The sequence below is a fragment of the Lepidochelys olivacea genome (genome assembly GCF_965140295.1).
Source record: "Lepidochelys olivacea isolate rLepOli2 genome assembly, chromosome: 1".
In the NCBI taxonomy this organism is placed as follows: Eukaryota; Metazoa; Chordata; order Testudines; family Cheloniidae; genus Lepidochelys; species Lepidochelys olivacea.
Window position 1 is genome coordinate 324,304,020 of NC_140411.1, and position 460,242 is coordinate 324,764,261.

At 42.6% G+C, this 460,242-nt stretch overlaps 1 protein-coding gene across 3 annotated transcripts; it reads right to left on the reverse strand.

The window, feature by feature from the left end:
- Window positions 1-426: 426 nt before the first annotated feature.
- On the reverse strand, window positions 427-283,310 carry CPNE8 (copine 8). Of its 3 annotated transcripts, XM_084621135.1 has the most exons (21): window positions 282,634-283,310; window positions 262,177-262,217; window positions 237,084-237,130; window positions 229,967-230,070; window positions 214,049-214,088; window positions 199,787-199,863; window positions 175,840-175,903; window positions 154,654-154,757; window positions 150,598-150,702; window positions 144,006-144,047; window positions 141,597-141,672; window positions 127,353-127,406; window positions 118,115-118,176; window positions 102,697-102,743; window positions 77,050-77,231; window positions 65,141-65,268; window positions 42,498-42,600; window positions 33,678-33,737; window positions 26,858-26,915; window positions 21,944-22,017; window positions 427-2,269 (listed from the first exon to the last, which is right to left on the reverse strand). In XM_084621135.1, the coding sequence occupies exons 1-21, from the start codon at window positions 282,771-282,773 to the stop codon at window positions 2,081-2,083; spliced, it is 1,797 nt and encodes a 598-aa protein (XP_084477261.1). In that variant the 5' UTR covers window positions 282,774-283,310; the 3' UTR covers window positions 427-2,080. The 3 variants fall into 3 exon arrangements, with proteins under 3 accessions (XP_084477261.1, XP_084477263.1, XP_084477262.1); XM_084621136.1 differs by lacking the exon at window positions 33,678-33,737 and having other exon boundaries at window positions 430-2,269; window positions 282,634-283,161; XM_084621137.1 differs by lacking the exons at window positions 237,084-237,130; window positions 262,177-262,217 and having other exon boundaries at window positions 429-2,269; window positions 282,634-282,709.
- Between the last annotated feature and the right edge of the window lie 176,932 nt (window positions 283,311-460,242).

Here is a 460,242-nt window from a genome sequence, read left to right on the forward strand (position 1 = left end):
AAATGATTATAGGAGCAGAGGATAGAAGAATGACAACCTGTGGCTTGGGCTGGAGACAGAAAAAGCTGTTTAACCTGTTGATCATTACAAGTGTAACAACAGACTTAGCTATCATATTGGAACAACAGAGGTGCACCATTGTATAATATTAATTTGCTTTAATTGCTTGTGAAGTACTTATTGATGCAATGTTTAAAAACATCTTATAAAGAAATTATGGCATGTTTAAAATTAATTCACAACATAGAAGGGAAAATAACATAATATAGATTGATACATAGTCTATATGAAGTTCTCTCCTTAATAGCAGTAGTTGCCAGATATTAAATTTCATTCACGCAACATAAGCCCACTAAAAATCTCACATTTTTGTGAAAAAATTAACTTCATTCTCATGTAAAAACTGGTTTGAAATAAAGTTAAAATGATTTGTTCTTACAAAAAAGTCCTTGTCATGACACAATAGCTATCTGAAAAAAGTAATATACAATGTGAGATATTAATTTTAATTTTAAGTTTTAATATATTTCAAAATGGAAGATTCTGCACTTACATAGTTATATGTCATTGATACTGCAAATATGTTTTTCAGCAAAAAATCTTTGTTCATGCTTAAAAAATGTGCCTTACCTTGATACTGTATTGTACAACATATAGGAGTAAGAAACAAAGTAATAAACCAATTATATGTAAAGAAAACAAAGTCACATTACAAGGTAGTTACAATGATAAATAAAACATTTTTCAGTCTTAACAGAATTTGAAGGCAATTCACAATCATTTCCAGGAATTTTGTGAGATTTAAGGCCATTTATTCTAAATAAAATGTATCTTTGACACATATACTCACAATACTGTGAATTTCTTGTAAAAACTGTACATGCAAAACATTTTATAATTAGATACGAACAGGCATATAGTAAAATTTTGGGTACTTAAATACACAAAACTATTGTGCACAAAGCAATATGGCTGTGCAATTTTTAAACCAGTTAATTCATGAAATATTAGCATCTGTGCACTTCAAATAGCAATGTGATTAGGTGACAACAATGAATCCAAATATTAAGAGCCAGCATCCCTTTGAATGGGCAATCTAGACAATAGGTGACAACTTTACATTTTAAATGGGTGTTAAAACGGTTCATTATAAAATGTCCGTTATAATCACTTGAAAATAGCTTTAAGATGCAAAAGTGCTAATGCTATTAAGCAAAGTATGAGATGATTCTACTAAGTCAGCTATGGGACTTGAGGTAATTATTCTTTCATTACGTTAATATGCAATTGTTCTATTCAGCCAGCAAAACCTATTTTAAAAAATGTAAACTTACATAAATTTAGAAATTGGAGTATCTCTGAAAAATACATAACCCCCTTCCTGAGGCTTAGCTTTATTAGTAAGTCAAATACAGTTACAGTCTTCACATCTCCAGATCTTATTCTCAAATACTGTTTTAAATTTTGATAGATGAATTGACTACTAAGCACTTACGTGAAGCAATTCAGTTATTGAGAAATATGAATGTATTTGTCCTCTTTTTCCTTAGTTTTGCGCTTGTATTTGTCTGGACAATCATTCAAAGAGATATTGCTTCTCCTGTGGCTATAGCTATTGCAAGTTAGAAGATACATGATTCAATATTCCAAACTCTTATTCTTAAGAATATTTATAAAAGTATTGAAATTTAAAAAGTAGTAACATGTAAACATTGATACAGAGGAATTGCATTCCTAAATATGTATATACACACAGTAGTCAGGGAGAACAATATCTTCCGAGTTGAAACTGACTCGTGCTTTCTCCCAACAAATAAATGAAAAAGTAGCTTTTTCATTCAGAAAAAAATGAGACTTGAAGAGAATAGCGTTTAAAAGCTTTTCAGTTGCTCATGCAACCATATTGAGAATTTTGGTATATGAAGAGAATTTGTTTCGATCCAAAAACCTATCGCAAGCTACTACTTCATCCAGACAGACAACAGTCTCAATTCACTGGTTCTTTAAAGTGCACCAGCACTGAAGCACTGAGTCAGTAGCTCTACATGGTTTGTGGTAAGTGTTAACCATTTCGGAGTAGTCATATCTGAGTCTGTAACACATGAAGAGGGGGTGTGTATGGAGGTGGTGCAGGTGATGGCTTGATTCCTCTGACCCTCATGTAAGAGAGAAACTGGTCTGGGATCTCAGCTAAGACATCTTTAGCAAGTCTGGCCATGCTCAATATATAGTTTCCACTTCTGTCAATGTAATCCCGGAATGGCACAAACTAAAATAAAAAAAAAAAAGATACATTATACATCATATATTCCATTGTGTATATGCAAACATATCATACAATATAAAAATTAGGTCTGTCAATCGCAGTTAATGCAGGTGATTAATGCAAAACAAACTTTTTTAATCACACTGTAAATAAAAATAGAATACCAACTTAAATTTATTACAGATATTTTTGGATGTTTTTCTACATTTTCAAATATTGATTTCAATTACAACACAGAATACAAAGTGTACAGTGTTCACTTTATTTTATTATTTTTGATTACAAATATTCTCACTGTAAAAACAAAAACAAAGAAATAGTATTTTTCACTTCACCTGAGAGAAGTATTGCAGTGCAATCCCTTTATTGTGAAAATGCAACTTACAAATGTTGATTTTTTCTTTTTTTTAACATAACTACATTCAAAAACAAAACAATGCAAAACTTTAGAGCAAAGGTTCCCAACCTATTTATCATTGTGGGCTGCCCTCCACCCAGAGACCCCTTCACAAAGTGGGGACAGGAGTGGAGTCCTGGGTCTGGGAGGCTGCGCAGGGCTGGGCAGCTGGGGCCCTGGATCCTGCCAGGCTGGGCAGCCGGGACCCTGGGCCCTGCCCAGAACCTGCCGCGTGGGCCATGGGGCCTTTAGCACACAGTGCAAATATTTGTAACAAAAATAATATAAAATGAACACTGTACCCTTTATATTCTGTGTTGTCATTGCAATCAATACATTTAAAAATGTAGAAAAACATCCAAATATTTATAATAAATTTAAATTGGTATTCTATCACTGTTAATAATGCAATTAAAACTGTGACAAATCATGACTTCTTTAAAATCTCACAATTGATTGTGATTATTTTTATTATTTTTTTGACAGCCCTAATAGAAATAAGAGATTTGGAGATAGGAAAGTTTTGTTTTAGATAATTAATAAACTTAAAGCAGGTATCTGCAGGAATGTTAATTTTGCTTCAGACTGCATATGTTTTAAAAAGTAAACCATAATCAGATAATAGTAATTATTGCAAGCCTTCCACAACACTTCAAATTTGTCAAGCCACTGTTGCCTCAAGCAGATGAATATATCCTCTTCCATAAAAAGGTGTATGGGGGAAAGAGCATTTTAGCTGATCCTAATCTCTACTGTAATGAGCCATTAATCCCTTCTACTATGTTTTTGGTATAAATATGAACTGTTCCCTTCCTTACTATTCTAGAAAACAATGATATAGTATTGACAACACATGTAGTCTTATCAGGTATTTACTATCTCTAATTTGTTTCTGCTGCTCCTAAGATCATCTGCTTGACTGGTCATTCTCACATCACCCCACTCTTTCTCCTGTGTGCTGCCCCTTATGCATAGGAAAAACTCCCTATCAAAATCAGTAAAGCTATCACCTTATCTTCCTACAAATGCCTCCTTAAAACTCATTTCTGCCAAGATACCGATAGAACAATTGAAACAGATAATGGCTGCGCAGGTGGTGAGTAATGCTGCATACAACTAATCTATACAAAACTTGCTCATGTTACTGCTACCGTTTTCATCCTTTTTCCATTCCCCAAATGTGTCACACTCACTTACTGCATCTTGTCTAAGATTCTTTTGGCTATGGATTATCTTTTAGTATATGTGCAAGTTGTGCCTGGTGCAATGGGGCCCTGAGCTGTCCATAATCAGAAGGTGCTACTGTTATAAAAATTAAGTATTAACAACTTATTTCTAGCTCTAGATTGATTAATGATAATACATATTTAATTATCATGCCAAAATTTAATAATAGTTTTTTACTGGATTATTTCCATTTATTACTTAATTTACAAAATGAGGATAGAGCCCTTTCTGTGACAGAAACATCCCCCTCCCCCCTTCATCAGCAGCCCACTGCCCTAGTACTGGGATAACAGCAACTGCAATTGGTATTTACTCTCTGTTTTCATCTCTGTTGTAACCTACAAATGTCACATATTTATGGGTACTACTTGAGAGGCCTTTTTCAAGCCTTTCCATTTCTAAACATGTATTTTTAAGTGGTTACAGGGTGGCATACTTTGCCTGTTGCTTTGTCCTGTGGCATTTAATTTCAGAAAGGGGAACTATGCAAAAATGAGAAGGTTAGTTAAACAGGAATTAAAAGGCACAGTGACTAGCGTGAAATCCCTGCAAGCTGCATGGACACTTTTCAAAGACACCATAATAGAGGCCCAACTTAAATGTATACCCCAAATTAAAAAACACAGTAAAAGAACTAAAAAAGAGCCACCGTGGCTTAACAACCATGTAAAAGAAGCAGTGAGAGATAAAAAGACATCTTTTAAAAAGTGGAAGTCAAATCCTAGTGAGGTAAATAGAAAGGAGCATAAACACTGCCAAATTCAATGTAATAAGAAAAGCCAAAAAGGAGTTTGAAGAACAGCTAGCCAAAAACTTGAAAGGTAATACCAAAATGTTTTTTAAGTACATCAGAAGCAGGAAGCCTGTTAAACTAGCAGTGGGGCCCCTGGACGATTGAGATACAAAAGGAGCACTTAAAGACTATAAAGTCATCGCGGAAAAACTAAATGAATTCTTTGCTTCAGTCTTCATGGCTGAGGATGTTAGGAAGATTCCCAAACCTGAGCCGTGTTTTATAGGTGACAAATCTGAGGAATTGTCACAGATTGAAGTGTCATGAGAGGAGGTTTTGGAATTAATTGAGAAACTTAACAGTAACAACTCACTGGGACCAGATGGCATTCACCCATGAGTTCTGAAAGGATTCAAATGTGACATTGCGGAACTATTAACTATGGTTTGTAACCTGTTCTTTAAATCAGCTTCTGTACCCAATGTCTGAAAGATAGCTAATGTAACGCCAATATTTTAAAAGGGCTCCAGAGGTGATCCCGGCAATTACAGACCAGTAAATCTAACATCAGTACCGGGCAAATTAGTTGAAACAATAGTAAAAAATAAAATTGTCAGACACATAGAAGAACATAAATTGTTGTGCAAAAGTCAACATGGTTTCTGTAAAGGGAGATCATGTCTTACTAATCTATTAGAGTTCTTTGAGGGGGTCAACAAACACGTGGACAAGGGGGATCCAGTGGACATAGTGTACTTAGACTTCCAGAAAGCCTTTGACAAGGTCCCTCACCAAAGGCTCTTACATAAATTAAATTGTCATGGGATAAGAGGGAAGATCCTTTCATGGACTGAGAACTGGTTAAAAGACAGGGAACAAAGGGTAGGAATAAATGGTAAATATTCAGAATGGAGAGGGGTAACTAGTGGTGTTCCCCGAGGGTCAGTCCTAGGACCAATCCTATTCAATTTATTCATAAAGGATCTGGAGAAAGGGGTAAACAGTGAGGTGGCAAAGTTTGCAGATGATACTAAATTGCTCAAGATAGTTAAGACCAAAGCAGACTGTGAAGAACTTCAAAAAATCTCACAAAACTAAGTGATTGGGCAACAAAATGGCAAATGAAATTTAATGTGGATAAATGTAAAGTAACGCACATTGGAAAAAATAACCCCAACTATACATACAGTATGATGGGGGCTAATTTAGCTACAACTAATCAGGAGAAAGATCTTGGTGTCATCGTGGATAGTTCTCTGAAGACGTCCAAACAGCGTGCAGTCGCAGTCAAAAAAGCAAACGGGATGTTAGGAATCATTAAAAAAGGGATAGAGAATAAGATGGAGAATATCTTATTGCCCTTATATAAATCCATGGTACGCCCACATCTTGAATACTGTGTACAGATGTAGTCCCCTCATCTAAAAAAAGATATACAGGCTTTAGAAAAGGTTCAGAGAATGGTAACTGAAATTATTAGGGGTTTGGAACAGGTCCCATATGAGGAGAGATTAAAGAGACGAGGACTTTTCAGCTTGGAAAAGAGGAGACTAAAGGGGGATATGATAGAGGTATATAAAATCATGAGTGGTGTGGAGAAAGTGAATAAGGAAAAGTTATTTACTTGTTCCCATAATATAAGAACTAGGGGCCACCAAATGAAATTAATGGGCAGCAGGTTTAAAACAAATAAAAGTTCTTCTTCACTCAGCGCAGTCAACCTGTGGAATTCCTTGCCTGAAGGCTAGGACTATAACAGGGTTTAAAAGAGAACTGGATAAATTCATGGAGGTTAAGTCCATTAATGGCTATTAGCCAGGATGGGTAAGGAATGGTGTCCCTAGCCTCTGTTTGTCAGAGGGTGGAGATGGATGGCAGGAGAGAGACAGATCACTTGATCATTACCTGTTAGGTTTACTCCCTCTGGGGCACCTGGCATTGGCCACTGTCGGTAGACAGAATACTGGGCTGGATGGACCTTTGGTCTGACCCAGTATGGCCATTCTTATGTCCTTTTCAAAGGGATCCATTCCCCTCACTAGAGTTCTGCAGGGAATGAGGCTGGGGAGACACTCAAGAGAGATACTTGCAGCTTCCTGGTCCTATACCACCCAGCTCTAGGGTTCATTAGGGCAACTGAGGAGCTTTTCTGATTTATATTAGTGGAGAACTAGTGTAGTGTAGCATTGCTACATCCTACCCCAGTCATACCCCATCACTCTCTCAACAATACCTCTACATGAGGAGACACTTCTGTCAGAGTTATTGCCAGTAGAGAATTCTTTTACACAACAGGGATTCTCTACTGGCCCTTTGCAGCCAGAATCCACTCACTTTGCTGCCTGAGCAGCACTGAATGAATGGAATGGAACAGAATAGACAATTTGGGCTATTAGTTTCATCATACCATATAGGACTTATATTAGGGCATATTTAACTTCCAATTTCCTATATGGGGATGAGCAGAGGCAACAATTCTTTTTCATCCCAGAAAAGCTATTTCTTATAAATAATTTTGTGTATTTTTTCCCCTTATGCATATCCTCTTGATGCAAGAGGATAAGATTTTCCAGGATGCTAGTAGATCCAAGGAGAATATATAAACAGAAAGTGCTTTAAAGGTGACTTTCAAAGGTAATTTCTTTTTTTTAAATAAAAGGGCTTGATTTTTTTTGCTACTTTATTATGTATAAAAGACTGAAGTTTTTATAAAATAAATAAATTTGATTCCATTCTACATCTATTTTACAGTAGAAATGTAAGAACATAAGAATGGCCATGCTAGATCAGATCAATGGTCCATCTAGCACAAAATTCGGTCTTCCAACCATGGCCAGTGCCAGATGTTGCAGGGGGAATGAACACAACAGGGCAATTATTGAGTGATCCATCCCCTGTCATCCAGTTCCAGCTTCTGGCAGAGATTTAGGGACATCCAGAGCATGGGACTGCATCCCTGACCATCTTGGCTAATAGCCATTGATGGACCTATCCTTCTAATTCTTTTTTGAGCCCAACTATACTTTTGGCATTCACAGTGAGTTCTACAGGTTGACTGTGCATTGTGTGAAGTACTGCCTTTTAAACCTGCTGCCATTTAATTTCATTGGTGCCCAGTGCTTGTGTTATGTGAAAAAGTAAACAACAGTTCCTAGTTCACTTTCTTCTCCACACCATTCATGATTTTATAGACCTTTATCATGTACCCCCAAGTCATCTCTCTTCTATGATGAACAGTCCTGGTGTTTTTAATCTCTCCTCATATGGAAGATGTTCCAGGCCCCTAATCATTTTGTTGCCCTTATCTGTATTTTCTCCAATTCTAAGAGAGGGGGCAACCAGCACTGCACACAGTATTCAAGATGTGGGTGTACCATGGATTTATATAGTGGTATTATGATATTTTTGTTAATCCCTTTCCTAATGGTTCCTAACAGTCCATCAGCTCTTTTGACTCCTACTGCACACTGAGCAAATGTTGGCAAAGAACTATCCATGATGATTCCAAGATTTTTTTTTTGAGTGGTAACAGCTAATTTACACCCCATCATTTTGTATGTATATTTGGGATTATATTTTCTAATGTACATTACTTTGCATTTATCAACATTGAATTTCATCTGCCATTTTGGTTGCCCAGTCACTGAGTTTTGTGAGACTCCTTTGCAACGCTTCGCAGTCAGCTTTGGACTTAACTATTTTGAGTAATTTTGCATCATCTGCCTATGTTGTGACCTCACTGTTCAGTCCCTTTTCCACATCGTTTATTAATATGTTGAGCAGCACAGGTCTCAGGACCGATCCATTGGGGGCCCTTTATTTACCTCTCTCCATTGTGAAAACTGACCATTTATTCCTACCCTTCATTTCTTATCTTTTATACAGTTATTGATCCATCAGAGGACCTTCCCTCTTATCCCATGACTGCTTACTTTCTGAAAGTCCAAGTACATTATATCAACTGGATCACATTTATACACATGCTTTCTGACACCCTCAAAGAATTCTAGTAGATAGGTGAGACATGATTTCCCTTTACAAAAGCGGTGTTGCCTGTTCTCCAACATATTGTGTTCATCTATGTATCTGATCATTCTGTTCCTTTAGTTTCAACCAGTTTGCCTGGTACTGAAGTTAGTCTTACTGGCCTGTAATTGCCAGGATCGCCTCTGGAGCCTTTTTTTTTTTAAAATTGGCATTACATTAGCTATCCTGCAGTCATCTGGTGCAGAGGCTGATTTGAGCAATAGATTACATACCACAGTCAGTAGTTCTGCAATTTCATATTTGAGTTCCTTCAGAATGCTTGGGTGAACATCATCTGGCCCTGGTGACTTATTAGTGTTTAATTTATTGATTTGTTCCAAAATGTCCTCTATCAACACCTCAATCTGGGACAGTTCCTCAGATTTGTCACCCAAAAAGAATGGCTCAGGTTTGAGATTCTCCCTCACATCCTCTGTAGTGAAGACTACTGCAAAGCATTCATTTAGCTTTTCCGCAAGAGTGTTTGTCTTCCTTGAGTGCTCCTTTAGAACCTCGATCGTCCAATGGCTCCACTGATTGTTTGACAGACTTCCTGCTTCTGATGTACTTAAACTTTTTTGTCTCTTTTGCTAGTTGCTCTTCAAATTCTTCTTTGGCCTGCCTATTTGTACCTTTAGACTTTATTTGCCAGAATTTATGCTCTTTTCTGTTTTCCTCAGTAGGATTTGATTTCCAATTTTCAAGGATACCTTTTAGCCTCTAATTACCTCTTCTACTCTAGTGTTTAGCCATGGTGGCATTTTTTGATCCTCTTGCTGTTTTTTAAATTTGGTGTATATATTTAATGAGTCTTTATTATGGCATTTTTTGAAATGCAGTTTGCAGGCATTTCACTCTTGTGACTGTTCTTTTTAATTTCCATTTAACTGTCTTCCTCACTTGTGTATAGTTCCTCTTTTAGAAGTTAAATGTTACTGTTTGTGGGTTTGTTATTTCCCCTCAACCAAGGATTTTAAATTTAATTACATTCTGGATGCTATTACTGAACAGTTCAACTATATTCACTTGTTGGATCAGATCCTGTGCTCTAGTTAGGACTAAATCAAGAATTGTCTCACTTGTGGGTTTCAGGATTAGCTGCTCCAAGAAGCAATCGTTAATGGTGTCTAGAAATTTTTGTTCTGAGGTGCCTTGTTCCCAGTCAATATGGGAATAGTTGAAATCCCCCATTATTGTGGGCTTTCTGTTTTTGTAGCCTCTCTAATCTCCCTGAACATTTCACAATCACCATCACCAATGAGTACATCTGACCCAAAGGAATGGGGGAGAGGTGTAACGGCTGGAGAGCTGCAGCAAGGAAAGTGAAGGGATTACAGTTATGGTGAGGGGCCTGAAAACCATGTCAAGTGCATGTAGTGGAGTATTTACTAGGGTTTCACTATAGCCCAGCTGTTGTAATTTCTGTAAATTAACTGGCATGGCAATGAATTTGGGACTTGTCTTACATTTACCAACACTACTACCTCTAAGTAAGTTCACCAGCAGGCTCCATGTTTTGTCTACACCAATATCAGTTTATTAAAATGTTTTCTTGCTTAGAAGGGCTAGCAGGTGAGAGACACAGCAGATATGGCCTTATATAGGAAGCAGTGACTCTGAAAAAGATTTGGGGGTTGCGATGGATAATCAGCTGAACTTGAGATTCCAGTGTGACACTGTGGCCAAAAGGGTTAATGCAATCCTGGTATGCATAAACAGGAGAATCTCAAGTAGGAGTTATTTTATCTTTGTATTTGGTGTAGTGCAACAATTACTGGAATACTGTGTTGAGTTCTGGTTGGGCAATGCCCCGCTGACTCTGCAGCCTGTAGAAATTTGAGTAAGTGCAAAAACCTTGCGGGGGGTTGCCCTCTTTCCACCAATCTCTCCCTCAACTGGCACCACTGAGTAATCCCAAGGGTTCTCCTCAATCTGGTACTCTGCATGGCAACACTAGGCACAGCTGCCTTGTTACTTCGCAGGCTTTTGTGTGCTATCCACCTTGAAAGATTCTTGTTCTAAAGGGAACCCCAATATATTTAATAACCTTCTCTTGCAAGTTTTATCTGTTAAGGGAAGGAAAGACAGCAAGGATTTGAAAACTCAGTCTGTAGAGGATTAACATCACTAGTATTTAAGAAAATTATCTTGATCATATTGATATCACAGAGATTGTAGAAGCCACAGGAAGTCTTGACCATGTACATATCCATGTGTGTAAAGGAAATGGCTGAGTTCAAGGGTACTACTGCGGCTACCAGTACCTAATAATTTTTGCAGCAAAGTCTATGATTCTGTGGGTGTCTTGTGTGATAAATTGAAAATTCTGCAGCATATTTATTCAAATGTTTAAAGTAAGATTTAATTAACTAAATAGAAGTATGAATCATACAGCCAGTACTGTATGATTTTTGTTATTTATTTTGATATTAAACATTTAATTTATTTTATAGCGCCCATACATTTTTAGTCTTTGATGTGTTGCATATTTCTGAATTCACATAATTTTGCAACTCTCCTAGAGAAAGCTAGAAATTTTAAAAAATTAGGAAAGCAAGTGCGGCAGTTTGAGATTATGGGTTAAATACACCATCTGGATGCTTCTACTAAAATGATCAGCAATTAAATAGTTGCCATTGCCATCTTTAAGGTTTCTATTCCTATTCACTAGAGCTGGTTGGAAATATTCTGATGAATTTAGTTTAATCAGAAAATGCCACTTTGCTGAAGCAAATTGTTTGTCGAATCTGTAATAGATTTGGCTAAACAGAACATCAAAATAGATTTCCAATGAAAATGTGCCTGTGTTCCAGTGACCACAGCTCCATGGCAGGGAGCTTCCTAGCCCCAGGAGCCCTATGTGGCTCTAGAGCTCCTGGTGCAGCTATGTTCCCTGCTCCGCCAGGCTCCCTTTTGCAGAGCAGGGGGCCTGGCAATACTGGACTGACTTACAGGGTCCATGGATGTGGGGCAGACTTGCCATATGGAATGCCCTGGAGCCAGGGATCCCAGGGCTACAATCTCCCAGGTAAACTGGCTCACAAGGCTGACTGCTCAGGAGTCGGGCAGCCAGGGAGCTAGTCGGGAGTTTGGAAGTCCCAGGGTTCCTGGCTTCAGGACAGTCTGCATGGCAAGGCTACTCCAGAACAGCAGACTCTGGGAGCTCCAGCAGTAGCTCAGTGAAACTAAGATTCAGTGACCAGGTGGGTGAAGTAATATCTTTTACTGGACCCATTTCTGTTGGTGAAAGAGACTGACTTACAAGTTAGAGACAAGCTTTTGGGCCTGTGTAACTTGAAAGCTTGTCTCTTTCATCAACAGAAGTTAGTTTAATAAAAGATATTACCTCACTCACCTTGTGTCTCTAATATCCTGGGACTAACGTGGCTATAACAACACTGCAAACAACATTTAGTGACCAGTCAGTTGAACATATTTAATTTTGGAACCACCACGTTTTGGTGTTTCAAAAATGAATTTTGCAATTCACCAAGAAATTTTGGCAAATTTTGTTTTATTCTGATGCAGAAAGAACCCAAATTTCAAAAATGCAAACGATCTTAAGTGAAACATTGTGAGTCTCAACCGGCTCTACTATTCACGCAGCTTAGAACTACTTCATGCTGTCTGCAGACTAAGGAAGACAAGAGTGCATTAATGCTGCTCAGAAAGAACTGCCAAGAGAAAGATAAATACATTGACTAGTCAGTAGTAGTAGAAGACAGCAAATGAGAGAGGTGCAGGGAGAAAGAAAAAGGCAGAAAAAGATTGTGTCTACACTTTAGAATGTCAGAAAAAAAATGTCCACTTGTTCTACCACCAGTTCAGCTAAACTAGCAGTAGCACTGGTGTGAAATGGTGTTTTTCTAAAATGTCCTAAGTGTAGACAAGGCCCCAAAGGAACAGGAAAGAGAGATGCATTCAAAGGGAGTGAGAGAGGTCACCAGAGAGACTGCAAAGAATGTGATACACACAAGGTAGGAGTGGGTAAAAGAGCAGAGAATTGGCTTTGAAGATCGTAATGGTCATCTAATATTACCCCCAGAAGTAAGTAGGGAACCAGTGAAGAGCATACAGTGCTGATATAATGTACGTAGTGTGACCCACTATATTTAGGAGTCACATTGCTGCATTTATGTTTAATTAAGATACTTAACATCTGTTCCAACAGTTAAAATCTAGCACGCCACGCAGAAAAACATTCTTCTGACTTTACATTTAACTAAGTTGTTAATTTTATAAAAAGCAAATCAATGTTTTCTAGTCTGACAGTTAGATACTATACTAATGGGATTTTAGATCAAATCCCTACCAGTGAGTATAAAGGTCATGCTGGATTTAAAGGGTTTGATGACATCCCTTTTTATTTATTTAGATATTTGATTTATCTTTCTTACTATTACTTAGCCAAAACAACAAGAGCACAAAATAATATTGCCTTCAGCTAATTAAGTGTCTTACTGATTTGTATCAGGGCTCTGAATTAAACATATTAATAGAGAATATAAATGAATGAGGTTTTTTTTAAAATGTTTTGGATACTCCAAGAATGCTAAAGAAATTAAAAAAACAACAACATTAATTGTGCATTGCTGTTTGTGCCTTACCACTGAGCGTGGGATTAGTCTTTTAGGTAAACTGTGTTTTCACAAGTTATCATTTTGCTAGGAAATATTAAAATGTGTTACCAATGTTTAAAAAACTGTTTAGTTATGTTTATAGTTCGACTGCAAAATTGCTGTTTGCTGGTTGGAGACACTGCTGTAGTCATCACATGAATGAAGAATATATGGAGTTTATCCTTGATCACCAAGAATTGCTATGGTAGTGATGGTGAAGGAAGTATTTCTCTTCTCTGATTACTTTGGAGTTTTGTGTCTTCCCTCCACCTCCAATTTTACAGCCATCCTTCTGCCAAAACTGAATCTAAAATCCAGAAGAGACTCCAGCAAATCTTAATATCACATTTGCATTGTGGCTCAAGTTTGGCATGCCTGTCTTACCCAGCAGATATTTTCTCCAAATGTTGCAAAAAACAAAAGGATATTCCTTACATTTCTGAAATAATAGCTACTTCTAAAACAATTGAAAAAAAAGTTACCTTCCTTTCTGTAACCATTGTTCTTTTGAGATATGTTGCACGTCTATTCCACTGACAGTTGTCAGAGATTTTTCCCCCAGCAATGCCCACTGAGGCAGCATGAACGCCCTCTCATGCCTTACACCGCTGCATGAAGGTATAAAGAGTTGCGCTGCCCCCGACACCCTCAGTTCCTTCTGACCCAAAAGACACTGATAGAGAGGGGAAGGAGGGTGGGTCATGGAATGGACATGTGCAACACATCTCGGAGAACAATAGTTACAGAAAGGCAGGTAACCATTTTTTCACCTTTGAGTGATTGCACATGTCCACTCCATTGTAGGTGACTCACAAGCAGTTTGAATTGGAGGGTGGCTTGGAGTCTACTTGAAAAGGGCTTTGTAGGACTACCTAACCAAATCTGGAACGGTCTCTCGATTGTTGAGAGATGGCATAATGAGAGGCAAATGGAGGGACCAACAACCAGGTTGCTGCCCTACAAATGTTTAGCATGAGAACATGAGCCAAAAATTCTGTGGAAGTTGCCTGAAACCTGGTTGAGTGAGCCATCACTTTACTTTGAGGTGCAATATCAGCCAATCAGTAGTATAAATTAATACAGCTGGAAATCCAGGAAGAGATCCTTTGGGCAGGTACTGCATGGCCATTTACTCTGAGTGAAATTGCAATGAAGAGCTGAGAGCCTGATCCAGGTAAATGAGGCTTACCCCTTTACTCAAATGAGGCTTTGGAAAGAAAGTTGGTAAATAAATTGCTCTATTAATGTGAAATCGCAAACCACTTTAGACAAGAATTTTGGGTGAGGTCGAAGGAAACCTTGTCCCTAAAGAAAACTGTATTAGAGAGGCTTTGATACTAAAGCTTGCAATTCCCTTACTCTCCTGGCCGAGGTTATAGCAACCAAGAAAGCCACCTTTATAGACAACTGTAACAAAGAACAAGATGCTGGTGGCTTAGAGGAGGGCTCTATTGATTTTGTCAGAACTCAATTTAAACTTCACTGTGGAACTGGGCTGTGAACCTGTGGGTATACTCCGCGCAAACCCTTTAGAAATCTGATGGACACAGGGTTTGAAAAAAAATATTGGTTATCCATGGGAGGGTGGAAAGCAGAGATAGCTGCCAAATGTACACTTATGGAACTAAAAAGTTAACCCTTGTTTCAGAAACAAAAGATAGTCCAAGATATGGCAAAATGGAGTTTGAGGTGAAGGGACACCTCTTTGGATCTTTTCCATTTAGCAAGGTAAGTAGACCTAGTTGAAGGCAACCTACTATTTAGCAGAACTTCCCACACCCCCTTAGTGCTAACTTGTTCTGAGGTTGTCAACCATGAAGTATCTATGGTGTCAGGTGGAGAGCCTGGAAGTTGAGATGAAGGAGGTGGCCATGGTCTTATGAAATCACATCTCTTGGGAATAGCAGTGGAAGTCTGACCAACAGGGATAGTAGAGTTGGAAAAACAATGTTGACAAGGCTATTAGAATGAGATGAGTGGAATCATGCTTGACTTTTGTCATAAATATAAAGGGAAGGGTAAACCCCTTTAAAATCCCTCCTGGCCAGAGAAAAAATCCTCTCATCTGTAAAGGGTTAAGAAGCTAAAGGTAACCTCGCTGGCACCTGACCAAAATGACCAATGAGGAGACAAGATACTTTCAAAAGCTGGGAGGAGGGAGAGAAACAAAGGGTCTGTGTCTGTCTGTATGCTGCTTTTGCTGGGGACAGAACAGGAATGGAGTCTTAGAACTTTTAGTAAGTAATCTAGCTAGGTATGTGTTAGATTATGATTTCTTTAAATGGCTGAGAAAAGAGTTGTGCTGAATAGAATGACTATTCCTGTCTGTGTGTCTTTTTTGTAACTTAAGGTTTTGCCTAGAGGGATTCTCTATGTTTTGAATCTAATTACCCTGTAAGGTATCTACCATCCTGATTTTACAGAGGTGATTCCTTTACTTCTATTAAAAGTCTTCTTGTAAGAAAACTGAATGCTTTTTCATTGTTCTAAGATCCAAGGGTTTGGGTCTGTGGTCACCTATGCAAATTGGGGAGGATTTTTACCAAACCTTCCCCAGAAAGTGGGGTGCAAGGGTTGGGAGGATTTTGTGGGGGAAGACGTGTCCAAACTATGTTTCCCAGTAAACCCAATTAAAGTTTGGTGGTGGCAGAGGTTATTCCAAGGACAAAGGATAAAATTAATTTGTACCCTGGGGAAGTTTTAACCTAAGCTGGTGAAAGTAAGCTTAGGAGGTTTTCATGCAGGTCCCCACATCTGTACCCTAGAGTTCAGAGTGGGGAAGGAACCTTGACAACTTTGGACAAGACTATGGGCAGGAGCAGAACTGGAGGGAAGGCAGACCAGGGTAACAGGAAAGCATTTGTCAGTGAACCTGGGCTATGACTCACTTAAGGAACAAAAAGATTACTTTTTTGTTAGCTCTAGTTGCAAACAGGTCCACTTGGGGAGTTCCCCACAGCTGGAAAATGGACCTGGACACACCTGGCTGAAGAGACCACCCCTGGTGACCTGCAACAACTTGCTCAGGTGGTGTACTTTGAGCCCCCAGAAGGTAAACAGTTCTCAGGTTGATGGAACTGGCAATGCAGAAATTCCAAAGGAGGACTGCTTCCTGGCATAACTTTGTCAAATGATCTCTCCGTTGCCGATTTACATAGAATATGGCTGCTGTGTTGTCTGTGAGTGCCAGCAAGTTCAACCCCTTCATATGTAGAAGGAATGCCATATGAGGTAAATGGATGGCCCAAAGGTCCCTGATATTTATATAGTGCCATAGGCTCCGAGTCTGAAGGGGACCAAGTGAGCTCCCCAACCTAGAGCTGATGCATTTGTGATTAGAGGGAGTAATTGTTGTGGAGAGGCAAAGGGACCATCTTTGCAAACATTTGCAGGTTCTGCTGACTAGTTCAGGGAGGACAAGAACTGAGCAGGTACTAGAACTACCATGTCTGTTTGTGGACAGGCCAGCGAGGCTAGTCAACCCTGCAGTTCTCCGAGGTACAGCCTGACACATTGCACCATATACGTGCAAGCTGCCATGTGCCCTAGAAGTTTGAGGCAATTTCCAACGGTGGTAACAGGGTGCACTTTTCGATCTAAAGCAATGACCTGCAATATTTGGAATGTCTGCTCCTACAGGAAAGCCCTGGCCTTTGTAGAATCCAGGACTGCCACAAAATCCTTTGAATGGGCATCAGGATAGATTTCTTTATATTGATTAGCAGACCCAGTGCATTGAAAGTAGACTGAATAGTGTCTATGCTGGAGATAAAATTATCAACTGTCTTATCCAAAAAGAGCAAGGGACCTTCAAATGGGAGGTCTTGAATGGTTTGTTGCACCTCTAGGGGAAGACCTGATGACTGCAATCTATATAAATGCAGCATACTGATGGTAGGGAAGCCAAAGATCAAGCTGCAGAATCTGAAGCATCCAGACTTGCTTGCAAATGAACTTCACTTCACAGCAGTTAACTCCTGCTTTGTCTCATCAAGGAGCTTGTCTTTGAATTTCAGGATATTATCTCACAGGCTTAAATCTTATCAACTCAGCAGAGTCTGCTGGTTATGATCCCAAGCTGTAAACCTCCTGTGGAATAAAGTTGAAGGGAGGTGGTTACAGAAGTGCTCAAATCTCTGTGAATGGACATATCTTCTTTCCACCCTTTTAGCAGTGGGAAATAGGGAAGATGGTTTTGCCATAAAACCTTGACAGGTTCCAGGATAGGCTCATTAATAGGGAGAGTAACCCTAGAGTGTGTCCTGCAGAGGCTAAAACGTCCACAAGCCTGTGTGACCTTTCTTGCACCCTTTTGATTGGATAGCCAGAGCTGTAGCCACCTTCCTCAACAAGTCTTGATATGAGCCCTGACATCATCAGGAGGGGAAGAAGTAGACCCAGTCACTAACACCCCATCAGAAGACAAAGATGAAGAGGCTAAGGGTTGTTGAGAAGGTCCCTCCTCCAACTCATCCACAGGAAAGTCCTGAGTGCATGGTTCCCTCTGCATAGTACCAATCCCCGTACCAGGGGAGGGAAGACAGTGACCTTACTGCAGACGCTCCCAGTGCCTAGCTGACGTAGAAAAGCAGAAAGGAAGGGAATAGAGAACCTCTAGGATGTGGAGGGAAGCCCCAAGGGATCCAAAAGGGCCACTGATATGGAGGCAGACCCAGCTATGTGCAGGTCATTGGTAATTAGAGTTCTGAGGCTGTGGCTGGTACTATGGTGGGTATGTTCGTGTCGAGACACATATGATCCGATCTTAGAGTCTGTTGAGGAGTTTGCTTCCTGAGGCCACGGTGAGGTAGACACGGTCAGTACCAATCAGCTCCAAATTTGGAGATGTGGGTACTGGTGAGATCATTGCTGGCTTCTCTCTACATGGAATCTACAGAGAGGAGCTACAACTGTAGAAGTCATCGGTACTTAACGGTACACAGAGGCTGGAGCTGGGACTGTAGAAGTGTGCACTTCTTCCAATCCCGGCACTGAGTGAGATTCCTGAATAGCAGGAGAAACTGGTACTGAAGGTTAAGCAACTCTCTGGCTGCCTCCAAAATCTCAGGTGCAAAATGAACTGGAAAGGGCTCCTGAGTCTAAGGTACTGAAAGGTGCACTGATCCCTCAGGGATTGGTCTCAATGGACCCTTCTTGGGCTCTAGAGTCAGCACTCCATTCTGGCTTATTGACTGTCTGGGAGTGTCTCTTCTTTGAGTGCACCTCCAGGTCCTTACCTCGGCTTGGTGCCTTCACTGTAGACTTTGAAGGCCCAGTTACTCAGTGTTTGGGAGACTTACGTTTTCTCTTCTTAGGTACCTGTGACTAGGCTCTGCCTCTGAACTCAGAACAGAGTGAGAGCACTTCTAACTGAACTGGACATGCTCAGTACCGGCTCTGAGCGGGAAAGTTCCGATGTTGGATGAAGTGCACACTGCATAAGTAGGTACTTGCGTCTTGCAGCCCTGTCCTTTTCTGATCAAGGTTTGAATCCCCTACAAATGTTACATTTGTCGCTCACATGTGCCTTTTCCAGATACTTAGGCACCTGAGATGCAGGTCACTCACAGGCATAGACTTGTTACACGAGCGACAGGCCTTGAAGCCAGCAGAATGAGGTGTTAGTCCACTAGAACCTGGTACCCAACTGGAAACTGTTAACCCTATTACAGAAAATTACTATTCTAAACTTATTCTTATATCTAAATCTATACAAATATACTACATGAGACTGAAAACTAACTCTACAGATACTACAGAGGTAAGACTTGCAGATGCAAAGACTGGAGCTCCAACAATTATCACTGGTGGAAGAAAGGAACCGAGGGTTGTCAGGGGCACCAGAGGGGGCTCACACTGCCCCAACAGGTACTGTTGGGGGAAAAATCTCTGACAACTGTGCATGAGGCATGCACATACCTACAATGGAATGGATGTGTGCAATCACTCGAAGAAAGCTTAGTTACTTTCACGTGTATAGTTAGGGTACCTACCAATTTCACGGCCATGAAAAATGTGCCACAGACCGTGAAATAAGCACTTAGACGTGAAATCCGATGTCCCCTTGTTCCTAGGAGTGCCCCAGCAAAAGGGACTCATAGCTCTGGCTGGGCTGGGGAGGAACAGGACTTGTCCATCCCTGCACAGCTACTCTCAGGGGTAGGGGGAGACCAGACCTGCCTCCAGGTGCCTCCCCCTGCCAGTGGCGTAGCCAGGTGGAAAAAATAGGGGAAGTGGAGATAAAAGACTCGCTCCGGTCTTTGGCACTAAAGGACCATCACACGCCCGCCACCACAATGCTGAAGACTGGAGCGAGTGAAGGACCAGATGCAGAAGTGCTGCTGAAAACCCGAAGCGCCGCCGGATGAGTACCAGGGGGTGGTGCCTTTTTTTTAATCTCCGCTCCCCCGACCCGCCGCCGAAGACCCGGAGCGCCACCAGTCGAGTAAAAATTTAAAAGGCGCCAAAGAATTAAAAAGGCACCACTGCTGCTCAGTGAGGGAGCGGCCGCTGCCCCGCTCCCCCACAGCGACGCAAGTGCCCCCTCCTGCAGGATGCTCTGGGACTGTACAGCAGCCTCAGAGGTTCCTGGAACTAGAAGAGACTTGTGGACCTGGGTCCAATCTCCCCTTGTTCTAGGATTGCCCCAGCAAAGGGGGCTCCTAGCTCCAGCTGGGCTGGGAAGGGACAGGACTTGTCCATCCCCTGCACAGCTGCTTTGGGGGGAGGAGGAGTCCAGACCTATCTCTGGGTGCCTCCCCCTGCTGCAGGATGCTCTGGGACTGGGAAACAACCCCCAGCAGTTCCTGCAGCTGGAGGAGGCTTGTGGAGTTGGATCTGATCTTCCCTGTGCTGCTGGGAGTGCCCCAGCAAAGAGGGCTCCTAGCTCTGGCTGGACTGGGGGAGGGACAGGACTTGCTCTTTCCCTGCAGAGCTGCTCTTGGGCATCTCTCCCCGCTGCAGATAGCGCCGCATCCCCTCCTCTGTACTCGCTTCCTGTCCCCTCTCTTTGCAGCTGCCTGGGGAGGGGACATTGTACAGAGAACTGCCCCCCGTTCCTGTTGCAATTAACTTATTTCAAGAAAAATAAAAAGTGAGGTACTTTGCAGAATTTTTTGACTGACACTTGACAGCAGCAAATCACAGTCAGGACTCAATTCACTGATTGGTAGATATGGACATTGTGGAAGTTTTATAGTGTGTTGGTCTCGACTGTCTACAAGAAGACACATGCAATTACAATAAAATGAGTGTCCAAAGTAAATCAAAAACCTCAAAAATGATTACTGTAGTGCATCATGTGAAAGAATTAGGAAGCCAAATTCTACATGCCAATGGTGACAAACTATTTTGTACAAGCTGCAATGTTTCATTGGCTGATGCTGGTAAATAAAAAGTTAAAAAAACAAAAAACAAATTTCTTCTCTTTTTATTAAGACGATAGAGAACTCAGATCTGTCATTTAGCTAGAATGGAACTTGTGGATGCATTGGGAAGAGCTAATATACCACTGAAAAAACATGATCACCCAAAGCTGCATGAATTCATTCAACGGAATGTACAAAATGCCGGTTGTTTACCAAGTGCGAATATGCTATGACAGAACTACCTTCCAAAGGTTTTTGCTATACATTTTGAGGAGATGAAGTCTCCAATTAACTCATGTGAGTGTTTTGTAATTATTTCGGATGAGTCCACAGATGAGCAAGACAACTATGTACTGCATGTTCTGTTTCATTTTATTTCTGACAGGGCCGAAGATGTACACACAGGAAAGTGAACAACAGTGTTCGCCGACTGCATTTATTTGGATGCTGTTAACTACACTAGTTTCTCAAGCGGTTTCAAAATACAGTGTGAACTCTGACAACGTATCTGCTTTTGTAAGTGACAATGCAACAATGTCCCTCCCAAGATGGCCAAGACTAGCAGCTAAGAGTCCCTGGCTGGGGCACTCCCAGCAGCAGAGGAGATCAGATCATGTCCACCTGCGGGAATCTCCTGCGGCAGCTCTGAAATCCAGCTCTGAAGGCAGCACAGAAGTGAGAGTGAAAATTTTATGACACCCCCCCCACCACAGGTTTGCAACACCACAAACACAATCCCCCTTTGGGTTGGGACCCCCACAGATACAACACTGTGAAATTTCAGTTTTAAACTCTGAAAATGTTACATTTACCAATTTTCAATCCTATGGCTGTGAAATTGACCATAGTGGACCATGAATTTGGTAAGGCCCTATGTCTAGTGTTACAGAGTGCAAGCGTAGTTTGACTTCTGTTTGTCTTTATTCATTGTTTACTCATTCCTAGGGAAGTGTTCCCTGTTAATCACGAAAAAAGTGCAAAGACAAACATTAGTACAATACTACATTGTGAGGCTAAAACAGATAAAAGGTCATTATTAATTTTAATGTATCATGTAGTTAGTCAGACTTGCTTGTCTTGATTTCATCTATATATAATAACTGAATTAGTAACATGAATTATGATACTAGTTTTGAACTAGGTGCATACTTGTTTTGAACACTTTCTTCAATGGGAAATGCATCATCAACTAATATCTAATGCATTCTTAAATTTTATATATCAATATCCCTAGTACATATAAAATACGTCAATTTGAACTATTTTTATTTTTATCAATGCACATTAGTAATAATTTTTCTCTCTCACCTGTACAATATCCCTTTCTGCATATTTTCCTCTTGAGGAGATTCTGACTACATCACCATCCAATTCTTCCATAGCTTAAAAAAAAAAAAGTAGTTTATCCACTTGCCATTTCAGCCACCCAACAAAACTATGTTATCAAAAAGAAATTTTAGATCCTTCTGAACCCAGAGCAACAAGTCATCTTTCTTTCTATTAATTTAAGGCACCTCTTAAGATCCTCCTTTATACAAAATGTATAAAGGTACAACAGTTAATTTGCACTCTCCTATCATTCACGGAATAATCTGTTTCTTATCTTTATAGTTTTATTTACTTCTTTAGCACAAAATAAACCCTGGTATGGAAAGCCAGTACAAAACTTTTTGGATCACTTAAATCCTACCCCAACATTTTCTGTAGTCGCAGTAACACAGTCGCACTGTAGCCCAATACCCAAATTTGAGTGTGGGACTCTCTTCTAACTCCCATTCCTTCAATTAACTGAACTTTATCGATAAAATAAATTTCACAAATTATTTCTATTTCTCTCTCAGATAAAGAAACCTTTTTCCTTAGCCTTTGACATCTTTTGGTATGGCATGAGGCAGGAGTGATTCAAACTTATATCTGGAAATGTAATGACTGCCATTGTCTAGTAGTAACAAGCTCTTGAAGATTATGATAGTAAATTGATTGTGTAACACTTTAGGTAAGGAATTTATTCAGTGTTTACATAATTTTTTAATTTGACAGGTCATAACTGATTTGAATGTGAATATCTGCACCACACTAATAAACAATCAGACTCCACATGTATAGAATTAGAAAAATTAAAGTGATTTTCTATTCTAAAAAGTGACTAAAAATGGCACTACACTTTTATGGTCTCTCAATGATTTCGAGAGCAAAATGTACTTAGTTTACAAGTAATTTTTTTTTTCTCCCATGAACTCAACCTGGAATATAAATTGAAGTTTGATTTTTTTTCTTTCTTGTGCATCAGAACCAGTAATAAGAGTTCTGCAGGTCAAAATCTGCTCTAAGTGACACCTGTGCAAATCCACTCCCTCTGATTCTTCAGACATTCATTTTTTCCTTTTTGATTTTTTCCATCAGTTTCACTGCTGAGGCTATCACTGCAGTATATATCACCTGAAGCTTAGCTGATAACAAAACTGAAGTAAAATACCGTAAGTGATTAGATACTTTTTGTAAACGATTTTCGTCTCTGCCGGGTCATAGTACTAAAGTCTAGGAAGATTAGAAGTTTTTTTCCTTCAACCATAAGTTACTTTTTTTTGTAAACTACTTCCAGAAGACATCAGAAGTGCTGTGATCTTTGTGCTACCCACTGAATTGAGCTACCCAAGTTAGAGTTTTGTGGCATCACATCTATTCCACATAGATGGATTGAAAAAACAGTTTCAAAGCTAATTGTACAAGTGTTATATTTTTAATGAGATGCACCATATTCTGAAGTCTTTAAAATACTCAACGTTCTGGATATAATTTGGTTTGCCAGTTATTTTATCTAGAACTGGTTGAAAGGAAATGTACTATTTTTCAAACCTGAAATGTCTTACAGAAGCAAGTCCAGTTCAATGAACTTTTGATCATTCACAGACAGTGTTCTATTGGACCTTGTAAGGTTCCCTGCCAGTTCACCTAGTGGGTTGCTGGGACTGGGGGCTTCTACAGTCCAAGGCTCCAGGACAACCCTGCCATGTAGACTGCCCTGGGACTGGGGATCCTGGTGTTCCAGGGACCATAGCAACAAAGCAGCCCCACCATACAGACTGCCCCAGGACCAGGGATCCTGGGCTTCCAGGGTTTGTGGCTCTGAGGCAGACCCACCCTGTGGACTGCCCCACAGCTTCTAGGGTCTGCAGCTCTGCCATATGGACTGCTCTGGGACCAAGGATTCCCAGCTATCAGGGTCTGTGGTAGCATTACCATGTGGACTTCTGTGGAGCTGGAAGCCTGGAAACCCTAGAGGCTCTTGGCCTTCAGGCCCCTGGCTGCTGTGCTGGGAGCTTGGATGTCCTAGGGTGGGCTCCCAGGATCTGTGGCAGCCTTGCCATGTGGACTGCCCTGGACTCAGGGCTTCCAGATGCCTGGGCTAGCTGGCTCCCTGGGCTGCCCAAATCCCAAGTGGGCAGCCTAGGGAGCCTGCTGGCCCAGGCATCTGGAAGCCCTGAGTCCAAAGAAGTCTATATGGTGTGGCTCTGGGGCAGATATAGACTCTGAGAGCCGAGCAGCTACTGACTGAAATTGACATTCTTGTCAGCTCCACTGCTGATAATAATGGTGAAACTGATAGTGTCAATCTCAGTCAGAGCTGCTGGTCTTAGGGGACATTTTGTTTGGGAAACACCATGTGCTGGTGTTTTCAGTGTTTTGGGGGATTTCTGGCTCATAAGAAATTTTGAAAAATTTGATTTTGGTCTGATTTGGAATGAATCCAATCTCTGAAATATCAATTGCGCACTATCCAGAAAACCCACGTTTTGGACAGCTCTAGTTCTATCCTTTGATCAGCCCACAGCATTGGCTTATCAATTTTTACTCATAGCTGTAAATTTTATTTAAGTTTGTGGGTTCTATTTGAGAGAACTGCCCGTAGTTCTGTAACTGATGGTTCCCAAGTTCTTTTGCGGGGAGAAAATGCTCTGGAGATTCATCTGCTGGCTAATTAATAGCAGACTCTTGTTTTCAACTCGCCCCTCCCTCCCCCGCTGTTTAGGCACTAAAGAAAATGAAGAAAAATACTTAGTTTCCTCCAGTTCAGGACAGAAAGACACTCCCTCTCTTAGCAGAATAGCCTATCAGTGCCCTGCTACAATACATCCTCCTTTTTAAATTGGTCTAATCCTCATCCCCACCTAATATCAGGAAGCCCTTTTCAAGATTCATAGCAAATTTTTGAGTGATTAAAAGACAATATAAAAATGGTGTAATGTTTCCTGTTAGTCCACATGTAGACAACCAGGTATTCATCACTGCCCTATGGTTTAGTAAGGTGCATGGGGATTACAACTCCTGCAGGGCATGTATTTTGATCCTTGTGGTGCCCAATGGTACCACTGGATCAGTGTTTCCAGGACTGGCATGGAGGTAAAAATGGGGTTGTTATTTCTGGACACTCAGTTTGTGTGAAACTTGATAGTAGGTACCTTATTCTGCTGACCCCTACTTTTTCTAGTCTTGTCTTATTGGTTTCATTATTGGACTTGAGTCCTAGGTTTATTTTCTCTTTCTCGGGTATAAGCCAACCTCTAATGGAGGACAAAATTTCTCCTATGAGCAGGTTATTTCATTATTGGTCACTTCAGGGTTTCTTGCACCTTTCACTAATGCATCTGGTACCGGTTACAGTTTAAGATAAAATATGGCATTAATTGGACCATTGGACTGATCCAATAGGGCCATTACTTTGATCCTCTGACAGAGGATTATAAATACATTCTCTGTTAGCGATGGTCACTTTTTAACTTGCCACACTTTTTATGTATTGTAGATATTGCAAGTATGGCTTCTTTTTGCTTGAAGACAAATGAAAGCATATCCATTTTATACAAATATAGGCAGACATGGAAGGACTAGATGTTTTAATCAGTAAATGTCAATTTCACTACACACACATAAACCAAATAAAAATAATACTTCCATTGATAATCAAATTTTACAGACAGGCAAAGTAAGAAAAATGTTGCTTGAGAACATATTAATATTTGATTTAATGATATTTACTTTGTATATTTTGATATCTGATATTGAAAATTTGTTTTAATGGTTATCAAGCTTTAACTTTTTGAATCTCAACATCTACTGTCATTGAATAATTATGCCTGACCGCAACAGTTTGTCTGACCATCCTCTAATTTACTGCAAGTATGAAAATTCATATAGATAAAAAAAGAAAAAAAATGCTTAAACCCCATAATTCTACGCAACAGTGAAAATACAATTGATAAACAGAGAAAAAAATGCTTAAAAACAAACTGATATTTTCTGTTAAAATTATACAAAAAAGTAACCATTGAGTTCTGCCAAGCCTAAATATAGGTCAACGTTTTCTGGAGCTACAACTGCAACCTCAGGGTAACTGTAGCCCCTGTTCTCTGGCTCTCTAAGGGGTCAAGGGATGATGTTCAATAGGCCTCATATTTGTAGACCAACTGGACACTTCTTGTTCTTCCCCTGCCAGCTCTGTGTTGAAGTGCTGATACCTGCCACAGAATATAACTTTGTAGAATGCTGGGGGAGTGCAGGCCCAATCAGGTGGCCTCTCTACAGCTTGGATGTTGTTTGGCTGCATTTAGGGTTTTTTGTACCTGTCTGGGGATCAAGGGTCAGGATTCTGCTCTAAAAGTTTGGAAGAATTTTAAAATAATTTTGGAACTTTTTTGTTCACACTATACTAGTCTCCCAACATTGTTGCTAAATTATGCTAGTCCAAAATCAAGCGGAGATAATATAATCACATTATATGAAAATTAAATATAATCTAGATAATATCTTAAATTTACTCAGAGTTCTTTTATTTCTTTGGTTATTGCTGTTAGAAAGGTCAGGCACACAGTCAATACTACCAGCCATCTGAAACTGCACAAATAACTATCTGTTCAGCAAAACTTCTTGAGCATACCCACTTTTCTCTTTTTACATAACAGCTTGTGGAGCATTATAAATGAAGAGTCCACATATGGTTCTGTGAACTGAACAGGTGTTCTTACGGGCAATATAACTCCACATGCAGGGTTGTAAGCACGTTGAGCTATCAATCAAGTCAGCTGGAAACTTCAACATTGTTCATAGCTTGTTCCATATTATGTTGTTCTTTAAAAAGCACAGAATTTATTTGAAGAGCCATATATTATTGAAATATAAGGGATAAGCATTTTAGGAAAAACATACTGACACCAGAACACTTACCATCAAACTCTGCTGGTCCAACTCCTACTATAATTATTGACATTGGAAGCTTTGATGCCTTCAAAACAGAAAGAAAAACAGATTTAATACACAGTATAATCTGCAAATATTATGCTGGACTTGAAAGATAGTTGGACTAAAAACATGTACAGCTCCTTATATTGTGAGGAGGAAAGGAAAAATTACCCAAGAAAAATACATGTAAGTTGTCTGCTTTAAGTTATATAAAATCTTGGATGAAGATAGTATGATAGTTGATCATTTTGTTCTTTAGAGTTTTGGTTTGTTATTCCCCATAATTTGTCTTTTTATGATTCAGATAAAATAAAAAAATATGAATAAATGCAACAAACACTATTAAGGCATGTTAAGAGTGCACAACTAAAATTCTTATAGCAGTTTATTAATCAATGCAAATAAGAGTTGCAAATGTACATCCAAAGGCAGAACTTGACGCTTAATTAATACACACAGTAAAGTACACAGAATTTCAAGATACTTGCACATGTACTATTTCTATTCTTGGCGCCTCTCAGAAATAAGACTTTATATCTCTCCCATAAAAGAAAGGTTAATTAAATCAATTAGCCCAGAGAATGAGAAAAAAAAATAGGATGAGTAACAAAATAAAATTGTGAAAGGTAAAGCTTTTAAAATGAATAGATACTTCAAGTTTTTTATTCTATAAAAACAGATAGATGATATACAGCTTTATGTGAATAAAATATTTGTAAATTCACAGAGGCAATGTCATAAATATTTTAGGTTCCCTTTCCCCGATGGAAGCACAAAACATCTGCAAGTTGCACGAAGACAACCAAAATCCATCAAGCAAATGTCAGAACTAACAATTGTTCCTTACAGGAACATACTGCTAAACTTTGAAATCTTTAAAATCATTCTAAGCAGAACTTGTATATTGGCCCAAATCATACATGCACAATTTCCCATAATAGTAATTGTAGGGAGCAAGTTGGTTTTGAAACACACATAATTTTCTTTTCATATATTCCATTGCCATTTGTCACTCTTTATTTTATGCTTTCCATGAGCTAATTTACTTTAGCAAGAAAATATGACAAACAAATTTAATTTTAACACAGCAGACACAATTCTTGAAGACAACAAATTTTCCTTAAATTACTACATCTGAAATTGACTTTTTTGTATAATATAGATCATGTCAATGAAATTGTCAGTTACAAAAGAGAAGTCATATTACCAGCCAGAGTTATCAGCAAATTTTTGCTGCTACTTAATACTGTGCACCATTGTGAATTATACCTAATATGGTAGACAGCTAAGATACCAGGAAATGACTGAAGTTACAGTGTAATTATAAAGTATAATCTAGGTAGTTAACCTTCTGGTTATAGGATCATGTATTAGGAATATATATGTAAAAAGTATAACAAATGTGACAAAGTTCCTGCGCTACCTTGGTGGGTCTTGCGCTTATTGGCGGATTTCCTCGCCTTGGAGCTTCACAGCAGCCCTCAGCTTGGCCGTTTTTCTGAACCCACAGTCCAGGTCGACTCCTCCTGTGTCTGACAAGGAGTTGGGAGGATTTGGGGGGAACCCGGGCCCGCCCTCTACTCCGGGTTCCAGCCCAGGGCCCTGTGGAATGCAGCTGTCTAGAGTGCCTCCTGGAACAACTGTGCAACAGCTACAACTCCCTGGGCTACTTCCCCATGGTCTCCTCCCAAAACCTTCTTTATCCTCACCATAGGACTTTCCTCCTGGTGTCTGATAATGCTTGTACACCTCAGTCCTCCAACAGTCCGCGTTCTCACTCTCAGCTCCTAGTGCTTCTTGCTCCCAGCTCCTCACACGCACCCCACAAACTGAAGTGAACTCCTTTTTAAAACCCAGGTGCCCTGATTAGCCTGCCTTAATTGATTCTAGCAGCTTCTTGATTGGCTGCAGGTGTTCTAATCAGCCTGTCTTAATGGTCTCCAGAAGGTTCCTGATTGTTCTGGAACCTTCCCTGTTACCTTACCCAGGGAAAAGGGACCTACTTAGCCTGGAGCTAATATATCTGCCTTCTATTACTCTCCTATAGCCATCTGGTCCAACCCTGTCACACAAAGTAATTACAGGATAATGTATTAAATATTAAATTAAAGGGTACTGAGTATATCAGCCCAGTAGTTAACTGTAGCTATCAAAATATGATTGCAGTGTAATTAAACTGTAACTGCATTATACATTCAGTATATACAGTACGGCTTTCACTGCTTAGTGCAACTATATAGTTACTGCATTATAAAATGTATTTAGATATATTTCATAAATAAAATATCCTATAATTTTTATTACAATCTTGTGAATTGCCACTTGAATATAAATTACTTTAATGGACTCTATCTCGTATACATAAGCAGTACACAGTACTACAAGATGCTACACGTATGAATCCTATAAGAGGGGGAAGTGAAGCTTGTGAATGCAACCTTACCATTTGGCATCTCCTGAATGAGTACTTAATGTTGCAACTTTTAACACTATATTAATATAGTTTTCCATCAAAGTACAGTGCATGTGACAAACCAGTAATGAGAAAGATTATGCTCAGTGCATGCAAACATCATGTATACCTAAACCACTGGAAATATACTCTGCTTGAACTTCATGAACTTCATTGTCTTATTACACCAAGAAATAGATATTTTTTTTAGTAATTAATGAAAAAAGCTTATCCAATAGCAATTCAATTTCAGAATATTTTGTCAAGTTGACAAATGGATTAAATAAATGTAATAAAATCTTATTCTCAAGAATCCAGGCAGAAAAATTAACATAGCTCCATAAAAATAAAAAGTATAGATATCTCCAACATTTCACTTACTCCAGGTTAAAGATATAGCCGTTTAGCTGTATTTCCACAATCGTGTAAAGCAGTTTTATTATTGTAGACTCTGTTGTAACATAAAACCATGTTTTGACTGGAACTATTAATTACTGAAACAAAATAACTGTTTTTAGTCATTTTACAGGGTAGTGACAGCTGAGCTGGGTTTGATGCTTTTTTGTTTAACCTGGATGGATGCCCAACTTGGTGTCAGGCTGGACCAAAGGTCATTCCTCTAGCTCTAAGAAGCTGGGAGGGAGGGAAGGAGCTGTGCTCCCAACCTTTAGGCTGAGATGGAGAAGGAGCAAAGAACCATTTGAACTCTCCTCCTTCTGCAGCAACATTTTTTGCAGGCATTCTGTTTGCTCATTCACCCCCACACACGGCCCAATGCGAAGTGGAAAATGGAGCAGTCATGACAGTGTGGGCTTTGATTGCTGGCAGGAGTGCTCTATCCCCACCATCATCCCCCACCTTTACAGGTGTAAGCTGCCATTCATTCCCTGCAGTTTCACCTCAAAGGGGAAGAAACTGCTTTGGGCACAAACCAGTAAACCATCTTCTTCCTCTCCTTCCAATCCCTCTATTAATATGGTCAGTTTTCAAGCACTTCTATCAGACAGCTGGATAAAGTATTTAGGGATATGCTCATGGAGTTGCCCAGAGAAGAAATCAATGTGGTTGTGGGACTGTTTGGTACTTTCACCCCTTGGTTTCTGCCTTCCAAGTGGCCAAGCCTCCATTTCCAGAGGAGAGGGAGGAAAAGGTAGTTAGAGGCAGACCTCATAGGGGGAGGGCTAAGTTTCCTCTAAGCTGCAGCCGCGTGGCCACACAGCAGGCTATCAAGAGCAGCGCAGCAGGGAGAGGTGCCTCTTCCTCGTCCCCGGGGCTGCTGCAGCCGGTGAGAGGCGCTTCTCTCCTGGCCCTGGAGCTGCTGCAGCAAAAGAGGAGCCGGGGGAGTCCTCTTTCCTCACCACAGCCCCGGGACAGCCTGCACCCCCAAGCACCTCCATCCCTGGCCCCACCTCAGAGCCCTCACACCCTGCACCCCAATCCTCTGCCCCAGCCCTGAGACCTCTCCCACACTCCAAACCCCTCGGCTGCACTCTCACTACACATCATCTCCTTATTGGTGCACATGGATGTAAAAAATTAGAGGGAACACTGGCGAAGGGTCAAAACAACTTCAGATGTTGATCCATTGGAGGACCCAGTGTCTAAGGTGAATGAGGAGCTATAAATTAGTGGAGGATGGCAATCATGTGCCTGGATTGAGGAATGGAACAAGTATATCTGAGAATTAGCTTGAAAGAGTGAGAGTAAAACAATGCAGCTGCATCAGCCAGAGAAAGAGTTCAGGTATCTGAAAGGGCATTGATGAGAAAGTGAGCTCCAGGGCATCCAGGGGCAATTCCTGGACTTGGGGCCAAGGATCTGGTATAGGAGAAGACTCCATGAGAGCTAGTGTTCATATCTGGTGACCCCTGTAGCTACCAAGAAAGTGGTTTCAGTAGTTGTGGGGAGAGACTCCGTGCCTGCAGTGGGAAGGAAGCAAGGATTGTACCTTCCCAGAGACTATCTGGGAGAGAAGGGCAGTCCCAAGCTGTCAAGCCATCCATGTTTGCACTCATCAGTAGTCCACAACACAGCCAGCATGTACACAACAACAAATGTTTAAAGGCAAGGCACCAAGTCATCCAGCATTTCCCCACAAATGTTTCAACCCTTCTCCAACACTTAAGAATCAACTTATAAATAAGAATCAGTGGAAGTGTATTAATAAAGGAACAAGACTAAATATAAAATGTCTTTTTTTTAAAAAAAGGTTTTCAGTATTTTCTGCCATGATGCATCTTGCCACTATTCTGAATTTGAGTAGAGATTTATGAAATCACCATTTGTGGTCCCATAGTTAAGGTTGGGTTGAATTTTGAACTTCAACCAGGGATTCAAACACTTTGTTACATATGAAAAATACAGCATATCCTCAAAATTACAGCACTTATTTTTTGAATATAGAATGAATTTTTTTAGAAATTCCAAGTAAGAGCAATTAACTATTTTGAGTTAAAATTCCTTTTTAAATGGGTCCTCTAAGAAGCGTAACACCCTTTGTCAGTCTATTAACCGTGGTTCTATAGATCCACAGCTTCGTAGCAAATTTGATATACAGAACCACAGTTTTACCAGCTCTGTTGGTGCTGAGAAAGGCTGAAGAACACCAGACTGACATTTTCAGTTCCCATTGTTCCCATCAGCAACTCCGTATCAAGTGGCAGGACAAGATCAGAAACAAGGATATTTGAAGCCAAAACTAGCAACCTCCATCATCATCACTGTTTTGGTATGCTCATATTATAAGAATGGAAGACCAATAAATTCCAAAGCGTGTGTAGCAAGGAATGCTACTGCAAGGCTGGTGATCATGTAAGCACCAAAAGCTTCATTGGCGCAACAAGATTGTTAGTGATGGTCTTAAACTGAATATACAATCAGACCACCTTAAGCACCTTGCCAGAGATTGTTCTGGTTGGTGATTGATTGGCAAGGAAGCCACATCCCTTTGGCATTTGCCATGAGGACGATGATGATGTCAGGTTATTTTTTTTTTTTACCTCAAATGATCTTAATAATGGAATAAAACAGACTCCTCAAACTTCCCATGTAGTTAGGGTTTTTTTTTTTTTAGGATTAATGTTCCTTTTGTGCTGTTATTCTCAATAACTGAAAGTTTTCTCTTCAGAAGGGGCTGACAAATAACATTCTTCAATAGAGAATTACATCAAAAACTGCCCTCTTTCAAAATGGCTGCCATCTCCTATTATTCTTAATGGAACTAAGGCCACTGATGCCTTCAACTGAAATATCCTTTTTCAAAATGGCCACCACCTCCCACTGTTCCAATAAGAGTAAAGTCAAGCTGTCCTCAGGGAAGACGGTAGTCCTTGACAGAATAGAGTGTTGATTCATAATCCTGAAATCAAAATTAACTGTAGTTTCTGAAGAAATATCCCTTGTGTATTGGATTTTACATTCTTTGCAAGCTAGTACTAGCATTGATTCTCTCAAAGGCTATCACCTCTATGCATTGCACAGTGAGGTGTCGCCTTGGGTACAGGCACCAGAAAAAAATTCCAGGACCCCACGCATGTGAGGCTGGGGAGAAGCCACTCCTAATATTGGTGATAGCAACTACAGTAGAACCTCAGAGTTATGAACACCAGTGTTACGAACTGATCTGTCAAGCACACACCTCATCTGGAACTGGAAGTATGCAATCAGCCAGCAGCAGTGACAAAGAAAAAAAAGTAAATACAGTACTCTGTGTTAAATGTAAACTGCTAAAAAAAATAAAGGGAAAGTTTAAAAAAAATTGACAAGGTAAGGAAACTGTTTCTGTGCTTGTTTCATTGAAATTAAGATGGTTAAAAGCAGCATTTTTCTTCTGCATAGTAAAGTTTCAAAGTTGCGTTAAGTCAATTGTAGAGAGGTTAGCCGGGGCGTGTCTCTCTCCGGGGTGACAGGGAACCACACCGTCTCACTAAATTGGGGAATAGGTCTCGCGGGGAATTAGTTCAGCCACAGGAGTTGTCCTCTGTGGCCTTTGTGAAGGTGGAAATACCACAGTAAGCCCAGGCCCTAGGTCAGGGCGGGGTAATGGTGAGTCAGGCACTCAGGCCCTCAGGCAGGGGGCTGAGCAACAACAGTATAGAAACAGTAGGCCCAGGCCCTAGGTTCCAAAGGGCCTGGGAGAGGGGGAGACTGCCACCCGAGAGTTGGGTGGCAGGGGGGACGCAGGCCCTCCCACTCCACTGCGTCCCAGCCTGGGGCCCTAGCAGTAGCAGAAGACCCGCTGCTGAGTCAGTGGGGATCCTGGCCGCAACAAACTGACATGGGTTCTGGCAGTGCTGCAGCCAGACTAGGGTCGGCTGCCCCCAGGCTACTTCCAGACTCCTCCTCTTGAGGTACCTGGGTCAGGGTGGTGTCCTCAGGGGGGTCCAGCTCCAAGGGTTCCTCAGGATAGCTGGCCTTTAGGGATAATAAGAAGGTCATTACAATGACTGGGGCCTATTCCTTCATAATCTTATTAACCATCCTTACTTTAAGCCTGTCTGCCTTCAGCCACTGAAAGGAGGCCTTTTAGCCCACTTCCGAGATAGAGACTGAAGCTTCTGTTTCAGAAAAAAGAAAATGAGTATTTGTGGCACCTTAGAGACTAACCAATTTATTTGGGCATACGCTTTCATGAGCTACAGCTCACTTCATCGGATGCATAAAGTGGAAAGTACAGTGCGGAGATTTTATATACACACAGACCATGAAAAAATACACATTGTAAGGAGAGTGATCACTTAAGATGAGCTATTACCAGCAGGAGAGTGAGGTGGGGGAAGAGAAAACCTTTTGAAGTGATAATCAAGGTGGGCCATTTCCAGCACATTTCCAGGAGTTAACAAGAACGTCTGAGGAATGGGGGGCGGGGGGGGGGGGGGGGGAGGAGGATTAAACAAGAGGAAATAGTTTTACTTAGTATAATGACTCAACCCACTCCCAGTCTCTATTCAAGCCTAAGTTAATTGTATCCAATTTGCAAATTAATTCCTATTCAGCAGTCTCTCGTTGGAGTCTGTTTTCGAAATTTTTTTTGTTGAAGGATAGTCATTTTGAAATCAGAAATCGAGTGACCAGAGAGATTGAAGTGTTCTCCGACTGGTTTATGAATGTTATAATTCTTGACATCTGATTTGTGTCCATTTATTCTTTTACGTAGAGACTGTCCAGTTTTCCCAATGTACATGGCAGAGGGGCATTGCTGGCACATGATGGCATATATCACATTGGTAGATGTGCAGGTGAACAAGCCTCTGATAGTGTGGCTGATGTGATTAGGCCCTTTGAGGGTGTCCCCTGAATAGATATGTGGGCACAGTTGGCAACGGCTTTGTTGCAAGGATAGGTTCCTGGGTTAGTGGTTCTGTTGTGTGGTGTGTGGTTGCTGGTGAGTATTTGCTTCAGGTTGGGGGGTAGGCAAGGACCAGCCTGTCTCCCAAGATTTGTGAGAGTAATGGGTCGTCCTTCAGGATAGGTTGTAGATCCTTGATAATGCGTTGGAGAGGTTTTAGTTGGGGGCTGAAGGTGACGGAAAGTGGCATTCTGTTATTTTCTTTGTTGGGCCTGTCCTGTAGTAGGTGACTTCTGGGTACTCTTCTGGCTCTGTCAATCTGTTTCTTCACTTCAGCAGGTGGGTATTGTAGTTGTAAGAAAGCTTGATAGAGATCTTGTAGGTGTTTGTCTCTGTCTGAGGGGTTGGAGCAAATGCGGTTGTATCGTAGAGCTTGGCTGTAGACAATGGATCGCGTGGTGTGGTCTGGGTGAAAGCTGGAGGCATGTAAGTAGGAATAGCGGTTTCAGAGTCTCTCTTCCTCACATGGAAAACGAAAAGACATATTAATTGGACTTGAATGCGAATAATTTCAATCAATAGGCTCCCAGCCTGGCCTGTGATACACACGAAGCTGACCTTGGTGCTAAGTGTGCCTTGATAAGCCAGCCAATCTGGGCTTTCCTTCTTGGTGGAGAACCCTGAGGAACAGAGTGGGAACTTTGACCTAGGACATGAACAAGTCTACCTCTCTTAGCAATGCTGAATGTTTTCTGTCTTTTTAGCAGTTGTATACACACCACGTTTCTGAAGAATCATTTGCTGGAAATGGAGGAGTGACTGTAGATTCATAGATTTCAAGGCCAGAACTGTTGTAATCTAAACCTCCTGTATAACACAGGTCATAGAACTTCCCCAAAATAATTCACAGAGCATATATTTTAGAAAAACATCCGATCTTGATTTAAAAATAGTCATTGATGGAGAATTCACCACAACCCTTGGTTAATTTTTCGAACGGTTAATCACTCTCATCGTTAAAAATGTCCATCTTATTTCCAGTCTGAATTTGTCTAGCTTCAACTTCCATCCATTGCATCATGTTATATCTTCCTCTGCTAGACTGAAGATCCCATTATTAAATATTTATTCCCTGTGTAGATACTCAGACTGTGATCAAGTCACTCCTTAACCTTCTGTTTGTTAAACTAAGTAGATTGAGCTCCTTGAATCTCTCACTATAAGGCATGTTTTCTAATCCTTCAATTATTTTCATGGCTTTTCTCTGAACCCTCTCCAATTTGTCAACATCCTTCTTGAATTGTGGGTACCAGAACTGGACACAGTATTCCAGAAGTACTCAAATTCTCTGGGTTATGCATCACAGGTTCACATTAGCTCTTTTGGCCACAACATCACACGGGGAGCTCACAATCAACTGATTATCCACCATGACCCCCAAATCTTTTTCAGAGTCACTGCTTCCTAGAATAAGAGTCCCCCGTCATGTAAGTTTCACCTACCTTTTTTGTTCCCAGAATGTACATATTGACATTTAGCAATTATCAAACGCATATTGTTTGCTTGCATCTAGTATGTCAAGTGATCCAGACAGCTCTAAATCAGTGACCTTTCCTCTTCATTATTTACCAGTCCTCTAATTTCTGTGTCATCTGCAAACTATCAGTGATGATTTTATGTTTTCTGCCAGGTCACTGACAAAAATATTAGGTAGTGTAGAGCCAAGAACCAATCCCGCAGGACCCACTGGAAACACACCTGCTCAGTGACAACTCCTTGTTTACCATTATATTTCAAGACTTCTCAATTGGCCAGTTTTTAATCCATTTAATGTGTGCCATGCTAATTTTATATCATTCTAGTTTTTACTCAAAATGTCATGTGATACCAAGTATATTATGTCAGCGCTATTACTTTTAATCAGTCAAACATGTAATCTCATAAAAAAAGATATCAAACTAGTTTTACAGGTTCTATTTTCGATAAACCCATGTTGATTTGCACTAATTACATTACCCTCCTTTCAGAGTAGCAGCCATGTTAGTCTGTATCCGCAAAAAGAACAGGAATACTTGTGGCACCTTAGAGACTAACAAATTTATTAGAGCATAAGCTTTCGTGGGCTGTAGCCCACTTCATCGGATGCATAGAATGGAACATACAGTAATTATATATATTACACACACATACACACACACACGTACACACACACACACAGATAAGTTAGAAGTTACCATACAAACTGTGAGAGGCTAATTAGTTAAGAGGAGCTATTCTCAGCAGGAACAAACAAACACTTTTGTAGTGATAATCAAGATGGCCCATTTAGACAGTTGACAAGAAGGTGTGAGGATACTTAATTTAAGGAAATAGATTCAATATGTGTAATGACCCAGCCACTGCCAGTCTCTATTCAAACCCAAGTTAATGGTATCTAGTTTGCATATTAATTCAAGCTCAGCAGTTTCTCATTGGAGTCTGTTTTTGAAGCTTTTCTGTTGCAAAATTGCCACCCTTAGATCTTTTACTGAGTGGCCAGAGAGGTTGAAGTGTTCTCCTACTGGTTTTAGAATGTTATGATTCCTGATGTCAGATTTGTATCCATTTATTCTTTTGCGTAGAGACTGTTTGGTTTGGCCAATGTGCATGGCAGAGGGGCACTGCTGGCACATATCACATTGGTAGATGTGCAAGTGAATGAGTCCCTGATGGCGTGGCTAATGTGATTAGGTCCTGTGATGGTGTCACTTGAATAAATATGTGGACAGAGTTGGCATCGGGCTTTGTTGCAAGGATAGGTTCCTGGGTTAGTGTTTTTGTTGTGTGGTTGCTGGTGAGTATTTGCTTCAGGTTGGGTCATTACACATATTGAATCTATTTCCTTAAGTTAAGTATCCTCACACCTTCTGGTCAACTGTCTAAATGGGTCATCTTGATTATCACTACAAAAGGGCTTTTTTTTTTTCCTCCTGCTGATAATAGCTCATCTTAACTAATTAGCCTCTCACAGTTTGTACGGTAACTTCTAACTTATCTGTATGTGTGTGTGTATATATATATATATGTTCTATATGTGTGTGTGTGTGTGTATATATATATTACTATATGTTCCATTCTATGCATCCGATGAACTGGGCTGTAGCCCACGAAAGCTTATGCTCTAATAAATTTGTTAGTCTCTTAGATGCCACAAGTACTCCTGTTCTTATTATCCTCCTTTAATTCTTTATTGAGTCCTGTATCAGTCTCTACATTATCCTGCCCAGGATCAATGTCAGGCTGACAGGTCTATAATTACCCAGGTCACCCTGCTGTGCCAATTTTTAAAAAGGGAAAACAGTTTTCTTTCAGTCTGGTCTGCTGGAATTTCTCCAGTACTCCAAGACTTATTGAAAATTTAAACTGATGGTCCAGTGAGCTCCTCAGGCAGCTCTTTTAAAACTCTTGAATATAAATTATCTGGACCAGCTGATTTAAAGACATCTAATTTTAGTAGCTGCTGTTTAATGTCTTCCAGATATTGGTGGAATGGAAAGAGTGCTGTCATCACCATATGATGAGACTATATCATCTGTTTTTTCCCCCAAATGCACAACAGAAATACTTAGTGAACAGTTCTACCTTTTCTGTATTATTATTGATAATTCTGCCATTTTCATCTAATGGACTAATATCACTTTCAAAATATTTTTTATTCCTATTTAAACAACTCCTTATTGTTCTTAACTGTGCTGGCCATAGATCTCTTCTTCCGTTCCTCAGCTTTCTACAATTCCTAACTTCTGGTTTACATTCATCACTATGAACTTCCCCTTTCTTTCATATGTTATATTCTTCTTTCTATTTTTTTTATAGCTGCCTTCATTTCCCCTCTAAACCAGGGAATTTTTTTAACCAATAAGATCTTCTTACTCACTTGTGAAGAAGTTGTTTTTTTTTGGCATCTAGTAAAGTGTTCTTAATTGATTCCCAGTTATCATTCACATTTTTCTGATTACATTCTTCCTCACAGCTGATTTGGCTCATAATTGCTTTCAGCTTTGTGAATTTGGCCCTATTAAAGTACTAAGTATATATATTATTGGTCTGGACTTTATTCAGCTTGTACATTATAACTGTGATCAAGTCATGATCGCTTGTACCTAAGCTACCATTAACATTTTTAGTTCTGTGATCAGTTACTCTTCATCTATTAGGACATGGTCTAATAAAGAATTCCCTGTGTTGGCTGTAGCACTTTTTGAGTTAGGAAATTATCATCTATTATGTTCAGAGATTCCAAGGATGTTTTAGTACTAGTTGCATGAGACTTCCTAAATGAGTGACTCAAATTGAATTCCCCCACGATCACACAGGTTTTTCCTTACACACTATAGATAAATGCTTAAAGAGGTGGTCATCCTGTTTCCTAATGTGATTTAGCAGTCTGTAATAGACACCAATACCCTATCTTGTGCTTTATCTATTTTGACATTGATCCATATGCATTTAAGATTTTCTTCTGAGTTATCAGTGAGTGAGAAACAGCTAATGCCATTTTTGACAGAGTGCCATTTCAACTCCCCTTTAGCCCACTTGATCCTTCTTAAATAGGTTATAACCACTGATTTTAAAATTTGAATAGCAAGAATCATCCTACCAGATTACAGTAATATCAACTAGATTTAATTTATTCTCATAAATGTATGACTCCAGTTCCTCTCGTTACCCAGGCTCCTAGCACTGGTGAAGAGACAAAATTCTTGAACTGCCTATACATGTCCTTTTCTTGATTAATTTTGTTCTTAACATCTCGATTTTGTGCTGAGTGCTCATACCTACCCTCTTTTTACCCTCCCCTTTTGTGGTTAGTTTTGCGCCCTCTTGACTATTCTAGCCAGCCTGTCCTGATGAGATTGGTCCCCCTTCTAGTGAGGTGGAAGCCATCCAAACCCCTGTGCCTATAGAAGGTGGACCAATATTCCACAAAACCAAAAGCTTCTGCCTTACATCACTTACTTAACCAGTGGCTCTAGAATCTTCCACTTTCTGTCATGAGACAGGTCATATTCCATGTCACCTTCTTTGGGCAACATTCACACTCTCATCATATAAAGATCACATAGCAATCCAGATATGTTCTCCCTACCTGAGTTCTTGTATCTGTACTGATGTTACAAACATTTCAGAGTTGTGAACAACCTCCATTCCTGAGGTATTCGTAACTCTGAGATTCTACTGTATTTCCACCTGGAATATTGATCTCTGTATGGGCTTGTTGAATGGGTTGCATTCTACAATTCTCTTTGCAAGACAAAGAATCTTGTGGAATCTTGTAACCGTTCCAAAAGATTTGGCTCTCCACAGAATTGGTTCTATATTCCAGTATGTAGGAGATGGTCTATTGCACCCTTCATCTTCTGATGCTTCGAAGGTTCTCATAGTGTTGGTTTATTCATTTATTTTGAGTAAAGAATAAACTTGTCCCTAGGACAACAAGCAAGTTATATTGAATATCTTTCCTTGATTATCTCAAGTATTTGTTTTCTGATGTTGCTCATTCCCAGATGAAGGCCCACCCTGAAGTCTCCTTAGGGGATGTTGGGCGGGGGGATCTTCCCAGTCTTGGACAACCCCAAGAGATGCTTTTGGGAGTGGATGGTTTTTCCAGAGAATCCCATCCTCTCCAACTCTCAGGAAAGGCAGCAATGTCCAACTTCTGTGTAATCTATGCTCGAACCTAGAGGAACAGGAGGATCAAATGGAACATCTGCTGAGGTATGGTACTTTGAGATTCTCTCACTGGAAGGAAGGAGGGATTTATTCCTTCTCTAAAGCCTCAGCGACAACTTTGTCTCAGTTCTCCCCAAAGAACTGATCAACAAAATATTTGGAAGGATAATCAGATGTTAGACAGCAATTCCAGTTTCTTCAAATGGAGCCGTAGTTGCCCCCAAGACACATCTTTGGAATTTTTGAATGTATAGCAAATCAGTCAAATGAAACATCACTTGAAAAAGCTGCTAGGGAAACCTAATTCAAAGCAGATTTCTTTTTTCATGCTCTCAATTGCCTCCCAGCAGAGCATAGATAGCCACAATAAAAAACTGCGGCCAATACTCTCAGGAGTGAAGCTGCTGTATACAACTTTGGTCTGAATGTTGCTCCTATTCTTTTGATAAGTTTGGCAAAAATACTTCCTTGGTTGCTGTGACTAAGCCCTTTACTAAAGAGGTTGCAGCAGGCTTAACCTTTGACAGAGTAATGAAGACCCTTTAGTCCTTAGATACAAGTAGGTCTTGATAGGGAATTCCACTCCACTTTAATCATAAAATATCACCTCATTAAATAAGTGAGAAAGAATTTCAAAGGTCTTCTTCAGTTTTGTTTTTGTTTTGTTTCCACTTTAAAAAAAGCCACAACCACTTCTGAAGTTAGATCCTCATTTGTGCATAATTCTGGGAAGCTTAGTTGAGACTCTGAGGGATCTTGCAAAAAGCCCCAGCTTCAGAGATTTCTCCTTCTCTTTACAGGATCAAGAGGGAGACTCTCACATGAAAGGTTTTAAGACTTTGCGCTGGCCCTTTAAGATCTGATTGTGAGCAATACTGTTCACCATTCCTTGGGACAAATCCTGAGAGAAAGAGGGAGGAACCCTGTGAAGAGGAGAGTGCACTACCATTAGACTGAAAGGTCAGTCTGCAGGAATGTATTCTGCATGTATCCCTTCAGAAAACAGTAGCCACTTTATGGCCTGCGTGGGACCCCTGGAGGCTAGAAGGACAGAGAAGGTAGGTGTATCTCACAGACAAGAGGATCTGAATCACTTCACCAACTGCTGTTGGGTTTGGGCTGTGTGGGGACCATCCACACAGAATGAGGAGTGGGCTGCAGGCATTGAAGACAATGGACTTATTAGTTTCAGAAAGGTCACAGGAGCTGGCACGTTTCAAGGCACATGAGGACTTGCAGGTAAAACCGCTAGTGAGAAGGGGCTTGCTCTGTGGCTTTTTAAACTATCTCAGCACAGATCTTGCTTATGTGCCGGCTAAAAGCAGGAATTTCATCCTCCTCGTTGCTATGGGGGAAACTTGTCTTGCCCGGAGATTTAGGAGATTCCAGGGAAACTTTCCTGCTTGTTCTGGAAGCTATAGCAATAGGTGTCCCATGTCTGGGGGAGAAGCAGAAGGGTTTTGAAAAACATACATCTGGTTCCAGGCCACTTATTCTGCCCTTATCTCAGCAAAGGCAATTTCATCTGTGTTGATGTAGATCTTGCTCACACATCAGGTGGGAGCTAAGTTTCTGCAGCCTGCTATTGTCTGCCATTTCTGAGAAGGGAGGGGAAGAGAGGTGCTGTCCTTCAAACCCTTCTCAGAAAGTCAAAATAATTTTTTAAGTTTAGCAGTTTTGAGCAGAAAAACTTCAAAACCAATGAAGAAACTGACTTCAGCTAAAAATCTTTAAAAAGATGCTACAAAAGGAAAGCTGGATCTGCAGTACATGCCACTCAGAGGCAAATAATCCTGGAAAGGCATTTTTCCTGAGGGTTCATCCTGAGCCCAGGCTTATAGTAAAGATCTGGTCTTCATTCATAGATTTTAAGACCAGAAGGGTCTGTACAGAGATGGAGAACATCCCATTCCAAAGACCATCTGACATAAAGAGGACTGAGAAGTCATTTATTTCTAGATTGTACAATCAATATATAGTATCAGCTAGAAGACCACAAGTTCCTCAAAGCACTGATTTGATAAAGCTAGTTAAGATTTCACAGTTAAGTTTCATTTGGCCTTTATCCCTGGCAATTTTTATTATTTGAAAAGAAGAGTTTACTGTCCAAAATATTAAGACCAGGAAATATACTGCTTATAAAATATAGAAACCCAAGTTTAAATAGAACTTACATTAACTATAGATTCCTTTGTTTGCGCCATGTCTGAAATAACCCCATCTGTAATAATGAGAAGAACAAAATACTGGGAGCCATCTTTTACTGAGGAAGCATATCTGAAAGAACAACAACAAAAAAGACCAAAATTATAACAGCAGAAAACCTGTACACAAACAGACTAAGATGACAAAGTATACTTTTACAATTCAATTGCTTAAAACAGTAATGCTGAATGTCTCTGCTAGGCCCCCCAAAAGAAAAAGCATTCATAGTTAAAACAGACAACTCTGCCTTTAGCCGAATATGTTCTAACGAAGTAACTGTGGTATGTAGGATAACTGTGTTAATAGATATCTGCAGAAGCAACTGAACAAAGTTCTCTGTGGCTGCAGAATCAATGAAGTGTGAGAAGTATATTGTTGATAGCTTACAGCAGCAGAGGTAGAATGGAAAATGTAGTATCTGGCAGTGCCTTAGAACTGTATTAGTTATTAGGGAGTTATTAGAACTATGGAGGTAGTTGCTGGGGTCTAATGGGGAAATATAATTATGGTGCATTTAAAATAATTAGGAATCAGCACACGATATGAAGATCTTGTTAAACACCCGGAATGTTTCTGGGTCATATGCAACAGTTTGCTATATTCTGCATCAGCAGTTCTAACCCCTGAAATTAGCCATCCCCACATGACCTGTGAAGATTGTGTTGGATCCACCTCTGAGGATTATGCACAAGTTTCACCAGCAGAAGATACCAAAATGATCACTTTCTTGGGTAGCAGAACTGGCAACAGTGAATCTGCATCAAGAATAAGAGTATGATGCAGTTTCAGTATGGAATGCCATAACTAGTAAATATCCCTTGCTCCAGCCTGCAGCTAGGGGTTATTTTACAAGTTAATATATAAGGCACTACATACAATAGTTTACACACAGACTCTCACTGTTTTATTCTACTTTATAGTCTTTCTTTACTTAAGAGATACAGGGAAACAATTAAATTATTTGCTCAGGAATCTGTTTAGCTAAAATTACCTGGTCCAAATCACGTGCCCTAGATCAACACACAGAGGGAACCTTCTGTGTGAAGCTCTCCCTAATATTATTTAGAAATCAGGCCTCAGTCACCTTCACGGAAGCATCTCTCCCCTCAGAAGTCTTGCCAGGTATAGGGGCTATACTGAGGGAGGATGCAGAAGAGATGCACATCATCTCTCCTATACCCCAATGGGGAATCTCCAAAGAACATAGTATACTCTCCAGGCTGTATTACCTCTTCTGATGAGTCCACTCCACCTGGGGGCACTGGGTCAGACGGAGGCACTGGTAGTGTGATGAGCCAGGCTACCAGGGATACATCAGTATTAAAGTCAATGTAAAGGTGTAGGAATGCAGAGATCCTCGGGGTTCTGCCAAGTTTAGGGTTCTGTCATTTTCATGAGAGGTAAACCCTGCTCTCTCCCCAAAAGGAGAACTCTGCAGAAGCATCCCCTTGGAGATTTTCTTCCATAGGGACTTCTCCTTTTGGTTTTAACATGGGAGGGTATGATCTGGGCATCTGTTATTTATCTGTCACACCATAATGCATAATTTCATAGTTGGTCCCATGTGGATTATGAGCCCATACAATAGCACAAAGTAGTCCTATAAAAATGAAGTAATATATATATGTGGAACAACATTTCACTCACTAGTATCCAGAGTGATTTTTTAAAATGTATTTTTTACATCTCCTACCCTGGTCTTCATTGTTTAAAATGTACATAAATGTAGTATATTAAATTAATTTATATTTAAAAAATCCTAACAAGAACTAGGGATGTGCATTCAAAATTAAACTAGTCTCATGAACTTTCATTGTTGTAACCTTCATCCTCCCACATCCCCTCCATACTGCTTTTGTTTTTGCTATGTTAAATCTAAGCACTTTGGATTAAGGACCTGACATTTTATTTGTTTGGAAAATACCATTCGTCAAAATTAGTTGATTACTACAAGTTGAAGACACTGAAAATTATATCTTTTTCCTTTAGTACTGCTTAATGTAACTGACAATAAGCATTTGTGTGTGTGAGACCTGGGTTGAAAGAGCTTTCTCAGGAACGGACTTGTTTCTCAGGAATGACAGTTTGTCAAAGGGTTTCTGCAATGGCATAAAAACAATTGAAAAAGCAGTTGCAGAGGTTTAAGTGGTAGCTGCATATTCCTTACTATAACCATTGGTCTTGTCATTGTAGATTTTTACAAACTGAGAAAACAATGTGTAGGATTCAAAATATAAAGCTGTTTTAGATCGTCAATTCAGTTTTACAAGTAGGCTGTTCAAATAGAATGGCTAGCAATCTGCCTTTTCTTTACTACCATGGAATAGTAGCTGTTTAAATGAACTATCCTGAAACTAAGTATTTTACTTACTCTGTACACTTAAGCTAACATAGTAATTCCTAAAATAAATTAGTACTGGAAATAAAACCATTTATGGGCCAACTCATTTAAAAAGAGGCACGTGTAGAAAGAAGCCTTAGATTCCTTACTCCACTGGCTCAGGGAGTAAAAGTCCAATGCAAACATTATATATAGGACATTATATACAATATAAGATGTATCAGCAATCTACACTGAGTAATTTAAAGGAAAACTCCCAGTTACCAGCACAATTCAAAATAGTTCTTTGTAACTCTAGTTTTTCACTTGCATTTTACAAAAGTAAGGAAAAAGTTCTGAGCTATGCAATTATACATTTATTCTTGGGCCTCATGGTCACATGGTTAATGAAATTAAGTTTTCAGGAAGTTCATAGCATAACAAGGCACAACTCAATCAAAAGTAGTACATTGTGCATTGCAGGTGTTAACTAACTAAAATACTTGTTATGACAGCATGGGAGGAACTAAGAATATTATCTCAACAGTAGCACTGTCGCAGCAATCAGTCACATCTTCATCAACTAGGCCACAGGGGACTCCAATGGCTGGTGAAACAGTACATCAAAACCATGGAATCTGGATGTATCCCAAAAGCCTGGCGGGAGGCGATAGTCATTGCCATATGCAAGCTGAGCAAGTTGACTGATGATCTAGTAAATTATAGGCTGATATCACTCCTGTGTACTATCTACAAATTTATTCTTCAGAGAATCAGTCTTCTTGCTGAGTCAATGAACCCCAAAGAACAAGTGGGATTCCGGCCTAAATGCACTTGTTGCGACCATGTTTAGGTGATTCTAACACATATTAAGGAAAGATTCCAGAAAAAAATTAAGATCAGCACAACCTTTGAAGATGTGCCATCAGCCCACAATACAGTCTGGATTAAAGGCCTGATGCTAAAGCTCACAAGGATCATCCCCTGCCACAAAACACTACAGCTACTGTGGATGATGCTGAGCAATAGGTGGTTACATGTCCACCTGGGCAACGCACGTCAGTTCACTCTGGTTCCTCAACAATGGACTGCCACAGACTCAGTACTCGCACTGATGCTTTTCAATGTTTACAAGAGTGACATGCCTCCAAGCAAATTTGCATATGTGGATGACCTTCCCCTGGCAACAGAAGCAGCCACCTTTTGCGACATCAAGTCTACCCTGAACAGGGACCTACACACCAAGAAGGAACATTTCCAGATGGAGGCTCAAGCCAAATCCTCACAAAACAGTCACTTCATTCCATCTTGATAACAAGAAGCTAAGCGCACCCTAAAAGTGACCTTTGGCGACACTGTGTGACATGACACCACCTCAACCTATCTCGGAGTAAAGTTGGATTGCCTGCTAACCTTCCACAACCATCTGAAGAAGGTAGCTGTCAAGATAAAGACAAGGGTCAACAAGGTCCAGAAACTGGCAAGCACAAGTTGAAGAGCATCAGCATCCCAGTGTTATGGACATCAGTGATGGCCCTTATGTACTCTGTAGCCGAGTACCGTGCACAGCTATGGACAAGTAACCATACTTGACTTGTTGATGTCCAACTAAATAGTGCAATGTGGTGCATCACTGGAACCATCAATTCGACCCCAACACCTTGGCTGTCAGTGCTGTTGCACATTGCTCCCCCATCCATTCGACGTGATGCCGCAATCCTTTGGGAATTCCAGAGGATCATGGAAAATAAACATCTTCCCATTCACCAGGGCCTTAACAAAGTCCCCTCCACCCCAACACCACCTGAAGTTGTGTAGGCCCTTTTGGTCTCACACGTTTAACCTGCAACAATGCAACTTCAACCCTGATGAAGCCTGGAAAGCCGAATCGAGTTCACAAAAAGTTATAAACACCTTATGAAAGAGCTGATGCAGAAGATCTCTGGCTTTGATCTCCCATGAAGTTCATGGGCAACTCTAAACTGTATCTGCACAAACTATGACAGATACGGATACTTGCTGCACAAATGGAAAATTAAAGACTCTCTGGTGTGCGACTGTGATCACCCAGAACAGACCATGGAACATATAAAAACTCAATGCTCAATTCACAAACATGAAGGAGACATCACAGCAATAGACTCTGCTATTCCAGACACAATTATCTGGCTTAACCATCTAAATGTAAAATTATAGTTGTTGCTCTACATTTACATCAGCCATACAAAGAAGAATATACCTTTTATGTCTCCTAGTTTGTTTTAATGCTATACTTTAATATTATGTTGTAAAAGATGTACTGTTATTGCAATTTGTGCTTTGCATAAGGTATTTAACAGAAATTTTAGTTGCCAGTTGTAAATGCCATAAATGGCAGGTCATAGGGCAATTTTGGTCAAAAGGCAAAAGAGCATCTTCTCAAAGAACAGGACACTTCCCCTTGTACAAGACCCACTAGTCTGGTTTACATATGATCTTTGTCTCAAGAAAACAAACTTTTTAAAGAGTTTTATGTTTTAGAGAAAGACCTGGTAGCGCAAAAAAATGAGGATTTTTTTTCCAGGTTATTCCAAAGAGAAGTATAGGGATGTGTTATCAGAGCTATAAACTAAGACACAGAAGTGGGCTTTTTCTTTAGACCCACCTCTGTTTTGCAAGAAAAAACATCAGTTAAAACACCTACAAAATTCATACTGAAATACATTTCTTTTACAAAAAGAAAAGGAGTACTTGTGGCACCTTAGAGACTGTAACGAAAGTGATCAGGTAAGGTGAGCTATTACCAGCAGGAGAGCGGGGGAGAGGGGGGAACCTTTTGTAGTGATAATCAAGGTGGGCCATTTCCATCAGTTGACAAGAACGTCTGAGGAACGATGTCTCATTGGAGTCTTCAAAAAAACAGACTCCAACGAGAGACTGCTGAATTGGAATTTAATTTGCAAACTGGATACAATTAACTCAGGCTTGAATAAAGACTGGGAGGGGATGGGTCATTACACAAAGTAAAACTATTTCCCCATGTTTATTTCCCGCCCCTCCACTGCTGTTCCTCTGCTGCTGGTAACAGCTCACCTTACCTGATCACTTTTGTTACAGTCTGTATGGTAACCCCCATTGTTTCATGTTCTCTGTGTGTGTAAAGCTCCCCACTGTATTTTCCACTGAATGCATCCGATGAAGTGAGCTGTAGCTCACGAAAGCTTATGCTCAAATAAATTGGTTAGTCTCTAAGGTGCCACAAGTACTCCTTTTCTTTTTGGATACAGACTAACACGGCTGCTACTCTGAAACATTTCTTTTACAAACACTCTAAAGTTTTCATTCTTCAAACTAAGAAAACAATGATGGTTGAAAATGTTGGTTCCTCTTAGCTGAGGCTTGCTTACACGAGTGGTGCAATAGAGGGGTGTGAATTCTAGTACACACTAAAATTTCCTAGTGTGCTTTAATGTAGCACTGTTTGAAATGGGACTACATTAACGCGCACTAGGGACCATTTAGTACACGCCAGCAAATCCACACAGGCCAGTTAGTGTGCAACACACTAGTGCACACTTGAATTTATATCCCCCTAGTGCAGGTCCACACACCATGAAGACAAGCCCTAACTCATTTGGAACAACCCTCTTTTTTATTCCTTAAATACTTAAATTGCTAAGCTTATTTTGAAATGCATATTTGCAAATATTTTGTATCAAAGCTTCTAATGATATGTAAATAATAAAAGGCAGTATGTACCAACTTTGAATCTAATGACCATGCGGACTGGTTGCTAACTACAAGAAGCCATGTAAGTATAGAATACTTATATTAATTGGGAAAATAACTAGTTATTTGACAATGCTTAAGCAACTCCTTCACCCAACTCAGAAAGAAAATCACCTCTCCAAGACTGTTAAGAAAAGACAATGACTTATTTAATGACTATTCTAGTCTGAAGACAGAAATTCAATTTATATTAGATACTAAAAAAGCTGAAGAAATAGCTCAGAAAATGGACTAAATAAAGGAAAGCATTAAAACTCTTAACTTTAAAAATGTTCTGATAACTTCCTGCCACAGAGACAAAAGCAATATAACTATCAAATTAAGATAAATTTATAATCCTAATGCATATGCATTAATGGGCTACATAAGCTCCTAATGACAGGTTTCAGAGTAACAGCCGTGTTAGTCTGTATTCGCAAAAAGAAAAGGAGTACTTGTGGCACCTTAGAGACTAACCAATTTATTTGAGCATGAGCTTTCGTGAGCTACAGCTCCTAAGGATATTGCACAAAGATACTGAGCAAACATAAGAATGAAAACAACTAATTTAAATCCAGCCAAGCCCTAAAAATAGGTATGTCTTGCACCACCAGCAAAATTATGAAAGAAGAGTATAAAAATCTCTATAGTAAGCAAGCAAGCAGTATGCACTTTGCTCCCATCCTCAACTTTACAGCAGTCACAGCTCATCTGGCAAGCAAACAGCAACTGCCACTATTTTGGCAACTGCCAAATTAAGACAGCCAATAAAAGAACAGTCACTGAGCCGCATCAAGAAAAAGCGACCCTCCCCCCCAGTTCAGAAACATCCCCAGGTCTTCAACATGAATTGGTGAGATAGAAATTAACCATAGCATTGTCAAGGAATTAGATCTGAATTTTCTTGTAATAATTTTAATGGGATATTGAAATACTATTTTAATTTAAGATATTAACAACTTCTCCTGTTAAAATACCGAATGGTTAGACCAGGTAATCCTAGTTAGGTCTAATATTGGTAAAGAGAGAGAACTAATGGGATTTAATTCGGATTACAGTTCTTAATGTTAATTAATTTTTACTCACCTTTGCCCATTTATAAACTGTTTAGGTTATATATGGTAAACCAAATAGGACTCACCTACCCTTAAACAAAATTATTTTTCTGATCTATAAACTGTTTTAGTTACTCAAGATACACTATGACTGGACTCTCTACTAATTTTGGAAATAATATACTTTGGTCTTAACTTCCAAAGAGAGAAGTGCCTCCACCAGAGGCAGGCCCAATCTTAAAGATGTAATCTCTGTCAAAAGCTTTCCACAGAGACACATACAGAAGAGACTGCAATTTAAGTAAGCATTATTTATCATTTATGTTCTGTTTGCTTTGGTTTCTGTGGTTCCTTTCTTTAAAGATAAAATACCCACAGTTAATTATTGTGATGATTTGCTTGTTTTTAACCATGGTGTCCCCTAAGAGCCCCATATGCCTGAAATAGCAGGAATCACATTCCTGAACTGGCATTCAGAGATTGAGTTTATTATGAGCTGACCCACCATTTCTTTTTTCTCTAGACATTTTAGTCCTTTTTTGGATAAAATTACTTGGTGTCTAGCAACTTTAAAAAAAACACTTTCACTCTCACAGGTGGCAGGGAGAGAAGAGGGACACCAGCTAGTTCATATTCCTTGTTCTGTGGTTTTCTGCTGAAGTATATTTGCAATCAGTTGATCTTTTTCAGATGCCAGGAATATTACATTACTGCACGGTGACTTCTTTGAAGTGCAGCGTGCCTGGCACCTCCTGGGACTAGCCATGGGAACTGGCAGGAAGCGGAGTGCATCTAGATAGGATCTATTCCATGCAATTGAATGAGGGGATGAAAAAAAAACTGAGAACTTCTGCCACTTACCAAGCTATACATTCAGCTATTCAGGATTTCCTCCTGAATGATTTTTCTAGAACTGCCCCCCCTTTTTTTTTTAAAATAATACAGTAGATAAATCTTTTGCAATAAAGTAAAAAGGACCAACCAGCCTACAGTTCCTGTTCAGATTTTTATCTGGAAAAAACCCACTATAGTTAAGACGGATGAACAATTTGAACTTGATTCTTCATTTACATATACAGATGTGCATCACTGTGTAGCTTATAAAATAAACTACTATGTTTGTGCACACATGCAAAATAGCAGAGGTTATTGAATGCTCTTTAATGCGTACCTGGATATCTACTAGCAGGATTGAGAATGTGGCAATTCTTAACGTCTTTATAAAATCCTTTTTATACCATGCCACATCAATGATAGAGACAGATGTTGCTATTACTATCTTCTATACAAAAACCTAATTAAAGTAGTTGAATTTATATCAAAATTGTGCAAAAAGTAGTCATTCAGACTCTTATGCTGACTTCACAAATGAGAATTCTTACATTTTAGTTTGTTCTTGGCTTCTTCAGTTCAACACAGAAGACTTCCTTATATTGTCTGACAGGTAGGATTTGCACTTGACTTTAAGCCTTGAATGCATAAACTGGAATCTTGAGTAGGAGCAGTGAGGTTATATTACCTCTGTATTTCACATGGTGTGACTGCTGCTGGAACACCATGTTGAATTCTGGTGTCCACAATTCTAGAAGGATGTTGATAAATTGGAGAGGATTCAGAGAAGAGCCACAAGAATGATTACAGCATCAGAAAACATGTTTTGCAATAATAGTGTCATGGAACACTGTTTAGCTTAACAGAGAGAAGGTCAAGGGGTGACTTGATTACAGTTTGAAGTACCTACACGAAGAACAAATATTTAATAATGGGCTCTTTAGTCAAGCAGAGAAAGGTATAACATGATCCAATGTCTGGAAGTTGAAGCTAGACAAATTCAGACTGGAAATAAGGTGTAAATTTTTAAAAGGGAGAGTAATTAACCACTGGCACATCACATTGGATTCTCAATCACTGACTGGATGTTTTGCTAAAAGATATGCTCTAGAAATTATTTCCGGGAATTTCCATGACCTATGTTATACAGGAGCACAATGGTTCCTTCTGGCCTGGTATATGAATTTAAGATCTCTTATTGTTTTCACAGATTTTTTTTTTTAACGCCAGAATGGACATTAGATCATCTAGTCTGACTTTCTGTGTAACAGGCCAGGTGCAACAACATTCTCTTCCCTGACTAAAATTTCTATAGCTAATATTATGATGTTAAGTAAAATCTTATTTTCCACTAAACTTCTATAGGATTGTCTACATGAATATTTAGTTTGCAACAAACTGGGATGCAAGTCTATTCCATCCAGCCGGATGTGCATTAAGGTGTCCATATGAACCTGGCTGCAATGCACTAAAAGTTCTGTAGTGCGCTTCGATCTACCCCACTTTGAAATGGCACTAGATCAAAGTGCACTAAGGAACTGTTAGTGTGGGTTAGGAAGGTCCACAGAAATAGTTAGTGTGCAACAGACTAGTGTGGGGTTGATTCACACTCCAGATTGCCACAAACTAAACTTAAAAGAAACTCAAAAAAGTTTACTTGTTGAAACCAGTATTCTTTTTACAGTATGGATAAATTCTTCCAAGTTCAAGAAATGAAGATTCAGAAAAATTAACAGGTAAAAATTCACATTTCTGCAGTCATAAGTTTATCAACTCAGAACGAATGGGATTTGTACAGGAGCCCTCTATTAGAAAAAAAAAATCGTAACTGGATATCAATGTCAGGAGGAGAAAGCATTATTTAGAAAAATGTCATGGAAAAAACTATGAACCCAATTCTCCACTCTGCTATACCAGTTTAATGCAGTGAAGTTACTCCACATTTACATTAACGTAAATGAGTAGAGAATCATAAGGCTCTATGTTTGCTTGATACACCAAAGGACTCTGTATGCCCTGCATCCACTGCAATAAAAGAGGGTGTTCTACAATTCTTTATGAAGATGTGGAGAAAATATTACTCTGCTGCTTGGTAAATCCTTTCCCTCCTCTCATTCAAGAAGGAATGCCTCTTGCAGAATGAGCCTATATATGGTCTGGACTCAGAATACCTTTGGGCTTTTTCAGGGTCATATGTTTCCCAATCCAGTATTCTCTCATAACTTGGGACCGAACAATAAAACGAAAAGGCAATCATATTTCCTAAACCAAACATAGAAACGCTCATAATACCGATTCCTTTCTGGGTTGTTCAGAGCCTTAGACCAGAAAGATGGAAGGGAGAATTCTTGATTGGCATGGGACTGCTTTAAAAGTGTTGAAGGAAGGTAAGGTAGAGAGAACAAGATAATATGTAGAAAAAGTTAGCACCAGAGAAGAGACAAGGAGACTTTGAATACTAAGTCACTCTCTGCGATGATCTGTGTAATCTGATTGCTAAGCATACCATGTTGCATGCCATCTAGATTTTCCCTGGGAGAGGGAAGACTTTCCCTGCTTTAGAACTAAATTAGGCTTGGATTCCCAGCAGCTAAATCAAGGTCTGAATTGACTGAACAGTGCTTTTCAGATGGTGTCGTGGGGTAGGTACATCCCGTCATTGGGTGTTGTTGGGTCATGTAGAGTTAAAAAGAAGGGCGGAGGTGATTCTGCAGTCGGTTACATCCTACGCTGATGAGCCTTACTGTAACATGGGGTAGTACTGCCTAGTGACTAGAGTCAATAAACAGCCCTTCCCGTCAGGGCAGCGTGGCTCAATGGCCAGAGTCAGTGAGCAGCCCTTCCTGCAAGGGCAGTGTAGACCAATGGCCAGAGTCAGTAAAGTAGCCCACTTCTGTGAGGCTGTGCGGCCTGTTGGCGGAGTGGGGCACCACTCAGGAGGGTGTGGCACCCTGGGCCCTCCCTGCTCCTCCGAGCCCCAGCCCAGGGCCCTGGCAGTAGTGGGGGAGCTGACCACCAAGTCAGCAGGGATTCTCCCGAAACATGCTGACTGGTCTCCCGGTTCACTCACTGGCAAAGGAGTTGGAGTCCCCTGGGCCGCTTCTTACCCTTTCCCCCACGTCGAAACTCCCGGTTTCCCCAGGTCCCTGTGGTCCTCAAATGGCCGAGCTCCCACCGGTCCCATCCCTTCTCTGGACTTGTCGGGCAGCCTGGAGTCTCCAGTCAGGAACTCTGTGAGCCGTAGTCCCAAGGTTGGGACTTGTAGCAACTCCCTGCAGGGAGCTTTCAGCCTGAGTCCTTCCCGGTCAGTAGTTTCTCCAGACTGAGCTGGGCTGCTACCTTTTATATGTTGCCTCCAGGACGAGTATGACCAGCAGGGTTGGAGGGGCGGGGCTTCCTCAGCTTGCAAAGCAGAGTTAACCCTTTTGGCGCTGGTGTGGGATAGGTATGCCCTGTCACAGATGGTTAAGTAATTGAACAGAAGACGCCACTTTTCAACTGCATTTGACAGCTCTCCTGCCTGATTCAACTGATGGAACCAAAATCAGAAAATCTTACAAGTGGTAGAGAAATACAATTTTGTTCTTCCTTGGTTTTGCTGCAATGATGACCATGATCTTTGAGAAAAAAACATGGCACTTTCCTAATCTGAAGGGCCTGCCACTGTACTATAAAATTCCCCAATGGAAAAAAGATGATTACTAACATTCTGTAACCGTTGCACTTTGAGATGTGTTGCTCATGTGAATTCCAGTGTAGCTGTGCGCGTGCTGCATGCACCGCCGGTGGAAAGTTTTTTCCTCAGTGGCATCCATTGGGTCAGCTCTGGTGCCTCCTGGAGTTGTGCCCTCATGGCGCTGTACATACGGATCTACCATCCTGCTGACTCTTCAGTTCCTTCTTGACGGCTAACTCTGACAGAGAAGTAGGAGGGCAGGTTTTGGAATGCACATGAGCAACAAATCTCAAAGAACAACAGTTAGAGAAGGTTAGTAACCATCTTTTCTTCTTTGAGTGCTCGCTCATGTCCATTCCAATGTAGGTGACTCCCAAAGATGTAGGAGGTGGGTTCAGAGTTCAACAACAAACAGACTCTAGCACTGCTCTGCCAAATCCAGCATCGTCTCTGGCCTGCTGCATGATGGCATAGTGAGTTGCAAAGACATGGACATATTGCTGCTCTGCAGATATCATGGATGAGAACCTGTGCCACAAATGCGGCTGAAGACGCTTCTTCACCCTTGTGGAATGTGCCATCAGGGCTGGAGCAGGGACTTTTGCCAGGTCGTAGCATGCGTGGATACAAGAAGTGATCCACAATGAAATTCTCTGGACTGAGACTGGAAGGCCTTTCATCCTGTCAGCCACTGCCATTAAGAGATGAGTAGTCTTCCTAAACGATTTGGTTCTTTTTATGTAGAAAGCCAGTGCTCTCCTGACATCTAACAAGTGGAGACTCTGCTCCTGGCTACTGGTGTGCGGTCTTAGGTACAAGACTGGGAGAAAAATGTCCTGGTTATTGTGGAACTGTGCTGGCTGGGTGAGGGCACAGCTGGACCTTATCCTTGAAGAAAGCTGTGTATGGGGGCTCTGATGTGAGGGCCCTAATCACTGAAACCCTCCTGTCTGACGTGATGGCCATGAGGAAGGCCCTCCATGACAAGAGCATGTTGCCAAGGGCTTGAATGGGGGTCCCATGAATCTTGATAGTACCAAGGTAAGGTCCCAGGGAGGGATCAGCTGCCACACTTGTGGGTACAGCCCGTCCAGTCCCTTAAGAAAGTGGCTACAGAGTGACTTAGAAAAAAATAGACCTGCCGTTCACCGCTGGGTGAAAAGCTGAAATTGCTGCCAGGTGTACTCTAATTGAAGATACCAATAGCCCTTGCTGTTTCAGATGTAGCAAACAGCTCAGAATACACGGTGCTGATGTTTGGGAGGGAGAGACGTCTTTCTGCACTAAACAGATTGAGAACTTTTTCCATATGGCCAGGTACGTGGTCATGGTGAGTAGCTTTCTGCTCCGTAAATGAACTTATTGAACCGGACCTGAGCATGTTACCTCCAAGGGATTCAGCATGAAGCTTCCAGACTCTTAGATGGAGGGACTCGAGGTTTGGATGATGTAAGTGTCTGTGATCCTGAGAGATTAGATCCAGAAATGGAGGTAGGGTGATTGGTGTTTCCACCGAGAAGTCCAGAAGAGTGGTGAACCAGTGCTGATGTGGCCAGGCCAGCACTATCAGGATCAGGCTCGCTCTTTCCATTCTGGCCTTCAGCAGGACCTTGTGTATGAGCAGAATGGGAGGGAATGCATAGAAGAGATGTTCCTTCCAAGGGAGAAGAAACGTGTCTGTGATCGAGCCCAGTGATTCTGAAAGGAACAGAACTGCAGACACTTTCTGTTGCGCTTCTTTGCAAACAGGTCTATCCAGGGATTTCCCCACCTCTGGAACATGGCCCTCACAACATCCGGGCGAATGGACCACTTGTGATTAGAGAAGGATCTTCTGAGACAATCCATTAACTTGTTCTGGGCCATTGGAAGATAAGAAGCTTCAAGGTGGATCGAGTGGGTTATGCAGAATTCCCAGAGGCGGAGGCCTTCCTGGCATAGGTGAGAGGAGCACACTCCACCCTGTCTGATTATACAGAACATCGCTGTCATGTTGTCTGTAAGCACCGACATACACTTGCTTTCCAGGTGGGGCTGGAACGTTTGGCAGGCAAGGCACACTGCTCTGAGTTCTGTCACACTGATGTGTAGCAAGAGCTCCTCCTGGGACCAGAGGCCTTGTGTCCTGAGGATCCACAGGTAAGCTCTCCAACCCAGTGTGGAAACATTGGTGACTAGAGACATCGACAGCTGAGGTTTCGTGAATGGAACGCCTGTGCATACTACCCCCGGATCCAACCACCGTAAGAGGGAGGCAATCACCGAGGGGGGAATTGTGACCATCCTGTCTAAGCAGTCCTCACCTAGTTGATACCCTGATACTAGCCAGGCCTGAAGAGGTTTGAGTTGCAACCTTGTGTGCTTCACCATGTACATGCATGACACCATATGCCCCAAGAGCTTCGGGCAGTTTCTTGCCATGGTGATGGATTGTTTTCTGAGGCTCTCTACGATTGAGCTTAGAGCCTGGCATCCAGTAGAAAGGCTCTGACTTGGACTGAGTCAAGGACTGCCCCTATGAATTCTATCCTCTGGATGTGAGAAAGAATCCATTTCTGCATGTTTAACAACAGCCCAAACTTCTGGAAGGTTGACAGTATCAGTCGTATGTCTGCCTTCACCTGAGCCCTGGTCCGATCTCTGATCAACCAGTCATTGAGGTCAGGGTACACCTGCACTCTGTTTTCTTAGGAAGGCCACGACCACTGCCATGGACTTCCTGAAAACCCGAGTGGCTGCTGACAGGCCGAATGGAAGTACTGTGAATTGGTAGTGTACTTGACCCACAATGAAACAAAGGCATCTTCTATGGCCTTGGAAGACTGAAATATGAAATACTCAACCTTTAAGTTGAGTGCGGCATACCAGTCTCCTGGATCCAGAGAGGGGATAATGGAAGTCAAGGAGACCCTGTGGAACTTTAGCTTCTTCATGAATGTGTTGAGGTTTTGCAGGTCCAGTATGGGTCTGAGTCCGCCACTGGCCTTCATGATTAGAAAATATCAGGAGTAAAATCCCTGCCCTTTAGCTCTGGAGGAACCTCCTCTACCGCTCCCATTTGCAGGAGCTTTTGCGCACTTCTTGAATCAGAGAAGGCTCCCTGAACAGGGAGGTGAAGAGAGAGTGGGAAGGACGGGAAAAACTGAACTGCAGAGTGGATCCCAGTCGTATAATGTGTATCACCCTGCGATCTGAGGTGATATGGGCTCATTCCCAATGGAAATGGGATAGCTGGTCAACATAAATTGGGGAGGTTGGATCCAGACACTGTCCTGGTATGGCATCCTTGGGCACATCCTCAGAAGGCCTGTTTAGAATTGTCTGGCAGGCCCTGGTCTGTGAACCAACAAGGGTTTGGAAGGAGGCCTCTTCTTGTAGCTCCTGCCCTGCCTCCTATTATAATCCTGCCTCGACTGAGGCTGGTAGAAATGAGGCAGAGACTGAGGCATAAAATTCTTTCTCAATGGGTCCGGTGTGTGCAGTCCCAGAGACTTCCCAGAAACTGGCCCTGGAGTCTTTCAAGCTGTGGAGCTTGGAGTCTGTCTGCTCCGAAAAGAGTGCCGTGCCCTCAAATGGAAGGTCCTGGATAGTTTGCCGCACTTCATGTGGGAGACTCGAGGCCTGCAGCTACAAGCTTCTTCTCATAGCCACAGCCAAAGCCATGATCCGAGCAGCTGAGTTGGCCACATCCAGTGCTGCTTGCGCCACTGCTCTGCCTTCCTTGACTTGAACCAAGAACTGAGCCCTGAATTCCTGTGGCAGCAACTCATTAAATTTTGTTATTGTGCCCTAGGAGTTAAAGTCATAATAGCTAAGGAGCACCTGCTGGTTGGCAATATGAAGTTGGAGCCTCCTTCAAGTAGATTTTTCTGCCAAAGAGGTCCAGATTCTTGGCATCCTTACCCTTGGGGGGGTAGGTCTCTGGTGCCCCTGCTTCTCCCACTAACGATCTTGGAGGAAGATCAGTATATAGTTAGTCAAAGCCCTTCCGTGGTACAAAATATTTCCTCTCCACCCTTTTTGACATGGGTTGAAAGGAGGCAGGAGTCTGCCACAGTGCCTTACCAGGCTCCAGAATGGCACTATCCAGAGGCAAAGCTACCCGTGAGGTGACTGAAGGAGTCAAGATGTCCACTAGGGCATGGGAGGTCTCTGCAATCTTCTCCACCTGGATCCCCAGGTTTTGGGCTAACCTCCTTAGTAGATCTTGGTGCACCCTGTGGTCATCCTGTGTGGGTGCAATGGAGGTTCCCACTACCACCTTGTCTGAGGAAGAGGATGCTAGGACTGGCACCAGGCCTTGCTTCTATCCATCAGCACCTAGCACATCCAATGGTGCTGGTCCCTGAGGTATGGTACTGGGCTCAGTACCTGGGCCCTGTTCCTGTACCGCAGGAGGAGGTGGTGAGGCTCTACCCCCCGATGCAACAGAGTATGACCTCCTTGACTGAGATCCTTGGGTCTTATGAAAAGTGAAACGAGTCCAAAATAGCCATTACAGGCATCAGTGTGTGCCAGCCAGGCCACTGGTGGAACCCCCCTGGCCCAAATCGGCCATTGGGTACCGGTGGTCAGACCGGTGTCGGCTCCTGTGGGAGCTGTAGGATTTCGGCTTTGAATCTGAGGGTCAGGATTTACTCCCCAATGACTATGGGGGAGCGGTGCCAGATGGCATCAGCGAGTGGTGCCGAAAGGGGGTGACTGGTGCTGCGGCATCAATTGCTGCTTTACCCTTTGACGGCACCTGGGGTCTCAGTGCCTTAGCTGTTCGTGCCTCCAGCACTGATTCATGCCTGGTGTCAGATGGCAGTACCAGCAGGGACATAAGTCCTGTGCTGCCTGGAATGCCTCTGGTATAGATGGAAGTGCCAGTCCCGTGTGCCTATGGCTCTCCCTCCTTTAGTCTCTTTCTTTCTGGCTACAGGGTTTGAACCCTTTACAAATCCTGCCGCGGTCACACAGGTGAGATTCCCCAAAGCACCTGAGGCAAGCTGAGTGGGGGGTCACTAATGGGCATAGGCTTGTGGCAAGCCTCACATGGCTTGAAGCCCTTAGACCGAGGCAAGCCCTGGTGCCAGGGATGGGGGAGAACCCCATTCAGAGGGGTCCTACTTTATTACTACTAACTAATACTAACTATAACAATTAACTACTCATTTTTCAACTATTTACAGGAAAAACAAAGTCCACTGGGGAGAGTACTTGCAAGAGCAAGAATGAGCAGAAGTTCCAGCAACCATGACGGATGGAAAGAAGGAACTGAAAGGGTGGCAGGTCAGCAAATCCCTATATACTGCGCCATGAGGGCATGACTCCAGGGGGCACCAGAGCCAATCTGATGGATACCACTGAGGGAAAAACTTTCTGGCAGCGGTGCACACAGCACACGCACATCTGCACTGGAATGGACATGAGCAAGCACTCACAGGAGAACATAAATATTGGTGAAGGATGAAGTCTACTGTGATATGAAGATACTCATCCTGTAAGATTACTGGTGCTAAAGCTTTTGGATGAACTCCTAATATTACTGATTGGAGGCAAATTATCTACACCTTGTATATTACTGTCTATTTTATAGCTGACCATGATCCCCAAAACTGCATGATTTGTCCTCCACAAAGAGTCATTCTGAACTTGAGATTCTGGGTGCAGGCAAAAACACCTTCTCCTCTCTATTCTACCATTAACTTCAGGGTTAATCTGAGTGGTATCATGGTGAAAAAGAGAATGAACATTTACAGAAATAGTCCTACTGAGGATCTTGGGCAGGACCAGTAAGAGGAAGAAGGATCAGGAATATGTGGCTGCTGCTGAGCGTCTTCTGCTTATCTTCTCTGCCAGCTGATCTTCTAGGCTGTCTAGAGTTCCCATCTCAATCCCTTAACCTCTGAGGGAATAGTGAGGGGACGTTCCAGACACCTGTCGTATGATGTCCTTTCCAACAGAACAGGGCCATAACTAGGGAGGGGCGAGAAGGGCAGCTGCTCAGGACACAGTGCTGTCATGGGTGCAGAACTTGGGCAGCGCAGAATTGGGCCCAGCAGCATCAGCCCCCTCCCTGTTCAGGATTAGGCCCAGCAGTGTTGGCTGAAGTCCATGAGCATAGTTTTTTTGGAGGGGGCTTACCCCTCCCCCCGCCCCAAACAGGGGTCTGGTCCTGGTCCAGAGCTGTTTATTGCTGCCTCTGCAGCTGTACGCCACCTCCTGGGTCCTAGTGCCAGTTGGCTTCCCTTTCTACCTACGCTGGATGCCCTATATGGCCACAATCCTGTTTTCTGTACAAAGGTGAGTGCCCGCAGGCAGGAGGAGAAGCAGGGCAAGGGTGGGGGTGGAAGTGAGGAAGGAAGGGGAATGGGATAGGGCAGAGGAAAGATAATGGGATAGGGAAATGGGGCAAGGAGAGGGGTATGTGGGAGTAGGGGGTGGGGGATGGAACAGCAGAGGACAGTAGGGAAAGGGGATCATAGAATCATAGAATATCAGGGTTGGAAGGGACCTCAGGAAGTCATCTAGTCCAACCCCCTGCTCAAAGCAGGACCAATCCCCAATTAAATCATCCCAGCCAGGGCTTTGTCAAGCCTGACCTTAAAAACTTCTAAGGAAGGAGATTCTACCACCTACCTAGGTAATGCATTCCAGTGTTTCACCACCCTCCTAGTGAAGAAGTTTTTCCTAATATCCAACCTAAACCTCCCCCACTGCAATTTGAGACCATTACTCCTTGTCCTGTCCTCTTCTACCACTGAGAATAGTCTAGAACCATCCTCTCTGGAACCACCTCTCAGGTAGTTGAAAGCAGCTATCAAATCTCCTCTCATTCTTCTCTTCTGCAGACTAAACAATCCCAGTTCCCTCAGCCTCTCCTCATAACTCATGTGTTCCAGACCCCTAATCATTTTTGTTGCCCTTTGCTGGACTCTCTCCAATTTATCCACATCCTTCTTGTAGTGTGGGGCCCAAAACTGGACACAGTACTCCAGATGAGGCCTCACCAATGTCGAATAGAGGGGAACGATCACGTCCCTTGATCTGCTCGCTATGCCCCTACTTATACATCCCAAAATGCCATTGGCCTTCTTGGCAACAAGGGCACACTGCTGACTCATATCCAGCTTCTCGTCCACTGTCACCCCAGGTCCTTTTCCGCAGAACTGCTGCCTAGCCATTCGGTCCCAAGTCTGTAGCTGTGCATTGGGTTCTTCCGTCCTAAGTGAAGGACCCTGCACTTATCCTTATTGAACCTCATCAGATTTCTTTTGGCCCAATCCTCCAATTTGTCTAGGTCCCTCTGTATCCTATCCCTGCCCTCCAGTGTATCAACCACTCCTCCCAGTTTAGCATCATCCGCAAATTTGCTGAGAGTGCAATCCACACCATCCTCCAGATCATTTATGAAGATAAATGGGATGGGATGGGTAAGAGAAGGGGCGGGAGAAGCAGGAGCCCTGCAGGCAGTATCCCCGTGGGAGCAGCAGCTAGGGCTCCTCCATTAAGTCAGTCCATCCCCAGCCCAGCATTGGCAACCCATCTCCAGTGGGTACCCCTGTCGCAGTTACCCCCTCCAGTGCCCTACAAATACCTTCTCCAAATATCCCTCCCAGCACACAGACACCCCTCCAGGACCCCATCCCCCTTCCCCAGTTAATGTGCTTTATTTGGAAATTTGAAATATGGTAACCCTAGGAGTTGCTCTGTTCTCATGGCCTTGGTTTCTGGAGCTGGCAGGAGCGAATCCACCCTGTCAGCAGCTGCCTGCCCCCAGCCCCTGGGCTGGGCACCAGTCTCACGTGGCTGAGCTCAGGCTGTGTCACTGCTCTCCTTGGCTGCTGGGCTCGCAATGGGTAGTTCTACTCTGTGTGTAGGGAGTGTGGCGAGAGTGACCAGGCTGCAATGGCAGGCCCCTGGGCAGCGAGTGTGCTGTGACCATGCTGCTGTGAGGCAGGGGCCCCAGGGGAATGAGTGCTCCAGGGAAAATCTTATGGCAATCTTATGCACAGTGGCTGGTTAAAGGGGGCATTGCCGGCTGGCACCAAGCTCCTTTGGGGCAGAGGCAAGAGGGTGTCAGGAGCTCGGAGCAGTGCCACCGCTCTGCCTGGGGAGTGCCTGGGTTCGCAGAGGTGGCCTGACTCGGGGAACAGGGCAGGGAAGGCTGCTTGGCAGCCAGCCAGCACTCCGGCTCCCACAGCACAGAGAGCCAGGGGCCTGAGCAGACCGAGCAGCTCCCACCAGCTTCCGATCTGCTGGCCTCTAGTAGAAGGTAACCGTTTTAAAACTGTGGGGTGCATCTCCCTCGGAAGGTGTGCCCCACAGTTTGAAAACCTCTGTGCCAAATGGGAGGCAGAATTCTGGGAGGGAGGGCATGTGGCCGGGCATGTGGCCCTGCATGCCCCCCCCCCCCCACAGCACCTCTAGGGGGAGCAAATATGATTGTTCACCCCAGGTGATAAAATGCTTAGTTACAACTCTGCAACAGAGACCTTCCCCGGCTACAGGAAGCACAAACCTGTCCTGCACTAATGACTGCACTTTTTGGCCATCATCCTTACTTTTCATTTTAGTTTTTTTCCACAGAAAATCTCTTCAGAAACGCAGGAGTACTTCTGATGACAATGTTACAACACTACAACATCCCTTCCCCAATCAGCAGAAAGAGACAAACAAATCTGATAGTCCATTTGAGTAAGGTGCTTATCAGCCACACTGGGGATTAAAGCATGTATTAATTCTCTGTAGAACTCTTAACTGGTATATTTCTCGTATCTATCTTATGTTTTGGAGGAAAGGGACTAAGTTTTCTCTACTACATAACTTAGTTTGGTGAAATGGGAAGTTGTAAAATATATCCCTTCATAATGGAAAAATTGTTCCTAACATACAGATAAGAGACAATAGTTCAGAAAGATTCCAAGCACCTTCTCATTTCTCTTTTGAATATTTATTCCATTTTTCTAACTTTTCTCTACGAGTTTTCTGGATTTTCACTGAACCAGGAATTTTCAAAATATCAAATTTTCAACATTTAGTTTTCCCCCCTCTTTCTGTGCCTTTTTTCCTTTCTGCCACCGAATGAGATAGTGTGCTTGTCTAGATTATTTTCCATTGTTCTTTTTTTCCATTTCTCTCTTTCTAATTTAATTTTTCCTTTTGCCCCCTCTAACTTCTCAAAATCTACTCAACTTTGGAAAAGTTAGAGAAGCAAAAGGAAAAGTAGGAAAGTTCAACTAATCAACCCACCCAACCCCTGAATGTTATTCATATTATTGTATTCTGTGGCAAAGAGGGAAGAAAAGAGGAAGGGGGAGGGGGAGAAACATTTTAAAATTCAAAATGTCAAAATAAAAAAATATTTGGTGAAAACTTAAATTCTTCCACTTAGGACCCTGTAAAACAAACAACTACAAAAATATGAAATTTTTTTTGTGAAATATTTTTCCATTTTCCAGACAACTGATTGTAACATACTTTGTTTTTCCTCAAAAGAGGTGAAGGTGCTAAAACAGCAAAACAAGACAAATGAAAAATACAAATTTAATAAAATTAAAATATTTCATCTCCTAAAATGTCATTTTATCAGGTCAGATGCCAGATCCTCAGTTGCACAAGATTATCTTGCTACCAAGGAGGAGAGGAGATAAACAAAAATGTGTTTAAGCCACCTTTGATTACAACGTGCCCTCAGTATAAACCTGGATCAGCCTGAGATCTGTTCTAAATTATGCTAGCTTGTAATGGCCACCAAAGAGCCCTTACACTGGCCAGGTATTACCAAAGCACAACACACTCCAGTGACACCCCTTCTCAACTGAACCCCACTAAACTGGCCTCTAGGGCACCCAGAGTCGCCTCAAGGGCCAAACTAAGGCAGCTTTCCAGGCCCTCTGTGCTGCTGGAGTAGAACAAATGGGCTGGGAGAGGGACCAAGATCTGTCTAGTACACAATAGTACAGTATGGCACATGAGGCCAAATTCTCTCTTCAGTGAAACAAGTGCAACTGAAAGGAGACCGAGGATCCCTATGTTTACTGTACAGAATTTTGTAAAAGAAATTATTTTTTGAATAATTTAATTATTTGAGAAACAATATGTAATTATATATGGAAAGACCATGTTAAGAATTGCACATGAAGGCAGAAAATTAAGATTTAACTTTCAACCTTAATTCTATTTCCTGACAATTGAATGCTTGACTTCTCAACATTAATGTCCTATTTCTGTTTGTCTTTTCAACGGAATAATTATTTTGTGTGACAAAGTTCCTCCTCTACCTTGGTGGGTCTTGCGCTTATTGGCGGATTTGCTCGCCTTGGAGCTTCATGGCAGCCCTTAGTTTGGCCGTTTTCGTGAACCCACAGTCCAGGTCAACTCCTCCTGTGTCTGACCAGGAGTTGGGAGGTTTGGGGGTGGGGGGGGGGAACCCGGGCCCGCCCTCTACTCCAGGTTCCAGCCCAGGGCCCTGTGGAATGCAGCTGTCTAGAGTGCCTCCTGGAACAGCTGTGCAACAGCTACAACTCCCTGGGCTACTTCCCCATGGCCTCCTCCAAACACCTTCTTTATCCTCACCATAGGACTTTCCTCCTGGTGTCTGATAATGCTTGTACTCCTCAGTCCTCCAACAGTATGCGTCCTGACTCGCAGCTCCTAGCGCCTCTCGCTCCCAGCTCCTTACACGCGCACCACAAACCGAAGTGAGCTCCTTTTCAAGCCCAGGTGCCCTGATTAGCCTGCCTTAATTGATTCTAGCAGCTTCTTGATTGGCTGCAGGTGTTCTAATCAGCCTGTCTTAATTGTCTCCAGAAGGTTCCTGATTGTTCTAGAACCTTCCCTGTTACCTTACCCAGGGAAAAGGGACCTACTTAGCCTGGGGCTAATATACCTGCCTTCTATTACTCTCCTGTAGCCATCTGGCCCGACCCTGTCACAATTTTGGTAATAGGATGTCAATATATTCGGTTTCTCCAAAGCAACTGTTGGAATACTTACCTTGCTACATGATTAATTACTGGAGCAAAGTTTGTTGGTCCATAAAGCTGTACAGATTTTAAACTTCTATAGTATGCCTCCATTACACCATCAATTCCATTGCAATAGGGATTTTGAGGGTTTCCATTCTAAACAGTTAAATAACATTGGATAAGATTGATTAATAACTGAAATAGTAACAAATCAAAATAAGCAGTATCACAATATACAGAGAAAGTTCTCATATGATATTTAACTGAACATCTTGTGTTCATCTGAGGTATAAAACAAAAGACTAATACTGTATGGAGTATGCAAAAGACTAATACTGTATGCAGTTGTGTTGGTCCCAGGATATTAGAGAGAGACAAGGTGTGTGAGCTAATATCTTTTATTGGATCATGTTTTGGAATATATTACTACTTAATTTCTTATTTAAAACATTTCAGGAAAAATAATATGATGGCCAGACCCCAATGTATACACAGTATATAAGCATAAGGGATGCTGTAGTCTTTTATTGGCTTCAATATTCTGCTCTCTACTGAGCAAGCTGATCCTGAGCATAATTGGACCTGGGGGACAAATGGGACCTGTGATCTCACTATGCTGGGAGACACAGGACTGCTTGGAATTCTTGTACTTGAGACTAAGCTTTTTGGGGCAGGTTTTTTTTACTACATCTCTATAACACTTATCACACTGAATGCCTATGCACAATGGGCTGCCAATTTTGAGGAACCTATTTATTTGTTTCATAATATGTAAATATGTCAAATCCCAGTTTAAGATTCCATACTGAATCTCAAGGCTGGTAGTTACAAAAAACTCTTAACTTCTGAAATTATTTGATTTTATGAGCCAGTTGTCCAGCTATAGATAACACCCGCAGGCCTCAATCATGACGTTAAACTACTACCACCACCAAGCATTTGGTGAATACTCTTGCAATCATTGCATACTCAAAGGGCAGTGCACCTTATGCTGCTAGTGACTGAAAGTACACAGAGATATATCCTGTGTCTTCTTTCAGTGAAATGTAGACATAAGCATCTTGAAGATCTAAGGCCCCAAACTAGGTCTGTTGGTTAAGAGTAGTGATAATACTTCCCAGCGCAATCATATGGAATGTTATCTTCCCAAAATATTTGTTTCATTTTCAGAGTGCACAGGATAGCATTCTATTTGGGAAAAAGGGAATACCAGAAACAACACCTTTTACTTCAGTAAAGTTCTGGCACCACTGTTTGTTTACTCAACAGTGCAAAGATCTCTTCTTGCACAGTTTTTCTCATAGAACTGGAAGGGACCTCAAGAGGTCATCTAGTCCAATCCCCAGCACTCAATGTAGGACTAAGTATTATCTAGACCATCCCTGACAGGTGTTTGTCCAACCTGCTCTTAAAAATCCCCAGTGATGGAGATTCCACAACCTCCCTAGGCAATTTATTCCAGTGCTTAACCACTCTACAGTTAGGAAGTTTTTCCTAATGTCCAACCTAAACCGTCCTTGCTGCAATTTAAGATCATTGCTTCTTGTTTTATCCTCAGAGGTTAAGAAGAACAATTTTTCTCCCTCCTCCTTGTAACATCCTTTTATGTACTTGAAAACTGTTATGTCCCCTCTCACTCTTCTATTCTCCCGATTAACAAATCCAATTTTTTCAATCTTCCCTCATAGGTCATGTTTTCTAGACCTTGAATAATATTTCTTGCTCTTCTCTACACTTTCTTCACTTTATCCACATGTTTCCTGAAATGTGGCACCCAGAACTGGACACAATAGTCCAGCTGAGGCCTAATCAGCACAGAGTAGAGCGGAATAATTACTTCTCATGTCTTGCTTACAATACTCCTGCTAATACATCCAAGAATGATGTTTGGTTGTTTTGCAACAGTGTTACACTCTTGACTCATATTTAGCTTGTGGTTCACTATGACCCCCAGATCCCTTTCCGCAGTACTCATTTCTCATTTTGTATGTGAGAGACATGAGAGACAACAGGAGGGGGCTTTGGCATTAGATCAAACTAGGGGGAACATGGCCTCCTGTGAGATGTACAGATTTCAAATAGGCCCCTGAGTGTATTAAGAATAATAAGTAGAGTACCTTCTGGCCTTAAATCAGAAAATCTACCAATTTATTCCCCTACCAAGGACACAACCAAGGTTACAGTATGTACCTTTGTTTACCTCCAAGTAATGTCTATCTCAATCTAACCAAAAATAATAGGAAACCAGCAATCCACACTGCATCTTGCTTGTGGAACAGAGATAAGTGAAGTTTGAATCTGAAATTTTCAGGAAACTGATCTGGAATGTTTAAACAATATCATTTAACTACCTTTGTGCAATGGATTAATACAGAGACCATTTTATAAATTTATATATGGATGGAGCCTTCTTTGCATGGCTAAAAAAGTCCACCCAGAAGATTAAACAAGGATATGGAAAAAGAGGATGTTTTCCTATGCAGACAAACCCATAATGTTGAGAGTTAATCAAGTCACAGAGTGTGAACACTATAGCATTTATGCAAGCTAGAAATAACTTCCTGTCTGAACCAAAGAAACTGAAGGTTACATGGGCCAAACTTCTTTATACCCCACAAGTCCAAAGCACATGTTTTCATTCCAAATTAAAACCCGTACTGTATCTGCCTTATCAATCAGATGTACCATCTTTCTATATGTGGATAATTTGTCTGGGTCCTTGAATATTTCTTATTTTATTGTAAGCTTTGAAGAATGTGAAATAAAATATATTAGATATAATCAAAGAACGTATGACCATGTTCACCAAATTCTGTGGAACTATAAAGGACTGTTTTCTTTCTAAATTATTGCTGCATTGTAGAAATTTTATGAATTATATGGCATAAGGAAGCATAAACACCTAACTTGTGTATAGTCTTAAAGTATTAAAAGATTCTTAAAAGAGGGAATTCTAATTAATAGGGCGCTCAAAACAAAATACAATCTTTGAAATGAATAAAATGTAAAAAACCTCTGACAAAGAAAGAAATGTGTTATATACCAAAACTATCTACTGGATATCAATGGAAGTAGCAGGAAAACTGGGGACTAGAAATCAGAAATCTGGTTGACAAGTGGCAGCTATTTTAATTCCACTGGACAACCTCCAATAATCCCTGAAAAGAAGGGTACCTCAGATTTTGCTGAACCCATCAAAGAAACTGTCTAACTCCAGAAGTGCTACCAGACACTTGGACAGCTTCTCCCTTCCTCCATGGTTACCAGGACTTTGAAATCTTTCTATTTCTTCTGAGGTTGATTTCTCTGTCTTTAATATAAGTCTAAGTAGTGGGTGGGGAAGAGCCTATTCAAGGCAATGAGCCATTAGGAAAAACAATAGGGCTTAGGAGAAGCTTATCTCCCACCTGGGGACCCTTCCTGAGAATGTTACAGACAGCCTCCAAGTAATGGCTACTATGACTCTACAAGGACATGTGATAAGACCACGTCTCTAGACTCCATTTTGGGATGTCACTATTTTTCCCACAGACTGGTCTGAGAACGAAGCTTTGGGAACAAAGGGTTCCCGCCATATGCAAAAACTACATAAGGCAGGGAGTGACATCATCTGGTGTTCTTCACTCCCAAGAAGACACAAGAAGACTCCTGGAAACACCTGAGGAACAAAGACTGGACTGGCAGAAGTGCTGGACCCAGGCTAAAGGGATTTTTAGCTTGTGAAAGAAACACCTGGGGATTCCAAGCTATCACTTATAATCACTTTATGTCTATCTTTTGTAGTTAATAAACTTGTTTTTGCTTTATCTAAACCAGTGAGTTGGAGTGAGGTGTATGGGAATCATAACCCATGGGCAAAGGCGGTTGCATATTCCTCTCCACATTGAGTGACGCGGTGAATTTTATGAGCTTACGTGGTACAGTTCCCTGTGCAGCACAAAAACAGTTACCTACCTTATATAAAGTATAAAAAACAGTTACCTTTATATAAAGTATAAAAAAGTATATAAAAGTACTTTATATAAAGTATAAAAAACAGTTACCTACCTTTTGTAACTGTTCTTCGAGATGTGTTGCTCATGTCCATTCCAAGGAGGTGTGTGCACACCGCGTGCACAGTTGTCAGAAGGTTTTCCCTTCGCGGTACCGTCCGGTCGTCTGTGGAGCCCCCTGGAGTGGCGCTTTCATGTCGGTGTATATAGTTCCCTGCCGACCCGCCACCTCTTCAGTTCCTTCTTGCTGGACACTCCGACAGCAAGGAGGTGGGTGGGTCTTGGAATGGACATGAGCAACACATCTCAAAGAACAACAGTTATGAAAGGTCAGTAACCATTTTTCTTCTTCAAGTGATTGCTCATGTCAACTCCAAGTAGATGACTCCCAAGCAGTCCCCCGGAGGAGGGCTCGGAGTTCACAGAGTTGCAGACTGAAGCACTGCTCTACCAAATGTGGCATTGTCTCTAGCCTGCTGAGTGATGGTGTAGTGCGAAGTAAAAGTGTGAACTGATGACCACATCGCCGCCCTGCAGATATTCTGAATGGGGACCTGTGCCGGGAATGCTGCAAAGGAAGCTTTTGCTCTTGTGGAGTGCGCTGTCAACGATGGAGCCAGTATCTTTGCCATGTCACAGCACAGGCCGTGATCCAAGAGGAGATTCTTTGTGATGAGACAGGAAGACCTTTCATCCTCTTGGCAATGGCAACGAAGAGCTGCGTTGACCTTCTAAATGGCTTTGTCCACTCAATGTAAAAAGCTAGCACGTGTCTAACGTCCAGGAAATGGAGCATGTGTTCCATGTCATTAGCATGTGGCTTGGTTGTAACTGCACCTTGTCCTTATAAAACACTGTATAAGGGGACTTGGACGTCAGAGCCTTAAGCTCTGACACTCTTCTGGCTGCTGTTATAGCCACCAAGTAAAAGAGAAAGTTGCCAAGGGCTCGACGGGAGGGCCCATCAGCCTAGAGAGCACCAAATTGAGATCCCATAAGGGAATCGGCCATCTTACTTGAGGGTATAGTCTGTCTAGACCCTTGAGAAAACGGCCAACCATACGGTTAACAAACACTGAGAGGCAAACTGAGCCAGGGTGGAAAGCCAAAATCACAGCCAGGTGAACCTTTATTGATGGTACTGCTAACCCCTGCTGTTTTAACTAGAGTAAATAGTCCAGGATGAAGGGAATCGAGGCCTGCAATAAGGAGTGCCCTTCTGAAGTGACCAAATTGAATATCTCTTCCACTTAGCCAGGTAAGTGCTGTGAGTGGAAGGCTTTCTGCTGTCGAGGAGAATCTCCCTAACGGAGTCTGAGCAAGCAAGCTCCAACAGGTTTAGCTTGGAGCAAGCAAGGCGCACTGTGCGCAGCTCCTTTATATTGATATGCAGCAACAGTTCCGCCTGGGACCATAGAACCTGAATCCTGAGATCGCCTAAGTGTGCTCCCCATCTCATCGCCGACACATCTGTGACTAATGACAGAGTCGGCTGAGGTTTGGAGAAGGGTATTCCCGCACATCCTGTTTGTGAGTCGAGCCACTACCGGAGGGACTAAGAGTGACCCGAGGAGTAAGAGTGACCAGTCTGTCTAGGTGTTCTTGGTTCAGCCTGTAAACTCGGGCCAGCCAATCCTAAAGGGGACAAAGCCAGAGTCTGGCATGCTGTACCACATAAATGCAAGCAGCCATATGTCTGAGTAATTTTAGGCAATTCTGTGCCGTCATGATGGGGAATCTGCTGACATCTTTTATGATGGCGCTCATGGCAAGGAAATGAGCTTCCAGAAGAAAAGCCTAGCAGGGCTCTGATAAACTCTATCTTCTGAATGGGGATTATAGTTGACTTTGCTATGTTCAGAATGAGGCCAATCCTGAGTAACTTCATGCGCACCAGGCTCACATGGTCCTCCACTTGGGCTCGAGATTGGCCGTTGATTAGCCAGTCGTCCTGGTAGGGAAATAATTGCACCTGCTGCATCCGTTGGTAGGCTGCTATGACCCCCATGCTCTTGGCGAACACCTGAGGGGCCACCAAGGTGCTGAAGGGGAGGACCGTGAACTGATAGTGGAGATGGTTTACCACGAATTGAAGAAATCTTCTGCGAGATGGAATTATGGAGACGTGAAAATACATGTCCAACTCGAGGGCGGGGTACCAGTCCCCCTGATCCAGAGATGCAATGATGGAAGCTTCAACTTCTTCATGAATCTGTTGAGGTTTTGCAGGTCTAAAATAGTCCTTAGCCACCCTTAGCTTTAGGGATTAGGAAATAATGGTAGTGGACACCCTTGTCCCTGAACTCTAGAGGGAGCTCCTCTACTGCCCCGAAATGTAGGAGCATCTGCACTTCCTGCACTAAAAGTTGCTTGTGAGAAGGGTCCCTGAAGAGGGACGGGGAGAATCATAGAATATCCGTGTTGGAAGGGACCTCAGGATGTCATCTAGTCCAACCCCCTGCTCAAAGCAGGACCGATCCCCAAGTAAATCATCCCAGCCAGGGCTTTGTCAAGCCTGACCTTAAAAACTTCTAAGGAAGGAGATTCCACCACCTCCCTAGGTAACGCATTCCAGTGTTTCACCACCCTCCTAGTGAAAAGGTTTTTCCTAATATCGAACCTAAATCTCCCCCACTGCAACTTGAAACCATTACTCCTTGTCCTGTCATCCGCTACCACTGAGAATAGTCTAGATTCATCCTCTTTGGAACCCCCTTTCAGGTAGTTGAAAGCAGCTATCAAATCCTCCCTCATTCTTTTCTTCTGTAGATGAAACAATCCCAGTTCCCTCCTCCTCTCCTCATAAGTCATGTGTTCCAGTCCCCTAATCATTTTTGTTGCCCTCTGCTGGACTCTCCAATTTTTCCACATCCTTCTTGTAGTGTGGGGCCCAAAACTGGACACAGTATTCCAGATGAGGCCTCACCAATGTCAAATAGAGGGGAATGATCACGTCCCTCGATCTGCTGGCAATGCCCCTACTTATACATCCCAAAATGCCATTGGCCTTCTTGGCAACAGTTGGGGGGAAGGTGGGAGGGAACAGAATTGGAAAGAATATCCCAATTCTACTGTGCTCAGGATCCACCGGTCTCAGGTTATTTGGGCCAAAGCACGGTAGAAATGGGATAGATGGTTCACAAAAGGTGGGGAAGGATACAGGATGTGGACTGGTGCATTGCCCCAGGGCGCACTTTCAAAAAGTTTTCTTGGAAGCCGGAGACTGCCTCGTCGAGCCCAGCCCTGGTTCAAGGAGGACTGTGGGGGCCTTCACCTATTATTTCTACCCCATTTTCTGCTATAGTCCTGTCTATGCGGAGAGGGGTAGAAGTGAAGCAGGAGCTGAGGCTTAAAATGCTTCTTCTGCAGGGCTGGCATGTGGAGACCCAGTGACTTTATGGTTGCCCTAGAGTCTTTTAGGTTGTCAAAAGGCAAGTCCTGGATAGCCTGCTGTACCTCTGGTGGGAGGCCTGAGACCTGCAGCCATGAGCTTTGGCGCATAACAATGGCAGTGGACATTGTGCGGGTGGCCGAGTCCGCTGCATCCTATGCAGCCTGCAAGGAAGACCTTGCAATCGCCTTATCCTCCTCGAGAGCAGCTCCCAAGTTGGATCGAGAGTTTGTTGGTAGGAGCTCCTTAAACTTGGACAGAGAGTTCCAAGAATTAAAATTGTAGTGGCTGAGCACTGCTTACTGATTAAAAAGAAAAGGAGTACTTGTGGCACCTTAGAGACTAACCAATTTATTTGAGCATGAGCTTTCGTGAGCTACAGCTCACTTCATTGGATGAAGTGCATCCGATGAAGTGAGCTGTAGCTCACGAAAGCTCATGCTCAAATAAATTGGTTAGTCTCTAAGGTGCCACAAGTACTCCTTTTCTTTTTGCGAATACAGACTAACACGGCTGTTACTCTGAAACCTGCTTACTGATTAGTAATTCGAAGCTGGAGCTCTCCGGTGGAATAGACCTTACAGCCTAAGAGGTCCAACTTCTTTGCCTCTTTGGATTTTGGTGTAGGACATTGCTGCCCTTGCCTTTCCTTGGTGCTGGCCACGTCCACGACCAGCATACCTGGCTGAGGGTGGGTGAAAAAGGTATTTGTACCCCTTGGAAGGTACAAAGTATTTCCTTTCCACCCACTCTGTCGTGGGAGGAATGGAGGCAGGAGTTTGCCACAGGATCTTTGTGGTGTTATGAATGGTCTTGATCAAGGGCAAGGCCCTTCTGGCGTCAGAATATCCACCATAGGATCTATGCCTTCTGATACCTCTTCTGCCTGAAGACCTAGGTTTTGAGCTACTCTTCTAAGCAGCTCTTGATGGGCCCTACTTGTCCATGGCTGGCAAAGAGGAAGATGAGCCCACTACCGCATTATCTTGGGAGGAAGATGAAGAAGCCCCCGTGGGCACAGGTTCCTCCCTCAGTGATGCCGCCTGTGTGGTGGCAAGCATGGTGAGGCCTCGGTGCTGACTTCAGTGCTGGCCTCAGTGCCAGGTTGGGTGCTGGGCTCCAATCCAAATCCTTTTGGATCGAGTATCAGAGGGGTAGTTGTGTTAGTCTGGATCTGTAAAAGCGGCAAAGAGTCCTGTAACACCTTACAGACTAACAGATGTATTGGAGCATAAGCTTTCGTGGGTGAATACCCACTTTGTCAGATGTATCTGACGAAGTGGGTATTCACCCACGAAAGCTTATGCTCCAATGAGACTGTTAGTCTATAAGGTGCCACAGGACTCTTTGATCCTTTTGGAGGTTCCCTCACCATCGAGGAAGATGGGGAGGCCCTGCCTGTCTGAGGCTACAGACAGGGACCTGGAGCTTGGCCCCTGGGCTTGATGGAATGCCAAGGGGGTCCAGAAAGGCCATTGCGTAGAAGCTTTCCATTGAGGGGATCCCAGGGCATTTTAGGGACCTGGTGTGCCTCCTTCACTGGGAACAATGAGAATGGTGCCGGCTCTGCCTGGAGATATAGGACTCAGGCTCAGAGGTTGAGTCCAACCTTGAGGACCACAGGGGTGCCATGTGGGATGGTTTTGGAGAGCGGTGCCTAGGAGAGCGATGTCCAGGTGAGGGGGACAGTTGATGAAGCATGGCTGGTTTGCCCTTGGAGAAAACTGGCCCCTTGTGTGGTGCTGGAGACTGCTGGCCCGTCATCTCTATGAGGTCCCTTGCAGCCTAAAATGTGTCCGGGGTACATGGCAGGTCCAACTCCCATATTTGGCTCTTCCGTGCCAGTGAGTACAATGGGACTGGACTCGATGGTTCCACCTGTGCAGCCGGAGTCAACAGAGCCAGTTTCGCCTGAGCAGGAGTTGAGTGTCCCAGCATGGGATGCACTCCGTGGGCACCATGGCACTCCACTGCTCTGACTGTTGGCAAACGCCCCCTCTCAGCTCTTCTTCGCTTCTTATGCAGCACCAGTGAGCGTGACCAGTGCCAAGAGGCCGTCGAACTTGTTTTTGATGCCGGACAGTGGCAGTGTCGTGAGTCTCTGGGTGCTGGGTCCTTTACCAGCACGGCGGCCTTTCTTACCGAGGCCAGTCTGCTCCACACCAAAGTGCTGGATTTTGGTGCCAACACAGGCTGTGCCAGCTGGGGGCGAAGAGCCGACTTCATAAGGAGAAGCTTAAGTCTGAAATCCCTCTCCTTTTTTGTTCTTGGGTGGAAGCTCCTGCAGATCTTACACTTATCAGTCTGATGGGCCTCGCCTAAGCACTTTAAGCAGGAATCGTGAGGCTCTCCCCTGGGCATAGGCTTCTGACAGGACCCACAGGGTTTGAAGCCTTGAGATCGAGGTATGCCCCAGTCCCCAAAGGGGAGAGCATGCGGGGGGCAGCCCCCAACAAAGCCCCTTAACTACTAACCATTAAAACTAACAATACTATGCTAATAAAACTATTTACAAAACAAAGACAGGAAATGCTAGGGAATCGCTTGCCCGAGGCGAGAGAGAAACTCCAGTGGCCATCACTGGTGGTAAGAAGGAACTGAAGAAGCAGCAGGTCGGCAGGGACCTATATACACTGCCATGAAGCCGCCATTTTAGGGGGCTCCACAGCTGATCCAACGGGTACCACTCGGGGAAAACCTTCCGACTGTGCATGCGGTGCACACACCTACTCGGAACTGACATGAGCAATCACTTGAAGAATTTTGGGTTTATACTCCAGAGGGGGTGCGTGTCTGAGGAGTTGCCTTAGCTGTAGCCTTCCAATGCAGGGACTGGTCAGAAAGCTTGCATGTAACTGCTGCTGGGTGTGTCCCTACCTGTATGTATGCTGGTGAAAGTGCAGGCTGGAGGGCTCTGCAGCTTGTCACAGGAGTATACCATGAGAGGGAGCCCAGGCTGGTGGGTCGGGGGCTCAGTGGTACCCCAGTTCCAGGTGGAACCCCAGGGGAAACCCATCACAATGCTGTATGCTTGTTTCTCCTTGATAAGTCCAAGGAAAGTGACCTAAGAGGAACCTCCAAGAAAAACTTTTAAGTAATTGCTTTTGATGCTTTAAATTTGTCCCTTTCAAAACAAACTAGAAGTAGGAGGGACCACACTTATAAGAGTGACTTAAAAAAGTTTAACTTTACTCCTTGGAGAAATACTTTGAAGTACAATAAATGTATTAGAAATACTGAAGAAATTAATAACTGATGATTGTAAGTAAATGTAATAAGACATTTTAACAATTTTATGTTGTATGGAATAACTGCTTGAATCCAACACTGGTCTACGTCAATAGCTGTCAAGACTGTATGTTGTGCTCAGTGAATGCCTGGAACATCTGGTACCCAAACTTAATCTATAAACCTCTTTAAACTGTTGATTATATACCTTGGTGGTTCTTGGCAAATTAATAAAACTTGTTGATTGGTTAAGAATAACTAAGGTTATGTCTACACTTAGAGCTGGGGTTGGGATTCTCAGCTTGCACAGACATACTCGCACTAGCTCTCCTTGAGCTAGCATGCTAAAAATAATAGTGTAGCTGAGGTAGCATAGGCAGTGGCAAGGGCTAGCCTTGCTGAGTGCATACCCACAGAGTTCGGGCTGGTTTGCACTCAGCACAGCTAGCCCATGTTACCAATCACCACTGTCCATGCTACACTAGTATTCTTAATATGTTGGCTCAATGAAAACTAGTGTGAGTATGTCTATGTGACATGGGAATCGTACTCCTTGCTATCCCTAAGTGTCCTGATTTGAAAAAGTACTGTCCAAAGTAAGAGATGAGAAGAACCTAGTGTTAAGATTAGTCAACTAATGCTCTCTGGACTCAATATTACATTTCACTCAAGTATCAGCTAAAATATCTACCAAATTGGCCAATCTTGTTTGTTAGATTTCAGCTTTAAAATGTAACTGGCACCCTGGCAAATTCATAAATTTGACCCCTTCACTTCACTTTTACACCCTATTCGATTATCTGTAGGATCCTTCAGTTTGAAGATTTTGCCTTTTATACATGTACAAATTGGGACACAATTAGTCCCCAAAAAGTGGGACAGATGAAGAAAGATGACCTTGGTGTGATCATATCCTCCAACTGGATGGCTAGAAGAAGCAGTAATTGTTTGTCAAGCTACTGCAGCTGAGGCCTAGGAAGATTACCTCTTCCTCCTCCTTTGGGGTTTAAAGGACTTCCTGACTATTCGGGCTTTCTGTCTATAACTTAGTCCTGATGAAGACTGCTGAAACTGCTACCTTGAATATGAAAGTAGTTTGCTTTTGAAAGCTGGATGACCCAACTGGTAGAACATTTTCTTCGGTTTTATTGCCAGTTGTGATCAAAATACAAAAAAATACTTCAGAAAAAGAGGCCAGAATTTACTACTGTACTCTCAAAGATTTTCTGTACTGCAAGGAATTCAAGCATACGTACAACCACAAAATAACTTTGCTAAACATGCAAGAAAAGTTATTAAAAATTGAATTCCTATGCATTTTCTTACCAAAGCAAATTCATGCGATACTCTTCCATCTGGGGGCAGCTTAGCCCCAAAACCTAGAGCAGGAAACATTTTGTCACTATCATAATCTTGAATGATTTCACCTACTGCCTTCAGTGCCATGCCATAAGCATTCAGTTGGTATGGGTTCATATAGTGGAGCGAGGTGGGCTGTGCAGGGTTACCTGTTAAAACATAAAGATCAGATGTATGTTATAATGGATTCACTTGGGAATGCAACTCAGCTTTGAAGCCAGGAAAGTGTCCTTTTTCCAGGGAAAATCCAAGATATGCAACCTGGTAGACTAAGCTATCAAATGACAGAGTTGTCACAGAACTGTCTCTTCTCTGGAAGAGGTTCATTGCAAATATTCTCACATAAGTCTGAAAAGCTCACTATTTCACAAACATGAAGGATGAGATTTGAATAAAATTGGAACACACAACTGAGTATTCAGATAGGAAAAGCAAAATAAGTATGTTTATTAAAAGGGCAGAAATTTTGTTTACGAGCAGATAAATGACTGGGCGTAGACATTACAGCACCTTAAGTGAATAAAGCCTAAGAACACTATAATCAATATGATAATACAGCAAACATCTTTACGTCAAAGACAAACGAATATATGAAAAGGAATCTCACTGACAAAATAGAAAAGCTCAATACAAGGGTGGGATTCAAACTGACAGGTAGAACCTACATCTTGTCAGTGATGCTCAAGCTTTGACAGACCATGAGTGACTGACATACCAAGCTAAAGATGTAAGCATTTGATTGTCCGATTTCTCTTACTACCTCTAAGTATGTACCAGTGAAGATTAGTTTTACCTATACAAAGACATGCTTTCATACCATATATATTATTCTTGATGAGCATCTCTCTTACTTTTCCTAATAAACCGTGTTTATTTAAACTTCTTCTGATGTTAAGACTGTTTTGAGGTTATTTACAGAGCGCTAATCTGTGAGAGGTAAAATAACCTTTTATCTCTATGGAGAAGTAATGAAGGGGATCTGTTACCTAAGTCCATTCAAGACTTTTGTTCAGAAGCAAGGAATAGAGACCACGGTTTTATAAAAGTGCAACCAATGCCAGGGTTGTGTTTGACCCAGTACATTACAAAATCTAATGACAATGACCAAGAGTCAAATTACAGGGGTCTAAGGTAATACTATGTATTTATATGTTGTAGCTACTACATAAAAGGTTTTTTTTGCTCAGGAAAGAAAACTCCTGAAATTTCTTAAACTCATCTGCCATAGTCTTGCACTGCGTTTGTAATGTTAGGGTGGTTGTGATTCATGGTCATGTAAGCAGCGATATCCCCTCCTGCCCCTGATGCAAGTGGTGAAAATGGGAGTAGTCTTGCCTCTTTTCCCAAATGCTTTTGCTGGCATAGCTCTGTTAATGCACACGGAAGCACACCAACACAAACCCTCTTGCTTCTCATGACTGAACCTTTAAATTTATGGAATAGCTTGATTTGAAAGCTCAAACCTTCCCCTCCAAAAATCCCAGATCAGACAAGCATTTTCAAATTTTTCTTTAAAAAAGGAGTTCAACACAAACTACGAATTGCTGAAGTCTGTGATGCTCATATTTTAGATGCCATTATTCAACAGTTACCAATAAGTGAGGTTTGTGGGGCTGCAGCCAAAGAAGGAAGCACTAAGATATGCTTTCCCTACTTGCATCCCTAGAAACTAGCCCGTGGCCTGTGCTTGGCACATCACAGCACTTCCTTCTTTGGCAGTGCAGCCAGGGAAGGAATTGCTGAGGTATATCAAGCCCTGGAGAGTACAGGGGGAGGTCCCATGCAGCCTTGTGGGTCCTTAGTACTCCTGCTCCCTATGGAAAGCATTGGTGACTGGGCTGCAGCCCCCCTGGTTTTTCAACTGCAGGTTGGGAGGGAAGTCTGCAGGGAGAGTAGCAGTGGGGTGGGAGACTGCAGCCCAGAGCTGGAGCTTTACACAGGAAGCAGGTGTTCTGGGTGCCTGCAGGGCTACATGGTACCTCTCCCTACACTTTCTGAGGTGCACTCTGCCCTGGCACCAGGGACCCAAGCTTCACGCGTCCCAACCCTTCCCTTCCTGATTGTAACGCAGCAGCAAGTTTACAGTGCTGCAGCCAGGGAACAAAGTGATGGGACATGCTGAGCATTAGCTACAGGCTGCTTCCTTCCCTGGCTCCAGCCCCAGAAAATTCCCTGTTGCAGGAGCTTTTCACAACAAGTTGTGGTGCTAGGGCCCCATGGGGCTGCATCGCAAAAAAAAAAAAAAAAAAAATTCAATAAGTGGCATATTAGTAACCAGAAGTTGTCAATACCATGATTGTTAATAACCGGCATACACTGTATATGTTTCAATTCTTTTCAAATATCAAAATTATTTCCCATCTGTGCTAGTGGAGTACAAGGTATTAAAAATTTCAAAAGTAGCCTTTAATTTTGGATAGGGCTGTCAAGAGATTAAAAAAATTAATTGCGCTTAATCGTACTAACAATAATAGAATACTCTTTATTTAAATATATTGGATATTTTCTACATTTTAAAATATATTAATTTCAATTACAAAACAGAATACAAAGTGTACAGTGCTCGCTTTATATCTATTTTTTATTACAAGAACCTGCACTGTGAAAAAACAAAAGAAATAGTATTTTTCAAATCACTTAATACAAGTACTGTAGTGCAATCTCTTTACCATGAAAGTTGAATTTACAAACATAGAATTATGGAAAAAAACTTGAATTCAAAAATAAAACAATGTAAAACTTTAGAGCCTACAAGTCCACTCAGTCCTACTTCTTGTTCAGCCAATCGCTCAGACAAACAAGGTTGGTTACATTTGCAGGAGATAATGCTGCCCACTTCTTGTTTACAATGTCACCTGAAAGTGAGAACAGGTGTTTGCATGGCACTATTGTAGCTGGCATTGTAAGATATTTACGTGCTAGATGCACTAAAGGTTCATGTGTCCCTTCATGCTTCAGCCACCATTCCAGGGGACTTGTGTCCATGCTGATGACAGGTTCTGCTCGATAACAATCCAAAACAGTGTGGACTGACACATGGTCATTTTCATTATCTGAGTATGATGTCACCAGCAAAAGATTGATTTTCTTTTTTGGTGGTTCGGGTTCTGTAGGTTATGCAGCGGAGTGTTGCTCTTTTAAAGACTTCTGAAAGCACGCTCCATACCCCATCCCTCTCAGATTTTGCAAGGCACTTCAGATTCTTACACCTAAACTGAAAGCAATTTAATCTTTCTTTGATGATTCAGATGGCACTTCAGGATCTTGCAGTGCCTCAGGGTCATCATTATCAACATCAATTACCGTTGTAGATGTAGAAGGTGTAGAAGATTGGGCTGAATCTGCAATAATCTTAGGACGCATCCTGGAAGCTGCTTTTCTGAATAAATCCCTGATATCAGCTTGCTTACTTGTCTTCTGCCTCATTTTCATAAAAGGGGAGTGCAGAATGTGCAATTGCATAACCTCCTGGACAGTACACTAGTCCAGGTCACTAGATTGAAGATTTGTATTGGGAGATATCAGAAATGTCGGTTAATAGAGCTTTCTGGTTGATTAAGTGCTGGATAACACAACCTTTACTGTAGTTGAGAAATTGAGGGTGGAAGGCAGCTTGGATGAAACTGATCATTAAATGACAGAGCTCATGATTTTAAGGAATGGTAAAATGGAAAAACAGAATAAAGACAATGGACTTCACGAAGGCAGACTTTAGGAAACTCAGAGACCTAGTAGATAAGATTCCAGGGGAAGCTAGTCTAAGGGAAAAAAAGGGTTCAGGAAAGTTGGCAGTTTTTTAAAGAGACATTATTAAGGGGACAAGAGCAAACTATATCAATTCATAGGAAAGACAGAAAGTATGTAAAAGGCCACTCTGGCTTAACCAGCAGATCTTCAATGACCCGAAACTCAAACGAGATTACACTAGCTTGTGATATAAAGGGTAACAAGAAAGCATTACACAAATGCATGAGAAACAAGAGGAAGAACAAGGACAAGGTAGGCTGATTACTCAGTAAGGAGGAAAAGACAATAACAGAAAATGCAGCAATGGCTGAAGTGTTAAATGCCCTTTTTGTTTCAGTTTTTACCAAAAAAACCTAACAGTGATCAGACGACTAACAGTGCACATCAGTTTCAATGGGGTAGGATCAGAGTCTAAAATAGGAAAAGAACAAGTTAAGAATTACTTAGACAAGTTAGATGTCTTCAAGTCAGCAGGACCTGATGAAATACATCCTGGAATACTTAAGGAACTGGCTAACGAGATCTCCGAGAACTTGTGGAGGATGGGAGGTACCTGAGGTCTGCAAAAGGAAAATATAGTACTATCTATAAAAAGGGGAATAAGGACAACCCAGGGTATGAGAGACTAGTCATCTTAACTTTGGTACCTGGAAAGATAAGGGAGTAAATAATTAAGCAATCAATTTGCAAACACCTAGAAGAGAATGAGGTGATAAGTAGCACTCAGAAAACAACCAAATATCCTTTTTTGACAGGGTAAGAAGCCTTGTGGATAGGGGGAATGAGTAGATGTGATATATCTCAATTTGGGGCCCGGTCTACACTGACAAGTTTGTGTGCAGTAAAGCAGCTTTGAGTGCTGTAACTCCCGAGGTGTACACACTGCCAAGCCATTTAGTGCACAGAGACTGCGCAGATGCAGCGCTCTAAAAAAACCCACCCCAACGAGAGGCGTACAGCTTTCTGCACCATGGTTACAGCGCTGCGGTGCCAGTGTGGACACCGTGGCGATTACAGAGCTGCGACTGGTCTCTGGGAGGTATTCCACAATGCCTGTTCTCACCTCTCTGGCCATCCATTTGAACTCTACTGCCCTGCCCTCAGGTGACCAACTGTCAGCCCCACCTCGTACATTCCTTTGCAAATTTGAAAGTCCCCTTCCTGTTTGCTTGGTGATGCGTGGAGTGGTCTCAGTGCATCTTTCCAGGTGGCCATGCCTGCTCCACGCATCAGGCGATCCCCTGCTTGGAGCAATGCCAAGTGCTGGACCTCATCAGTATTTGGGGAGAGGAGGCAATGCAGTCACAAGCTGTCGGAATTTTGATACCTATGGACAGATTTCTAGATGCATGATAAAAAAGGACCATGACCGGGACACATTGCAGTGCAGAGTCAAAGTGAAGGAGCTGCGGAACGCCTACCACAAGGCGCGAGAGGCAAACCGCTGCTCCGGTGCTGCGCCCACAAGCTGCTAGTTCTACAAAGAGCTGGACGCGATACTCGGTGGTGACCCCACCTCCACTGCAAAGTCCCCTTTGGATACTTGGTTAGCTTCATTGTCAGTCGAGACTGGACCGAGCCAGGAGGAGGCAATCTTGGATGAAGAGGGGGATGGGGGAACCAGAGGCAGAGGATGACTCGGAGGCGAGAGATGCATGCAGTCAGGAACTCTTTTCTACCCCGGAGGAGCCCAGAACAGTTACAGCAGGCGGATATTGGTGAAGCGCAAACCTGAGAGGAGGCCTCTGGTAAATGGATCTGATTTTGGGAATGGCTGAAGCAAGTTGTTGGGGGCAGGAAAGTTGCAGAAAGCAGGGTTGTCTCCCACCTCATGCCTAGTTTGAGCAACAGAACAGGCTGTTGATCACTCCCTTATTCATGGGAATCTCCCTCAGAGATCTCCAGGAAACTCTCGTGGAGATACGAGGAAATCTGTTCCCGCAAGTTCCTCGGCAGAGCTGCTTTGTTTCTTGCCCCATTAACGGTAACTTTTCTATGCCACTGTGCCATCACCAGTGCGGGGCGGGGAAGAGACCATAGCTGCACACAGGCTAGCCGCATAGGGCCCAGGGCAGAAGCCACAGGCTTGGAGAAGATCCTCCCTTGATTCCCTGCTCACCCTCAACAGCGAGATATGTTTGAAAATGATCACCTCCTGTGGAAAGTGTGGGGACAGGAATGATTATCAGCCCCCCCCACCCAGTGCTGGCTCTCTCCAAGTGCCCAAGAGACACATGCCAAGTGGACAGCAGAGTCCGGGAACAGTGATTTAGCCTGCCCCTGTGGCTATTCACCATTTGGGGGGGGGGGGTCTTGTGGCTTATGTGTGCTTGCCTGGGGTCAGCCAGTTTGTGCCAGGTGTGTGAGTACTGGTTGTGTTTTAAAGCACTGAAACAGTGTTGTCTGTGTTGCAAACAATACTGCTTCTGTAAAATGTTGCATTTAAACTTCACAGAGATGACCTTGGGAGGCCAGCCTCCCATATCAGTGGCAGAACGGTTGCGAAGAATTCGAAATCAGCCAAGAACTAAGGAGGACTTTATGCGTGAGGTTAACGCACTCCGCCGCCGAGAAAAAGGAATTGAAAGAGTGGTGGGACAGCGAGAAGAGGGAACGAAAGGAGTGAACATGGCACACCAGAAAGAAGCCACGGAGCGGCTCTTACAGTTATGGAGCGCCAAGGAGACATGCTCCAGGCGATATACTGGCTCTTCAAACTGAGAAGCTTCCGCGCCCGCCCTCCCCTGTAGCAAAACTTTTTCCCATGTATCCCCCCACACCGCCAACACACTCTTATCAATCTCCTGACTTCACTCTCTACCTGCAGCATTCTACTCCTCCCTCCTCACAGTCCAGCAGTGTGGACTTCCAATACCCACTGCACTCAACACCTGTCCATTTGCAGTTTGGCCCTGCTGAAGTACAGCGCCTGCTGCATCATACTCCAAAGGAGAAGGTTGAGTATGATCCCTGGACATACACAAATCTGTAGCTGTCCCGGGACCCCTCCTCCTCTTGAGACCTTCCATTTCTCCATTCCTTCCATTCCCCCATCCCCCTCCCTGCTGATTAATTTTTTCCTTTGACTCTCTCGGCTGGTTGTTGTCTTTCAATAAAAGAATTGTGGTTGTTTGAAAGCAATCATTCTATTAAGTGAAAGCAAAAAGAGTACTGCAAAGCAACATATATATAGCTATGCCAAGGCCCCTTCTTGCATAATGTGCACCAATCACCTCCTAACATTACAAGCACTGCAATCCGAGCATAGCAACAAATATTAGGGGCTTTCAGCTTCAAATTGATGCCTCAAAGCATCCCTAATCCTTATGGCCCCACGCTGTGCCCCTCTAATAGCCCTGGTCTCCAGTTGTTCAGTCTCAGCCTCCAGGCGCTGAGACTCTGAGGTCCAGCCCTGAGTGAAGCTTTCACCCTTCCCTTCACAAATATCATGGAGCGCACAGCACGCGGCTATAAGCATAGGAATATTATCATTGGCCATGTCCACCTTCCCATACAGGCATCGCTGTAAATGGCTGAATGCACACTCCACTGTCATTCTGCACTTGCTCAGCCTGTTGTCTAACCGCTCCTTGCTGCTGTCAAGTTGCCCCGTGTATGGCTTCATGAGCCACAGCACTAAGGGGTATGCGGGGTCTCCCAGGATCACAATGGGCATTTCAACTTCCCCCAGGGTGATCTTCTGGTCGGGAAGAAAGTCCCTGCTTGCAACTTCTTGAACAGGCCAGTATTCTAAAAGATGTGTGTGTCATGCACCTTTCCAGACCACCCTGCTTTAATGTCCATGAAACGCCCACTGTGATCCACAAGCACCTGGAGAACCACGGAGAAATTCCCCTTGCAATTAATGTACTTGGTGGCTAGGTGGTCTGGTGCCAGAACTGGAATATGCATACCATCTATCGCCCCTCCGCAGTTAGGGAAGCCCATTTGTGCAAAGCCAGGCACAATCTCATGCATGTTGCCTAGAGTCACAGTCTTTCAAAGCGCGATGCGATCGATGGCTCTGCACACTTGCATCAACACGAGTCCAACGGTCGACTTTCCCACTCTGAACTGGTTAGCGACTGATCGGTAGCAGTCTGGAGTAGCCAGCTTCCACACAGTGCAATCACCACATGCTTCTCCAACGGCAGGACAGCTCTCCTTTTCATGTCCTTGTGCCACAGGGCTGGTGCGAGCTCATCACACAGTCCCATGAATGTGGCTTTCCTCATGCGAAAGTTCTGCAGTCACTGCTCGTCATCCCAAACGGGCATCATGATGTGATCCCACCACTCAGTGCTTGTTTCCCGAGGCCCAAAGTAGTGTTCCACAGTGGTCAGCACCTCTGTGAATGCCACAAGAAATCTCAAGTCGTAGCTGGTAGGCGGGGCGAGACCAATGTCACACTCCTCTTGCCTTTGTAGTTTAAGGAATAACTCCACTGCCACTTGTGACGTGTTCGTCAATGTGAACAGCATTCTTCTCAACAGCTCGGGATTCATTCCTGCAGCCAGAAAGAGGCAGGACAGGGTGTGCAGTACATAAACCGTTGAAAGATGGCGTCAAATGCGAATGGAAGCACAGGGATTGCTGGGATGCGAAGCAATGCATCATGGGGCATTGGGACAGGACCCAGGATGCCCTGCGACCCCTTCTGCCTTCCCACAAGTCTTAGCGGCAAAAGAGAAAGAGGTGCTCTGTGGGATAGCTGCCCAGAGTACACCGCTCTGAATAGCGCCGCAAGCGCAAACATGCTATTACGCAGGCAGCTGTCAGTGTGAACACACAAAAGTGGTTTTCCTTTGGCGCTCTCTGAGCGGCGCTGTAAGAAATTACTCACCTTGTGCAGTAACGATGGTTCTTCGAGATGTGTGTCCCTGTGGGTGCTCCACTCTAGGTGTCGGTGTGTCCCTGTGCTGAAGATTTCTCGCAGTAGTACTCGGTCGGGGGAAGTGTGCGCACAGGAGTTATCTCGTGCAGCTGTTGGCACCTCCTGCAGCACGCACTCCCCCGACCATCCCTTCTCTACCGCAGAGCTTAGCTGTGTGAACTCCGAAGTAGAGGGGAGGAGGGTGGGTAGTGGAGCACCCACAGGGACACACATCTCAAAGAACCATCGTTACTGCACAAGGTGAGTAACAACTTCTTCTTCGAGTGGTGTCCCTGTGGGTGCTCCACTCTAGGTGCTTGTAGAGCAGTACCCCACCAGGGGTGGTAGGGGTTTGGAGTTATGTATAAGTGTGTGATGAGAGCACTGTAAGGCCAACGATAGAGTCTGAGACAAGGCCTTGGGTGATAGTGTAATGCTTTGCAAAAGTGTGCTCCGATGTCCAGGTTACAGCTCTACAAATATTTATTAAGGGGACATTGTTCAAGAATGCAATCTATGTCACCATGGCTCGCATTGAGTGGGATCTGATGCCAAGGGGGGTTCTTTGTGATGCAGGTGGTAGCAAGTTTGAATACAGGTAGAGACCCATTTGGAGGGTCCCTGAGTCGATACTGTAGAGCCCATGGAGCGCTCTGTTGTAGAGACAAATAGTCTTGGTGACTTGCAGAATGGTTTAGTTCTGTCCAAGTAGAAGGCTACAGCCCATCTGTCATCTAGCATGTGCAACTTTGCTTCTCGAGAGTCGTTATGTGGCTTGGGATAGAAGGCAGGTAAGTGTATGGTTTGGTTAATATGAAAATTTGTAGTCACTTTGGGCAAGAATTTTGGGTGAGGATGTAACATAATTTTGTCTTTGGTAAATACAGTGTACAGTGGTTCAGCCATCAATGCTCCAATTTCACTGAACCCTGTTTCCTTCAGTTCTAGTAGGTAGTCTAGGATCATAGGAGAGGTGCCTTGGTTGCATCCAGCTGTTTTTGCTGACACCAAAGGGAGAATCTTCTCCACCTGTGGTGGTAAGTATTTCTAGTGGTGAGGCGACGGCTATTTAGTAATACCTGTTTTAATTTCTCTGAACAGTTCAATTCCCCATGTTGGATCCAGAGAGGACCCACGCTTTGAGATGGAGTTTAGCTGGGTCTGGATGGAGCGTCAGGCCCTTGTTCTGGGAGAGGAGATCCGTCTGGAAAGGCAGCAGTTGTGGGGCACAGACTGCTAGACATGAGGGGTATGGAAACCAAGTCTGTCTGGGCCATGTGGGGACAATGAGAATGATGTATGCTTTGTTGAGTTGTATCTTGCGGATGACCAGTGGGATCAGTGGTATCAGCGGGAAGGCGTACATGAGGGACATGTTCCACAGGATGAGGAAGGCATCCCCTAATAACCCCCGTGCCAGGCCTGCCCTGGAGCAAAATAGTGGACATTTGTGATTTGTTGCTGAGGCGAAAAGGTTGATTACTGGGTGACCCCATTTTTGGAATATTGTGTCGAGAACACTGTCATGGATTTCCCACTCATGTTCCTTTGAGAAGTGCCTGCTGAGGTTGTCGGCTGTTTTGGCACCCTGGTAGGTATGATGCTATGATGTTTATATTGTTGTGGATATAGAAGTTCCATAAATTCATGGCTTCTACGCATAGCAAGTGAGACTTGGCTCCTCCTTGGCGATTGACGTAAAACATGCACACCACATTGTCGGTGAGAATAGAGATTGAGGTTTCTTATATGAGGGGGAGGAAGTGTCAGCATGCATTGTGTACCACGCGGAGTTCCAGGAGATTGATATGTAGTTGGGTTTCTGTCGCAGACCATTTGCCTTGTACATTGTAGTGACCCAAGTGAGCGCCCCAAGCTATCAGGGAGGTATCTGTCATAATAGTCACCGATAGGGGGTCTTGTTGAAAGGGAATCCCGGAGTATACATTCCCTGGCTTTGTCCACCATTGTAGGGAGAGGATAACCCTTGGTGGTAGTGTCACACATCTGTTGAGAGAGTGTTTGCTAGGTGCATAGACCATGCTCAACCTGTGCTGCAGACAGTGCATATGGAGTTTGGCATACTTTACTATGAAAGTCGTAGCTGCCATATGTCCCAGAATCTGAAGGCATGTCATCACTCAAGTTTGTGGGCTGATGGTCACCGTGGAAATAACCAATGTAGTGAATCTGTGGTTTGGCAATATTGCCTTAGCTTCTATGGAGTCTACGTCGGCTCAAATAAACTCCATTTGCTGGGTTGGTTGCAGGGTAGATTTCTTTTTCTGTAGACCTAGCTGGTGAAACAGGTCTATTGTGGTTGCATACGAGTTTTCAGAGATCTATGATTGGTCTCCATCCCCCTCCTTTCTTCTCTGTCAGGAAATATTTGGAATAAAAACCCCTCCCTCGGTATTGATGTGGTACTGGTTCTACAGCATCCAGCAGTGGGAGGTGGTCTATTTCCTGTTGCAGAAGGTGCTCTTGAGAGGGGTCCCTGAAGAGGGATGGGGAAGGGGGGAGTGTAGGGGGTATAGATGTGAAAGGAATGGTGTAGCCAGATTGTATGATCTCCAAAACCCATTGATCTGTGGTTATCACAGCCCAGGCACGGTAAAATGGGTGTAGGCAATGACCTAAATTGTGGTATGGGGTATCTATTAGCGCTAGAGGTGTGGGGAGGTCGTGCATACCGTCGACCAAGTCTTCAAAGTTGTGGCTTAGATGTAGATGGATGAGGCCTGGTTCTGTGGAGCTCGTCATCTCTGAGCCCGTTGTTTGGGTCTGTTCTGAGTGAAGTATGTTGGTTGTTGATGGTTAAACGAGGTGTCTTGTGAACTCTGGTATGGTGTAAAGCAACGGTGTTTGTTAGGCGGTGGGTGTATGCCTAGTGTATGCAGCATCGCTTGGGAGGCCTTCATGGTATGGAGGACGTCGTCTGTTTGAGACAAGAACAGTTTATCCCTATCGAAGGGGAGGTTCTCCACTTTTAGCTATAGTTCTTTCGGATAATTCCCGAAGCCTGCAACCACGATGTTCTTCTCATAAACACAGCTATTGTGGTTGTTCGGGCAGCTGTGTCCGCTACATCCATTGAGGCTTGCAGCGCTGTGCAGGCTATTAACTGACCCTCATTGATAATGGTGTTGAGTTGAGGACGTTTATGCTCAGGGAGGTCCTCCACAAGCTCTTGTATTTTACTATAGTTAGAGTAGTCGTAATTTGCTAGTAGAGCAGAATAGTTGGCAAATCTAAGCAGAAGGGTGGCTAATGAGTAAACTTTTCGCCCAAAGAGGTCCAGTCTCTTGTGTTCTTTATCTTGCAGTGAGGAGCGGAAATGAGGCTGTTTACTGAGCTGACTAGCAGCCTCTACTACCAGAGAACAGGCTTGATGGTGTGAAAACAAAAATTCCATGACCTGAAAATTCCATGAAGTATTTTCTGTCAGCCCTTTTGTTGGTGGGTGGTGCCGATGCCGGTGTTTGACATATTACTCCGCAGGCTCCATTATAGCCTCATCCATGGGGAGGGCAATCTTGGTCGATGATGCTGGTTGTAAGATTTTTAACAACTTATGTTGTTTCTCCTACACCTTATGTAAGGCAATTTCTTGGCTGTTTGCTACTCTTTTGAAAAGTTCGTGGAACTGTTTCAGGTCATCTGGTGTCGCAGCAGTAGATGGGGTTACCGCTTTGTCTGGTGCAGAAGATGAGCGTGGGGCAGGTGGTGAATCACCCAGGTCTGCCTGAGATAGTATCTCTTCCTCTTCTATCTTTGTCTGGGGGGCGGGGGGGGGGGGGTCAGAGGTTTCTCTGTGTGGTAATGATGGGTGTACTCTGGAACCTCTTTTGGCTGGGGAAGGGGGGGCCAGAATAGGGGTTCTGGAATGTGGGCCAAGGACCCCATTGTGGCCATTGCATGGGGTAAGGTGGTAATGGGTAAGACCAGTGCTGTGCATACCTGGGCTGTGAATGCTCGGAGGGGTGAGGCTCAGGCTTCACAACATTCCATGCAGGTCTCATCTGTGTTGGGGATGAACATTGAGAGGAGAATCCATTGTCCTGCATGTCTCCTTCCTCACCACTATGCATGGAGAGTGGTGCAGGAGATGAAGGATGGTACCGTGCTATGTAGCTCGAGGAGTGTTCAGTGCTGAGCAGTGGTGACTGCGGTGCCGAAGAAACTGCTATGTCAGCAGGACGCAGGAGTTGTGCTGGTCCCGCCTTGGGGTTCCGGTCAACCGTTGGACCGCTGCTGGTGCTGGATTTGGCTTATTAGGCGGCAGAAAGTCTTGGGTCGGTGCCAGTGGCGGCAGCATTGATCGCGGTGTTGCTGCCTGTGCCACGCTCTGCACCGGGGTACTCGGTGCCATGGAGGACATTGACATCTCAACTCCGGTGCTGTGTGCTGGGGCTCAGCAGGGGTCCGCTGAGGGATGCTGCCGGAGGAGCCCGGTGCCTCATAAGTGCTCACTCTGAATGAGTGGAGCACTGAGGGTAATGACCTCGCTGGGAAAACTTTCTTTTTCTGAGAGACCCTTGCTGGAGAGGTCAAGGCTTGCTTCCTGACAGTTTTGGAAGTCGGAGCCTTATCAGAGCTCAGGGATCTCGGTTTATGAGACTCCCCGGAGGACGTCTCTTGCAGAGGTTGGAGGGATTTCTCCAGCAGAAGCATTTTCAAGCAGAGATCCCTGTCACATCTTGCTCTTGTTGTTAAGCTGGTGCAACGTATGCATTTCTGGGAGATATGAGTTTCTCCCAGACAGCGAATGCAGGATGTGTGGCCTTCAGAGACCGGCATCGGTTCAGGGCAGGAGTCACATTTTTTAAATCCTGTTGAGCCTGGCACGACTGTTTCTTTAAGAGAAACTAACTAAACTATGTAACTATGTGTAGACTAAGACAAACTAAACAATGTAACTCAGTATAGACTAAAAAGAAGTTACTATGTAACTAACTTTTTTTTTTTTACATATATAGAAAGTATCAAAGAGAGCACTGCTGTGGAGCTCTGTCTGCAGCCGAGGCTGGTTGAGAAAGAACTGAGGGACGGCTGGGTGAGCGTGTGCTGCAGGAGGTGCCAACAGCTGCATGAGATGACTCCTGTGCACGCCCTTCCCCCGACCGAGTACTGCTGCGAGAAATCTCCGATCTCCGGAGATGCACTGACACAGGGATGCACCGACACCTAGAGTGGAGCACCCACAGGGACACCATTCGAAGAAGAACTGCCAGTGCTGTAACTTTGCCAGTGTAGACGTGCCCTTACAAAGGTTTTCTGATACTGTTTCACATGACCTTCTCATAAACAAACCAGATAAATATAGCCTAGATGAACTTACTATAAGGTGGGTGCACAACTGGCTGGAAAACCATAGTAAAACAGTAGTTATCAATGGTTCACAATCAAGCTAGAAGGGCATATCAAATGGGGTCCTGCAGGGATTTGTCTTGGGTCTGGTTCTATTCAATATCTTCATAAATGATTTGGATAATGGTATATGGAGCACACTCATAAAGTTTGTGGATGATAGCAGCTGAGAGGGGTTGCAAGAGCTTTGGAAGCTAGAATTAGACATCGGAATGATCTTGACAAACTGGAGAAACTATCTGAATTAAATAGGATGAAATTCAATAAGAACACATGCAAAGAGAGGGAGAGAAGGTGATCCCCCTGCTGAATGAACAACGTGTGTGTAGGAATGTTGGGGTGAGTGAGTTTGTTTGGCTGTGTGTGTTTTTCTCTCTTTTCAGGTTATTTAAAGTTACAGGGTCAGTTGGGATTGTGTGTTTGGGGACTGTTTGAGCCTTTGTTCCCTGGATTATCCTTGATCATCTTTGATCAGCCTCAATCAGCCTTGTGATCACCCTCCCCCTGAGTGATTAATGAGGGGGTAGGGCTGACCTAGGAGAGAAAGCCTTAAAAGCCAGAGGCTAAGGAACCAAGGGAAGCTAGCGAATAGGGGACTGCAAACAGGGATATTGAGAGGGAGTCATAATATAATCGCTATGGTTAGTAAGAGTCAGTGCCAACACTGTTCCTGTCTCCTCCATCTGTACCTGGATCCAGACAGAGAACCTGGCCATGGATGCCTCTACCTAGATCCTGGTATGGATCTGCAGAGATTGTGGCTGGCATTTCCCATTCTCAGAAAGACAGTGTGGGGGGGACTCTCCAGTGTGAAAGGTGTATGCTGGTGAAATCTCTCAGGAAGCAGGTGGGAGAGCTACAGGAGGAGGTGGCTAGGCTGAGGAGCATCTGTGCCCATGAGGAATTCATTGGGAGTATTCATATGGAGATGTTTAAGGCTAAGGAAGCTATCCAGCTAGAGAGGACTTCTGTCATACCACTGGGTGAGGAGGATATGGCTCAGTCACAGGGAGGACAGTGGCTGCTGGTTACTTCTGGCAGCAAGCAGTGCTCCACCCCTATTCCCAACCCACCCATCACAGTGATGAAGAACCGTTATGATGCCCAGCAACGAGCAATAAGGAATCACCCATAAAGGAGGAGAAGGAGAAACCATGTACCTCCAAGGCTGGGAAGATCACAGCCACCACTCCCACGAGGAAACATAGGTAGCGGTGGTTGGTTACTTTCTTCTGAGGGGTCAGGGACACCCATCTGTCAGCCTGACAAGGCATCTTGGGAGGTATGCTGCCTGCCAGGGGCCCATATAGGAGACTTTACAAAGGGATTGTCAAGGATCATCCAGCCCTCTGACTAATACCCCATTGTACTCATCCATGTGGGCACTAAATGATACTGCAAGGTATGACCCTGAGCCTATCAGAAGCGAATACAGGGCTTTGAGAATAAGGGTGAAGGAGCTGGGGGTGCAAGTATTGTTCTCTTCAATCCTTCTGGTCAAGGGTAGGGAGAGAGAGATGCACCCTGGTGATGAATGCCTGGCTGTGAGGATGGTTTTGATAGGAGGGCTTTGGCTTCCTTGACTACAGGATGCTGTTCCGGGAACTAGGACTGCTAAGCAGAGATGGTGTCCACCTATCGAGGAAGGAGAAGAGCATGTCTGGATACAGACTAGCTAATCTAGTTAGGAGAGCTTTAAACTGTTTGATGGAGGCTGGTGAAAAAAGACCAAAGGAGACCTGGGAGAAGCATGGGCTGTTGTAGCAGGGATATGACAAGAGAAAACATGGGGGGGGGGGAGAGAGGAAATCAAATCAGTATCTTAGATGTCTGTGTACTAGTGCTGTCATTTAATCGCAGTTAACTCACGATTAACTCAAAATTAATTGGAAAAAATTGTGTTTAATCATGGTTTTAAATCACATTATTAAACAATAATATAATACCAAGGGAAATTTATTATAAATATTTTTGGATGTTTTTCTACATTTTTAATAGGGCTGTCAAGCAATTAAAAAATAAATCGCAATTAATCGCGCTGTTAAACAACAACAGAATACCATTTATTTTAAATATTTTTGGATGTTTACTACATTTTCAAATATATTAATTTCAATTACAACACAGAATACAAAAAGTGTACAGTGTTCACTTTACATTTATTTTTGATTACAAATATTTGCACTGTAAAAAAATGTATTTTTCAATTCATCTCATACAAGTATTGTAGTGCAATCTCTTTATCATGAAAATTGAACTTACAAATGCACAAAAATACTGCATTCAAAAATAAAACAATGTAAAACTTCAGAGCCTACAAGTCCACTCAGTCCTACTTCTTGTTCAGCCAATCGCTAAGACAAATAAGTTTGTTTATATTTACGAGAGATGCTGCTGCCAGATTCTTATTACAATGTCACCTGAAAGTGAGAACAGGCATTCGCCTGGCACTTTTGTAGCCAGTGTTGCTAAGCATTTACATGCCAGATATGCTAAACATTCGTATGCTCCTTCAAGCTTCGGCCACCATTCCAGAGAACATGCTCATTAAAAAAATAATGCATGAATTAAATTTGTGACTGAACTACTTGAGGGAGAATTTTATGTCTCCTGCTCTGTGTTTTATCCACATTCTGCCATATATTTCATATTATAGTAGTCTCGGATGATGACCCAGCAGATGTTGTTCGACTTAAGAACACTTTCACTGTAAATTTGACAAAATATAAGGAAGGTACCAATGTGAGATTTCTAAAGATAGCTGCAGCACTCGACCAAAGGTTTAAGAATCTGGGTGTCTTCCAAAATCCGAGAGGGATGAGATGTGAAAGAGGCTGTCAGAAGTCTTAAAACAGCAACACTCCAATGCAAACTACAGAACCCAAACCACTGATGGCATCTGACTCAGATGATGAAAATGAACATACGTCGTCTGCACTGCTTTGAATAGTTATCAAGCAGAACGAGTCACCAGTATGAACCTATGTCCTCTGGAATGGTGGTCAAAGCATGAAGTGACATATGAATGTTTAGTACATCTGGCATGTAAATATCTTGCGACACCAGCTACAACAGTGCCATGTGAAGGCCTGTTCTCACTTTCAGGTGACATTGTAAACAAGAAGTGGGCAGCATTATCTCCCACAAATATAAATAAACTTTTTTGTTTGAGAGATTGGCTGAACAAGAAGTAGGTCTCAGTGGATTTGTAGGCTCTGAAGTTTTACATGGGTTTTTTTTAGTGCAGTTATGTAACAAAGAAGTCTACATTTTTAAGTTGCACTTTGACGATAAAGAGATTGCACAACAGAACTTGTATGAGGTGAAAAATACTATTTCTTTTGTTTATCTTTTTTACAGTGCAAATTTTTGTAATAAAAATTATAATATAAAGTGAGCACTGTACACTTTGTATTCCGTTTTGTAATTGAAATCAATATATTTAAAAAGGTAGAAAACATCCAAAATATTTAAATAAATGATATTCTATTATTTAACAGCACAATTAATCACAATTAATTTTTTTAATCGCTTGACAGCCCTACTGTGTACTATGGGGAATAAGCAGGAAGAACTTGAAATGCTGGTTAATAAACACAACTATGACATAGTTGGCATCACAGAGACTTGATGGGATAATATGCAGGACTGGAATATTGGTAGAGAAGGGTACAGCTTGCTCAGGAAGGACAGGCATGGAAAAATGGGAGGACATGTTGCCTTATATATTACAAATGAATACACTTGGACTGAGGTTAAGATGGAAATAGGAGACAGACTTGTTGAAAGACTGTCTGTAAGGACAAAGGGATAAAAAACAAGGGTGATGTCATGGTAGGGGTCTATTACAGACCACCTAACCAGGAAAAAGAGGTGGATGAGGCTTTTTTTTAAACAACTAACAAAATCATCCAAATCACAGGACTTGGTGGTGATGGGGGACTTCAATTACCCACACATCCGTTGGGAAAATAATACAGACAGGCACAGATTATCCACCAAGTTCTCAGAATGTATTGAAGACAATTTTTTAGTTCAGAAGGCAGAGAAAACTACTAGGGGAGAGTCTGTTCAAGATTTGATTTTGACAAATAGGGAAGAACTGGTTGAGAATTTGAAAGTGGAAGGCAACTTAAGTGAAAGTAATCATGAAATGATACAGTTAATTATTCTAGGGAATGGTAGGGGGGAAAACAGCACAATATAGATAATGGATTTCAAGAAGGCAGACTTTAGCAAACTCAGGGAGTTGGTAGGTAAGATCCCATGGGAAATAAGTTTAAGGGGAAAAACAGTTCAAGAGAGCTAGCAGTTTTTCAGAGAGACATTATTAATGGCACAAGAACAAACTATCCCACTACAGAAGAAAGATAGGAAGTATGGCAAGCGACCAACCTAGCTAACCCAGAACATCTTCAATTATCTGAAACTCAAAAAAGAGTCCTACAAAAAGTGGAAACTAGGCTTGGTTGGTTAGAGCCTTTTGGATCAAGCCTGCACAGAGACATATTGCATTTGTTGTTGTTTGTTGTTTTTAAAAGCTGCATGCGGAAGGGATCTCTTGATACATGGCGTAAAAGGTTTTTAAATCATGTTATGAAAAAGTACAAAGATGCCTTACATGTATTTCTTACTATAAATTTTTCAGCAGCTGAGAGATGGTTCTTCAGAGGCCTTGGAGGTTCTGGACACCGACAGCTCCGAAGGGCCGAGTGGATTGGGCCTAATCTGTTTTTGCCCAGACCCAAAACCAGATGTTCTTTTTAGTACAAGTCTTTGGTATCATTTTGTTTTAAAAGCAGGCCTTGGACTTTCTTATTTCAGAGCACATTGGCTTCTTTTTTCACATTGTTTTTACTGACCATGTTAATCTAAAACTTTTTTGTGTTTTTAATTCCTGAACTGTTTCTGCAGGCTTCCCTTTAATTAAAACACTTATGTCAATGGGACTAAATAAAGGAGTGTATCTTTTCAAGGGTTTATTCCTTTACAAGACTTTCACCTCTCTTTGTTAAAAAGTAAAAAAAACAAAACAAGCTTCTTCTCTCTGATCCAGGGGTTAACAAAATAAGGAAAATATAAACTGTCTGTTACTAAAAACCTGGGGTTTTAAAGCTGGGGTAATTCTGCCTGCTCTATTTTATTGAAACATCCCTGTAAATAAAGGGATGTGTCTTTTCAAGTCAATATAAAGCAGAGCTTTATTCCATTACAAAACTTAATGTAACTAACTTGTGTTTGTTAAAAAGCAGGTAAAAAAGCAGCCGCCTTCTTTCTAATCACAGCTATCAGCTGCAAAAGCCTTTGTTTTTTATATTGGGCTTACTAAAAACAAAACAATCAATGCTAGCCTAAAACCTAGAAAAAAAAACTTTAAAAAATTGTTGGTTACTAAACGAGTATGGTTTTAACTTTTATGAAAACCCCCTTCTAAAAAACATACATGGTGGGAAAAATGCTGGGTGTGTCAGAAAAATAAACTCTATACTGCCATTGTAAAACAATCTCTGATTAGCCCGATCCAAAGGCGGGGGTAACAAGTCTGAAAGTTTCTAAACTGTGCGACTGCCTCATTTTACAGAAAGACAGGCAAGGTAAAAAATCTCTCTCTCTTCGATTCAACCATGTGCTCTCTATCTTTCCTCTCTTCTTTCTTTTAATCTACCCTGATACTGAAGGCTTTTTTATTTACTTTTTATCATGTGCTTAGGAAATTTCCTTTTTATTGCTTTTAATGGTTTTTTTAGCCAGCATTTGCCCATGTGCTTACAAAACAATTTTTAATATTGTTTAATGCTTTTTTATTCACTTTTTTATCATGTGCTTAGTAAATTTCCTTTTTAATCCTGTTTTTATGACTTTTAATGTAAGGTAAAGATCCTCTCTCTCTGATTCAACCATGTGCTCTCTATCTTCCCCATGGTCTTTCTTTTAATCTCCCCTGATACTGAATGCTTTTTTTATCATGTGCTTCCTAAATTTTCTTTTTAAAACTGTCTTTAAATGTTTTTTAGCCAGTTTTTGGCCAGGTCTTTACTCAACAGGTTTTTAATATTGTTTAATGTTTTTTTATTCACTTTATCATGTGCTTACTAAACAGGCTCTGCAACCATGTGCTCTTTATTTTTCCCCTTTTCTAGTCCCATTTTTTTAGGAAAGGTAAAGAGCTCTTTCTCTCTCCAATTGAACCATGTGCTCTCTATTTTTTCCCCTGTTACTGAATGCTTTTTTATTCACTTTTTTATGTGCTTACTGAATTTCCTTTTCTTGCCCTGTTTTTTTAACCTTTCTTTTTTTTAACCTACCCTGATACTGAATAGTAAGCACATGATAAAAAAGTGAATAAAAAACCACACAGACTTTGCCTTAGTTTTTAATATTGTTTAATGCTTTCTTATTCATTTTTTTACCATGTGCTTAGTAAATTTTCTTTTTAAACCTACTTTTAATGTTTTTTTAGCCAGTTTTTGGCCATGTGCTAACTAAACAGGTTTTTAATATTATTTAATGCTTTTTATTCATTTTTCATCACATGCTTACTAAATTTCCTTTTTAATCCTGTTTTTATAGCTTTTAATGTAAAGATAAAGATCCTCTCTAAATCTTGGGACTACAGGATTGGTTCCACAAGCACATTCTGTGACCTAGCTGTAAAACCATCTCTGATTGGTCCACCAAAAGGAGGGGCTAGCTCCCAGGAGTGCTGCCCAAACCAGCTATCATTTCACTACCAACAGTTGGTGAGGTAGGATGTTTCGCTCTCCATGTGTTCAGTAACACAGACACTCTATTCTTTACCAACAGCTCTCCTTATTCAATCCCCTTTTTTCAATAAACCTTACCCAAATGTATCTCACTCTAATCTTCCAATGTATCACATTTTCTATTCTTTTACAGCATACCATCATCTCTTTTCTTTAATAATCTGCCCTTTAACAGCTCACCTTACTCAATCACCTTTTTTCAATAAACCTTACCCAAACTTTAAACTGCTCTCAGTGTATCCACGCACAACACTTCCCCCATTCAAAAGTGCACAATTTTTTTTCAAAATGGCCGACGGCGCCAAACTTCAGTGCCAACGGAAACCGGGTGGGAAGGTGGGACAAAAGCCCCAAATGGGGCATGGAAACCTGTCAAAAATGCATGGTGATGAGTACTATCGAGGCCTTTACTACTGAGGTAGGATAAGAGGCTACAATAGGGAAAGAACAAGTTAAAAATTACTTAGACAAGTTAGATGTCTTCAAGTCACTAGGACCTGATGAAATACTTCATAGAATACTCAAGGAGCTGACTGAGGCAGTATCTGAGCCATCAGTGATAATCTTTGAAAAGTCATGGAAGATGGAAGAGATTCCAGAGGACTGGAAAAGGGCAAATATAGTGCCCATCTATAAAAAGGGAAACAAGGATAACCTGGGGAATTACATTCTAGTCAGATTAACTTCAGTACCTTGAAAGATAAGGGAGTAAATAATTAAGCAATTTGCAAACACCTAGAAGATAATAGGGTAACAAACAACACTCAACATGGATTTATCAAACCAACCTAATAGCTTTCTTTGACAGGATAACAAACTTTGTGAATGGGGGGGAAGCAGTAGATGTGGTACATCTTGACTTTAGTAATGCTTTTGATACTGTCTCACATGACCTCAAACAAACCAGGAAAATACCACCTAGATGGAGCTACTATAAGGTGGGTGCATAACTGGTTGGAAAACCATTCCCAGAGAGTAGTTAACAGTGGTTCAGAGTCAAGCTGGAAGGGCATATTGAGTGGAGTCCTGAAGGGATTAGCTCTGGGTCCAGTTCTGTTCAATATCTTCATCAATGATTTAGATAATGGGGTGGAGAGTACACGTACAATGTTTGTGGAGGATACCCAGCTGGGAGGGGCTGCAAGTGCTTTGGAGGATAGGATTAAAATTCAAAATAATCTGGACGAACTGGAGAAATGATCTGAAGTAAATAGGATGAAATTCAATAAGGACAAATGCAAAATACTCCATTTAGAAAGGAGCAATCAGTTGCACACATACAAAATGGGAAATGACTGCCTTGGAAGGAGTACTACAGAAAGGAATCTGGGGATTATAGTGGATCACAAGCTAAATATGAGTCAACAGTGCAACACTGTAAAAAAAGCAAACATCATTCTGGGATGTATTAGCAGGAGTGTTTGTTGTAAGCAAGACATAAGAAGTAATTCTTCTGCTCTACTCCATGCAGATTAGGCCTCAACTGTAGTATTGTGCCCAGTTCTGGGAGCCACATTTCAGGAAAGATGTCTACAAATTGGAGAAAGCCCATAGAAGAGCAACAAAAATAATTAAAGTTCTAGAAAACATGATCTATAAAGGGAAGATTGAAAAAATTGGGTTTTTTTAGTCTGGAGAAGAGAAGATTGAGAGGGGACATAAGTTTTCAAGTACATAAAAGGTTGTTACAAAGAGGAGTGAGAAAAATTATTCTTCATAACCTCTGCGGACAGGACAAGAAGCAATGGACTTAAATTGCAGTAAGTGCAGTTTAAGTTGGACATAGTGAAAAATTTCCTTGCTATCAGGGTGGTTAACCACTGGAATAAATTGACCAGGGAGGTTGTGGAATCTCCATCACTGGAGATTTTTAAGAGCAAGTGAGACAAACACCTCCCAGGGATGGTGTAGATAATATGTAGGGCTTGTCTACACTGGCAATTTACAACGCTGCAACTTTCTCATTCAGGAATGTGAAAAAATACCCCCGAGCGCAGCAATTTTCAGCGCTGTAAAGCGCCAGTGTAGACAGTGCACCAGTGCTGGGAGCCGCACTCCTCGTGGAGGTGGGGTTTTTTGGAGTTCTGGGAGAGCTCTCTCCCAGTGCTCTGCCGCGACCACACAAGGCCCATTAAAGCGCTGCTTGGCAGTACTTTAGTGTTGCCAGTGTAGACAAGCTCTTAGTCCTGTCATGAGTGGAGAGGACTTGACTAGAACTCTCAAGGTCCCTTCCAGTCCTATGATTTTAAAAACACTTATCACCCGTCGGTGAACACTTTTCACAAAGCAATCACTCTGTATCTGGCCTCCCAGTCCTCATCCTCAAAGGAAACCTGCACATCACCTTCAAAAAATGAGCCTGGGATCTTAAATTCATAACTTTGCTGGACACTAAAAAACAGGTTTTAACAGGGATACTGATTATATGGCTCATTATAACAATTTGTAACACACCCTCATTGCCTCTGCTAACCCTCTATTGTCCTACAACTGAAGGGGTGTTAACTGCCCATTTCATTTTAAGTGATCTTCTATAACAGGTATGCACCCCTTCTGCTTAACAATTTGTCCCATCTTTTATTTCGCTTGGACACTCTGGTTACTTTACCTAGACCTGAGGAAGAACTCTGTGAAGCTCGGAAACTTGTCCCTTCCACCAACAGAAGTTGGTCCAATAAATATTATTACCCCAACTACCTTGCATCTCTTCTGTCTCCATTGTTATTCAATATCAGCATTGCTGGTTGAGGGGTAAGCTTGAAGCGGCATCTGTCAGTGGCATTGAGGTGATTGTCATTTTACTTTGAGACCTCGAATATGACGATGGCATTGCCTTGTTGGCTCAATATGGTGAATCAGTACAGCTGATGGCTGATCTGGTCAGGCAAGAAGCAGCGCACATTGGTCTGATTATTAATTCAGATACAATTACCTTCAAGCAGGCTCCAAATCCAGATTACAATCAGTTTACTATTAACTTGTTTGGATGGGAGATGGAGCAGGTGACAACTGTCAACTACTTGGAAAGCATCATAGACAATGATTGAGGATGTTTGAAAAATATAGATGGTTGTTGTGACGAAGTGGGACTGTTCTTAATGTTTCCTCTGAATATTGTAGGGGTGCCTCAGTTTCCCCTATGCATTTCTTAAGTCTCTAGGTGGTGGGATAAGGGGGTGTAAATGTTGCAGAGCAAAGGGCCAGTGTACATAAATGGCCTACACTCTGTCTCCTGGCAACTGATGGCCTGGGCCCTTCCCCCTTCAAGGTGATAGCTAAAGCGTTGGAGAACAAAGGAATCAGGGGACCTCCTGGCCTGGGAAAGGGACAAAGCCCAGAGGAGGAGGGGGTGGAGAGTGAGTCAGTTTGGGGCTTGCTGGGGACAGGGAGTGAAGTGCAGACATGGTTGTCCAGCGCACTGCCCACAAAATGGACCCGGCTGAGGGGTCCTGTTCTCTGTACCTACAAGCTCTGTTTTAGACCATGTTCCTGTTGTCTAATAAATCTCTGTTTTACTGGCTGGCTGAGAGTCAAGTCTGACTGTGAAGTTGGGGTGCAGGACCCTCTGGCTTCCCCAGGAGCCCTGCCTGGGCGGACTCGCTGTGGGACGCGCACGGAGGGGCAGAGGATGCTGAATGCTCCGAGGTCTGACCCAGGAAGGTGGAAGCTGTGTGAGCTTCTTGCCCTGAAGACAGTCTGCTCACAGAGAGGAGACTTCACCAGAGTCCTGACTGGCTTCATAGGGAGCAGTTCCAGAGCATCGCCCAGGGACTCCATGACAGTTGTATAGCAGTAACTGACACTATGTTTTGAGCTCTTCAGAGGCCTTTGTGGAAACTTTATGACAGCAAGCTTACCAGAAAGCTGAATATTTATACAAACAGTTATATAATCTTTACTTCATGGCAATAAAATGTGGGTGCTGAAGAAGGCTGAAGAGCAGGGAACTGATATTTTTGAACATAAGAACGGCCATACTGGGTCAGACTAAAGATCCATTAGCCCAGTATCCTGCTTCTGACAGTGGCCAATGCCAGGTGCCCCAGAGGTAATGAACAGAACAGGTAATCATCAAGTGATCCATTCCCTGTTGCCCACTCCCAGCATCTGGCAAACAGAAGCTAGGGACACCATTCCTGCCCATCCCAGGTAATAGACATCGATGGAGTTATCCTCCATGAACGTTATCTAGTTCATTTTTGAACCCTTTTATAGTCTTGGCCTTCATAACATCCTCTGGCAAGGAGTTCCACAGGTTGACTATGCATTTTGATTCTGCTTGTCTTCATCAGCTATTTCATGTAAGTGACAGGAGAAGATTAGCAATGAGGATATTCATGGCTGAACTCAGGAGCCACCTCTATCAGCACTGGTTTGGTTTTGAAAGCTTTCTTGGATGGAAGAATAACAAATTACAAAGCATGTTTACTAAAGAATGCTGCTACATGGTCACTGATCATGTGGTCACCAAAAGCTTTGGTGGCATGATAAGATCGCCAGTGATGAACATATTGGCCTCCTTGCCTTGAAAATTATGAACATGATGTTTGCAGGTCATCACAATGTTCGCTTTGCTTGTTTATTATATCTCTTTCTCCCAACCCATTGTCTGTCTTGTCTATTTAAACTATAAGCTCTTTGAGGCAGGAACTGTCTCTTACTCTATGTTTGTACATTATAATAATGGGGCTGAGATACAGTTGGGGCCACTAAGCAGTATAGTGATACAAATAATACACAATAATTGCAAATCTAAGCTGTGTAGAATAAATATAGAAATACATATGTAGTACTAAAGAAAAAATGTTCTGAATCTGGACATAGCATTCAATTTTACAAGAAGCTACTTTTGCTACTCACCATTTGATGCTGTGAAATCAATAGCCACTGTGAAATTGATTTGGGTTCTGTCAAACAAGCAGATAGGAATCTTGTTAATAATACCATTGATAATTGGAAAAAATATGCAAGGGAGGTAACATACCTTTTAATGGACTAATATACATGTTACAATGTATTAGTTTTCTGGTCAAAAGGTATCACTGCAAAATTCAGGTTAAAATCATTGTGCATTATTTTGTATTTTATACAGTATCATCAATGAAACATCAATTCTTGAGGTTACTACTCTTTGAAACCTAATTTTCTCTTACCTGTAAACTACATTTGTGAAAGAGTCTCTCTTCTCCCTTTAAATATGTAGAAGCGTTATGTAACTGGATGGGTTTTCAGTGGTCCCATCTTGGAGAAACCTGTCCACTTCACCAAAGCTTCAGTTCAAATACTTGACCAATTAATTTTATAGCAATAACTTCATACACGATACACTATATAGGACATGCCTGGCTTTCATTTATTTTTGTCCCACCTCCCTCCCTTGGCTTTCCCCTCCCCCCTGCCTTCAAATACCAGACAAATTGGTTGAAACACAACATGTTGGGGAAGAATCAACACGGCTTTTGTAAAGGGTAATCACGCTTAACCAATTATTAGAATTCCTTGAGGATTTTAACAAGCATGTGAACAAAGGGTGTGATCTAGTGGATATGCTGTACTTGGACTTTCACAAAGCCTTTCACAAGGTCCCACACCAAAGTTTTCTACGCAATATAAGCTGTCATGGGATAAGTGGGAAGGTCCTATCATGGATTGGTAATGGTTAAAAAATAGGAAATGAAGAGTAGGAATAAATGGTCAGTTTTCAGAGAGCAGTGAGGTAGGTAGTGGGGTCCCCAATGATCTATACACGACCAGTGCTGTTCAAGAAATGATCTGGAAAAGGGGGTAAACAGTAACGTGACAAAGTTGGCAGATGATATAAAATTACTCAAGATACTTAAGCCCAAAGCTGACTGCAGAGAGTTACAAAGGGACCTCACAAAACAGGGTGACCGGACAACAAAATGGCAGATGAAATTCAGTGTTGATAAGTGCAAAGTAATGCACATTAGAAAACATAATCCCAACTATACATACAAAGTGATGGGGTCTAAGTTAACTGTAACCAATTCAAGAAAGAGATCTTGGAGTCATCATGGATAGTTCTCTGAAAACATCTGTTCAATGTGCAGTCGGAAAAGCCAACATAATGTTAGGAGCCATTAGGAAAGGGATAGCTAATAAGACAGAAAATATAATAATGTCCCCATATAAATCTATGGTATACCCACACCTGGAATACTGCATGTAGTTCTGGTTGCCCCATCTCCCAAAGATGTATCAGAATTTGAAAAAGTACAGAGAAGGGCAACAAAAATTGATTAGGGGCCTGGAACAGCTTAATATGAGGAGAATTAAAAAGACGAACTATTCAGCTTAGAAAAGAGGCGACTAAGGATGGATATGAGAGACGTCTATGAAATCGTGAATGGTGTGAAGAACAAAGTGAATAGGGAACTGTTATTTACCCCTTCCCATAACATGAGAACTAGGGGTCACCAAATGAAATTAATAGAAAGCAGTTTTAAAACAAACATAAGAAAGTATGTCTTCACACAATGTAACGTCACCCTGTGGCACTCGTTGCCAGGGGATGTTGTGAAAGCCAAAAGCATAACTGGGTTCAAAAAAGAATTAGATAAGTTCATGGAGGATAGTTCCATCAGCAGCTATTAGTCAAGATGGTGAGGGACACAACCTCATGCTCTAGGTGTCCCTAAATCTCTGCCAGAAGCTGGGACTGGACAACAGGGGATGGATCACTTGTTAATCGTCCTGTTCTATTAAGTGCTTCAGAGGAAATGATACAAGCCACTGTCAGAAGGCACTATGCTGGGCTAGATGGACCATTGATCTGACCCTGTATGGCCATTTTTACACTCTTAATGGGTAGGACAGAGGACAAAATCTTGGGTCCAAGAGTCAGCTATCACTAAAGTCAGAATTTAAAGTGAGAATTTATTGCCAAGGAACAAATAAAATGGTATGCAAATCAATGTAATACCAGTTATGATCCATTTTGCTAAGACACTGCAGGGACTTCCTCCCCTTCTTAAGGACAAACCATACTTGGAACTTTCAACAAATATAAAAAGGAAATCTCAGGACCGGAACTGCTGTGTTCTAAGAAAATAGTATTCTTAAAGACAGTCAGGAAGCATGGTTCTCTTTCATTTGAGGATTTTGGATTGGCAAAGAAGTAGGGAATGTGACTGTCCTGATCCCAATGGTGTTGAGAATCCACTTTAGGTTTAAAAAGACGGTAACATTTTAAGTGTGGCTTTCACCAGGACAAAGTATAACAGGAAACAAGCAAGACTGAGCAGCCAGCTTACCCACACTATGAGCTAAAGTTCTGACCATAAGGAACACCATTTCAATTTGGAGTTCTACGCTATCCTGAAAAGCATCTATTATTATTCAATAGATTTGTTCTGTGAATTTAGAGACATACTGATGTCAGTGACAGAGAAGTTTTTTTTTAAATTTTAGCCCTTTTAACACTAGAACAGCAAAGATTGAGTGAGCAATAGTCTATTCCCCCTTGTGCACTGACATATTTTTTGTTAAGTTCCAACCATCTAGTATACTTACTACTTGAATGTCCTGCAGCAGCTAGAATACTGCCTTGATCTGCTGCCATTTCTCCCAGTCTAAAAAAATTGGGGATGGAATAAAAAGTGCTCCATGGCTAGGTGCTTGAATTCTATTGCATAAATGCCAACAATTTGTAGTTACCAGGCACATAATGGCAGATCCTACCTCTCAGAAAAGGCGAGACTTGCTCATACCTGTTGTGTCAGGAATAGTCTTTAGTTCCCTTGGAATACTCATAATTCGTCTGAAATCCATGGAAATCAGTTTATGAAAACCTTTAAAACTTAGACTGGAAGCTGGACTTCGCTGAGGAGAGATAAAAGCTGTTGTAGTCTTTCTGAAAGTATCAGAAGCTTTATAATCTTATGAAATGAGGCCTACTGTTTTGCTTTATCCAGAGTCTCCCCCTAAAGATGCTTGTCTTCTAAGGCGGTGCTACTCAAAGTGGTGGTCCGCAGACGGGCCATCGGCTGCGGGTCTGCGCACACATTGGGGAAAAAAAACTGCCGGTCCCTCACATCATATAGCTTGAGAAGCACTGTTCTAAGGGTATGGCCATCAAGCTTCACTTGGCCTACATCATCAGACTGTTAGGACCTCAGGCACATCACCATTTTGCATAGCTAATTGGCTCTAAGGAACAAAGATGATGAGAAGCAGTGCAGGCCTGCCAGCTTTAGGGTAATGTACAAGGGAGTCTTCAGGCTATTTTCTTTTGTCATGAAAGGGATAGCCAAACCACATAAGGTCAAGGACACTTACTTCACCTAGAGAAAGAATGAGGAGTACTTGTATCACCTTAGAGACTAACATAAGCTTTTGCGGGCTACAGCCCACTTCATCAGATGCATGCAGTGGCAAATACAGTCGGAAGAGAGACAGACAGAGAAAACATGAAAAAATGGGGATTGCCATACCAACTCTTATGAAACTAATCGATTAAGGTGGGCTATTATCAGCAGAAGAGAAAAAAAAACCTTTGTAGTGATAATCAGGATGGCCCATTTCAAACAGTTGACAAGAAGATGTGAGTAACCGTAGGGAGAAAAAGAAAAGGAGTACTTGTGGCACCTCAGAGACTAACAAATTTATTTGAGCATAAGCTTTTGTGAGCTACAGCTCACTTTATCGGATGCATACAGTGGAAAATACAGTAAGAAGATTTTATATATACAGAGAACATGAAACAATGGGTGTTACCATACATATTGTAACGAGAGTGATCAGGTAAGGTGAGCTATTATCAGTAGGAGAGCGGGGGCGGAGGGGGGACCTTTTGTAGTGATAACCAAGGTGGGCCATTTCCAGCAGTTGACAAGAACGTGAGAGGAACGGAGGGGGGGGGGGAGGAATAAACATGGGGAAATAGTTTTATTTTGTGTAATGACACATCCACTCCCAGTCTTTATTCAAGCCTAATTTAATAGTGTTCAGTTTGCAAATTAATTCCAATTCAGCAGTCTCTCGTTGGAGTCTGGTTTTGAAGTTTTTTTGTTGTAATATTGCAATTTTTAGGTCTGTAATTGAGTGTACAGGGAGATTGAAGTGTTCTCCGATTGGTTTTTGAATGTTATAATTTTTGACATCTGATTTGTGTCCATTTATTCTTTTGCGTAGAGAGTGTCCGGTTTGGCCAATGTACATGGCAGAGGGGCATTGCTGGCACATGATGGCATATATCACATTGGCAGATGTGCAGGTGAACGAGCATCTGATAGTGTGGATGATGTGATTAGGCCCTATGATGGTGTCCCCTGAATAGATATGTGGGCACAGTTGGTAACGGGCTTTGTTGCAACGATAGGTTCCTGGGTTAGAGTTTGTGTTGTGTGGCTGCTGGTGAGTATTTGCTTCAGGTTGGGGGGCTGTCTGTAAGCAAGGACTGGCCTGTTGCCCAAGATCTGGGAGAGTGATGGGTTGTCCTTCAGGATAGGTTGTAGATCCTTGATGATGCACTGGAGAGGTTTTGGGGGCTGAAGGTGATGGCTAGTGGCATTCTGTTTTCTTTGTTGGGCCTGTCCTGTAACACTAGCCCATGAAAGCTTATGCTCAAATAAATTTGTTAGTCTCTAAGGTGCCACAAGCACTCCTCATTCTTTTTGCTGATACAGACTAACATTGCTACCACTCTGAAACCTTTCACCTGGAGAGTTATTCTTGGTGTCCTTGCTGTCTCTGCTGGTAACAGCAGCTGCTGGGCTGCTTTCTCCCTGCCTTTTTTAAAAAAGGCCCTTTGATGTGACACACTATGTGAGGGGAAAGACCAGTCTTTTATAGGTGTTGTGGCTCAGGCACATAAATTCTCATTAGAAACTGACAGGGTCGAATAAAGGAGGAATTTGTCATCCAGCGAAGATTCAAGCAATTTTTTCCTCAGAATAGAAAAAGCAACCTCTTCCTTGTGCACTCTTTTCTGAGTCTGCCATTCCAAGCTGCCTGGCAGCAGGAGACTGGGCCAGACAGATACTGAATACAGCAGAGAGGAACAGGAAGAAGTACAGGTGAAAAACAGATAGAAGAAAAAGAGTTGGCATAAGTAGAAAAAACTAAGGACTAAATCAACTGGAAAATTAACAAAATCTTTTCAGCCATCAGCCTTCTGCTAGTCTGTCTGATGGACACAGTTTCTGAAGTGTTCCTCACTGTGGCTTCATCTGCTGCATAGCTTTTTAATTGTCCATATGCTGTCCCAAGTAAGAAGAACCCAATTATGAGGATTTGTGGATAATTCCTTGAAAAGGAAATGCAGATTCCTGCCTCCATGGGGGACAATATTTTGCTTTGCCCCGTAGGACTTGAAGGAGTCTTTAACCACCTGATATAGCCATTAGCTACTGAAAAGCATGAGAAATATTGACTCTGTGCATGCAAATTGATGCCTACCTCCATTAGGATAAAAGGCTTCAAACTCAGCTAACCCTAGCTCTCAGCTTGGTAAGCTAGAAGCTTCTATCTATATTCTTTAGTTATCTGTTCAGTAGATGGGCTCGAGTTGTCATTGAACTCTGGTGATTCATTGGTTTGTCATGGCTTTTGTGTCCAATTCTTCTACAAGGGACTCTTGCTGTGGTACTCAGAATTCTGTTGATCACCATATTTGGAAATGGGAAGGAATCTCCCCCCTCCCCAAGCAGCTTGGTCTAGCCGTTGTTTTGTGTGGAGCTTCACCTTTTCCCGCATGTCTCTAGAGGTGGCTCATACACATAAATCCCTATTAGAAACTGACAGGGTAGAAGAGAGGAGGAATTTGTCATCAGCCAAGATTCAAGCAATTCTTCCTCAGAGAAGAAAAAACATGTCTTCTTTGTGCACTCATTTTCATGAAGTAATTTTGACTGTGATCAAGCTGGAATAGCTTGAGTTTCTATGCATTGCTTTCCTTGTGTTGTTTCTTGGTTGAAATTTATAGTTGATAAATGTTTTTATGTGGCACAAGTAGTTACTTGAAGGTTTAAACTTTTATCAAAGACAGGCAAAAGATGGGGAACAATGGGTCTAGGCTTTGCAGCTGAATGAGTCAAAAAGCAGAACCTTACCATTCAGAATAGATTCCATATGACACATGGACAGGGCCTCATAACCATGGACAGAGTCTTTTTCCTCAACAAGGGAGGAATGATAGCCTGAAGATCCTCAGCTTGTGAAGGACACAGTCTCCAAGAAAGTGCTGGATATGGCAGGCTGCTGTTTCCAGTCAACTAAGTAGGTAACTAATGGGATGAGATTTTCTGGCTAAATTAACTTTTGGGGTACTTTAGAGAGAGACATGGTGGGTGAGGTAATATCTTTTACTGGACTAACTTCTGTTAGAAAGAGACAAGCTTTTGAGTTACATACAGCTCTTCTTCGGATCTGGGAAAGGTAGTGAGAGTGTCACAGCTAAATACACGATCAAGCAGATAGTCTAGCACAGAGATTCTCAAACTTCATTGCACTGTGACTCCCCCTTCTGACAAAAATTACTACATGACCTGAGGAGGTGGGAACTGAAGCCTGAGCCCATCCCAGCTCTGCTGCCCCAGGTGGAGAGGGGGCAAAGCTGAAGCCCAAGGGCTTCTGCCCTGGGCAGGAGGCATGTAACCTTAGCCCTACCGCCTTCCCAGGGCTGAAGCCCAAGGGTGGTGGGGCTCAGGCTTTGGCCTCAGCCCTAGGCCCCAGCAAGTTTAACACAAGCCTTGGCAACCCCATTAAATGGGGTCCTGACCCACTTTGGGGTCCCAACCCAGTTTGAGAACCCCTGGTTTAGCATTAGTAGTTAGCACATATTCTAAGGGACCATTCAAGGTGAAGTGGCCCATTAACACCTCTGTAGTCATAGAACAAAAAAGTTACTGTGTTACAGATTGTTGGCATAAGCCATAAATCCAGTGTCTTTATTAAGACTATGAATTTTAGTGTTTAGCTAAGTTATGAATTTAAGGTCCAAGGCTTGTATTTTGAAAGTGTTGTGCAGGTTTCCTTTGAGGATGAGGATTGAGAGATCAGATATAATGTGATCGTTTTGTGAAAAGTGTTCACCAACAGATGATATAGTATTTTTGTCTTTTATCATTTTCCTGTTTGAGTTCATTTGAGAGCACAGTGATTGCCTCGTTTCACCCACATAGTTGTTATTGGGGCATTTAGGCTTTCTACACTAGTACTTTTGTTGGTGACGGGTGTGAAAAAAAGAACATGCGCCTGACTGAGAAAAGCACTGGTGTGGACAGTGGCATGTGGGTGGGAGATGCTTTCCCGCCGACATAGCTACCGCCACCCAATGGGGGTAGTTTAATTATGCCAGTGGGAGAGAGCTCTTCCCCGGCATAGAATGGCTACGCGGGAGACCTTACAGCAGCACAGCTGCAGTGGTATAGCTGTGCTGCTGTAAGGTCAGTAGTGTATACATAGTCATGGGTAGGACCCAGAGATCTTGAAAGGTGTGTTGTGGGAGTTGATCATTGGAGATATGTCTGCAGGTTTTGCATCTGTTTTGTCAGGGTCTGGTGCCTCTTAGATTTGGTATATCCTGGTCTGTGCAGAGCTTGCTGCTGGTGATGAGCTTGGAGAGGTTGGGCAGTTGTTTGAATGTAATTTGTATTACATGATTTCATAAAATTGCAGCCCTCTGTTTTTAACCCAAGCAGAACAAGGAATGTAGGCCACACTTACAGGATGGGGAATTCTATCCAGCGAAGCAGTGACTCTGAAAAAGAATTAGGAGTCATGAGTGGATAATCAGCTGAACATGAGCTCCCAGTGTGATGCTGTGACCAAAAGGGCTAATGTATATTGAGATACATAAACAGAGGAATCTTAAGTAGGAGTAGAGAAGCGATTTTATCTCTGTATTTGGCAGTGGTGTGACTGCTGCTGGAATACTGTGTTCACGTCTGGTGCCCAGAATTCAAGAAAGTTGTTGATAAATTAGAGAAGGTTCAGAGAAGAGCCACAAGAATGATTAAAGGATTAGAAAACATGTCTCAGAGAGATAGATTCAAAGAGCTCAATCTATTTAGTTTAACAAAGAGAAGATTATGGGGCAACTTGATTACAGTATTCAAGTATCTACATGGGGAACAAATATTTAAAATTGGCTCTTCAATCTAGCAGAGATAGGTATGGCTGGAAGTTGAAGCTAGACTTCAGACTGGAAATAAGGCATAAATTTCAAACGGTGAGAGTGATTAGCCACAGAAACAATTTACCAAGGGTCATGGTGGATACTCCATCTCTGACAAATTTTAAATCAAGATTGGATGTTCTTCTAAAAGGTATGCTCTAGGAATTATTTTGGGGATGTACTTTAGCCTGTATTATACAGAAGGTCAGACCAGATGAACACAATGACCCTTCTGGCCATGGAATCAATGAAGAGTGCTTGTGTGTGTCAAGGAGTAATGGTCTCAAGTTGCAGTGGGGGAGGTTTAGGTTGGATATTAGGAAAAACTTTTTCACTAGGAGGGTGGTGAAACACTGGAATGCGTTACCTAGGGAGGTGATAGAATCTCCTTCCTTAGAAGTTTTTAAGGTCAGGCTTGAGAAAGCCCTGGCTGGGATGATTTAATTGGGGATTGGTCCTGCTTTGAGCAGGGGGTTGGACTAGATGACCTCCTGAGGTGCCTTCCAACCCTGATATTCTATGATTCTATGAATTTCATACCTATATTAACTGTGATATAAAATAAGACCAAAGCAAACACTTATTTTTATGAGTTATCCTTTCATTTTAATCTATGCTTGTTTCAGAGTTATTTCTATAGAGAAAGTAATAAGTAGTAAAACCAATAACTCTCTCCCCCTACTGCCGCAACCAAAACAAAACAAAAACTATGGACAATCCTAGTGGTTTAGCCATATTAAATTTGCTTAAGTATTTCTTGAACAGAAAATAGGTATGGAAGCTTCTACCCAACATTCACTTGCAAAGAACACTGGAGTCAGTGAAGGAAATTTTTTCCAAGATAAGAATTCAGTTGCAAACATGCATACCCCTGTATGAAGGGTTATTACAGAGGAGCATGAGCTCCACCATAGTTAAGGTTCAGCAGAATTTTCCTTATAACAGGTAAATATGATAAAGCACGAATCACATGGCCATAATTGAAACAGGCTGGGAAAACTAACTTCAGAAACTATCTGTTGTGGAAATACCAGAGATGAACATTTTATAAACCAAGAAGGATGATTAGTTTATTCATTTGCAGAACATTCCTCAGAATACTTTTGTCTGCATTATGGAAACAAACTAAAAGTTATGGACATGCTTTACAGTGCACTGAACTTATTTTTCTACAATTCATTATGTTAATAGAATCTAATAATGTTTTATTTGAATCTTCCGATTTCAATCCAATTTCATTACTACTATCATTTTGTGAACAAATAAAAATATGTTTTACATTACTACGTTCTGGTAACTCTCACACTGCACTGTTTGGTATGTTCAGAAACACCCAGTACACAGGCCACCTAAGAAGTTATGTCGCAGTTTCAGTCTTCAATACCTAATAGCATAAAGGTCAATTTTCTTAAAAAATGGTTGCCTAAAGTTGAGCTTCTACATTGATATTTAGGTGCATGATTAAATAAAATGAATTTCAAAAGTATCAAGACCTAGCAGCTTTCACTTTTAAATTTTGGCTTAAATGTTTAAATCCTGTAAGCACAATGTACTTTATTAATTAGTTTTAGTTGAACAAAGCCAAGTACAGCTTTATTTAATCTATGTAAGGCTGTTTTGCAAGCAATGATTTAGCAATATCTAACAACAATTATTTTTAAAAAGTGCTGAGATACTATAGTGATGGACCCAGGATAAGGTGGATGGACTGACAGACAGAAGTGATGTTTTGACTTCAATAGGATTTTAGGGAGAACTCTATTCTATATGATGTTTGGAGAATTGTCACACTAATTATTCAAACTAACTTCATGAGTATGATGTATTTATTTTTTAATATTGAACTACAATCTACAAAATTTTTGTAATTAAAGTCCCTTATAATTTATTGTAAATAAATAGATTATTTAAGAACTCAGACCAGGAAAAAAGATAGTGATTTCCAAACTGAAATATATGCAAGCATAATCTGGGTGATTTTGTCCTGCATATTAGTGTAATTTTAGAGAAAGAATATTTGAGAAATTAAATCATAGACTCGCAGGACAGGAAGGGACCTCGAGAAGTCATCTAATCCAGTTTCCCTGCATTTATAGCAGGACTAAGTATTATTTAGACCATCCCTAACAGGGGTTTGTCTAATCTGCTCTTAAAAATCTCCAGGTGTGTTTAGTTCAGTCAGAAAGTAGAAAGAATGCCTTACAATAGGTGTGATAGCTTTCCAAAGTAACAAATTTGAAAAGGGCAAAATTAAGCAATAAAGATTCCAACAAAAGTATTTTCAAACTATTTTTAAAAATTGCAGTTGAAACCCCTAAAAAAGTCATTAAAAGATTTTAAATTCTTCATAAAATAAGTTTTTTACTCCCCAACAAAACATATATGGACACAATATTTTTATTCCTCTTGTGCTTTCTCTGATTATGTTTAAAAGCACCTATAATAAATACACAGAGACACTACAGAGTTCTCATATCCTGCAATTCAAGGACATTTACTGACTGAATGTCGTCAAATTTAGAGTTTTTAAGTTACCATGAAGCAGGAAATCTATGCAACTCAGTATGTACACAGAATACCACTCTGGAAGTCAAAACTATGACATTTGTTAAATGCAGAAGACAAGCATTCTAACAGTACAGTACTGGTATATTTGTTTGAATCCATGCCCTTCCTTAGGCACAGAGGTATTTATAGTTCAGGAATGAATCATTCTTATAACCCTACAACAATGTGGGTGAAACTCACCCATCTATTCAATTATGAAAAACAACATTTTGCAATAAGTGCAATTATGGGAACTAAGCAAATGCATAACTCTGGCATTACATAACTTTTGAGTGCTTCACTCTGCAACCTTAATAGCGTTCTTTACCACAGTTTTATAGTATATAATTTCCTAAATTCTAAAAAAAAGCAAATTGAAAAACAGAAATTCTCGCATGTGGCATCATACTGACACCCAGATGCAGGATTTGAACCTGTAGATCCATTGCACAGACCACTTGAGATAAGGGAGTATCTTATAGCAATAGCAGGTTGCTGTCCTCTACGTGGATTAAAGGAGACAAGACACACACTTTGCTAGTGGGTTTCACAGATGTTTGCTGACAGCAGGTGAGACTCGGGAACCTTGGGTTCCACTCCAGTACTTTAGTAGCCATAGACTCTTCTGCCCATTCCCTCCCAAGCCTGATTCATTCTGCCATGACCCGTCCAACCTCTCCCCGTCCGAGTCCTCTCTCTTCTCCACCCCTGGCTCCTTGTCCCAGTTGCATTCTCCCTGCCTCTACTGTCCTAGTTTGCACTTCTCAGATTTCTTATCCCAGGCCCAGTCTCCTTGCCCAGTCAGTCCTAGATTCCCCTCTGGGTTTGCTGGCCAAGTCCCAAAGTATTCATCACACCCGGTCTAAGTGATTGTCTATACAGGACATAGAGAGCAGCAAGGGGGGTGTGGGGTGTGTGAATCTACAATGCACCAGCCTGCCACACACAAAGTGGCCATATGGACACTGCTGCTGCACAGTAAAAGTTACACAGTACCCTTTGACTTATGGCTGTTTGAAACAGTTCTCTCCTCCCGGCTCGTCTGATCTCTTTCCCCCAACACACATCACTGGCTCCAGGTTCTAGTTTTCTTACCCAGGCAACTCAGCCTCCCACACCAACCTCCTCTCTCAGCCTTTTGCCCAGTCTCTTTATCCAGACAGTCACATTTCTGCCCCTCAGCCTCTTGTCAGATCTATTTTTCCTTTCCAAAGCTCATTCCCCTCTACACTGGTTCCTATCTTCAGGCTCCTTGACCATCCAGTCCCAGTCTCCTACCCTCTCCTCATATATCATCATCATACGTCCTTCCCTTGTTAACTGGCTCCCAGTCCCCATCATCGTTTTCCACACCATCTCCTAATCTTGTCTCTCTGGCTCCTAGTCCTGGTCTCCATGCCCAATAAGTTACTGCCTCCCCTATGCCTTCCATCTCTCAGTCCCAATCTCCTTGCCCAACAAAGCCCATTTTCATCTCCATCCCTCCAGTTCAGGCCTATGATCCCCCAGTTCCTAGTCTTCTTGCCCAACCAGTCCAGCCTCCCACGAAGAATGCCACAATCTAGGTAACATACCGCAGCTGAAAAGCCAACCTATCATATGTCTTTAATTTCAGAGGTATGCTGTGGCACAAAATGTTGCAGCTCTGACTCCAATATTTTGCTCTATGAAATTGTCACGTGCAGTAGAGTAAGCTATGTAATTTGTGATGGCAAGAGTCAATTAAATGGTGGGAGATGGGGATAAATATATTCTATGTCATATATACATAGTAGAGCTGCCAATTAATTGCAGTTAACTCACATGATTAACTCAAAAAATTAATCGTGATTAATCACAGTTTTAATCGCACTGTTAAACAACAGAATACCAATTGAAATTTATTAAATATTTTTGGATGTTTTTCTACATTTTCAAAATATATTGATTTCAATTACAACACAAAATACAAAGTGTACAATGCTCACTTTATATTATTATTTTCATTACAAAAAGGATAAACAGAAGAAATAGTATTTTTCAATTCACCTCTTACAATACCATAAGGCAATCTCCTTATCATGAAAGTCCAATTTATAAATGTAGATTTATAAATGCAGTGTTATGTAACTGCACTCAAAAATAACCCAATGTAAAACTTTAGAGCCTACAAGTCTGCTCAGTCCTACTTGTTCAGCCAATCACTAAGATAAACAAGTTTGTTTACATTTACGGGAGATAATGCTGCTGGCTTCGTTTTAAGAACACTTTCACGGCCGATTTGCAAAAACTCAAAGAAGGTACCATGTGAGATTTCTAAAGATAGCTGCAGCACTCAACCCAAAGTTTAAGAATCTGAAGTGCCTTGCAAAATCTGAGAGGAATGAGGTGTGGAACATGTTTTCAGAAGTCTTAAAAGAGCAACATTCCGACGCAACTGTAGAATCCGAAGCGCCAAAAAAGAAAATCAACCTTCTGCTGGTGGCATCTGACTCAGATTTTGAAAGTGAACATGCGTTGGTTTGCACTGCTTCGGATCGTTATCGAGTAGAACCCATCATCAGCAAGGATGCACGTCCTCTAGAATGGTGACTGAAGCATGAAGGAACACATGAATCTTTAACGCATCTGGCACATAAATATCTGGTGACGCCAGCTACAACAGTGCCATGCAAACACCTGTTCTCACTTTCAGGTGACACTGTAAACAGGAAGCAGGCAGCATTATCTCCTGCAAACAAACAAACTTGTTTGTCTGAGTGACTGACTGAACAAGAAATAGGACCGAGTGGACTTGTCGGCCTTAAAGTTTTACATTGTTTTATTTTTGAATTCAGGGTTTTTTTTGGTACATAATTCTACACCTGTAAGTTCAACTTTCAGTTCAACAAATAAATTGTATTACAGTACTTGTATGAGGTGAATCAAAAAATACTATTTCTTTTGTTTTTTATAGCATATATATTTGTAATCAAAAATAAAGTTAGCATCTAAATAAAGTGTGGGTGTCCATCTGTAGTATCGTAAAGGAAAGCATCTCTTTTTATCCTCTCCCACTAATCTGCTTCAAGGGCTATCTCACAAGTTTTCAAATGTTCTGTTTCATCACCCTTCTTGTTCATGGTATGAATAGGACCATTTGGGAGTGGGTAGTGAAGAACTATGGGTTGTGATGAATTCAGGAAACTGACAGGGTGGGGCTGTATTTTCTAGTAATGACTGCCAAACTTGCTTTGCAGTCGAGAACCCTCCCTTTGGGGAGGCAGAAATTCATCAAGAAATCACTCCCAACACCATTATCAGTAACCAACACTCAGCTCTATTAGCAACAGACATGTTGATCAGTAACAGACAGCCCCAATGTTATCTCCCCCAGCATCAGCCACTGATTAGGGATCTCCCTCCTTTAGGCTCTGGCTGATCCTCATGTGCAGCATGTGAGGAGCTTTGGGGGCCTGTACTCTATCACAGGATTCAGACTCTCAGCCTGCCATGTCCCTTCAGCAGCAGCAGTTGCATGTTCGTTCTCTGCCACTGCTGCCATCCCTTCTTCTCAAGAGAGGCTGCAACAAGATGGAGTGGGATTTCCTACCATCTCTCTAACTAGCTAGAGCTCTGTGGAGATGGAGCCCCAGTTTCTCCTGTTTGTTCACGCCATGCCAATCAGGACTCAGAGAAGGGCCAGCTTTCATCAAACTGTTATTAATCTTGGGGAGTGGGGTCTCCACAAAGACAGCACCCAATTTTATATTTCTGCCTCTTCTGACTTTGCCTGGGTATTGGTAACAGGTTACACAGTGTCTAGTAAGACAGGGCATGGATTAAAGAAAGGCAGTTGAAATTCCATCCAGACAAGACAAGTTATGCCTTAGGCCTAAAAGACTGAGGGACGCAATTAAATGAGACAGCGAGAATTGGTTCTAATGTTGGGAGCAAGGGGAAGGAGGAGAAGGAATGTTTTGTAGTATCTTAAATTGCTCCTGACGCTCAATTGTTGTTCAGTGCAGCTCATTATTTACTTGGCCTTTTTAATGTTGACCTTGCCATGGTTATCCATGCCTTTGTTACCTTGACATTGGACTATTGCAATGGATTATACATAGGACTACACCTTCAAACCATTCTCAAATTAGTTAATAAGCAAGCTACTTCAATGGTCTAGTTCTGGGATACCAAAAAGATTGCCTAAAGCTCCAGGGTGAGGACCATGATCAACAACTCTACTGTACAGGCACAATGGAACCTTTCTGAGGGCCAGCCCCAGGGCTGTGGAATGAAGTTCCACAGAAATTATGAACCATCACAAACCTTACCACCTTCTGCTCCAAGTGCAAGGTACACTTATTCAGCACTGATTTCGTGAATACAAACACAGATATAAGCACAATTAACAAACAAAATAAAACCTTACCAAAACAAAACATAAAACTTTCTTATATAGTTAGGGTTGGTTTTTTTTTTTTTAAATCAATAAGGAAGTTTACTCCTTAAAATGAAAAAAACAATGCAATTCTTATGGATATTTAGAACTATCACTTAGCAAGAATGTAAACCGGTTAATAGTGAATTATAATGAAAACAGGAAAACAAGAAAAGTTTGCAGGGATCACTTACCCGCCTTTAATATAGTCAAGGAATGAAACTTCTGTTTCAATTAGGAAGGAAAGCAATGTTACCTGAAATCAAGTAAAACAGAATCAGGCATGAATGGTCATTCCTAAAAGAAAGAATCAAAATCACTGTCTGCTGGTGTAAGGGCCTTCTCTTACTGTGACAGTCTGAGGCCCTGTTCTTAGGCTAAGGCCTTTGGCTAAGCAGCAGAGGCAGCCATAAGCTAGGAAGTGAACAGTCACATCCTCACATTCCAAACTAGTCACATTGAAATAAGGTGCTATTGGGCTGTTAGGCACTATCAGGACAGAATTGTATTCCTATCACCTCCAGAGAAAGGGAAGTGCCTAGAAAATGTAAAAGGGAACTTAGTTTGATAGCATCCTGTCTGGCAAGAACTCACTTATCAATAGCTGGGATGTGAAATCCTCACTTCTGTATTGTTTTGTCATTATAGTTCCCACTTTGCTATCCTTTGTCTGTATAATCTCTCTGGTTCTGTGATTGTTCCTGTCTGCTGTATAATTAATTTTGCTGGGTGTAAACTCATTAAGGTGGTGGGATATAACTAGTTACATAATCATGTTACAATATGTTAGGATTGGTTAGTTAAATTTCAGGAAAATGATTGGTTAAGGTATACCTAAGCAGAACTCAAGTTTTACTATATAATCTGTAGTCAATGAGATAGTGAGTGGGTGTGGGTGGGAGGGGGTGGGTGGGGGATATGGGAACAGGGAATGGGGGTAAGAAAACTGGAATAATGTTTTGCTAAAGGGGGAAATGGGAACAGGGAATGGGAGTAAGGAAGTTGGAATCATGTTTGGCTAAGGGTAGGAATGGGAACAGGGACACAGGTGTAAGGCTCTGTGGTGTCAGAGCTGGGAAGGAGGATACTAAGGAAGGAAACTGGAATCATGCTTGCTGGAAGTTCACACCAATAAACATCGAATTGTTTGCACCTTTGGACTTCGGGTATTGTTGCTCTCTGTTCATGCGAGAAGGACCAGGGAAGTAAGTGGGTGAAGGAATAAGCCCCCTAACAAACCCCTTGTCTATTTATGTAGAACATGCATGCTAAATTGTCTGTGAGAATGCGTATGGTCTTGTTTCTGATCATGGGTACGAAGTTCGTGCATGCACTGCGAATGGCTCTTAGTTCTAGTAGATATATGTGAAGTCAGGCTTCTGTTGGGAACCAATGGCCCTGAGCAGAGTGTGAGTTCAGATGTGCTCCCTATCCTATGAGGGACACATCCATCATAATAGTCAATGTAGGAGGGGTTTGGTTGAAAGGCACTCCTAGGCATATGTTATGTGGTTGTGTCCACCAGGATAGCGAGTCTTTTACTTTGTTTGGCATCGTGAGGCATTTATTTATACTGTGCCTTCATGGGGAATTAGTTGTGTGGAGCCACACTTGTAGGGTTCGCATATGTAACCCCGCGTGTTGGATGATTAAAGTCGATGCGGCCATGTGGCCCAGTAATTGCAGGCAAGTGCTGGCTATTACCTGGGGACTGTTCAGGGATGTGGAAATCAGATTAGTTAGAATTAGAAAGTGTTGCCTTGGTAAAGATGCTGTTGCCTCGGGTGTACTGAGAGAAGCGCCAATGAATTCCAGTTCCTGTACTGGTGTGAGGGTTGACTTTTGTGTGTTTATTTGGAGACCTAATTGCGTAAAGAGATCTACTGTTTGTTGGAAAGCCTCTATTGCAGTGGTTCTCAAACTGGGGGCCGTGATCCCTCAGGGGGGTCACGAGGTTATTAAGTAGGGGTCGCAGTTAGCCTCCACCCCAAACCCTGCTTCACCACCAGCATTTGTAACAGTGTTAAATATAAAAAATGTGTATTAGTTTATGGGCGGGGGGGCACACTCAGAGGATTGCTGCGTGAAAGGGGTCACCAATGCAAAAGTTTGAGAACTACTGCTCTATTGCCGCTGGTTGATTCGCTGCTTTCAGTAGGCATCCAGATATGGAAATATCAGGATTCCTTTCTTGCGGAGGTGTGCAGCGACTACTGTGAGTACCTTTGAGAAGACTTGGGGAACAGTGGACAGACTGAAGGGCAGGACGTGATCTGGTCCGAGAGCAAAATCGGAGAAACCTCTGATGTGATGGGTGAATCATTATGTGAAAGTATGCATCCTGGAGGTCAAGGGCTGAGAGCCAGTCCCCTCTTTCTAACACTGGGATAATGGTGGCCAGCGTTACCATCTTTAAATGCTGGTTTCTGACAAATTTGTTGAGCCATTGGAGATCGAGAATGGGCCTCCATCATCCTGGTTTTTTCTGTCTAAGGAAGTAGTTTGAGTAGAAACCCATCCCTCTGTATTTTGTTGGTACCAGTTCTACTGCTCCTAGATGGATGAGGTGGGTTACCTCCTGCTGCAGTAGATCTTCATGAGAGGGGTCCCTGAAGAGAGATGGGAAGGGAGGATGGGTAGTGGGATTGGAAGTAAAAGGGATGGAGTATCCAATTTCAATTATCTCGAGCACTCATCTGCCTGTAGTGATGGATTTTGCCAGACTGAGTAGTAGGCAGTTAAACGGTCTCTGAATGGCTAGGAGATGGTAGGAGTTCTCAGCGCTGAAAGATGAGGGGGTCTTGGGCCCTCAACCAGCGTCTCAAACTTGCTGCTTGGCGGATGGTTGATGAGACATGGTAGATTGATTTGACAGTTGTCGTCTCCTTTGGGACTGTTGTTTCCGGGCTTGTGGCTCATATTGCCTATGTGTCTGTACATATGGTGTGGACAGGAATACCTTCCTTGTTTTCTCTTTCCCCTAGAAGTATAGATAGTCAGGGACTTCAGAATCGCCCTCAAGCCCTTGAGGGTGTGCAGAGATTTGTCTGTATTGGTTACGAAGAGTTTGGGCCCTTCAAATGGCAGGTCATCCACTGTTGCTTGCACTTCTTTGGGGAAGCCAGAGAAATGTAGCCAGGATGCCCTTCTCATTACAATTGCGGTGGGTGTAGATCATGTTGCTGTATCTGCAGAATATTGGGCAACTTGCAATGCCATCCTGGAGATCAGTTGGCCCTTGGAAATGCGTGCACCAAATTGTTTTTTTTTTCTCTTCAGGGAGAAATTCAATAAAATCTGATAGTTTGCCATAATTTGTGGGGTCCTATTTTGCTAATAATGCCTCGTAATTAAAAATTCTAAGGTGAAGCATAACTGAAGAATAAGCTTTTCAGAAAAAGAGGTCAAACCTCTTCCAGTCTTCGTCATATGGGGTGGGGATATTATTGTCTGCCCCTTTCATAAACAGCATCCACTACCAAAGAGTTTGGTGTGGGATGTGAAAAAGAAACTCTGTTCCCTTTGCAGGAACATATTATTTCCTGTCGGACCTTTTCCAGGTTGGAGTGATTGTTGCAAGGGCCTGCCAGATGTGTTTGACAGGTTCCATGATTGCATCATTCTTGGGTAAAGCGATATTAGATGATGCTGATGTTTGCAGGATGTCAACAAGCTTATGTCATGTATCCTGCACTTCCCCCAGTGAGACGTCAAGGGAATCTGCAACTCTCCTATAGAGATCCTGGAAATGTCTAAAGTCGTTCCCCATGTTGGGAGGAGTTGGCATGATGGTGTCATCTGGGAATGATGAAAAAACATGGGTTGTTGCTCCGACCTCCTGGTCAGAGATTTCTTCCTGTTCTCCTGTCATCTCTTCGGGGGCTCAGATGGTCCTGGTACTGACGGCACAGGTGACTGCTGTGTACCCTCCCTGTGTGGGTTAGGAGGTTTGAGGTGGTGAGGGGGATATGCCATCCATGGGGCCCATACCACTGCTGTTCTTTGGCCCCTGAATAGTACCCCTTGTGTGGCAGGGCCAGTTTGATAGTTTTGCAGGCGGGGGAAGAACAATGCTAGGGGTTCCTCATCCTCATCATTGCTCAAAAATGGGGGAGCAGAAGTCAGTGGAATCATAGAATATCAGGGTTGGAAGGGACCTCAGGAGGTCATCTAGTCCAACCCCCTGCTCAAAGCAGGACCAATCCCCAATTAAATCATCCCAGCCAGGGCTTTCTCAAGCCTGACCTTAAAAACTTCTAAGGAAGGAGATTCTACCACCTCCCTAGGTAACGCATTCCAGTGTTTCACCACCCTCCTAGTGAAAAAGTTTTTCCTAATATCCAACCTAAACCTCCCCCACTGCAACTTGAGACCATTACTCCTTGTCCTGTCATCTTCTACCACTGAGAATAGTCTAGAACCATCCTCTTTGGAACCACCTCTCAGGTAGTTGAAAGCAGCTATCGAATCCCCCTTCATTCTTCTCTTCTGCAGACTAAACAATCCCAGTTCCCTCAGCCTCTCCTCATAAGTCATGTGTTCCAGTCCCCTAATCATTTTTGTTGCCCTTCACTGGACGCTCTCCAATTTATCCACATCCTTCTTGTAGTGTGGGGCCCAAAACTGGACACAGTACTCCAGATGAGACCTCACCAATGTTGAATAGAGGGGAATGATCACATCCCTCGACCTGCTGGCTATGCCCCTACTTATACATCCCAAAATGCCATTGGCCTTCTTGGCAACAAGGGCACACTGTTGACTCATATCCAGCTTCTCGTCCATTGTCACCCCTAGGTCCTTTTCCGCAGAACTGCTGCCTAGCCATTCGGTCCCTAGTCTGTAGTGGTGCATTGCATTCTTCCGTCCTAAGTGCAGGACCCTGCACTTATCCTTGTTGAACCTCATCAGATTTCTTTTGGCCCAATCCTCCAATTTGTCTAGGTCCCTCTGTATCCTATCCCTACCTGCCACCATATCTACCACTCCTCCTAGTTTAGTATCATCCGCAAATTTGCTGAGAGTGCAATCCACACCATCCTCCAGATCATTTATGAAGATATTGAACAAAACTGGCCCCAGGACCGACCCTTGGGACACTCCACTTGATACCGGCTGCCAACTAGACATGGAGCCATTGATCACTACCCATTGAGCCCGACAATCTAGCCAACTTTCTACCCACCTTATAGTGCATTCATCCAACCCATACTTCTTTAACTTGCTGACAAGAATACTGTGGGAGACCGTGTCGAAAGCTTTGCTAAAGTCAAGAAACAATACATCCAGTGCTTTCCCTTCATCCACAGAACCAGTAATCTCATCATAGAAGGCGATTAGATTAGTCAGGCATGACCTTCCCTTGGTGAATCCATGCTGACTGTTCCTGATCACTTTCCTCTCATGTAAGTGCTTCAGGATAGATTCCTTGAGGACCCGCTCCATGATTTTTCCAGGGACTGAGGTGAGGCTGACTGGCCTGTAGTTCCCAGGATCCTCCTCCTTCCCTTTTTTAAAGATTGGCACTACATTAGCCTTTTCCCAGTCATCCGGGACTTCCCCCGTTCGCCACGAGTTTTCAAAGATAATGGCCAATGGCTCTGCAATCACAGCCACCAATTCCTTTATTACTCTCGGATGCAACGCATCTGGCCCCATGGACTTGTGCACGTCCAGCTTTTCTAAATAGTCCCTAACCACCTCTCTCTCCACAGAGGGCTGGCCACCTACTCCCCATGCTGTGTTGCTCAGAGCAGCAGTCTGGGAGCTGACCTTGTTCCTGAAGACAGAGGCAAAGAAAGCATTGAGTACATTAGCTTTTTCCACATCCTCTGTCACTAGGTTGCCTTCCTCATTCAGTAAGGGGCCCACACTTTCCTTGGCTTTCTTCTTGTTGCCAACATACCTGAAGAAACCCTTCTTGTTACTCTTGACATCTCTTGCTAGCTGCAGCTCCAGGTGTGATTTGGCCCTCCTGATTTCATTCCTACATGCCCGAGCAATATTTTTATACTCTTCCCTGGGCATCTGTCCAATCTTCCACTTCTCGTAAGCTTCTTTTTTATGTTTAAGATCCGCAAGGATTTCACCGTTAAGCGAAGCTGGTCTCCTGCCATATTTACTATTCTTTCGATACATCGAGATGGTTTGTCCCTGTAACCTCAATAGGGATTCCTTGAAATACAGCCAGCTCTCCTGGACTCCTTTCCCCCTCATGTTATTCCTCCAGGGGATCCTGCCCATCAGTTCCCTGAGGGAGTCGAAGTCTGCTTTCTTGAAGTCCAGGGTCCGTATTCTGCTGCTTACCTTTCTTCCCTGTGTCAGGATCCTGAACTCGACCAACTCATGGTCACTGCTTCCCGGATTCCCATCCACTTTTGCTTCCCCTACTAATTCTTCCCAGTTTGTGAACAGCAGGTCAAGAAAAGCTCCCCCCCAGTTGGCTCCTCCAGCACTTGATCCAGGAAATTGTCCCCTACGTTTTCCAAAAACTTCCTGGATTGTCTATGCACCACTGTAGTGCTCTCCCAGCAGATATCAGGATGATTAAAGTCGCCCATGAGAACCAGTACGTGCCATCTAGTAGCTTCTGCGAGTTGCCAGAAGAAAGCCTCATCCACCTCATCCCCCTGGTCTGGTGGTCTATAGCAGACTCCCACCACTACATCACTCTTGTTGCTTACACTTCTGAACTTAATCCAGAGACACTCAGGTTTTTCTGCAGTTTCATACCGGAGCTCTGAGCAGTCATACTGCTCCCTTACATACAGTGCTACTCCCCCACCTTTTCTGCCCTGCCTGTCCTTCTTGAACAGTTTATAACCATCCATGACAGTACTCCAGTCATGTGAGTTATCCCACCAAGTCTCTGTTATTCCAATCACGTCATAATTCCTTGACATCACCAGGACCTCCAGTTCACCCTGCTTGTTTCCAAGGCTTTGTGTATTTGTATATAGGCACTTGAGATAACCTGCTGATTGCCCCTCATTCTCAGTATGAGGTAGGAGCCCTCCCGTCACAGACGTTCCTGCCTGTGCTTCCTCCCGGTATCCCGCTTGCCCACTTACCTCAGGGCTTTGGTCTCCTTCCCCCGGTGAACCTAGTTTGAAGCCCTCCTCACTAGGTTAGCCATCCTGCTTGCAAAGATGCTCTTCCCTCTCTTCATTAGGTGGAGCCCGTCTCCGGAGTGGTGGGACAGCTCGGTACCGAGAGTGCTGTTGTAATCTCGGTGCAGAGAATGGGAGAGTCTGGTGTTCACGTCACCTTGAAGTCTCTGGGAAGGAAGAACTGTTGTGGTGTCGACAGCCTTGGTGCCGCTGATGTGGTAACAGGGGGTACTGGCTGCTGTGGAGCTGTTGTCTCTATGGGTGCAACTGTCAATTGCACAATGCTGACAGGAAGTGAAAGCATAGGCTGCAGTTGTTTTCATATGACCGGTGCCAAGTGTCGGGACGGCTCTGCTGGTACCGATATATGGGGTTTCTGTTTTCCCTGGGTGCCTGCATTGGAGCTAGCTCTCTTGGAATCTTGAGCTCTCGCAGTACCAACGGTAGCAGAGGGTCCTGCTATCTTGGCTGTGGAGCCTCTCGGTACTGACAAGGTCTCTTCGTTTGGGGAACGCTGTTTCTTGATCAGTTCCTGAGCTGGTGGGGACAGCATATGCTTCTTAGCCACCTTTTTATTTGGGTGGTCTATCACATGAGTCACAGACAAAGTAGAGCCCATCAGAGGCTGCAGTCAGTGAACTGTGTCTCGGGGGTGTGTGTGTTTCTGGTTCAGATGCTGGCCGCAGAGACTTCTCCATTAACAGTAGTTTAAGCTTCAAGTCTCTGACTTTCCTGGTCTGGGCTGTCAGTTTATGCAAATGAGGGCACTTTTGAGGCACGTGTGCTTCGACTAAGCAGTGAACATGAGCCTGCCTGTCCGACACTGGGATCGATAGCCTACAGGTGAGGCAGCGTTTAAAGCCTTGAGACCCGGTCATGCCCCTGAAGGGAGAGTTTTGTCCCCCTGAAGGGAGAACCAGAAGTAATGGTTCAATGAAAACCTATTTCTATTAAGGAAACAAATAAGGGTGGTGGTTTTTTTTGTTTTGTTTTGTTTTTTTTAAATAAACGGGGATAAGGAAATGAAAGGAGTTAACTATCTATAACAAAACTAGAACTAATTGGGGTATACTGTGCTAACTAAGCTCTGAGGAGCTGCTGAATGCGCCGACTTGTAGCCAAGGACGGTAAAGAAGGAACTGAGGGGGAGTTGGTCGCACAGCACCAGTTAACCACCTGAGGCAGCGGGAGATGGGGACTGTGCATATGCGACCCAACCAGGTACTGCTACCACAAATCTCCAATTACAAGCGCAGGGGCACTAAACACCTAAAATGGAGCACTCACAGGGACATCATGCCAACACACTGATGCAATGTACTAGTACTTTGTTCTAACATATTAAAGTCTACCACTGGCAATATATTAACATGAAAGAAAATCACTCACTCCTTCAATAAACTCTTACCATCAAATTACCATAGAAATAAAGTTTCTTCTATTCTGGATCTTTTTCCATAGGTTTGTGGAAAAGACAATGGCACATGCCCCATTTATGAACGGAAAAATACACACAGGAACAATCATCATTTTCCACCTCAAGGCTGCAATCCTGCATATGGAAGTCCCACTGACTTCAGACTGCTCCCATGAGTAAAATTAAGCATATATGTGATTGTAGAACCAGTACTCATCTGTATTTAGTTTGACTTTCTGAAATATAAATTCTTGTAGATTTAGATTTATTCTGGTCTTATATTAAATTATGTTTTGATTCTCCTGGATGCCAGAATATTAAAATCAGCATTGCAGTTATTACAGTGGATCAAGCTAATATAACTGAGACTACAAAGGCTCTTGCATTTTTACTGAAAACTTCACAACATTATATGGAACTGGCTGTTAGTACCTCAATGATTAAAAAAACATGAGCACTCTTGCAAATTACAGTCACAGCATTTCTTAAATCTAATTCTGCCAAAAATTTAGAGACTAGAGAATAAATATTTTCTTAAACACAAAGGACACAATCTATCATCCCTTATTTGTTCATGTCTCTGTACAAGATCTGAATAACTAAGAAAAGCATTTTAATGCATTCTAAAAATCAACATGTATTCCAGATAAAAGTCAACACTGCCTCCAGCAATTCTAAACTCACAGGGAACCCAAAATTATATTTTGGATAAAGTTTTCACGAGACACTCATTTAATCACAGAAAAGAGGGAAAAGTAGAAAAAATGAGTTATAGTAAATACTTTACTCTTGCATTCTTCAAAGAAAGTCTTACTCTAACACTGTCAAATTAGTTTGAATACACTTTATTTCACGAAGTCAGACAGAAAAGGAAAGCGTAAGTTAATATAAAAAGTATCTACTTACTGTTCCAGAATTAATATACTTCTTCTTTTTTCCTTTTTTCTTTGGATTTATTACCTAGAAGGGCAGATAAAACTATTACAGATGCATCATTCATTATGCAGTTGACATAGTGAAAATTCTTAAGATTCTCTTAAGGTACGAAGTAGTATTCTTTAGATATATGACACGTTAATAGTTACATGTATGAACTGATATTCAGGAACTCTTATCGGATACTTCATAATGACTCACAACAGGACACTGGCAATTGTTAAGAGAAGACTACATTGTTGCTGTTGAACAGAGCCAGAAGAGTTTGCACACACTGCATCAAGATTTTTGACAAAAATCAGAAAAAACCCTGCATTGTTTTGTGAATTTTTACTTCCATTTCTTGCCCAACTCTTGTGCCCAGCATATTACTACAGTTTCATGTTACCTTTACATAAAGGGGACCTGAAAAGTCCAAATTTCCCACTTGTAGAAGCAACTGTAATTCATAAAATCATAGAATATTACGATTGGAAGAGACCTCAGGAGGTCATCTAGTCCAATCCCCTGCTCAAAGCAGGACCAACACCAACTAAATCATCCCAGCCAAGGCTTTGTCAAGCCAGGCCTTAAAAACCTCTAAGGATGGAGATTCCACCACCTCCCTAGGTAACCCATTCCAGTGCTTCACCACCCTCCTAGTGAAATAGTGTTTCCTAATATCCAACCTAATTCTCCCCCACTGCAACTCGAGACCACTGCTTCTTGTTCTGTCATCTACCACCACTGAGAACAGCCGAGCTCCTTCCTCTTTGGAACCCCCCTTCAGGTAATTGAAGGCTGCTATCAAATCCCCCCTCACTCTTCTCTTCTGCAGACTAAATAACCTCAGTTCCCTCAGCCTCTCCTCGTAAGTCTTGTGCCCCAGCCTCCTAATCATTTTCGTTGCCCTCCGCTGGACTCTCTCCAATTTGTCCACATCCCTTCTGTAGTGAGGGGACCAAAACTGGACACAGTACTCCAGGTGTGGCCTCACCAGTGCCGAATAGAGAGGAATAATCACTTCCCTCGATCTGCTGGCAATGCTCCTACTAATACAGCCCAATTCCTCCATTGGCCTTGTTGGCAACAAGGGCACACTGCTGACTCATATCGAGCTTCTCGTCCACTGTAATCCCCAGGTCATTTTCTGCAGAACTGCTGCTTAGCCACTCGGTCCCAAGGCTGCAGCAGCGCATGGGATTCTTCCTTCCTAAGTGCAGAACTCTACACTTGTCCTTGTTGAACCTCATCAGATTTCTTTTGGCCAAATGCTCTAATTTGTCTAAGTCACTCTGGACCCTATCCCTACCCTCCAGCGTATCTATCTCACCCCCCAGCTTAGAGTCATCTGCGAACTTGCTGAGGGTGCAATTCATCCCATCATCCAGTTCATTAATAAAGATGTTGAACAAAACTGGCCCCAGGAATGACCCCTGGGGCACTCTGCTTGATACCGGCTGCCAACTAGACATCGAGCTGTTGATCACTATCCGTTGAGCCCGATAATCTAGCCAGCTTTCTATCCACCTTATAGTGCATTCATCCAGCCCATACTTCTTTAACTTGCTGGCAAGAATACTGTGGGAGACCATATCAAAAGCTTTGCTAAAGTCAAGATATATCACATCCACTGCTTTCCCCATATCCACAGAGCCAGTTATCTCATCATAGAAGGCAATCAGGTTGGTCAGGCATGACTTGCCCTTGGTGAATCCATGTTGACTGTTCCTGATCACTTTCCTCTCCTCCAAGTGCTTCAAAATGGATTCCTTGAGGACCTGCTCCATGATTTTGCCGAGGACTGAAGTGAGGCTGATCAGTCTGTAGTTCCCCTGGTTCTCTTTTTTCCCTTTTTAAAATATAGGCACTATATTTGCCTTTTTCCAGTTCATACTCCCTCAGTGAATTGTACATGCAAATCTTAGTATTTTCAAGTTCACCTAATTATGAATGCAGAAGGACAGACATGTGACTACTAAAACTTGGTGCCCACAGTGATTTGTAATCACAGAAAACGTGGGCATGAACTGTTTGCACAAACAGACAAGTTAACCTTCAGCCCAGTTGAAAATGTACAGGGTTACTCCCTCGTTGCTATGGTAAGAACATGAAGGCATCCTAGAAGTAATTTTAAGAACATATTTTTCAGGCTTGAGCACCATGATTTACACTTTTGCAAAATCTTTTGAACTTTCACAATGTGATTTTTCATAAGAGAAAAAATATCTATTGATTGAAACTTGAGAACTTCAGATATATTAGAAAATGCTCTGTAACAAAGCAATACATGGAGTAATAGCCTTACTTCCAGAGTTCTTTTGATCTCACCCAGTCAGCTCACCCAGAAGCACTACTGCTCATTTTTAGGTGAATCTAGTGTTCAAGTAAGCGATAGCTTAATAGTACTGGTAGAACCAGCCACAGTAAAAATGAGGATACTATTCTACACACTTCTAAAAATGATGGTCAATTGGAAGACTATTAATGAGTCAAACTGTTGTCTTTTATGGATGTGAGTAAATGCCCAACAGGGACTTGCAACCTTCAAAGAATGGGTAACCTAGTTTGGTTAAAATAAGAATTAACACAAAATTATCACTCATGCATTAAAATAAACAAAGCAAATTTGTTTGCTTGAATAAAAATTTCAAGATTTGGCACAGTCCTTCCCTTGGTTTTATATAACAGAACCATCAAACTAGATAACAATGCAGTCACAATATTTGTATAATGTGGCATAAAGCATAGGTATATGCTGCCGTTATAGTGTGACATAGGAAACCAGCAGCAAATACAATCTATAAACTACATATTTAAAAAGCTACATTTTAAAACCATGTTAAGGTTGCAAAATCAAGCACTCTAAGGTAGGAAATGCCAGAATTAAAGTTGCCTGTGTAAGCAATATGATGCAGTCTTTACATTAATTTAGATCACATACAGTAACTAGAGCCTATATCATAATGTTCATTTAGCACATAGGATGGATGGTACCTACAGAATGATCAGCTATTCAATAGTTCTTTTTATCCTCATAATTCAATGTATGAGCCATGCCTTATTTACTGCACTCCATTCAACCCTGCTCCAAAACCAGAGGTGTTAACTTCCTCAGTGGGCTTTTCCTTGGCCCTCATCACAAATGTCTGAGTGCCTCCAAAATGTTAATGAATTTATATTCACAAGACCCTTGCTATGTAAGTTAGTATTATTATTCACATTTTACAGATGGGGAACTGATGCAGAGACACATTAATGTCAAAAGTGTACATTAATTTTGGGCACCCAATTTGAGATACCTCTGGTCTGATTTTTCATAGTATTTGTTCAGTGCACAAATCTGAGTGACTTCAGTTGCAGCTGAGAATTTCCACACTTCTGCAAATCAGGCCCCAGGTCTCACATTCCCCTACCCCACTATTCTCTTTGCCCCAGTCCTCTCCACTCCTGTCCCACTGTCCCAGTTTCCTGGCTCATCAACTCCAGACCCAGCTCCTAGGTCTGTCCTTAGGGGTGGGGCACATGGACGATTGCCCAGGGCACCATGGTCAGGGGGCACTCTGCAGAGTGCTGAAAACTTGCAGAGGAAACGCAGGGGCTGAACAGCTGATCACGGCGGGCAGGAAGCACTGGGTGGAGCTGATCGACAGGGCCCACCAGCGTGCGGGAGGGCTGCGGGGCAGGAGCTGATCCGCAGGGCTGCCGGTGGGTGCTGAGCTATACCACATGAGGAGGGGAGTACAGGGATTAAGGGTTGCAGACCGTGGTTGAGAAGAAAGGGGCACAGTGCAAGGATTGGGGTGCAGGAAGGGAGTGCAGGTATTTTACAAATATTTTCGGACATACATCTCAGATTAGATGCCTGGAATCACACACTATTTTATCAGTGATTATTATCTCTCAGCCGCTCTGCACTGAGTCTATCACCCCCTCTGTCTGCCTGGGGTGTCTCCTTCCCAAATATTTGATCCTGAAACCTTTATGCTGCAAGGAGTCCTTACTCATACACTTAATCCCACTGAACTCATGAACTCATCTGTTCCCAGCTCCTGCTGTAGCTCAGCAGCTCAGAGTTTTGGAACAGCACTACATCTGTGTTGATTTGTCTGTAAACATTTTAATGTTTTGCTGCTGCCGCCAGGAAGAATAAAGAACGAGTCTATGTTCTACCATGCAGTCTTTGTATCCTGAAGGAAAATCACATATGCCAGACTCCTGTTGGCTATATATATATATAGCACATTTTGTGAGAGATAAAGCACGTTTTCTTGCCGATCCCGAGACAGACACTGCAGATGTATAATGTTGTTAAAGCCCAAATGTATGGGTTTATACAGAAGGAATTTGCCTACAAATCAATTCCTAATAAAGATAATTTCTTCAGAATAAGCAGTGGAATCAACTTTTGAAATACTGACTAGCCTAATCAGATTATCATTTTTCTAAAGACTGTTTAGTAGCAGACAATGCATGTCCAAGTGCAAAATGTATACCCCTTATGCCGTAGTTTTTGCACTTTATATATTTTTATTATTGCTTTTTATTTTTTAGCTAACACAGAAGTCGGTAAGTGGTTGTTAAATTATACACTTATATAGTATATATACATATGTATACACACACTATACTATACTGGAGAAGCAAACACTGTGTGTTCTGTATTCTTTTTGATGGTTATTTTGAATATGTTTTTTAAGACTTAATCTCTTGCAACTCCAATCCCACAGCTATGGATAGTGGAAATTCCTGTAATAGATGATGCAGTATCCATCTTGCTTTACTGGAATATGTGAAAGAGTGTATTTATGTTTTAGATTACTTATCTCCTACGTTTTTTTAAAATTACAAATACAAAAACGGGTCAAAAGTCTTTATCTCGTTTGGTTGTTTGAAAATATTAACTCTGCAATAACAGACCAGCAAGAAGGAAAGCCAATCTAAAAATGATCCTTTCTCATGGCATTCTATTAAACTAGCCAGATAGAGCAGTTATAAGAGAGAAGCTCGAGGAAGCAGAATCTTTTACGATGTACAGAAAGATCTGTTGTTCTGTATAGCTTTCTGAAGTTGATTTTTTTCCTCCCTAATCATGTCATGTGATAGTATGACAAATTTCTTGTAATTTAGCAGTTCTCTGTTTTTTTTGTCTTCAGAACTTGATGCCTTGAGAGCAGTGGCTGCTGGCCGGGCACCGAGCTCTGAAGGAAGTGCTGCCACCAGCAGCAGAATAAATTAAGGTGGCAATCCATCATATACCATTCCACCCTTGCGTCTCAGTTGCTGCTGGCAGTGGCAATGCCTTCAGAGCTCAGAGCCCAGCCAACAGCTGCCACTCTCTAGCCGCCCAGCCAGTGCTTAATTTTTGTTGGGCTCTGGCACCCCTTTCAATAAAAATTAAGCACTGGGGAGAGGCAGCAGGGTCCTGGGGTGGTGGAGAGCCAATGGAGGTCAGGGGTAATGGGGGGTGCGCCTCACCCACAGGGATGCCAAAATACAAGTTCGTCCAGAGTGCTACTTTCCCTAAGGCTGACCCTGCTAGCTCCTTATCCTTCTGCATCCCTGGCAAGCTATTTCCTCCTCCTTCTCCATATTACCTGGCCAGCAGTGGGAGTACTGAGAGGACAGGAGAAGTTTCTTGCTCTCAGTTCCTGTAATTGGTACCAGAGCAGCTCCGAGGTGCTGGGAGGAGCAACTGCAAGGAAAGTCATGCTCAGTGACTATAGCCTTGGAATGGTGCATGCCCAGTCACTCTGTGAGGATAGCACTTATGCAAAATTTGGCCAGCACACCAGAGCAGCATGATGGTGAAGCACGCTCAGTACATGAGGAATATTTAGCAAACTGAGCCATAAAACTTTTACAAGTTTTACTGAGCATCTGTGAACTGAGATTTTCAGAGGCTCATAACTTGGCCAAAGTTGGATGGCTTCTCATGGGGATGGCAAGAGGCACATCCCCAGCATTAGGGTGATCCATCCCCCTGCCAAATTTCAAATCCCTTTTCCAAATCTAGAATGTCTCAATTAAATGGTTGCAAGAATTTTATTAATAGGAACAAAACAATGTAATTTTTCCTTCACTCATTCTGAGAAATGGCTAAATCATTTTTGCAGCGTATTTTCCAAATAAATTCAACATGAGGCAGACACCCAGTATGAATAATTTCAGCCCAAAGTTAAAGTTTGGCAAAATTGTAAACAACTGAAAAGAGAGCGTTGTAATGGAAAGTAGCCCCTATAATAAACATCTTGCCAGCCACATAAAAAACCTACCACCAACCAAAAAACACTTCCCTTTTAAATGTCTGCTCAAAGCCATCTGTATAGCTAAGTCAGTTTCACTATGAACACACTGAGCAAGATGGGAGCATGTTTTCAAACACTAGAAGTGGAAGCAAAGAGATTTTATCAATGATATTTATCAACTAATCTCCCAGACAACTATGAAAGAGGAATCCATATGGCTTACTGCCAAATTTTACTATACACTATACACAGATGTTCTGTGAACGACGAGGAATTAAAATATTCATATTTGAAATCTTGGTAGAGCTATTAAAATGTACATTGTTAGAAAAATAGAACATTTTAGGCCATCAACTGAGGGGAAAAAATAAAACCAATGTCCTACTATATTCTTTGTGCAATATAGGACCACTGTGATATAAAAGACAAGGGAATGCATGCTGGTTAAAATTTTATTCATACCCCCCCACCCTCAAATTTCAGATATGTTTGCAATTAAAATACAATTTTTTTTAATCATTGAGAGCCACCAACCCTGACTGTCCTAGAAAACTACATGAACTCTTGGCTGTGGTTTAAAATGAAGAAAAAAATCCACTGAGATAAGGATATAATACTACTACTACCAAATCCACAATCTGGGGGCCCATTCAAACTCTCAAAATTCTCTTTTCAGCTAGTAGGTTCAAAACAGTGACAGGAGAACCCATCTCCACAGTTTTTATCTTGCTGTGTTCATCATTGTGGTGCCCCAGTGCATCTATTTGGCAAAGTGTTGGTTATAACTGCTAAGTAGTTACCATTAAAAGTAGACTATTTAAATAATCATGTAAAGATTATTCTACCCTTCATATAAAGTTCACGGACTATAAAGTTCCTTTAAATTGCCAAGAGAGAATTCTCCTGGCACAGGGAACAGGTAGGAGTTTTGCCAGACCCAGAAGAGGATATCTCCATATTGCTACAAAGATTCTGGCTTTTATTACAGTTCAATTGAGGCTGCTGTAAATTAGAGTTAATTAATTAGAGTTAAGGGGCTGCTCTGGCCCGAGTCTGGGCAACACAAAGATGGCTTAAAAGCTACCCAGACCTCATCCTGATGGACTTTATTTTAAGGGACATTTTAGGGAAACACCATTTCTTTACTCGATTCTTTAAACAGTCTACTCACTTAACAGTGAGCCTGGCTTAGTCAGGAAGGGTAGGTGAGCGCTACAAGAGACCAGGGGACTAGAGGAAGTCCCTGAAGAAAGACAGTAAGAGTCAGTAAGGAGACTGGAACAGGTCTCTGGGGAATGCTGCAGAGGCCCTCCCTGTGAAAAGGAAAGAATCGACTGTATATGTTTGGGACCTTGGAGAAGCTGAATGCGGGAAAGCAGCAAAAGGGGTTTGCTGGCTGGTGTCCCCAGCCAGAGAGCCAGGGCTGAAGGCAAGAGGAGCAGCAGAGGGAGTTGCCTGTTAGCTCTAAACCGGACAGTCAGAGCCAAGGGCCAGAGAGGACTAAAGGCAGGGGAGCAGTGGAGGAGCTTAAGAACATAAGAATGGCCATACTTGGTCAGACCAATGGTCATCTAGCTCAGTTTCCTGTCTTCCAACAGTGGCTGATGCTAGATGCTTCAGAGGGTATTAACAGAATGGGGAAATTTATTGAGTGATCCATCTCGTCATCCAATCTGAGCTTCCAGCAGTCACAGATTTAGGGACACCAAGAGCAGACAGGTTTCAGAGTAGCAGCCGTGTTAGTCTGTATTCGCAAAAAGAAAAGGAGGACTTGTGGCACCTTAGAGACTAACCAATTTATTAGAGCATAAGCTTTCGTGAGCTACAGCTCACTTCCTCAGATGCATATCGTGGAAACTGCAGCAGGCTTTATATATACACAGAGAATATGAAACAATACCTATTCCCACCCCACTGTCCTGCTGGTAATAGCTTATCTAAAGTGATTTCCAGCACAAATCCAGGTTTTCTCACCCTCCACCCCCCCACACAAATTCACTCTCCTGCTGGTGATAGCCCATCCAAAGTGACAACTCTTTACACAATGTGCATGACAATCAAGACAGTTTCACTCCTGACCATCTTGACTACTAGCTATTGATATTCTTTTTGAACCCAGTTACGCTTCTGGTCTTCACAACACGCCCTAGCAATAAGTTACACAGGTTGATTGTGCATGGTGTAAAGAAATACTTCCTTTTGTTTGTTTTAAACATACTGCCTATTAATTTCACTGAGTCCCCCCAGGTTCTTGTGTTATGTGAAAGGATAAATAACACTTCCCTATTCACTTTCTCCACACCATTCATGATTTTATAGACCTCTACCATACTCCCCCTTTAGTTGTTTCTTTTCTAAGCTGAACAGTCCCAGTCTTTTTAATCTCTCCTCCTATGGAAGCTGTTCTATGCCCCTCATAATTTTTGTTGTCCTTCTCTGTACTTTTTCCATTTCTAATATATATTTTATGAGATGGGGTGACCAGAACTGCATGAAGTATGCCAGGTATGGGTGTACCATGAATTTATGTAGTGACATTATATTTTCTGTCTTATTAGCTGTCCCTTTCCTAATGGTTCCTAACATACTGTTAGCTTTTTTATTGTACTGCTGTTTCACATGGAGCAGATGTTTTCAGAGAACTATTCGCAATGATTCCAAGATCTCTTTCTTGAGTGGTAATAGCTAATTTAGACCCTATCACTTTGTATGTATAGTTGGGATTATGTTTTTGAATGTGTTGAAATCACCGATAGGTTGGTTTAGCTGGATGAGCCTTAGACCTAGTGTGGGGACAGTACTGCAGTCAAAGGTAATGCAGAGGAAGCAGCACTGGTTCTCCTCTACCCAATGAAATTACTAAAAGCTGAAATCGTTAAGTACTGGGGGCTAAGTGGAGGAACCTCAGAACATTGCACTGCAGCTAAAGGCAGCAGCCAGCAAAGGTAGCAGCAATGCTAGCAAGCAGAGGCAGCAGCAGTGATCAGTGCCAGCAGAGATCAGTTGCAGAGGTATCACTCAACCAATCCTCCTTCTCAGGAGCAGGAATTAAACCCACCTGACTGCATCCCTGGATTTTACGATGTTGGTGACCACGGACAACCAAGAGTGGGTGCAGCAGAGAGAAAAGGGAAGCAGCATGTTAAAGGGACATTCATCTGTCAGTCTTTCACACTGCAAGATGGGAAACTGAGGTAAGGAATTGCTATCCAAGATAGTGCGAGGTGGGCATTTACTTATTGTTTGCATACTTATGAACCACTGTTGTGGTGTTTTGGCAAATTAATTCTGCATTCCGTCTCCTTTTTAATAAAAGTTTTCTTTTGTTAGATACAAATTCAGTGCTTGCAAGTGGGGAAGTATTATGTAATACTCACTTACACAAACACAGATTTATTAGGATGCAGCATGTACCAACTTCTGCACACATAGGCCGCAATGAATTTCCTGCTAACCCCCTATGTCAGATCAACAACATAATATACAAGACAACTTCACGCTAAGATAAAGATAGTGCACCATCTATTGGTGGAGGTGCTGTCTACACTAATCACTCCAACTCCCCCCCTCCACTTAAAGAAGAATTTAAATAGTAACTCCTAAGAATCCAGGTAGTTTGCCATTTATGCAGGTTTCTGTGTTCATCTGCCCCCTTGAGTCCTATATTCTGTCATGGACATATTGCTTATAGTTGGATCTAGATATCTGTGAGTGCAGAGTTCATGGCCTCTAGGTCAGACCTGTCTCTTGTAGACAGACTGTTGAAGATGGCAGTAAGTTGAGATCCTGAGAACACCCTGGCAATTTCTCCTGCACAACCGGTCTCCCATGACAAGCCACAGGAGCCAGCCGGAGTACGTCCAAATCCTCCTCTGCATCCCTTTGGAATGATTGTTGAGTATCCACAGTGTTTGCCCTCCCCTTTCTTTCAATGAATCAGAACACCAGTTCTTGATGCACTACAAATGGGTGAGGCTCTTGCTTTTTGTATTAGCAAAGATAAGTTGTTTAGTTGCTCCATCACTGTGTAAGGTCCCCTCCATTAAGAGGTCAGTTTGGGATTTTTTCTGGACTGTTTTTTCCAGTTGCATAGCCACATCTTCTTTCCTGAATGGGCCCATATTTTCCCATTTTTCTGGCATCTGGTACATGGCATGCTCACTTCTGGCCTATCTGTTCCACCACCTTCTGGAATTCTGTCCTCAGGTCACTGATGTAGTACTCTGCCATATCACCTACCTGTGCGGGTGCAGGGCTTTGCCAGTTCTTGCTGCCTGAACATCAAGTCACAGGAAATCATGGGTTTGCAGAGTCCAAAATCTCATAAGGAGAGTGTAGCGAGGCAATGACTCACCGGTGCAGCGCCTCCTGCTGGTCGTCTTGGGAATTAGCTCTTCCAGCCCAGAGTGTCCTATGCAGGCCGTGTCTCGCCTGCCACTGGCCCAGCGTCCCTCCTGGACCCCGGTGCCCCTTTTCCTCAGGGTTCTGCCCCAGCAGTACCCCCACTCTGGGTCTCCCCTCCCAAGGGAACCCCCCAACCCTTTAAACCCACCTTGCCTCAGTGGCTACTGCCAGTCGTCATCCAGCCCCCTTTCCCTGGGGCAGACTGCAGTCTGTAATGGCCACCCAACACTGGCAAGGGGGTAGGACCTGCTGCCTTTGCCTATCCCTGGGCTGCCCCTCTGCAACACCAGTACCTTTCTGGGCCTTTACCAAGGCCTGCAGCCTGGGCGTTTACCAGACTGGAGCTCCCCAGCACCCTTTGCCCTTCCCCAGCACTACTCCACTTAGGGTACCTTGCTCTCAGGCAGCTAGCCCATCCCACTCCAGGGCTAGTGTGAGAGTCTTCCAGCTTCTGGCCCTCAGCCCTCTTATAGGGCCAGCTGTGGCCTAACTGGGGCATGGCCCCAGCTGTGGCTGCTTCCCCCAATCAGCCTAGCTTTTCCCCAGCTGCAGCCCTCTCCAGAGCTGCTTTAACCCCTTCAGGGCCAGAGTGGGGTGACCACCCTGCTAGAGAGAATTATTTCATTATTTGTCCCCCGGAATCATTTGGTTTCCAGGTCCTGTAGATCCTCTGTACCAATAGGTACAGCGAGTAATGGATAACTGAATCACAGCTGATGTTGGTATGCCAAGACAACAAAAGGTGACTTTGCAACCCAAATTTTGTTGGTCTTCAATGACTAAGACTTTAAGCAGAGAACCAATGATGTGGTTTACTCTCTCCACTTCCCCATTATTCGCAGAATGAGCAACAGTAGTCCTCACCTTGGTTATCTGGAGATGTCGACAAACCTCGCGTAATAACTGTGATTCAGATTCCTTCCCCAATCAGTGTAGAAGCAGCTTAGTGGACCAAACTGCAACACTACATGTTTCATCAATGCATTCATAACCCTCCGAGTCCCTTTATACTTCTGGGATTGCACCACCACATACTTTGAAAAGGTGTGAGACACAACTGGCAAATCCTGATTTCCAGCTGGTGTTTCTGGTAGTGGGCCTTTCAAGTCAATCTGTATGAACTCCCAGAGCTAACTGTGTTGGAGCATTTCCCCTAAAGGAGCTCTACCTCTTCTTGCTGGCGTTTTCCTTTCTTGACAAGTAAGTACCTAATCCTTAACATCTGCAGCTATGCCTCACCAAAAAAATCTGTCAGATGCCCAGCTTTTCATAACTCATGTGCCTGCTACTTAGTCATTAGGAAGACACTCCTGTATCCTTCTCTGTAAGCTTGCTGGACAAATCCAGGTACCTTCAGATACCAGGAAGTTGGTAACCAGATCAATGGATAATTGGTCCAGGACTGCACTGAACCTCCCTAGTCTGAGTCATCTTTGATAGTTCTGTTGGCACACTGACTATATCAGGATCCTTAGACTGTTCATGCCAGATGACTAAGTTGAGTCTATTCTCACTGCCCTCACCTAGCTGAGGGCATCTGTAACCACATTTTGCTTTCCAGGTTTATGGTGAACTGTGAATGTATGTTCAGTTTGTGAATCCATCTCCACACTAGTTCTGCTTCAGAAGGAACCGCTGCAGGGCACTTAGGCTGTGTACACTGAATTCCATACCTATTAAATTGGGACAATAGGTCTAAGTTTAAGTATTTTCGGGTTCCATTTATTAAATGGTTTACGTATTATTGTGGGCCAGGTTTGCATGTAACCTCTCTTTAGGGAGGGAGATTGGATGTGAATCCTGGGAAATGTTATGAACTTCAAAGGACTATACTAAACAATGTCCCAGACAAGAATGGACTTTTGGGACAAACAGCGTCAAATGGTTTACCTGGGTAATCTGTACGGGAAGGTGAATGCAAATTCTCCATCTCTGGTTATGTAAAAATCCAGCCTTCTGAAGCTACACCCTGATGAGAGGACCACTGTCTGCCATAATAGTTCCTGGAGCATGAAGATCAAAAGCCCAAGCTGTATAAAGGAAAGACTGAACAATTCATGGGTGTGCTAGTTCTGACCTAAGGCTGTTGTGAACTTGTAACCACAGAAAAAACCCTTTGAGAGGTTTGAAGGACTGACGCCTATCAGAGGCCTTGTTGGTGTTGGGACAGACGCTGGCCTGTTTAGGCAATCTGGGTTGCTGGGACTATCACAGTGCAGGCAGGGAACCATGCTGCCTGGAAAAACACTCTGGTCAGAAAGAAGAAAGAGGGAAAGGTCTCCATCTAAGAGAGGTGATGAGTGATGAGCCAGGAGCCTAGAGTAGGTGCCCTTGATGGACCACAGAGGGGAATACAGGTGCATTTGCCCTGAATTGTGACAAACACATCACCTGCTTTTGGGCTCCTGACTCTCCCCTTCTACACAGTTTTGCTTCCACTTCTCTGGGGGACTTAGCTTGTGCTTCTGTGTCCTGCCCTTACTTGCCCCCCACTCCTCAGAGAAGAAAGCAGGGAGGTAATGAGGGAAATGTCACATATGTAGCGACAAAAAACTTGGCACCTCTGGGGTGATCCCACTGAGGTCACACCATTGTCCATGCCTGCCCTTCTCCAAGACCTTGTAAGTTTCCAGAAGGAAATCAGCAACTACTATGTGGAATGACACTAAAAGGTTTCTTTCTCTGAGGTTACCAATACCACAGAGACAGGAAAGGCAGCTGCTGCTCACGTGTACAGTGGCACTGCGCAGCCACACATCAGAAAGAAACTAATTGCTTCCTTCACAGTCTAACAAACCAGGAGAATAGAGTCCTGGCACCATGAGATATACACTGAATGTGGTTCTGACTGGCTCCAGGAGGACAGACAGCACCCAAGTTCAAAGAAGAGAATGGCCCTATCTTGTACATAAGGGAAACCAGTCTTTACTATACGTTGGTAGAATATATTTACTGAATTTAATTTTCTTCCTGTGGTATAATGATGAACATTTTCCTTTTTAATAATTTGGAGCAGGTCATGTGGTTATGACTACTGATATTAGGAAACCAACACATGTCATCTGACAAATCTAGTCTGAGGCCTGATTAAAAACTTTTTAAAAGAAACCTTTTACAACTTAGCTTCATGGATGCTATAGACAAAATAAATCCAGTGATACATTATGATGTGAAACACTAAGCAAAGATTACAAGGTTACAAGCCTTTCTTTTTCTTTTAACTGTTTACTTCGGCAGTTTAGGCAAGCTCTGTTTGCCATATGCACACTTTTTATTTCTACACAAAGCTGTTTTAAACAAACAACTATACTGAGAAAGAAGAGCTATAGAACAAGAGAGATTATTTTTTGTTAACTTTTTCAAAACAGCACTGAAGATACTGCTCTTGTCCAAAGAACATATGCTTTTAAACTCGTTTCTGAAACAAATCCTTTTTGACCCAGAATGTCTGTTTTCCCCTTTATAAAGGCTTGGATTCTGATAGTAACCCTGAACATTGACTAATCCGACAAGCAAACATTGAAAGTTCTCAACTTTATCCATTTTCGCAAGATAAATAAAAATAAAAGTTCAAAATACTTACCTCATATACATTGAATTGTGATTGCCCTCTAGACAATTCCCTATAACTTGTTGTGAATTCTCCAATGAAATCATGGCTAGAAAAAAAAAAGTTTTCAAATCAACACATACACAATATAAACTACTTTTCCATTAATTTACAAAAATACATCTAAAGTGAAGCACAGCTGACACATGAATAGACATGTGAGAAAAGCAATGCTAGCAAAAGACTTGTTATTCTGTTGACCTAAATATAATGTATGTTCATTACTCTTCCCCCCTAAATTATAATTATAAATAGATTTGATTGAATCCATCTGATAGCTTATGTTAACTGTACCCAACACAGAATGAAGAACTAGATTGCAAATTTACAACCAGCAACGAATAAAGACTGTGGACCGTGAACAGAACCCGAAAGGAACTGCCAACAGTCCTCCATTCTCTCTCTGGCTCCCCACTTGCACCATGACAGAGTGCGAGTGTGTGTTTGAGAGAGAAGAGTGGTGAGTCGGAAGGGGAAGGAAGTAATTTGTAATTGGGAAAGGTCAGTCCTAAACTATGCTGATTCGTGCACTAGAGGGGAAGAGCCAAGGCTCTACTCACTCCTTTTACCTGTCCACCTACCTGCTTGGGAGGGGAAATAGTGGCTCTGCAGCTACTGCTCACCCCCGTGTGCTAGAATCCATTGATCACAAGTTCATACAGCAGATTAAGGGAATTCTTTGTGGGGGGACAGACCTCAATATTGATGCAAAAATTATATTAATAAAATTATTATAACCAACTTTTAAAAAGTTTTTACAAACTTGTTTTCACCTTTATTGAATATGACTACAAAAATGTTATAGCCAAAATGCTTGAAAATATGACAAATCACACGTTTAGCTAATTATGTTACAAAATGTTAAAGTTAATAAAAACATTCCAAAAGGTTTCTGCTTCTAGCTCTCAAGGACAAGCAAACAAATCATGTAGCACTTTTAGGAAGGAACCTGATAGTAAGAGTTGTGTTATCAAAGCAATAAATCTAGAGGTAAAGTTGGCCTATAATACCCATCCCCTTCTTTTCTTTTAAAAGAAACACTTGAGTTTAAATCCACACAAAAAGTTCCAAAATTATCCTTATTTCAATAAATGTATTTGTAAAGCATATTGGAAAATATTTATGGTGGAAAATGTTTTACAAAATATATTGTTGACTTCCAACTCACATTTCCACTTAAATCTTTGGTATTTGTTTCTCAAATGTTTAAGATGGCATAAGCTTATTTTAACATTTTATATTTGGAAATATTTTGTATCTAAATGCAAGCCTTCATATAAGAACTGCCTAATATCTTTGTTATATGAGTAGTAAAATATTTTATGTACAAATATAGCAAGACTATATAATGCTAGATTAAATTACTAAATATGTAACACCATTTAAGTACAAAATATTTCAATTAATGGAAAAAAATAATTAATTACTGGCAACACACAAGTAAAACCTCACCCAATGCAAAAATACAAGAAAATCTTCATTTCAAAAATCATCATGTAAAGTTAATAACTTAGGCCAAAGACTTTCCAAGAGTTATTTAATTTTAATAACTACTTTAAGAACCAAAAACTTATATAAGGAATAGAAGTTTGAACTTTTTCAAAACAAAATTTCATTTTCTGTCAAAGTAAACAAATTTTTAAAAATCTCAGAAAATAGAGTTAAAACTAACTTTATAAGTTATCTAAATCTTTTCTGTCACCAAAAAAAGCAATTAAAATGTTGCATATTCATTAACCAAACAGCATATTCAGAAGCTAAAAGTGTCAACTAGCCAATAAAAGCATAAAACCATTAAAAAAAAGTAACAGCAGCCAACTTGAATCTAAGCATTAGATCTCTTCATGTTCGGCATGGAGTCTAGTATTGGGAGTGGTTTCCTGCTGTACTTGGCGACGTGAATCTCTACGTCTACTGGAGGACGGAGAGCAGGAAAGGTGCACAACATATCTTTTCTTTTGAAACAAGTTCAAATGGAGAGTTCTGCCCACGCTCTACAGGTTGACCATGCCCAGCAGAATTACTATAGCCCCAGGGCTTACAATAATTCTTGGGTAAACAAACTTGCAGCTCCTGTTTGGAATTATTATTAGAGAGTAGCTTCCATATTGCAAAGTCCAAGCAGCTATCATACCTTTATTGAGCACTGGAAATTATGCAAAGATTGGGCCTTTTCTACAATAATCTAAAAAGAATATTAGTTGAAACAAGGAAGTAATTATGTGGAACTGTACTCCTTTCTTAATACACATACATAATAGCTATTGACATTATATGCATATCTAATTCTCATTGAAGAACAATTAACCCCTAAAATTGATTTTAAAATGCACAAAATTTTCACAAACCAACTTTAGTGATTGTAATACAGAAATATCTTACCTTCCATCTCTTTCCCAATCATACACCTCTATTTTAATTGTTCTGCAAAAGAAAAATATATATATATATTTTTAAAATGCAAGTTTTCACTAAACACCATGCTTAATTTTTGAAAAAATATGCTAATGAAAATGCACTCTGTTCTGAAAGATTAATTTTCCATTAAAAGCAGAAAGGTCAGACAGTTTGGCTGTTTGCTCAGTTTAAGTAGAAAATACTTGATTGAGCTATTCAGTTATGATTTCCCATTATTTAACATTTTTAGCCATCCAGCAACCTCCAAAAAACATTTCATACCAGCTAAGATTTAATACTAAATTCATTTTAGTCCAAGTAATTTTCTTCAAATAAAAAAAAAAGTTAATGAAAATAAATACAATTAAAATTTCATTAAAGACAAAATTGTTCTTTTTACATGGGATTTATGGGATCATTTCCACAGAATATGCCTGGGATTCAAACACAAAACCGGTTAACAAATTACAAGATTTAGGAGTGTACATTCCTTTCTAATACCATCTCTCACACATTGATAATGCAGAAAGTTCAACAGTGGAGTGCTCCAGAGTTCCAGCTAGGATTGGTGTTATTTAATGTCTATTAATGATTCGGAAAAGGGCATGGACAGTAGGCAGGCAAGATTTGCCAAAAAGAAAAAAAGTTATTTAGGTTAGTCAAAAACTAGAGAAGACCGAGGAACTTCAGAGGGACAATGCACATGTGAAGTAATCATATGAACTACCCTACACATATCTTGGTTCTTAATTAAAAGTAACTAACTACTCAGAAAAAAGACCTGTCGTTGGGGACAGCTCAATGAAAGCCTCAGCTAAACACACTGTAATGGTCAAAATGGCAAACTTGCCCCATATACCTGCCACCTCAGAGGTGGGGAGACTGACTGTGCCAGCAGAGGAAAGAAAACCCTTACCCCTTTAAGGAGCACATCCCTCCCCCCACATGGCCTTGAGGATGGGGGGGGAGGGGCTCTTTGACTGATTAAGCAAGAAGAGGAGGAAGCAGCATAATCCTACTGGCACTTACACACTCAAGCGGCAGGTTTATAAACACTTTCCCTTGTCCAAACTGCTATTCTGCACCAAGGACCAACAAATCCCTTCTCTTTGGGACTAGAGTAGGATCAGGTTTGCCCTTTGGTAGCTGGGATAGAATTACCAAGTTGGCATAGGTGCTGTGGGTATTTTCACCTTCTTTTCAGTGGCTCAGTGACCAGGTGGATAGATTAGATTGTAAAACTCATGTTGTCAAAACATAGCAGGTACCCAGTGCAGATGCTTGTACAATAGGGGTCTGGTTCCCTGATAAACAGGAACGGAAGCAGATTAGAAGAAGGCATCTCCTAAAGAAGATGGGGAATGGAGTTTTGGCTTCTAAATCTGGTGCAGTGAGGAGACAAATCTTCTCTCATACCATCGTCTTTCATGTGAGGAGAGGGCACTGGGATCCCAGCTGGAGGGCTAAGCGCCCTGAAAATGGGGGCTGGAAGGACAGAAGGGGAGGAGAGTGAGAACTTAGCGAGTTGGGGGGCAGCCAACTCCAGGCTGGGAAGGAGGGCCCCAGGGGTTCCTACCAGCTCTCAGGCCCATTCAAGCCCCTCCTGGTTCCACTCCCTGGCCTGATCCTGGGCCCTGTAGCAGCCACTTCAGCCCACCTGGGTGTTGCTCTCACCTCCAAGCTGATGCCCCCACAGCGTGTGAGAGTTTATTTCCATTGCAGGGATGCCCCCCTCTTCTGTTGACACTGGTCCTGGGAACAGTGTGGGGACCAAGTTAAAGGTGTGTGGGGAGGGTGAAGAAAGCCCCCATCCCTCAAGTCTGACAGTGGATGAGTTATAACCAGACGGTTTCCCAGATGTGTTACTTAATAAAGTTACAGCCTAGTTAAACCATGTTCTTGGTATCTTGCCTTTTTTTCCCTGTGGTGTCTGGGACAACATTAGGATGCATATATGGAACGTAAACATGATGCCATTATAATAAATGAACAGAATGCCCACACCAGGATTACCATGTTCAGAACTGGTCACTGCATCCCAAAAAAGTTATAACAGAAACAGACAGGACTTAGAGTCAGGTGACAAAAGTAACTGGAGACCTGGAAAGATTTTCATGAGAGAAACTGAAAAACTGAGAATATGACAGAAGCCCCCCAAAATGAATGGCATGCAGAAGGTAAACCGAATGTTCCATTTACCATTTCTTATAATTAAGGCTAAGAGTCTGTCACACATATTTCTAGTAAAAGTCACGGACAGTTTACGGGCAATAAAGAAAAATTCACGAAAGCCCGTCACCTATCCATGACTTTTACTAAAAATATGCATGACAAAATGGCGAGCTGCAGGCTCCTCACGTCAACCAGTGGGGGCTGGTTTGAAGGTGCATGGTCCCCCATCACTCCGCTGCCTCGGAGCTCCGGGCACCCCTGACTCCGCCCCGGCTAGGAGCTGCCTGCGGGGGAACCCGTCTCCCTCTGCGGCTGGGAGCTCAGGCCCCCGCAGTTCCCAGCCGCCAGGGGGGGCGGGGAACCCTACAGCTCCCAGGCGCTGGGGGCTCAAGTCACGGAGGTCTCTGGAAGTAAAGGATTCCGTGACTGCCATGACCTCCATGACAAAATCATAGCCCTACTTATAATACAAGGACCAGGGGACATTCAGTGTAATTGAAAAGGTTAGCAAATTTAAACCAAGAGGAAAAACTTCTTTATACAACACATAATTAAATTGTGGACTTATTGCCACCAGATATTATTACGGCTGAGACCTTTCTAAGACTAAAACTAGAATTGGACATTTACATGGATAATGGCTATATCCATGAATGTTAGAATAAAAAAAAAAATAAGGATCTACAACTATCCACTAATTTACAATATTAGGAAGAAACTCCTATTAGGGATGGGTTATTCCTTAATTGTATCCTAGAGAGTATTTTGTACCTCCTTCTGAAGAATCTAGTATTGGCTACTGTCTGACACAGGATATTGGATTAGTTTAGCAATCAGATCCAGTATAGCAATTCTTATATTGCTAGGTATTTCTTAATATTATTTATGCATTCATCCGACACGTACAATGTTGACAATGCGTTCTTTATATTTTAGGAAATTATACCCTAAACTGCTGAACTATTAGGCACTTATCCATCCATAAGACAGTCTTCAGCGTCAGAGAGAGCAGCAAATGTTGAATGATAACATACATGAAAAAAAGTTTCCCTACCTGTTTCCCTGCCTCCCACTCTTTATGGGTGATTGGGAGAAAATTCTCCTGCTTCAAGGGGTCACTGCTGCTACTGTATACAGTATTGAAGAAAATGACTTCCTCAGAACTAACACACTAACAGATCTTGTTAATATCAAACATCAAGACTGATACGTAACAAAAACCACCAGGAGATTGTATCTTCTCAGAAAAACCATTTACTGGACGAGGAACATTCTGTTTTCGGAAAAGCTCCAGTACTGAATGGACTCTATTCAATATCAATGAGGTGAACTAAGGACAAAATAATATACCTACTGATTTTCCTCCTTCTTTTAAAACACATTAGATTAATTAATTTTAGTCCTCAGATCACTGGTTTGATGTTCTTTCCTGGAAAGGAACTCTTTCTTGCAGGTATGCTTTACAAATAGTTGAATGAATTAAAGAAAAAAAATCAATGCTGTGGGAACTGTTTTGCCTCTCTGTTCTCTTGTAAAAGAGGCAATGAGGGGATGAGGTGGTCTGGATGTTCTTTCTCTTCCAAGTAAAATTTAAGGACTTAGACTGCATCGTTTAATATATAATATGTTTTTTTTAAAACATATTTCAGGTTCATGGAAAAGGAAGTGAAGGATGCCTCCTGATTAGTGTGAAAGTTACTCTTTAGAACAAAGATGAAAACATCTCCAAAGACTAGTTTGTCACACCAGTGAAAAATTATGAAAATTAGAACTGGCACTGGAAAGGGAAATATCCTTGTTAGTTTATCATAAAAAGTAGCACATCACAAGAAGTCTGTTATTCTAGCTATTTGCTACTTGACTTCAAGATCTGAGAGGTGTGCTAGTTACTTAGCCAAACACACCTTGGCACTTCAGCCACAAACCATGCCACAGTGACTGATAGCTGAAAACTGTCATAATAAATCAGTTCCTGAGACAAAAGATTGTTTATGTTGTGGCCAGGGCTTCTGCATGGTCCAAAGTGTCAGTTCAACAAACCAGACACTTGGGAGGCCAACTTGGTGCAATTTTCTTCGCAACTTGGGAATAAGGGTTAACAGAGAAAGTATGGTAATGTTGGAATTTTTACAAAAACAACAGATAACTTGTCTATGCCTTTTAATGTGGTTCCATTTATCCGCTTTAGAATAGTTACACTTTGCAATTGTGGCAAAAAGCCAAATCTCCCATGAGTTCTCTACCCCCACTACAAATTAGATAATATATGTGGAAAAAAGTTTTCTCTATTGCTTATGGTACATGATAGAAAAACTCAGCCAGTCTGTAGAGATATTTATTTTCCCAGCTATGTGAATGAAGTGCCAAAAGTTTCTTTTCTGCCTATTTCAGGATGGGTAACTCTTCTTTGGGCAAGCTACATACTCTCCCCAAAGGGTTCCACGGTGAGAAGGCTAGCTATTGATCTTCAATTTTATACATTTCACATGAGATGTGCAAGAGATATTTAAACGTGTCTTCAAAACCTACAGATTCTGAAAGTTCACACTGGTGTACAACTGATATTATATACCAAAAGGATTTCATTTAAGTTTCTTGTATTCTAAAACATTTTTTCATTATAGATTTTTCACTCTGAGAAAACAGGTTATTCTTTCCCTGACATGAATGAAAGGAGGAGATCTTCAGAAAGTTGGAATTTGGATACATGATGATAGATCTGTAAGACTGATAAGATCTGAAAATACTTTTTTAAGCATTACTGGATTAATTAATTCATTACAGGAATGTGTATTGTCTTCACCATCATTAGCAAAATATCTTGAAAGAGTTCAAAGTAGCACTGGCTAGAAAATCAGTAGGTATAATGGCACTACCTGAATGTCAACATCTTTAGTGAGAAAAGATGCATTTAGATCTGCCTTCAAGCCCTTGTCACCTGTATCAAACATATACCTCCTTTAAAGTGTTCTTCTTCCTGTCTGACCGGTCAGATGAAGCTGTTCACTATAAGTGAATATACAATTTCTTAGAGCCCTCTGAAATATGGGAATTCATGAAGAGTTTCATAACAAAATTCAAAAATTCCACTTATCCTTGAGGAGTGTTTCATAATTAAACAAACACCTTTGTTATTGTCCAGGCCCTTTTAAAACACAATTGATCCTTTTCGTCCTCTGGTTTGAAACATATGTGGACAATTCTTTCATTTTTGTAATGATTGGGAAAAACTTTTTCCTTTACTATAGAAAGTAGTGCAATATACTGAGACAAGAGCCTTGAACTCTACTCTGCTTGTGTCCTCAATATTAAAAATACCCAGGAAAGTGTCCTCAGCCTACAGTTCCAATAAGAAGGTTAAAGAAATTTCCCCTTCTCCTCAAAAACTTTGGGTCAGTTAGGCTTGGATTTCTTTGTATCCTTTAGGGAGAGAAAGGCTTGCTAGGCTTATTATCATGAAAGTGTGGTTCTCAACTCTTGGTGAATAAGAATGCTTCTTGCTCTTATGCTGCTTAGTACTGACTACTTGGAGGAGGTTGAGTGACAGATTGCGGTGTACGTTTTTGGTGTCCATTGAGGACTGGGTGAGATGTACCAACAGCTCCAGATACAAGGCTGAGACAGGGAAGCAGGGACACGATAAATGGGCTGAGAAGGGCCAGTTGCAATTGCAGCAATGTCTCAGTGCACCTAGAAAACATTGGTGGTAACAAGAGGTAGTCAACATGTAGAGTTATACTTTTTTTTTCCTTGTGCGTCCTGTCAGAATTTAATGCGGAGTATGTCTATTTGTAAGAATTTTGGAGATGCCAAACATTTCTAGACTCTGAGCATGGTTGGGTCTTGAGCTGTTCTGACTCCTATGTACTTCAGGCACACAGGGTCCAGCTGCCACATACATAAGGACACTGCAGACAAAAACCATTTGATAAAATATCTTATTTTTTTGGGACTTTTTCCCAGCATCCTCTGATGTACAAGTTCCACCCCTGAGGAAAGTAGTGCACCAGTATTTGCTTCTCACTGAAGCAGAGTAGAAACTAGTTTCCATGCACAGTAGTAGCAGGGACTCCTTTTGATGGAGAGAGGATTATTTACTAGTTTGAATTACTCATGATACTTGCTGCACGATTCATATTTTTGCCTTGCTCATTTATGTGAAATGTCTATTTCTTGTGACTTATCTCCTAGCTAAAAGGAACTTTGTTCACATCTAAGTAAAGGATTCAGATAAATATTTTTTAAAATGTAACCAATGTTTTGAACTAATTTTGTCTTCTAAAATGAAGATTAAATAACGCAACCAAAAATTCAGAAGCAGCAATGCTTACAGAAGTTATTCACATAAGAATTTGTAAGTGAAAAGAAAATTATCTCTGCATATAGAACTCAGTCTTTATCTTACCTGTCATAGTCTCCATTACACAGCGCTCTGACAGAGATTTTGAATGCCTGCCACACTGGATTTAATGTATTTTTTACAACTTCTGTCTTGTGACAGATCGTAAAACTGAAAAAAAAAAAATATTTTTTCACTTTTGAGTGATCAGATGTGGAGTCATAAATATGCAGAAGTAGTTAATAATCTCTTTATTGCTCTACCTCAGTATTTAAATAATTTAATTCTAAAGCTAGTATGTCCAAATACAATCTAAAACAGAAGTACAATGAAGTCTAGGACTAGGAAGATTTTACCTAACCGGAAAAGGGCAGACTTTAGAATTTATAAACTTGCAGTTATGCCAATTCATGACTGCTGTGTTCATTTTAACTGCGATATTTGGTTCTATAAACGTTGGAACTCAGAGAAGGTGAGCTGGGTCCTTGTTACTCTTTGACTGCTTGCACAGTGAACAACTCTTGAGCTATTTTTCTGGACTTGGACAGACCTACTTCAGAGAGATCACCAGGACCCTTCTAATGCATGGCCTAGCTCCAGAAAATGTATATGCACCTGTTTTTTTTTTTTAATGCAGATCATTTTTTCTGAATCATGTGATTCCACACATCCAGAAAAAGTTGCATGTATGTGGCCACTGACACCCACTGGACACTAGGCGGAGAGAATCCTTTTAAAAAGTTCAAACCTTGAAACCACATTCACTGAAGGATAGCAAGTTTTAGTAATCTGTCCATTATCTGAGAACAGCTGCAGGATACATCAATTGCAACAATCAGAAGGAACTACACAGAAATAGGACACTTAAAATGTTGAACAGACCCAGAAGCTGGTTAAAAAGAACAGTGAGTGCAATTGACTTTAAAACTTGTTTCACAGCTTGCATCACTTTGCTTTATCTTCCATAAGGATAGGAAATGTCCGCACAGATTGACTCGGAAGGAAATCCCAGGTGGACTATTCTGGGTATTGGGATTATAGAATTTTTGGTGGAATGCACAACTACTATAGCCCCAGGAACCAGAACAGAATTTAGATCTTGGTGTTCTGCAAGTGTTTTCTCAGGCCAGCTAATCATACCAGTAGAGAACCATAATCCTCAATCCTTCTCTTAGAAAAAATTTCCAAACTACACATGGAAGAATATTTACTCCACTAAAAAAACAAATCAAAATCTGAACAAAAATTGTGGAACATTGTAAACCTCATGTCCAATCAGCCTGCCCTTATCACTTCTCATTTCCCCACTGCTTTGTTTGTATGCACAAGATTGTAAATTTACTGAGGCAGACCGTGTAGTCGTTCTTGTCTGAGCAGTGTCCAGCCATTATTGCTGCTATGTAAATAATAATCATTTGCTTCTGGAGACAGGTTGTAGCAACAGATACCCATACATGCCAAGTTTTGTGCAGCTCCATGTGACATTTCTTGACAGTGAGAAATAGTCAGTGATATCCCATTCAGGGTCCGTTTGTGTATCAATTCCCATAATTTCTGTTTAGAGATACCATTAATTTATTTTAAAAATTATCTCTTGGCCCTCATTTTACATTCAAAATAGTGAAAACACTATTGGTCAGGAATGACATTTTGTACCAGTGGCATCTCAGTGGCATTAATGATTTGTTTTTTGTTTCTTTTAAAATAAAGAGCAATATGATGGCACATCTCTTATATTCATGATTCAATTAACCTCAATGGTGTTGAATAAAAGTTATTTTAAATTTGAAATGTTTTTTCTTCAGAAAAGAGGTACTGCAATGAATTCTAACGTGGCATCTATTTATCAGTTATCTAAAATAAGTTAAAATGTATTCCCTGTAAATGATTCCATTAAATGGGAGATATACTTTGGAAATGGAAGTTAAGTTTTGATACCTGTAAGTACTTTGTAGCTGAACTGAAAATAATCTATTCTACTTTAGGTTTGAAATTTAATACTAACCAATCACACTGTTAATTGTTTGGATGTATTGGTTACCAGTTTTATAACAAAATAACTATATCTCTCTTTTGGAAAATTAAAAGAAATTATTTATTTTAATCATATATAAGATCTAACCTGAGCATTATTAGCTGTTTTACACCTAATTGTTGAGTTAGGGGAATATGACCTATTCAGATAATGTACAACTAAGATGTGTGAAAGGTTTATGACACATAGCTGTTTATAATTAAACAACATATTAAAAAAAGAGGTTATAATTTGAAAGGTTAGGACTCTTTAGGCCTAGTGCTTGGGGTGCCTCTCCAGTCCAGTCTTCTATGCAAATCAAATAGGATCTTGCAGATTTCCAGCCCAGGCTCAATTAGAAGAGCGCCTCTGAACTGCGGATTCCTCAAAAGTCCCACACAGACCTGCTTGCAGCTATAATGTCCGATAGTCACACGCTGTTCCAATGACTGCGTCCTGGCTTCTGCTGCAGCCTGCTCTGTACACAGTTCCTTGGGGATTTCTCCTTGCATCTGGCTTCCCTGGTGCTCCTAGCTCCTAAGCTGCTGCTATTTTCCGAAGAACCAGATAATTTCCTGGGTAAGGGTCTTTCCTTCTATCTGATAAGGAGAAGGGGATGTGCAAGGGTGAGGGGGCTGATGAGAATGACAGTTTCTTGCTTACCAGGTTCATCAAAATCCTTTCCTAAGCTCCACAAACCCTATCTTTTATTCTTGTTCTTATTGTGAGGGAGCCCCTGAAGCTCTGAGCCAAGCTGGGGAGTATCGATCCAGCCTCTCACAGGAGTTCTGAAGTGCTGCTCCTTGTATCCCATTATAATCAGATTTAACGGGCTACTTGTAGTGTTGCCACCTCTCAGGTACAAAAAACCTGGGCATCTGGGATGATCCTTAGCTCATAAAATTTGACAGCTCAGTGTGTGCACTGAGCACCCTTACAAATTACCTAGGACAGTTACCTCAAAAAAGGGATGATCTTCAGAAAACTGGGACAGGTTGCAACCCTAGGGGCAAGTAAGGAATTAAAGGCTCATTGTGGTCACTATCAGCAGCATACAGAGGCAATTATGCCTACCACTGGTGGGGTGTGGTTCTTATGGACAGGGCTCAGCCACACTTACCAGCACTCAGGAGGTTCCCCATTGACTGTCTATTGACTGTCTGAATGCATCAATGGAAGGGAGAGGAGAGAGTGCCCTGCAATTTTTCAATAGAGGTCCAAGTACTTTCCTGCTGCACTTTATAATCTTTAGGTGCTGAGCTGTTCCACCAAACTGCCTCAGAGAGGCACAGTTCTTGGCGACAGCTACTTACATAGAACAGCTTATGCTCCAGAATTTGTCAGTAAGACTAGTTTCCCATGGACCCACCATCAGGCATGGCTAGCCTCTGGACTGCTACATTCTTGAATATGACAATGAGGAGTATCCCAGAAAGGAAGACTCCAGAAAATAGGTTAAGCCAATTGCTAATAGACCCACATAAGTAGTCCCTGGGCCAGGAATTAGTAGATCAGATATTTCTTAAGTGGAACACAACAGAGATAAATCTATTTTAGTGAATTAAGCATGAACGTAGCAGACAGACACATCTGAAAATCATTTATGTATTGAGAGGTTTTGAAATTTTGTTCATAAGTCTTTTTCCCTCACGACTCTAATGAAAAGGTTAAAACAGATCTCCAAACTTGCAGCAAAAGGACTCTTCTCTAAATCAATCTTTGTGCATTAATATATTCTTCACAGATGCATCTAGAATTCTATTAACATGTTAAGGTATACCACATGATCTATTTTCCACAGTAATAAATTCCATGCCATTTTTCATAGCACTCTAGGCTTACTCACAAACTCAGCTTTAAAATGCCTTAGTTATGTTATTTTAACTGTGTGCTGAAATAACAGTCTTATTTCTACACTGCCATAACATTATCTAGTTTAGGTAAATGAACTTGTTAAAATAGTAAACTATATTCCAAGCAATTGTTGTTATGAGGTTACAGAATAAATTAGAGCTTGCAGTCTGACAATCATCATCAAAATGCAATAACTGTGTATTATAACTACCAACATCAGATATCCCTATTGTCTTTATAATTTTATCATCTACCTGCCGTCTTCATTGCTTCGATAAAATACTAGGAAAGGGTCAGATTTCCCAAAGAAGTCCTTCTTGTCTAACTTGTTTGCACAAAACTGCATAAGTACAGAATCCTAAAAAAGAAATAAAGACACAAATTATGCTCAGCTTGTCATCTGCAAAAATAAAGAACAAACAACAAAACAAAGTAGTTCATTTATATGTGAGCATTTAAGATTACTCACCTTCAAGATAATCTCTGCACATTCACATTCTTGGGATATGCCAACAGTGCAGCTTGACCCAGTGAAACCTTCTAGAAGCAGTGCTCACTGAAGTGCTCTCAGACCCCTTTTGTATCCAAGCATTTGGAAGGCAGTACTATAATAGGGAGACATGTCATGGTGCACCAAACGCCTCAGTTCCTTCCATTGCCTTCTTGGGTCCAAAGTTGAAATTATGACTGAGTAAGAGGGGAAGGTGGGTGGGGAGTGTGAATATGAAGAGTTCATCTCAAAGAATTTGGTTACAGACAAGTAACCTTCATTTCTTCTTTGAGTGGCCTCTGCACTTTCCTACTCTTAGGATAGTTGGATAAGCAGTACTCTTGTCTCTGGATAGTACAACATGGAGTCCTAGTTAAATAGAGACTGTAATACTACTTCACCAAACTGCATCTGATCTAGATGCCAGCTCTAAGGAATATTTCTAACGTTATGAAATAGAGCTCCACATGGCAACTCTACAGATTTCTAATATGAGAATATTGTAGCTAACAGCACAGACAGCAACTCCACCAACAGTATGTCAAAGACAGGCCACAGAAGCAGCCCTTGCTCTAGCCAAGTGCACTCTAAGCCCTTCTAGAAGAGGAACAGATGTAAGTTTATAAATCTTTCCATACTTATTCTAATTCACTTAGAAAGGCATTGGCATGTGATTGCCTGACTGCTACTCTTTTCTGAATGAGAGAAAAAAAAACCCTAGGTGATTGCTTGTATTCCTTAGACTGAACCAAATGGAGCATTAGCCCTCTAAGTTGTGCTTCCCTGAGTGAAAGTAAAGCTTGAGAAAATATACTGTCAAGTTTATAGACTAGTTAAGATGGAGTTTTGTTACAACCTTGAAGGGAAATTTCAGGTGCAGACAAAGGACTATGATATTTTTGTGAAAGACTGTAAGGGAGACAGGGGAAATCAGCCATAAGAGCCTGCAACTTGTTCACTCATCTAGTGAATTTAATAGCTACCATAAAAGCTGTCTGAATTGTGATATGAAACAGGGAACAATCTCTCATAGTCTTGAAAGGAAGTTCCATGAGCTAAGTACTAGATTGAGTTTCCATGTAGATATGGACTCACTAATCAGAGGGCAGATGTTCATTAATCCCTTCAATAATCTTATTATAGCATGTCTAAATATAGTATTTTACTTGACTACATTTTGATGGTATCTTGAAGCCAAGATGCTTGTGAGATGTACTTTTACTGACAGTTAGGACAGCCCAAAGGATTTCAAATGAAGTAATTACTTCAGTATGGACTGAACAGGAGCTGAAGCTTGGTTCATGTTATTGTGGGTTACACACAAAAAAACTTTTCCACTTATAACTGGTGAGTTGACTGCTTCCTGGAGTTGAATAGACTCTCCTTTACTTTTTCCAAACAGATAGCTCAAGTTCTATGACCATGCCTTCAAGTGGAGAGAGTCTGAATACGGATACAATACAATTTCTCTGTTAGGTCAAAAGAAAATGAGTACTTGTGGCACCTTAGAGACTAACAAATTTATTTGAGTATAAGCTTTCGTGAGCTACAGCTCACTTCATCGAATGCATTCAGTGGCTGAATGCCACTAATGTCTCTAAGGTGCCACAAGTACTCCTTTTCTTTTTGCAAATACAGACTAACACGGCTGCTACTCTGAAACCTGTTAGGTCAATAAGTCTGGAATTGCAGGAGATAGATAAAACCCTTGTGATGGTCACAGTACCTGAGAATGACTAATGTCTTGCTCAGGCCAGGGCAATCACAATAACCTTGGCTTTGTCTTATTTATTTTCCAGTGAACACTGAATTAGAAGAATTGGGGGAAAATGCAGAGAGGAGACCTACCTCACAGCCTAGAGGAAATAGAATATCAGGGTTGGAAGGGACCTCAGGAGGTCATCTAGTCCACTGCCCTGCTCAAAGCAGAACCAATCCCCAACTAAATCATCCCAGCCAGGGCTTTGTCAAGCCCTACTTTAAAAACCTCTAAGGAAGGAGATTCCACCACCTCCCTAGGTAAAGCATTCCAGTGCTTCACCACCCTCCTAGTGAAAATGGTTTTTCCTAATATCCAGCCTAAACCTCCCCTACTGCAACTTGAGACCATCACTCCTTGTTCCATCATCTGCTACCACTGAGAACAGTGTAGAGCCATCCTCTTTGGAACCCCCTTTCAGGTAGTTGAAAGCAGCTATCAAATTCCCCCTCATTCTTCTCTTCTGCCGACTAAATAATCCTAATTCCCTCAGCCTCTCCTCATAAGTCATGTGCTCCAGCCCCCTAATCATTTTTGTTGCCTTCTGCTGGACTCTTTCCAATTTTTCCACATCCTTCTTGTAGTGTGGGGCCCAAAACTCGTCATAGTACTCCAGATGAGGCCTCACCAATGCTGAATAGAGGGGACTGATCACATCCCTCGATCTGCTGGTAATGCTCCTACTTATATAGCCCAAAATGCTGTTAGCCTTCTTGGCACCATGGGCACACTGTTGACTCATATCCAGCTTCTCATCCACTAGTAACCCCTTTTCTGCAGAACTGCTGCCTAGCCACTCGGTCCCTAGTCTGTAGCAGTGCATGGGATTCTTCCGTCCTATCTTGTTGCAACAAGATACATCTCCAGATACCTCCACAGGGAGAAGATATAGTTTGTTACCAAGTTCTGGAGTAACTACTTGTGCTGATCCTGCAAGTTTCTGCTCAGCTGATAGGCCAGTATCTTGTCCTTGTTTGCAAGGAGGATAAATTTGGTGTACTGCGCACCACTCCCACAGAGTGGAAGTGTCTTTGCACAGCTTGCTTGTTCATACACAATATTGATGTAGTAGTCCTGGCAACTACTTGGGCCACTCTGTCATGTGGTTGAAGGAGAAAGGACTCGAGAGCCCAAAGTATTCCTTTTAATACTGATACGGAGTTTTTCCTCTCTAAACTTCCAGTGACTGAACTGTCAAATTCTTGCAACAGGCTCCCAGCCCAGATTGGAAGCGTCCGAGTCTACTGTGTCTGACAGAATTGCAGGGTTGAATGTGGGAATAGGAACACACCTCTGGGTAATGTCTGTTTTGGTATATAGTGTCCTTTTAGCGAGTGTTGTAGAGGCCTCATCTTTAAATGTGTACATAGTGTTATGTACATTACAGAAGCCATAATGCCACCAAGCTTGAGTAAGAACAGCACTGTTTGATATTCGTTCTCCTATAGTACTTTTATCGCTGTTTTGCTGTAAGGATTTTAAAGTGCCTTTCTTCTGGAAGAAAACCTCTGCCTTTTTGAGAATACAAAATTTAACCAACAAAAGGTATGATGTGGGCTGGAGCTCTGTGCAATTTCTTCCCATTTATCTTGAACCCCAGTGTTTGGAATAGGGTACATGATTGTGACATCCTGTGAGGATGCCCAGATGAGCCAATCATGCAAGTAAGGGACCCTAACTTCTCAAATGTGCTGATACTACTGACAAGCACTTGAGGTGCTGCAAAAAATGGAATGACAACAAGCCATAAGTATTTTTGATGTGAATATCTGATTGAGATGTGACAATAAACATCCTGTACAGCAAGAGCCCCAAACCAGTCTTGAATTGATCAGGAGGAGATGATCATGACTTGGATAAGCAAGCAGAGGTTGAACTTTCTGTTGAAAGAGTTGAGATTTTGAAGGTCTAAAATGATTCACAAAAAGAAAAGGAGTACTTGTGGCACCTTAGAGACTAAAATTTGAGCATAAGCTTTCGTGAACTACAGCTCACTTCATCGGATGCATGTAGTGAAAAATATAGTAGGGAGATTTTATATACAAAGAGAACATTAAACAATGGGTGTTACCATACATACTGTAACGAGAGTGATCAGGTAAGGTGAGCTATTACCAGCAGCAGAGAAAAAAACCTTTTGTAGTGATAATCAAGGTGGGCAGTTGACAAGAACGTGTGAGGAACGGGGGGTGGGGGAGAAATAAACATGGGGAAATAGTTTTATTTTGTGTAATGACACATCCACTCCCAGTCTTTATTCAAGCCTAATTTAATGGTGTCCAGTTTGCAAATTAATTCCAATTCAGCAGTCTCTCGTTGGAGTCTGGTTTTGAAGTTTTTTTGTTGTAATATTGATTACAGACCTAAAAGTCTCAAGTGACCAGAGAGATTAAAATGTTCTCCGACTGGTTTTTGAATGTTATAATTCTTGACGTCTGATTTGTGTCCATTTATTCTTTTATGTAGAGACTGTCTGGTTTGGCCAATGTACATGGAAAAGACGCCCTTGAGGAATTCCACCATGATTACAACAATTGATTTCATCCCATCATCAACCTCAGCCTGGAGCAGTCCACACAAGAGATCCACTTCCTGGACACTACAGTGCTAATAAGTGATGGTCACAAACACCACCCTATACCGGAAACCTATTGACCGCTATACTTACCTACATGCCTCCAGCTTTCATCCAGACCACACCACACGATCCATTGTCTACAGCCAAGCTCTACAATAAAACCGCATTTGCTCCAACCCCTCAGACAGAGACAAAAACCTGCAAGATCTCTATCAAACTTTCTTACAACTACAATACCCACCAGCTGAAGTGAAGAAACAGATTGACAGAGCCAGAAGAGTACCCAGAAGTTACCTACTACAGGACAGGCCCAACAAAGAAAGTAACAGAATGCCACTACGAGCTGTCACCTTCAGCCCCCAACAAAAACCTCTCCAGTGCATCATCAAGGACCTACAACCCATCCTGAAGGACGACCCATCACTCTCACAGATCTTGGGAGACAGGCCAGTCCTTGCTTACAGACAGCCTCCCAACCTGAAGCAAATACTCACCAGCAACCACACACCACACAACAAAAACACTAACCCAGGAACCTATCCTTGCAACAAAGCCCGTTTCATAGATACTAAGGTCAGAAGGGACCATTATGATCATCTAGTCTGACCTCCTGCACAATGCAGACCACAGAATTTCACCCACCCACTCCTGCAAAAAACCTCTCACCTATGTCTGAGCTATTGAGGTCCTCAAATCGTGGTTTAAAGACTTCAAAGAGCAGAGAATCCTCCAGCAAGTGACCCATGCCCAATGCTACAGAGGAAGGCAAAAAACCTCCAGGGCCTCTTCCAATCTGCCCTGGAGGAAAATTCCTTCCAGACCCCAAATATGGCGATCAGCTAAACCCTGAGCATATGGGCAAGATTCACCAGCCAGATACTACAGAAAATTCTTTCCTGGGTAACTCAGATCCCACCCCATCTAACATCCCATCATACCATCTCCTCCATAAACTTATCAAGTTTAATCTTAAAGCCATATAGATCTTTTGCCCCCACTGCTTCCCTTGGAAGGCTATTCCAAAACTTTACTCCTCTGATGGTTAGAAACCTTCGTCTAATTTCAAGTCTAAACTTCCTGGTGGCCAGTTTATATCCATTTGTTCTTGTGTCCACATTGGTACTGAGCTTAAATAATTCTCTCCCTCTCCGGTATTTATCCCTCCGATATATTTATAGAGAGCAACCATATCTCCCCTCAACCTTCTTTTAGTTAGGCTAAAAAAGTCAAGCTCCTTGAGTCTCCTTTCATAAGACAAGTTTTCCATTCCTCGGATCATCCTAGTAGCCCTTCTCTGTACCTGTTCCAGTTTGAATTCATCCTTCTTAAGCATGGGAGACCAGAACTGCACACAGTATTCCAGGTGAGGCCTTGTATAACGGTACTAAAACCTCCTTATCCCTACTGGAAATACCTCTCCTGATGCATCCCAAGACCGCATTAGCTTTTTTCACAGCCATAACACATTGGCAGCTCATAGTCATCCTATGATCAACCAATACTCCAAGGTCCTTCTCCTCCTCCGTTACTTCTAATTGATGCGTCCCCATCTTATAACTAAAATTCTTGTTATTAATCCCTAAATGCATGACCTTACACTTCTCACTATTAAATTTCATCCTATCACTATTACTTCAGTTTACAAGGTCATCCAGATCCTCCTGTATGATATCCCTGTCCTTCTCTAAATTGGCAATACCTCCCTTTGTATCATCCGCAAACTTTATTAGCACACTCCCACTTTTTGTGCTGAGGTCAGTAATAAAAAGATTAAATAAGATTGGTCCCAAAACCGGTCCTTGAGGAACTCCACTGGTAACCTCCCTCCAGCCTGACAGTTGACCTTTCAGTAGGACCCGTTGTAGTCTCCCCTTTAACCAATTCCTTATCCACCTTTCAATTTTCATATTGATCCCCATCTTTTCCAATTTAACTAATAACTCCCCATGTGGCACAGTATCAAACGCCTTACTGAAATCTAGGTAAATTAGATCCACTGCGTTTCTTTTGTCTAAAAAAATATGTTACTTTCTCAAAGAAGGAGATCAGGTTGGTTTGGCACGATCTACCTTTTGTAAAACCATGTTGTATTTTGTCCCATTTACCATGGACTTCAATGTCCTTAACTACTTTCTCCTTCAAAATTTTTTCCAAGACCTTGCATACTACAGATGTCAAACTAACAGGCCTGTAGTTATCCGGATCACATTTTTTTCCTTTCTTAAAAATAGGAACTATCTTAGCAATTCTCCAATCATACGGTACAACCCCTGAGTTTACAGATTCGTTAAAAATTCTTGCTAATGGGCTTGCAATTTCGGTTGCCAATTCCTTTAATATTCTTGGATGAAGATTATCTGGGTCCCCTGATTTAGTCCCATTAAGCTGTTTGAGTTTCGCTTCTACTTCAGATATGGTAATATCTACCTCCATATCCTCATTCTCATTTGTCATGCTACTATTATCCCGAAGATCCTCTTTAGCCTTATTAAACACTGAGGCAAAGTATTTGTTTAGATATTGGGCCATGCCTAGATTATCCTTGACCTCCACTCCATCCTCAGTGTTTAGCGGTCCCACTTCTTTCTTATATGGCTATAGAACCTTTTACTATTGGTTTTAATTCCCTTTGCAAGGTCCAACTCTACGTGACTTTTAGCCTGTCTCACTTTATCCCTACATGTTCTGACCTCAATAAGGTAGCTTTCCTTGCAGATCACCTCCCATCTTCCACTCCCTGTATGCTTTCTGTTTTTTCTTAATCACCTCTCTGAGATGCTTGCTCATCCAGCTTGGTCTACAACTCCTGCCTATGAATTTTTTCCCCTTTCTTGGGATGCAGGCTTTCAATAGCTTCTGCAGCTTTTATTTAAAATAATCCCAGGCCTCCTCTATCTTTAGATCCATAAATTCTTCAGTCCAATCCACTTCCCTAACTAATTTCCTTAATTTTTGAAAGTCAGCCCTTTCGAAATCAAAAACCCTGGCTGCAGATTTATTTTTGTTAATCCTTCCATTCAGTTTGAACTGAATTAGCTCATGATCACTTGAACCAAGATTATCCCCTACAACCATTTCTTCTATGAGGTCCTCACTACTCACCAAAACCAAATCTAAAATGGCATCCCCTCTAGTCGGTTCAGCAACTACTTGATGAAGGAATCCATCAGCTATCACATCTAGGAAAATCTGAGCCCTATTATTGTTACTAGCACTCGTCCTCCAGTCTATATCTGGGAAGTTAAAGTCTCCCATGATCACACAGTTTCCATTAGTATTTACTTTATTAAAAACATTAAAAAAGGGCCCTATCCATATCCAAATTAGATCCCGGCGGTCTATAGCACACCCCAAGCACTATCCCAGGGGAGGCTCTAATAGTTTTCTTCCCCAATGTCATTTGTGCCCAGACGGACTCTGTCTTATCCATTCCATCGCTTCTTATTTCTTTACATTCTACCTCATCATTGATATACAATGCTACTCCACCACCTTTACCTTTATTTGGGTATTTCCTAAACAGCACATACCCTTCAATACCTGTAGTCCAGTCATGACGACTATTCCACCTTGTTTCTGTTATCCCTATAATATCTGGTTTCACTTCCTGCACCAGTAGCTCTAGTTCCTCCATTTTGTTACCTAGGCTCCTTGCATTGGTGTACAAACATCTTAATTTTTACTGTTTGGCTTCACTCACATTCTGTACCCTATTAGGCATGGTCATTCTACAGCCAGTATAACCTATTAGACTGGTATCCACACTGGCCTTCCTCCTTATATCCATTCTCCTACCCATGGCTGTATCCTTTCTTACTTCGTTTTCTTCCCTCTCAATGCTAAAATCCGGCGTGGAGATTACCTGGACATCTCCCAACCATCTCCAAACTGTGTCCACATATCTATTCTGGGGACACCATCATAGGGCCTAATCACATCAGCCAGACTATCAGAGGCTCGTTCACCTGCACATCTACCAATGTGATATATGCCATCATGTGCCAGTAGTGCCCTTCTGACATGTACACTGGCCAAACCGGACAGTCTCTACACAAGAATAAATGGACACAAATCAGATGTCAAGAATTAGAACATTCAAAAACCAGTCGGAGAACACTTCAATCTCCCTGGTCACTCGATTACAGACCGAAAAGTCACAATATTACAACAAAAAAACCTTCAAAACCAGACTCCAACTCCAGTATTGAATGAAATTCTGATCTTAGCATGTCCTCCGGTGAAAGATGCATGAAAGGAGATGGGGAAGGAGAGTTGGGACAAGGGATAATGTTTACAAACTCCAAGATACATCGGTCTATGGCAGTAGTACTCCATGTATATAAGAAACATGAGAGATTGTTTTCAAATGAAGGTGAGCCCTCTTATAGGTTTAAAACTGACCTAATTTTTTTGGACATCCCATCAAACCTGAGGCTGGTGCAGAGGAAGACGATACAGTGGAACTCCTGCTAGCTCATGGTAGTTAGGTATTGCGTTGCTGCCGATGCTGAACAAGAGGCTGCTGTTGGTATAGGAAGTAGAGGCTTGGTATGGTTTCTCTGGCAACAAAACTGAGTCAGAAAATCTTTTCTTAGGGGGCTGACAAATCCACAAAGACCTTGCAGCATACCTGGTATCTTTCAGTTTTTCTAGAACCTTGTCTGTTTGAGAGCTAAATAGCCTTTCACCATCAAATCACAGATCCTGGATGGAGGTTCTTGTTTCTGGAAGAATTCCAGAACAACAGATACACGTGGTGCCTCAAAGTAATCGTGGATGCTCCAGCTCTAAACATTACATCAGAAGCATCAAATGATGTTCTCAAGGAATGCATAGCAACTAAATGACCTTTGATAACCAGGGCTTTGGCCAGTTATCTCTGGTCTTCAAGCCATGACTGGGCAAACAGTGCTATTGTACATTACTGCCTGAAAACTCACCACTAATTCCCAGCTTGGCAGAGGAAAACATCTTTCTACCTTGTGCATCTAGCTGCTTAGTTGCTCTAACAGAAGGGGTAGAGTGGACTACACCTTTATCAGTGTCACCAAGTGAGCTGCACTTCATACTCCTTCCAGTCTGTCTTGAGTGCACTTCACAGGTGACTGGCCTGGCTACCTTCACCCTCTCTCAATGGTGAAACCACATGGTCCTACTACTCAGATTGGATCTCTGAGCTGCAGCCCCCATTTACCAACCGTGTTAACCTGACAGACCCAACTGGATCTGGCACTTTTCCTCCAGGAGCTTATGAAAGAGTGAGCTTGTGAAAGAATAAGTTTGAGAAACAGCTTCATCAAAAAAAAGTATCATTTATTCACCCAAAAGTATACACCAAGCCAAGAAGATGGTATAAATAATTAAAGGCTTATACTCCCATTTCCCTTACCTGCACCTTAGTATTTCCTTGCCAGCTTTGATAAGTTCCATATAGCCCAGTTACCTCCCTCTCTAGTAGGCTGGGAGAAGCAGACTGCTTGCTGCAGCTTCTGTCTGTGTCTCATTCAGCCTGTGTGCCAGGCTCAGTTTGCTAACGGATCCTTTCTTCCCTCCCTCCATCTCTGCTAGGCTAGCATCTTTAAGATTTTATTATATGCTTTGATCCTAGGTTTGGCCCAGGAAAAGTAAACTTTGTCAACCTAGTGGGCACCAGGCCAGGAGTTATTTTCCACTTATTAGCTTTCTCATTGTTCCTGAAGGATGTTGACATTACTTATAATAGCACCTTATCTTTGCCATTGTTTTATTTCCTGTTCATTTCCCCTTGCAATTTCCTTTGACTTAAGTCTATACACAGTCAGAGAAGAGAATCTCACAGGTAAACTGAGGCACATATGATATTTATAAACAATACACAACTCCCTCATTCTGCACAACCATCCTTTAGCGATTTGGGCAGGAGCCACCACTACCAATGAATTAGTAGCTTGAAGGATCAGCAAGAAAAAGATGACATCAGAAGGCAGCTCCATATAGTTTGCTTTTTTAGAAACTGCCTGTCCTGATGCTCTGTTTAATCAGGTATTTTTTGCCAGCTGTAAGAAAACTTTCTAGAATTCACTAGGTAATATTACTCCTAGAGGATGAACTCAGAATATTGAAAACTAAGTGTAGTTTCCTCTTGTTACCAAAGGGATGTTTAAGGTAATAGCCATTCTTTCTGCAACTTGGAACATATATTCTGCAAGGAGAGGAAGAAGATGATGCATCCACATTCTTATATGGAAGAGTTTGAACATTTGGATCTACAGGCAGAGGTTCAATAGGCTCTTCTATAGCTCTATTGCAGACAATGTGCTTGAGACAAATCTCTTGGTCCCTAGCAAGTGTAACAGTTCTGGTGCAGGTCATTTCCCTTGAACCCTTTTGGGAGAAGGTTTCCCTTGTGGCTGTCTTTCTTCAGCCCTTTTAAATTCAGGATAATATCTATAGGGAAGGTCAATATGGCCACATTGCCAGTTCTGCCAGTATCCGGTAGGGAATTCCCTATGATAACCCATAGTGAGTGAAAGTGATCTCATGGTCTGAAAGGCTGGAACCAAAGGAGGATTAGGGCAAGAAAAGGTATTAGTTCAGGGTGAAGACGATCTATATGGACCAATAAGAGGGCTAAAGACCTTCCACCAGGCTTCCATACATGTATATACCTGAAGAAGGAAAAGTGGCAGGGTAAGGAGGACCTCTTGAACCATTGCTTATCTTTAATTCTCACGTATCACAATCAATGACCTGTGCAGGGTACTAAAATCCTTAATCAAAAAAGAATTCAAAACTAATTAAACAAAAGAAGGTGACGGCACAGGGAACGATCCATTCCAATGAATCTGGGTTCAAGAACCTAAAGGGGGTTCCTAGTTCACCTGCTATCACAGTTGGAAGGAACTGAGGCAATTAGCATACCACATCTTCTTTTGTACCTCCCACCCTCCAAATCCCAGAGTCCTGAGGAGAGAGAGAGAGAGAGTGCACAACAGCATTCCAGCAGACACTGCTACTAGAAGGTTCCCTCAGTCCAAGCCACAGTGCTGGCACATCTCGAGACTATGAATGTGCAAAGGCAGTTTGAAAAAGAAAAAAACGGTTACTCACCTTCTAGGAACTGTTGTTCTTTGAGATGTGTTGTTCATGCCCATTCCAATCGTGTGTGCGTGCGTGCACGTGCACAGTGGCCGGAAGATTTCTCCCATAGCAGCATCCATCGGATTGGTCTAGGCGTCCCATGGAGTTGTGCCTTCATGGCGCTCAATATAGAGCCCTGCTGACCCACCACCCCTTCAGTTCCTTCCTGCCGCCTACTCCAACAGAGGGGAAGGAGGGTGGGTATTGGAATGGACATGAACAACACATCTCGAAGAATAACAGTTATGAGAAGATGAGTAACCATTTTTTCTTCGAGTGCTTGTTCATGTCCATTCCAATCAGGTGACTCCCAAGCCCAAGTTCAGGAGGCGGGGTTGGAGCTGTCCACTGATTAGAGTACTGCTCGTCCAAAGGCAGCAGCATCTCTAGCCTGCTGGGTAATCGCATAGCGCATGGCAAAAATGTGTATGGAGGACCATGTCGCCGCTCTGCAGATTTCCTGAGTGGGAAGCTGAGCCAGGAATGCTGTAGATGAAGCCTGTGCCCTGGTGGAGCGTGCAGTGATCGGAGGTGAAGGAACACCTGCCAGGCTGTAGCACGCACGAATACAGGATGGTATCCATGACAAGATGCGTTGGGATGACACAGGCTGACCTTACATCCTGTCCGCCACTGTCACGAATAACTGGACTGATTTTCTAAACAGTTTCATTCTCTCACTGTAAAAGGCCAGTGCCCTGCGGACATCCAGAGAGTGGAGTCTCTGCTCCCTGCCACTAGAATGTGGCTTAAGGTAGAATACTGGGAGAAAGATATTCTGGTTGATGTGAAACTGCGACACAACCTTCGGGAGAAAAGTAGGATGAGGCCTGAGCTGAACCTTGGTCCATACAGAACTCTGTGTAGGGAGGGTCTGATGTTAGGGCCCAGAGCTCAGACACCCTCCTGGCCGAGGTTATCGCGACCAGAACTCCACCTTGTAAGAGAGGTAGCAACATGCTCCCTGCTCTAACAGTTCAAAGGGAGGGCCCATGAGCCTAGAAAGGACCAAGTTGAGGTCCCAGGCAGGGAAAGGCTGACGGATGTTAGGCTATAGCCTGTCGAGCCCTTTTAGGAATCGGCTGACCATGGTGTTAGCAAACACAGAGCAGCCCTGCGTGCCCAGGTGGAAGGCCGAGATGGTGCTAAGTGCACCCTTACCGAAGACAATGAGAGTCCCTCCAGCTTCAGATGGAGGAGGTAGTCCACAATGAGCGGCACTGAAGCTAGCATGAGGGCGAATGGTGCTGCGCTGACCAGACTGAAAAGCTCTTCCACTTGGCAAGGTATGCGGCTCTCGTTGAGGGTTTCCTACTGCCAAGGAGGACCAGTCTAACCTGGTCTGAACAGGAAAGCTCCAATGGATTTAACCATGGAGCTTCCACGCTGTGAGATGAAGCGACTGGAGGTTAGGGTGTTGGAGACGTCTGTGATCTTGTGTGAGAAGGTCTGGGAAGAGCGCAAGGTAATCGGGGTTCCCGCGGACATGTCTAGGAGAGATGTATACCAGTGCTGACAGGGCCAGGCCAGTGCTATCAGTATGACGTGGGCTCGATCTCTGCGGATCTTGAGAAGCACCTTGTGAACGAGTGGTATGGGTGGAAAGGCGTATAGGAGAGAACCTCCCCAGTGGAGGAAGAACGCATCCATGCTGGCACCCAGGCTGTGATTCGGGAAGAAGCAGAACTGCTGGCACTTCCTGTTGCGTCACGTGGCGAGAAGGTCTACCTGGGGAAAAACCCACCTCTGGAAGATTGGAATTGCGACATCCAGGCGAAGGGACCACTCGTGGCTGTGAAACGACATGCTGAGGTGGTCCTCTAGCTCGTTCTGTACCCCAGGGAGGTACGATGCCTGAAGGTGTATTGAATGTTCTACACAGAAGTCCCAAAGTATGAGGGCTTCCTGGCATATGGGAGAGGAGCATGAACCCTAGTTTGTTGATATAGAACATTGCTGTTGTATTGTCTGTCATGATTGATACACACATTGTCTGGTTAGGTATGGAAAGTCTGACATGCTAGGCACACTGCTCTCAGTTCTTTGACATTTATGTGGATATCCAGATCTGCTTGAGACCAGAGGTCTTGAGTCCTGTGGTATCCCAAATGAGCTCCCCAGCCAAAGTCTGACGCGACTATCACCGGTGACAGAGATGGCTGTGGTTTGGTAAAGGGAACCCTTGAGCACACCTCCTGAGCATCAATCCATCACAGAGGGGAGTCAAGGACCACGCGAGGCAGGGTCACGATCCTGTCCAAGCTGTCCCGGACTAGGCGATACACTGACACAAGCCACGACTGAAGCGGTCAAAGCCTGAGTCTGGCACGCTGCACCACGTAGGTACAGACAGCCATGTGTCCGAGAAGTTTCAGGCAGTTCCTCGCTGTATTGTTCAGGGCCTGAAACCTTGCCTCCAGAAGGTATGCCCTGGCTTGGGTCAAGTCCAGTACTGCCCCTATGAACTCTAGCCTCTGGATGGGAGACAGTCGATTTTGCTTAGTTTAGAAGTAGACCCAGGCTATCGAAGGTGGCTCTGATTAATCTGACCTGAGCTTTCATTTGGGTCCTGAAGTGGCCTTTGATCAGCCAGTCATCGAGATACAGAAATACCTGTACCTGGTGCCTTCGCAAGAACACGGCGACAACTGCCATGCACTTGGTGAAGACTCAAGGTGCTGCTGACAGGCTGAACGGGAGGATGGTAAATTGGTAGTGGGTACTGTTGACCACAATCTGAGGTACTTCCTGTGGGGTTGAGAAATTGCAATACGAAAATGTGCGTCCTTCAAGTCGAGGGCAGCATACCAGTCTGCTGGATCTAGTGAGGGGATGATGGAGGCCAAGGAGATCACGCGGAACCTGAGTTTCTTCACGAACTTGTTGAGTTCTCACAGGTCCAGGATAGACCTGAGGCCGCCTTTCGCTTTAGGTATTAGGAATAAAAGCCCTTGCCCCTGTGTTCCGGAGGAACCTCCTCCACTGCCCCTACCAATAGGAGCGACTGCACCTCCTGGATAAGGAGCTGCTCAGGAGAAGGGTCTATGAAGAGGGACGGGGAAAGAGGGTGGAAGGGCAGGAATGCACAGAATTAGATGGAGTATCCCCTGTCTACCGTGCGGAGCACCCAGCGGTCCAAAGTGATACAGGACCATGCACAGTAGAAAGGGAACAGTGGGGAGGAAAAAGTTAAGGTGGGGTAGATCCAATCTCTGATCTGGTGTGCCATCCTCGACTGCCCCTTCAAAAGGCGGTTTGGGTTGGCCAGAGCCCTGGCCTGAAGATGGGTGTTGTCTCCTCCTGCCACTCCTGTTCCTCCTCTGAGAGCCATCCTGGCGGTTTTGCTGATGAAATCTTGGAGGAGATTGCAGTCTGAAATGTCTCCACTTGAGGGTGGCTCATGAGTCTTTCAGACTGTGTAGTTTCTTGTCTGTCATTTCAGAAAAAAGCATCACACCCTCAAATGGGAGGTCCTGAATAGTTTGCTGGACCTCATAATGGAGCCCCGAGACTTGTAGCCAGGAGCCCCTTCTCATGGCCACCCCAGTAGCCATGACCCTAGTGGCGGCATCTGCACCGTCCAACGCAGCCTGGAGGGAAGCCCGGGAGAGTAGCTTCCCCTCCTCCACAAAGGCCGAGAACTCAGCTCGGGAGTCTGAAGGGAGGAGCTCCGTAAATTTGGCCATTGCTGCAGAGGTGTTAAAAGAGTACCTGCTGACGATGGCCTGCTGGCTCAAAATACGGAGCTGCAAACCCCATGTAGAAAAGACCTCTCCCCCGACAAGGTCTAGTCGCATAGCCTCCCTGTTTTTTGGAGAGGGTCCTTGGAAACCCTGCCTCTCACGCTGGTTAGCAGCATCCACAACAAGAGAGTCAGTAGGTGGATGAGAATACAAATGTTTGTACCCTTTGGAGGGCACGAAATAATGCCTCTCATTGCGCTTGGCAGTGGGCAGCAAGGAAGCTGGGATCTGCCACAGGTTCTTGGTGGTGTCCACAATAGTCTTAATAAGTGGTACGGCAATACAAGAAGGTTCTGAGGGGGCGAGGATGTCCACCATGGGATCAGCCTTGACCACATCCTCGGCCTTAATTCCCAGACCCTGAGCAGCCCTTCGCAGCAACTGCTGCGGCACCCTGTTGTCCTCAAGTGCCGGAACTATGTCTGTGCCCACCAATGCCTTGTCTGGCAACGATGAGGAGAAACACTTACAAGAAGCGGATGCTCCCTGCCATCTGCTCCCAGGGAGTCCAGCAATTCTCAGAGCAGCGTTGGTGCCAATGGAGTGCTCGCCAGCACTGGGGCTGTCGACACTGAACCTGGTGTTGACGCAGGCATCAGAAACACCGGTGGAACCGTTGATGGAACTGATGCCAAACCCCATGTCTGGGCCAATGAAGGTGGCAGGCCTGTCACCGGCATCGGCGCCAGGATCGTCAGTGCCTGTGCCATAGTCGGCATTGAGATCAGTGCCAGTGCCGAAGTCGGACGCCAAGGTCCGTGCCAGCAATGGCACCACAGCCAGAGGAGTTGGCATGTGGGCAGGCGCCGAGGTAAGCTGTGCAGTTGATGGCAGGATGAAGGTGGTTGAGGCCACAGAAGATGCAGCGGAGCACTGCCCTTGATTCCTTCCCTGGCTTTGGTGAAAGTCCCCGGGGGTCCAGAATGGCCACTGCAATGGCCATGCTTGGGGCTCTCTCCTGTCTTTCCCTGACTTCGATTTTCGCCTCCTACTCCTCCTAGATTGGTAGGAGTCAGACTGACTCTGAGGTCTCAGACTGAAGACCACGGAGGACTCAAGCCTCGGTGTCTTGAGCGTCGAGAGCTCGGGAAATGAGTAGGTTCTCTGTCTGAGTTGGCCAGTGCCGAAGGACATGGAGAGGGGGAGTGCCTGGACATCATTGCCGGCTTCCCTCTTGACTGCACCCGGAGGTGGGGTGGGACCACCAGTGCTGAAGGTTCCTCCCTCCTTGGGTGTGAGAACGGCACTGTAAGGTGCTGCAGGTCCTAAGCAGCTTCAAAAGCTTCCAACATCGGAGGGAGCTGTAGCTGCGGGCCCATAGGGACCAGTGACCATGTGGAGCCTAGACTCAACTGCCTCGCCTGGGCAGGAGTTGAGACTGCCCAGTAGGGGATCCGGAACTGTGGCCTGTCTGAGGTCTCACTTCTCTGGATTTAGCCGGAGATGATTGACTGTCTGACTTCTTTTTCTTCTGAGGCACCGGCGAGTGGGATCGGTGCCTGCTCTCCGCTGGACCTCAGGAGGTGCCGTGCCAGTGCCAAGCGTCCCGGTAAAGTCTTTTCTCGGCACTAAGCTGGAGTACGGTGCTGGGGCGCTCCACATCAAGGAGCACATGTTAGGAGCCAGGTCCCCTGAGCCTGGGTCCGATTGGGGGCATAGAGCTGCCTCCACGAGGATCACTTTAAGCCGCTGTTCCCTTTCTTTAAGGGTTCTAGGGCGGAACTCATGGCAGATCTTAGAGTGATCCTTTCGGTGACCCTCCCTTAGACACTGTTTAGCATGAGGAGTGTAGATCGCTCTTTGGCCTGCGCTTTGAGCAGGCCACAGAGTTTTTAAACCCTGGGGACTGCAGCATAACATAGCTCTGGGGAGTCAAAATGGGGGGGGACCCCTCAACAACTCTAATTACTAATAACTAAGGTAAACTATATACAAAGAACAGTAGAATGTGCTTGCTAAGCAAGGACTACGGGACATTCCAGCCAACCGTCACTGGCGATAAGAAGGAACTGAAAGAGTGGAGGGTTGGCAGGGCTCTATATTGAGCGCCATGAAGGTGGGACTCCAAGGGGTGCCCACACCAACCCGACAGATGCTGCTATGGGAAAAATCTTCTGGTCACCATGCGTGCGCGCACACCTGATTGGAATGGACATGAAAAAGCACTCAAAGAAGAATTAGGCATTACACTGTACCCTGAAGGGCACGATATTTGGAATCTATTGGGCTGCCAAAGGCAATGAATAGTCTGTATAATTATTTACATTTTAGGACAATATGCAATTTAAAACAGTTTCTACTCTGCAATTGGACATACAAGCCTAAGTAAACTAGAAATAAGGCACAGGATTTAGGGTTCTTAATAAAATATTTTAAATAACAGAAAACAGAACGTAAAAAAGCATTATGGTAAGTTCTCAGGGTATAGCATGTTGGATACATCAGTAAAGATACAAACAAGTTACTACTGTAAAAATTGAGAAAAAAAGTGAGAAACACTGTTACCCAGTAAAAAAAGTCAAAACAGTTAAATAAAACATTCAGCATGACTCTAGCAATTACTAAAAATTAAAACCCTTAACAAATCCCTTCAAGCCTCTACATACTCCATCCTATGTCTTCATCTAGTTTCATTCTACTTCCTTATTTGCTCCTTATGCTTTTTACCAAATACCTTGCTTTATTGATCCCTACACTTAGTTTTTCCTTTCTTGACTTTGTATCTTCTCTTATGTTACCACTTACACTTGGAAAACTCTCTCACTTTCTTTCCAGTAAACACCATCCTTCTATTTAGCAATCTCCTCAAAACTCCCTTCAGGAATCAATCATTCCTTGTTATACATAACAATAATCTCTCCTCACTCTCTCCCCTTCCTTCCCTGGTCCCTACAGCTTTTCCACATTTAGACGCTCATGAGTATCACTGGGCTGGGACAATCTTTTTAAATTTAGCCTCTCTTTTGGAGCTATTCCTTTTCATACAAGATTATTTATTCCAATAAACTTTTTTTAAACTGTTTTAGCCACACATTAAGTACAAAACAGACAAACTTTGAATTACAAAGCTAAAATTACAAAGATTTCTTTTGCTTGTTGCTGTTCTTGCTACTCACGTCTCTCTCTCTCTCTCAAAAAAATCTCATAATGGACATATAACCCCATAATTCACATAGTTTACTAGCATTTGGGGATTAAGAAACTAAGGCCTGGTCTACACGATGGGGTTAGATCAAATTTAGCCGTGTTAGGTCAATTAAAAAAAAATAATTGCGTCCACATAACCAACCCCATTCCGTCGACCTAAAGGGCTCTTAAAATTGACTTCTGTACTCCTCCCCGACGAGGGGAAAAGCGCTAAAATCGACCTTGCTGGGTCAAATTTGGGGTAGTGCAGATGCAAATTGACGGTATTTGCCTCCAGGAGCTATCCCAGAGTGCTCCATTGTGACCGCTCTGGACAGCACTTTGAACTCCGATGTACTAGTCAGGTACACAGGAAATGCCCAGGGAAATTTTGAATTTCATTTCCTGTTTGGTCAGCGTGGCAAACTCAGCAGCACAGGTGACCATGCAGTCCCCCCAGAATCGTAGAGCATAGACTGTTTCTACGCTCTCCCTATCATCTCCATCCCTGAGGCTATCATAGATTAGAAGGCGAAAAAAACGCACTCATGATTACATGTTTTCTGAGCTCATGCAGTCCTCCCGCACTGATAGGGCACAGCTTAATGCATGAAGGCATTCAGTGGCAGAGGCCAGGAAAGAATTGAGTGAGTGCGAAGAGCGGAGGCAGGACGCGATGCTGAGGCTAATGGGGGAGCAAACGGACATGAAGCAGCACCTGCTGGGGGAGCAAACGGACATGATGAAGCATCTGTTGGAGCTGCAGGAAAGCCAACAAGAGCACAGACCCCCCCTGCATCCACTGTATAACCACCTATTCTCCTCCCCATGTTCCATACTCTCCTCACGTGCGGGGAGGCTCCGGGCACCTAGCCACTCCACTCCAGAGGATGGCCCAAGCAACAGAAGGCTGTCACTCAAACAGTTTGATTTTTAGTGTGGCTACAATAAGCAACGTGGCCTTGTCCTTCCCACGCCACCTGGGCTACCTTGTCTATTATCTCATTTTTAAAAAAAATAATAATGAAGAAAGAATGCATGGTTTCAAAAAAATAGTTACTTTATTTCGAAGGGGAGGGGGTGGTTGGCTTACAGGGAATTAAAATCAACAAAGGGGGTGGGTTTGCATCAAGAAGAAATACATACAACTGTCACACTGAAGCCTGGCCAGTCATGAAACTGGTTTTCAAAGCCTCTCAGATGCACAGCATGCTTTGCTGTGCTCTTCTAATCACCCTGGTGTCTGGCTGCTCAAAATCGGACGCCAGGGGATTTGCCTCAACCTCCCACCCCGCCATAAACATCTCCCCCTTACTCTCACAGATATTATGGAGCACACAGCAAGCAACAATAACAATGGGAATGTTGGTTGTGCTGAGGTCTGACCTAGTCAGCCAACAGCGCCAGCGAGCTTTTAAACATCCAAAGGCACATTCTACCACCATTCTGCACTTACTCAGCCTATAGTTGAACTGCTCCTTACTGCTGTCCAGGCTTCATGAGCCAAGGGAGCAAGGGGTAGGCTGGGGTAGGTGCAACCGCGCGGTGATGCCGGCTGGGAGAGCAGCCTGAGGCAGAAGCCTCCAGCTCGCATGACATTCCAGGCAGGACTCAATCTCCATGAGACGAAAATCAAAGAAGAGAATGACCTGGAGTCTCTGTCTCCCATTTGGTGCTCTAAGAGGAGAATAGCCATGTCTGTCCAGGCGCCCGTCGACCTCACTGAGGTCTGCCAGGAGCACACAGGAGACATATGATGGTTATCAGTCCTACTGCACTATCTGCCGCAAAGGCAAGGAGCTGCTGCTGTGTAGCAATGCAGTACCTTGTCTGCCAGCAGCACCCAGAAGACGTACAGTGACAGTGAGGTGAGCAGGCTCCATGCTTGCTGTGGTATGGCATCTGCGCGGGTAACCCAGGAAAAAAGGCACAAAACGATTGTCTGCTGTTATTTTCATGGAGGGAGGGAGAGAGGGAGACCTGATGACATGTACCCAAAACGACTCGTGACAATGTTTTTGCCCCATCAGGCATTGGGAGTTTAACCCAGAATTCCAATGGGCAGCGGAGACTGCGGGAACACTGCTCTGTAAGTCGATGCTAGCCACGGTAGTGAGGATGCATTCCACCAATTTAATGTGCTTAGTGTGGACATACGCAATCGACTGGATGATTTAGTTGGGGATTGGTCCTGCTTTGAGCAGGGGGTTGGACTAGATGACTTCTTGAGGTCCCTTCCAACCCTGATATTCTATGACTGCATAAAATCGGTTTCTAAAAATTGACTTTTATAAAATCGACCTAATTTTGTAGTGTAGACATACCCCAAGAGGAGGGTCATATTGATTAATTTGGGGAACAATAAGAGTAGGTTTAATATGAACTTTGCTGTGCTCCAAATTGTTCTTCACTTCTCTCTCTACTATTCAGGTTAATAGTAACTGAAAAGAACAATTAAGTGAAGCAATAAATAATGAATTGCTCTAGGATTTCATAAAAAGGTAATTGTGTTCCTATTTCTTTTACCCCATTGTAAACTGTATCTTTAAAAAACTGGTCTAATATCAGGTTACATTAGTACCAAAAAACCAAATTGTTTAAGAAACAGTGCAAACATTCACTTACCCTGCAACAGTTCAGCTCCTCTGCTGTCAGTATGATTGTTCCACATTTCTTCCCTGGAATTCCTCTGAAAACAAACAGCAAATATATACCTCAGAATGATTTAATATTATTTAGCGAAAACTTCCCACGCCAGCAGCCAAAATTCCACAGACATGATTTTAAGTGTCTTATCATAAAGGAAAGCTTAAATAATTTGTATTTCATGGCTAGGAGGTATAAAGCCATTAATTAATATCTTCCATGAGACAGGCTACAGCTAACTCAAGCTGAACACTAGCATGTGCCATTGCTGGTCAGACTACTCAAAGAGGACTTGGCCTTCTTGTATTTTAAATAGTATAATTGGTACCTTAAAACGCAAGTGTTTGTCTCCCAACTGTGCTGTGCAAGGATTGGGGTTAAAGACATGAACAGGCTCAAAGAAAGTGAGAGAGTATCTTGGCAATGTGGTAAATGGAATTTTATTTATTTGATAAAATAATTAATTTAGAGCTATAAATTAGAGAAGAGATAGCAAAAAATCTTCAGATGCAACAGGATGGCCATTTCAACTCTTCTACCATGTGTGCTAAACAAAAGAGCTCCTGAGAAGTTGGAAAAAACTGCAATTCAACAGTTTCTTAAAAGGTGTACTGTTTCATGAGAAATTTGTTTGAACAAAACTCCAAAAACAATTTGGAAGATAATGAAATGCCTTTATTTTGTGACGTCTTACTACAAAGTGCTTAGTTATGTATAATTACTACCCTTATGTTAGCAGCAGTACCTATAAAATAACTTTTAATGCAACAAACTAAAAAAATTAGCAAGAGAGAAGAAATAATTAGGGCTGTCAAGTGATTAAAAAAATTAATTGTGAATAAGCGCACTGTTAAAAAATAATAGAATACCATTTATTTAGATATTTTTGATGTTTTCTACATTTTCAAATATATTGATTTCAATTACAACACCGAATAGAAAATGTACAGTGCTCACTTTCTATTTATTTTTTATTATAAATATTTGCACTGTAAAAAACAAAATAAATAGTATTTTTCAATTAACCTAATACAAGTATGTAGTGCAATCTCTTTATCATGAAAGTTGAACTTACAAATATACAATTATGCAAAAAAGGAACTGCATTCAAAAATAAAACAATGTAAAAACATTTGGTGCCTACAAGTCCACTCAGTCCTAATTCTTGTTCATCCAGTCCTGAAGACAAACAAGTTTGTTTACATTTACAGGAGATAATGGTGCCCTCTTATTTACAATGTCACCTGAAAGTGACACAGGCGTTCGCATGGCACTTTTGTAGCCGGCATTGCATGGTATTTACCTGCCAGATATGCTAAACATTTGTATGCCCCTTCATGCTTTGGCCACCATTCCAGAGGACATGCTTCCATGCTGACGATGCTCACGAAAAAATTAAAAGTGAGCTGTAGCTCACGAAAGCTTATGCTCAAATAAATTTGTTAGTCTCTACGGTGCCACAAGTACTCCTTTTCTTTTTGCGGATACAGACTAACATGGCTGCTACTCTGAAACCTTAATTAAATTTGTGACTCAACTCCCTGGGGGAGAATTATGTGTCTCCTGCTCTGTTTTACCCACATTCTGCCATATATTTCATGTTTTAGCAGTCTTGGATGATGACCCAGAACATGTTGTTGTTCATTTTAAGAACATTATCACTGCAGATTTGACAAAATGAAAAGAAGGTACCAATGTTAGATTTCTAAAGATAGCTATTGCAATTGACCGTAGGTTTAAAAAGCCAAAGTCTGAGAGGGACGAGATGTGGAGCATGTTTTGGAAGTTTTAAAAGAGCAACACTCCATTGTGGAAACCATAGAACCTGAACCACCAAAAAAGAAAATCAACCTTCTGTTGGTGGCATCTGACTCAGGTTATGAAAATGAACATGTGCTGGTCTGTGCTGCTTTGGATCATTATCGAGCGGAACTCGTCATCTGCATGGATGCATGTACTCTGGAATGGTGATTGAAGCATGAAGGGACATATGAATCTTCAGCATATCTGGCATGTAAATATCTTGTGACGCCGGCTACAACAATGTTATGCTAATGCCTGTTCTCACTTTCAGGTGACATTGTAAAACTAGAAGTGGGCAGCACTATCTCCCGCAAATATAACCAAAACTTGTTTGTCCGAGTGATCGGCTGAACAAAAAGTAGGACTGAGTGGACTTGTAGGCTCTAAAGTTTTACATTGTTTTGTTATTGAGTGCAGTTATGTAACAAAAAAAAAAATCTACATTTGTAAGTTGCACTTTCACAATAAAGAGATTGCACTGCAGTACTTGTATGAGGTGAATTGAAAAATGCTATTTTTTGTTTATAATTTTTACAGTGCAAATATTTGTAATAAAAATAATATGAAGTGAGCACTTTATTAATAATTTTCAATTGGAATTAAAACTGCGATTATTCGGGATTAATTTTTTGAGTTAATCGCGTGAGTTAACTGCGATTCATCGACATCCCTAGAAATAATATATTTTTTTTTATTGGGGGAAAGGTACAGAATAGATTCTTATACCAGAGAGCTATATTAATTAAGAATATAAAGGACAGACATCTTGTTTGACAGTAGCCAGTGCCAGATGGTTCAGAGGTAGGTGTAAATACTCAGCATTCACTTATTTGCACAATACTATACCATACATGGGTAATTTCTTTCTGACTCTTGCCTGTGATCAGTTTATACCATAAAACATGAGCCTTAATAGTCACTATTTTAATTTTATCCAAGCCAATAAATCTCAAGTGTCTCCTCCTCGTGGTACGGGGAGTGAAGATGTGGCAAAAAATGCACTGAGTCTCATCCAGACACAGAAAACAATGGATGTGGGTATCAGTCTCTGGTATGATCACCACACCTCTTGAAGGCCTTATGATGCCAAAAGGGACAAATAAACTATCGTATACTACTCTATGCAAACTACTTAAGGAAAAACCTAGTCTTGAGGACACAAATATAAAGTCTGATTTGCTCTTTGCAGTGGTGGCAGAGGAAGTGAGGCAGCTGGGAGGTAAATTCTCTTACTGGAGTACAGCAATGACATCACCTTTGTATGAGAACTGTCATGCCTCTCCAATGGACAAAGCTTTTCAACATAGTTCTGTAGATTGACATCACAGGCACCATATTCAATTAGTGGGAATGCCCCTATAATTCGCCATTTTACGGAAAAGATCATTTAGAAATGTCTTACAATGTTAAACTTTCATTGAAACCAGTTTTCATAACCCTCTCCTGTAAAACCAAGATCTCCAAGCAGCCTGAGTTTAACTAAACAGGCTTTGAAGGAAAGGAAATTTTTAAAAAGTAATCCTTGAAATACACACAGACCTTAAAATATCTTTTCATACCATGTGACAATATTTTAGGCTTGATACTTAAATATTTTTTGTAGGACAAGAAGTTCTGTATTCTAATGAAAAATTGGAAATCTGCCCTTTCTGCTGCATCACACAGTAACCAATTCTAGCCATCTTGGCTCAAGGAGGCATCTGATCTTAAATTTGTCATCAACCTGAGGCTGAAAATTGCCCATCCTGTATATCATTGTATTCTGAAGTGTGGATTCCACATTTGAGAGAAAAGGAATAAATTCTCTCTGGCACAGGAAACACACACACACACACACACACTCTGTCTCTTTTAGTTATATAATTGTACTAGTTTAAAAAACATTAATACAAAAATGTTTTAGTCAAAATTAATTAGCTCTTTGTAAAGTCAAAAAACTAATTATTTCCCCCCTCAGAATTTTCATTAATCCAGTTAATTCTCTCTAAAATGAATTTCATAAGTAGTAAAGGGTTCTGATTCTTGGAATATATCATCTTGCAAGATTCTCACTCCTGGGTTTGAGCATCTAATTTTGATATAGGTGAAACTGCCTAAACGTACTATTGTCTCTTAAGGGTGTGAGCCAACCTCTACTCCACACACTTCTTACCTGCACCTACAACTACTGGCTTGAACATTACAATTAGTTTGTGACTGACCTCCCTCAAATTAAGCCAATCACCATCTATTTGAAAAATCAGGCCTCAAAAGCAGAAATAATAAACTCAGTACATGTACATACATAACATAATCAGTAACTAATGAACAAATATACCACACTCCAAACTCTGAGGGGAGATGGGAGAGTGAGAATCTTGCAAGATTATATCTCTAATGAAACACAATGGAATCTAAGTCATTTTCTGTCCTCTGAAGATATCTGTGCAAAATTCTTACTCCTTGAAAGCAATGAGCTCAAGGATGTCCAAAGGAAAACATTATATAGTAACTACTAAAATGGCTGAAAGAACAAAGACAAATGCCATCAAGGAAAAAGGTTTTTGTGGGTTTTTTTGTTTGCCTTTTTTAAATAAGAGGTAAAAATTACCTCCCAAACACATCAGCCTTCACCAATAAAAAGCTGCGAAGATGTAGAACATGACCCAACCACCAGAAAAACCATTCCAAAAATCGTATCAACTCAGTGGAGGGACATGCTGAAGAAACAGAAATTCCAGAAAGTGCGAGTGACAGGACTCCCTTGGAAACAGAACTACAGAACTGCAAGATCAAAGCAGAAACACTCTGTATGGTCTTCAAGCGTGGTTAGAGAACTGGTGCATTCTCCCTTTAAGACAGGCACGGGGAATGACTCTCTTGTATTGGCCACCTCTGAGAGACAGACAGCAAGAGCAAGACAGCAGGTATGCCAACGCAGTGAGCTGGGCTGCTTAGGCCAGAATATGAATTTGTATATAAATGCTCTTGTAAATAAACCCTGTTTAGTTTACCCTATCCTGTGTGGATCTCCATTCCTGTGAGCAGTCTGAGCGAAGACAATACAGAGTCTTTAGAGATAGGGTACAAGCAGTACTGTCTAGTAGTGCTGGACAGATAATTGATTTTTCAGATTGGCCCACAAACTTTAAAAAAAAAAATCAAAAAATATTTTCTGTTCTGAAAATGTTTGGAATTTGTCAGCAAACTGGAAATCTGTTTCAGGCCAACAAATGTGTGTGTGTGTAGTCCAGTGGTTAAGGCACTTCCTGGGATATGGGAGACTCAGGTTTGAATCCCCTCTCTTTAGCAGGGACTTCAAACTCAAGTCCATTAGGACTTCCCCCTGCCAGATGGGCATCTTAACCATCAGGCTATAGTCTATTTTGCTCACAGTCCCTCCTAGTGAAACTGTTCACTGGGCCAGAGAGAACAATGCTATAACCAGAGATGCCATTTACAGAGGGCAGGGGGGCACCTGACACCCCCCCCCAGTTTCATACCAGAGGTCTGCTCGTGGTGCACACTGCAGTACCATGCAGCCAGGTCCCCTTCTCCAGGAGCTGGGGCTCTTCTGGTCAATTTCCTCTGCCATGCTAGCTCACCCACCCTACCCCGTTGTCTGCCTCCACCAATCACTAGCTGAGACTATACGGAGTGACAATCCTCCTAACCAATAGTAGCGAGGCAGTGAGCAGCGCCTCTGGGGGTGGAGCACGCAAAGAGGTCAGTCAGAGTGGGAGGGGGAGCATAGGGTACCCTGTGGTAGTGGTAAAAGCATAAGGTACCCCTTGGTGGGGGTGAGCAGGAGGAGAGGAACACAGGGGCCCCACTGGTGGTGGTGGGAGTATAGGGTACCCAATGGTGGGGGGGGAGAGAAGCAGATGGCCTCCAATGCTGGAGGGAGCACAGGGTCCCCCTTGATAGCAATGGGAAGGAGAGAGAGAGCACATGGCCACCAGTGGCAGGGGTGTTGGAACTTGGGGGGGGCCAGTAGGTTTGGAAAGAGGAGAAAGTCTCCAGGGGAAAGGAGAGGTGAGCGAACAGGTCTTTCCCCTGAGGGAGGGGCCAGTGAGCGTAGGAGCAGCAGCTGAGGGGGAACAGTCCCTGGGGCAAGGATCCTGAAGGAGGGGGAGCTGAAAAAGGGTGGAGGGCTAGGAACAGCTAAGTGGGTCTTGGGGGTCTGTTTGCCCTCAGAGGAGCAGGAAGCACCCTCACCTATCCCTGGGAAGAGACCAGTGACAGACCCTTCTGGTCCAGAAAAAATGGTTACCTACCTCTCGTAATTCAAGATGTTTTGCTCATGTCCATTCCAAGTAGGTGCACAGTCGCCAGAAGAAAAGAAGTACTTGTGGCACCTTAGAGACTAACCAATTTATCTGAGCATAAGCTTTCATGAGCTACAGCTCACTTCATCGGATGCCAGAAGGTTTTTCCCCTAACAGTACCTTTAGGGTTGGTTCAGGTGCCCTCTGGAGTCATGCCTTCATGAAGCTGCATATAGGGCCCTGCCCTGCCAACCTGCCACCTCTCCAGTTCCTTCTTGACAGATTACTCTGACAGAGGTGAAGGCGGGTGGGTCTTGAAATGGACATAAGCAACACATCTTGAAGAACAACAGTTATGAGTGGTAGGTAACTGTTTTTTCTTCTTTGAGTGCTTGCTCATGTCGATTCCAAGTAGGTGACTCCCAAGCTTTACTTAGGAGGCGGGGTTGGAGTTCATGGAATTGCTGACTGAAGCACCGCTTTGCCGAATGCTGCATTGTTCCTGGCATGCTGGGTAATGGCATAATGAGAAGTAAAAGTGCGGACCGAGGACCACATTGCCGTTCTACAGACATTCCTGGATTGGGACTTGGGCCAGGAAAGCCACCGAGGAAGACTGAGCCCTAGTGGAATGAGCAGTCAGCGTGGGGGCAGGTATCTTTGTTTGCCAGATCTTAGCATGCTTGGATGATCCATGATGATACCCTTTGGGAGGACACTGGGAGGCCCTTCATCCTGTCCACCACCACCTCCACAAACAGCTGGTTCAATTTACGAAACAGCTTTGTTTGCTCAATATAAAAAGCCAATGCATGCCAAATGTCCAGGGAATGGAGCCTCTGCTCCTGATTATTAGCGTGAGGCTTCAGGAAAAAAAACTGGGAGAAAGATGTCTAGGTTGGCATGAAAATGCAAGACGACCTGAGGGAGAAAGGCCAGGTGCGGTCAAAGTTGCACCTTATCCTTGTAAAAGATGGTATACAGAGGGTCAGATGCGAGGGCCTTGAGCTCGGATACTCTTCTAGCTGAAGTTATTGCAACCAGGAAAGCTACCTTCCATGATCCATAGAGCAGCGAGCATGTCGCCAAGGGCTTGAATGGAGGCCCCATCTGCCTTGGGGGCACCAGATTAAGGTCCCAAGCCAGGGTTGGTTGCCAATCCTGTGGGTACAGCATATCCAGTCCTTTAAAAAAACGCAGCACCATTGGGTTAGCAAAGGCCAAGCAGCCTGCCTCTCCTGGGTGGAATGCCGAAATGGCAGCCAGGTGAACCTTTATTGATGAGAGTGACAAGCTTGCTGCTTCAAATTTAGCAGGTAGTCCAAGATAAAGGGTGTTGAAGATTGCGTCAGAGAGGTATGGCTCTGCAAACACCAAATCGAGAATCTCTTCCACTTGGCTAAGTAGGTAGCCCTGGTGGATGATTTCCTACTGCCAAGGAGTATCTCCCTAATATGATCTGAGCATATGAGCTCTATTGGGTTTAACCATGCAGCTTCTAAGCCGTGAGGTGGAGAGATTCGAGATTTGGGATGCGGGAGCCGGCCACAATGCTGGGTGATCAGATCCGGAACTAAAGTAGGGCGATTAGGCTGTCCACTAATAACTCCAACAGGATGGTGTACCAATGCTGGCAGGACCAGGCTGGAACCATCAATATCACTGATTCTGCGGATCTCGAGGAGGACCTTGTGAACGAGCGGGATAGGTGGGAATGCGTAAAACAGGTGGTCCAGATGAACTGCACATCAGTATCAGAGAGCTGATGAAGCGACAGCTCTGCTGGAGACCAGAAGCCCTGAGTTCTGTGCTCTCTGAGGTGTGCTCCCCACCCTACTGCTGATGCATCAGTAACCAGACACAGCAAAGGGTGCTGTTTGGAGAAAGGGATGCCTGTGCACACCATTCACATGTCGACTCACCACTGAAGAGTCTTGAGAACCAGCAGTGAGAGTGTGACTACTCTGTCCAGACTCTGTCTGCCCAGTCAATACACTGATGCTAGCCAGGCCTGGAGAGATCTGAGCCTCGCGCGTTGCACTACATACATGCAAAATGTCATGTGCCAGAGGAGTTTTAAGCAATTCCTTGTAGTCCAGCAGCAGTCATGGGGTATTGCCTGAGGTCTTGTATAATGTTGTGCATAGCTTGAAAACGGGACTGTGGTACGAAAGCCTCGGCTTGCCTTGAGTCTAACACCACCCCTGTGAACTCTATTCTCCGAGTGGGGATTAGTCAACTTTTGCACATTCAGCAAGAGACCCAATCTGTTGAATGTGGACCTTATCAAATTGACCTGTTGTTCCACTTGCATCCTGGAACAGCCCTTGACCAACCAGTCGTCCAGGTATGGGAATACCTGAACGTGCCTTTTCCTCAGGAAGGCGGCTACAACTGACATGCATTTGGTGAATACCCAAGGGGCCGATGACAGGCCAAAAGGGAGGACTATGAAATTGTTAGTGAATGCTACAAAACTTAGGAACCTCCTGTAGGGCAGGATTATGGAAATGTGGAAGTATATGTCCTTCAAGTTGAGGGTGGCATACCAATCCCCTGGATCCAGGAATGGGATGACGGTGGCCAAAGAGACCATACAAAACTTTAGTTTCTTCATGAACCTGTTGAGGTTGCACAGACCTAGGATGGGTCTAACCACAGGTAATTTGGGACCACCCATCGTAGGAATGAGATAGACGGGCCAAAGAGAGTAGTAACAGATCCAGAATTTGCGTTGGTGTATCGCCCCCGGACACATCTTCAAAAAGTCTGCCTAGGACCTGGGGGTTGTCTTAACGATCCCGACCCCTGGCTGTTAGGGGTTTGAGACTGGTGATGCCAATGGCTTCTGCCCCTTCTTCTATAGAAGTCCCACCTAGAATGCCCCTGATATGGGTGCGGCATAGGCAGGAATTTAAAATGCTTGCGCTGTGTGGTGGGTGTGTGATGCCCCAGAGATTTGAGAGTGGCTTGAGAGTCTTAAGCTATTCAGCTTTGGGTCAGTTTTCTCTGAAAACAAGATGGAGCTCTCAAAAGGGAGATCCTGAATAGTCTGTTTAATCTCCTCCGGTAGGCCTGAAGCCAGGAGCAACAAAGCATTGCAATCCCCGAAGACATGGTGCGGTTTACTGAGTCTGCTGAGTACATTGAGGCCTGCAATGAGGTCTTGCCACAGCCTTGCCCTCGCCAACCAAGGCCAAGAACTCAGACTTGGAGTCTGCTGGCACAAACTCCTTAAATTTCAAATTTTAAATTGCGTCCCAGGATTAAAAATTATAGAAACTTGAGGATTCCCCGCTGGTTCACAAAGTGAAGCTAGAGCCCTCCAGTGGAATGCACCTTCCTCCAAAAGAGATCCAGCTTCTTTGTGTCCTTTGCCCGGGAAGTGGGTTCCTGTTACCCCGCCTCTCCCGCTCGTTGACCACCGCCGCCACCACCACCAAGTCCAGTGGGGGGCACATAAAGAGATATTCGTACACCCTTTTTAGGAGTTCCAGATGGGCTCAACTATCCGGTGGGCCATGAACCTATGTTCCCGCTACTGCCTCATCGGGGAAGGATGAGGAGGAAACCCGGGCCAGTACAGGGCCTTCTTGCCCGTCCGGTTCCTTGAAGCATTCCCAGTTATCTGTAACTGCGCCCATCTCGGTGCAGACTGTGGTGCCGACTGCAGTGCCAACAACTATGTCATCCACGGTGCTGGCAGCATTCTGGATGGCGCTCATCCATCTGATGCAACCAAGAAGGATTGAAAAGGAACCCTGGGATTGATGGTATGTCCACAGGGTCCAAAAGGGCTACTGCGCTGGCATCTGCCACTGCACTGGCCATGGCACGGGTGGAAAGGACTGTGCCATCTCCAGTCTCTGGGGATGTCTCTGCCCTCCGTGCCAGCTATACCTGGAGACATAGGGCTCCACCTCCAAATCTGCAGAGGAGTCCAAGCGCAGAGACGATGGTGGAGCGGTGCTGGACAGTGCTGGGGAGAGGGTGAGCAGAGACATGATTGCCAACTTGCTCCTGGGATGGCACCGGCAGTCTTTGCAGTGCTGGAGGCTTCAGGACTGATGACCTCTCATGCTGGTTGGGAGAGTGCAGGCCCGCCAGGGCTATCAGATCCCTGGCTGCCTCAAAGGTCTCTGGTGTGGAGGGGAGATCTAAGTCCTCCACTTGACCCTCTTCCACAGGTGGCGGCTCAACGGACCAGCGTGGGCCTGGAGTCAATGATGCTGGTGACCCCAGAGTCCTTTCTCAGTGCCACATCCCTGATCGAGGCTGGTGCGCTGCACACCAGTGCTGAAGAACCAGGTGCCGGATCCAGGGGCTTGACTCCGACTGCGGCCACAGGGCTGCCTCCATCAGCAATGGCTTCAGCCTGTGGTCACTCTCCTTCTTGCTGCCGGGGCAGAATCCTCTGCAGATTTTGCAACTATTCATTTGATGGGATTCCCCCAGGCACTTCAAGCAGGATGTGTGTGGGTTGCCTCTTGGCATCAGCTTCTGGCCAACCCCAGACGGCTTAAACCCCTGGGACCGGGGCATGCCCCGGCCCTAAGAATATGAAGGGAACCCCTGCTAACAAGGGGTTAAAAAAATACACTACACTATACTAAGAACTATTAACTATTTAAACTATTTACAGGTAGGAACTTAGAGTCCACTAGGGGATTGCTTGAAAATGAAAGAGAAGAGAACGCTCCAATGACTACTACTGGTGATAAGAAGGAACTGGAGAGGCGGCGGGTCGGCAGGACCCTATATGCGGCACCATGAAGGTGCGACTCCAGGGGGCACCTGAGCTGAGACATCGGGTACTACTAGGGGAAAAACCTTCCAGCAACTGTGCACATGGCACGCACACACCTACTTAGAATTGACATGAGCAAGCACTTGAAGGACCATCACGTTCATTAGTAGTTGCAGTTTCAAGGACAGGTATGCTTCAAATTCTGCTCAGAGGTGCTGAGCTCGTGGGGGATGAAGGATGTGCTTCTGGCCAACACAAATCAATCTGTACTCCACCAACATCCCATCCACCAGTTAAGTCCCCTTCAGCTACCACCAGTGGGCATCTCAACAGCTGACCTATGTTATAGTAGTGCCCAAAGACCTTAATCAGTATGAGTCCCCCATTGTGCTAGGCACCCTACAAACCATTAAGAAGATCCAGCTTCTGCCCCACAAATCTCAAACTACTCCTTACACTTCCATATGGCAGGCAGCCAAGTATTATTATTCCCCTTTTACTGCAATGGAAACTGAGACACAGTGTCCAAACATAGAATGGTACTTAAAACAAACAAACAAAAAACCATACATACCAACTCTAAATAATAAACAAGACTCAATTTTTTCCTCAACTTTAAAATGTGTAATTTTCTTGGTGTCTGGTTTTAAATATTCTCCTCTGAGAACTACAACTCAATCACTGTAGCGTTGTGTTTAAGAACCTTCTGGAAAGCAACTAACTTTTAAACAGAAGTGAAAGTGACTTGAAAGTGTCAGTTTCACTCCTGTTAAAAGTCAGTTTCTAGTCTTGTCATAAATATAAAGGGAAGGGTAAACCCCTTTGAAATCCCTCCTGGCCAGGGGAAGGCTCCTCTCCCCTGTAAAGGGTTAAGAAGCTAAAGGTAACCTCGCTGGCACCTGACCAAAATGACCAATGAGGACACAAGATACTTTCAAAAGCTGGGAGGAGGGAGAGAAACAAAGGGTCTGTGTCTGTCTGTATGCTGGTTTCTGCCAGGGATAGACCAGGAATGGAGCCTTAGAACTTTTAGTAAGTAATCTAGCTAGGTATGTGTTAGATTATGATTTCTTTAAATGGCTGAGAAAAGAATTGTGCTGAATAGAATAACTATTTCTGTCTGTGTATCTTTTTTCTAACTTAAGGTTTTGCCTAGAGGGGTTCTCTATGTTTTTGAATCTAATTACCCTGTAAGATATCTACCATCCTGATTTTACAGGGGGGATTTCTTTATTTCTATTTACTTCTATTTTTTATTAAAAGTCTTCTTGTAAAACACTGAATGCTTTTTCATTGTTCTCAGATCCAAGGGTTTGGGTCTGTGGTCACCTATGCAAATTGGTGAGGCTTTTTATCCAACATTTCCCAGGAAAGGGGGGTGCAAGTGTTGGGAGGATTGTTCATTGTTCTTAAGATCCAAGGGTCTGGGTCTGTAGTCACCTAGGCAAATTGGTGAGGCTTTTTACCAAACCTTGTCCAGGAAGTGGGGTGCAAGGTTTTGGGAAGTATTTTGGGGGGAAGGACGCGTCCAAACAGCTCTTCCCCAGTAACCAGTATTAGTTTGGTGGTGGTAGCGGCTAGTCCAAGGACAACGGGTGTAATATTTTGTACCTTGGGAAGTTTTGACCTAAGCTGGTAAAGATAAGCTTAGGAGGTTTTTCATGCAGGTCCCCACATCTGTACCCTAGAGTTCAGAGTGGGGGAGGAACCTTGACAAGTCTATTATTATTTATAGCGCCTAACACCCCTAGAGCCCCAGGCAGGTGCAGTATAAACTCACGTGGCCTTGCCCTTATAGGACGTTTCCAAAAGTTAAATGACGTATTCCAAGCTTGGTGAACCGCAAAAAGTAAGTAGACTAAATGATAGAAAGTAATCTAGATTTTTATACAATTGTTTTAATTATTGTATTCAAGAGTTAGTAACAGAGTAAAAATATACATTAATATTTTAAACCTAACCACTGTCCCGATTTTTAGTTCTTTGTCCTGCGTCCCGACCGATGCACGGTCGGAACGCCATTGGTCCCAATGTTGCAGCTTTGGACACTTTTTTTTTTTTTTTTTTTGCGCGCTTCCCCCATGTGTTCCGATATTTTGTGCGTTTCATCTGGTCACCCTACCAGTGTCCCTTAAGTGACTTGGCACAAGATGTCAGAACATATTAGTATTAAAGCTGAGTGGGTCTAATACAGGGCTTCTCAAACTGGGGGTTAGGACCCTTCAGGGGGTCGTGAGGTTATTACATGGGGGTCGCGAGTTGTCAGTCTCCACCCTAAACCCCACTTCGCCTCCAGCTTTATAACAGTGTTAAATATAAAAAAGTGTTTTTAATTTATGTGGGGAGGGGGGGGAATTCGCACTCAGAGACTTGCTGTGTGAAAGGGGTCACCAATACAAAAGTTTGAGAACCACTGGTCTAATAGTTATTTAATTTTCTTTATTTATATAGGAGTTAGATATAGTGCTCCTGTCAGCTAATTTCTAAGTTATTCTCTGCCAAAAAGCTAGAGAGTTTTCAGATGCCTCAGTAGCCCCTGGAATCATGATTAAAGTTGCCTCCCTGCCACCAAAGTCTGAAATGGTGACCATGGCTACAAGGTGTAGGTACGTGATGTGGATTCAAATCTTCTTTCTGCCTACTTCAGAGGAAGGATTTTAATTCACATATTCTGCCTCCCAGGTGAATGCCTTTATCACCAGGCTATAGAGGCACCCACTCTTTTTCTTTGGCCCAATTAATATTTAAGTATTTATACAAATTAGAACAGCTTCAGTAGGAGAGATTGAAAGTATCCCACCCTGGAATAGTCTATATTCTGGTGGCTAGGGCACTTATCTGGCAGGGGAGAGATCAAAGTTCAAGTCCCTGCTCCACAGTGGGGATTCAAAACCTCAATCTCCCCCATCCCAGGCAACTGACCTAACTCTCTCTCTCTCTCACACACACACCCCACCTCTCTTTCTCTCTCTCTCATTTTTGTCAAAGCTAACCCAGAAAACACTTTTCCCCAGCCAAAACTATTGTGTCACATTGACAAACACTTTCAGGTTGACTGAAACTGAACTCCAACCAACTATCACCCAAAAAGTTTTGCCCAGCTCTACTGTCTAGTGAATATCAAGACGGTCATTTCCATTTCAGAAGTACATTGAGAAGGATGGGATCTTTGACCGACCATTTACTAATTTGTATAAAGGTCTGCGGAGGTGATTTGCAGGGGTGTTTTGTAGACTGGTCAGATGGATAAACACTAGTGTGATGTGGTAATGTAACCACCATTCCTATATGTACATTGCTTCTTGGCAGAGAGGGAATGACTTCATCCTTCCCTGTTTGTTGATGTAGCACATTGCCCTGGTGTCATCAGTGAGTACTTGGACAGTGAGACCTCAGGAGGATAGAAAGGCATTCAGGCAAATTGTGTTTCTCTGAATTCTATTATGTTTATATACAGGCAGGCCTTCTATGGCGACCATTTCCCTTGAACTTTTAAATGGTGGGCTCCCCATCCCAGAGCGGAGGCATCTGTTATCATGGTCTTGGTGGGAGTGATAGAGAGAATGGAACTCTGCTGTGTATTTGGAATGGATCTGTCCACCAACGTTCAGAAGATAGGACTTCTGCAGGGGTGGTGACCAGTCGGTCTGTGCTGATATTATTTCTTGGGTATGTATACTGATTTTAAGCAGTGTTGCAGCAGCCAGAGGGAAAGTCTGGCACGCTGTATGACAGAGGTGTATGCTGCCATGTGTCTCAAAAGCTTGAGATGTGACCTCGCTGGGGTGGGGGCATGTGTGGAGCTTGTTGATGAGGTCTACTGTGATGTGACAGAATGCTGGGAATCAGCAACTGAACCAGCACTCTGCTCAATGTTGAGCCAATCAGGCCCTCAGGGAGGGCCTGATTAAGGGGAAAAGAAAAAAAAAAAAAAAAAGAGTTCCTGATTACCAGATAAGGCTGGGGCTGGGAAGCTAATGAGCTAATTATCCCATTAAGAAGGAGACTGGATAAAAGAGCACAGGAAGAAAGTGAAAGAAGGGAAGAAACAGGAGACACAGAAGAGAAAAAAGGCTAGAGGGCCTGACAAAAGGGAGTTCTCTGGAAGAAAACATTCCCCCTCCCCTTTTTGCAGAAGGGGGAGTACAGCTAGATAGCCTTGAAAATACTATGTGAAAGGTGGTGGAGTGAAACACAAACAAACTACACTGTGGTATCTACAAAAGGGAAGGTCTTTGAGCGGTCTCTGTGCAAAGCAAAGAGGACAGAGCCAGGAGACCCTGCACACACGGGAGCTTGTCCAGTATCCTGCCTTTATCCAAAGAAATGGAAAGCTTGATGGGCGAGCTGGTGTAAAGGTTCAGCAAGTCGGGAGATGGAGGAGATGGCTGGTTGAACAGCAGAAGGAAATTCAGAAGACCTTGAAGACGTTCCAGCAGCCCCACCACTTGGAAAGACAGTCCTTGTTTGTCTGGCAGGCTGAGCAACAAAAAAGCCTGCTGGAATTTATAAGACAATAATCCCAGGTGCATCAATAGCTACTACCAAGGGTACTGAGACCTGCAGCATGAATCAGCATTCAGGTGCCTGGGAGTAGGTGTGACCTTAAGAGCCCCTCAATGCCCACTGTCAGAGAGCCCACTATACGGTGAGTCATATCGGGCCTGACACACTGTTGGTATAATACGTACCCAAAAAAAGGTATCATATGTAAGCCAGTGATATGCCGGTCAGGAATATCACTGCGTGATGTATGTCTGGGTTGTGTACAAACAGATATGCATGTGTGCTAGAATGAGGCAGCAGTTAATGAAAAGTACGTTTACATATAAGGTAAACAAAGCAATCAAGCTAAGAAAAAGCAGAGGACACAGTTTAATGAGCACACCAGGGGACAGTCTGCACCCCCAAAAATTATTCCTGGCTCTTGAGACAAAGACAATGGACTTTGAAAAATATAAGAGGAACAAAAAGACATTGTAGTGATCCATCACTTCAAGAACAAAGGGGACAGTACCTGATGATTCTGTGGAAGCTGGATCCCTGGCCTGGAGATGCTGGTAACATGATATGAAAAAACTGCTTAGGCAAAGAATGTAATTTGCTAAGATTAAGTTTTAGTTGCCAGGAAGTGTCTTTTGTTTTGTTTGTAGCTATACCTGTCTCTTTTTCTGTTGCTTAGTATCACTTAAATCTCTGTTCATTATTAACAATCTTATCTTAGTTTTACTATAAACCAATTCCGTGCTGTTATATGAAGGGTGAGTCTTCAGCTAAACTAAAAGCTAGTGTGTGCTCTGTCTCTAACTTCTGTGAGTGTCCAGTAAGAGGGACTGCACACTGCAGAGAGATGTCCCTGGGGAACTTGGGACTGGGGTTCACTGATTGTTATCTGCAAGGCAAGGTTTAGACTGGCGCAGCTTTGAGGAGTTTCCAAAGCAAGCAGACAGACAGTCTGGTGTGTCGGGGAGCTGACACTCAGCATAGCAGCAGCCAAACTCTCATTTGCTAAGGCAGAGGGGTAAAACAGTGGCTTGTGGTTCTGGTTTCCTAGAGAAAAGCATCACAGTAGGCCTTTGCAAGATGGGCCCTGTGGATGACCCTAACAGGTTTTTGATCATTTTTGAGTAGGTGTGGTGGCAGAATGAGACGGGGAATATGGGCCCTACAGGGGAAGCTCAGGCAGTCTACATGGCTCTCAGTGACCAGCAGGTAGAGGATTATGAAGTGGTTAAGGCAGCCATCCTCAACCAGGTGGGGCTTTCAACAGAAAGAAATACCGGCAAAAAGTTTGAGACACAAGATAGCCTGGGAGATTATGGCCCAAGGCATTTGCTCAAAAACTGCCAGACTGGGCCTCTCACTGGCTGAGGTCAGACACCCAAGGTATGAGCGATATCATGGATACTGTCATATTTGAACAGTTCCTTCAGAGTCCCTGGAGAATACCCAAATATGGGTCAGGCAGCATCAAACTGGTTACCCCATATACAGCAGTTAAACTAACAAAAGAGTTTGTAGAGGAGGACATTCCCAGAGGGAGCTGGTAGTTTAAGGGGACTGACACAGGGAGGAAGACCAGCCAGCATACATCTGGAAAGGACACCAAGAAGAAGAAGGAGCAGCCTAGAGGAGCACCCATGGGGTCTCAGGCTATTGTGTTTACCAGCATGGGCAGCAGGAACATATAAAAAGAGCCTGCCCATAAATGGAGTGTGGGTTTACAGAAATCTGCGGTTGGGCCAGAACCCTGGGCAGGGAGAAGGAAGGAAGTTAACAACTTTTTCTGTGATGTTGGGAAAGAGATATCAAAGGGTCTGGTGAACCCTTCCTCCATCTGTTCACTAATCAGGCGGGAGTTGGTGAAACCCCATTGGCTAATTTACAGAGCAAGAGAGAAGCTTAAATGTATACATGGGGGTAAGAAATTTTGCCCTATGGCACAGAAAGTTTGGAGGAAGTTTAAATGGAAGTGGGTTGCCAAACCCAGCTGAGTTAGGCACAGACCGGAACCCCTTCCCATTAGGGAGGCAAAGGGGTGTCGCAATCCCAGAGGGAAGGTGTGAAACCCACAGTGAAAGGGAAAAAAAGGAGTTGTTAAATGTAAAAGGGTTGGAAAATAATAAACAGGAGAACATGTCAAAGAGAAAATAAAGAGAGGGGTGTGCCCAAGAGAAAGAAGAAAATAAAAGAAGGAAATAATCTCAGGGGATAAAGATAACCTGAGCTCATTAACAGAGGTTGAGCAGTTATCAGAACTCTCACCTACAGAATTCCAAAAGGAGGGATCCCAAGAGGTTCAGCGGGTTAGGGGAACAAGCAACCATGGGTAATCAGGAGGAGGAGGGGCACCAGCAGGTCCTTCCACTAAACAAAGAGGACAAGAACAAGGAGAGTCCCCCCGGGGTTGCCCCTGGTGTGAAGACCTGTGGGCTGAAGTGGAATTATGGGGGTAACCTCCACCAGTAAAATTTGATTTTGGTGGGTAAAGAATAGATGGGCCCTACATGGGGATCCTGGATGACCACCTTGGGAGCAAAGAAAGGCTGAAGTTGAGTAGCACTTCTGGTAAAGTGGGGACAGCATGGGGAAAGGAATACACTTCTGTCTGGCAAAGGGGGCAAGCGTGTGACAGAGTTGAACCAATTAGGTCCTCAGAGAGTGCCTGACTAAGGAGAGTTCTGATTATCAGATAAGGTTGTGGCTGGGAAGTTCATGAGCTAATTAGCTCATTAACAAGAAGACTGGATAAAAGAGCACAGGAAGGAAGTGAATTGGGAGGAGAAAAGGGATAGTGGGTGTTGACAAAATGGAGTTCTCAGGAAAGAGACACCTCCCCCACCTTCTGCAAAAGGAGTAATAAAGTTGGATAGCATTATAAATACTAAGACTTCATTACGAAGTAAAAGGTGGTGGAGTGAAACAGTAAACAAACAACAAGGTGGTATCTACAAAAAAAGGTCTCTGAGCAGTCAGTGTGAAGCAAAGAGGATGGGAAGAGGGTGACCCTATTACATGTGGTCTGAAAACAGTGAGATAGACTCCCAATCCACAAGGGTTTACCTATCAGAGCTCTGATTAACTCTGTAGACTAGATCAGCATCAGAATAATTTTGTATTGTAAGTGAAATCAATATATTTGAAAATGTGGAAAACATCCAAAAATATTTAAATAAATGGTATTCTATTATTGTTTAACAATGCGATTAATTGCAATTAGTTTTTTAAATCGCTTGACAGCCCTAATATTTAACAAATTATTTAACCAGATGGCTCACCACTAGCTTTATCACTGGTCCAGTTCTGGTCATTTTCTATCCTTAAGTAGGGTCTGGTTAATCAATTTTATTAAAATTCCAAAGTTGTACACCCCTGTTCACTGCTGCCAGAACAGACTGCTTTAAGGTTTCATGGATTCCAAAGCCAGAAGAGATCAATGTGATCATATAGTCTGACCTCCTATATAACACACACCACAGAACTTCCTCAAAATAATTCCTATTTGAACTAGGGCATATTTTATAGAAAAAACAAACATCCAATCTTGCTTTACAAATTGCCAGCGATAGAGACTACACCACAATCTCTGGTAAATTGTTCCAATTGTTAATTACCCTACAATTCTGCCTTTTCAACTCTACTATATCCATCTTGTAATGGGACCACTGTTAAGATTCTTTTTGTTTAAAAGCCCTTTTTTATTGTCCTTAAGCCTGCTGGCCATAAATTTCTCCTTCTGTCTCTTATATGTTTTTTCTTCATGTCCTTTGGTTTCTTGATTAATTTTGTTCCCAACATCTGAATCTTGTTCCCTCTTTTCACCTTCTCCTTTTGTCGTAAGTTAAATGCTCTTCTGACTACTTTAGCCAGCCTGTCCCCAAGAAAATTGGCTCCCCTTCTACTGAGATGGAGGCCATCCACACCATACTCCCCCTCTCCCATTAGAAGGTGGGCCAATGTTCCACAAAACCAAAACCACCTATCCTATTTTCTCTTTAATGGTTCTCCATGTGCGGGAGATTTCTCCCTCTACCTCCTTTTTCTGGAGGAAAGGGTACTCGCTCTGTCCAGGGAGGAGGCGCCTAGAGAGTCCCTAGGATGGATAAAAATCAATGATTTAAAAAATAAATAAATAAAAATTGAATTTTTTTTTATTTAAAATCGGATTTTTTTGATAAAATGCTTTTTGAGGAAAAAACCTACCTAAAAGATAGTTTTAATTAAGATACCTTTGAGCTATAATGTATCTCATCATGGAATAGGGATTACAAATTCTAATTCTATAGTATGACAATATATTCATGTAACATTTAAGAAAAGTTTTGTAAATGAGTTCCAATAGTTCATGGATTAGGGACCCAATCTTATGGGGTTCCAGGGGCTTCTGTATAGATTATTTAGGTTAATCTTTCTATCAAACCAATGGGACTCAGTGCTCAGTCTAGAAGATACCATCAGAGATGCTTAGTTTTGCAGTTCTTAAACTGTGGATTTGTGTCTCCAGAGATAACATCCTTGTTAACAGCAAAAATGTTTTTAAAATAAAAATAAATACATACATACATAATAGAGAGGCAAGAAATAACAGACCTCAACCCTATTGTCCCTCTGCAAATTTGTGTACACAGAGTCAATCCCTTACCTCTCTCTAAAAGTGCAAAGTTTCAAAAAGTTCAATGAATAGAAGATTGTTGGGGGTAGAACAGATCTGTACAAAGGAGAAGAAGTCTGGAGATAAATGTGAGAAGAGAGGGAGAGGGACAGGCACTAGAAACAAAAGTGAAACTGTTTGAGCAGCATATTCCAGAAGTCTTGAGGTCTTTCTGAGTGTAGCCTTCATTGATTTGAGATCTACCATTCTCTCACTAGAAAGGAAACCCTATAATGGCAGCAGGCCGTAAAAGAGACCCAGTTTGGGAATATTTTAATGAAGTTCCTCTACCTGTGGGTAAGACAAGCATGCATGCAAAATGCAAACAGTGCAACAAAGAAATGCAAGGTCTGGTTTCCCGAATGAAACAACATCATGAAAACTGTTCCTTCTCAGGAGGAAGCGGTGTTGAAGATGATGAAACGAACATGTTTGAACATGCAGGATCTTTAGGTTGGTAAACTTTTTTATATCATTCTTCTTTAAGGACTGCCTGTCTTCCTTTTGGACTATTCTTGAATTCTCATGTTACTCTATATTTTTTGCTCAAACAACTATGGTACTATCATTTTAGATGCAGTTGTGATAAATAAATAGCTGAAATTGGCAGATCTTCCTTTTACAATTTCACCTTTAAAGTAGTACTGAGTGTCAGTGAAAGCAATAAGTAATACTAAATGAGCAGTATGGTAATAATAATTAAATAACTGCATTGACTTATTTTGTTTAGGAGAATCCATCCTCAACATGCAGGATTCTGAAGACTATCCACCTTCAAGATCACCATCATTTTCTATAGTTTCAGAGTTATCTGCCAATCATAGTGTTTCAGTCACATCATCATGTATGTCACATAGCCACAGTATATCACCTGTAGCAAAAAGAAAAAAAAAACTCCATCACCCAGAAACAACCATAGATAAGTTTGTGATCAGAACCAGAGGATTACAAAAAGAGGTTTACTCATCAAGACCAGGATACAGTCCACCCAACAGAGCAGATGTCGCAGGCAAATTGCTGGATAAGGTGTATGAAAGAGAAACTGAGCAGCATGCAAAAGGTCTAGAGCATAAAATTGTTAACCTGAGTCTTGATGGGTGGAGCAATATCCACAATGATCCTATTGTGCTTGTGTGACAACAGAAGGAGGGAATGTCTGTCTTACAGAAAAAATTGATACATCAGGAAATGCACACACAGCAGAATACTTACAAGAAGCAGCAGTAAAAGCTATAACAAACTGAAAAAAATTTCAAATTTCTAGTACGCAGCTTGGTCACAGACAATGCTACAAATGTATCCAAGATGAGAAGAAATTGTTTAGAAGAGAATCCCAAGCTAATAACATACGGTTGCAGTGCTCATTTGATGCAACTCCTAGCCAAAGACTTCAGTGTTCCAGAAATAAGGCTAATTTTGTTGAAATTGAAAAATACTTCCGTAACTACCACTTTGCAGCAGCTGCTCTGAAAAAAGTGGGAGGAACCAAGCTAACTCTCCCACAAGACATGCCATGGAACTCAGGAGTGGACTGTTTTGAGCACTATCTCAAAAACTGGCCTAATCTAATGACAGTTTGTGAACAAAATCATGAAAAAAATAGATGGCACCGTCACAGCCAAAGTTCTCAACATTAGGCTTAAGAGAAATGTTGAACACATGCTGAATACCCTGAAGCCTATTTCTGTAGCCTTGAACAAAATGCAGGGAAATAGCTGCTTTATTGCTGATATGGTTGAAATTTGGAAGGAACTGAGTGAGATGTTAAAAAAAGAAATATGCAATGACAGAGTTAAATTACAAGCATTATAAAAACAAATGGAACAAGCACTATCTCCAGCTCATTTTCTTGCAAATAGTCTCAATACTCAGTACCAGGGTCAAACCTTAACTGCTGAAGAAGAGGAGTTGGCTGTGACATGGACATCCCACAATCATTCCTCCATAATGCCAACTATAATAAACTTCAGAGGTAAGGGTGAACCATTCAAGAAATAGATTTTGCTGATGAGGTTTTAAAGAAAGTCACTCCAATGAACTGGAGGAAGTCACTTAAGCATTTGGATTCAGAGACTGTTGAAGTGATAATCCCACTTTTAGCAGCAGCAGCTTCTTCTGCTGGTGTAGAAAGAATATTTTCTTCCTTTGGACTAATTAATTCCAAATTGAGAAATAGTTTGGGACCTGAAAAAGCAGGAAAGCTTGTTTTTCTTTTCCAGATTAAGAACAAACAGGAAAATGAAGGTGAAGACAACTGACTTAGCTGCAGAAAGCCAATATTTTAAGTTTCTGATGTTGACCTGGCTGAAATAGTCAATTTAATTTTTGTTTTTTAAACATTTCATTTAAAATTGTTTTTAACTAAAATAGTTAACAAAACCAAAAAACTGATTTTAAAAAAACTTGAATGTTTAACTAAATTCAAAAATTCATATGCATGTTTTATTAAAATATTATATGTTCGCTGTTGAAGAAAAAAATCCAGAATACATAACATTTAAATGTCTGTCTGGTGACGTTCTCCTCCTAATACAGCATGGCAAGAAAATCCTCCAAATATTAATGGATTAACCTGCTGACTTGGAGATATTTATGAAGTCATTAGGAGATGACTTATCTGCTTCAATTACCGTTAGTAAATGAAATAACCAATAATTCACTTTCTGATATAGCTATAAAACTAATCTGAAAAGTTTTCAAAATAAATCACTTTAAAAATGTATAGTGTGTACCTTCTAAAAATGAAACCTACATCTATCTCTGAGTTGTGAAGAATATATATTAAGGTTATAACAACCAACAAGAATGCACTTTTATGTAGAAATCCATGATTAAATCGAGTCTTCCTAACTAATGATTTAAATCAATTTGATTTAAATCAAATCCACCCTGAAAGTCCCCCCGAATGGGTTTTTTCCAGGATCAGAAGGTGGCAGTAGGGATTTCTCCATAAGAATCATATTGAGCCAGAGATCTCTATCCCTCCTCACTCTGGCTTTGAGGTTGCTGCAGTGGGCACATTTCTGAGGAATGTGCACCTCCTGTAAGCAACGGACGCACTGCGAGTGCCCACCGGAGACAGTAATAGCATCCTTGCACGAACTGCTTCTTTTAAAGCCTGGAGAGCCTGGCATTTTTGTTTTCTCTCTCTTTTTTTTTTTTTTTGGAAACATTTCAATGAAAGAGAAAAAACAGACAGGTTTTTCCCCGTGTTTTGTTTGTTTAGAGAAAAGTCTAATTAATTAAAAACAGAAACCTAAGCCTAACGATGAACTAAGTACTAATAACTAAAAGTTAACAAACAACTATTTCCAACTCTCTTCTAGGTTTTTTCAACCCTGCTTTTGGAGCTCAGTCTGCACCCAAGAACAGCTGAGAAGGAACTGAGGGGGTGAGGCCACGTGAGTGCTAGATGAAGCGCCAATGGCACAGTGAGGTAGCTACTATACATGCACGCCCCAACACCAGGCACTGCTACTGAAAATCTCTGATCGGTGGCACTGGGACACACCAACACCTGAAGTGGAGAACCCACAGGGACAGCATTCGAATAAGAAATTAAGGTTAAAATTAAAAGCTAGCTATTTATCTTATTGACAAGATTAAAACCATAATCAAAGCTGTTTCTATAGTGAACCATTTCTAAACCTACACTTACAAATATAAAACGGATCATCATCCCAAAAAAGAACAAAATCTCACTTAAGGCACTACACTCAATGTAGTTAAAAGACAGTTGAGAACAAAGAAAGGAGACAAGATATTTAAATACATCTTCAATTCATTTGATAATTACCCAAAACAGAAAAGAAACATAATAAAAATCTATAATGGAAAATTATTTGAGTCACCTATCAATTTATTTTCTCCAAGACGCTGTGTCTGCCACAATGCATATGGCAAAGTACCTCTATAAATTAATAGAAATGACCACACCTTATGAGGCAGCACTTATTTATCCAAGAATGATGCACTTACGCAATTGCCTTTTCCAGTCTGCTTCCCTGTGATCCAACTATCTCTCCTAGTGTACAAAACACTTGTCCCAAAAAATCCTGAAAAGAAAAAAGGTCATAAGACACCAATACATCCTGTTTTTTCATTGATCTGATCTTTGAACTTTCCTAGAACACATTTATCCTGTTTTTCATTATTGAGCTTTACTATCTGCATACGCATTTATATTCTGCCAAATATTGTTGTGGAATTACACAATGATTCATAAGTCAGACTTTACTTACATTTGATATAAAATTAGGTACATTAAAAACCTGGGGTGTGTTACATTGTATACTATACATATTACCGTATTTCTAATTTTAAAGTAAAAGGAGTTTCTTTCAGTTACTCTTTTACATTAAAAATTAAACTTTTAATTCTTGTAATACTTTCTTAGAAACTTAAATAGCATTTTCTAGCAATAATTCCCCCTTGCCTAATTTTTTTGTCCTTTATTTTCAAATAAACCTGAAATTTAACTTTGCTTTCTGATGACTACTTTGTGCACCAGTAACATCAGTGATCTCCGGGTACCCTGAGAGTAATGATTAGGTTTAATTTATAAAAGCAGAGCATAAAATGTTGCTGTCAGAAATATAAAGGGAAGGGTAAACCCCTTTAAAATCCCTCCTGGCCAGAGGAAAAATCCTCTCAACTGTAAAGGGTTAGGCAGCTAAAGGTAACCTCGCTGGCACCTGACCAAAATGACCAATGAGGAGACAAGATACTTTCAAAAGCTGGGTGGAGGGAGAGAAACAAAGGGTCTGTGTGTCTGTCTATATGCTGCTTTTGCTGGGGATAGACCAGGAATGGAGTCTTAGAACTTTAGTAAGTAATCTAGCTAGGTATGTGTTAGATTATGATTTCTTTAAATGGCTGAGAAAAGAATTGTGCTGAATAGAATGACTATTTCTGTCTCTGTGTCTTTTTTGTAACAGAAGGTTTTGCCTAGAGGGATTCTCTATGTTTTGAATCTAATTACCCTGTAAGGTATCTACCATCCTGATTTTACAGGGGTGATTCCTTTACTTCTATTTCTATTAAAAGTCTTCTTGTAAGAAAATTGAATGCTTTTTCATTGTTCTCAGATCCAAGGGTTTGGGTCTGTGGTCACCTATGCAAATTGATGAGGATTTTTACCAAACCTTTCCCAGGAAGTGGGGTGCAAGGGTTGGGAGGATTTTGGGGGGAAAGACGTGTCCAAATGACGTTTCCCAGTAAATCCAGTTAGAGTTTGGCGGTGGCAGTGGATATTCCAAGGACAAAGGATAAAATTAATTTGTACCTTGGGGAAGTTTTAACCTAAGCTGGTAAAAGTAAGCTTAGGAGGTTTTCATGCAGGTCCCCACATCTGTACCCTAGAGTTCAGAGTGGGGGAGGAACCTTGACAGTTGCATCTACTGCTTTGTAAATTATTAATTTCATCAATAAAAGTAATTTAAATAAAAATAAGTATAAATGAGCATGTCTATAAGCCTCCCCCTAACCAAATTATAACACAATTGACTGAATTCTACAGTGACTTGTACCTTATGCAACCTCAGAGATGTCACTGTGGCTTTAAGTAGTTGAAAGTGTCCCTTTAATGATGGATACTTGATTTTTTATTCTGATAAGGCTACTATGCATACTGGAAACCAAATCACATTTAAAAACCCATCTCACTTCAAGACAAGAGGTTAACATTCCATGGCATCTATTCCCATAAATTCTATATATGAGAAAGACCTTATGCGGTTTTACAAGTTGACAAGCGAAGACATGTAGTGGTTTAATCCCTTTAGTGAATAAGTATTTTAGACAGAAAATAATAGAGTGATTGCAGTTCTCATCAATATAACTATTGGCACAAGAATCATTCATTAAGACACGCTGAACAAATAAATATAATAATCACAAATAAATATAATGCAAAGTTTCAAAAATGACCTTTCAGCCTAAAACACTGCTATACAGGTTCGACAGTATTTTTATACATGTTTAAATAAGGTCAGTGGTGAGCTGGAGCCAGTTCACACCGGTTCACATGAACCGGTTGTTAAATTTTGAACCAGTTGTTAAAAATAGTTACGGCTCCCTGAGCTCCCAGCTGGGGAAGCTCCCCCGGCCCTTCCCCCACCTTTCCCCCTCTTGCAAAGCCTCAGCGTACTGCACAGCCAGCACCAGCGCTCTGGACTGCTCCTGGGCAGCTCTGCAGCTCCTGCCGCTTTGAGCGGTGTGGTAAGGGGGTGGGTCTGCGAGCTCCAGTGGGCCACGCAGCATCCACATACGCTGTGCTGAGTGGCATGGTAAGGGGGCCAGGCCGGGAGAAGGGGTTATATAAGGGGAAGGGAGCAGTTGGAGGGGGCAGAGGTCCTGGGGGGGGGGGCGGTCAGGAGATGGGGGGAGGGTTGGGTAGGTGTGGGAGTTCTGGGGGGTCTGTCGGGCAGGGCCGATGCAACCACTAGGTGGACTAGGTGGCCGCCTAGGGTACCAAGTGGTTGGGGGCGCCAAAAACTGGTGCCCCCCAAATTTTTTTTAAACAGCGGAACACAAGGCTGCCGCTGCTCCCCACCTCCAGAGGGGCCGCCTGCGGCGCGGCCAATCCCTCCCCTCGAGGGAGCAGCCAGCAGCGGAGTGGGGAAGGGGAGGGTCTAGCACTAGCAGCTGCGCCTTCTTCCCTGCGCCACAGGCCGAGCCGAGCTCCCCGCCGCCCCCAGGGCTCTCAGCAGCAGCTACCGCCACTGCCACTGGGAGCCCCAGGGGTGGCGGGGAGCCCAGCTCGGCCTGCGGCACAAGGAAGAAGGCACAGCTGCGCTCTACTCCTCAGGTGGAGAAACTGGGTGTCTACTCCACCTGCAAGGTACCTAGCTGGGCCACGGAGAGCCGCACGGCCCCGCGGAGCACCAGGGGGTGTATTTGGGAACAACCCGGGCATCCCTCCCCCAGCCATTGCCACCCCCTCCAACACCCACCTTCTCCCCTGTGCATCCCCCACCCCAACAACCCACCCTATCCTGCCACTTTTGCCTCTGGGCAACCTCCACCCAGCAACCCCCCACAGCCAGCCACAGTCACCTTCACCCCTGCATCAACCTCGGGACACCCCCACCCCCCCCCTTGCCATCTCCCTCCTGTCCGCGCCTCCCTTGTGCAAACCCCTACCTGCCACTTTCACCCCACTGGAACAACCCCGGGCACATACACACCCCCGCCTGCCAGCCCCTTGCAACAACCCCCTCCTGCCCACTTCTCCCTTGTGCCACTCCCTCCCTGTCACAAACCCCTTTTGCCTCTGTGCAATCTCTTCCCTGCCATTACACCCCCGCCCCCTCCACCCCTTGGCACATCCCTTAAATCAGAACTTTTTATAGGGAACCGGTTGTTAAGGTTTTGGTACCTCATCACTGAATAAGGTATAACATACAGAAGGACCTGTTGTCTCAAAACATCCATGTGTGATGCGAATAACTAAATAGGAAAAAGAGCCTGAAACAACGACCCACAATTCCCTTTAAAAAAGCTTCAGTTGACTTCAGTGAAAACTGTAGATGCTTGACAATGCTCAGGAATCACTCCATAAATACGAAGTTACTGTCCTATGAAACACCTGAAATTCTCATGGAAACATTGACAATGTCACTGTTAATTTATCTTTCAGAAATGTCAAATGAGAGATATACAATAAATATATTCAGTAATAGCAGACTTAACATTTTAAAATATAGGACTTCTCTGCATTCAGATAAAAGGTAAACTTATTTCCACAGGCCTGGCTCTAAGTAAAGCAAGGTTCTGTGGTTATTGACCTTGGAAACTAGGCTATGTAACTACAGTGTCTGGTTTCAATGTAGGTGCGATCAATATGCATATTGACCTCAGTGGTAGCTGTTGGGTGCTCAGCGCTTTAAAAAAAAAAAAAAAAAAAAATCAGGCAGGTGCCTAAATATGAACTCAGGAGCCTAACTTCAGGCACTTACGTTTAAAAGCACTATATACACACACACACACACACACCTTGATGAAAAATACATTCATGCAACACTACAAGGTTCTATCACTGCAACTGATTTCTCCTGGAGAGAAGTAGTAATTAATGAGCTCTGCAAATAGTATTAATATTTAGGTCTACATTTCATATGCAACATAAGTAAGTTCTGGTTGCAGAAATCAAAACTTTCATTTTCTTCACTTCTGGGGTTTAAATTCTCAGTTACGATGTTACAATAAACTTTTTTTAAAAAATTTGAATTCCTGTGTTGTTAGTGTATCGTGATCCATGAAATTAGTCGGAGGGCCCGTGTTCACTGCGGGGACTATTATGGACAGGTCGCCAGGTGCAATCAGTGGAGTTAGGCTGGAAGCAGCTCAGCCACATGGACAGCACAGTGCATAGGATTTTTAAAAGTGCATAAGATTTTTCCACTTGCTAAACTTAACCTGCAGTCAATTTCAGTCTTTGGTAATGAAACATGATGGCAATGTAGGGTTGCCAACTTTTTAACTGCAGAAAACCAAACACCTTCCCCGAGGCCCTGCCCCCAGCTCTCTACATCCCCCTCCCTCCGTCGCTCGCTCTCCCCCACCCTCACTCACTCGCTTATTTTCATCGGGCTAGGGCAGGGAGTTGGGGTGCAGAAAAGAGTGAGGGCTCTGTCTTGGGGTGTGGGCTCTGGAGTGGGGCCAGGAATCAAGGATTTGTGGTGCAGGAGGGGGCTCCGGAGTGTGGGAGGGGGCTCCAGGCTGGGGTAGGGGATTAGAGCTCCAGCTGGGGATGGGGCTCTGGGGTGGTCCAGGGACGATAGGTTTGTGATGGAGGAGGGGGCTCCAGGCTGGGGTCGAAGGGTTCAGAGTGTGTGAGGGGGCTCCAGTTTGAGATATGGGATTGGAGTGTGGGAGGGATATGGGCTCTCTGCTGGAGCCAGAAATGAGGGGTTCAGGGTGCAGGAGGGGGCTCCTAGCTAAGGTAGGGGGTTGGGGTATGGGAGGGGGTGAGGGCTCCAGCTGGGGGCATGTGCTTTGGGGTGGGACCAGAGATGAAGAGTTTGGGGTGCAGGAAGGGGCTTTGGGCAGGGGCCAAGGGGTTCAGCATGCAGGAGGGGGCTCGGGCCTGGGGCAGGGGATTCAGGTGTGGGCTCCGGGTAGCTCTGACCTCAGGCGCCTCCCAGGAAGCATGACATGTCTCTCTGGCTCCTCGGTGGAGGGGCGGCCAGGGGGCTCCATGCACTGCCGCCGCCCACATTCGCCACCACCTCACATCCCATGGGCTGCGGTTCCCGTCCAATGGAATATGTGGAGCCGCCATTCGGGGCAGCTCCTGGAGGCTGAGATAGTGTGGGGAGACTCCCTGGTCGCCCCTCTGCCTGGAAGTGGCTGCTCCCCAGGAGCTACCTGGCCATAGTGGCTGCTCCCCAGGAGCTACCCGGAATCGGGCAGGGAGCCTGCCAGTCCTGCTGTGCTGCCAACCAGACTTTTAATGGCCACAGACCGGAGCTGCCAGGGTCACTTTTCAACCTGGTGTTCTGGTCGAAAACCAGACACCTGGCAACCCTATGGCAGTGTCAGAGCTGTGAGTTCTCTGAAGTGAAGTAGCTGGCAGCATGAGCCATGGAACTCACTCTGAAACCTCCCTAGAGCCTTGGATTTGGACACATAAACCTAGCTCAGCAATGGACGCAGTGGAACAAGGAGTTTGAACTGTACACATGGACATGCAGGAAGACAAAAACAGCAGCAAAGTAAAACTATTATTTAACCTTACTACAGAACAAGGCAGAGAAGTCTGCACCATTTTGAGCTCATGACTGCCTTAAGCCTTACAGCAGTCCTGGGAGCCCTGGGGAACTATTGCTCCCCAAAGCAGAACAAAACTGTGAAGCAACACAGATTTTTCAACAGAGACCAATCTGAAGGGAAGGGAATAGACCCTAACTGCTACATGCAATTTTCGGGATTTGACAGATTCCCAGATTTGGGCAGAGTAGTCTGCAATGATGACATCATGACTCTCTTTTTGAGTCTGCGAGCATATCAGCTTCATGCTGTTGGGACAGGAAAACAACAAGGGAAGATACGTCCCTCCATCCATGCACTGTTAACAGGGAAACACCCTTTGCGATTTCAGCTGGATAGCAGGGCCTCCTGCAGTATGATTCCTTGGTGTGAATTGGACTTGAAAACACCCATTACAAAGAGCAGGCACGCTCTAATAATGTACAATGAGGGCATAATGCAGCTCAGAGAAAAATGTGACCTCACAGTAACTAACCCAAAAATAAGACAGTACCAACGGAAGTCTGTGGTCATGAATGGTAAGCTCCACAGACCTAATTGGGGAATACATCCATACAAGTCATGGATCTGATCAGGGTGTAACATCAGAATTCTATAGCTGCAGTGCAAGAAGCAAAAAGGGGAGTCCCATGTACAATGGAGACCATTTTAAAAGCACATGAAGAGGCAATGGGTGCCTTGAAGGAAAGCTGCAACTGAAAGTAGACCACAAAATGGAAACTCCATGCTTCCCATGAAGGAAAATACCAGTATGTAGCGGGGTGGACACCTGCTCAGGCCCAGAGAGGTTTAAGATAGCCCTGGGAGAGGGCTGGGGCAGGGGAAGAGCTAGGCCGATTGGCAGAGCAGCCACAGCTGGGGGCCTGCCCCAAACAGACCAGCGGGCCTTATAAAAGCCAGGGAAGCCAGGAGCAGAAGAGCACTCTCTCTCTAGCTCTGAGAGGGAGTGACCTGGCTGCAGAGACCTGAATAAAGGACCTTGTTTGGAGCAAAGCTGGGGAAAGGCCAAGGGAGCCGGAGCTCTGGCCTAGGAAAGATGCAGGCTACAGGCCTCGGAAGGCCTATTAGGTACCGGGGGTGCAGGGGGAGCCCCGGGTAGGCAGAGGCAGCAGGTCCAAACCCAACCTTGCTGGTGATGAGTGGCTCATACTGCAGTCTGCCCCAGGGCGCGGGGGCTAGCTGGTGACTGGCAGGAGCTACGACTGAGGCGAGGTAGGGTTAGTGGGTGGGGCGTGCCCCGGGAGGGGGAGACCCAGAACTGTGGGGGTACTGCCAGGAGGCAGCACCCAGTGAAAGGGGCACTGGGGTCCTAGGAGGAACACGGGAGCCAGCAGCAAGGCGAGACACCAGCCTGAAGAGGACGCTTTGGAGACTGGAACACTAATTCCCAAGGACAACCAGCAGGAGGCGACACCGGTGAGACTGCGCCTGGTTACATAGTGACACTTCGTAATTCAATACTCAAGGAGCTTGAAAGTCTGCAGAGTAGGAGTATCTCAGCACTTGGAGAGGCCAGTACAGCCTGGATAAGCAGCATGGTGGTGTAAAGAAATCATCAGACATATTATGCTTCTGCACAGACACTGAACCAGGCACTGAAGAGATGTTATCAATTGTGGTCAGAGGATAGCAGCATCTTGCCAGGACTTCCCAAAGCCAGACTCTTTACCATCTGATGTGAGGAATTGGTTTGGCACAAACCTGGATAATGAGTCCAGCACGTTGACAACCTTTGCAACACCATTTGGTCACTACAAAGTGCTTTGTATGTTGATGGGCATAAGGGGAGCACTGGAGTTGTTCCAGAGAAGACTCAGTGCTTGGGTAATTATGGCAGATGACAGCTTCATTGTAGTGAAGGGAGTAATTATACAGAAGCTGAATCAGACCATAGCAGAAAACTACAGGCTTTTCTACAGGGATACAGGAAGAACATATAACTGAACCCAGAAAAAATGGTACTCAGACAGCATGAGGTAACATACATTGGATATCTGCTCATAGCAAAGGGACAAAAGAAGATCCCAACAAGATCAACACAATCAGAGATATGTCAGCTCCAGTGGATGTGAAAGGATTATAGCACTTCATAGGAACAATACGTTTTCCGACCAAGTGCTGTCCACTCCTGGCTTCAGTAGTGAAACTAATAGGTCAGCTCACTAGGAGGATGTTGAGTGGGACTAGGTAACTTCCCAACAACAAGAAAAGGAGTACTTGTGGCACCTTAGAGACTAACCAATTTATTTGAGCATAAGCTTTCGTGAGCTACAGCTCACTTCATTGGATGCATACTGTGGAAACTGCAGAAGACATTATATACACAGAGACCATGAAAACAATACCTCCTCCCACCCCACTCTCCTGCTGGTAATAGCTTATCTAAAGTGACCAGTCTCCTTACAACGTGTATGATAATCAAGTTGGGCCATTTCCAGCACAAATCCAGGTTCTCTCACACTCCCCCCCCCAACACACACACAAACTCACTCTCCTGCTGGTAATAGCTCATCCAAACTGACCACTTTCCTTACAATGTGTATGATAATCAAGGTGGGCCATTTCCAGCATAAATCCAAGTTTAACCAGAACGTTGGGGGGGGGGGGGGGGTTAGGAAAAAACAAGGGGAAATAGGCTACCTTGCATAATGACTTAGCCACTCCCAGTCTCTATTTAAGCCTAAATTAATAGTATCCAATTTGCAAATGAGTTCCAATTCAGCAGTTTCTCACTGGAGTCTGGATTTGAAGTTTTTTTGTTGTAAGATAGCGACCTTCATATCTGTAACTGCGTGACCAGAGAGATTGAAGTGTTCTCCAACTGGTTTATGAATGTTATAATGCTTGACATCTATTTGTGTCCATTTATTCTTTTACGTAGAGACTGTCCAGTTTGACCAATGTACATGGCAGAGGGGCATTGCTGGCACATGATGGCATATATCACATTGGTGGATGTGCAGGTGAACGAGCCTCTGATAGTGTGGCTGACGTTATTAGGCCCTGTGATGGTGTCCCCTGAATAGATATGTGGGCACAGTTGGCAATGGGCTTTGTTGCAAGGATAGACTCCTGGGTTAGTGGTTCTGTTGTGTGGTATGTGGTTGCTGGTGAGTATTTGCTTCAGGTTCGGGGGCTGTCTGTAGGCAAGGACTGGCCTGTCTCCCAAGATTTGTGAGAGTGTTGGTCACCCTTCTGGATAGGTTGTAGATCCTTAATAATGCGTTGGAGGGGTTTTAGTTGGGGACTGAAGGTGACGGCTAGTGGCGTTCTGTTATTTTCTTTGTTAGGCCTGTCCTGTAGTAGGTGACTTCTGGGTACTCTTCTGGCTCTATCAATCTGTTTCTTCACTTCCGCAGGTGGGTATTGTAGCTGTAAGAATGCTTGATAGAGATCTTGTAGGTGTTTGTCTCTGTCTGAGGGATTGGAGCAAATGCGGTTGTATCGCAGAGCTTGGCTGTAGACGATGGATCGTGTGGTGTGGTCAGGGTGAAAACTGGAGGCATGTAGGTAGGAATAGCGGTCAGTAAGTTTCCGGTATAGGGTGGTGTTTATGTGACCATTGTTTATTAGCACTGTAGTGTCCAGGAAGTGGATCTCTTGTGTGGACTGGACCAGGCTGAGGTTGATGGTGGGATGGAAATTGTTGAAATCATGGTGGAGTTCCTCAAGGGCTTCTTTTCCATGGGTCCAGATGATGAAGATGTCATCAATATAGCGCAAGTAGAGTAGGGGCGTTAGGGGATGAGAGCTGAGGAAGCGTTGTTCTAAATCAGCCATAAAAGTGTTGGCATACTGTGGGGCCATGCGGGTACCCATAGCAGTGCCGCTTATCTGAAGGCATACATTGTCCCCAAATGTAAAATTGTTATGGGTAAGGACAAAGTCACAAAGTTCAGCCACCAGGTTAGCCGTGACATTATCGGGGATAGTGTTCTTTGTCCTTACCCATAACTATTTTACATTTATAAGTATTTTACATACTATTTTACAGCCTTGTTCCCGTCCTACTCCAGTCTACTGCTTCTCTGATAGCTCCTGACTCCAGCTCAGACGCCCCAGCTTGGCCCCTGGCTCCAACCCTCCAACTTGACCCCTGGCTCCTGCACCAACCATTAGGCATGACTTCTGTGCTAGCCACTGGGCCTGACCACCCACACCACAGTCGTAACATTGAGTGGCCCTTGATGTTTGGTAGGAAGTGATGGCAAGCATATCAGTAGGATGTAACAATGGAAACCCTTACAACTAGTGGAAGGATCCAAAAGGTCTTCCTGGGAGTTGAGGACCCATTGAGATATTGATACCCCCTTAGACAGATGATGCTTAATGGGCGGGTAGACAGACCTAAGCCAGGCTTGAAGACAACGGGAGCGTAGTCTTGCAAGGGATGTTACAAAAGGACGAGCTACCATGTGGTCCAGGGGTTGAAGGCAAAACCTTGCTATGGGTTTGCAGGCTTTGTTGTATCATGGAAGTGAGACTGTGCATTGTGGTGAACCTATTCATGGACACATATGTTCAGGAAGTAGTGGAGTCCAGACTGGCTCCAATGAAGTCTATTGACTGTATAGGTATAAGAATAGATTTTTCCACGTTGAGTCGGATGCCCAAGGAGTGGAAAAAAGATAGGGCCTCATTGGTTACCAACTGCACTCTGAGAAAGGAGCAATCCTTAAGGAGCTAGCTGTCCAGGTAATCTGGAAAGCATTCCTGGGTAGTCAGCACATCAGGAAGTACCAGCATCTCTACCATGGCCTCATGAGGAAGACTATTCTGAGGATGACAACTTCAAGATCTTAGTACTGGAGGAATTTTTGTACTCCAATCCTCATACAGATCCCTGATGCCACTCACTCAAGATTGCTTCTTGGAAGGTTTCTCAGGACGCAACATAGTCTTCTTTGGCAGTGCTAGGATTGCGATACCAGAAAACGTAGACAACTCAGCAGTACCCATGCTATGACATGATGCCTCTTTTTTCTCAAGTCAAAATGGTGACTTTCCCCTTCTCTTGATCTCTCTTTCGACAGAATGGAGTATCTTCCTTTTAGACAGTCTGGAAGACTTTGAGGGTCCCCCAAGGCCTTTTGGTGACCATCCCGGCTTTGGTAAGAGAGTTAAGAAAGACTGCAGACAGAGAAGGCCAAGTTGGAATGTAGGATCTGACCAGGCAAAGAAGAATGGGGTAGGGGAACTCCCCAAAAGAACAAAGTTGTCTTAAATAAATTATAAAGTGGAAAATAAAATAAAAATCACTATATAAATAAAATCTGAAATTTCACCATGTTGTAATTGTAGGGGTCCTGACCCAAAAAGGAGTTTGCTGGGGGAGTCGCAAGGTTATTGTAGGAGGGGGTTGAGGTATTGCTACCCTTACTTCTGTGCTGCCGCCCGCAGAAGTAAATCATAGAATCATAGAATATCAGGGTTGGAAGGGACCCCTGAAGGTCATCTAGTCCAACCCCCTGCTCGAAGCAGGACCAATTCCCAGTTAAATCATCCCAGCCAGGGCTTTGTCAAGCCTGACCTTAAAAACCTCTAAGGAAGGAGATTCTACCACCTCCCTAGGTAACGCATTCCAGTGTTTCACCACCCTCTTAGTGAAAAAGTTTTTCCTAATATCCAATCTAAATCTCCCCCACTGCAACTTGATGGCATGGTTTTGTATTACCACTCTTACTTCTGTGCTGCTGCCTGCAGAGCTGGTCCCTCAGTCAGCAGCTGCCACTTTCTGGCTACCCAGCTCTGCAGGCAGCAGCAAAGAAGTAAGGGTGACAATATCAAAACCCCCCCTAAAATTACCTTGCACACCCCCTGCAACTCCGTTTTGGGTCAGCACCCCCAATTTGAGAAACACTGGTTTCCCCCATTAAAATCTGTATAATATAGGGTAAAAAGCACACAAAAAAGACCAGATTTCACCAGGGGGCAGGCAGGGGGAGACCAGATTTCATGGTCCATGACACGTTTTTCATGGCCGTGAATTTGGTAGGGACTTAACTATATACTAAAGAAATAAAAACAAATAAGAAAAAAAAACCAGCAAGATAGGTAGCTAGGACGCAGACACAACACTCCATCTCAAGCACCTGCGGTTGAGAAGGAACTGGAGTGACAGCAGGACCACCCCTTCCTACATATTCATATGCAAGATCAGCAGCATGCGTAGGATGCAGGCACAGACCCATGGACACTGCTGACAAAATCTCTGACAAAGAGTGTATGGGTGCACATGTGGAGCACACATAGCAATAACAACTGGAAGAAGCAGTAATATTCACTCATACTGTCAACCTGTATGAGATTTTCAAAATCACTTATAATTTTGTTATTTCTAAGCATTATTTCTTCAAAGCACATCAAATCTCTCTCACTTAAGTACTAGGATTTGCTAAAATGCTCGCTGAAATAAATGGGAAATTTTCCAATGACTTCAATGAATTTTCAATCAATCAGGCTGTAAGTTTGAAATTTTACACCTAAGCCATTTTTAATTACCCAAGCACAGTGAGGCATATTAATTTTCTCAAAACATGGACATTTGTTTTTCAAGCTTTAGACAACTTCAGCTGAATATTTCTCCTTCAAACACATCCACTTTGGGCTGACAAATGTCCGAACAAAAGACAATTTTATTATAATAATAGATATAAGCACCTGGAAACAGGATCCAACAACTAAAGTGCTTTTAAAGCATATGTTTTAGAACTGTGTACCTAACACATGATGAATAATTTAATTTTGCCTCCATTTCAGTTGACCAAATTCTAAAATGTACTAATTAATCACAATTATTTATGAATTTCTATTCTATTATGTGTTCTACATGAATAGCTTTTGAACCTTTTCTCTACCCTCCTCATTTCCCTTCCCCAGAGCATCCCCCACCTAGAACAGCCCTGCCCCACGGGCTTCTGTGACCAGCCCATCCTCTTCTTTTTCCTCAGGCTACCCTTGGCCCTTCTAGGCCAGAGCCCCCCTTCAGTCCATTGGCGGTAGAGAGACTGGGGGGAGGGGAATCCTCTTTGTCCTGCACTGAGGCAGGAGCAGGCCCTGCTGCAGTAGGAGTAGGCCTAGGCCTTGGCTCCCTAGGCCAAGGGAGGGTTTTGTCTGACCAAGGCCCCTGCAGCTGGGAGGGCTGGGACAAAAGCCCTTTGCAAGGGGAAGGGGTCTCCCTCCTACCCACTCTGAGTGAAAGTGATATTTGAATCCATCCAGGACCTTGTGGAAGTTATGAAATTTGGCTCATTCCCTCTGCCCTGGGCAGCTCAGTGGCAGCTCAGTGAGTGGCCTGGGCTTAGGGAACCCCCGGCCTTTCCCAAGGAGAGATCCCCTACAGCCAATAAACAGACCTCACCCACCCTTTCTGTCACCCTACCATAGCCCCACTCCAATCCTCTGCCCCATAAATTACTCCCATTCCCATTCATTGTTCCCCAGAATAACCTCTTATCACAACAAATAAACCACTCACCTTCCCAAAAATATGGAAACCTCCCCAGCCATTTTATAAGATCAATTGAAAAGAGCTTGTGATTGATTTTTTTTTAAAAAAGGATTTGACAAGTAGTTTAAAAGATTTACTGAATTCTACAAATATTTGCTTTGATTTGTGTGGGTTACATGGACATATATTTTTTAAAAATGCAAAACAGAAATTTTTTTTTTTAAAAAAAAAAATGATATTCTGCATTTAAATCATTGTCCTTTTTAGTTCATGGAGATTCTGGAGATGCAGCATCTTGATTTTTTAACTCTCTCTTGAATATAGATTATAATGAAAGTCTCTGCAACCCAGGATTTCTGAATCACTTAAATGTCAGACCCATACCATTCTCCCCACCCTGCAGTCCCAGGCAAACCTACCCTTTTCTCCCCAAAATGAGCTGTAGGGTTCCCTGCAGTCCCCCTCCCAATGCTCCCAATGAACCTCTTCTTCCAAACAGACTACAGATTCCCAGGGATTCTTCCTCCAAAGTCTCCCTTCAATTAATGAAATAGTTATACTCAACAGATATTACAGCCTCTCTATCGTGCTCTAGTGTATCTGAATTAAAATATTGCATAATCTGGAACTTTTCCTTTCCACGATGCTACAAGTGCTAAAGATTTCTAGTTAGAAAAAAATCTATGCACCAGCATGTAAATTACTCAACTCTTGGGCCACACAAAAAAGTGTCAGTAAGGAGATGATGTCCTTCATTTATCTAAACAGATATTAACTTTAAAAATATATATCCCTTCCTAATGTACATTCTGCGTGTTGGACATGTAAAAATCCCATTTTAGCAGAGTTACGCACATCTAAATCACAACACAATCCCTGTATTTGTGTCTGCTGCATTTGACACAATTTGCCAGTAAATACCGTAAAACATTCTAGAAGATGTAATTAAAAAGTTACTCTAAGATAAACCCTATAAGGAAAAACCCATAATAAGTAGAGTATTCTAACCATCCACTTACATGCTTTGATAGGTTGGGACTCTTTGAATCAACATCATACCTAAAAAAATTAAAGAAAAACAATTACTGCCAGGTGGCAGAGTTAAGGAAATGTAAAAACAGACATTTCAGTGTATTCGCATATACAAAAGAAATATACAGAATTGGTAATAAAGACATTTGAAAAGACACTTCAGTAGTAAATGAGATTCCCTCATTCCAGAAAAAATGGTTACTCACCTGTTCCATTAAAAAAAAAAAAAAAAAAAAAAAAAAGTTACCTACCTTTCAAAACTGTTGTTCTTCTAGAGGTGTTGCATATGGCCATTCCATTCTAGGTGCATGTGTGCCCACGTGCGCAGTAGTGGAGATTTTTGCCTTAGCAGTATCCGGAGGGTCTACAGTAGCGCCTCGTTGAGTGCCATACTCATGCACCGGTATATCAGGCGCCACTGACCCTACACCCTCTCCGTTCCTTTTTGCTGGCAACTGCCTCCTTAGTTGTTCCCATTGTTAGGGAATTGTTCCCATTCTTAGTGAATTCCCCCAGGAGCATAAAACAGGTGTAAAGTTTTAATGCTCCTTTACTCCACTCTGGCAATGACAGTATGACCTTATAAATGCTTACTGTGCTTTAATTATTAGAATGTGCTCCATGAACGGTTCACTACTAACCTTTCTGGAGATGGTCAGTGGCGAATATAAATTGTGAATTTGATTACCCAGCCCTCACTTGCTCTTCAGTTGCCTATGATGTAATATTGACCATATAGCTGCATGTATTTGTTTACAAATAACTATAAATAAAGGGTCAAAGCTAGGTGCATTACTACTAGACAAAGATCATTTGTGGGATTTCCTCCCCACTCCCATTCTCCATCCATTGTATTGTAGTTGCCTTGCTCTTTTACAGATCAATATGAATCTTTCAGTGAGGGCTGTGTGTGCAGGAATATAACATTGCCAATGCACCTATTAATATTGTCTGAGAATTAGGTTATAGATCCTGTGATCAAATGAAGTAACAGGAAATTGCTGGGTGTTAGACCTGCGCAGCACCAGTTAGCATATATTGTGAATTACAAGATAAATTATGTTCCAAAAAATAAAATTGTATTCTTCTGTAACATGAACCAGGCAAATAAATATATTTAGAATGTTATAAAACTTAAAAAATGAAGGGAGAAACAACTTGCGAAGGCAAAAGAGCAGCCATTTCCATTTTAGGTACACATACGCCAACCATGTCTTTCATAGATCAGCGTATGTGCAGCTGTGATTGTCTTTAATGTCTCCCAGAATGAAGTGGTAGGAGTAGAGGAGCAGCCACTGATGCCACGCGGAATGTTGGGGGGGTGGGGGGAAAGAAGGCGCGGCGGATAGGGAGGTCCACACATTGAGTTGTGTCTGGGTTGCAGAAGAAGGCGAGCATGGGATTCTTCGACCTACAGGTCTACCAGAGTCTACAGCATCTCAGTTTGTTGCCTGAGAACCCACATTATGTCTTGGTGCATCTCACTCTCCTTTTCCTGCTTGGATTCCCAGGCCTTTCTCTTCTCCATGCTGTCTGCAAGGATCATCCTCCAGGCCCTGGTCTCATTCTCTGATGCAACTCAGACTTGCAGCATCTCCTGAAACATGTCATCCTGAGTCCTTTTCTTTCTCCTCATTTGACACAGATGTTCCACAAGAGACCCTCAAGGCCACAATACCATCAGCTGCAGATATAGCACACAGAGGTACCACTATCAGTCTATTCACACCAGAAATTGAAACTTAGGATACTGAACTCAGTCCCCTTGATCCCAGAAAGTTGTAAGCACTACATTCTCACTTCTCCTTGGGATTGATACAGCACCGCACCAGCCGCGGCGAGTATGGCCCTCAGGAGTAAGAGGGGCGTTGGGAACACAAGTGGGGAAAAACTCACAGGCATAAGTATATATATATATATATATATATATATATATATATATATGTGTGTGTGTGTGTGTGTGTGTGTGTACAGGGCAATGGAATGGAATACTGGCATTGTTTTCCACAGGTGGTGGTGGTGGTGATTTTAGCTGATCTCACTCCTGAGGGTAACAGAGGCAGAAAGAGGACAATGTCCCAATACCACCCAGGCCCGTATGTTGCTGGCTTGTGTATTGCAATGGTGCCTGCTGAAGTAATCCCTGAGTGGCGTAGGAAAGTGTCCTACCATGGCAGAAGAAATAAGGCAGCCCTCCCCAAAATGCCTTTGGCAAAGCATTGCAGAATAACTTCATGAAAGTTTCATCTCTCTATGGAGGATTCACGAGACATTCTGGTGCACATAAACAAACTGCTCCGTGTGGTCCCCCTTGCCTAGAAGTGAATAAAAAGCAGATAGCAACTCTACCTCTCTTGGTCAATTCACTAGCTCTTCTAGCACAAGCAAAAAAAAAAAAAAAACAAAAAAAAAAAACCAACAACTTTGTTCTTCTACTTTGGGGGTTCCATCCCTGTAATTTCAAAGCAAACTGCATACTTACCAGAAGTTCCGTCTCCTGCATCAGGCTCACCCATGCTGGACCCTCGGGACTTGCTGGACTGCGGCGGAGTCAAAAATATGTGCTGGCTTGCTGCGCAGCTGGATCCCCTGATCACTTGCCCCCCTACTATTCCTCTTCCTCATCCGCCTCCTTGTCCTCTCTATTCACAGCAGGGGCCTGTGACTCCGGCTCCTCCAAAGCATCCACTGGACTCTTAGGGAGTAGTCTTTGCCGCTGCTCTTTGTAGAAGCAGCAGATCTGCAGCTCCGCATCAGATCAATTGTTGGCCTCCCTGGCCTTTTGGTACACCTGCTGCAGCTCCTTGGCTTTCATGCAGCACTGCTGCTGGTCCCTGTTGTAGCCCTCATACTCCAAGCAATCTGCTCATAGAGATCAATGTTTCTACAGCTGGATCGGAGCTGTGCCTTCAAAGCCTCTTCACCCACAAACCCAACACCTCCAGTGTACTGCAGACAGGAGCACATCTGCAGCGTGTACCCGGCATGGTCAGCTGGGCGGTTGCACATAGCAGTTGAGAGCTCCTAAGTTTGCTCACAAAGCTGAGAGCCCAGGAAAAGGAATTTCAAAAATTCATGGGGCTTTACAGGGAGGGGTCGCTCCCTGTCTACATGTTCCCTGAGCAGCGGAGTTCACAACAGTGACCAGAGCAATCATTGTAGAGCATTATGGGACAACTCCTGGAAGTCTAACAGTCAACATAAGTAACACAGTGTCTACACTGACACTGTGTCGACCTAACTAAATTGACCTTGATTCTATGCCGCTTGGGGATGTGGTATTAAGTCAGAGTAGCAGGGCAGTTATGCCAGAGGGACCAAAATGTAAAAGTGTAGAGCATCCACAGTCAAGAACATAAGAACTGCCATACTGGGTTGGACCAAAGGTCCATTTAGTCCAGTATCCTGTCTTCCGATAGCGGCCAATGCCATGTGCCCCAGAGGGAATGAACAGAACAGGTAATCATCAAGTAATCCATCCTGTCGCCCATTTCCAGCTTCTGGCAAACAGAGGCTAGGGATACCATCCCTGCCAATCCTGGCTAATAAGCATTGATGAACCTATCCTCAATGAATTTAGCTAGGTCAACATAAGCTACTTTGTGTAGACCTAACGGTGTAACATAGACAAGGCCTAACTATTTGGCATTCAACAAGACCCATACATCAATAAAATATGAGAAGTCATTACTATTGTTGGTTAGCAGGTGCCTTTGATATGATTTATGGCCGTAAGTGGTGTTCAGATTCTCATGTAATCATAGCTTTTCTATGTTCAAACTCCAGGTAACAGACTTAAATTATGTTGGTAATGTTCCAAGTGGCTTTAGCATGCTGACTACTCCTCTGATAAGGTGTTCCTTCTGTGCATGCCTGGACCCGTTAAGGTCACCCAGCAAACTGACAATCCTAGATGGTATTAACTTCACTGGCCACAACCTGTATCTGAACACTTGTCAGCACAGGCTACATAAAAGATAGGTGAAGAGATTACCAAAGATGCATGCTAACTATTCAAAATGTTTTTTCTGGCAAGTATCAATGGCCAAAACTAGGAGTTTTTTGGTTTAATACCAAAGACATGACAAATGTATTATAAGAAAATAAGTAAACTTTCCAATACTTTAGAATTAAATGCCTTTCAGGAAAAGTTTATTAGGAATCATGACACATTCAGAATAATTTCTAGCAACCAATACTCCTTTACAAACTCTCTTTTCATTCCACATCATTTTCACTTTTGTCAGAAATTCTATTCTTCCATTTCTCAATCTTATAAAGGTTTATTATAATGAAACCTTTGTTCATTATCAAGGAATAACCAAGATGATGAAATGTCTTCCAAAACCAAGGCACTGCAAACATGATGCCTTAAAAATGGAATGATTAAATATGAATTTGATTTAGAGTCACAGTAAAAAAAGATCATTAGTTTTAGTGTCTAATCTACTTAGACTGAGTTTTTTTGGAGCAGAGACCATGTGTTTGTTCAGCATCTAGCACATTTGGGCTCCCAATTCCTGATTAGGGCCTCTAGGCAACAATACAAGACAGCTATTAATAATAAAAAAAAATTATTAAACTAGTATTGACAATGAACAATTATGCTACACTATAGGTTTATGGTATAGTCATTATAAAGTAGCATATGATCAATTATTTTATTAACCAGCTGTATGGTTAACTCAGATTTAAGCATCACTGAAGTACTGATGACTCACTATCAGTACTTCTTAAGTAAATAAGTTTGCATCTGTTGATTTCTGACAACAGGGTCTGCTTCTATCCCATAATATTTTAACATAAGCATTCGTCTTCTCTTCCATTCCAGAGATACACAAGAGTCTTCACCAGTATCACCTCTCAAAGGCTTCAAACTTCTTATGGAGTAGCATTAATTTCCCACAAGTCACATCCATAAATTGCTATGGAAGAATTAAGTTTTTCACCAGCTGAACCTTCATACATTTCAAGATGCCACTGTTTTTCCAAACTTGTGTAAAGGAAGCCATGACTCTACTCTACTTCTGATTTCTTTAGAACAGCATCCATGGTTGGATATGTATAATTCCAGACAACTGAATTCACCTGTTGCCTCTACAACTGGACTATTGATTGTAATGTCCACTTGCATCCTGTTTTTGTTAATCATGTCAACATGCATGCCCTTCACTTTTGCTTCATTCATTCAGGGATAGTCCACATTCCTCACGAACTGTTTTTACAGGCTACATTTGTTGCATTGCATTGGTTGTTGTAGAAAAGAGCACCATATCATCAGAGTATCTGGAGTTGATTAAAAAGGTGTCCACCAATGGAAATTCCAGCTCTTTCTAGTCGGACAAAACCTTTCAGGCCTTGTCTCATAGTGAATTTCTGCATGAACATTGAAAAGGCCTGGAGACAGATATACCTTTGTCTCAAACCCTGACCACTGGAAAAATAATTTAGGTCACCTGCTGCTATTCACTCTGTGGTCTGTTGTAGATGGTAGAGACTTGTGATGAGTTCAAGGAGGTGCTTTGGGATCCCCATGTTTGCCAGAATCCTACAAAGACTGTCATATTATGTCAGACTGTACTGACACTTCTGTATAGTCAGTGAATCACACGATCAATGGGTGATTATACTCCCTACATTTTTCAATGATGTGATGGATATTCGCAATTTGATCACATGTACCTTCTTCTCTGAAGCCAACTAGCTGTGGTGCTAGTTCTGCTAAAACATTCACTTCATGAGATTCTGAATTATGTAGAGCAGAATGTCACATGCACCATCAGGGAGAGAACACAATTGTTACTACACTCTACTATGTCTGCTTTGTTTGGTAGAGGCAAAAGGATTCCTTTTGTCTAGTAATCCACCAATTTCTCATCAGCCCTACATCGCTGTTTGATCAACAACTATCATGGCAGAACAACAGCAAATTTTATATATATGTTTAACCAAATAATCCAAACATAACATTATTTTTGGATGTAAAAATGCTAACATTGCAGAGTTAGCCATATAAGTTAGGAAATTCCAGAAGTAAGGTTGCTCACACAACCTTAATTTGTCCCCCTTGTGCATACACATTATGATACAGTCTTTAATTATATGTTCAGGAAGGACAGGCAGGGCAGAAAAGGTGGGGGAGTAGCACTGTATGTAAGGGAGCAGTATGACTGCTCAGAGCTCCGGTACGAAACTGCAGAAAAACCTGAGTGTCTCTGGATTAAGTTTAGAAGTGTGTGCAACAAGAGTGATGTAGTGGTGGGAGTCTGCTATAGACCACCGGACCAGGGGGATGAGGTGGATGAGGCTTTCTTCCGGCAGCTCACGGAAGCTACTAGATCGCATGCCCTGATTCTCATGGGTGACTTTAATTTTCCTGATATCTGCTGGGGGAGCAATACAGCGGTGCATAGACAATCCAGGAAGTTTTTGGAAAGCGTAGGGGACAATTTCCTGGCGCAAGTGCTAGAGGAGCCAACTAGGGGGGGTGCTTTTCTTGACCTGCTGCTCACAAACCGGGTAGAATTAGTGGGGGAAGCAAAAGTGGATGGGAATCTGGGAGGTAGTGACCATGAGTTGGTTGAGTTCAGGATCCTGACGCAGGGAACAAAGGTAAGCAGCAGGATACGGACCCTGGACTTCAGGAAAGCAGACTTCGACTCCCTCAGGGAATGGATGGCCAGGATCCCCTGGGGGACTAACTTGAAGGGGAAAGGAGTCCAGGAGAGCTGGCTGTATTTCAAGGAATCCCTGTTGAGGTTACAGGGACAAACCATCCCGATGAGTCGAAAGAATAGTAAATATGGCAGGCGACCAACTTGGCTTAATGGTGAAATCCTAGCGGATCTTAAACATAAAAAAGAAGCTTACAAGAAGTGGAAGGTTGGACATATGACCAGGGAAGAGTATAAAAATATTGCTCGGGCATGTAGGAATGTTATCAGGAGGGCCAAATCGCACCTGGAGCTGCAGCTAGCCAGAGATGTCAAGAGTAACAAGAAGGGTTTCTTCAGGTATGTTGGCAACAAGAAGAAAGCCAAGGAATGTGTGGGCCCCTTACTGAATGAGGGAGGCAACCTAGTGACAGAGGATGTGGAAAAAGCTAATGTACTCAATGCTTTTTTTGCCTCTGTTTTCACTAACAAGGTCAGCTCCCAGACTGCTGCGCTGGGCATCACAAAATGCGGAAGAGATGGCCAGCCCTCTGTGGAGATAGAGGCGGTTAGGGACTATTTAGAAAAGCTGGACGTGCACAAGTCCATGGGGCCGGACGAGTTGCATCCAAGAGTGCTGAAGGAATTGGCGGCTGTGATTGCAGAGCCACTGGCCATTATCTTTGAAAACTCGTGGCGAACCGGGGAAGTCCCGGATGACTGGAAAAAGGCTAATGTAGTGCCAATCTTTAAAAAAGGGAAGAAGGAAGATCCTGGGAACTACAGGCCAGTCAGCCTCACCTCAGTCCCTGGAAAAATCATGGAGCAGGTCCTCAAAGAATCAATCCTGAAGCACTTGCATGAGAGGAAAGTGATCAGGAACAGCCAGCATGGATTCACCAAGGGAAGGTCATGCCTGACTAATCTAATCGCCTTTTATGAGGAGATTACTGGTTCTGTGGATGAAGGGAAAGCAGTGGATGTATTGTTTCTTGACTTTAGCAAAGCTTTTGACACGGTCTCCCATAGTATTCTTGTCAGCAAGTTAAGGAAGTATGGGCTGGATGAATGCACTATAAGGTGGGTAGAAAGCTGGCTAAATTGTCGGGCTCAACGGGTAGTGATCAATGGCTCCATGTCTAGTTGGCAGCCGGTATCAAGTGGAGTGCCCCAAGGGTCAGTCCTGGGGCCGGTTTTATTCAATATCTTCATAAATGATCTGGAGGATGGTGTGGATTGCACTCTCAGCAAATTTGCGGATGATACTAAACTGGGAGGAGTGGTAGATACGCTGGAGGGGAGGGATAGGATACAGAAGGACCTAGACCAATTGGAAGATTGGGCCAAAAGGAATCTGATGAGGTTCAATAAGGATAAGTGCAGGGTCCTGCACTTAGGACGGAAGAACCCAATGCACCGCTACAGACTAGGGACCGAATGGCTAGGCAGCAGTTCTGCGGAAAAGGACCTAGGGGTGACAGTGGACGAGAAGCTGGATATGAGTCAGCAGTGTGCCCTTGTTGCCAAGAAGGCCAATGGCATTTTGGGATGTATAAGTAGGGGCATAGCGAGCAGATCGAGGGACGTGATCGTTCCCCTCTATTCGACATTGGTGAGGCCTCATCTGGAGTACTGTGTCCAGTTTTGGGCCCCACACTTCAAGAAGGATGTGGATAAATTGGAGAGAGTCCAGCGAAGGGCAACAAAAATGATTAGGGGACTGGAACACATGACTTATGAGGAGAGGCTGATGGAGCTGGGATTGTTTAGCCTGCAGAAGAGAAGAATGAGGGGGGATTTGATAGCTGCTTTCAACTACCTGAAAGGGGGTTCCAAAGAGGATGGCTCTAGACTGTTCTCAATGGTAGCAGATGACAGAACGAGGAGTAATGGTCTCAAGTTGCAGTGGGGGAGGTTTAGATTGGATATTAGGAAAACTTTTTCACTAAGAGGGTGGTGAAACACTGGAATGCGTTACCTAGGGAGGTGGTAGAATCTCCTTCCTTAGAGGTTTTTAAGGTCAGGCTGGACAAAGCCCTGGCTGGGATGATTTAACTGGGAATTGGTCCTGCTTTGAGCAGGGGGTTGGACTAGATGACCTTCTGGGGTCCCTTCCAACCCTGATATTCTATGATTCTATGATTCTATGATCACATACTTTTTTCTTACAAGACACTTACCAGCTCCTGCCCCCTTCCCGCTCAGCTCCTATCCTCCCTCCCCGCTCCAGCTCCTGCCTCCCCTTCCCTCCCCTCCTATCTATCCATCTTACCTAGTTGCCATCTCTGTCACAGTCTTCTCTTATCCAGCCCATCACCTGGTTCCTGTTCCCCTAATCCTGTGCATCCTTTCACCAGCTCCAGTCCCCTTCCCACTCTCTAGCTCCTACAACCCCTTTCTCTTGCATCCCTCTACTTTCAAATGGGATGCTTCTTCTGTCCACTTCATGTGGCCAGGGCACCAGCATGGGAGGCAAAGCCACAGGAGAGACCACCTCCCTACTCTCAGTTCCTGTGACTAGCACCACCGTGGCTCCACAAGCTACCAGGAGAAGCAATTTTAGGGAAACACCCGCTCAGTCACAAGATGGAGAATGCTCAGTTGCAATCTGAGGATGGTGCATGCGCAATCTGGTGCGCGTGTAGGAGTTATGATATGATGCCCAAAGTAGATAGAATTTGGCTACTAAAATTCTCTGAAGATTCCAATCAGTCCTTAATGAGCATGTGTAAATTGCAGTTTTTATGACAAATTTGGGAGATTTTCATGGGGAAGGCAAAACACAGTCCTGATATCAGGTCATCCCTCCTGACATATTTCAAATCCCTGGTCCAGATTATGGCGGCATTAGAGCTTCCCAGCAAAATGGTTGGAAGAATTTTTTTTAAAAAACATAGGCTAATTAAAATTTTCCCCTGATCTCTTCCTGAGAAACTGCTAAACTGTTTTAACTGAAACTTCCCACAAAAGGCAGACAGCCAGCATGGAAAATTCCATCCCAAACAGTTAAAAAGTTATAAGCAACTAAAACCAGGATCTTTAATGGAAAGTGCTAGTCAACCTTAACTCTATATCAGCTCTGTCTATAATTGCTGAATTTTACGAATTAGCAAATAAACAGTTACACAGAAAAACATACAGTAAAAAGAGCAAGATACATCAAGAAAACCCCCTCTCAAACCTCAAAGACCAGGTGCCCAGCCCATCTGGGACAGGGATAGTCTTTTTGTTCTGGGTTTGTATGACGACTAGCACAATGGGTTCCCGGTCCATGACTGGGGCGCCTAGGTGCTATGCTAATATAAATAAATAAAAACAAGTTGTTCCCCATTTAGGGACTTCCAATACCAATGGAATGTGAGCCCTTGCAGAAGCCCCAGTTTATTGTCAACTTTTCTTTTTTGTAGGGACAGCACATGGAGTTTTGAAATTAAGTGTAAAAATACTACTAAAATCAGAGCAGCTATTAAAGGAACAAAAACATTGAAGAGCTTAAACCAACAGTATGTTAAAATAATTGAATTTGTTCATTCTACTATAAAGACATAATGATTCAGTGGTGTCATATTAACTGGCTAGAAATGCCTGTGAGAAATTAACAAATAGGAAGGGAAGAATATCCCAGCAGGCAACGTGTGTAGAAGCCCTAGTCCAAAATTAAAAATGGAAAGTTTTAGTCTAATTAATAGGAACCACTGTAGGATAGTGAATAAAACTGGACAGCTGAATAACTGAATAACCTGCCAACAGAGGTCGTAAAATTACTTTAATTGAGGCTCTTCAGAGAAAAGGAGAGAATTTAATTAGGATTCTATTGGCTACATGGGAATGTACTGAAGTGATACAAAGACAATCAAGAATTTATTTTCATATAGTCACCTGAATTCCCTTGTTACCTTTAAAGTTTTGTAAACCAGTTATTTTATTTAATCCTGTGCATCTTCCATTAATTTTGTTATGTATAAAGTTAATGATATTTATATTGAGAGAGTTATATTACTTTCTGTAAAATGAAAGCATAAATTTTATATATTAAATGTTTTACAGAGTAAACCAGATTGCCTACAGAAGATCGTTTTAACTCATAAAAATTGGAAGTAAGGCTCTCCATTTTGCTCCATTAGAGACTGTAAGCAAACACTGTTTGCAAGGGCAAACCCAACCTCATTTCCTGACCATAAAGGGCCCCTTAGCAGCAGTATTGGCAAGGGACAGGGAATCTACTGCTGCAAAGATTCTTTTGTCCCCCATTCAGCTGGAGACTGTATTAGGCCCAAAGTGGCCATTTCAGAAACTGTGGCGACTTAAACCTAGTGAAGCTCTACAGCTATTCCATCATTTAGGAGGAGGATTTCTATGCACACCCTGCTCCACTGCCAGGAGCCTGAACTCAGTTACTTGAGGCAGACAGTGAACTAAGGTTTTGGCCCTCAGTTATACCTGTGTAATTTTAAAAGGACTAACTGCAATGGAGTCAGTATATTTACTGATTTACACTGGTGTAACAACATAATTTGCCCAGCACATGCAATTATATAGAATTTCTTTTTAAAGAAAAACATATCAAATGTCAAAATATTGTGAAGTTTCTCACTTAAATATATTTAATTTTAGATGCATTGTATAAGGATCAAGTTTTGACAATGGATTTATATCTGTGTACTTCAGAGAAAGGCAGAAAGGTAAGACCCTTAAACTTCCTTTCACACAAAAGTTAGCTACACAGAATTACTGATGTGTTACAAATCAGCAAAATAAAATCAGAGTTAAATCTAACACTTCATTCTTTTCCAGTGTACGGGAGTCTTAAAATTCCACCTGTCCTGCATGGTAGAAATGATTTATTTCTTTTACTGCTCTTCTTTTTAAATGAAAGAATTCATCCTGCAGAGCAATTGAAAGTTTTCTTATTCAAGACTGTAGGCCCAATAAAATAGAATTGTTACATTGAGCTGAGACCATGATATTTAGGAACAAAATGATAAATATTAAGGACTGAGCAACTGCCTGAACTTTGAATTTCCTCTGAATGGCTATCAGATATAATGTTTAAAAAAATGTAACCAGTTATATTTTAAAATCAACATTTTAAACTAAATGTAAGAAAAATAACTGAAAAGTGACTTCCGAAAGTGTCTTTACGTCAATATGGCAAATGACGTGCCTAGATTGTACTTAGACACAAGTTTGTGGAAGAGAGGTGATGCAAAGCGATACAACCCCAAAGGGAGCCCTAGGAGGAATTGCACTTGCCAAGGACAAAGTGTCATGTAAATAGTAAATGCAGACACTAACTTATTGACTGAAGTTTTAAAAACTTATATTAGATGTGCTGTGTTTGTCTACTACAGCTAAAATAATAGGAACTGAAATGTCCATTACCTAATAGCCCCACCAGAAATGTCTGCCCCTCAGCATTCTTGCCAGAAAGATTTGTCCTGACTCTTTACAGGGACATGAGCTGGAGCTCCCATCTTTTTAAGTTTACCAACAATAAAAATAAATAGCAGAAATCTTAGTTGTGACTCCAATAGTTTTTCCACTTGCTAGTGGTCTTTGACAAACAAAATAGCTGGTTAAAACTGAACCCAAGCAAGACTGAAGTTATGCAATGGGCAGAGGAATGCACTTCGAAGAGTTTGCAGCCACAGTGAAGACTCCTTTGGTTGAAAGTACATTACTTCTGTATTGACCTATTCAGGGTATTCCTGAACTATGAACTGGATTCTTCATGGACACTAAGCTTTCACATAGTAGCATCAGAGAGGGACACTTTCCATTATTTCTGACTGGCTAGAAAACTCCATCCCATCCAGCGGGACCTCAGTTATACACATTTTCATCACCTCCCAGATGGACTATCGCAATGCAATGTAATATAGCTGGCCATGAAGCTAACAGCAACTAGTAAAGATCCTTGTAGCATACACCCTCAGCAACACAGGCTACCAGGAGCACCCCTCACCTCTCCTCAAATCTGTAGACCAGCTTCCAAAGGAATAGCAAGTCAAGCCTAGTGTCTCTATCTTTATCTTACAGAAGCTCAATGATTTCAGCCTACTATAACTGAAAGACTGCCTAAAGCTCTCAGATGAAAAATTCCACTCCTCAAGCACCATGGAACTTTCTACCATAAGGGTAAAGCTCAACTGGGCAGGCCATTGTTGGGTACCAGTTCAAGATTGTAGAATGAACTCTTACAGGGAGTAAGGATCATCACAAATCTCACTAACTTCTTTTCCAAGTGCAGGATGAGCTTCTTCAACCTTGCATTTGCTAATATAAGGCACATAGTCTGTGAATAAACAGAATTAAAATAAAAACAAATCCTACCAAACCAAAACCTTCCAAATCACGCACACGCACACTCCCCGCCCTCCCCAGGGAGAGGAGGAGAGAAAGAATCAACCACACGACATGTCAACCATGTCAACCACACGACATGTCACTTAACTCACAATTCATAGGTGCTCAGATAGTACAGTGATTAGGACAGGAAAACCTATAGAGAACAGAACAGAAAGTATTCACAATGACAGTTTTAAATTTATTTACCTCAGCTTGTCGGAGAACAAGATGCTACACAAAATGTCTGCAAACATGCACTCAGGAAATTATTTGCTATGCTTAAAATCCAACAATTTTACTGACACTACAAATTTATGAACAATTCAATATATTCGGATATAGCCATAGATGACATTCTATAGATAAACTATCTACCTTGAGACATACAAAAAACAAACAAAAAAAAACCAATTAAGTTATCTAGTTTGCAAAGTCAAGCATTCGAAACTTAGGAAATGGCAGTTTTACTGTTGCCTGGCCCACCTTAATTCTACCTCCTTGTGCATTTAACTTACGAATTGAAAGAATCAGAGGTCCTATGGAACAAAAAACCAGCATATTATTGTGTAAATTAAAATTAATTCTGCTACCTTGTATGTATGCATTTTGATAAAGTGGGACAGACAACTGTCATTTTGGCATTTCCTAACTCTCATGTGCTTGACTTTGCAAACTAAATAATTTTTAATTTAGTTTCTTAGTATGTAATTTCCTTTTTTTTTTAATAAAAGGAAACAATGTAAAAACAAGTTATATTATTTAACACACACACTATGGTCTGAACACTCATTCTTCAGCACAAACTGCTACCACTTGAGCTACACAAGTAAGCACATTAGCTGCCAGCAGCAGAACGCTATTATCTGTGCTATTATCCTTGGCCGGGGGGGGGGGGGGAGCAGAATGAGCTGCTTGTGCCACATGCTTGATTAAGAGGGTGGTCAAGGGGAACCCAACTTGGTGCTCATTATCTCTCTCCTTCTACCTCCATGAGATGCAAATGGGACACAGATCTCTCTTCCAGGTCTGGCGTGTGTGGGTGTGTGTCAGGGATGGGGGTGCTGAGGTCCAGCTCAGCTTGGCTCTCCACACCACACCTTTACAGCAGCTCAGCATTGCAGCATGTGCTCCTTCAGCTTCTGTTATGATGGTTATGGCATGGGCCAAAATCTTAATGTTTGTGTTCAATTATTATTTTGCATTCTGCCAAAAATAGGTGTACAGCATTTTTAACCATTTATAACATGACTAAATCTGAATGGAATTTCATAGGGCAAAGAAAAACATTTCTGTAGACTGAAGGTTTTCTCCTTGCTGAACTTCAAAAGGCTACTGAAAATAGTGGAGGTGTTTGTATGTCTCATAAAAAGGTCACAAGAAACTTTTAATAGAAAGCGTTAGGCAATCTATAGGGATCACAACCAGCTCCTTCTATATCATGTCTTCTATAGAAAACTCTTAACATTTCTTACAGTAATAAAAACTAAAATTCAATTAGCTTTATAGTCTTTGAAATTATGAGGCAATTTTACTAGTCTTCCACTTCATGAGATCCCTTCTTTTGTTCACATTTGTGCTCGGAGATGGAAGAGAAAGAGAGGCCATATTTAGACAAAATTTAGAATCATCTTCTGCATTTTATATATCAGTATCTGCAACAGTTTCTCCCAAGATATTTTGGGATTCACACAGAGTATTATTTATTATATTTTTTATTAATCTCATAGACAAATATATTCAGTAGCAAAGTACAGGAAAGGTAATAATTTAAAATACTCTGAGTTTTTGAAGGAATAAATTAATTTTTATTGTCTAATACATAATTTCCACGTCCAGCCTTTGACTGATCTTCCATGACCTTTCTGCCACCTTCAGTGTAGGTCTAATTATCCTCAGGATCAGTCATGATTCTACGAAGTCCCCATATGTGACAGTATGGCACCAGTGTGAGCAAGGTAGAAGCAGCCTGGCCCAATAGATGGCATACTGAATTGGGAATCAAACCTAGGGAATTGAAATTTGGCTCTGCTACTAATTTACTGTGTCATCTTGGGCAAATTCATTCTCTCTCTCTCCCCTATGTTTTGCCATTTATAAAATAGAGATAATAATGCTCACCTACTTTATGAAGAACTTTGAGGTATACAAAGGAAGTTATTATTATGGATTATTACTACTACTTCTATGTAGACAGCATCTGGCTTAGTTCATCAAGAATATCAGAAGGCCCTATTCTTTCCCATAGAATTTGTACCTATAGGTAGCACAAGAAGACATCTTCTTGGATGTGTTTATTCTGTAAATGGCTTAACCCTCAGATTATATGTAGGAGGATAAAAACTACAGAAAAAAATAGGAAGGACAGAAGGTGGCTATTATTTGGAACAATCTCAAATTTCACTCACTTCTTAAATAATTATCTCCAACTTAAAATGCCGAGCCAGTATTATCAGATGTACACTTGTAACTGTAGGTGGAGTCATGTCTTATTTTGATTTAAAAAAAACCCTAGATCTGCAATTAATGTGTGATAATTTACACTTGGAGTGTTTGCTTCACACCTTGTTTGCGAATATGCCACAAGTACATTTGCCATTTCATAACAATTTAATGAACTTTTAAGTTTTTCAAAACTCTGATCTTATAAAAGATTTTATAAAAAACAAAGCAATACTTTTAACCACTAGACATCCACTCATTCCTCACAGTCGCTCCTAATGGCTTACCATTTTACATAATTATTCCATTTTGATAAATATAAATCACCACATTCATCCAAATTAATCTACTTCACATTGAAGATGTCACTTCTTCCCAAGTAAACCACTGGTTGCCTTCACAAAACATCAGTGCATTTTCACAGTGCTAATGACATTAGAATCAAAGGTGTGTTGATTAACTTACAAATCAAACCGCAGGTTCTCTCTTTCTTCAAAGAAGTAGTCCATGATGAATTTTCTTACAAAATCTGGATTTAAAGTATTGTCAATTACTTCTGTTCTTCCAAACTGTAAAAGAAAAGTAATACCTTATGGCAAGCATAAGATCCTGTTGTAAGAAGTTACATATCTATATCACAGCATATAGATCCAGGAACAGAAACGTGCAAGGGACATGAAGTAGGATGCAACAAAGGTCTCTCCTGGAACAGCGATTTTGCAAGGAGAGGATCATGTCCACATGAAAACACCCAGGAAAGCAAGAAAAGACTACCAGAAGTCCACCCTTTCCAGCATGAACAGCAGCATGTGCCCATCCCCATTTTATAGACTGAAAATTTCAAAAGACAGCACTTCCTTCATAGAATCATAGAATATCAGGGTTGGAAGGGACCTTAGGAGGTCATCTAGTCCAACCCCCTGCTCAAAGCAGGACCTACCCCCAATTAAATCATCCCAGCCAGGGCTTTGTCAAGCCTGATCTTAAAAACTTCTAAGGAAGGAGATTCCACCACCTCCCTAGGTAACGCATTCCAGTGTTTCACTACCCTCCTAGTGAAAAAGTTTTTCCTAATATCCAACCTAAACCTCCCCCACTGCAACTTGAGACCATTACTCCTTGTCCTGTCCTCTTCTACCACTGAGAATAGTCTAGAACATCCTCTCTGGAACCACCTCTCAGGTAGTTGAAAGCAGCTATCAAATCCCCCCTCATTCTTCTCTTCTGCAGGCTAAACAAGCCCAGCTCCCTCAGCCTCTCCTCATAAGTCATGTGTTCCAGACCCCTAATCATTTTTGTTGCCCTTCGCTGGACTCTCTCCAATTTATCCACATCCTTCTTGTAGTGTGGGGCCCAAAATAGGACACAGTACTCCAGATGAGGCCTCACCAATGTCGAATAGAGGGGGACAATCACGTCCCTCGATCTGCTCACTATGCCCCTACTTATACATCCCAAAATGCCATTGGCCTTCTTGGCAACAAGGGCACACTGCTGACTCATATCCAGCTTCTCGTCCACTGTCACCCCTAGGTCCTTTTCCGCAGAACTGCTGCCTAGCCATTCGGTCCCTAGTCTGTAGCGGTGCATTGGGTTCTTCCGTCCTAAGTGCAGGACCCTGCACTTATCCTTATTGAACCTCATCAGATTTCTTTTGGCCCAATCCTCCAATTTGTCTAGGTCCCTCTGTATCCTATCCCTGCCCTCCAGCGTATCTACCACTCCTCCCAGTTTAGTATCATCCGCAAATTTGCTGAGAATGCAATCCACACCATCCTCCAGATCATTTATGAAGATATTGAACAAAACCGGTCCCATATCAGTCAAGACATTAAAGCTACAAACAAACAGTTTTCCCCTCAAATTTAGGAAAACTACTCCCCACCATAAACATTAGTTATATTTACTCTTCCCAATTTGAATGCTATAGTTCCTAGAAATCAAATACTCATAGCAGGATAGGATTGGAAGGGACCTCAAGAGGTCATATAGTTCTCCGCTCCCCTCCCCTCCCCCGCCCCGCACTTCCCTCCACTCCACCCTCCTGGGGACTGACAGGTGTTTGTTTAACCTGTTCTTTAAAACGTCCAAGGACAGGGATTGCACAACCTCCCTAAGTAATCTCTTCCAGTGTTTTACTATCCTTATAGTAATAAAGTTTCTCCTGATATCGGACTTAAATCACCCTTGCTGCAACTAAACAGATGACTTCTTGTCCTACCCTCAATGGACATGAGAGAAAGTGTACACTCACCCTGTGCAGTAACTGAGTCTTCGAGATGTGTCGCTATGGATGCTCCACTACAAATGCACTTAGGCACTCTGCACCTTTGATCATAGATTTCTCATAGCAGCACCTATTCTGCCCACACATGCATATTACTCAGTCTCATGGTCCATACTGTTATATAAGCACTGAGTGCGTGAACTGCTTTCAGTTCCTTCTCTACCATGAAGCTCCATAGCAGAGAACTCCAAAGCAGAAGGGAATGAGGGCACGTGGCGGAGCACCCCCAGGGGGACACATTTCGAAGAACGATAGTTAGTGCTTGGTGTAAGTAACCATTTCTTCTTCTTTGAGTTGTGTCCCTATGGTGCTCCACTCCAGATGGCTATCAAGTAAAAGTAAGGAGGAGGGAGCTTCGAAATCAAGTCCAGTACTGAAGAAAGTACAGCCGAATCATGAGTTATTGCATAATGCTCACCAAAAGGTATGTATAGAGGCCCAAGGAGAATTTTTGAAGTATTCAGTTGTAGGCCCAATTTGAGAAAGAGATCTATGGCTTCACAAGTTGCCTGTGAAGTAAGGTCCAGGAAGCAACCTTTCAGAAGCCAATCATTTAGTGGAGGTGTGCTGCTACTACTGATGACCTTTGAAAAGGTCTTTGGGGCAGATCATAAGCCAAAAGGGAGCACCCTGAACTGAAAATGGGCCTGAACGACAGTAAAACATAGGAATCTTTTGTGGGATGTGTGGATTGCTATATGGAAATATGCATCAGAAATTCGACTGTACAGTCAGCAAACAATTTAGTGTCATCAAGAGGAAAGTCTTCAACTGTATCTGGATATCTTTTGGAAATCCTGAGATCTGAATCCAGGAGGCCCTCTTCATAACTACCACCATAGAAATCAAAGGAGTGGCAGCAGCGGCAGCAGCCAGGGAGGTCTGAAGAGATGTTCTGGCAAGCAGCTGGCCTTTGCAATAATTGCCTGGAATTGCTCTCTGTGTTCCAATGGTAGATGTTCAATAAGGGAGTTCAGCTTGGTATAATCTGTACAGTTGTACTTGGCCATTAATGCCTGGTAGTTGGTGATTCTAAATTATAAAGTTGCTGACAAATATGATTTTATACCCAATAGGTCAAGGTGTTTATGATCTTTACCATAGGGAACAGCATTAGCGTGGTACTGCCTTCCATGTTCGTTAACCACCTTGACCACCAAGGACTAAGGATAGGGATGAGAAAATAAAAATTCTGAGTCCTTAGAGGGGACATAGTATTTTTTTTGTCTGTTCTCTCGAACATGGGTAAAATTGAGGCCAGGTGTGCCACATAATGAGGCCCTGAAAAAGCCAACAAGAAAGGCAATGTGAGCAGATCAAGCTGTATGAAGAATGTCAAGCAGCTTCTGATGTGATTCTTTAACCTATTGAAGAAGAATTTGCAAAGAATCCGTGACCATCTTGATAAAGGTCCTGGAACTGTTTAAAAGAGTCAGCCAGGGATCGTGGAGTGGCATGACCACTTCATCGGGGCATAGAGAAAAGATGCTGGCTAGTGGAGAGATCTCTTCATCAGCCCCTAGTTTCCTGTTCCTCAAAAGGTTTCTTCCTGAGGTTCTGGTCTATTGGAGAGAGGGCGATGAAAGTTGTCTACCTCTGACAGATGGCGTTCGAGGCCCTAAAGAATTGCCGATGACAAGCCACCTAGGTGTCCTGACTTCCAGTATAGCTGAGGGGCTGGTGAATATTACATGGGTGGAGGAATCCATGAGTGTTTGTACCAGCAAGATGGTGGTTGTGGACATCTCTCATGACTGAGATCAATTTCCTCAGAGACCTATGGAAAAGAGCCTCTATAGGAATGGAGTGGAGAGCCTCAGGACAGATATTTGAGAGATGAAGATAAGATCTTTATCAGAATCCTCCTTTTCCAAGTCACTGTGAAGCAGTGGAGCAGCAGAAGAAATTTGAGGTACAACCATCAGTACCAGCCAGGTGTATGGGAATCTGGAGATCCTAGGTACAGAGAACAGATCAGAACTGAGCAATGACTGAGTCAGGTGTCTCGGAAACAGCCAGGTCTAGCAGAAAATGAAACTCCTGCAGTACCAAGAGCAGTGTCGGTACCATATCCATGGCCTGCACCAAAGTGATAATGGCAGAGGGAGTTGACGGTACTATAAATCTCAAACTCTCTGAGGGGAGACCTCCAGAAGAAGCCCGATTGAGCATCTTCGGTACTGGGTGAGAAGAGGCAGTGCTCTTTTTGCTGCCTTGATCCATTGACAGTACCAGCTGACCTCTCAGAACCTGGGACTTCATAGTCTTTAGGCTTGATCATGCCCTCAGTACCTGAGGAACCAGCAGTCTCGCAAGTACCAGACTGGAGAGCAGTGGGTGCTGAAGGGGCTGGAGTCATCGAAGTCAGTGACTTTCTTTTGAGGTAGATTCCCTATCTGGATAACTTGAGGGACAGATTTTGGGAGTCTTATGAGAGGAATCTTGGGTATTCCTCTTAGATATCCTTGAGGAGTGCAGTTTGGAGACAGTGGAGGCAGCGGACTTATTCAAAGACCAGCCAACAGGGGTTGGTCCCCTGGCTAGGGTCAGAGGCCAGGCAGAGTGAGCTCTCCATCATGAGGAGTTGAAGTTTGAGCTTCACATTTTTTCTGGCTTTACATTTTAAATACCAGACAGAAGTTGCATTTTTGGGAAATATGAGAGTCCTGAAGCAACAGATGTACCAGGATTGCCTTCTGGCATGACAGACAAGGTCACCAGGATTGCCTTCTGGCATGACAGACAATGTTTGAAACCAGGAAAACCAGGCATGCCTTTCCAGTAAAGTAAAAACTCCCAGGGGGGAGTAACTGTCTAAAAAAAAATCCAATAACTTTTTAAACTACTACAGTTAAAACTACTACTAAGAACAACTATAATTAACTACTTAAAGAGCTAAGGGGACACAGTTGAGGTAAAACTCAGTGCAGACAACTGCTAAGGTTCCATCTCGGGTGAGTGGTTGAGAAGGAACTGAGGATAGTTTGCTTGCACTATGCGATATGTGGGCCAAATGGACACTGCTATGCAAAAATCAATGATCAAAGGAGCATGGGTGCAAGTGCACCCAGAGTAGAGCACCTATAGGGACATTATTCAAAGAAGCAACTAATCACAGTCCTCTTTATACCAACCTTCTATATATTGAAGATTTATCATGACCCCCCCAACCAGACATTCTCTTCTCTAGAATAAACACGCCCAGTTCTTTCAACTATTCCTCGAAGGCAGGGGTTCTCAAACTTCATTGCACCGCAACCCCCTTCTGACAACAAAAATTACCACATGACCCCAGAAGGGGGGACTGAAGCCTGAGCCCTACCGCTGCACCTCCCCACCCGGGGGTGGGGGTGTCAAAGCCAAAGCCCAAGGGGTTCAGCCCCAGGCAGGGGGCCTGTAACCGAGCCCTGCCGCCCAGGGCTGAAGCCTTTGGGCTATGGCCTGGGCGGTGGGGCTCGGGCTTCGTCTCCAGTCCCCAGCAACTCTAAGCCAGCCCTGGTGACCCCATTAAAATGGCGTCGCAACTCACTTTGTGGTCCTGACCCACAGTTTGAGAACTGCTGCTCTAAGGTCATGTTTTCTAAGCCTCTTATTTTGTTGCTCCTCTCTGGACTCTCTCCAATTTGTCCACATCTTTTTTAAAGTGGTGCCGAAAACAGGACACAGTACTCCAGCTTAGGCCTCACCACTGCAGAGTAGAGCAAAACAACTACCTCCTTTGTCTTACGTACAACACTCCTGTAAGTACATCTCAGAATGACATATAGACTTTTTCGCAACAATATCATACTGTTGGTTTTACAACCCACTATAACCCTCAGATTATTTTTCTGCAGTACTACTGCCGAGCCAGTTATTCACCATTTTAATTTTTTCTTCCTTTGCTTCCTAAGTATAGTACTTTGCATCTATTTTTACTGAATTTCATCTTACTGATTTCAGACCAATTTTCTAAATTATCAAAGTAATTTTGAATTCTAATCCTGTCCTCTAAAGTGCTTTCAACCTCTCCCAGCTTGGAGCCATCCACAGATTTTATAAGCATACACTTATGGCATGATTTCTTCTTGACAAATCCACATTGGCTCTTACTTATCACCTTATTTTCTAGGTTGAATAAAATTATTCAATAGTTTATTCCAGTATCTTTCCAAGTATCGAAGTTAGACTGAACCGTCTGTAATTCCCTGGGTGCTCATTTTCCCCTATTTTGAACATAGGTAATATGTTTGCACTTCTCCAACTTTCTGGGACCTCATCAATCCTCCAAGAGTTCTCAAAAATAATAGCTAATGGTTCAGAGATCGGTTTGGCTAGTTCCTTAAGTATACTGCAGCAAAGTTCATCAGGTCCCACCGTCTTGAAGAGATCCGATTTATCCAAACATTCTTTAACCTATTATTTCACTATTCTGCCCAGAAATCCCCTCTCCCTTGTGGTTAATATTGTGTTAAACATCTGGTCACAATTAACCTTTTAAGTGAAGCCTGAAGCAAAAAAGGCATTAACGCACTTCAGCCTTTGCTGTGTCATTCATTATTTGCTTCCTTCCCTGTTAAGTAATAGGCTTAACTTTACTTTGTCTTTCTTTTACTTCTATTGCTAAGAGTGCCAACAAGCGTACAGTACTACACGTAAGTGATGTTGACATCTGTCCCCTAGAAAATGAACTGAGACCACTAACTTATTTAGAGCAGGGCAATGAACAGTTGTAAGGTAGTAACGTATTTCAGTCATTACCACCTGAGATGATTCCAACTGCTGATACAACAATGAAATGTTCTTCTTCCCACTTAGAATCTGGAGGCACCCAGGCACCATACTTAAGAACTCAAGTATATGACTACTGTAAAGTACCAGTAGGCCAAATCGGAGAAGTAAAACCATTAATAATTGAGACAAAAACTGTTAGTGATCTAGTCTCCTCCCCCCTTTCCCCTTCACAAATAGCCTTTGGAAACCTGGCTAGCCTGCTCCATATTTTTTAAAAATAAAGTTGGTTTTATTTACGGTGGAGGGAAGTATGGGACAACCATCTTTCTTCTTTAAATGGAATTAACCATTTTTAAATATAACACAGGATATATAAATACAAAGAGTTCAAAATAAAGTGACGCTGAGTCTTTCGGCTTTTTTTTCTGCACATTTCAGAGCTGGACTTCTTTTGCATAGCAATCAATCAACTAATCATAATTTTTCCCTTTTTTTTTTTTGCCATGACAAACAAACCACCACACTTAATTAAAAAATTAAAAACAAAAACATACATTAAAAAAAAAAAAACCACCACCTTACCTCTCTCCATTCTTTGCTTCCAATACCTTGTGTATACAAAACACATACTGTGGAAAGAAGAAATGCTCTGTCATTTTCATAATTTCTTTTAACATTCTTACATTAAATGAATCTGTTTTAGGAAGTCTTACATTGCTGTTGCAATTACTAGCTAGGACAATCAAATATCAAATCCTTGCACTCAGTTCCTAATAGTCCTATGCTTGGAGCCCTCCTATGGAGACAATATGGACAATGAGCCTGGAAATAGAATGGCTCTAAAGTGGGCTGTGATACTTACTGCTTGACTTTTAGCAAGTCACTTGACAATCCTTAGATGCAACACTGCGTAAAAGCAAGATTTCACTAAAATCAGATTGAAATATTGGTCTAACTATAAGTACTCTAAAAAATACACTGTCTTCAGGAGATGAGAATTAAAAGAGAAACAAATAGGGACCCATATAGGAAAGAGAGAGAAAATAGGGTGGGAGAGATAAAACTTCCTGAGCCTTTTTTCCTTAGACCTGCTCCAAATATACAAAAGAAAGATATAATATGTTGTATATCGATACACTTTTTAACTAAATTCCCACAAACAAAAATTTTGTTTAAAGCCAGTAATTGTTGCCAAAGTGACACATCCACCCAGTACAAGCCTTAAAAAAGGAAACGCCATAATAAAGTACATTTATGAGCTGTCACTAAATGCCCATACAGAATATTTTCACTTTTAGCAACAGACTTCATGCCACTGCCTCCTCCCAAAAAAAGAACTCCCTTTGTTTCCAACAGATATAATTTTTTTATTAAATATTATTATCATCATCTGACTCTCCAGCTCCATCTCAGGAGCTGAGAGCAGGAAAACTCAATCCTGGAGGTACAAGAATCGGGAGTTCTCTGCACTTCTGTAATACAGTTAATAGCAGCAGTTATCCAATACATGTATAAAATTGATTAGGGCAATCACTCATTCACATCCAACAGCCTTTACAGGTTAATGTTTGTTCACTACACATGAATCTTGAACCACGTGTAAGCCAGCAACCAAAAAGGCAACCTAACACAGTACCACTCCGCCTTCTGAATAATGCTGATCTAGATCTGCCCTAAATGGTTTTCTGACAGATTATTCTCCTGCTTCAATACATTTTTAATCTCTAATTTAAAAAAAAAAAAAACAAAAAAAAACATGCTTTGGGTTGCAGTCTTTAGCAACAAAGGGTAAGGGCCCAATTCAATTCTGTAGCAGGGTGCTGGTGCAAAAGCGCCTAATTAGCCCCTGCCCAGTCAGCTCCAATCAGCGGAAACATATTGGGGCTCATGGAAAAGGCCTGATGGTGGCCTGAGGATTGGCAAGACCTGCTGGCCTGACAAGCCACGGGCTACAAAGGCTGGGAGACAGCCAGTTAGGGAGGGGACTGGAGGCCTCCTAGCTGAAGGCTGGTTCTGCCTGTAAAGGAGGAGATTAATCCTGTAAAGTTGTATATAGACAGACACTGGTGGTGGGATAACCTTTAGTGAATAAAGACACGGTGTTGCACAACCCTGAAGCTTCTGAGTCTGAGTGGAGCAGCAAGCAGGCCCTAGGAAGAGGGGCGGATTGTGGACCCTGTTACATACTTCCATTGGAGTTAAAGAGAATCACCCTACTGACTTCAGTGGAAACAGGGTCAAGCCTGAAACTGGATTTTCTTTCTCCTCTAAAAGATACTTTGCTCCATACCTAATTTGCACTAGTCTGCAGTTAACAGAATGAAGGTAAGACAGTCCCAGGAGCACAGAAGACAACCCACCCATATTGATCCTGCACTGGCAGGCTAAAATGGGAAGTTGGGACTAGTTTATACCAAATGGCAGAAAAACAATAAAACCAAAGCCAAATAATACCAAGCCAAGATTATCATAGTCTATAGAGGATGAAGTTGATATTAAGGAAGTGGGGGGGTATGATTTTTTTTTAATTACATTGAAATCATCACATTGTGTACCATGATTTTTATTATACTAACCATCTTCCTCTATCCTCCTTCCATCTTATTCTTGTACTCAGACTGTAGGTCTTGTCTTAATTTAGACTATAAAGTCTTCATGACAAGGAATGTGTCAATTTGTGTATGTTTATAATAGTGCCCAAAACAATGGTGCCCCTGAGCTAATAAATAAATAATAATAGATAATAAAGAGGTTACTTACCAATAACTATTGTTTGTGTGTTGCCTCTGTGTATTCACAATTGTGAGATATGGCACCTTTAGAGTCAAGCAAAGGAAAGGCCTTGAAAAGCCACCTCCAGTACAGCTGCCTGAGAGATCTCATACAAAGGTGTCAACCCCTTACTCTATATAAGGAGAAGTGTGCATACACAGACAGCCTCAGTTCCTTCTCCCTAACTGCCAGTCCTAATGTTCTAAGAACTCGGAGGTAGAGAGAATAAGGTTGGCAGGTACTGGGACTACACCCAAGCAACTTTTGAAGAACAACAGCTATTGGTAAGTAACTTCTCTTTAAGGTTCTTTATATTTCCATTTATGGGAAATTAGCAAGCAGTGTTCTGCCAGGAGAACATGGGTACGGAGTTCTTGGCTAAATATAGATATAGCAAAGTTGTGCTACATAATATTGTTATACATCTAGCATAATGTTTGCTCTGACCAACCTGATCTTCCTAGAACTATGGGTATCAGAGAAATTTGAGGGAAGGCATATAGAAGCAGTTAGCTCTAGTCCAGCAGAAACACATCCAAGTGGGATCTTTGGTCTGTGTGTGCTCTTGTGCAGTATACATAGCACTTAGTGTTTTGCTCAGACACAAAGAGGTCTATTACTGGCCCCATCTATGAAATAATATGTTGGCCTCCACTGGTATCAAGGACCACTTGGCTTGATCCGGAGACCCCTTACTGAGAGACAATGTATAGACATAGTTCTCCCCAGCAAGGTGAAGAGCTACTAGGGAGATTTGGTTTGGGATACACATTTTTTCTTTTTTTAAATAAAAAAAACAATGCACCACTTTTCTTGCTTCTGCTGTTAAGGCCTGCGAATACACTCCTCCCTGCTTGTTGATTTAATAAATGTCCATGGTATTGTCTGAAAGCACCTATACTACATGAAGATACAGAGACAGGGCCCTTTGAGTATGGCCCTTTGGCCCACCATACTGCGCTGAGCTCCAGTGCATGGATATGGAGTCTGGATTGCTAGGTGTTCCACAGTCCATGTATTTGGAAATCATGATCATGTACACCCCTGCATGGACTGCAAGCTTCAGTTGTGACCACGATAGTGGGGAAAGGTGAAGCAAAAGATATCCCACTGGAGGATGTTATCCCTGTTCTTCCACCAGCAAAGCTGTTCAAGGACTTGAGGAGGGATGGTCAGTCTTCTTTGAACGTGGTGTACATTTAGTATGTATTCGCCTACCATCCAGAGCTTCAAGGATCTCATGTTCAGACAATCATATGGTGAGGTGCAGGTTGTTATGGCAATCAGGCTTAGTAGTTTCAAGAATAATTGTGTGGTCTGCATCAGTTGTTCCCTGAGAATTGCCAGGGAGTCTTGACTTTTGGGAAAACTCTTTTGCAGGAAAGGAACTGGCACAAATAGAGTCCAGGATTACTCTGACAAAGATGATCCTTTTTGTGGGATGAAGTGAGTATTTCCGACCTGAGATTAAACAATCCCAAAGACTGCAAGAGATTACCCATATATTGGATTGCTTTGTGAAATCCTGTTGGGAACTGAACCTTAGAATCCAATTGTAAAGGTATGGTTAGATAAAAATCCCTTGTGTCTGAGATGTGCAGTAACCATCACAAGGCACTAGGTTAAGACTTGTAGAGCCATGAATTAACTGAAAAAAAAAAAAGCCGCTGAACTGATAGTATTTTATTCCGCCACCCCTCAAAAACCCTCAGATACTTGAAGCAAGTGTGTTTGACTGGCACAAGGGCAAAAACCATGTAAACTGAGAGCTGCAAACCAATATCCCTGGGATAGGTAAGACAATGTCCTGCAGAATAAGCATCCTGAATTTAAATGTTCTCCTAAACCTGTTGAAGTTTAGGAAGTCAAGAATGGATCTAAAAACTTTGGAATCAGGAAATAGTGGAAATACAATCCTTTCCCTCACTGTTCCTGTAGAAACACCTGTATGGCTTCCCTTATTGAGAAAGGAATCCACTTCTTCCAATAGGACTCTGAGACAGGTCTGTGAAGGAGGAGGAAGAAGGGGGGACAATGGTGAGGTGGCCAGGTGCAGAACTGGATAGAGTACCCAATGCAGATAACATTCAGTACTCAGTAATCAAAGTAATAATGCACTAGGCATTGGAGGAGGAGGAGAGGAGGAGGAGAGTGAGTCCAAAGGAAGGACATAAAGAAGGAAGGATTGGAGAGGTAATGTAAATTGATACATGACTCTGAACTGCACCTTCAAAATTGTTTTTTAGAAGCTGATACTGAAGGCTATGGGGATATGTGGCAAGGAATACTTGCTCTTCTGTTGCTCAAATCATTTGCCAATAACAGGATTAGGAGGCAGCTGATACTGCCTCTGGGAAGGAATCCCTTGGTGTTGTGAGGAAGCCTGTCTTTAGAAGTAGAATGCTGGGTAGAAAGTAAGCTGAAAAAGGACTATTATTTCCAAGGATGGTGCAGTGGCTTTAGTAGCCTTGGTCTTCTCCACCGCCTCACCACTTTGGTCATGAGAGGCTAGTGCCCTCAAAAGCGAGGTCTTCAGTTTTCTCTTGGGATTCAGCTGTGAGAGCCACCTGTAAGGATCTCAAGCAAGAATACCTCACAAGAGCCACTCCTGGGGCCACTGTTCTTGTACTCATGACAGAGGCATCATACAGCAATCCTAGTGCCAATCTGACCTTTGGTGAAGAGGGTCCTGGTACTTCCCTCTGGTCCTCAGGCAAAAAGTCCAGGATGGGGCTCTTGGCATCCCCTGAGACAATCATAATGGGACATAATGATTTAAGAAGTGGCTTCTTGAAGACCTAGTGAGCTGAACAAGTAGACTTTCCTGCCAGAAGTGCTCAGCTTACATTGTTCTATGTCAGAAGGGGCAGAATGAGAAGCCTTGTTGCTCCTAACTCTTTCCTATGCTGCAGATACCCCTATAGAGTTTGACAGTAAGTACATGTGATTCATAAGCCCACTGGCACCAGGGCAAAGAATTCACAGTTCTTTACCAATAATTTTGTCTCGGACTTGACAAACTCACTTCACCTAATACATCACTTTCATTATATTTATCCATGAAGGATACACCATGAGGAGGTGTCTCTACTGCAACCTTGTGACTTATCAATACGCAATCATGAGGTGTGTGTCCAAGGAATGATGTAACCATATTGAAAATTATCCCCTTATGGTCATGGTGTGAAAGTGAGTCACCAGGGAATCATGTATCTCAGTGAGGGCTCATTGAAGTGGGAGGAAGTAGTCCCCCTCCCTGGCTAACTGATTATGTAATGCATTGATGAATGTCCAACATTCCAACAACACAGAAAAGTGTCAATGGAAAACCATCAAAGAAACTATAACCACTGAAACCACTTGCAGTAAAAAGGAACATTATGACAGACGGGGATCACCCTTTCTACGAACAGAGACGCAAAAGACTGGTTTAGTTAGTATATCACCAGGTGGAGAAAGACACTCTAGATCTATTAACTGAGGAGACCTCTTATTCAGCACGGGTGTTTTATGAAAGATTGGATCCTGTTTCCTGAGAAGCAAGCGAGCTCCGCAACAGATTAAACTGGGGGAGGGGAGAAATCCGATTTTATTAGATAGCTAAGGTAACAAATAATGGAGTAATGTAACTAATAAGTGTAGGCCCTAGTTTGCGTTTTATGTGGGCTTTTTAATTGTAACCATTTGTTTGCATCACTCTTGTTTCTAGTGGAACCTCTGTATTTTCTTAAAACACAGTTGTTTTATTATAAAAGCACATACATGCTGTGTGTTATACAGGAGCACCAATTTAAGATAAAACTGAGAAACTGGGATACACTGCTCCTTTGGGAAAAGAGGATTTGGGATTTCTGTGAGTAGCAGGTGTCAGGGGCTGGAAATCACAAGAGAACACTTCAGTGGGACTCAGGGACTGTCATGCCTCTCATTTATCTACGAGGCAAAGACAGGGCTGGCACAGCTCAGAGGAGAGTGCTTGAGTGGCTGAAAGGCTGGTGGTTTTAGGGAGTTAAGACCAAACCATCACAGACCAGACTCCCTCTCACTTGAGAGGAGGGGTAACAAGGTAACTCACAGTTCCAGGTACTCCAAGAACCATTACAGTACAGTAATATAAATGAATGTCCTTCCACTGGTATAGGATATATCCTGTATACTCTCAGATACAGGTGGAGATGAAAAGTGGGAGAGAGACAGAATCTTGGTTGGGTTGAAGAGAGCAGACCTAATAGGTATAACCAGCCTCTCCATGCAGGGCTTTGGAGCTGTGCTCTGGCTCCGCTCCAGCTCCAGGCAAAAACCTGCAGCTCCACTGCTCCGGAGCTGCTCCGCACTCCAGCTCCGGGCTCTGCTCCAAAGCCCTGTCTCCATAATCTGCATCTCTAAAATGTCAAAAAAGGGGATCCGAGGTCTACATTTGGAGACAGAGAATAATTGTCATTCTTCCCTGTGATTCCTGAAAACTATCTTTTTTTCACCATTTTGTTTCAGGATCCAGCTTAGACATAACAGGGTTATGAATGTCCATTATCTGCAATGTCTACAACTTCGAAGTGCATAGCTTTGTCACACACAATGCTACAACTATAGCAAACAGGAGAAGAAATCTAGAAGAAGATAATGAAAGGTCCCTGAAACTTATAAAATATGGGTGCAGATGCATCTTTTAGCTGAAGGCTTAAGGTAACTCCAGGAAAGAAAATCTTACTGAAATTGCAAAGTGGTTGTTTTGAAAGTATTTGGCTTCAGCTTCACTGAAGAAAGTAAGATGATCCAAACTAATTCTCATCCAAGATGTACCATAGAATTTAGCGGGTGACAGTTCTGATCTATTTATTAACATCTGGCCCATTCGGAAGACATTTTGGGAAGAAAATTGTAACAAAACAGATGGAACTATCACAGGCGAAGTAGTCACCATTGGAATAAAGAAAAATGTAGAAGATATGCTGAATATACTGAAATCTATTTCCACAGCCTTGAACAAACTGCAGAAAGACTGCTGCTGCATTGCTGATGTTGTTGAAATATTGAAAGAACTTTAAGAGACATTGAAGAAATATTGAAGAATATCCTACAACAAAGTTAAATTGCTGGCAGGAAAGAAGTGCACGGAGCAAGCAGTGTTATGATATGAGTCATAATATATTTCAGGGCTGGAGGTGAACCATTCAAGCAGTACATATTTGCTGATGATGTTTTAAAGTCACACTACTGAACTGGTAGAAGTCACGAGCTAAGCACCTGGAACCAGAGAGTTTATCTAAGTGCTAAACCAACTTTTAACAGCAGTAGCCTCTTCTGCTGGCACATAGAGAGAATATTTTCTTCATTTAGACAAATTCATTCATAGTTGAGAAATCGATTGGGAGTTCTAAAAATAGGAAAAACTTGTCTCTCTCTCTTCCAGTCTATGAATAAAAATGAGGATGGAGGGGATGAGATCTATTAGTTTTAAAAGTTTGAAGGATAGCCTAAGTAACCTAAGAGACTGTTGTCTCATTGTCAAGAAACTTAAGCAAGTAGGAACTTAAGCTCCAGTCACTTTCACTAGACATATTTGAAAATTTTCCCAGGCTGACCTGAAAATCTGTTTAATTCACTGACTGCAGCTATCCCTCTGTTCCTTTAATAAGTCATTTAGTTGTAAATGTGAAAAATGTTTTGATAAGAGACGTTTATGTATCCAAAACATTTTAGGTTGTTTTAATAACTATATATTGTATACCCTCTTTTGTTTATTCAATTAAATTCCAGTTACTATCCTAATGCAGCTAGACAACTCACTTTTTGCTCATGATTTATCTAAAAAGCAATATTCACCATCTACTAACATACTAAAATGTACAATTAATAAGAATCTGAAAATACTTAGCTATATAATCGCTTAATTAAATGTATAGGATTACAGCGTACCCTCCTAGATAGCAAAAAGATGTACCAAATCTAGTGTAAAGGCTCTATTTAGTTGTAATTCAACCAATGAGAATGCACCTTTCTTTAGAAAAGAAATTAAATACAAAAGGAAAAGTTGATTAAAATCATGAATTGAAATTAATCCACTATGCCTGAGGCAAGACAAGAACTATCAGAAATGATTAAAGATCATAATTCAGAGGAGTACTTTCCCAGGCATTAAAAAAAAAAAAAAAAAAACACTAGCCAAATATATGAAGTCAACTTTCTACAAATTTTTACTTTAAAAAGTTGCAAGTCACAATTAATTATAACCTGGTTATCATACATAATTATAACATCAAAATTAATTGATGGGTTGGATTTGTGGACATGAGAAATCATTAGAATACCAGGTAACTATATTCAGAATCATCTAGAAAAATCTACCATGATATTATTGAGATTGAGACATTCTCCTAACAAATGACTTCTCTGCTGGGGAACTGTACATTCAAATTCTGTTTAATTAGCATGAGCGGAGACAGCCATGTCACATAACATTTCTAATTTTCTTGGTATTATGCATATAACCTTTTTGCCCAAGCTGTGGCTGCCACTTGAGTAAAGCGCTCTCTGAATTTATGAGGTGGAAAAGAATCTATGGCTTTAAGTTTGAGGGATGTGTGAACTTATCCACCTCAATAGTGAGACTTCTGCTTTGACAATAAGAATATTATAAGAAACAGTTTGGCTTTCTGAATTGTTTAGTCATATATATTATAAAAATAAAAATACTTACTACTCTTTTGACATCAAATTTGTGAATTTTTTTCCCTTGTCAGAAGCTAAATTTAGTTATAATGAAGGAATGTTATCTATTCTGATAATTGTAGAAGATGGTATTTTGTGGAGTGGGAGGGGTCTCTCCTCAAGGATATTTTATCATTTGAACTGTACAATACTGAGATTATATTGCTACAACTTCAGAACTTGAGCTCTTTTTGAGGTTACCATCACTAAAAAGGAAACTTTGTAGAAGTGGTCAATGATGTCAACTCCAGAGATTCAAACAGAGGTTTAAAATTGTAATCCACCAAAACAAAAATTTCAGTGTTGAACATCCTGTACTTTGCAAAGGCCCAGTGAGAGTTGCTGCTTATGGAAGTCTTAAAATGTAAGAATGAGAATAAAACATGTTTTGCACTCTTGTAATCTGAAAGCAAATACATGGAAAGTCTGACCTGTAGGAAGTACAAAACATGAGTAATGCTGGCCTTCTTCACAGAGGTTCTCCCTTTCCAATGCATGAGTGCTTGAATTTGAGAAAAACTGATAGTATGACCTTCAATAACATGTTTTCTTAAGGCCCAAATTTTAATCAGTTGCCCATTGTCGTCATTTGCTACCCTTTCAGTCTCCATCATGTCAGAGAAAGCTTTCCTGGTTCCAGATGTACAAAGGGCCCTTGAATCAGATATCTGAGGACGGGAAGTTATAGGAAGAGCAGAATGCATTTTTAAGTCTGAGAACAAAGGGAATCTTGTTCAGCTGGGAGTTGGGGGAGGGCTCCAAGAATGCCTACTGATCTATTCATATTGTTTTAGATTCTTTTAGCCAGAAGTAGATGTGGCATATGTAAAGGAGACTTTTCATTTGTTGTACAGTGCCACTAGACCAGTGATTTTCAACATGTGGTCCCCGGACCCTGAGGCTCCACATACTATGTCTAAAATTTCCAAAGGGGTCTGGCACCTCTATTTGAAATTTGTTAGGGGTCTGCAAATGAAAAGGTTGAAAACCACTGATCTAGAGCTATTGTCCCTTGTCCTTTACAACTGCAGAAGCCAGCTCTGACTTTAGCATTTCCTTTGGCCTCAAAATCTGGCCACTATTACTTGAAATACTAAACTGCGAAGGCTTCATCCCTCCCAGTCTACCTGGTACAGACTTAATAAACTCAGATATTCAAGATGTTCATTTGTCCTTTGACCAGGCTCAGAAAGATATATGTTCTTTTCTGTTCATATGTACTGATATACAGGTTCTTTGTAAAGATATCATCTCTTCCCATCTTGGTAGTTCACATTCACCTGTTATCAAGTTCCTCATCATTACCACGTTAATCTTACTCTTGATCTTGTCTAGCATTCTGAGCATAGTGGATAGTTAATGTGCCTTTTTTAAGAGTACCTATTGATGTAGCTTCAACTTGAGGTAACTTATTTGAGGAACATATTTTTCAAACAAATTCATGTCCAACAGAATTGTTCTTTTTGGTTTCTGGACACTGATCAGCTGAGGACCTGAATGACCACTATTCAAATTTGCAACTTTGGCATCCAGGTTACATGGGGAAAAGGTGGCCACAGAAAGGAGAAACTTCTGCAGAATCATCATACGGAATAAGACACACTCAATGCATATACCATCTTTACCTTTAGCTTCATGGGGGTTGGGGGAACAAACTTTAGCATTATCAAGCAAGAATTAAGACCTATTGAATGGCTGTCATGATCCTCACGTATATCTCCTCCGAGATGGAAGCTTTTCTTCTGGTGGTTTAAAGTTGCATCCAGGTGTGGTCACCAGTATAGGTCACAAAGGCAATTTTTTCCCTGGTGTATTCTGGGCTGTTGGTGGGTTGTGTTTGCCTTTTTTTTGTTGTTGTTGTTGAAGTCTCTTTTCTCTGAAGCATCAGAGATGGCCATAGCTGGAGATGGGATACTGGAGGAGGTGGGACCAAGAGTTCTCTTTCTCAGGTCCTTGGCTGGTCAGTTCTTGCTCAGATGCTCACGGTCTAACTTCCCTATATGGGGTAGGGAAAGAATTTTCCCCAAGTCAGACTGACCATGACCTTGAGGTTCTCTTCCCGCACTGTCCTCTGCAGCATGGGGTGCACGTCACATGCTACCATCGTCTGGGCTTAATCTCACCTGATCAATGCCCCTGCCATTGCAAAGGCCTCAGGTATTGGTGCACCACAGTCACTCCTGTTTTTCGTCTGTGGCACACAATAGTTAAGTCTCCAGAGTGCTGTAATACTTAAGTCTAATTCTGGTTGTTGGGTTTAGTGTGTGGCTGGCTGGGTGATGTTAGTGGCCTGTGATATAGAGGAGGTCAAACTAGTCTTACACTCGGACTCTAAGATACTAGAACTTTTGAGTTGGAATTTAGTAATTTCCCCACACACAGTCTCAGGGTGATCTGGCCCTTTAAAGGGATTGAGGCTCAGCCCTCCCTGTGACCGGTATAGCCTGCCTTCCTAGATCAAGGGATTGAACGTAGGGATTATGGGACAAGGAGGAAGCATGTGGCTAAACCAGGCCTACTGAGAGATAAAAGGGCAACCTATGGTCATTCCTGGGAAGCTTCCATTAAAGACCAAGCTGAACATACAGAAAGACACCATGGGATGAAAAACAGAGTAGTTTGTTACTGGGGAGACATGTCAATTATTTAGGTACTGAGGGAAGGAACCCATAGTAGAGGTTTCAGAGTAGCAGCTGTGTTAGTCTGTATTCGCAAAAAGAAAAGGAGTACTTGTGGCACCTTAGAGACTAACAAATTTATTTGAGCATAAGCTTTCGTGAGCTACAGCTCACTTCATCGGATGCATACAGTGGAAAATACAGTGGGGAGATTTATATACATAGAGAACATGAAACAACGGGTGCTACCATACAGACTGTAACAAGAGTGATCACTTAAGGTGAGTTATTACCAGCAGGAGAGCGGGGGGGGGGGGAGGGGCGTGACCTTTTGTAGTGATAATCAAGGTGGGCCATTTCCAGCAGTTGACAAGAACGTCTGAGGAACAGTGGGGGGGATAAACATGGGGAAATAGTTTTACTTTGTGTAATGATCCATCCACTCCCAGTCTCTATTCAAGCCTAAGTTAATTGTATCCAGTTTGCAAATTAATTCCAATTCAGCAGTCTCTCGGAGTCTGGTTTTGAAGTTTTTTTGTTGAAGAATTGCCACTTTTAGGTCTGTAATCGAGTGACCAGAGAGATTGAAGTGTTCTCCAACTGGTTTTTGAATGTTATAATTCTTGATGTCTGATTTGTGACCATTTATTCTTTTACGTAGAGACTGTCCAGTTTGACCAATGTACATGGCAGAGGGGCATTGCTGGCACATGATGGCATATATCACATTGGTGGATGTGCAGGTGTACGAGCCTCTGATAGTGTGGATGATGTGATTAGGCCCTATGATGGTGTCCTCTGAATAGATATGTGGGCACAGTTGGCAACGGGCTTTGTTGCAAGGATAGGTTCCTGGGTTAGTGGTTCTGTTGTGTGGTTGCTGGTGAGTATTTGCTTCAGGTTGGGGGGCTGTCTGTAAGCAAGGACTGGCCTGTCTCCCAAGATCTGTGAGAGTGATTGGTTGTCCTTCAGGATAGGTTGTAGATCCTTGATGATGTGTTGGAGAGGTTTTAGTTGGGGGCTGAAGGTGATGGCTAGTGGCGTTCTGTTATTTTCTTTGGGTGAATGTGGGTTCCCCCTATGCTGCCATCTTGTGAAGTGATATAGCCACTCCTGCCAGCATCAAGGGACTGACTGGCGCCCAGAAAAAACGAGAAGCTGATCTCAGGAGAAGGGATACAGATTGTTGTGTGCAGAGGACAGACCCTGAGAGGAAGGGCTATGCCCAACAAAGAGTCTGGGATGGAATCTTTGGGTTCTGTTTCAGTTTGGACTTTAACAGACTCCAGAAGAAGTCATGACTTGGATGGAGGGCTAAGTTGCTTCAGCAACCTAGTCATGCTAGAAACTGGTGGGAAACTATCTGACAGGAAGGCAAACTAAGGCAGAAGCAGAGCTTGAAGCTAGACCAAGTGTGAAGATTCAGTACATGTTTGTAGGTATCTATATCAGCTACAAACTGCATTTTGTTTTGTTAGCATTCTTTTGACTGTAAGACCATGCTGTGTCTTCCTTGTTCTCTTTTTACCTCCATCTTGGATGATAATTCCAAGGGGTATAGATACAATACAAACAGTACTAATCAATAAAGTGTCATAACCATTGAATGACTTTGCTCTGGCAATTAAATGGGTATGCTAAAGAGTGTGGCCAAAGTTGCAAGAAACCAAAATTTTTCCAGTCAGGACTCAGGGTGGACTGTAATCAAGCAACAGATCACCTGATGGTGGACCTTAAATCACTTGATGGGGCCTTAAGAGATGGACAAGGAGGGTCAAATGAAAGGAGGATAGAAGTTTTTAAAAGGACAAGGTCTACCCTGAGCAGCAGCTTCCCCATCCAGAATAAGATGGCCAGACCAGCCAGGAGGAAGGAAGGGAGCAGAGTCCTGTGGAACTGAAAAGAGACTGACCAAATCCCAAACAATGATCAAGAGTGTTGAAGAACCTTAGCCAGGGGTCTTACACAAATGTAGTCAATATAATAAAACTGCTTGCATCTCTTGTAATTTTTCCATGAATAAAGTATATTCAGTTTAGAAATCCCTTTGCAAAGTCTCTGTATTACTTGCTTCAACTCTCCCATGTTCCTGAAGGATTAAGCTATCAGCTGGATTACCCATGGGATTGAAGGTCTAGGGAGGGTCTGTTTGATTGGGAAGACTTGGGAGGGTTCAACACCAGTCCTGGAGTCCAGGTCAGCTGGAACACAGGGTCCTATTTCCTAGAAGTAGTACCAGAAAAAAGTCTATGTATGAGTCTGTGGCTGGAGTCTGCCCAGATCCAGAAGAGCTCAGAAGCACATGGATGCACCAGTTGAATCAGTCCAAATAGCTGCCCGGTGAGGAGGAGCTCAGCCAGGACTGTAACACCAGGTAATTCCTATTATACTCACAAATTACAACAAAGCCACAGGACTGAAGTTTATCATTGCCTCAGTATTGAGAGCTCTTTTCTCCCTCAAAGAGGCTTTTCAGGAAATGATAGAAATGCACTCCTTTTGGAATTAGGGATGCAATGAAAACTACTAAGATTTTCATAAATATTTGAGGTGTTGCCAGTCTAGATAGGAAAGCCTTCTATTGGAAACGCTCCTTTTCATAAGTGATCTGGAAGAATCCCCTGCGGCAATGTCTGGAAGGAATTTGAAGAAACACTATCCTGAGATCTGTCAGTGTGTGCTAGTGATCACAGATCTCTCTGTCCCTTTCTCCTCCAAGACCAATACCTTCTACCCCATCCCTTCCAACCTGTCCTCATCCCAATCTTATCTCTTCTCCACCCTGACTCCTCATCCCAGTCTCCACTCATCTAATCCTCTCCCCTCCCCCAAGCTCCCCCCTCTCTCCAACCAGTCCCAGTTTCTCTCTCTCTCTCTCTCTCACACACACACACACACACACACACACACACACACACCTTGCTCCAATATGCTCCTCTCTCCCAGATCCAGTTCTTGCCCCTCCTGCATTTGAGTCAGGCAATCATCTTCTCCACCCTGCCTGGGACCAGCAGGGGGAGCATTGAGAGCACAGGGAGAATCTCCCTGCTGTCAGTTCTCGTGCCTGTTGTCACTCCTGTAGCATCAACTGCAGAGAAAGTCCTTCTTATCTCTGTAGCTCTAAGAAGTCTCTGAGCAAGTACAAACTATAAACCTCTGAGAAATCTCAACCTGGCCAAATTTGGGAGAATACTCAGGAGGACAGCAAAAGGCAGATTTGTCTTTTCTCAGGTGTGGGTTCAAAGTCCTTGGAGGCACCAAATTGCTGCAGAAGACATAGTTAGGGGCTTTTAAATAGACTAAGATTAACAATGAACATTAGAATAGACAAGATTAAGTAATAAGAAATTAGATACACAAGCAAGAGGAGCAGGCAGGAATAAAATATTTTCTAAAGTTACACACTATCATAAAAATATACAGAAAACTACTGGAACTAACAATACATGTCCCTATCATACATCTCAGAATGGAAAACAAAGAAGTTGCTTGTTATCTCAAACATATCTATGTTCTGAGTTCCCTATCCAATAAAGACCTGAAGCACTTGCCCCCAAACAAGGACCAACTGTTATGGCAATTAGGCCCAAAATCCACAACATCATCAGAACATCTGCTGGAGCCAGCAGATGATCTGCTTGATTCATAAACGCTAATCCCAACCTAAAGTAGGAAGGCTTGGAATTGAACTTCAATAGCATATAGTGAGTTTATTGCCCCTAGTCTACTCGATTATATAGAACACTCCTAGGCACAACTCAGCTAAAAAACCTTACCTCCTACTGTGCATGTCTGTAGATATCTTAAGGAAGGAATCTATTGACTTTGTATATATCCTACCTACTCTTTGCCTACCTGTAGAAACAGTATGTTTTGGTGAAGTGGAAATTAGAGATACTGCTGGTGTTTGAGATGCATCCCTATAGGCATGCAAGGGACTACAGTGTGCCACGCACAGAGCCAGTCTCTCGCTGGGTCGAATTTGGGGTACTATGGATGCAATTCGACAGTATTGGCCTCTGGGAGCTATCCCACAGTGCTCCATTGTGACCGCTCTGGACAGCGCTCTCAACTCAGATGCACTGGCCAGGTAGACAGGAAAAGCCCCAGGGACTTTTGAATTTCATTTCCTGTTTGGCCAGCGTGGCAAGCTGATCAGCACATGTGACCATGGAGTCCCAGAATTGCAAAAGAGCTCCAGCGTGGACTGAATGGGAGGTACTGAATCCATGCAGGCAGAATTCTGTTCCAAAAGACGAAATGCCAATTTATTTGCCAAAATCTCCAAGGGCATGATGGACAGAGGCTACAACAGGGACACTCAGCAGTGCCGTGTGAAAGTTAAGGAGCTGAGGCAAACCTACCAAAAAACAAAGGATGCAAATGGTTCCTCTGGGTCAGAGCCCCATACACGCTGCTTCTAAGAGCTGCATGCAATTCTAGGGGGGGCCCCTACCACTACCCCACCACTGTCCGTGGACACCTGCAAGGGGGGAGTCTCATGCAATAGGGATGAGGATTTTGTGGAGGAGGAGGACAACGACGTGGTTGAGGATAGCGCACAGCAGGCAAGTGGAGAATCCCTTCTCCCCAGCAGCCAGGAAGCGTTCATCACCCTGGAGCCAATATCCTCCCAACCCTCCCAGGGCGGACTCCTGGACCATGAAGCTGGAGAAAGGTACACTCACCAGAGGTGCTTTGTAAATATAATACAGGGTTTAAAAGCAAGCATGTTTAATGATTAATTTGCCCTGAAGACTTGGGATGCATTTGCGGCCAGTATAGCTACTGGAAAAGTCTGTTAACGTGTCTGGGGATGGAGCGGAAATCCTCCAGGGACATCCCCATGAAGCTCTCCTGGAGGTACTCTAAAAGCCTTTGCCACATGGTGTGGGGAGGCCCACTCATGCTGAGCTGTTTGCGTTTGGCTGAGAGGGATCTTCCCTGAAACTAGCCACGGAGGGGGGTGGTGATGCACATGTGCCATGTAATGTGAATCGCTTGATTCAGTGTGAAATAGCCTTCCCTTTGTTCTCTAAAATGTATCTTTTTAAATACTACTCTCCCTTTATTTTCCTCCCGCAGCTGCAAATGTTTCTACGCTCCCCCATCATCTCCGTCCCAGAGGCTAGCGCAGATTAGAAGGCAAAAAAAAAAAAAGCAGTCGCGATGACATGTTCTCAAAGCTCATGCAGGCCTCCCGCACTGAAAGAGCTCAGTAGAATGCGTGGAGGCAAACAATGGCAGAATCCAGGAAAACGTTAAATGAACACAATGAGAGGAGGGAGGATGCAATGCTGAGCCTAATGGGGGAGCAAATTGACATGCTCAAGCGTCTGGTGAAGCTGCAGAAAAGGCAGCAGGAGCACAGACCGCCACTGCAGCCCCTCTGTAACCGCCTGCCCTCCCCGACAAGTTCCATATCCTCCTCACCCAGATGCCCAAGAACATGGGGGGGGGGGGGGGGAGGGAAGGCTACAGGCACCCAGCCACTCTACCCCAGAGGATTGCACAAGTTTTGAACTGTAGTGTGGCCTTGTCCTTCCCTCCTCCACCACCCCACCTGGGCTACCTTGCGAGTTTTCCCCCCCGTGTTTGATGAATTAATAAAGAATGCATGATTTTGAAACAATGACGACTCTATTGTCTCTGAAAGCAGTGATCGAAGGGGGGAGGTCGGTTGGCTTACAGGGAAGTAGAGTCAACCAAAGGGGTTGGGTTTTCATCAAGGAGAAACAAACAGAACTGTCACACCGTAGCCTGGCCAGTCATGAAACCCATTTTCAAAGCTTCTCTGATGTGCAGAGCGCCCAGCTGTGCTCTTCTGATCGCCCTAGGGTCTGGCTATGTGTAATCAACCGCTAGGCAATTTGCCTCAACCTCCCACCCTGCCATAAACGTCTCCCCCTTACTCACACAGACATTGTGGAGCACACAGCAAGCAGCAATAACAGTGGGAATATTGGTTTTGCTGAGGTCTAACCTAATCAGTAAACTGCGCCAGAGAGCTTTTAAAAAGTCCAAAGGCACATTCTACACCATTCCGCACTTGCTCAGCCTGTAGTTGAACAACTCCTTATTACTGTCCAGGGCGCCTGTGTATGGCTTCATGAGCCATGGCATTAAGGGGTAGGCTGGGTCCCCAAGGATAACTGTAGGCATTTCAACATCCCCATCGGTAATTTTCTGGTCTGGGAAGTAAGTTCCTTCCTGCAGCTGTTCAAACAGACCAGAGTTCCTGAAGATGCGAGCGTCATGCACCTTTCCCAGACATCCCATGTTGATGAAACGTCCCTGGTGATCCACCAGTGCTTGCAGCACCATTGAAAAGTACCCTTTGAGGTTTACATACTGGCTGCCAAAGTGATCCGGTCCCAAGATAGATGGAACGCGTATCCCTATCGACCCACCAGTTAGGGAACCCCACTGCAGAAAAGCCATCCACTATGACCTGCACATTTCCCAGAGTCACTACCTTTAATAGCAGCAGCTCAGTGACTGCGTTGGCTACTTAGATCACAGCAGCCCCCACAGTAGATTTACCCACTCCAAATTGATTCCTGACTGATCGGTAGCTGTCTGGCGTTACAAGCTTCCACAGGGCCACTTGCTTCTCAGCTGTGAGGGCCGCACTCATCTTGGTATTCTTTCGCTTCAGGGCAGGGAAAGCAAGTCACAAAGTTCCATGAAAGTGCCCTTATGCATGCGAAAGTTTTGCAGCCACTGGGAATCATCCCAGACCTGCAACACTATGCGCTCCCACCAGTCTGTGCTTATTTCCCTGCTATCTGTCTCTGGTATGGGAGCCACATTTGTTTGAGCCACATGCGAGCAATAAGAATGACCCGGGTTTTGTCCTGCCTGATCTTGTGAATGATCTGGCTCAGTAGTGGGATCGGCAGAAATGCATACAATAGTGGCACTTCCTATTTTACAAGAAGAGCATCGCCCAGGGAGTGGTGTCCCAACCCAGCTCAGGAGCAGTACTGTGGGCACTTAGCATTCTGAGCTGTTGAGAACAGATCTATAATAGTAAACCCCCATAATCTGAATATGGCTGTGAGAGTTCCGGGATCCATCTCCCACTGGTGGGTTTGTGAGAAGTCCCTGCTTCATTGGTCCGCTGTTATGTTCTGACATCCCAGCAGATAGGATGCCAAAACGTCTATGTTAGTGATGCACCAATTCCAGAGGTGTATTGCCTCTGCACTCAAGGGGCATGATCAAGCTCCCCCTTGGCGATTTATATAGAACATAAATGCTATATTTTCCATAAGGATCTTGATGGTCTTGTTCTGGATTAAAGGGAGAAAGTGCTCGTAAGCGTTTCAGACTGCCCTTAGCTCCAGTAAGCAGGTTAGAGTCTGCTGGGGACCAGTGGCCCTGGATCGTATTGTCATGTAAATGTGCCCCCCATCCTATGATGGAAGCGTCCGTCATGATTGCTATAGTCGGAGCTTTTTGTTGAAAGGAGATCTGCGCAGAAGTTCTGTGGTTTACCCTGTGGGGCATCGTGAGACATCTGTTGAGAGAATGTCTGTGAGGTATATATACAGGCCTGGCTTCGAACTGTAAGCTTCTCGTGTGGAGCCTGGAATATTTTGCGACAAACGTTGTCACAGCCATGTGCCCCAAGAGTTGTAAACACGTTCTAGAGGACGTTTGTGGGCGGTCCATCACTGTTGCAATTAGATTGGCTAAGGTGAGGAAGCATTGTTGGGGTAAGCTCGCTGTTGCTGTGAGACAGGCAAGGTAGGCTCCTATGAATTCCAGCTGTTGGACAGGAACCATGGTGGACTTCTGCACATTTATCTGTAACCTAAGGTCCACGAACAGGGTTATCGTGGTCTGTGTGGCGTTTATCACTGCCTGCTGCGTTGGTGCCCTGAGCAGGCAGTCATCTAAGTATGGAAAAATTATCACCCTGGCTGCGGAAGTGAGCTGCAACAGCAGCAAGAAACTTGGGAAAAACCTTCGGGGCGGTTGATAGGCCGAAGGGTAGCACTCTGTATTGGAAATGCTGATTTCCTAGGTTGAATCTCAGGAACCTTCTGTACATCGGGTGAATGGTAACATGGAGGTCGAGGGCTGAGAGCCAATCTCTAATGCCAGAATTATTGTGGCTAGAATCACCATTTTGAAACATTGTGTTCTCACGAATTTGTTGAGTTTTTGTTAATTCAGGATGGGTCTCTACCCTCCAGTCTTTTTCAGAGTAAGAAAGTAATGGGAATAAAACCCTCTCCCCGTGTGTTGAGTTGGTACGGGTTCCACAGCACCTAATTGTACGAGGTGGTTTATTTCCTGTTGTAACAGGTGCTCGTGAGAGGGATCCCTAAAGAGGGATGGGGAAGGAGGGTGGGTAGGTGGAATAGAAATAAAGAGGATGGAGTAACCCTGCTGGATAATTTCCACATCCCATTTGTCTGTAGTGATGTTGTTCCAGATTTTGTAATATAGTGACAGACTGTCTCCAAAATGGGCTGGAGACGGGATATGGTTCCGGAATCAAAGAGTGTGGAGGTCTCGTGCCCTTGACCACATCTTCAAAAAATGATTGTCTGGAGGTGGATGGTTGAGACATGGAAGGCTTCTCTCAGTTTTGCTGGCGTCTTGTCTCCGTTTACATTGTTGGTCATACCGTCTTTGGGGCTGGGAGTATGGGACAGCCCAGAATCTCTGGTTGTAAAACCTGCCTTGTTTCTTTTTGTTTGCAGGTACATAGATGTCCAGGGTTTTTAAGGTCACCCAGGAGTCATTTAAGGTGTGTAAGGACACATTGGTGTTTTCTGCAAACAATTTTTGCCCCTCAAAGAGTAAGTCTTCGACAGTGGCTTGAACCTTCTTCAGGAACCTGGAGAGATGGAGCCAGGATGCCCGGCACATTACCACTGATATAGCAATGGTCTGTGCTGCTGTGTCTGCAGAGTCGAGAGAGGCCTGCAGGGCTGTTCTGGCAGTGAGAGCACCTTCAGAAATGTTTGCTTTCTGCAGTTCTTTTCTGTCATCTGGCAGACTTTCAATAAAAGCTGACGTCTTGGAGAACAGATTATGTGTATATTTTGCCAACAAGGCTGAAAAGTTAGCTATGCGGAACTTCAGCATAGCTGAGGACTAGGGGTCATTCTAGACTGGTGGTGTTTTCCCCCTTTGATTAACCACCTCTACCACCAGCAAGGGAGGAGCTGTGGTGGGAGTCTGCCAAATTATTTTTGCAGGGTCCATTATGGAGTCATTAATAGGCAGTGTTATCTCTGCTGTTGGGGATGCCCGAAGTATATCTGTGAGCCTGTGTTGGGTTTCTGGTAGCTCTGGTTAAGGAAATGTCCAGAGATTCTGCTACCCTTTTGAATAGGGTCCTGGAAATCATCCCCCAAAGTGCAGGGTGGTGGCATTACCATTTCGTCCGGTGATAAAGACAAAAATGTGGGTGAGTGGCAGGGTATCACCTTCAGGTTTGTCCTCAGGCTTCTCGAGCTCTTCATCCTGCATCTGAGGGTGCTGGGACAGTTGGTGAAGGGGACCGTGTTGTTCTGGACCTTGTTGGGTTGGGGGGGGCTGAGGTTCTGGGACGTATATATGGCCCAGGGATCCCAGTACGGCCAATTGGGTGGGAAGGTCATAGGAGGCGTACCCATGGTTGAGCTTGCCAGCCTTGTATGCCTGCAGATGTTTGGTGCTGAGAGTGTCCTGATTTAGGGAAGGAGTGGCGAGGGATATATAGCCCTGCGTCATCCTCTTCTTCCTCATCGCTGGAGAGGGGAGGGGCTGACCCACTGGGAGTGGACACCAGGCTTGGTCCTGGTCTAGCTGGGATACCATTGGTACCAAATAGGGGAGCCCTAGGCATTGAAGCAACTATCGGGTCCGCCTGTCTCATGAGTTGCTGTGGAACCATAGGACTGGTGCCAGGGGAGGCAGCATGCACTGACTAGGAATCAGGGTCAGAGCTGTCTGTGCCGATGACTTGCTGTGTTGTTTAGGTACAACAGGTGCCACCACTGCCCTGCTCGGTGCTGAGGTTTTCTTCGACTCCATCAGTGCTGAGCTGGGAGGTTTGGCTTTAGTGTGCATACCTCCATGAGAGCTTGCTGGCATACGGTCTTTAGCTCCTTGGGAAGTCTTTGTGCCAGACGTTCCTGTTGCCTCATGGTCTGGCGCTCTCGGTGCAGTCAGTACCAGAGCAGATTTTTCACTCAGTGATCACTTTCTTTTAGGCGAATCTCATTGTAGGGATGAGTGAGACCACTTTTTGGTAGCCTTTTGGGGAGCAGGCTCCTTAGCAGCCGTTTTTGAAGTAGAGTCCGTCAGACGCTGCCGCTGGCGACCATTGGCCAGGAGGCATCCTGGACTCAGGGTAGGAGGTTGGTCTGAGGGATTTCTCCATCATTAGGAGTTTCAACTGTAGATCCCTGGCCTTCCTTGTCCTAGCAATCACTTTGCAGTGTGGCACTTTTGAGCAATGTGTGTCACACCGAGGCAGTGGACACACTGAGTGGCCATCTGAGACTGGTATCAGAAGTCTGCAAGTCAAGCAGTGTTTAGATCCAGGAGAGCTGGGCATGCCAGAAAGGGTACTTGCTTTGGAGAAAGAAGAGGAATAAGCCTGTTCTTGTTTCTCTCGTTGTCTTTCAAAGCCAGGGACCCGCTGAAGAGGTAGGGTGAAAGGGAAGGGGAAAGGTATAAATTTTTTTTAATAAAGAAAAACTACGTAAAATATAAAATATAGGCTATAAAGAACTAAACGATAGGCTAACAATACCAGGAAAAACAGAAAACTATTGAGCTATCTAAGGTAAGAAAGGCGCTGCTGTCACTCTGACTCAAGGCAAACGCGGAAGAGAAGAAACTGGGGGACTATTGGCTGTGCACAGTAGACAACCACTCTGAACAGTGCGAGATGGCTGATGCGCGGGCGTGGCCAACCAGGCACTGCTACTACAAATCTCTGATTACAAACGCAGCATGCCAAGACACCTAAAGTGGAGCACCCACAGGGACATGCCTCAAAGAAGCAGCATTAGTACCATTATACAAGGCACTGGTGAGACCTCATCTGGAATACTGCATGCAATTCTCGTCTCCCACTTTTACGAAAGATGAATTCAAACTAGAGCAGATGCAGAGAAGGGCTACTCGGATGATCCGAGGAATGGAAAACCTACTTTATGAGAGGAGACAAACAGCTTGGCTTGTTTAGCCTAACCAAAAGAAGGCTGAGGGGAAATAGGATTGCTCTTTATAAATATATCAGAGGGATAGATACCAGGGAGGAAGGGGAGTTATTTAAGTTAAGCATCAACGTGGACACAAAAACAAATGGACATAAACTGGCCATCAACAAATTTAGGCTCGAAATTAGGCAAAGGTTTCTAACCATCACAGGAGTGAATTTCTGGAACAGCCTTCCAACGAAGCAGTGGCGGCAAAAAACCTAACTGAGTTCAAGACTGCACTTGATAAGTTTATGGAGCGGATGGTATGATGGGACTGCCTACAATAGCAGGTGGCCCATCAACGACTGCTTTTAGCAAATATTCCCAAACGGCTAGAGATGGGATACCAGATGAAGAGGGCTCTGAGTTACTACAAAGAATTCTTTCCCAGGCGTCTGCCTGGTGAGTCTTGCCCACATGCTCAGGGTCTAAGTGATCACCATATTTAGGGACGAGAAGGAATTTTTCCCTGGGTCAGGTTGGCAGAGACCCTGCAGCATGGGGCATAGATCACTTTCAGAGTTAAACTAGTGTAAATGGTGAATTCTATGGAGCTTTAGTCTTTAAAGTCTTTAAACCATGATTTGAGGACTTCAGTAACTCAGCCAGATGTTAGGGGTAAAGGAGTGGGTGGGTGAAGTTCTGTGGTCTGCAATGTGCATCAGCATTTCTCAAACGTGGCCGCATGCGGCCATCAGGGGCTTTTCTTGACGCCACAGCCTCCTGGGCAGTGACTGGGGGGAGGAGGGGTCAGCAAGGAGAGGTTGCGTCCTGCCCCCTTCTTGAGCCACAAACATTAGAGGAGCAGACAGCCGGTGTGAGTTTCCCACCTTCCCGAGGGCGGTGGAGCTCAGGCTTCCGGCTTCAGCCCTGGTGTGGCAGGCGGCAGGTTCTGGTCACGTGTTGGCAGGCTCTGGGCTTTGGCTGCACAGCTGCAGTCTCCTCCCTCAGGCCACTGGGCTTCAGGCTCACACACACACACACCCCTTGTCGCCTCTGGTTCCTGCTGCCGCCCCAGTCCCTCACCCCATCATCCTTGGCCCCCACTGCCTCCCATCTCCCCATCCAAGGCTTAATTTGTCCCCCAGCTTTCCAGGGCTGAGTAAGTCTGCTGTGAAAAGAGATATTTGCATGTTTGTTAATATCACTTTTCACTGCCTCTCAGCTAGCTAACAAGTCTCTGCTGTGAAAAGTGATATTAAATATTCAAATATCACTTTTCACAGAAGTGGACTTACTAGCCAGCAAGTCTAAAAACAAACAAACAAAAACAAACAACAAGAAGACAAGAACATGCAAAGCATCTGGTGTTTCTATTCTGTTTGGGTCCAGTAAATAGAGACAACTGTATGTTATTACTGAGTCTGCAAAAACACCCCTACATAAATAAATTACTATGACTGGACATGTATATGCACGACTGTATTTGTTTTTCCTGAAGTATTTTAGGAAAAATTGTCAAAGCAGCCACCAGCAAGAGTTGGTGGCCGCACACTGAGGCCACCAAAAAATTTGTTGTGAGAACCCCAGGACTAGATGATCATAATGGTCCCTTCAGACCTTACAGTCTATGAGTAGAAGGTATCCATGCTGGACCAAAGCCAGGAATTTCATGCCAAGGGCAATCCTGCCAAGATCACGTTCAGCAACATGGTTCTCTGCACAGCTGCATTCTTACATTAATCGAGGAGTTGTCTATGATCTTTCACATCTGCTCTTGGAGGGCTTACAATCAAGATGTGACATTGCCCAGTGACCCAAGGCATATTAATATATCAACACAAAAGTAAATGGCATTTATTTCTCATCTTTTGGCTCTAGATTTAAGATTAATTCTATTCATTAGGAGCATTAGCAGAAAGAGGAGATTTTAAAAAGGTTTCTGCATAGTTTGCCTAGCAGCCTGGAAAAATGTGAAAAGTACAATAGACTGTTTTTTTAAAAAAAAAACAGGAAGTTCTGCATTTATTAATTCCCAGCAAAAAAAAAAAAAAAAAAAATTAACCTTAAATCTTCTTCAAATGGACTAGATAGCTCAAGAAACTGTAATGGGATACAGAACCTTTAAATTCTATGTCACTCATCGAAAATGTGGTTCACATCAGTAGTAACGAAAATTTATCAGCTAATGACTATTCAGTAGCCTATGTGAAATGAGTTCAGTAGTCTCAGTGCACTTCCTAGCATACAACTGTCTACATGACAAAAACCATTGTTACAATTACACTATGTTAAGTCTCTGCTGAGGGGACAAGAACTGAATTGATTTAGAGGCTGAATTCCCCTTGAGGTTTACCTGACATCTTTACACTGCAGTTTATCCAGTCCAACAAATAAATATAATAAAAGATTTTTACTTACTTGGATCAGATTTTGAAAATGTGTCTCTGTCCAAAAGGTTTCTGTTAAAGAAAGACAGATAAATGACACTGCTACTAAAACAGAGAAAGACGATCTCAAAGAAAACAATGATAATTTCTTTCTGATTGAAAGCCTCTACAATGCATACATGATTAAAAACAGTTTATTTAAGGAACATAAGGGGACACAGTTGGCTCTCCTCCATCTCTTATGCATATCAGAATTACTCAGAGCTAGTATTCTGCCAATCTCAAAACGTTACACTTTTCAGTTTGTCACACAATTCTGGTGCATATAAACTGTAGATTGTAGACTCAACTACCACAAAGGGTAAAGAAGCAAAACACTCTATCATTAAAAATATATTTTTAAATGTAATATCCCACAGGAACTGAAATAACTTTAAACTGTCATGGTAATTTGCGAGTTTATTATTTCAGCTTTAAGCTAAAAGTAACACCCCCCCCCACCCCCAAGATTTAGAACAAATCTTTCAAGTTGGGTAGATCTCTACCTAAACCAAGCTTCTAGGCTCAACCTAATCTTTCCAGGCTAAAACAGTCTTTTGGCCCTGGATCCCTCTAGTAAAGTGTTCTGTGTCCAAGCTCTCATTATTTGATTACACTTGGTATCTTACCTACAAATGTAGTAATTGCGTAACTATACAGTTCACTATTGTTAAACTATCATTAATGCAAACTAGGAAACTTAGTTTGTACCCACAGCATCCACTTGGGGAGTTAGAGAGCAGTACTTTGGTGCACACTGCTTTTCACATCCCGTAGTCCCAGCTGTGGGGTAGTGTAGAAATAGCATGGGTAAAGAGGAAGTGGTCAATCTTAATACTGCTCTACTGTTTCTTCTTTCAGTTTAAATAATTATAGTTCTTCCAGTGTTGTATTTTGCTGAAGTAACCAGTAATGGATTTTTTATTTTTGAGTAACAGTGGTCCTCTTTCCTTTCTCTTATCCTAAACTCTCTCCAGTATTAGGCTTTGTGATGACATTTGATCATTCTTAATTTATTTCATTAGGATTAAAATGAACACTATCCACATATGTACACTCAGATAGTAATTTCAGACATAATTACCATACTGAATCAGATGAGTGGCCCATCAAAGTCTAATACCCTATATTTGACAATGTCCAATACCAGCTGCTTCGGAAAAAGTTACAAGAAACTCTGTAATAACAATTACGGGGCAATCTGCCCCCTAGGGAAAATTTCCTCCCAACTAACAGTTATACATGTCAAGACAAACTATATGAAAATGGCATTAAGGTTGGGAGTACATACCAATAAATAAAGTAAAATACATTACAGGTGTTTCAATTATCCCAAAAATCAAGTGTTATAAATCCCTAAAATTCACAATTAAATATAGAAGAAATCCAAACATGTTGGGGTATGGAAATCCTTAATCAGGATACCAAACCACCTTAGTGTACTAAGTGTACACCTTAGTGTACTTACTAACATTCGGGGGGGGGGGGGGTTGGTTGGCTAGCTCCCAGTACTAAAAGGGGAAGGGTCTATGGGAAATCAGGACCCTGAGACTGATAGTCCCCAGGAACAATGGGGAGAGGCCAATGCTCCAAGTCAGCCTGAATGACAGGGCAAGCAGGCTAATCAGGGAGTCAGGAGGCCAGTTTTGGGCCCCACACTACAAGAAGGATGTGGATAAATTGGAGAGAGTCCAGCGAAGGGCAAAAAAAATGATTAGGGGTCTGGAACACATGACTTATGAGGAGAAGCTGAGGGAACTGGGATTGTTTAGTCTGCAGAAGAGAAGAATGAGGGGGGATTTGATAGCTGCTTTCAACTACCTGAGAGGTGGTTCCAGAGAGGATGGTTCTAGACTATTCTCAGTGGTAGAAGAGGACAGGGCAAGGAGTAATGGTCTCAAGTTGCAGTGAGGGAGGTTTAGATTGGATATTAGGAAAAACTTTTTCACTAAGAGGGTGGTGAAACACTGGAATGCGTTACCTAGGGAGGTGGTAGAATCTCCTTCCTTAGAAGTTTTTAAGGTCAGGCTTGACAAAGCCCTGGCTGGGATGATTTAATTGGGGATTGGTCCTGCTTTGAGCAGGGGGTTGGACTAGATGACCTCCTGAGGTCCCTTCGAACCCTGATATTCTATGATTCTAAGTGCCCAGTGCAGACAGAGTACCCTGGAGTGGGGACACCCTAGCCCCTGTCCTAGGTAACCACAGCAGGGTTGGGGGGGCGGGGGGAAAATCGAGCCCTCCAGGAATTCTGGGCCCAGCCTTGTTGGGGTTACGAGGACTCTGCCAAACAGGAGAGTGGAAGGGGAGTCCTCAAGGGCAGGGAGACCACTGGGTAAAGGAAGTGGGAGAGAGGACTCAGATCCTTTCGCTAGCCCACTTCACTGGGGTAGTGCAGAAGCCAGAAAAGTTCCCCACAATAGCAGAACTATTCCCCACTTATATTAGCTCTCCACTGTAGCAATTGTGTGCAATAGCTTTATGATTATGGAATTTTAGGTTTGTGGTCAACAATTAAACTAATTATTTAAGACATATTTGATCTTCTTTCATGTTGCTATAGGGCAGAGTTAAGGTCATCTGTTTCTATGCCATTCATTATTTTCTACATTTTTACAATTTTCTCAACTCATCTCTAAGCCGCTTCTATTTCTAGTGCATATCTTTTATAGAAATTGAGTGACCAGAACTGAACACAGTATTCTAGGTGAGGTTACATAACTGATTTAATAAATTGAAAATCACATTTCCATAGTATTCCCTATTCCATTAAGTACATAGTCTAACATTTACTTGACTACTGTTGCACAGTGAGCAAAAGGTCTTTATCAAACTGTCCGTAAAAATGCAAGTCTTTTTTGTAACTTTGTTTAAAACCAGTAAGGTGTAAGTATTCATAAAGTCTAATGCCAGAAAGGACTGCTGTGATCATCTAGTCTGACCTTCTGCATAACACAGGCCACAGAACTTCCCAAAACCAATGCCTGTTTGAACTAGGCAGAGCATATCTTGATTTAAAAATTCCTAGTGATGAAAAATACTGGCCTCCTCTTTACCTCCCACCCCAAATTTTGGGTCATCTGCAAAATTTATTTAGTTATGATTTTTTGTTTTCTTCCAAGTCATTGATAAAAATAGTTAAAGGGCATAGGGCCAAGAACTAATCGATGTGAGACCGCAGTAGACATACCCTCACTCAACAATTCCCCTTTTACAATTAAATTTTGAAACCTGTCAGTTATGCGGTTTTTAATCAGTTTAACGTATGCCATGTTAATGTTATATCGTTCTAATTTCTTAATCAAAATGTCATGCAGGATCAAGTCATATGGCCTACAGAAGTCTAAATCTATTAATCTTTATCAACCAAACTTGATATTTTTTTTGATAAGATATCAAGTTAGACAGGATCTATTTTTACATAAGCTCATGTTGATTGGCATTAATTACATTACCCTCCTTTAATTCTTTATCAGGCACTCCATTATTTTGCCTAGGATCACTGTCATGGAAACAGACCCATAATTACCCAAGTCATCTCATTTACCCTTTTTAAATACTTGGCACAACGTTAACTTTCTTTTACTCTTCTGGAACCTCCCTAGTGTTCCAAGAGTTATCAGGAAGGGCGGAGGGGGGGGAAGAAACATTAACAGTGAAGCAAGCTTCTTAGCCAACTCCTGGATGCAAGGTACCTGGACCTGTTGATATTAAATGTCTAACTTTAGTATCTGCTATTCAACATCTTCCTGAACTGTTATTGGAATGGAAAGCATTTCTTCATCATCAATCATAATCTGATAGGACTACATCATCTGTTTCTCCTCTTCCCCCACCACAAAACAAAAATATTTATTGAACACTTCTGCCTTTTCATTATTGACTATTCCACAATTTCCATCTAGTAATGGACCAACAAAAAATTCTTCCCAGTTACAATTTACAAACCCCTTCTTATCGTCCTTTACTCTGTTGACTATAGATTGATTAGGTTTACCTGACTGGCCCACACAGACAAAAATAGGTGGAGCATCACATCTTCAACTGGTATGGAGATCACCCTGGGGCTTAAGGATGAGACAGGTGCCCAGAGACCCGAGTCAGGCAGCAATGCACAAATCTAGAGGCAGAAGCTTAGGCACCTAGGGAACTTTTACAGCAGAAATCTAGCCGCAGAGTGAATTTAAGTGCCTAAAGAGTTATGCGGCAGCTTACCAGGGGTTTTTATGGATCACAGCAGCACCTAACTCTTTGTTTTCTGTCTCAGGATACTTGAACCAGGTTGCTTTTGGAAGTGGCATCAGTATGCAGAAACCAAAAACCACATTTCTTTAAGCCAGGGCATTATAGAGAAGAGATCTGATGATGTTGAAGAAATGATTGTAGAAGAAGCCAGCATCATATTGATAGAATCTAATTTCTTTTTGGTCTCCCTCTTTTGATCTCCACAGAGCTTCTTTTTTCTGAGAGCTCAGGAGGAAGTGGAGATACACAGGGCCATTTAAGCAGATAGTCTTTTTTGTGTCGCCATTGCATGTACTAACAGAAGAAAATTTCAGCACCTTTATAGGTACTTTTTGATCTTTGGGTCCTCTGGAGAGCCCATCTCATCAAATGGGATCAAAATCTCTCATCTTTGACTGAACCTGACTAAGGACAAGAAAGAGGAGTCAATCTTCAGGTCAGAAGAGAATCTGATGGCCTTAACCCAGCATAATCTCATATAGAGATACTTTAATGATTGACTTCTTTTCAGGCTTGGAGCATACAGAGAAATGTGCGGGGGTGAAATCTACAGATTTCTCAAAAGACCTGCCTTTCCTATGGCTCATCTTGAGGGGGATCCTGAACAGGAGGTTAAGTTGCTTGCTCAGGCAGCTCGAGAGAAATTAATTAATCCAATGAAGACCTCTATGCCTTTATTAGGGAATAACTGACCTGAATCTTCTTTCAGAGTATTTAAGAGGGAGGAAAGTTCTCCTTCATCAATTGAGGACTAGAACAAATACTTGTTTAATCTAGACAACCCTCAAAAGAAAAGGTCTCTTTGTTTTGCAAGTTGGGAAGTAGTATCATGTTTATGGCCCAGTGATGAAAGTCCTGAAAGGAAGAAGAAGAGAACCATCCACACTGGCTGGAGTAGGATACAGGGTCAGGAGGTCAGAGGAGGGAGGGAGAGCCCATCACCCAGAACATCTACATAGTTTGGATGTATGCGGTGCCAGCTTAAGAAAGAGTGAGGCGGGTTAAAGACATCCGAATAAGTTTCTTGTTCTATTTAAAGAGTAGTAACAATAAAGCAGAAAGAACTAGCCTAATTATTCCATACATAAAATAGTTCTTAGTGAATGAAATTATTAGCTTTACTGTAGTGTAACCTCAGTCAAACCAATAAAATAAAAACCTCTTACTTCCCTAAATTGTGCAGCTATTATAATCATACTACATTTAGCCTAAAACTTGAAGATACTGTACCACACTTGATTAAATCAGACCAGTATTCACTAATCCAGTCAGCTGCTGTAGCTAAGTATAAAATAAAAATCACTGATCCCTATGTTGTTTTATGTGGTTTAATTTATACAATTTATACATTAGGGTAATTTATACATTATGCACGGACCGATTAAAAAACTGACCTAGATTATAAAGGTAACATTTGTTTTAGGTTTCAGAGTAACAGCCGTGTTAGTCTGTATTCGCAAAAAGAAAAGGAGTACTTGTGGCACCTTAGAGACTAACCAATTTATTTGAGCATATTTTATTTCAGCCTGCTCATATTTGAGTTTTTTTTTTCTAATTTCAAATTTTAGAGTAATGAGAAACAATACATACTAACTTCATCTCTGAAGAATACAAAATTTTCCTCCTGTAACCTCACACGCAACTTAAAATCCACTCACACATAGCAAGTGAGAGCCTCATCTCCTGCAGAATCTCAGATTTCATTAAATATTACTTATCAGCTTAATATGGTGGTGCCATTTTCCCCACTGTCAATTTTCAGACTAGACACTTTAATACTCTCTTTCCTCACTAAACACGGGTCAACAGGGGAAGAATCCTTCCCTTGTGTTTTGACAGAGGACTTACTGAGCATGACCCAGAAAATTATTTCTAAGGGCCTCCTTGTTATTTGGGTAGTATCAGACTCAGCCCTTGAGTTCTATGGCCTGTATTATACAGAAGGTCAGACTAGAACAGGGATTGGCAATCTTTGGCCCCTGGCAGGCCAGGAAGGTTTGTTTACCTGCAGCGTCCGCAGGTTTGGTCAATCGTAGCTTCCATTGGCTGTGGTTCGCTGTTCCAGGCCAATGGGGGTTGCGGGAAGGGCAGCCAGCACATGCCTCAGCCCACGCTGCTTCCTGTAGCCCCTATTGGCCTGGGACAGCGAACCATGACCAGTGGGAACTGCAATCGGCCAAACCTGCGGACGCTGCAGGTAAACAAACCATCCCAGCCAGCCAGCAGCTTTCCCTGGCGGACCGCATGCCAATGGTTGCAGATCCCTGGACTAGAAGATCACAATGGTCCTTTCTGATCTTGGGCTCCATGAAAGAGGGCAACTGTAGAATGATTCAGAATACTTTCCCATCAGAAAAGGTAGTTGTGACATCCCCCAGGGCAGGAGTTCTCAACCTTTGTTTTTTGGACCCCTCTTCCCCCACATGCTATAAAAACTCCATGGACCCCCTGTGCCACAATAACTGGTTTTCTGCATATAAAAGCCAGGGCTGGCATTAGAGGGTAGCAAGCAGGGCAATTGCCAGGGGACATGCCAGAGGGCCCCCCCCCCACAAAGCTACATTGCTTAGGCTTTGGCTTCAGCCCCGGGTGGTAGGGCTCAGGACCCTGGACTTCAACCTCATGGGCTGGGACTTCAGCTTCGTTCCCTGAGCCCCAATGAGTCTAATGTTGGCCTTGCTTGGCGGTGCCCCTGAAACCTTCTCACAACCCCCCTCCCCAGGGGACCCCAGACCCCTGGTTGAGAACCACTGCCCAAGGGTACAGTGTGGACTTTTGAAAAGCTGTGCCCCTTAATTCTTAATTAAAGACCAGGTGTAACGATGCTGGTTCTGGTGGGACCCAACTGAGAGTGCCAATTCAGGATAAATTGCTTCAAGCAGGGCAGTTACAGCCCAAGGCTGGGGTTTCTATGCACACCAAGGCAAATAGAGAAGACTTTGGTTTTACCCCACTGGCTAACCACAAGTCACACAAGCAATTCCCTTAGACACTCCAGTTTCCCAGGATCACCAGTGGTGCCCCTCGTTATGGGGACAAATGGTTATGAAAACCAATACCCCAGTAAAAAAAAAAAAAAGGTTCTCTCGATCCCAAAGGGCCAAGCCCCAGACCTAGGTCAATATACAAATCAGATCTTAAAAATCATGCTGTTGCCAATCCTTTAGAATCTAAAATCTAAAGGTTTGTTCATAAAAAGAGAGAAATATAGATGAGAGCTAGAATTGGTTAAATGGAATCAATTACACACAGTAATGGCAAAGTTCTTGGTTCAGGCTTGCAGCAGTGACAGAATAAACTGCAGGTTCAAATCAAGTCTCTGGAGTACATCCACAGCTGGGATGGGTCATCAGTCCTTTGTTCAAAGCTTCAGTGTAGCAAAGTTCCTCCAGAGGTAAGAAGCAGGACTGAAGACAAGATGAAGAAGCTGCAGCAGCTTTTTATATCCTCTTGCTATGTGGTCTCTTTCTTTCTTTGTCCCAAAGACAAGCTGTCCATCACATGGCCTGGAGAAACCTCAGAGTTCTGTCCATAGGCTGGTCCCTGCATACCTTGCTGAGTCCCAAGGCGTGTCTGCCTTCTCTGAATGGGTCAGTTGTATAGTTGATGGTCCTTAATGGGCCATCCAGCAGGCTCGGCAGAGCTGACACCAACTTATCTGGGGTGTCACCCAGAAGCATAGCATAAGTTTGAAATACTTATATCTTTAAATACAAAAATGATACATGCAAACAGATAGCATAATCATAAGCAGCAAACCATAACCTCATCTTAGACACCTCATTTGACCCCCTTTATACAAGATTTGGTGCCACTACAGGACTTTGGTTGCAAAATGTTCTATATGGTCCCAGTTCAAGTCAATAACGTCATACCAGGATTTCCTCTTACACGGCTCTGCTGATGGAAAAACAGCCTCTCCAGGCCATGCTCACACAGCCATTAGCATATAAAGGCACACCCAGCGAAATTACATGAATGCTCTCTCAGTCACTCATGAACTAATTCAGGGGAACACCTCCATATCCTTGTCATAGCACTGCACCCCCGAAGCATGTGCCTTGTATAGTCCAGTTCCCTCACCGTGTAGTGCAAGCTCATTAATTAGTTCATCATTCAAACAAAGAGTAAAGAATATGTAACAGCCTTTGTTAACCTGAATAGAGATTCCCCAAACACTTCAATCAAAACATACTAGTTTAGATAATCTAGTTCTGTTCTTTTATCTAAAGATAGCTTTTAAGTGATAAGTGATACAGGCATAAAAGGTCAGAATTGACTAAAAAAAGAAATAAAATGATAAAAATTCCAATCTAATTCTGAAGCTTCACCAAGCTAACTAAAATGTGAAGCAAGCAACTTTCTCACCCAACCAGATGCTGCAGACAGTTCACAATTCATCCTAACTAGAAAACCTTCCAGTTAGGACCATCCCTTCCCACAGTTCAATACTGCTACTCTTTGCCCTCCAAACAATCTTACTTCCAGGTGTTGAGATGAGGGAGGAGCGAGGTAATTTGTGTGTTGGAGTATAAAAAGGAAAAAAAAACACAGCTCCTCATGCTGAAAAATCCTTGCTGTGTCAAGTGGTTAGACAGTTCCATTGCCTATGTGCCCTGCAATCAGTCCTTCATATGAATTGCAAATTCTTGCTTGCACCCTCTGTGTACATACAGTTGACAGTCAAGGCCTTTATTACTTCTGAGGTGCTAGTCTGTGGGCTTTTCCCAGACTCACAATATGTTTCATTAACAAACCTATAGCAAAATCTCATAACTCCATATACAGTGTTGAGGCACAAGTTTTAACAGGACAACAATGTTAAGCAAATTATGACTTTTCAAATGATACCTCACAAGGCATCTCCTGTAAAAAGTCAGAAAGCAATCTAGTTAGATATGCATTCGATTCTGTTTTGTTTAAATGGCTGATAAAATAAGTTGTGCTGAATGGAATGGATATTCCTGTTTTTTGTGTCTTTTTGTAACTTAAGGTTTTGCCTAGAGGGATTCTCTATGTTTTGAATCTGATTACCTGTAAGGTATTTACCATCCTGATTTCACAGGGGTGATTCTTTTCCTTTTTCTTTAATTAAAATTCTTCTTTTAAGAACCTGATAGATTATTCATTGTTCTTAAGATCCAAGGTGTGTGTTCACCTATGCAAATTAGTAGATTTTTATCAAGCCTTCCCCAGGAAAGGGGGTGTAGGGCTTGGGGGGGAAAGACGTTTCCAAGTGGGCTCTTTCTCTGTTATATTTGTTAAACGCTTGGTGGTGGCAGCAATAAAGTCCAGGGACAAAAGGTAAAATAGTTTGTACCTTGGGGAAGTTTTAACCTAAGCTGGTAAAAATAAGCTTAGGGGGTTTTTCATGCAGGTCCCTACATCTGTACCCCAGAGTTCAGAGTGGGGAAGGAACCTTGACAGCTGGTGAGGGGGGTTGTTAGTGGGTTAGAGATAATTGTAATCATAAATCCAAAGTTTCTATTCAGTCCAGGATTTTTAAAATTATGAATTTAAGCTCCCAGGCTTGTCTTTTGAAAGTGATATGTGGGTTACCTTTTGAGGATGAGGACTAAAAGGTCAGACATAGTGATCACTTTGTAAAAAGTGTTCACGCAAGTGAGGAATAGGTGCTGGTGAGGGCACACACGCTGAAGGGAGCTCACGGTGCTAGAATGGATATTGGTGGCAGTAGCAAGGTGAGGGATTCAATCTCAGTACAAGACACAGGAGATTCCCATTTTGAGCCAGTGATAGAACACAGCACTGAGGCTCAACAGCAAAATCCCATCTTGGGTCCTATATCAAAGGATCACAGCATAGTGGTTGGTTTCAGAACCCTCAGTGGGCCCACTGGAGTATCAAGCTGTAGGCACTGAGAAGCTAGATGAGCATGGAACCTCAAATCTCTCTCCACACCTTCACTCCCTGTGGTGGAAGGGAAAGTCAGATGCTGGGTTACTGTGTAAGTCCCACCCGCACAAAAGGTCACTGCACATGGGCATTAGTGTCCAGTATGACTGCCAGGCAGAAGGCCCATGACAGAGAGGTGCCAGCTGGCAAAGAGTTTACTATTTTGGGTCAGCAACTCGTATCAGGTCTGACAATCTCACTACACCTAACATATTGCTTTCACGGTATTTTTACACAAATAGTGTACTACTTGTTGGGATCCAAACCTTTTGTTTGTTATAGCAAATGAACAATCAAAATGAACGATGAACTGCTGGAGTAAGTTAACTTTTGTCACCTCGGACAAAGGTGCTAGCTAAATTAATTAATAAAATAATATTACATGCCTCCAGTATTCTGTGTTAATTCATTGAAGAATACAAAATAACACAAATCTCAAACTGAAATGGAACAGTCAAATATAAAAATTTAGAAGTGTAAATTTTCAGTTTTGTTTCAATTAAAATAAAATTCCAAACATTGATTTAAATCTCAGTTCTAAACAAAAAAAAAAAAATCAATTAATTTTGCCAGTTTCTATGGCAATACTATTACCATGCCACCTTACTTCTGCAGCTGCTGCTCTCTGGCCACCCAGCTCTAAAGGCAGCATCCCAGCAGAAGCAGTGCAGAAGTAAAGGTGGCATGGTATTGTCCTGCTGCAGGGCTCTATCCCCTACTATTTCCCCCCCCCCCCCATTTTTCCGCCTCATTTTTCCATCCCCTCAGCTTTGCGCCTTGAGTGGCTGCCCCACTCGCCCTGCCCTGGTTCTGGCTTTGAGTACTGTACTGTAGTTGGGATGCAGGGACCAGGGTTGTTATAGCCGAAGTTTCATAATAATGAAAGACGTTACAGCAATGATGCACTGTATTGTAAGGTATCAAATGAAAGCCGGTGACACACTGGTCACCGTAATCACTGAGATGCATGTATGGATGGTGTGTGAGGAGTTGTGTATTCCTACTAAAAATATGCTTTAAAACTATGTAACCTGGCAGAGTTGACTGACAGGTTCTCTGCTAGACCGGATGATTTAAAGATTTTTTTTTAAATGTCATTTAAATTTAAATTTTTTCTTTTTAAAAAACCTGTTTAAAATGAAATCTGACTGTAATATAAAATATGTTAATGTCTTAAAACATTTACATATAAATTTGTTCAATCCATGAGCCTCTACCAAAAACTGAGTTAAGGGCTGCTTTTCTTTCGAATCTGTTTAAGAAATAGGGGAGGGGGAGAACCTAACTTTTGAGGTCAAGCTTAATAAATATGGCACAATAGGTCATGTACTGTATTAAAGCTTTGATCCTGGGGAGACCCAAGGCCTGTTCTATTGGGTACAGGAGTTCTATTTAGCTGTAACTCAACATGTTTTAATGGCTATATCAACGGAGAAGAAAATCACCTTTCTTTAGAAAAAAACTGAAGTACAAATGGGAAAACTGACTAAAAATCAATGATTTAAATAGAGCAGAGGTCCCCCAAGTGTGGGGCAGGCCCCCTAGGAGGGTGTGGAGGAACGTCCGGGGGGGGGCATAGTGGGGCCTAGGCCAGCCTCACAGGAGCAGGGAGGGAGCACCAGCCAGCCCCTCCCTGCCCTCAGCTCCCAGCCCTGTCCCCAGCCTCTGCACAGCTCCAATCCCAGTCCCGTGCTAGCCTCCAGCCTCAGCGCCGTTCCCAGCCCAAGGCCAGGGCAGGGGACAAAGCCAGGAGCAGTGCCGGACCTGGCCATGGGCCTGGCTGCCAGTCCCCACAGCGGCTCGGCTGCAGCTCCACTCCCGCCCCCACCCCCAGTCTCGGCCCCTGGCCGCAGCCCCACTTCACCCCCAGCTGCTACCCCAGCCTCAACCCCCTTACACCGGTCCGCATCCTTCCCTCTCCCGCAAACCATGGCCTGCTCCTTGCCCCAGCTTGGGGGGCGGGGGGGGGGAAAGAAACATGACAGGGATAAGGTAGGGGCATAACCCTCAAAAGTTTGGGGACCGCTGAAATAGAGGCTTTCCACTTCGTGATCTGAATCATGATTTAAAATCAATCCACCCTGTTTTCTGCCAGACAAAGCACCTATCTATTCACCTATCCCTGACTCTTATGTAAATTAAGTATAGTAAACAAAACACAATGAGAACTACATCTGCATTCTAAGTGTAACCCTTCTGCCCCTCGGAGTTGGCAGCAACAAGGGCCGGGTTCAATATCTAGGGGATCCATTCCAATAACACAATGCAAACCAGCTCGAGCCCCCACCCAGTGACCTGGGACAAATATATACCACCCCCGCTGGGTGCCTCCAAGAGGCAATACCTCCCCTCTCGCAAGCACATAGTCTGAGTGTAGCAAAAAGCCTTTTAATAACAGAGAGAAACAATGTGGTATTATGTTGGGGAAACACCACTAACAGGATTCATAACACAACCCATGAGCAAAAAACCCACCCCAAGCAAATTGGGGCATGCCCTTTCCCTTTGGTTCTTGAGTCCAGCAACCCCAAATCACCCAAAGTCCCAAAAGTCCAATGACCCAAAAGTCTCTGTCCCTGGTCAGGGCAGCCCCAGAGTTCAAAAGTTTATCTACAGAGCTTTACCTCCCAACCTGGGCGGAGGTAAGAGGCACCTTACATGATCTGAAGCAGACTGCCCCACAGCTCCAAAGGCCTTCGCTCCACTCTGCCAGCCGCCCCACAAACTGCTTCGCTCAGCTCCGCTCTGCAGCCCACACGCAGCTCCCGCCATCCCACAAACTGCTCCACCAGCCGATCCACGAACTGCTCCACATCCCACCAGCAGCTCCCGCCATCCTATAAACTGCTCTACCAGCCTGTCCACAAGGCACTCCAGCCATCCCGCAAACTGCTCCACAATATATCTTCAGGCTCCCCCCACTACTTAACACAACGCTCAGTGATATCAGCTCTTTGGTGAATTCAGCTTGTAGTAGGGGAGCCTCAGTGCTGGTGCACTATTAGCCCAAAGTGAGCTCAGCAGCCTGTAACTAGACTTCTAATGAATTAGCTCTGATATTCCACAGTGGAGAGAAGAGGAAGTGCAATTAGCATGTAAGGCCCTCACCAAGGGGCCCATGCCACCAAGTATTAATACTTGTCCCCAGCCTCTCTCCATTCATAGAGTTTTGGAACCCATGACCCTTGCCTAGCGAGTGCTACTTAGTTGATGGTAAGTACAGTTCCAAGCACAGTTCCCATAATCAGGGTAATAACAATTTATTCTTCCTGCCCCAATAACAGAAACACTGGGGATCCCACAGCAGCCAAAGTGACCGTTTGGGCAGCTATGGCCTCATTCTAGGCGGGGTGGGTGTGCCTATGCAAATAAGATCGGCCCCTGAAGTTCTTTTCCACAACTTGCCACACCTCACCACCAGATGTCAGGGTGGAGCTCATCCTGACACTGCTTACCTCAGTCAACATAAGGATGTTAAATTAACATGGAAAGATGCTGGAAACTGAACCACAGGGCATTGTCCTGTCCCTGAGGTGCAAAGACAATCAACTCTGGGGTATAATAGGAAGGCAAAAGGATCCCTGTTTTATCCTGCATCTGGGGCCTACTGAACAGTGCAATTACAGTCATGAAAATGGGATCGCAACAAGGGTTTGGCTGAAAGCACCATAAAGGACATTTGGGCAAGACAGACTTTTTTAGACAAGGGCTTAGCCTGTTAATTTTAAGCTTAGAATGTAAGAAGCATGTTATACCTTTTGTTTTATTTGTAACGTGGTGTTCTGACTATCCTTGCTTGCGATCTCTTACATATTAAGATGTTAATAAAACTTTATATTTGTTTTACCCACAAAACCTTACGCCCAAATAAATCTGCTTAAGGTGCCACCAGACTCAACATTGTTTTTGTGGATATAGACTAACACAGCTACCCCTCTGATACTTTATATTTGTTTTCACTATAAATAGATTACAGTGCTATATTGTTACATTGGAGATTATACTCAGCTGAATCGAACAAGCTTGTGTTCCTTTGGGGACAGCTTATCTGGTAATTTCTGTGAGTGTCCAGTGGATCAGGGCTAGATACTACAGAGGATAGGGTGACCAGATGTCCCAATTTTATAGAGACAGTCCCAATTTTGGGGGCTTTTTTCTATTACCCCCCCACCCCCGTCCCGATTTTTCACACTTTCTATCTGGTCACCCTAACAGAGGGACACTTATGGGGAACTTCGGAACTGGGTGCACTTAGTGTTAATTTGTAAGGCAAACTGAGGGCTGGTGTAAGTTCAGAGGAGAGTGCTTATGTGACTGAAGCGCTGGCAGTATCAAGAAGTTGACATCCAGCCATAGGCACCAAGTTTCTAATCTTCTGGGGGGCGTTCCCCCTCAGCTCTGCCCAGGCCCCACCCCCACTTCACCCCTTCCCCCAAAGTCCCACCCCGCCCTGGTTCTTCCCACCCCCGCTCCGCCCCACATCTTCCCTGCCCAGTTCCACCCCCTTCCCCTAGCATGTGCCCTCACACCTCCCCCCGGCACTTCCTGTTGCCGTGAAACGGCTGATCCATGGTAGGCACTGGAAGGTGGGGGGGGGAAACTCGCTGATCGGCAGGGCCGGCTGGTGGGCAGAAGGTGCTGTGGGGGAGGGGGAGGTTCTGGTAGGGGAGCTGTCCGTGGGTGCTCAGCACCCACCATTTTTTTCCTGTGGGTGCTCCATCCCCAGAACACCCATGGAGTCAGTGCCTATGCATCCAGCTACCATAAGACAGACTCTCTCTCGCTGAAAGCAGTGGGAATAACATGGAACCCCAAGGGAGGTGTACCTGTTGAAACCCTCATAAACCCCGTGAAGTCTTGGTGAGAGGTCAATGGCTCCCAGGAAAAAGGAAGGCTCTAGACTAAACTATCCTATATTACTCAACTTACGTTTACAAGAAAATATTAAAATCAGATTAAGGGAAGAGCTAGCCTGAGGTAACAAAGACAAGTTCCATTTGCTCTCTGCGACAGTGGCAAAGGAACTGAGGCTGTCAAGGTGGTGCACTCCCTTATGTAGAGTAGGTCAAGGATGTCACCCCCACCGCCTGCCCCCGGACTTTGCAAGACATTGCTTTTCAATGCAGTTCATCAGCTACATACCAGATGTACCATATTTCACAAATGGAAATGCACCACAAATAAGTTCTTCTTAATATATGTAACATCACAACTAAACAAACATCTATAAGTTACTTATAGACCACAGAAAATCCCAACACAAACATTAAACACGAGACCAAAAAAAAAAAAATCCCAAGTATTTAAAACTTTGGAAGTCAGTATCTAAACTTAAAAGCACAATTATTTTGGTGCTTCCTGGTAGATCCCCCTGCAGACTTCTAGAATCTCCCTGGATTGGAAACCCACAGACATACTGTGCTCTATCAAGTTCACAGAAACTCTGGCCCTTTCCTTAATTATCTGACATTAAATAAATGTCATGGACCAAGACCCTGTTTTTCTAGGCACTTCACAAACACAGAGGGCTCCTAGGCTAGGCACTATGATAATGCAAATCAATAATAATAATGAAAAACATTCTGACTTCTTGCTTCTCCAACAATTGTAAGACTATGCCTATGCTCACATTTTATAGCCATACAAATCAGACAAAACATTGTAGACAAAAAAAGAAATAACTGTAAAATCAATACTAAATCAATGCCAAGAGATGAGCCATTTTATCCACAGGTGTCTGGATTTGGCCAGGGATGTAGCAAGTCTTATGATGAAGCAAGACACTCCAGCCATCTGACTTTTTTTGAGTGTTGCTTCGGGGGAAAGAAGTTCAGTTCATGGGGCAGAGCAACCAGTCGGAGCTGCTGCACGAAGAGCTCTCACCCCCCACTCCCTCTTTCCACCAGTTGAAAATGGCTTCAGTGTGCAGGAGCGGGGGGGGGGGGGGGTGTTGGGTGTCGAAGGGAAGGAAAGAGCTCAGAAGCTCAGGTCGGCTCCCGTCCCTCATCCCCTCCTGGAACAATGGGGATGGCTCCTCTGGTCCTCTCTCCACTCACTGCAACATGCACCTTGGGAACAGGATAAAGGGGTGAAGAAGCACTAGAGCTAATCCTCCCCATTGCCCCAGCCTGGAATGGGGGAGAAGGGGACCCTGCTGTAGTCCCCACTCCTAGGCCTAGGAGAGAGAAGTGAAAAACCCCAGGAAGAGCAGAAATGAGGTAGAGGGCAGAACTGATGGGGTGGAACATTGAATTGATGGAGAGGCTAGAGGGCAGAACGTATGGGTCCTGGGGCTACAAATGAGCAGAACTGACGCAGGAACTGGGGGAAGGAGGAGCAGGATTAATCGCTGGACAGGGGACAGACAGATGTAGGGGTTAGAGCTCCTCCAACTTTCTAATCACACAAAACAGAACACCCTTGCCCTGCCCCTTCCCCAAGGCTCTGCCCCCCGCTCTCTCCATCCCCCCACCCTTGCTCTCCCGCACTTTCACTCACTCATTTTCACCAGGCTGAGGCAGGTTAGGTGTCTAGCCTTCACGCTGCTCCCAGGAAGCTGCTGGCATGTTCCTCCAGCTCTTAGGTGGAGGTTCCCGGCCAATGGGAGCTGCGGAGCCGGCACTCAGGGTGGTGGCAGCGTGTGGAACCCTCGTGCTCACCCCTACATCTAGGGGGCAAAGGGACATGCCGGCAGCTTCCTTGGAGCTGTGCAAACCTGGTAGGGAGCCTGCCAGCCCCACACCAACTGGACTTTAACAGCCTAGTTAGCGGTGCTGACCGAAGCTGCCATGGTCCCTTTTCGACCTGGTGTTCCACTTGAAAACTGGAAACCTGGCAAACTTATTCCTGCATCAAGGGCCAAAAATCACCTTGCCAAATAAATTTGGGACAGTGGGCAATACCAATTGTCACACATGCATGTGATAGGCAGAGGGAATTCAAAAATCAAGACAAAATTGGGGTGTGTGGGGGGGGGGGAAGAAGGGCACTATCTTTTTTTTATAATCTCTTTGGGGGGAAGTCACATGGTTTCTCGAGTGGTCTAACTCATTTTTTAAATCTCTTGAAGTCAGAGGTTTCATTTGTGTGTGAACATAGTTTTATTATTAACTCCAATTTACTGATGGGGAAACTGAAGCACCAAGTAGTAGTGAAATGACTTGCACAGGTCACAGAATGAATTATTGGTTAAGTCAGGAATAGAACCCATGTTGCTTCACTCCCTGTCTATTAATGTAACTAGTAGACCACATTGCCTCCACTGACAGCCCAGTTACACCAGTCAGCAAATGATAAATGGACCAGTGTTCTATGGTTCCTATAGACATCCAAAAAGGAAGTGGAAAATGTAGCTGGAATTTAAGAACAGACAAGCACAAACTAATGCTTTATTAGCTGATAATCAGTATCATCACCTAATGATGATACTGGTTCTATGGCTCATAATGAAATAATTACATCATTTAAGATATTGTACTACACTATAAATGAAGGCAGAAATTTTCTAAAAACAAATGTAATTGCTAATTATTGAACGATTGAAGCATTTATTGCTGTAACTGGCATAGTTTATTTTTCTGTCCATATTGCATATTTTTATTAGAATGCTATTTCTTTTGAGGTTTTAGCCAATAAATGTGTACGCAGATGAGTCATAATCATGTGTTATTCATTAGTGTCTTTCCTAAAGTCATTCATTTTCCATTTTGATATTAATACATGTTTCTGCTGCCAATCAAAAAAAAAAGTGCAGTTCACCACTTGCATTATAAAGGAAATTCCCTTAGGGAATTCCCATATATTTAGACATTAACATTTGACAAGACAGACATAACACAGGAATGAAGAGGAGGAGCTAGGAGGAGTTAACAGTCAAATGAGAAGCCAGTTTTGTTTGAACAACCTTGTTTTTCTTTCTGTTGCATGAACCCATGGAATGTTTTGTTTTCCTCTGTCTAGCTACAGCATGTACACAGACATGAACACCCAGTATTTTAGCCAATCGTATTAAGTGAGTTATAGTATTTAAATAACTTCTTGAACTGATTATTTAAAAAAAATAGTATCTCTCTATAAGCTAGATTTGGATATACTATTTTACATCAGTACTATTTTCTTCGACACAAGTTTCATAACAGTACTGTTCTATTTATTGCCAAGTTTAGTACTGAAAATCTGAAATAAAATATAAAAAAGTAAACCAAGCAATCTGAATTGAAGAGGTGTTCTCTCATTACAAACAAAACTGAGTCAAAAAGTATAAAATACCACAAAATGTCAGATAATATCACAGCATTTACTTACAAAACCAAACCCTAAAACTAAAACTCCTGAATCCTAGCGCCTGTTTTTCTCTAAACAATAATATGCCTTGTGTGGTGTCCAGTTTCCCTTTAGGTTCTATTTAGAAACTCTGTGGAGACTTCTAGAAATTCAGTATTCTGAGGCGTCACAAACTTTGAAAATTTCAAAATACAAAAAACTTCATCCCAAAAGGAAGAACTTTTACAGAGTCTTAAAACCAACCCCCATTAAATAAGTTCATCCCTCTTCTACACAGAGAGTGGAGGACGTCAGCCTTTTTTATTATTTGTATTACAGACAGTGGCTAGGGAACCTAATCAATTTATACAGTGCTGTACAAAAAATTAACAAGAAGGTCATTCCTGTCCAAGACACCTTGTAATTTTATATTAAGACAAGAGGCAACTTAAACAAAAGTATTGGTGGAGGAGGTGGACAACCTAACAATAAACAAGCACGTTTTGCTGGGGGGTGGGGAGTGCTTGGCTGGGCAGATGAAAAGCTATCAGGAAATCGAGGAATATAGTGACAGGTTTCAGAGTAACAGCCGTGTTAGTCTGTATTCGCAAAAAGAAAAGGAGTACTTGAAATTGGTTAGTCTCTAAGGTGCCACAAGTACTCCTTTTTGAGGAATATAGTGCTTCTCATTCCATTTATCCTTATTCAAAATGTTCCCCTTAAACAGCTACGAGGTTTACTTTGAGGAAGGGAGTTGCAGGAGCAGCTGTTCTGTTTTCAAAACTGCTGAAGGAGTGGCCGTGGTAACCCCAGCACCTCTGGAGCAACAGAGAGAGGATACAGCCTGTGACATTTTAGTAGTACAGTTCGTCACTGGCAACGGCTCAGCAAACTGTTTCATTTCCCAACAGGAAGCAACACTAACAATTAAAGCTGCCAAATACACCAGCTATGGCGGCTGCTTATCTACAGTCGATTGGGCAGTTTTAAGGAGATTTCTAAACACTAGGTAGAGGGTCTCATTGCACACAAAGCAAAAATTCTTCATCTTTTGTGGGGGTGGGAAATCTTTCCCAAACTTAGAACATTCTACTTGCCCACAAGCACCCAGGCCGAGTAAATTCTGATGAGCAAGTAAAATATCATTAGTTAGGTTTTTGTTAGTTACCGTTAACTTCATAGTCAAGGATGGACGGAGTGTGTGGCTGGACTGTTAAGGTTTGGAAACAGTTTCAGAAGGCGCCTTTAAACAATGTTTTGACAGGGGTTGTCCCTCCTCTCCGCATCTCATGAGACTTGGGGAGAGGTCTGAGGATAAGTGCCAGCCTGACTGAGGAAATACTCCTTGACCGCAGAAACCCACCTCGAGTCTCTCTCTCTCCCTCCCCCCTCCTCCGGTGAGAGGTTTGGAACAGATCTAAAAAAAGATGCCTGCCTCACACGCAGCCCTCCCATGAGGGAATAAGTTGAGGCAGTGGCCCAGGTTGCCATACCGTTTTGGTACGGGGAATCCCCCATCTACTATTTCTCTACGGATTTACCATCACTCCCTGCGCTGCCCAGAACACCAGAGCCAATCGGACATTCCCAGGAAGGGAACGAGCCTGTTACCAGATTTTGGTGTCTGACCCACCCCTCTGCATGAGGATTTACGAACTTCTCCCAGCTGGAAGATTCCCAGAAGAAACGGATGAGACAAGTGTCTCCAGACTGAGCTTGCGAAAGGGAACCGAAACCAACTCTCCTTTGTGCGGTCCCCAGCGTTAGGGATTTCACTCCGCCTGCTCCCCAAGTCCCCGTCCTACCCACCCCACCCCGCAGAGGGAAGCGACCCTCCGCCCACACCGCTCATCACAGCGGGAGTGGAGCGCACAACCCCAGCCCGAGAAAGCACAAGGGGGCTGGATCAGACACGTCGGACCCCCTCCCCCATCCTCCCAGGGCACCAGACGGGGCTTTCACACCCGACTCGCCACGCAAGGCGGCACCCGCGGGTGCCTCGCACCGTCTAACCCCGCTCGCTTACCTGCAGGACACAGACAGCTCCACCTTGGTGGCCGGCATGCTGGCGCTGAACGAGTTAAATTCCCCCACGGACGCCATATTCCCAAACCTGCCACCGCCGTCCAGCTTCGGCTGCCCGGACTGCTTATCAGGTCCGAACATGGGGCAGGGCGGGGCGTAAGAGGCGTCGCTAGCGGGAGCTCCCAGCAGCAGAGCTCACTGCCGCCGCTCCTCTTGCTGGTCACTAACCGACTGGGTAGAGCCACTGGGCTGAGCTCAAACTGCTGCACGCGGGCGGGAAACGCCGACTAAGTGAGATTAGGGCGCGACCGGTGACGTCACCACGGGCCGAACCCGCGCGTGACAGTAACCCCAACCTGGGGGCCCACGAGTGACCAACGGTCTCCAACGTTCCCTGCCCCGCGCAAGGGGGGTGAGAGCGTTCCCTGCCCCGCGTGGCGCCAGCGCGGGGTTGGAACATGAGCCGCCCCGGTGGCGGGAGCCGGAGGGAACCTGCGCCGGGGCGGGGGAGGAGAAATAGCACTTTACCCTCCCTAGCAGCGCTGGGACACGTGTACAGCGGCCCCTGGTGGGGGACTCCGTTAAGTGAAGCCTCCTGCGGCCGAACATCTGGCGGTTACCTCGAGCCCTGAGCCCCCTTGGGGCAGGCGCTACGCCCTGGCAGTCGCACGAAGGGCAGAGCGAGCCAGACCCCTGAAGGAAGAGAGCACAGAGCAGAGGGGGCCGGAGAGCTGGAGCCAGACCCATGAAGAGGGTAGGGTTACCACCTTTGAAATGTAGTGTGAGCCGCTGCTCAGGCGGGGGCAGCGCATGGAGACCTCCTGGTCTTTCCTGCACCTAGGAGCCGGACATGCCGGCTGCTTCTGGGAGCCGCGCAAAGCCAGGGCAGGCAGGAAGCCTGCCTGAGCCCTGCTGCGCCTGGGACCGGAGTTTCAAGGGCCTGGTCAACAGCGCTGACCAGAGCTGCCAGGGTCCCTTTTCAATTAGACACCTGGCAACCGTAACCCCCGTCCCACAAGGCAAGCCTGTCACAACCTCAACCACAAGGCTACACCACAACGCCCCCTTCAACAGCCACCTATGGAGAGATAACACATATCGATAAGATTGATAACATTGCACATCTCCTCACACTCGCGTGACTCAAATCCTCTCACATATGCGCGCGTGCATTTGCATGTTGGTGGGCAGACAGCTACTGAATTTCAATAGTTTTGATCTGTTGTCACTTAAAGTGTGGAAATGGGAACACTGCTGCATCTTTAGCTGGATACATAAACTTTTAACATTAGATATCCTGGTGTATTGTGATGATAATGCAACTCTTTAGACCCACATAAAAAACCCAGCAGATTAAATTATTATTGTGGCAACTGGCAAATCCATAAAAAAAAATGGCCAAGCTGGTCAAATGCCGAGCAGTTGGTAACCCTAAGCCAAGTGCTGAGGGACCTTCCACTGCATGAAATGCAGCCGAGCCCCTTTTGAGCCCTTCATCTATCATAGCCCAGCTGCTGATGAAACTACCCAATGGCTGGAGCCATGGAGAGGGGGGTCACTTAGCAATAGCACAACAGCAAATCGGATTTAGCTGAGGCAGGAGTCCAAGAGGGTTTGCCAGGGGCTGGCACACATCAAGCCTTGTCCCAGCCCCCACAAGGCTTCAGCCACTCCCCTTCTCCCTGTTCCCCCAGCAGCACCAACTCTGCTAGACCAGGACGGGCTAGTTTATGCTGGAAACAGTTATGGGGCAGGACAGGGCTTTTCATCTGCTGGGGGAGGGGAACTAAGGGGGCAGAGGGCTTTCCAGCTGCTGGGTGGAAGTCATGAGACATGGGGATGCTCCTGGAGCATACAGAGCAACGCTCCTCTCTCCCCCGCCCGCAGACATAACCTCCCCTGCCTGACTCAGAAACTGCCTGAGGAAGTCTCCCTCCTACCACCAGTGGGTGAGACGTGGGGAGGGTCTGACTGAAAGGGGTCTCCCCTCCAATGAGTGAGATTTGGGCAGCTCTTCCTGAAGGAGCCCTCCATCTCCCCTATGAGGGAGACTTGGGGTGGGCCTGACAGCCTGAGTCTATCCTCCCCTGCAAGAGTGAGATTTTGGACAGGCCTCAATGAATAAATCTTCCCCCCATCCCCCAAGTGAATGAGAGGCTTGGGAGTGGTCTAGCCAATTCTTCTTTCACTCTTTTTTAAAAAAGACATACACACACACTTCATGTTTATAATTAACATGCCATCTGGACCCTCATTCAACACCCTGTGTATTTTCAGGAAAGAGAGGGCCTAAACCAGTTTTTAGCATTATGTTGTTCATAAGGGGAAAAAAACCCTAGCAAAGGGGAACACTAACTTTCTTTCTTGTAATACAGAAAACGCTGTAATAATTAGATGGCTTTCAGTTAAGTGACAGTCCAGGCAGAGACATTAATGAGCAGCTAAACAGAGTGGCCTGTGTACCACCAGGCAGCACTACTGAGCAGAAGCAATGAAGGAGTCCCCATACCATCAAAAGAGAAAATACCTCTCACAGCATAACTTCATAACACTTGGGCCTTGGGGAGCATTGGACACTGGTTCTACAGTATTTCGACAAACAGTGCATTTATTCTAGACCATTTAATGTTTGTATAGCACCCTGAAAAATGTACACCACTTATCTGCTCCTGTTAAGCCTAATCATTTAAAAGCAAAAGCCATCAGAAAATGATACTCTACCATTAGATTAAATGACCTGTACTCTGATAAAGGATCACCAACTTGAAAAAAAATCACACTTCTTCCTGAATTTCTCACGTATTGTTGCAAGTAACTGCAAAGATTATAACTAATAGAGATTAGTTTAAAAAAACCTATTTTCAATTTGATTACTTGCCTCAAAGATCTTCAACTGTCCAAGGAAGACAGGCGCTTCTTGTTGGGGATTCCATATTAACAAGAATGGAAAGAATGTTCTGCAAAGAACAGATGGACAACAGAATGGTGTGCTGTCTTCCCTGAATCAAGCTATGAATCATCACTCTAAGGGCATGTCTACACTTATGATGAATTGACGCTGCAGCAATCAATCCACCGGGGGATTGAAGACCCGCTAAATCGACCACAGATCGTGCTCATCGATTCCGGTACTCCACCAGAAATTAGAGTTTCTCCTGTCAACCCAGCATGGTGTAGACACTGGAATAAGTCGACCTAAGCTACGTCAACTCCAGCTATATTATTAAGTTGCATAACTTAGGTCTCGTAGTGTAGACCTGCCCTAAGATTTGATAGGCTTCTGAAGTCAAAGGGGATGGATCCACCGGTGATGGTGCATATCAGCAGTAATGACACTGCATTGCAGGGTATCTCACAGATTCTAGATGACTTCAGGGAAGGAGGAGAATGTCCTGCAGATCTTCTCGAAGATCATTCCTTCTCTATGAGCAAAGAAAGTGTATCACGTAATAGGTAAGTGGCGTAAGGTACAGAGGCTTGGCTTTGTGGAGTATTAGTCCACCTTCCACAGGGAGAAGGGGCTGTACAGTTTGTATGGCCTGCATTTCAGTAGAACAGGAACCAGTCTTCTCAGGGACAGACTGGCTACAGTAGTCTGGGAGGAAGTGTGTGAAAAGAGGGAAAAATAAGCACTCATTTAGCACCAAATCATGATGTTAAGAACAAAATGAATCAAGACACCAAAGGCTATGAAACAGAGAAATTTTTTAATTAATTATGTGCCAATTCTAGAAACCTACGCTAATCATTGGAATTGCCCATTTATGAGCATAAATTTGATATAATTGGTAGTATTGTAAACTGGTGGGATGAGTCATGTTTAGAATGTTAAAATCAATTATTATAACATATTCAGGAAGGTTTGAGTGGGGATAAAGGAGAGAGGCAGGGGCACTTTGTCAAAAATAACTCTACCTGTTTCTAAGGGCATGTCTACACTACAGCCCTAAGTTGAGCTATGTTAGTTCGACTTACAGCCCGTGGCTGATGTCCACACTTCCCTCCTGTCAGTGGTGTGCATCCTCACCAGGAGCACTTCAACCGACTGAAGAGGGGCACAGTGGGGGGCTAAGAGCCGGGGCTCTCAGCTCTGCACAGCTCCCTGCAGGGAGACCAGCTGCTCCCTGGACACTCAGCTCTCCACTCCCAGCAGGGAATGGCAGGGGGACAGTCACCCTGGCTTCTTAACTCCCTGATCAGGGAGCCTCCAGGCATGAGCATAGGGAATGGGGAGCTGGGGGCAGCATGGAGCCATGAATTTGACAAGACAGCCAATGGCCGACGTAAGTAATGCAGTGTCCACACACTGTGTCACCCTAACTACACCAACATGAGCTCTGTGCCTCTCGTGGAGGTGGATTTACTATGTCCGTGTAGAAGGGCATTTACATTGGCTGGACAAGGCTGTAGTGTGCACAGTGACATAATTAGGTCGACATAAGCTTACAGTGGTGGAGCTGTACTGATGCAGCTGCACTACCATAAGATCTCTAGTGTAGCCACTCTATGTTGACGGGAGAGAGCTCTCCCATTGACATAATTAATCCACCCCCAACAAGTAGCGGTATCTATGTCGGTGGGAGAAGCTCTCCCATCAGCGTAGTGCTGTCCACACCAGCGCTTATGTCGGCGTAACTTATGTGAGTCGGGGAGGGAGGGGTTTGAATAAACCACCTCACTGAGCAATATAAGTTATACCAACATAAGTAGTAGTGTAGACATAGCCTAAGTGACATGCAGGAGGTCTCATGCTGCCAGTACTAAAACTTCCTTAGAATTTCTAAATATTATAGGTGATAGTTTCCTAACTCAACACAGGGCAATTCTGTATTAGACATCATCTTGACAAATAAAAAAAGAATTGATCACAGAACTAAATATCCGTGATAGCTTAGGTACAAGGGATCATAACTTAATCACATTTGTTTTGTGCAAACAGAATAAAGTCCAGCTACTAATATATATATATATAGATTTGGAAGAATTCAATTTTTGTTGGTAAATGTCATTTTCATTGTACACACACAAACCAACAAAAGTATTTCCATCAATAGTCATCAAAATTTACAGACAGGGAAAATAAGAAAAATGCTGCTTCTTGAGAACTTAGAGTTTGATTTAAGGATTTTAACAAAACAAGCATATGGATTTTTGAATTTAGTTAAACATTCAAGTTTTTTAAAATCAGGTTTGTTTTTGTTAAAATTGTTTTTAATTACAACTGTTAAATTTTTTTTAAAAAAAATTAAATCGGTTATGTAGCCAGGTTAACATGAGAAACTTAAAATACTGGCTTCTGCAGCTAACTCAGTCGTCTTCACCTTCATTTTCCTGTTTGTTCAGAATCTGGAAAAGAAAAACAAGCTTTCCTGCTTTTTCAGGTCCCAAACGATTTCTCAGTTTGGAATGAATTAGTCCAAAGGAAGAAAATATTCTTTCTACACCAGCAGAAGAAGCTACTGCTGTTAAAAGTGAGATTATCACTTCAACAGTCTCTGAATCCAAGTGCTTAAGTGACTTCCACCAGTTCACTGGTGTGGCTTTCTTTAAAACATCATCAGCAAACATATATTTCTCGAATGGTTCTTATTCCCAAACTGTATTTTGCTACTTTCTTTTCTTCCTTTTGTCAGGATCCTGAACTCAACCATCTCATGGTCACTGCTGCTAAGGGTTGCCACCTATTTCTACTTCCCCTACCAATTCTTCCCTGTTTGTAAGCAGCAGGTCAAGAGGAGCATGGCCCCTAGTTGATTCCTCCAGCACTTGTACCAGGAAGTTGTCCTCAAAGCTCTTGTACTATCTCATACAACCCTCCCTGGGTTCATACTGTTCAAATGTGCTCAGTTTCCCCAGCAATCCAGATCAGTTTGTATAACTGACTTGTCTCTATAATTATTTACCACTCCCCCAATTTTGTGTCATCAAAAGAATATGCCTTTTTACTGAGCCAATAATCCCTGTCGAATAGGCGGGCTTCTGTCCAAAACATAGTTATTGTGACCAAGTTCTGGCACTCACAACTCACATTGAGGCTGGCTACCAAAAAGTCCTAAAGACTGGTGCAGTATTTGTCCACCTATCATCTGCATATGATACTGTATAGATTAAGGGCCTGATGCTGAAACTTGCTAAAATTATACCTTGCTACCAAACACTTCGCCTGCTGTGGACCATGCTGAGTAACAGACACATATGGGTGTACCTGGGTAACAAGACCAGCTCACCCTGTATCATAAACAGTGGGGTACCACAAAGCTCTGTACTTGCACCAATGCTTTTAAACATTTACATAAACGACATACCTCAAACTAAATCACAAAAATGTGGATATGCAAATGATCTTGCCATGACAATCCAAGCATCAAAAAAACACACACTTTTCCTGTTTCTGTGTGAAAGACCACACAAAGAGGGAAATGGGAGGAAGTATGGTCCAGCAATTAGGATACTAGCCTGCAAGTCAGGAGAGCTAACTTAAATTACCTGCTCCTCCACAGACATCTTGTGTGACCTTGGGCAACTCACTTAATCTCTCTGTAGCTCAGTTCCCATCTTTAAAAATGGAGTAATAGTACTTTCCTACCTCACAGAAGTGCTCAGATACCATGCTAATGGGGACCATATAAGTACCTGGGAAATGAGATGAAATTATGGCCCTGATCCTGCAAATTCTTATGAATGTGTTTAACTTTACTTATGGAAAATGTCCCACTGAGTTCAGTGGACTACTCTCATACCTTTTCTTCATTATTCCTGATAATTCTACCATTTCCATCTAGTAATGGACCAATACCATTGTTAGGATTCTTTTTGTTCTGAATATGCTTTAAAAAATGCCTCTTTATTGTCCTTAACTCTGTGGCCTGATTTCACCTTGCATTTGCGCAGCTTTGTGAAACTGGCTTTTAAAACCACCAGGCATATATATTTATGCGTGGCAGAATTCAGTTTTTTTATTGTTTTATGATTTTGATGGCTAATATTATATTTAAGCTTTTCTAGATTAAATTTTCACAGTTGCATGAAATTGTGAGATGTAAGCATTTTTTCTACTTTTATCTATTTAAATTTTCAGAGTTGTGAGAACTTATGTGGAAATCAGCCAATAATAGTTTAATGACAGTAGACATTGAGGTTCAAAGAGTTAAAGCTCCATAACCATGAAAACACACATATCTTTTGCCATGTGATGTTGACAAAGTAATTACTTAAAAATCAAGGTGAAGGAAATGTAGCATTATAAGAGTTCATGTTTAATTTGGATTCTACTAAAGTTAAAAGATGCTTACCTTGTTTCAGATACATCTATCCTGCCAATTTTTATGGCTTAACAATTACATTTCCTTGACCTTGATTTTTAAGTAACTCCTTTCTTAATCCCCTGTTTCCCCACTGCAAAATGACATATGTCAGATTTAGGCCTCTGAGTATGCAAGCTGATGTGGCAGGTCAACCCTTCTGCCAGCATGGAGCCCCACTGAACTGAATGGAGTTCTGCACAGGTGCAGGGATCTGATTACAAGGACCTGATTGCAACATCAGGGGCTTAGATTGTAAACTCTTTTTTTCAAAGACACTAGACCTCAACCAGCAGTGCCACATGTCTCTGACAGCAAAAAGAGCCTCAAAGCAGTCATAACTGAATATAGGGGTATTGCTTCAATGAAGGAGAACCTAGCAAACATAGTCAAACAGAACTGATTCTATGCCACATCCTCAGGAACTCCCAGGGTTGATATGTGAAGACAAGGAAAGGGGGCATGACAGAGACCTGGTTAATATTTTTCATGAATGCCTTATAAGTTCCCCAGCTTCTTAAAGACCTGGGGGAAATCATCTTCTCAGACTAAGGTCACTATGATATGACTTGTCAGGAATAATTTTCCACACCAATGCAGCTATGGCTGGCCATTGGGAAGGCCCCACCCATACAAGTCACTGTTTTAATCACCCCCATTCATGAATATATATTCGGTATAGACCTCCTCCGAGGGCAGACCATAGATACCCAATGGGGATACTTTTCCTTTGGGTGCCCGCTGTATGTCCAAGCGGTTGTAACCATGCTGCGGGGGCATCCGTGGTGGAACCCTGTGGTGCTTCCAACCCCCACCACAGTGGTCAACACCAAACAGTATCGGATACCTGGTGGCCATGAGGAAATAACCGCTACCGTTAAAGGACTGCTCCAGGCGGACATCATTCGCCCCACCATGAGCGCATTTAACAGCCCAATTTGGCCAGTCCATAAAAAGGATGGAACCTGGCGCATAACAGTAGACTACCGCAACCTGAATAGGGTTCCCCTCAATCCTGACAGCGGCAGTTCCCAACATGGTCTCCATCATGAAGCGCCTCGCAACGCAGGTAGGGCAGTGGCATGTCGTGGTGGACTTGGCAAATGCCTTCTTCTCCATTGCCATTGCCCCACAGAGCCAGGATCAATTTGCCTTTACATGGAAGGATTGGCAGTACACGTTCACTGTGCTGCCTCAGGGCTACAAGCATAGCCCTACCATCTGCCACCAGTTGGTTAGTCAAGACCTGGAGCAGGTGACTCGTCCAGAGGGAGTAGTACTAGAGCACTATATTGATGATGTCTTGCTGAGCGGGCCCCATGAGGCGGCACTCTCTGAGGCCAAGAACAATGTGTTGCAGGTTCTGGCAGCCAGGGGATGGGCTGTCAACCCTAGTAAAATCCAGAGGCCCAGCCAGGAGGTGATCTTGGGAATACTTTGGTCGGGGCCTCAACGTAAGATCCCACAAAAAGCCATCGAAACAATTACCCACTTCCCAGAGCCCACTAGCGTAAGCCACGCCCAAACTTTCCTGGGCCTCCTTGGGTACTGGCGCACATTTATTCCCCATCTAGGGTACATCTTGCAGCCCATACAAGCAGTAGTCCAGAAGAAAGCCATGTTTATTTGTGGGGGCAAGCAGCATGCCGCATTCAAGCAGGCTAAAGAGGCACTCAGCCAACACGCAGTGCTGAGCCCAGGCAGACGAGGCACCCCTTCGAACTCAAGGTAACGGTGGTTAACCACGTGACCTCGTGGGGGCTGTGGCAGCAAGCTTCATCTCAAAAGGAGCCCATAGGGTATTGGTAGCGATCCCTGCAAGGCTCAGCTGAGCATTATACACCCCTTGAACAGCAGCTGCTTGCAGTAGTATGGACCCTGCAGCAAATTAAGCCCATAACGGGCGCGGAGCCTGTAAAGGTGTGTACCCCACTTCCGATTATGGGTTGTGTCCAGGATGAAAGCCCGCTCACACGAACTGGGGTATCCCAGACTCAGACCCTATGGAAGTGGAAACACTACCTGCAGCTGTGTATGCAAATAACCCAGGCAAGAATTACTGATACACACACATGGCTTTTGGGCACTGTCACCTTCAAGGAACTGCCTTCCAGTGGCCAGCACACTTATGCCCCCCCGGTCAAGGGGCCTCAACCCCCCGTACGGAGGCCCCTCCCTATGCCTCCTTAACCGAACAACAGTGAGAGGTCGCGTGGTTTACTGATGGATCGGCCTCATACAGGGGGGCAGAACGATGGTGGCGAGTGGCTGTTGGGCATATAAAACCCTACCCAATCAATGGTGTGGACGGTGCACATTGGGACGGCTCCTCCCCTATACGTATGGAATGCAAACCATGCATGCTCATGCAGTTCATAATTATATATTGGTGGCACGTCCACGACGGAGCCCAAATCCCATTGTGCAGAGACCCATGGGCTTCCATCAGTTTGTCCGCGCTTTCCTCCCCTGGTTAGGGGTGGCCGAACTGGAGCAGGCTATTGTAAATATTTCAGCCACGTTAAAGATTATAAAGAATAATACCATAGATGCAGTCCAAGCCCTGCAATTAGAAGTAGCTTCTTTGTTGCAAGTTGTATTACAGAATCGTATGGCGTTGGACTACCTATTAGCCACTGAAGGGGGCATTTGTGCCTTAATTAATGAAAGTTGTTGTTTTTATTCAAATCAGGATAAGTGCATCAAAACTGATGTTCATAATATGATGGACCACTTAAAGGTGTTACATGACATGGGCTTGGAGGCTTCTGTATGGGATGACCCTTGGCAGTGGCTAACCTCCTGGCTTCTGGATCTCGGTGCCTGGGGAGACACATCGGGCTCCTGCTATTGATTGGACTACTGGGCTATGTATGTGTGTTTGTCATTCTTCAATGCTGCGTGAATTGCTCCTCTGCCCTCTGGCCCAACTGGCAACCCCCAAACCAGTGTGCACGCTTGAACTGTGCTGGTGACAGTAACTAATACACCTCAGTCTGCCAAGGGGTGGAATGTAGGGGCAAGGTTGCGGAAGATTGGTGAGGAGCTAAATGGTGGACTGAGTATCTGACTGGATGTAAGCGGAGGATGCAGGCAGTTTCAATTAATTTTGTCCGACAGACCCTGCCAAAAGATATTGTAGCATAGCTAAGCATATTTTTGCCTGTAAACGAGTCAGTTTATGTAATAAGCATAAATTAGATATATAAGAATGTAACCAGCTCTTGACCCCATGTAACCCTGAGATAAGCGCGGAGAATATAGTGTCGCAGAGGATTCCCCCCCGGTGGAGTCCTGCCTGGTCAGCTATCCCGAACAGCCAGAGTCCCCTGCAGCCCCTCCATGTGTCCTAGGGGCTCCCCACGCAGATTGGAGCGTAAGTTCTTCCTTCCTTCAATAAAGCATAGTTTACTATTCTTAGGCCTGAGTGTCCTCCTTTCGCTGGTATCTCCCCCCCAGCCCTTGCGGGCACAGAGGTATAATGTTGTTCTCACTTATCTACTTTGCAGTAAAAACTACATCTCCACTAGGCCCTGGTCTACACTGGGCCGGGGTTGGGGGGAGGGAAATCAATCTAAGTTATGCAACTTCAGCTACGTGAATAACATAGCTGAAGTCGATGTACTTAGATCAACTTACCGTGGTGTCTTCCCCGCGGTGAGTTGACTGCTGCCGCTCCCCTGTCGACTCCGCCTGCGCCTCTCATGAATTTGGAGTACAGGAGTTGACAGGAGAGCACTCAGGGGTCGATTTATCGCGTCTAGTCTAGATGTGATAAATCGATCCCCGCTGGATTGATCACTGCCCGCCGATCCGGCAGGTAGTGTAGACATACCCTAGGATTTAACATCAAGATAATTATCACACATTAGTTATCTTGATGCAAAAAAAAAAAAAAAAAAGACACCTGCTGGCAAAATTCATCCCTGATATAACTCCAGTGAACCAGAATATAGTTGTATATTCTTAAACAGCAATGATATATGATAACTAGAAAAATACATATGTATTAGGGCAGTATCTAGGTTTATGTACACTTAAGCATTACAGAATCATAAAATGTAGGGCTAGGAGGAACCTCAGGGGTCATCTAGTCCATCCCCCTGCAATGAGGGATGATTAAGTATACCTAGACCATTCCTGACAGGTATTTGTCTAATCTGTTCTTAAAATCCTTCAGTGACAGGATTTTGTAACTTCTCTAGATAACCAGTACTTAACTATCCTTAGAGTTAGAAAGTTTTTGTTAATATATAACCTATATCTCCTTTTCTGCAAACTAAACAGATTACTTCTTTTCCTATCCCCAGTGGACCTGAAGAACAGTTGATCACCATTCTCTTTATAACAATCTTCTACATATTTGAAGAGTATTATCATGGCTCCTTTCCCCTCCCAACCCTTCTCTTCTCTAGATTAAACATACCCAATTCTTTCAACCTTTCCTCACAGGTCATGTTTTCTGAACTTCTTCTCTTTTTTGTTGTTCCCTTCTTGACCCTCTCCAGTTTGTCCATATCTTTCTTAAAGTGTGATGCTCAAAACTAAATACAGTACTCACAGCTGAGGACTCACCAGTGCTGAGTACAGCAGAACAATTACCTCCTGTGTCTTTGATTAACTTCTGTTAATACATCCGCTTTTTTGCAACAGCATCCTACTGTTCACTCATGTCCAATTTGTGATCTATTATAACCCTCAGATCCTTTTCAGAAGTACTATTGCCTAGCCAATCATTTCCCATTTTGTATTTGTGCATTTGACTTTATCCTTCTTAAGTGTAGTATTTTGCACTTGTCTTTACTGAATGTCATCATATTTATTTCAGACAGGTTCTCCAAATTGTCTAGGGTTTTTTTTAATTTTATTCCTGTCCTCCAAAGTGCAAGTAACCCCTCCCAGGTTGGTGTCGTCTGCAGATTTTATAGGCATACTCTCCACTCCATTATCCAAATCATTATTGAAAATATTGAAAAGTACTGGATCCAGGATAGACCCCTGTGTCACCCCATTAGATACATCCTCACAGTTTGACAGCAAACCATTGGTACATACTCTTGTAATATGTTTTTTCAACCAGTTATGCACCCACCTTATAGTAATTTCATATAGACCATACTCCCTATTTTGCTTAAGATAATGTCACATGTCTATTACAGGAGTGGGTGAGTGAAGTTCTGTGGCCTTCAATGTGCAGGAGGTCAGACTAGATAATCATGATGGTCCCTTCTGACCTTAAAATCTATGAGGCTATTGGACTATTGAAAAGTCTTACTAAAGTCAAGCTATATCATATCTACTTCTTTCCTATCCACTAGTTACCCAGAAGGAAATTAGATTGATTTGGCATGATTTGTTCTTGAAAAATCTTGGCTATCACTAGGACCCTGAGAAAATAGCAGATTAAAAAATTTCACAACATTGTCATGGGTAAAGGTAGTGATTTTCACAAGATATGCACAGAATTCAGTTAATTAAAAGTCACTGCTGCATTCCTTTTGCATAAAACCTGCTCCCCCTCAAACTGCTGCAATTTTTCCAACAGCTAAAGACTGACATGTGCGGATGGCTACTTCCATCTCCCTGCTGTTGGAAAAATCACAGCAGATTGCAGAGGAGGTTGGGAGGGGACTTGGTGGACAGTTTTATGTGAGGCACAGGAGCCAGCGCCGTTGCCGCTTGGAGCACATGCTTCCACCTTCCCACTGAGGCTACAGCTGCTCATGTTCCAAGCAGTAGTAGAAGTGCTGATTACTGTGCCTTGCATAAAACCGGCTGCCGAGTGACTCCTGAACTGCTGCAATTTGTCCAACAGCAGGGAGGTGGAAGCTGGCATCCATATGCACTGCTTTCATGCTTGGTGTAGCTCATAGACCCTCCCTTAACTGCTGTCCTCCCAGGCCCTCACCCAGCTCCCCCTTCATCCTGTCCTGTCTCCCCAGACTCCTCACCCAGCTCCCCTGGCACCTCACACGGCTACCACCTTCATCTGTCTGATCCACCAAGTCTCTCACCAGTCTCCCATTCCCCCCAGCCCTTCAACCTTCCCCCACACCTGTCCCATCCACTTCCAGCCCCTCACCCAACTGCCCACCCACCTGTCTCATCTCCCTAACCCCCCCCCACACACCCTCCTTTACCTGTCCCCATGTCTCCTCCTCTGCTGATACCTACTCCCTGTGACCACAGAGGGGGTGCTTGAGTGCAGCAGCAGCAGCAGCCACTTTATACAGGGTTCCTCAGAAACCATTTCCTTGCAATGCTTCCACCCTGCTCCTCGGGGCTCATTAATACACAGTGAGGTATGGAGCCTAGTTGGACAAGTGCATAGCCAATGGGGAGGACTGCCCTGTGAGATACTGCACACCCATTGGCTATCCTGCTGTCAGAATAGCATTTGGGGGAAGGAGGAATGGCCATCTGTGAGCCTCACCAAACATGAGACTGCATGTGAGAATTCTCACTTCTGCCTCCCTGCTGTTGGAAAAATCATGGTCTAAGGCTAATTTTGTGATTTCCAGAAAATCACAATTTTCTCAGGGCCCTACGTAGCACCTTGTAATCCTCTAGGAGCTTACAAATTGTTAGTTGAATTATTTGTTCTCCAGTATCTTTCTGGCTCTCAAAGTTAGGCTGTCTGGTCTATAATTTCCTAGGTCCTTTTCCTCCTCTTTGAATGTAGGTACTATGTTTGTCTTTCTCTAGCCATCTGAAACATCTTCCGTCCTCCATGAGTCCTCAAAGATAATGGCTAAAGATTCAGAGATTGCTTTAGCTAGTTCCTTAGTTACTCTAGTGTGAATTTCATCGGGCTCTGCTTATTGAATACATCTAACTTATCTAAATATTTTAACCTGTTCTTCCCCTATTCCTGCCTGTGTTTCTTCCCCCTTGTTAATATTATTTGTATTAAGCATCTGGTCACAATTAACCCTTTTAAAAAAAGACTGAAGTAAACTAAGCACTTCAGCCTTCTGTGTCATCCATTATTTGCTCATCTTCCCCATTAACTAATGGACCTATGCTTTCCCCCTTCTTTCTAATATATTTGTAGAACTTCTTATTGCTGTTGGGTTCAGAGCAAACACACAGAAAAGTTAGAAAAAAACCATAAATACTCTTGCTGAAAGGTTGCAACATAACACTGCTTTATTTCTTAGAATTCAGAACAATAATTCACAGGAACCCCCCCAAAAAAAGGAGAAAAAAAGAGGTTGTTCTCCAAAACCAGAAAGGTATAACTCGCCCCACCTTGCTTTACGCTGGCTGTCTGCAAACAGACTCTGCTAGGCCCAGATCACACCCTTCGCTACAGAGCCCTCTAGCCTGCAAGTAAGACCAGGAAGCTCCCCCGGCCCCCAACACACACCTTTTAAAATGCTAGCTTGCAATTCCAACACTGTCCTCCGTGCACCACAATTATTTGCACTACAGAAAAAACACCACATTAGAGCTGTATGTTATACACACTGTTTTGACATCTGAAATGAGAGCATTGTGCATGGCTATGTTACAGGTCCAGGATAGGAAACGAACGGCAGATAATTTCTTGACCTTCATGTGAGAAGATCATTTGGGAAGCCATTATTGTCAGTTGCTGGTAATTAACAGCTATATGCACCTCTTGCTTCAACAAGTGCAACCTAATTTTAAGAGTAAAAGGAACACCATTATGGTAATAAATGCATAGCTTGTAAGCAGTCTACAGACTTCAGAATAAGTGAAATGTGTAACACTGAACAAATGCTTTAAAATTTTGCTGCTTCTAAATTTCAGTGCTGTCACTTAACTGAATGCCACGAGATGCAAACATTGATCACTCCTTTACCACCTCCTCAGTTTTCTTGCTTGCAGGTCATTAATTAATATGTCACAAGGAAAAACTTCTATGACTCAATCTTTGTACTCCTAAGAAAACTATTTTGTAGAAGGGTTAAGGAACTTGGAATGGCAAGAAGGGCTACCAAACCATTTACGGAAGGAATGGGATATATGGAATAGTATACTGAAGATCTTACTAGAGAGTTTGAGTTTTATCAGAACAAAATCACTTTGCAACTGTAACATGACAGTACTTGTATGACAACTAAATCACTGCTTGCTAACTAAGTCCGTGATAGGTTTCAGAGTAACAGCCGTGTTAATCTGTATTCGCAAAAAGAAAAGGAGTACTTGTGGCACCTTAGAGACTAACCAATTTATTAGAGCATAAGCTTTCGTGAGCTACAGCTCACTTCCTCAGCCAGCAGGACAGTGGGGTGGGAGGAGGTATTGTTTCATATTCTCTGTGTATATATAAAGCCTGCTGCAGTTTCCACGATATGCATCTGAGGAAGTGAGCTGTAGCTCACGAAAGCTTATGCTCTAATAAATTGGTTAGTCTCTAAGGTGCCACAAGTACTCCTTTTCTTTCTAAGTCCGTGATGAACATGATGTATCCCCTCATTTTGCCTATATAAAAAAAAGCAAGCCCTGAATCCTGCACATCAACACACACTTTGAGAACCTGATGTTGGCCACCAATGGCAAAATTTATTCCACTGAATCAGAATTTTCCTACAGCATTTATTTTGATCATATATTTAGAGTGGCACAGTCAGTATCCAAATGCTAACTGGTGATAGAGGTTGACTTCTGCATTAACCAGTGAAATATCACAAGACTGCATGACTTATTACACAGTAACTGTATTTTACTCAGCTGTTATTTCTGGTTCTATGTCACAAACCACTTTAACTTGTTGTGACATTATTGACATAATCTCGGACCGTATAGATCACTGTTGCAACCAAAGTCCTGTAGTGGCACCAAATCTTATATAAAGGGGGTCAAATGAGGTGTCTAAGACAAAGTTATGGTTTGCTGATTATGCTGTCTATATGTGTGTATCATTTTTGTAGTTGAAGTTATGAATATTGGCTCTATACTGTCTGTAGTTCAAACTTGTGCTATGCTTCTGGGTGCCACACCAGAAAAGTTGGTGTCAGCTCTGCCGAGCCTGCTGGATGGCCCATTAAGGACCATCAACTATACAACTGACCCATTCAGAGAAGGCAGACACGCCTTGGGACTCAGCAAGGTATGCAGGGACCAGCCTATGGACAGAACTCTGAGGTTTTTCCAGGCCATGTGATGGACAGCTTGTCTTTGGGACAAAGAAAGAAAGAGACCACATGGCAAGAGAATATAAAAAGCTGCTGCAGCTTCTTCATCTTGTCTTCAGTCCTGCTTCTTACCTCTGGAGGAACTTTGCTACACTGAAGCTTTGAACAAAGGACTGATGACCCATCCCAGCTGTGGATGTACTCCAGAGACTTGATTTTAACCTGCAGTTTATTCTGTCACTGCTGCAAGCCTGAACCAAGAACTTTACCATTACTGTGTGTAATTGATTCAATTTAACCAATTCTAGCTCTCATCTATATTTCTCTCTTTTTATGAATAAACCTTTAGATTTTAGATTCTAAAGGATTGGCAACAGCGTGATTTGTGGGTAAGATCTGATTTGTATATTGACCTGGGTCTGGGGCTTGGTTCTTTGGGATTGAGAGAACCTTTTTTTCTTTTACTTTTCATAACCATTTGTCCCCATAACGAGGGGCACCACTGGTGATCCTGGGAAACTGGAGTGTCTAAGGGAATTGCTTGTGTGACTTGTGGTTAGCCAGTGGGGTAAAACCAAAGTCTTCTCTGTTTGGCTGGTTTGGTTTGCCTTGGTGTGCATAGAAACCCCAGCCTTGGGCTGTAACTGCCCTGCTTGAAGCAATTTGTCCTGAACTGGCACTCTCAGTTGGGTCCTGCCAGAACCAGCCTCATTATACTTGCATCACCACATTTCTTACTGCAAAATAAAATAGAAATGCCTAATTTTCTTTAAAATGAATCAGCAAAAAACTTTCCAGCTCATATATTCCCCACTACGCAATTTAAGTTACTGTTATGAGGATGACCTTAAATATAGAAGCAGTTACAAAGTTTAGAAAAATGGAATGCCATATAAATATATCAAATCTACACAGTACTATTGTTTATATACAAAAGTAACACTTGGATTATTAGCCCCAGTTCAAGCTGAAATGCAGTTCAGGTTCTTCCTTATCTCTTCCTCTCTGTCAGTAGTGCAATGAACTGTGCTTTTCAGAGGCACACACCAGTAAGTAAACCAGCTGGAGGTACAGGAGTGTGATCTGAAACAGGCTACAATATAGGTCTGTTTGTTTGAATCTCCTGCATCGTGTCTCTGTGTTAGCTGACACTTTGATATCTAACCAGAAACATTATGCTGTCACAGATAAATACCAACTTGAATTATATGTCTACTTGAAACTGGTTGTGGCTACCACCTATGCCCTTCATGTCAGATGAGTTTGTGTGGCAGTCTGTTGATAGCCCAGATAGTTTACCATTCTTGCTCTCATTAAAGTCAATGGGAATTTTGACATTGACTCTATTAGCTGTGGCTACGCTAGGATCATTACAAGTTTCCCCACTACTGCTTAGCTAATGTGGGCAATAATGGCTTCTGGTTTGTTCCTCATCGTGCCATCTGGATGTGGTTTGAGCAGTGTGAGATGACACTGTATTTAAAATGCCAGCAGATATGGGTGCGATTCACAAGCGGGCCTAACTCCAATATTTAGGTGCCTCTGGCATTCACGAAAGCCCTTCTCATCTAACACTGTAGGTGCCTAAATTCCCTAGCTAAGTTTCTACCATTAAAGTCCATGGGGTGCCTACATTTTGGTGGCTGGGCATGTGCACCACTAAGTCCTGACATCAACCAGCAGCTCAGCACCTAACTCACACCTGAGACCCAGCAGATTCACAAACTAGGCATTTCCCCACCTATCTTCCCTTGTGCCTGAACTGGTAGGCATGCTCAGAGCAGATCTACACTCACACAAAAGATACTATAGGAACTGATCCCTTTATCCCAATGATTCATGCACACATCTAGCATGTGGGAGACTGGGTTCAAATCCCCCCTGATGTGCTGCAGGGATTTGGATCTCCCAGCTTCCAGAAGAGTGCCCTAACCACTGGGCTATAGGGTATTCTGGAGTGGGTTTCTCAATAGCTCCTGATGAAGCTCTTCCTCTGTGTATAAATACTTAAATATTCACTAGAGCAAGGAGGCTGGAACCTGGGTCTCCCAACTACTGGGCTGTAAAGTTATTCTCTTGCTATGAATATTTATTTTATACAAAGTGGCGCAGCTTCAATAGGAGAAATTGAGAGAGCACCATCCTGAGAGGTGGGAGACCTAAGTTCAAGTCTCTGCTCCACGTTAGGCAGAGTGGGGATTAGAACCCAGGCATCCCACCTCCTGGATGCTCTAACCCTGGGCTAAAGGTTATAAGGGTGGCAGCACCTCCTTCTCCTTTTTTTCTTGAAAAATATCTGGCTTAGGCTCCTAACTCCACAGGAGGGTTCACGGCTGTGAATCCTAACTGGAGATAGGTGCTTCCCTCTATCCCAGACTTGGTACCTAACTCCCTTTGTGGGGCAAGGCTTAGGCCACATCCATTTCCTCAGCATTTCCTGTTGCTGACCTTAGGCAGCTCTCTACTCAGTAGGCTAGCATTTGGGAATCCCAATTTTAGATTCTGTCTACATTGTAGAGTAAACCTGGACTAAGACTCAGGTTTGAGCCTAAACCCCACTTCTATCTACACACAAATCTGTCAGACTCAGTCTCAGACCTAGGGTCCTAAGACCCCATGAGGTTGGAGGGGCCGAGCCCGAGTCAAGCCAAGAGCCAGGGTTTGAACACTTTTGCTTTGCAGTGTAGTTCCAGCCCTTCATGGCATAGGTCCTAGGAGTCCAACAAACATATCCCACAATCTCATGGGGCAACTTCTCCTCTAGCCAAATAATCTTCAGTCAACTCCAGTGAAAACTTAAACAATCCCCTAATGTGTACTGTAGCAGCTTGGTGAGTCTGTCTTAACTTATCCATTGTCTTCTGACCACTGAGCTGCAAATACACCATCAGAGAGTCTTCTCAGTTTGTAATGGAGACTGAACAGAAGAAGCCTTTTGCAAAGTGCACTGTTTCTTGGTCACAGGAGCACAGCCAGATTTTGGTAACTCTCTGGTGCAAGGCCAGCAAAACAGTGGACTTTAGTAGGAATACCAGGAATGATCATGCATACCAGTAAATAGTGAAGAAGCTGGCAGCATTGCAATTTATGGGACCAGTGTGATTCTGCAAGGATTTTTTCCTGCACTGTGCAGGGAGCAGATTAAGTGACTCAGGCCTGAGTAGAGGAAAATCAGGGACCATCACTGCTTCTCAGGCAACTCGCTGACATCATGCCCATTTTATAAGGAGTTTGGCCTGGTGCTGGGCACTGTGCTGAGCACAGAGTCCATGGTAGGGCATGATGACCTGGTCAGCCAGGATGGTGACCTGCTGGCCTCAAGACTCCAGCATGCGGACTAATGGGAGCCACCAGCAGGCACTGAGTGAGGACAGTGAAGTGATTCTGTTGCTGAAACCAGTCCCAGAGGAAACTTGGGAGCAGGAGCACATCCTTGGGCTATACTTGGAGGAGCTGTTTGATGCCGCCTCACAAAGGAATGGCCCACCAATGGAGTCTGGAGCATATGGGGAAGGGACAGAAGCCACGCCTGAGCCCAGTGAGTTTCTGGTTTCATATTAATAAATACTAATACTAATAAATACTAATACAGTGAGGGGAGTGATTTTTGTACTATGAGCCAGTGTAAAAGTTATTAGGAGCCTTGGCTATCAGCATGTATCAGCTAGTGATGGACTGTGTACTAATGGCTTGGCTACCTCTCATAACATGGAGTTCAATATGGCAACCGGGCAATGCAAACAATAAAAATGTCTTGAAAGTGAATTTTGGAGAAGACACAGATTTTTGCTAGGGCATTTCTGTTTCTTAAAATAATAACCTTGTGTTGGTATGCTTGGAAGTATGCCACTCTGTAACCACTCAGCAGTGTAACAAGCTTCCCAGAAACAGTGAATTGTCCGGAGGAGTGTGGAAATGTGTTCCATTCACAAATGTAGTCCGTTTCAGTTAGAGGCAGTGCATAGATGACAAAATCATTTATGCCAAATTCGACGGGGTTAGAAATTGTGTCCAGAAATATGGCACGTTGGAAGGGAGGTAAGGGGAATGGCTGTGGAGTTTTGTGTATTTGCATGCAGCCATGACAGGCTAAGCCATTTGGAAGCTAACGCATCTTCCTGTTGATTCCCTCATGAATTCTCACACCATCTCAAGTGCTGATAGCTGCAGACTTTTCCTGAAGCCGGAATTCCAGATAGGTTGTTACATCTCGGGCAAGGGTGTACTTTCTAGGGCCATCTCAGAAGCTGATCAGCCCACTCCACTTATAGATGTGCCATTCATTCATTATATGTTTGAATACTTTGGTTGGATACACTGCAGGTTTCCCACCAGCAGCTTGGGATAACATCTCCCTTTGCCAATTGGGCACCACAAGAACTGTTATGTCCTCCAAAATGTGGAAGGGCCTGAAATGATAGAAAAAGCTTTTCTACCACAGCCACTAATGGCACTCCCTTGCCCTCCCCAACCCAAGTAAATCTGTAATTTTTAGAAAACAAAAAACAGCTTTGAATTTTAAACTTATCATTGTCTCTGCACTTCTTTCATTGTGATTAACCAGGCTGTGTCTAGGGAGCTTCTGTGGTCTGAAGCATCCCTCTCACAATATACTGAAGTTCACTTGTGTCCTTGAAATTCTGCCGGGATTTTTTCCTGCACTGAGCTATTTGAGACACTAACCCCCTGAGTCTTGTGCTGTTCCAGGCTCTTCAACATCTACTGGCTGCAGTACTTCCACAGCTCACCCATACTGCAGCGGAAGCCTGGAACAACTTACTTTCACAGACTGTTCCAAGGAGAAGCGTTTCTGTGATGAACTTATGGTTGAAGTTCTGAATAGGGGCAACAAGCAGGTCCATTACCAAAGACAGAGGGACTTACATCTAGAGGAAAAGCATGTTGAGATGCAAAAGGAAAGACTGAGGCTGGCTGCACGGCTTGAAGACAGAGTTTCAGCATGGGAGCAGGCACTTGCGTTGCAGTTCCTGGAACAGGAAAGGCAGCTAAGGGAGGAGGACAGGGATCAACAGAGAGAACTGTTTGAGCAGCTTATGTCACTAATGGCCACGAGAGTTTGGCTCCTACTGCATCAGCCACACCGCAGCCTGAGTCCTCTGAGCAGTACCCCATGATGCAGTCCAGAAACACCTTGAAAAACTCCATGGCTGGGTGGTCTATGCAACCGGGCCTCATGAGCAGCTGGGCAGGGCAACCTTGCCCATACATCCCTCCACATTGACCCTCTGCCCTATGGATGCTTCCCTGTCTCTTCCCCCAGTGCCAAGGGTGCAGCCAGGGAAAGGAGAATGTGGGGCCAGAGGACATGCAACAGTAGGGGGGGTTCTATCTCATATGTAGTTTCACAGTTTACACCTATTCATCCACTTTATATATATTTGTTTTGGAAAGGTTCTGTTGCTACTGGTGTTTTGGTGTGGTCAGGACCTAGCTGGTTTGCCTGGCAACAGGTGAATGTTGCACTTTTATAATACATATTTATAAACAAAGCTTTTTATGTCATCAGGAAAGTTTCCTGCTATCGGTGCTGTAGCCCACAGGACTAGCTTTAGCATTTATTTTATTTAGCAATAATGCAAGGAACCTATAGGCCTGTCTCCCCTAAGACATTGGCTTCAGCAGTTTGCATAAGGCTTGAGGCCTACGAACTTTGGCATAGATAAATGGCCCAGCAGTCACCCCTACATTTTGGGGAACTGAAAATAGAGTGTTTAAGGGGGAAGTCTATACATACTGATCAGGCAAGCACAGGAATATCAGCTAATACCAACATAAGAACATAAGAATGGCCATACTGGGTCGGACCAAAGGTCCATCCAGCCCAGTATCCTGTCTACCGACAGTGGCCAATGCCAGGTACCCCAGAGGGAGTGAACCTAACAGGTAATGATCGAGTGATCTCTCTCCTGCCATCCATCTCCATCCTCTGACAACAGAGGCTAGGGGCAGCGTTCCTTATCCATCCTGGCTAATAGCCATTAATGGACTTAACCTCTATTAATTTATCCAGTTCTCTTTTAAACCCTGTTATAGTCCTAGCCTTCACTTATTCAGCTTTTGAATATTTTAGGATAGGAACATCTCTAGATGTGTGACCACAAGAGTGCCATAGCAACAAATTGATATATATGATAATAAGTTGAGATCATTAATATACTAACCTACAGGAGAAGGTCATCCCAACATTAGTAGGGTGAGGAAATACAAATAAGGAAGACAGGAGAAACCTCTACTAAGTATGCATTAGGCATAGTGGCATCAGTGTAAAATATTATAAAAGTTGTATCCGAACCTCTGAACAGGAGGAGAGAGAAATGTAGCCCTTCGGATGTGCCAGAATGACAGCCACTGCTGATGACGAGGAAGATGATGGCTAACATTTCAAGTTGTTCTGCAAGGCATGGTGTGAGTATATGGATGTTCAGATGTACATTCTGTATTATCTCTATCTACCTTGCTGGGTTAGAGTGTTTGTGATTTTGTTAAATGTATTAATAAACTATTATTAAGGGTTCCTAAAGTGTGAGTGTTGCACTTGTACAAATCAGGATTCCCAACTAAATAGTAATTTTGATAATACTGTGCCTGATCAAAAACCTGTCAAACCTCAAAGTGATAACTGGGAATTCTTAAGTAATCAATATAAAAATACATAGATCAGGCTACACTGCATCTCATCATTCAGTTGATATTTGAAATAATAAAAGTAAATACATGATCAGGAACCATTAAGAATTAGTAAGCAACCACTATTCCTCTATTCAGTTAGGTACATCAGTCTACACTTCAATCACTTCCTTTTATGAATCCTGTCTCAGGGTAGGTGCACGTCACCGGGTATTGGGGTCACATGTGGGCAAAAGAAAGGGAAGAGGCTGTACCACAGCCAGCTAGGTCCTATGCTGATGACCCTTACTATAAAACATGGTAGTGTGGTCTAGTGGCTAGAGTCAATAGCGCGGCTCTTCTGCTCGGGGTATCATGGCCAGAGTCAATAAATTCTGACTCTTCTGTGGCATTGTGTGGCCTATTGGCCTGTTGGGGGAAGTGGGGCGCCACTCAGGGGTGTCTGGCACCCAGGGTAGGGGGACTCCCTGCTCCTCCAAGCCCCAGCCCAGGGCCCTTGCAAAGGTAGGGTTACTCGGCACTGAGTCAGCAGCAATCCTCCTGAAATATGTTGACTGGTTCCCCAGTTCATCCACCGGAGCAAAATCTAATCCCCTGGGCTGCTTCCTACCCGGTCTTCGCCAGCGATGGTCCGTGGTTCCCATGGGTCTCTGAGGTCCTCAGGCAGCGTAGCTCCTCATGGCGCAGCTTCTTCTCCGGATTCTTAAGGCAGCCTGGAGTCCTTCTGAAACTCTGCGTGTCTTGGCTCTGGGGCTATAGCAGAGAGCCTGCAGTCTGCATTCTCTCCCTTCAGCAGCCTGCCCAGACTGAACTGGGTTGCTTTCTTTTATATCTTACCTCCAGACTGAGCATGCCCAGCAGAGGTGAAGGGGCACGTCTTCCTCAGCCTGCAATGCATAGTTAACCCCTGCTGTCCAAGGTGGGGAAGGTACACCCTGTCACAAATCCATACCGTGAATCATCCCCCATCTCATACGTGGTCATGTCATTCATAAGCACATTGCATAGCAATCAAGTCCCCATCCCTCCCCAAGAACTGGGGGCTCCCCACAAATATCAGTTAATGCTAGAAGCAAATTTAGAAAGGTACTAGTCCATCTCTTCCATTGGGCCGTGCAAGTCCATAATGTGGGCGCACAAAGCATCCCTGACTCCTATTGCCTGGATGCAGCCAGCTCCAGCTGTAGTAGGTGCACTTGCTGGCTGACTGTACCAATTCAGCTGCCCCTGGCTGTCATAGATCCATTCAGGGGGAAAATGGTACACCTCTGTCTTCACAAAGATTGTGATGAGCACAGCAAGCCACAGTAATGCAAACAGCATTGATGACACTGGAATCCAGTTGCGGCTGTAGACATCTTCAATGGGATTTCTATCTGCCAAAAAGTACATTCAACAACCATTGTACATCTGCTGAGAGTGTAATTAAACCATCTTTTGCCAGGGCTTCTTAAACCAAGGCACAGTTTCATAAGCCAAGGCGAAAGGGAGGGAGCTTGCGGAGTCTCCCAGAATAACGGTGGGGACAGTAACTCCCATTATGACAATGTCACTTGATGGAAATTGTGTCCAGCCTGCCAATGAATGTAGACTCCCAGTCAGCAAAAAACCTTGGCAGCATGATCTTTCCAAGTGTAACCTACACTGACATTCATAAATTGCCCTCTATGGTCCATGAGGGTCTGCATAACAATGGAGTAGTACCCTTTGCAGTTTATTTACTCATGTACTACTTGAGGGGAGCAAACTATGGGCACATGAGTTCCATCAATGGCCCTGGTGTAGTTTGGAAACGCCATTCTCTCAAGCCAGCAATTACTCCAGGAATATATTTTATGCACACCAATTTGGGGTAAACCACATGCCTGATGGCAGAGGTTTCTGAGGCAAGTTCTTTACCCGCATTGACTTTCCAATGCCAAATTTGTTGGCAATGGACCTGTAGCAATCTGGGGTAACCAGCTTCCAGATAGTTACAGCAGCCTGCTTCTGGACCAGTAAGGGCACCCTCATGTGTGTTTTTTTATGCTGAAGGGTCAGGGCAAGCTGCTCACAAAGCCCCAGAACTATAGCTTTCTTCATGCTAAAGTTCTGGACCCACTGGTGGTCATCCCAGGTCTGCATGACAATGTGATCCTACCAGTCTGTGCTTGTGGCCCTGCTCCAGAAGCGCCAGTCTACATAGGGGGCATCAGTGGCTTTACCAAGTGTCATGAACAGCATCAGCCAGTTTGAGTCTGCCATGCCTGGGGTACTCCTCCTCCTGTTGCTCTATCATAAGCTCGTGTCGCTAAAAGCTGTGTAGTGTATACATAGCCTGAGTGTTGCAGCATATAAGTCCCCATTGTGAATCCAACCCCTTGAGCCTTATTAAGGTAGCACTTCTGCCATTACTACCACTGCCACAGTTGACCCAGTGGTAGCTGTGACATCCTGACACTCCAGTATTCACCATTGCCGTGTGATTGGGATATATTGTACAAAGTATGTCTTAAGAGGTATCATTCTAAAAGTCTTGATCTCTTGAATGACATTAATATCTCATTGGATTGTATGTGCTATTGTCATATATGAAGTTAGGCTATGTATATGTTACTGAAATATGTTGTGAGGTTGAAAACACTCACAAGCAGCCTTTCAGGTACAACAGTAAAAAGGCCAAATTATGTTAATGGCTTATGGAGGAAATGCACACAAGCACAAGGATTACCTCAGGAACTGTATACAATAGAAACCTCTCAGGGATAGCACTACACAATGGGAACTGTTTGACCCAGGTCATAGCAAAAGAGCTTTCCAGCAAGTGGGAAGAAGATATAAAAGGGGGACAATGACATTATGAGGGTACCTCACTGTCCCTGCAACAATACACCTGGAAACACATGAGGGGCAAGGACTGAACTGTGGGAAGTGATGGCCCCAGGCTAGAAGGATCTTTAGCCTATGTATGAAAACCCTGGGAAAACCAAGACAACTTGTGCCTTAAGAGTCTGCCAGCCTGTTTATCATTCAGGGTGAGAATTTGCTAATATATTCCTACTTATTTAGGGTATTATGCTCACTTTGTGGTTTTTGTTTATTTACCAAGGTAATCTGTTTTGATCACTTTGCTCTCACTTATCATCACTAAACGTCTATCTGTTTTAGTTAATAAACTTGTTTTTGTTTCTCTAAAACCAGTTTGTGGAATTCATAACTGGGGTGGGAGTTTAGGGGGGCAAAAAACTGTGCATTGAGGGCGGGGTGGATTTCATGACTTTACGCTGTATAGTTCTCTGAGCAGTGCAAGACTATACAATTTGGGGTTTACGCTCCAGAGGGGGTGTGCACTTAGCTGCTGGGCAATTCTCTAGCTGAAGCCTTCCCATGCAGTGCTGCTTTCAGTGTCTGTCTTTCTGCAGCTGGGTGTGTCCCTACTTGTGTGTGTGCTAGAGGAGGCTTGAGGGTCTGGCTCAGCAAGATAGTGTAAGGGAGCCCAGGCTGATGGAACAGGTGGGCTCAGTAGTACCCCAGTACATTAGGTGGCACCATGGGGGGGTAACCCATCACAGTAGCAATGGTGGGAAATTTTAGGGCAAAAAATACAGCATTGAAACACTCATTGTCTATAATAGTTGAAGTTGGTGAGTCTCAATTGTTTTCAGATTTTAAAAAAGCTTCTCCTTTTTTTCCCATAATCTCCTATCATTCCCCCTTTCACAGATTTCAGTTTTCCTCTACTCCCTGTGACATTAACAAAAGTTAGACAAACTGTTTAATAAGTGTGGTTTGTCTTTTTTTGTCCACCTTCCATCAGACTTCTCAATCTTTTCCTCATCTCATGGCAACATTCAAACCAGCACTATTTTAAAATCAAGTTACAGATTTGCAGCATGAGTAATTTAGTTGGATTGACTATCTACCAGAAATTACTATGACCCTAACTCAGGAAAGCATTTAAGCACATGCCTAACCACATCAATATTCAAGACAGCACTCCCATTGACTTAAGTGGAATATAAGTGTAATGCTGACAGACCCCAGTCATCAGCGGACAGGATCAAACAGGAGACCTCTGGAGTTTAGCTCGTGTGGTAGAGGCTCATGCTATAAAAGCCAACTGCATGTTAGGTAAGGCTGTAGAGCAGACTTATTTTATCTCTCTAGAAGTGGTCTTGGTGCTACTTGATGGGACAGAACACCACATTAGCACATACAAAAAGTGTTGTTCTGAATAGAGATGATTTCCCAAATCAGGGCCTATATTTCTCCTACCTGTAGGAAAACACAAGTATAATATTACTGCTCTGTCACATCTCACACGCCTTAATATAGTTGTCAATAACTATGAATTATTCAGCTGTGATCTGAATTCATTACTTGTTTTCAAATAAATGTTAAGTCACCGTACTTCTAATTTTTAAAATATGTATTTCCTGAAATTAGACCAATGAGAGGCAAATTTGCCACATCTATTTTACAGAATATGAAAGATTAAATTGCATCAGTACTGTAGTCTGAACTGTGTTGGTGGCTTTCAAAACAACAAATTCCGTAGGTGTTCTGAACCTTTTGTTTCACTTATTTTCAATAAGCTTTTCCTTCTGCTTGAAGAATACTCTTACTCAAATTATATAACACACATATTCATCGACTGAATGAACATTCCTCCACAGTAATAAAGAACTAATTAGTTTGGGGTAGTTCAAATTGTAAAGTAAACACTAGCAATAATTATATTTTAAAAATTACAGTGCCATTTAGGTAACAGTTGCATAGTTGCATTACAAAAGCATTGGCTAGCTGCCACTGCAAACTGTCTGCTAAAGCTGAGAAAGCAATTTCATGCACATTTCATTTTTCTTTGTGATTATCAGCAGCGAAAGCAAGAGAAAATGGCAGCCTTTGACAGCAATAATGTTGCCTGCATTCTTTATTTTCTTCACAGCTGAACACAGAATTCCCTAAAATAAAAAAGGCTCTTATTTGTACAGTGGTCTCACACATCATATTTACATCAATATTTTATTTTTAGGATTTAACTGTAAATGTCAGAATATTAAACCAGTGTAGTATCACTGAAAGTGGCATATGAATATGTTTAATGAGAACATCTGAGTTTGCATTATGTCAGGCTAAAACATTTCATGTGTACTAGGAGACAAATTAGAAAAATAGCCATTCATTTATAGTTTGTAAGTAGATGGAGTATCTAAATCATTGCACAGAAATCATTCCTACTGTAACTCCATTGATGAAAGTGGAGTTATATCAAGGATGAATTTGGCCCTGTAAGTTTAATAGAGGTTTTATACAAATATATACTTTAATCATCTTTTACATCATCTTCAGTTCCTCATTTGTTTGTCTTTTTGCAGGATTCCTTCAGTGAATTATTTCGAAATGTACTCATTTGATAATCTAAAGCCCATACCTACAACAACAGCTTTCATATCATTTAGTCCTATTTGTGCAGGTCCCAAAATTATTTTTTGTAGTGTCTTTAAAAAAACAAAATACTGCAATAAGACAAAGAATACCTGTCAATTAAGGCGAGATCATTTGCGTGGATTTAAATCAGCTAACATGGGAATTTTTAAGATAAAGTCAATTTTGTTTTTGACAAAAACATTCTAGAAGAATATCATCTGAGCTTTAACACTACTTTTAACCTATTAGTTTTCCCTAAATATTGAGGCTAATTTGTAATATTCATCATCTCTTCTATTATATGATGTTCACACATTTATCCCTCATAATAATTATGGAAAAACATTTCAGAGATTTTTTTTAACATGAATTTAGTGTTTATAAAAGGTGCTGACATTACAGCTCTGGAGACAGATCCTCTACGTATATACATGGCAAGTAGAACACAGGTAGCAGCAATACAAACTTTCCTACACTACCCTATAATATAGTAAATGCTAACTTGAAGGGACAGGCTCTAGGAATGAGTATTGTTCAGCCTCTATGTCTATTCATATTCTGAGACTGCAAGTTAGGCCATTTGTAATTATGTAGTCATTGACCCAGACTTTGTTATACTGAAATTTAAGCCATTGTATCTTGTCCTTCTTCTGTTCTGGTGCTGCACTCGTTGCTTAGTTCAGCAAATCTCTGCAACATTTCAGTATTGACTTTCAATCTAGGTATTTATATGCTACTCATCTGCATAGGAATCTTTGGTTTCTAACCGTAGAGGTGAGCTCTAGCTGGATTACTTCCAGATAGGGTTGCACGCGTCCAGTTTTTGACCAGAATGCCTGGTCAAAAAGGGACCCTGTCAGCTCTGGTCAGCACTGCTGACTGGGCCGTTAAAAATCCAGTCAGCGGCGCAGCAGGGGCCCGGAGGTAAGGTAGGCTCCCTGCCTGGCTAGCACCGTGCAGCTCCCAGAAGTGACCACCAGGTCCTTGAGGCCCCTACGCACTTGGGTGGCCAGGGAGGCTCCACACACTGCCCCCGCCCCAGTGGCGGCTTCTCAGCTCCCATTAGCCAGGAACCACAACCAATGGGATGTACGGGGGCAGCACCTGCAGGCACGAGGACAGCGTGTGGAGCCTCCCTGGTTACCCATGCACCTAGGGGCTGCAGGGACCTGGCGGCCACTTCCAGGGTGCCACGGTAAGCGCCTCCAGGACCCCACACCTCCTTCTGCACCCCAACCCCTTGCCCCAGCTCGGAGCCCCCTCCTGCAGCCCAAGCCCCACTCCAAATCCCACACACACACCCCCGCCGCTGAAGCCCACACCCCCTCCTGCACTCCAAACCCCTTGGCCCCAGCCCAGAGCCCCCTCCTGCACCCCAAACCCCTCATCCCTGTCCCCACTCCAGAACCCACACCCCCAACCAGAGCCCACACCCCCCTCCTGCACCCCAAACCCCTCATCCCCAGCCCCACCCCAGAGCCTGCACCCCCAGCTGGAGTCCTCACCCCCCTGCACCCCAACCCCCTGCCCCAGGACAGAGCCCTCTCCCGAACCCTGAACCCCTCATTTCTGGCCCCACCCACAGCCCACACCCCCAGCCCAAAGCCCAACCCCTCACCACACACCCCAATTCTCTGCCCCAGCCCACAACCCTCTCCCACACCCCTAACCCCTCATTCCCACCCCAGAACCCTCACCCCCCTCCTGCACCCCAATCCCTTTCCCCAGCCTGGTGAAAGTGAAGTGAGGGTTGGGGAAAGCGAGCAACAGAGGGAGGGGGTATGAAGTGAGTGGGACAGGGCCTCAGAGAAGGGGCAGGCTACGGGGCGGGCCAGTGGTGTTTGGTTTTGTGCCATTAGAAAGTTGCCAACCCTACTTCCAGACCCCAAGCAGAGCCATCACACTAGCCTCAGGCCAACATGCAGCTTCATCAAACGTTTTTGATGAAATAAGTATTGTTATAAGAAAGATGTAGCAGGCAGCTAGCATAGGAGTTCAGATATCTCACAACTGTAGATGCCGAGGCTCTGGAGAACGTTATGGATATGTTAAGGAAATTCTGGTTATTTTACTCCAAAAAAAAAAAAAAAAAAAAAGAGTTCCTGTAGAATTTCTCTATGGGGTACCTGGGGCAGGAAGCCTAAACAGCTGGATGACTCTGGTACAGAGCAGAGCCATCACTAAAAATAGACACAGGCCTTGCATTATGGGATGTAGTTAGGAGAACTAGCCAGATTAATACAGAGAATGCAATGCCTGTGTTTTTTCTACCCAAACGGTGAAAAAACCCTTGTAGACTGCCATTTCAGCTGATTGTGAGAGAGACAATTGCTCCAAGAAGTGAAATAAGCAGTGCTACAAATGTTTGCAAAATGCCTTGGACAGCACACTTCATCTTCTGGGTTTCAGTTCTCTCTAATAACATCAGCCACACTATCGGAGGCTCGTATACCTGCACATCCACCAATGTGATATATGCCATCATGTGCCAGCAGTGCCCCTTTGCCATGTACATTGGTCAAACTGGACAGTCTCTACGTAAAAGAATAAATGGACACAAATCAGATGTCAAGAATTATAACATTCATAAACCAGTCGGAGAACACTTCAATCTCTCTGGTCACGCAATCACAGACATGAAGGTCGCTATCTTAAAACAAAAAAACTTCAAATCCAGACTCCAGCGAGAAACTGCTGAATTGGAATTCATTTGCAAATTGGATACTATTAATTTAGGCTTAAATACAGACTGGGAGTGGCTAAGTCATTATGCAAGGTAGCCTATTTCCTCTTGTTTTTTCCTACCCCCCCTCCCCCCAGATGTTCTGGTTTAACTTGGATTTAAACTTGGAGAGTGGTCAGTTTGGATGAGCTATTACCAGCAGGAGAGTGAGTTTGTGTGTGTATGGGGGTGGGGGGGATGTGAGAAAACCTGGATTTGTGCTGGAAATGGCCCACCTTAATTATGCACATTGTAGGGAGAATGGTCACTTTGGATGAGCTATTACGAGCAGGATAGTGAGTTTGTGTGTGTGGTTTTTGGGAAGGGGGTGAGGGGGTGAGAGAACCTGGATTTGTGCAGGAAATGGCCCAACTTTATTATCATGCACATTGTGTAAAGAGTTGTCACTTTGGATGGGCTATCACCAGCAGGAGAGTGAATTTGTGGGGGGGGGGTGGAGGGTGAGAAAACCTGGATTTGTGCTGGAAATGGCCCACCTGATGATCACTTTAGATAAGCTATTACCAGCTGGACAATGGGGTGGGAGGAGGTATTTTTTCATATTCTCTGTGTATATATAAAGTCTGCTGCAGTTTCCACGGCATGCATCTGATGAAGTGAGCTGTAGCTCACGAAAGCTCATGCTCAAATAAATTGGTTAGTCTCTAAGGTGCCACAAGTACTCCTTTTCTTTTTGCGAATACAGACTAACACGGCTGTTACTCTGAAAGTTCTCCAACTTGGGAAACAGAAAAAGATAATAGAGATCTTAATATTCAGTAGACACCGTATTGGACTGTCAGGAAGTCATACTGAGACTACTGAAGACAAAATATTAAAATTAATCTTGAAGAGATTCTTAAATACTGCAGCTATGGATGATGAGGAAGAGGATTTAGACATCTAGAATCTGATTGTCAGAGATCTTTAAAGTTTTATGCCGCAATTAATTGCATCTTTATTTATTGTGAATACAAACAAGAGTATTTAGATGTCCAACTTGTACAATGGCACCTGCAAAGCACATAGTTAGCTTTCTAAATACTATCATTGCAAAATTATGCCTTGAATATGAAAGGCCACCTTGAGGCTCCTTTAAAGACTAGACCCTTATCTCTTCAAAAATATTATTGCATTGAAAGTTACTTTCTAGAAGAAGTTTCTTACACATATTTGGTGTTTACACCTTGTCTTTATTTCAGTATGAATAGATTCCTCCTCTGTGTGCAAGGATGACATATGGGCTAGAGGAAAGCAAACACAAACAGCATGACAATCTTCTGTAAATGCATATGAATAGTTTTTTAAAATATGTGTTCCACTTTGTGTTACACTAAAAATAGTAAAATTAGCCCTAGTAAACAAGTGAAAGGTTTGTATTTTTTCCACCCTTGATTTTTTTATATTTAAAATATTGCTAATTACAGGTTTCCCACTATGTGTGCCATGAGGACAGGGTCCCTTGAAACAAAAATGTCTCTTTTCACAGCTGCAAAATTGTTCTAATTGACACTAATTGTGTCCTGATTGCTTAATCTTTTCTCTTCCTTGATGTGAGTAGAAAGCAGTTACTTTCTTTACAATCACACTGAAGGCAGCAAAAATAGTTTTGTGTTCTAGTTGCCATATTGAGAAAAATGGATTCAGATATAAGAGACAACAGAACTGTAAACAGGGGAGAAGTTTTATTTTGCAAAAATAGTTTTTAGCATGTACTACTGTAATCCCTAAGCCCTGGTCTACACTAGGACTTTAGGTCGAATTTAGCAGCATTAAATCGATGTAAACCTGCACCCGTCCACATGATGAAGCCCTTTATTTCGACTTAAAGGGCTCTTAAAATCAATTTCCTTACTCCACCCCTGACAAGTGGATTAGCACTTAAATCGGCCTTGCTGGCTCGAATTTGGGGTACTGTGGACACAATTCGACGGTATTGGCCTCCGGGAGATATCCCAGAGTGCTCCATTGTGACCGCTCTGGACAGCACTCTCAACTCAGATGCACGATTGTTTGCCATTGCTCTGACGCAGGGAGGGGCGACTGAGGACACGGCTTACAGGGTTGGCTTCAGGGAGCTAAAATCAACAAAGGGGGTGGCTTTACATCAAGGAGTATTTCAGGCAGGACTTCACGGAGGGTTCCAATAAGAAATGGTGCACCTAAGTTATTGTTCTTATTGGAACAAGGAGGTTAGCCTGGCCTCTGATTGATACATGGCTAGATTTACCTCGCTGCACCTTCTCTGTGAGTGACTGCAGTGTGACCTAGAGGAATGAGTCCCCTAGACAGGGGAGGGGGGGAAGCAAATGAGTACAAAACAAGTCTGGTCTATTTCTTGTTTTGATCCACTCCATCTATCTTTTACATCTTTGGCTGGCAGCAGACGGTGCAGAAGGACTGCATGCCATCCACATCTCATGGCTGCTCGGCAGAAGATGGTACAGTACGACTGCTAGCAATCCGTATCGCCTGCCTGCTCACCATAAGACGGTTCAATAGGACTGACTGCAGGACTAAAGAGAATGACCTGGTCAAGTCACTCCAAATTTAGTCCCTGCGCCCATGTCTGCCCAGGCGCTCCCAGCCGACGTGGCCAGGAGCACCTCGGACACGACGAGGACGGCTACCAGTCGTATTGCACCGTCTGCTGCCAGAAGGCAATGGGTTGCTGCTACTGTGTAGCAATGCCGTACTGCGTCTGCCAGCACCCAGGAGACATACAGTGACGGTTACCTGAGCAGGCTCCATGCTTGCCGTGGTATGGCGTCTGCACAGGTAATTCAGGAAAAAAGGCGCAAAACGATTGTCTGCCCTTCCTTTCACGGAGAGAGGGAGGGAGGGAAGGGGGGCCTAACGATATGTACCCAGAACCACCTGCGACAATGTTTTAGCCCCATCAGGCATTGGGATCTCAACCCAGAATTCCAATGGGCAGCGGAGACTGCGGGAACTGTGGGATAGCCACCCACAGTGCAACACTCCGGAAGTCGACGCTAGCCTCGGTACTGTGGAAGCACTCCGCCGAGTTAATGCACTTAATGCACTTAGAGCATTTTCTGTGGGGACACACACACTCAAATATATAAAACCGATTTCTAAAAGACCGACTTCTATAAATTCGACCTTATTCCGTAGTGTAGACATACCCTGATAGAAGTTATGTGAATAGTTCTAGGTGTAACTACAAATATTGAAGAAAGATACAGTTTTTACTTCAAAAAGTAACCTGTTCCTATCAGATCAGAAAAATAAAAAGATTGTTAATTACTTAATACACTTGAAACTGATGATGTAACTGTTATATTCACTCTGCTCTGTAGCAGGGATTGTGATAGCTGCCTATTGCATTGGAATCTGCCTACATTTCATTTTCAACATTTGCACAGAAAAACAGTGGCAAATGTGTACACTGTGTCATTTGGTTCATTACTGAAGAATAATGCCATTTTTTTAAACTGCCTCTTTTAAAGAATGCTTAGTGAGAGAGAAATGTTTCTTGCACCAAAATTTGGAAGCCTAATGCTTAACTCCATCAATAGCTGAGTTTGTCGATCTAGCTGCAAAGAGCAGTCCCCCTTTCTGAAAACAGTCCCCCTACATCTTTCATTAGCCAGCTCTGCATGCTTGAGAGACTTCAGTTGCATGGAGGAGGCTTTTGCTTTGAGGACTCTTTTCCCACGTGACCTCAATGCAACCGCTACCCATCTCTGACAGTGAATTAAAATCAGAAGAGCTGATTTCAAGAGTACTGAGACCACATTAGCACCACTAGATTGAACATACCTGAGCCCCACTCTGACACTATGTGATGGGGTGTAACTCACCACTGCGGCGCCTCCTACTGGCTGTCTAGGGAATTAGTGCTGCACTCTCTTCTGGTGGTGTCTCGCCCACTGTCATCTCTGTTCCTGAATCAACATCACTCCCAGGACCGCGGCATCCTCTTCAGTGACACTGCCCTCCAGCTCTGCCACACTCTATGTTCCCCCCTTCTGGGGGGGGACCTGCAGTCTACTGTCAGGCCACTCTCTTCAGTGGCAAACTGCAGCCCATGGTCTAGCCACTTCCCACATGGCTCCAGCACCTTCTTTGCCCTTGCATCAGGGCCTCAGTCTGCAGATTCCTGCAGCCTGCCAGGAGCTGCCTTTAGCTCTCTGGGTCTCTGCTTGTATGACAGATTTCTATTACCAATCTGCCTGAGGCGTCAGGTGATCAGAGTGAGGCTGCAGGATCGTTTGGGGAGGAGATGATGGAGCACACCAAGTAACTGAGTTTTAAGCTTTATTGATAAAATAATAAAATAACAGCGGAGAGTGCTGGGGATTCCGTTCCCCACGTCACTCAAAGGAAGGAAGAAAGCGTTAGTGCCCCAAGCCCTAACCCACTTTCATACTCACACTTGCACTACCCGAGGCTGGCCAAGCCTGGGTGTAATGTAAGAAGAAGAGGGGGAGGGGTGGATGGGAGTTCTTGTCCCATGCACAGGTCATCCAGGGTCCGCTGTTGATCTCTGACTTGCCCTGGCTCTTGGGAGGATTTTTAAGCCCTTGATTCTTCTGGGGACATTCTGTTCAGAGACCTCTGTCCCCTATGCTCTTTGTACCAGTCCAAACCGGCTTTCTGTGGCTTCCTTGGTTTCCCCAAAACACATTGGCTTCAGGGTTGTGAGATGGTTATGTTCCCATTTGCTGACCTTCACATTCTCACTAGTTTTGCACCCCCGTTTCAGGTCTGTTTGTTTCAGTTCTCCTTTCCCACAGGCTTTTGACTGTTTAGCAGCAGGGAGCTTGTTTGTGTGTGCGTTGGCCTTGAGTGGCAGTTTCGCCCCTTATCTTCAAGGCTAGCTGAATCGTCGAGTTAACCTGTTCCTTTCTCTCTCCCTCCCTCTTTGGCTTCCCACAACCTGCAAAGGAATCTTCCACTCCACACTCACACCTTTAACCCTTCCCAAAATGCCTTGCAATACCTGCAACAGCATTAACAACATAAAATGCTGATCTGCCTCCCGAGGGGACCTCCTGAGGGAGGGGGCTATTGAATCATAGAATCATAGAATCATAGAATATCAGGGTTGGAAGGGACCCCAGAAGGTCATCTAGTCCAACCCCCTGCTCAAAGCAGGACCAATTCCCAGTTAAATCATCCCAGCCAGGGCTTTGTCAAGCCTGACCTTAAAAACCTCTAAGGAAGGAGATTCTACCACCTCCCTAGGTAACGCATTCCAGTGTTTCACCACCCTCTTAGTGAAAAAGTTTTTCCTAATATCCAATCTAAACCTCCCCCACTGCAACTTGAGACCATTACTCCTCGTTCTGTCATCTGCTACCATTGAGAACAGTCTAGAGCCATCCTCTTTGGAACCCCCTTTCAGGTAGTTGAAAGCAGCTATCAAATCCCCCCTCATTCTTCTCTTCTGCAGGCTAAACAATCCCAGCTCCCTCAGCCTCTCCTCATAACTCATGTGTTCCAGTCCCCTAATCATTTTGTTGCCCTTCGCTGGACTCTCTCCAATTTATCCACATCCTTCTTGAAGTGTGGGGCCCAAAACTGGACACAGTACTCCAGATGAGGCCTCACCAATGTCGAATAGAGGGGAACGATCACGTCCCTCGATCTGCTCGCTATGCCCCTACTTATACATCCCAAAATGCCATTGGCCTTCTTGGCAACAAGGGCACACTGCTGACTCATATCCAGCTTCTCGTCCACTGTCACCCCTAGGTCCTTTTCCGCAGAACTGCTGCCTAGCCATTCGGTCCCTAGTCTGTAGCTGTGCATTGGGTTCTTCCGTCCTAAGTGCAGGACCCTGCACTTATCCTTATTGAACCTCATCAGATTTCTTTTGGCCCAATCCTCCAATTTGTCTAGGTCTTTCTGTATCCTATCCCTCCCCTCCAGCGTATCTACCACTCCTCCCAGTTTAGTATCATCCGCAAATTTGCTGAGAGTGCAATCCACACCATCCTCCAGATCATTTATGAAGATATTGAACAAAACCGGCCCCAGGACCGACCCTTGGGGTACTCCACTTGATACCGGCTGCCAACTAGATATGGAGCCATTGATCACTACCCGTTGAGCCTGACAATCTAGCCAGCTTTCTACCCACCTTGTAGTGCATTCATCCAGCCCATACTTCCTTAACTTGCTGACAAGAATACTGTGGGAGACCGTGTCAAAAGCTTTGCTAAAGTCAAGAAACAATACATCCACTGCTTTCCCTTCATCCACAGAACCAGTAATCTCATCATAAAAGGCGATTAGATTAGTCAGGCATGACCTTCCCTTGGTGAATCCATGCTGGCTGTTCCTGATCACTTTCCTCTCATGCAAGTGCTTCAGGATTGATTCTTTGAGGACCTGCTCCATGATTTTTCCAGGGACTGAAGTGAGGCTGACTGGCCTGTAGTTCCCAGGATCCTCCTTCTTCCCTTTTTTAAAGATTGGCACTACGTTAGCCTTTTTCCAGTCATCCGGGACTTCCCCGGTTCGCCACGAGTTTTCAAAGATAATGGCCAATGGCTCTGCAATCACAGCCGCCAATTCCTTCAGCACTCTCGGATGCAACTCGTCCGGCCCCATGGACTTGTGCACGTCCTGCTTTTCTAAATAGTCCCTAACCACCTCTATCTCCACAGAGGGCTGGCCATCTCTTCCCCATTTTGTGATGCCCAGCGCAGCAGTCTGGGAGCTGACCTTGTTAGTGAAAACAGAGGCAAAAAAAGCATTGAGTACATTAGCTTTTTCCACATCCTCTGTCACTAGGTTGCCTCCCTCATTCAGTAAGGGGCCCACACATTCCTTGGCTTTCTTCTTGTTGCCAACATACCTGAAGAAACTCTTCTTGTTACTCTTGACATCTCTGGCTAGCTGCAGCTCCAGGTGCGATTTGGCCCTCCTGATAACATTCCTACATGCCCGAGCAATATTTTTATACTCTTCCCTGGTCATATGTCCAACCTTCCACTTCTTGTAAGCTTCTTTTTTATGTTTAAGATCCGCTAGGATTTCACCATTAAGCCAAGCTGGTCGCCTGCCATATTTACTATTCTTTTGACTCATTGGGATGGTTTGTCCCTGTAACCTCAACAGGGAATCCTTGAAATACAGCCAGCTCTCCTGGACTCCTTTCCCCTTCAAGTTAGTCCCCCAGGGGATCCTGGCCATCCGTTCCCTGAGGGAGTCAAAGTCTGCTTTCCTGAAGTCCAGGGTCCGTATCCTGCTGCTTACCTTTCTTCCCTGCGTCAGGATCCTGAACTCAACCAACTCATGGTCACTGCCTCCCAGATTCCCATCCACTTTTGCTTCCCTCACTAATTCTACCCAGTTTGTGAGCAGCAGGTCAAGAAAAGCGCCCCCCCTAGTTGGCTCCTCTAGCACTTGCGCCAGGAAATTGTCCCCTACGCTTTCCAAAAACTTCCTGGATTGTCTATGCACCGCTGTATTGCTCTCCCAGCAGATATCAGGAAAATTAAAGTCACCCATGAGAATCAGGGCATGCGATCTAGTAGCTTCCGTGAGCTGCCGGAAGAAAGCCTCATCTACCTCATCCCCCTGGTCCGGTGGTCTATAGCAGACTCCCACCACTACATCACTCTTGTTGCACACACTTCTAAACTTAATCCAGAGACACTCAGGTTTTTCTGCAGTTTCGTACCGGAGCTCTGAGCAGTCATACTGCTCCCTTACATACAGTGCTACTCCCCCACCTTTTCTGCCCTGCCTGTCCTTCCTGAACAGTTTATAACCATCCATGACAGTACTCCAGTCATGTGAGTTATCCCACCAAGTCTCTGTTATTCCGATCACGTCATAGTTCCTTGACATCACCAGGACCTCCAGTTCTCCCTGCTTGTTTCCAAGGCTTTGTGCATTTGTATATAAGCACTTGAGATAACCTGTTGATTGCCCCTCATTCCCAATATGAGGAAGGAGCCCTCCCCTCACAGACATTCCTGCCTGTGCTTCCTCCTGGTATCCCGCTTTCCCACTTACCTCAGGGCTTTGGTCTCCTTCCCCCGGTGAACCTAGTTTAAAGCCCTCCTCACTAGGTTAGCCAGCCTGCTCGCGAAGATGCTCTTCCCTCTCTTCGTTAAGTGGAGCCCGTCTCTGCCTAGCACTCCTCCTTCTTGGAACACCATCCCATGGTCGAAGAATCCAAAGCCTTCTCTCCGACACCACCTGCGTAGCCATCACATTGTCACATTGAGTTGTGACACCTGCAACACTGCTCTGTCCAGGGTGCTTGCTGCCCTCCACCTGTAATGCAGCCAGTCCTCCTCCCACCTCAAGCTCCAGGGTGTGACTGACCCTGCTCTCTTCTGCAGCCCTTCTTATATGGGCCAGCCAAGACCTGATTGGCTGCTCCTATAAGCCCTTCTGAGATTGGCTGCCTCCTGCACAGCCTCCCTAGCGCTGCTTTTAACCCCTTTTCTGACAGTGTCACTGTCATGATTTCTTACATCCTTAAGTTCCAAAACTAAACAGTCATCACATACCTCAAGTGGATAGGATTCCTTTGAAAGGGACCTCCCAGACACCATAAGAAACTTTGGGCCCTTAAAGTATTTGAAGGACAATCACTGAGCAAAGCACTCACGTGCTGCTAATCGTCATTTTCAAAAACTTAAACTTGGTATCAGAGCACATGAAAGACAGCTTCCAGGGACTAATTACACTAGGATTGCCTAAATATTCTTAACATATAGGAGACATTTGTATGAATTTACTTATATATTGTAATCAAGTCACCCCTTAACCTTCTGTTTGTTAAGCTACATAGATTGAACTCCTTGAAACTATCACTATAATACATGTTTTCTAATCTTTAATCATTCTCTAGCATCAACTCTGAACCCTCTCCAGTTTAGCAAAATCCTTCTTGAATTGTTGACACCAGAACCAGATACAGGTGAGTCACACCATATGCACATTTAACTTATGCGAATTCAACTATATGCACTTGGCAAAAAAAAAAGAATAACAAAAAGATACCTGTAAGTAGTGTGGGTGATTCCGCCCACCATTCCACTCAATAAGCATATGCCCTGGAATGAGCTTGAGATGGGAGACATGAATCTGCTGTTCCCTCAGTCGGCCTCTGTTCCTGCGTGCCTCTCATAGTGTGAGCATCTCGCAGCGCTGAGTGTGATTCTAGTGTTTAAAGATACTGTACGTATTATTCGTACAACATGGCCCCTAAACGCAAGCCAACTACTTCATCAGGTGCTCAACTAAAGAAACAGCAATCTGTTCCAACGCTGGAGGAAAAACTGGCTGTGTTGGACTTATTGAGAGACTGTATGTCGGTCTCCAACGCGGCACATAAATATGGCCACAATGAATCTAGCATCTGTGCCATCGAGATTTGAGAGAGAGAAATTCATCAAGCTGTGGCATCAAGTGCTCCAATAACTGCTAAGGTGATGAGCCAGGTGCGTGATAAGACTTTAGTGAAGACTGAAAAAGCATTCAGCTTATGGCTGGAAGACATGAACTGTAAACGTGTGCCTATCGATGGCAACATGTTGCGAGAAAAGGCTCTTAGCCTCTATATGCTGTTCAAGCCTCCTGCTGAAGAGGGACAGCCTTCTGATGAGAAGGAATTCAAAGCCAGCCAAGGTTGGCTTAACAGTTTTAGGAACCGCTTCAACCTCAAAAACATGCAGACTACTTGTGAAGCTGCATCTGCCAATGAAGAGGCTGCAAAAGCCTACCCCGAACAATTAAAGAAAATCCTAGAAGAAAAGGGCTATCTTCCAGAACAAGTTTTTAATGCTTACGAGACTGAGCTCTTCTGGAAAAAAAATGCCCGACTGCACTTACACTTTACAATCAGAAAGACAAGCCCCTGGCTTCAAAGAAGCTAAAGAGCATGTGACTGTGTTGTTTTGTGGCAATGCGGCTGGGCATTTAATAAAGCTGGGCTTGCTCTACAAGGCTGCAAATCCTCGGGCCCTAAAAGGCAAGAACAAAAATCTCCTGTCTGTCTTCTGACAATCAAATAAAAAGGCTTGGGTGACGGCAGCATTATTTCTGGATTGGTTCCACAAGTGTTTCATTCCGGAGGTCAAGAGGTACGTCGAAGAGAAAGGACTTGACTTTAAAGTGTTGCTGATCATAGACAATGCTCCTGGCCACCCTGCGGCACTCCAGTTTGCGTATGAAGAAGTTGACGTTGTCTTTCTTCCCCACAATACCACCTCCAACCTCTCGATCAAGGCATGATTTGCTGTTTCAAGGCCACGTACACAAGGCTTATGTTCTCACAGATACGTAGCGCTATGGATGCTGATCCCAATCTTAACGTGATGGAGTGTTGGAAGTCCTTCAACATTGCCAATTGCATCACATATATTAAACAGGCAATGGATGCAATCAAGCCTGAAACAGTCAATGCATGTCGGTGAAACCTATGGAAAGAATATGTGAATGATTTTAAGGGTTTCCCCTGTATGACTGTATGAATCAACAGTGTGCCCTTGTTGCCAAGAAGGCCAATGGCATTTTGGGATGTATAAGTAGGGGCATAGCGAGCGGATCGAGGGACGTGATCGTTCCCCTCTATTCGACATTGGTGAGGCCTCATCTGGAGTACTGTGTCCAGTTTTGGGCCCCACACTACAAGAAGGATGTGGAAAAATTGGAGAGAGTCCAGCGGAGGGCAACAAAATGATTAGGGGACTGGAACACATGACTTATGAGGAGAGGCTGAGGGAACTGGGATTGTTTAGCCTGCAGAAGAGAAGAATGAGGGGGGATTTGATAGCTGCTTTCAACTACCTGAAAGGGGGTTCCAAAGAGGATGGATCTAGACTATTCTCAGTGGTAGTGGATGACAGGACAAGGAGTAATGGTCTCAATTTGCAGTGGGGGAGATTTAGGTTGGATATTAGGAAAAACTTTTTCACTAGGAGGGTGGTGAAACACTAGGGAGGTGGTAGAATCTCCTTCCTTAGAAGTTTTTAAGGTCAGGCTTGACAAAGCCTTGGCTGGGATGATTTAATTGGGGATCTGTCCTGCTTTGAGCAGGAGGTTGGACTAGATGACCTCCTGAAGTCCCTTCCAACCCTGATATTCTATGATTCAGTGACAAAGAAGTGAAATGCATTCTTCAGGTGGCCAGGCAAGTGAGTGGTGATGGCTTCGTCGACATCCTTGAGGAAGAAATCGAAGAATTAATTGAGAGCCATAGAGAAACATTGACTAATGAAGAGTTAGAGGAACTGATAAAATCATCTACAGAAGACAAAGATGATGATGACGAACAGGAAGAGCCAGCAAGTTGGAATCTTCATAAATTTGCTGAAGTGTTCCAAGCAGCGAAACACTTGAATGATTTAATTTCTGAATATGATCCCTCTATGGAATGAAGCCTCAAAATCACACATAGTATTACGAACCATTTGAGACAGTATCAAGAAATGTTTGAGCCGCTCAAGAGACAACAGCGACAGTTGCCAATCACCATGTTTTTCAAGGAAAAACAACCGGCAGCAGATGAGCCTACGCAATCAACTTCTCGATCTGAACCAGAGCCAATCACTTCGTCTACGACTCGCTCTCCATCACCCAAGCTCTCCGTCACCTCTGCCTCCTGGATCGACATCAAGCCCTGACAATCCCCTGTAATTACTCCCCTGTAATTACCCCCTGTAATTAAAAATACAGTACTGTAAAATTATATTTTGCATATGTATTCTTTATTACATACTGTACATTACTGTATACATTATACATTTATACATATTACTGTACAGGGTTGTATACACAAAACCATGTACAGTATATTGTACTTTATGGGCAATTTAAGGGATTTTCAAGGGTAATTTTGACTATACACGATTTTTGCCTTATGCGCTGACTTTAGACTCTAACCCCCGCATAAGATGCGACTTCACTGTACACTATTCCAGCACCAGTCACACAAATACAGAGGTAAAATAACCCACTACTCCTATTTGAGATTCCCCTGTTTATGCATCCTGGGATTGCATTAGCCCATTTGGCCTGGATTATCCAGCAGGACCCCCAAATCTTTTTCAGTGTCACTGCCTTCCAGGATAGTCTCCCATCCTGTATGTATGTCCTGCATTCTTTGTCCCTAAATGTATGCATTTACATTTGGCCACATTAATACACATATTATTTGCTTGCACCTAGTTTACCAAGTGATCCAGATCACTCTATATCAGTGACCTGTCCTCTTTATTTACCACTCCCCCAATTTTTGTGTCACCTGCAAACATTATCAGTGATGATTTTACATTTTCTTCCAGATCATTAATAAAAATGTTAAATAGTATAGAACCAAGAGTTGATTCCTGTGGGAAGTAGAAACAAACCTATTCAGTGATGATTCCCTGTTTACACTTACATTTTGAGACCTATCAGTTAGCCAGCTTTTAATCTATTTAATCTGTGCCATGTTAATTTTATATCTTTCCAGTTTTTAAATCAAAATGTCATGGGGTACCAAGTCAAGTGCCTTATCGCAGTCTAAGTATATGACATCAACACTATTATCTTTATCAACCAAACTTATAATCTCATCAAAAAAAAGATATTAAGTTAGTTTGACTGGATCAGTTTTCTATAGACCCATGCTAATTGGCATTAATTATTCTATCCCTCCTTTACATCTTTATTAATCAGGTCCCATAACAACCACTCCACTATCTTACCCAGGATCAATGTCAGACTGGCAGGCCTATAATTACTCAGGTCATTCTGTTTACCCCTTTTAAAAACACCATGAATTTTCTTCTGGCTTTCTGAAGTGTCTTCTCTGTTCCAGGACTTATTGAAAATCAACATTAACGGTCGAGGGAGCTCCTCAGGCAGCTCTTTTAAAACTCTTGAATGCAAGTTATCTGGATCCACTGATTTTAAAAATGTCCCTTGCCAGTTTACTCTTCTTCTCCAAGCCCCACTAGTTTTATGGGTTCCTGGTTGGCCATTTCCTGGATCTCTGGGGCTTCTACTGACAAATGGTCATTTAACTCCTTCAACACTTCTCTCAGGGATTCCCAATCCCAGCCCAGGATGACCAAATAAGATAGTTTTAGGGTCAGTCCTGCCACAAGAGTCACAACATGCTTCCCTACAGTCGGCTCTATTTGCTGGCTAGAATAGGATTTCATGGCCCTGTGGACACATTGTGGGAAAATGGTTTCTCTGGGGACTCCTTTTACACTGATCAGCTGGTCCCTGACCAAAGTCTGGTTGCACCCAGAGTCAACTAAACTGACTGCTTCTGTCCTATTAACTTGCATGGGGACAACCATCTTAGCAGGGCCTTGCTTACATGCCCATGTTTCCACTGTCCACACCTGTCTGTACATAGAGTCTATACCAGTGTTGCTGCCATGGAGGTGACCCAATTGTCCATAAGAAAATAACTGGTGGGAGACATTCAGAGCAACAACCATGAAGTCCCCCCTCATCTCCAAGGATTACTGAATTACCTGTATCTCCTGCATCAGTCTCTGCAGCTGGATGATGACTAATTGCATCAGTCACTGCTACTGTACTATCCGTTGTAACAACTGTTCCTCTGTCAGTCCTCTTAGTAGTTGATGCAGACCGGTCTGGCTTCTAGACTCTAACTCGACTCCTGTCAAGGGTGTAAAGTTGATTTTTTTCCCTAGCATCCGACCCTTCCTTGGGTCTGGAAAGGTGCCCATGTTCCCCACCACTTGTGGCAAAATGACTCACCAGCCTGGGTGCGCCCTCGTGACTGGGTGAGCATTGTAGAGTTTTTTCTTTCCATAGCCCCCCGACTGGCTGTTCAGCTTTGCTGGTCATCCCCTTTTGTCTTGTGACCCAGCTCTCTGGCCAGGTCATGTTTTGTCTGACTCCTTTTGGGGTAAGTCAGAGTGCAGTCCAATAATAGTCTAGCAGTCTTGTGCCAGGTCTCTGACCTCACTCTAGGCACTTTTTCTTAAAGCATTGTCTAGGGCCTTCACTATGTCTTTTCTTGATGGCTTGTATGGGAACCATAGTCTCTGATTTCCAACAGCTTTGCTGTTAAAACTGGGAGATTGAATCCATTAACATTCTGCACTATGTCCCAATCCTCATTCCCCAAATCGCTGATGCTAAAGTATGTATGCCTTGCTCAGGGTGTCAACAAACACTATTAATTGTCCTAAGCAATATCTGATCTTGACCTGGTATCACTGGCTCATCAACATGCGCTGCAATCTCTTTGGAGCATTAAGATGGCACTTTGTCATGATTGCCTCTAGAGGTTTGTGGTCTGACTGCACTATTACTGGGTGGACACAGGTGTACTGATGGAATTGTTCCACCCCGAATACCAAAGCCAGAAGCTCTTTTTCTATTTGGGTATACCCCTGTTCAGTCTCTGACAGGGCTCTGATGACACAAGCAACCGTCTGTTCCTGTAAAAGAGCTACATCCAATCCTTTCTCCAACACATCACACTGGCTTCTCAGTGACTCTGCTAATTGGTACTACTTCAGGAAAGGGGCATCTGTTATCATTTGTTTCAGCATGTCAAATGCTTGCTGTTGGGGACCTGTCCAGTCCCACTCAACATCCTGCCATGTGAGCTAATGAATGGGTTCCACTGGTGCAGCCAGGTGTGGAGAGAACTTGGTTAGAAAATTTATCATTCCTATAAAGGCTGAACCCCCATGCACTGGAGCTGGCATGTCTCTGACGGCTTTGATATTGTTGGGATCAGCTTTCAGTCTCTCTGCTGTGAGCAGATGTCCAATGCCTGTCATCTCATGCTGTTTCAGTTGCTTTTTTTTTTTTTAAGTTCAGTTTTATGTTCTTGACTTGCATCGCTGTAGAAAAGCTTGTAATTTTCTGCTATAGTCTTGTTCACCTGCTGTATCATTACTCTTTTCACCTACAGGCAGTTCTTCCAGCACTTCAGTGAGTCTTCTCTGGAACACCTCTGGTTTTGGGCTTATGCCCATCAGCATGTACAGCCATCTGTAGTGGCCAAATGGTGTTGCAAAGGTTATCAGCATGTTGGACTCTTTATCCAGGCCTATGTACCAAATCCATTCCTCACATCACAGACCACAAAGATTCTGGCTTTGGAAAATTCTGGCAAGATGTCATCAATTGTGGGCAGTGGATAGTGGCACCTTTGGGTCTATGCAGATACCTAATTAAGGTATCTGCATAGAAGGGTATCCGAACTCAGGGCACTGACCTCCGAACCACCTTACATGGTATTTTATAAAGACAAGGTGCAGCTACACCCCCATCCTGTGTTCCTGCCTAAGGTTGTTTCCCAGTTTCATGTGAACCAGGACATATTTTTTACCTGGGTTTTTCCCTAAACCCCATGCCACTAACAGGGACGGCATGTTCCATTCCTTGGATGTTAGACGTGCCTTAGCATTTTACATTGAACACACAAGCTCGTAAGTCACCACAGCTCTTTATTCCTATTGCAGAAAGAATGAGGGGGCTCCCGATCTCATCACAGCGCATCTCATCATGGATCACATCCTGCATGACCTGGCTAAAGTTGCTTGCTATGACCTGGCCACGCCGATTACGGCACACTCTACCAGAGCACAGGCGGCGTCTGCAGCTTTCCTGGCGCAGGTCCCTATCCAGGACATCTGCAAGGTGGCAACCTGATCTTCAGTCCACACCTTCACTTTCCACTATGCCATTACCCAGCAGGCGAGGGATGATGCTGGGTTTGGTAGGGCAGTCCTGCACTCGGCAATTAGGTTAACTCCGACCCCTCCCCCAGGGTAACTGCTTAGAAGTCACCTATTGGAATGCACATGAGCAATCACTCGAAGAAGAAAAAACAATTACTTACCTCTCGTAACTGTTGTTCTTCGAGATGTGTTGCTCATGTCCATTCCAAATCCTGCCTGCCTCCCCACTGTCGGAGTCTTCTGGCAAGAGGGAACTGAGCAGGCGGCAGGTTGGCAGGGACATATATACTCTGTCACAGAGGTGCCACTCTAAGGGTCTCCACAGCCAACCCGATGGGTACCACTAGGGGAACAGCTTTCTGGCGATCGTGCATGTGGTGCGTGCACACACCTATTTGAATGGACATCTCGAAGAACAACAGTTACGAGAGGTAAGGAACCGTTTTTTCTCCCGGAAGTGGGGAGAACTGAGTGTGACACAGCCAGAGGGCTGTGTCCTGAAGAGGGTTCTGTGTTCTTTGGGACAACATGCTTCCTGGAGCAGATGTGACGGCAGCGAGATGTCACCAGATGAGGGCACACTGGTGAACTAAACTAATTCCCAGGACAGTGAGCAGGAGGTGCCACAGCGGTGAGTCAAACCCCATCACAGCATGTAGTAAATAAGGCCCGGCATTTGAGAAAGAGAAAGGATAGTCTCATAGTTGAATGCTCTCCTGAAAAATGGGATTCTGTCCCTGCCTGTGCCATACAGTTTCTATGTGATACACGTCGTCACTTCACAGGTGGTCACTAATTGTGTGTTTCTCATTTTCTGGGTGCCCAGTTTTAGTCCACAGGGTCTAACTTACAGTAATGCTGGGTATTCATGACTGCAGCCAAAGTCAGAAGGAGCTGCATTTGAACGTATACAGTGCGATATTAAAATATTCTAAAAAGTCAGGTCCTAGGCAACTCATTGGGCAACCAAAATTAGTGGATACTTTTCACCTTATTTTTTCTAAATCAGATTTTTCAGGTATTTAAGCATCTAAGGATGCAGATAGGCTTCTTGTGAGATTTTTCAAAAGCCCATAGGTGCCTAACTCCCACTTAAAACAAAGAGCTTTTGACAATTCCACTAGGTTCCTTTCTGCATTTTTAAGTGCCTAAAGACCTTTGAAAATCTGGCCGCTGTTTCACAGCCTTATCTGTAAAATAGGGATAATACCACACACTCACTGCACAGGGGTGTTACAAAGTTAAATTTAATTAATGGTTGAGAAGCACTCAGATACTAATGTTTAAGGAGCTCCATAGACAACCCATGAGAAAAGAATTCTGTATTCACAGCAGGGTTTGAATAGTGTACAGTAAAAAAGGCCTAGGGCCATACATTGGACAAGGATGATAAAACAAAATATTGAATAGCTGCTCACTAAGTGAGCACCCTCCCTCCTGTGCACTGATGAGGTATGGGCCCTTTGGAAAAAATAGTATATGATCATGTAACTAAAGACTGTATCACAGTGTATACTCACAAAGGGTGGGGAGGAGGGGCAAGTAAAGTTGCATCATGTAAAATGAGTTGGGATCCTTTGGTATGAAAGGTGCTACATAGAGATAAGATTATCATTTAAAAACACATTAGTTAGACTCACAAAGAAATAATGTAATTTGGCATCAATCTTCGCACATCAACAGAGGTTTAAAAATGCATACTGAAAAATAGAAGATAAGGATATCAGGATTTATTTCCAATCACTTCAGTGAAGACTTTGTCTCTACCATCTGCTATTATTGCACAATGAAATCCGTTTGGAATGCTGTTTGTATAGTAAACAGATAAGAGCTTCTTTCAGATGTTTACTATTTACTGCTTCAATTGTTCCATTTGTAACCCTTCTGCCAGTTGGAATCCGCCATGACAAAGGCTGGGTTCAATATCTAGGGGTTATTCCTAGATACAACACAGAACTGGCTCAAGCCACCACCCAGTAACCTGGGAAAATTACCTCTCACGCCCTGGGTGCCGCTAAGAGGCAATACTCCCCTCTCACAAGCACAAAGTCTGAGTGTAGAAAAGAAACTTTTAATAAAAAAGTGGGAAAGTAACCTGACATTAACTTCGGAAAATGCTGCAAGCAGGATTTGTAAGCATAAAATTATGAGCAAAACACCTATCCCAGAGTAGGCTGGGCAGTGTCCTTTTGCCTCAGGTTCTTAAATCCAACAACAAAAAGTTCCTGTAACATGCCCCTCCCTTCTCCCTCCACTGCATCCCACTCACAGTCGTTGTGCTTGATCAGTGAAGACCCAGAGTTCAGAGGTGCATCTGCATGAGTTCACCTCCCACCTTGCTCCGCCATCCGGGTGCTCGCTCTTGCATCAGCTGCCCACCGCTGCACCAGCTGCCTGCCCACCACTCTGCCGGTGACCCTGCTCGCTGCTCCCACAGCTGCTCCACTCACTGCTCTGCACCTTCTGGGATGTCTTGAGGTACCACTTAATACAGCTCTCAGTGATTTTGGCTGTTCGTGAGGGAGGCTCACTGCTAGTGCAGATTGGGCAGTCCCTTGCATCAAAGACGCTGTCCCAAAGCAGGTCTAATGCTTAGACCTAGTTATCAGTGATTGCAGTTCTATTGGTAGGACCTTTAGGCAGCACCCACACCATCAGCTAGAAAAGTACCTGTCACCCCCCTTTCATCCCTACTAGGCTTTGGCACCCCTGCCCCATGCTCAGCAAGCAGCAGTTCAGCTGAAGGTGAGCCCCTCAATCAGGGCACACCAAGCACAATTTTGCTGTCCTTGATTCACACAAGGATAACAACCCTACCACTGCACCCAATAACAAAGTGGCTTGTGATCCATCATCAGCCAAAAGTGATCATTTGGGCAAAGCAGTCCCATCATGCTGAGCCCCTAGGCAGGGTAGGTGTATCCATGCAAACAAGGTCACCTCCTGAAGTTCTCTTCCCCAGCTCATCACTAGACATCAGGGGAGAGCTCATTCAGACCCTGCTTACATGTTGTTGATTTAGATTCTCTTAACTATTACTTTCTTCAGTTCCTTCAAAATCACTTTAATTGAATTCTGATCCCATGTCTGATGGCTAATGCAATAAACATCTTGAACCGAATTTTGCTTCCATTTATACCAGAATAACCCCATTGAATGATTTATCTTCTGAATGTAAGAAGGTTTGTACACAAGAAGGTTTCTGGGTGCTTTAGGTCATTTTCATGTTGGAAATATGGTCCTCCAAACTTCTTCCACAATAAAGGGCATAATTTAGAAGAAATATATTTGTATATACTGCAATTTCATTCACAAGGCTTAATACCGTAGTAGGCACCAGTCTGTCTTCTTTTAAAGCTTCTAATTCCTTTCCCCATGTTTACCTTTCCATGTAAGTGAAGCATGTTAATTCCTCAGACTACAGAACTTTGTTCCAACCAGTCCAAAGCTTTGCCAAGTTGTTTTGATGCAATTTGTGCCTTAGTATCTGACATGGTTTCTTAGATGCTCCTAGTTCTTTCATCAGTTTTCAGTTTTATACCAATAGCATAAACACTATGTTCCTTAAGCCCTTTTGAGGTTTCCCAAAATTTCACACCTAATTTTTCTTCACTTATTTCTCTAAATTACTCTCATCAATCAGTTGCTACCTTCCTAGCTCTCACACTTGTTTTCTTTGCCTATCTGTTGTTTTATTGTAACCTACATAAATTCACTCAGAGTCAAAATTATTGGGTACTTTTCCTTCAGGAACCTGGTTATCCAAAAGACAAGATCTAAAAGTCTGTTTCTGAGGTCAGAGCTCAGTAATTTCTTTTACAAATATTTACATTACACTCTTTCCCCCGTAAGTATACAATATGTGACATGTCCTAAAGCTTATGTTTTCCTAAGTGAACAGCTGAAAAATATCCATTTAAACAATTCATTTTTCCTTTGATCTTGTTACTTTTCAGTATGTGTCTATAAACTTTCATAGATGACTAAGTCAGGTTCCAAGTTACATGATTTCTCTATAGTTCCAATAAAACATTTAAAATGTTGGAGTTTTTCAACACTGGACATTTAGTCCAAGTTAATATAATTGAAAGAGCAATGCTGTTACATAGCAATAATAAGGTTGATCAGCAGCTTCCCCATGTCCAGCCCATTATCAATATATATTAATGGAAACAACTGTATAAAACATAACACTTAACTTTTCATCATGACCTCTCAATATTTTGATGTTTTATAGAACTGAGCCAGTTACATGGTATAGACAGGCTTCAACAACCTGGTTCTGAATTCAATGTTTAAACCATTTGGCCCTGATTCTTCACTTCATTACACCAGATTTAGGCTGGTGATGCCCTGATTTCAAAGGAGCATGTCAGTGTAAAGCTGGAGATTTCTCTTGGGCAATAGGATCCCTAGGTGGCATAGAACTGGCTTACTAGCTCTATATCACCCTCCTTATATGGGTTTTTTTTTCAGGGGAATAGCACCTGACTGGATTGCTACTGTGTTCTGGCAATCTCCAGTTTCCAAAATGGCCTCTTGGGGGGGGGGGGAGCAATAGGCACGGGGGTACAACTTTGCAGCTCTTTACTTTCCCACTCCCTGTTCTAGTATGCGCCCAAATAAGGGTCAGGCAGAATCTAGTCTATAGCAAGAAACTATTGATCTTGCTAAAATCAGATAGGACCAGTGTCATTAAGAAAAATAATAATTGTAATAGATAACACTTGTATTAAAGCATCTGTAGGGTTTGGTAGCTTAGGAGCCAACATGTAAAATTCACTGTATTCATATCAGTGGCTATAATAAGTGGAGGGAGGGTTAATTTCATTATACATCTGAATTAACACCACATATTTTCCAAATCACAGAATGGCCAGACAGCATTATGGTTGCTGTTTCGAAGAGGAGTGTCAACAAATGACCTCCTCCTGGACTACTCCAGGTGGCCTCAGGGCAGTCTTGCAAGCAGCCCCTTGCCTCAATTTCCCCTCATGGCTCCTTAAACTGAAAAAAGAGACTTTGACAAGTCCCATACGAATAGACCCTCCCCAGGTCTGATTCATTACGTTAAAGTTCAAAATGAAATGCAAAACTCTTTCCTCCAGCCTACGTTGGACACAACCCCAAACTCCCCCAGTGTCTCAGGGCTTTCCTGCTTTAGCAGGCTACTACCAGTCCTTCCTAGCTGGGGCAACTCTTCTCAGCTCAGGGTCTTCCCCTCAGGAGTTGTTCTCACTCTCTGCACAACTTCCTGAGCCCATTTCCAGGAATCACCTGATACCTACTCAGGTGTATCTACTTAGTAACTAGGGGTGGCTGACCCCAAACCTATAGCCCTTAAAGGGGCAAGCCACCCTGTTACAGCAAGGATTTTCTGGAGTCATTTTGTAACAGAGTAATTATTATTTTTGTAAGGTTCTTTTATAGATATGCTTATAGTTAATGGTGATATGTACAGCAGTATATCAGAAGGCAGTGGTAAGCAAACAACTGGTTCCTGCACCAAGAGGCTTACATTCTGAGGACATGATCTTGAATACTAGAAAAAGATTTTTTGATTTTTTTTTAAAAGAAGGGTAGGGGGTCAGTGTAAACACTATGAAACAAGTGGATTTTAAGGAGTTTTCTGAAGTTAGGTTTATAATATCACTGCTGCTTAGCAATACCTGTGGTATATTCATAGATTACTATGTTACCGAGTTCAGAGTAGCAGCCGTGTTAGTCTGTATTCACAAAAAGAAAAGGAGTATTTGTGGCACCTTAGAGACTAACAAATTTATTTGAGCATAAGCTTTCGTGAGCTACAGCTCACTTCAGCGGATGCAACAGACTCCAACGAGAGACTGCTGAACTCTCTAAACAGCAGTCTCTCGTTGGAGTCTGTTGCATCCGATGAAGTGAGCTGTAGCTCACGAAAGCTTATGCTCAAATAAATTTGTTAGTCTCTAAGGTGCCACAAGTATTCCTTTTCTTTTTATGTTACAGAGCTATCAGTAATGTGAAAAAAAATTAATTGAAGTGGTCATAAAAAGGATTTTTTCTATAGGAAGCTGCATGAATTTTAAATTACAAATATTCTAGGAGCTGTTGATTTGACGTGTAAACTTTGCAACACAACATTATTAAAGATGTAAGGTTATGAATCATGAATGACGATTTACAAGCTCTGAAAATTCAACATTACCAGCTTGAACCAGTAAAGAAAGAGAGAGAGGACTACTGCAAAAACTGTATATATTGTACACAGCTCTCCACTGGGAGCCATGGCCTCATACTGTCTCAGAGCACTTAAGTTGGAAGTTTTTCTGTAGGCATTTTGTTAAAGTTTAAGTGAAAAGTAGGGGAAATGTGTGTGTGTATTTTATGGTGCCTTTATAATGCATACGGCTGGCCTCAAAATGTTTCTTAAAAAAATTTTAATTGGAAATACCAGGTTCTGATGTCCCTCTTTTTCTGAAACACTTTGCTAATCTTTAGAGGAAAAGTGAGCTCCTCCTAGGAAAAAGGGGCTATGGTCTTATGGACCAATTTTGGCCCTCTAATATACATACATAATACCCATGGAAGTCAATGGGAATTGTATGTATGATTAGGAATGCAGAATTTGGCCCTCAGGCAGTCTAAGATTTAAAATCCACACAAAACAGTTTATGTAATGTTTCTTTATAGTCTCCTTTAAACCCTAAATATAACATTATAGGCTTTTATTGAAAGCTGGTTGGGGATATATAATGTTTAACAAGTATATGCAAGTAGGTTTCATGAATACATAAAACACACAGTGCTTAGAACAAAGTGAAACAGGGTATGGATGCCAACACCCCATTTAGCACGAAAATCGAAGTACTTAATCAGCCAGATGGCAATATACTTGATTAGTGTACACAAGTGAAACATTGCCCACACAAAAATGTGCTTTTGCAAGCATAACAGGTGTAGTCAAATTTGTTGCCTCCTGCTTTGAAATTTTCTCTCAAATGTCTAACAGTAGGAAGTATCAGAGGGGTAGCCATGTTAGTCTGGATCTGTAAAAGTGGCAAAGAGTCCTGTGGCACCTTATAGACTAACAGACGTATTGGAGCATAAGCTTTCGTGGGTGACTACCCACTTCGTCAGATGCATGTAGGGGAAATTTCCAGAGGCAGGTATAAATCTGCAGGCAAGAATCAGGCTAGGGATAAGGAGGTTAGTTCAATCAGGGAGGATGAGGCCCTCTTCTAGCAGTTGAGGTGTGACCACCAAGGAAGGAGAAACTGCTTTTGTAGTTGGCTACCCATTCACAGTCTTTGTTTAATCCTGAGCTGATGTTGTCAAATTTGCATATGAACTGAAGCTCAGCAGTTTCTCTTTGAAGTCTGGTCCTGAAGTTTTTTGCTGCAGGATGGCTACCTTTAAATCTGCTATTGTGCGGCCAGGGAGGTTGAAGTGTTCTCCTACAGGTTTTTGTGTATTGCCATTCCTAATATCTGATTTGTGTCCATTTATCTTTTTACGTAGGGACTGTCCAGTTTGGCCGATGTACATAGCAGAGGGGCATTGCTGGCACATGATGGTGTAGATTATGTTGGTGGACGTGCAGGTTACTGAACCGGTGATGGTGTGGCTGATCTGGTTAGGTCCTGTGATGGTGTTGCTGGTGTAGATATGTGGATAGAGTTGGCATCAAGGTTTGTTGCATGGATTGGTTCCTGAGTTAGAGTTACTATGGTGTGGTGTATAATTGCTGGTGAGAATATGCTTCAGGTTGGCAGGTTGTCTGTGGGCGAGGATTGGCCTCCCTCCCAAGGCCTGTGAAAGTGAGGGATTGTTGTCCAGGATGGGTTATAGATCACTGATGATGCATTGGAGAGGTTTTAGCTGAGGACTGTATGTGATGGCCAGTGGAGTTCTGTTGGTTTCTTTCTTAGGCTTGTCTTGCAGCAGGAGGCTTCTGGGTACACGTCTGGCTCTGTTGATCTGTTTCCTTATTTCCTCGTGGTATCATAGTTTTGAGAATTCCTGGTGAAGATCTTGTAGGTGTTGGTCTCTGTTTGAGGGGTTGGAGCCAATGCAGTTGTACCTCAGCTCTTGGCTGTAGACAATGGATCATGTGGTGTGTCTGGGGTGGAAGCTGGAGGCATGAAGGTAGGCATAGAGGTCAGTGGGTTTTTGGTATAGGGTGGTGTTAACGTGACCGTCATTTATTTGCACCGTGGTGTCTAGGAAGTGGACCTCCCAGGTAGATTGGTCCAGGCTGAGGTTGATGGTTGGGTGGAAGCTATTGAAATCATGGTGGAATTCTTCCACGGTTTTCTTCCAATGGGTCCAGATGATGAAGATGTCATCAATATAGCATAGGTAGAGAAGGGGCGTGAGTGGACGAGAGCTGAGGAAGCGTTGTTCCAGGTCAGCCATAAAAATGTTGGCATATTGTAGGGCCATGCTGGTGCCCATAGCGGTGCCACTGGTCTGGAGGTATGTATTGTCACCAAATTTGAAATAATTGTGAGTGAGGATAAAGTCACAGAGCTCAGCAACCAGTTGTGCTGTGGCATCATCAGGGATACTGTTCCTGACAGCCTGTATTCCATCTGTGTGGGGGATGTTTGTGTAGAGAGCCTCTACATCCATGGTGACTAGGATGGTGTTTTCTGGAAGATCACCAATGCATTTTAGTTTTCTCAGGAAATCAGTGGTGTCACGGAGATAGCTGGGAGTGCTGGTGGTGTAGGGTCTGAGTAGGGAGTCCAAATATCTGGACAGTCCTTCAGTGAGAGTGCCAATGCCCGAGATGATGGGGCATCCAGGATTTCTGGGTTTGTGGATCTTGGGTAGTAGATAGAATAACCCCGGACGGGGCTCTAAGGGTATGTTGATTTGTTCCTGTGTTAGTGTAGGAAGTATCCTGAGTAGATGGTGCAGTTTCTTAGTGTATCCCTCAGTGGGATCTGAGGAAAGTGGCCTGTAGAATTTGGTATTTGAGAGTTGTCTGGCAGCCTCCTTTTGGTAGTCAGACCTGTTCATGATGACAACAGCACCTCCTTTATTAGCCTCTTTGATTATAATGTCAGGGTTGTTTCTGAGGCTGTGGATGGCATCGCGTTCTGCACGACTTGGGTTATGAGGCAAGCGATGTTGTTTTTCCACAAATTCTGCCTGTGCACATTGGTGGAAGCATCCTATGTATAGGTCCAGACTGTCATTTCGACCCTTAGGAGGAGTCCACATGGAGTTCTTCTTCTTGTGCTGTTGGTGGGAGGGCATCTGTGTATCAGTGTGCTTTTCAGTGTTATCTTGAAAGTATTCTTTGAGTTGGAGACGGCGAAAGTAGGCTTACAGATCACCGCAGAACTGTATCATGTTTGTGGGGGTGGCGGGGCAGAAAGAGAGTCCCCAAGATAGGACAGATTCTTCTCCCGGGCTGTGTGTGTAGCTGGATAGATTGACGATATTGCTAGTTGAGTTAGGGGTACTACTGTTGTGGCCCCATGTGGCAGGTAGGATTTTAGACAGCTTACAGTCCTTTTTCCTTTGTAGAGAGGTGAAGTGTGTAATGTAGATCTCCTGTCTTATTTTAGTAAAGTCCGTTTGTATGGAAGGTTGGTTATTTATGAGAGTCTCCAGGTTGGAGATCTCTTTTTTGATGTTTTCCTGTTTGCTGTATAGGAAGTGTCTGTCCCAAATAACCTGAGAGGCTGTATATGTTGTGGCAGATACGACAATTTCCTGCAATATCTTTGGACGATCTTATTGTATTAAATTTGTGTGTCATTGTGGCCCAGGGACTGTATGTAATTCCATAAGGGAGGGTGACCACAGCCCTCCAGGAACTAAAAACAGTGTATGGGGTAAATAGGCAAATTCACTCAGGTTGTAACATCTCCAGAAAGGTACCACCATCTGGAGAGACTCACATATATACTGGTTCAAACTGGATTCTTCAGAGCCCAAAGACAGGACTTTTGGCTTAATAGCTTGTGTTTAAACTGACCCCTTCTTTCTAATTGAGCAAACAGACGGAAACTTCCGTCCCGGGGCAGGGGGCGGGGGAGAGGCTCAATCCTTCCTGGGAGGAGTTGGAAGAACTTCAGCCAACTAAGTCTCCATAAGACTAATGTGTGATCTCTGGTAAGTTTTTAGCAAGCATATAGGAACTTCTATTGATTTTAGAATATTTTTTCTGTGATGCTTTCCCCTTAGGAATAAACATGCTGGTTTATAAAGAGCCATGTGGTAAATTATAACTTGGGGCACTTACACTGTTTATAGCCTTTGAGGCGAGAGCAAAGCACAGGCAGCGGCCTGTCTAGGCAATCTGCCTGGCTGGGAATGTAGCAGCACGGACAAAGAATTGTGCAGCCTGGAAAAAACCTGGTCAGGAGGGAGAGAGACGTGGATCTTAACCCAAGAGAGATGATGGCTGAGGAGCCAGGTGCTCAGAGTGGGTGCCCCTTGCCATGGAGGGGGAGTACAGGCAGGCCGGCCATTTGTCTGGTATTCAGTCCTCTTTTTGGGTGGTTTGTTGCTCTTCTAATATTGAGACAAAACCAGATATGGTTTTGTCTGGTATGAGATAGGGATGGCATTTTTGCACATGCCATCAGGGCAGGGTGGCATGGTCTTCAAAATGGTGTCCTCCATGTGGTGTGACCTTGTGTGTCACCCTACATACAGGTGCAGTTCCCCTGACCTGTGGCATGAATCACCCTTTAAATAGAGGTATTTCCTCTATTTTTCCCCAGACATGTGGGACACGTCTATGAACTGCGGATGCCTACATCTTTCAAATGCCTTCTCCTATACTAGCCTCCAAACTATTAGAAGCACATGAAACACTGGGTTGAGAAAAATGAAATAATTTGTGTATGGTTTATGCAATTAATGGTTGTCTTTTATGCATTTCCAATAAGATTTGAGTTTTCCTCTGATGTAAAATATGTTGTCTTTAACTGCTTTGTGTTAATAGTCAATGACATTAAGAATGAGAGCACTTTTCTTCACCCATTTGATCTGATCTCTTGGCTGTTGCTCCATCAGATCTTCCCTAAACCAGAGATGCAAGAAAAGAGAAGCACATAAGAATGGACATACTGGGTCAGACCAAAGCTCCATCTACCCAGTATCCTGTTTTCTGACAGTGGCCAATGCCAGGTGCCCCAGAGGGAATGAACAGAACAGGTAATCATCCAGTGATCCATCCCCTGTTTCCCATTCCCAGCTTCAGGCAAACAGAGATGAGGGACACCATCCCTGCCCATCCTGGCTAATAGCCATTGATGGATCTATCCTCCCTGCATTTATCTAGTTCTTTTTTGAACCCTGTTATAGTCTTGGCCTTCACAACCTCCTCTGGCAAAGAGTTCCATGGGTTGACTGTGCATTGTGTGAAGAAATACTTCCTTTTGTGTGCTTTAAACCAGCTGTCTATTAGTTTCATTTGGTGGCCCCTAGTTCTTGTGTTATGAGAAGGAGTAAATAACACTTACTTATTTAGTTTCTCCACACCAGTCATGATTTTGTAGATCTCTATCATATCCCCCCTTAGTCGTCTCTTTTCCAAGCTCAAAAGTCCCAATCTTATTAATCTTTCCTCATATGGAAGCTGTTCCATACCCCTAGTCATTTTTGTTGCCCTTTTCTGAACCCTTTCCAATTCCAATATATCTTTTTTGAGATGGGGCGACCATATCTGCATGCAGCATTCAAGATGTGGGTGTGCCATGGATTTATATAGAGGCAATATGATATTTTCTGTCTTATTTTCTATCCCTTTCTTAATGATTCCCAACATTCTGTTCACTTTTTTGACTGCTACTGCATGAGTGGATGTTTTCAGAGAACTATCCACAATGACTCCAAGATCTCTTTCTTGAGTGGTAACAGCTAATTTAGACCCCCGTCATTTTACATGTATAGTTGGGATTATGTTTTCCAATGTGCATTACTTTGCATTTATCAACACTGAATTTCATCTGCAATTTTGTTGCCCAGTCACCCAGTTTGCAAGATCCCTTTGTAGCTCTTCACAGTCTACTTTGGACAAAGTGCTTTTGCAACATTAATTGATCACACCTCAGAACATCAATGTTAGAAGTTAAGTTTGCTCTATCTGTTTTATAGGTGGGAAAATTGAGGCACAGTGAAATGAAGTGACTTGTTCAAGGTGATGCAGTAGAGATGGGATTAGAACTCAGGTTATCAGATCCCTATTCCTGTAGTCTAACCACTAGACAGTGCTGACTCTGATATGGTCAGAATGTTTATTCTTGATAGCAGCGCGTTGGACACACACACTCACTCACACTCTCTCTCTTTATGTATATAGTATCATCTATTCTCCATTCTGTTTATCTCTGTTTTCAATGTAATCCAGATGGAGAAAAGGGCTGAAGTTTCCTTTTAAAGGGCTTGTCTTCACTACCGGGGTAAGTCGACCTATGTTACGCTACTCCAGCTAGGGGAATAATGTAGCTGGAGTTGACGTAGCTTAGGTCGACTTACCTCGGTGTCTTCACTGCACTGCGATGATGGGAGATGCTCTCTGGTCAACTTACCTTACTCTTCTTGGGGAGTTGGAGTACCGGAGTCGACTGGAAAGTACTCTGCTTTCAATTTAGCAGGTTTTCACTAGACCGGCTAAATCAACACCCGCTGCATCGACTGCAGCAGCATCGATCTCTTGGTAGTGACGACAAGCCCGAAGTAACCTGTGGATGAAGGAAAATGTGTCTTCCCTTTAATTTTGCTTCTTTAGCATGTCTAAAGAATATCTGGATGCAGGGACCTGGGGTGGGGGTTGCTTTGTTTAGTTACAAAAAAATAATTATATGATTTTTAAGATAGATGTTTAGGTTTTTTCTATGGATTAATAGAGAACTAATAGGATTATATCATCATAAGTATGGTACCAAGGAAAGTTGAATGGGGAAGCGATATTTTTCAGTAAAACTTTAAAACTCTTTGGCCTAGCTGCTCTGCTGGTGAGTGCAGCAGAGGGACCTTAGAGAGCCAGTTACAGATTCTTGTTCCTCAGCTTTGTATACCAGCTCTGGCAGAGATCAAATCAACCTGGGGGGCTGCTCTAAACTCTTCTAGTTGGTAGTAGCTCCCAATCAGCCCTCTGCCAGCAGGGGACAACCAGAGTGCAGTCCTGTCCCCAATATACCTCTGACATGTCCCTTATGCAGGGGCTGCAGAGGAGGGGCATAGGAACCAACTGTATACCTGCTGAAGATTCCTCCACACCAGCTGATGAGATGTGTCTGCTTTCCATTCCCCGTCTGGTGCACCCTGAAGATTCCCTACTGCTTTTTAATAGCACTATGTTAAAGCACACCAGCAGGGTCTAAACAGACCAATTAATGCACAACATATTAGGGTGGTTTCAGGGCTGGCCCACAACTTTTTGGAACCTGAGGCAGGGAACTCAAATGGCGCACCCATGCCACCTTGCTTGGGCCAAAACTTTGAAAGGTCTCAATTCTGCTTTCTTCCTGTTCTACTTCTCTCAAGGTACTGCTCTGCTACCTACCCCAATGAAGGAGAACTAACAACTTAAAATGCCTTGTTCAAAAATTGTAAGTAAAACTTAACTTTCAAACGCCTGAACAGCAAATGTAACTTTTCTTGTCTGCATAGTAAACACTGGCATTTTTATCTGTTTGAATAATCAAAGTGGTGTTTTCTGTGCCTTCTTGGTTGCAAAGATTTTAACTGCTTCCTGCTGAAAGTCCACAATCTGGGCCAGCTCATGCTCTGTTGAGATGGTTACAAGGCCGACCAGCCTCTCCTGTGTCATTGTGGAGTGTAGATGTGTTCTTATTAACTTCAGGTTGGAGAAGCTGCATTCTCCACTGGTTTCAGAGTAACAGCCGTGTTAGTCTGTATTCGCAAAAAGAAAAGGAGTACTTGTGGCACCTTAGAGACCGACCAACCAATTTATTTGAGCATAAGCTTTCATGAGCTACAGCTCACTTCATCGGATGCATACTGTGGAAAGTACAGAAGATCTTTTTATACACACAAACCATGAAAAAATGGGTGTTTACCACCACAAAAGGTTTTCTCTCCCCCCACCCCACTCTCCTGCTGGTAATAGCTTATCTAAAGTGATCACTCTCCACTGGCAACTGTTACAGGAAGTATTAGAAGTATGTGCAAAGCAACAAGAGCATTTGGAAAGAGGATGGTCATCTTATTTGTGCACATACATTCCAGAACAGCCTTTGGAGTTGATCCTGCTGAAATGTATCTTGAAAGGGCTTTCAGTTCATCTTCTCCATCACTTGCATCAGTATCGCACATGTCATCATGTGTCAATACTGTCTCTAGTGCCCTGCATTGCTGGTGTAGGTCTTCTTCAGATATAGTGAGGAGTTTTGGAATATCATACAACATCCCAAATATACTGCTGTGTTCCTTGAACTGCATGAAACATTCTTCAACAGATTGTATTGCACTATCTAGCACCTGGTTAAAGAATTCAACTTTGAATTGTTGTTTGGGGTCTCTTATGGGATTATATCCCGTGCCTCGTAATCAAAATGTCTTCTTCTTCAGTGACTCTTGTATTCTTGAATGGGTGGGAAAATAGTTTCAGCGTGAAGTTCCTCTGCCAACTTCTGTGTACTCTTCAGAACGTTTTGAAATCCCTCATCTGACTGGTAAGACTGTAGGTATGACTTTGCTTTGTCCAATTGTTCCATTTCTCCAGATATATCAAGGTCAACACTTTGGAGTCTCTTGCTTAAAACATTTATTTCAAACAGTATGTCATGCCACAACACTAAGCCACACAGAAATTTGAAGTTATGTATGTTTCTGGTGATTCCATTTCCCTCTGCCACTGTTCTCCCACGAACAGTTCCTGTCATAGCGTTATCCTCCATAATGGCAACTATGGCATCATCTATCTTCCCAATTTGGTGTTTGATAGGCTTTATTGCCTCCACTCGACTTTCCCATTGTGTGGCACTCAGTGGTTTCAGTGCCAGAGAGGATGTTCCCAGATGTTGCTTCAAAAATTGCCATCGATGAGTTGATGCAAGGAAAAGTACATAGATTCTTTGAATTACATTAAAAAATTCAGCAGCCTCACTAGAGCTGATGCTGCATCGCTGACCACCAAGTTCAATGAATGAGAACTGCATGGTATAAAAAAAGCTCAAAGGTTTAACTCTCAGATCCGTGTCTGCACTCCTCTGTTCTTTCCTCTCATGTTGGCAGCATTATCGTAGCCCTGACCTCTCATGTCAGTTATCGCAATTCCTATATCTTCTAGCTTTTTAAGAAACACGTTTGTCATACCAGCTCCTGTAGTGTCATCAGTGTCAATAAATTCTAGAAAATGCTCTGTGACCATCACCATTGCAGGGACATTTTCACTAGGTTCTGTTGTTGTTACAAAATGCACCATTAAAGTTATTTGTTACATATGGCTGATGTCAGTGTGCAGTCCAGAATAACAGAGTAATATCTTGCTGACTTCAGATCTGCCACAATCTTCTGTTTGACTTTTGTTACCAATAACTGTATGATCTCATTGTGAATTGTTTTTCCAAGGTAGTGGTGTGTGTACATTTCTTGGGTGGTGACTCTTCTTAGATGATCCTGGAGCACAGCATCAAACTGAGCCATCAGCTCCACAATTTTAAGGAAGTTTCCACTGTTTGGCACATACAGCTGATCTGAAGTGCCACGCAGTGCTAGGTTTTGGGTAGCGAGCATTCTCACAATGGCAATGAGCCTTTTCAGAACATTTTGTCAGTAAAGAGACTGATGCAATCTTCTCCTGATGGTCTCATCTCAAGCTCTTTCCACCTATGGAATACTCTCTTGTGATTTGCTGCCTTCTCATGGCATGCCAGTTTTCTAGCCAGATTTTTCCAGTCCTTTGGTCCTGTAGAACCCAATGTGGCTGGAACATTAGACTGAAAGAGTTTGCAACAAAAATAGTATGCAGCATTCTGGTTTTTTGAATACATAAGCCATGGCCTCTCCACTTTGTCACCATTGGGGATTTCATGCCAGTAATGTGTTGGATGGAAACTTCTATTTTCATTGTCTTTGGGGAACATGAAGTTTTTCACTTGCTGTGGCCCATGCAGTACAAGGAAGTCCCTCAGGCTACTGCTCCAGTGGGTCTACAGTCCTGGATTATCTAGACTAAAGGAACTAAACTCAGCAGCAGCTGTTTCTTGCACCTCCACTACACTCTTCTCTGATCTACACTTTTCTTCAGGAATGTGCATGGTTACATCCATTTGAGATGGAGATATGGATGCTGCAGTAGCTGCCAGGTCACCTGCACTCTGACTAACTAGAAGATCAGGCATCTCCTCACCACTCACATCCTCACTGGGGCCAGAAGGCTCACCGTGAACATTTGTGTCTCAGGAGAGCTCCTTCCTGCTTAGATAGAAAAGCTTCTTTTGTTTTCTTTCTTTTTCTGAATGCTGCCTCAGAAGTATTTTCTTCTTTCAATTATGACTGCTGTTCTGAGCTAGCTATAGTGTCTCTCAACACTCAATTGAAGGGGACAAATAAGCAGGCTGGTAGCAGGGCCAGAGTGAGGGAAGATATCAGTGTCTTAAGGGCCTACCTGGCCACTACTACTTCAGTTGACTGCTGGTTCTCTTCAAGTGAGTTCAGGGAAGCAGCAGGAAACAGGAAGTTCCCTGAGAAGCTGGTGTTAATCAGTCCAAGCTCCTGAGGGTGCTAGAGAGGTAAATAAGAGGCTCCTCCTCCTCTCTCTCCCTGTACCTCCTGCTGCTTTCTTTTATTCCCTCTCACCTTTTCTCCTGCCTGCCTGCTATGTCTCTTGTGCCCTCCTTCCTCCAGCACAGCACTCCACCATCTCTGTGCATCTAAAGCTGAGAGAATAGTTCAGTGGTTTGCTAAACCCAGGGTTGTGAGTTCAATCCTTGAGGGGGCCATTTAGGGATCTGGGGCAAAAACTGGGGATTGGAGAGGGTTGGACTAGATGATCTCCTGAGGTCCCTTCCAACCCTGATATTCTATGATTCTAATACATATGCACCAGCAGCAGACACAATTTTCTACATTTCTGGGTCCTAGTGCTCCCCCCCCCCCCCAAGTCTGGCACCTGAGACGGCCGCCTCAGTTCACCTCATGGTAAGGCCAGCCCTGGGTGGTTTAGAAATCACATCCCCATAAATTGCATTACCGCACTGTGTAGACCAGTCCTAAAAAGGTGATTTGGCCTTCTAATCCAGCCAAAAATTCTCCTTTCTAACTGTCCAAAGGAAAATTAGAAATTATACAAGCTTAATTATTTACTTACAAAGGGTTTATCTGTCAGGATATTTTCACATCACCAATCCAAACTAGTTTTACACTCATCCAGATCTCTCTAGAATTTTTCTCCCTGCCCAATTTCCTTTCACCCAGCAGAGAGGTCTTTTTCGATGAGTCCCTGGGGAATATCTGCTGTTTCTGTGGAATCTGCTGTCTGGGAGAGATCCCGCCCATCTAATGGGGAACTTATTATTTTCACAACTTTTCCTGCCTCAGTTTCCACAGGTACATTCTCAGGTTTTGGGGCTACCATGCTGAAATCCTGTTGCCCTGATTCCTCCTCAGATGGTCCTTATAGATAACTGAGTTTAGTCCTGTGTCCTGTACTCCACTTCGTATGTTCAAGTCAGTATTGTATTGGGTTCCTCTCAAGGTTTATCCTACTTCGAGTGCCTATTTTTATTTTTCCTATAATTGTGGAACCACACCAGGTCCCCTCTTTTTAAAGTTTTCCTGTATGACCTTACATCATCGTCCTTTCATTTTATCACAGTCCATCCTGGGCATACAGACCCTCATGCTGGTTTGGCAACTAAAGGGTTAATAGGAAAACTGACTGATTGCTCTCTTGGGACTGATTGGTGGCCTCACAACTGCTGTATAGATGCAAGGGTGAAGGACAGGGCAGCTGCCAGAGATGGAGGAACTTCAGAGAGGAGACCCCTTCAGCAGATTGGCAAGGAGCTGCCAGGGAAGCCTGGCTTCCAGAGAATGAGAACCAGAACAAGAGTCTGCGAAATGCCTAGAGAGGAGGTGAGGTAGGAAGCCACTCAAGGAGCAATAAGGGACTGGAAGAAACTGGTTCTAGCTGCCTCAAATAAGATCACTGAGTTGGAACCCATTGGTGTGGATGGGCCTGGGTGCCCCTACCACCTCTAATGCAAGGCATAATAAAGACTTGGGAGCAAGAAAAGGCCCTACCCCAAGGAACCTAGCACTGTCTACCCTCCGCAAGGGTCACAGGACCCCTGACTATTACCCCAAAAGGGCTGACTATTAGGGGCCCTACCAGAAGACTGGAGTCATAACAAGAAATAGACACAGGACTAAATGATTGACAGCATAAAGGGAAGAAATTGAGTCAACGGTGTAGCACCCTACTCAGCAAAGATGGTTCCCGCTGGTGAAGGCAGCCTCCGACAAAGTCTAACCTCAATTTTTTTCTAGCAAAGGTGTGAACTTTTCAGTTTTGGATTGTCGAGATTCTACAAAGTCCAAAGGGTTCAAATTCCTGTGTTCATCTTCAGGAACTTCATACAAGAGGTTTGACCAAAACAGGAGAGATGCTAGAATTGCACACACCTGTTCAAACAATTTGGGTTCAAATGGATTTGTGTGTAATTTCACCCTCAACCACAAATCAGGTGAAGAGTTCATTGGCCAGGACCTCAGCCACTGTCACAGCCTCTTGGTTCATCATTGGGTAAACTTCAGGACCCAAGTAGTTCATAGCAATCAGAAGATATTGATTGCCTGACTCTGTCTCAGGCAGAGGCCAAAACACATCAACAGCAATGTGCTCCATTGTTGTGCTCATGAGCTATTGCTGCATAGGGGCTCACCCTGTGTTAGGGGGACCCTTCTTCGCAATCCAAGCATCACATTTCCTATGCCAGTTTTCTACATTCTGCCTTTATTTTATCCAACAGAAATTCTCTAAGGTTTTTCCAGTCCCAAAATATCCATCAGTTCTGAAATCACGACAACCTCAAAAACTCCCTTTTTAATATATTTGATACAACCAGCAGATACCTGGCCTGATCATCTGTTTGTTTTTCCATCTCCTGTACAATTTTATTTTTAATTTCCAAGTTTTCCAATAATCACCAGAAAGCTTTTGTTGTGGTATTCTGAGGGGAGACAGAAGAGGCACTTTGAGTCTTCAAGATTGATAGGAATAGCTCCTTTGCAAGAACAGCAGGTCTTGAATCTGAAGAACTTGGTCTCTGCCATGTCTAGGGGAGTGCTGCCTCTGGAGGCACCATGTGGACTTGAAAAAAATCTATGTTTTAAAATGCCAATGGATTAAAGTAATAAAACTAACTTCTCTAATTATCCAACGAGAGAGATGAATTGCACAGTGCACAGAGATGAGGACAATGCAATTACATGTTCTGTCTCACAGCCATGTAAGAAAGAAAGAACTGGAGAGTGGCTGCGTCTACGGAGGGCAGCTCCAATGGGCATGCATAGTGCAAGTGCTGCTCCAATGGATGCACACAGTGCTCCAGTGGACACTGCTGCTCAAAAGATTCCAATCTCATAGGCACAGGGGATATGCACACCAGAGTGGAATACACGTGCAGTCACTTGACGAAAAACCATAGTAACTTCTGTATGTTGTGGTAGCTTTCCAGGAAAGGAAGGATGGGCTGTGGTTGAGACCTGATTTGACACCCAGGGGCATGTTAGTCACTAAAGTTCTTACGGACCTGAAGCAGAGCTGTTTGTTTGCTGAATGTTTCTCACAAGCAGGAAATAGTAACCAACAAACAAATGGTTACAAATAGTAACCATTGCAAAATGCAAGCCAATGGCACTAGTATACGCTAGCATAGAAGGAAATTACAAGGGGAAAGGGGTGAGCTCCCAGAGTGTCTATTGGACTGGTTGCAGCACAGCTATATATTTAGATGATGGGCAACAGAACAGTCGAACAGACTTTCTAGTTGGGAAAGATTGGTACTGGGGGAAATTGACCTTGTGGCAAATTGCCAGCACTACTATCATGGTCCTGCGCTTTCTCTTCTTGTGGGTGGGGGGGATATAGGGCGCCTTTTCTCACCCCTGATCTGGGGAATCAGCTGTCCCACTAGTATCCCAGAGAAGGGGAGTGGAGAGGAAGGGAAGCGGGCCTGCCCTCTACTCTGGGTCCCAGCCCAGGAGTCCTAGGGATAGCGGCAAATCACTTGAACTAGTGATTCCTTCCCTCGGGCTACTTCCCTCTCTGGACCTTCAGCTTGTGGGGCTTCCTGCCCTCTGTCTGCTTGGGACAGGTTTCTCCCAACCTCTTGTGTCTGTGGAGTCCCTCTGCTCTGCACAAGCTGGGTTTCCCTTTACCTAGGGTCTTGGTCTTCTGGCCCGCCACAGCACTTCTCCGAACTCTCCTCTGCTTCCCTCCAAACTGCTCTCCTTCAAACTGCTCTCTGCTCCAACACCAAACCACTCTGCTTCAACTCCTCCAATTGTCTGATTAAAGCAGGGTGTTTTTTTTTAATCAGGTGACTGGCTTCAGGTGCTGTAATTGGCTTCAGGTGCTCTAATTAATCTATAGGAACCTCTCTTCCCTCTACAGGGAATAAGGCTCTCATCATCCTGGGGCTTACATGTCTCCCTTCTATCACCCTCCTGCTGCCCTCTGGCCATGCTGTATCACACCTATTAAACGTTTACCCATAGCACACCGTTTACCCATAGCAAAATGGAAAGAGGCCTTACAGGTCATTGAAGAAATGTACCAGGAAGACATAACTGAGCCTTCAGTCAATCCTTGGGCCTCACTCATAGTTCTGGTTAAGAAAAAAATAGCAGCATCAGATTCTGTGTAGACTGTAGAAAATTAAACATACTACTTGAATGAATTCTTATCCATTACCACAAATAGAACATACCCTGGATGTGTAACAGGTTCAGTTTTGGATCCGAAGTGGGTAGTGGAAGTGTATACACAGAATCAGATTATGATGTCTGGTGACAATTTAAAGTGATGGTTTTTGGCTTGTCCAATGCTGCTGCCGTATTTAAGAGGCTAATGGAGAGAATATTGCATGGCAGGCCTCTCTTAGCCTTGGGGTTATACCTACATTATATATCATGGTAATGTTGAAAACCTTTGGACAGGAACTGATACAGTGACAAATTTAAGGCAGCCAATCTGAATTTGAACCCAAAGAAATGTGAAGTGTTTCAAAGAGTGATACTTTTCCTCAGACATACAATCAATCAATCAGTGAGGGGGGAATTTGTATTGACAAAAAGAAAACTGAGGCTTTGAAAGGGGTTTTGAAAATGGACACAGATGCTAGTGCTTATGGTTTGGGGGCACTATTGGATTTGAGAGGGTGGTGACTTATTACTGCAGAAGTCTAAGTCCAAGCTATGATGTACATATACCACACAAGTGCCGTATATGCTTCTCCTTTTCAAAAAGGACTCAGATGTCCAGAGGGGCTTGTATGAAGGGCTTCTTCAGCACCAGGTGACAAAACTACTCCATCAGCCCAGACTACTGCTCAGAGTCTCTGGTAAAGCAACAGGCCACATGAGACTCCAAAACCCATTTGGCATCAAGGAAATCCCATTCCGCCAGAACCTCCTTAACATCTTCATCCCAATCCTCTGAAGAGAGAGGACGGAAGGAGGATTGCTCTTGCAGTAACTGCAGCAATCTTCTACAGCAAATGGTCACCAGCCAACCTCTGCAAAAATCTCTAGATGCCAGCAACACACCCAGTACTGGCAATCAAAGGTTGAATCATCCAGCACCAAGACAGCCAGTACTGAAGCCAGCAACACAAGGGTGCTCTTTGGATTGCCCCACACTGATGCTGGAAGTCCTGATCCCAACAGAGTACGGTCAGACTGAGACTTTCATCTACAGTACCAAAAGCCTCAACACTGCCATTCTCCATCCTGGGTTGTTTCAGATAGGGGAGAAATTTGATGATGGAGTCAAGTATTTGTTTGATGTAGTCCTGTTTATTTACAAAGAATGTAAATAAAGTGCTGTTTTCCTGAAGACAGAAAGAAGCAAAGGTGACAGTTTCTTTGCTTACAGTTCCAGGCCTCTCTCCAGCCAGCACTCTAACCAAAAGCTCTCTCCTTTTACCTTTTTCTTAAGGTCATGCTACAAATGCTTCCCTGAGCTTCTTTGCTGTCTTCTCTGTTTCTGTCATGTTTTTCCTGCTTCTTGTTCACATATGCAGCTCTATCAAACAGTATCCAGCCTCCTGTGTTTGCATTCAGCCTCCAGTCAAACCTCTCTACCCACATAGCTCAGATTCCTAACCAGCCCTGCAAATGGTCAGTTTTGGGTGGTGACTTCTATTCTTTCAGCTATCAGTTCCAAAAATTGCTTTTTACATTTATCCTGAATAAAGGGCAGCTGTTATGCCCACCAGCTCCAACAAGATTTCACCGAACCCCCAGCATAGCAAAATCCTTCTTCACTGCATCACAATATTCTTTAAATATGCAAGTTACACACATCCTTAAATACCTCCCTGAATCAGGAACAGAGGAAAAATCAAGGCTGATAGAGGCTATTATGATGAACTAATCTACGTTACCACTAGTATAAAATTTCAGCCACTACTGCATAAAGATTCTATATGGAAGCGTACTGTAACTCAGTACTACTGATTGGAGGGGAACCAATTATCTGGAGAAAATGGAATGAGAATGCCTATTAATACTGCTTCAATTAATTTGGTGTTACACTTTTAAGAAGTTGGAGTTCAAGTTGACAATTTTCAAACTTTTAAAAACTCAGTTCCGGCAGCATCTGTGATTAAAACATCTAATAGTAAACTAGTTTGGTCCTCATGCTTTCGTAGCTACAGATGTACTAAAATTCATCCAGGACATTATATCTTGCAATACACCAGCAGAACCTATGTTTCATTAATTCAATTTAATATTGACACATTTCAATCAGTGTGAACAGAGGGTGTGGGAATTATGCAGCGGAATGTTATAGACTACAATAAAAAGTTTCTATTGACTTATAGCTCCGTTTGATCCAGCAAGGGAAAAAACCACATACACACTCTCCCTCTCTTTCTTTCTCTCTCTCTCTCTCTTCTGGACCCTATCCTGTCAGTGTCCCTCTGTATAAAGTGGACATCAGCAACAGATCAAATGTTCAAGATACAGGGGCACCCTAGGCATGAAAACTATTGCATATGTTATGGACTACTCAAATTATAGAATTCTGAAAGGAGAATTAATTTTATGATAGGATGTGATATTGCTTTCTACCAGAGGTGGGTTTTTTTTGTTTGTTTTTATTGTGGGTAGGTGGGAATGCCTTATCATTAGAATTAAAACTAATGATCTCAATGAAAATAGTTCCTTCAAGCTGCATCAATGATGAAAAGAATGGTCTTTCAATACTGGTAATAAGAAACTTCACAATTAGAAATACCTACAATGGGCTTAGTAATATAGTGGCTCTCAACAGAAGAACTTGCAAATGAAGAGAACTACTAACATTTAACGATATTACGTCTTCATGGTGGCAATGTCTGCTTAACAAAACATTGAAAAGAAGATGTCAGTATTCCTCTCTCTGTTTGGTAACTAATGGTTTTTTTAAAAGTACATAAAATCTCTGACCCCATGCTGTGTGTGCCACTGTCTAGATTGTGGCTATAAGCAGCAGTAGGGGCATTGACCGGTTGTCACTGTGAGGGGTTCCCTAATAATGCAAAAAGTATCCACAGAAAATCATATGGGATTTCTTCCCCAGAAACTGAAAAATAACATTGGAACTACCCAGAGCCCTCCCTAAAGTTTTATATGACTTCTCACTATGCTTGTAGCTATCTACTCAACTGTATAGCCCAGATTCTTCATGGTGTCTGTGCTGAACTCAGTGCAATTCAGGACAGTGGGAAGGGAGGCAAAGGTGGTGTCATGCAACAATTATGGTCTTCAGATTCTGGGGTGTGTTTTGGGTTTAGAGTGTATCCCTGCCTGGCCAGGGAAAAGTATAGTGTCTGGTAGAAGCTAGTGCAGCCATGCCCACAGCCTCAAGGGTTGATTAATCAGCCAAAAAGAACTGGAGTACAAAGTTGCTCCAGCCACTCTCCCATCCCTTGACTATCTTTATGTCAGGGACTGAAAGGTAGGTGGAGTACAGCCACTATTCCAGTTGTATTCCTCCTGGTAATTCCCCTTACAAAACAGGACTATCTAAGTAGCTGGTTAAGCTGACTTTCCAGTTGGTTAGTGAGTGCATAATGGTGCAAAACAACCAGAGCAGGGGCCCCAGAACCGGATCCTACATCGTTAAGGATGGTGTAGAAGACAATAGAATGAACACTTTTATAGGTCAAGATCTGTGAATAGTCATTTCAGTCTGTGATGACAGCAATGTTCCTTGTCTTCTCAGTTACTACAGGGTTCCATCTATCTAGTTAAACTGGTTATATTTGTAATATTCTTTTTAATCCCAATTTTTGTTATATTTATGATGGGCAGAGAGAGATTCCAAGATCCTGCACCCTTTTAAGGTTCATGGTAAAGCTCCCATTGACTTCAGTAGCGCAGGATTGAGCTTCAAAAGAGGGAGGACTTTTTCCAGGCTTGTTTTCTTCTATGTCAATATGCAATAGTTTGAGGTAGTTTTGACTGTTACTGAATTGTCTATAATCTTAGTATTCCTGTAATTGAAGAATAGTTGAATTAAAAGCATAAAATAGTTATTTACATCCCACTAACCTATTATGGTATTAAAAAATACATCAGGAACATAAGCAACAAAAACTGATTTTTTTTTATTTTGACATTAAAATCAGAATGACATCAAAATTTGAGATTCATTTATGTTGAATTACACAAGTATTTCCTTAATATTCTACTGAAGTATAATGTTCAGCTCCTCAGTAAGTGGTAAAGAAATCTGTAGGGTGAGTTTCTGTTGAAAAAGTGAAACAAATGTAATTAAGAAATGTATGCTAAATTAATATAAAGACCAGCTCCAAATCTGAAACAAGAATATAAGTTTGAGTAGAGACTGCCATAAGACCCTTCACTTGACCTTACAGGTAAGACTCAGTCGAGACAAACTGGACATAAGTTCTGAAGAGAAGTCCCTACATTCCTTAGTACTTTGGTGGAAATTCTGCCGATAAATTAATAAAACAAATCATATGTGAAAATTAAAAATCAAATCAGAGTAGTAGTCCCAATGCTAATTTGATACTAAATTTAATTTATTTTATGCTGTCTCCTTATTTTTAATTTCCATTTTGCCACAGATTCTTATCTTTAGGTTTCAGAAGCAACAACCCATTATGATAAATGGGGGAAATTCATACTCAGACTTTTTTTTTCCCAGGTTCCCTACAAATCTGAGTGCACATTACTGCATTAACCTTGAACATGTCAAACCAAGTGTAATCTCTGCAACTATGAGAGCTAGAAACAATCTTTTTTAAAATGAAAGATAAGAATCTCCAGCCCAATTGTACATGAAGGGATGAATTCTGTGGCAAATTCTGTAGCCTGAGAATAAAGGGGTTGCCTCGAAGCACTTCAACATTTATAATTTTGTATGAGGTCATCCAACAATAAATTTTACGTATTCCTGCTGATATTTTATGTACAACAGTATTATCATCGTACTATAGTAGGAGTAGTGCCTAAATTTATCAAGGATAGTTCTATACAAGCTCTTAACTTATATCTTGATTTTAGTAAGGCTTTTTGACATTGTCCCGCATGACATTCTCATAAGCAAATAAGGGAAATGTGGTCTGTATAAAAGGGAAATTAATATAAGGTGGGAGCACAACTGGTTGAGTATGGTCTTTCAAAGAGTAGTTATCAATAGTTCACTGTCAAACTGGGAGTGGGTATTTAGTGGACCCCCACATGGGGCAGTCCTGCGTTCGGTACTATTTAATGGATAATGGGTGCCACGTTTTAGAAAAAGATGTGGACAAACCGGAGAGAGTCCAGAGGACAGCAACAAAAATGATAAAAGGTTTAGAAAATATGAAAAAAAAAACTTGACATGTTCAGTCTTGAGAAAAGAAGACTCAGGGGAGACCTGATAACAGTCTTCAAATATGTTAAGAGCTGTTATGCAGAAAACAGTGATCAATTGTTCTCCATGTCCATTTTAGCTGTAGTGGGCTTAATCTGTAGCAAGGGAGATTTAAGTTAGATATTAGGAAAACTTTCTAACTATAAGAGTCATTAAATTCTGGAATAGGCTTTCAAGGGTAGTTGTGGAACCCACATTGTTGGAGGTTTTGAAGAACAGGTTGGATGAACACCTGTCAGTTGTGGCCTGCATTTGTCCTGCCTCAGCACAAAGGACTAGACCTGATGACTGCTTGAGGTCCCTTCCAGCCTTCTACGTTTCTGTGAGTCTTAACAAGTGCAAAACCCTCTCCTTGCAGTATTCCAAAAGAATCTGATCCACCCCCTTCTCCTAGAGAGGGCTGGATCCAGCCAAAATAAGCTTCAGCAGCCACCATTCATGGAAGTTATGGAGCTTCCTGAACTACCTAGCCTGAAGATTTATCCAACTCCCACAAAGCATACAACAGTAACAAGAGGAAGGCTCTAAGACTGGCTCTAAGCAGCCCTAATACAAAACCAAGTAGCCCCCAACAAAGTGATCCATGTCAAAGAGAAAGAAGGACCTTCCTACTCTCAGGTCATTTTTGTTTATAATTCAACCCAGCTAGCAGAAACCCTCCATCATTCATCCTGCACCCATTACATGGGAATTTCTACAGCTCTTAAGGTGTAATATTCCTGTGGGCTGCTGTACAGCTTTAGATGTGTGGGGGTAGGAAATGGTAAACAGTCCTAAGAATTAGAAATAGTGGAATACAGGAGATGGGGAGTTCATTACACACTAAACAAATTGTTGTTGATTTTCTTCCAGAATAAAATGTAAAGAATCTGTTTTAAAATGTGAAAAAAGAGATGCATAATTATAGTGACACAGACCATGCCACAGAACCGCAAACTGTAAATAACCAGGGTCAAATCCTGAGAGGCAGCCAATGGTTAACTTCAATGGGAGTTGCACATGCACAGCACAACTAATGATTTTGTCCATGATATTTTTCCAGAACCTCATTGTTCTGCCAGGTACAATATTTCCCTACTTTTCATCGCTTTTTACCAAGAAATCTGTATATAAATAGAAGTTTTCTTCTCCATAATCTGCCTGTTCCTCCTGATTAATTCATCCATTAAAGCTGCAGATCAATGTTTGTAATATCATACTATAAAGGCATCTCTGATAATGAATTCTGTGAAATCACAAATGTTGGATCACAGCATCACCAAATGAATGAGCTAGGAGGAAGAGGCTGATTATTAAGTACTGTAAACTGTTTCTATTTATATACAAATACATTAGGGCTGTAGTGTGTATTCAGACACAGCCCATAGTAAAAGGCACTGCAGAGGCAAAATTCTTTTCTGAATTCTCGAGTGCACAGAGGAAGCATGCTTCCTGCTACATCCCCTCAATCTCAAGGAGTATAGTTTAATCCCTCTGCCATGCAGGTTCCATTCTAAGTGCAAGGATAGCAATTGTGCCTCGTTCTTAGGCAAACCATACAAAGGCTCCTGTACACTGACACCCGTGTCAAGTCCTGGCATATCTGTGCATTTGCAATCAGTAACAGTATAGTCCTTGTAGGATACAGAAGTAACCTGTACAGGACTTGGAACAGATCTATTTTTTCCTTCCATCATGCTCTTTTAAAGTTGTTTTCACTGCTATTGTTCAGAAATACTGTTCTGTGAAAAGGTATTCCTCATACCAGACTGCTAATTTGAGAAGCCTTTCTTAATTATTAGAAAGGTAAATTAGGAGAAGGTGAATAGGTAAATTAGGAGAAGTAAAGCTTGTAACATGAAAACAGGAGTTGAACATTCAACCATATTGAATCAATACTCCACAAAAGCTGCAGTTCATATTTACTAGTTTTTTCTTATCAACTGGAATTTCTTTCAGCCTTTCCCATACACAACCCCTCCCTGAGTATGAATTATTTATGTTTCTAATAGCAAGTACCGCTTCTTTATTCTTGCACAGCGTATCGTATTTTAACAGAGTCTCAGGACCGTGAGAAAGTAGTGAGGTCTGCGCCTGTTTTTGTTTGTTTTTAAATACACTGGTTGTAAGTTTCTTAGAACTCCAAAACTGTGAATTTACTCTGAGTTTTCCATAGTAGAAACAGCCCTAATCAACTGCACGAGGCTGATGGCAAAGATGTGATGGATCTCTGGCTGGGAGAAACATATTCTGCTGTTTTAAAGTACCAGATGGTTCAATTAATGTAATTTTTGTGGGGTTGGAGACTTTGCTACCACCTGCTGTGGGGGTTATTCCTTGTATTCCTTGTTATTTTAAATAATTGTTAGGGCAGTGAGATCTGGGGTAGCTGCCTTGTTTGTGTTTAAAAAGAAAAAAGAATTATTTTGTAACAACTTTTGACATCTTTGTTGATCTCTTTTTAAGTTTTCATCTGTTTCCATGCTATCATACTACGGGCTTGCTTGACTGGTTCCTTCCAAGCATATTTCTATGGAGTTTATTCTCCTCTCCCACTCCCCATTAAGTTTGTGTTGCTTTCAGCTTATTCAGACACAGTTCTGCTGTTAAAACATTTCCTTTGAGGGGATTCTGATTACAGTTATTTACGACATTTTCCTCTAAAAGTGAGTTATCCATTTTTCTTCAAAGCAGAAACTTATTCTCTAAGTTTGTTTGCTCAATTGATTTCTTCAGTAAGATGGTATTAGAAACAAATGCATGTAATGGGTTTCATATCTTGATTACATGTGAACTTAAATTATTAAGTCAGATAAGTGGTGTAACATAGCAAAAATACTGTATCCGTTGCTTGATGATTTGACTCTCTCTCTTTGATAGGAGTAAGCCCTTAGAGACACCTCTTTTTACCTCCACCAATGAAGAACTATGGGGAAAATTTGGGCACCATACACCGCTTGCCAAATGCAAAGCCCAGCTCTGCAGGGTGTTTGGGGATGGAGCATAGGTGGGGAGGTTACCAGAGTGGGAGGATCTACTACTGTGCTGATCCTCCTGTTCTTTCCCCTGTGGAGAAGGAGACTAAGGACACAGAGGATATTCCGATTATTGGGAGTAGCCTTGGTTTCTCTTTCACAGCCAAAGGGAGGATTCCTCCATCCTCTACTTGTGGATCTCCCTAGAGACCTAGATGAGACACTCTTCTTTGGGCACTGGGTTTACCACTTAGCATACTATGGTAGTTACAGCTTGAATCACAGCTGATATTAAAACAAATTCATTTATAAAATAAACATCTTAAATAGAATCATAGAAATGTAGGACTGGAAGGGACCTTAATAGTAGTTCATCTAGCTCAGTTCCCTGCCCTGAATCAGGACTAAGTATTTCTAGAGCATCCCTGACAGTATTTCTAGACCATAACCTGTTCTGAAAATCCTCCAGTGACAGAGATTCCACAACCGCCCTAGGTAATTTGTTCCAGTGCTTAACTACCTTGACAGTTAGGCAGCTCTTCCTAATGCCTACCCAAATCTCCCTTGCCACAATTTAAGTCCATTACTTCTTATCCTGTCCTCAGCGGTTGAGGAGAACAAATTTATCACCCTCCTCTTAACAACGATTTTTTACATACTTGAAGACTGTTATGTCCCCTGCTCTCTGGCTTCTCTTCTCCAGAAGAAACAAACCCAGTTTTTTCAATCTTTCCTTGTATGTCATGTTTTATAGACCTTTTATCATTTTTGTTGCTGTCCTCTGGACTTTCTCCAATTTGTCCACATCTTTCCCAAAGTGCAATATCCAGAACTGAACATAATACTCCAGTTGAGACGTTAGCAGTGCTGAGTAGAGTGGAAAGATTACTTCTTGGGTCTTGGTTACAACACTCCTGATAAACATCCCAGAATGATGTTCACTTTTTTGCAACAGTGTTACCTTGTTCACTCATATTTAGCTTGTGATCCATTATAACCCCCAGATCCTTGTCAGCAGTACTCCTTCCTAGACAGTCATTTACCATTTGTATTTGTGCCATTGATTATTTCTTCTTAACTGTAGTACTTTGCATTTTTCTGTATTGATTTTCATCCTATTTATTTCAGACCATTTCTCCAGTTAGTCAAGATCATTTTGAATTCTAATCCCATCCTCCAAAGCACTTGCAACCACTCCCAGCTTGGTATCATCTGCAAATTTTATAAGTATACTCTCTTTGCCATTGTCCAAATAATTTATGAAGACATTGAATAGAACCAGCCCCAGGTTTGCATGTGAAAATAGGAATCATAGAATCATAGAATATCAGGGTTGGAAGGGATCCCAGAAGGTCATCTAGTCCAACCCCCTGCTCGAAGCAGGACCAATTCCCAGTTAAATCATCCCAGCCAGGGCTTTGTCAAGCCTGACCTTAAAAACCTCTAAGGAAGGAGATTCTACCACCTCCCTAGGTAACGCATTCCAGTGTTTCACCACCCTCTTAGTGAAAAAGTTTTTCCTAATATCCAATCTAAACCTCCCCCACTGCAACTTGAGACCATTACTTCTCGTTCTGTCATCTGCTACCATTGAGAACAGTCTAGAGCCATCCTCTTTGGAACCCCCTTTCAGGTAGTTGAAAGCAGCTATCAAATCCCCCCTCATTCTTCTCTTCTGCAGGCTAAACAATCCCAGCTCCCTCAGCCTCTCCTCATAACTCATGTGTTCCAGTCCCCTAATCATTTTTGTTGCCCTTCGCTGGACTCTCTCCAATTTATCCACATCCTTCTTGAAGTGTGGGGCCCAAAACTGGACACAGTACTCCAGATGAGGCCTCACCAATGTCGAATAGAGGGGAACGATCACGTCCCTCGATCTGCTTGCTATGCCCCTACTTATACATCCCAAAATGCCATTGGCCTTCTTGGCAACAAGGGCACACTGCTGACTCATATCCAGCTTCTCGTCCACTGTCACCCCTAGGTCCTTTTCCGCAGAACTGCTGCCTAGCCATTCGGTCCCTAGTCTGTAGCTGTGCATTGGGTTCTTCCGTCCTAAGTGCAGGACCCTGCACTTATCCTTATTGAAATTAACTATATCCATTTTTCTTGGACATTCTGGGCACTCATTTTTGATAAAATATCTGAAACATAAATAGCTGCTAAATAACATTGTGGCAGATTTTCCCATGCTGTTGGAATAATATAACACAACAGTAGCAGCTAACATTTCTCCATAGCTCTAAGTATGGTGTGACTATCATAATACTGTAATAACTTGTGGGGATTTGTCATTTTATCACCGTTTTATAAACCTGGAAATGTAGGCTTGTGTAAGTGATAGACACAAAATTAGAGAGACAAGGTAGGTAATATTTTATTGGACCAACTTCTGTTGGAAGAAGGTACAAGCTTTCAAGCTACATAAGGCTCTTCTTCAGGTCTGGGAAAGGAAGCAGACTTTTCCCTGACCTGAAGAAGAGCTCTGTGTAGCTTGAAAGCTTGTACCTCCTTCCAACAGAAGTTGGTCCAATAAAAGATATTACCTCACCTACCTTGTCTTTCTCATATCCTGACCATTTACAACACAGCTAAAAACACAGCAGACAGAAAACTAGACAGATGTGTGAGTAATGACAAGAGTTACATTTTCCTACAAATTTTCCTACATTCCTCCTAGGTAACATAACCCAAAAAGTCTTCCATTCTTTAGTTAACCTCATACTCTGCTGTACAAAAATCTGATCTCCAGTAATTTTTTTAAAGAAACAGGACATGAAAAGGAAACTATTAGAATTGTTCATCGGGTTTGGGAAAAAGCATATGAAAAATCATTTTCATAATTTGTCAGCATAACTCTTACCCCATTTTCCTGATACTGTAAGTCCTCGCCACGGATGACATTTCCGTTCAAAACAAAAGCATTAGGTCTTGAAGTCACACCAAGAACCTGAACTGTGTTGTATATCAGAGAATCAACTCCACGATAGCCATTTTTAACAATCTTTGTCCTCATTTGGCCCTATAATAATTCAGAAGAAGGAATTTTAGATTAATAGTAACTTGTTGGAAATTATTTGTTGAATACTTGTTCTATTGTTGTATCTCATTGTTTTACTCCATACATAAAGTATACAAATTTTAAAAATAGAAAGGTGAAGAATTGTAATAGTGGACACATTCAGTTTCATATAGAATAAGATTTTGCATATAATTAAAAACCAGCAAAATAAGAAACAAAATAAATATTTACAGTACATATATGTAATCTTCTTGCACCTCGTTGTGTTATTTTTGTAGCACTGATTCTAATACCCCACTCAGATATTACATTGGCAGGTGCAGTACCAGAATCTAGACAAGTAGTTTAAGGCAAGTGTAGCAGTTATTTACAATATACATGAACTGTTTTCCAGTGAATGTTTTCTGTGTACATTTGGTAGCATATATTTAATCTGATATTTTTATTATCATAATAGTGCAACTTCTGCTACAAACCTTTTAGTCATCATATTTCACAACTTTGAAGACATTGAGGAACCCTATAGTTTCTAGGGAGCTGTGTTTCCTAGACTTGTAATATTGTATACTTGTAACCAAGAAGGCTTTAAACTACTTAAATGAAAATATAAATTTTGCGGACTAACTCTGAAGTCCTTACTTGGGCAAAACTCCTTAATGAGTCCCGAGGAAGTGCTGCAGGATCAAGATCTGTATTTGTAAGTAAATATTTTGACAATTGAAAGTAGAGAGAAAGTTTGTTTTTATTTTTATAAATGTTCCATTAGAATTAGATGAGATGGAATTATGCATCAGTAGTGTCTTATATATATAGGAATATAAAGCATACACTGAGGGCTCTCATATGTTTTAATGTCACACATCAGTCATACATTTGTAATGTAGAATGACTTTTTTTTTTTACTTTAATATACTGGTAATAAAAACTTGACATTGGAGGTTACCAGAATACAGAGAGGGATTTCAGACAAAATCAAATATGAGCAATGAGAAATGGAAGCATCACTAAGTCAACAATCATATTTGCACAAATCCCAATTTAATATAAAACTGTTTGCTCTTTTTCTGTAGTCTGCCTACAGTAAATTGCTAAATACAGAATACAGAAAACTGAAGTAATTTTTTCCGTCTTTTACACCCAGTGAAAATGCCATTTTTCTTAAGACAACAAGATAAAAGAAGTGGAATTGTTCTCAGTGCATTCAGAGAAAAAAGAATTAGATAATGAACCTTAAACGCTGGGCAGCATTTGCTGTAATACACAAGGAAAGAGCTGATCCCACTCTATTTACAAAAATACCCATCAATTTATTATAATCTGCTATTACTATTAGAAGGAATAATTCTAAGAACAGTATCACCCTTGCAAATTAAATATAATTTAATTCCTCCAAGTAACTTCTACTGATGGCAAACTTTGGGGAATGTATGATCTGAAAACCATTGACAATGTAGATTCAAGTAGAGGCTAGGTTATTTTCCCCATTTTCTGAATTATTTAAGTCTTCACCAATATATGTGGTTTGTCTTAAATATTTCCTCCTAGAGACTGAATTATAGATATGTAATGGGGTTTACAAACTACATATTGAGCATGGGCAGAAGGGAAAGGAGAATCTTTCCTCCTTATAATCAAACAGGTTGATCACGCCCACCCCCCAGAAACTCAATAGGTGCCAGAACTGCCAATCATGGAGACAGGCAACCAGAGCTAGGACGAATAGAGAAAATAAGACCTGCTATAAAGGTGGGAGACCAAAGAAGGAGAAGGAGGCAGAAAGGACTGACATAGCAAAGGGGCAACAGCCCTGTGCCAGGCTGCCTCTGAGAAAGCAACCAGGAGACAGGAAGAGATTGCAAGCCCTGGACTTGAAATGCTCATAGGCTCCATTTTTAAACACAGTGAGACTGAGCCTTTGCTTCTAGAGCTGCATGTATCAGCATTTCAGACACTAAATGGTTCTCAGAAAGATTTAGTGGAAAACCATTCACAAGAACAATCACAGTGCAGGGAGTACTGAATAGATGACAGCATGGAACTCGCTGAGTTTCTGACTGCACCCGCATGGGAAAGAAGGTTAAAAAGATGCAGGCATCTCCTGCAGGTCAGAGTAACACCTCCTTTCACCCAGCAGCCAGAAGTAAGCAGGTGGATGTGGGGAAGGAGATTGCCTGCCTCCCTCCCAGCAGCTGTGGCTGGGGAAAAAGGTGCTGGGGGAAAAGGAGGAGAGGTGAAAAATATATTGTCAGGGTCATCTCATGATGTCCAATCAATACACTATATATCCTGGTGGCACGACATGACACAAATATGGCAATGCACTATAACAATGTGATTATTTTGTAGCTGTCTCTAATTTTGTTTGACAAAGTGGCTCACCAACTTCAGATGTGGAATATCAAAGTTATTCAAAGATAAGTAACAAAATACTTGTTGCTACTTACTTCACTGAATGTATATTTGGCCAAGAAATAGACTTCCTTTTCGATAGAATCTGTCAAAACACAGGATTCATGATATTAAGATATACAGAGTTGAATTTTGTAGTAGCCAGCAAATAAGAACAGACAGACTTTTGGGCTGACCGTTCAAATGCTACCTATACATCTTCAGTTCTTCTGCAATAATCTAAGGTAATTTCATAGGAAGTTGAAACCTAATTACTATCTTTTTATTCCTGATGTGCTTGTTCTGATCTCACACCTGTGTTATATGAGTTTAGTGCCATTGACTTCAGTAGCATCACTCATGATTTGCACCAGTGTAAGATCAGGATCAATTTTCCTGTCACTTACACCAATATAAATCAGGAGTAACTCCAGCTAAATCAATGGAGTCACACTGGTGAAAAATTGATATGAGGACAGTCAGGCCCCCTGACTGTTTTGCAGTAGCGTGACAAACATACCAATAGAATCACCATCATCCCAGAAGAGGGACCCAGATGCTTCTCCTTGTTCATCCAGAGCAATTATAAGTCCAAATGGATTCAGACGGCTGATGAGAAATTCAATGAGAAGGATCAATCAATATGGAGGTACTTTTTCTCCTCCTCAAAGTTCACAGTAAAACTAGAAATGTTGTAATTTCTACAAATTATTAAATCAGATTTTACAACAATAAAAAGAGACCAGAATGTCCACATGCTCACAGAGATGGATCCTTTGCTGGAGGTGAGGATGAAGACGACACCAGGTATCCTTCTGTGATGGAGGGGACCTCTCTCAGAAACACTGCTGAGGACAAAACCCTCCCTACTTTGGCTGCTTTGATGTGCCAGTTATCAGGTAGCCTGAGGGATGACTTTGCTCCCCAAGGCTCAGTTTGGCTGCTGCATCGTGTGTTGTGGTGTGTACCAGTTTCCTGTCCCACCTGGTCTTTATATTGGCTTTTGAGTGTTTCAGGCATGGTCAAATATTTCTTGGTCTGTGTTTGTCTGGAACTACCATTTTGCTTTGGTTATATGCAAGCCACCTCTTGGTATTAGGTAGAAATTTTCCCCTACAGCTGACTGGCTGAGCAGTTAGGGCCTTTCTACTTTCCCCAGAGTATTTGGTAGTTCCAGGTAACAGTGGAGTGGAGATCTAAAGTTTACCCTTTTGCCACATATTTATTGAAAATATGAAGTAACTGGCCGGCCAATGCAGCAGAGGCATTTGACTTTCTAGTCCCAACTACCAGACTGGGAGTAGGTTTTGGCTGGATCCTGCACTGGTAGGTCAAGATGGTGGAAAGCTTCTAGGTCAGTGGTTCTCAAACTTTTTATTAAAGCCACTCACCAACTGCATTTTGTCTTTTTTTTTTTTTTTGCAATGCACAATTACATATAAGCACCTTCTGCCCTGGCACTGCAACCCTAATCCCCACCTGGTGTGGAGGATTGCCCACAGCAAGGTGGGTAGAAAGGCCACCTCTATGTCATGACATCCAGCCCTTGATATGGTGACTCATCTAGAAACTTCCCATGAACCACTACTAGGTTGGGATCCACCATTTGGGAAATACTGTTCTAGATGATTTACAGACTGGGGAACCCCTTGTGTGGGCCCTCATACAACACAAGAACAACTGGTGGGATAAAGACTTAATCCCCTGTTGTACCAGGAGTTGGCCAAGTGTAGTTTCCCTTATTTGCAATATACTTTGATTGCCATCTAGCCATGCCACACTGGACTATTTGATTGCCAGGTTGATTGCTTGCTAGCCTTATATGTCACCAGTGTACGCTGACTTAAGAAAAGTTGTACCCATTGCTCACCACGCTCATCATGTGTGTCTGTTTTATCCCCACTGGTGTCCAAGCATATAAACTTGGTTTGAAAATAAATTATTTCAGCTGGAGATTCCAAAAGATATGGTCAAATGCTTAAACTAAAATGTAAACTTTACATAGGAGGGGTTTCTCTCTTATTACTAATTAATATTTTGTTTATTTGAAGGATTTCAGCATGACAAGAATAAAGATATCTACTCCTTTCCCCTGCAGAATCCCTGAACAGGAAAATGTGGTATATCCTTTTGAAATAAATATATTATTCTATGGTAGTTACCTCAGAGTAGTCGTTGTGGCTGGCGCTTGGGTTGGCAGAATGTAACCTCCACGGAGAAAGAGTGGGATCTTGCCCAATGGGGCATCAACACTAACATATTTTCTGTGCCAGGAAGCTGGCACTTCATCACCCTACCACAGAAACAAATACAGTTCAAAGCTCTTTATTTTAAATCCAGATATCATCATTAATTACCATATGAAACGGATCTGGATTTACACTGATGTAAGTAAGATAAGAACCTCCCCCAGAATAAAACCTTGGAATTCAGTGGCATTTCTTCAGATTTACATCAGTATCTAACATAATCTGGACTTTGAAGTTATGCATAAGTGGTACACCAAGGACAGAAAAATCATGAATAAGATACAGTGAATCATCTTAAAAATTGTGTCATTGTTCAGTATCTTGTGAAAAACTTGTGAATAGTCTCTAAGCAGAAAGCGAGAGAGTCTTGTTAACCTTTCTAGGTATATGCAAGCTGTTACATTTCAGTTTTGTGGTAAGAAATTTATAGTCATTTGGAATGAAAACTTTGTTAAATTTTCTTCAGTCTTTGAGGCAAAACGGTACCATAGTAATTCAAGAACACCATGGCTCTTTGTCTAGAAAACGTCCATTTGGAATGCTGGTGCAAAGATCATTGTCCTAGCCCATCACTTTGACCACATCACCCCTCTCTTTCTATCTATTCATGGGCTTCCTCTTCTCTACCGTATCAAATATAAGATATTTATCTTCACTTTCAAGTATATTGATGACCTACCCCCCACCCTTCTTATCTTTCATTCTATACTGGAAAGTTGTCTCCTGCCACTGATTGTCCCATGATGCCAGCCTCCATTGCCTTTGTGCTTTCTCCCATGCTTTGGCATAGTTCCCTGAAAATATCAGCAAAACCAATTTATTTTCCTCCAACACTCTCCTTAAAACTTTAAGTGCTGCCATAACAGTCAGCTGAGATGTGGAGCCCCCTGGTGTGAGGTGCTGGGAGTTGAGAAATAGAATTGTTTGAATACTTTTGCTTGGTTTGCTGATAGTTTGAAAACAAATACACACACAGAAAGTAAAAAGAAAAAAAAGTCAATCAGAAACAAATTATTAAGAAAACTCCAAACCAAAAAATGAAAACAAAATTTCATTTGGGGTTAATATAAATGTTTTGTTGGACCTGAAATTAAACAGTTTGATTTTGAGCTTTAACTTTTTTTTTTTATAAAGTTAAATAAAATTGAAGGAAATTTCTAAACAAAAAACCCCCAAACATTTCAAATCAAATTGAAAATGTCAAAATGAAACAGGATTTTTTAGGATTTGCTTAAAAACCCATGCAGTTTGGTGAAAATGACATGTTTTTGAATGCAGATTCAGTGACACTGAAATGTTTTTCACAAAAAAAAAAGGGTGGTTGGGCTAAAAAATTTCACCCAGCTCTATTAAGAGGTGAAGTTACCAATGTGACCTGAAGGCTGACTCCTGAAGGACTGAGTCCTTACTGAAGGAGAAAGGGGAGAAATAACTTAGACCCTCATCCTGCAGCCACTGGCTGAATGTGGAAAAATTCACCTACAAAAAAAGGCGCCAAGTGATGATTCTATAAGAATAAAAATGTTTATGGTTCCAGGCTACTAACATTTTTCTTCTTTCCCTTCCCCTATTCGTAACTGCTCAGGATAGTTAACATGAACCTTAAACTTCTGGGGTGGAATTTTCAAAGGTGTTCAGCATTGGCCTAAGTCTTCTCTTATTGAAGTCAAAATGCGTTTCACCATTGACTGTAGTAAGAGCAGAGGTAGGCATTGGTGAATTGGAGCCGCTTCACACCAGTTCGCGTGAACCGGTTGTTAAATTTTGAAGCCGGTTTAGAACCGGTTGTTAAAGGGATGGGCAAACTCCGGCTGGCGGGACCGTCCTGTCCGGCCTGCCTGAGCTCTCGGCTGGGGAGGCTCCCCTGAGAATCCCTTTTTAATTTTTACTCATCCGGCAGCGCTCCGGGTCTTCGGCGGCGGGTCCTTCAGTGCCGCCGAAGAACCAGAGTGACTGAAGGAACTGGTTCTTCAGCTTTTAGCAGCTCATCACTGGAGGTAGGCTAGTTCAAAGCACTTTTGAAAATTCAACCCTTAGGCAATGGAACTATTTATACAGTAATAGAAGCTCTCGAGCAAACACTAAACATTTTCAAGACCCAAGATAGGTGGTTGGCTGGAATGGATTTGATTGCTTGTTTGTGTTTTGTAACTTGGATTGTTCCACACTTCTCTGGGACAATTTTTCAAAGAGGCTTCAGCCTCATAGGTCAGATTGCCCTCCACAGTTTTTTATACCAAAATTGTTGTGGTGTGCAAAGTTTTGTATTACTGTGTACAATCTGCAGTCAGGTGTGCAAATCAGATAAATATATATCCACCTGATTTGTATGCATGAAAGCAGTATAGCATGCAAATGAAACTTATGAATGCAAATAAAAATAGAAACCCTGACAATTGTAGGCATGATTTTATAGGCTGCTCTTGAAAATTCAGCCCTCTGTGTCTTAGTGCTGTATAAACCAAAAGTAGAAAATAAAATGCTCCTGAAAGCTGGGTAATTTTCTTGCTCAAGTAGCCAATCTGGTGCAGAAGGTTTTTTTTTTCTTCTGGATTTCTTCACCACAGATGCTTTGGAAAAAGATACTCCTGAGCAATGCTAAAAATTTATTTTACTTAGACTGTAACATTTTAAATTATGTTCAAACTGTAAGAAATTGTAAGCTTTTAAAATACATACTGTATAGTAGTCAAACCAGGATGCTTCCGGGAAATATACATCCACCGATCTTGCTCCCTGTAATTGTAAAAGTAGTTAAACTATTTTTCCACATTTTTGACAGTATATTGCTAAATTATTTTTTTTTGTTTTGTGCTTAAGTATCTGTATATTCAATATCCCTTTAAGGTAAAATCTTGGATATTAATAAATGTTACTACTGTGGCAATATACTAGATTTGACTAATCTAACAGTGCTTGACAGCTGCCTGCATCATGCTGAATTTGGCTCATTGCAGGTATATTGGATGAGTCCATGGCACTGTCAGATTAATTATTTTAGCCCAGTATCCATGCTGCAGGCCCCAATCCAGCAAACACCAATGTATATGACTTCAATGGGACTAATCCCATGCTTAGAAGTTTCACACATGTGTCAATGCCTTCAGGATCAGGGCCTTAGATTGGATAATGGAGTGAGGTTACACAGATGTTGATGGCACTACTTGAGGGGAAAGGCCTCCTTATAAGGGGTAGGTATGAGACACAGAGTTTGGAATGCTTGACTCCTCCCAGGGGGAAGTGACAGGAGGCAAGGTTACATACATCTCTCTGCCTAGGACTCTTCTTTACAATATTTTACAGTGTCATTATAATAGGTAATTTATTGCTAACTGCACAATTACTAGTTTATATTTGGTGACACATTTATTATTGAGTTTCAGAGAAAAAGTCATGTTAATTCTAAAAGTGCTTAGTATAGGATTACTCTGGAAAAAGTTTGAATCAAAAGAAGTACGTTCCATACGTTCTTGGATCAAAATAGATTGTTATTCTTGTGTATAAAATCCCCTAGACTCTCCACGTGCACATCTCCCCTTTCCATGCAGAAGCAGGGCTCAGCTGCCAGGGAACAGGTGGACAATGGGAGCAAGAGGCGGCATGGATGGTCCTAGCCAACCACAGATCCACTAATTTGGGGTAGGAATCTATGGTTTTTCCTCCCATGGGAAGATTTTTTGTTCCTAGAGTCTCTTTTCATGGGTTTTTAAAGCAGGAGGAGATGATCTGGCCCATTACTTACAAAGTAATCTGCAGAAACATGCAATTACCATGAAGACATGTGAGTGTATCTTGAAAATTTTACATCACATATGGGAATAAGCACATATTGCACAGATAGATGAACGTATAATTTGAAGTGCCTGGCCTATTTAACTGAGTACAAAATAAATAGTGTAGTGGTGACTGGAAATCTGTCGATAGAATGGGACTATGACAAAGTCACCCATCTGAAATATTTAATGGAAAACTCTTGAAGTTGCCATCATGCCTGGGCAAATGTAAACAAATTGAAGGAATGTCTAAGAATATATTGCTTTATTAAAGCACAAAAGTCTTCAGTTAGACATAAGAATTAATATACTGGATCAGAACCAAAATCCCGCTACTCTAGTCTTCTGTCTGACAGTGGCGGTGACCAGATCCTTTACCAAAAAAAAAATGCAATAATCCCACAGTAAGTAGCTACATGGCAATCTGACCCTCCCCAGGTTTCATCCTGATCTCATAGTTAGAGATTGCCTTAAATCCTGAACCATGAGATTCAATACCCCTTCCAAAATACCTTTTTGATTCTTGTTAAGTTCTTGACCTCAATAACTTTCTGAATCTAATCATGCATTGTATGAAAACATATTTCCTTTATCAGTGATTAAATTAATATGAATGTTATTAAAGGTCCCTTTGTTTGTGTGTTATGAGATAGGGAGAACAGAAGTCCCTGATCTGCCTTCTCTAGACCATTCACCATTTTATGTACTTTTATCATATCGATCTTCTCTCCAAGATAAACAATCCTAATTTTTTCGCTGTCTCTTCATCTGAGAGTTTTTCCCAGGCCCCTGATCATGCTTGTCACCGTTCTCTGAACTCTCTGTGAACTCCCCCAGTTAGTTGTTAGCTGTTAAGAATATAGGGGATATTTGAAAATGAAGGACTCCAAGAAGGCTCAGAAAGCAATCTCCCCCGGTGGTAAAAATGATTTGATACACAGGAATAATAAAGCTTATGCTCAAATAAATTGGTTAGTCTCTAAGGTGCCACAAGTACTCCTTTTCTTTTTGCGAATACAGACTAACACGGCTGTTACTCTGAAACAGGAATAATAATTTCTCTTTGAACTTCAGAGGCACAAGTTTAAGATAAAAATATGTGACAAACAGCAGCCTGTTTGGGGCTAGACCTACAAAGGGGACTTAGATTCAGTTTTGAAAGGCCTAATGTATTGGCATCCTGAAGCTGAGGGGATTCCACAGCCCTGAGTACAGCACCCAGGGTCCCTATAGAATGCATGGGGAGAGTTAGGTACCTAAGAATAAGATTCACAAAAGCCAGCAAGCTGAGTGGGGAGCCGCCTAATGCCGAGGAAAGGCATCCCAGGAAAGCGTTCTAACCACTGAACTATAACAATATAAAGGGGCCACTGCTGCCATAACCACCTCTTTGTCCTCCTCCAGCTGTGCTTTGTGTGGGGCCCAATTCAGTGGGCAGCCTCTGAAAACGCCGGTTGGGTCAGGCCACACAGGCAAGATAGGCAGGGGAATGCCTCGGTCAAGAATTGTCTGGGGCATAGATGCCCAGCAGCTACATCCCAGAGGATCAGGATTTAGGTGGCTTTGTGTATCCCCACAGGCAGACATTTAAGTGCCCTGGGGCTTTCCTGGTGGAAATTTTGGCACCTGCAAAGTTAGGCAGCCACTTAGTGAAGGTTTTGAGGATCTAAATTTTTGAGTTAGCTACCTGAAGTGGCAGGTAAGTACCTAAATCCCTTTGTGCCTCTGATCATCAGTATTGGTAAAAAATGACATCGTTCACTCAGGTTCTAGTAACAGACTTATTCCAAACAGAAATTTACATTACTACAAATATAACTATTCATAATGGCTCGACCCCTCTTCCCAGTGCTCACCCAGCCTTGCTGCTGAGTATCAAGGAAGTGGTAGTGTGGGGGAGTGTCAAAGGGTGTGCCTGCCCTGTTGCATGGTCTACTGGCCAGCATGGCTCTGCTGAGGCCTGCCTCAATTTCCCCTTAACTTATGGCCCCTTAAGTCCAGATGTTCAAAACATTCCCCCTTCTGTGCTCCAATGTAGTAAGTCCTGCATAGTCTTTCCAAAGAAAACTCAAACTTATTAAGTGTTTGTCCCAATTTCAGATGGGCCCAGCTCCCCCTCCCTGAAGGTCTATCCTCTATTTAAAGGTTTATTTTTTTCACCCCAGTCCCAAGCTGGGCACAGCCCCTCCTCTCTCTGAGGGTCTGTCTTCCCCTCAGGGTTCAACCACCCTTCTGTTCCAGTTCCAAGCTAGGGACAGCCCTTCCTCCCTGAGATCCATCTTCTTGCCCCTGCCCCACTATTGTTTGGCCTTCTTCATGGGTCATCCCTAGTGGTATCTCCCGCCTGCTAACTCAGAGCCCTGCAGGAGCCTTCTTATTCCCTGCAGTGTCTGCAGCCATCTGCCAACAACCTGCAGCAGTCTCCCCTGTTTTAAAGCCCAGGTGCCCTCCATTAAGCCCCATTGGCAGCAGAGTCCAGGTGCAGACTAAGGATTGCAAGCAAACCCACTGTGCACCTGGTACTTCAGACTCAATGGTAGAAAAGAATCAGTGGTCCTAATGGCCTCACACAACAGGGGGAAATGCCCTGTGCATCCACAGGACAGTGGGTTTTTTTTAAACCAATCAGAAAGTAACTAACTAATGTTGTCATTGGAGAGACGAGGTGGGTGAGATAAAATCTTGTGTTGGACCAACTGCTGTTGGTGAGAGAGACAAGCTTTTGAGCTATATAGACTTGAAGAGCTCTGTGTGGCTCGAAGGCTTGTCTTTCTCACCAACAGCAGTTGGTCCAATACAAGATATTACCTCACCCACCTTGTCTCTCTAATATCCTGGGATCAAAATGGCTACAACTGTATATGAAATTGTCATTATCAGCTTAACAGAAGGACTTTGGTTTCATTTGGATTTGGTGTTGGGAAACCCCTAGCATATTCTTTCACAAGTTCCAATTCCAAGATTTTTTGGGCAGTTTTAATTTATAGTTTAACAGCTTTGTCCACAAGCTGGCAGTCATTCTATATCTGTTTCTCTGTCATGGCTTTTCTTCTTCCTGCTTCCAAAATCTACAATCCCTTTACGGCTACAGATGGCACCCTTCAGGGACATCTGCAACATGAGACTCGGCAAGTAGGAGAATCCAGCCTGTGTACGTATAGTTGTACTTTCTGTACAGCTAGGTCTGTTTGTGAAACTGACTCCTCAGGGATTGAGAATGGATTAAAAAAGTGGATGATGAAGATAAATATACGATCACCCAGCCTGTGCTTTAAAGCCCTGAACAGTATTAATCTCTTTGGTTCCTATATTATAACATTTTAAAGTTAGAATACTTGCCTCTTGAAGAACTGGAGCAATCATAAAAGCTGGTCCCCAAAGGAAAGCTGTATCTATTCCATGAGTCTGCTGATCAGAAGTAAATCTAGTTTTGAAAGAAAGATACCCATTGTTAATTCAAATCTTTTATTTTTTTTCAAAGACCTTGTGAAATATTTTGATCCTGTGATTTGCTCACTGCACCAACAGTCTCTAGTTTCCTACGTTAGTGTGTTCCATCAATATCCAGATACCTTTTTCATGACTGATAGCAAGAAGTTTTGGTTTCTCATTTCCCAGCCTTTAGGATCAATAACTTAGACCTCATCCATACTGGCAATAATATATTGTTGACTGAAACATGATTTAAAACATAGTTCAACACAGTTTTCCTAGCCAACAGAGTCAAGTCACATCTATTTTACATGTATTAGAGTATACATGTAATCATGTATTTGTCTTTGTACTAGGCTGTTAACTAGCCTAGAATACAGTTTGAGACAAGTTTATACTCCAGGCAAACCATATTTAAACGTATTTCATGCTAACCATCTTTAAGAACAGTATAGCGAAAATAATTCCATTGCCACTGTAAACAATGCCTTAGTGTGTAAACAGAAGAAAGTCTTTAGTTATCAAACCTGATTTCCTGAGGAGAGAATCTAGAATCTAGAGGGCTAACCCCGTACCAATGGCCCTGTGGAGAAGCAGGCTACTCAGCTTAGTTCATGGATACACACCATACCTGAAATGCCACCTCCAGACAAGACTTAGCCTGCTCAGACTGCCCCATTGGTAAGAAACATCCAGCTGTTCATCCTACTCCCTCAGTAAAGTACTAGCAGGGAGCCTAAAGCACTACTTTGGCGGCCACATGTTTGGATATCAAACTATTCTGGCCTCCTGGGAAGTACAGGCCTTTGGGGGGGATCAAAAGAACCACTTGGTCTTCAACACTTACAAATGCCAATGGAACTCAGATCTGTCAGTCACCTGAGCAGAAGAGCAGCCTGGAGAAAATGCATGAAAAGATCCCTAAACCCTCATAAGGTGCAAGTATGAGATACATTATTTCTAAAACCTTCCTTCCTCATCAAGATCCAGACTCTCCAACTCCCTCCAAACTGTACCTCATAGAAATATTGATCAGCCTTTGCTGAACAACACTATTCCTCCAGCAGGCACAGAGCTGCTGGGGAACTCCTCCTGTAGCTATGCTACCTTCAGCATTCCTGAATTCACTGATCTGGATATTCAAGTGGAAGAGAACAGACACAGGGGTAGATTTTAAGTGGCAGGCTGAAACTTTATTAAAATGTAACATTGGAGAGGGGCACTATTCACCCATCTGTCGTGTTTGATACATTTTAGAATACCTCAAGCATAAAGACATTACTCCTCATCCAAGATAAACATCTGTGAATTCTAATATACACCTGGATCTGTTCCTGGATGCTTGTGGGACCAGTGCACTAACAGTGAAGGCATTGAAAAAGGGCAACACCAAATGCAGAGCATAGAGCATCCACTAACCCTGATAGACTCTATATGGTTATGGGATGTCTATCACCTTCTCTGCATGCATCACCTCTGCACCCATCCCTCCAATAATTTCCTTACCACAAATCCTCTACATGGGTCAGGGACTCCCACTAGCCTGCACTAAAAGGATAAACCAGTTGGGCAACCCAATGTAGTGGATGAAGCCAATCCACAGCGGGCTAAAGACAGAGCATATCAACCCACCTAACGTTTGGGGATGGGCCAATGACATTGGATACCTTCCCGAATTCTGTGAATTCAATGAGGTTGGCCAAGTAAGCCCTTAAATCATTGGGGCAAAAAGTATTTTCAGTTAATCCTGTAGCTAACCATAGTCATAGTTCCATAATGGGTGAGACATCACCTGTGGATTTGTGTTGGCACACGGTGCACATTTTTGGAATCTATTGTCCTGAAAACAAGTTAGAGCATCTACAATGCCATTTTCTACCCTGGCCACACACACACACATATATGTAAAACAAAATGCCCTCACTAGTCTCATTACCCATGCCAACTTTGCTGACTGATGATTCGCTATGTGGTCCACTGCCTGGTTGTCTAGTTGTCCCTTGGGGACCTCTTCTGCCCTTTCTCTCTGCAGACCAGCCACTTACATCTCCCTTTTATCATGGATGGAGTTAATGAGGTACATCTGCCATACAGAATCAGTAGAACTTCTGCAGGTTTATGCAAGTTCTAACACCAGCTGACAGTGTAGGTAAACAGAATAGCATTACCCCTGTTACATAGATCATGAAACTGATAGAGTAAAGAGCAATGGAGAGAGTCTTGGGGATCTGATATTTTCCAGTGAATACAAAGTTTCCCTCCTAAACTATTCATTTGCACGTGTTCATGATACTTTCTAGTGGTTAATCCAGAGTCTCATGACCCCATAGCTAAAGGAGCTCTTCCTTAGCTCAAGTGGAAGAGGCCTGTATTTTCAGTGTTTACAGTCCCAAGTTCTGTCTCCAGTAATGACTGTGGTGTCTGAATATAGACACACAAGGAGCATATTATTGTTGGAAAGTAATGTCTCCTTAATTGAAAATCAGGAGCTGATACACTGAGGAGGCTCATATATGTCCTTCCAGCAAAGGGTGCAGTGTTTTTCATGGCAAATCCATAAGAATGGCCAGACTGGGTCAGCCCAAAGGTCCATCTCACCCAGTGTCCTGTCTACTGACAGTGGCCAGTGCCAGGTGCCCCAGAGGGAATGAACAGAACAGGCAATCACCAAGTGATCCATCCCCTGTTGCCCATTCCCAGCTTCTGGCCAAGAGGAGATGCCACTATATCCAGGTGGAAAAGAGAACTGCCCTCTCCTTGGAAGATGATGTAGCACACAAAGTCCTATTGCAGAATAACTGATGCTTCCCTGAGAGTACATTCAAGTATTTATGGCCTTCTCTGCAAGCCTTTCAATCTACATTGCCTAAATTAATTGACATTTGTCAAATGGCTGCAGAAACTGACCAAATCTCTGACTGCCAGACACAGAACTGGTATTACATAATTGATTCTTCATGCTGAAGATGTAACACTACTTAACTTTAAACACAGTCCTTTTACAGTAAATATTTTACACACCAGTCATCAGACAAAGAATAAAAGTAATTGCCTTAGCTACCTGTAAGACACAGTCTTATTTAGGTCTGGCTGGAAAACAAGAGTTCCATTTTGCAAAATAATTCAGGTTTCATCATTTGTTTTCAATCTGGATCAGAACAAGACCTAGACCTTTTGAATTTTTTTTTGTTAAAGAGAAAAAAGGGGGAAAGGGGAAGGGGCACACATCACAGGCAGTGGTCCAGCTGACTAGCTGATTCATATTTAGTCAGGAAGGTAAAATGAGAGAGAGACAGAGAGACCTCAGAATACCACATAGCCCGGTCGTTGTGACACTCACATGGGATGCAGGAGACTCTAAAGTTCCTGCTCTGAATCAGACAGAGCAAAAGTAAAGCATGAATGCCCAGTAATCACTGGGCTATTGAGTGTTCTGGGGTCTCGCTCTCATTTTGACCTTGTCTGAATATGGATCAGCATTTTCTAACAGAAAAATGTTTAATCAAAAAATTCCTGACTAGCTCTAATGGTGTCATCATTACCTTTAATGTCCTTCAGTTATTTTGAAATGTATATGACATTGCTAAAGTTTCCATACACTGACTTTATGTGGTTTTATTGCTTAGGAAAGGATTCTCTCAATGGTGTCTGTGTCATCATACCTCTATATGTGCATAGCACATTGTATCTGATCCTGAAGGAGTTCAGTATCTTAGTAATTCCAAAAGAACTGTGGCAAAAAAAGGGAAATGTACCCAATGTTCTAGTTGTTAAAATAGTGGAGAGTTTGGGAGAGTATATTGAGTCAAAGGTTCATGTGCCTGAGGACTTGCTCCAGGCTCTACCTAATTGGGTGTGTGACAGAAAACTTTCAGTAAGAAACTTTGCTTGATAAAGAGATTTATATTCTTATAAAAATTTGAACGTGTTGCAAGAAGAAGGGATTTAAGAAGGGAACCCATTTATTTTTCTTCCTGCAACAGTCCCACTACCTCAGACATATATGAAATAACAAGCTATAATTTGATTTTTAACAGGGTGTTTATAAAGGTGATTGCTTCAACAGACTGAAAACAAACAACACAGGTTATATGTTTAGGGCTTTGCAGAGTGTATGTCAGGAGATCATCATACACCAGGATTTTTGATTTTTAAATCTGTTTTTGATATCTGAGTTTATGTATTATAACCAATCCCAGTTTCATCCTTTGTAAAAGTTCAGAGTTTTCTGAATTGTCTGGCTGTTTTAATAGCTAAGATTTTTGGTTGTTTTTAAAGGCTTACCCTAATAAGTTTGTTTCTTTTAAATTCTCTTAATTCTAACCTCAAAAGCTTTTCACTGATTCAACAAGTTTTCTTTACTCTTGATTTAGCTGTAATAATATTAATACAAAGATAAAAATACCCTATGCAAGGGTGAGAGTAAGTGGGAAATCATAGGGAAGCAAATGTATCCAAAGGAGAAGATGAAAGTGTTTATGTTTATGTATTTGATTTGCACATACAAATACCAGTTATATGTCTAATTGGCTGTTTGTACATACAAACACCACAGCTGATCTTGCAATCATGAACATAAATTAGGCATGCAAATGAACTCACTCATGTTGAAAATGCAGGCCCTTCTACTCATGCCCCAATCTACTGTGTTTCTCATAGTCTATGAAAGCTAGTTAGCCTATACACATTTCCCACTGTTTGATGTTGTCCCACTTTTCCTTTTTTAAAGATGTTAACCAAGTCTTGAATCTTAACATGCACATATGGTGTAGTCTTTAAAGCTGTTTGTCATAGACCATCACTTCAAGTCCTTTTCTAACTGTTGAGCTATTGAATTCTTTTATTATTTCATTGCCTCAGTGTGAGGCACTAAAACACAAAGCAGAATCCGACAGGCCACAGTTGTTGTATGTTATTTGCAACGACCACATGGCCAGATTCCATCATTGGAGATTTTTCAGCACAAGCTGGACAAACACCTGTCAGGGATAGTCTAGAAAATACTTAGTCCTGCCATGAGTGCAGGGGACTGGACTAGAGGACCTCTCGAGGTCCCTTCCAGTTCCATGATTCTAAAACTATTGTTGGGAGGACATCTTTAAAAACACAACTTTCACAGTAAGTCTTTGTGAACTAATAAGATACCAAAAGAAAACATGCAGATTTCAGTTTTCTCTTCTATAAAGAAGAAAAATATTAAGTAAAATCCTACAATATTACCCGTAATGATTCTATTTAATTTCTCAAGAAATATCAGATCAAATGCATAGAACTTTTTTGTGCTACAAACATCTAAGTAGCTTTAGATACTTGATTAATTCTACTGAAGCAATGAGACTGCTTTCAAATGCAAGCACTATGCCCAGTAATAAGTGACTGCAAGATCTGGCCTTGAAGTATTGATAGCAGAAGTGGAGAATAGATAGGACTACAAACTTCACATCACTGAAGACTAAAATAAGTCTACTAATTTTTATTAAATTAGTCAATAAAAAGACTAATAAAAGGGATTCTTTTATTAATGTGCATTAAATCACTGCTATTTACCCTTGATATGAATATCCAAAGAGCCCTAATGGTTAAAAGTATAGACAGAAACACTGTTAAGCAGAAATATTAAATATAAATATTTGAAACATCATACGACCCATTCTATTAAACAAACACCTGGGAACTTTCCTCAAGTGTTATTTATTTAAGGAGGCGGGAATATTGCTTTTGAAGTAAAATCTAAGTTAAATGTTACATGAACGATGCAAAATATTTGTACTGTTTTACTGTAAACTTCTCTTGTTAAGGCAAAGGGATACAATTTTATCATTATTATTATTATCATCAAAATAAATATAAAATAATTGTTACACTGGATCTGCAATAAATATAAATACAATATGACAGATAGGAAAGAGACTGATAGCTTACTCATGCATTAATCCTCGCACCACTGTGTTTCCATGGACATGAGATTCAAAGAATAAGGTGTACAAATAAGGCAACAGCGTGTATCTAATCAATAGTGTAGACCGAGCTATCTCAGCAAATTCTGCTCCAAACACTGCAGGGTCTTGCTCCTACCAAAGAAAAAGTTATTTGTTTTGTATTTAAGTTTACAAATATGCAATTATTACACAGAAAGTAGCCTGTCATAATTTAAGAAAAGCTTCTATTGACATGAACAGTCTACAGCTGAATGCTTAGAGTAAAAAAAAAAAAAACCCTAGACTAATAGTATAGAAAATAAGAGGAATCCAGTCTTACACTGATTTAGAAACCTTTTATTCGTAAATATATCTGTGAACGTCATAAGCCATGGACTTGATCCTTAGCGGTGCTGAGCAACTGCAATTGCCCTAAAGGTCACTAAAGTCATTGAGAGTTGTAGATTTTTCGGTCCTCTCAGGATCAGACTCTGTATATTTAGAAATCATTTCACCACTGAAATGCAGCTACCTCTGGGGTAGAATGTGGAAGATAAATGGAAAATGGATACTCAATATGCTGCCAAACAGAGGGAAGAGGGAAATTCTTTTGGCCAAGACCATAGAGACAAACCTGTATGAAAAGTACTTTGTGATTTTATGGCCTTTGGGTGAAATTGTGGCCCCCCTGAAGTCAGTAGCAAAACTCCCATTGAATTCAATGGGCCAAGATTTCATACTTATTTTTAAGAGGTCTCAGCTTGGTTTGTTACTCTGCACTACAATTTTTGGATGCAAATAAATGCAGACCAAATATTTTGGGGGCACGCTTAATTGAACCTAGACATCTACCTACCTGATTTCAAATACTACTAGATAGTTAGTCTTAATGACATCAATTATGCTTACAAATATTTGTGCATATAATTCTTAGGGCACAATAGGGTAGGCCATTACTAAAAACCAGGTTGTGATTTGAAAGTAGTGCAGGAAATTTAGCTACACATTTTCCAGCAAAATTAATCGAAAATGTGTTCAGTCCCCTGCCCTACTTTAAAAAGCTCAACCCTCATTCCTAAAATCTATACACAGAAGACAGGACTTCTATTTTTAAGGTTTTGTCAAAAAGACCCTCACTAGAAACTGTATGGCCTCCTCAGAAGGAGAAAGAGCAGATTCAAAAATTCACTGGACATTGTTGACCTGTTGTATTCAGTGGATTCACTCTGCTATTTATTGAAGTTCATAGAAACTATGGACTGAGATCATGAAAAGGAGTTGTAAGACTCCATATCTGTTTTAAAAATTTCTCCTTAAATGAGTCAGTTTCTCTTTAAAATACTGCATTATAAATTCCTGGAATAATGAAACATAAAAGGAACAGAAATAAGAAAATTTTGCTTTTATATTATCTAGTGTTTTTCAGGCAAGCATATTATTAAGCCATGCAACATCCCTGTGAGTCAGACAAACCAGATGCTTAAGATCAAATTTTAATATTACACTTAAGTTATTTTTTTAGTTATTTTACCCTCTCTTATACATACATCTGCATTAGTCAATAACCATGTTTCCTACTGGTTTCTAAGCTCTGGAATGCCAGCTACTTTTTAAAAGTGGAATATTTTTACCACTTGGACAGCCCTAGTGAACAAATATTGTCTAAATACAGTAAAAATAGTCAGTCGCTGAGTCACTTAAAGCTTCCTGCAAATTAGACTTTTACAAAAAATGAACAGAACTGTTTTATGATTTTTAACAGTATAAGAAAGAATTAATTCTAGTTGCTCAATTCACTTTTTCTTGAATTGGCAGGTAGTAATTTGAGTGTGTGGGGGGAACATCATGTGGGCCCTATTCTGCAGCCCTTACTAATGCCTTACTCCTCAAATGGATCCATCAACATAAGGATGACGGAATTGGGCCCTTGACCTACTTATTTATGAGTTGATAAGCTACAGCCTTCATGAAGAAAGCAATCATGTAGGCATATGTTTATATTTCCATTGTATGCACTCATGTTTGACATGCAAATTAACTACCAACCTGTATGTAGACTACAAATATACTCTCATGTAGGTCAAACACAATTTTACATTTTCATGCACAAATGGGTGCATGCACGAGCGCAAATCAGATAACTATAAATCTAAATACAGTGGACACCCTACACACAGCATATTTACCCACAGTAGTATCTGAAAAACCAGACATTTCCTATTCTAATTATAGGGAAATACTTTGATATTTCCTATGCCATTGGAAGGTAAATATGGGGGCAAGTCTTGACTTTTTAATAGCAACCATTGTGCCTGTTTCCATGTGCAATTGCCCAACTTTTAAAGGCACATACCCATTTGTGCAGGCAAATGTGAATGCTTGTGGGTGCCCCTGTTACATCTGCCTTTAAAAATCTGGCCTTGCAGCAAAATGAAAGTGAACGGTCACAACATGAACTCCATCTTTGCACATTTCATCTTACAAAAGTAAAAACAGCCTCTTGTAAAAGCAGAATCTTTCTTGTTACAGCACAGTGGACAAATATAATGTATATCCAAAGACCAGAGGACCTTCAACCTTTCAGCAGCTAGAAACAACATGATATTTCTTTCTAGCTGAGATAAGAGCTAGAATGAGTATATGGATACAGAGTTAGATTTGATCATGCGCTTTTTCAGTTATGAATTAAGTTTAGTTGTTTTTTTTCAGATTTCAATTATTCTAGGCTGAGTAACTGTTGTTTCTACTGCTACTGTCCTTGAAGTTTCTAATGTATAAGAAATATAATTTGTCTAAAACTTCTAATTATGATATATGTCTGAAGCTTAATTTAAGATAATGCAGGCTGTACCCTGTCTACCTCTTCCTGTAATGTATGTTAAAAGGTGAACATAAAAGCATTTTAAAAACATTCTAAGCAAATAAAAGGATATCTTATATGTTCATATTTTAAAATTACAACCAAACAATAATTTATGGACAGGAGATAATTTATGGACAGGAGATAATTGCAAATCTGTTCCTCCTTCATTTGCCTTCAAATAATTGTTTCCCTGCAAGACTTGATAACATCACTAACACCTAAAAGAGAACAGGAAACAAAAACTAGGGTGTTGGTAGGTAAATCATGGAGGAAGTGATTTTTATCTACATTTTTGTAATTGTAAACTGTGAACAAATTTATTTCTATGCAGCTTTGGGATATTAGACTTTTTTTTAAAGTTTCGATCCATTTTTAAATTATGGGAATGCATAACAATCCCTTCTGTGCGTGACATCTGATAGCACTGCACCATATAAAAGATTCCTGTTCACCCAACAAGGATTTACTCACAAAAATGCAGAATGATTTCTGAGAGTACAATTTAAATATTACAATGATGAATATGAAAATCAAGGGCTGCAGCATTTAGTAGCTTTGCTTTCTTACCATCTGGCCCTCTCCATTATGATTTCTGGAGAAAGGATAAAATGAACCAAGTTGCATCCATCGTAAGCAGAGTTCATAAGTTGTATCAAGGAGAAACCCACAGATATCAGCACCAATCTGAAGAAACATAATACTTAAATAAGTGCTCATGAGTGTAAGAGTTGCACAGTCAGGCCCTAAATCAATGTTACAGTGAAACCTGTTAATAAAGGTCAACAAAAGGACATTTTTCTGGTGATTTTATCAGGTGGTCCCACAATATAGTGTAATGAACATGGAAAAAAATTTGCAGGGACTGAGAATGTCAATATAGATTTGACTATATTTTAATAATTGTATTATTTCTTCAATTCAGCTTGCAAAATTAGAAATATAGTTTGGAATATGAATGATGAAACATATATCAGGAAGGAAATCTATTTTTGCTGGTGTAATGCAGACCCTGGTTTTGGGCAGGCAGGATCAAAGCTGGGACCTCTGGAGCTTAGTGCATGAGCTTCTACCACATGACCTAAAAGCCAACTGGCTGTTAGCTAAGGCTGTAGAGCAGACTCAATCGCTCTCTCTTTAAGTGGTCTTGGTGCCACTAGATGGGACAGAACACCACACCCAGAAGGTGTGTGGGTTACACTGGCACATCACACAATTGTTTCATATGAGAATCTTTGATTCTTCTTTAACTAGAAAAAATTGACAAAGTTAAATTTAATCAGCACCTGCTTGCCATATCAAGCATTTAATTTAAGCAAACATTTGGATTAATTTCAAACGGTATTATGTATGAAACAGTGAGAGCCTTTAGACAGACTTACATATGGAATCCCAAAGAGATTAAATTCCAACATTCCAATTATTGACATGTGCATATCTTTCCAGCGTGAAAAGTTGTCACCTAGCCAGTGACCGGAATATTTCCCACTTCCGACAAATGTAGAACGACTCAGAACGAATGCTCGCTTTCCAGTGGCCTTCTGAACAGCACTGGGGAAAAAATGCATAAACATACAGTGAAGAAAACCCAGCTAAAGCAGTTTTCACATTATAAGCTTAATTCTGAAGTCCCCATATAGGCAAAATTTTTGTTAAGGTCAATGAGAGTTTTATCCATATAATAACTATTATTGTGGTCCGTTACATTCTTGAGTCATGTAAAATACAGAAATCAGTACTGCATCCTTGTCAAGAAAAATGACAACCATAAGTTGGTAAGAATGTATATCATGATTGTCATGCAGATCATGGAATCCAGGAAGTTTAGGGTCGTGTACTCATTCAGGTTCCTCATGAATCTGAATGTATGTGACTAAGAACATAAGAATCTCTCACGATTTGTATTTATGTTCTTCTGAGGCTTGGTTTTCCCTTAGAGAGCCATTTATCAGGTTGAAATAAAACTAGAGCAGGTCTTGTTGTGGAATTTCCACCATCCAGAAACTGAAACATACTATGAGAAGACCAGACCTCTCAATAGTTTGATACTCCAGAAGCTCCCCAAATTATTTTAAAAAAAAAGGCCAGTGAGAAACATATACACACAAATACAAGGAAACGTACAAATACTGGAACTTGTGTCATCCCTACTTATATTCATGTTTTGTTTTAGTTTAAGATGTCCGTGTTGTTTGGAAATGTTGTGCAAATAAGTTAGCAAGTTAGTTGTGGGTGAGAGACTGAGTGAAAATGGGACAATGCTTAAATAAGCAGGTAAAGTGAGTTAGACTCATAGACTTTAAGGTCAGAAGGAACCATTGTGATCATCTAGTCTGACCTGCACATTGCAAGCCATGAAACCTCACACACCCACTCCTGTAATAGACCCCTAACCTCTGGCTGAGTTACTGAAATCCTCAAATCAGAGTTTAAGGACTTAAAGTTAAAGAGAATTCACCTAGTTTAAACATGGAAGTGCACCGTTCTCCATGCTGCAGAGGAAGCTGGAAATCCTTCAGGGTCTCTGCCAATCTGATATGGGGGAAAATTCCTTCCCAACCCCAAATATGGTGATCAGTTAGACCCTGAACATGTCCACACTACTTGAGCGTGCGTAGGTGTTGGATGAAAGTCCAGGTGACGAGTTGTCCAAATTTTACACCCAAAACAAACTATAGGACTGCACAGAAGGCTAATAGAGTGAGGTACTTGGCAAGAACACGGTCAGACAAAGAACCAGGCTGGTGAACTCACCATGAAGGCCCCCTGAAAACTCCGGACTATCAAGACTTGACAGGGCACTACATAAAGGAAAGAGGGTTGGCTGCAAAGCAACACCTAAACTTTAAGACAGTACTCTTTTGAGGACACGGAAAGAGGAGGGAAATTAAAAATCTGGATGAACATGGAGACTTACAGAATGGGAAAGAAGGGACAGCAGTGGTTAAGTACCCAAAATATGAGGTGTCCCCAAAATATTTCATAAAGTTTCAAAGTCATTTCAAAAGTAGGGCAAAATTCTCTTCTCAGCTCCACACAGAAGTACTCAGCTCCAATATCTGCGGTCCTTACATGTACAGAACTCCTACTGAGATCAAAATTTATCTGCAATTATAGGAAGAGCGAAGAGTGAAACTGAGAAATATTATGCGAATCTTAGAGGAGAAATGTTGCCATAGTTTGTTACTGCAGAGTATGCCCGTCTTTTCATAATATTTATGATGACTTCTGATGTTATCAAGACTCCTCCCAAAATTACCATGTCTAATCTGTAGCCTTGACAATAAACTCTAATATCTATATTCATATTGCTATTAGTAAGTCTGACACCCCTCTACATTTACATGGTTATCCAGTCTCATATCTTTTCCCATAACATTCACTGTATAAAAATAATTGTACTACTTTGCTTTTAATATAGGAATTTGTTTATGTAGTACTATTAGATAATAAAGTATTAGAATATCAGGGTTGGAAGGGACCACAGGAGGTCATCTAGTCCAACCCCCTGCTCAAAGCAGGACCAATCCCCAATTTTTGCCCCAGATCCCTAAATGGCACCCTCAAGGATTGAACTTACAACCCTGGGTTTAGCAGGCCAATGCTCAAACCCCTGAGCTATCCCTCCCCTCAACCCCTGAGTATTGCTTTGATGGCAAGTATAAAGCCAAATGGAAGTAACAAACAAGCACCAAATCAAACTATGAAAGAAATCTTGAGTTACGCTAAACAAAATGCATACTTCCTTTCACTGATTTCTCCCCATTTCCTGTCCTGGTAAAACACTGAAAGTTAGGAACCCAAATTCTATTCAATTTCACTTAGATTTGGGCACCTAACTCCTTAGGCTCCCTGGAAAACTGCAGCCTAGATTATTAATACTTTTGTGTATTATCCTCATCAGTTTCCCTTATTAATGAGATTTGCACAAAAGTGCTGGCACACATTTTTATATAAGTGATCTAAGTATTTTACTGTACTGGCTCTTTAACTGGCATAGATTTTTCAAAATGTGTTATGTTGACATTTCTAGAACAAACTGATTGGTTTTCATACAAATAAACAAATAAATAAACATTAAGCTTATGCGCTAACCACATGGTTATGTGGCAATGCCTGAAACACAGTGGAATCGGTATGGTTCTGTAGTTCAAGGGGGCCAGTTGATGGAGCGGCCACATAAAACAAGACTCCAGGTCTCTTTTAGAAGTAACATCCTGGAGCATTACTGGCAAAGAAATCTGCCTTCCCTAAACCTTAGTATAGGTCTCCTCAGATAATCCAGCTTTATGTTTGGGGCAAATTACTGCCCCACACTTGCAACACAGTGCTGAGTAGTAGTAATGGGTGGAAAACAATAAACTAGAGCTGGATGACTAGTTTGTAACAAACAATTTAAGAAGTTTTACCACTTTGTGAGTCATCACAGAACCAAATCTGATTTTCTCAAATACATTTGTTTGAAGTTATTCACAGAACATCATCTGTGGATAATTCTCGGGCTGTAAATTGTGTGAGAGCTGATTGTTGCAAGTATTCAGTATTCAAAAGCCATCCTATTTGACTGGAAACAGATCACATGACAGGTTTCTCTTACTTGATTGGATTTCTTAGAATCAGATTTTAGATACAAATACTCATGATTATTACTTTGTAATTCAATTTCTGCAAATATTCTGCAATATATGCAGTTTTGATAAACATTCCTGCCAGTAACATCATTTACTAGATTATTATTTGTGGAAAGTGAATGCAAAAGGGGCATGAACACAGCCATGGAAGACATTTGTTTTTAAAAAATCCAAATGAATATTCTCGGAATATCGTTTGCAGCATTTGCCCAGTTCTACTGCACACCCTGCTTCTGTTTTTAGATGCATTAGGAGCTACTTTATATTTTGAAAATGATTTTTCTGTCTTCAAGAATTCTTTGTGTTTGGTTGAATAAAATGTTTGTATTTTTCATGAACAGTGCTATTCTTCAGAAGCAGGAGGATGGCTGAGAAAGGCACTTTTGTGTGGTGCTATGTTTATGAAGCTGAAATAAGACAGATATGAAAAGGGCCAAAATTGACCTTTACTTTCTGTGTTAGGTCTGTACAGCTGACACAGCATGCAGAGCACACAGCCTTACTGTTTGCGATGGACTGCCTCGTGGGTGGCAGAATATTTGGTTATAAAGCCTCAGGGCAGTTTTTCAGATGTGGAGGTGGACTGAAGGATAGGCTCCTTTAATATCCTAAATACCAGGGTGTGAGATTGTGGGCCACATCTGAATTCTCTACCAAGCTCTCTCTGGCACAGAGACTGTGTATTCTTATGTGGTTGTACAGAAAGTAGCAGAATGATGGGGCCCACACTACCGTTAGTAAATACTAATGTTAAGACTGAGTAAAAACAACATAAGGATGCCAGGTTTTGGCTCTTTATTAATACAACAAAAAGAATTGTGTCTAACCTCAATTTGTACTGAAAACAAGCATGATGTGCCCATTTGATTTTTCTTTTTTGAGAGTCTAAAAAACATATCCAGCCTTTGAACTAACTCTAGTTTCATAGTGACAGATACCGTTAGTCTGAAATAGCTCAGCATTTTCCAGCTGCAAAAATGATAATTTTTACATTAACCTATAACTGCAATGCAATGTAACTCCACCATTCAGAATGCCCTTTGGGTTTTCCTTGCCACATCACAGACGTATACCAAAAAAATAATATACTCTCCAGGCAAGTCAAGACATGTCCATGAAAAGAGGATTTTTGTTATCTTGGGAGTCTATATTTTTGATTCTTCCTCTAAAGTAATAAATACTCCTTTACATATGACATCATAATTAGCTGCTATGGGAAATGGTTGTGAAATCACTAGATCTGATTCTGTAGCTGTTGTGTGGGAGAACTTTCACAGAAGTCACTGAACTTCTCAGTTTAGTTTCACATGAGTAACAGCTGAAGAATTAGGCCCTATCAGAATTAGGCCCTTTCACTTTATCTGAAATAAATTAACATGACAGAAGCAAAGATTCTGATTCCTTGAAATTGTCCTTAGTACATAAAAAGCAAAGAGAACTAAACAGATATTTCTAAGTAGAGCCCATTTCAAAGTTTCCCATGTAACACCAGCTGTTCTTAAATTCTTGTTTAAACTGCATGTTTAGAAGGAGATACTTGATGACTTACACAAAAGTTGGTGGTGTCTGTGACCAGCCAAAGAGAGAATGTGTGTTATAATGATCCCCCAGATAAGTTTTTGAGTCTGGACATAATGTCTTCTGAGCCAGAGAGTAATCGATAATTCCTGAGAATGACATGTAAAGTTAGAGAATTATTCAGATCAAATTTCAAACCTCTTCACAATTGTATTCAATGAAGAAATACTACAATATAGAACAAAATCCTGAAGATTTTAAAAGGAATAAAAGCTGAAGCACTGCAGGATCTATTCTTTTTAGATTGCTGGGTGTTTAAAGACAATAGTGACAAACCTTCTTCTAGATGGACTTAGCATAGGGTTGACAACTTGGTAATATTTAAAAGCAGACACTCCAGCAGGAGTGCCAGAACCTCCTCTGCTTTGCCTCTTCCCCCAATATCCCACTCCATTCACTCGTCTTCCCCCTACCCCCCCGTTGCTCGCTGCTTTTCCCCTCCCACCCACTGCCCACCCAGGTCAGGAGGGACTCACTTGCAAAGCCGGGTCTGGGAGCTGCAGGCGCCTGACACAAGCTGAGTAGTGGCTGGCGCAGGTGATGACCCGGCACCTCCCTGCCTCCCCCGCCTCCAATAACCGGACTTTGGGTGTCCAGCCAGGACATCTGACCGGACACTGTCAGGTTCCCATTTTGATTAGACTTTCCAGTCGAAAACCAAGCACCTGGAAACGCCTAGATATATTATGTTCAAAGGGATGTTTCTATTGAGTAGGCTGTGTTAATGTAGTCCAGTTCTATGCCTAGAAAATCAGATCTTTTAGAAAGGTAATGTAGATTCAAATACTAACACACAAAAGGAAAAATCACTGGATCAATAATAATCCTACAGGATGACACTTGTTTCCTATTGAGTGACAAACTTTAGTAAATTCCAGTGTCAAACAAAAATAAAAATGCAAAGGCACAAAGACCTTGCATAATTATTTGAAATCATGGGTCCTCAATTTGCATATCACTATCATTGTAGATGGCAATTAAGCAGTGTGACTCGTAAGGCCTCTGTGACAGAGTAAGAATTCATAACTAGGCTCAAATCCTGCCTCTCTTTCCCTGCCGTATGTCGGACTTAAAAGACAGTGGAGCTACTGGAGCCCATGCTACTGTAAGTTTGAAATGACTACAAAATGTAATCTCCAGTATCTAAAACCATATTAGCATGTCCTCTCTATTCTCCTTCTAGAGCTAGAATCTTTATGATTGGATCCTTTGACACAACAGGCTGTAAAGTCTCCATTGTGGCTGAATTGCATGTGGAATCATTTAATTTACAGTCCATTTCCAAGTAATTTGACAGACAATTCACTAGTTATGGCTAAGTGTAATATTCTGGTGATAAGTAAGTATCAGTTCTGTCCTGCATGAGAAACAAAGGGAAATGTAAAATAAAATTACCAAGACAGAATCCTATTATCATGATTCATTCTTATTTTAAATACTGCAAAGCCTCCTCGATTTCTGCCTCGATCATACAGCTTATTTTCACAATTGTATATTAATCCACAACTTAAGGGGGTTTTTATAGAAAATTGCTTTTTAAGGGCCAGCTTTTCAATCTTTGGCCTCCATTTTTATGGGTTCAGATTACAGGTGCAAATAATTGTGGGTACAGTTGAGATAACAGTGGCTAAGTTTGTTATATATGAATGCAAAGCAGCTTAGATATTTCAGTGACCTTATTTGTGGGTACAATTAATGCCAACAACAAAAGAGGCGTACTTAAGGTGACTATGGAAAGCCTTTAAGGGCTTGATCTTTGAAATCAGTGGGGAGATTGGCCTGGGTAGCAGTGGTAGGATCTGTGTGTAATAGTTAAGTTCAACAAACTCCTACAAATAGAGGAGCAGGGTGAGAATCTTCTTGATATTTCCAGTTTAAAAAATTTCTATTGTTTTCAGTATTTTACAATCTTTAATAATATTGTACTTTTGTTGTGTTTCATTCATGAGTTTGTTCAGTGTCCTGAGTACCTCAGTGAGGGAACAGGAGATTTAAAAATAAAAATGTTACTGTTACAAAGCATCCATATTGGAGTGCAACAGAGAAAAACAAAGTAAAAATATCCAATATTTCACTGCCAACAATGAACTGTATCAGCTGCCTGCTGCCAATTAGGCTTGCTAGCACAGCAGGGGTCTGTTGGTGAAATGCTGACTAGATTAATTGCTGGATTGTTGGCACCAGCTGCAGGGCTTCTAGTTTCCTGGGACATAGTTTTAACGCCATAGTTTTAATGTTGGGTACTGTAAGAGGTTTGTCCACCCCATCACTCTCCTACAACTTTATTAGAACCTATCTTCCCGAGAGAAGTGTTGCCAAGGATACAGAGATAACTACAGTAGTTACTTTTTTGGAAAAGTGCCTAGGAATCTTGACCTTTCATCACAGATGGGCTGAAGTTTAACCTCTCACATCCAAGTGACACCTACAGCACAACATAGTGGGCCTGATCCAAAGCCCATTCAAGGAAAGATTCCTACCGACTACACTGAGGTGTGGATCAGGCCTTAGAACTACACAAAACTCATGATTCAGTTCACACACGTTTGCTGCAAAATCAGAGAATTCAGGGGGGAAATGGCAATTGGGAACTACATGCTATTTTAATGAAATTGCACCAGTACAAAACAGCAACAAATTTGCCTAGCCGTAGTTTGACTTTAATATTTGGGGGAGTTGGGGGAGGGCTCCAGTCAGGCCAATGGGCCACACGTGGCGGGAGGGCAAATTCCATGCCTGCCTAAGGCTTGCAATTTGGGGGGACAATGCCCCCCGCTCTCTCCCCCAAACTATGCCCATGACAATTTGCCCTAAATTTGCTCCCTTGCCTGGCAGAAAAGTGGTTTTCAAGCCTTGCATACCACAACCCAAAGAAAAAAATATTCTGGGATGGCAGTGTATTCCCTTCCTAGAATAAAATTTCATTACTGCCTATATTCCATGATCTACACCAGCGGTTCTCAAACTTCATTGCACCCCCGACCCCCTTCTGACAACAAAGGATGACCCAAGGAGGGGGGAACCAAAGCCTAACCCTGCCTGAACCCCACTGCCCCGGGTGGGGTGGGGGCAAAGCTGAAGCCCAACAGCTTGAACCCCAAGCAGGGGGCCCATAACCCTGAGCCCCAGCACCAAGGACTGAAGCCCTCAGGCTTCGGCTTCAGCCCTGGGAGGTGGGGCTTGGGCTTCGGGGCTGGTCAATGGGGCTTGGGCTTCGGCCCCAGGCTCCAGCAAGTCTAACTTCAGCCCTGGTGACCCCATTAAAATGGGGTCATGACCCACTTTGGGGTCCAGACCCACAGTTTGAGAACTGCTGATCTACACGTTGCCTAATGATAAAGTCCTGGCTGCTTAGTGAGACAGTAAAACTGCATCTGTGAGGCATTGTTTTAGCCAATGTGAAGAGAATAAAGGAGCCTTTAAGATTACTAATAAGATAACCCATTGGATATCTCCTCACTGAAATACTAGTAGAACTAGTACTTTGTGCTGATTGTAAGATTGTGTGTGTATCTGTGCAAGTTATTTTGATGCTAAATTCAGGAACCTCTTGTGAGGTGACATTGACTTGAGAGTGATATACCCTTGTCCCATACAACGTCACAAGTCAAACTTGTAATAAAACTTACAGTGTTCTCACATTAAAGCAACACTGTATTCACACAACGTGGGAGAAAAGAATTCACACACTTCCTGAGGGAATTCACAGAGGGTTCTGCAAAGCATCTAAGCACTTCCACAGAAATTCCACAGAGACTTGTGCAGCACACACAGCTGCTATTGCTGTATATACATAGAGAATTTGACACCTTTTCAAATCTTTGTAATATTTTTCCCTCCTATATAAAATATGGACTTGAAATACCTAAGTTTTCTTCCTGCTGCTTGTGATTTAGAGAGCCACTAAGGGCTTAATTACGGTTGAAAGCTGTAGCCCACAGTAGGGGAAAGGGCAGAGGGCCAGTCTGCAGAAGGAATTCCCGGAGCTCACTTGTGTGCCTCTAAGGGCAGCAGAGGAGCACAGCTTCTGTGCCACTGTGGCTGGATCACTGTTTCTTGAGTGCCCTCTCTTGGCCTGGGGTGGCTCTCCAGCAGCTCTGACTCAGTTTCCTCTCCTCAGGGCTTCTCAGATAAACCCCCCACAGCCTGGTTTAGCTACTCCAATGGCTTAGCCCGAGTCATTTTACAATAATCCCCCCCTTCTGGGGTATACAGGTCCAAAAACAACAAACACAAAAATCCACCACAGAGTAGTCTACAGCCCAGTCTCAAGCTGGGCCCAGCTCCTGCATCCTGAGGGTCTGCTTCTCAGACACTCTTCTGAAATCCCTCTAGCTCAGTGTTCAGTCTTTCCTGAGCTCTTTTCAGTCTCTGTCCCCCTCAGACCCACCTAGACTCCTTCAAGGGGCCACTGGATCTTTTGCTGCATCTCCCATGTTTTCCTTCTTGGAGTCTTTCTGCTCTTCCTTCCCTGCAACAAACTTTCCCTAGGCCTCCTATCTTTCACTAGGAGGCCTAATTAAAGCACCTCACCTGCAAGTTACATGACCTTTCTGCTTCTCCTCATCTGGGGAAGCAAGCTAATTGTGTCACAGATGGGGGTGGGTCCATCTCTGCTTAAAGGGGCCAGCCACCCTGTGACAGCTATCCTTTCACAGGTTGCAGGGTACACTTTTTTCCTATTTGAGGCCAGCTCTGCTAACCAGTGTGCGTGATGAGGCCATACAAAAGACCATGGGGTGGTAATACCAGCAGTAGCACTAACTTGAAGCAGGTCTTTCACTTGGAGAAGTGCAAGGAATGCCATTTGCTTAGCCCTCTGGCACAGTCGCCAGACTGACTGAAGAATGTTTTTATGCTGTCTCCCCCTTAAGGGCTGGGGACAACTGAACCCTAAATGATTATGTAACTGAATCTATACTGATGGAACAATAGGCAAGTAAAGATGGAAAACAAGAAACTTTGCACTGTTTGAGGAAATAACCAATCCAGATAAAGAGTTTTTTAAAAGGCACTTACTAGGAACATAAGGAGGGTAGTTGAGGTCATTAAGAGCACAGCCTGGGTACTGGCCAGTTCCAAAATTGGCTGGTTCATTCATATCCTTAAATAAAAAGTTTTACATATGTACAAGTTGTCTTCTTTATTTTGGAAAAAAGAGAAGGAAAATATACTCAGACATACAATCCAGAGTCCGTCATAGTCAAGGACAGTTTTGAACTCAATACACATCTGGATCCACCAATCAGCTGTCCTGGGGTTAGTGTAGTCAGGAAACACTGAATCTCCTGGGGGCCATGCCTGGAATTGACCGTAAGTATTTGATTAACATATTATGACTTCTGATTTTGAAGAGTCGCTAACACTGAAAAACAACACTGCTACCTACATATAGGCTAATTTAATAAACCAACCTTGCCAACAGCTGGAGTTACTCCATCAGAATTGTTCACCCAGATTCCCATTTCTTGTCCAAGTTCATAGGGCCAATAAGTACCTGGTGCTTCATCCTTACTTAGGAAAGGATCCTAAAAAAAAAGGTATTCCTAGAATAATCATAAGCACTATGGTAACAGCTACTTTCATTACTACTTTTCAGAATAATTTGGCAGATATAGCTAATGTAGATTGTATTAATATTAGATTAAAACTACATTAAAATGGAGTTAAAGTTGAGAGTACCTCTCAGTACAAAACCAAACATTATGATCCCTGGAATTTCAGAGTGAATGGACATCATCCAATACATTTAAGAAATGTCAGTGCTTGTGATTCTATATTAGATTAAACTGATTTTAAAGAAGCATTATAATTTTTCTCTTTCCCCCTGACCCCCATCAGGGTGTCACTATTTGGCAGAGATAAGCTTGTTTGGGTACCCAGTTGTGCCTTTCCTTAATACAACACCTTAATATGTCTGCATTTTTTTAAGTTCAACGTTAAATCTGAATTTCCCGACTTTATAACACTTGATTCTGGGATAATTACAATAGCCCTGTAACATATTTTACCCTAAATTACTGATATATATTCTCAACCTTAACTCCACTTTAACATAAATTTTGTCTGGGAATTTCCATTTCATTAAGAGTTTCATTCATGAACACTAAACAAGAAATTCAAAGGGAATGTTACTATGTAATATTTCCAGTGATTTGAAGATATGAGGTATCAATCATTTTTTAAATGCTCACTTCAGATTCACCAGTACACTCTGGCTTCTTTATGCCATGCTGGAGAGTTCAAAGAAACCAGGAGTGTACATCTCAGTGCCACTTCTGTCCTCCAAATATCTCTGCTTCTTGCACCTCCTTACATTCCCCCTGCACATACACTCTAGCCCAGTCGCTCCTCCCTCCTGTACTTCAAATTTCTCTGTATATACATACACACACATATATACACACACACATATACACACACACATATCCCCTTCCCCTGCCCTTCTACACCCCATATATTCCTTTGTATACATATACAATGCACACTTAAACACACACGTTTTTCATTTCCTCCTGCCCTACCTTTCAAAATGGTGACCATCTCCCATTGTTTTAATGGATTAAATGCATAGCTTCCCTCAGTTGCAAGACCTCTTTCAAATGGCCACTGTTTCCCATTTTTTCAAAGGTTTCAGAGTAGCAGCCGTGTTAGTCTGTATTCACAAAAAGAAAAGGAGTACTTGTGGCACCTTAGAGACTAACAAATTTATTTGAGCATAAGCTTTCGTGAGCTACAGCTCACTAAATGCATCCAATGAAGTGAGCTGTAGCTCATGAAAGCTTATGCACAAATAAATTTGTTAGGCTCTAAGGTGGTACAAGTACTCCATTTTTTTCCAAGAGGGTGAAGCGAAGCTGCCTTTAGAGAAGATGGTGGCCCACTACGTTGTCAGGAACACTGAGGACCAGGAAAATGGAGAAAGTAGCCATCTTTGCTCAGGCAGTCAGCGGCCTCAGTCCAGTTGAGAGTAAAAGGAGATAGATGATCTTTTCAATTCTTCCTTATGTGGGGGCAACTGTCCCCTCAATAACATTGAGGAAAAATGGAAGGTTACAGCCATTTTGAAATGTGACGGTTCTTTGTGAGTTCTCTGTAATAGAACAATATTCTTCAGACTCTGCTGAAGGAGCAACTTTTAGTTATGAAGAATAACAGGAAAAAATTATTTATTAGTTCTAGAAACAATTCTTCAAATGTAGACTACTGTACATTATTTCAGTGAGTTTTAATTATAAGGGAAGTTTGAAGAATCTGTGATATTCCATTATTAAGATCATGAGGGACAACAAAAAAAAAGTTTGATACCAACTGTAAATTTCTCAAAAGGCTTCTGTGATTGGGTGTACCTAGCCCTTTCAAGCCCCCTGCTAGAGGCCCTGCTGTCTTACCACATTCCACGCTAGGAAGGAGCAGTAGAGGTGAGCCTGCCAAGAGATGTTGCATACAAGCAGCCAATCAGAGATCAGCAGGCTCAGATAAAAGGAGCTTCAGGGCATTAGCAGGTCAGTTCCTGGTGGGACCAGAGGAGCAAGGAAGGGTGCTCAGTGCTGGTCACAGGAGCTCAAGAAGAGAACCAGAAGATAGGCTCTGGTGATACTTGCATTCATCAAGGAGGAAGAATTTAAGAACTTCAGCCATTAGGTCAGGGTGAAGAGAAAGAGGCTACGTGGGAAAAGGCCCAGGGAATAGCAACAGCAAACTGAAGGAAGCAATGTGTGGCTGTTGTGTGTAGGGTCTCTGGGCTGGGGCCCAGAGTAGTGAACAGGCCAAGATCCTCCTCACTGGCCTACTAGTGAAGTGGCCTAAGTGCCAAGAAGGGGACAAGGCTCTGTTGGGAAGCCCAAGTGAAGGGCAAGACTTAAAGGAGCCCAGAGATGGGGCTGAAGACCTTGGGGAGGGCAGTGTGTTGAAACCTTTGCTACCCCAGGAGGGGTTCATCCATTTTAAACTGTCTGGGTTGGCCAGAGTGCTGAGCCAATGACGACCCACCTAGTGAGGTCAACAACCTGCAGGGCTGTGCTGGGGGCAGGAGAGCTTGCAGCATCACACCCAGCTGACAGAGGCACTCACAAGAGGCGGCGCCTATCACATCTTCTTTTAAAATTAATTTGAACTCCTACTTTAACAGATTTACTTGCAAATTCTTGAAAAAGTCATTCTGTGCTCAAAAAGCCAATGCTGCAATTTTGGCGAGAACAAACTGGATTTTTCCGTGTAAAACAAACAGGCTGAATCCCTATTTTAAGTGCAAAACTCAATTCAATCTTTACCATGGAGCTGCAACTGGTGCCTGAATAATTAAGTAAAGTAAGTGTTAATTAGAATTTTAACCTACTTAAGTAGTTCAGCTTTGAAAAAGAGAACTGTCCAAGAGCAGTAATTATTTTTTAATTCTGGAAAAGATGGTTCCCAAGAGATACCAAAGCTCTAACAAGTTGGCTTAATGAGCTACTCCTAATAAAAATCTCTGATTTCTTTTAGCTGAAAAGTTATTCCAGTGTATAAATCTACTATATAATGCAGCTTTAACATCATCCTAAGGAGAACAAAAACTGCCATACCTGATTCTGCATTCAATAAAAAGTTTTTTTAGCACCCGTTAACTCTTCTGACACTATAGCTTTTAGTTGTTCATTTAGGGACTGGTTCTGGGAGGTGCTATGCACTTTCAAATTTCATTGACTTCAGTGAGAGTTGTCGGTAATCAGCACCTCCCAAAATCAGGCCACACTTATCTATGTGCCCAAAAATGGATTCGGGGCCCAATTGTATGCACCCACATTTGAAAAGTTAAGCCTCAGCACCTCACAAAACTGGATCCTTAGCTGCTAAAATAATTGAATATTATTTTTAACCCTGAAGTCTAGCTAATCAAAAAATGTTAAATGATTTTAAATGACTTAAATGACTGCTTCTTGGAGCAGCTAGTCCTGGAACCCACAAGAAGACAGGCAATTCTTGATTTAGTCCTAAGTGCAGCACAGGATCTGGTCCAAGAGGTGAATATAGCTGGACCACTTGGTAATAGTGACCATAATATAATTAAATTTAACATCCCTGTGGCAGGGAAAACACCACAGCAGCCCAACACTGTAGCATTTAATTCCAGAAAGGGGAACTACACAAAAATGAGGAGGTTAGTTAAACAGAAATTAAAAGTTACAGCACCAAAGTAAAATCTGTGCAAGCTGCAGGAAAACTTTTTAAAGACACCATAATAGAGGCTCAACTTAAATGTATACCCCCAAATTAAAAAACATAGTATGAGAACCAAAAAAGAGCCACCATGGCTAAACAACAAAGTAAAAGAAGCAGGGAGAGGCAAAAAAGCATCCTTTAAAAAGTGGAAGTTAAATCCTAGTGAGGAAAGCAGAAAGGAGCATAAACTCGGGCAAATAAAGTGTAAAAATATAATTAGGAAGGCCAAAAAAGAATTTAAAGTACAGTTAGCCAAAGATTCAAAAAGTAATAGCAAACATTTTTTTAAGTACATCAGAAGCAGGAAGGCTGCTAAACAGCCAGTGGGGCCACTGGACAATCAAGATGCTAAAGGAGCACTCAAGGACAATAAGGCCATTGCAGAGAAACTAAATGAATTATTTGCATCAGTCCTCACAGTTGAGGATGTGAGGAAGATTCCCAAACCTGAACCATTCTTTTTAGGTGACAAATCTGAGGAACTGTCCCAGATTGAGGTGTCATTAGAGGAGGTTTTGGAACAAATACATAAACTAAACAGTAATAAATCACCAGGACCAGATGGTATTCACCCAAGAGTTCTGAAGGAACTCAAATGTGAAATTGCAGGACTACTAACTGCAGCCTGTAACCTACCATTTAAATCAGCTTCTGTACCAAATGACTGGAGGATAGCTAATGTGATGCTAATCTTTAAAAAGGGCTCCAGAGGTGACCCTGGCAATTACAGGTCAGTAAACCTAACTTCAGTACTGGGCAAACTGGTTGAAAGAACATATAGTAAAGAACAAAATGATCAGACAAATAGATTAACATAATTTGTTGGGGAAGAGTCAACATGGTTTTAGTAAAGGGAAATCGTGCCTCACCAATCTACTAGAATTCTTTGAGGAGGTCAACAAGCATGTGGACAAAGGGGTTCCAGTGGATATAGTGTATTTAGATTTTCAGAAAGGTTTTGATAAGGTCCGTCACCAAAGGTTCTTAAGCAAAGTAAGCAGTCATGGGATAAGAAGGAAGGTTCTCTCATGGATCGGTAACTAATTAAAAGATAGAAAACAAAGGGTAGGAATAAATGGTCAGTTTTCAGAATGGAGAGAGGTAAATAGTGGTGTCCCACAGGGGTCTGTACTGGGCCCAGTCCTATTTAACATAGTCATAAATGATCTGGAAAATGGGGTAAACAGTGAGGTGGCAAAATTTGCAGATGATACAAAACTACTCAAGAGAGTTAAGTCCTAGGCAGACTGCGAAGAGCTACAAAAGGATCTCTCAAAACTGGGTGACTGGGCAACAAAATGACAGATGAAATTAAATGTTGATAAATGCAAAGTAATGCACATTGGAAAACATAATCCCAACTATACATATAAAATGATGGGGTCTAAATTAGCTGTTACCACTCAAGAAAGAGATCTTGGAGTCATTGTGGATAGTTCTCTGAGTGTGCAATAGTGGTCAAAAAAGAGAACAGAACGTGGGGAATATTAAGAAAGGGATAGATAAGACAGAAAATATCATATTGCCTTCATATACATCCATGGTTTGCCCACATCTTGAATACTGCGTGCAGATGTAGTCGCCCCATCTCAAAAAAGATATATTGGTATTGGAAAAGGTTCAGAAAAGGGAAACAAAAATTATGAGGGGTATGGAAAGGCTTCTGTATGAGGAGAGATTAATAGGACTGGGACTTTTCAGCTTGGAAAAGAGACAACTAAGAGGGGGATATGATAGAGGTCTATAAAATCATGACTGGTGTGGAGAAAATAAATAAGGAAGTGTTATTTTCTCCTTCTCATAACACAAGAACTAGAGCCACCAAATGAAATTAATAGCAGCAGGTTTAAAACAAACAAAAGGAAGTATTTTTTTCACACAACGCCCAGTCAACCTGTGGAATTCCTTGACAGAGGATGTTGTGAAGGCCAAGTCTATAACAGTGTTCAAAAAAGAACTAGATAAATTCATGGAGGATAGGTCCATCACTGGCTATTAGCCAGGATGGACAGGGATGGTGTCCCTCACCTCTGTTTGCCAGAAGCTGAGAATGGGCGACAGGGGATGTATCACTTGATGATTACCTGTTCTGTTCATTCTCTCTGGGGCACCTGGCATTGGCCACTGTCGGAAGACAGGACACTGGGCTAGATGGACCTTTGATCTGACCCAGTATGACTGTTCGTTTGTTTTTATGTTCCAATTAATTTCATTCTTAGCTATTTCATTTTCTAGAATGATTTAATGAGTAACATACAAAGGGTTTCATTAAATTTTGCTGTAATAAATGTTTATCATTTTACTTTATAATCATTGTTACTTTTAGAACATCTTGCTTTGATTCTAAACAATACATTTGTTCTGACTCAGAATAAGTCACATTTGAAAATGGGAACACAGTTCAAGATAATCACGGTGAACAAGTCATGATACTCTTAGTTAAAATTCATCCTGGGGCTGAGAGGCAATAGAAGACTTCTAGCACAACAACACTGTAGCATTTCTGATGCACAGGTGCCAGACTGCACTCAGATATGACCCCATTTTCAAGATATCAGTATCTAGATAAAAGTGTGTGTGTGGGGGCGGGAGACTTAGTACCTCATGCATGTATCTGCACTGAGCATCTTTTCAACTCTGTATATGCCATCATAGAAATGGGCAGTAGGGGGAAAGCCATGGCCATAGAGTCGGTAATGAGGACAAATCAGTAACATAGAAGATTCTCAGGGATTGAGTTTCTCATCCCCCGGTGTTGGAATTTTGTTTAGATGGCGGAATAACTGCTACGCCCTCTGCCACTCTGCCCATGAATTCAAGATTCTGCCCTCTCTACCCACCACATCATCACAAAACTGTTTACTTGGGTTTTATGCGGTCAAGGTATAATATATATTTAATCACCATTCCTGAAATCATTATCAGAGATTCTAAATTTTGATGCACAAGAACTCTCTCTCTGCAACTGATCCTCAAAGGGAATTGAAAATGGAAAATTATTTTTCAAGATCAAGAAAACTGGATTACACTTGCCTTGACTTTAGTTAGGATAGCTTTGCTGTCACCTTGGAATGAAACTCTTAATAATGTTCCAGCTCCTGACTCAATTTATGGGAGTGATTTACATCACTAAAGAATGAGAACAATAAAAGGATGATAGAAATTCCAGTAACTGCACTAAAGTGAAGATGAAAATCTTCACTGCCAATGCAACCTATACTCTCCATTAGCATTTCAAAGATGATTGAATTTATTTGTATTCATCCGTGGCTGACAGTGACCCACTGTAGGGCAGGACAAACTAGACCAGTCTTTGTCATGTTTTCATCAGCGGACAACACAGTTCTTGGGATGTGTAAAAAATGTTCCCTAGCTGCAGGTTAGTTTCTTTCAGTTATATTACCTAGTTTCTATTAATTTATAGCCTGTATTAAGAATTCTTCATTTTTATATGTTATATTAATTTAGTGATCTAAATTTAGATTTATATAGCAATAATTTTTTGCACTTCTATTGCCCTTTGCATTTAGGCCTTTCCCCCTATTTTCTATTTGCAAATGGTTCATGAACAGACTAGTTTTTTTCATTCATTTGTTCTTACTCAAAATTATTTAAACACGGTGGGCCAGGTCCTCAGTTGCTGGAAACTGGTATAACTCCATTAACTCCAATGGAGCTATGCTGACTTACAACTGCTGGCCCTTTCTGTGAATATATTTTAGGCTGTGAATTGCTGGCCAACTGTGCTCAACACTAGAGCTAGCTGGAAATTTTGCAGAAACATCTGTGGTTTGATTAATTTTTGTCAAATTGCAGGTAAGGTTCCCATAGCTGCTGGGGAGCCACGCCACCCCAGGCTTCCAGGATCCATGGGATGGAGGCCTCTGTCCCAGAGACCACAGGGCTTCCAGGGTCTGTGGCTCCAGGGCAATCTCACTATGTGGAAAGCTCTGAGGCCATGGACCCCAAACTTCCAGGCATAGCGCTATGCCTCTTACATACCTCCAGCTTTCATCCAGACCACACCACACGATCCATTGTCTACAGCCACGCTCTACGATACAACCGCATTTGCTCCAACCCCTCAGACAGAGACAAACACCTACAAGATCTCTATCAAGCATTCTTACAACTACAATACCCACCTGCTGAAGAGAAGAAACAGATTGACAGAGCCAGAAGAGTACCCAGAAGTTACCTACTACAGGACAGGCCCAACAAAGAAAATAACAGAACGCCACTAGCCATCACCTTCCGCCACCAACTAAAACCTCTCCAACGCATCATCAAGGATCTACAACCTATCCTGAAGGATGACGCATCACTCTCACAGATCTTGGGAGACAGGCCAGTCCATGCTTACAGACAGCCCCTCAACCTGAAGCAAATACTCACCAGCAACCACACAACAGAACCACTAACCCAGGAACCTATCCTTGCAACAAAGCCCGTTGCCAACTGTGTCCACATATCTATTCAGGGGACACCATCATAGGCCCTAATCACATCAGTCACAATATCAGAGGCTCGTTCACCTGCACATCTACCAATGTGATATATGCCATCATGTGCCAGCAATGCCCCTCTGCCTTGTACATTGGCCAAACTGGACAGTCTCTACATAAAAGAATAAATGGACACAAATCAGACGTCAAGAATTATAACATTCAAAAACCAGTCAGCAAACACTTCAATCTCTTTGGTCACTCAATTACAGACCTAAAAGTGGCAATTCTTCAACAACGAAAACTTCAAAAACAGACTCCAATGAGAGACTGCTGAATTGGAATTAATTTGCAAACTGGATACAATTCACTGAGACTTGAATAGAGACTGGGAGTGGATGGGTCATTACACAAAGTAAAACTATTTTCCCATGTTTATTTCCCCCACCTCCTCCCGCTGTTCCTCAAACGTTCTTGTCAACTGCTGGAAATGGCCCACCTTGATTATCACTACAAAAGGTTCCCCTCTACCCCCGCTCTCCTGCTGGTAATAGCTCACCTTACCTGATCACTCTCATTTTAGTGTGTATGATTACACCCATTGTTTCATGTTCTCTGTGTATATAAATCTCCCCACTGTATTTTCGACTGAATGCATCTGATGAAGTGAGCTGTAGCTCACAAAAACTTATGCTCAAATAAATTTGTTAGTCTCTAAGGTGCCACAAGTCCTCCTTTTCTTTTTGCGGATACAGACTAACATGGCTGCTACTCTGAAACCTACTTTATCCTATGTCCAATTCCAACTGCCTGTACATAACAATAGCAAGAGCTTCACAGTGCCCTACCCAGGCTCTGTTTGGGAAGCTCAGCCCTTAAAAGCACAGTCCCAAAGTCCTGCCACAAAGCCAGGAGCCTGGAAATCCTGGGACTGCCCTGAGCTGTGGACCACAGTGCTTTCAGACTCCCAGGCCAGCTGGTTCCCTGAGCTACCCAACTCCTGCAGCCTGGTAGGCTAGCTATACTACGGGAGTCTGGAAGTCTGGGATACCTGGCCCACAGCAGTCAACATAGTGGGAATGCCCTGGAGCTGCAGATCCTGAAAGCCCTGGCAGCTGCTTAGTAAAATTGACATGATTCTTGTCAGTCTCATGGTGGCCTACCACTAAATAGCATCAGTGGTGGGCAGCAGTGAAGCACATAATAATCATGTCAATTTCACTCAGCAGCTGCAGGGTCTGGAGAGTTGCTTTTTTCCATTTGGAAACATCATGTTTCAGAAAAGATCTCGGAATCTCCAGTTCACAGGAAATTGCAAACTGGTGAAATTTTTGATGAACCAGAAATTGTGAGCTTTGCCAGCTGTATTCACCACATGTATCACTATTTGTTGTTATCATTGATGACTGACCACTTTGGTCACATGGCATCATTTGTTTCCCAGCTGGGTGAATGTTACTACAGTACAACCTCAGAATTACTAACACCAAGGTTACAAACTGTCCAGTCCACCACACCCCTCATTTGGAACCAGAAGTATGCAATCAGGCAGCAGCAGAGACAAAAATAAAATAAAAAATAAGCACACTACAGTACTGTGTTAAATGTAAACTACTAAAAAATTAAGGGAAAGTAGCATTTTTCTTCTGCATAGTAGTTTCAAAGCTATATTAAGCCAATGTTCAGTTGTAAACTTTTGAAAGAACAACCATAACATTTTGTTCAGAGTTACGAACAACCTCCATTCCCAAGGTGTTCATAACTCTGAGGTTCTACTGTATAATAAAGACGGGGCAGGTATGACCAAGTCACTGAGCCTTTGATTCTCTCCAGGAGCTGGTAATAGCAGCTAACAGGGGAATTTGGGAGGGAGTGTGAGCAGCTTTCCTTCCAGGTTCAGCACTATGTGTGATATCGACATGGACAGCAATGGAACAGTGGTGGTGACCAGCAACAGATGTGCCCTATTCTTTCTTGCCTGAGGACCAAAGGGATTTCCTGTATACAAAGTGCAAGTTGGTGGCTGTGCTGGAGGAAAAGATTCTTGTATTGGAGGGGCAAGTGGACATGGTACTAAGAATCAGAGAAACTGGGGATTTCCTAGACAACCAGATCTGGGAAACACCCATACTGCAGAGTCAAGGAAGAATGGAGCCTGGAATCATTGAGAAAGGAAGTCAGAGAGGACTGGCATTTCATAACCACCAGAGGCAAGAGATCATGGTTGGAGACAGATGAGGCTAGACAGACTGTGGCCACCAGAGAGAAGAGAAGCAGGAGGAATTCTATATAGCTAGAAGTTTAAAATCAATACCAGGTCTTCAACATGGAAACTATGGAAGATACTTCTTAAGATCCAGCAGGTCTGAGGGAATGGAGAAATGTATGGATGGCAGCTTGGCCCAATCTGTGAGGAAAAATCAAGCTTCTCCACAAAGAGTTCTCCAACCAGCCAATGAAGACAGACAGATCCTCACTGGAGATTCAATACTAAGAAGAATTGAAAGAACATTCTTCAAGGGATAGACAGACAACAGGACAGTGTGCTGCATTGCTGGAGCCATGACACAAGTCACTCTGAGATTGGGTAGGCTTCTGGAGTCTACATGTAAGGATTCATTGGGGATGGTTCATATCAGCACTAATGACATTGTCAGGGGATATCTTGCAGATAATAGATGGCTTCAGGGAACTTGGAAGTATGCTGAAGAAGAAGAATATTCAAGCAATCTTCTCTTAGATACTTCCTGTCTGATGAGCAAAGGGAAACAGAAGGCAGAAGATTCTGGAAGTGACTCACTGGCTAGGTAAATGGTGTAGGATAGAGGGTTTTGGTATTGTGGAACATTGGTCCACGTTCTGTGGGGAGAGGAGGCCTCCACCTCAGTAGAAGGGGCACCAATATCTTTGGGGACAGGCTGGAGGCAGTTAAACTAATAGCAAAAGGGCAGGGTAAAAAGAGAGAAGATATGAGCACTCAGCACACAGCTGAGAAACCTGAAACATGGTAGGATGATTTGCACTACTGGGATGTTAAAATCAATTGTTATAATCTATTTAGGAAGGATCAGTTGGGGGAAAAGGGGAGGGGGAGTGGCACTCTACATCAAAAATGGAGAGGGTTCAGAGAAGAGCCATGAGAATGATTAAAGGATTAGAAAACCTGCATTGTAGTGGCAGATTCAAGGAGTTCAATCTATTTATCTTAACAAACAGAAGGTTAAGGAGTGACTTGATTACAGTTTACAAGTATCTACCTGGGGAACAAATATTCAATAATGGGCTCAAACAGAAAAAGGTATCACATGATCCTAGCTTGAAGTTGAAGCAAGACAATTTCAGACTGGAAATAAGGTGTACATTTTTAACGGTGAGCCTAATTAATCTTTGGAATAATCAGCCAAATGTCGTGGTGGACTCTCCATCATTAACATTTTTTTTAAATCCAAACTGGATATTTTTCCAAAATATATGCTCTAGCAATTATCTGGAGGAAGTTCCATGGCCTGTATTGTACAGAAAGTCAGACTACATGATCCCTTTGGTCCCTTCTGGTCATAGAATGAGTGAATCTATAAATTGGTGGGAGCAGTTTGTGGAGGTTTTGAAGAGGATGGCCAACAGGATTAAGAAGATACATTTCAAAATGTTTCCTTTCACACTTTTCCCAAAACATCAATACTGAAAAAAAATAAGATTATTGTAAGATTTGTAGATGAGGATAACATTTAAAATGAATTTTTATCTAGTTCACACAACGATATTGTGTACAGCATGTGTGCATAGTCCCAGTCACAAAGTGGGTGGCCAGATTCTTGTCTGGTTTATACAGCGGTTTGGCAGAGTTCTGGTCAGGGACTTCGGCTGTCTGTAACTGAGAAATGTGAGGTCAGTGGCAGTGGCAGGGTTCTAGCTTGGGGTAACACCGTCAGTATAGTGCTGCATTGCTGTTAAGATCTGTAGAGTAATTTTTCATACATCTATCAAGGACTTTTAAAAAAATAGTTTACTGGCCTCCAATTTTCTACCACCTACCGTCACATTCACTATAATTATTGTCCCAAAAAAGTTAGTAATTTCACTACAAGTGTGTGCTGATCTACTGCAAATAAATAATTTTTATTAGAAATAAATTCTACTTCCATCTCTGCACAAAATGAAATCAGTTTGGTCATTATTACATATTTTTTGACTACAGGCTCAAAATTTGTTTTCCACAAATTTTCATGCAAACTTTCTTATATGAATATTAACAAAAAGCTACTGGGAAAATGAAGTGTGGTTTCTAGTTTCCTAAAAAAGTTTGTGAATAGTTTTGTGCATATTAAGAAAATTAGTTTATTTTCAGAAAGGGAAATGCCTTCAACCAGTTCCCTCTCAATTTGAGTCCATAATTTTCATAGAAACTTCTTGGAAAAGTGTGAGAGAAAAATCAGTGTTGTGGCATACGAAGAGTATTGCTACAGAAGTACCTGATAAAAGCAAAACAGCATTACAATGAGAAGTGTGTAAAGAATTTCTTTTGATTTACTAGACAGATGAATGATATTGCAAGAGAAAAAGATGGAGTACCCATTTCAATAGCATAGATACTTTGGTGCCTAGATATTTCAGTGACTGGTACTACGTAAATACGTAACATAAATTGAGAGAAAATTAGTGATGTTGTTAGTTTTACCAGAATAATGACATAGTGCATTCCATCTTTTTTCAGCTGTTGAATGTACTCTGGCAGACCTGCATAGTTTTCTTTATCATAGGTGAAGTCCAAACGACGCTCCATGTAGTCGATATCACCATACTGGACATCCTGACAGTTTTGAACATGAAATTATTTTAGTATGTTGTTAACGAAATCAGAATTTATGCTACTTTATTTAAGAAGCCTCAAAAAGTAATTAATCTGCCATCAAATGTAATTTAAACTATTGGATATATCAAAAAAAGGAGATTTCTGATTAACTTTAAGAATAAGGCAGCTAAATTCTGCTCTCACTTCCTCCACAGTAAATCCAATGTATAACTCCATTGAGTTCATCACAGATACTCCAGATTGACCATTATGTAATTGAGAGCAGAACTGGGTTTTAAAAAATCATTTAAATTTGTGAACTCCTGGGATACTATTTGCCAAATCATTACACAGAATTATTAATACTCTCATACTGTACAATTCACAGGGCAATTGTTCCCTTCTATTATTATTTTTTTACTCATTTCATTTTGAGAAGGTAATTAAATAATTAAACTGCACTTTGAAAATGTCATACTTACATATGGAATACCATACTGCTGCATGCGATCAACTGTTTTCTTTACCACATCAAGGCTGTCATACCCATAACGAGACAGCTGAAATCCCAGAGACCAATAGGAAGGAAAATGTGGGCGTCCAATGGCCTAAACCAGGAATTAATACATTCTAATAGACGAACAGAAAACCCTGGAGACAGAAATATAACGTAATTCTAAGAAGAATACATGTTTATCACCATAGCTTCCACACACTCGTTAAAACAGGGGAAAAGGAATGGCTCACAATCTTTGTTGTGCTATTTTACTCAACTAGCAAAGTGTGCTATGAGAAAATACTTGCTGTAAAATTCTGCAATTAAATTATTTCGCTTCATTTTTCCAAGAATGATACAGCAACAAATATTGGGGCAGATTATATACATTTGCTCCGCTGGTGCACCAGGGCATTTTTGTATGGGGGATGGTACTCACTAATTCTCCAATCCTATTTGAGCCTCTGTGCAGCCCCTTACCCACTGGAGACTAGAGGGGGTCCATTCAAATTGTTTTCAACCTCAACAAAAATGCCCTCAACAAAAATTGTTTTGATCATAATTTTTCATTATTCAATAAAAATTTCAATTGGGGGGGTGGAGAATGTTCTGTTTCAATGGGAAATAAAATCACTCACCTATTTTTTACTTTTTTTCAGTGGAAATAGATTAGAAAATGGGGGGATGTCACTGAAACTAAATGTTTTCCTATTTAAAAAACCCCCAACAATTTCACAGAACAACATGAACAAAAAAAACCAAACAAACAGTTAGTTTCTTTCTACTTTTAAAAAATATATACTTACCTTTTTTCAAGCAGCTCTCCTGTAGAGCCCTGCTGACCTCCCCACACAGAAACACAGAGCTCTAAACGCCACAGAACTACTGTTCTACAACCATGGTAGGGAGCTAGGGGAGCAGGTAGCAGCAGAGGGTCTCTGCAAGGAGGAATGTCGCGGCATGGCAGATCCAGTGTAGAGGAGCAGAGCCAGGGAGATGTGTCCGGAGAGCAGCCACTACCTGGATGGACAAATCTCATCTCTCCCAGCTGCCACTAAAGGCCTTCAAGGTCTAGTGTTCGCAACGGAGTGGACATGCAGCTGCTCTGCACCAAGCCCGTTACGTTCACTTCACATAGCCCATTTACTCAGGCTTTTTTCGGGGGGGAGGGGGGGGATCAGCATTTGGTCTCATTTGACGATAAGCTTAAGTTTGCAGAATAATGACAAACAATGTCACTATCAAGCATTTTGGCAGAAACTTCTAGCTACTCCAGTGCTGTGGGCAGAGTTTGGGGATGTAGGCTGAAGACACCTTCACATCTGAAATTTTTATATATATATTTTTTAATTGAAATGAAGTCATACACAAAGCCAGCCTATGTAAACGAATATTCTCATTACCACTAATGTTTCCCTTCTAATGTAGGTTGCACACATTGTGCCTTGTTTTGAGTGACACTGAAAGCTCTTCTTATCAGGGACTGTCTTTACCTATATGTTTGAAGACCACCTAGCATAATGAACCCCTGTCCTGAATGGGACCTTTGAAAGAGAAATAATTATAAGACTAATAGTCTAAGGACTTGTCTTCATTACTATGTTACATCAGTGCAGCTGTATCGATGCAGCTGTGCCAATGTAGCGCATCTGGTGCAGATGCACTATGCCGACAGGAGAGCGCTCTCCCATTGCAAAATTACTCCTCCTCAGCAAGAGGCGCAAGCTATGTCAGCAGGAGAGTGACGCCTGCCGACATAGCGCAGTGTGGACACTGCTTTAAGTTGGTCTAACTTATGTCACTCAGGGGAATGGCTTTTTCACACCCCTGAGCGACGTAAATTAATCTGTTTAAGCAGTAGTGTAGAGAAGCCCGACGTGTATTGTTACGTAGTGGTTCAATACAATCCCTGGGTTTTGCACATTCATTGCCAATTATCAAACCTGTTGGTGAGTAAAAGGCAAATGTTTAATTACTATAGCAATGTGACAATGTGAACCAGAATTAGATGGTTTCTCCTACCACATCCTGCTCAACTAGCTCATCAAAAGGTTGGTGTTTATTCTGAGCTCTCTGAAATTTCCATCATTTGTACACGTCACCTGGATCAGACTCTCCTTTGAAATTCAGATACCGACAATTGACTATTTACAGGGTTGAGTCACAATGTTGAATTGCCAGCCAATGACTTTTCAGTTATTTGATTTTTTCCCTACATAATAGAATAAATTATAAGCCAGTTTAAAAAATGATTGAGGAAATTGAATACAAAAATTCTCAAGCAACATGGGATGATGTGTTAATTTCTGTCTGTATATAAGTCGCTCTTGCTGTTTAAAACTAATGCATAGCAATGATGGTGTTTGGGTTCCAGAAAGAAGCCAAAGGTTTGGGGCATATACACTGTTCTTTTCTGTAGGCCAAATCCGAAAATCTTTACTCCACGTTTACAGGATTTGGCTCCATGAGATTAACCTCCATACACTTTCGTTATCCCAGTCAAATTCCAAATCATCCTTGCTGGAAAGGTAATTCCGCTCCATGAAAATAGAAGATGTACTGGGTCTTTATGACTATCAGTTAACTGTCAGCCTTTGATGCTCTAGTATGGATGTAGCCAGTACTCCTGCCCTGTGCCCCTCAGATCTTCATGGTTCTGTAATTATGCACAGCAGCAGAAGTGAGAAGGAACAACACTTGAGCATTGGTGACAGAAAATACCAGCATGGAATACATTGAGAGACTGCATATGATCCTTAGGTAATGGAACCTCACCACTGTTAATATGTTATTGCTATGCATAAAGATTAAACATTTCTTCATAAGTGATCTTCTCAACTGAGAGAATAATATGAGAAAGCAATGCTTGAAACTGAAGTTGCCCGAATATACATACCATAGTCTAGAGTCAATTAAATACAGAGAGCCAGAATGAAGCAGTATGTATAAGCCAGAGCTGAATAGAGAGGTTGTTTTAGAGGGTCAGTTCCTGAGGTACTCTCTGCCTGCAGAAAACCGAGGCTGACAAAATGCCTGTGAGCTCACGAGGGAGCACATGGAGGACAGGTAACTGCTATGGCTTTTAATTGTGGAGCATGTGGCCAGCCAGGCAAAAGGGCCACCTTTAGCACTGAGAATCAGGATTCTGGCTACCAACTGAACAACACACAAGGTGGGAGGGATGATTCCGTACACTCCTCCTTCCCCTGGGCACTCATTTCAGAATGGCCAGATTCTGGCCCAAAGCAAATTGCACTGTCTCTTTGGCTCCAGTCCTTGCTAGGCTGTGTGACACCTACCTGCCCTTGCTTGTTTGTTTAGTTTCAGTTGTTCTCAGTTAGGTAACTATTCTCTTTAGCCTGTAAACGTCAGGTTTACTCTAAGACAAGGCTGTATGTTGCCACAGCATCCCTGGGGGAATTTGGAATTAAAGCTGAGTGATTTTGAAAAAAACCCACCTTGCAAGCAAGGTTCACTTTTAAAACAATTAGTTCCCCAGGTTGGCCAGGCTGAAACATGAGATGAGCTTAATTCAAATCAACAGAACGTTCTAAAAGGAGGGATAAAAATAGGGCAACTGGAAAAACAAATTACTTCTAATTGTGCTGTGGACTCTAATGGATCCCCGTGCAGCATCCTGATAAAGCAACTGACATATTACTCCTAGTACAGATGGAGCAGAAGCAGAGATGTAATTTTGCAGTCCTGGATTTTGTGATAGTTTTGATATATATTTAGGATACACAAAACTTAAATAAAATTTATCTTGCATACAGAGGAACATAAATTGCTTTACATAAAAACAGTGACTCTCCTAGAAACAGAAAGGGGAAATGATGCGTGAGGAGGGAAACAAAGGAAAGAAAATATCAGAAATTTAGAAGCTGTAAAGATATAGGGTAGTTAGAGGGGAAATCGAATGGAAGGCTGCCACACTGGGAAAGTGGAAAAGTGGGTTCTTATTATCTCTATTACAGTTCCTCCTAAACACAGTCCATAATAGTTAAGAGCAGGGAGGAACAATGATCCCTATGGATGTTACAGTAGTATCACTGTGAATTTTCCAAGTCTGACAAAAACTAGCGTTAATGTAGCGATTTCACTACTGCTAGATGTACGTCAGAAGGAGATTCAGGTGAATACAGAAAATAGCCTCTGTTGAAACAAAGAGGTTCCTTGGGAGTATGTATGTCATAAGAACATAAGAATGGCCATACTGGGTCAGACCAAAGATCCATCCAGCCCAGTGACCCGACAGTGGTCAATGCCAGGTGCCCCAGACGGAGTGAACCTGACAGGTAATGATCAAGTGATCTCTCTCCTGCCATCCGTCTACACCCTCTGACAAACAGAAGCGAGGGACACCATTCCTTACCCACCCTGGCTAATAGCCATTAATGGACTTAACCTCCATGAATTTATCCAGTTCTCTTGTAAACCCTGTTATAGTCCTAGCCTTCACAACCTCCTCAGGCAAGGAGTTCCACAGGTTGACTATGCGCTGTGTGAAGAAGAATTTCATTTGTTTTAAACCTGCTGCCCATTCATTTCATTTGGTGGGCCCTAGTTCTTATATTATGGGAACAAGTAAATAACTTTTCCTTATTCACTTTCTCCACACTACTCATGATTTTATAAACCTCTATCATATCCCCCCTTAATCTCCTCTTTTCCAAACTGAAACGTCCTAGCTTCTTTAATCTCTCCTCATATGGGACCCATTCCAATCCCCTAATCATTTTAGTTGCCGTTCTCTGAACCTTTTCTAATGCCGGTATATCTTTTTTGAGATGAGGAGATCACAGTATTCAAGATGTGGGTGTACCATGGATTTATATAAATGGCAATAAGATATTCTCCGTCTTATTCTCTATCCCTTTTTAATGATTCCTAACATCCTGTTTGCTTTTTTGACTGCCACTGCACACTGTGTGGACATCTTCAGAGAACTATCCACGGTGGCTCCAAGATCTCTTTCCTGATTAATTGTAGCTAAATAAGCCCGCATCATATTGTATGTACAGTTGAGGTTATTTTTCCAGTGTGCATTACTTTACATTTATCCAGATTAAATTTTATTAGTCATTTTGTTGCCCAATCACTTAGTTTTGTGAGATCTTTTTGAAGTACCTCACAGTCTGCTTTGGTCTTAACTATCTTGAGCAGCTCAGTGTCATCTGCAAACTTTGCCACCTCACTGTTTACCCCTTTCTCCAGGTCATTTATGAATAGGATTGGTCCTAGGACCGACCCTTGGGGAACACCACTAGTTACCCCTCTCCATTCTGAAAATTTACCATTTATTCCTACCCTTTGTTCCTGGTCTTTTAACCAGTTCTCAGTCCATGAAAGGATATTCCCTCTTCTCCCATGACAACTTAATTTATGTAGGAGCCTTTGGTGAGGGACCTTGTCAAAGGCTTTCTGGAAATCTAAGTACATTATGTCCACTGGATCCTCCTTGTCCACATGTTTGTTGACCCCCTCAAAGAACTGGGATGTGAGAACCTGGATTTATGCAGGAAATAGCCCAGCTTGATTGTCATGCACATTGTGTAAAGAGTTGTCACTTTGGATGGGCTATCACCAGCAGGAGAGTGAATTTGTGTGGGGGGGTGGAGGGTGAGAAAACCTGGATTTGTGCTGGAAATCACTTTAGATAAGCTATTACCAGCAGGACAGTGGGGTGGGAATAGGTATTGTTTCATATTCTCTGTGTATATATAAAGCCTGCTGCAGTTTCCACGATATGCATCTGAGGAAGTGAGCTGTAGCTCACGAAAGCTTATGCTCTAATAAATCGGTTAGTCTCTAAGGTGCCACAAGTCCTCCTTTTCTTTTTGCGAATACAGACTAACACGGCTGCTACTCTGAAACCTCTAATAGATTAGTAAGACATGATTTCTCTTTACAGAAACCATGTTGACTTTTGCGCAACAATCTGTGTTCTTCTTATGCGTCTAACAATTTTATTTTTTACTATTGTTTCAACTAATTTGCCCGGTACTGATGTTAGACTTACTGGTCTGTAATTGCCGGGATCACCTCTGGAGCCCTTTTTAAATATTGGCATTACATTAGCTATCTTCCAGTCATTGGGTACAGAAGCTGATTTAAAGGACAGATTACAAACCATAGTTAATAGTTCCATAATTTCACATTTGAGTTCTTTCAGAACTCTTGGGTGAATGCCATCTGGTCCCAGTGACCTGTTACTGTTAAGTTTCTCAATTAATTCCAAAACCTCCTCTCATGACACTTCAATCTGTGACAATTCCTCAGATTTGTCACCTACAAAGGACGGCTCAGGTTTGGGAATCTCCCTAACATCCTCAGCCATGAAGACTGAAGCAAAGAATTCATTTAGTTTCTCCATAATGACTTTATAGTCCTTAAGTGCTCCTTTTGTATCTCGATCGTCCGGGGCCCCACTGGTGGTTTAGCAGGCTTCCTGCTTCTGATGTACTTAAAAAACATTTTGTTATTACCTTTTTAGTTTTTGGCTAGCTCTTCTTCAAACTCCTTTTTGGGTTTTCTTATTATATTTTTACACTTAATTTGGCAGTGTTTATGCTCCTTTCTATTTACCTCACTAGGATTTGACTTCCACTTTTTTAAAAATGCCTTTTTATCTCTCACTGCTTCTTTTACATGGTTGTTAAGCCACGGTGGCTCTTTTTTAGTTCTTTTACTGTGTTTTTTAATTTGGGGTATACATTTAAGTTGGGCCTCTATTATGGTGTCTTGGAAAAGTGTCCATGCAGCTTGCAGGGATCTCACTCTAATCATTGTACCTTTTAATTTCTGTTTAACTAACCACCTCATTTTTGCATAGTTCCCCTTTCTGAAATTAAATGCCACAGAGTTGGGCTGTTGAGGTGTTCTTCCCACCACAGGAATGTTAAATGTTATTATATTATGGTCACTATTTCCAAGCGGTCCGGTTATAGTTACCTCTTGGACCAGATCCAGCGCTCCAATCAGGACTAGATCGAGAGTTGCCTCTTCCCTTGTGGGTTCCTGTACCAGCTGCTCTAAGAAGCAGTCATTTAAAGTATCGAGAAATTTTGTCTCTGTATTTCATCCTGAGGGGACGTGTACCCAGTCAATATGGGGATAATTGAAATCCCCCACTATTATTGAGTTCTTTATTTTGGTAGCCTCTCTAGTCTCCCTAGCACCTCAGCCTGAGAATCAAATTACTTAATAAACATTTATAAACTTTTATAAACAGTGTCCCATTTTACAACTCAGGAAACTGATGCACAGAGAGAAAATGGATGAACTCAAAAGAGCTGAGCATGCTAAGAGCTTACATAAGGATCGTAATGGGAGTCACTGGGTGGCCTGCCAGATGCACAGGAACAAATCAGGCATGGAATTCTCTGCCTGCTTTCTGTCTCATAATCACCCCCGCCCTTACATTCTGTGGCGCTCACTGTCTCTCCTTTAGTTTCTCGCTGCTACACTTTTAAAACAGGAAAACAACAGTCTCCTCCCTGAGAATGAACTTTAGTTGGGTAACTCCCTTCAATTCTAGTGGCAATTGTGTGGCTCAGGCCTTGTGCAGTTCTTTTAAAATGTAGAGGTTAGTGTTGTTTTCTGAGCTCGTCCTCTAACTTCTCTCATTTTCAGCATCCTCAAAGGCAGTGGTCTCCAAAGGGGGGAGGGGGGCGCAAGATGATGGATTGGGGGGCACCACAGGAAGGGGGGAAGGCACAGCCCTGAGTCCTCTGGCCTGTGGAGGAGCAGGGGCAGCAGCGCAGCCAGCAGCCGGAGAGAAGAGAAGCGGAAAGAGCCGCTTCTCTTCGGCCGCTGGCTACGCGGCAGCCACTGCTCCTCCAGAGTCCTCCGGCCTGTGCTCGCAGGGCCGCATTCCAAAAGGGGCTTTAGAGCTGCAGGCCAGGGCCCCGGGGTCCCCTTAGCCCAGGGCCCTTCAGCCCCTGCGTTCTGGGTGGCCCTGCCTGCCGTGTGGGGGGCAGCTCCCAGAATCGCGGCCATGGGGTGGTGCTGCGCTGCGCAGAGCCCCCTGCAGACCCCCTGCACCAAACAGGAGCTGCCCCAGGTACACGCTCTGCACCTCCTGCCTGCCCCAGCCCTGAGCCTCTTCCCGCACCCCCACCCTGAGCGCCCTCCGGCACCCTAACTCCCTCCCAGACCCTGCACCCCACCCTGAGCACCCTCAGGCACCCTAACTCCCTCCCAGACCCTGCACCCCACCCTGAGCGCTCGCTGTATCACAAAGTGTTAAACCAAGATTTTCAAAAATAATAAAGCATTTTCAATTAAATTGCTCTCACTAAAAATATTATTATTAATAATAAATTTTGTTAGTGAGAGCAAAAAGGTTTTTTGTACCGTCAGTAAATAAAATAAAAAATTATTTTAAAAATATTGTTTTTCATCTTTATCTCATCATTTTTAAAGTCTATTTTTTGTGTATGTTTTATAATTTACACAATATATTTGTACAGTAATACATGTATATAATTTATACAGAAATAAATATACATATATTAGGGGTGCATGCTCAAAAAATTTTTACTGATAGGGGTGCGCGATCAAAAAAGTTTGGAGACCACTGCTCAAAGGGCTACCCCCAAAGGGCTGTTGCAGTGTTGTAATTACATGGATGTACCACAGAAGATTGCTCTAAAACGCTCAAACTCTAATTAGCCATATAAAATTACTCTTGATACCTGATAGTTGCCTGAATTTCTTTTTTTAGTAAAGATCTGTAGGAGGTAACTATAAAAATCTGAGTGGGATAAAAGTTCTTGACTTAGAAACAGCAGTTAATGGCCTTGGTTAGTCACAGAGTGGCTAAATTACATGGAAGTTTCACCAGCTTCCACAGTCCACAAATCTGTCAAAAATTGAATCCAGCTCATCAGACACCCCCTCTTTGGGCAAGGTGGCAAAGTGAATGCTGCACACTCTGAGCTAGTCAGTTGATAACACTGAGTTCAAAGTCCATGCAGTGAATTTAAAGAGGACCAGAGAGATTATTTATTTATAAATGAATATATAATTATATTATTTATAAAAAGAAAAGATATGCTGCATATCCCAGAGAATGAAGCAGATTCCAAGCACTCAGAAGACTCTAAAGACCCTAATGGCCTTAGACATCATGGACTTCAAAAATGTCATGTGATAAAACTGGAAAATCATCCACTACAGAAATAAGAACGTTTATCACCTGAATACTTTTCAGCCACCATCTCCTTGCTGAAGGACCTGTAAGATCAACTGAGGGCCCCATCAATGGTACATCTGTGAAAAGTAGTATGTATAATCAAGTTTTACACACACTAGCTGTCGATTTAAACTGAGATATTGACCAGCAATTTATTCTGCTGAAGCAAAAGTGGGAGCTATCTAAATGTGCTCTTCTAACGCTTGTCATCTAGCCACTGGTTGCTTGACCTCAGATAATTACAACAAATTTGTGGTCCTCACTCACCTGATGGCTGTTTGATTTCAATATTGTGTTTCATTTGCTAAATAATAATTTTCTGGTATGTTTTCCAATGGGTTTCATGTTATATTGTTATGCAACATACTTTTAGCCTAATTAGTTGTAAATTTATCAGGCAGTAATAACATGAATATTGTGTCTGGTTGTATAATCACTAATTGGTTCATCTGATCAGTTTGAGCACTTTAGTTTATTGCTTTCTTTTGCTATACAGTCTGGTTGAAAATTAGCTGTTTGTCCTGATAGGAATGGTGTGTGTTATATAACTGTTCAGTGAACTAAGAGCTGAACCTATTCTATAGTGGGATTTTGCAGAGAAATACAGAATGTTTATTTTAAAGCATATGTAACCATGATGGAACCATCCTACGACTTACCTTAAACACCAGTTCTCTCAGTAGAATTTAACAATCAGAATAATAGAATATCAGGGTTGGAAGGGACCTCAGGAGGTCATCTAGTCCAACCCCCTGCTCAAAGCAGGACCAAGCCCCAATTTTTTTGCCCCAATCCCTAAATGGCCCCCTTAAGGATTGAATTACAACCCTGAGTTTAGCAGGCCAATGCTCAAACCACTGAGCTATCCCTCCCCCGAGGGAAGGAAGAGGCAGTAATAGAGTGGAGAATTTTTATTGTTATATAAGCTGTGACACATGTGTGTAATACCTTCAGTAATTACTGTAACTCAGCTGTTATTGTGCCACTGGCATGCTATTTCCTGTAAACCAACCAACTAGCTAAATTCCTTGCAAAATAGTGTGCAGGAAAAGAAACAGCTCATTAGGGATGGGAGAAGGATTTGCTTTTCAATCAGGCACTCCCTTTCCATTCTCTTCACTGCCCCCAAAGTTCATTTCAAACGGATTAGATTCAGATACAAGTGACGTTTTGGAACTGCACCATTTTAACCCTCTACCTACACATGTTATGATCAAACTCCAAGGGCTCGCTGCTTTCACTAGGGGCCCTGTCCTTACCAAAGCTCCACCACTTGGCTTCATCTCCATTTTCCTCATCAGTGCAGCTAGGGCAGGGGTATTTATTTATCCAAGTGCTGCTGGTTATAAATATTTTGTGCATAAGAGATAAACACGAGTTACAGACAAAAAGCAAAATTAATATTTAATTCTACTCTAGGCAAAAAGAAAGGCAAAGCAAGCAATCCGCTGAGAACAAATCCCCTTTCTTATAGGCTGTCATAGATATGCTTTCAGTGGCCTAATCAGGTGGCAAGGTCATAGATGGCCTCAAAGGCAGCAGAACAGCTGTGGCTTGGCTACACTGGGGTCCATCCATAAGGGCTGCACCAGGGGATTCAGTACCTCCAGCGCACTGGGGACCATGTTCCATAGGAGCAGTCGCCGTCCCCCCATTCAGGGCAGTTTGAGGATGAGGTGCAGAAGACACAGGGTGTGTGGCTAATGGTCAAGGAGGTGAAGCAGAGGGGCTATACGTTGCACTGTAGTCTCAGAGTTCCAGTTGCAGCCATGGAGTGTCTCTGCTGGTGCCTTGTGGCCTTACAGTGCTTACACACAGAGGTGATCGGACCCACAGAGATAGGCAGATGGGGGAGAAGCTTGTCCCCAAAGAACTTCATTACAAACCCTATTTAGCTTAAGGGCTTAGTGAAAGATGGGAAACCAGCATCTCGCTGCCCTTTGTGCCTTTGAAAATCTCACACTGAATCCTGACTTGATAGAATGAAGAATCCTGGTGGAAAGGTTGGTGATGGGAAGGCAGATCTGAAGCTGCCGTTGGAAGAAATGCATTGGAACAGTGAGCCAGTGCAACACACAGACAGGAGCATGTTACTTCTGCTCTCAACATGTGCTCCTTAACTGCTGCCAGCTAGTATTTGCTCCTGAGGGCAGCACACACACTAGCCAGCAGGGGGACTGGTCATACCACCTTTCTTGTACGCCCATCAGGCATGTGACTCGTATCTTCTAGTGTCATCTTGCACACCACCAAGTCATTTTGCCTCACTGCTTGTGCATAGGAGGAGGCTCCTGCACCTGTCTTCCCTTCCCTGCTTGGGCACCGGCATATCAGAGGACATAATTTGGCCCCAAGAGCATAATAAAGTGTCCACAAGACAGTTGCCCTGGTTACTGAAGCCTGTGGTTATAAAAACTGCACCACAGGGCAAAGGAAGACAGATTTTACTACACTGCTTTATGGACTTTATGGACATTACATCTCTTCTCGTCCATTCTATTCTACTCCCTCTTCTTCCCTGGAAAGAGGGCATGACCACAAGAGAGAATACCTCCAATATGACAACAAAGGTGAAAACAAGCCCAGACAAAATAGATTTTCCCCTCCATCCTCCACCCCCTCCCCACATTTCTTGACTCTAAAAGCTGAATCAGTATCCTAGAGACTAATAACATGGTAACAGTAGCATTAGATATCAGGGAATTTCACAATGTTTGCTTAAAAAGTTAGTTTCACTATGAAATTACCTCCGTGCATTCTTTAAGATTCCTCACAGAGCCTAACACAAAGTCAAAGAATACAGAACAGCATGGATTTTTTCTGGCCTGTGACATATCTATTAAGGAAATACTGGCTGTCCCTTACCTGGCTTTCTCAGAGCCAACCTCAGTTTCCACAGAAATAGGGCTGGAATTTAAGCTGCCAGAAGTCATTAGCTGAGAGCAAGAATTCTCTCTCTTGTTATTTTCAGCTGCTGGCCACCCGCTGAGCTGCGAAAGTACTGGTTTCAAACACCAGCAAAAGACTTTTAAAAGATCCAATGGGAGATCACAAATGTGCCCGTGTCCTGCCTTTTGCACTACCCTCGGTGTACCTCCTGTCCTGAGATGGTTAGAATGACATAACACTTCCAGCCAGCTGACTCTTGCTCCCAGCATTGCTAGCACTAGTGGAAGTGCACGAGTAGGAGATTCTTCTTTGAGTGTCCTCTGCATATTCCCCCTTTTGGGATATGAGCTGACTGGTGCGGTTGAATAGTGGAGCCTCCTGTAAGCTGTGCCTGTTAGAGCGTTAGCACTTGCATGCCCCTGCCTCGCCCTCCCCTCAGCATTCCAGCATATTCTGAGGGTGTGGCCATAAAAGGCCCCCTCAGTCCTTCCAACTGCTGATCTGATAGATGAGAACCTTCTCTGAATTCCATGGATCCAAAGCATTTTAGATAAGTGCCTTGTTGTGCTTAGTAGTTAGCGACTGGATTAGTCTAACAGTTAATTTTACTGTTATTCTTCATTAGAATCAGTGCCAAGAATAGTGGTTGATGTGAAGAACAAGAAGCACAGACTCAAGAGGTGCACGCCATGTCTTGCATTTGACACTCACACCCTGTGCTTGAAATATTTAGGCAAGGGCCATTCTCCTTCACACTGTACCATCTGTGGCACTTGTTCTCCTCATGCTGGGAAAGGCGGACAAAATAGGCTTCAAGGCCTTTTGCTTGAAGAAGTTTTAATGGCTAACGTTCCTGGATTGTGGGTCTCCAATGTCTGACAAAATGATTAAGGGTCTTGAATTGGCACCAGGTGCTTCTGGTTCCAGAAGGCATTGTTATTGACTTAGTCAGCCTCTCCACCAAGCTCCAGTTCCAAGATGACTGAGTGTTCAGTAGCTAAACTTCTGAACCTCATATTGAGAAGAGGTCAGCCCTTCACCAAAAGAGTTATGGGCAATGGGTAATCTGTGACTGGGGCCTCTGCGGATCTGGGACCCTTGGTTCAGAGGAAAAAGAAGACCAAGACAAAGCATCTTTCACTGCAGGAGAAAACTCCTCAGTCAAGAGATTCATCTTCAGATTGGGAATTTATGGATCTGAAACTTGCCAGAGATCTGTACCTTAAGGCCTCTCTGTATCATCATATTGTACAACATTATGGTTCTGGAAAATCATCTGATCCAAATACTTCATCTTTCTCAGTTCCATCTATAGTCATTACAGCACAGGTATACTCTGATCCACCTGGCCCCATAGATTTTTTCGGTTCCACGCTGAGATCTGGAAAACTAAGTGTGAAAAAGCATTTTTCAGACTCCTTTCCTCCAGACAAGAGGCAGAGTGCATGAAGAGGCACTGTAGTGCAAGAATCTGCAGAAATACTAACTCTGCCAGCTAAGATTCTTATTGGGTTGCAGAGGTAGACAATATCTCTCATATATCTACTTCAACTTCCAACTTCAATTGTTTCTTCTATCAGCTCCTTGTTAGATCCAGGATCAGAACACCATTCAGAGGAAGATCTGGATCTGGTGGTATTTGTGGATCCACAACCCTTTCCTGTCTTATCCAAAAATTGCATTTCTCATCTGGATTATCAGCAGGTCCCCTATCCTCAGTACTATGACACCATGCTAGAATTGAAGAGTTGGCAGGATTGGCATATGCCACCTTGGATATCCTGGCTCAATCAACCTCCCTTCATATCTTAGTCTTTGGATCCATGTTGAGACAGAACTACTCCTGTGGAGCTGGGATGTTCAGAGCCTAACCCTGCAGATCCAGTGATAAGAACTACGGCTCTACCATTGTCCCTGACGCTCTTTATGAAGAAGAGCAGGAATGAGATTCCCCTTCTCAACAACTTGAACTCAGCAACTTGAACAATAATTACCAGGTGTTTCCTCGCCTGATGAAATGTGGGTGTTGCATCAGCTTAGTCTCTCTTGGAAAAACACTATTCAATGTCATGAGCTTATTAGCTGAATGGTTACTACATAAACTTCACATCTGTCACAGATGAAGCTCCTCACACAGTCTTTGATATATTTGGTAGTACCCCTACCAACAAGGTTTCTTTACCAGTCTTGGAAGGTCGCTTGCAACCAGCAAAATCAATATAGAAAAAACTCTCATCTTGCCAACCTATTTCCAAGAAGAGAGGCTATATCAAATCCCGTATGAGTGTTTTTCATGCTTTTATGCTTCCTGCTCCTAACTCCCTAGTCGTGGCAGCAACAGCACAGAGGTCAAAAGCTGGGTACTTACACTCCACTCCTAATGATAGAGAAGGGAAAAGATTAGATTCTTTGGGAAGGAAACTGTTTTCTTAGTCTTCCTTGATTATGAGGATTGCTAACCATCAAGCAATCATTACCAGTATCAATTTCACCTATGGGACAAAATTTCATTCTTTACAAAGAATATTCTGGAGGAAGATTGAAAGTTAGCTAACGCCGTTATGAAAATGTGGGCCAAAAATGTCCTTAGAGGCTCCTTTGACATTTCAGATGCTTCTTCAAGATCATAGCCTCTTCTATATTTCTTCATAGGCTAACTTGATTCTGATCTTTTTCTCTCCCCTTGTTACTAAATCAAAGATCAAGGATCTCCCATTTGAGGGAAACAATCCGTCCAGTTCTAAAACAGATGAAGCGTTAGAAAAATGAGATCTAAATCAAGGATCTCTAGGACTCTTGCAGTCTTTCAGGAGGATTTCTGCATCTTGTTTAGATACTGGAGACAATGTTATATACCCTGTTCATCTTCTTCTTACTACTCTTAAAGACAAGACTAGTAGCAACAACAGCATCCTCCTCCTTCTCAGTCCCAATTAAGAAAAAGATCCTCTAAATCCAAGATGAGATCAAAGAACTTTTCTACTACCACTACTTCTTTAACTTCTGTTAGACCTCAGGTTTGACATTACAGCTGAGAGCTGAAAACCAATCTTACACAGTTCTTCTGTAGCTTTCTGTCTCATTTTTACACCAAATGTTAAAACATCACTACAGACAGATGGGTTTGGGACATTATTAAAGAGGGCTACACCATCCAATTCAAGACCATCTCTCCATAGCACCCTCCTGTTCCTTTTTAGGGACCTCTCTAATGAGACATTTCTGAGATCAGAAATCCATTCTCTTCTATTAGAGGGAGCAATAGAGGAGGTTCTGGAAAACCTCAGGAATCAAGGTTTTTATTATAGATATTTCCTCTTTAAACACACACACACACACACACACACACACACACACACACACGATATTTTAAACAAATTCTAGATATGAATCTAGATCTAATTAAACAAACACACCAGAAAGTTCTGCTTCGGGATATTGACTCAGTTCAATTTTCCCCTTTCTTTCTGCTCAGGATTGGTTTGATGCTCTTGATCTCAAGCATGATTACTTCCATATTTTTATTCAATCTTCTCACAGGAAATACCTTTCTTTTGCCCTCGGGCAGGACCATTTCCAATACTAAGTTCTCCCCCTTGGCCTTTCTGCTAAACCCAGAGCTTTTTATAAAATGCCTTTCTGTAATAGCAGCCTTCCTCAGAAGACAAGGAATTTTCATTTTTCCATATGCCAGTGACTGGCTTCTGAAAGTTCATGCCAAAGATGAGTTGAACCTAGTAATTCTTTTCACACAGTCTCTGTTCCAAAAACTAGGTTTTCTGATAAACAAGAAAAAATCCATAATGTATCCAGCAAAAACAAACAATCTCCAAACTCTTTCACAGGAGCAGTTCTCAACTCCAGAGTAGTGAGAGCGTACCTCCTAGAGCAGTGGTTCTCAAAGCCGGTCGGCCACTTGTTCAGGGAAAGACCCTGCTGGGCCGGACCGGTTTGTTTACCTGCCACACCCACAGGTTCAGCCGATCGCGGCTCCCACTAGCCATGGTTTGCCACTGCAGGTCAATGGGGGCTGCAGGAAACAGCATGGGCCAAGGGATGTGCCAGGTAAACATCCCCACACTCCCATTGGCCTGGAGTGGCGAACCGCGGCCAATGGGAGCCGAGAACGGCAGATTTGAGCCATGAAAATGGCCAAACTGAGGGCTACTGTGAATCTCTGAGGCAAGCAAAATCTGCCAATAAGCGCAGGAACCACCAAGGCAGAGGAGGAACTTTGTCACACACCCTACATTCTTACCACAAGGCTCAGAATGAGTCTTCTTCAACGCTGGGTTTCAAGAAATTTCAAGCCAAAAATGTGCAGTATGCACATGGTGCTTACAGTCCCAGCGAAGGCCTCAGATGCTCTCCTATGGAGACTGAAGCCCATGAATCTACTGAAAAGAGTGATGTTCAATCCATTGCCTATTTCAGTAACAGCTAGAACAGATGCTTCCAAGAACAGTTGGAGTGCGCATCTTAGCACATTAATGGCAAGGAGTCTGTGGAATCTGCAACAATTATAACTTCATATCAATGTCCATTTAGCACTCAGATCCTTCCTTCCCCAAATTCAGGGCTCTGTGGTTCAAGTTGCCAAGGACAATGACAGCGATGTAGTATGTAAATAAACAGATCATTACAACTTTGCCGAGAAGCAATAAAACTATGGGACTGGTGTATATGTCACAAAATTTATCTAACTGCATTGCATATAGGGATCTCAGAACTAACTAATCGACCAACTGAGTAGAGACTCTTTGCAGAGTTATAAATGGTCTCTGAAGCAATCAGTGATTCAGGACATCTTCAATCCTTGGAAATTTCCAAGCATAGACCTCTTTGCCATCAGCCTCAATACCAAATACCACTTTTGTTCAAGAGCAAGGACAAAGTAGTGCTCTGGCTGCACCCAAAATTTTTACCTAAAATAATTTCTGATTTTCATGTTAATCAATGATGTATTAACCTTCCAGTATTCTTTTGAAAACTTCATAAAAGTGAATCAAAGTTACATTGTTTGGATGCTAAAAGAGTTTTAACTAATTATTTGGATAGAACAAAAATGTTCAGGATTGTTCATAAACTGTTACCTATTCAGATAATTATAAAGGAAAAGCTTTTTCTGCTTAAACTAGATGGGTCAGACACTATATAGAAGAGAGTAGAGAAAGCATCACAATCACTTCTGCTGCTATTAAAACCCATTCTACTAGGGCAGTTGCTACTTCAGCAGCATACTTCAAACACCTCCCATTAATAGAAATTTGTAAAGCAGCCAAAAGGAGCTCAATACATCCTTTTACTAAAGATTATGCATTAGACATAGCTGGTAGGTTTGGCACGACAGTTCTCCAATCTCTCTTTAATTAGGACATCTTGTCCCACCAGCCATTTTACTATATACTGTTCGCCAAACTATTGAAAGAGTGGGAATATGCAGAGGACACTTGAAGAAGAGATGAAGGTTACTTCCTTGTAAACTAGGTTCTTCAAGATGGGACTCTGCATATTTGCACTCCCCCACCCTCCTTCCCTTCTTCTGTGGAAGTAACAGAGGCAGGATCTGCTGCCGTGGCGCCTTTTACAGCAGGGCCCTCAGAACATGATGAAATGCTGAGGGCAGAGGCAAAAGGGAGCACGCAAGCACGAACACCAGAGGCACTGCTTACCCCAGGGACCACCATGCAGCTGCACTGGTCAGCACCTATTCCAAGAGGGTGAATGTGCTGGGTCCATCTCAAAGATCCTTGGTTACAAGTAAGTAACCTTCATTTTCCTAAAAACTGCCAGGATAGCCCTTGTGTTGGGTCCCTGATATCGTTGGCTTTAACCCTGAGGAGTTTGGATGTACCCCTGTGTTTTGCATGCACTAATATTGCAATTACACACCCTACCACCCAGCACTTTGTCATGTGCATGTGCTTCTTTGGCGTTTCTTTATGGGGTCTCTTCCTTGGCACTGCTGGGGCAGTAATTGTCTGTGCAGGAGCACAATTAATAAACCGCCTGGCCTTTAGTAACCAGGAGAACCAAGTGACCTGTCACTTCTTTTGAAGCAGTTCTCAGACCACTGAATAGCAATTGCTCCTCACATTCCCAAACAGGCTATTTATTTACATGAGTTCCCTGCCCAATTGGGAACGTGTTTAATGAGGAGGGGAGCAAACCAGCAGCAGGCAGTGATTCTCCCCTCATTAGACACTGGCAAATATGGTTTCATGATGTCTGCAGTCTCCAATCCAATTACTTGGCTTTTCATTAGCAAAACTCAGCCTAACTGCTCTAAAAACAGCATGTGATTGCACCTGTGAAGGAAGGCTTGAACCTTTCAAAGCTTAGTTAATATCTCTGAATCCTGACAGATGCCGAGGTCGCAAAACATTTCCCTCTGTGCTGTCCCTGGTTTGTTTTCTCGACCCACAATTTTGAAATGCAGTATGTAAAATAATCAAAGCCCAGAGAAGCATAATACAGAAATGGTTCAGACAGGTTTCTTACCACTTATTTTGTTCCTCTACCTTGCAGTTCATTCCTGCTCCCGAGACATTACTGTTTTAGAAAATGGTCAGAGTACAATGTTGTGTGGCTATGATGCGTGATTGGGATTAAATTCCAAACCATGCTATTATATTCTAGTACAATAGATCGCTACAAACTGCTCTAATTTACGCCTGGCTGCCCGTGGCCCAATGGACTATTCCAGCACCCAGGAATAAATGGAATGCCAGCGTGCTCCAGCTACATCCCCATTTCACAGGCCACACATCCTATGCCAGGAAATGTGGGTGGGTGCCAAACAGGCACTAGACCAGCTCTGTCCCACCCCTGGGTTCCTGCTGCACAGGGGAATTCACCAGCTTTGCAGCCTCTTTTTTTGTGATGATTTGCAATGCAGTGGCATTGTAATTGAAAGAAGAATTGAACAGCTAGCATGAGAGCACACACTGCAGCTTTTCTGCCTCACAATTGTGGGTGAACCATGTTTAGTGCATTGTAGGAAAATCTGGGCAGCTGTGGATGGAGCATCCAGAGGCATACACATACACAGAGAGTGGCATCAGCAACACTTAGCCCTGGTCTACACTGGGGGGCGGGGGAGGGGACCGACCTAAGATACGCAACTTCAGCTACGCGACTGCTGCCACTCCCCCGTCGACTCCGCTTCCGCCTTTCGCGAGCTGGAGTTCCGGAATTGATGGGGAGCGTGTTCGGGGATCGATTTATCACATCTAGGTGAGATGCAATAAATCGATCCCCACTAGATCAATCACTACCCGCCGATCTGATGGGTATGAAGACCTGCCCTTGGAGACTAGCACTCTGTGACATCCTACTACACACACAGCTAGTTGGAAGGAAGACCAGCCAAACAAGCTACATAGCTTAGTTCGGAATTCCCGTCTGTCCAGAAAAATAACAACGTTGAAAACTGATTACAATAAGGAAACCATGTGCTAGGACAGGCTTCTATCTGTCTTCCACAGTTTTTACATGGCCCCATCATTGTAATTTCTGAATGCTTAAGCTTTTGACAAGGGGAATGCATGATTAGCAGCCACAGCACCTGGCTGCATTAGTAATCTTGCATGTGCACATAAGGTGTGTTTAGAGCTAGGTATTTCACTAACTGGGTAAAAAAAGTTCCTTTAAAAGTTATATTGTACACAAGACCTCGTGGACGATACCAAGCCGGGAGGGGTTACAAGTGGTTTGGAGAATAGGATCATAATTTAAAATGATCTGGACAAACTGGAGAAATGGTCTGAAGTAAATAGGATGAAATTCAACAAGGACAAATGCAAATTACTCCATTTAGGAAGGAACATTCAGTTGCACACATACAACATGGGAAATGACTGCCTAGGAAGGAGTATTATGGAAAGGGATCTGGGGGTCATAGTGGATCACAAGCTGAATATGAGTCAACAGTGTAACACTGCTGCAAAAAAAGTGAACACCATTCTGGGATGTATTAGCAGAGTATTGTAAGCAAGACACAAGAAGCAATTATTTCACTCTACTCCACACTGATTAGGCCTCAACAGGAATATTGTGTCCAGTTCAGGGTGCTACATTTCAGGAAAGATGTGGACAAACTGGAGAAAGTCAAGAGAAGAGCAGCAAAAATGATTAAAGGTCTAGAAAACATGACCCGTGAGGGAAGATAGAAAAAAATGGGTTTGTTTAGTCTGTAGAAGAGAAGACTGAGAGGGGACACGAAAACAGTTTTTAAGGTTGTTGAAAGGTTGTTACAAGGAGAAGGGAAAAAAATTGTTCTCCTTAACCTCTGAGGATGGGACAAGAAGCAATGGGCTTAAATTGCAGCAAGGGAGGTTTAGGTTGGACATTAGGAAAAACTTCCTGTCAGGGTGGTTAAGCACTGGAATAAATTGCCCAGGGAGATTGTGGACTCTGTATCATTGGAGATTTTTAAGAACAGGTTAGACAAACACCTGTCAGGGGTGGTCTAGATAGTACTTTGTCCTGCTATGAGTGCAGGGAACTGGACTAGATGACCTCTCGAGGTCCCTTCCAGTCCTGGGATTCTGTGATTATTTAAACAAAGCACAGTATACAACACTGGTCCCTACAGTGATGGTAGCTAATCATCCAAACCAAACAAGGTTCTTTTTCCTTCATGCAATTTTAGAGGATCCCTTTCCCCTTGGCAGAAACGAAAAACCGGAAAGATCTTGCCTTTTCTGGAATAGTAATGTAATCCATTGGTCAGTATGTGTTACAGGCCTTCCTCTGTGCCCAATCTGCAGAAGAGATGAGTCTATTATAGCCCAGCTAGAGACCCAGGACTCTTTGGCTCAAGCTGTAGCCGCTCATGCTTTTACCTCTGGAGGTCCATCAGACAAACAGAAACAAACTGAGTTCTCTCCTTACCGGAGTGCAAGTGGAGTTATCCAGTCCCACCGTAGGAAAAGAGTAATATTTCCCCACTCCAACCCATCCTTTTTCTATTTTTATGTAAATCTTGCAGTTGGTCTCTGTAGCTGAAAAATGGTGATTTTGCAACATGAATAAATGGGGACTAAGATATTACCAGCAAACTTTGTTCCTCTTGGTCATATGGGGAGAACATTAATGTATTTCTAGGGCACTGGTCATCATAGTATCTGATTACCTAATCCAGGTCTGTGGTATAGAAGCACTGTTGTATTAATCCAGTGTTTCCCCGAAATGCGTTTGTGGTCGGCGTCACATATATTATGGGTACAGCCCTATCAAATTCGTAGTCCATTTTGGTCAGTTTAATGGTCAAAGGATTTTAAAAATAGTAAATTTCATGATTTCAGCTATTTAAATCTGAAATTTCACAGTAATTGTAGGGGTCCTGACCCAAAAAGGAGTTGCGTGGGGTGGCGAGGATATTGGGGGGGGGGAAGGGGTGGTATTGCCTCCCTTATTTCTACACTGCTGTTGGCAGGGCGCTGCCTTCAGAGCTGGGCAGCCAGCCAACAGCCACCACTTTCCGGCCACTCAGCTCTGAAGGCAGCACAGAAGTAAGGGTGGCAATACCACAACCCCCCCTAAAATAACCTTCTACACCCCCACCCCCCACAACTCCTTTTTGGGTCAGGACCCGCAATTCGAGAAACTCTCGTCTCCCCTGTGAAATCTGTATAGTTCAGGGTAAAAGCACACAAAAGACCAGATTTCGCAGTCCGTGATGCTTTTTTCATGGCCGTGAATTTGGAAGGGCCCTAATTATGGGCCAACCTTTATGCTTGTTCTCTGCCATCCAGCACTTTGAACAAGAAGCTGGCTGTAGAGGGAAATCCTAATCAGTTTCAGTCTCCTGCCAGCTCCAAGTGTAAAGTGCTTGATGCCAAACAAAATGACACAGCTTATTCCCAGAGAGTCAGTCTTGCACTGCATCAGAGGCTTGTCACATCACTTTTGTCAGCTCCGTGTGTGCGTGGGCGTGCGCATACACACTCAGGCATGTGCAGAGGTGCATGAAAATGGGGAAAATTACAGAATAGAAAAACAAAAATGGATAAGAGACAAACTGAAAGGAAGAGAAGAGAAAGAGAGGGACTTGGATGACAGGATAGGGAAACAAAGAAAGGAAGACGCGAGGGCGGGGTAAAGGTGGCAGAAGAAACACCATGGATCTAAGTAGTGACATTCATAATTTTTCTCCTGATAATTACAGTGGTTACCATTCAAATCTTTACAATTGGCTTTGCAAGCCATTAACATTACCATGGTGTTGATTCTACTTCTTACAGGGAATATAGTGAATACCATAGTGATGTTATTTGTTTACAAAGGCAAAATTGTAAAGAATTTTGTAGCGACCACAAGACCTAGAGCAACAACATTTAGAGGGGAGCAACCAGAATGTGCATTTTGGTCACCCTACTGTATGAGATATAAAATAGTCTATGTATGAAGCTGCAGTGGGCCATATATATATAAAGATAAGCCTGGATGCTCCCCCTATTCTCTGCCTTCTGAGATACCTCCTTATGCTATTGGTGCTCAGACAATATTTACTTTTTTATAAAACCCCTGGGGAAATCCTGTACACAGCTTCACCCTGCTCTTACCCCTCTTTGTACGTCAATTTGTTTCCTCAGCTGCAATGATAACAATAAGTTCATGTTAGAGATGGACCTGAATGTGATCACCAGATCCAAACTACCTTGAACCTTCAGAAAATTTGGATCCAGATCAGTTCTGGGATCTGTCTTCATGTATTCAAATGAAGTCAAATACTATTGCAGATTTATATTATTAAGCAAAAATACCTGCTTTAATCATGTTAAAGGAACAGACTAATTTCTTCATTCTTGCTTCCTATGTTCACAAACTCTCCGACTCACACAACTGAGTGAAACAAAAATCAAAAAGGATTAGAATCTCTCCCTGTCTTTCTCATCCAAATGCATAATGAGCGCCTGTAGGAACCGGAACTTCTCCCACGAATCTAATAATTTGCAGGTGGCAAAAAAGGGGCTACAATCAGAACTCCAACATTAATGAGGATAAAATACTGTTAAAAGCTTTTTGTGCTTTGAAAAATGTTATGATTATTGCTCTGTGCAAGAAAAGTACAGGGTAACCCTAGGAAGAGAGAGCGGGGAGGGAATAAAAATAAATATTAATCATCGACCTAGCAGACTTGGGCTAAACAGGGAGGAAAATTAAATCACTGTCCTATTGTGATTTTGGTTATTAGGTGTTGGGAGGTGATCATATACTGTTATAAGAACCCAGATATATTGATAGAGAGAACTTTTCCTAGAGAACTTAAATAGAAAATCCATCTCTGCTATAGAATTCTACAGTTTGATTCAAATGCCTATAGAAATGCTGATCACATTCACTATTAAATTATATAGATTCTTTGAACAATTTATATTAGTCACATCCCAATTAAAGCCTATAGGGTTTTTACAAAAACTTTGCCCAGATGGAGGTATAAAAGTTTTGCCAATAAGCTCCAGTTTGATGTAAACATAACCGATGGACAAATTTATAATCAAATTATCTGACAATACGGATAATTAAGGGTTTCTTTATAGTACATGATCCTGTGTGCCGCAGCTAATTCTCTACTAACCTCTGTGTATTGCTGTACTACATATTCAGGAGTTGGGCCAAGAAATACATAGAAGTCGAGGATCCCTCCAATGGTGCGGAAGGTTAAGGATGGATTTGGACTCAGAGTAATATCTGAAAGAAGAAAACAGAAGTGTTGCACACAGTAGAAATTGCCTCAGTGCCAGTCCTATGCATTCTGAACCCTTCAGTGCACAGCTGCCAAGTAGGTTAGCCAGACACTTACTTTAAACACATATCCCACCCACACAGCCCACAGAACAAGTACAAATCGTCTATCTTCCAGCATCACAAAACAGAAACAGGCACCCTTGCAAGGCGGTCCTGTCTTACATGGATGGCACACTGTATGGACAAAGCGAAATAAGGAAATGTGTATAACAGTAGTAAGCTACTATGGTGCTGTGAGCTATATTTCCAGATTTATTCTATTCTGCACAATAACAAATGCACATAAAATATATTGCAAGGTTTTGTGTTTCTTAATTTCATTTATAGATAAAGGAATCACCCACATGCGTCTAAAGCTCCTCCATAGAATATATACACATCTAATTTTTTACTGGAAGTCATTGCCTGCCAGAGAAATTGATTTCATAGCTTTAGTGAAGATTCCCCTTTTCAAAATTTACAGTATTAGATTAATACAGTGAGGTGACCATGGTAACATGCAAAGCTATTCTTCTCAGATTGAGCACAATACTAACCTAAATTGACTTATTTTGCTGGTGTCAGTCCCAGAGGAAATTTCTATTGACTTCAACTTTCTCTACCCTTGCATCTAGTTTTAAAAAGTTAATCAATCATATAATTTTAGTTGAAAGTGTATATTTTACCTTGTTTTACAGGAATTGCAATGAAGTCTCTTTGAGAACATAATAATGGTCCCTGGAAACTCACTTATGATATGTGTAATATTTTAGAAATCCTGTCACATATTTGTATGTTTAAAAGTCATTAGTGAAAAGAGTTATTTATATATAACAGAAACAATTTAACATCTTTCTATACTTAATCTATATATGTATGGATCATATACTGTATTACCTTGTGCATTGGAGTTCAGTAAGAGGATACCGTGAGTATTTGAGTCATTCTCGATGCACATATAAAAAGGATGAACTCCATAAAGATTGGTAAATGGCTGAAACATCAAAAATGGATTATATAGAGCTTGTTTTGCCAATCTTTCACAATCTTTGTCAACCAAAAACACATACACAGACAAGGACATTTATTAGTTCATAGCTGAAATGGGTTATTTGCATAACTAATGTAAAGCTTCATCAATAGAACAAGAGATATTTTTAGCCTCAACATTGTCACTTTTATCTTATCTTATTTAAACTCTTAGCCATGGACTATAGCACTCTGGCATTCAGGCAAATGCTCCTGAATGACCAGGCTAAGAAATTCACTGCTAATGAGAATATATCATTGACAGACCAGCATTTAAGCTGCAACTCAGCCAAGCATTTAAGAATGTGCCTAATTTTAATCCCCTTGAAGTCATTCTTAAATGCTTGGATGTATAGGGATGAATTTAAGCATGAGCTTAAATACTATGCTGAATCAGAGCCTTGACACATGGAATATTTTTTACTAGGAACGAAGAATGTTTCTTATGCCAAGTTTCCAAATCACTGTAAAATACCCAGTGATCTTACTATTTAGCTAATTATATTTTGTTGTATTTCCATAACATTTTATGAAACCCATTTTATGTTCTTTGCTGTTAATTCAAAAATAACACCTCTTGTCATATAGTAATGCTATTAATCTGGTATTATTTTATTTTGCCATTTAATTTTTACAGTATGATCCCAGCACCAGATGCTGCATTAAATGACTTACCGTTGGTGGCTGGTCTCTGGAAAACATTGCATAATTAACAAAATTCATATTGTGCTTAAAGGATGGATGTTCATGTTCACCAAATCCATAAACAGAGGTGGATGGCACAATGGTGGTAATCTGCAGATACTGTCTGGAAAAAATTAAATCTCCAAGTGATGTGTCCCACCTGTGTCAAATACAGAAAGAGTCTGAACATGATTAGTTTGCTCATTCCTTATATTCATCACTTTAACATCAAGTTGGAATATTGGAAATTTTGTTGCATTTCTTGCAATAGTAACATATACAAATGCAACTTACAAATTAGTTCTGTGTGTGCTTCTAATGTGCTTAAACATATATAGTATATAAAATGAGTAAAAGGAAGGCATTATATAAAGTACTGTCACTGAAATATGCAGTTGCTCTTGCTATTTCTATGACCAGTGGGACATATGGAAGACTGTTATCACATGGTGGTGTCTGCAATGTCACTAACAATAACAACATTTAGTTGCAATCATCTTTGATTAGCGTATAAAGTCCCATTGAAATTAATGGGATTACTTGTGTGCTCAAACTAAAGCATATGTTTAATGCTTTGTTGGATCAGGGCTGAGGGTTGGATCAGAGATAGATCACTGACTTTAACAGATGTGAGGGTGCATGGTACCCCACAAGACCATGTCTTTAAACGACAGAAAGAAAAGGAGTACTTGTGGCACCTTAGAGACTAACCAATTTATTTGAGCATGAGCTTTTGTGAGCTACAGCTCACTTCATCGGATGCATACCGTGGAAACTGCAGAAGACATTATATACACAGAGACCATGAAACAATACCTCCTCCCACCCCACTCTCCTGCTGGTAATAGCTTATCTAAAGTGATCATCAAGATGGGCCATTTCCAGCACAAATCCAGGTTTTCTCACCCTCCGCCCCCCCCCCACAAAAACTCACTCTCCTGCTGGTAATAGCCCATCCAAAGTGATCACTCTCTTTAAAATGTGTATGATAATCAAGGTGGGCCATTTCCAGCACAAATCCAGGTTTTCTCACCCCCCCCACCCCTCTCCAAAAACCACACACACAAACTCACTCTCCTGCTGGTAATAGCTTATCCAAAGTGACCACTCTCCTCACAATGTGTATGAAAATCAAGGTGGGCCATTTCCAGCACAAATACAGGTTTTCTCACCCCCCCACCCCCTCTTTTTTTTTTTTTTTTTTTTTTCAAAAAAACACACACACAAAAACTCACTCTCCTGCTGGTAATAGCTTATCCAAAGCGACCACTCTCCCTACAATGTGCATGATAATCAAGGTGGACCATTTCCAGCACAAATCCAGGTTTTCTCACCCCCTCACCCCCATACACACACAAACTCACTCTCCTGCTGGCAATAGCTCATCCAAACTGACCACTCTCCTTACAATGTGCATGATAATCAAGGTGGGCCATTTCCAGCATAAATCCAAGTTTAACCAGAACGTTGGGGGGGGGGGTAGAAAAAAACAAGGGGAAATAGGCTACCTTGCATAATGACTTAGCCACTCCCAGTCTCTATTTAAGCCTAAATTAATAGTATCCAATTTGCAAATGAATTCCAATTCAGCAGTTTCTCGCTGGAGTCTGGATTTGAAGTTTTTTTGTTTTAAGATAGCGACCTTCATGTCTGTGATTGCGTGACCAGAGAGATTGAAGTGTTCTCCGACTGGTTTATGAATGTTATAATTCTTGACATCTGATTTGTGTCCATTTATTCTTTTACGTAGAGATTGTCTAGTTTGACCAATGTACATGGCAGAGGGGCATTGCTGGCACATGATGGCATATATCACATTGGTGGATGTGCAGGTGAACGAGCCTCTGATAGTGTGGCTGATGTTATTAGGCCCTGTGATGGTGTCCCCTGAATAGATACGTGGGCACAGTTGGCAACCGGCTTTGTTGCAAGGATAGGTTCCTGGGTTAGTGATTCTGTTGTTTGGTATGTGGTTGTTGGTGAGTATTTGCTTCAGGTTGGGGGGCTGTCTGTAGGCAAGGACTGGCCTGTCTCCCAAGATTTGTGAGAGTGTTGGGTCATCCTTCAGGATAGGTTGTAGATCCTTAATAATGCATTGGAGGGGTTTTATTTGGGGGCTGAAGGTGATGGCTAGTGGCGTTCTGTTATTTTCTTTGTTAGGCCTGTCCTGTAGTAGGTAACTTCTGGGAACTCTTCTGGCTCTATCAATCTGTTTCTTCACTTCGGCAGGTGGGTATTGTAGTTGTAAGAATGCTTGATAGAGATCTTGTAGGTGTTTGTCTCTGTCTGAGGGGTTGGAGCAAATGCGGTTGTATCACAGAGCTTGGCTGTAGACGATGGTTCGTGTGGTGTGGTCAGGGTGAAAGCTGGAGGCATGTAGGTAGGAATAGCGGTCAGTAGGTTTCCGGTATAGGGTGGTGTTTATGAGACCATTGTTTATTAGCACTGTAGTGTCCAGGAAGTGGATCTCTTGTGTGGACTGGACCGGGCTGAGGTTGATGGTGGGATGGAAATTGTTGAAATCATGGTGGAGTTCCTCAAGGGCTTCTTTTCCATGGGTCCAGATGATGAAGATGTCATCAATATAGCGCAAGTATAGTAGGGGCGTTATGGGACGAGAGCTGAGGAAGTGTTGTTCTAAGTCAGCCATAAAAATGTTGGCATACTGTGGGGCCATGTGGGTACCCACAGCAGTGCCGCTGATCTGAAGGTATACATTGTCCCCAAATGTAAAATAGTTATGGGTAAGGACAAAGTCACAAAGTTCAGCCACCAGGTTAGCCATGACATTATCGGGGATAGTGTTCTTGACGGCTTGTAGTCCATCTTTGTGTGGAATGTTGGTGTAGAGGGCTTCTACATCCATAGTGGCCAGGAGGGTGTTATCAGGAAGATCACCGATGGATTGTAGTTTCCTCAGGAAGTCAGTGGTGTCTCAAAGATAGCTGGGAGTGATGGTAGCGTAGGGCCTGAGGAGGGAGTCTACATAGCCAGACAATCCTGCTGTCAGGGTGCCAATACCTGAGATGATGGGGCACCCAGGATTTCCAGGTTTATGGATCTTGGGTAGTAGATAGAATATCCCAGGTCGGGGTTCCAGGGGTGTGTCTGTGCAGATTTGATCTTGTGCTTTTTCAGGAAGTTTCTTGAGCAAATGCTGTAGTTGCTTTTGGTAACTCTCAGTGGGATCATAGGGTAATGGCTTGTAGAAAGTGGTGTTGGAGAGCTGCCGAGCAGCCTCTTGTTCATATTCCGACCTATTCATGATGACAACAGCATCTCCTTTGTCAGCCTTTTTGATTATGATGTCAGAGTTGTTTCTGAGGCTGTGGATGGCATTGTATTTGTGCTGGAAATGGCCCACCTTGGTTATCAAAGTGGTCACTTTGGATAAGCAGGAGAGTGAGTTTGTGTGTGTGGTTTTTGGAGGGGGGGGGGGTGAGAAAACCTGGATTTGTGCTGGAAATGGCCCACCTTGATTATCATACACATTTTAAAGAGAGTGGTCACTTTGGATGGGCTATTACCAGCAGGAGAGTGAGTTTGTGTGGGGAGGGGGCGGAGGGTGAGAAAACCTGGATTTGTGCTGGAAATGGCCCAACTTGATGATCACTTTAGATAAGCTATTACCAGCAGGAGAGTGGGGTGGGAGGAGGTATTGTTTCATGGTCTCTGTGTATATAAGGTCTTCTGCAGTTTCCACGGTATGCATCCGATGAAGTGAGCTGTAGCTCACGAAAGCTCATGCTCAAATAAATTGGTTAGTCTCTAAGGTGCCACAAGTCCTCCTTTTCTTTTTGCGAATACAGACTAACACGGCTGCTACTCTGAAACCTGTCTTTAAACGACAGCTTTCTCTCATCTGTGACTTTATAATACCTGCATAAACAGATCAAATTTGTTCTAAACAAAGGACATTTATAGATATTTTTATATTTATGATTTTTTTCTGGTTTCTTTCATTAGTTTTATGCATTTATTTCTATTGAATCATCTATGGACAAATACACATTTTAATTAGGTGTTACTTCATGTTTGCTGTTACTAATGCTATAATGAGCTGTATACATACTCTGAAAGTACATTGTACCGCTATATGACATGAATGCCATACTTATGTATGTATATAAGAACTGTGATTTCGTTACAATAAATTAAAATAAAAGAACCAAAACCACAGAAGGTGGTAGTGGAGGTACTTTCACATATTCATAGATCCCAAGGCCAGAACAGACCACTGTGATCATGTAGTCTGACTTCTTGTGTACACAGACCACGGATCTTCCCCAAAGTAATTCCTAGTGGCCAGTGCTTATATCTTAGAAAAAATCCAATCTTGATTTTAAAATGGTCGGTGATGAACAATCCACCACAACCCATGGTAAATTGTTCCAGTGGTTAACTATGCTTACTGCTAAAATGTGTGCCTTTTTCCTGTGTGAATATAAATACAAATATAAATATTAAATCCTTTAATATGAATTATTTGTTATCAGCGGTTTTGGTAAAATTAAATGGAATACCAAATTAGCCCATAAACTGAAGGGCCATAATCCATTTAATGTAGATGTAAACTCTTAACTACAATTTCTGTTAAGAACTTTTCATATAGGCCTGGAGTCCACAGCTTGGCCTGGGGCATGAGGGCTAGCTAACAAAGAACAATACGTGGCTAAGAGAAAGCTGGGGTAGACAGACAACCTTGTGCGTTTCAAATCGATTAGTGGAGTCAGCATGACTCCAGATGGTGAGCTGTAATTGGCTGTCCTTAGCGCGAGTTATAGACACATAAAACGCTAAGAAGGGCCTCAAAGTTAACTCCCTGATGCAGGAAGGAGATAGTGGTACAATACCCCTCAGATGCCAGAACAGAGTTCAGGGAGAGGCCTAACATGATTGACATGAGTAATGACACCCTCCACTCACAGATGTATGCCAATCCCAGTTCACAGAAATGCAAGGATAAAACTATAAACAATTGTTATTGTTAAATACTAATTATTACTTTTTTGCTTTAAATCTCCAGGAATGTACCTCTTGGTCAACTGGAGAGCTGCTACCTCATTCCCCTGGACCCCAAAATTAGGATTTAACCTATATACTTTAATAGAAATAGTTTAAGGGTAATTACCTATGTGTTAGCAATATGTTAATTTGAGCCATGGGTGGAGCCATTGTGTAATCTTTTAGACCCTTGGCTTATTGTGCTTATCTCGTCTTGCTGCTAGAACCTGTCCAGGGGCTTGGGAACTCCCTCCCCGTCACTTCTCTCCACCCATGGCACCCTATATAAACTATTGTAATTAATTGTTGGGCAGTGCCTCTGAGCCTAATAAGCAAAGTGATACTCCGCCAGTGCTGTGCGTAATAAACTCCTGTGCTTGACTCCACACAGTGTCCATTGCTGTTCCTTCAAAACTGATTATGTGGAAGGTTCTGTGTATTAGCAGTGAGCATAGTACTATAGCCATTTACTGTAGCACATCTATAAACTATCCTGTTTGAGAGCCGGGGTTTATACTGTTGTCACCAGACCGAATTTATATTTCTTACCCTGGGACAAACTTTTTACTGTTGTGGGAAAGAGAGTTGGGTTAAACAACTGGGCCTATGTTGCACTCCAGGCAGTGCCCAGGCTGCATCCTCCATCACTGGGAGAGCAGAGACTCTTGCCCTTACATAGAGCTGCAATGGGGCATGGGAAGGCTCCTTGCTCCCTCCCCAGTCTACTGCACCTATGCAAGGGTTAGGTACAGTTTGGGCCTAGAGGGAGAAGCCAAGTGTACTAAGCAATTATTGAAAATTAAGACAATGTATTTATTGGGCCTCTGTGTTTTGGCAGTACTGCAGTTCTAACAAGCTGGACCCATGAGGATTTTCTGCCACTGGTGACTTAGTTGTTACACATCATGTTCGTGCCTTTGCCAATGGAAACCCCCAAGCCACTGGGAAAGGTGATTTTTTCTTTTTCCTTGGAAATATGTATAAAGTATCACCAAGAATTAAAAGGAACCCTTTTGAAAACCAAGGCTTTTCTGTGAAAAGTTACCCTATATGGGAATAGGTATCAGCTCATGGGCTGTGTGCCAGGCAAAACTAACATGATCACCCAGTTCAGTCAGGTACTGGGTTTCCAGTGTCAATGTTCGGAGAAAAGGATGGTCAAAGAACTAAAAAGTAAATGTAGCCAGAAGGAAAGATGTTGGGAAGACCTTGAATAACTGCCTTAGCCCATTGAGCACTCTATGTGATGCCTACTCAGAGAACATGAGGTTTCATATTTCCTGGTATCTGCATTCAAACACTGACATTTCCGATTTGAAAGTAATTAGCATTACCAAGGGATTACAAGTATTTGCTGTAATGGAACATGAAACACAGCGGCTCGTGTATTGGGACACCAGGTTTTCTTTATTAACTTACTATGTATTCAGCTACTTCATGGCCATATGTTGAACTTCCCTAAATAAGCCTCTGCTCTCTCTTTTCCTTAATGTTAGGTAACTTCTGATTGCTGCCATTGCATTCTTTTTTCCCTTCTCCCCTTTAAAAGACAAAAAGGCAGGACTTCCCTTTAAATCCTCCCCTCCCCAAGCATTCTACAGCCTTGAGCCCCACTAGTACATTAACTTTGTAAGCTGCCAGGATCCATTACTTTACAACACTGCAATATTCTGAGGGTTATTTAGATTAAAAAATGACCATTTAAATGAGACACCCACCTTTATCACTCTAAAAACCTTTGGATACAATAAAATAAAAATGTTATATTTGCCTTGTGACAGTGTTTGTTTACTCCAATCTGCTTTAAAGCAGGATGAAAGCCAACAAAACAGAAGGGAATATAAAATCATACAGTGTTTGTAGGAATGTGCTTGATTCTCATTAAAAAATTACTTACTAAGTACAATAGTACACTGAAAAATATACCCAGCCCCCTTTCCACGAATAAGGTCAGTCTAAGAAGTTTGTGTATTTTCACATAAATTGATTGGTTTGAGAGATTACTACATGGGAGAAAAGTCTAAAAAATTCAGATACAATATTCACCATCAACAATTCAGCATTTGCCATCAGTTACACACAGCATTGTCTATGAATACCAGAGCATCTCCCTCAACTCAGGAGATCTCCCTAGTAAAATGTTTGGAAAATATTAACCTTTTAGTGGTTTCTATTGTATTTCCCAATCTTTGGAAGTATGAGGAGGCCAAGGTATTTTGATAGCTCTGATAATGCATACTAACTGTAGAGCTGCCGTTCCTTTAGGTATCACTTCTGAAAACATGTGCTCCCTTCCAAACACTGTGCATAAAGCTTAAGAATAAGCCTTTCTATTTATAGTGTCTCATCTGGAAGAAGACTGACTCAGGAGCCAAAGGGACAGCATGAAGTTTGCATTTCTGGCTGGCATTCAAGCTTGTAGCACGAGAACAAACAGTAGGTCCCCTTTGTGCTACCAGATCAAAGTGTAACTATAATGGATCAGTGAAATGCCTTTGAAAATAAACAAATGAAATAATGCTTGGTTTATTTAAGGGAGGACTATATAATACCTTGTGGCATTTCAAGTATGACTAAAAGTCAACGGAATCAAGTTTGTTGAAATATGGTCACTTATTCCTTGAAATCCAAGCAATTATTAAATGTAAAAAGATCCCCTGGCCCAAGAACATTATTACATGTAAATGAACATCTGGTGCTACTAAGATGTCTTATAAACCCTCAGAGGTGTGTGGACCCCATTTTAGTAGAGAGATTGGGTACAATTTTCAAAAGCACCTAAGTGATTTAGAAGCCTAAATCCCATTTTAAAAAGCCACTTAGAATTTAGGAGCCTAAATCTCGAGGACGTTCAATGAGGTTCCTAAAGAATTTCTGAAAATGACTCAGGAGCCACCTCCTCTCCAGTTCCCTCATCATCGAACATCCTTGTGGCAACCCCAGGCACTGATGACTTGGAAGAGGAATACTCAGAAAGAGATTGGTATATTTCTAGTTTTCTTGTCATGTGAGTTAGTAAGAAGCAGGGAGGACTGTTAGCATCGTGTGACCAGCAGGTTTTCCACAGAACACTAGTGGTCCATTGACCACAGTTCAACAACTGCTGAGCTAATACCACTTTTGATAATTAATCACAAAATGTAGTTACAATGATTGATTCTGTTCTGTTCAGGTTCTTCTACTGCACCCATCATCATCATATCAGAGCATTTTCCAGAAGTGCAATAACCCAGACAACTGCATTTTTGTTTTGAAAAGGAATTAGGCAAACATTACCTACATCCCCCTTACCCATGTATAAAAATCGTAATGATTATAACTCCAAAAATACCCTGTAAGAATAATGGCTGTTACAAACTGGAAGCAAATATGAGTTACACAAGTTGCACACAATTTGCCTATGTTACTTTCAGCAAAATTGCAGTTTGAGACAATAGCTTTCGAAATCATTCTGATAGCTTCCCTTCTAGAAAATCTTCTCATGAGAAATGGTGTCTGTGCTTACTACAAGAATCAATATAAAAGCCAGCTGAACTCTGCAGCAGCAGTTTTGAAATTAGTGACAATCTTGATTAGGATTTGATTATTTGTTGCATGTCCTCTGAAGTGTGGTAACTAACAAAGAATTGAATGCTCTTAATAGAGATAACAGAATATTTGACTGGCTTGGAAAGATGCTCTGTCTTGCATTATTCTTATTCTATCATGCAAGAAAAATTGTTTGGAGCACATATATTAACTGGATCAGACACATGGGCCATCTAGTCCAGTATCCTGGTCTCCAACAATAGCCAGTGCCAGATGCTTCAGAGGAAGGCATGAAACTTGTTTGCGGAGGAAGTTTTTTGGTAATATTGTAGGAGAATTGGTTTATATTCTGAGTCATTTGGGTTGATAGCCCTTATAATTTTTTAATTAACTGGTATGACTATAGCTGGTTCTTATTATACAAATCTGTATCCTACCAAGCTCTCTGCCTCAATAATATATTGCAAGCTCCACAGGATAATTATACGTTGTGTAAAACATTATTTCTTTGTGTTATTTTTAAATTTGACACTTTTAAATCTGTTTGGTATTTGCTTGTTGTTCATCTCTGCTGAAACCAAATAGCCCCGGGCCTTTTACTATCTCCTCAAAGAGAAACCATTCTATGCCTCTGATCATTTGCCCTGCTCTTTTCTATTGCTGCTGTACCCATGGAATGACAAAAAATGAATATGACGTTCAACATGACACCATATTATTGAGTAATATAATGGCATTATCTGTTCAGTTTTATTTTCTACCCCTCTCTTACAACACCCTTACATTTTCTTAGCTATTTTGACTGCCATTGGGCCCTGAGCAGATGTTTTCACACCTCTCACAAAAGCTTCCCACATAGTACAAAGAGCTGTAGTAATGGCTGTAAATAATATTCAGGAACATATATATCCCCTAAATTTCCATCCTCTCCCACCTGCAATATTTTCAAGTATGACATTAAATAACTCCCTGTAAGGAGACCTTGCGTACACATATGACAGAGCTGGAAGGGATTTTTATACTCTACGGACAAGACAACAGGCCTGATATCCTCTTCTTCTTCATCTATCATACTAATCCACTGTGACGGAATTTAAAGCATAAATACACATCTATTGCATCTGGGACAGAGACTGTGGTATAGAAATGATGGATGAGAAATAAAAATATAGATATTAACAAAAAATCCACAGTGGTTCTTCAGCACAGAATGTACTTAACTCTACATGGATTACATTCATGGCATTGTGCTATAGGAATTGTGGGATTATAGGGACTTCTAAGCATTGTTAGTGTGGTTGTCCAAAAATGAAAAGCTGCTGACAGAGATAAAGTGCTCTATGTGAACAGGTTTATGAAAAGTTGGGATAGTTTTACAATGGAAAAGCTTTCAGCAGGGACCCATGAAAGCTACAGTGGTGTATATGGATTTGTGTTGTCTAGACACCATTTACCATCTACTGAGATGCTGGGAATACAGCTTGGATTCATGTAATTTGGCCTGGTTTGTTGTTATTGATTACTTTGAGCAATATTGGTGTTTACAGAGAGATTAATGATCAGATCAACTCTTTATTGGGATTCCAGGGATTTGATCTGCTGCAGCTGGATATGCAGGGTGTTTTGTGTCTTAAAAAGGGTTCTTCCTGAGTCACTGCCTGTCCCCAGAACTTCTGAGAGAGGTGATTCCCAGGAGGTGACTCTCTGTGCTAAAACCTGGAGCTATATTACCTTTACTATGGATTTCACTGACAGGTGGGGGGGGGGGAATGATGCAATCTCTTCCAGCCCTACACCTGTCCCTCTTCCTACTTCCCCTGGGTGCTTCCTCCCACCCCCACCCCCACCCCCATGCTGAAATATGGTGGAGAAAGGGCAGGAAAAATGCCACCAAGCATCTGACCCCTTCACTTCCTAGTGGAAAGGGCTATGAACAGAGGGTCTCCTCCACATGGTTAGCAGGGTGATAAGGTTCATTTTCATATGAGCAGTGGGTGTAGGCTTAAAATAGACCCCCCAATTAAGCTAAATAGAGGGGTCCTTGGGAAGGCCCAGCTGAGTTGCCAGCTTTGGTAACAGACAATTTTTTGCAAGGCTGTGTCAGCAGGACAGAAGCACATTGGGTCACAGCGTAGTCTTGAACGGACAAAGAAAATTTCCACTTGCTAACAACGGGTGTCATCAACCAGTGCCCAGCAAAGTCCAACGGCAATGACCAAACCATGTTCAGCACAATTTTAGAAATGAGTTTTAATCACTGCTTCTGAAGCTGTGTAGAACACAGCTCTGACCTTGGCAACACATGGAGACATGCCTGGCACCCGTTCAGCTGCACTGATTGCTCACACCCATCATCGGCAATGAGTAATTTTCTTAGACAAAGCTTTTTGGATGGTTGTTCCTGCAGCAGCAAAAGGGACAGGACAGAAAGAACTGATTGCTCCATTTATAGGCTTCTTGCTTTAACCAGTCTGGACTCTTCTGCTTTTTCTGCACAATAGGATTTTACCACTGGTTCAGCTGAGCCTATGTTACCACTGGTGGGAGCCCTAATGTAGAGAAGGTTCCCATACGGCTAGACCTGTTTTTACCAACATGTTGTTAAAACTGCTTTCACCAGGTTTAAATAACCTAGTGGTAAAAATGCCAGAAGCTACTGGAGTGTCTTCTACACTATGGCTCCCACTGCTTCTCTCACTGCTCCGGCTGCACTGGTGCAGTGGGAATAATTTCATAACATTCCCTGCTGTAGAGACAGTTGCTACTATCAAATAAATAGAAAACATCATGGCTTCCAGATCAGGAAGTATGGAGTAAATTAACATGTTGAAAGAAGGATACACACACAGTTCTCCTGAACTCTAATGGAAGTGGTGAGTGTAAATCCCTATATTGGGACAAAGAGATACTACTCAGCATCCAAATTCACTCATTTAGATCAGCTCGGATGTGTGAAGAGGTGCTTTTTTGTTAATCACACAGGGAATTCAGCTGCAAAGGGGGTACAGCTGTGAGAGGAATCTTTTCCTGCTGGAACGAGACCCTCCCATCTATAATCGACTTGCTGTGCCTTTTCCCAGAAGCAGACCGTTTTCCTTTCTCATGCACTATATGCAAACATCAGTCTCGGCAGTGATAATGTTTCATTAATAGTATTGTCTTCAGTTGCCGGATAAAACCATTAACCATGGCAATATTAACATTTGATCGTTTTTTTTAACTGGGTGGATTCCAGAAGAGCTTCATCGCCTGGGGTAACACAGCGTATGCTTTTCCAGTGGCAATTTTTAACAGCAATGGATTTCTACTGAAATCTGAACTATTGATACAGACATTAGCCAAGGCTGCCCTCTATCTTCCTCTTCTTTCAACACAGCCCATTCTTTCACAGAGCTTACACTGTCATTAAGCCCAAAGTTTCAGAAGTGAGCGCTCTATTTAGGTTTCAGAGTAACAGCCATGTTAGTCTGTATGTAGCTCACGAAAGCTGATGCTCTAATAAATTGGTTAGTCTCTAAGGTGCCACAAGTCCTCCTTTTCTTTTCACTATATTTAGGAGTCCCTTTTTAGACAGATACTGCCTGGTCTTCAAATGCCCGTAGCTCTCAGTAGCTCCCATTGAGAACAATGGGATCTACAAGGAGCTCTTTTGAAAACCTGCCAAATAGGGCCTGATTTTCAGAGTTGCTGAGCACCCACAGCTCCCACTGGAATTGTGTGCTCTCAGCACCCCTGAAAATAAATCCTGCAGGTATCTCAAGTTGAGACCCAAAGAACCAGCTTGTAGTAATTTTTCAGTAAGCATTCACTTCACATATGATAATTCCAATTAATGAGCCTTAATCAATCCTTACAACAGAAAGGGCTACACAGATAATCTCTTGGATCAAAGACAGGAAAATTGGACTTTTAACTGGAACCTGCTATCAACACAAAGCCATTAATTCTAAATGAGGAAATAAGCAAATTTTTGCTATCTCACTGATACATAGAACACTAAATTTACAATACCCTGTTAAAAAACAAAACAAAACACTTTTACAAAGTTGGCTATGAAACTTGTAAAAGATGTCACACAAGATAGCTATTTAGAAGAGCGTCCAGCTAATTAAAAATAAAGCCCAGTATTTACATTTGCAGACTCAACATATTTTATAAGCTGTATTCGCAAGGACAAATTCCTGATGTGAGACACAAGAGGGTGTAACACTTAGTGAAAACAACCAAAACATGTTTTGAAAATGTTCAGTCTTCTCCCCATAAATTGTGACGCTCCATTTCTTGCCAGCAAAATGTTTATATTCTGAGTCTGTTTAACAACGAACATCTGAAAGAAATGGGGTTTTATATGTTTTGTTTTCAATATTCAGGCTTAAGTTTTTGGGTGCAATTTTACAGAAATTATGGATAGAAATAACCAATGCCACATTTCAACAAACTTCTGAAAATGTGCTTGACATAAAAATTCCTGTGAGCAGAAACATACTTTTTCTGCATTTTCTCTCCCAACATTCTCATGCCTAGGGTACATATATTTATATGACCTATATTTCCTGCTTCTGCTACCTGAGTCATCTAATGATACCACAGTACAGTTTGTGACATCTTAATACATCATAACAACCAATCATATGATGTCATATGATAACACCGGATTGTAGCCTCACTAAATGAAGCCAGCAAGAGCATGCTGATTAGAAAGGAGTAAGTTACTCATTCCATACAAATATCTTGGTAACCATCATTAAGTGGAAAATAAGCAAAGAAGAGATTTATGACGTTAGAATGGCTGGAAAGTGACAATACAAAATTTGTGGTGTTTGCTGATGTATGGACATTTTTCCTTAAAAAAAATACACTGCACAAATTGTACAATTCAACTAATATTTTTGCACTGTTTTATCATGATTTCTCTAGTTTCCTTGGGCCTACATTTTGAAAAGTGATTAGTGTTTATGGGTGTCCAGCTTAAGACATTACAGGAGCCTAATTCTCAGAGGGTGAGTGATTAGCACTTCCTGTAAACCAGGCCCCATTAAGATGTCTCAGGTTGGGCATCCAGAAATGCAGGACCTCCAAACTCACTAGTCCTTGGCACTAATTTATTACATTGCAGACACACAGCATGCAGTGCCAGCTAGATTATTATTTGATAAGGAACAGATCTTGATTCTCTGATCAATCTTTCCTTAATGTTTAAGTAACTCTTGCATGTGTATATATCTTTATGTTTATAGTAAGCACTATGATAGGACTCCACTTCCTAATGGGACACACCTTAATCTACTAGATGCCATGTGTACACACACACACACACACACAAAATTCACGTTTGTGAGAGGAAGGATCATTTCTCTCTGTTCGCCATGTTGAACAAGCAATGGTATGCAAAATCATTCTCATCTTGTCTTCCTTATTTTCTACACAAAACAATCTTAATATACTTGTACTTACAGCACTGTTCCTGTGCTTTTCCTTATGATTTTAAACTGAAAGGAGGGCTGATTTATAAACTCGATGTCATAGCTGGTGTCAGCAGCAGCAGTGGATGGAGACTCAATCTTGAGTGGAACTTCAAATCGTTGGCTATTAGGATCATAAATCTAAATCAGCGTGAGAGTAGGCACAAAGTCATTGGCTGGTTAGTTAGCTTAAGTTACTTGGATTAATTTTTTTTTTCTTTTAACACTTACCTTAAACCTGAGTCGGTCTTTCATCTGGAACTCCACATCCATGGCAACAGAAGAAATATCATTGCCGAACAGTGACATCATGATATTACGTTTCATCAGCATTAACCTACAAACACACTTAATTACCACACACCAAAGTGCTTAAGCACAAGAACACCCATATACAGGGCAAAACAGTGGAAAGGATTCAGTTCTATTAACCAATAGCAAATCTTCCTGGACTAGAACTTCCATAAATCATGAATTTGTTAATAGATATTGTTGGGGTGGGCAAAGGAGGATATTTTCCCCCAAAATTCAGCTAGATAGCATCATCTTGTACCCTCTTGTGGAAGGTCCAGCTATTCTACAAAAGGGGAGTGGGGAAAATTTATGCCTATGCATTTATAAATGAATTCTAGAATCAGAACCCAAAACGGTACATAGCTTTTAGGCAGTCCAACCAAATGTGAATGCATAAAGAATGACTAAAGACTTAAACAAGCAATGGTGAAGTTTACCTCCAGCCTTTAGCTGTCTTTTGCAGCGGCCCAGACAGAGAGTACCCATATAGGCCATCTTCTGGGAAAGAGCACCAGGGGGCATTGGAGACTTTTGTAGAACACCAAATGCAGCCCTTTGCCTCACATGCCTCTTTTGAGGCACCAAGCTGAGGGTGGCAATCAATGCGTTTCTGAACTGGAACATTGTTAGGGCAAGATGGATCTTCAACTGAGTCATAGAAGCAAAATGGAACATTCGACGCACTAGTCTCACACCACCGGCAGCCACGACTTATGCAGGAGGTTTCAGTAGCTCCAGGTTCTGGATGACAGTCCTGCCGAAGGTCCTCAGAGATTGTTGTTGGGCATGTGCTTGAGTGAAAAGGCCGAGCTAAAACTAAACCAGGAAAGGAAACGGACAGTGAGCATCAAAACCACAGAGGAGTTCAGAATGAAATAATGCAACTTGCTTTTGTGTAGCTATAGCTAGAACGCATGACGCTTGTGATGGCTGGGACCTGAACGCAGCATCTTCATTGTTCAAACAAGAGAATATAGTTTTTCTAGACCTCAAGAACAATGTGCTGTATTTTTATTACCCAGATGTGGATTTTTTGGAGGGCCATTGTAATTATTCCTCCTGCTGTGGTTTCTTGTATGTAGGCAGCTATGTGTTGTTACTTTGCCCAGTGCCTATTGTTCTCAGCTGAAGATGGAGTAGATTTGAAATATTTGTCTGAAGACAAATAGTGGATAAAGAAATAAATAGTATTTTTATGGAGGCGTGCAGCCTTGACTCTGGAGTCAAGGCTCACAGTCAAGGCTGCTCTGAGATCGGCCCTTAAACAAAGGCTAAAAATCCCCTGTTTCATTTTAATGATTGAATTTGATGTATATTTACTACTATTAGTAAAAAGAAAAGGAGTACTTGTGGCACCTTAGAAACTAACCAATTTATTTGAGCATAAGCTTTCGTGAGCTACAGCTCACTTCATCAGATGCATACAGTGGGGAGATTTTATATACACAGAGAACGTGAAACAATGGGTGTTATCATACACACTGTAACCAAAGTGATCAGGAAAGGTGAGCTATTACCAGCAGGAGAGTGGGGGGGGGAGGGACCTTTTGTAGTGATAATCAAGGTGGGCCATTTCCAGCAGTTGACAAGAACGTCTGACGAACAGTGGGGGGGAAATAAACAAGGGGAAATAGTTTTACTTTGTGTAATGACCCATCCACTCCCAGTCTTTATTCAAGCCTAAGCTAATTGTATCCAGTTTGCAAATTAATTCCAATTCAGCAGTCTCTCACTGGAGTCTGTTTTTGAAGTTTTTCTGTTGAAGAATTGCCACTTTTAGGTCTGTAATTGAGTGACCAAAGAGATTGAAGTGTTCTCCAACTGGTTTATGAATGTTATAATTCTTGACGTCTGATTTGTGTCCATTTATTTTTTTACATAGAGACTGTCCAGTTTGGCCAATGTACATGGCAGAGGGGCATTGCTGGCACATGATGGCATATATCACATTGGTAGATGTGCAGGGTCTAATCACATCAGCCACACTATCAGAGGCTTGTTCACCTGCATACATACCACACAGACTATGCTGACAGCTTGTTCCACACACTCTCAAAGAAACTGCGGAACCACCTGATCAACATTCTCTACAGCAAACAGGGAAAGATTAAGAATGAGCTCTCAAAACTGGATATTCTTAAAAAAACAACCTTCCACACAAACTTCCTTGTGGCTGGACTTTACAAAAACTAGACAAGCCATTTACAACACACACTTTTCTTCTCTATGAAAGAAAAAGGACACTAAACTACCTAAACTACTCCATGCCACAAGGGGCCACAACAGTGGTTCCCTTAACCCACCCAGCAATATTGTTAATCTATCCAACTATAATCTTAGCCCAGCAGAAGAACCTGTCCTATTTCGGGGCCTCTCTTTCTGCCCCTCCACCCTCATGAACCTGATACAGTTCTGTGGTGACCTAGAATCCTATTTTTGATGTCTCCGACTCAAGGAATATTTCCAACACACCTCTGAACAACATACTAACCCACAGAGACCTTCTTCCAAGACTACAAAAAGAAGGATTCTGGGTGGACTCCTCCTGAAGGTCGAAACAACAGACTGGACTTCTACATAGAATGCTTCCGCCGATGTGCACAGGCTGAAATTGTGGAAAAGCAGCATCACTTGCCCCATAACTTCAGCCGTGCAGAACACAATGCCATCCACAGCCTCAGAAACAATTCTGACATCATAATCAAAAAGGCTGACAAAGGAGGTGCTGTCGTCGTCATGAATAGGTTAGAATATGAACAAGAGGCTGCTAGACAGCTCTCCAATACCACTTTCTACAAGCCATTATCCTCTGATCCCACTGAGGGTTACCAAAAGAAACTACACCATGTGCTCAAGAAACTCCCTGAAAAAGCACAAGAACAAATCTGCACACACACACCCCTAGAACCCTGACTAGGGGTATTCTATCTGCTACCCAAGATCCATAAACCTGGAAATCCTGGATGCCCCATCATCTCAGGCATTAGCACCCTGACAGCAGGATTGTCTGGCTATGTAATCTCCCTCCTTCAGCCCTAAGCTACCAGCACTCCCAGCTATCTTTGAGACACCACTGACTTCCTGAGGAAACTACAGTCCATCGTTGATCTTCCTGAAAACACCATCCTAGCCACTATGGATGTAGAAGCCCTCTACACCAACATTCCGCACAAAGATAGACTACAAGCAGGCAGGAACAGTATCCCTGATAATACCATGGCAAACCTGGTGGCTGAACTTTGTGACTTTGTCCTCACCCATAACTATTTCACATTTGGGGACAATGTATACCTTCAAATCAGCTGCACTGTTGTGGGTACCCACATGGCCCCACAGTATGCCAAAATTTTTATGGCTGACTTAGAACAACGCTTCCTCAGCTCTCGGTCCCTAATGCCCCTACTCTACTTGCGCTACATTGATGACATCTTCATCATCTGGACCCATGGAAAAGAAGCCCTTGAGGAATTCCACCATGATTTCAACAATTTCCATCCCACCATCAACCCCAGCCTGCACCAGTCCACACAAGAGATCCACTTCCTGAACACTATGGTGCTAATAAGCGATGGCCACATAAACACCACCCTATACTGGAAACCCACTGACCACTATACTTACCTACATGCCTTCAGCTTTCATCCAGACCACACCACACGATCCATTGTCTACAGCCAAGCTCTATGACACAACCGCATTTGCTCCAACTCCTCAGACAGAGACAAACACCTACAAGATCTCTAGAAAGATCTCTTGCAACTACAATACCCACCTACAGAAGTGAAGAAACAGATTGACAGAGCCAGAAGAGTTACCTACTACAGGACAGGCCGAACAAAGAAAATAATAGAACACCACTAGCCATCACCTTCAGCCCCCAACTAAAGCCTCTCCAACGCACCATCAAGAATCTACAACCTATCCTGGAGGATGACCCATCACTCTCACAGATCTTGGGAGACAGGCCAGTCCTTGCTTACAGACAGCCCCCAAACCTGAAGCAAATACTCACTAGCAACCACACACAACACAACAAAATCACTAACCCAGGAACCTATCCTTGCAACAAAGCCCATTGCCAACTGTGTCCACATATCTATTCAGGGGACACCATCATAGGGCCTAATCACATCAGCCACAATATCAGAGGCTCATTCACCTGCTCATCTACCAATGTGATATATGCCATCATGTGCCAGCAATGCCCCTCTGCCACGTACATTGGTCAAACTGGACAGTCTCTATGTAAAAGAATAAATGGACACAAATCAGACGTCAAGAATTATAACATTCAAAAACCAGTTGGAGAACACTTCAATCTCTTTGGTCACTCAATTACAGACCTAAAAGTGGCAATTCTTCAACAGAAAAACTTCAAAAACAGACTCCAGTGAGAGACTGCTGAATTGGAATTAATTTGCAAACTGGATAGAATTAATTTAGGCTTGAATAAAGACTGGGAGTGGATGGGTCATTACACAAAGTAAAACTATTTCCCCTTGTTTATATCCTCCCTTACTTTTCGTCAGACGTTCTTGTGAATTGCTGGAAATGGCCCACCTTGATTATCACTACAAAAGGTTTCCCCTCCTCCCCCCCTGCTCTCCTGCTGGTAATAGCTCACCTTTCCTGATCACTCTGGTTACACTGTGTATGATAACACCCATTGTTTCACGTTCTCTGTGTATATAAAATCTCCCCACTGTATGTAACCGATGAAGTGAGCTGTAGTCTCTAAGGTGCGACAAGTACTCCTTTTATTAGTAGTATGTTTGTATTATTATGGGTTTCAGAGTGGTAGCCGTGTTAGTCTGTATCAACAAAAACAATGAGGAGTCCTTGTGGCACCTTAGAGACTAACAAATTTTTTTGGGGCATAAGCTTTTGTGGTCTAAAACCCACTTCATCAGATGCATGGAGTGGAACATACAATAGGGAGGTATAAATACACTGCATATGAAAAGATGGGAGTTGCCTTACCAAGTGAGGGGTCAGTGCTAATGAGCCAATTCAATTAAGGTGGAAGTGGGCTATTCTCAACAGTTGACAAGAAGGGGTGGAAATCACTTTTGTAGTGCTAATGAGACCAATGTAAACAAGGTGGCCCATTTCAAACAGTTGACAAGAAGGTGTGAGTATCAGCAGGGGAAAATTAGTTTTTGTAGTGACCCATCCACTCCCAGTCTTTATTCAGGCCTAATTTGATGGTGTCCAGTTTGCAAATTAATTCCAGTTCTACAGTTTCTCACTGGAGTCTGTTTTTGAAGTTTTTTTCTTGAAGAATTGCCACTTTTAAGTCTGTTATTGAGTCTCCAGGGAGATTGAAGTGTTCTCCTACTGGTTTTTTAATGTTATAATTCCTGATGTCAGATTTGTGTCTGTTTAGTCTTTTGTGTAGAGACTGTCTAGTTTGGCCAATGTACATGGCAGATGGGCATTGCTGGCACATGATAGCATGTATCACACTGGTAGATGTGCAAGTAAACGAGCCCCTGATAGTGTGGTTGATGTGGTTAGGTCCTATGATGGTGTCCCTTGAATAGATATGTGGACAGAGTTGGCACTGGGGTTTGTTGTTGGTTCCTGGTTGGTTCCTGGGTTAGTGTTTTTGTTGTGTGGTATGTAGTTGTTAGTGAGTATTTGCTTCAGGTTGGGAGGATGTCTTATAAGTGAAGACTGGCCTGTTTCCCAAAGTCTGTGAGAGTGTAGGTGACAGCCCTCAACTAAAACCTCTCCAGCACACCATCAAGGATCTACAACCTATCCTGAAGGGCGATCCCTCACTCTCACAGACCTTATTTGAAATGGGCCACCTTGTTTACATTGGCCTCATTAGCTCTACAAAAGTGATTTCCATCCCTTCTTGTCAACTGTTGAGAATTGCCCACTTCCACCTTAATTGAATTGGCTCATTAGCACTGACCCCCCCCCCCCCATTTGGTAAGGCAACTCCCATCTTTTCATATGCTGTGTATGTATACCTTCCTATTGTATGTTCCACTCCATGTATTATTGTAGTTAGTCATCACTAAGAAAACCAAAACTAAGCTAATCATCCTCATAACCTTACAAAGAGAATGTTACCTAGCTAGCTATTTCTTTTGGTCCAGTCCTGCACTTCCTCTCCCATGCAAGTGGGTCCCACTGGAATCAATGGGATTACTCACATAAAGAGGGGTTCGCAACAATGGGAATCTATAGCGTTAACAAGTAGCGCCTTAACAAATATTACAAAAAGGGGGAATAAACCTACTGCATGTAAAACATCTACTCTCGATTTAGCATATGGGAATTTCATTACTAAGCCCTGATCATAATTAAAGGCCATTATTCTAAATTACTGCAACAATATTTTGGTGATTATTTCATTTCAAAATTAAAACTATCTTAAATGACTAAAGCTTCTGTATCTAAATTTTAAATGTAGACTATTGCATTCTTAAAAGTTTGAAGACCTTACTACATATGTAGCTTGACTATACTATTGACCTAGTGGTCTCCATTTAAATGTGTACATGACAATATTTACATCCGCCTCTTACAAGCAGTTTAAAATATAGAATGGTCGGATGAGGAACGAGATTATAAATTCACTTCAAAACCTTCCAGGATTCCTGAGTTTATTCCTGAGCAAGGTGTGGGAGAGGAATGAGAGCTAAGTATTGTCTAAACTGACAACTTTTGGGAAATTTCCCATGATTGCTTTACCAAGGATGCATTTCCACTGGTTACTCCTGGGGGAATTCTGCACCACTGCACATCCATAGAATTTATGTCCCCCGCAGATTTCTTTGCTTTCCCACAGAAAAATGACTTTCTGATAGGGAAGCAAAGGGAAGTCATAAGAGCAATCACGTGACCCTCCCCAGCAGTATGTTTTGGGTGCCCAGGGCAGCCAGCAGAGAAGTAAATCACTGTGGGGCAGGAGGCAGGACTGGGGAAGACCTAGCTAGTGGCTCCTATCCTGCACTAGGCTTAGCGGCTAGTCCAGGCTAGGCTGGGGAGGATGAGACTTCCTCTTCCCTTGCACAGCATCCAGGGCCACGTCAAACCCACCCCCATATTTCTCCCCTGGCTGCATCCTCCCTCCCCTCCCCACCCCGCTTCCTACACCTATTGCTCCTCACCTGTAGGGGGAGAGATACCTGTGCAGGGAGATGCTCCCCAATCTGCCCAACCCTCATGCATCCAGACTCCCTCATACCCAGGCCCTACCCCTGAGCCGAACCCCCCGCACTCAGAATCCACTGATGATCCCCACTCTCCCTGCACCTGGACTGCACCAATGAGCCACCCACACCTGGATCCCCACCCCACCGAGCCCCACTTCCCCAGCATCTGGAACCCCTCACCCACACACCCCTGATGAGCTCTATCCCCCCCCACACACACCCAGACCATGCCTGCTGCTGAGCCCCAACCACCTTCACCTGGACCTCCCAACAAGCCTGTGTGCATCCAGATCCCCCACTGAGCCACCTGCACCCAGATTGCCCCATACAGAACCCTCTCAACCAATACCTGGATCACCCCCACATTAAGCCCCTCCACACTTGGTGTGACGATACCCCCCATAAGGGTTTATGGAGATATGCTTATGAATGTATATATGACATAACTAGAATACTTTTTATGCTAGGTAAGCCATGTAACATATCTCTGTAAAGGTTATGATCTACTAAATCTATTAATCCTATTTGTATGCATGTATCATTTTTGTAGTCGAAGTTATAAATATTGTTTGTGCACTGGCTTGATTTTTAAGTAAAGCATTTTTAAGTAATGCTTTGTAAAGCATTTCATCAGCTTCTTGAGAAAGGAATGTGCAAATCAAGAAGCACTTAAGGGACAATAGATCTTGGAATGCTCCCATTCCCACAAGAAGTCTACTTGAGGACTGTCATAAATATAAAGGGAAGAGTAAATCCCTTTAAAATCCCTCCTGGCCAGAGGAAAAATCCTCTTACCTGTAAAGGGTTAAGAAGCTAAAGGTAACCTTGCTGGCACCTGACCAAAATGACCAATGAGGAGACAAGATACTTTCAAAAGCTGGGAGGAGGGAGAAAAACAAAGGGTCTGTGTCTGTCTGATGATGCTTTTGCCGGGGACAGAAAAGGAATGGAGTCTTATAACTTAGTAAGTAATCTAGCTAGAGATGCGTTAGATTATGATTTCTTTAAATGGCTGAGAAAATAGCTGTGCTGAATAGAATGAATATTCCTGTCTGTGTGTCTTTTTTGTAATTTAAGGTTTTGCCTAGGGGGATTCTCTATGTTTTGAATCTAATTACCCTGTAAGGTATTTACCATCCTGATTTTACAGAGGTGATTCCTTTTCTACTTCTATTAAAAGTCTTCTTGTAAGAAAACTGAATGTTTTTTCATTGTTCTAAGATCCAAGGGTTTGGGTCTGTGGTCACCTATGCAAATTGGTGAGGATTTTTAACAAACCTTCTCCAGGAAGTGGGGTGCAAGGGTTGGGAGGATTTTGGGGGGAAAGATGTGTCCAAACTACGGTTTTTCAGGAACCCAGATAAAGTTTGGTGGTGGCAGTGGAAATCCAAGGCAAAGGGAAAAATAATTTGTACCTTGAAGAAGTTTTAACCTAAGCTGGTAAAAGTAAGCTTAGGAGGTTTTCATGCAGGTCCACACATCTGTACCCTAGAGTTCAGAGTGGGGAAGGAACCTTGACAAGGACGTTCAAGGTAGCATGTGACCTATGGCTGCTACCTGTAAAAAACTGAGTCATGCATGGACATGTGACTTGCCCATGTGACTCCAAAACTCCATCTTGGAGCTGGACTTTGCATAGGATAGAGGAGGGGGTCTCCACCCACAAGAGAAAAAGTCTATTTAAACCCCTGGGAGACCCCTCCATTTTGTCTTCAGCTGGCTAAAGAGAGAGCCTCTCCACCCCAAGGATACCTGAAAGAAACTGGAACAAAGGACAGTAACTACAGAGTGTGTGAGTGATTGCTGGACCCAGACTAGAAGGAGACTAGTCTGTAAAAGGAAGCTTACTGGAACTGGTGAGGTTTTTATCTGTATTCATTTTATTACTGTACTAGACTTAGACTTGCATGTTTTATTTTATTTTGTTTGGTAATTCACTTTGTTCTGCCTACTATTACTTGGAACCACTTAAATCCTACTTTCTGTATTTAATAAAATCACTTTTTATTGATTAATTAACCCAGAGTATGTAATAATACCCGGTGGGAGGGGCATACAGCTGTGCATATCTCTCTGTAAGTGTTATAGAGGGGGGACAATTTATGAGTTTCGTCTCATCTGGAATCACATCTGGTTTCCTCTCTCCAAGTCTGACTTCTCTGAAAGGTGTGGCATGATGGGGTAGCTCATTAACCCTGTCTTGCCCAGGGTGGGATCGATATCTTTCCCCCACCCCCTTCATCCAATATATATATTTGGAAAGTAAAAACATTCATACGAGCACTCAAATATTCCCCTTGGGAAGGAGAATTAGAAAGAATGCCAGACTCCTTATGCACAGACTCCACCACCCCCTTAAGAACTGGGATGGAACTCTGAGGCTTTCCCCTTTAGAGATGGGTTGGCCTGTGGGATTCAGGGCAGTTTAGAACTTACTACCCAAAGAGTCCCTTATCAAGGATGAAGATCCTGTTTGCAGATTACCAAGAGATGAAAAAGACTGACCTGCCTTTGTGAAGATGTCTGTTGAGGAGTCTTGGCTGGTGGGGAGGATGCAAAGGCTTCAACGAGGCTTCACTGGCTGCTCAGAATATATGGGCTGGAAGCAATCATGGTAAAACTCCCCTGCTACGGCTCCTTGAGGAACGAGCAACTCTACCTTTGATTTGCTCCATCCAGTATATGATGCAGGAAGGGAGAAACACACGAGGGAATGAGCTCGACAGGTGGCCCTGTTCAGGGGGAGTAAAACCCCTAAAAAGTCATTTCCTGAAGGGAGAGGAGAGCACGGAGGGTTGGGGTTGGGAGATTTGCTTGTTATTAGCCCCAAAGTCAGCTTAAATACTAGGACTGCAGTGGACAAGGCAGGATTGGTGACACAATGGTGACAAACTGCAGTTTCCACTGCTGGAGATAAATCTGGCAGAAAGGATGTGGCTAGGCCTGAGGAACAAGTCTGAACTGCCTCTAGTATTTTCAGGAAGAGAGATGGGGGAGTCTAGGGGAAAGGAAACAACTTTCTGGATCCTAACTTAACTGCCAGCCCTGCAAAACTTACCTGTTGGTCAGAGTCAAGCAAGGCTCTTTCCATCCATGTGCATCAATAAATGTTCCACAGGCCAAACTTAGGTCTTCACTTATACCCTATTCAGCCACATGGGTTACAAATTCTGGCCCCCACTGACAAATGTGCAACCCCTTTGCTGCCTGTTGCTTTGCAGAGGTGTATCTGAACGTAACATAGTAAACACTGTTGATGAAAGATGTGGACAAACTGGAGAAAGTCCAGAGGAGAGTGACAAAAATGATTAAAGGTCTAGAAAACATGATTATAAGGAAAGATTGAAAAAAATGGGTTTATTTAATCTGGAGAAGAGAAGACTGAAGGGGGGAAATTGTAACAGTCTTCAAATACATAAAAGGCTGTTACAAGGAGGAGGGTGAAAAATTATTCTCCTTACCTTCTGAGGATAGGACAAGAAGCAATGGAGGTTGCAGCAAGGGTGATTTAGGTTGGACATTATGAAAATCTTCCTGTCGGGGTAGTTAAGTACTGGAACAAATTGCCCAGGGGGGTTGTGGAACCTCCATCATTATCTAACCTGTTTTTAAAAACCTCCAAACACCTGTCAGGAATGGTCTAGTTATTACATAGTCCTGCCTTGAGTGCAGAGGACAGGACTAGATCACCTATTGAGGTTCCTTTCTGTCCTACATGTCTATGATTCTATGCACAAGGTGGAATGAACCCAGTTCATTTCATCTTAGCTTGTTAGTTCAGCTAAAATGCAAAAATAGGCTTGTGTTTAACCCCTAAAGTCAGCAGACATGATTTAATACACAAGAATAGCAAATCTGTCAGATTACATAGTGTTTTTTCAGACTAGAGCCATACTAACTTATTTGCACGCTGAAATGCTTTATAAAATGGGCAGTATGAAAGCACAACTTGCTCCCTGGCAAAATTTCTGACTCTGTCAGTGTCAGAACATTTTTTAAAAAATAATTTCTCTTGCCAGTTTGAAGCACTGAGTCCATAGCTGATTCTGAAAACCAACCCTTGTAAGTCTCAGGTGCGGAAAGGCACAATTAGGTTCTCTCACGCAAGTGCTGATTCTCAGACACATTTCTGACTGTTTTGGTGCAAATGAGGTAGGAGCAACTTGACAAACAAAAACAAAGATTTCAGAGCGGTAGCCATGTTCGTCTGTATCAGCAAAAAAACCCACAAGTCGTCCTTGTGGCATGTTAGAGACAAATACATTTATTTGGGAATAAGCTTTCGTGGGCTAAAACCCACTTCATTGGAGATTCCCCCCCTTTTTTTATGCCTCCCTGTTTTAAAACCTTCAGCTCATTTTTGCTGGCAGTTTCTGTATAAACATTAGTAGAGGCTGGAATTGGAAATCAGCAGTTGAAATTAGTAAAAGCTTTTGCTGCCCACTGGTGGCTTTTTCAAGATAATTTCCATGGAAACAGATGTTGAAAATAAGTACCTTGAAATATAAATATGAAAACTTCTCCTAAATGTTTCCTCTTTCTGATTTTTCTTTTCTTTTTTTTTTTAGAAACTAGGTTAGCAAATGCTGCTGCTACTAGGCATCCCTGAGGAGGATGAGTGTAACCACATCCCTGAGGAGGATGAGTGTAACCACATTTTCTCCAGCTTACACGCTGGGATCATTTGCATGTTTAAAAGGTACATTACATGGCATAGCTAGTCCTGGTGTGCAGAGGCTCCTATGACATCCGCTCCAACTTTCTCCCTTAAATAGGCTCTAGACTGAATCAAATCTCTAGTATAAGTGGGTGCAGCTCCCAGCCTCAGAAGTGGGAGCTGGGCAAACTTATCTTGGGGCTGCCTTCCCTGTCTTAGGTTTCAAATGAGCAAAGTACTTAAGTATATGCTTAAATTTTAGCATGTGAGTCATCCCACTGACTTCAGTGTGACAATTCACATGCACAGAGTTAGACATATGCCTTGTTGGATCAGGTTCTAATTGCAGCACTGAACAGACATCCCAGTCCTGCTTTATCTCCATTGCAGCCTTGCCTGAGATGGTTTCCAAATCTACTTCCATTTTGTTTTCTCCCTCTACCATTCTCTCCCATACACAAAATGCCTGATCTCTTCCCCATGTAGTTACTTTGTATTTACAGACACTATATTCAGCTTCTGAAAACTGCTTATTGCAAAATAGAAATGTCATCTGTACTGACCTGCAAGCAGAACAGCAAAAAACTGAAGACTCTTGATTTGTTTCATGGTCAGACAGGTAGAATTAGTACACACAGTATGTCAACCTTTTATAATGGGCAACACAAGGACAGCTACATCGGCATATCTGTAATTTGAGACACTGCAAACATTTTCCAAACATTAGTATCTGACATGAGATTAACCAAAACACATGCTCTTCTACACGTCAGGTACTGTTTTTTTTTACTGGATAAAGATACAGAATGTAAAACATGTTGGTAACTAAAAACTAAAAGTAAACTAAAATTAAAGAGCTGGATGCTTTCCTCTAGTGTGCCAGACAGAAGACTTCAAAAATCAGGCAGGACCTTTAGGCTTTCATGGCTCTGCCCCCAGCCTCTCCTCACCAACTGTCCCACTGAGGGGGAACATTAATCAGACAGCATGAGGGTGACCTACGATAGTCTCCAGGGCCTTCTTGTAATGAATATGTTCTGCAGAGTACGCAATAACTATATAAATCTCACATCCACCAATCCACACCCCTAACTGGGTACTGGGATTAGAACCCTGAACTTTCAAGCTCCAAAACCACAGGTCTCTAGTATAATTTAAGCTACAGATGAACTCCTGCAGCTGATGGTAGTAGTACCAGGTGCCTTCTGCTCTCTGTGGACCAGACACTAGAGGGCACACTCACTCATACACACATAACTGCCACCTAAGGGATTTAACATGGGAAGGTGGGATATGGTCCTAA

Coding starts and splice junctions, on each gene's coding strand:
- CPNE8 (XM_084621135.1), bottom strand. CDS start 282,773: ATGTTCGGACCTGATAAGCAGTCCGGGCAGCCGAAGCTGGACGGCGGT. Junction 175,904..199,786: donor AGACTGGAAAAGGCAATTGC/GTAAGTGCATCA, acceptor GTTTGTTTTCAG/AGGAATTCCAGGGAAGAAAT. Junction 42,601..65,140: donor GTAATTAATCATGTAGCAAG/GTAAGTATTCCA, acceptor TTGTTCTTTCAG/ATATGCTTCCTCAGTAAAAG.